Genomic DNA, 576,716 nt, shown 5'->3' on the forward strand with positions numbered 1-576,716 from the left:
GGGGCAGGTACAGTTTTTGTGAGGATATCGGCTAATTGATCATTCGATGCGACATGCTTCAGTTGTATAGTTTTCTGCTCTATCTGCTCTCGCACAAAGTGATGCCTTATATCTATATGCTTACTTCTAGGGGAATATCCTTGATCATACCTTCTCCTTTCGTAATCTTGATTCCCAGAACTTGCTCAGCCTCTCCTAAATCTTTCATCCGGAATTTCCTCGCAAGATCTCGTTTCACAGCTTCGATCATTCCAGCATTATTTGAAAATATTAAAAAATCATCCACGTATATCGTCACTATCAGAACTTGATCTCCATCGATTCGATAATAAACACAGGTGTCGAACCACCGACGAACCGACGTGACAGTGGCGATCCAAAACTGTCCCTCCCCCCTAATTTAACGGTCGACCAGCGAAGCGAGCGATCGCTTCTGTCAAATCAGCACAGACGCGAACCGTTTCCTATATGAACACACGGGGGTTTGGTGTCGAGCTATCAAATCATCGCGAGCCGTTATAGAGGTGGTGATAGTGTTCGGCTATTTTTCATCATGGCGTCGCGGACAACAAATTTGAATTTATTTGTTCTAGCTGTCACGTCGGTTCGTCGGTGGTCGAACTTTGAACGCTTTAGGCCCATCTTCTTCAATTCGCCGTCTAGCTTGAGATTCCAAACGCGGCTGGCCTGTTTCAATCCATAAAGCGCCTTTCTCAACATGCAAACTCGATTCGTACCATCCTCAAATCCTTCCAGTTGTTGCATGTAAATTTCTTCATCTCCTAAGTCACCTTGCAAGAACGCAGTGACCGCGTCCATCTGATGAATCGACATGTCCAACTCCACAGCCTTGGCCAATAGGTACCGGATTGTAGAATAACGGACGACAGGTGAATACGTCTCGGTATAATCAACTCCTTCGATTTGAGAACAGCCTTTAATAACCAGTCTTGCCTTGAACCGTTCGATCGACCCGTCCGAATTTGTCTTGATTTTGTAGACCCATTTGTTCCTTAACGCTTTTCGTCCCGCTGGCAATTCCGTCATAGTCCACGTACGATTCTGCATCAGAGCTTCAAACTCGTTGTTCATTGCGTCTATCCATTGCTCCTTGCAGCATTGCTCCACCGCTTCACGATACGTACTTGGTTCTTGTATTATTGCCGGAACCTTCTGCGCAACCCTAGCGCTGCTATCGTTGTGACGATCAACCTGTCCTGCACCCGGACGACGACATAGGTTTTTGGAACTGTCCTGTGAAGGGGCAAGCCTCCGAGGGAAAGCACTGTACGTTACCTCATAATCGAAATACTTGCCTGGATGTTGGCGCTCCCTCTCGCTGCGCCTTACCACACGTTCTATCGGTGGCACTGAAATTTGCGGAGGGAGCGCAGTGCTGCTAGCTGGCTCCACAACGGTTGTTTCCAGTTCATCAACGGTCGACTCAGCCATCTACGCTTCCATCTTCACTTTCGTCGTCTCGATTAATCGCTTCTTCAACATTCGGGTTTGAATCTTCTACACGTTCATTCAACAGCTAACGGTGACTCCTTTAGTAGGTGACCTATTTATAAGGTAAACTGCAGTACTGACAGCTTCTGCCCAAAAAACGTTTGGTCAATCCCGCGTCGAACAACAAAGCTCTAGCTCGCTCCACTATCGATCGGTTCATCCTTTCTGCTAAACCATTTTGTTCTGGATTGTAGGGTACCGTTGTCTCGTGGGCAATACCGCTTTCCCGGACGTAGCGCTCGAAATTCGTTCCTATATACTCCTTTCCATTGTCGGTTCTTAATCGCTTCAGTTTCTTACCGGTTTGTGTCTCAACGAAAGCTTTGAAATCTTGAAAGGCAGCCAGAACTTCTTTCTTCGACTTCAAAAAATATACAAATGTCTTCCTGCTGGCATCATCAATGAACGTAAGAAAGTATTTGCTTCCTCCAATCGATATCGCCTCCATAGGGCCGCAAAGATCGGAGTGGACCAACTCCAATGCTTCTGTCGCTCTTCTCCCCTTCGATTTGAATGGTAGACGCTGATGTTTTCCTTCGATACACGGAACACACGGATTACTTGGAGGCTTTTCATTGGTGTAGTCCACGCCAGTCACCATGGTTCGCAAACGCTTCATGTTGCCGAAGTTCATGTGACCAAGCCGCCAATGCCATAACTGCATCTCCGTTACTTGCCGCACACGCCGTTGCCAAATTCACCATCTCCAGCTTGTAAAGTCCGTTTGTTTCCGATCCCACTGCAACCAACTCATTCGTCTGAACGTTGAACACCTTGCATTCATCGCTTGTGAAGACTACTTCATGGCCCTTCTGTTGGAAGTTAGGTAGCGTTGAGCGCTCGGATAGCGTCGAACCTTCAGGTACGAGTTTGGAGTGTTGGAGCGAGGTAGATTTGTTGGCGTAGTTATCCTACCGCTGTTATCCTGGTTCCCGAAGCTTCCAATCCCATGATCATCGGCTCGTAGTTTTCAGGTAATCCCATCAAGAGCAGGCTTGCTAGCCACGTATCGTCGACCTTGAATCCTACTTCAGCTAGCTTGTGGCTTGTAGACATCACATCGTTCACGTACTCTTCAACCGACTTGCAATCCGCCAAACGAATACTCGTGAGCTTCCGCAGCAGACCCATCCGACGAGTCATTCCGCTGTCCTGGAACGCGCTCTTGAGATTCTTCCATGCTTCACGCGCAGTCTTGGCTTCCTGAACCAGGCTGTAGTTGACCGGTTCTATGCTTAAACAAATTGTAGCCAGAGCACGTAACGAAACTTCATCGTCCACCACTGCGTCGTCCGCGGCATCACAGCATACCAGGTTCCTTCCCGTATTAGCACCATCTTCATGCCAAACGCCCAAGAACTGTAATTCTCTCGTCCTCGGAGTTTTTCGGTAACCGGTAAAGAAACGCTGCTTGAGAATCGCGGAGGTCCTCTGGGTCTATCTACTTGGGGTCCATCCGGCAGTCCAGAACTACCTTCCCTGGGAGTGGCCATTTTGAAAAAATACTTCGTTTGAAAAAATCTTCAAGCTTGTTGTCTACTGTAACTAGCAACCGTAGCTATGGTGCGTGTGGCCCATAACCTGTTAGTAAAGACACGTCTGGTTGTGAACAGGTTTGAACAAGGAATGATTTATTGACATTATTAAATTCATGGCTTACTTCAATTCAACAATCTCAATGGAGATTCTTGTAGAATCTCAGTGGAGATTCTTGTAGAATCTCAGTGGAGATTCTTGTACAATCTCAGTGGAGATTCTTGTAGAATTTATTGATTGATCCAATATTTATTATATCTCACGTTGTTAAATTTGTTAAAATTATATTTACACCTGTTATAATTATGTTATGGCTAGAGCATTAGTTTTTTTTTTTTTTTTTTTTTTGTTAATATCACACCTAACCGTCGAATTTTATAACTCATTCTGTTATGAAAAATCTTTGAAATAAATAACTCAATCGGCTATAATTTTGTTATGCCATTCTGATCGGGTATTGAATCATGCCAGTTTAAGCACACTGGCATCACTTCCAGTATCTGGCATACAATTTGTTTACGTTTAATTTCTAACCTCAAAACCGCTGCTTGCCGCCGAACGTCAAAGTGTTTCGCGATTTCCACAACAAAACATCGTTTTCCTAAATGAAAGTTAAAATATTTTGTCATTTTCCTTAAAAAGTAGTGAATTAAACGAAAATAAGTGGTTTAAATTGTGCACAAAGTGAAAACCCATCGCGCGGAACATGGATAAATCGTTCGGATCGCTGTTCGGTCCATCGCGGAACAATTCCATCTCGCGGTCACGTCAATCGCTTGGTGGCTCGCTCTTTTCGACCGGTGGCGGTGTTGCCGGAAGGAAAGGATCCATTTTGCCTAGTGGTCCGATCGGTCGCAAGGGATCCGGACGATACAGCCTCTCGACCCGGTCCAACATCTCCACCCTCCAGGTGGTGGCCAAATCAGAGTACAACATTCTGGAATGCTATGGGCTTCCGCTACCGGTGCAAGTCAGTGAGATCCTAACGTTTGCCGAGCGGAATGCCCCGGTTTCGATAAACTACAGCGCGAACGGGTGGGCTTGGTTGGTTCATGGGCGGCGGTTGCTCATATGGCAGTACCGCGAGAGTCATTCGAAGGCGATGGCTGCTGCGGCCACGGCCATGGGTGGTGGCGATAGTTTCCCGACGCCGCGCCGGGCACTGGCCAGTCAGTGCCGGCAGCTGACGTTGCCTCACTGCGACATCGGCCACAAAGCGGCGCTGATAGCGGTCTTCATTGCCGAAGGGCACCAGATGGCATCGTGTCTGGCGGTTTCGCCGGCTGGGGATGTTCGCTACTGGCCATCGATTGCCCACGACGGATCGTCCATAGACGAGTGCAACATACTGGAGGGGCAAGAGTTTGAGGAATTGGTCGGGCTGAGCAGTGGCAACTATCTGCTGGTGACGACCACGTGCAGTCTGGTGCAGTTGCAGGTCCAACTGCAGGGCGGAAGGCAAACGATCGTGGCGCGACAGGTGAAACCGCCGTCGGGATTTTTCGGCGGAATTGGAAAGAAATTCGCTTCGATTATCATCGGGATGCACAGCATTCCGGAACGGGAGAACGTAAGTGTTGTGGAGGAATAATAACGTACGTACGAGGAAATCTAACGAAACAACTTTTCATTTCAGAAACTAATCCGGATCAACAGCGAGAAAGTGTCCAGCCACGAGTGGCACATCACGGTACTCGCAGATAAGTGGATCCAACGGTGGTCGTTTAGTCCGACCGGTTCCAACGAGCGCTTCCTGTGCGAGGATGCGGAAATAGTTCGCAAAATCCGGGAATTCTTCCTGCACAAGGTTTGGAGCAGTAGCCGCGATCCGAACGAGATCGAACTCTGGACGTTGGACATGCAACCAACGGATAGAGGAGTTCTGGTGCTAGCTGCGGCTTGCAATATGCAACGGACGGGACCACAGGTCCATTACGGATTGTTGACGTTCGTTTACGAAGGAGATGCAGGAATGGTTCTGAAGGAAAGCGTTTTGATGAAATATAAAGGGTTCTTCAGTAGGGAAAGGGAAGAAGAATGCACTTCGTTCAAGCTGATTGCAAATAGAACGGTAGCTTATGTGTACAACGATAAGGTTATCTATCCGGTGATTCTGGATCGAAATTCCGGTAGCACCGGAAATAGTGAGAGTAGTAGCCCGAGCGAGGACGTTGAAAAAATCGAGTTCAACGTACAGGATGATGGAATTCTCGCAGGAAATTCATTCCAGAACACGGCACTTTTCTTTTCCAAGATCCATGGGCTAGTTGTGGTCACTCCGTCGGATTTCGAGCCCAGTAGCGAGGTATTCAATTCGTCCGTTTCTTCGGATGTCTTCAACCCTAACATTTCCGTCAATGATTCGGTCTTTATTTCACAATCGATCTTTGCGCCGGCCACTACCAACGCCGGTAATCTGGTCCTGTACGATCTGGATCCCGAGGAAATCAGCACTGCAGAAAAGGACAATGTCAGCCAGTTGAAGGCGGCCTTCATCTACTACATCAAACGGAACACCTCGGCGTCCAACGAAATCATCAACGAACTCCTTCAAACTCTCGAACAGAAGTCCCTGGATAGTGAACTGGACCAAACCGTCCTCACCATAGCGCAAGACCTGGCGGAAGACATCCCAGCAGCCGATCCTCGCTGGGAAGTCACGACCAAGCACGCCCTCGGATCTTCCACCTCCATGCAGATCGTTCAGCAACTCCGCGAAAAGAACCTTGCCCTCACCCAGTTCCTCGAATTTCTCCACGGATCGTCCCTTTGGGACAAACTCTCCGCCAGCACTTCCGGGGACACCATCCGACCCACAGCCCACCTCCTATCCGACATTGCCGAAAAGATCGTCGCCGCGATCGCGCTCAAATGTCTCCACAACAGCCATGCACGGATCATCGACGAAGCCATCGATCTGGTCCTCAAGGAAGGCAACCGCTCGCCGCCGTCCCCCAACCTGACCAACCAGGACCTGTTCTACGTCCAGATCAACCGTATCCACGAGATCTTCAAGGTCTTCGCCGAGCTGATCGAGAACTACGTCAAACAGGAGTTGACCACCACCCAGGTTCAAACGGCCCTCGTCGAGATCAACACCATCACGGTGACGGTGCTCCAAGAGGTCACCAAGTTCCGGGAACTAAAATCGGACCTGTTCGCCGTCCGGGACGAACTCAAACGATACGAATACCTTCCGTGGACGGCGTCGTCCGGACGGTACGGACTGAAGGACGTCCTGCTGCACATGATCAACAACACGCTGAACTACGGCATCAAGGGAAGCGGCGAGCCGGAGTTCAAGATCAAACACTACCAGCACATGACGGACCTGGTGGACTTTGTGCTGGACGGGCGGAAGCGCTTTTTGGACAGCGTTCAGGACGAGGACAAGCGAACGGTGCTGCTGCAGCAGTACGAGTCCAAGAGGAGCGATCTGATCTTTCCGCTGGGTAAGTTTGTTTTTAGATAGGTATTGTGGCATTTATCTTTTATTTTTGGGAAACATCAGAATTACTCTCTTTCTCTCCGAAGTTAGACCATAGGAGATTGAAATCAGTAATTCATGGAATATTGATATTTATTTGACTATTCTTAAATTATAACATCTCTGGACTTTTTCAATATATCTTAAAATAGTGGAATTTGTAGATTCTCGAGATTTATAAACCTCGAGAGATGGCCATATTAAGACATTTGAAAATCTTAATACTTCATCTTATTTGAGAATCTAGACAGATTTAGGAAACTCGGAAGGACACAAAACAAGTCTTGGAATACATATTTGAAATACTCAGAAGACTCACGAGAATCAAACTCCTTATAATTTCTAGATGCTGAGAAGCAAACTTTAGGTTAATTACCTAGTAACAAATTTGTAACAAATGTAATATTTTTCACAGTTTTGTATTGAGGTGTAAAGCAATCTGTGAAAGTTTCAAGATAATCGAAATATTTTTTTTCAAATTATGGCGGATTTTCAAAGTTTTGCATGGAAACGAGTATTCAAACTTCAAGTGGTGTTTTCTCAATTCCTTCTTTTTACAAATGGGACTGATATGCGTAAGTATAAGTAAGTAAAGTTGAATAATCGATATTTCCTTTTCACAATACTTTCGGGACGGAAAAAGTTAATGTATTTTTTAAGCCGCCCGTTCCAGATTCTAATATCTAGTAAACAGCTTGCTGAACTATCAAACAAAGTGAGGTAAGACCGAGTGCTTGCAGTACCCTATAAGTACCCTCCCGAATCGTGTATCGTCTTCTTTAGCCTTTAGGCGTTTCTGAAGAAATCTCATCTCGGAATTATTTTGTAGAGTAATTTTGGAACCATTTTTTAAAGAATCTAGGAACTCCTGAAGTAATATCAAAATGTATTCCTTAAGAAATCCCAGAAACGGTCTCTGCATGGATCTCTGTAAGAATCTCACGGCCTCAAAATTCCTTCCAGGAATTCCATGCGAGATACCTCCTGTAGTTTCTTCAGCAATTCTTTCTGGGATCCTTCCAAGAATCCTACAAGAACCCTGACAAGAACTTCTTTCAGTATTCCTCCAAAATCTTCTCCAGCATCCCTCCAGGAATTCCTCCCAGAATTCTTTAAGGAACTACTTCTGGGATTGCTTAAAGATTTTCTTCCGGAATTCCTACGGTAATTCCACCGGGTACTCCTTCCGGGATACCTCCAGGAGCTGCTTCCACGATTTTTTCGGAAACTTCTTCCGGGTATTCCTTCAGGGATTCCTCTGGGAACTTCTTCTGGCCCTCTGTCAGGAATTGCTTCTGGAATTTCTTTCATGGATTCCTCCGGGATTTCTTTGAGAAGTCTTTCCTAGGAGAAATATTGAAGACATTGGCTTCATTAACGGTGTTGAGATAATTCGATATTCTGAATCTGCATGTCAAACTGAGCCGAAATCTGAATTTTCATGAATTTTGGAGCCCGGGAACCTATTTAAAAATCAATTTGAAGTTTGTATGGGAGCGATTTGTCGAATCAACCCTCGTCGGATTTTGTGCTGGGCGGAGCTGTCAAACAGTTACCCAGCTGTCAAAAGGTGATTTCAAAAAATTGCTATGAAATTGATTTAAGGTACCAAAATAATGTTCTAAAAATCTGAAAAAAATCATAGTTGCTCAGAAAAAAGTGCTCTTTCGTATAAAATCAAAAAATCAATATATTTTTTAAAATTTAAAAACCCAATTTCGGAAATAATGTATAGAGAAATGCTGGAAAGAATCTCTGGCAGAATCCCGGGAATACTTCCTGGGGGAATCCTGGCAAGGGCTCTTGATAATATCCCGGACGGAACCTCTTCAGGAATTTCAGAAGAAACTTCTAGAAAACTCCAGAGGCAACTTTTGGAGGAATCCTAAATAAAGCCCCAGAAGAATATCATCAAGAGCTTCTGGAAATTTCAGAAGAAAATCCTAGAAAAAAATTGTGAATCCATCGGCTGGTTACGCTTTTGTAGAAATGTAGCCAAGTTTGATGTTTGAGTCCTTGACGAAATGGTAACGGATGGATACATGGTTGATCCGAGGTTTGAATCCATTATTTCCGGCGATGCAGATTGCGGATTGGTTGTCACATAAAACTGGTACCACCTGCTTGCCATCTATTTGTTCCAGTAGCTGTTGCCACCAGAGAGCCTCTTGAACCGTTGCCGATAGTGCCATAAACTCCGCCTCACAGGACGATAAAGCCACGGTTGCTTGTCGTTTTACGCTCCGGGAAACAGCTCCCCCTCCTCCTCTTCTTGGCGTAACGTCCTCACTGGGACAAAGCCTGCTTCTCAGCTTAGTGTTCTATGAGCACTTCCACAGTTATTAACTGAGAGCTTCCTCTGCCAATGACCATTTTGCATGTGTATATCGTGTGGCAGGCACGAAGATACTCTATGCCCAAGGAAGTCAAGGAAATTTCCTTTACGAAAAGATCCTGGACCGACCGGGAATCGAACCCGTCACCCTCAGCATGGTCACGCTGAATACCCGTGCGTTTACCGCCTCGGTTATATGGGCAGCTCCCCCATCTTCATGAAAATGTAGCCCTTAGTTGATTTCTGTGTATCCACGTCTCCTCCCCAATCCGCATCGGTATAGCCGGTCAGTTGCAAGGTTCCACGAAGATACCGTAGTATACGTTTCACGGCTGCTGTTTTGGATTGCAGCAAAGCTGATTCACCATGTACACCGCATACGCAATATCTGGTCGGGTTGTTTGAGCCGCATATAAGTAAAAGGGAACCAACTGCCTCCAGCTGATCATTCAAACCCAGCTCGATTGTTTGAGCCCGCGTAATGCACGCTTCAGCTTACACATCTTAGGTCACCAGTAAAGCCTTCAGGTTGCTCTATGTAAATGTCATCATCCTTCAACTTGCCTTGTAAAAATGCTCGATGTCCCAATTGAACTGCACCGCTAAATCCAACAGGTAACGAATCGTTGAATACCGAACAACTATAGACACTATAGATTCCATAGACTCGCGGAGACATGGTTGAGCAATATAATTTTAGTGTGTTTTACCGTCAATTTAGAGTGTACCGAGCGAATATGACGTCACGCAATCCATTGTCGCTATTGAAATCGTGACGTCATGCTCGTTTGGCTACACGAACTGACAGTTCGTTTGGTTACAGTTGTCTTCGTCTCCGCGAGTCTATGGAATCTATAGTGTCTATACGAACAACTGGTGAATAGACTTCGGTGTAACCAATTTCGGGCCGCTGCGAACATCCCTTCACTACCAACCGCGCTTTGTGCCGTTCTATCGGTCCATCAGCTCCACGTTTGGTTTTAAAAATCCATTTCGAACGAATCGCCTTGCTGTCTGGGGGAAGGTCGGTCAACTCCCAAGTTTCATTCTCCTCCAGAGCTCTGACTTCATCCTCCATTGCTTCCTCCCACAGCCTGTGGTCATCTCGCTGTAACGCTTCGGTAACTGTTTCGGAATTATCATGGTCGATCATCACGTCCTGACTGATGAAGACATCCTTCAGATCCGGATCGTAGATTCTGTATCCCTTCGAGTTCTCGGCATATCCGATAAAGATTCCTTCCACAGACTTCGAATCGAACTTCCTTCGCTTTTGTTTGGGAATGTGGTACATTGCTCTTGATCCGAAAACTTTTAGATGTTGAAAATTCGGCTTCCTTTGGGTCCACGGCTCTTCTGGCGTAATTTCCTCCGCCCAAAATTTCTTCGGTAACCGCATCCATCTACATGGTTCAAGCGTTCCGCGGCGCGGTTCCATTTTGTTCCGGCGTATACGGACACGATGTCTGGTGAACAACTCCATCACACTTCAAGCTGCCTTCCATTCTTGAATTTACAAATTCTGTTCCATTGTCGCTTCGCAGGATCCTCAGTTTCCGTCCAGATTGGCGTTCCGCCATCGCTTTGAAGTTTTCGTACGCTTCGAATACCTGGTTCTTCGTTATCAAGAAACACCCGAACACTTTCCGACTTGCATCACCCGTTACGGTAGAATTCTAGTAGTTAGAAAATAACGACTTGCTACTATTGATGGTACTTCAACAGGTCCCGATACGTCCGCATGTACTAAATCCAGCAAACCTTTTGCTCTCGACGAACTTGAACCAAACGAGTCTCTTGCTTGTTTGCATATGATACACGATACGCATTCCAGCTTAGCACCTTCCGACATTGGCGTAAATACGGGGAGTCTAGGGAGGGCTTAGACCCCCCTAGAATTCGAATAGCCCCCCTAGAAAATCTTCAAATTACACTGTGAAGCCTACCTGGATACTGAAATTGGCTCTTAAGCCCAGGCACTTCACCTAGTGACGCCAATGCCTTCCGGAAGGATTTATGGGTCTTCTTCTGATTCCACAACGAATCCAGACGCGATCACATGTCCTCATTTATCCACGACTTCACAACTTTATGCATTGAACACCATTGTCAGGCCTTTCTTGCAAATTTTGTTCACCGATAAACTTTCAAAACTTCTTGGATTTCGCTTGGACCTCCATCGAGCTCGAGTTTCACCTTGCCTTTAGCAACAGATGCGATCGACTGATTATTTACTGTATCTATCGAGTGCACTAGGTCTTCCTGCTTCGAAAAATTTGTCCAGCTCCTAGTCATATGCGAACTTGCTGCAGAATCGAAGAACCAAGCATCCTCCTTTAATTCTGCTCTCGATGGTCAGCATGGCACACAGAGCACTTCTCTTGAACATAGAAGCTTCTGGGGACAATTTGCAACAAGATGCACGTAAAGCACGCTCCTGTTTTCTTCTCCGCCTTGGGTTGCCTTGGTTTTTGCTTCGTGTACAACGCTCCTTCCCTTGATGTCTTCAACGACCATTTAGCATCCTGCATTATCTTCGCCTTCACAACGTCCGCTGAAAGTTCGATTCCCGATGCTTGAAGCCCCATGATCATTGGGTTGTAGTATTCCGGGGGTCCTTTCATAAGCTACGACGCCAACCACTGGTCATTAACTTCAAATCCGATCTCGCTAAAGCTATTCGTCATTGTGCCTAGTTGGTCCACGTAATCCTAGTCAAGCTTCACGGATTTTAAATTGTCCAACAGGACAAATCTTCGCAGCAGACCATCGTCCTGGAACGCCTTTTGGAGTGCATCCCATGCTTCTTATGATGTCTTTGTTCACATGTACTAGCCTACAGTTGTTCTTCTCAATACTTAGGCATATCATCGCCAACGCCCTCTCGTCCAGGTTCGGGTCGATCGCCTGATTTTCATCCGCTTTGACCGCTCTCCAAGAGCCCTCTCGTATCAATATCATCTTCATCGCGAACGCCTATGATGCTTAGTTCTGTCGTTCTCGCAACTCATCGATGGCCGGTTGGCTCACTCGTCCTCGTACTTCCACTTCCGTCACCTCGTCCATTTATGTATGTTGCGTTTTTCGCCTCGAAAAATTTTCTGATATTTGATTTCCGTTGTCTTCGGTAAATACTTCAGACTTTCTAAGTCAGTGGTCACCAAATTGCGCCCCGCGGGCCGTATGCGGCCCTCGAGTAGATTTTGTGCGGCCCGCGAACTGCGGCCCGCCGAATCTTAAAATTTGCACGAGAATAACTATCAACTACTCAACTACTGTATTCGTGAAGATTTTTTCAGCAGAAGTATGAATAAACTACTCAACTTTTCTGAGTCAGTATAGTCAATTCTGAATGAATTAGGCCTCCAAAGTTCGACAGCCATTAGCTTTTCTCAAAATACTAAATTAAGCTTACTTTATGTACCGAGAAATTCTATCTGATCATCACAATTTCAAAATGATTAAAAGTTTTCCGAACCGAAGAAGACTTCAATAATCCGAGATATATTTCAAGTTGTACCAAATCTCATTCATGTCAATATTAGAATATGTACTGAATTTTGTTCTGAATATGTTAAAAAATGTAATAAGTCCAAAAGTTTAAACAATTTTAAAACATTGATCATATCACTCCCATTTGAATCACCTGCATTTCTCTACTCAGTTTTGCTGAGAATATTGCACTTTTCCCCAAAAAATTGAGGCTAAATTTTACAGGAACTCTATATTATACATAAGATTTCTGGCAAAATTCACCAAGAATGCTCTGTTCGATAAAAAAAAATCATCAAATAATGAATGTCGTTTCTGTCGTCATTTTTTCTAGTATCCAATATACTTTTGAAACGGATTCTGAACTTATTTTTGTAAATTTTCTCCAAAGTTTATTAAAAAAAATCGTTGATGCATTTAGTAATTCTATCGCAAATCTTTTCCAAAAATTATACCAGGGATTCTCCAAGATACTTCTCTAGCAATAGAGTAAAGTGGGGCAAAAGTTCGAGTGGGGCAAGAGTTTATTTTGAAGTTTTTGAGCTCAATCCAAATTATTTCTTTCGGGTGTCAAGGTTGTTCGAAGCCTTTTTAAAAAAGAGTCTTTCACTCCAAAAATTATGAAAATTGATCAATAATTCGAAAAGTTATGACAAAATGTTGGTTTTTGATCAAAAAATTGTAATATGCGATGGTCCTTCCAACGCATGGAATGGAATTGTAATGAAATCGAATTCGATATTTTAAACACCCCTGCAGAGGAGATCAACGCAGAAGAACTCAATCTCTTCTTTAGTGAAGGGCACAGACAACTGCCACGTGAAGACCAGCCCGGTAGCCAAGCCGAACCAGCACATCGTACTGAAGTAGATCATGGAGGACCAGAATTCAGCTTTCGTCATACGAACGTCGACGATGTCTGCCGTAAGATCTTCGATATTCATAGCAACGCAACTGGCTCAGACGAAATTCCGATTTCTTTCATAAAACTTCTCTGTCCCTTCATACTACCTGCACTCTGTCACCTCTTCAACACAATAATTGACGCAAAAAGGTTTCCTTCCAGTTGGAAGAAGGCAATCATTACGCCTATCCCTAAGGTTGCCAACCCTACACAACCCAAAGACTATCGCCCTATTAGTGTACTACCCGCAATCTCGAAGGTACTTGAAAAAATCTTGCTGGCTCAAATCACTGATCACCTTGAAAACCCAAATGCTCCATTGCTCGCTGAATACCAATCCGGATATCGTAAGGGATACAGCACGACCACAGCACTAGCGAAAGTCGTTCACGATATTTACGAGGGCTTCGGTAAAAATCACTGCACCGTTATGGTTTTAGTTGATTTCTCTTTGGCTTTCAACTGCGTGAGCCATAGGATTCTAGAAGCAAAGCTGCGCAACGAGTTTCGCTTTTCACAAGCTGCTTGTAGTTTGATCTCTGCGTTCCTTGGACACCGAAAGCAATCAGTGCGTTCAGCGAATGGTTTGTCGGCTGAATATGACGTTCCTGATGGTACTCCACAAGGGTCATCTTTAAGCGCGATGTTGTTCAGCTTGTACATCAACAGCCTGCCGTTGTCCTTAAAGTGCAGCTATCACCTCTACGCCGACGATCTTCAGGTGTACATTTCCGGACCTGCGGCAGACATTGACGTACTTGTGCAATGCATCAATGAGGACCTTCAAGCGATAACCAATTGGGCCAACATCAACAAGCTCGCCCCTAATCCGAAGAAAACTCAAGCAATTGTCTTCACGAAAACAGGAAGCGTAATCCCCCAGTCCGCCATTACATTCTGTGGCGAAACAGTACCGCTATCCAACAAGGTGACCAACCTCGGATTGCTGCTCGACCATAACTTGCGGTGGTCTCCCCATGTGAACGACGTAGTCATGAAGACATTCAACATTTTGCGTACCTTTCGTCGGTTCGCTGCAGTTCTTTCATTACCGACACGAAAAAAGTTAGTACAGGCAATAGTGGTACCCATATTCACATATGCTGATTTTTTATTCTTATATTTATTTATTAAATAGGCTCATTCGTGCCGAGCACATTACGGAGCCGAATCATTGCATTGTATAAACAGGGTTTGTCATACAGTAAATTAATTACTAAATTACATTACTTTGAGCTCTTCCTTGCTGCTTTTTTTGGCCGCATCATTTCCGTCGATCCAGAAGCTGCAAACTGAGCTCGCCGTTGATTCACTTGATGCTTGTGTACTGCCTCCTGTATGCTGATCATCATTCTCACCAGACCTTTTTCCTGCATTGCCCGCCTTTCTTCCCTCTCTTCGTCTTCCTTCGTTGTTTGCAGATCCACTACTGTTGGTTGTAAATCATCCTCTTCGATCGTTTCCTCTTCAATAATGTCGGTTTCCACCGAGTCCGACTCATCCAGCAAAGATACCACTCCTGTTTCAACTACTCCCGCATATGATACAAATTCTTTCTTCTTCTCCTTCTGCTTCCGAACTTTCCGCTGCGGGCAAGAGTCTCTTTGATGCCCTTCCATATTACACGTGAAACATTTCCCCTTTAATCCATCGTAGAATACCCTCGCTCTCCAGTTGCCAATTTCCAGTGATGCTGGGATTTCTTTGCCGATATCCACATATACACCGCGTACGCCCGTGTGTACGTGGTCGAGTCCAAGACCGGCTGGAAATTTCTCTCGTACTATCCTGTCTACCTTTCCGTAATTTCCGAGTGCCAGAGATACAGCGCTGTCGGGTAATTCCGGCGGTAAATCGAACACACGCACGCACGAAATGTTTTTACCGGCAATGGACATGTGCACATCCACAGCCACGCCATTGGAATATGCAAATTTTATCCATTCCTCGTTCCGTCTCAGTGCATCTTCGAAGGCTTCCGTTGACTTGAACTTAATGCACACTGATTTTTCCCGTGGCATTTTGTAAACGGTTTCCAGTTGAGCACGATCTGTATTCAACCGTGTCAGGAATACCGCAATCTCTTCCCAAGAAGGCGGCTGTGTTCCCGCGGGGAACCGAAATTGCACAGTATTGCAAATCATTGTTTGCGATAAACACCACCGATGTGAAACAATAAAACTCGAGCACCGCACCGGTTCAAAGCAACCAAAAACAACAAACGATACCAATCAGTACAGAGCGCACGCTGTTGCGTCTGCTGCTGACAAAGGCAGAGAAAGAACTGACACATATGCTGATGTTGTGTACTACCCCGGACTCGCTGCCAACCTCAAAGCTCAACTACATCGATGCTATAAAGCTGCTATACGGTTTGTATTTAATCTCCGGCGTCGAGACAGTACGACGACTGTACGAAACTCGATTCTGGGTCACGATCTTCCATTCAACTACCAGCTACGTATCTGCACGTTTATGAGGCAGGCATACTACGGTAATCAACCCGGTTACATCCTTCAACACCTTCAGCGAGGACAACAAGAGCGTACTCGCTGCTTTATCATCCCGAGGCACACATCATCAAGTGGTAAAAGTCTGCTGGTGTATGGGTCAACCTGTTGGAACGGTTTGCCTCTCGACACGAAACAGAAACCAACTTTAACATCATTTAAAACAGCTATGAAAAGTTTAATTTAAGTAGTTATTGACTTACTTGTAATCTACATTTTGAAATTTGCCTATTCACTTTTGTATTGTCAAACTCGTAATTCTGTTAATTTATTACTCTGTCACAATGTTTAATATCCAAACTGCAATTTCCTTGACCTTATATATGGTACATCCAATAGGTTATCGTTATGAATAAATAAAACAATTACAATTACAATTTTATTTTGGGTGTAACTAGGTATATTTTGAAGATGCTTTAGCATGTATAACTTTTTGCAAAAAGGTTTGGAAATCATATTTTACACATAGTGGGGCAAAAGTTCGAATTGTGGGGCAAGAGTTCGAGTCATGTACCAACTTTAGATGTTACTCGCTGTTTTTTCGGATGCGGGTAAACGATTCTGAAGTATGTCGGGTGACAACAAACTCAACTAGAAATATATTTTCAACATTAAATACAACAATAAAAAATGACTTAAACAAATACTTACAATCTAGTTTTTCCCTTTGGCTACAAATACATCCACAGTTCTACCTCCGGGGCCTTTGTACGATCCTAATGAATCAATTTCCATAATTACATACAAACATTAAACAATCAAGAACATCAGTCCAAACTTACGGTAAGCTACAGTAATCAAAACTATTACGCGCACTTCATCCCGGTTCTACAACGACGACGGATAATCTACAAATTCACATATTACAATGTACACTACTTCAAGATACTTTTAATGAATTAGAAACTTACAATCAGAACACGACAAATAGGTACAAACGAATTCAAAGACACTTCTATGACAATTAGCACTAGTTTTCTACAATACAAAAAACACCATCTTCAGCCATCACAATTAGCCATCAACTATGGATTCCTGCTTTGGTTTTAGTTTTTATCCAATTGTCTGCGCTTGATGCTGTGCGTAGATGACGAACCAAAACAAAGCGGAGCACGTTCATCACATCATCAAAGCTACGCTCGCATTTCACCTTCTTCGAACATCGTTCAAAGTGACGGTTGAATAGTCCGCCGTAACATTAGATAAAAACCTTAAATTCTGCAAAATGTATATATTATCTCTAAAAATTATGGAATTAGTGGGAAAATTCGATCAAAGTTGAAAAAAATGTTGTTTCATCTGAATTTGGCGGAAAACTACTAATTTTCGGTGTACTAAATTTAACCCTGATTTGGGTAAAATCCAGATCGAACTTAAAAGTGTATTTCAGTTCCAACATCAAATATTAATGGTTTTCGGTATTCAGATTACCAAAGTGTCGAAATAGTGTGCTACGGTTAGTCGAATTCCACAAACACTAGATTCGAACTTTTGCCCCAGTGGTGGGGCAAGAGTTCGAATTAGACACACACATACAAAAAGTGTTGTAACTCAAAATTGAAAAGACATTTGGCGTAACTTTGTTCAGCAAATTTTTAGCTCATGGATGGTAGAATCACCACACGGTATTCATTTATGTTTATCTGTTTCGATTTCTTGAAAAAAGTTGAATTTTCAACTAAGGTTGAACTTTTGCCCCACCTTACTCTACTCTAATCTAAATTTCTAAAATCTTTCTAAATTTCTTCTGGATTTTTCTCTTTCTTTCCTACAGCTGTCTTGGAAAGAAATTTCTGTTTGGAACTCTGTCAGACGTTCCTTCAGGACTTCAATTGGAAATTGCTCTATCAATCTTTGCAAAATTATCTTCCATAAATCGGCTACAAATATTTCTCAAAGATTATGTCTACAGATTTTCAGGGCACATCTTCATTGGCTTTCTTATAAACTAGCTGTACCCGGCAAACTTTGTCTTGCCTACTGCGTTTTTTGACGTTTCAAATTTCTAGCCAAGACCAAGCCCCCGGCCAAAATGCATGGAAGATCGATTTTCAAAAACTCTCAATTTTTGCATGTTTTTTGCCTCATAAACCTTCCTTGGGCGAACACTAACTGAACAAAACAAAGTTGACTCAAATCTGACGTTCTGTTCGCGAGTTATGCAGGCTTGTCCGCACTGAGCGCATGAAAATTCTGCTCTTTCGATTTACACCACCAAAACCATCATATTTATGCAGTCTTCCTATCTTACCTGATAGAAGGATGTCTGAATGTCCTAAATGTCATTTCGAATTGTCAAAAAATCGCACCGCAGTGCCGCACTGAGCGTGCAAAGAGAAATTCACTGGGGTGAATTCACCCGGGTGAAATTCTCTTTGCGCGCACAGTGTGACACTACGGTGCAATTTTTTGACAGTTCAAAATGACATTTAGGATATTCAGACATCCTTCTATCAGGTGAGATAGGAAGATTCCATAAATACGATGGTTTTGGTGGTGTAAATCAAAAGAGCAGAATTTTCATGCACTCAGTGCGGACAAGCCTGGTCCCACGTATGCCACTGCATTTTTATGTATATAGATTCCGCAAAAATTTAAATAAAAAATCTTCATAACAAATTTGTAAGCAGAATTTTTAGAAATTTTTCTTAAACCCCCTAAAATTGCACCTCTAAATTATACACAGGTTCCTTAAGAAATTTCTCATAATCCACCAAATCGCAAAAAAAAAACGCAAACAAAATCTCAAACATTTTTGTGTTGAATCCTGTAAATTGTTTATAACAAATTCTTGAATGACTAGCGGCCCGCAGTCTCTTTCTTATATTCAATTTTGGCCCGCGAAGGCGGTGGGGCTGAGGATCACTGTTCTAAGTGGAGGCTCATTAGGCTCATAACCACTTGCAATGTCTGAACAAGGAATGAATTTATTTTTTACATCTATTGACTAGTCAATAAAAAACTCGGATGCTAGGACCTAACTAAATCGTAGGCTACGCCTCAACAAGGTTGCCGCATGAAGGTATCAAGCGGTAGCTGGTTGAAGTGCGTTCGGAGTCCGATATGGTGTTTGCTGGAAAACCTGGGAAATTCGACTTCAACTGTTATGCATGCGGCAAACCAGGACACAAGTGAATGGACTGCCCGGGAAGTCAAAGGAGAAGGCCAATGCTGTGAACACGCAGCACGACGTTGCATTTGTGGGCACCGACCGACGACTCGAAAAGCAGGAGCAAAGGAAAATTTTGCTGGATTCTCGTTAGCGGCGCATCCGAACGCATGTTAGGAGATAGTGAGCATCGTTTGGAGCGATCCGTGGTCATCACACTAGCAAAATCAGGTCAACGGTTGGTGATCGAATGAATATGCTGGAGAGGTGACGATGCTTGCAATGGTGTAGGTTAGAAAAATGAAAAACGAGGTATGCGCACCACATTCACTCGCGGCAAAGCATGCATCACGAGAGTAGATGGTTCACGAGTCTGCACAGCTACAAGGAGGATCAAGATGTATGAACAATCTGAATGTTAAGTTGATTCCATCAAGCGAGTCCGTTCTAGTTGCTGATTCCTGAGCACGGAGGGTTCTGTGGCATCGGCGATACGGCCATATCGGCAATTCCGGCCTGGCGAAACCGATTCGATGCAACATGGTGGAAGGCTTTGACGTCGAGAAGAATCTGGATGATCGTGAGCTTCATCGACGATCTTCCCACTTCACGGTGGTGTACGTGATAAAGGCAAAGAGTGACGTTCTGGATATGTTCAAGAGATACTCGGCGTTGGCAGAAGCACAGGATTGGACAGAAGATGCGTTGAGCATTAATCAAACTAAATATGTGCTTGATCTCTTGAATCGTTTCGGCACGGAATCGTGTAAACCGGTTTCTACCCCACTACTGGAGCCAAGCATCAAGCTGATCCAACTACAAGATGGCCACGAACCATGGAAGTGTTCCTATCGTAAACTAACGGGTTGCGTCACGTACCTCGTGTCATGTCATCTCGTCCGAATATATGTGCGGCAGTGAATCTCCTCAGCCGCTACAAGAAGGTATAAAGAAGAACACTGGAAGGCCCTGAAACGAATCGTGCGGTATCTTCAAGGAACGAAGAACTTCTCACTCGTCTACAGTCGCACCAAGGACGATCCACTAATCGGTTACGCGGATGCAGATTAAGCCAACGATGTAAACGATAAGAGATCCACATCAGGGTTCTGTTTCAAGATATTCGGCAACACTGTAACCTGGGTTACGTGCAAGCAGTCAATGGTATCGTTATCCTCAACCGAGGCGGAGTACGTGTCGCTAAGCCAAGTGGCATGTGAAGCAATTTGGCTTCGTAATCTTGCTACGGAATTCGGAGTGGACCCAGATTCGCCCGTAGTCATCTTCGAGGACAACAAGTTCTGCATCCACAAGAGCCAAGAAACCGAGGAACACGAAATCGAAGTGCAGTACTCTACAACCGAAAATCGAGTTGCCGATCTACTCACTAAAGGCTTAACGATAAATGTTTTCAAGAAACATATCGCCAGGTGCTAGATTTGAGTTGTTGTGTTGAGTTGCGAACCTTAGGTTAATTAGTAAGTTCTGTTAATTGTTACCAAACTATAAACACCCTCCCAACTGATGCATCGTCCTTGTACGAGCTCGGGAGACAGTGGACTGTAAAAAGCGGAAAACTTCTCTTCAACGATGAAGAACACGCGTCCGATCTGGTCAACGATACAAAAATTTTTGGTTTTATTTGCTCTTTGAATATACATAGTGTGTGTGTTTTGAAAAATGTAGTACTAGATGTCTCTCCTGCCAGCGGTTGCCAGCAACACGGTTGTGTTGTTTCACTCAACATCCTGCGGCCCGTTGAAATTGTAGAATTTCAAAACCTACTCAGCTGAGTGATCTTGCTCGTTGTCTAAAGGAAGTAGACAAACCTTCTTCACTGCACGTTTCGTCGTTCCATCCTTCGTTCGTAAGGTAACCACACGTGTGTGGCCGTCGCTTCCTCGATGTAGTTCTATGATTCGAGCTAGTTGCCATTGGAGTGGTGGAGTAGCTTCGTCGACGATGAGGACTAAGGCCCCCTCTTGGAATTCAGTGACCTTAAAATCCTTTTGCAGGACCTGCAATTCGTGCAAATAGTCCCGCGTCCAAGCCTTCCAAAATTTTTGCTTCATATCTTGAACAAGCTGCCAGGTTGATAGTCTTCCTTGCGGAATATGCTGGTACGACGGTTCCAGGATCGCTTGAAATTCTCTCCCGATCAGGAAGTGAGCGGGTGTGATGGCACTAACATCATTCGGGTCATCGGATAGTTGGGTGAGCGGCCTCGAATTTAGTATGGCCTCAACTTGCGTCAATACCGTAGAACAGGGATGAGAAATGTACTGGAAAAAACGGTTACCGGCTGTACATTTGACATTTTTCCACACGAACATCACAGCCCCAGTCAAATTCAAACTGTTCGAAAAATAAATGTCATAACATTTTTTTTCCAGCAGCCTTCTTCCTCGAAACGGTTTCCAAGCGCGAGAGCGCCGGTACTCGAGCACAACGACGACGGAAATTTCTGTCTCTCCAATTTTCGCATTTTTCTGCGTTTCAAACCGCTTCTAGACAAACTTCTTTAGATGCATCACAAAGCTAGGAGTGTGCTCTAGCTATTTGTGCAAAGAGATTCAAATTATTTACTAAAACAAGTGAGTTATTAGCAGTTGAACATATTTCACATTTTTCGCAATCACCCGCCTCAGCATGACTGCTCATAAATATTTTTGTGGGGAAGCGAAAACTATCAAGCGCCAGCTTGACTGCTGACGGCTCGGCTGCTGATGGTATTGGTGCTGCCGTTGTTTTGTTTTTATTTTACTGTCGGTTTCGATGAACGGAAAAGAGAAAAAAGTATTTTTGCCATCCCTGCCGTAGAAAACTGCTCGAACGTTAACTTGTGTTCTGCCATGGTCATCTTGAGGTGCGACTTCACCGACTTAACGCCGGCTTCCGATATTCCGCCGAAATGCGGACTGCGGGGTGGAATGAAAGACCACTGGATAGCTCGTTGGGTACAAAATTCGTTCAGTTTCCTTTGGAGTTGATCTTCTTGGAAGAAAGCCGCTAGTCGATGCATTTCGTTGTTTGCCCCTTCAAAATTAGTGGCGTTATCTGAGTACAGGTTCAGGACGAGTCCACGGCGACTTACGAAACGCTGAAGTGCGGCCATGAATCCATCAGTTGTCAAGTCCGAAACTGCCTCTAGGTGTATTGCACGAGTAGCCATGCATACAAAGACGCACACATAGCCCTTCAATATTGGAGCATTTCTCAACTTCGAATTCGATCTTATTTTGAATGGACCAGCAAAATCGAGTCCCGTTTTAGCGAATACAGGAGAAGGCTGAACTCGATAGTCCGGTAAATTCCCCATTAGTTGAGTAGCTCTCGATGGCTTCATACGAAAACACGGAATACATTGGTGAACTAGCTTCCGGATCGTGTTCCTTGCATCCAGCGGCCAATATTGCTGTCGTAGAATCCCCAAAAGACCACGCTGTCCAATGTGCATATTCGATCGGTGCAAGTGCCTTACCAATGCAATCGTTAGCGGATGCCGTTTGGGTAGCAATGCAGGGTGTTTCGTGTGGTATGGAAGCGCTGCATGTTTTAGTCTGCCTCCTACACGAAGAATGCCATCTGTTTCGTCAACGAAAGGATTCAAATTACGGGTCGGAAAGTTGAACTGCTTGCCAGCTTGCAAAGCACTGATTTCATGACTGAAGACTTCCCTCTGCACCAATCGGATAATCAATGCAGATGCTCGAGATATCTCGGATGTCGTTGGTAAGCCCTTAGTGATAATTGTCCTTCCACTCTTGATGTAGTCACAAAATCGTATAACGTATGCCATTGAGCCTTGCATTATCGGGTATCGGCTGATTCGATCGAACAGTGATAATCTGGGATGCTCCAGTGTCGTTACTAGCGTAGTATTTCGTAGTTCCAGCAATTCATCCTCGAGGATCGGTGGCGGTTCGCTGAAGCATCCGTCAGCATGGCGCAGAGTGGGTGGTCCATTCCACCACAGTTCGTTCATCTTCAAATTCCTTGGCTCTACTCCTCTGGATATGGAATCAGCTGGATTGGACCTGGAAGGTATATACTTCCAAGAGAATCGGCTTGTCAACTCCTGAACTTCACGAACTCTATTCCCAACATATACAGCAAGCGTTTCTGGTTTTTTGCGGAGCCAACATAATACTATTTGCGAATCGCTCCAAAGGGTTACGGTTCTGAAATTGACATCAAGTGCTTCCAACTGTTTCACTGTTAGTCTCGATAGTAACTGTGCCGCTAGCAGTTCTGCACGGGGCGTTGTTATCTCCTTCTGTTTTCCTGATTTCCTTGGCAGGATCTTCGATTTGCTGCATACGAGCTTCAACACGGCCGATCCATCATTCCTTACGAGTCTGGTGTACAGACATGCCCCATATGCAAGGTCTGAGGCATCTGCGAAGCCGTGTAATTCTACGATGCGGACGTCATCCTCAAGTATCCATCTCGGTATCTTCAGTTCATTGAGCCAATGGAGTTGATTGCGAAAATCTATCCAAAGGTTCGCTATCTCGATCGGCACGGGTTGGTCCCAATCTAGATTGAGAGACCATAGTTCCCGCATGATTAGCTTCGCTGCTGTTACCACGGGGCCCACGAAACCCAATGGATCAAAAAACTTCGCGATTTGGCTGAGAATGATCCTTTTCGTGAGACGATTCGGTTCAACTGCATCATCTATTGTAACAACGAACGTAAAGCAATCTTCTTGTGGACGCCAGGCTACGCCCAGAGTCTTGATTACAGCATTGATGGTCGGATCCTCAATGTTCATGACACTTTCTCGCATATCCTCTGGGACATCTTGAAGTACTGCTTCCGAATTCGAACAAATATTATGGACACTAAAACATCCCCTTTGTAGTAATCCGATGATCTGATTTTTCAATTCTAGGGCTTCTTCCAGCGTGTTTGCTCCAGTTAGAGCGTCGTCAATGTAGAATGATTTCTCAACTGCGTGAGCTGCAAATGGAAATTGCTTTCCCTCGTCGATGGCCAACTGTCGTAACGCCATCGTGGCCAAGAAAGGAGATGATGACAATCCGTATGTTCCTCTCTCCTCTTCTTGGCGTAACGTCCTCACTGGGACAAAGCCTGCTTCTCAGCTTAGTGTTCTATGAGCACTTCCACAGTTATTAACTGAGAGCTTCCTCTGCCAATGACCATTTTGCATGTGTATATCGTGTGGCAGGCACGAAGATACTCTATGCCCAAGGAAGTCAAGGAAATTTCCTTTACGAAAAGATCCTGGACCGACCGGGAATCGAACCCGTCACCCTCAGCATGGTCATGCTGAATACCCGTGCGTTTACCGCCTCGGCTATATGGGCCCGTATGTTACTGTTCGCAAATCATACGTCTGGAGCGGTTGATCACAGCAGGTCCTGCTCACAATCTTCTGGTATCGCCTGTCGTCAGCATGTACCTCAACTTGACGGTACATTTTAGGAATATCGGCCGTAATTCCATATTTGTACGTTCGAAAGTTCGACACGATGCTAACCAAATCATTCTGGACGGTGGGCCCTATCATCTGCGTATGATTAATCGAGACACCAGTAGAAGACTCCGCCGATCCGTCAAACACTACGCGGAGCCTGGTAGTAGTACTGCTGGGCTTCAGTACATAGTGATGAGGAAGATAATATACGGACTGGGAATCGTCGTCGACCTCTTTCTCGTTCAGCTCCATATGCCCAAGCAGTTCATATTCTCGAAGGAACGCCATGTACTGTTCCTTCAACGCAGGCGCCCTTTCCAACCTTCTCTCCAAGGCTAGGAAACGCTTCTCTGCCATCCTACGTGAATCACCAAGCTGCAGCTTCAAGTCGTTGAAAGGAAGACGTACGACAAATCGCCCTTCCGCAGTGCGATCATGCGTATCCCGAAAATGCTTCAGGCATTCTTCCTCAGACGATGGATGTGGCGGAACAGGATCACTGTAGGTTTCAATTTCCCAAAAACGTTTCACGAGTGCCCCAACGTCCTCTTCAGCTCGAACGCAAAACGAATGAAAGACTTGTTTCTCTTCAGGTATGGGTCCGCTGAGAACCCAGCCAAACTGCGTTTCCTGGAACACGGCCGCGCAATCTGGTACTCGAACACGTCCTGACTTCAGCATATCAAAAAATACTTCGGCACCAAGCAGCATATCAACCTTATCAGGAATTCCAAATTTCGGATCAGCCAGTTCGATAGCTTCTGGAACAGTGATCCTTCGGGGGTCGATCTTCGTAATTGGCAAATCTCCAGTTATCTTCGGCACAACCAGTAGCTCCTGGCAAGTGGAGTAGTCCGTTGTTCGAGACTCCAGCTTCGCAAAGATCTTGAAACGTACTTTCGTTTGCGTTTCATTCAATCCGCTGATCGAATAGTGAGCTGGCTGCTTCTTCAGTCCCAACAGTGTCGCGAACTGTTCCGACACAAAGTTCGTATGTGAACCGGAATCAAGGAGGAACCTACAAGGATAGGGATTGCTAGCCCTACCGTATACAAGAATCAATGCTGTAGAAAGCAATATCTGCTTGCCCGTTTCAGGTCGGGTACAGAGACTCGACCGCTGTTGTTCGTTGCTACCTTCGGACTTCGAGTTGTCGCCACTGGTAGGTAGAAGCTTCACGATTCTGATTCGATGTCTTCTGTTCTCCGGCTGGAGTTACGGTCGGTGGCACAGGCGATTCGTTCTTTTTAGCTGGATTCTCAGTCGGGTGTAGCATGGTGTGGTGCCGTTTGCTACACTTTTTACAAGAATGCTCGGATGAGCACTCAGCCGTGCGATGTCCCTTTTGAAGACAGTTGAAACATGCTCCGACTCGTCGCAAAGTACCGTAACGTTCCGCCAGAGGCACCTTTCTGAAAGCATCGCATTTCCACAACTCATGATTGCTGGAACATTGCGGACACTTTTCCGAGGTCGCAACGAAACTACCTCTGGATTTCGCTTCGACTATCTGCTTAACTGATTTGATCGGTGGTTTCGTTAGGCGCTTCTCCGTTGGTCGAATTTTCTCCAGTACACGGCAACGTTCTCTCAGGAATTCCATCGTAGAATCATAGTCTGGCATTCCGTTTGCGTCTTGATCCAGCTCCCAGGCCTTGCGAGTTTCGTCATCCAATTTCTTCGAGATACGGTTTATCAGCATGCTTTCTCCTAGTCCATTAACGGGCAGATCGAGGTTCTTGAGGGCATCGGTATTTTTCGTACAGGTATCTATCAACCTTCGCAGGTCGACAGCGTTTTCACCACACATCTTCGGGAGATCGAAAAGCGCATCGATATGCTTATCGATTATTAGAGGTTTATCCTCAAACCGCTCCGTTAACGTTGCCCACGCCGTAGCATAATCGTTATTGTTAATTATCTCCTGATCGATAATCCCCGCCGCCTTACCTACCAACGAATTGCGGAGATGATATAACTTTATCGCCGGCGACTCCGACTGATAGCGATCCATGATGGTTTCGAACATTGATTTGAAGGCGTACCAATTCTCGTATGCACCGTCGAACGTGGGTAACGGTACCTTCAATGGAGGCAAGTGCATTGCCACAGCGGGGGTTGCCGCAGGTGAAGCTGCTGGCGCCGGTTGCATCAACGCCAATTTTTCCCGTTGGGAAATATCATCAAGCAATTTTGTAATAATAACGTATAACTCACCGTATCGCTGCTCGAATTCGATATACTTCACCTCGGCTGCAGTATGGACGTCATCACCGACGTTCAGTCCGTAGATACGCTTCTGATGGTCGTTGTAGTCTGCGAACGTATCTTCGATGGTCTTGAGCTGCAACTGCAGGTAGTGCTTGCTTGCCAAATTAGGATTCGGCATTTCTGGATCTTCTGCAACAGCCACCTGCACTCACTGTAGTTTTCTTTTCAACGCATCCATTTGGATGTTTATCACTTTTAGTTCTTCATTCATCTTTTTCACTTGTTCTTTCTTCTTCTGATTCTTCTTCTGTTCACTAACCGGTTCGTTTGTTTGGTTGTCACCGTCTTCGGACTGTGCTCCTACTTGCACCTTACTTCTCAAATTGTTCGGTGTATGCAACATTGTTGCCACTACACTTCCGAATCATTCGCATTGATTCGATTGGGAATCACTGGTCGGCCACGCTACACACACACAGCTTTACGCTGTGGCTCTGAAACACTACTACCCACAGCCAAGAACACTACCACCAATCGATTCTCTAGCGTATCCTATTTTTCGTTATTACAAGCAAGAGCACAACCACAATCTTCAACCACGATTCACCAAGATGGCGTCAGGAATCTTCCGGCTTGTCGCAAAGCCAACGCTGCGCCATGAAACGCACACAGTCTCACGGCGTGATCGATATTTATGAAAGGCTTCAAACACACGAATCGCCAAGATGGCGGCACACTTCTTCAGGCTCGCTTAGAAGCCAACGCAGCACCGTGTACGATCTCACGGCGTTCTCGGAATGAACAGATCTGCATACACGTCTCGCCAAAATGGCGTCACAATTCTTCCGGCTTGCCAAGCAGCCAACGCAGTACCATGAAAGCACCAGGTTTCACGGCGTTTTCGGAACGAAAGCACAAGCTTCAATTGCACCCATTAGTAAAAACACTTCCGCGCTACGATTTTCCCATTTGGCGTCTCACAATTCGGCAAAACGCCGTCGAAATCCTTGTGAACCGATCGCAAAGCTGCTGCTGCGATCGCTTTTGCAAGGCGCAAGTCGAATCGAACAAAATGGCGTCGCACTTTTCCACCGAGATTCGGATGATGCAACACCAAGAACAAAGAAACTCTTCCGGGAGAATTTCTTTTCACTTCGCGAATTCCAGCTTCCTGCGCACGAAAGCTGGCCAATCTTCCCGAAAGACTAGTAAAATCCGGGTTGTAAGGACCAGAAATGTACGAGCTCGGGAGACAGTGGACTGTAAAAAGCGGAAAACTTCTCTTCAACGATGAAGAACACGCGTCCGATCTGGTCAACGATACAAAAATTTTTGATTTTATTTGCTCTTTGCATATATATAGTGTGTGTGTTTTGAAAAATGTAGTACTAGATGTCTCTCCTGCCAGCGGTTGCCAGCAACACGGTTGTGTTGTTTCACTCAACAGTCCTCTTTTGTCAATAAACCATTGTTGTAACAATGCCTCTGCTCATTATTCGAGATATCGCACTAAAAATATCACGAGATATTCAGACGTCCATACATACGAAGCGTTTTGTCATTCGGTGCGTGAGGACTGAGGAGTTTATTAAGCTCCCTTCGCACATAACGGTGCAGAGAAATATGATTATCTAGGATATGGCGCAGTTTATCCAGGATATGGCGCAGTTAAATCAATTGAGACGAAAAGATGAGTGTATTGTCACGTAATCATTGGCAGGTGAGTTGCCCCTCGAGAAAGTGTAACCAAGATACGACTCTTCCGGCCATACTTTTCTGGCTTTTTCACCACTGAAATTGGATCCGTGGATCTTCACGGACGCAACTTTGCACGCATCGAGCGTATGGCAGCACTGTTGGACACAAGATTGTAAAAATCGAAGTTCTCAGTTTGCCAATATCACACGATTCCTATATGATATCGAATTCTACGGATAGATTCTTCGGTCATATTAGCGTGAATTCAATCACATCACAGCAATGACAATTTCGAGTAGAAGAGATCGTTAGTGGAATGGGTCCCTACGCAACATATCGTGGCCTTCTGAGGCCACCAAGAGCTTTGACCATGCTTGGTTAATCAAGAGAGATTGGTGGCTCCATAGAGGAAGTAATGTAATAGAGAAACTTCTCCAAGTGTAAACGCCTATTGTCGTCAAATGAAAGGATTAAAAAGCATTGGGCATCTACAGAAGAAACGAAAAATAGCCTCTGGCGTATTGTACCGGTTGCAACTTGTTCCGATGGAGTGACAATCCTGTTGCAAGGCAAAATACAAGTCTAGATCTGAGAACCTCAAGAACTCGAGAAAACATTAAGGCGAAACTGGATTCATTTCCTCATTTTTTGGTTTTTGATTTTTTATAAAATAACGAAGCAATATTTTCAAAATCGGTTTTCGTGCGCATGTAGAGTATGGGTCAGGGTATCTCCTGTTTTTTTTTTCGTGGTGGAGAATGTTTTTCGTTTTTGCAGAAACCATTTTTGAACAAAATTTCACAAAACAATGGTTTGTGCAAAAATGCAAAACATTTTCCACATCCAAAAAAATTTAGAAGATACCTTGATCAATACTCTACATGTGTACGAAAACCGAATTTGAAAATATTGCTTCGTTATTTAATAAAAAAATCAAAAACCAAAAAAATGAGGAAATGCTTCCAGTTTTGCCTTAAGACGTTATGTTAGGTTTTTCGAAAATGTGATTCCAAGATCTCCTCTCCTAGTCTACAGGTTTGAACATTTTAGAGTTTGATTGTTTTGGAATATAAACTTACACAAGATTTGTATCAGAAAAAATACGATCCTCGGATTTCAAATCGTTTGGATTATGTCATATGGGCGCTTCTTAAAATCTTAGAATCTGTAGATTTTAACACCTCATACAAGTAAGAAACCTGTTGCTACCAGTTAAATCATTATTTGGTTCAGTTGTCATGCTCCAGTAAGACAATGTTCAGCTTTATTTACCTTTATTGTCTAAATTAGCTTTATGATTACTTTATGTCTCACAACAACATTTCCTCATTTCTCACTCTCTTTCAGTGGACGCCGAGCAGTACGAACTGGCCGCCAAACTAGCGGAAAAATACCTGGACTTCCAGATTCTGGTCGTCATCTGCGACAAAACCAACAATCAGACCCGCCTGGACGAGTACATCGAACGCTACAAGGAGTACGACTTTTCCCAGTTCGCCATCAGTTGGCACATGCGCCAGAACAAACAGGGCGACATCTTCCACCGCTTCAAGGGCAACCAGGCCGAGCTGGCTCGGTTCCTGTCGGATCATCCCTCGCTGGCGTGGATCCAGCTGGTGTTCAACGGAGAGTTGGCACAGGCTGCCGAAGTCCTGCTGGCGTTGGCACAAAACGAGAAGGAAGTGCTCAACAGGAAACGAGTTATGCTTTCGTTGTCCAAACTTTGCGCCCTGGCAGCCGAGGGTGATTTCAGCGCCCAGATAACGGAAATCAACTCGGAAGTGAAGCTGTTGGATTTACAGGAGCAAATCCCGATGGAAATTTTGAACATCTATGGATACGACACCAAGAATGCCAAGGTTCTCTCGCCGGAGGAGATTGTTGATGTAAGTTCCCTTTGAATAACCATTTTCCCACAATTTAACGATTCTAACAATTACCTATCCTTACAGCTTTACATCGCCGACGAGTACAGCAAATCGTCGGAAACGGAATTCCGCAAGGCGCTGGAACTGCTCGACTTTGTGGAGGATCCCATCGAGGTGCGGCACAAAATTTGGTGCGCCGCTATCCTGCGGGACAACTGGGAGGACTACAATCGGAGTGCCCCGTTGGACACGATGCAGGGTATGATGTTCTTCCGGTTGATTGATCTGTGCTACATTTTGGACGGTGAGTTGGAAAACTTCCTCCCACCGGTGGAGAGTTTCCTGAGTGCGCCGGAGTTGGGCGACCTGGTGGAAAGCAAGTCGTTCCAGTATCTGATAAAGCTTGGGTACGAGCACATTTACGATTCGTACAAGAAGAAGTAATGATGGTCGGTGAGAATTTCGGGGGGACGCCTGGTCCAGTGTTTTAGCGGTAAGTGTGAATGCGTCTCTTTTTTGTGTTCCAGAATAAATGTCATGATAAATGAATAAGCGGAAGCTTCGTTCAAGAGAAACTCCTTATGCACTATTCGTAGGTTAAACTCTTGTTGCAATCTCGCAATCTGAACTGATGTGAATTGCATATCTGTTCCAATTGCATAGGACTGATGGGAAATGGGACTGATATGCGATTCACGCCAGTGCATTTGTTGCAACAATGTGACATATGTTTGTCTCAACTTGAACAGAAAAGAAATAAACGACGTAAATCCATACAAATACAGTCGAAACAAGTATCTAGAAAAATTGCTCAAATTGAGGAAAGTTTGTCGATTCATCACCGCGATAGTTGTGGACAAGAGTGCTGCAGGATTGCTTAGTCCCACCGCAATAGGAGCACCACACGAATGGTACTGCCAATTGAAGGTTGTGCTGTCACAAGCATTTGGTGGCTCCAGAGAGGAGCTACTGACACCAACAGTCGGTTTGGTAAATATTTTAAGAAATAATCAAATTATGGGTTGACGTGAGCTGAACTACACAGTTTACATCATGGGTTAAGCCTTACATACATACATTTATTTGTTCAACATCATTAAGACAAGGGCTTGTCCATAAACTACGTAGACTCTTAGGGGGGGAGGGGGGGTTCTGGCCAAAGTCTACGCTCCATACAAATTTCGAAAATTTTGTATGGACAAAAGTCTACCAGGGGGGAGGGGGGGATCTGAGATGGCCCAAAAAAAGTCTACGTAGTTTATGGACAGCGCCCAAGACATAATCAACAATAGTACGCCACAATACTCGGTTTGTGGCTGCCGCTCTCCATCCTCGGTCGCGCCCAATGCTCGCCAAGTCACGCTCCACCTGGTCCGCCCATCGTGCTCTCTGCGCTCCACGCCTTCTTGTGCCAACCGGATCCGTTGCAAACACCAGCTTTGCAGGGTTGTTGTCCGGCATACTTGCAACATGCCCTGCCCACCGTATCCTCCTGGCTTTGGCCGTGATTCATTCTTCTCCGCCACACACCGTTCTCCTGCACATCGCCGAAGATCGTCCTTAGCATGCGTCGCTCGAAAACTCCGCGTACTTGCAAGTCTTCCTCGAGCATGGTCCATGTCTCGTATCCTCAGAAGACCACCGGTCTTATTTGCGTTTTGTACATGGTACATTTGGTGCTTGGGTGAATCTTTTTCGACCGCAATTTCTTCTGGAGCCCGTAATAGGCCCGACTTCCTCTGATGATGCGCCTCCGAATTTCACGGCTCGCGTTGTTGTCAGCCGTCAGTAAGAATCCGAGGTAGACGAATTCCTCCATCACCTCGAAAGTATCCCCGTCTATCGTAACATTACTACCCAGACGGATCCGGTCGCGTTCGGTTCCGCCTACCAGCATGTACTTTGTTTTTGAGGCATTCACCACCAGTCCGACCTTTGCTGCTTCGCGTTTCGGGCGGGTGTACAACTCTGCCACCGTTCCAAATGTTCTGGCAATAATGTCCATGTCGTCCGCAAAGCACACAAATTGACCGGATTTTGTGAAAATCGTTCCCCGGCTGTTGAGCCCGGCTCGTCGCATCACACCTTCCAGAGCGATGTTGAAGAGTAGGCATGAGAGTCCATCACCTTGTCGCAGTCCCCGGCGAGATTCGAATGAACTAGACAGTTCACCCGAAACCCTTACGTAGTTTTGCACACCGTCCATCGTTGCTTTAATCAGTCTAGTCAGCTTCCCAGGAAAGCCGTTTTCGTCCATGATTCTCCATGGCTCTGCGCGGTCGATACTGTCGTATGCCGCTTTGAAGTCGATGAACAGGTGATGCGTTGGTACCTGGTATTCACGGCATTTCTGGAGGATTTGCCGTACGGTAAAGATCTGGTCCGTTATCGACCGGCCGTCGATGAAGCCGGCTTGATAACTTCCCACGAACTCATTTGTTTTAGGTGACAGAAGACGGAAGATGATCTGGGATAGCACTTTGTAGGCAGCATTCAAAATAGTGATCGCCCTGAAGTTCTCACATTCCAAATGGTCGCCTTTCTTGTGAATGGGACAGATTACCCCTTCCTTCCACTCCTCCGGTAGCTGTTCGGTTTCCCAGATCCTGGTTATCAGCCGATGCAAACAGGTGGCCAACTTTTCTGGGCCCATCTTGATGAGTTCAGCTGCGATACCATCCTTACCAGCTGCTTTGTTGGTTTTGAGCTGGTGAATGACATCCTTAACTTCCTTCAGCGTGGGAGTTGGTTCATTTCCGTCCTCCGCTGCACTGTCGTCGTTTCCTCCGTTGCCGTGGGCTCCCGTGCCTACATTCTCCACGCCGTTCAGGTGCTGATCGAAGTGCTGCTTCCACCTTTCGATCACCTCACGTCCGTCCGTCAAGAGGCCTCCGTCTTTATCCCTGCATATTTCGGCTCGCGGCACGAAGCCGTTGCGGGATGCGTTGAGCTTCTGATAGAACTTCCGTGTTTCTTGGGAACGGCACAGCAGTACCATTTCTTCACACTCCGCTTCTTCCAGGCGGCGCTTTTTCTCCCGAAAGAGGCGGGTCTGCTGTTTCCGCTTCTGTTTATAACGTTCCACGTTCTGTCGAGTCACTTGCTGCAGCATTACCGCCCTCGCTGCATTCTTCTCCTCCAAAACCGTTCTGCACCCTTCGATGGTGTTCGACGGTTCTAGCTTCGTAAATAATTAACCAATCGCGCCCAAATTTGTACCAATGATGCACATATAATAGATTGACGAACAGTCGAAATTTAAGATTTTTTGATGCACTCTATGAAGAGGACACCCACAAAACTATTGCGGTGGTTCAACCCATTGAAGGATTCGTAGTAAACCGTTCGACGAATCAGTTCATAGTAAAACAATATTGAATTGACACACCTCAAAAAGCTGTTAGGATATGCTATTGCTTCGAAGTCAGACGCGATCATACAAAACGTTGCAAACAAGGACCAACATACAACCAGGAACAGCTCAGCAGACGCCGTCAAAACAGGACAACACAGTAAGAAAAAATCGGACGAGACAAGGATTTTAACAGGAATAAGAAGGAAGGCAGATAAAGGTAACGCGGTGGTTATCATGCACAAGAAGGACTATGACGAACAGATGGAAACGAAGATAAATGAAGGACCATACTGACATCTACCCGGACTAATTAGGCTGACAAACAGAATCCTGAAAGACTTGAAATCCATCATCGGAGAGGTTCGTTTTAAGGAAGCAAATTCCATTCTAAAACTATTTTCAGCAGAGTATCAGGAAGGGATAGTTGATTTCGTGGAAGCCCGCGCACACGTTGGCTTTTTGCAGTTGAGGAGGACCTAAGGACAATCTGCGTTGGTGTGAGACAAAGAACGAAGACAGAGGATGAACCACAAGCTCGCAGCACTCTACGATGAACCCAGCATCCAGCCGGTGACTGACGCCAAAAGGATACGGTGGGCAGCTAGAGCATGTTGCAAGAATGCCGCACAAAAACCCTGCAAATTTGTTGTTCACTACTGAACCACAAGAATACGTGGAGCATGGAGATGGGCGGAGCATGTGGGACGTGATCAGGAGAGCATTGAGGGTGACCGGGGATGGAAGGCGCCTGTTGTTAATCGAGTATTGTGCCATACAATATCTATTGTTTATTAGGGTAAATTGCCAATTATTGCATAACTTAACCCTTTATAAGGCAGTGGCAACTACAGTGTATCAATCAATTATTGTCCGTACAGTAATTTTTTGGTGAAAATAATTTTTCATTTAAATGTTTATAACTTTTTTATACGTCAATCAAAAACGCTGAAATTTTGACCAATTATAACCCATATATTAAAGCTCCACTGGTAAAATTTTGAGCGAGATCGAATAAGTTTTCTGAAAGTTATAGAACTTTCAGTAAAACTTATAAGATTTTTGAACACATTTTCAAAACATTATATCTCAATATGCACTTGATGAAACTTTTTCAATTTTTTATGTGTTACATCTTATACCTAAGGCTTCTATATGCAGCTTCGTTTGAGGTTTTATATTCACTACAAAAAATATGAAAAATCTGTATATGTTCAGAGTGTCATTTGGAAATTTATAATATTTTGATCAATAAAAGTGCCAAGTGTTTTCAACTTTTTTAAACTCTCTTAATGTAATATTTTTATACAGGACCTACTAAACTACATATGAAGAGTAGGTCCTATGGATTTTTCGTTCAGTCAATGCACTTTTATTGGTGGAAAACGTTTGGCAGATTATATGTGCAAAATATAGTAAATTTTTAAACATCGTCAGCTACATAAGCACATTTTTCATATTTTTTGTAGTGACTATAAAACCTCAAACATAGCTGCATGTGAAAGCCTTAGGTATAAGATGTACCACATAATAAATTGAAAAAATTTTATCGAGTACATATTGAGATATAATGTTTTAAAAATGTGTTCAAAAATCTTATAAGTTTTACTAAAAGTTCTATAACTTTCAGAAAACTTATTCGATCTCGCTCAAAAATTTACCAATGGAGCTTTAATATATGGGTTATTATTGGTTAAAGTTTCAGCGTTTTTGATTGACGTATAAAAAAGTTATAAACATTTAAATGAAAAATTATTTTCACCAAAAAATTACTGTACGGGCAATTGTTTGATACACTGTATATTGCCACCTTATACACATATTTTTTTCCGTTCGTTACGAAAATGTTTACAACTTCTGTTTTAACTGATGGACACATTAGGCCTTTGTGAGCACTCATGATTTTTTTGAGCCATAACAAATATGAATGGGCTTTTTTAGAATAAAATGTCTCTCCAAAAACTGCCATTTTTGATTGTTTTAAGGTTTATAAGCTCGAACTTCTGTTGTGGTGAGCGAATTGAAATTCGAATGATGGAGAATGAAAGGTCTAGGGTAGAAGCTTCAGTTTTGGCCAGTCCGGAGTTTTGGCCATAGTGCGGTATTGAGCCTGTTGCGATCCAAATCGTCGTAAATTTATTTTTTACTAGTAAATTCTAATACAATATGATGATTACAGCTGTGAAAACCACACGTTTTGATTAAAAACTAGAAGAAAAAAATATATTTCCTTAAAAAATCAGCTCCCATATATCTATTTTGGCCAGGGTGCTTCTAATTTGGCCACTCCCATAAGAAATACACGTGATTGGCCAAAATAGAAACCAAACTTAAGAATATGGCCAAAACTGCGGCAGAACTTCTATTTTGGCCAGTGCCACTTTTAATACAAAAATCAAGTATTGACTTGATTTCTGCATTTTTCCTTCAAAATATAGATTGGAACCTTTCATTTGACGCATTGGTTGTTTTCACAGGATTATTGGTTATTTTTATAAAAATGATTTCCCTTAGACTGGCCAAAACCGGTGCCCGCACCCTATGTTCCTTCTACTAGTGGACAAAATTTCAACTTGATTGTTTCATTACTTTTAGAAACTCAGCCTTTTGAAAAAATGTACTATAATAAATGGGCGTGTACTAAAATTGCCATATCGTCCAAAATAATTGACCAATCGAGTTCAAATCCACACAAGTAACTCATGAATATTAGGGCAATAACCTGTCAAAAAATCAGCATGATTGATAAACGCATCGCAAAATAACAACATTTTAAACTTTGTTGATAAAAAGTTGGAATTTAGACCATTTTTTCATACAAAATCGACCATTGAATTTTTTGAAAATAAAAACGTTTTTGTTCATTAAACCACATGTACTTTATATTCCAATGTAGAACGAGTGGATTCCGTGCCTGGTTCTCTCGGCCTTATAAAGGGTTAAAAACTCGCCAATTGGTGTACATCTCATGAGAAAAGCATAGAGCAAAAAAATGTCAGGTACTAGGTCCAGTATCGCCAGATCAGCTACACTGACATAAGGACCCATGTACCCCCATGACATTCATGTAACATGTTGAAGACTAATTGGTCTTGTAGATTTCGAGAACCGATATAAAATCTAATACCTTTTATTTTGGTTTGATGGTGGTTTTAAAAACCTCTACTAATCTAATATTTTCGAAAAATGCCCAACTAACATTTTCAGCGCTATAAGCTTCAGTCATTTGCTTTCTGTTGTGTAACCATCGAGTAAAAGCAGTCAACGCTGAATAAAAGGAAAGCTAGTCAAATATAAAGCATAAGCTAATACACGACTGCAAAACAAGCACCATCCAGCTACCAAACTCGGTTTTCAGAATTCCATTGCTTGTCACTGGGGCTGCCTTTACTCCACTCTATTCCAACTCCGGGAGGTTTCCCGGAAGATGTAAAAACTTGAACACATGGAATAGGAGTCCCCACTAACAAAACAGCTGCTACTATACAGTACAATTCGTTATACTGACAAATCCCCAAACTAGCAGCGCTTTAAAGGCCGTTATGTGATTTCATTACGGCTAGAAGCTGTAATAAAGAAACTGTTGGTTTACCAACACGGCTTGTCGGATGTAAACATTATTGTCAAAACAAACTTTGAGCGGGATATATAGCTACTACACAAATTCTTTACAGCTATCCATCTCTGTGCTGTGAAATTATTTGGGTTGCTTTTATTGCACTTTAATTCAATGCCGGAAGATTTTCCGGAAGATGTGCAAATCGAGTAAGAGTCCCAGCCACTACAACAGCTGCTATTATACAGTACGTTTTGTAATGTTGCCAAAACACAAAACAGCAGCGCTTCGTAGCCGTTTAAAGAACACTCTTTCAGCTAGAAGCTGTGAAGAAGAATCTGTTGGCGCAATCACACAGCTTGTTCAATGTAAACATTATTGCGTTTGACGTTTGACAAGCTTTTGCAGCAAGATGAAGTTGGGTAAGGTTTAAAGAATTCTTGTGGCACAATTATGAAGCCTTGCCTGGAGTAAAACAAAACGGGCTATTTTCTATGTTATTTATATATAGCAGTGTGGCAGCGAGGACATCATCGGGACCAGTGGATACGGAGATCGGGAGTTCGATTCCAAATAGCGGCAAGTACTTTAATTATTCAATTTTAAAAGTGATAATTCCAGTTCCACATGTATTGCGTCACGGTATCCATAACCTAATTATATTTAATCGTTTAATTTGGCGATGCCGTATAACTATTATATAACAATTGCGAAAAGGCTGAAAAAGCGCCTTCTCAAGATGTTATTCAGTTAGTGGTTACATAGGAGCCGAGAAAAGAGCTATGACTTGGTGGCATAGAAGCTTCTCGCACAGCATATACATGCTGATTAAGTTCGCCAGATTCATTGGTATAGGGCTTGCATAGAAGCTTCCATCTATATGTACAACACAGTAACTCAGCATCAAGCCGTATTGAGGACGCTTTGTTGACGTTTACATTCACAATAAATGTTAGTTGGGTGGCCAATATGAAAAAGTTTTGTTCAATAACTTCTTATAGAAACGTTAGGTCACCAGTCAAAGATGCTGTTGAACAAGTCGTGTAAAAGGAAATGTTACAAAAGATCATCAGCTACGCCTTAGGGAAGAAAAATTATCGGATAAGAATTGATAAACCCAAGATAGATTACAAAGACAATTGTGCTCATTCTGCGAATGGAGTGACGTGAGAAAAGTCGGAGTCGTATATCGAGATGAGGAATCCACTCTCGAATGAAGTGACTCGCCGTGTAAATCAAATGGAGAGTCACCTCATTCGAATCGAGATTTCTCACCTCGATATACGACTCCGACTTTTCTCACGTCACTCCATTCGCAGAATGAGCACAAATGATCCCTTCAACGGACAATGAGTGGATATCAGTAAGACAAAAAAACAATTGTGTTACTTCACACTATGAGCACTTCCTGTGCTAATGTTTGTTTATTGGTTAATCTTTTAAAATTTTCCATAGTTTTGCACTTAAACAACGCCATCTAGAGGTTTTACATTCAAATTAGTGCTATTCCTACAGCTGTAAACGAATTGCTATCTGCTCAACCGAGACAGCAGTGATCTCTGAATTATTGTAGATTGGAACCTCAATTGGGATTTGATTAGTCCCCATACAGTCACGAGATTGACCCGTCCAACGATAATAAGTAGCGTAAACAAAGTTAACGAATGTAAAGTTCAGAAAAATGGAAAACTTATAAATAGTTACATCGGTGCTTGATTTCCGAGACGAGTTCAATAGAATTTCAAGCTCTTTTGATTCAAGATGAAATAAAGGGTGTATAATAAAAAATAAATTATAACTTACGCTCCGTTGCTTCACAACTTATGACTATTCTACAAACTCACGATAGGTATATTCACTGTTCCACTTACACTTTTTCATTTGCACATTGCCTTTTCTTGCCACCGTACGCTGCCGGGTTATACTATAATACAATAATGTAGATCATCTTTCGGCTTTCCGATCTTCCTGCACACTTTTCGCCACTTATGTTCTTGCTCTCATGATGAATGCGCATCACTTGAATACTTGTAAGTTTCACCTGAGACAACCAATATCCCTTCAAACGATTCCCCAAATCGTTACTACTGTTCCCCCAATGGTTCTAACCCTTAAAAACGAAGATTCTTTCTTTCAACGAAAACACTCGGAACCGCACGCGGCGGAACAACAACACGCAACCGATTCGTTCCGAGATACCGCACGCACGACGACTACGACGCCGAAGACACGATCGCGTAATATTTCTTACAGCATTCGATCGCGAAACGTCCTTTACAGCTTCATTCTCGATGCGCGGTTGTTTACTATATGGGGTATGATTATCACGTGACCGCCGTGGTAGACGATACGATCGCGTTGCCGGAAATGCGACGTTTCGCGATGGCTTTCTTCACGTACGCCGTGATCAGGTTCTGGACCTTGACCGGGTTGATCTCGCCGGATCGGCTGTGGCAGATCTGAAAGCGGGAAGGAGAGAGGGGAATTTGTTAGATTATTTGGCAGTAGGAACAACAGGGAAATTTTATAGAGATTATGACGACGGTGGTGGGTCTCCAGTTAGCCTAGTGGTTAAGGCTAAAGTCTGTATTCACAATAATCGGGACACAAAAATACAGCTGTAACTCTGCAATAGATATATTAAAGTTACTCAAATTTTGTCTAATAATATCTTAAGATGTGCTCATTTCACATACAAAATTTCATGTGAATCGGTGCAGTACTTTTTGTTGTAGCAACAAAAGAGTAAAATGTGCGCCATTGAATTTTGTACAGCCCCTAGTATTGCTTGAGAACGCTGTAACTTTTGAATTTGGCAAAGGAAATGGCTGAAATTTTGATCACAAACCTCTCAATCTACATTTGTTTCATAGGCAAAATTTAAAAAAAAAAATCGATGCACTATCAACAATTTTATAGTCGAAACATGTATTGGGACTGAACGTGATTTTAGCACCTCAGACAGCAATTAGTCAGCACCCTTTATTGTTTCGATTGTACTATTGAAAGTACTATATCAATAATCATAAAATTTTGCAGGCATAATATACACATAATCAACTAGCTTCTGTGAAAATTTCATGAAAATTGGCAGAGAAGTTTAAAAGTTATGAATAGGCAAAAATCGCACATGAAAAACACGAAAAATTTTCACTAACACTGACCGCTATCAGCACCAGTAGCTTTCAAACCAATTGATCAAAGTTGATGAAATTTTGCAAGAAAGCGTCTCTATAAGTATCATAACTGCTAACGAAAATTCATAATTATCATCACAGAACTTTGAACTGTAGCGTAAAAGAACCATCTAGTATGCCATGGTTTCCCAAACTGTGGATCGCGACCCCCCAGAGGGGTCGCCAGTCTTCATCCAGGGGGTCGCGAGAGACAGTAAAGTATGTTACTGTAACAGTCAACAAATGAGGGAATTTTTATGGGGGGTCGCGAAAACTACGTCTGCTGGCAAAACGGGGTCGCGCGACCTGAAAGTTTGGGAACCTATGTAGTATGCGAATGAAAATTGATCGTGATTGTACAAAATGCTTAAAACCACGTCTGTTGGTTTTCCATCCACAGATGAAAGTAATGCGTCGATTTTTATGAAATTTAGCATAAATAATAAACATACACCAAAGAGTTCTCAGTCAATTATTTGGCCGATTTTACCGATTCATTACAGAGCTACTGACGTACTTCTGTGTCCCGATTATTGCGGATACAGGCTTTATGAATCGCCAATCCGGAGACGATGGGTTCGATTCCCGTTCCTGTCGGGAAAAATTGCCGCTCCACGGGGCATAGTGTTATCATTGTGCTTGCCTCACAATATACAAATTCATGCAATGGCAAGCAAAGAAAGTCCTTCAATTAATAACTGTGGAAGTGCTCTAAGAGCACTAAGTTGTAGAGAGGTACGCCAAGTCCCAGTGGGGGACGTAGAGCCATAGAGAAAAAGAAGAAGAAGACGGTGGTGGTATTATCTTGACGTTTCAAAGAGTAAATGAAGTCCTTGGGTGTCGATTTTTTTTTGCGTATAGTAGTTTTTTACTAAAAACTTGAGCCACTATTTGATAGATCTTTTTTATCTTGCCATGTATCGCATACAGATAATAGAAACAATAATAAAAGAATAATGAAATATGTTACTTTTACTTACCGTTAGAATTGTTTGCATAGAAACCATCTTGTCTGCTCATTTTTATTATCGCACTTTCTTTTGTCGTTCACCATTCCTGTTTTTTTTTTGTTGCTACTTCGTATTTTGAGAATTGGTTGGTCAGGTAACATAGTCAATTTGCATGGTACATTCGAGAAACTTCACATTGATTAGGGTTAAAACGATATCGATGAATCCGGTACTATCGATATTTTACGTACTACAATTGCAACGAGTGTTGGATAAGAAAATGGAACATTTACAGCAAAACTACAACATTATCCACGCGTACTCGAACTAATACTCCTACCAATGCATGGTAATGATAATTGGCGTAGCCAGCTTTTTATTCTCACTTATTTCCCTTGATAAATACGAGAAAGACGGGTCAACAAGTGCCCCTTCTTCCATTCTTCTCTTTCTCGTGTTAGTTTATAAGTGAGTGATTAAGGCCTAAGAAAAAAGAAATACAATAATGGTAATCATGAATCGTTCAACGTTTATTGGCAAAGTGTTCTTGAACGAAACCATCCCATGCCGTGTGTCTATAACGCACATGTGATAAGTAAAGCGGTGGCGTCGAGTCAGTATCGGAAAAGCACACTAATCACAACAAATACAATCTCTGAAACCCTACAGCGATTCCTGTACAAATACCAAGAGGAATCCTGTAAAAAAACATGAAGAAATCTCCAAACCTGTAAAAATTTCTGAAGAAATTCGTGGAGAAACTCTTATGATAATCATTAATCTCTAGGAAATAAGTTACAGATACATCCTAGAATATCTCTGAAAAAACTTCGCCTTGGACGAGTTTGTCCTCGAACTTATTCTCGCTACCTCACTCTTCAGAGGAGCATAAGCTTCTTCAACAATCGATATCGACAAAATCAATCCTTTGAAACACTTCCACGTACCCAAACATTCTTTCTGGTTTTATTAATTACTACAGCAAGTTCATCACTTTACGTCTTCGTAAGCTTAGTACCTAACTGTAGGCAGATATCCCAGGGTCCATTGTTTCCAGAAATGGTTAGCCCGTCGCTGATTCAGATCGCAAAATGCGTAGATGCCACTCACGTAGCCTTCGGTGACTTCCGTAGTACCGTGGAGGGCCCATATACTGCGCATCTAAGACTTTTTCAATTTCAATCAGCTGTAACAAATTCAAAATCGAACCGATTTGGCTGAATTTTTGACTGCACATAGTTATTAGCTTTGTAAATGAGGGAAAAATATAATTCTTATACAAAACACTCAATTTATATGTTAAATCTTGAAAATTCTAAAGTGTGTCTCTGTTCCTAATTCTGCGCACCCATTTTTGGAATGTTCCTTATTCTGCGTACGTGCGAAAAACTCTAAAAAGATAACATATTGTAATGAGAACATGATTCATAGATGAAATTCAATTGAATTCTTCATTTTCAACTGTTATACCACATTACGACCATATTGGAACTTCGCATGTCCTCAACATTGATGCTACCTACTTTGATTACTAAGCAAAGGGAATTTTAATCATAATACACAAAAGGATTTTGTAGCATTATCGAATACTACTACGTAAAGCTTTTTAGTTATTCGCATATACACATTTTAGTAAAATTTACTTTTATTTCTAAAGGCAATATAAACTTTTTCGCCATGACAAGGTGGCACAATTTTTGTTTGCAAACTGAGACTTCTTTCTTGTCTAACTCCAGGGTTTAAGAAAATTCCATGTAAACTCACATCATATCTCGCATTTGACGAATGCTTGCATGAATACATAAAATTTCCCACGAGGTTGATAGCAAATGTTTTAAACAAGTGGTTAGTCCGGTCGAACTATCAGAACAAAAATTCAAAATCGTAAATTAGCCTTCAAAGTTCATAAACTAACTTGTTGAGCCGTAATTACATTCACCGGGTTGCTAGAAACATAGAATATCCTAGTTATAACTATGGTGGCATTTATATGATGTTTGTTTATTAATTATATGTTCAAAACTTAGTGTTGAAATGTCTGCGCAGAATTAGGACCAACATTTAATACCGGTTCCTAATTCTGCGCACCTAAGAAGAACAAGAAGATTTAAAAAAGAAGAAGAAAACTCAATTGTTTTTTGCCGATTCTGATTCCTCGAAGACAGCAGTACAGGATGCGCATGGAAAAGCAGACATTCTCTTCATTATTTATTTCGCAAAATGCTTCAGCTCATGAAGCAACTTTTTAGCAGTTTCGCTAACGGACACGGATTTCAGGCAATTTACAGTACTTGCGACATCATTTTATTTTTTTACAAAATAATGATCGTTGATTTGAAAATTTTTTCTTTACAAACTTTTTTAATACTATTGAAGCAATATTCAAAAAATATATTTGAAGCTAATATTGAACTAGCGTCCGTGATTTTGAGGTATATTCGAGATAGTGCGCCGAATTAGGGACTGCGCAGAATTAGGGCCGGTCACGGTATAGTCAACCAACTAATGAAAAACGATTTTTTTTTCTCTACACTTTTACAGAGATTTTTTGGCGAGAGATGTATTTCTTGTTGTATTTACTTGGAACTGCAAATCAACCCAAATTTAAGTTCTTTTGACGCAATCCCGTACCTCCGTGGAATTACTCAAATTTGCGTCAAACAGCGATAGTGGGGTCTCCAGTTAGCCTAGTGGTTGAGGCTATGGATCGCCAATCCGGAGACGGCGGGTTCGATTCCCGTTCCAGTCGGGAAATTTTCTCGACTCCTGGGCATAGTGTATCATTGTGCTTGCCTCACAATATACAAATTCATGCACTGGCAGGCAAAGAAAGCCCTTCAACTAATAACTGTGGAAATGCTCAAAGAACACTAAGTTGAAGTGAGGCAGGCCAAGTCCCAGTGCGGACGTAGAGCCATAAAGAAGAAGAAGAAGCGATAGTGGTCACTAGGTAGTTCTCGTTTGAACGCTGCAAAAATTGTCACCCAATGGTAAGTTATGTTTACCCAGTGGAGGCCTTATTTGACGCAAATTTTGGTTTAGTCAAGATAACCCAAATGTGGCTTCTTCCACGGAGCCGCACGGATGTGTCGCGTGGATGTTTCTCTCTTCGTTTTTCAGAACATTCGTGTGGGGCGAGGGAAAAAACAACCCAATGCTGAGTAAAAACTTAAAGCTGTTTAGCCAAATCGCGTATCAACATGCTTAGTTCGCTTGGTTCCTCCGTCTTGCTTCAATAGCGTAATGCAGCTCTGGTTATCTTCGTTGGTCTTCACGGGGTGTTTGACGTCTTCGCCTAAATCCTGCATGAGCTTCAGAATCCATTGTAGATCTTGTCAACACTCTGAGAATGAAGTGCGCTCTACTTCTGTGCGTCTGTTTCCTGGCAGTCCAAGATATGGTTTCATTCCCAAGTCGAAACATGTACCCAGAGTTGGACTTCCAGTCATGAGCACTTCGCTGTTCGGTGGCTTCTCTGGCTCCTCCTGTTCCTCACCGTGGAAAATAAAACTTACCAAAAAACCGAGAAAGTCTTCTTCATCGGCATCTTCATATTCACTCACAACACTTTCATTTTCGCATTTTTTTTTTCAGGTACTTCAGTATTTGATCTTTCAGCACACGATTTGCTGCAGTGAAGTTCCGTCACCGAGACGTCTGTTTATCTTTGCTTTCTGCCATGTGTAAAACTTTGTAACGGTCATATCAGAGTATGTGGTTATGCGCCCGTTGCGTGGCGCTAGGATCCCCTCACTTACGCTGTTGTGTTGTCATTTTTGTTTCCAGTGCTCGCCATTTCTGGTTGTTTGGCGCTCGTGTCGCTTTGTGGGCTAGTGTGTTTTAACGATGAACACTGCCATCGTGGGGTCAATTCGACTTTATATGTGGAGCAGTCTCCGTTGGTGGCGTTGAGGTACACTTAAATCCCGTACACACGATTTCGACGTATTTTTGTTCGAGCTTAAATGACTGTTCTCTGTGGTTCCTTCCATTATCGGAATATACTTTCTTTGCCAAGCGCGTATTGTGAGGGGACGTTCATACACCACCTACAGTGTATCAAACAATTGTCCGTACAGTAAATTTTTTGTCAAAATAATTTTTCATTCAAATGATAATAACTTTTTTATGCGTCAATCAGAAACGCTGAAATTTTGACCAATCATGAATCATATATTAAAGCTCCGTTAGTAAAATTTTGAGCAAGATCGAATAAGTTTTCTGAAAGTTATAGAACTTTTAGTAAAACTTATAAGATTTTTGAACATATTTTTAAAACATTATATCTCAATATGTACTCGATGAATTTTTTTCAATTTTTTTTTGTGTTACATCTTAAACCTAAGGCTTTCATAGGCAGCCATGTTTGGGGTTTTATATTCACTACAAAAAATATGAAAAATGTGCGTATGTAGTTGACGATGTTTTAAAATTTACCATATTTTGCGCATATAATCTGCCAAACGTTTTCCACCAATAAAAGTGCATTTACTGAACGAAAAATCCATAGGACCTACTCTTCATATATAGTTTAGTAGGTCCTGTATAAAAATATATCATTAAGAGAGTTTAAAAAAGTTGAAAACACTTGGCACTTTTATTGATCAAAATATGACAAATTTCCAAATGACACTCTGAACATATACAGATTTTTTATATATTTTGTAGTGAATATAAAACCTTAAACGAAGCTGAATATGAAAGCCTTAGGTATAAGCTGTAACACGAAAAATATTGAAAAAGTTTCATCTAGTACATATTGAGATATAATATTTTAAAAATGTATTCAAAAATTTTATAAGTTTTACTAAAAGTTCTATAACTTTCAGAAAACTTATTCGATCTCGCTCAAAATTTTATCAATGGAGCTTTAACATATGGGTTATAATTGGTTAAAATTTCAGCGTCTTTGATTGACGTATAAAAAAGTTATAATCATTTAAATGAAAAATTATTTAGGCCAAAAAAATGCTGTACGGACAATTGTTTGATACACTGTATACTTTTAGAGGGGAGGGTGATCTGACCAAAGTCTACACTCCATACAGACTTCAACAATTTTGTATGGACAAGAGTCTGAAATTCCCAAAATTTGGTCTACGTGATTTATGAACAGCCCCTGAGTCACGTGAAAAACAACAGTGTTTAGGGATGGATTTTTTCACTTTTACCTGGATCAGCGAATCAAAATTCAACCATCGCGCAACAATAACGACAATGTCGCAACCTGAATTTGTTGTGACATTCTACCTAATGCGACATAGGTTTGTCCCAACTTGAACAGAATTAATAGAATAAAGATCATGCAGCACGAGTTTAGAGATTTCTATGCCTTGCATTGTGATTTTCGAGTGATAACTTCGAGTCGGTAAACACCGAAATGCTGCTGAAGATGTGTCATCAAAAAGTTTCGATTTTGGGTTGGTAATAATTGATTATTCACGAGTTGAAAAGTACGCAACAAAATCAGGTTCCGTTTTGTCTGCAACAAAAAAAAATTAAGATCATTATCTGTTACCAGCTGGGATAAAGAGTAATCGCTGCGCCTTCTTTGTTGCTTGTTTTATGCCTCTTTTGTCTGACAATTCTTTTAACTGACCCGGATTGATCCGAAATAATCGACTCCGACTTAGGTGAACGGGCGCACACCAGGCAACACCTGTGCTTCCGGAAGAGGGCTTATGCTTGGCCTTATATACTCTGTACCATTGACATCGCTTCTCCAGTCCTTTAATTATATTTATTATGCATAATACACACAATAAACAATAATATAGCGTTTGAAAAATCAAGAAACACGGATAACGGATTTTTACAGGGCTCTTTGAAGTGAAGAGCATTCTTAAGGTCACGGTATTAGGGCATGGCACAATATACATATCTCACCGCGTTCCAAAAGTTGTGTCAATTGGCTCAAAATTGACTGAGTTATAGCAGAAAAGAGCCCAAAATAGAAGCCCTGCCAGATAGTTCCACTTCCCTATCATTGTTCTTCAAAGACTGTACAAGCGCATTTGAATCTCAATCCTATTCAACATCAAAAACAATCTAAGGAACCTGGTATTTTCCCAGGCCCGGATTAAGGACTGAGGAGGCCCGGGGCAAGAGCTGATGTGAAGGCCCCTTGGAGGTACAAAAGCGATGAGCAAAAAAGTTTTTCTTTATTTTTGAACAGCCCGGAGCCCTGCCCCCCCCCCCCCCCCCCCCCCTTAGATCCGCCCTGTATTTTCCCCAGACAGACTCGGTTTTTTTACTGGAATGACTGATTGTATGTAGGGTAGAAGCTGCAGTTTTGGCCAGTCCGGAGTTTTGGCCATAGTGCGGTACTGAGCCTGTTGCGATCTAAATCGGCGTAAATTTATTTTTTACTAGTAGATCCCAATACAATATAATGATTTCAGTTGTGAAAACCATACATTTTGATTGAAAACTGGAAGAAAAAAAAAATATTTCCATAAAAAATCAGCTCCCATATATTTACACCGTGTCCAATAAGTTCTCATACAAAATCAAATTTAATTCATTTCATATCTGTAACTAGGATTTTCTAAGTAGGGTGGGGCGGGGCAAGATGGGTCAGTGCCATTTTCGGGCGCATTACTCATGTTTTGATTATGTTAATAATTTTGTTAGATGACCAGCATGAATATACAAAAGTTTGGGACATTCATTGAACAATTATTCACTCTCATTGGAAATAAAAAATAAAATGATTTTAAGCCATTTTTCTTATGCGATACATTCCATATAATCTCCATATAAACGGCCTCGGGGCAAGATGGGTCACCTTCAATTTTGAACGTATTTTTGAAGCATTCAATAGATAATTATTTTTTATTACAAGGTTATCTCATAACTGACTTCAATCAAGCGGAATGAACGATCAAAATTATAACATAAAAATATGATAATTTTTTAGTAAAACATCGATTTTCAAGTCGCCTTAGAACCACTCAAATCGTAAAGTTTTTTATATTCCAAATAAATTTATAAAATGTTTACTAGTAGCTCTTGTTTACTCAGTATGGATATGGAGCATATATGAATGCGGAACAAATCTCATATTTTGACGTTTTTCGTTGAGAAAATGTGAATTACTTAAAAGGTGACCCATCTTGCCCCGCACTTTTTCCACGGCGCAAAATCGTTCACTTTTTAAAACAGCTCGTTTAACATTATTTTTTGTATTTAATGAATTTTTTATTGACTCTTAACATAGCTAACTAGTGTATTAAATAGTAGCGGACGAATACAAATCAATACGATTTGTATTTACAAAGTTATGGTGACCCATCTTGCCCCGCCCCACCCTAAATTTATTTATTGAAAGGCCAACTAACACACATCAAATACAGCATATGTTTTGAAACTAACTGTCCTTTATCCTTCTCTGCTGATCGCTTATGTGTCGTAAGTCCATTTTAGCTGGCACGCATGCCATTTCATTGGTATTTCGTTGTATTTCAACGAGTAATGGTTTTAAGTTGAAACAAATTAGGTTCCTGTCCTCCCCATTGCTAGTAGCAACTACTAGCATGACCAGAAGAGAAAAAAATATGAGATCCTGTATTGGTAAAGTACGAAGCCGTTTTATTTTGTACAAAAGAAAACGTAAATTAAACAAAAATGTCCATTTACCTGTTTCAATGAGATTTGTTGTGTTAAAGAAGCATGCGTGCATCTTATCTGGTTGATTCACATTATCCTCACTTTTAAAAATTACTTGTATTCCTATTGTGGTAAATTTTGTCCAAAATTTAGGTTTTATGATGATTATCTTTGATATAACGGTTATTTTCATGAAAATCAGCCCAAGTTGAGCTTACTTGCAAATTTCTTACCATATCATCACTAAGGGCCGATTTCTTCACCTCGGCTTAACCGGTAAGCCAGGCTTACCCATATAGTTAAACCTGGTTTAACGCTTAAGCCAAGGTGAAGAAATCGACCCTAAAACTGTATTCTTTAAGCCTCAGTATATCCGTTTGGTACATAACTTGAAATACACACTCAAAATTTATCCCTATGGACTCTATTTCGCTACCGTAGAATGAAAAACTTTTCGAACATTTTTCATGCGTGCCGGAGAAAACGGATTTCAGAAAACGAAAGTGTACTGCTAGGCTTATGAAAAGAAATAGAAAATATGGTTATTCTAAACCGTATGCTTTATTTAATCAGTATTATGTGGCCTTTCAATACATGTATTCACTTTGAAAATATGAATCACATATGTGAAATAAAATGATATTTTCTAAATTTGTATTTTGTATGAGAACTTATTGGACACGGTGTATTTTGGTCAGGGTGCTTCTAATTTGGCCACTCCCATAAGAAATACACGTGATTGGCCAAAATAGAAACCAAAGTTGAAATTGAAAATATGGCCAAAACTGCGGCAATGCTTCTATTTTGGCCAGTGCTACTTTTAATACAAAAAACAAGTATTAGCTTGATTTCTGCATTTTTCCTTCAAAATATAGATTGAAACCTTTCATTTGACACATTGGTAGTTTTCATAGAGTTCTTGGTTATTTTTATAAAAATGATTTCCCTTAGACTGGCCAAAACCAGTGCCCGCATCCTAGTGATAATAATTTTACAGGTTTTACCAAATATGGCTCAATCAATTCGATAGAAAACTACAGACTGTAATTGAAAATCCAATCTTTTTAATATCAATGATCGATTTAGAACAAGGTTTAGAAACAACAACAAAATATCTGTCAATTATAAATCAGTCAACAATTCAGTTAAAAAAAAAACAATCAGTTTCACATTAAACAAATAACCAAAAGTTGTTTCTGAAAGTCAAAAAGCTACGAATAAAGAACAATCTAAATATTAACGTTCATCATATCTCACCTTCGGAACGGACTTCTTCATGATGTCCTTGTACTCGTCCTTGTTGATGCGCTTCTTGTTGAAGTGCGGCTTGAGGAAGTGCTTAACTTCCTCGATGATACGCTCCTGGCGTTGTAGCTTCTGGATTAGCTGCAAATGGGATAAGAAAAACAACATGTTAATTTGCTAACTGCGAAGGGCTGAAGTTATCCCCAAACCTTCTCTTTAATCTGCAGGTCGACAGCGGAGTTGGGCATCTCGTCCAGCATCTGCATCGTCACACGTTGCGCTGTGAAAGAGAGAACAAATCCGTTAAACACCCCATCCGTGAATCCGTTGCCGGAAGAAACTCACGTTTGTACATCTCGTCCACCACCAGCACGGCCTCGTTGGGCCTCCTCAGGTCCCCATAGAGTGTCTTTTTGTCGTTGCCAAACACCCGCCTTAGGTTGTCCACCGTGAGGGCGATGGTCTTGGGCTGCTGCTGACTTCCGCTTCCGTTGGCCGAACCACCTTCCGGCGGTGGATCGAACATGTGGTCGTCGCAGTCGCTCGATCGTGGCGAATACGGCGAAATGTCCCCATCGTCCATGTCGTCGCCGCCGCCGCCAAAGGTTGGAATACCGACGGTCGCTCCGGGCACCATGGCACCGGAGGTGACCGTGGCCGTAGCCGGAACGTGGCTCGATTTCTTCATCGGCGAAGGTCGGTGAGCCTTGAGCGGTGACTGCCGGAATGGTCCTCGCGGGGAAAGCTGGTCCATCGGGGACGTCGGATGTAGATCGAGGACACTGTCGTCGTAGTGATCGCCGGCGGGGCTGTTGAGATCGACCGAAGCCTGGGACATCGTCGCCAGCTGCGGATCCTTCGCCACTCGCAGATGATGATGGTGATGGTGGTGTTGCGGGTGGTGATGCTCCGGATAGCTAACTGTCGATATGCTGCCCAGATTGTGTCCGGAACCGGGCGATTGAGTCGGAGATTTGGTCGGTTCGAAGGGATCGTAGGATTCCGGCGATTTCGGGGCCGGCTCCGGAGGAGTGTTCGGTCCGACCAGATCGCTGGCCGACGGTTTGCCCTTCTTTTTGTTGGCAGCTTCTTCGTCGCTTAGGACGATCACCTCCTTGGGACTGGAAATCAACTGTTTGCCGGGTGATCGTTCCAGGTCAATGATTGCCACCGGTTTGATGTTCTCGTCCACTTTGCGTTTCTTTCGCTGACTCGTTGATGGGTACTGTGGAATGAATAAAAAAGGATAAGTGAATGACTCTTTCTGGTATTTTATGCCAAGTTTCCTGCTTACCTCCAGCGAATCGTCATGCTTCTTGCGGTCGTCCTTGTGTTTTCCTTCTCCCTTGCCCTTCTTTCGGCTAGATTTCTTCTTCTTGGCCTTTCGGTAAGCCTTTTCCGCTGCCGCCGCATCCTCAGGATCCCCATCGGCAAAGCTCACGCTCACCAGGATATTCTTGCCCGACGAGAAAATCTCCTTCGATTGAGCCACGTCATGTTCCGGCGGACAGATCCTCTCCTCCAAAATTTCCTTCTTCCGCTTTTTCTCCTTCTTTCGCTGCTTCCGCTCTCGCTCTTTCTTCTTCTTGTCTTTCTTCCTCTTCTTCCGTTTTACCACTTCCTCGAGAATTTCTTCCTCCTCTTCCACTTCTTCCTCCGTTTCTTCTACACCTCCTTCCTCTTCCTCTTCTTCGCTAGTGAGCTCGTCGTAATCTGGACTCGCATACGCATCACTGTCCACCACATCGGCGAAGAAACTGCTGCCGGAACTTATGTCGCTGAGGGCGGCACTGAGACTGCGGTGTCGCTTCTTGGTTCGCCGTCGTTCCACAGCGGCGGTAGCAACAGGACTGCGAGCTTGTTCCCGCGACGCCCGCGGTTTGACTTCCTTTTCAACCGAGGGACTCTGCGGCACCACGGGAACCGGTGATCTGAAAAGATATACAAGAGAATAAGTTAGGGCTGAGGCTATCTTGTCCAAGGACTAGGATCACGTCTCTCTTGACCTTGGGCCTCTTGACGTGGCCATCACAATCCTGCAGGCACCACCAAACGGATTCGCACTGGCACTCTGACAGGGACCCTCAAAACAGGCCTTTTTGTTTGCCCTTATCTCAGTCATCAGCGTGACTTTCGCAGCGGCGCTCCTCAAGCGTAGGAACACCAGACCTAAGAAACGTAAGGCGGCAGATGCCTAGTGCGGAATGGAACGGAACGGAACAGAAGAATGCCTGCGAATTCAAATCCGGCGGGAGGCAACGAGTTGCAAGAAGCGATCCTGCAAATCACTCAATTTCTTACGTGAATGGCCGTTCCAGCTCCCACGAACACCGAGCAAATTCTAGAAGCGCTATCAACCAACAACATCAGTAAAATTCACCTTTGATCCGGACAACGGGATCACATTTGAAAAGTGGTTCTCCCGTTATGCGGAGCTTTCGAGAATGACGCTAGAAAGTTGGACGATGCCGCCAAAGTTCGGTTACTTCTGTGGAAGCTGGACACCAAACTAAGTCCCACAGCCGATACGTGAATTACATTCTTCCGAAGCAACCTGAGAATCTGCAGTTTGCCGAAACCATCTAAACACTCAAGAAGATCTTTGGCACCCAATCCTCGATTTTCTAGTGCCCGCAGCTAGTCAAGTCCGACATCTTAAGCTATGGCGGCATGGTAAATAGAGCGGTGGAAGATTTCGAATTCCAGAACTGCAAAATCGACCAATGAAGGCAAAACGGCGGAACACCCGGTAACTCTCCAAACACTGATCGACGAAATTCAAAACTCGTGAACTTGACAACGGCCACAGCGGTGATCGTCAATGCGACCGGCGAACCTCTGGAACTAATCGGCGAATTCAACTGTGAAGCGACCATCAACGGCATCTAGCATAGTGAATCAGCTAGATGTTTCATAACATCTGTTCCGGATATCAACGTACTGGGCTTCGAATGGATTGAACTGTTCAACCTCTGGTCAGCACCGTTTAACGCGATCTGCAATCAAATTGAATCCAAGAACAAACCAGCTGTTCGGGAGTCTATATGAAGAACCAAGTTCCGAAGGAAATAGATTATCCATTGTGATGGACCAAGATACCCCCACACCCCCCCCCCTTGGATGGATTCGTGTTGGGGTTTGGAACCGCTTTTCTACTGCTCGGCTATCGAAGGATTCCCGGTGAAGGACCATTCCCCAACACCAGCTTTCGGCAAAGAACTCTAGCATTTGAAGGTTAAATACGGGGAAGTTCTCAATGAATCATTGGGACACTGCAACACAACCAAAGTAAAGCTACTCCTTAAAGCTGAAGCTTAACCCGTATTCTGCCCCAAACGTCCGATTCCATTCAATACTGTTTCACTAGTTGATGCTGAACTGACCCGTCTGGAGAAGCTTGGAGTCATTATACCTACTAGTTGATTTTTCGAGATGGGCGGCGCCAATAGTAACAGACGAAGAGATTTTTGCGTAACTCAACGGAAGTGCGGTATTCAGCATCATAGACCTATCCGATGCATATCTGCAAGTCGAAGTAGATGATGGATTCAAGAAGCTGATTACTGTCAACTGTCATAGAGGATTGTTCCGTTTCAACAGACTTGCACCGGGAGTCAAATCAGCTCCAGGAAACTTTCAACGGTTGATAGACAGTATGATCGTAAATATTCCCGGAATACGTTCGTTCATCGATGACCTTAAAAAATTTCGGAAAGGATTGGAAATCCCATGCAGAATCGCTCAACAAGCTGTTCAGCCGTTTGCAAGAATATGGGTATCATGTAAAGCTGAAAAAATGCAGATTCTACCAAACGAAAATCTTGGATATCTTGAACACATTATTGTTCCATTCCTAGAGAAATTGCTGAAGGAATTCCTTGAGAAAATTCTAGATAAAATCCTGGAGGATTTCCTGGAGGTTTTCCTTTGGAAATTGCTGGAGAAATCCTTGAAAAAATTCCTGGAGGAATATCTGGAGGAATTTTTGTAACAATTACTGGATGAATTTCTGGGGGAATCTCTAGAGGAGCTCTGGAAGAAATTTCTGAAAAAATCCCCTCAGAAATTCCCGGAGGAATTTCTGGAGGAATTCCTGGAGAAAACCACGAACGAATTTTTGAAGGAATCCCTGGGGGTATCCTTGGAGAAATTATGGAGAAATCCCTGGAAAATCCCTGAAAAAGTTCCTGTAGGAATTTTTAGAGGAGCTGCTGGAGCAATTCCTGGAGAAAAATCTGGAAGAATTCTTGGAGGAATTCTTGAAAAAAATCTAAAAGGTATTCCTAGAGAAATTTCTGGAAGAATTTCTGAAGGAATCCCTGAAGGATTTTCTGAAGAAATTCCTGGATGAATTGCTCACATAATTTATGATGGAATTCCTTGATGAATCCTTGAAGAAATTCCTGGAGAAATCTCTGCAAAAATCCAAGGAGGAATCCCTGTAAAAATGTCTGAAAAATTTCCTGGAAGAATGCCTAGGAGAATTCTTGGAAGATTCCCTGGAGTAATTCATGGAGAAAACTTTGGAGGAATTCCTGTAGGAGTATCTGGCATTTTTTGGAAAAATCCGTTAAACACGCAGAAAAAAGCATGGTAAAATCAAAAATTCAGGCCAAACATGTCTAAAGGTCCTATCTGCAGAAGAGAGGCTCTCTTTGGTTTCCCTCTCTTTCGTTAACATCTCAGCTGTTTATTTGTATTATGAATGTCTCCTTGCATTGAATGACGGTGAAAACAATCGTCCTTTGACTTGTACTGCAAAAATAGTTGAAAAGTGTACCATTACATTGCCATAATTGAAAGAGAAAGTGAACAAAGAGAGCCTCTCTTCTGCAGATAGGACCTATTGAAATGTTTGGCCTGAAATATTTCAGGTAAACTCAAATAAATTGTCAATTTGTTCTGGCAACAAAAATAAAACTGTTTGGAGCAAATCGAACGTCACATTTGAAGCAAATTCAATCCATTTTTGAAACAAACATGCATCTTCTGACAGGTTATGTTGGAAACAAATGTATTTTTTTTTGTTTTTGTGGCAGATCGGCCCTACGGAAATATTTGTTTTCCAATTAAATTTACAAAGTCATTTCCTTCTCTAGGAAAACCCACTTCCCGCGTGGCACTTTCAATGCCAACATCATGTAGATAACATACGCTCCCGAAATCAATGGGATTTCGTGGAAACTTTTGGTGAAAATTGACTTTTTTGCAAGAGGAAATCTTGTTTGGTGCTGCAGCTGGAACTTGAGAGTTTTGTTTATGTTCTCTACGGCGAACATAACTAGTTTTGAAAATTAATATATTAGTTTTAAATATTTTATCAGTTTACCGAATAAACATGAATATTTTTGTTTCAAACGAACGAAATTTGTCTCCGTGAAGAATTCCTGGATAAATTTTTGCCGGAATTCCTGGTAGAATTCTTGGAAGAATCGCGGAAGCAATTACTGGAGGAATCTCTGGAGGAAATCCTAAAGGAATGCATTGTGGAAACCCTGGATGAATCTTGTGAATTCTGCAAAATTTTTTAGAGAAATCCCTAGAGGATATGCTTATAGAATGACTGTAGGGATTAACGGAGGAATCTCTAGAAATACTCCTGGTGGAATTTCTGGACGAATCTCAAGAGGCATTTCTGAAGGAAACCCTGGATGAATTTCTAGGGGAATCCCTGCAGCAATGAACTACCTGCATCGGTATCCGTCACATTCCACCGCGAGAGGCGCTTCAAGCTTCGCTTCAACCCTGACGGAAACTGGTGGAAACTATTGAAAGTTCCATCAAACTCCAACAGGTGGTGCCTCTAGAGCGTAAACAAATTTACAGTGGATGTCCCAAATAGGGGAAGATTGTATTTCATAAAATTTTGCCTGTAATTGAACTATGAGGAAAAGATTTAAAACGCCCATCAGCGCATTGTTTTCAAATTATGTTTTATTCTTATAAAACAAAGTACAGTCAACATTCGTTCGTTGCACTAATCTCTTAGCCCAGTCAGTGAAAGACTTTCACTAACTGGGCTGAGTTTTCAGCTGTCAAATCATCTCTAACAATACAGATTCAGGGCTACCAACCTTGACAAACGGTGCTATACGTCAAAATGTGACGTTTGCCTTCGTTTTAGTTGGGCTATAGCCCACCTAACGGGCGCCCAGTTAAAACGTAGCCCACCTAAACGTAGCCCAACGAACGAAATTCGACTGTACATGCAAAAAAAATTGCAAAAAAATATTTCTTTAAAACGATATAAATTTCCATTGCGGGCCGAAAACGGTATAGTACGGTAAAGCCGCTGCAGTAACATTTTGACAGCTCTTTTGTGTGGGCAGATCAGCGCCAGCACCATCACCGGAGTCGCACGAATCTGGTGTACTGCTCACTCCCACAGAAAATTTGAAAACATTTTGCGCGCTGTTTTCAAATTTTCTGTGCGAGTGAGCAGGACAGGGCAAATTTGTACAGAGGCTCAAGTAAATAATGGAATTACATATTTACCTACGGGTGGTTTGGAGTATTTTATCGCGATTCCCAATTGTGCTCATTCTGCGAATGGAGTGACGTGAGAAAAGTCGGAGTCGTATATCGAGGTGAGAAATCTTGATTCGAATGAGGTGACTCTCCATTTGATTTACACGGCGAGTCACTTCATTCGAGAGTGGATTCCTCATCTCGATATACGACTCCGACTTTTCTCACGTCACTCCATTCGCAGAATGAGCACAAATGAATGGTTTGAGGAAAAATATCGGGCTCGAAAATCTGAAACTTCCGCAGGATGAAAACAGGTAAGTGTATCGGTTTGTACAGTCTTTATCCATGCCTAAACAAAGTTTTTTTTTAGATTGGTGAACAAGATTCAAATTGGACGAAGTCGAGGTAGGGCAACGGCTCAAAGTGCTGCAAAAATTGACCCGGAGGGTTCAAGTTCCAAGCGCTAACTGGTCTTGAAGAAATTTCCCTCAAGTGCGTTTTCGCCGACGTTGCTCCGAATGGTTGTGGAGAAGACATTTACCTACGTGATTCAGAATTATTATCCGGATTTAATGCACCCGGTTCACCAGGGGAATTTATGGCAGGGGAACACAAGTGCGACACAGAAATCGTAGGCTATCTGAAACACCCATACACTCCATTGGACAAAAGGGACACTTATCCTGCTCGATGGCCATATCTGCTGTAGCGAATGGAGAGCAGCCTTCTCCGCTTTCAAATGGATACAGCGGACAGTGCCTTCGTAGAGGCCAAATCCAAAGGCCATCAATCGGACCCTCGCCGAAGATTCTGCGAAATGACATGCAACATTCAAGATTCTGCTTGCGTCGGCAGCTGCTACTGGTCCGACAACTAGCGCAAGCGAGCAGAGACTTAAACTTTTTGATCATTGTTGTATAAAAACAGTCAATATAAGTAAAATTTATTGCACAAAACAATACCACAAGCCGACTAATCACAATCCATTCCGCAATCATTCAGCTATCGTTTCAAAATGTTCGCTTTCCATCGGGGACCTCCTCATTTTTCGGTTCCAGTTTCTGGTGGCGATTAGATCAACTCCTTTCTTCTTCTTGGTGTAACAATCTCAACTGGGACAAAGCCTGCCTCTCAGCTTACCGTTCCATGAGCACTGCCACAGTTATAAAGTGAGAGCTTCCTCGTCCAATGATCATTTATTTATACATGTGTATACCGTGTGGCGGGCACAACGATACCTACTTAAGGAAATTTCATTTACGTTAAATGTAGTTAAAATGCAAAAATCATTATGAAAGAATTTCAAACTTTTAAGAAAACCAATATGATTTAAAAAATAGACATGTTATGCGTCACCTCGCAAGTTTGGAGAATTTGGTGAACCAGTTTCGGTTATTTTCGATAAAATGCAAAAATCATTATGGAAGTATTTCAAACTTTTAAGAAAACCAATATGATTTAATAAATAGACATGTTATGCGTCACCTCGCAAGTTTGGAGAATTTGGTGAACCAGTTTCGGTTATTTTCGATAAAATGCAAAAATCATTATGGAAGTATTTCAAACTTTTAAGAAAACCAATATGATTTAATAAATAGACATGTTATGCGTCACCTCGCAAGTTTGGAGAACTTGGTGAACCAGTTTCGGTTACTTTCGTTAAAATGCAAAAATATGATATAAAAAAAATAGACATGTTATGCGTCACCTCGCAAGTTTAGAGAATTTGGTGAACCAGTTTCGGTTATTTTCGTTAAAATGCAAAAATCATTATGGAAGTATTTCAAACTTTTAAGAAAACCAATATGATTTAATAAATAGACATGTTATGCGTCACCTCGCAAGTTTAGAGAATTTGGTGAACCAGTTTCGGTTATTTTCGTTAAAATGCAAAAATCATTATGGAAGTATTTCAAACTTTTAAGAAAACCAATATGATTTAATAAATAGACATGTTATGCGTCACCTCGCAAGTTTGGAGAATTTGGTGAACCAGTTTCGGTTATTTTCGATAAAATGCAAAAATCATTATGGAAGTATTTCAAACTTTTAAGAAAACCAATATGATTTAATAAATAGACATGTTATGCGTCACCTCGCAAGTTTAGAGAATTTGGTGAACCAGTTTCGGTTATTTTCGTTAAAATGCAAAAATCATTATGGAAGTATTTCAAACTTTTAAGAAAACCAATATGATTTAATAAATAGACATGTTATGCGTCACCTCGCAAGTTTGGAGAACTTGGTGAACCAGTTTCGGTTATTTTCGTTAAAATGCAAAAATCATTATGGAAGTATTTCAAACTTTTAAGAAAACCAATATGATTTAATAAATAGACATGTTATGCGTCACCTCGCAAGTTTAGAGAATTTGGTGAACCAGTTTCGGTTATTTTCGTTAAAATGCAAAAATCATTATGGAAGTATTTCAAACTTTTAAGAAAACCAATATGATTTAATAAATAGACATGTTATGCGTCACCTCGCAAGTTTGGAGAACTTGGTGAACCAGTTTCGGTTACTTTCGTTAAAATGCAAAAATCATTATGGAAGTATTTCAAACTTTTAAGAAAACTAATATGATATAAAAAAAATAGACATGTTATGCGTCACCTCGCAAGTTTAGAGAATTTGGTGAACCAGTTTCGGTTATTTTCGTTAAAATGCAAAACTCATTATGGAAGTATTTCAAATTTTTAAGAAAACCAATATGATTTAATAAATAGACATGTTATGCGTCACCTCGCAAGTTTGGAGAACTTGGTGAACCAGTTTCGGTTATTTTCGTTAAAATGCAAAAATCATTATGGAAGTATTTCAAACTTTTAAGAAAACTAATATGATATAAAAAAAATAGACATGTTATGCGTCACCTCGCAAGTTTAGAGAATTTGGTGAACCAGTTTCGGTTATTTTCGTTAAAATGCAAAAATCATTATGGAAGTATTTCAAACTTTTAAGAAAACCAATATGATTTAATAAATAGACATGTTATGCGTCACCTCGCAAGTTTGGAGAACTTGGTGAACCAGTTTCGGTTATTTTCGTTAAAATGCAAAAATCATTATGGAAGTATTTCAAACTTTTAAGAAAACCAATATGATTTAATAAATAGACATGTTATGCGTCACCTCGCAAGTTTGGAGAATTTGGTGAACCAGTTTCGGTTATTTTCGTTAAAATGCAAAAATCATTATGGAAGTATTTCAAACTTTTAAGAAAACTAATATGATATAAAAAATAGACATGTTATGCGTCACCTCGCAAGTTTAGAGAATTCGGTGAACCAGTTTCGGTTATTTTCGTTAAAATGCAAAAATCATTATGGAAGTATTTCAAACTTTTAAGAAAACCAATTGTGCTCATTCTGCGAATGGAGTGACGTGAGAAAAGTCGGAGTCGTATATCGAGATGAGGAATCCACTCTCGAATGAAGTGACTCGCCGTGTAAATCAAATGGAGAGTCACCTCATTCGAGTCGAGATTTCTCACCTCGATATACGACTCCGACTTTTCTCACGTCACTCCATTCGCAGAATGAGCACAAATATGATTTAATAAATAGACATGTTATGCGTCACCTCGCAAGTTTGGAGAACTTGGTGAACCAGTTTCGGTTATTTTCGTTAAAATGCAAAAATCATTATGGAAGTATTTCAAACTTTTAAGAAAACTAATATGATATAAAAAAAATAGACATGTTATGCGTCACCTCGCAAGTTTAGAGAATTTGGTGAACCAGTTTCGGTTATTTTCGTTTAAATGCAAAAATCATTATGGAAGTATTTCAAACTTTTAAGAAAACCAATATGATTTAATAAATAGACATGTTATGCGTCACCTCGCAAGTTTGGAGAACTTGGTGAACCAGTTTCGGTTATTTTCGTTAAAATGCAAAAATCATTATGGAAGTATTTCAAACTTTTAAGAAAACCAATATGATTTAATAAATAGACATGTTATGCGTCACCTCGCAAGTTTGGAGAATTTGGTGAACCAGTTTCGGTTATTTTCGTTAAAATGCAAAAATCATTATGGAAGTATTTCAAACTTTTAAGAAAACTAATATGATATAAAAAAATAGACATGTTATGCGTCACCTCGCAAGTTTAGAGAATTTGGTGAACCAGTTTCGGTTATTTTCGTTAAAATGCAAAAATCATTATGGAAGTATTTCAAACTTTTAAGAAAACCAATATGATTTAATAAATAGACATGTTATGCGTCACCTCGCAAGTTTGGAGAATTTGGTGAACCAGTTTCGGTTATTTTCGTTAAAATGCAAAAATCATTATGGAAGTATTTCAAACTTTTAAGAAAACTAATATGATATAAAAAAATAGACATGTTATGCGTCACCTCGCAAGTTTAGAGAATTTGGTGAACCAGTTTCGGTTATTTTCGTTAAAATGCAAAAATCATTATGGAAGTATTTCAAACTTTTAAGAAAACCAATATGATTTAATAAATAGACATGTTATGCGTCACCTCGCAAGTTTGGAGAACTTGGTGAACCAGTTTCGGTTACTTTCGTTAAAATGCAAAAATATGATATAAAAAAAATAGACATGTTATGCGTCACCTCGCAAGTTTAGAGAATTTGGTGAACCAGTTTCGGTTATTTTCGTTAAAATGCAAAAATCATTATGGAAGTATTTCAAACTTTTAAGAAAACCAATATGATTTAATAAATAGACATGTTATGCGTCACCTCGCAAGTTTGGAGAATTTGGTGAACCAGTTTCGGTTATTTTCGATAAAATGCAAAAATCATTATGGAAGTATTTCAAACTTTTAAGAAAACCAATATGATTTAATAAATAGACATGTTATGCGTCACCTCGCAAGTTTGGAGAACTTGGTGAACCAGTTTCGGTTATTTTCGTTAAAATGCAAAAATCATTATGGAAGTATTTCAAACTTTTAAGAAAACTAATATGATATAAAAAAATAGACATGTTATGCGTCACCTCGCAAGTTTAGAGAACTTGGTGAACCAGTTTCGGTTATTTTCGTTAAAATGCAAAAATCATTATGGAAGTATTTCAAACTTTTAAGAAAACCAATATGATTTAATAAATAGACATGTTATGCGTCACCTCGCAAGTTTGGAGAACTTGGTGAACCAGTTTCGGTTATTTTCGTTAAAATGCAAAAATCATTATGGAAGTATTTCAAACTTTTAAGAAAACCAATATGATTTAATAAATAGACATGTTATGCGTCACCTCGCAAGTTTGGAGAACTTGGTGAACCAGTTTCGGTTACTTTCGTTAAAATGCAAAAATCATTATGGAAGTATTTCAAACTTTTAAGAAAACTAATATGATATAAAAAAAAATAGACATGTTATGCGTCACCTCGCAAGTTTAGAGAATTTGGTGAACCAGTTTCGGTTATTTTCGTTAAAATGCAAAAATCATTATGGAAGTATTTCAAACTTTTAAGAAAACCAATATGATTTAATAAATAGACATGTTATGCGTCACCTCGCAAGTTTAGAGAATTTGGTGAACCAGTTTCGGTTATTTTCGTTAAAATGCAAAAATCATTATGGAAGTATTTCAAACTTTTAAGAAAACCAATATGATTTAATAAATAGACATGTTATGCGTCACCTCGCAAGTTTGGAGAATTTGGTGAACCAGTTTCGGTTATTTTCGTTAAAATGCAAAAATCATTATGGAAGTATTTCAAACTTTTAAGAAAACCAATATGATTTAATAAATAGACATGTTATGCGTCACCTCGCAAGTTTGGAGAACTTGGTGAACCAGTTTCGGTTATTTTCGTTAAAATGCAAAACTCATTATGGAAGTATTTCAAATTTTTAAGAAAACCAATATGATTTAATAAATAGACATGTTATGCGTCACCTCGCAAGTTTGGAGAACTTGGTGAACCAGTTTCGGTTACTTTCGTTAAAATGCAAAAATCATTATGGAAGTATTTCAAACTTTTAAGAAAACTAATATGATATAAAAAAAAATAGACATGTTATGCGTCACCTCGTAAGTTTAGAGAATTTGGTGAACCAGTTTCGGTTATTTTCGTTAAAATGCAAAAATCATTATGGAAGCATTTCAAACTTTTAAGAAAACTAATATGATATAAAAAAATAGACTGTTATGCGTCACCTCGCAAGTTTAGAGAATTTGGTGAACCAGTTTCGGTTATTTTCGTTAAAATGCAAAAATCATTATGGAAGCATTTCAAACTTTTAAGAAAATCAATATGATATAAAAAATAGACATGTTATGCGTCACCTCGCAAGTTTGGAGAACTTGGTGAACCAGTTTCGGTTATTTTCGTTAAAATGCAAAAATCATTATGGAAGTATTTCAAACTTTTAAGAAAACTAATATGATATAAAAAATAGACATGTTATGCGTCACCTCGCAAGTTTAGAGAATTTGGTGAACCAGTTTCGGTTATTTTCGTTAAAATGCAAAAATCATTATGGAAGTATTTCAAACTTTTAAGAAAACCAATATGATTTAATAAATAGACATGTTATGCGTCACCTCGCAAGTTTGGAGAACTTGGTGAACCAGTTTCGGTTATTTTCGTTAAAATGCAAAACTCATTATGGAAGTATTTCAAATTTTTAAGAAAACCAATATGATTTAATAAATAGACATGTTATGCGTCACCTCGCAAGTTTGGAGAACTTGGTGAACCAGTTTCGGTTACTTTCGTTAAAATGCAAAAATCATTATGGAAGTATTTCAAACTTTTAAGAAAACTAATATGATATAAAAAAAAATAGACATGTTATGCGTCACCTCGTAAGTTTAGAGAATTTGGTGAACCAGTTTCGGTTATTTTCGTTAAAATGCAAAAATCATTATGGAAGCATTTCAAACTTTTAAGAAAACTAATATGATATAAAAAAATAGACTGTTATGCGTCACCTCGCAAGTTTAGAGAATTTGGTGAACCAGTTTCGGTTATTTTCGTTAAAATGCAAAAATCATTATGGAAGCATTTCAAACTTTTAAGAAAATCAATATGATATAAAAAATAGACATGTTATGCGTCACCTCGCAAGTTTGGAGAACTTGGTGAACCAGTTTCGGTTATTTTCGTTAAAATGCAAAAATCATTATGGAAGTATTTCAAACTTTTAAGAAAACTAATATGATATAAAAAATAGACATGTTATGCGTCACCTCGCAAGTTTAGAGAATTTGGTGAACCAGTTTCGGTTATTTTCGTTAAAATGCAAAAATCATTATGGAAGCATTTCAAACTTTTAAGAAAATCAATATGATATAAAAAATAGACATGTTATGCGTCACCTCGCAAGTTTGGAGAACTTGGTGAACCAGTTTCGGTTATTTTCGTTAAAATGGAAAAATCATTATGGAAGTATTTCAAACTTTTAAGAAAACCAATATGATTTCAAAAATAGACATGTTATGCGTCACCTCGCAAGTTTGGAGAACTTGGTGAACTAGTTATGGTTGTTTCTATTTAAATGCTTGAATCGATTATATAATACTCCAAGAATTTAGGAGGAAGAGTACAAATAATTATTTCAAAGTTTTATACAAAAAAAAAAACAATGTGATTGAAAAGTTATACTTGGAATTCGTCGACTCGCATATGAACTATGAACTTTGGAAAAGATGCGGAATCTACCCTTGGATTTTCGGATATTTTTTTATCCCAGCAAAACCAACCAACATCCCCACCCCCCTTAACATGCTTTTTAATACTAAGAAACAAATACAAAGAGAATTAGTAAAATAAAAATCATTAACACTTTGTAATGCTGATGGTGGGCAGAACGGAGGTGTCTGTAATGGTGCTCGCCATGTGGTAACCGGGATGATATTTTTTGAACAGCCGTGATTGCCAGAAGAAACTGCAAGAAATATAAAAGGGAATAAATATTAAAATGCGAACGAAAATCCAACTTCCCTTTAGCTAAACATAATTCGGTCTCCTTCAGAAATCTGTTAATGTAGTGGCTTTGCCCACTCGGTAAAACCGCCGAACCCTTACGATGGGTTCTCATGTGACTCAGTTGATTTAAAGTAGAAGAAATAATAAAGTCAGTTCTGATTTACCAATGAACGTACTCGGTCGTTTGTTATTTGCATTTGAGTAATGCCTCCTTTTTATCTTTAATTACCGGTTATAACAGTGTCGACGAGGAGAAATGTTAATTGGGATTTGTACAACGCTTTTTTACGGCCATTGGCTTTTTAACTTTGGCGTATATTTTTCAGTGCAAAATTCCTTTTGGCGACAAGCGTGCTATGTATAACATTTTTTTTTCTATCCGTGCATTCACGACCGCCGGTAATGTGTAGTTTTTTCGTGAATTATTTTATTTTTTCGCCCATAGATCGGGTCAATAATTCACTTTTGTATGCTGATGTATTTTTTTTAATTGTATTTTGTCAGTGTTTTTTTTTGGTAAACGAGATTTTGTTGTAAAACGTTGCTGTAAAATGGTGCATAAAAACACTTCCAGCAGTGCGTGTAGTGATTTTTGTCCTTTTTTTTGGTACAGCATGGTGCAAAATATCACCTTTTGTTAATCTCGTTACCATTTTGTTTATTTTGTGAAAGACAAGATTTCTTCGAATGTTTTAACTTTTGTATTATTTTTCATTTGTTTGACGACGGCATTTTGTTTTTGGCTTTTCTCACAATCTTTGGTATGTATCAATTTCTTGACCATTTTTATTTAATCTGCGTGCGGCACACACACAAGAGTCAGTGGAAGAGTGGTAAAATCGGCAACGAATTCACTCATCATTTTCCGTTTAATATGGATTAGTACTCGCGATGAAGTAAGTGAACATAGCCGATTTGCAATACAGTTGCAGTGTTTACCATCTGACTATTAGACATTTGCATTTATTGTTTGGAGTGTGATTGCTGTTGTTTTTTTTGTCGTTTTGCAGTAAGTTTGTTGTGAAGAAACATTATGTTTAGCCGTTTTTTATGCCTTTGTCCCGTCAAACATGTTTTTATATGCTGGAAGGATTCGTTTCTGTATTTTTGTTTTGGCACCAGATGTTGATAGCTGTTGATAGTGTTCGTATAGTTCAACCCGTTCAACCTGATAACATGTCGAACAGCTATTTTTGTGCATCAATTATTTGCATTGAGTCGAGTGCATGTGAATGCATCAGTTTTGCCGACTATTTTTGACGTAGGACTACGTTTGCCTTTTTGAGCACATATTTGTTTGCTGTTGTTTTATTTCATTTTTTCGGTGCTGTCCCTTTGAGACTATGAAGTTGCTGGAGAAATTGCTTCCGGTTATGCGATAATTGATGATGCAATAGCAACGCGATTAGCGAGAATTTTTCTCATGACGGAGGGTATACAACATCGCACAAACTGGAAAGGCGCCTGGATACTCAGCATAAAGATCAACCCTGGATAAAGAGGAAGACGAAGAGGAAAAATTTGGACGCCAAAGGCAAGAACTGCAGGTGAAGACAGCCCATAAGCGGACCGGCAGTGAAGGACTGATGAAGATGAAGCGGGCCGTGGAGAACCCCCTCATTCGAGATATCCAATTTGAAGATTTGTTGGTTCCTTACAGCAGTCCAGTCAACTCAACGCAGAGTTTACGTGTACCACGCCGGGAATATCTACGTTCTAGACATCTGTTCCAGTAAGAGTAAAAGCGTAAAAGTCCGAGATTGATGTTCAAAAAAGTTTAAACTTAATTTCGATAAATTCAAATTGTTTGTTCGCGTTTATTGTGTTGAAAAGATTTTTTAATATTTGCATATTCTGCTTTCTGAATTTTATAACATATGATTAACAAAAACAATTGTATATAAACTTAATTAAAGGGGAAAGAACTGTAGTGGCTTTGCCCACTCGGTAAAACCGCCGAACCCTTACGATGGGTTCTCATGTGACTCAGTTGATTTAAAGTAGAAGAAATAATAAAGTCAGTTCTGATTTACCAATGAACGTACTCGGTCGTTTGTTATTTGCATTTGAGTAATGCCTCCTTTTTATCTTTAATTACCGGTTATAACAGTTAAAAAAAGTCCAGAAGGTTTCCCTAAAAAATCTCCTGAAGAGAAATACCGGTAGGAACTCGGGGAGAAATTTTTGAAATAATTTCTTTAGAAACTCCTGGAGAAATCCATGAAAAAAAAACTCGGCGATTCGAAACGAAATTCTAACCCAGTGAAAACCGAGAGTTTGACAGGGAATGAACTGAACATCAAACATCTGTTTGACACAAATGAAAATTCGATCGAGTCAAACAAGATGTTTCAGCATTTTTTTTGGGCAAATATTTGACCCTGTGCACTGGGATTTTAGGTGGCATTTGGATTGGTGGTACTGAACTGTCATTCGTTGATTGAGAAAGTTTTTTATTGGACGATCGCTTTCCACACCATTTTTTGCGGTACAAGTGTGATGTACATATCGTCCCCTTAATGCTAGAACTAGGTAACTGGTTTTGCGAAATTGCAAGAAATTTGTTTATATCTGAACGTACACCACAATAAACACAAGTTTGTCGATTGAAAATCCGAAAACACATATTAATTCAACTTTTAAGACCAACAAAGAGTTTGTTTTATACCAGGAAAGGTTTTACCAGCCATTTTTATCCGTATTTTCCAAAACGAGTTACCTAGTTCTAGCATTAAGGGGGCGATATGTTCGAACTTGTGTTTAAAATGAACTTCAAATATAAGTATGTACATATTTGTCTACTAATTCGTATGTTGCGGATTCAACACGAAGTCGGAGTACAGGCGGAAAAAACCAGCAGCACTCAGCGAATTCGGTGTTCGTTTGAGAAGGCTGTCCCGAATGAACTCCTGAAGAAATCCCTGAAAGAGCTCCAGGAGGAACGCATGAAGAATTTCTAGAGGAATTTCTAGAGGACTTTTGAAGAAATCTCTAAAGGCACTACATGGAAAATCCTTGAAGTATTTCCTGGAGGAAAAACCATGAATACTTCTAAGGAGTTCTCTGGAAGAACTCTTGGAGAAATCCGTAAAGGCACTGCTAAAGGTATCCTTGAAAGAAATCCAGCAAGTATTCCTGAAAAAAATTTTGTAGAAACTCTGAAGAAATGCTGAAGGAATCTCTGAGGAAAATCACAAAGCAATCCGTGACAGAACTTCTAAAGTAAAGCTGAAGGATCTCTAAAGGAACTATTGGAGGAATCCCTGTAGGATCACCTGGAGATATTCCGGAAGGAACTCTTGGAGGAAACCCTAAAAAAAAACTCCTAGAGGAATCGCCGAAGAAACTCTTAAAAGTATCCCTAAAGGAATTCCTGTAGGTATCCCTGAAAGAACTCCTGTAGAAAATCTACATAAGCTCCTGGAGGAATCCCTTAAGAAACGCCTTAGGAAATTTCTTAAAGAACTTTGAAGGAATCCCTTGAGAAACTCTTGGAAGAATCCCTAAAGAAACTCCCTAATGTGTTCTTGATGGAAATCCAGCAGGTATCCCTAAAACTATTCCTGACGGAACTGCTGGAGAAAATCTCTTAAAAAACTCCCTCGAGAACTTCTGCAAAAAAAAACTCCTGGAGGAATGCTCCAGGAGCAATTCCTGTAGAAACCTCCGGGTGAATTCTTGAAGGAATCCCTGCAAGAACTTCTTGAGAAATCCCTGAAGAAACTGAAGGAATCTACTGAGGCTTTCCTTAGGAAGTCTCTGCAGGAACTCCTGGAGGAATATCTTAAAGAACTCCTGCAAGGCCCTGAAGAAAGTTCTGAAGGTATCGCTGAAAAAACTACTGAAGAAACTTATAAAGGAATTCTGAAGAAATTCCTATAGGAACTCCTGAAAAACATCCTAAATGAACTCCTAAGAAAATATTTTTCCTGAAGGAATCTCAGAAAGGACACCATACAATTTCTTAAGGAACTCTGGAGGAAACCCTGAACTAAGTATTGGAAGAATTCGTGAAGGAAATTCCAAGGGTATCCTTGAAGGAAATCCAGCAGGTATTTCTGAAAGAACTCCTGAAGAAACTTCTATAAAAATGCTGAAGGAATTTCTGAAAGAACTCCTGGAGAATTCCCTGTAGGAACTCCTACAGGAATTCCCAAAAGAAGAGGTTTCCCTGAAGAAACTTGGACAGGTATCCGCGAAAGACGTCCTGCATGTATTTGTGAAACAACTCCTGGAGGAATGCTGAAGGAATCTCTGTAGGAACTCCGGGGAGATCCCTGAAAGAACTCCTGGAGGAATACCAAAAAAAATCTGAAGGAATCTGTGAAGGAACTTCTGGAAAAATTCCTGTAGGAATTCTTAAAGGAATTCCTGAATGAACTTTTTGAGAAATCCTTGCATTGTTTCCTGGATGGATGCCAGATGAATGATTTAGGAAATCTTCGAAGGAACTCTGGAGGAATTCCTCAAGAAACTCTTGGAAGAATCTCTGAAGGAACATCCAAAGAAATCCTTTAAGGAAGTCCTGCAGGTATTCCTGAGAGAACTTATAAAGAAATCCAATGTTCCTTTCGGAAAAATCCCTGTAGAAACTCCTTGAATACCTGAAAAAAAAAAACTTCTGAAAGAATCCCTGAAAACTTTTGAATAATTCTGGAAGGAATCCTGTAAAAAATCATGTAAGAACTCCTGGAGGAATTTCGGAAAGAATTTCTGGGAGGAATTTTTGTAGGATCTCCTGGAAGAATTCTTGAAGAAACCCTGAAGGAACTTCTTGGAAAATCCTTTGAGTATTTCCTGGAGGAATGCCTGGAGCAATCCCTGAAGTAACTCCTAGAAGGAACTCATGGAAAATCCCTGACTCCTAAAGGTATCATTGCAGGAAATCCAGCATGCATCCTTGAAGAACTTATGAAGAAATTCTTGGAGGAATGTTTAAGGAGTTTCGGGAAAAATTCCTAGAAGAATTCTTGAAGGAACTCCCGGAGAAATTCTTGAAGGAACTTTTTAAAAAATCCTTTGAGTATTTCATGGAGGAATCCCTGAAGGAACACCTTGAAAATCTCTTAATGAACTCTGGAGGAATCCTGGAGGAAACTCCTCGACGAATCGCTGGAGGAACAGGTATCAAATCATTTTATGCGTCTTCGGTTTGGGTGCTAGTTATGGACCCTCTAAGCAACCGAAGTTCACTTCTACGGCCTTTTAGCAATGCTACCTTAATGGATTGTCTCTAAGTGAAATTTTATAACAAGTTTCATATCCCCTCTTTACGTTAAGAACGTAAAACATACAAAATCAATAAATTATTCCAGTAAAATACGTATTTCAAAATATGCATCGACGTTGTCCCCCATTATAGAATTGTCCACATATATCTTGGAGCCTGTAGTGGACCCCCCCCCTGCTGCCGACGCTGCCAGTGAACCCTCCCAAATGTAGTAGTAAACCCTTTTTGAGTGTTTACATTAACATAAACAAAGACAAAATAGCCAATTTTTGTGGCCACTGGGAAATCCGTTTGTCAACAGCTGTTGTGTAGCAAGGTAACTGATGTTCCCCCGGTGAATCAGTTGAGAACATTGAGCATTTATGTTTTGGTTATCCTGCAGAAAGTCCACTATAGGCAAAAGGGTCCATTACTAGCACTAAACCTCATCATAGCTGATTCAGAGGCTACCCATTAATTACGTAAGGGTTTATGGGGGGAGGGGGGGTTTGGAAAATCTTACGCGCCATACAAAAATTTTTGGGTTCTCATACAAAAAATCTTACAAGGGGGGGGGGGGGGGGGTGGTGTCGAAAAATCGCTAAGATTCCCTCACGTAATTGATGGACAGCCCCAGTGTACTCAAAAGTTTTTCACCCATACGCGTACCTTGGTCCTCCCTACTCCAATGTCGTGTGCGCCTGGCATGCACTACGCCAGCGAGCACAATTTTAGAGAAGGAAGGAGCGGCTCCTTAGGAGCCCGACATTGAAGCTGGGGGCCAGCTACGCACATGCACCCACCCTTCTTTCTTACCTTATCACTACCTTTGTTTTGTTGTTTCTACCGTTCTGTTCCGGCTCCAGCTAACCCAATCGACGCTGATAAAAATCGACTTCTCACCCGTCTTGGCCTAAACATCACTCACGGGAAGCGCACCCATCGGCAGGGGGTGATCGAATGAGTTGCAGAGAGGGTGTTCTTGGACACCGGGCGGGTGGTTTCGATAAACGGACCCAGGAACACTTCCGGCTCGACTAGACGTTAGCATTGATAGTGCTGACCTTTCGGTAACTCTTCAGAAGACCGTCCTTTTCGCATTTCTACAAAAAAAAAACAAACAAGTGTATATTGGTTTAACATCATCCAAAATTCCTATGGAAATCCATATCGCTCTGAATTTTCCAAGAATCCACCGTGAATGTGAATACTAACCTGAGATTGCAGCTCTAGTGAGAACAACATCATCCACGCCACCAAGCATCGCCACCGTCAGGGCGAACTTTTTTCCGCATTCAACGATGATTACGTGGCGTGGTGAAGACATGGTGTTCCGCAACGCACCGTTTAACACTTTTCACACTCCTGAAATGTAGATAATTAATTCAATGTATGCTAATTAATGCTTAAAAACTTGTTTTTTACCTTTCCTGCCGACCCGGCCGATCCATGTTTGTTTTGGGAGAAACTTTGTTTTGTTTCCATTTGACAGATTGATAACCATGAATCCATGTATATTCATGATGTCCATGTATAGGCAAAAGAAGATCAATCAGATTCGAGGCAGAAGTTTTCAATCGAAAAAATGTATGGACATTTGAACATTTTTTCATTTTTTTCAAATATTTCGACATTTTGGCAAAAAATATTTGGTAACGCAGTTAGCTATCATTATTAGCTACAACCTGTACCAAATATTTTTTCTGATAAAACGTTTATTAGGTCAAAATACCATTTTTTGCAATTTTCTTCATACATTTTAAAAGTGAAAAACTCCTGCACACTAGCGCCATCTGTTGCAATTTCCGCCAAAGCGGGTAATCCATTCCCAGAGGAATCCCTGGAATAATTCCTAAAGGAATCTCTGAAGAAATTCCTGGAGGAATCCCAGGAAGAAATTGCTGGTGGAATTCTTGGAGAAATCCTGGGCAATTCCAGGGGTTCACTTAACAGTCCCTGGAGAAGGTTTTGAATTAATTCCTGGAGGAGTTCCTGAAAGAATTCCAAGAGAAGAGAACTCCTGAAGGAATTTAAAAAGTGTTCTTGGGGGAATTTTCGGAGGAATTTTTAAAATAATCCCTGGAGTTGTTCCTGAAAGAAACACAGAAAATATCCCCGGATGAATCCCGGGAGATATTCTTGAAGGAAAATCTTGAGGAATCCCGGAAGCAATCCCATGAGAAATTCCTTAGGAAATCCCGAGAAAGCTTTCTTAACAAATTACTGGAAGAATTTCTGTAGGAAAACAATTTGAAGGAATCCATGTCTGCAATAATTTTTAGATGAATTATTGTTGGAATCTTTGGATGAACTCCCAAAATAATGTTTTGTACAATGTTTTAAGGAACTCCTGGATTAATTTTAAGCTAATCTCTAGTAAAATTTCTTGTCAGGATTTCTAGAATATATTCCTGCTGAAATTCTTGGAATTATTCCAGATTGAATTATTGGATCAATCTCTTGTGGAATTCTTGTTAAAATATATGGAGAAATCCCTGAAGAAATCTCTGAAGGAACACTTGCAGAACTCAAAAGTTCTGCGAAAACTACGTCATTAATCACATTCAGATAGCACCTTTCCATCCTCAATCGAAAGGCTTGGCAGAGCGATTTGTGGATACTCTGAATCGAAGACTGCGAAAAATCCTTCAGCTTGAGCATGAGCATGAGCATAGATGACCGCACAATTCGTAGTTGCTACTCCGTGATTGACCGGAGTAATCGAAATTGCACAGAGGACCAATGAATGGGGCTTGGGACTAACACAGCATTCTCAATGTACACAGGTCGAGAACTCTCAACTATATTAAGGTCAATAACGGCGCCGGTCACGTCCTTACAGTCATCGAGGATGGGAAGGAATGTTAGTAAAGACAAACGTTTATATAGAGACCGAGAATCGTTGCATCTCCACGTGTGTCTCAGGAAGGAATTCTTGTTAGTAGGGTAGGGTAACCATTGTCGATCTAGGAGTCACCCATGAATGGTGATACGATCTGACAATGGATCAATATGCACACATCGTCGTCCACAACCGATTGTCAGTATTACGAATTGTACTGTATAGTAGCAGCTGTTTTGTTAGTGGGGACTCCTATTCGTTTTGTTCAAGTTTTCACATCTTCCGGGAAATCTCCCGGAGTTGGAACAGAGTGCAGTAAAGGCAGCCCCAGTGACAAGTGATTGATTTTTGAAAACCGAGTTTGGTAGCTGTATGGTGCTTGTTTTGCAGTCGTGTATTAGCTTATGGTTTATATTTGACTAGCTTCCCTTTTACTCAGCTTTGACTGCTTCAATTCGATGGTTACACAACAGAAAGCAAATGACTGAACACAGACAAACAGACGTATCACTTGGAACAAAATGCGATAAAAATCATCGTCACGCAAACATAACCGCCCAATACTAATTATACTGTGGTGCGCAAATCCACTGAGTAGATGGCGGTAGTGAGCAAACGTCAAACAGGAGCAAAAGCGATGCGAGCGCCATGAGCGAGCGATTTGCGAACTACAGAATATTTGAATAATCCGTTAAAAAGGGAAACGATGGGAAGTGAGTAGAGTGAGACGTCTGTTTGTCTGTGACTGAAGCTTATACCGCTGAAAATGTTAGTTGGCTCGTATCCCTCAGATGTATCCAAGTGCTTCATCGAAATTGAGAGGTGGAGCGATCGTGATAACTGGCTGGAGGCAATCGATGATGAGCTAAGGTCCATGAAGGCAATAAAGGTGGCTGTGCAGTAGCTTGATAAAATCATCGACTTTGTGTCATCGAAGTCCAACTTAAGCAAGGACCTTAAAACGGCCCTGTTGCGACTTCGAGAGTCGATGAACCATGCCAAGCAAGACCACAAGAGACTTGTGGAAACCGCAGCAGCGGAAGAACCTCCAAAAACAAAGGCTGTGACGTCCATCCAGATGGAGGCCTTCGCTTTCGCAAGTAGACCAAAGGCTGCGGCGGATGCAACTGCTTTTGATAAGCACTCGCAGAAGCGGGTGAGGCAGCCGTCAGGTGAGGAGCTGCCAGGCGGTGCCCACAGATCACAGATTTTTGCGACTATAAAGATTTTTCAAGATTTCCAGGCTGTAAACAAATCTTGGAATCGATATCGAATAATAATCTTCATTTTCATGTTTATACCTATTTGATTCAGGCCCATCTTACATTAAATGTAAAAAAATTACCAAATAAAAATATCTCCTACAGAACTACGAAGGGCAGCAAGGGCAGTCGTCAACATATTGTATACTGGAAAACTTCAACTATTTGAGATTTTACGGCAATTTCTAAGAAACTCATGGAGGAATTCCCAAGAGTTTCCTGGATGAAATCCCGAGAAACCCCTGGAAGAACTCCTGGAGGAATTCTCGAGCAACTTCTGGAGAAATTTCAGAAAAAAATCCTGGGGAACTCCTGCGGAAATTCCTGGAGAATGAATGAATTTCCAGGGAACTCCTGAGAAAAAATGCCAGGGAACTCCTGGGGGAATTTCCTTAAACTGCTGTAGAAATTTCAAAAGAACTCCTTGAGAAATTCCCGTAGAACTTTTGGGCGTATCCTTAAGGAACTCTTAGAAGTATTTCCGAGAAATTCCAGGAGGAATTGCTTAGGAACTTCTGGTTGATTTTCCGAAGAACTCCTGGATGACATTTCTTTTATTTCCTGGAGAAATTTGCCAGGTACTTCTTTCAGTATGCCTGAGGAACTCCTGGAGGAATTGCATAGCAAATACTTGAGAAATTCCCGTGCAACTTTTAGAGGCATTCCTGAAGAACTCCTCTTTAGGCATTCCTACAGGATTTCTCGAGGAACTGCTACAATATTTCCCAAGAAACTCTAGGAGGAGTTCCAGAAGAATTTTAATCCTGGGAAGTACCTGGGGGGATTTACAAGGAACTCTTATGGAATTTCTGTGGAACTCCTACTATATTTCCTAAGAAACTGCTGGGGAAATCACCGAGAACCTTCTGCAGGAGCTCTTGGAGAGCTCCTGGAGGAATTTCCGGGAAACTTCTGCAGGAATCCCCCGGGAACTCTGAAGCAATTTTCGTGGCTTAGTCAAAATATTCCCGGGGAACTCCTAGAGAAATTTCTGAAAACATTCTGGAAAAAATCTCAGGGAAATCCTGGAAGGATGCATACACAATTACTGGACGACTTCTTGTGAAAATACTGGATGATTTTCCGATGAATTCCTGAATTTGATTCCGAGAACGAATTCGTGGGGAATTTCTTCAGGAGTTCTCCTGAAATTCCTGGAAGTACTCCTGGTTAAGTCATGGAGGGATTCCCAGATAATTCCTAGAGAAAATTGGCGGAGAACTCCTGAAGTAATTCATGGTCTTGCAATTGTTCCCCATTGGAGGAATTCTCGGAGAACTTGGAGAGCAATTTCTAAATTGGACTTTAGAGAAACTCCCTGGGAACTTCAGGAAAAATCCTCTGAGACCTCCTGGAGGAATTCCCCGGGTTGAGAGTTTCTAGAATAATTATCAAATTCAGATTATTGTTATAAAGATCAATTATCCACAAAAATGAACGTTTTTTAATTAGTTTCTCCGCAATATAATTGATTTTAGCCAACATAAAGCGCAGTGAGAACGTAGCATAAGGCTGCCATCATAAGTATAATATCACTTTAAAGAACTTTGCAGCTTGAATTTCGAACAGTTACATTAAGACCATCTCAACAAGCTCAAAGAGATTTATTTGACCCAAAACATCATTTTTTGAAGTTTCATTTCTGAATGTGTTATAAATTAAGCGATATTTCGCAAATTAAATCAATCATGTTTGAAATCTCTCAAGTGATCTCGATCCCAGTACATTGACCCAGCTCGAAAGAAGCAAGGAAAACGAAAATCTCAAAAACAGATGTAACAAGGCCACGGTTGTGCTACTTTTCCCCGAATGTCGGTTCCCCGAATGTCGTTTCCCCGAACGCCGTTTCCCCGAATGCCGCTTCCCCGAATAACCCTTTTCCCCGAATGCCGTTTGCCCGAATAAGTACGTTTCCCCGAAAAAAAATGATGTACTGTCAAAAAATGATTAGATGCGAAATTGCTACTGGATATTTTTTAAACCTAGGTCGCTTTTATTAGTTTTATTTCTAAAGTGTTGTCGGCTAACACTTAATCAGAGGAAACTTCCTTCCTACAAAGATGGTTGTTCTTTCGAATTCTTTGGGAACTGTTAACATTATAGTTAATATTGATTCACTAAAAATGTTCCTTAGATTTTTGTTAACGTCGCAGCTAATATAGCATCACTAAAAAATTGCCCTTCTTTCAAAGAAGGCGATTCTTTCAAGTTTTGATTAACATCGCAAGTAATAAAGTTTCACTAGAAATTTTCCCTTCTTTTAAAAATGCAGTTCTTTCAAGTTTTAATGCTAACAAGTTTTTGTTAACATCACAACTAATATAGTTTACCTAGAAATTTTCCCTTCTTTCATAGAAGGCGGTTCTTTCAGGTTTAAGTGCTAACAAGATTTTGTTAACATGGCAGCTAATATAGTTTTCCTAGAAATTTTCCCTTCTTTCAAAGAAGGCGGTTCTTCCAAGTGTAAATGCTAACAAGTTTTTTTTTAACATGGCAATTAATATAGTTTTTGAAATAACTAGTACTGACAAAGTTTCCGTTGAAGTTGTTGTATTTAGTTAAATTTCAGTTAAATCATGTACATACATACATACATATTTTTAAAGAATATATAAAAACTAGTGAATTGAAACTACTTCTTACGCGTTTCGGGAAAACGGGAATTCGGGGAAACGGCATTCGGGGAAACGACATTCGGGGAAACGGCATTCGGGGAAAAGGGACATTCGGGGAAACGGCGTTCGGGGAAACGACATTCGGGGAAAAGTAGCACAATCCAAGGCCACCTAGCCAAAAATACATTGTAAAGGGACATTGACTGCAGCCAGCCAATGTTTGCACCACAAGAAGGGAACGCATGTTCCATACAGTACAGATCACTTAAGCTACAGTCTGTTTATAACACAGTCCCGCAAAGAGTGAAACCAAATCTACCTATCGAACTGTCAAATCGGCTACCTATCGAGCACGCCAGCAAAATTGTGAAAACAAAGTCGGGCGAAGAAGAAGAACAACACTCAAAAGAAGTTGTCTTTGCGTGTCTCTATATATACAGTCTCTAACTTAAGCAAGCTACCGAAGGCAAGCACGCATGGCCGTAGACGTGGAGGCGTGCAGGAGACCAATAAACACTTTATGACCTATCGTTCGCCCGGCGGGATGCGCTTTGACATTGCATGTGCACTGATAGCTCTCACGACGGGAAAAAGGGAAAAGTGACACCAACCGGTGCGCTGTGAGGCTCGGATTCAGAAATGATGAAAAGTCGTAAAATTCTCGGTGCTAAGGCACCGAGGGCAGGTTCTTCATGCGGCGGTACTGATGCGGTGGTGTTGGATCGTAGCTATGGGAGTGATTCCGGCATGATCCCCCTCGCACAAGAAAGCAGTACCCGGCTAATCAACAAAAACTATTGATAGTAGCGGGAACCAATGCCAGAAAAAAACAGGGCAATAAAACCCGAAATTGAAATGCGCCTTGATGCATCCACATCGAGGCGGGGGATAGGTCTAGAATATTTGGTGGAAAACAAATACGATTAAGAACAAGTACAGAAGTCTTAAAATTTGGTTGTGCCTGCTTGCATTAGGTAGTGAGGGAAGGGGATATTAGTTTTAAGTTTGGAAACCAAAATTGTAAGGTTCTCTTTTCTTCTTAGCATTGTAAGTGGGCCCTAAGGCCCAAGATTTGGCTATAAAAGCGGATGGTCCCGCTTCAATAAAGCATTCTTTCATTGATCACGCAACAGTCGCGTACATTATTTGAATCAAACCCGAATTCCTTAAGCAGTCGCCTGATTTTCCAAAGTCGGTGAGGCGAAGTTCTTTTGTAGTCACAACATATCGATTGGCTACAATCCTTCCGCGCCCCTTCGGAACCTAAGGTGACAAGTTCTTAGGCCAAAGACTTGTTTGAGGACAGTCTTAAGTCGTAAGAAGTTCTTACTTACTTACTTACTAAGAACGATCCAGGAAAATAGCTTTCCTAGTGTCGCTTACTGCACCTTTGTAAAAGTCAGTGAGGCGAAGTACTTTTGTGGTCACAACAAACCGCTTGGCCACAATCCTTCCGCACTCCTTTTACAAGGTAAAGTTTTCGATCCCTGAATTAGTGACTTGTCGAAGATACAAGTCACATTCAGAGAACACTTGGAACGCACATTTAAACCAAACCCCAACGAACTCACAAGTTCCACAAGGAACACCTTCGCACAAACCACAGAATGTAATAACAATTTTGTTACAGTTTTCCTTAATTTTATAATAAGCATTTTTACATCACAGATTTCATGCAAGATTTTTTTAAGTTAACTACAGATAACTAAGATTTTTTGGGCCAAAATCACAGATGAAAACCGAAAAAAAATGTGGCAACACTGGTTCTTATGGGAGCTCGCTTTGCTTGTAGTTGTGACATGTTTTGCACCATACACGGATCTCACGCACACGAAGTATCTTCTTCCTCACCTCTATTGCCTCTATTCTTCATTACACCAACAAAGCTAGCCATGAAAATGTTTGACAATGCACAGGTCATTTTGACAGATCACACACATGCACGAAAAAGACGGATAATGTGTTCTACTTTATCGATTTTGTTGCCGTCCTTTTCATGCTCATGTTACATCTGTCAAAATGACCTGTGAATTGTCAGTCATTTTGAGGTTAGGTTCGTTGGTGTAATAAAGAATTAGACTCTCATTGAGCGGTGACGGAAAACCTGTTGCTGTTGGCGCAACCACACAGCTTCTTCAATGTAAACATTGCGTTTGACGTTTCACAAGTTTTTACAACAAGATGAAGTTGGGTAAGATTTCTTGTGGCACAATTATGAAGCCTTGTCTGGTGTAAAACAAAACGGGCTATTTTCTATGCTAATTATATATAGCAGTGTGGCAGCGAGGACATCATCGGAATCGGTGAATACGGAGAACATCTTGTTATTTAAGCAAATATAGCTCAGAATCTGAGTAGGAAAATTTAAAGGTGCGCTAGTGAAATATTTCTTCAGAAAGCGCCATCATGGTGTCGAAACAAGTTTTTGAGTGGGAAAGTCACCGTCGATGTCGCTACTGAGCTTGTTTTTTTTCTTTACACAAGATTTTCAAGTAATTTTATTCGAGCATGTTTGTCTGTTCTCTGTGGAGCAAAGGTCGAGTATGCAGGAGATTTGTATGTGGTAGAGATTTCACTCTGGACAACATTATTGCAACGATGTGGATTCGGGAAACCGCTGGTGTGATGCGAAGTATAAATACTATCACCGCTACTATTCCGCATCGTAATCGACGAGATCATGGTGGGGGCGATTGATCGTGCAACGAATCGTGGGTTATTTTCCCACTAAAATTTCTTTGGGGATTCCTCTAAAACTTCAATCTGGGATTACTTCAGCAATTCGTTCATGGATCTCTTTCGACTTTCCTTCAATGATCTCTCCAGGAGTTTCTTCAGGGATTCTACCAAAAAAGTCCTAAGTAGTTCCTCCACGATTCCGTTCAGGCATTCAAACTGGAGTTCCTATGGGTTTTGATCAGACATTTCTTCAGGAATTCCTCCTGGAATCCCTTCTGAGATTCCTCCTGGAATCCCTTCTGGAATTCCACCAAACGTTACTTCAAGTATTCCTCCAGGAATTCCTTGAGGAATTCACTGATGTCTTCAGAAGTTCAAAAAGGGACTCCACTAGAAGTTCTTTCAGGGATTCTTACAGGAGTTTCTTCAGGAATTGTTAAGATCTTGTAGAATTTCTATAGGAGATCCTTCAGGGATCTCTAAAGAAGATGCAGAAGTTCCATCCATATAAGTTCAGGAATGTCTTCAGAGATTTCTTCTTTTTCTTATTTATGACTCGACGTTCGCATTGGAACTTGGCCTGCTTCGCTTCAACTTAGTGTTCTTAGGGCCCTTCCACAATTAATTGAAGGGCTTTCTTTGCCTGCCACTGCATGTATATTGTGTGGCAAATACAATGATACACTATGCCCAGCGAGTCGAGAAAATTTCCCCGACCGGAACGGGAATCGAACCCGCCGTCTTCGAATTGGCGATCCAAAGCCTTAACCACTAGGCTAACTGGAGACCCCAGAGAAAGCTATCAAGTAAAGTAAAACTCTACATCTGATTTCGAAATACATTCAAGAAGGAAGGCAAAACAAGAATGGCCGGCGTTCCGGAAACCATCGTTCCGGATAACGGGACACAGTTTACCAGCTATGAATTTCAAAAGTTCTGCGAAAACTACGACATTAAACACATTCAGATAGCACCTTTCCATCCTCAATCGAAAGGCTTGGCATAGCGATTTGTGGATACTCTCAAGCGAATACTGCGGAAAATCCTTCAGCATGAGCATGAGCATAGATGATCGCACAATTCGTAGTTGCTACTCCGTGATGGACCGGAGTAATCGAAATTGCACAGAGGACTAATGAATGGGGCTTGGGACTAGCACAGCATTCTCAATGTACACAGGTCGAAAACTCTCAACTATATTAAAGTCAATAACGGCGCCGGTCACGTCCTTACAGTCATCGAGGATGGGAAGGAATGTTAGTAAGACAAACGTTTTTATAGAGACCGAGAATCGCTGCATCTCCACGTGTGTCTCAGGAAGGAATTCTTGTTAGTAGGGTAGGGTAACCATTGTCGATCTAGGAGTCACCCATGAATGGTGGTACGATCTGACAATGGATCAATATGCACACATCGTCGTCCACAACCGACCATCGGTCCAGTCGCGCATGATCTGGATTCACTTTGGTAAATGATGTTATTCATGCAACCTATCTTTGAAACACTTTAATACATTCAAGAGCGATCTGCATTTTGCTGAGAACTCAACAGCCCAAGGACCAACTAGATCATGTTGTTTGATTTTTAGTATTCATGTTTGATCCCACGAGTAGCACGGGAAAGAAGGGCCACTACACCAGAGCCAGAGCCCTGCATTAACGCGGTAAGGGACACAATACTGTGGGGGTGCCCAGGTACCGAAGTAAAGTTGATTTAACGTCCCAACTGAACAAAGCCTTCTTCTCAGCTTAACTCAGTTTTTAACTTGCTGAATACCTGCGCATTTGCCGCTTTAAATATTTGGGCGCTTGTTTAAACTAAGTAATATTTATTCGACCTACTGGTTAAAATTCCCTGGGAAGTCAGATAATCAACATCCGTGACCATCCGAATTCCACAATCTCACCTGTACCGACGATCCGGATATCGCGCCCGCTCAGTCAAATGCGGAGCGAGCTGCTGGTGGGGCTCGTGTTGATGACGACTGTGTTGGTGTTGGTGGTGGTGACCCTGATGCTGATGCTGCGGCGGCGGCTGCTGCTGTGAAAAAGATCCGTGCCGTCCAGCACCGGACTGATAGCGATCCGAACGCATTCCCTGCTGCATCAACGGGGCGGGCCCCGACGACGACGGCGACGGTCGATACGAATGACCCTCGAAACTGGACCGTCTTGGCGGGCGACCACCTGAAGAGAAACGACCACCGGGAGGCGAATTACCACGACCCCCACGAAAGCGACCGTTCGGAGGGGGACCTCGGCGTCCTCCACCGCCGTAATCCGGACGGCCGCGCGAAAACCGTGTCATACGCATTGCTGTGGACCGTGCACGAGTGGAACTTTTCCTTCACTTTAGACCCGGTTTATTCCGCGGCGGTAACCTGATTTTTCGCTTCACGGATGTTTTTGTTTTGAAATGGCTGTTCACACGCACAGAATTTGCTGCTGCGCTTCACTTTTGCACTCTTTTTTGAAGATTTTTCTACTTTTCGCTTCTTGATGTTGTTTTTATTTAATTTTCTGACAGTTCGTTTTCCTTCTTCGATCATGGGTGATGCATGTGTCGTTCGGGTTGTCCGGACTGTGAAATATTTCTGTTTATGTTTATTCACACACTAAAGGTCAGTTTACTCAAATATGGGCAACATTTGGCATTAGGTCAATTGGGTTTTTAAATTAAGAAAAATGTATTGATTTTTTGATTTTATACGAAAGAGCACCTTTTTCTGAACCACCATGATTTTTTTCAGATTCTTAGAACTTCATTTTGGCACCTAAAATTGATTTCGAAGAGAATTTTCGAAATCACCTTTTGACAGCTGGCCAACTGCTTGACAGCTCCGCCCAGTATAAAATACGACAAGGGGTGATTCGACAAATCGCTCCCATACAAACTTCAAACTGATTTTTAAATAGGTTCCCGGGCACAGAAATTCATGAAAATTTGGATTTCGGCTTAGTTTTGCATGCAGATTCTGAATATGGAATTATCTCAATACAGTCGGAACCCGCTCGTTGAGCCACAACCTCCACCCAACCAACGAATTCGATTCGCTAGTTGGGTGAAGTGATAGCAGCACAAGGGGCGTGCGCATTGTTTTTTTTTTAATCATGTTTAGGTTGGAAGTAAAAAGTAAAAAATTTCAATTTGTTTTACATTTAGAGCAAAACTGATACGTTTTGCAAAATACATATATGACCAATGCGAGAAATTATAATTTTTACCCATTTTAGTCGGTGAAGTGAAAATATAGATGTTTATGAAACCACCCGGACCAAAATGCAAGCACAAAACGCTTTCAATGATCGACAAAATAAAGATTGCCGATGTTTTGCATTTGTTCCGAAGTAACTGTACATTTTGTTTTTTTTTTTAAGAAATATTAATAGAAATTCTTCTCGATTATCAGTAAAGTTTGTAGTGGACCTCGCGTCGTGGTAGTGAGAACCCCTGGGTAGATCGAGGCGAACAGAGGAGAAGAGTTAGTGTGGAGTGAGAATCAGGATAGATCGGAGGTTTGAGTGAAGTAGCTCGGAGAAATTTTGTTGAATTATATAAAGAAATAAAAGGAATAAAATAAAAGTTGAATTGGTGAAGTAAAAAAAGAAATTAAGGAAGGTGGAAATAAGTGAAATCATCACAGTTGGAGGCTCCGGCGAGATGATTCGTTGGGAGACGGATCGACTTTGAAATCAAACATTGAGGCTTTGATAGAAAGTGTTGGAAAATATAATGATTGCATAACGGATTTTAAGTGCAAGAAAACAAAAACGGTTTGAAAACGCGATGAACAGAAAAAACTGTGCCTTAAAACCTTAAAATTACGAGAAGTGGCTACATGTGCGATCATAGACATAACCTGGGCAGAAATGAGATTGTGAGACGTGAGAAGTATTCAAGTGAGATGTTATGAGGGATGAGCAGTGACTGCGATTGTCAGTGTGACACAGAACTGTAAAAGACAAACAGGAAGAGCAAAACAAAACAAAAAGTGAAATTTTTATAAATAAATCAGAGCAGACAATTTTGGACAATTGGGGAGCAAAATTTGTAAATACAAGGCTTACGTGAAAGCCAGGAAAGGTTAGTAGCGTTCCTATATTCATAAAAATCGTCGTTGGATCTACCTTGGTCTGTGGTTTACAGGGGACCCGTGGATCATCGGAATGTTTCCAAATCCTAACTTCAACATCAGCGGCATCCCGCCTTGGGCATACAACAACATGCAAGGGAATTTGCCGATGAACGAACGTAATACTACACTACGGGAATCGGTAATACCACCTCCGTTCCTGCCTCAGGATGTGGAACCAGGATTTTTGAGGCCACCAATGCCAGCTCAAGCGGATTACCGTAACCTATTGGCTGGAAGCACTACGCAAGCGGACGGTGATCAGGCCAGCAATGCGTATCAAGCCAGCGCAGTTCAGGAGATACCGCTGGAAATATCGCAAGCATCGCAAGGGAGTCAAACGCAACCAAACGAAAATAGTGATGGAGTAAATCAACAAGGACGAAACACTGGCGGGGATGGAGAAAGAGCGAATGTCGGAGAAAGCGGAGGTGCACACAATGAAAACACCCCAGTACAGACGGATCCTGCAGTATTGCAATCGATTCAACAACTAGCAACGGCAGTACAGTCACTGGGTCGGCGGCTGTCGGACATCCAAAACGTTCAGCTCTGCGGATTCCTGGCAGGGGGACTCCCGGCAACCATGGCGCCAGGAATGATGGCAGGAAACCTGGGACCTGCGAGAATGCCTATGGGATGTAACACTTCGGCTTGGCCGGGGAACACCGGTATTCCGACGGGGTCAGGATTGCCGGGCTGGAACAGTGTAGGCTACGGATCAGTTGGGGCTTCGGTACCAGCAATCAGCCGAAATATGGCGGTAAATAGTCTGCTAAAACCAAAATTCAACGGAAATTTCGATGAGTGTCATCCAGTTGAATTTCTGCAAGAACTCCACATCTACTGTGATAATCTCGGATTACAAGCTGCGGAACGACTACAAATGGCGTTGTCGTGCTTGGAAGGTGAAGCAAGAACCTGGTCACGGGGATTCGGATACCTGTTGGCAGACTACGGAAAATTTCAACAATACTTCAGAGAGCAGTACTGGGGACAACGCGCCCAACGACTTGTTCGGGATGAACTCATGCATCCCGGTCAACCATTTCACAAATTTCGTTAAAGTTCTTTACCAAAATATAAAGAATAACGTCGACTATTCTTTACTGATTATTACTTTACATATATTCAAACAACTTCATCGATCGATAACGAAACTTGAAAAATGTCCTTTATCGGTCAAAAGATAAAAACCTTTACCGAAACGTAACTTAATTTCGTTAAATTTCATGTTGTCGCTTGAACTTTGGTTTTCTTCGTGCATATTTATCGGAACATATTCAATTTCCGATATCAACGTAACTTTGCATATTGATATCGAAGAACAAAGATTAGTCACGACACTCCTTTACCGTTCTGTTCGGTATCGTTGGGTGAAGCTGAGTAAAGGTGTTCTGATATCTCATATGACAGGAGCAATGTTTTGGTTTTGCTCGAATTAGAAAAAAATAAAATGAAACCAAGGATAAATCAAGACGGTTACTCCTTGGATTTCTCCGAGCACGAAAATTCCTGGGAAAATGCTTTCTAGGTCCGGATTAGGCCACAGCTCACCGGATTGCTCCCCCGGGACAGCAATATCAGCAGAAATATATATTGGTAGGTATTCTGGACATTTTATTGGCAGTAGGAAGCCACCGCCGTGTTGCATTATTTCCGTTCACCGGCAAAACTCACTCCGTTCGGGAACCCTGTGAAAGATCCGAACTTTATTTGATAAATTATGTTTTATTTGATTAATTATGGTTTCTTAATATGATGTTTATTCAGTTCGTCAAAGCCATTTTTTAATAATTCTGTTGTGGCTTTGGAAACTGCTAAAGGCTAGTAATTTGTTGGGTATTTGAATGCATTTGGCCACCCATAATCATTGTAATACCGTGTGACTCAGTAAGTAACTATATCAACATAACATCGCCCAGTTCCTATAAATGTAAGTTCAATTCCCAATTTAGGAAATAATTACAAAAAAAAAATCATAATAAACATGAACAGGAAAAGTGGGTGGTGGGTGAGGTGGCTTTTTTTAGATTTTTTGAATGATTATGACAGGTCGGTAAAGTAGAACCCACTATTTTTTAATATCGATGTGTCGTCAAAAATATTTATCAATCGATATCGAGGTAACTTGGTTGTTATTTAAATTTCTTTATGAAACGATGTCGATCGCTATCGATTTTCGGTATGAACGTCTTTAAAGGTCGTTATAAAGAAATGTAAAGATTTTTAAAGAAATGGTTGATCGGGATGGAGCATATGATTTTCGATCTGGTCTGAAGATGACGGAATACTTCCTAACGTTGGTGACAAAAGCAAGGTATCTGGATCAGGCACCTCCGGAACGGGATTTAGTGAAACAGCTAAGTAAACACTTCCCTCGCAATGTATCTTATCTGCTGCATACTTGTGTGGACATTGCAAGTGCCCATTCGCTCTTGCAAACTGAAGATCAGTACAGTGGAGGCAGGAGTGTGATGCAGAATCGACCTTTACAGAACACTTGGCGGAACCGATCAGATGAACAGTCGAACTCACCGCGATACAACAGTGCAGCATCTAACAGCAATAACGGAAGACAGAATACCCGGGAAGTGCGAACCGCCATAGTAGACTTCGGAGAAGAAGAGGTAGTTCGAGATGAAGGTGCAAACTTTCGTACAGCGGCGAGCGTTTTTGTAGGATCAGATGAGTTACTAGCGGATGACGAACGAGATGGAGAGATGAAAAAAATCCCTTACCGACCATCGCCGAAGGTAGAAGTCCAGATTGGAAACGTGACTGTTTTGGGCCTTATCGATACGGGTAGTGAAATCAACTGTATCTCGCAGCATCTTTTCGACCAACTCATCGCGGCAGGGGTAGAGGTGGAAGAATTCCCCGTTACGAAAACATCGGTTCGGGGAGCAGTCGGAAAGAAAAGTAGCAAAATCTCAGCGCAGATCTATGTCACCGTGCAAATACAAACGCTGTCGTTCGACCTGGTACTAGTCATAGTAAAGGATCTATATTGTGACCTTATTTTGGGAGAAATGTTCTTACACGAAACGGGAGCCCATATTCGCCATCAGACTAAGGATATTCTGTTACGTTCGGAAAACGAGGAGATCTTAGTGAAATTTTCCGGACAGAAGCAAGGGATGGAGAGTGAAGCACAGGTTGGAGAGTTGAAAGCGGTCCACGAGCAGGACCAAAATCGCATGCAGTATGACTACTTGACCGAAGCAGAAAAGGAAAGCCTGATGGCATTGCTCGCTGAATTCCAAGATGTATTCTCGGATATACCTGGGCGTACATCTCTATACGAACATGGGATTTTTTTAACTGATGATGCTCCATTCAACATGAAGCAGTACCCTATTCCATACTACTACATGGATAAAGTGGCGGCACAGATTCGACAGATGGAGGACTGGGGCATTATATCCCGAGCCCCTACACAGTATGTGAATCCCCTGGTGGTCACCCCGAAAAAGAATGGAGAAGTACGAACCTGTCTTGATGCGCGCCGCCTCAATAGGGTGTTGGTTAAGGATAACGAGAAGCCCCCGGAAGTTCAACGGATTCTGCAAAAGTTCGAAGGGGCTCGTTATTTTTCGACAATCGATCTTACCGCTTCATATTGGCAAATTCCCATTAAACCAGATCATCGCCAGTATACTGGTTTCATGTTCGATTCCCGTACTTATGTTTACAACGTCCTACCCTTCGGACTTTGTACATCAGCGGCTAGTTTCAACCGTGCCATGGATGTAGTACTTGGACCAGAAGTTCTAGAGTTCATTGAAAAATACTTGGACGATATCTTGATAAGTTCAGCCACCTTTCTAGAACATTTGCAGCATTTGAGAAAGGTTCTGACTAGGTTGAGAGAAGCAAAAATGACCATCAGCGCAACCAAATCAATATTTGCAAAGTCCGAAGTCACTTTCCTTGGCCATATTGTAGGGCAGGATGGAGTAACCGTCGACCCTAACAAAGTATCAGCAATAACGAACTTCCCTCGACCGAAGGACGAACGGGACCTGAAAAGTTTTTTGGGCTTGGTCAGTTATGTTTCTCGCTTTGTACCCAGTTTCGCTTCAACCGCTAAGCCACTTTATGATCTTTTAAAAAAAGATGTCAGCTGGAAATGGGAAGAAGAACAAACTGCTGCATTCGAAACATTGAAGAAACTTTTCCTGGAACACACAATGCTGAAGTATCCGCTCTCGGGAAAGCCGTTCAATTTGCAAACGGACAGTTCCTATTCCGGCGTCGGAGCGGTTCTGTTTCAACATGATGAAAGCAATCAAATTCGGGTAGTAAGTTACGCTAGCCGGATTCTAAGACCTGCGGAGATCAACTACACGGCTACGGAAATTGAAGCTTTGGCCATAGTGTGGGCGGTCACCAAATGGCGTCAATATTTGTTGGGAAATCGGTTCGTGATCATCACAGACCATCGAGCCCTGATCTTCTTGAAAAAGTGTCGTCTGTTAAATGCCAGGCTCACTAGATGGATTTTGTTTTTGCAACAGTTTGATTTTGAAATCGTGCATTGCAAAGGTAGTGATAACACTTGGGCCGACGTGCTTTCTCGCCACCCAGAAGGTCAATTGGAGTTCGGGGACAGAAGCACACTCCTTACGTTAGCGAAGCTCACATCGGAAGAACAGCAACTCAGATCCGTATTGAAGCAGTTGGGCAATGCACAGGAGGCGGACATTTTGTTGCAGCAGTTCAGGGATATGGAGGAAGGAGACCTACGCGATGGACGGATGTGTACCTACCGCCGAGAAAAAGGACTACTATTCGTCAAGCACGTGAACGGTTGGAGGCTTTTAATACCCGCAGCAGCTACAGAAGCGGTACTGAAATATTTCCACGATCACCTGGGACATTTCGGAGTGAACAAAACTTACAGTCGAATGAAACGTTCCGTATTCTGGAAGGGAATGAGGAAACAAACCAAGGATTATGTCCGTCATTGCGTTGTCTGTCAGTTGGCTAAGCCAGCTAATATGACTCTTTCGGGGACGACAAGAAGCATTCTGCCCAATGCAGTTAATGAAATGTTATCTATCGACCTATTCGGACCACTTCCACCCGGAGTAGCTGGAGTTCGTCATGTACTAGTGATTATCGACGTATTTTCGAAGTTTGTCACTTTATATGCTATTAAAACACCAACTGCGAAAGTTTTGTACCGTCGAATGGAAACCCATTTCAATACGTACGGAATACCATCGGCTGTATTATGTGACCAAGGTAGCCAATTTACGTCCAGTCACTGGCTACAATCAATGGAGAAGTTGGGCATACGCCTCATACACACATCGATAAGACATCCGCAGGCTAATCCAGTAGAAAGGACCATGCGAGAGCTCTCCCGACTTTGCGAACTTATTGCCAGCATAATCATAAAGCTTGGTCAACAATGCTGCCGAAATTTGCAGAATGGATCAACGGGGCGGTTCATGAGTCCACCGGACTCGCACCCATCGAGATTCAACTAGGACGGAGACCACGAGATGCAGTGCAGGATTTTCTACGCCAACCTTCGGACGGACCCGTAGAGGTTGATTGGGGGCAAGTTCATACACACTTGACGCTGGCGGCCGAGAAACGTAATAAGGATGCCAGGCGACAAAGAGTTTTTTTAATCCAGGAGACTATGTGTTGGTGAAAGCGAACCCATCATCCTCAGCAATCGATGCAGTAACCCGAAAGTTTTTTTTCGTCTACGAGGGACCGTTTGTGGTCACTAAAGTTCTACGACCGGATGTGTTTGTGCTGAAGAACCCGAAGAATGGAAAGGAACGAGGATTTTTTCATATCAGCTTACTCAAGCCATTTCGTGGTCAAATGGGAGAACAGGATGAGCAAACCCAATCGGATCGCGATCGTCACTGTGTTTGCTGAGGGGGGCCGTTGTAGTGGACCTCGCGTCGTGGTAGTGAGAACCCCTGGGTAGATCGAGGCGAACAGAGGAGAAGAGTTAGTGTGGAGTGAGAATCAGGATAGATCGGAGGTTTGAGTGAAGTAGCTCGGAGAAATTTTGTTGAATTATATAAAGAAATAAAAGGAATAAAATAAAAGTTGAATTGGTGAAGTAAAAAAAGAAATTAAGGAAGGTGGAAATAAGTGAAATCATCACAAGTTTAAGAAACCAAAAACTCATTAGCTCGCCCCTCGGAATTACAGATTGGTTGTCATTTTCAGTTTGACATTGAATTATGACATCCAGGTGCTTTTTAGTTGGCTGACAGCTCAACTAACGGAGCCCCAACTAAAAAGCCACCCAACTATTAAGCCCCCAACCAGCGGGTCATGACTGTACTGCTAAAGAAGCCAATTGGCTTCTTTAGCGGTGTTGAGATAATTCCATATTCTGAATCTGCATGCAAAACTGAGCCGAAATCCAAATTTTCATGAATTTTGGTGCCCGGGAACCTATTTAAAAATTAATTTAAAGTTTGTATGGGAGTGATTTTTCGAATCACCCCTCGTCGCATTTCGTACTGGGTGGAGCTGTCAAACAGTTACCCAGCTGTAAAAAGGTGATTTCAAAAAATCTATTTGAAATTAATTTTAGGTACCAAAATAAAGTTCTAAAAATTTGAAAAACAAAAAGCGAGATTTTTTCAACGTGTTGTACAAAATACAACAGCGCGATTGCTCGTGGGTTAATATCTCATCTGTTTATTTGTATTATGATTGTCTCCTTGCATTGAACGATGGTCAAAACAATCGTCTTTTGGAACCGGACCTATTGAAATGTTTGGCCTGATTTCCCTTGTTCGTTTAACTTTTACTTAAAACTAGCTGTACCCGGCAAACTTTGTTTTGCCTACTGCGTTTTTTGACGTTTCAAGTCCCTAGTCAAGTCCAAGTCCCCGTTTAAAATGCACAAAAACCCGATTTTCGAAAAACTTTCAATTTTTCCATGTTTTTTGTCTCATAAACCTTCCTTGGGTGAAAACTAACAGAACAAAACTTAGACGACCCAAATCGGACCATTCGTTCGCAAGTTATGTGCGGTCCCACGTATGCCGCTGCATTTATATATAGCGCATTTAGTTCACCACTGGACTATCGCACTAGTTTTCACGAGTGCGAAAACGCTAATAAAAGTGCGCGATTGCATCAAATCAACTCGGTGTCTTCAGAGCACTTGTTTTCCATAGATTGAAGAAATAGTGCGCCAAAGACATCAACCTGATTTGATGCAATCGCGCACTTTTATTTACGTTTTCGCACTTATAATGTCGCAGTTCGCAGTCCAGTAGTGAACTAAATGCGGTATATATATAGATTTGACACTTACTTACCTTACCGATCAGGCTAAGGCCGGGGTGGCGTCTGCTGTACATAGTAGCCGCCTCCATTTCACTCGGTCCATGGCTGTTTGTCTCCAGTTCCGCACTCGGCGTAGGGTCCGCAGATCGTCCTCCACTTGGTCGACCCACCTAGCTCGTTGCGCCCCACGTCTTCTTGTTCCGGTCGGATGACTCTCGAGAACCATTTTAGTCGGGTTGCTATCCGACATCCTGATGACGTGACCCGCCCACCGTAGCCTCCCGATTTTCGCGGTATGGACGATGGTTGGTTCTCCCAGCAGCTGATGCAGCTCGTGGTTCATTCGCCTTCTCCAAGTCCCGTCTTCCATCTGCACTCCGCCGTAGATGGTGCGCAACACCTTCCGTTCGAAAACTCCAAGGGCGCGTTGGTCCTCTGCACGTAGGGTCCATGTTTCGTGCCCATAGAGAACGACCGGTCTAATCAGCGTTTTGTAGATAGTTAACTTCGTGTTACGGCGAACTTTATTCGATCGTAGAGTTTTGCGGAGTCCAAATTAAGCACGATTTCCTGCCACAATGCGCCTCTGAATTTCTCTGCTGGTGTCGTTGTCGGCGGTCACCAGTGAGCCCAAGTACACGACTTCTTCAACCGCCTCGATTTCATCACCGTCGATATAAATTCGGGGCGGCAGGCGCGGTGATTCCTCCCTGGAGCCCTTTGCCATCATGTACTTTGTCTTCGACACATTAATGACTAATCCGATTCGCCTGGCTTCACTCTTTAGTCGGATGTACGTTTCCGCCATCGTCTCAAATTTACGAGCAATAATATCAATATCATCGGTGAAACCAAGCAGCTGAACGGACTTTGTGAAAATCGTCCCACTCGTGTTTATCCCCGCTCTCCTTATTACACCCTCTAAAGCAGTGTTGAACAGCAAGCACGAAAGACCATCACCTTGCCGTAACCCTCTGCGAGATTCGAAGGGACTCGAGAGTGTCCCTGATACTCGAACTACGCACATCACTCGATCCATCGTCGCCTTGATCAATCGTATCAGTTTATCTGGGAATCCGTATTCGTGCATAATCTGCCATAGCTGTTCTCGATCGATTGTATCATACACTACGATTGTTTATTTTGCGCTCGTTTAAAAATAACCCTACTCCCGACCAGGGTTAGTTTTGACAGTTCGATAGTGTGGAGTTTGGTATTTCACTGGGAAGGAATCACCCGACACATGCAGCACGCACAACTTACCCAGGCTGACGTCGGTTCACAAGTGGCAAGCGTGAACGCGGTTGGGTGACGCCTGGAGTTGTTGCTACGCAAGCAGGGATGCTAACATTGTCTGCTTGACAGTTCGCATCACATTCAAATGCTCTATATCGCCTGCTGTGATCAATCTCCTTTCCACAGCTTTATGCAGTACATCTTATATCTCACATCCTCCTTCTACTCTAAAGAAGTTTTACACATTTTTAACAAAAAAAATGAATTTCCGTATCTCAGTTTGGAGTGTTTACTTACAACGATTTAACATATTGCGGAGATTCCACCTGTTTAGACTTCTGCGCGAAAATTAGTTGCGTGGGCCCACAGATATAAAACCAGACCGCGTCCTGGTGAATATTTTACGCTGTGTTGCTAGGTACACATTTGGTGATAGTTTTGCATTATAAGCAAACATTTATAACGCTCCTCCTCCTCTTCTTGGCGTAACGTCCTCACTGGGACAAAGCCTGCTTCTCAGCTTAGTGTTCTATGAGCACTTCCACAGTTATTAACTGAGAGCTTCCTCTGCCAATGACCATTTTGCATGTGTATATCGTGTGGCAGGCACGAAGATACTCTATGCCCAAGGAAGTCAAGGAAATTTCCTTTACGAAAAGATCCTGGACCGACCGGGAATCGAACCCGTCACCCTCAGCATGGTCATGCTGAATACCCGTGCGTTTACCGCCTCGGCTATATGGGCCCTACATATAGCACATACACATTTATAACGCACCTACGCTGAAAATGAGCCTAATCATTTGCGTCGGAATCTATAAATCATCACAACGGGCAATAAGTTACTGTTATATTACATCATCGCATACGTTGCAATTGCTGCCATGAAGCTACCGAATACAGTTTCATTGTGAGGTACCATTCTGACTATGCTGCCGCTACTTTTTCAAAATAGCTCGAACATTTTAGTGCCTAATTGTGGGAGTGATATTTTCCGACGAGCAATAGGAGCTTGCACAGTGACGTCATCATCTCTCTCTCTCTCTCTCTCTCTCTTTTTCTCGTTCGGGGTCGCTCGATACAGCCGTCCTTGCTCGCGAAATAATTTTGAGGGCAATGCTTACAAATTGTATCTCATTTCGTTAGTTATGTTGGTAATGCAAGCCTCTATACTTGTAGTATTTAAAAGAAATTACCGTTTTGGTACTGGGTGATCCAGAAAAAAAATCTTATTCTTCGAGTCTTTATTTAATCTTATACCCAAATTTATCCCATTGCTCCGATGTTCAAATTCGAGATATCTCATAAAATACATTATAGATAAAGTTTATTGCCTTGCCATTCATTGGAACACTAGTCACAGAAAACAAACTGCATGACCATAATCCAGGGGGTGGGAAACTCGGCACAAAGTGCCCGGCACACTCACCGGCACACTTTTGGCACACTCGCCGGCACATTAATGATGCTGGCTGTCATCAAATTGGCAACACTTTTTTATGTTTTTTTTTCTGGAGGAGAAAGAAAATGAAGAAGAAAGTAACGAAAACAACTTTTCCCAATACATTGAAAAAAATAGAACTGGTATCGAATGTTTTTGAAGCTCGAAAGCTGCAAATTTCTTTCCAGCTGTGTCTAATGGGAGGCGTAATAAGAATGAGGACCAGGATGAGGACCCAAAGCGCTGGATTTCTTAGCAGCAGCATCAAGTCTTCCCTCCTGTCTTCCCCTGAGTCTATTTTTACTGCAACAAGCGCAGCTAGTGGGGGTTTTGATTACAATAAAGTTGCAAGAATCAGGATCAAAACAAAAGAAACGAAAGGTTGCCAGATACACAAAAAGCAATCAATCAACTGACAGCATGACTGCCAGCACGCTGGCACACTTTGGCACGTTTGGCACATCACCGGCACATTTGGCACAAAATGAAGTGTGCCGAGTTTCTCACCCCCTGCCATAATCCTTCTTCTGGCCAGCCAACATTGACGACACTCTTTGATAAATAATATATTGTAACCATACGATACCACATTTGCACGAATCAAAACTACGTGATTTTTCTAATATTTTTTTCGTACATTGCCAATGTTTATCTGCCATGACAAACAACACGATGCAAACTTCCGATCTGATATTTGCGCGAAGCAAAACAACGGGATCTTTCCAATCTAGCTTTTCGTCAGCGGAAATTGCCGGGACTCTCTCTTCACGACAAACAACACGCTGTAAGCTTCCGATCCGACATTTGCGCGAAGCAAAACAACGGGATCTTTCTAACCTAGCTTTTCGTAAGCGGACATTGCCGGGAGTCTTCCTCCACGACAAACAACACGCTGTAAGCTTCCGATCCGACATTTGCGCGAAGCAAAACAACAGGATCTTTCTAACCTAGCTTTTCGTAAGCGGACATTGCCGGGAGTCTTCCTCCACGACAAACAACACGCTGTAAGCTTCCGATCCGACATTTGCGCGAAGCAAAACAACGGGATCTTTCTAACCTAGCTTTTCGTAAGCGGACATTGCCGGGAGTCTTCCTCCACGACAAACAACACGTTGTAAGCTTCCGATCCGACATTTGCGCGAAGCAAAACAACGGGATCTTTCTAACCTAGCTTTTCGTAAGCGGACATTGCCGGGAGTCTTCCTCCACGACAAACAACACGCTGTAAGCTTCCGATCCGACATTTGCGCGAAGCAAAACAACGGGATCTTTCTAACCTAGCTTTTCGTAAGCGGACATTGCCGGGAGTCTTCCTCCACGACAAACAACACGCTGTAAGCTTCCGATCCGACATTTGCGCGAAGCAAAACAACGGGATCTTTCTAACCTAGCTTTTCGTAAGCGGACATTGCCGGGAGTCTTCCTCCACGACAAACAACACGCTGTAAGCTTCCGATCCGACATTTGCGCGAAGCAAAACAACAGGATCTTTCTAACCTAGCTTTTCGTAAGCGGACATTGTCTTTCTCCACGACAAACAACACGCTGTAAGCACAAAACAAAACAATTCGATCACTCTAGAGCTGCTGGAATTTGTTCTTTTGTTGCACTTTCACACTCTTTCCCGTCAATAATTGCCCATGCACAAACAGTTTTCCGCACGCATGCTCCAGCGGGAGCTACGTCCCCGAAAAATATCACACCGAACTTCCACTTTTCTCATATGGGTTTTGTGTTTCCCTCACTTGTTCACTAATGCATGCACATTGAAGGGTGATTCCTCCCAGCAAAAATATAGGTTCCATTTCCTCAATTAAACGAAAAAAAACTGGCAGGAATTCGCCAATGTGGAGTTTTGGTATTTCACTGGGAAGGAATCACCCGACACATGCAGCACGCACAACTTACCCAGGCTGACGTCGGTTCACAAGTGGCAAGCGTGAACGCGGTTGGGTGACGCCTGGAGTTGTTGCTACGCAAGCAGGGATGCTAACATTGTCTGCTTGACAGTTCGCATCACATTCAAATGCTCTATATCGCCTGCTGTGATCAATCTCCTTTCCACAGCTTTATGCAGTACATCTTATATCTCACATCCTCCTTCTACTCTAAAGAAGTTTTACACATTTTTAACAAAAAAAATGAATTTCCGTATCTCAGTTTGGAGTGTTTACTTACAACGATTTAACATATTGCGGAGATTCCACCTGTTTAGACTTCTGCGCGAAAATTAGTTGCGTGGGCCCACAGATATAAAACCAGACCGCGTCCTGGTGAATATTTTACGCTGTGTTGCTAGGTACACATTTGGTGATAGTTTTGCATTATAAGCAAACATTTATAACGCTCCTCCTCCTCTTCTTGGCGTAACGTCCTCACTGGGACAAAGCCTGCTTCTCAGCTTAGTGTTCTATGAGCACTTCCACAGTTATTAACTGAGAGCTTCCTCTGCCAATGACCATTTTGCATGTGTATATCGTGTGGCAGGCACGAAGATACTCTATGCCCAAGGAAGTCAAGGAAATTTCCTTTACGAAAAGATCCTGGACCGACCGGGAATCGAACCCGTCACCCTCAGCATGGTCATGCTGAATACCCGTGCGTTTACCGCCTCGGCTATATGGGCCCTACATATAGCACATACACATTTATAACGCACCTACGCTGAAAATGAGCCTAATCATTTGCGTCGGAATCTATAAATCATCACAACGGGCAATAAGTTACTGTTATATTACATCATCGCATACGTTGCAATTGCTGCCATGAAGCTACCGAATACAGTTTCATTGTGAGGTACCATTCTGACTATGCTGCCGCTACTTTTTCAAAATAGCTCGAACATTTTAGTGCCTAATTGTGGGAGTGATATTTTCCGACGAGCAATAGGAGCTTGCACAGTGACGTCATCATCTCTCTCTCTCTCTCTCTCTCTCTTTTTCTCGTTCGGGGTCGCTCGATACAGCCGTCCTTGCTCGCGAAATAATTTTGAGGGCAATGCTTACAAATTGTATCTCATTTCGTTAGTTATGTTGGTAATGCAAGCCTCTATACTTGTAGTATTTAAAAGAAATTACCGTTTTGGTACTGGGTGATCCAGAAAAAAAATCTTATTCTTCGAGTCTTTATTTAATCTTATACCCAAATTTATCCCATTGCTCCGATGTTCAAATTCGAGATATCTCATAAAATACATTATAGATAAAGTTTATTGCCTTGCCATTCATTGGAACACTAGTCACAGAAAACAAACTGCATGACCATAATCCAGGGGGTGGGAAACTCGGCACAAAGTGCCCGGCACACTCACCGGCACACTTTTGGCACACTCGCCGGCACATTAATGATGCTGGCTGTCATCAAATTGGCAACACTTTTTTATGTTTTTTTTTCTGGAGGAGAAAGAAAATGAAGAAGAAAGTAACGAAAACAACTTTTCCCAATACATTGAAAAAAATAGAACTGGTATCGAATGTTTTTGAAGCTCGAAAGCTGCAAATTTCTTTCCAGCTGTGTCTAATGGGAGGCGTAATAAGAATGAGGACCAGGATGAGGACCCAAAGCGCTGGATTTCTTAGCAGCAGCATCAAGTCTTCCCTCCTGTCTTCCCCTGAGTCTATTTTTACTGCAACAAGCGCAGCTAGTGGGGGTTTTGATTACAATAAAGTTGCAAGAATCAGGATCAAAACAAAAGAAACGAAAGGTTGCCAGATACACAAAAAGCAATCAATCAACTGACAGCATGACTGCCAGCACGCTGGCACACTTTGGCACGTTTGGCACATCACCGGCACATTTGGCACAAAATGAAGTGTGCCGAGTTTCTCACCCCCTGCCATAATCCTTCTTCTGGCCAGCCAACATTGACGACACTCTTTGATAAATAATATATTGTAACCATACGATACCACATTTGCACGAATCAAAACTACGTGATTTTTCTAATATTTTTTTCGTACATTGCCAATGTTTATCTGCCATGACAAACAACACGATGCAAACTTCCGATCTGATATTTGCGCGAAGCAAAACAACGGGATCTTTCCAATCTAGCTTTTCGTCAGCGGAAATTGCCGGGACTCTCTCTTCACGACAAACAACACGCTGTAAGCTTCCGATCCGACATTTGCGCGAAGCAAAACAACGGGATCTTTCTAACCTAGCTTTTCGTAAGCGGACATTGCCGGGAGTCTTCCTCCACGACAAACAACACGCTGTAAGCTTCCGATCCGACATTTGCGCGAAGCAAAACAACAGGATCTTTCTAACCTAGCTTTTCGTAAGCGGACATTGCCGGGAGTCTTCCTCCACGACAAACAACACGCTGTAAGCTTCCGATCCGACATTTGCGCGAAGCAAAACAACGGGATCTTTCTAACCTAGCTTTTCGTAAGCGGACATTGCCGGGAGTCTTCCTCCACGACAAACAACACGTTGTAAGCTTCCGATCCGACATTTGCGCGAAGCAAAACAACGGGATCTTTCTAACCTAGCTTTTCGTAAGCGGACATTGCCGGGAGTCTTCCTCCACGACAAACAACACGCTGTAAGCTTCCGATCCGACATTTGCGCGAAGCAAAACAACGGGATCTTTCTAACCTAGCTTTTCGTAAGCGGACATTGCCGGGAGTCTTCCTCCACGACAAACAACACGCTGTAAGCTTCCGATCCGACATTTGCGCGAAGCAAAACAACGGGATCTTTCTAACCTAGCTTTTCGTAAGCGGACATTGCCGGGAGTCTTCCTCCACGACAAACAACACGCTGTAAGCTTCCGATCCGACATTTGCGCGAAGCAAAACAACAGGATCTTTCTAACCTAGCTTTTCGTAAGCGGACATTGTCTTTCTCCACGACAAACAACACGCTGTAAGCACAAAACAAAACAATTCGATCACTCTAGAGCTGCTGGAATTTGTTCTTTTGTTGCACTTTCACACTCTTTCCCGTCAATAATTGCCCATGCACAAACAGTTTTCCGCAGGGGGTGAGAAACTCGGCACACTTCATTTTGTGCCAAATGTGCCGGTGATGTGCCAAACGTGCCAAAGTGTGCCAGCGTGCTGGCAGTCATGCTGTCAGTTGATTGATTGCTTTTTGTGTATCTGGCAACCTTTCGTTTCTTTTGTTTTGATCCTGATTCTTGCAACTTTATTGTAATCAAAACCCCCACTAGCTGCGCTTGTTGCAGTAAAAATAGACTCAGGGGAAGACAGGAGGGAAGACTTGATGCTGCTGCTAAGAAATCCAGCGCTTTGGGTCCTCATCCTGGTCCTCATTCTTATTACGCCTCCCATTAGACACAGCTGGAAAGAAATTTGCAGCTTTCGAGCTTCAAAAACATTCGATACCAGTTCTATTTTTTTCAATGTATTGGGAAAAGTTGTTTTCGTTACTTTCTTCTTCATTTTCTTTCTCCTCCAGAAAAAAAAACATAAAAAAGTGTTGCCAATTTGATGACAGCCAGCATCATTAATGTGCCGGCGAGTGTGCCAAAAGTGTGCCGGTGAGTGTGCCGGGCACTTTGTGCCGAGTTTCCCACCCCCTGGTTTTCCGCACGCATGCTCCAGCGGGAGCTACGTCCCCGAAAAATATCACACCGAACTTCCACTTTTCTCATATGGGTTTTGTGTTTCCCTCACTTGTTCACTAATGCATGCACATTGAAGGGTGATTCCTCCCAGCAAAAATATAGGTTCCATTTCCTCAATTAAACGAAAAAAAACTGGCAGGAATTCGCCAATGTGGAGTTTTGGTATTTCACTGGGAAGGAATCACCCGACACATGCAGCACGCACAACTTACCCAGGCTGACGTCGGTTCACAAGTGGCAAGCGTGAACGCGGTTGGGTGACGCCTGGAGTTGTTGCTACGCAAGCAGGGATGCTAACATTGTCTGCTTGACAGTTCGCATCACATTCAAATGCTCTATATCGCCTGCTGTGATCAATCTCCTTTCCACAGCTTTATGCAGTACATCTTATATCTCACAGATAGTTACTTTTTGTTCACAATGATTTGGCTGCGTTATTCATTTTGTTCCAAATAACAACACGTCTGTCAAATTTCAAATGGGCCGCCGTCGTAGTTACTTTTTAATTTTTCGACGGCAACGAAGCGTCAAATTTTAACTAAAAGTTAGTTAAACGAACAAGTGAAATGGTTCACAGCCTTAGAGCGGTGTTGAATTATTTCAGGAAATATTTCAAACCCGTTCACCAAATTTTATGCTACGAGTGCAACATAAAAGCATAGCTGTCAAACGCACCAAAACAACAAAGCAGCACCACCACGAAAACGAAGACAAGAAAATCATAAACGTCACAAAAGAAGGCAGCAGAAGGAAAAGTAGGAGCACCAGTCCAAATCCAAAAAATCCATCGCCAAAGTCGGACATTCATCGTCTTCGTCGTCGTCGTCGTCGCCGTCGCGGAGAAAAAAAGCAAAAGTGGACAACCGTGATCTAGATTGATTGTAGAAATATTGTTCTCGCGTTTGGCCGTGAATCTGTGACCTCCCCGGGGGTGGTCCCGTTAGGTTGTGATGATGGTGATGTGAACAAGGTGCAGAAAAAAAACTTCGGTTCGGGGGGCGAGCGAAAATCCGGAAAAACAGAAGAGTGCGTGAAAATGTTTTGTGGTCGAAGAGCTGCCGAGGCGAAATTGGTTCGCTGATCGCCTTTTTTTTCTTTTCCTTTTCGACGTCGTCGTCGTGCAGCTCGCTGCATACAGAGTGAGAAGTGAAAAGCTGCTGGGTGTCTGGAAGTGGTTTGATACTGGTTCAGGCCAGCCAGTGTGTTGGTGAGGGAGGGGTGGTGGAGGGGCGTAGTTCGACGGAAGAAGAAAAATCGTAGTTGGGGCGCTAGGGAGAAGACACGGCGGAACGTTCCGGGGTAAAATGTCCTACGATCCGGTACCAACAATAGCAACAGCAACAACAAAGTCCAGCTGCCGTAGAAAATGTCCGCTGCTGCTGTGGCCCCTTGGACTGGTTCTGGTGCAGTTTTGTGTGCTGACTCTGGCCGGGGGTAGTAACTCGGGAATCGCCCTTGGGGGCACGGCCTCCGTCGGGAAGTGTTCCGATATCCGGTGCATGAACGGGGGAACCTGCCGGAATGGGACCTGCGTTTGTCCCGATGGGTGGCAGGGTTCCGAGTGCCAGTTTTGCGGAGGAAAAGTTAGGTAAGTCGTAACATCGGGCAGTTCGGGAAGGGGGTGGGAAGTGAGCTGAAATGTTTTCAAAACCTGTTCCCCTCCGGATGGTCGTCTGCTGCAGTCGGGGCACGGGTCAGTCAGGTGTTGTTCGATGGCTGGCCCACTTTTGAGTGTTGTTGTTGATGATGGCAAAGGAAGGGAAAAGTACGGATCGAGCGATAAAATATCTGCGATGAGTCAGGGGAACAACGTCTTGGATTAACATTTGTATCTCATCCCTGCAATGCAATGACAGCTGTTTAGTGTCGCAGATTCGGAGGTTTATTTACCTACGAGGGGGTTCTCTTTATGCGACTTGTTTGACTTCTGTTATAGGCTTTACTGAGTGCACCAGACAAGTGTTATATTTGGCTTAAATTGCTGGTGTAAATTAGTGTGATATATTAATATTAAGTTTATACCGGTTTCATTAATCATGCTCTCTATGCAATATTATAATTATATTTTACCTACACTAGTAGTAAATGGGCTCAAACGCAAGTGCGTTATGGATAGTCATCTAAGCCGTAAGAGAGATGAATTTCTGAAAAAGGGAATGCTCATTGTGTGGGCGCGGAATCAGTTTGACTTTCTATTCCGCAAAATCATTACTTGTTCTGTAACTTAGTTGGCTAAAGCGCCCGTCTAGCGAATACGGATTCGTAGGTTCAACTCTCACTAGAAGGCAATTTTTTCACAAATTCATTTTTCATTTTGTCAATTAGCAACATTCTGTATGCCTTCTGTGCCTTCTAATGATTTTTTCTGTGCCTTCTAATGAGTTTTCCCGTACATCTCTATAAAGAATTCCGGAACAAATTCCTAGAGGAATCTCGGGAGCAAATCCTTGAAAGATTGTCTAAATCAATCCTAGGAGAAACTAATGGAAAGTTATTGGGAGCGATTTCTGAATATTTACATAGAAAAATCCATGTGGGGAGTCTGGTATTTTTCACTCCAGTGACTATTCCTCCAGAATATCCCTTTATGAATTTCTTCTAGGGGCTTTTTTTCAGGGACAGAAGCTCTTTTAGGGGATTCTCGGCCAATTATTCCCTGGAATTTGGAATTAGATATTTTTTATCAGTTACTTGACGAACTATAACACAACAATAACACGTTTTCAAATTCACTGCAAGATTCATTGTTATTAAGTTGTTATTGAATCCCACAAAACATGTTGTTAAGTTGGTCTTTGAGGAACATTTTTTGTTATGATTTTTGTTATTTTGCTGCTTATGACAGACAAGTTTATAACATAATAAGATATGTTAATAACATAAAAATTACTGATTCCATTATACAGTTATTATGCCAAAATAATATTTCCTACTATGCTGTTGATATTTTCTTCTGCTCGGGTTTTGGAGGATACTCAGAAGCAACTCTTGGAGAAAAAACTCCTCAAAGGATCGAAGTAGGAGCTCTTGGAAAATTCCTATAAGAAACTCCTAGAAGAATTCCAACATGTGTGGCTTCGTGGCCGTGCGGCTAGTGTCGTCAAGCACTTAGTCGCATCGTGCTGAGGAGCGCGGGTTCGATTCCCGCCGCAGTTGTCAGGAAAAGTTTTCGGCTGTGCCACTGGGCGTTGCATGCTATAGTCCGTTGTCTAGTGTCGTGCTTATTTCACGTTGAACAATTCGTCATTGAAATCATCGTCATTATCAAGCATTTGAAAGTAATTTTTTCGTTCAAAACAAAAGTCTTTGCTATAAAAATATATTCACTGTGCTCCACATGAGGAATAGAATGCAGTGAAAATATTTTCATGGTCGATGTTTTGATTTACAGTGAGAAAACTGCTTTTTATTTTCCAAAAAATGATGACGGATGCTTGAGCCTTCAAAGAGCGAATAGCTCACTGGAAGCATTGAACGTGTCCGTGTCTTTTAAAGGACACTTATAAGGAACTCCTGGTGAATTCCCATAAGGAACTTTCATGAAAAGTTTTCACAAAGAACTCCTGGAGGATTCCCAGAATGAACACCAGGATGTTTTTAAAGAGGAATACAAGGAGAGCACCCAATAGTAAATTCATGGTCCTTTTAAGAAGAAACTCCTGAAAAGTCCCAGAAGGAATTCCTGGGGGGTTCCTACAAGAGAATTTTCAAAAGGAATTTCTGGAGGATTCTAGCAGAAACTCTTGGACATTGCAAAGACGACTCTGGAAGGACTCCTGCAAGAATCCAATATCGATACATATCATGAATGAATTCTAAAAAGGACTCCTGGAGAAATCCCTGAAAAACTATCGGATGAATCGCGGGAGGAATCTAAGAAGAAATGTCTGGAGGAATTTAAAAAGAATGAAAAAAAACCGTTGGAGCTACTGAAGAAAACCCCGGAGAAACTATTGGAGAAATTTCAGAAAAGGCCTCTGGATGAATCTCGAAAAACGAAAACTCCTAGAGGAATTTCAAGACGATCGTTCGGGTAAAACCCAGAATATTTTTTTAAACAAATTCCTATTTCTGGTAGAGGCACGGTAAAGGCTGGGTAATTCGCGCAATACAGATCCAATTGAGATCACTAGCATCTGCACAGCAACTCCTGTCCCTACCTCCGCGTGGCACCACTGCGAGCAATCTTAGAGAAGATCAGGTAACCAACCTCGGTGGGAACTTTGGTCGTAGGTGGAACGTACGAAGTAACTTATTGAGTCGAAAGAGGACAATCGTTTATTCGAGATCACTTTTATATCCTACATAACAATAGCATCAGATCTGTTTACATTCTTATATGTTGGTTGTGAGTCATTGATATTATAGTTCGAAAGGGCTCACTTTACCTCATACACGGAAACAATAATATGTAGCATCTCTTCCATTAAGATCATGAAATTGCATTAAAAAAAACAATTCATGTTATCACTGTACTGCCCCCACTCGCATGAATGTCCCATATGAATAGGAAACCCAGCAATGATGGGACTGTTATGCGAGTGGGGCAGTGTAATTATTTCAGATTATGATATTTTTACTACAAGTAAAATCGAACTTCCATGAGTCAATGTTCCTTAACTCGATATCGACTCATGGAAGTAAATTTTTCTATACATAAAAACAAATTTGGGTTACTATGATGGTCCCCCCAAAAAGCTTCCCAAAGGATTTTTGTTCCACTACTCGATATTTCCTTGAGTCGATGGTCCCTTCAATATCGACTCATGGAGATTTACTGTATTATTTAAATCAGAACTGATTATTGAAACCTATATCATGCAATTTGGCTTCACTCAACTAGTACGTATTCTTTTACTTCGATATCAATATTATTGAAATTCCATTTGAAATGCACATAGTCTTCACTAGAAACCTTACGCTTAATTCTCCTAGATTTACTTAATTCACTTTTTGACTGCATGTTTTCATGTCGGATGCACCTCACATTTCGATGGCGGTGGAACGAATTCGTGGGATAGGAATTCCATGAACAAATCTTCATCTTCGATGCTGTCATGCTTCCTCTTCGTACCTCTATCTCTGTCGAGCATCACATGCGAGTTTTGACCAGAAACAGCTTGAGAATCCTGGACATCTTCAACTCCGGAGTTACGACCAGTAGATGTCGTCGGTTTCTGGCAATCCTATCCACCCATCCGGAACGTTACGTTACGCCTAAGTCCGGCTTTGCGCGGTAGATTCACCTGCCCCTTGTGAGCCGAGATGATGTGCGCTCCGATGGCAATCTGTAAGATGTTTTGAGATATACGTTTAATAAATACAGCTTCGATCCATTTGGGAATGTCTTTAGAGTTAGGATTCTTGTACAGCGTCCGTTCGCTCGTTGCAAACCCGCTCATTGCAACGCTTTTTAGTTGCAACTCCGCTAATTGCAAAATTTGACAAGCTTTTGCAACTACAAAGCAATCAAGTGTCAAATATGTGCTGTCAGTGCATTTAGATGCACTTTAGTGTCAAAGTGACGTTGCAATTAGCGAATGGCATTCGCTCGTTGCAATGTAAACATGTTGCAACGAGCGAACGGCCGCTGTAATAAACCATATCCCCTGCTGTCAAAGTAGCAAATTTATCTTTGGTGACACTAACATCAACATTTTCCTTGTTTTGGTCTGTAACAGTAAAATTAGAGTGACTGGAAGGGAGAGTGGCGTCATGTTCCAATTTTGACAGGTCTCCTGCTCGTTTGGAACAGGAATTTGTATGGATTTGACAGATGATCGCTGTTCCAATTTTGACATTGACGCCACTCTCCCTTCCAGTCACTCTAAGTAAAATCAGTATTCTGTGTTGCCAGTTGTTTACATATTTTCCAATTAGTGTTTTGGGACGACAGCTCAGTTCTTTTTTCTGATGGATATTTATCCCCATCAAATAAACAGATATTACGGAAATTGAAAAGGAAGTAACTTAACTTATCCTCCATGTCCAAATGCTTTGTTTTGGGATCCAGCATGAACTTTTTCAAAACATCTTTGGTTACTTTTACTAAACGTTTAGCTTGGCCGTTATTTTGTGGATGATAGAGTGGGCTTTTCAAAACTTGTATCCCTTGCCTCTCAAGAAATCCTGTGAAATATCGCAAATTGAATGGTGTCCCATTGTCTGTAACAACAATATCTGGTTATCCAAAAGTTGAGAAATAAGAGTTAAATCGCATAACAACTTTTGTTGCTTCAGTCCCGTATTTCATGAAGTAGATCTCGAGCCATTTTGAATAGCTATCAATTACTAAAAGAAAGGTTTGTCTCTCAAAGAAAATAAATCAGCATGGATTCTGCTGAATGGTCTAGACACTGAAATCCAATTTGATGTTTTGTTTTGATCCGGAACCACAGCTATTCGCATAAGCGGATGACAGAAGTATTGTCAATATTTTTCTTGCCAAAAACCCAAAATTCTCGACAATATTTTCACCGAGACCGACCCGGGTCACCCAAACTGAGTCGCTCCACACAAAAGTCGATTTTTGTTATGATGCTGATCGAAACAAATGCCGGTGAAATGCACAAAACATACCTCGCTTCGGCTGCTCTCGGCTACCGCAATCGAACTGAGAGGGGAAATGAAGGGAAATATTGAAATGCGATATCAAACTTTTCTGATTTTCCTGAATATTTGCATCAATATATTGATGTCGCCTTAACACGGCATCAATATATTGATGAGTTTCTTCAAACCAACAATATATTGATGTTGTCTGGGGGCCGCTTATGAACAAATGTCTCAATGTCGCTGTTTATCCCAAACTAATAAATGTTTTACGCGCCTGCTGCTTCATCTTAACAATGCCAACATGATTGGCATGTAGCAACACTAAAACTTTGTTCTGCAGAGAAGCTGATGGTATGACCATCCTATTTTGAAAAATAAGGCATCCATCTACAGTAGACGTTCGCTCGGTGCAAACGGTTTAACTGCAATGCTTTTTAACTGCAAGTCCGCTAAGTGCAACAATTTTGCAGTTATCGCACCGCTATCTGTCAAAAACAAAACGTCAATAGAGTTGCGTTGTTTTTCTGATGCACTACAGCTGCATTGCGATGTTTTTGAGTGCATTGTGGCTGCGTCCAACAGCATTTGACAACTGTTTGACGGCTGTCAGTCGTTGCAGTTAGCGAATTTCATTCGGTAACTGAAACGTAAACATGTTGCACTTATCGAACGTCTACTGTACCTCTTCAAGATCATTTTTGTGGGAATAAACATCTCTATAACATGCATCAACACGCTCAGGCTAACCTTTTCTTGTGAAGTCGAGCAGCCTAAGCAGCAAATTATCTGTTTCAGTTTCTTTTGCAATAGTTGTATGGGCAATAGGTAAATCTGCGGAATCCCAACTTTTAGGAATCTATCTACTCAATGAAAAACGTGAGCAAAAATCAGCATTAGACATTTCGCTAGAAGGTCTATATATTATTTCGTAGTCGTAGATTGATAATTCCATCGTATAACGCTGAAGCCTTGTCGCTGAAATAGAGTTACGACCTTCCTTGCCTAGGATTTCTATCAATGGCTTATGGTCCGTAAAGATTGTGATTTTTTAGCCGTACAAGAATTTGTGAATTTTTTTTTTTTACAGTTGAAACAACAACCAATGCTTCGAGATGCAAAATTGGATGGGTCTTTTGAGCTTGGTTTAATGAGAAAGAAGTGAACCATATTGGTTTCTCTGCTCCATCAATGACGTGGGAAATCACACCTCCCAAGCCGTAGGATGAAGCGTCTGAACAAACAACGATTTGCTTCTTTGGATCGTAAAAAGTCAATAAATTACCCAAGTAACCATGACGCTGATATCCAAAATAGTGATCGCCCTGAAGTTCTCACATTCCAAATGGTCGCCTTTCTTGTGAATGGGGCAGATTACCCCTTCCTTCCGCTCCTCCGGTAGCTGTTCGGTTTCCCAGATCCTGACTATCAGCCGATGCACACACTGCCGGTGGAAGCATAATTGTTCCATGTGCATTTTTGGCAATATTGAGATTTTGCAGCCCATGACCATGTATCGTGGGGTACTATCATATGGGGAATTAAAAATAGGTAGTTTGTTCCGAAAATTGTTGAAAAAATGCATGGCCGATTTGTAACATTCTTAAAAGTGGACGCATAAGCGTCACGTTCCAGGGAACGTTCCTATGGAACTATAAAATCGCTCTAAAACAAAAAATAGTGCTCAAATTAAAAATTGGTTGATGTTAGAACCAGTGTCGCGAAGCATCAGCGTACAAGTCACAAAAAGCTGATAAACACCAAACTTGTATCACCCTGTCTCTGCGGTTTCTGATTCGCTCTCTCTACAGTCGCTATTTAATACCAGAAAAGACAGAATCCCATCATAGTCACCCGGTCACCCTTGTTTTGCTACAATCATCCTGACTTGGATAAGATACACCGGGGCAAATTGAAACGGGTGGGGCAAGATGAAACTCGAAGTTTTGAAATAGATTTCAATACAATTTAGAATTTTTTCCTTCACTAAAAGATTGTGTGCATCAAAATATATGTGTTATGGCGATCAAACTGTTTATCATCATTAGAAAACATCATTTTAACCCACTGTTTCATCTTGCCCCACCCGTTTCAACTTGCCCCGGTGTACCTTACGGCTCATGTGAGTGTCATGACTCTCTCCGTCGCCTCAAGCAGATGCACGCGCAACAGCAAGTAAAACTATGCATGTGTATTATCACAAGCACGGTACTACGTCATAAATCCTATTCGTTTTGCATAGCTCAGTTTAAACGCACACATTGAGCGCACCACGCAGTTCGCCCTTGCTACGGCAAACGTTCTCACTTCGCCCGTTATTCATCGTTGCTCAGAGAGATTGATTCTCTCGCAACCCGCCTGAAGCATACTCAGCAACTGCTATCGCTGCAAAGCTGCGAAGGGTGGAAACCACAACATGTTTGTCATTCCAGGCGTGACATGCTAGCTGGTTCGTATCACCTTGGGAAGGGTGACTCCAGAAAGCGGTTCAAGTGATTGTCTCGCGATGGTCGCGATTATTCGCAAGACTGGTTAGAACACGATTCAGCACTTATACTTCATAGTTGAGACAATTTACTTTTTTCGAACTTTGGACGCGATTTTTTCGATTGTCTGTTCTTGCACATGGGACATTTATGCGTCCACCGGCAGGACAGGTGGCCAATTTTTCTGGGCCCATCTTGATGAGTTCAGCTGCGATACCATCCTTACCAGCTGCTTTGTTGGTTTTGAGCTGGTGAATGGCATCCTTAACTTCCCTCAGCGTGGGAGTTGGTTCATGTCCGTCCTCCGCTGCACTGGCGTCGTCGTTCTCTCCGTTGCCGTGGGCTCCCGTGCCTACGTTCTCCACGCCGTTCAGGTGCTGATCGAAGTGCTGCTTCCACCTTTCGATCACCTCACGTCCGTCCGTCAAGAGGCCTCCGTCTTTATCCCTGCATATTTCGGCTCGCGGCACGAAGCCGTTGCGGGATGCGTTGAGCTTCTGATAGAACTTCCGTGTTTCTTGGGAACGGCACAGCAGTACCATTTCTTCACACTCCGCTTCTTCAAGGCGGCGCTTTTTCTCCCGGAAGAGGCGGGTCTGCTGTTTCCGCTTCTGTTTATAACGTTCCACATTCTGTCGAGTCCCTTGCTGCAGCATTACCGCCCTCGCTGCGTTTTTCTCCTCCAAAACCGTTCTACACTCTTCGTCGAACCATTCGTTCCGTCGACTCCGTTCCACGTACCCGATGGTGCTGCTCTCGGCTGCGTCGTTGATGGCTGCTTTCACTACTCCAGCACTCCTCTAGAGGGGCCTCATCGAGCTCGCCCTCGTCTGGCAACGCGGCCTCGAGATTCTGCGCGTATGCTGAGGCGACATCCGGTTGTTTCAGTCGCTCTAGGTTGTACCGTGGCGGTCGCCGGTACCGTACATTGTTGATGACGGAGAGTTTTGGGCGCAGTTTGACCATCACCAGATAGTGGTCGGAGTCAATGTTGGCGCCACGATAGGTCCTGACGTCGATAATGTCGGAGAAGTGCCGTCCGTCAATCAGAACATGGTCGATTTGAGATTCCGTCTGCTGTGATGATCTCCAGGTGTAACGATAAGGGAGGCTGTGTTGGAAAAGGTGCTACGAATGGCCATATTTTTGGAGGGGGCGAAATCAATGAGTCGTAGGCCGTTTTCGTTCGTTTGCTGGTGGGCGCTGAACTTACCAATCGTCGGTCTGAATACCTCCTCCTGGCCTACCTGAGCGTTCAAATCACCTATGATGATCTTGACGGCGTGGCTTGGGCAGCGATCGTACTCGCGTTCGAGCTGCGCGTAAAATGCGTCCTTGTCATCATCAATACTTCCGGAGTGTGGGCTGTGCACGTTTATTATGCTAATGTTGAAGAATCGGCCCTTGATCCTCAACCTGCCACCAACCGATCACGCGCCTCTGCATATCGCCCATCACGATGAAAGCTGTTCTCAGCTCGCGTGTGTTGCCGCAGCTCTGGTAGATGGTATGATTACCTCTAAACGTTCGCACCATGGATCCTGTCCAACACACCTCCTGCAGCGCTACGATGCCGAACCCGCGGTCCTTCAGTAGATCGGCGAGTATGCGGGTGCTCCCAATGAAGTTGAGAGATCGGCAGTTCCACGTACCGAGTTTCCAATCGCAAGTCCTTTTTGTTCGCTGGAGTCGTTGCCGTTGGTCTCAATTCGTATTATTCTGTTGCTGATTTTCCGTTACTATGGTTTTTTACGGCTGGCTCGTAGGGCCTGACACCAACCTCCTACTTTCCGGAGGACCATAGTGCACAGTTGAGCTTAGAGTCCTTCCCTGGCACTCGGACGCAGATCAGTCGCCCCTAACATGGGGATCAGACGCTGTTGTGAGCCGCTCTTCCTGGAAAACAGACGCTCAGGTTTGCCGAAGCAAACCCCCCCCCCCTTCCCTGTCAGCCTACGACCAAAGTTCCCACCGGGGTTGGTTATCCGATCTTCCCTAAGGTTGCTCATAGTTTCCGGCCGGTACCGCGTGGAGGTAGGGATAGGAGTTGCTGGGCAGAGGCTAGTGGATCACAATGGCAGGGTGGCCACCGAACCGGGAAAAACGGGAAAACCGGGAAAAAGACGGGAATTCGGAACGACCGGGAAAAAAGCGGGAAAAAGCCGGGAATTTGGAATGATTACCGGGAAAATTGTTGTTAAGAGTAACTTGATGTGCATATTTGAATGCTTACACCTCATCGAAAATCTGCAAAATCAAAGCCAAACCAAAATACTCCTGGGATACTTCTACGAAATCCCAAGGAATTCGCCTGTGCAATCACTTAGAATTTCCTTAAAACAGAACTTAGGATTCTTCAAGAAGTTTCTTCTAGAATTCCTCTAGGTTTTTGTATCGCTTGATTATCTCTTGGAATTCGATGAGATTTTTTCGAGGAAAGAGTTTCTTACATCTGAGATTTTTTCAAAAGTTTCTTTTTGGATTAACCCGTGCCCTTTCTTAAATTTATTCTAGTTTTTTTTTCAGGGAATCTTTCCGAAATTTCATCAGGAATCTTAATAGATAAGAAAATCATAACCACTAAACTGGGTTTTAATCAAGACAACCTATTGCAATTTATTCAAGAGTTCCTTTTAAGATTCATGAAGATTTTCCTTCCGCAATTATAACAGGAGTTGCTCCAATCTTTAAAATTTCCTACGGGAATTCTTCCCAGATTATTTTTTTGAAATCCCTCCAGAAATTTTTTCCTTTTCTTCCTGGAGTTTCCTCTGGGAAGCTTTTTCCCCAGAATTTTCTTCTAGAATTCCTCCGAAAGCTTTTTTTAGAAATCAATCGGGAGTTCTTTCTGGAATTCTTAACAGAGTTTCTTCTGGTATTTCTCCAGGATATCATTCTGTTACTCATCCATCTCCACGAGTTCTTTGCACGATTTCTGCAGGAGTGCCTTCTATAACTTTGATTTTGAAAACTTCCGAAAGATTTTGCTGAATTTTATATTTGCTTTTGGAATTTCTCCGGTGTTTCTTACTGCGTTTCCTTCAAGAGTTCTTCTTGGGCACCCTCCAGGAGTTTGTTCAAAGAAACCTGCACGAGTTGCTTATGAAAGTTGCTCCAGGAGTTGCTTTTGGGCATCCTTCAGAAGCTTCCTCTGCAAATCACCAAGAAATTCCTTCTTGATGATCTCCCAAAATTTCTTACAAAAACTTTACGATAGCTATATCTGGAAATACTCCAGAATCCTGAAAATCAAACTACTGCGGGAGTTTTTTAATCGAGAACTCTTCCAAGAGTTCCTTGGGAAACCTTCTAGACATGTGGAAGATTCTTTTGGGAATCATTCAGGAGTTCCAGGAGAAATCCCTAGATCGAATTCATGATCCCAGACCAAAAGTTCTATTCCCTAATTGCCAACAGACTAAAATTCTAAATTCCCTAAAGGAACCTCTTCCAGAATAAATCCATTAACCCTCGAGCGATCGCGCTGTTGTGTTTTGTACAACACGTTGAAAAAATCTCGCTTTTTGTGTTCAGTATTAGCGTGGTGCTGGTGGTGGTGGCCAACCGCGCTAGTTTTGGGTGGTTAAGGAATCTAGAGGAATCCACAAAAGATATACAAGGTGGAATCGCTAACAGAATTTACTGAAGAAATCCAAGATAGTATTTTTGGAGTAATCGAAAGATCTCTGACAAAACTTTGTAAGAATCTCCAGATGTAAGTTTTTGGGGAAATACTCAGTTGGACATCCTGGAGGAATCCTCGGGAACAACACCAATGAAGTTGCGTTAGGGCACCTACGCTAATGAATAAAATTTAAAAAAAAAGGTTCGATTATACTCTATGTCCCGGATAACCGAGTGCGACCTTTGGTGATTTTATATGCACATCTTACCAATTATAGATCTGTCATAGTTAGCAACACTTCTACACTTATTTTTTTTTAAGTACAAGAAAATAAGTAAAATAATTAATGAGGGAAAGCTTGAATTATGCACTATTTGGAGCAGAATGAAAATATGTTGTAAGTAATTGTGTAGCATACGCCTTTTATGTCATCATTGGTTGTTGGAATGGAAGGTTTCCATAGATATATTACGTCAAGAATAATATTAAACTATAAATATGTAGTACATAGTATTCACAGGATTGCAAGTACATTTTTACATGGTACTTATCATCCATATGATACGAAAGTTGGGCGTTACCTACTAAAAAAATGTGCATTTTAAAAACCGGGAAAATTTCAGAAATCGTACCGGGAAAACCGGGAAAAAACGGGAAATTCAAAACTGATATTTAGTGGCCACCCTGAATCCTTAGAGGTATTTCTATAGGAGTCCGTAGAAGAAATTCTTAAAAAATCTTCAAAGGATCGCCAAGATTAGTAATGAATGCTTGAGAAAATGCCAAGATAAATTCTTGGATATATCAATTGAGAAATGCTTTACTTCGGTGGAAAATTAAAATTGGTTTACAAAATAAAACGAAAGTCGTGAACTTCTGTCAACGACCAAAATTTTTGAAGCATAATTTAGCGCTGATTCCGAAACCGCGATTCAAAAAAATTAAAGTAGAACAGTTTTTGAGTTTTAGCTCAATATCGAATTTTACAACTTTTTGAAATATGGAATTTAATAAAATTCAATTATCTTGCGTTTTGTTCAACCAATTTTAAATCTTTTTCCATAAATTTAAAGCTGAATATAATATCATTCGATCATCTGAATGCAGGTTTTGCGTCAGATTGATAAAATTCAAGATATTGGCGAGTTTTAGGGACAATCTCCTTAAATTTTAGCAAATTTTCCAAAAATATATGAAGAAATGTATTTTTTTTTTCAATAAGAAAAAAACAATTTAAAAATTCTTTCTCAACGTTTATTTGACATATCATATGTTACAGTTACAGTAAAAAACTCAGCTCAATCGGAGCATTGATTACGTAGAATGAGATGTGTGAAGTGAGCGACTTTGCTTAAAAATAGAACAAAAATCGATTTGAAATCATCAACCTTGTATGGAAAGTCGAAAACTTTTCCGCTCTACTGTATTTTTTTTCCTTCGCGTTTTCGAACTCAGGGCTCGATTCTACACCAAAAACGATCATCAGCTTACCGAGTTCAAAAATGCTGTAAACTAGTGTAATTATACCTACCTACCTCGCTTCGCCGAGAAGACAATCTCAAGTAATGTTTAGCTTCACCGGGTTCTACCCAGCATATTTGGCACGATATTACCGCCTCGATTGCCTCACTTTCTTGATAGATTCCAACAAACCCATTCAATTCTGCCATTTATCAATGCAATCTTCTAATAAACAATTTATCGTCTCTCTCTCGTCTTCCTCTTTCCAGATTGACCGACCCATCGGGCAGCGTCCACGACGGTCTGGGCAATTACTCAATTGGTGTCAAATGCAGCTGGCTAATCGACGCCCGTGACCACAACAGCATAGCAGACAAACTGTCCCCGGCCGGAAGTGGGAAGCCGTCGGTCATCCGACTGCACCTAGAGGAGTTTGCCACCGAGTGCGGTTGGGACCATCTGTACGTGTACGATGGGGACAGTGTGGAGTCGCCGCTGTTGGCCGTTTTTAGTGGACTGATGTACCGGAAGAACTTTAGCATCCGGAGGATCCCGGAAGTGTTCGCGCACAGCGGATCGGCGCTGTTGCATTTTTTCAGTGACGATGCGTACAATATGTCCGGGTTCAATATTAGCTATGAGGTGAATGCGTGTCCCACGGTGGACACGGCGCTCAACTGTTCCGGGCATGGGTCTTGCGTTTATGGGGAGTGTAATTGTGATATCGGGTGGAGAGGACCGGCTTGCAATGTGGCCATCTGTCCGAACAACTGCTCGGCACACCTGGGAAGGGGGGCATGCAATGTGATCCAGCGGCGGTGCATTTGTGCCAAAGGATTCGATGGGAATGATTGCTCACAGGTAAGTTAGTTGTCCCACTGTAGGGCATTCTTAGTCGATTAATAGTCTACTAATTTATGTATATGTGTAATTATGTATAAAGTTTCAGCTTACTCACAAAATTATTCATTTGTAGGTTGTATTGATTTGTATCCTATTTTAATACAACGCCATTCACAGGTACGAGCACACGGTGTTTGGACCACGATCACCTCTGAGGAAACGGCCGGTTTCGCCCCACCAGGAAGTGCTTCCCACGGGGCGGCCGTGTTCCGCGATACGTTCTACATCATTGCCGGCGAGACCTATGGGAAAGCCAAGTCGCTGATGTATATGTATGACTTCAACGGAAAGGTCTGGGAAACGGCCCACACGGATTCGAAGGCCACGCCGGAACTGCGGTATGGGGCGTCAACGGTAATGTACGGGGATAAGATCTTCATGTACGGTGGGGTTGTCGAAGGGAAGGGAGTTTGTGGAGAGTTGTGGGCCTTTGATGTGAGTGCGAAAAACTGGGAGAACATTACGGTGAAAGCGGAGCAGTGTAATGAGACGTACGCGATGTGTGGTCCGTTGAAGTCGGCGGGGCATACGGCTACGTTGATTTCGAACTTTGAGGGAGGGAAGAAGGGACATTCCCAGCGGATGGTGGTAATATTTGGCCACTCGCCGCAGTTTGGGTACTTGAACACGGTGCAGGAGTACAATTTCGGAACCCGGGAATGGAAGATTGTTAGGACCAGGGGTTACCCGGTGAAAGGCGGGTACGGACATTCCGCGGCCTATGATCCGCTGAAAGAGCGAATCTACGTTTATGGAGGGATCATCTCTGAAAGTGATAGTACTCAACTGCTGAGCAATAAGCTTTACAGTTACGAACCTCACAGTCGCGTGTGGACGTTGGAAGCTGCGGCACCTACTGCAAGATTTCTGCATACTGCCAATTTCATAAGCCCGGGCCTGATGATGGTATTTGGCGGAAACACCCATAACGACACATCGCACAGTTTTGGCGCCAAATGCTACAGCAAGGATCTCATGGTGTATGATGTTCTGTGCAATTCGTGGCACGTCCAGCACATGCCGCAAGATCTGCGGGCAGATTTGGCCCGGTTTGGACATTCCGCCATCACCTTCGAGGAATCCCTTTACATCTATGGGGGATTCGACGGGCAAATGATCAACGATATGCTCAAATTTACGCCGGGAAATTGCCGTGCATTGAACCGATCGGATCAGTGCTTGAATACTCGACCGGGTTACAAGTGTATCTGGGACATTCAGAAGAGCAAGTGCGTCCCGATTCTGGACGTTGATAAAGGAGTTCTGTTCAGTCGGGATCAGATCAACTACGACATGTGTCCTCAGGAGAGCAGGCTAGTGATGACCCGTCAAGCTCTTCAAGACTATGAACACTGCAGCCAGTTGTTTAGCTGTCAGAGTTGCGTCTCCACGGCTTACGGGTGCATGTTCTGCGGAATTGGCAATGAGAAGGGTTACTGTGCCAAGGAGAAATGTCCGGACGTATCGTACACTTATAGGGCAGATTTTTATCCAACGCGGAAACTGAAAGACTGTCCAGAGAACGATGGACAGATTTGTACGCAACTCCATGGGTGCCATGCCTGCTCGGCTTACACATTCTGCCATTGGGACTATGAACGCAGCAAGTGTTTCTACGTTGGAAACAAGACCAGCGACATCATGAATGAAGCCCTGCCATGTCCTCCGGCGTGTTCCGTTCTGACTACCTGTGGAAACTGTACCCAAGAGGAGTGCATCTGGTGTCAGAATGAACAGCGATGCGTCGATAAGAATGCCTACACCGCCAGCTTCCCGTACGGCCAATGTCGAGAATGGACCACCGGTTCCAACAAGTGTCGTGCCGCCAGTTCCGGAAAGAGCCAGTGTGGTTTCTACAAAACCTGTGCCCAGTGTCGGGATGATCCAGCCTGCGGCTGGTGTGACGATGGCTCGTTGACCGGTTTGGGAAAATGTCTTCCTGGTGGCGATTCCGGTGCCCACGAGGAAATGGAATGTCCTGCGGCTCGGTGGCACTTTACTCACTGCCCCAGTTGCCAGTGTAATGGGCATAGCACTTGTCCGGATTCCAAAACTTGCAAACAGCCATGTAAAGACCCAATGATGGGTTCGAACTGCGAAAAGTGCAAACCCGGCTACTGGGGAAATCCGGTTAACGGTGGAACCTGCCAGAAGTGCGAATGCAACGGACAAGCCCAGTACTGCCACAGCGAAACGGGCAAGTGTTTCTGCAGCACCAAAGGCCTTGCCGGAGATCACTGCGAGAAGTGCGACGCCACCAATCACTACCACGGGGACCCCAGCCGCGGGTCCTGCTACTACGATCTCACCATCGATTACCAATTCACCTTCAATCTGTCGAAAAAGGAAGACCGCCATTTCACCCAGATCAACTTCCGGAACTCACCCATCAAGTCGGACATTGACGCCGATTTCAGCATCACCTGTTCGGTAGCCGCCAGAATGAACATCACCATCCGGACGGCCGGCGGACCGGAGAAACCGCTCTTCGCCGCGGTCAACTGCTCAACCTTCCGCTATCGGTTCTCCAAGGCCGAACATCACTTCGGAATCGAGGAGAACGTCACCCTGACGACGTTCTACGTGTACGTCTACGACTTCCAACCGCCGCTTTGGATACAGATAGCGTTCTCGCAGTATCCGAAGCTGAACTTGCAACAGTTCTTCATCACTTTTTCCACGTGAGTTGCTGCTGAACTTTAATATAGATATGAACAACTTAATTAATTTCCAACTTTTTTTAGATGCTTCCTGCTCCTCCTGCTGATGGCTGCCATACTGTGGAAGATTAAGCAACGGTACGATATGTTCCGCCGGAGGCAGCGACTCTTTGTCGAGATGGAACAGATGGCTTCCAGGCCATTTTCTCAGGTAATTGAGGTGTTGAAACATGTAAAGCTTTCAGAACTCTGACGTCTGATTTTTGACGGTCATTCATTCAATTTATTTAGTACATCTTTACATAGATAAGTAGCCGCACATTTTAATTCGCTGCTGATTCTCTCCAACCTCTGGAACGTCATACTACTCGCCAAATCACTCTCGACCAAGTCAAGTTCATTCCGCTTCAGTTTGTAACGTTGCAAGTTCTGCCGGGTCTTATGCTGCAGCATAACGGCCAGCGCTGCGTTCGTCTCCTTCAACATCTCCCTTTACTTCTCGTTAAACCAATCATTCCTTTGTCTCATCCTGCCCTACTTCAGCGTTTCAGTCTTCTATGAGGATCTTGACGTCGTGGCATGGGCAGTGGTACGGAATGAGAGCTGTACACGTTGATTATGCTGAAGTTGGAGAATCGGCACTTGCTCCTCGGCCTGCACATTCTTTCGTCGATCGCCCACCAATCACGCGCATCTGTTGCACCTTGCCCTTCCCATCTCGGTGTGTTGCCGTAGCACTGTCGGATAGTATATGTTTATCTCTAAAAGTTCGCTCCATTGATCCAGCCCAACAAATCTCCTGCAGCGCCATGATGTTGAACACACAATCCTTCAGCAGATCGGCGAGTATATAGATGCTCTCGATGAAGTTGAGAGATTGGCGTTCCAAGTACCACGTACCAAGTTTCCAATCGCAAGTTCATTTTGTTTTGCAGAGGTTGTTGCCATTGAGAATCAAATTATGAGTTTCAACAACAACACAAATTCAAACATTAGCGTACGTGAGGTTAACCCTTTCGCAAGAAATAGTTTGGTTAAGGTTTCGCTGAGGAAGGCAGATATCGGAGAAGGTAGCAATGCACGTAGCTGAAGCGTAGGGAGCCCCATTACAGCAGCATAGCAGCAGCTGGTCGGGAGAGTTAGTGGATGAAGTGTGGTTGGCAAGCGTCGTTAAAAAACGGACTTTCTGCAATTCGCGTCCTCGAATAGTAATTTCAGCAATGGTGCAATGAAGGAGTCGCAACAAACATCGGGAGTCAATCCACCCGGTCATATCCAAAACGGGCATCACTATCAGAATGCCCAGCAGCAGCATCCTTCACTGCCACTTCAGCAACAACCGCAACAACTTCTACAATCTCCTCAGCAGCATCCTCCACCTAACCTTAACCAACCGCAGCTTGGATTCACGAACGATGCCCTTGTCCTGCAAATATTGCAGTACCTCCTCCAACAGCAGCGTGAGTTCCAGCAACAGCATCAACAAGTCATACCTACTTCAGCAACAAGAGGCGAGTTTTCGGAACGCTATGTAGTCCATCCATGAGTCCATCCAAGTGGACGTCCCTCCCGATCCGGAACTCATCTTGGACTCGTTAGCTACGAACATTAAGAAAGTCCTCTACGATCCAGAAGCCAGTTCCAACTTCGTGGTCGTGGTATGCCAGATACGAAGACCTTTTTGCTAAAGACGCCGAACGGATCGACGACGGCGCGAAGGTACGGTTGCTTCTCCGTCGGCTGAGATCCCAGGAGCATTACCGTGGTTATATACGCTATATCCTGCCGAACACACCGAAAGATTGCAAGGTATTCTTGGTAAAAAGGAATCAGCAGTAAAAAAGCGATACTTCACACTCACCATTGCAAAATCACCTACGGAGGACTACATCTCCTATGTCTGCCGGGTGAACAAGAAGTGGGTGGAATTTGATTTGTCCAAAATGTTAGAGGTCCAATTCAAATTTCAAATTTGTTTAGTGGGGTACAGTCGGAGCGTGACTCGTAGACGGGCTTGGTGGTCCAGTGGCTACCGCTTCTGATTCTTATGCAGAAGGTCATTGGTTCAATCCCTGGCCCGTCCTTTTCATCCTACTTTGTATCTTTCTATCCACTTTCTCTCTCTCTTCTCTACATATACAACTCATGTATATTCATATGTTCATAGCCATCGCTAGAACCAGAAACGAATTGGGAAAAAGTCGTTTCCCTCCCTTCCAACTTCCACTCACAGCACAGTGTATATAACGCCTACAAGTTATGCAACCAAAGCGTGCTGTGCCGCTTGACGAACACTATACATAACCCCTATCCATGGATCGCATCACCGACCCAACGGTGACTCCCAGATCTCCCATCCTTTCCGTCTAACAAATACCCCAGTCCGTGCTGGTTGTGGGGATGCAGAGGTGCTCTCGGTCTTTAGTAGCAACAACCAGCACACTCTAACATTCCTTTCTCTTCCCAACTGACTATAAGGACGTGGCCGGCGCCGTTATTGATCCAAAAATGCATGAGCTGCTAGAATTGCACTTTTAGAATAAGTGGAGTGTCCCAGCCCTTATTCATTTGGATCTCAGTGCAATTGGCACCAGCTCAGATCAATCACGGAGGAGCAACCATTGACATGTATAGTCAGATTTGATCGATGATCGATACAGTCGGAGCGTGACTCGGAGGTACGGACAAGGCTGCTGACGACGATCGAAGACAACAACAATGTCAACCTGGGCTCGCTCATCGAAGAATATCAACGGTTGATGAACTTGAAGAGTGATACGGCCACGATTGAGAATCCAGTCAGTGGCCCCAGCAGTTCACGCCATCAAGGAAAAGCAGCAATTTTTTCTTTTTTTTTTTTTTCCTCCCCTGTTGGGGAAATTAAGCCACTGCGTCCAATAGGCTGAACTTTTGTGGCATGTCCCGTTTTGATATTCGCATCTAGCCAGCTAATCACCATGTGTCAAGTAATCAGCTACTGCCACGACGCGTCGTCTCCCAGTCAGGTGCAATGGAATTGATAAACTCCAAGACCTTCCCAGGTTTTGCAGACCAGATCTCACTGGGTTGCAAGCAACCACTATTTAGAAATCTTTGCCTGCGCGTGTATAAAGCACCACAACTGCAAAGCAGATGTTCCGAGGTTTCACGTTCCATATTACAGAAACGACAGATATCACTCTGAATATGGCCTATATTTTTCAAGTGATACCTGCTCGGGCAGTGTCCAGTTACTAGGCCAGTGTATGTACATAGAGCTCTCTTGTTGAGCTCTAAGAGCTTTTTGGTTTTATAAACATTTGGTGTTATAAATCGTTTTGACTGATTGCAATTTTTGACGTCCATCCAATTGGATATCACCCTCTGCTCAGCCCAGCGTTTCAGGTCCATTTTAATTGTACAGTTTGATATACCACAGAATGGTTCTGGGCCAGCAAACTGTAAATTGGAACCACTTTTAGCAAGCTCGTCTGCCATTTCATTTCCTTCAATGCCACAGTGACCTGGAACCCAGTATAAGTTTACTGAATTCCCTTGGCACAGCCTGCGCAGTGAAAGAATGCATTCCCAGACAAGCTTTGAAGTACATTTGTAAGCGCACAATGCTTTTAGTGCAGCTTGACTATCTGAGAAAATACAAATATTTGCATATCTGTATTTTCTCTCAAGGCAGATGTTTGTGCATTTCAAAATAGCAAGAATCTCTGCTTGAAACACCGTAGGATACTGTCCCATCGCCACTGAAATTTGTATTCCAGGGCCGTAGATTCCTGCTCCCGTTTTTATTCCAACTTTTGAGCCATCTGTATAGAATTTGATTGATCCTTGACGAACAGTGGGACCTCCGACTTCCCAATCTGCACGAGTTGTTTCGTGCAACTTGTAAGGAACATCATGGTTCTCCACAGGTTTCATCCAGTCTTTAATCATTTTCATTACTGGCCTATTTTGGAAATATTGTGAAATGCTCAGGTGACCTACAAGATCACCTGGCATAAACTTTTCAACTCGTTCAAGTCTCAGCAATTCCTTTTCTGCTTCTAATTGCACGTATTCGTGCAAGGTAGCAGATTGAGAATCGCATCTAAAGCTTTTGATGGTGTGCTTCGCATCGCTCCTGTAACAGCAATGGACGCAAGACGTTGAATTTTCGCAAGCTTTGATTGCGTGGTAGCCTCTTTTGTTTTTGGCCACCAGACAAACGAAGCATACGTCACTTTTGGGCGGATTATGGCAGTATAAATCCACATTATCATTTTTGGTTTCAAGCCCCACTTCCTGCCAATAGTTTTGGAGCATAACCAGAACGCACTTGTTGCCTTATTGATCACGGACTCAATTTGAGCATTCCAGTTCAGTTTAGCATCCAGTATCAAACCTAAGTATTTGACTCGATCACTAGGATGAATTTGTATCCCTCCAAGCCGAAAAGCTTTTAGGCTGATCTTCCTTCTCCTAGTGAAAGGGACAATCACGACTTTTGACGGGTTGATGCTAAGGCCCTCCTTAATACACCATGAATGTGTATAGTTTAGAGCCCTTTGCATTCTCTCCGAAACAGTTTCGTCATACTTTCCTCTCACTATTATGACTATATCGTCTGCAAAGCCCACAACTTCGAAACCTTTTTCCTTCAAGCTTCTTAGAAGATCGTCTACAACCAAGGACCACATTAGTGGTGAGAGGACTCCTCCTTGAGGGCAACCTTTCGTTGCCCTTACTGTTATAGAAGAACTTCCCAGCTCAGAGGTGATTTCTCTTTTTGCAAGCACAGTATAAATCCAATGTATGATACATTGGTCGAAGTTTTTGTTCTCCATGGCACGCTTCATAGATGAATAGGAGGCATTATCAAATGCTCCTTCTATGTCTAAAAAGGCGCATAGAGCTATTTCTTTTGCTGAAAACGTTTTTTCCACCTTTGTTACTAGCGAATGAAGTGCCGTAACCGTTGACTTACCAGATTGATAAGCAAACTGGAAGTCAGATAGGGGATGCTCTTTTATGTAAGAAGAATTGATAAAATCCTTCAAAACCTTTTCCATAGTCTTCAACAAAACTGAAGAAAGACTAATTGGCCTGTATGCTTTGGGATGCGTCTTGTCTCGCTTCCCCTTTTTTGGTATAAAGATAACTTTTACAAGTCTCCATTTTGATGGAACGTAATTCAATCTTAAACTAGCCTTGAACATCTCAATTAGTGGTGGAACCAACACCGCTTCTCCATTTTGAATCAGTGCTGGAAATATTCCATCAACTCCTGCAGATTTAAAAGGCTGAAAAGATCTAATTGCATTTTCCACTCTGGCCTTCGTGAAGATTTCATCAGCTAAATCTGAGGCGGTGTTTATTGTACTAGTTGACTCCGATGAGTTTATACTAGGACATCCTTCACCTTCCAGAGATATAGTATCATTGGAATCCACACTTAGAACCGAACCTGGAAAATGGGTTTCCATCATTAAATCCAATGTTTCACGAGGAGTTTTGGTAAAAGCTCCATCGTCGCGCTTCAGGTTTCCCAATTCATTTGAATGATCTTTTGCAAGCGTTTTCTGTAGTCTTGCAACTACAGGAGTGCTGTTTATGTTTTCACATGTCAGCATCCAAGATTTTCTTTTCGATTTTCGTATTTCGTTGTTGTAATCAGTCAGGGCTTTCCTGTACTGAGTCCAATCTCCCGTTTGTTTCGCTCTATTGAACATTTTACGAGAAAATTTTCTAAGGCGATCCAGTTTAAAGTTCCACCATGGCACGTCTCTAGTAGAAGACGATTGTATGGTGGGACAACTTCTGTTAAATGAATTGATGATACTTTCATTTACCCTTTGAGAAAATGATTCTAACTTTTGGGTTGAATCAATAGTTTCTCCCATTGTAAATGAATGCGTATTCAACAATTCTACATATTGATCCCAGTTTGTCCTCCTGGGATTTCTAAATGCGGTTCTAGAATAATCTCCACCACTCCAATTGAAGATTATGTGTTTATGATCAGATAGAGAAATCTCATCTGACACGTGCCAGTTTGTGATCTTGTCAAAGATTGCAGCATTGCACAGTGTTAGATCCAAGACCTCTTGTCTGATTACATTTGAGAAAGTAGGTTTATCACCATTATTGCAAATGTCTATATTGTTCGAAGACAGATACTCTAATAGTGACTCACCTCGACTGTTAATATCCGTACTACCCCAAACCGTGTGATGTGCATTGGCGTCACAGCCAATGATAAACGATTTGTTGTTTTCTTTACAGAATTGGACAAATGATGCGATCTCAGGAGGAGGTGCCTCAGGAACATCACCAGGAAAGTAAGCTGAAGCCACAGCGATCTCAGTTTTACCCCTAGTGGTTGGTACCTCTACCATGACCGCAACAATGTCCTTTCTGATAAACTCTGTAATAGGATAGCATTTTAACGTTTTGCGTACTAAGACAGCGGTTCTGGGTGAATCTTGTTGCTCATCATAAAATAGTTTAGTATTTTGTGTCAGAACTCCAAGAATCTTTCGTTTATTGGACCATGGCTCTTGAATAAGCGCCACTTCTAGTCCTTCTTTTTCAAACCTTCGACTCAACACAGCAGAAGCACCTTTTGCGTGATGAAGGTTTACCTGTACGAACTTAACTCCTGTCATAAAAAAAAATTCATTTACCCACTTTTATTAAGCCTCGGAATTGAGACATAAGAAAAGTGGCCGATTATCCCGGAGACAAATAAGGTCCACTGCGTCATTGCTCCGTTTAACACAGTAAGGGCAACATACTGTGGAGGGTGCCCTGGTACTCCACAGGCTCCGTTCACGGTTAAGTTTTTATAAGACCCCCCTAACCATTCATTCCTAGGCACGGTACGCTTAACACCATGAATTAGGGGTCGCTTGTTTGGTGGACTTTTACCACCGGATCAGGCAATCCGTAGTGATATTCTTAGCCAGTTGAGGGAACTGCTACCGCCACTACACGGCTATCTAGGCTGATCGGGAATAGAAATTAATATTGATGATCAACTTCTTTAGAGCCCGAAAAGCAGCAATACTGGAAGCCGTTCAAGAAGCCTTTCAGCGAGCAACCACAGACAAACAGACGTCTCACTCTACTCACTTCTCATCGTTACCCTTTTTAACGGTTAGTTCAAATATGTTGTAGTTCGCAAAACGCTCGGTCACGGCGCTCGCATCGTTTTTGCTCATGTTTGACATTTGCTCACTACTGTCACCTACTGAGTGATATGCGTAACACAGCCTGGTTAGCATTGGGCGATTATGTTTTCGTGACGATGATTTTTATCGCAATTTGTTCCAAGTGATACGTCTGTTTGTCTGTGAAGCAACGTTCAATTCAGCAGCATCAACGGTAGCAGCAATCACGGAAGAGTGGTCCGGCATCGCCTTGCTGGAATCGTGGCACGATGCACTATGCACGAGACTGCACTTTCGTCAACCATAAGTGTTCGTCCTGTCAACAGTTGGGCATAACAAGGGCTATTGTTCCAGTGCCAGGAGATCAGCCAAGTGTTGGGAGATCCATCGATAAGCAGTTCTCCATCAAAACCGCTGTTGACCTTCAACAGCGTTCAAGGCAAGCACCGTTTCGCAACCAGACCGTGAAGGATTGGCGATTGTGTTTGCAGTGACCAAAATTTGCACAAGTACATCTTCGGCAGACACTTTCGGCTACACACGGATCATACTGCACTCTTCAGCGTATTCAGCTAATCGCGTTCAACGCTGGGCCCTAACCTTGCTCTCCTGCGACTTTTCGATGGAATATGTCTCAACCGATAAATTCGGTAATGCAAATGTGCGGTCACGCTTGATTGATCGGCATATCAAACCCGACGAAGATTTTGTGGTAGCCTGTAACATTTGAAGAGGATCTCAAATCCGTAGCCACCTATACAGTCAGTCAACTGCCACTGAGTTTCCGAACGGTGGAGCTACTCGATTCGATCCAGTCCTTCGGAAGATGTATCGTTACGTCACACACGGATGGCCGAGGAAACGTTCGGATGTTAAAAACAAAGATGAGTTACTGCGCTATTACGATCGTCAAGAAGCACTGTCCATCGTCGAAGCAAGCAAGGAAGGAAGTATCATGTTCAGCGATAGGTTGGTTATCCCAGCCCTCTACAGAAAGCGGTGCCTGGTACAAATGTACAAAGGGCATCCAGTAATTCAACGAATGAAGGCTGTGGCGCTTAGTTTTGTCTACTGGCCTTGTCTGGACGAGGACATTGTCGACTACGTTCGAGTTTGGCACAGTTGTACGTCATCGGCCAGATCACCTCCAAAACCTACACCAGAACCGTGGCCAAAACCAACAGTTCCATGGCAGAGGATACATGTCGACTACGCTGGCCCACTGGAGGACGAGTTATATCTGGTCGTCATAATTGGATACAGCAAATGGCTGGAGATTTTCCCAATCGCTTCACTTCGAAGGCTACCATCAACCTCCTACGAAGCCTATTTGCCAACAAGGGAAAGCCTGAAGTCCAAGTATCAGATAATGACACTAGGGCAGCTACCTGTGACGGATGCTAACAAGTTAAAGTAGGGAAGCTCAAGGTAGGCTGGTCAGTATGCCAACTGACCTTGCACGAACTAGCGGACGTTTTCTTCAGGTGTCTGGAACCAAGACAAGTCATGGGACTGCAAAGACCCCGACAGGAGCAAGCTATGCGGCGGCGAAGGCCGCAAGGCACTATGCTGTACGTGTCCACCCACGTGAACAGCAAGTACCCAACGGGTGGTCCAAGGTGTCCGGCCTTCAGAAGAGCCGCAGCTGAGAAGTTACATTGCAGGTAACACAGCTGAAACTGAACCACTGTGACGCAGCTCAGCAACTGCTTTGTGAGGCAGTTTCTGTATGGGGGACGGATATCGCCATCATAGCGGACCCTTACCTCGTACCCGCCGGCAATGGCAATTTGATCGCGGATAGATCCGGAAAAACGGTGTTTACTGTCTTCGAAGGCTTCGTGGCCGCTAAAGTAAATGGGGTTCTGTAGCGTTATGCGCCTCCGAGGTGGTCGATCAAGCAGTTCACGCAAATGCTGAATTGTATGACGATCGTGTTGACAGGGCGAAGGTCGGTGGTAATAGCAGATAACTTCAATGTCTGGGCCGTGGAATGGGGAAGCCGTTTTACAAACCAGCGGAGTCACATCCTGCAACCATGATTTCGATCTAGCTAATGTCGATACGCAAAGCACCTGTAATCGGAACGGGACGGAGTCGATCATCGACGTTACTTTTTGTAGTCCTGGCCTAATAAATAGTTTGAACTGGGGCAAACGATGCCTACACTCACAGCGGCCACCTGGTGGTTCGCCACAGCATCAACTACATCAACCGTAGGCAGCGGGTGGAGAAAAGATGATCAGGCCAAGCCCTTGCAAGTGGAAGACTACATACTTCAACGACAAGGTGGTTCACGCAGTGTTAAGCTAACTCGTTTTAAGTGGTGACCAGTTGGTGGCGGTGCTCCACTCTAGTAATGGGAAACCACCGGGAATGGGAAACGAAAAGCGTGTCTCGCTCACAGAGATGAACACAGGGTCGTGGTGGTTAAGAGACGAGGTGTTATGGCTCCCACTGGGCAATCTCTAGAGATGCAGGAGACAGATGACACGAATCCTTGGCCTCCTTTCGTAGTATCGCTATTGGGGACTGGGGAGGGCGTTGATAGGCGTAACTTACGGCAATTGTAAAATCCAGCAGCGTAGGTATGGTCCCAGTTACAGACGGAGCTCGCAACCTGACCTTAAAAGGGTTCATTGTAGAAGTTCCCGAGATGTCCAACTCTTCTATGAAGATTTGTCTGAACGAGGAAATTTTCCCAGAGGTTTGAAAGTGGTAGAACCTGGTCCTATTGCCAAATGCGTTTCATCGGCTATCGCCTATATCGTTTCAGAACTACAGAAGAGGTGGCGCGTTGACGCAAGGGGTGGCTAGGTCAGTCATAACCGAAGAGTGGTTTTAGGTTATGAAGTCAACTACGCAGTTTATACCGATCTCCTGCGATCGAATTCGACCTTTCTATTGAACAATTCGCCATGCGGAAGACTCCCTGGTGTATCGTCTTCATAGGTTGGAATCGTACCCGTGATATGGATTGGGGTCTCATGTAAGGTCCTTGGAAATCATTTCCAGTTTTACAGATATACACTATCCGTCGTATAAGAAAGAACTCTCTTAGAATTCATTTAAAACAAAAATATGTAAAACAAAAATCAGACTTTTCGGAGTGTTGGAAAAATCACGAATCGCAAGCTAATGCGTTCTTTCACCTGCAGGTTCTGGTAGAAATCGAGAGCAAAGAGTACAATGAGCTTTCGCCGGCCGTAGAAAATATCACCAGTGCGCCGAGGAAGCGAAAAAAGGTATTTACCAATACGGGGGTTCACGGTTTGAACGTGTCTCACAAGTAGATCGGCCTTTCTTTTCCTTTTCCTTTCTCCATAGGATTCGCCAAGCCCCATCGCACTGGAGCCGTGCGAAGGCAACAGGGCGGCGGTGTTGTCGCTTCTAGTCCGGCTACCGACAGGTGAGACCTCTGGCAAGTTGACAATTTTTCTTACTACTAACACTAACTAGCTGTGCATGTGAGCTTTTCCCAGAGCGTGACGTGGCAAGTGGCTACTAGTGTGGGACACCAAAATACATTTTACTCCTGTACACTTTTTGAGCTCCATTGTGGCCCCATATCAACTGTGCAAAATTTCAGCTCGATGAGAGAAACTATATTTTAGCGCCAGCCGTTTTAAATTTTCATACGATTTACTATGGGGAAAATCACTTTTTTAAAGAAAAATCACCACAGGTTGCCCCTTAACCCCTAAAAATATATAGATGAATGATTTCTGTTGGAAATTTTACGAGGAACAAACCCTCTGAAGACCGCAAAGCGATCGAAGGCACGTGGAAAAAGTTATTGACGGAAAACCGAATGACATGCCCACGCTGTTTAACACGTAAGGAATAACAATAAATAATAAAATCTCGTCATTTTATCGTTCGGGTAAGGCTTAATAACTTTTTCCACGAATGTCGCATCGCTTTGCGGTCTTCGGTGGTCTGATTCCTCGTGAAGTTATCCACAGAAATCATTCAACGACTTATTTTTAGGGATCAATGGTTGACCTCAAGCGATTTTTCTTTGAAGAGGTAAATTTTCCCCATAGTAAATCGTATGAAAAACTAAGAATGGCGGGCGCTAAAATATAGTTTCTTCGATCGATCTGAAATTTTGCACAGTTGATATGGGATCAAAATGGAGCTCAAAAAGTATACAGGAGTTGGAGTTTTTCCATTTTTTATATTTTCCCATATAAACCGTGTACCAGGCTAGTGGCTACCCATTCTAATGAATGCTAGAATCACCTAGAATGTTCTTCGTAGCTTTTGTTGACCTTGTAAATCCAGTTTGAAATTTGTAATATAGAACTCTCCAATTGTTTGGTGAGCTCGTTCCATATTATTTTCTAAATTAATTGTATTGTAATCATTGTAAATAAGACTAAAGATTAATTTTGATGCGATACTACGTGATTGTTTTAGGTAAAAATGGAATAAGTTACAAAAACTATAATATCTCTTTGCCACGTCCAGCATGCTTGCACTAACACGCGTCATAATCAGCATAATAATAATGTCCCCTTTCTTTAAAAACCAGGTGGCCTTCAACACTCTCCTCCTGGTCAATCGGCAGGTCTTGCCGTAGCAAGTGCATTAGTAACGTTAGGTAACCCCCGGCGGCCGTCGATAGAACATCCGAAGGAACCTAAGACTAAGCGTAAGCAAAGCCAACATCCCGATAGTTGTATATAAAGTAAGTGAAACCATTAAGGAGAAAGAAAAAGGAAACCTACAAAAGAGAGTGGTAAGTAAAATAAACATGCAGAAGCAACTAACTATTAACTAATTATAAAACAACAAAACAAAACAACCTAATACCAGCAGAATATTGTAAACGAAGATGATTATCAAGCTATTCATAGGAAGCTAGAAGGAAGGATAGTCAATGATAAGTAAGGCGAGCAAAAAAAGCAAACGGAAAGTTCGCGAGCTAGAATTTATGAATTTTAGGGTGATACAAGATGGAATCCGATCGTGTGTGTAAAATTTTCTCCGTATTATTTTTTTTGCATGAACACCTTAGGACACGAGGACAACATTTTATATATTTGCAAATTGTGAATAGTAGTAATACGTTATTGTGATTGAGTTAATATAGAAGCATTTTTTAAGCTGGTAACTTCCTCGCGCGCGTGTATCCCGAAAGTTTCTCGGGAGTATCGTCGACGTTGAAGCTAATGAAAAAAAGAGAAGTTTTATGGTGTCTCGTAATTACTCCTTCTAAGAATAGTACGTTCAGTTGACTGATTTTTAGAGACTCCACATCAAATGTGAGTGTGTTGGTGTACCGACCTTATCTACTAAACCCCAAATCCCCCGTTCGAAAGCCATTTCTCGTTTAAGATCGTTATAATCTTCTACAGTTAAACATTGAAATTGTGATTGTTCTCCTAATTTTTTATGGTACTGGGTGGCAAAATTGTCTTGTGGGGGCTTCGCAAAAATATTCTTGGTTTTATTTATTTTCTACTGATCATTTTCTACATTTCTGTAATATGATCTACCGAAGTAACCATTGGAACTAAATTTCGCATTTTTGAGAATAAAGCGCGTACTTGCCGTATATAGTGCATGGAAGTTCTAAAATAGCAATATATCAGCAGGCACGATGAATGATGGTTACTTGGGTAAACTCTCTCTGCTTTCTTTTACATGTCTCATTTTAAACTCCTGGAATGAAATACATCCCAATTAACCAACAAGTCAGTTAGAAGCATTAATTGAGCTCTTTGTTCTGCTCAGAAGTGAAAAAAGTGCTATGAAGCCCAGAATTAGCCCTAAATTGCACCAAGATCCCAGAAAATGTTAATGTGAGCTTATGGTGGCTCCTTGGGAGTAAAGTAGTTGTTATTTTGATTTTCAAAAAAAAACTAGTTTTATATTTTTGAACAACTCCGTCTCGATGAACCAAAACGACTATTTTTGGAAACCATCAATGCCTACTTTTCGTTTTCATATTCTCTGATGTGATAATATTCAAGCGACTGTTCCATCTAGGCACTGCGTTTCAACCCAATAACTATTGGTGGTCATCCGTGGATAGTCCATACAACAAATGATTTTAACGAAGAATCAAAATTAGGAAAGTCGATGCGTGGGAGAACAATACTACCTACAAGAGATTAGAAATATCCTGACCATCGGTACGAGCGATGGTGCAGAACAAAAATAAGATCTTAGAAACCTGTACCCCAAACTGGTTCTTAGGTATTCTGCGAATAGAACAAAAAATAACGAACGGAAACGAATGAATGCTCCTATGCCGGAAGCTACTCAAGGGGCTACTACAACTACTAAGTTAGGGTCGTAAAGTATGTGCGACCAGTACTGGGTTTCGAACTGTGGGTGCGAGAGAGGGGGGTTCACAAGTAGAGTTTGTAAAATAGAAGAAGAGACGAGAACAATTTAGGTACTGATAAGCAAGTTGAATCGAAGGAAACGAAAACATACACACGTACAGAAGACAGTGAGGATAAAGTATTTTATGGCATTTTGTTGCAAGAATAAAAGAAAACTGAAAATTAAACTGGGTGCGGATTGGCTGTACCGTAGTAGGATATCACCATCCTTAATTGTCATGCTGGATCTACAGAACCTTCTTTGGTCGGCGTCCTAAAGTGTTTCTTAAGGATTAAGTTTCTTATAACATTGTTCTTATAACATTGTAACATGAGTTGGTAAACAAACTTTCACTATTCATTACTTTACTTACTTGCTTTCAGTCCTGAGCACCCATGGTGGTGCAAACGGCCGAATCGAAAGATCTCCATCCTGGGCCATCGCCCGCCATCACCTTGGCCATGCCAAATTTCTATCGACTTCCTTTTTGTCCTTGTTGAGGCTGTGCCGCCATGAGCCTCTGCTGCGATGTCCTGTTGAGTTACAATCTAACGCTTGTTTGCAGATTTCGTTACCGCCCGCCCCTGCGTAGAGTGTGAACGTTCCACCTCCATTTTTGCTCCAGAATTTCAGTCGCTATTGGCTTTTGATGCCATAAACGATGGAGATCCAGTTGGGAGGCCACGAATTACGAATCCGCAGGCATCTATTGATAAAGACCTGCAACCGTTGAGTGTTCTCCTTTGATACACACCAAGTTTCACTGGCGATTTCACGTTCGAGCTGAAAATTCGGATTTTGGTACGTCGACTGAACTGATTGTTTTTCCATACATTTCATAAACTCGCAAAGGCAGTTCTCGTTTTCTTGATCCGTGCACCTATGTCGATCTTGGTGTCGCCATCGGCCGCCATTTGGCTATCAAGATATTGGAAGCTTTCAACATTCTCCACTGCTTACCCAGCTACCGTGAAGCAGGAAGGGTTGACCATGTTTACATCCAACGATTTGGTCTTGTTGACGTTGATGGTGAGACCTGCCGCCGAGGAGCGATTAGCAAGATCATCGATTTTGCTCTACACGAAAATGCCCTGTACTGTGCTTCAACGAGGCCGATGATTTTCACATGGACACCCACACTCTCCACACATGTTTTCATGATTGAGATGGACGAAAGCCTTTGCGCAATCAATGAACACCAGGTAGAGATTCTTGGATATGCTCCAAGATAATACGGAGTGCGACAATATGGTTCACACAGGATCGTCTTTCACGGAATCCTGCCTGCAGCCGCCGGAGAGTTGCGTCAATCTTGTCCTGTATCCGGTTAAGGATCACTTCGCAGAGGACTTTGAGAACGATTACCCTTTTTGGGCACCTTTAGGGTAAGTAAAAAGAAAATCGCGTTAAGTACTGTTCCTTTGAATTCCACTACGAATTTGCATCCTTTGACAGATATGTATTTCGACCTCAGCTGTAAGGTCGTCTTCAGTGTCTTGTACTTGAGTCGAGTCAGGTACAAGACACTGAAGACGACCTTACAGTTGAAGTCGAAATACGTATCTGTCAAAGGATGCAAATTCTTAGTGGAATTCAAAGGAACAGTACTTAACGCGATTTTCTTTTTACTTACAGATATTCCCCTAACAAGCCCAGGTTAATCATCACCTTTAAGGTGCTATTACACTCTTTGCCCAGACGCCAAATACTTGACCACTTTTGACAGATAAATTTTGGCAGGTTGTTTGGCTCTGTTTGTCCCTATTCATTTTTCGAGAGTGACAAATATTTTTGTTTGTCAGGTACACCTTGGTCAAAATTTAACTGTCAAAAGTGGTCAAATAATTGGCATTGGTCAAAGAGTGTCATATTAGCTTTACTAAGACGCCTTGCATCCAGACGATTAGGAATGTCGAAGTTGTGCAGATACTACGGGTCAGCTTTGAGCATCTCGGCTGATATGCGATCGACCCCGGGGCCCCGGTCGATTGCATGCTTCGGATGGCTATTTCTATCTCCTGCACTGATGGAGCTTCGGTGTTGACACGAGTAATGCGTCGAACCCTTGACCGAGGTGTTGGTGGCGTGGCCGATACTTGAAAAGCGTTTCCAAATTGCTCGAACCAGCGTTTCAGCTGGTCAGCCGGGTCGGTCAATAGCTATCCAGATGTGTCTATCACGGGCATCGTAGCGTTCATCTCATTCCCACTAAATCGACGTGAGGCGTCGTAGATTAGGCGAATGTCACCGGTGTTTCCGGCTTTCTCACTTTTGTCGGCTAGGGAGTCCGCCACGCTCTTTTGTCCCGCCTACATGAGCGCTTCACTTCCTTCTCCAGAGTCGAATAGCGCTGACGGGCTACGGCTTTGGCTCCTCGTGTTTTCGCTCGTTCATGTTCCCATGTTTCGAACTCCATTCTGAGAGAACCCAAACACCACAAAATGGCTCTGGCCCTGTGAATTGATGATACGATCCAAGTCTTGCTAACATATCGGTTTGTTCGTTTCCTTCAATTCCTCAGTGCCCTAGAACACAAAAAAGCTTCACCTGATTTCGGCAAGCTAATAATTAGCCAAACATTTCAATAGGTCCTATCTGCATTTGAGAGGCTCTCTTTGTTCACTTTCTCTTCCAATTATTGCAATGTAATGGTACACTTTTCAACAACTTTTGCAGTACAAATCAAAAGACGATTGTTTTGACCTTCGTTTAATGCAAGGAGACAATCATAATACAAATAAACAGTTGAGATATTAACGAAAGAGAGGGAAACCAAAGAGAGCCTCTCTTCTGCAGATAGGATCTTTAGACATGTTTGGCCTGAATTGTTGAAGCGATTGAATACACTCCCAAGTATGTTTAGAAGTACATGTTGGCAACATGATGTTGCTGATATCACAGCATTTAAAGCTGCGTGGCTATCAGACATCATGTAAATTGTTGAATGCCTAGTTTCTGCGTAAGCAAATATTATTGTATTCTAAAATCGCCACATTAAATGTTAGTTGGGTAGAGCACCTGGTAGAGCATTCAAAATTGTATCTTTTGCTCATCCAATTACTATTATTTACGATTTGAGAGGTCACCCTCAGAGAGTTGTGCTTTTGAGCTTCAATGCACCCTTTGCAGCTTCTGATTGAAGAAATGATGCAAAGGGAGTAGGTGAAATAAAGTGACAAACGCTTTAGACGGTGTACTTATAATTGCACCTGTAATTGAAAATGTTCTTTGAAGCCCCAGCTTATTTTGTACTCAACTTTCGTTTGTTTTAGGTCATCAGACCAGTGACGCATAGGTAGCTCTGGGTCTCACAATTGCCGAGTACATCCAGTGGATCATTTTCGGTTTCAATTCCCATTTTTTTACCAAAAATTTTATTACTGATCTATACAATGCTACAAGCAAACAGGCGTCTCACTCTACTCATTTTCCATCGCTTCCCTTTTTAACAGATTATTTAAATATTCTGTAGTTCGTAAATCGCTCGCTCATGACGCTCGCATCGTTTTTGCTCTTGTTTGACGTTTGCTCACTACCGCCATCTACTCAGTGGGTTTGCGAACCACAGCGTAATTAGTATTGGGCGATTATGTTTTCGTGACGATTATTTTTATCGCATTTGTTCCAAGTGATAGGTCTGCTTGTCTGTGCTTGTAGCTTTACCAACTACCTGTTCAAGATGTAAGTTCCAATTTAGTTTGTTGTCAAGATATACCTCGAAAATACTAAGTTACAAAACAGTTCTTTTCAGTTTTAAGTGAGTAATTGATAAGTTTTTCCATCGTGTAAACATCACAGTTCGTGATTCTAGAAGAATTAGGCTCAATCCTTCCTTATCGCTCCACGAGGAGACTAACCTTGAAGCAGTTTGAATTCTGTTCTTGATAACTGTTACTTCCTGGAGTTCGGGGTGGCCGGGATGTAGCCAAACAAACACATTAAAAGGTAACTTTATTTACACTTAAAATATACCTACATAATTGAAACACGACACTGTCGTGTCCGGAAGGACACCATGGCAATTCCGATCCAATTCAATCAATTCAATCGGTCGGATCTTATCACCAGGGATGCACCCGACGAGTAATCCAACTTACTCGTGCAAAATACTTTACAAGACTGACGTTTCATTTCATCATGATCGTTTGCTTTGTTTTTCAGATGGCGCATCACCGCTGCTAAAGCTATATGCCCTGTTTCTCGCTTTCTCTGTATCCCTCTCAATCCCTACATTCTCCTCCTGTCCTACTCTGTCATTGTTTTTAAAATTAAAATTATTTTTTAATTTAAACTTCTCTTTTATTTTAACTTCTATCTAAATATTCACCCGATTTGCATTACCTTAACTGTAGCTTAGTTAACAATTGTATTCGTTAAAAAACATAATAATCGATCATTACTATCATAATCCTTTTCACTTGCAACCAAGAAGCATCACCTATATTTCATCTTAATATTTTTTTCGGCCTTTACCACATTGACATGCATTTTGCAAGTTTTCTATTTGTGATTTGAATTCAATCTTAAGCCCTTCATTAACAACCTTCATCATCATGCTTCATCATTATCCTTCATCATCATCCATTATCATCCTCCTCCATCATCATCCTTCATCATCAACCTTTATCATTATCCGCCATCATTATGCTCCATCTTCATCTGTCAACATCATCCTTCATCATTATCCTTCATCATTATCCTTAATCTTCATCCTTCATCATCATCCTTCATCATCAACCTTCAACATCATCTTTCAGCGTCATCCTTCATCATCATCCTTGACCATTGTCCTGCATCATCATCCTCATTCTTTATCATCATCATCCTTCATCGTCATCCTTCATCATTCTTCATCATCGTCCTTCAACATTAACCTTCCTTATTATTATTTAATTTAAACTTATTTTTTATTTTAACTTCTACCTAAATATTCACCCGATTTGCATTATCTTAACTTTAGCTTAGTTAACAATTGTATTCGTTAAAAACATAATAATCGATCATTACTATCATAATCCTTTTCACTTTCAACCAAGAACATTCAACATCATCCTTCATCATTATCCTTCATCATTATCCTTAATCTTCATCCTTCATCATCATCCTTCATCATCAACCTTCAACATCATCTTTCAGCGTCATCCTTCATCATCATCCTTGACCATTGTCCTGCATTATCATCCTCCTCCATCATCATCCTTCATCATCATCCTTCATCATCAACCTTTATCATTATCCGCCATCATTATGCTCCATCTTCATCTGTCAACATCATCCTTCATCATTATCCTTCATCATTATCCTTAATCTTCATCCTTCATCATCATCCTTCATCACCAACCTTCACCATCACACTTCATAATCTTTCAATACCCTCTTTCATCAGCATTATTCTTCATTATCATGCTTCAACATAATCCTTCATCATTATTTTTCATCATCGTCCCTCGTAATCATCCTTCATCATCTCATGCTTCATCATTATCCTCCATCATCACCCTTTATCGTCATCCTTCATCATCAACCTTTCTTATCATCCTCATTCTTTATCATCATCCTTGATCATTATCCTTCATCATCATCATCATCATCATCATCATCCTTCATCATCATCATCATCATCATCATCATCATCATCATCATCATCATCTTTCATCATCATCATCATCATCCTTCATCATCATCATCATCATCATCATCATCCTTAATCATCATCATCATCATCATCCTTCATCATCATCATCATTATCATCCTTCATCCTCATCATCATCATCATCATCATCATCATCATCATCATGCTTCATCATCATCATCATCATCATCATCCTTCATCATCATCATCATCATCATCATCATCATCATCCTTCATCATCATCATCATCATCATCATCCTTCATCATCATCATCATCATCATCATCATCATCATCATCATCATCATCATCATCCTCCATCATCGTCATCATCATCATCATCATCCTTCATCATCATCATCATCATCATCCTTCATTATCATCATCATCCTTCATCATCATCATTATCACCATCATTCTTCATCATCATCATCATCACCATAATCATCATCATCATCCTTCATCATCATCATCATCATCATCATCATCATCATCATCATCATCGTCATCATCCTTCATCATCATCATCATCATCATCCTTCATCATCATCATCATCATCATCCTTATCATCATCATCATCATCATCATCATCATCCTTCATCATCATCATCATCATCGTCCTCATCATCATCATCAACCTCATCATCATCCTTCATCATCACCATCATCCGCATCATCATCATCATCATGATCACCATTATCCTTCATCATCATCATCATCGTCCTCATCATCATCATCATCCTTCATCATCATCATCATCATCATCCTTCATCATCATCATCATCATCCTTCATCATCATCATCATCCTTCATCATCATCATCATCATGATCACCATCATCCTTCATCATCATCAATATCATCGTCCTCATCATCATCATCATCATCATCATCAACATCATCATCATCATCCTTCATCATCATCATCATCATCCTTCATCATCATCATCCTTCATCATCATCATTATCACCATCATCCTTCATCATCATCATCCATCATCATCATCATCCTTCATCATCATCATCATCATCATCATGATCACCATCATCCTTCATCATCATCATCATCATCATCATCCTTCATCATCATCATCATCATCATCATCATCCTTCATCATCATCATCATCATCATCATCATCATCATCATCATCATCATCCTTCATCATCATCATCATCATTATCATCATCCTTCATCATCATCATCATCATCATCCTTCATCATCATCCTCCATCATCATCATCATCATCATCCTTCATCATCATCATCATCATCCTTCATCATCATCATCATCATCATCATCATCATCATCATCATCATCATCCTTCATCATCATCATCATCATCATCATCCTTCATCATCATTATCATCCCCATCATCATCATTATCATCCTTCATCATCATCATCATCATCCTTCATCCTTCATCACCATCATCATCATCATCATCATCATCCTTCATCATCATCATCATCATCATCCTCTCGGGGGAATTCGCTTTCTATTTCTGCTACCCTCTCGGGGGAATTTGCCTAGCTTACCCTCTCGGGGGAATTCGCTTTTTGTTTCGGCTTACCCTCTCGGGGGAATTCGCCTAGCTTACCCTCTCGGGGGAATTCGCTTTCTATTTCGGCTACCCTCTCGGGGGAATTTGCCTAGCTTACCCTCTCGGGGGAATTCGCTTTTTGTTTCGGCTTACCCTCTCGGGGGAATTCGCCATAGCTTACCCTCTCGGGGGAATTCGCTTTTTGTTTCGGCTACCCTCTCGGGGGAATTTGCCTAGCTTACCCTCTCGGGGGAATTCGCTTTCTATTTCGGCTACCCTCTCGGGGGAATTTGCCTAGCTTACCCTCTCGGGGGAATTCGCTTTTTGTTTCGGCTTACCCTCTCGGGGGAATTCGCCTTGCTTACCCTCTCGGGGGAATTCGCTTTCTATTTCGGCTACCCTCTCGGGGGAATTTGCCTAGCTTACCCTCTCGGGGGAATTCGCTTTTTGTTTCGGCTTACCCTCTCGGGGGAATTCGCCTAGCTTACCCTCTCGGGGGAATTCGCTTTCTATTTCGGCTACCCTCTCGGGGGAATTTGCCTAGCTTACCCTCTCGGGGGAATTCGCTTTTTGTTTCGGCTTACCCTCTCGGGGGAATTCGCCATAGCTTACCCTCTCGGGGGAATTCGCTTTTTGTTTCGGCTACCCTCTCGGGGGAATTTGCCTAGCTTACCCTCTCGGGGGAATTCGCTTTCTATTTCGGCTACCCTCTCGGGGGAATTTGCCTAGCTTACCCTCTCGGGGGAATTCGCTTTTTGTTTCGGCTTACCCTCTCGGGGGAATTCGCCTAGCTTACCCTCTCGGGGGAATTCGCTTTCTATTTCGGCTACCCTCTCGGGGGAATTTGCCTAGCTTACCCTCTCGGGGGAATTCGCTTTTTGTTTCGGCTTACCCTCTCGGGGGAATTCGCCATAGCTTACCCTCTCGGGGGAATTCGCTTTTTGTTTCGGCTACCCTCTCGGGGGAATTTGCCTAGCTTACCCTCTCGGGGGAATTCGCTTTCTATTTCGGCTACCCTCTCGGGGGAATTTGCCTAGCTTACCCTCTCGGGGGAATTCGCTTTTTGTTTCGGCTTACCCTCTCGGGGGAATTCGCCTAGCTTACCCTCTCGGGGGAATTCGCTTTCTATTTCGGCTACCCTCTCGGGGGAATTTGCCTAGCTTACCCTCTCGGGGGAATTCGCTTTTTGTTTCGGCTTACCCTCTCGGGGGAATTCGCCTAGCTTACCCTCTCGGGGGAATTCGCTTTCTATTTCGGCTACCCTCTCGGGGGAATTTGCCTAGCTTACCCTCTCGGGGGAATTCGCTTTTTGTTTCGGCTTACCCTCTCGGGGGAATTCGCCTTAGCTTACCCTCTCGGAGGAATTCGCTTTTTGTTTCGGCTACCCTCTCGGGGGAATTCGCTTTCTATTTCGGCTACCCTCTCGGGGGAATTTGCCTAGCTTACCCTCTCGGGGGAATTCGCTTTTTGTTTCGGATTACCCTCTCGGGGGAATTCGCCTTAGCTTACCCTCTCGGAGGAATTCGCTTTATATTTCGGCTACCCTCTCGGGGGAATTTGCCTAGCTTACCCTCTCGGGGGAATTTGCCTAGCTTACCCTCTCGGGGGAATTCGCTTTTTGTTTCGGATTACCCTCTCGGGGGAATTCGCCTTAGCTTACCCTCTCGGAGGAATTCGCTTTATATTTCGGCTACCCTCTCGGGGGAATTTGCCTAGCTTACCCTCTCGGGGGAATTCGCTTTCTATTTCGGCTACCCTCTCGGGGGAATTTGCCTAGCTTACCCTCTCGGGGGAATTCGCTTTTTGTTTCGGCTTACCCTCTCGGGGGAATTCGCTTTTTGTTTCGGCTTACCCTCTCGGGGGAATTCGCTTTTCATTGTGCCTTACTTTGCCATGTAAACACTTTCTACTTTACCTGTTCTCATTGCAGTTTACTGTTGACCCTTTTTGCACTTTTCCTTTCATCAACCCTTTCAATAATATCGCTGATAAATGGACCTAATCCAGCAATGAAATTAGTATTGACTTGTCAAAAGAATTACAGGGCCAGAATAATATATGTAATTTCACTTCTGATATCCGCACATTCACCATATCTAACTTAAAATTTAAGAGACTTGTATTAGATGCCCATATGGCTGCTAGATATTTTATTTTGTCCAGCAGATATCTGTTAGATATCTAGTTGAAATTTCCGAGCGGGAAGCAAAAATTGCACATCTCAGCAGAGAAACAAAAAAACTTAAAAAAACTCACGTTTTCTCAACCTGCAACTGAATCAATGTATACAATCCGCCCCTGCATATGAAGTCGCTCAACGCAGTTGCAAAAAACATCAAAACACGACTCTTTAATTTTTCGTTTTTGCACATCCAAGATCCAAAAGCCAACGAGACTGCTCCAAGAAGTACCATAAAAAACAACCCCGCAGCGGCCGCACGTCGCTTGCTCTTCCAGTAAACAAAACCGAAATCCATACACTATGGTTTACCTGCTCCAGCTGCTTCTGCACATCGACAACACAAAAAAATACTCTTACTAAAACCTTTCTTTGGGAGCTTACCTACCGGCTGTGCCATTGTCGTGTCCGGAAGGACACCATGCACGCTCGTTGAAAACTACTCTCAGGAGAGTAGTTTTTTACTCACTTTTGTACTTTGACAATAACTGTCAAAAGTGAGTAACTTCATTTTCATGAAGAGAGTAGTTTTCTACTCTCTCATGGGAAAATCAGTGATTTACTCACTTTTGAGTATCGGCATCAGAAAAGAACTCACTTTTAACCGTCAAAAACTTGCAAAAAAAAACAAGCTAAGTCCGGACCTCGGTCCGGTCATAAAATCAACATAAAAAAAACTATAATTTTGTGATAGTTTCATGCGGAAAAATGTTTGGAAATGAATCTGGTAAGTTTCTTAGATTGACATACCTGTGGAATAATAGCATAATTGTGCCGATGTTGATATTTTTTTCAGGAACTCGTTCGTGATGAAAGAAGGTGTCTCCATGAGACGGAAAGGATTGTCGATGACAAGGAATATCGATATTAAGGAAATTAAATTTGCCTCGATTACTGCCAAATGGAACCTCGGATGAAAGAGCCCCGAAAGTCGCCCTATGGGTGTCCCCGTGTCCCCCTCCAAAGAATCTGCTCTGGCCAAAACGCACTAGATGGAACCCTCAATAATCAAAGTCAGGGTGAAGTCGAAGCAGTCAACCCGACCGCGGAGAGGATTTACCTTTACCTGGATATTTTATTATGCGTTGCGCGAAAATTTTTGAGCGCAAGTGCTCGTATACCTCCGCCAGTACGGTAAATCGTGTTGGTGTTTTCGGCGCAGTATTCTTTGGCCCATTCGCGCACTTATTGTAAAAAACACCAGAACGATTAAACGTACGAGCGGAGGTCTATTAGCGATTTTGCACCATTTTCGCTCTCTATTTTCTTGCAACGGATAATATTTATTTTTTTAATTGAAAACTGTACACTCTATATTAAATGGAGAAATAAATAAATTATCTATGTTGTTTACTTGCTTGTGTATTTGTTTTATAATAAATTAAAATATAAAATGCCATCTAAAAATAATAAAAAATGAGTAGTTTTTAACTCACTTTTGCTTTTATTGAAATTATGAAAGTGAGTTAAAAACTACTCTAATTTTGGAAAATCTTACAGTTACTCAAAAGTGAGTAACTTCGATTTACTCTAAAATGAGCTGATGCACTTTGTATCGAAGTGAGTCGAAAACGACTCTCTTTAGAGTAGTTTTGAACGAGCGTGTGGCAATTCCGATCCAATTCAATCAATTCAATCGGTCGGATCTTATCACCAGGGATGCACCCGACGAGTAATCCAACTTACTCGTGCAAAATACTTTACAAGACTGACGTTTTATTTCATCATGATCGTTTGCTTTGTTTTTCAGATGGCGCATCACCGCTGCTAAAGCTATATGCCCTGTTTCTCGCTTTCTCTGTATCCCTCTCAATCCCTACAGACACGTAGACGACACGCAGGCTACATTACTTCTAATTAATCTCTGCGATTGTGCATCGACCGATGCGTAACGAAATGCTATCGGTGAGCACGCAGAACGACGAGAGCATGAGCGCCAATCCAGTGGTTCTCAACAATAACGTTGTCATATTTACCACGAACTAGTATGATTATCATCAGCAAAGCCAATTACAAGGCTTCGATTGTGCTTCCAGTTTTTTGAGGAGATTATCAACTACATGATGTTACCGAAGATTTGCCCTCTTGATATGCGAATTGATTTCGACACAATAAGCTTTTTGTTAAATATGACAATTTGATATTCTCGCCTAATATTTGTTTCCATGATTTTCAACATAATGGACGATAAACTGGTGATTTGCCTTTGGAATAAAAGTGACTCGCACATCTCTCCAAGCTGTAGGGGTATGGCTTAAGGATAAGCCTAATCGGAAAAACTTGGTTAAAATATGTGATAAGATTTCTTTAGCCTTCTGCAGTGGTACAGGAAAAATACCATCCCTACCTGGCACTTTTAAGGGTTCTCAAAAGAGTCAATCGCCCATTTGATCGGCCTACTCCTTGCATCTTCTAGCACAGTTGATTCATCATCTTCATGAATATAATATAATATAATAATATTATAATACAGTATCTCCTGGTTTCACTGGCCTCAGTTTGCGATACTGACGTATTCTGGTCTTTAGTGAAAGCAATAATAGAACACGGAAAGTGTATTTTCATGATTATTTCTAAGATTTCTTCGAAGTGCTTCTTAAAAAAGTCATCTTATTTTTTCAGAATTCCTTCAACAACTGAATGATCTTTAGCTAGGACATTTTGCAATCTAAATAGCAAAAATCGGAGTATGTACTTACAATGTTTTCACATGTGTGCCTCCAATTTATCCTATTTGGCGACCTTAGAATTAGAATTGTGTTCTATTAGACCGCCGCGGCGGTTGTAGGACTTCCGGGTTTTCTGTCTCAGTTTTTGCAGGTCACTATTCCAGCAAAGAACATCTCTATTCGAGGATCGTTTCTTTGGTGCACAACTGTTATGAAAAGCCTGTTTAATTATGCTAGAAAGTGTCGAAGCGCTTTCTTCGAGGTCATTACGAGAATGTGGAATGTCAGTGAAAGTGAAGTTATTCATTCCCGATAAAAGTTCCGAGGTACATATAAATCTCCCAGTATGTCTTTCTAGGATTTCTTATAAAATCATCGTCACGAAAACATAATCGCCCAATACTATTCAGCCTGTGATACGCGAACCACTCAGTAGGTGGCGGTACTGAGCAAACGTCAAACAGGAACAAAAACGATGCAAGCGCCGTGACCGAGCGATTTGCGAACTACAAAATATTTACCGTCAAAAAAGGTAACGATGAGAAGTGAGTAGAGTAAGACGTCTGTTTGTCTGTGGTATATGAGCCTCTGCACGAATCTGGCGTACTGCTCACTCCTACCGAAAATTTGAAAACAGTTCGCACAGTAAAAGTCAAATGTGACTTTTACTGTGCGCGGTGTTTTCAAATTTTCTATGGGAGTGAGCAGGACTGGGCAAATTCGTACAGAGGCTCATGCTAGTGATCAGATAATCCTCTGACACATGCACATTTTTGATTTTCTCGGTTGTCAAATCTAAAACTTCCTTCCTAATACCTAGTATTTGTATAGGTAGGTTCATCGCCTCTGTTGCATACATCGATTTTATTTCTTGAAATGAGGTGTCCTCCTCTACTATTCATGTACGCACTAGCCCATATACATATCAGGCCAAACATGTCTAAAGGTCCAATCTGCAGAAGAGAGGCTCTCTTTGGTTTCCCTCTCTTTCGTTAATATCTCAGCTGTTTATTTGAATTATGATTGTCTCCTTGCATAGAACGATGGTCAAAACAATCGTCTTTCGATTTGTACTGCAAAAGTAGTTGAAAAGTGTAACATTACATTGCAACAGTTGAAAGAGAAAGTGAACAAAGAGAGCCTCTCAAATGCAGATAGGACCTTTTGAAATGTTTGGCCTGATATGTAGTTGGATGAGCATTTGCGTCACAACCAATGACGAAAGCTTCATTTAGCTTTCTACAATAAGAGACAAAAGCTGGTACTTTTGGTGGAGGTACATCATCCACATCTCCCGGAAATTTATGCCGAAGCAATACAAAATTCTGTTTTCCGCGGATTGTTGGTAGGTATTTCCATTATTATTGCGACAATGCCTAATGTCACGGTTAATAAATTGTGTAATTCAGGGCTGCCCAACGTACGTGCGGCCCGCGGCACGAATGAAGAAAAGTTATGACTTTTGGCCGGTGGAGCAATAATTTTGAATGTTTCCCTTTTTCCAATGAATTACATTTTAAAAACAAGTTTGACATATATTTTTAGGGTAATTTTCAAAGATTTTCAATCAGTTATTTTGAGTTCGGTAAGAATTTCGGCCAGGAGAGGCCTCAAATTTTCACAATGAACTTTGAAAAGTTTGCAAAATTTTGAGAATTCTGGCTGACATTGCAATTTAAAAAACAAACATGTCAGCGTAACCTCAGAGTAATTCTACTCATTTTCAGAATTGCGGTTCAAAACTTCAGCTTATTGTGCGCAATGGCTTAATTTTCTCCAACAGCGGAATGAAAAAAAAAATCTTAAAATTCATAGATGATTCAATAACAATTCTTGTGTATTTTTGAGATTTTATTTATGTGGCTATAATCTCAAAATTCCGGCAAGTTCTGGGACAACACAAAAATACGAATCTTCGTTTATGATCACAATTTTTTACAATATCGTCACAAACTCCAAAATTCTTCGAGAATTTGCACGAATTTGGATATATAGGAATTAGCCATAGCCTTGGCAAGAAATGCTCAGATAAGTTTCAAGAAAACGTATGGATTATAAAATCTCAATTCTGGCCCGTCAACTGGTGTGGAGTGTAAACTATGGCCCGCGATCGTTAAAGGTTGGGCAGGCCTGGTGTAATTGGAACTGCATTCTCATTTCCATTCACTAAAATTGCATATCTTGGTGGTAACTGTACAACTTTACATATTAATTTAGAGGAATTTGTATGGATTCCCATTCTCCTACAATTGTTTGTCCATGGTTGAGTTGATTTGTAGCTGTTCCGGACGAGAATGTAATGGTAGTAGCGTAGAAAGTAGTGCTGTGCTTTTCTGGAACTGCTTGTTTGAAGATTTGAATTGCAAGACACCAAAGTCCGTTAGCGGGCTAAGGTGTTTATGACAAAGTCAATTATTGTTAATTGAAGTATCGTTCCCGCTTTTCAATCAACAAAATAAACTAGGTAATCAAAGCTTCGCATATCTGTTGAGGATTTTCGTTTCGGAACAAATCAGAGATATGCATCAATCTATTTTTTTTTCTTTTTATTACGTAAAAATTTTACATTCCTAGTTGTCTTTCGTTAACCTAAAATTTCACATGTTCAATGAATAAATTCGAAAATCGGTTCGCGGTTTTCTGTGATCAAGGAGAAACGAAAACAGAGCCTAACAGTCAGCTCAGATGTTTCTACTGTGATTCTATTTGTTTTTATAACCGGGTTCCGGGTTCGAAAGTGTAGTGTAGATCTATGTGTGAAGCATTTTTTGACTGTTTTGTTTCTCTATTACTATGTACACGGTTGCTTTCCAGCCGAAGAACTCTCACTGAATACATTTTATTCTTCACGTGCTTTTAAATCTATGCTTGCTTATAGTTTATTATTATCTTTCTTCCTCTCTTAGCATCAGCAGAATAAGCAGCTTACGGCAAGGTTAAGCAGCTGCCGAGCATTCCACACGAGAAAAAAAAACTACATGTATCGCTATGTTTCTATATAGTACCTATGTCTCATATGTGTTTTTTTTCAGTGATATTGTTTTCATTTGCTTTTAATGTAGTTTTGCTTCGCGTTTTTGTTTTTTTTTTATTCGAATGCCAAGGCGTTTCAAGGGCGGCGTTTACTTAAATCTTCTCAAAAAAAAAATGTGTGCAACTGAAGAGGTGCTAAATGTCTAAATGAGGATGTGTAGGTAGGTTAGGTAGGTACCGATAGCCGAAGCTAGTCATGACGATTGCACGTGAACAATAGTTTATTGGTGATTCTACTTAGATGAAATCGATTTTTATGTGAACCGTTTGACCGGCAAACACAATTGAAAGAATCTCCATTCTTCTCGCTTATTGACCCTCACCTCAATCTCTCTAGTAGATTATCTGACTCGTCGATCGGCTGCTCGCCGACGCGTTGGACGTAATGGCTTCCTCCAGGTTCGAGTCCAGCTTTCGGTAGGCTGCCGTGTGTTTCCGCCCCTTGCTGAATCCACCCCGGCCAGAGTTACTTCTTCGACCTTCCACCAGCAGGGCCATCAGTTTGGATTTGTTGTGATACGCCACGTAGCACGCGATACAGGCGAACATCATGAACATAAAGTACGAAAAGAAATTGGAGTCATCCTGATCGAAGAACGGATCAACTCGCTCGATTTGCACCGCCGCTGCAGCGGCCGGTTGTTCCACACTGAAGTCCGTATCCCTCTGCTCCTCGTCAATCGGGTCCCGTTCTTCTTTGACCTGACTTTCTTTGGGAACAGCCGGCTGCTGTGGAAGTTCATCATCGTCGTACATTTCATCGGTATTCTCCCCACCGTTGAGGCCCGCATTTCCGTCATTGTTGTTTGCGATTATGTTGTCCTCATTCTGCGCATCGGTATCATCCAACTGCTGGTTATCTTCGTCGACAGTCGCTTCATCCGCCGCCCCTGGGGTAGGCTTTTGCTGAACTTTGCTGGCGACCGTAGTGGCTCCCTTGGCAGTCGTAGGATTGAGTTGCTCCGCAACAGCAGGGTTTAAGGGAGCTTTGGCAACAGCTGTATCCGACGCAGATTCTTTTGTATCAGCAGCACCACTGATGGACTTGGGGAGCGTTGGTTCTTGTATGATCTTTTTCGGGTCAGTGATGTTGGGCTGAGATGCAACTGGTTCCTCCGGTTTGGTTTCGACTGGGGATTCTGAAATGTATAATACAATGTGGCATAACATAAAGTATGACAATTGCTAAAGGTAATCTGGGACACCATAGATAAAATAAGCATACACTCTCGTGCCGTTCTAAACGCTGTTGGAGGATTCCAGGCAATAATTGCCAGAGAAATCTGAGTAAAATATCAACTGATCTTGTCCCCGCTAAGGCCGAAGCCAGAGGGGTTGTGGGGGGGGGGGGGCATGGCGTTTCTTCAGGAATTCCTCAAGGGACTTCTCCAGGAATTTCTCCTTCGTGAATTTCTCCATGGACGTTAGAGGGTTCCAATAGTGGTTGCTTCAGGGCTTGTTCCAAAAATGCTTCAATAATTTCTCCCACGGCTCATTTCATTCAGAAATTAAAAAAAAAATACTTCTGCAAGGATGCATTGACGAGTTCCTCCATGAATTTTTCCATAGTTTCCTTCAGACATTCCTCCGAAAATTATTCATTGCTTCGGGAATTTCTTATATCTTCAGAGTGTTGCTCCAGTGATTGTTCCAGTGCTTTCTCTTCGAGGATTCCCATATGAATTTGACCAAGTATCCTTTTAGGTAATTCTCATTTTCATTTTGCAGCATTTGGAGGGGCAATAAGAGCGCAAATCAATCCAAAGCCGAATATCAAGGAGGGGTAATGGCCTTTTAGGTAATTATGCAGGTATTTCTTCAGATTTTCAAGTGATTTTTCCATATATTCCTTTAAAAATTCCGCTAGAGATTGCTCCAATAATTTCATCTGGAATTAGTCGAAGTATTTCTGTAGTATTTTTTTCCAGGAATTCTTTCAGAAGATTTTACTAGAGATTATTCAAAAAATAATAAAGAAATTCCTTAGCAATTTTGTACTAAAATCCTTAAGGAGTCCATCCAAGGATTCTTCCAAAAATTCAACCAGATGTTACTAAATTCTTTCAGGAACAACTCCAGAGGTTATTTTAAAAATTTCTCCAAGGATTCAGGAACTTTTCTTGGGATTTTTTCGGGAATTATTCCTGTTATTCTTTCTAAAACTCCTCCATGAATTAATCCGCGACTTCCTCCAGGAACTGTTTAGTGATTAACTTAGAAATTCCTTTTGGGATTGCTTCCAGGATTTCTTCTGGGGTTTCTCCATGAATTCCTTCAGGAACTGCTACAGGCATTCCTCCACGAAATCTACTTAGATTTTTTTCAGGATTTCTCCAAGAATTGTTTCTGGGATTTCTTCAGTACTTTCTCCTAGAATTTCTTCAGAAACTCGTCCTTGAATTTCATCGGGAATTCATCCTGGGAAATTCCTCCTAGGATTCGTCTAGGGATTCCTCCAGGAATTCATCAAGGGCTTCCTTCAAAAATTCCTTCGGGAGTTATTCCAGGAATTTCTCTGGGAATACCTGCAGGGATTCTTTTAAGATTATTTCCAGAATTTCTACACGGATTCCTACAGAAATTTATCTAGAGATCCCTCAAAAAAAATCCTCCAGAGATTTCTACAATATTTTCACTAGAGATTCCTCCAGGAGTTCCTGTAAAGATTCCTGCAGAAATTTCTACAGGCATTCCTTAAGGAATTCCTCCTGAAATTCCACCGGGAATTCTTCCAAAAATACCTCTAGATATTCGGTCAGGGATTTCTTAAGAAATCCATAAATTCCTCCTGAAATTCTTCCAGGGATTTCTATAGAGATTCCTTCAGATATTTCTCTGTTCATTGTTCGTCCACGAATTCCTCCAATCAATCCACCAAGATTTCATTCAGCAATTCTACAAGAGACTCCTCCAGGAATTCCTTTAAGAACTCCTGCAGCAAACTCCTTCATAAATTTATCCTGATTTTTTTTTCGAAATACCTACAGCAGCTTCTCCAGGAATTTCTCCAGAAAATCGTCCAGGGATTCCTACAGCAAATACCCCAGCAATTTCACCTGGAATTTATCCAGGAATTTCTCTCGGATTTATCCAAGAATTCTTCCAGAGATTCCTCAAGGAATTTCTCCAGGGATTCCTCCAGTGAATCTGCCAGGGATTCCTCCAGGAATATCTCTAGGTATTTCTCCAGGACTGCATCGAGGAAATTCTCCATGGACTCCTCCAGGAATTTCTCCAAGAAATCCTTCAAGAATTCCCTTAGGAATTACCCAAGGATTTCCTTTGTTAATTTATCCAGGATTTTCGTCAGAATGTCTACCGCTATTTCACCAGGAATTCCTCCTGGAATTTATTCAGGCACAGTGTTCGAAATCGATGATTTTGCGATCAAAATTAAATAACTTTTTTTAGGTTGGTTCTAGAGGTTTGGCGTGTTCTACAAAGTTTTTCTGCATGTTAAAAGGCGTCTTCTGATAAAATGTAATTAATGACACAAGTTTACAAAATAAAACGAAAGTCGTGAACTTCTGTCAACGACCAAAATTTTTGAAGCACAATTTAGTGCTGATTTCGAAACCGACCTTTAAAAAATTTTAAGTAGATCAGTTTTTGAGTTTTAGCTCAATATCGAGTTTTGCAACTTTTAAAAATATGTAATTTACTAAAATTCAAATATATTGCGTTTTGTTCAACCAATTTTAAATCTTTTTCCATAAATTAAAAGCTTAATACATTACTATTCGATCATCTGAATACAGTTTTTACATCAGATTGATGAAATCCAAGATATTTACGAGTTTTAAGGACGATCTTCTTAAATTTTAGCAAAATTTTCAAAATTTTTTGAAGAAATGTATTTTTTTCAATATGAAAAAACCAACTTAAAAATTCTTTCTCGACGTTTATTTGACATATCATATGTAGACGAGTTACAGTAAAAATTTCAGCTCAATCGGAGCATTGATTAGGGAGAATGAGATGTTTGAAGTGAGCGACTTTGCTTAAAAATAGAACAAAAATCGATTTCAAATCATCAACCTTGTATGGAAAGCCGAAAAAATTTCCACTCTACTGTAATTTTTTTCTTTCGCGTTTTCGAACTCAGGGCATGATTCTACACCAAAAATGATCATCAGCTTACCGAGTTCAAAAATGCTGTAAACTAGTGTGATTAATCCCCCTAGAAGCGAGATAAAAATTTTATTTTTTCAAAAAAATTTTTTGGAGGTTTGACGTCTTCGGCAAAGTTGTAGCTTATAATAAAAGAAAAAGCTTCGTAGAACATGTCAAAGCTCCACCTCTTACGGTTTTAGAGATATGGAGCGTTTTGTGCGAAGTACCCCTAAAACTAGTTTTTTCAGTGTAGCTTTAACAGATAACATCCTACAGTTTTGTGACCTTCTACAAACTTGTTCGGGACGTCAAAATACACATTTCTTCCGAAGATATTAAGTCATTATATCTTAAAACAAAAAAGTTATAGGCAAATTTGTCATATTTTAAGGTGTACTTTCACCTTAAGTAACTATTTCCGGCGCAAAATGGCGCAGATGGCTCAGTCGGTAAGTGAAAGATTAGATTTTTTACTATCTCTTGAGGGTGGAAACCCTCGTGGGCAACAGTGGGAAAGGTGCTTTAAATACATGGCAAAAACTTGTTATTTTGCCTGTAAAACAAGAAATATAAATACAAATTATAATTTAGAAGTCCACACGAATTTGTGATGCACTGCGTTACTTCCGGCATAATATTTACAACGTTTTTGCAGAAAACAGTGAGTTTTTATCAGTAAAAATTTAAAAATCAGTAGAAAATATTGATATAATCCGAGTGTTATAACTAAAGCTAGATCTAAATAAAAGTATTGAATTTCTTCAAACTCATGACAACATATGCTCAAACGATTGGCTACCTATCCAATAGTCATAAAATTGAATGGCTATAATGGTTAGAATAGTGAATGCGTTTTGATAAATACCTTCGCAGTTCTAACTGGCTTCTTTAGCGATGTTAAGACACTTCCATATTCTGAATCTGCATGCTAAACTGAGCCGAAAACCAAATTTTTATTAATTTTAGTGCCCGGGACCCTATTTAAAAATCAATTTCAAGTTTGTATGGGAGCGTTTTGTCGAATCTCTCCTTGTCGCATTTTGTATTGGGCGGAGCTGTCAAGCAGTTAGTTGATCAGCTGTCAAAAGGTGATCAAAAAATCTCTTTGAAGTTAATTTCAAGTACCGAAATAAATTTCTAAAAATCTGAAAAAAAAGTATAGTGGCTCAGAAAAAGGTGCTCTTTTGTATACAATTAAAAAATCAATAAATTTTCCAAAATTTAAAAACACAATTAAGATAGTTGTAATTTCGCACTCTTCAATTCACATTTTGACGGTTTTCTGATGAAAATGAAGCAAATCGTTTTTATCAAATGTGTTATTTTCAACCCGATGTTTGTGAAAAGTACTGTTAAAAACATGAAAAAAATTACAAGTAACTAACGATGGTACGTCAAAACATGTAATTGGTTAACGTCCAGAGATTAAAAATAATGTTAAAAAAAACTATCGCATTATTTCTTGGCACACCCTACTCTAAAATCTACTCTGTGTTTTGATGCACATCTTGAACTGTATAATATTTCCACTTTCATATTCCTAGCGCTACATAACTTGAATATTGCCTCGAAAAAAAACTTCAAACAGTTATTTTAAAGTAACTTTATCAGAAATTGCCTGACCATCTGATAGTTAACAATATGAATTCAAAATCATCAAAAAATATTCTGTTTGGCAAACACAATGCTCAAAAAAGTTGTAAAATATTTCCGGAAATTATACAATGCAGTAAAAATTAGTGCGGACTTCTAAATTATAATTTGTATTTATTTTTCTTGTATTTCAGGCAAAATAATAAGTTTTTGCCATGTATTTAAAGCATCTTTCCCACTATTGCCCACGAGGGTTTCCACCCTCAAGAGATAGTAAAAAGTCTAATCTTTCACCTACCGACTGAGCCATCTGCGCCATTTTGCGCCGGAAATAGTTACTTAAGGTGAAAGTACACCTTAAAATATGATAAATTTGCCTATAACTTTTTTGTTTTAAGATATAATGACTTAACATCTTCGGAAGAAATATGTATTTTGACGTCCCGAACAAGTTTGTAGAAGGTCACAAAACTGTAGGATGTTATCTGTTAAAGCTACACTGAAAAAACTAGTTTTAGGGGTACTTCGCACAAAACGCTCCATATCTCTAAAACCGTAAGAGGTGGAGCTTTGACATGTTCTACGAAGTTTTTTCTCTTATTACAGGGTGACCAGCGAACCGGGAAAACCGGGAAAAAGTAGGGAATTGAAATTCACCGGGAAAAAACCGGGAAATATGCGGGAATTTCAATGACCACCGGGAAATTTTAGCGTTTGTAGAGATGATGTCATCTCAGAAGGCAGGAAGTTTTGTAAAAAAAAGCGACCCATTTGCTCATGTTATTTTAAACTAATTCGGCCAAAAGAAACTTTCGACTTGAAAGCAAACCCCCTTTTTTGACAGTTCCATTTCCATTTGTTCCTGTCTGCTTCCTTGTTGACAACACTACGATCATGTGCTCGATTCGAGGCTCGGTGGCGGTAGATTTATTCACTCGTTCTTATGCGCGCAGCAAGCAGTTTGTGGCTAATGAAAGAGCTGGCTAGTGTGTCACGTCGCACCTATTCAATCAAACACATCGGGGTGCGAGATTAACAAACTGTTGAATGAGCGAGCTTATTTGTGTCAACGAAAGCGAGACGGGAACAGATTTCATTATGTTGTTTGGATGTACGTAGGCATACCGTTATTTGATAAACAAGAGGTGAGCAGTAAAAGTGTTTTTGTTTTCGCTGCATTCAATCAGTGCTTTTTATTTTTACAAATTAAGCTCCATCGCGAATTCACAATGTGCACGACATTTTCTGCAAAATACAAGGAGTTATTTCCGTGGTGTGCTGCTGATAACCAGGATAAAAAATCAGCCAAATGTGTCTGGTGCAATAAATCGTTCAAGATCGATACCATGGGGAAAGTCGCCTTTTCGAGTCATGAAAAAGGCAAGAGGCATCAACAAGAAGCGAACATTCGGCGAACGGTTGTACCAGTGAGTTCGTTTGCTATTGCTAGTGGTAGCAAAGCACCGTTGGCTGGTAAGTCTTTCCGCAATTAGCTTTTCATGGTGAAGTACGACAGTGCTCGCGTATACGCTTCATACTGAACAATATTCTTTAAATATTATTTCAGACAACACTTCAAGCGCCGCATTGGATCCTATTCCGTATACCAGCAAAACGATCAAAAAGGATCATGTGTCCACTACCGGTTCAACAGGACTGATGAACAAATATATTCTGAGCGACAAAGTTACCTGCTGAAATTTTGTGGGCTCTGCAAACAGTCATGAATCATAACTCATATCGAGGTTCCGGAGAGCAGGTCAGTTTGTTTTCTTTGATGTTCCCAGACAGTGAAATTGCTTCAAAGCTCGAGCTAGGTCGGACAAAGATAAGTTATCTAATTACCCATGGCTTGGCACCGTACTTTTCGGAAAATTTGTTGAAAATGATGGAAAATTGCAAGGACTTTGTAATTGGGTTCGACGAGACGCTCAACAAAGTCTCTCAGCGCCAGCAGCTCGATGTGGGTGTTCGTTTTTGGTGCCAAGAAACCCAGCGTGTCACGAGCAGATATCTGGGCTCCGTGTTCTTAACTTCAACGAGAGCACAAGACATATTGCAGGGCCTAAAGGATTGTTTTTCGTCCAGACCTAAGCTTATCGAGAAGGTGATTCAAATTTCTATGGATGGTCCGAATGTGAACTTATGTCTGCACCAAAACTTGAATATGGAGCTGAAAGAACTTCGAGGCACAGATTTCAGCTTGCTGAACATCGGGAGCTGTGGATTACATGTTACCCATAACGCTTTCAAGAACGGAATGAAGAAAACTGAATGGCGAATTGACGATTTCTTATTTGCTGTACACAATTTGTTCAAAAATGTTCCACTACGGCGCGCAGATTTCACTGCTGTTACAGGATCGCATGTGTTTCCTTTGAAATTTTGTGCGGTGAGATGGGTGGAGAATCAATCCGTGGCAAAAAGGGCAAACGAAATGCTTCCCTTCTTGAAGACTTACGTACGAGCTGTAAAAAGTCAAAAAGAGAAAAAAACTTAAGGAATCGAGCCCCGATTTCAGGAGAAGTTTTCCTGCCGTAGTAAAATCCAAAGTTTTTGAAGTTGTTGCTGAGGCCATAGATGATCCGTTTTTTGAAGCAAAGCTCAGTTTCTTCATTGCTACAGCTGCAAACGTGGAACCTTTTTTGAAAAATTTTCAGTCTGAGGACCCGATGGCTCCATTTCTGTATGACGAACTTACAGAGCTCCTCAGGATGATGATGGGAAAGGCCCTAAAACCAGAAGCTTTCAAAGGAAAATCCAATGCGCTTACTGATATCTCCCTCGATGATGATAACTTCCTGCCATCCGCAAAAGTCGACATCGGCTTTGCCACAAAAGCCGCACTCAGATCGCTAGAAAACAAGAGTAACGGAAAGCTACCGGAACAGAAATTCGTTCTGTTCTGTTCTGTTCTGTTCGAAGCTTTCTTCAAGGGGTTCATTGAGAAAATGATTGAACGATCACCGCTTTCTTTTCCGCTGACCAGATATATGTCTTGCCTGAATCCACAGTTTTTGGAAGATTCTCCAGATCTGTGCAAAAAACGATTGGATCTCTGTTTGGAACATCTTGTTACGAAAAACCATTTGTCGGGAACAGTAGCAGATCGGGTCAAACAAGAGTTTTCAACACTTTCTGAATTACCCGCAACCAAAGCTTCCGCTGCAAGCTATCGGAGACAGGAAACTCGCGTTGATGAATTTTGGATGGACGTAACAAAAAATTCTCCAACTGAGCTACCAAACTTCGCTGCATTCGTCCAAAAGCTTCTGATCATCAGTCATGGAAATGCCACCCTGGAAAGGGGGTTTTCGATCAATAAAGAATGTCTCGTGACCAATCAAGTGGAAGTAAGTCTCGTAGCACAACGGGTGGTATACGACGCTATAACGGAAGCCGGAGGAGTGAAAGAAATTGCCATCAACAAATCGATGATTCATTACGCAAGAAATGCGTATAGCCGCTACAAATCCTTCCAGGAACGTCTACAGGTCGAGAAAACTGAATCACAAAAGGAAGCGCAAAGGAAACGAGATGCTGCGCGCCTTATGCACGAGCTCGAGGCAAAAAAGGCTCGTGTTTTAGCAGAGGCGCAGAAGGAGGCTTCCTTGATCGACGAGCGTTTGAAAAATTTAGGTCGTAAGACACAGTGAAGGTTTTTTTTTTGCTGAGAAATACATGTTTTGACGATTGATGTACAAATTATGGTTGATTGATTTTCGTTTTATATTAATACATATCACTACCGGGAAAAACAAAAAAAATATCGGGAAAAACCCGGGAAAAAACCGGGATTTCAAAATCTTATAATCGCTGGCCACCCTGTTATTATGAGCTACAACTTTGCCAAAGACGTCAAACCCAAGGGGGAGTCGCTGAGCACATAAAAATTTTATCTCGCTCCTAGGGGGATTAATAATTAATTACATTTTATCAGAAGACGCCTTTTAACATGTAGAAAAACTTTGTAGAACACGCCAAACCTCTAGAACCAACCTAAAAAAAGTTATTTAATTTTGATCGCAAAATCATCGATTTCGAACACTGTGAGGCATTCCTTTAGGAAAAATTATTCCAGAGATTCCTCCAGGAATTCTTTCAGGGATTCCACCAAGGAATCCCTCAGGAATCTCTCCAGGAATATCACTAGGCATTTCTCCAAGAATTCCTCCAGGATTTCATCCAGAAAATTCCCCATGGACTCCTCCAGACTTCAGGAATTATCTCGGGAATTTCTTCACGAATTCCTCCAGGAACACTTCCAAGTATTGCTTCAGAATATCCTACAGCAATTGCTCCAGGAATTTCTCCAGAAATCCTCCAGGGATCCTTCCGAAATTCTTCCAGGAATTCCACCAGAAATTTATCCAGAGTTTCCTCTAAATATTTACTGAGAAATTTCTCAAGGGATTCCCCTTGAGATTTCACCTGAGATTTTTCCAGGGACTGCTCTCGGGGTTCCTATAGGCATTCCTATAGAATTGTTTTAGGGACTCCTCTGGGAATGCCTCCAGAAATTCCTCTGGGAATTTATGCAGCAATTCCTTCAGGGTTTCCTCCAGGAATTTCCCCAGGGATTCCCTTTGAAATCCCTCCGGGAACATCTCTACGAATTTCTCCAGGGATTCCTTAAGATGTTTCTCAAAAGATTCCTCCAGAATATCCTACAGAAATTACTCTAAGGATTGCACCAGCAATTCCTCAAGAAATTCCTCTAGGAATTTCTACAGGAATTTCTTTAGCAATTTTTCCTAAAACTGCTCCTGGAATTCCTTTCAGAATTTCTCTGAGGATTCTTTCAGGAGTTCCTCCAGGAATTCTGCCAAAAATTTCACCAGGAATGTATCGAGAAATTTCGACAGGGATTTCGCCAGGAAGTTGTCCAAAAGTTCCTCCAGGCCTTCCTCCAGGATATCCTCCAGAGATTTCTCCGGGAAACATTCCCGAAATCACTCCAGGGATTCCTTCGTAAATTCCTCTTGGAATTTCTCACAAGATATCTTCAGAATTTTGTTCAGAAATTCCACCCAGTTTTTACTTTCAGAAATTCCTCCAGGAATCTCTTAACACTCGAGCGACCCGCGCTGTTGTATTTTGTACAACACGTTGAAAAAAATCTCGCATTTTGTACTCAGCATTAGCGTGGTGATAACGGTGGTGGCCAACCGCGCGAGTTACGGAAGGTTAAGAAATTCCTCCTGCAATTAATCCGGTAGTTCCTCCCTACAGGGTTTCCTCCAGGCATTGCTGCAGGAATCCCTACAGAAATTTCTCCAGGAAGTCCTCCTGGGGGTTATGTAGGGATTATGTCTTCAGGGATTGCTCTGGGAATTCTTCCAGGGTTGGATTCAAAAAGCCCTCTAGTGATTCCTTCAGAAGTTCCTTTGGGAACTCTTCAAAAATTTATTAATGACATCAGAAATTTCAGAAATCCTGCCATCATATTTTCCAGTGATGCACCCAAGAATTGCTTCAGGATCACCTGAAGATTTTTATGAATTTCCAGAGGAATTCCACCAGCAATTTGTATTGGGATTCCTTAAGATAATTTTAGTGGAATGCCTACAGGAGCCAGGAAATTCTCCAAGAACTCGTCACAATTATCTTTAGGAGTTCATCCACGGATTTCTTCACGAATCCATCCATGAATTCCTTCGAGAATACCCTCTGTCTGTAGCTGTTGCAGAAGAGTTCCTTTTGAAATTCGTCCTGCGTTTCTTTCAGGAATACATCCTGAGATTCTGTGTTTCTCTAAGAATTCCTTCAAGTAGTTATCTATTTTTTTTTCAAAAACTCCTTAAGATTCCTCTAGTTTTTCTAGAGAAAAACTGGCTACGCCCTTGTCCCCGCACATTAATTTAGAACGTCTGATGCTTCCGTTTACCGAAATTGCATAATAATTTCATGAAAATTTACATGGGAATCTAAAGCACACACTTACCCTCGTTCTTTACCACCTCGGGAAGCTTAATATTTTGCGCCAGCAGCGGAGGCACGGCAACACCAGCCACCTTTTTACCTAGATCCTCCGGGACGGTCTCCTGCTCCGACAGCACCTCCTGTCGGAATCCCCACAGCAGCACCTTGCAAATCGGATTGACACCCAACGTCGTCAGGTCATCCATCATCTTGACGCACCACAAAGTGCAGAAGTTATTCTTCTCCAGTGGATTTTCGACTACTTCCGGATGCTTCGCCTTCCTGTTCTTCACCACTGGTACCAAGTTATCGCAGAAGCTTTCCGAATCCATCTTCTCCTGTGTCACCTTTAGGACATCTTCCACCGTCCGGTAGGTCAATACCGTCGTCGCCAGGGTGCGGTACTGCTCGCATAGCTTTTCGGATATTTTGTCCGCGTTGCAAGTGGCCAGGAAAGGCAATTTGGTTGCATCCAGTAGAGGCATCTCGGCGGACGTGTTTCCGACCCCACCGGTAGCCGAGGCAAGATTCGTCGGGACTTCTGCTACGGGAACGATTCCCGGAGGCGCACTCCGGGCTACCAGTGCATGATGAACCAAAACCGAAGCAATAATCAGCACCAATTTGGATGCAACATTTCGGAACGGCATTTTGTTTTGCTTTCGCTTGCCAGCAGCGATGGAATTCCCGTTATAATTTATGACTAACACTGGTGATTGACGTACGGTGGCTGCTGCTGATATCGGGTCCGTCCGTTCGTCTTCGATAAAAAGAATTAATCCCCGACTTAAGGCGTGACGTGTTACGACGACAGTGACCTGGCTATCATCACTTTGGATACTGTAATTACACCTCTTTGTTTATCGTGAGTTTCTCCAGGAAAACGCAATAAAAAAACACTTCGACGTTCACTTGAAAAACACTTATTTTTGACTCTTCTCTTCCTGATGGGATTGACGGAATTTTGACAACACTTCAAGGATCGGGGAAACGAAAGAACTCAAAATCTAGTTAAAAATTACGCAAAAAGAAGTACTGTTGAAACACTACAAAATTGGATACTTTTCTGTTCTTGTTTTTACATAAGTTTTGCTCAAACTGTAGGTCATCCCAAAACTCTTACTTCTGGAGCAACATTTGAAAAGGGCATACAAGCATTGGTAAACAATGACTTCACACGTCGCTCCTGAGCCCCCCTCAGCTTATTCACAAAAACTAAGACCGTTATCAGATAGAGCAAACATCGATCTTTCGGATAACGGTGTTCATTTGCGTGGGCGGGCTGCTGTTATGCCCTACAGAGCGTTTCAGAAAAAAGACACAAGACCTCTTGGGCCCTTTTCAAATGTTGCTCCAGACTTTTGGGTAATTTTGGAGTTTAGCCATTTTTATTTGTTTTTCTTCCCATCCAAAGAGAGTATCCAAAAGCGAGACTTGATTAAGTACTCAATTTTGGATGAAAATTTTATTCGTGCGCCATGTTTACTTCTGAAGCGAGCAAGGCATTGAAGGTAATTTATTTGTTTCCCGTTTATGATTTAATTTGTGTTAATTAATGTTCAATAGTTTCCAGGACACCCATTAACTTCCGAGCGTAATGACACTTACGGATCAACCTCAGAATCGGAGTATTCGGGGAAACATTGAAACGGCGAAATTGCAACGGTAAGTGAAACTGAATATACAATGTACGAAATGAAATTACTTATTGGTAAATGTGTCACAAATTTCCTTCATTACAGCAACTTCCATGATGACATGAATAACGAGTGCCATGCTGCAGGAGCCAAGGCTGAAGCTGCACCCGCGGGAACACCGTTTGAGATCCGGACTACAGTGAAAAGTGAACAAAATGTGTAAAAATATGCGAAATGTATTGTATTTATTTTGCTCGATGTGTTTGTTTGTGAGAACTAATAAAAGCACAATATTTAGTTTCATTACGTATTTTCCCATTTTCTTATGAAAACAACGGAAATTTTCCAAAATTCGGTAAAAAATCTAGCTCCAGAAAAAAGACTCGATTTTGAGTAGTTTTAATGCAATGCTTACTGTTTGCAAAACAGTTAAATTAACGCAAACTATAGTTTGAGTGAAATAACTCAAAATTGGATTTTTCACAAATAACTCAAATTTGACTGGTTTTACTTAGGTGTCAAGATGAGTGAAAAAGACCTAATTTTGAGTTCTTTCGTTTCCCCGTGATAACTTTAACAGCGATGGTTGTGGGTGATTGTTGGACCCCCCACTGACGGGTGAGCTTGATAATTATCCAGAGGCGCCGTATGAATGCTACAGAGAATGGGGGGCCATGCTAAGGTGGTACGGGATCCCCTAATTCAATTTTTTCCCGGTTCTATCAATAATTCAGGCCAAACATTTCAATAGGTCCTATCTGCATTTGAGAGGCTCTCTTTGTTCACTTTCTCTTTCCATTATTGTAATGTAATGGTACACTTTTCAACTACTTTTCCCGTACAAATCAAAAGACGATTGTTTTGACCATCGTTCTATGCAAGGAGACAATCATAATTCAAATAAACAGCTGAGATATTAACGAAAGAGAGGGAAACCAAAGAGAGCCTCTCTTCTGCAGATTGGACCTTTAGACATGTTTGGCCTGAATTGTTGAAGCTAGTCCACCATGGCCACGAAGGCCATAGGGCACTGCATACTGCGGTTGCTAAGGGAAAATTTTCTAAGTGTTTGACGTTTCGTGGCCTTGTTGTTTACAGTTCGGACTTAGAAAGTTTTAGTTCACGGTTCGGAATAGGGCACTGCATGAAATTCTCTCCTTCTCTTTCACTCTTACAGAAATTTTGTAAACAACAAGGCCAAGAAACGTCAAAATCCCATACCAAATCAAAACAGTGCAGTGCCCTATTGTGTGCGTCGTTTGTGATACGTGTTACACTGAGAAAAAAATTATAGTAAAACTAACTATTCATCCATTCTTAATTTTATTGTGAATTTAATTGGAAAATGGATTCCAAGGGACATTGCTTGGGGCTGATTGGAAATCGCCGTGAATTACGAGGGGAGTATCAATGTTTAGTGAGAAATCAATGTTTTCTATCATCAAAGATTTTTTGCATATTCTAAAGCTGAATATGCATTAATTTTGCAATTTTAGATATTACGTACATATAAAAACCTCGATTGCGAAAGTTAAATTTTACAAAATCAAAGATTTTAAGATTTTTGTTTTAGTCATTTAGTTTTTAATTTTACGCATTCATTGCAAAGTGCATTTACATGCCCCTCGGTAATGCATCCACTGTTTATTTACTCTTAGTCAAAACAACAACAAACACAATCGGTCCTCCTGTGATTTGCCGTGCACGAATTTTATCTATAACTGCGATTCGTAACAACTAAAAGTAAGTAAATAAAACAAATAATTAGCGTTCTAATCAAAGTTGCTCAAATTTATTTTCCTCCACAGCAGAATGAGTGAATCCAGCAAGGAAAGCAATGAGCCATTTTTCGAGAGGAACGAGGAATCAGATGGGATTTTGTGGACGTTGAATTCCTGGATCAAAAATCGCCAAGTTCTGAAGATGTGACCCGCTCTAGCCATGAAAATGAAGCATCTGGGGATACCCAAGAAGACGATGTTATTGGCACAACCTCGCGTGAGACCACTGAGGACAGATCTCGGATGAACATCACAGTCAACTTATCGTCCAACGAGTTTAAAAATGCTCAGTTCCACTTCGTCGGCGTAATGTTTGTACGGTGTTTCAAGACGCAGCATCTGGCAGATCCCGTCCGGTCGGTAAATATTTTTGGCGCTTCCGTGTCGGACATACTCAAGTGTCTTTGGGCGAACGTTGAGCATTACATCTCCCGTGAAGTTGTTGTCGATACGGTTGATTCCGAGAAGCAAATAAAATGGTCATCCAAAGATTCTCCTGACGTCACTGATCTAAGCAAATTCGTTTTATTGAAGCACGGAAAGACAAAAAAGATGTACACAGTAAACGAGCTACAAGACAACTCCAAATTGCTGACCAGCTGGCGGGGAAAGGAAATACAGGTACATATTTTCAAGTATTCTACGTCGGTTACATCACACTCTGTGGGAAGCCGTCAACAAGCAACTGTTGCATCCAGGAGAAAAGGATAGGGCAGGAGCACCGTCGTCGGAGGAACTTTTCGATTGTGTGAATCAACTGAAGGAAAAACACTCGCATTACACTGCATTGTGGTCATCATGGGAAAAATGGGCTAATTTCATTTTGGCGCAGCCTGCTGACCATCGCGACAAACTGATGATGGAAGCCCCGCCAGATGATTACCTTCATTTGTTCCGAGCACCACCAGTATCCGAAGCTAGTCAGCTCCAAGTTACTCGTCACGGTTTGAAGATCGCTTTCAACGTCAACGATGGCCTGATGGGAACAGTAACCAACTTATGTGACAAAGTGGACACATTGGCAAAATACGTATCTGAGGTTCAAATTCAGATGCATGAATTGAAGGCGGAAGTTTGCAACTCAAGATCCCTTTTGGAAGCAATGCAAACGTGTTTGCCACCTGAAGAAGTTGAATTCAGCCGCAGACTTGCATCTAAAGTGACCGACTCAATCGACGTCGATCATATTTAACGATTAGTAGTGTAAGTGTCGTTTGATTTAATGATGATAGTAGCAAGATCGAATAAAAATTTCGGATTAACAATAACTGCTAAAATGTCTTATGTTTAATTATTTATTGTTTTTTCTTGAGTTACGACTTACATTAAACAAAAATGATCAATGATTGTTTCTTACTGATGGATCGAACCGACCATTTGGGAAGTAACCGCATTCCCTAAACAGGTTTGAGCAATTGTAATGAGTGAATTGGGTGAGAGCAGATGCTACCACAATAGGTAAGGGTGTTTTGTCTTCTTCCACATAGTGACGCTTAAGGTATCGCTTAACTAGGCCAAAGACGATCTCGATCGGATTAAAGAAAGGACAGTAAGCTGGGAGAAATATCGGAATAATTCCCAAAGATCTTAAGTACAAAATGATATGCTTGTCGCAGTGAATCCGTGCCCCATCTATGATCCACACCGAGTATCGATCAGGGTAGTTTTCCACAGAGCCATTGCAGAGGGCCATTTTTCGACAACATTCGAAAAACTTGTGTCTCGTAAAGGTTCCCTCTGTTTCAAACGATTCAACTATTCCCGTTTGGCCCAAAAAGCATAGGGTAGATACTCGTGGTCGTCTCCTGAACTCGCCACGATAAATTAAGCTTTTTCCCACCATCCCATAGCCACGATCACGTAACATTTCACGATTCGCAAATGAAACTTCATCCAAAAACAACAACTGCTCATATCCCCATGAAAAACAAGACATTTCGCTTGAATAACGAAGGATATCTTCTTCACGAATTTGAACAGCTCGACGTTCCAGCGCTTTCCATGACATTCCGTGTGCGTGTAGGATTTTACAAATTGATGACGAACTGATCGGTACACCAAAATGGTTAATAAACCTATGACGAGCTTCATCCAAGTACAGTATAGGGCACTTCCGGTAAAGGTCAACTATCCAATTACGTTTATACTCATCGAACTTCCGAAACACTCTGGACCGTTGAACCGCAGATATTGTACCTTCTCGTTCGTATGATGAAATCCATGATGTAATTGTCGTCTTCGATTTACGATAAATAACGGCAAGTTGACTGCGTGATAGCCCCAGGAAGTAATGCCCGTAGAGGCAATGATACTTTGTGTTGCTGCTTGCTTGTTTTCGGAGTACATTTTCCAAGATAACGTTATTCATATTGGCTAACAAATAATGAAACTGTAATTAAATTTCTTATTTTGTGAAGAACTACTTTCCAACTTCAACGAACATGTATCAGTTGTGATTGTTTACCACCTATTTGACATCAAGTTTGACAGATTATTCTGACGTTTGATCCACCGACTGTTCGAACGACCGTTCTGATGAACGGCGGTTCCGAACGGTCGGGTCCATTAAGCAAATCCACGTACAATAATAACTGTTGAAAGTTTTGAGCGCATGCATACAGTGGCTAGGTAGTGATCCGAATCTTCGCATTGCAGTACGTCACGTCACGTCACGCGGCAAGAAACCATCGTATGTTTGCTCTAACTGCGCGTAGAATGCTTCTTTCTCATCATCAGATCTTCATTACTTCGTGTGGACAATGCACGTTGATTATACTGTAGTTGAAGAAATGGCCCTTAACTCTCAACATGCACATCCTTGCGTTGATCGGCTGCCACCCGATCACACGTTGTCACATCTTGCCCAACACTATAAATCCTGTTCCCAGTTCATTGGTGATGCCCATAGGCGTAACTAGGTCATAGCTCTAGGGGGGGCCAAGGCCATGTTGATATAGATTTTTATACTAAAAAGTTGCTTTTCGTCTGAATTGCGTGATTTTTTTCCGAAATGGATTATTCTGGAGGGGGCCAGGCCCCCCCTGGCCACCCCCTATTTACGCCAATGGTGATGCCACAACTTTGGTAGAAGGTAGCCGCTCGATGCCCGCTTTTCCACGCTTACTGTCCAGTTCAACAAAGTTCCTGCAACGCCACGATATCGAAGTTGCGGGGATGTAGTTTATCGTAGATTATCCTGTCACCTCCTGTGAAACCAAGTGACTTGCAATTCCATGTTCCAAGTTTCCAATCGTAGTCCTTTTTTCGTCGCGTGGGTCTTTGTCGATTGTATCGAGTCGTACTTTCTCCTATGTTACATAGATAGATATACGTTACGTATCAGTCTGTAGGTACCTACTCTCACGCTGTATGCGTGACAACTGCGCAGTTGCGGATACACCCTCGCTTCTTTTGGAGCGCTGTCTCAGTCATTTTGGACACTTACCTTATAGTGTTCACCGTCGTCGGTCGACTGTTCCGGAAGCCAAACTATAATCCTAGATCCAAGAATCATCAGGCCGCTCGGTAAGGATCCTCAGCCTTGACAGCATAATTCGCTCCAACAGTATCCTGGGGGTGTTCCTGATGACTTTCCGTGTTAGAGGGCATTAAAACTATTCTTTGTATTTCCCACCACTCCGGAAATTCGCCTCTGTTCACGCTTATCTGTATAGCCATTCTGGACATGTCAGAGTGAGCCTCAAAGGGCGCCTTAATGGCTACAGTCGAAATACTAAATATCTGATCCCGGTCCGGTGTCTTGTTCACTTTGAGCGATTTCGCTAATGCGATGAAGTCTTCGTTTGATACCGGAGCAATGTGACAATGGCCAGTATGGCCGGAAAGGTGATGCGTTGGGACCTGGGTATTCACGACATTTCTGAAGGATTTGCTGTACGGCGTCGATCTGATCCGATGTCGGCCGCCCGTTGATGAAGCCGGCTTGATAACTTCCCACGAATTCATTCGTTTAGGTGAGCTTAGTGGATGACGTTCAAACAGTGGAACCATCAATAACACTAGATGAGGTTAAGAAGGGCCTTAAGGAGTTGAAAATAGCAAACTGCTGAGATGGGCGTGTTTGTGGTTAACCCAATCGCAATAATTTCAGGCATTTAAAGTATTGAAGGACGCAGTGAAGGAGTGGTCATCAAAATAAAAACCCCATTCTCGCTTACCGCGCATTGTGTTCATCTTTCCAAGAGAGAGAAAATGAGTACTTGTATTACACGGTACGATAGCTAGCTGGTAAGGTATCATTTGTGTGTGTGGATTTAAAACTTTCCCTTCATTCAATTCGGCCTCCCGTTCTCCTGCGTAGATTTCCAATGGCCCGAGTCCGATCTCTTGCTCCGGTCTCCACGCACGTGTTTGACTTATACGTCTACTCACAGTTGATAGAACATTGATTAAATAATAATAGTAAAAAAAGGTGGATACAAAAACAATCTACGCCTGTATAACTATGAGAGTTCTTCACTAGTGCAATGTTTGTATTTGTTGGTTGATAGCATTTCTGTCCTACTGATCAACACACCGAAGAACGAAAGATTTGAATCGTTCCCTAATCTTCCTCGTCTCGCTAGCTAAAACCTAATTTAGCACACCACTCGGTTGTGAGCGTGTGCCAGCGTCGTTTTTCTTTTGTATCATGCGTGTGTGTGTGTTTGTCTTTATTTCTCTCGCGGAATTACAAACAATCACATCATCCTAATTTCTAATAAGGAGTAATGCATAAATTATGGACTCTTCACGTTATGTTCTAACATTTTACTTCGTTTGTGGTTCATCATGATTCAATTTAAATTTGGCTAAGGTATAAATGTTTTCGTAGGTTTTTTTTTCTTTCTAGCGTTTGTATGATTCTGTTTTTGGAATTTCAAATTCACTAGAACTCAATCTCGAGCGACAACGCTCTTGTCTCGTCTTAGCCGGGCACAGCCGGGCGCTAATGTGACCGATTCTATCTAAAATCAATACAAAAAAAATGTGTAATCCCCTCTTGCGGTTGCCTTTTTTTGTGCCTGTTTCTGCGATGATTATTTATCATTTCTCCTGTCTTCCAGCTTTTTTACTCTGTTCAACTACTTAGCAGTCTTTTGTCGGGTTTGTTCTATCGTATGTTTAGCTGCTTACTTTCATGTTTTTCTTCTATTACGTTGCCAACTTTTCATTGAATATACTGTTTGTTTAGATCTAGATATCTAGAGATGTTTTTACCAATTTTTTTTTTATGTGTACTTCTCTGTACCGTCGTTAGGGGTGACATTGGGCCTAGAGGGTAACATTGGTCCATCGATCCCACGGATTCAATATAAGTCAAAGAATCCAACGGTGGATGCAAAGTATCTTAGAATTATGTATTCTAGTAGCTAAGCACACAATATGCATTCTCTTCGTATTCTAAACGTGCGGAATAGTGGCCCAATGTCACCCCGCTTTGGCCTAATGACACCCCGCACGGCGGTACCTGTTATAGTCCTTAAGCTTTCAAAAACAATCACTGGCTGCCATTGATCAGCTGCTCAGAAATTTGCCGTTTGTAAAAAAGTGAACAGAAGTGTAAACTAAACTGTAAAGACTGAGTTTGGATAATAGACAAAACCTATCTGGTGGTTGTTGTTCAAATTCATTATGAGAGAGGATTATTGGCAGCAGGAGAAAGGGGCCCCGAAAAAGGAAGAGTAACTAACGGCTGTTCGGCCCGTATGAAGTTTATCATCAATATTAACTTCTTTTCTTGATCAGCCTAGATAGCTGTGTAGTGTCGGTAGCGATTGTCTCAATTGGCTAAGAATAACACTACAGACCGCCTGTTCCGGTGGTAAGAGTCCACCAACAGGTGACCCCTAATTCATGGTGTGATGCGGCTTCATGCATACCGTGCCTAGGAATGAATAGCTACGGGGGGGTCTAATAAAAACCTAACTGCAAACGGAGCCTGTGGAGTACCAGGGCGCCCTCCACAGTATGTTGTCCTTACTGCGCTAACCGAAGCAATGGTGCAGTGGACCTTGTGTTTCTCCGAGACAATCGGCTGCCCTTCTTTAGTCTCACTTGAAGCTAAATAAGGGCGGGATGTTGTTAATTAGTTTAAATTTTCACCTATATGTCTTCTCATTATGCGATTTACACAGTATATTCTGTGCATCCTCGCCTTTGGCGTTTTCCAATCGATACCGATCTGGTTTTGTTGCTGCTGCTCTTTGTTATGCTGTTGTTGCGAAAAGTTTAATCTTGCCTAGTTTGGGTAGTGGCTACGGTTAGAATAGCTCAGATCAATCTTCAGCACAAAAGAACAGCAACGATCAATCTTTGTAGACTTATGCAAAATGGTACAGCCCAAGTGGCGTTAGTCCAAGAACCTTACATTCGTAAGGGGAATTTCTATCTAGGAAACCTTGTGAATCCGGTGTTTGCTACTTTCAGTAAAAATGAAATGGCAAACTCACGTGTCATGCCTCGAGCATGTGTGCTTGTCAACAACGCAATCATTGCTACACTCATCTCTGAACTAACTACTAGAGATGTATGTGCTATCACAATCAATGTATCTGTTGGAAACCTCAACAGGAAATACGTTTATTGTTCGGTTTATTTACCGCATGATGAACCATCCCCTACGGATGCTTTCAAGCAAGTCATTGCATACTGCACTTCAAAAGGCCTTCCGCTAATTGTTGGTAGTGATGCTAATGCTCCCCATATAATCTGGGGCAGCTCAGACATCAATTAGAGAGGCTTCAGTTTGATGGAATACTTAAGTAGTACAGATCTTAGATTACTTAACATAGGCAACCTCCCAACCTTCATGGTATCTGGCAGAGAGGAAGTGTTAGACATAACGCGTTGCTCTAGCAGAATTAGTCACGAGCTAACCAATTGGCATGTGTCAGGCGAAGAATCTTTATCTGAGCATCGCTACATCTTTTTTGAACATTTAAATGTTACTTCGCAAACTTTGCGTTTCAGGAATCCCCGGTCAACAAACTGGGATCTCTTTACTGATTTGGTTGCGGCCAAATTTCATAGATACTCACCATCCATTGACACTCCAAGTGATTTAGATGATGTCGTTGATACTACAACGGCCTTCATCATGGAAGCTTTTAAAGAAGCTTGCCCTCTGCGGCCTGTGAAGACCACAAGAGGAACCCCTTGGTGGAACTCTGATCTGGCGAAGCTCAGGAAACAATGTAGAAAGAGTTGGAACAGACGACGTTCGGCTAGATCGGAGGCTTTCAGGTCGGCTCGCAAGGCCTATTAGAAAACTCTCCGGTCTGCTGAACGATCCGGCTGGAAAAACATTTGTACTAATGTTTCCAGTTTGAGTGAAGTCAGTCGGTTAAATAAAATCCTTGCGAAATCTAAAGATTTCCGAGTGAACGAACTTCGTTTGCTAAATGGCAATCTGTCCAGAGCTGCCAAATATCAGTCATGTCAGTTGACTACTGATTTTGCACCATCGTCACTAAAGCCTGTATCCGCAATAATCGGGACACAGAAATACAGCTGTAACTCTGTCATAGATACATTAAAATTGCTCAAATTTGGCCCAATAACATCTTTAGATGTGTTCATTTCACCTACAAAATTTCATGTGAATCGGTGCAGTACTTTTTGTTGTAGCAATGAAAGAGTAGAATGTGCGCCATTGAATTTTGTACAGCCCCTAGTTTTGCTTGTCAGGGCTGCAACTTTTGAATTTGGCAAAGGAAATGGCTAAAATTTTGAACACAAACCTCTCAAACTACATTCGTTGCATAGGCAAAATTTCAAAAAAATCGATGCCCTATGAACAACTTTATAATCGAAACATGTATTGGGACTGAACGTGATTTTAGTCCCTCAGACAGCAATTAGTCATCACCCTTTATTGTTTCGATTGTACTATTGAAAGTACTTTACCAATAATCATCAAATTTTGCAGACATTATATTCACATAATCAAGTACTTTCTGTGGAAATTTCATTAAATTTGGTAAAGAAATATAAAAGTTATGAATAGGCAAACATCGCACATGAAAAACACGAAACATTTTCACTAACACTCACCCCTATCAACACCAGTAGCTTTCGAATCAATTGACAAAAGTTGATGAAATTTTGCAAGAAAGTGTATCTATAAGTATCATAACTGCTAACGAAATTTCATAATTATCATTACAGAACGTTGAACTGTAGCGTAAAAGAACCATTTTCTACGCGAATGAAAATTGGTCATGATTGTACAAAATGCTTAAAACCACGTCTGTTTGTTTTTCATCCACAGTTAAAAGTAATGCATCGATTTTTATGAAATTTGGCACACATAATAAACATACACCAAAGAGTTCTCAGTCAATTATTTGGCCAATTTTACCGATTCATTACAGAGCTACAGCCGTACTTCTGTGTACCGATTATTGCGGATACAGGCTTTATCACTGTAGGCCGTTCAATATCAAAACGATAGTGACCGGCAACGACTTGATACTGACCCACACTCCAGAGCACTATCATAGCAACTGAACTGATATTTTTGCGATTTTAGCCAAAACTCAAAATGTTTTGTGACCATCAATCATCATACGATTTTTTTTCATTCTGTACCACATATTTAAATTTCATCACTTTAAGTGTTTATTTTGATTTTAAAACGAATTTTAAAGATGGTCTATCAGTGATATCTACTCGCCATCGCAATCAATCCAGTTGTGATGGGAAAAGAAAAGTGAAGGTGACGCGGTGACTCAACAGAGCACACGCTGACTTGGATCGCGCCAGCCTATCAAAATCGGCAGTTTGCCTACCATTGATAGTGACAGAGAGCAACTCTGAATCTGTCTTCCTCTGATGAGGAAGTTCTGGAATGCTTATTCAGCACACACACTTTCCTGGATGTGTGGATATTACATCTTCGAATGAACCTGATGTCTTTTCTTGTAGTTACGATTCCCTGGCTTCGGCTCGGAGTATTGTAACTAAAGAATCGATTGAGTAGGCACTTAATAGCTTTGCTCCTTTTAAATCTCCTGGGGCAGATGGGATTTATCCTATTTTGCTTCAGAAGGGATTTGATCATTTCAATCATGTTTTGAAAAAAAAAAATTGTTTGCAGTTTTGTTACAGGGTATATTCCCAAATCTTGGCAGGATATTACTGTAAAGTTCATTCCGAAACTGGGTCGTGCGTCGTATGAAGAAGCAAAGAGTTTTAGACTTATCAGTTTGACTTCTTTTCTTCTGAAATGCTTAGAACGCATTGTGGATCATCACATCCGTGATGTTCATTTGGCCAACGTGCCTCTTCATGTGAACCAACATGCTTACCAATCTGGAAAGTCAACCGTGACTCTTTTACACAGGTTGTTTACGATATCGAGAAAGCATTCGCTCAAAAGCAATCCTGCTTGGGTGTTTTCTTAGACATCGAGGGTGCGTTTGATAACGTGCCTTTCGATGCCGTATTGGAAGCCGCACTGGGTCATGGTATATCTCCAATGATTTCCAATTGGATTCACCAAATGCTCAAAAAGCGGCATCTCTTCTCGACATTGTGTGAAGCGGCGATTAGGAAATTGAGTGTTTGTGGATGCCCCCAAGGGGGAGTCTTATCACCACTCGTAGCAGATACGCTATTGAAGCAACTCAATAATAGCAGGTTTCCTACTTATGGTTTTTGTCGACGACTATCTACCATTGTTAATTGGTATGTGCATCATCACCCTATTCGACATATGGCCTTTCGGTAAATCCAAAACCTTAATCTTCAGGATGTTCTGTTGTTCTTGACCCACTGTGGTAAAGCGCTATAGGCTCTCTTTACGCTTTATGCGTTCCCTCCTTCCCTTCTCCTTCAGGTGAATGATGAATAGGCTCGTGCTCATGGCAATGGCACAAATTTCCCAAATGGAGCAGAACGTGCCTCTGGAGCACGAAGTAAGGATTATAAACATGTTATTCGAAGGAAGTATGCTGAAATAATGTGTAATTCTCAAGATATGCATCTTCAAAGCACTTATAAAATCCAAACTCAGCTTCTTGAAACTTATACCTTTCTGTCCATCCAATATATACCTACTTACGCAAACTTCCGCAGTTCGTTGTTGATCAATTCAAAATAAATGCAAATATTGTTTAATAACTGATTTCATAGCGGTAAAAAATAGCGTTGCTGTCCGAATTCAAATGTCATTCATGGTCACTAGCTACCTACTTATAAATGGTGACGGGGGCTACAGGCTACAAAATGCACACGGTTCGGTTGTAAATGTCATTTCTCAATTAGCCGTATCTTCGAAAAATCATTTCCCAAAGAATCAATTGAACGTTCCATACCAGCTGATGGGGATTAAAAGATGGAAACTGAACATGGATAATTATACAATGAAAATCAATTGACAATCAACCAAGAAACAGAAAAATACTCCGTAACTAAATGCTGTGTTATGAACCATGAATTATGATACTAAATTGTTATACAAATTTTGAGGCACGTGCACCTGCAAAGTGATAGATACTTAAAATCCGGGAAATGATTTGGCGAGGAACCGAGAAATGACATACAATACGAACGATCACCAACCCTAATCGCTTCGGTTCGCCGAACCTTACGACTTGGGTGACGATCCTCCCATTGCCCCGTCCCGTGATCCCGCCGTTCCGGGTCCGGTTTGTGCAAAGAACAGATTTCTCAAAATATGAGTCCTAGATTTGGGCGGTTCATCAATCGCCGCTGTTCGGCTCGGCGATGTGCTGCTGCTTCCAGTCGCCATGGTCGCCACCGGCGAAACCGTCACCTTGGGCGACTGGGTCAACGACGACGACAGCGACTGCTGCTCCTGCTGGTCCTGTTCCTCCAGTTCCTGCTCCAGGCTTACATTCTCCGGGATGTTGTACGAACCGGTGTTGCTGTCGATGGACAGCGTCCGGTGCTGGAGGGCTGCCGATCCCAGCTTTGGAATGCGCTGCCCAAAGGCATTGATCCGGGGGTGTTTGGTACTGCTGGACGCCAGCGATGTTCCGCTACCTCCTCCTCCACTGGGGTTGGTTCCTATCGCGCCGCCGCCGTGATGGCCGGTTCCGCTACTGATCGTGATGTTGCCGGTGTTGTGCGAAGACGACAAACTGGTCGAATCGAAATCGTCCCGAAACGAGCGCTCCGAACTGCGAAACGAGCGGCCACTTCCCAGACTGGCCTTGTCCGCTGCCGTGTCCTGCAATGGGACGAAAAAAGAAACGAGAAGAATCGAGTTACCACGGATCAACGTTCCGTTCCGGATGCGGCCGTGTATACCTGATCCAATGGGACCGTATACCAGATATCACAGGATTCTTTCTTGTTGGCACCAGATCCCATGCTGGCGCTGCTGCCATCAATGACGTAACATACCGTGTTATCGAACCGCACCCGCTCGGAGGCGCCGTCCTCCGAGGCACTGAAGCAGGCCGAATCCGTAGCCATCTGGTGCGCCCGGTAGCTGAGAATCGAGCCGGCCAGGGCCTTCGTCGAGGCGGTGTCGTTCAGCGTGTTGCCGGATTTCTCACTGACGCAGGTCACGGCGGAGGCCGTTTCCGAGGTGCTAATGTCGGCCTGGACTTCCAAGCGATGGCTGAGGAAAGGAATAGATTGATAGTCTTAAAGTTCTCATTGGGGCAATCATCGTATTCTTTCAAGAATTTCTTATGTTTTTTTCAGGGATTTCTTCGGCAATTAGTTGATGGATCTCTCTGGAATTTCAAGAGGCATCAATGAAGGAAAAAACCTAGAGAGATCACGAAAATGGTCCCCACAAAAACTTACCCTGTTATGCTGCCCGCTAGTGCGGTCGTCGATTCGCGCGTCGACGGGTTCGTCACGACGCCAAAGTTCGAATGCTGACTACTAACACCTAGATGACTACCGCTGGCAACGCTCAGACTAACCTCTCCTATACTGGTGGCCCCGATGCGGGACACGGCATCAACACTGGTGGCATCTGCAAAATAAAAGACAATTTCGTTATAAAAGGCAGAATTTTTCAAACCGTCAACGAAACCAACCATGATTTCGGGATCCGTTGTCTTCCTCTTCGTCGAACTCGAACTTGGTCCCTTCTCCGCACCCGGCGCGACATAGCGACACGGGTACCACTCCGTACACGTAGAACAGAAGGATTGGAACGCCAATGGCAACGGCTAGGCCAGCCAGGACCGGTGACACTACGACCTGTGAAGAAGGACAAGAAAATTTTACATTTGAGAAAGTGTCACCGTCACTCAAGGAACCATATCTTAATCCTATTGAATTCAAGCTCGGAATTTCGTCGCATCGCATCGCGGAATTTAATCCGATAGGCTCCAAACAACGAGAAAAGAAGCAACTGCCAAGAGGTGTTTGTATTTATAATTCACGCTGCCGTACTATATACATAGGGATAGGTGTGTTTCACAAATCTGCCAGGATAAGCTTCTTCTCTGACGAGACGATGCGATGGAGAAATATCTAGGTCAGCCACCCACCATAAGCAGCATCGAGAAGATGGCAACAGCTAAGAAAGCGAATTGTCGGGAAATGTTGCCGACATTTTTATCAACCAGAAACATCAGCATTAACCGTTGATTCGATAGTTGCTAGTCAGCCAATCCTAAGACGCTGCAACTGTATGGGGCAATGTTGGGAATGTTGATGACTGCCGGGATGGTTGGTACCGGGCGCATAAAGTTGGCATCAAAAACACCAAATTCTAAGAGCGAAGACGACCCGTACGTCTGTAGGTAACCAATTTGGTCTCCCATATATTTTGAACCCTCTGGGTCATATTATCAAGACTTTCACAGGTTTAATAAGAAAACTATAATGAAACTTTTTTTATTCCGAACACAAAACAATAGACCTACACATACGATGGATTTCAGGACAAACCGAGGGGTTTGGATGACAAAATGACACTTCCCAATGAAGTCTCACAAAAGGGAATTGTTTGCGCCTTAATTTTCAGATTTTTGAGTCACTCTAGTGTCTCAGCTAACTACAGACATTTTATCTATGTAACACAGAAATGATCAAATAAAATCAGTCTAAAATTATCAGCCAGACGGTTCAGTTCGTTGATCCAGTTGCACAAGTCCGAGGTTCCACACAGTTCCCTTCGCAGTATCTACCGGGATCATCTACCATCACTTTTGCAGTAACATTTTGGTCCTTCGAACCGGATGGTGAAGGCATCATCCAGCGAAGAGAATAACGTATTTGGAACGAAAAACTACCAGTGAAAAGATCAGTGAGATCGTTTTTTTTTTGATCGTACAATACAGTTGCTCTGGGGAGAACAATTACTATACCCGACAGCAGTTGGGTCGTACTCGTCGCAGTGAAAGGTCGAAATCAATACTAGGAAATTGCGCCACTTGGGCGGTGGCTTCTATTTTCGTCTGTTTTCCGCTATAACTCAGTCAAATTTGAACCAATTGACACAATTTTAGAATGCGGTGAGATAGGTATAGTATCTACCCGTGTACAAAATTTCAAGCCAATTGGTTCTAAATTGACTGAGTTATAGTGGAAAACAGACGAATATAGAAGCCACCGCCCAAGTGGCGCGATACCCTAGTACCGTGTCAGTGCTGAACCGCAAATTATCGAAATGGATCGTCTGCCGAATACCAGTGCAACGGAGTCATCCTTACCGACCGCTTTTCGACGCAAATTTCAGCTTGTTCGACAGCTACACCAGGAAGTGCAATTGCGTGAAAAGTGTTAGCAGCAGGAGCTACCCATCTTAACCCAGCGTTGTGAAAAATTCCGTTGGAGTTTTTTGGAACTGTGCGCCACATTCCAACCGTGCACAAAATTACGGCTCGCAAAAATGGAATTCTTGTGTTTGTGGTCGACTGTAGCTGCAGAAATATACAGTGCTTTACTCGAGCTGGAATCAGTCGAGAATCCAACTGCAGCTATCGAATTGATCCCAATCGCGGCAATTCCCAACATGCCAAGTGATGTAAGTGCTACAAACGAAGCATCTTAACAAGTTCTGAAAGTGCGTAACGAGAAGACAGAAATACAGTGTCTACAGTGCAGTGAACCACGTGGCCTTTCGTCTTGCAATAAATTTGCTAAATCACGAGCAAATGAACAATGGCGGCTCCTGAAGCACAATGGGTTGTTCTTGTCTACAGCCAGGCCATTCGAAAACGGACTGTAGAAGTTGCAAAAAGTGTGACTGTTCGCCATGCTACAGTGATACACAGTGCTATGAAGGTCATGAGTCAAGCCTTTGAATCCAATCGTCGTCACTCATGTGATTGTTGCGGGCAAGGTCATTTGATTCATCAGGGTGATCAGTTTGGAGGTAAAACAGCAACGGAACGGAAGGAATTTATTGTCCAGCATCAACTTTGTTCAAACTGTTTCCATGCGGGTCATTCAGCAGCAGATTGCCAGCATCCATCCAATTGTCGCCATTGTGGAAAGCGACATCATTCGCTACTGCATCTAGCATTTGGCCCACCAGTGTATCGAAACTAACATCAACCGCAGTTGTATTTAAAGTTAACCGTTCAAGAACATCCTATCACCAGTCCTGCTACAGTCAAGTCACCGCAATCGATTAGCCGCTTCAAGCATCCAGTGTAGAGTAATGCGGGGCAAAAGTTCGCACCTAACAGACTTCATAAAATAACTAATAAACGAAAAGAAAACAATATCATTTTTCTTCGTTAAAAGGGTCCCTATCATGTTGCCTTCAAAATGTAGTACTAGATTTTTTCGCATTACTTTTGTAGTTTTAGTAATACGATTTTTAATACAAGTACTCCAATGCGAACTTTTGCCCCATAGTGGGGGCAAAAGTTCGCATTATGCGGGGCAAAAGTTCGCACCTTGTACAGGGTAGTTTATTTGTGTGATGTTCTTTTATTGCATGTTAATTCATGTTCGTCTTTTCAACCTAGCCATGAAATCTGTTTCCTTCTGTTTTTAGCATTACGGCCCAACTGGAATACGACCTGGTGTTCAGCTTTTGTATAGAATGTGTTTTATGAAGACTTCCACAACTATAAACTAAGAGCTGTCCTTTCCAGCGTTACTGAAAGTTGCCAAAATACATTGTGGGGGTAATCATAGAGATACATGTTGCACAAAATACAAAATACAAAATACAAAAAAAAAACAAATATGCAGCAAAACTGTTGAACAGGACCGTAATCGAATCTTATCCCTGTCAGTATGGTGAGGAGTTACAGCTGTCAATTTACAAACTAAGCTATGAAAGACCCCGGTAGAGTAGATGAACATAAGAACTTCAGAAACATACGAAAGGACACGACGAGGATGACGAAGAAAATGTTTAAAAATGTTTTTTGACCATTTTTCATTTCTTGAAATGGGTTAACATAATGTTTGTCTTACAATGGAACTTCTCACAAAACTAAGTTCAAACCCTCTGCCGGAACGATTTCAGGATGCATACTACACATATTATACATATATAGTAGTTTCTATACGAAATCTTCATTGCTTCAAAGATTCTGTAATTATATTGATGTACTAGATTCAGAAATCTAGTGCGAACTTTTGCCCCACAGCTACTGCGAACTTTTGCCCCACTGTAGAGGTTTTAACAATGTCCCTTTCTGTAAGAAGCACTAGTAGTTTATTGTTTATTCGAGTGCACCTCTCGAACTACTATGGAATAACGATTCTCCGACGTCAAGAGGTTATGAGATTTTTCTTCTTCTTGTTACTACAAATTCTTATTCCAAAAGGTCCAAAAATTCTATCAAAACACCTCGAAACACATTTTTTTGCATAACTCTGCCAAACCATAACGAAATCAATCCAATTTTTATTGACGAGTAACTGACCTGATTATGTGTCAAACCCATACAGATTTGTTTGGGTTCTTAACTTGTGCTCAGAAAAAGACCCACTGCGAACTTTTGCCCCGTGCGAACTTTTGCCCCGCATTACTCTACAGTACATTTATCAGTGTAGAGTAATTTTGGATCGCTTCGTCTCTCAGCATGTAAGTTTTCAGTTCACTCACACGAGTGAAAATGGCCTGTTGTCAAGGGTTAACAGGTAACGTCATCCAGTGCTACGATAGCACTCGTAATTCTTCCTGACCGCTCACAGGAAGAGTTGCTCAGTGGTCTGCCCATCAATGGGAGATAAATTTCAGTGTACAAGTAGTACCTCATCTCAAACATCGTTTAAATGAGGATCCGGGTCAGTTTTTGCCGCTATTTGGAAATCCGGGAGCGCATTGTGGAGAGACATGAAGCGAGAAGAATACTACATACAGAATCCCAGAAACAGCCTGACATCTTTTGGAAGTCAGGACTACTCTCTCCTCGGCCCACTAAACTCGTTCCCACGGTCGCCAAACCCTTCGTCTCTCCGGAACCACAAAGAAGGCACTGCTTCAGAGATGTGTGCACATCGCACCCTGTTACGGGTATAAATATTTGATAGGTATATTAAAAAGATCATCAACGATCAAACGATCAAATCTGACTATACATGTCAATGGTTGCTACTCCGTTATTGATCTGAGCTGGTACCAATTGCACTGAGATCCAAATGAATAAGGGCTGGGACACTCCACTTATTCTCAAAGTGCAATTCTAGCAGCTCATACATTTTGGATCAACACCGGCGCCGGCCACGTCCTTATAGTCAGTTATGAAGGGAAAGGAATGTTAGAGTGTGCTGGTTGTTGCTACTAAAGACCGAGATCACCTCTGCATCCCCACATCCAGCACGGACTGGGGTATTTGTTAGACGGAAAGGATGGGAGATCTGGGAGTCACCGTTGGGTCGGTGATGCGATCCATGGATATGGGGTTATTTATAGTGTTCGTAAGGTGATAAGATTGTGTGGTGAATGAGGTGAATAAGGTCAAGCGGCACAGCACGCTTTGGTTGCATAACTTGTAGGCGTTATATACACTGTGCTGTGAGTGGAAATTGGAAGGGAGGGAAACGACTTTTTTCCAATTCGTTTTTGGTTCTAGCGATGGCTATGAACAAATGAATATACATGAGTTGTATATGTAGAGAAGAGCGAGAGAGAGAGAGAGAGGAAGTGGATAGAAAGATACAAAGTAGGATGAAAAGGGACGGGCCAGGGATTGAACCCATGACCTTCTGCATACGAATCAGAAGCGGTAGCCACTAGACCACCAAGCCCGTTTAGGGTATAAATATTTGATATATTAATAAGACAAAATAATTGTTTAATGTGTTTTAAGTTCAATATTTGTGCGTTCTTTAAGTTATATGTTTTGAATATTCCCTTAATATTAATGTACAATTATAGGGTTCCAGCAGAATAGGGGCCCATGAAATGCAATCCTATTCGATTGCCAACTTTCGGGCAGCGGTTAAGTAGTAGAGATATAAATCTTTCCCTGACACGGGCTTCAAGTTATAGAGCTCTAGTAACAAAACACGAATCGGGGTCCATTTGTAACGTTTCTAATTTGTACATTTGTAAGGTTCTATGTGTCGTGGATGTGTTAATTCTTTATAATTTGTTTTTCCTCCCCGTGTTGGTAAATTAAGCCACTGCGTCCAATAGGCTGAACTTTTGTGGCATAATAATTATTATACTAGGCATTATAATTATTAATTTTCTTTTATTTTTGTAACAATTCTCAAGGCTAGTTGAGTAGCTTTCAGCAACGAGCATCGATGACTCGCTTTGGGGAGTTCACCCAGACAGTTTCCCGAGTGCTATGTCTGAAACATACTAAAAAAACTTATAATTAGAAAGCACGAAATGTTGCCTAGGGGCTGTCCATTTATTACGTAAGGGAATTTTCACGATTTTTCGACACCCCCATCCCCCTAATAAGATTTTTTGTTTGAGAGCCAAAATATTTTTGTATGGCGCGTAAGATTTTTCAAACCCCCCCTGCCCACATAAACCCTTACGTATTTAATGGACAGCCCCTAATTGACAAATTGAGAGATGAAATTTGTGAAAAAACGCGTTCTGGTGGGATTTGAATCCACGACTCCGTATTCACTAGACAAGCGCTTTAACCAACTAAGCCACACAAGTAACGATTCTGCGGAATAAAAAGCCAAACCTTACTCGGAAATCACATCGTGATCACTCCTTTTTCACAGAGTCATCTCTCTTGCGGCTTAGATGCCAATCCACAAAACACTCGCGTTTGTGCCCACTAACTAACACAAGTGAGAGTGAGTTGTTTCCTGGATCTCATCCACGTCTCCATACCGCGGTCGAGTGGACAGTAGTCAACTCCACTTCTTTGATCGATTCATTGTAAACTTCCAGCGTAATTTCATCAGCAAAGCCACTCCTACCGGGAACTCCAACCTCAACACCATGTCGTACATGACATTCCATAACACCGGACCCAGTATGGAATCTTGCGAGACTCCTGAGGTTATGTGAAGGCACTTACGAGCCACCTCTGTGTCGTAAACTAGTACTCGGATTTGGAAGTAACTTCCGAGAATCCCGGCCCAGACGCAGGAGCATATCCGCAATAGCCGCCCAACTGACACTATTGAACACGTTCCTTACATCCAGACCCAGAGTCACTACTGCACAGTAGCGAATCCACCTTCTCTTACGCTGGAGCGCTATCTCGGCGGTTTTTGTAACCGACAGCCTAGCGTCTACGGTCGACCTTCTTTTCCCTTCCGGAAGCTGAACTGGTTGGTCGAAAGATCAATGACACTCTCGGTGTGTCTCAACATTCTATTGCGGATGATATTTCGAGTACCTTCCCCGCCGTGTCCATCAAGCATATTGGTCTATATGCCGACGGGTCTCCGTGTGGTTTCCCCGCCTTTGGCAATAGAACCCAGAACCGGGCTGCAATAGCTACTTTTGAGGCCAAATTCGGCATCCCGTCCTGGATCTGGGACTTTACCTACGCTGAGGGGCTTTGCAAGTCCCACATCGCCGGCCTCAGTATCCGGCTGTCCTAAGAAAGAAGCCCAAGGACAAGGATCATGACGCGGAAAATGTCCCTCGATGATCCCCTCCAACATCTCTGGAGATTGCTCTGTAGGAGCTATTACACCTCTTGTGTTGGCCATCACGATCTTGAAGGCATCATCCCACGGATTTGCATTGGCACTCTGACAGAGACCCTGAAAGCAGACTTTTTTTGCTTGCCATTATCTCGGTCTTCAGCCCGGTTTTAGCAGCGGCGAACGCCACCCGTCGTTCGTTTTGCTCATGCCTCGAGTCTTAAACCGCGATCCGTAGTGGTACTGATGCATGATTCGTGTATTAACGATTAAGGCCTGCCCCACATGGCCGAAGGACTTATTATAATATAATAAGAAGATATTATCTTCTTCGCTCCCCAAAATCATCCATACTTCTCCTCTCTCTCACTGAAACTCCGTAGATGGTCCTTTCCGTTTTTGTTTGCGTTTCCAGACACCAAGTTTCGATTACTCGCTTTACCGACCCCAATCAGCTTCGCCAATGAATTTGTCTTGACTTGCTAATATCTGGGTGATTAGCAAAAGTGGTATTAGCGCATTTGTCAGTAACCCTACTCAAACAGAGATTAAGGACAAACGTCTTGAAACAGTGCATCAGAAATTCAGATGCACAAATCTCAAGAAGCAAGCTTCAAACAATCGTGCATTTTATTATTCTGCTCTTGCTCACTTCTAATAAGATTAAAATAAGATCAGGTGCCTTAGTTTTGTTTACGAAGAGATTTGTGCGCTCAAAATCGTGAGTAGGTGCCTAAATGGGCCATTTTGGGATTCTAACAAGTCTGTCCTTAATATGTAGCTACACCTCGAATTTTCAAGAGCACAAAACTAAAGAACCAAGAGTCGGTTTGCGCTGCGAAAGTTGATCGATTCGTTTCCGTTGGCAATTGGCTTCTAGAGCGGTGTTGAGATAATTTCATATTCTGAATCTGCATATCAAACTGAGCCGAAATCCAAATTTTCATGAATTTTTGCGCCCGGGAACCTATTTAAAAATCAGTTTGAAGTTTGTATGGGAACGATTTGTCGGATTTGTACTGGTCGGAGCTGTCAAACAGTTGCCCAGCTGTCAAAAGGTGATTTAAAAAAAAGGTATCAAAATAAAGTTGTAAAAATCTGAAAAAAAATCATAGAGGTTCAGAAAAAGGTGCTCTTTCGTATAAAACCAAAAAATCAATACATTATTCAAAATTTAAAAACCCAATTAGTAAATGGCATACAATGTTTCGAGGATTTGAATATGATTTGCCCTTTCACGTGTGGTAACTATACCACTCTCACGTCCATGCACGGTAACCCAACAACACCTCGAGAGTACACTCACTACAGTCTGCCAGATAGAACTATCGGAGTCAATTCGATCAATACCAATTGAACTTGACATTTCGAGAGAGCTTGAATACGAGGAGGGTATTGTATCCGTAAAGATAATAAATTTATGTTTTGGAAACACAAAGTCTGTCGAAAGCTTGAGCTTTTTCTAGTGTTGGCAGTATAAGAAATGACATAAACATAAATTTATATAAATAAATAGAGTAAGAACCAATTCAACTATTTCACTCACTGTTACCTGTTTAAAGTAAATTACTATCTTTAAGACGCACTAATTAACTGAAATGCATTAAGGATGCACGGATTTGTAAGTCACTTGCTGCCTCAAAGCTTTGGTTCTTCTCTTCTCTTTTACACAATTCGCCCATGTCAGCCGCAGTTACATTTGACTGTCATCAGAGTAAATACAGTGTTCCCAGCGGCAACACACTACCCCCTCGTAACACTGGCCACCAATTTAAACATTGGCGGTTCCAGTTTTTCCAAAATACGCCGCAGTCAATCCCTAACTGTTTTCCTCTGATTACAGCACACCGTATTCAAAATATTGCTTCAGATTACAACATTGTAACGGAAGTTTGCCTCACTGATCCCACCATCTGGCTACTATAAACGCTTATAAGTTCATAATCATCATCTCTACTATATCTATCTATAGCTTACAACTCGGTGATAGCAGTTTCTTCGGTCATTGTCCTGCAATTTGCGGCTATTGGGAACTGTGATTTCATCTTGTCGCTCCCTGAAGTCTATTTCATTCAGCTCTCGATTCCTTCACCTCGAACATCGTGATCTCCATTCTCGAATTGATGATCATTACCTGAACACTTGATAATGCCAGCATACTTCACTTCTCTACTCCAGCTTGCTACCTCGACCAACATTCACTGTTTAGTATTCTTATGGCGCCACGGTTTCGGCCGATACAACCTCGTGCATCAACACTTACATGCACCTTAAAATTGAGTTTGCGATTTGCTCGTAGAGTTCGGACATGAGCCCGTAGTTCCCGTAACAGGCAGTATATACTAAAGTTGCCAGTTCGTAGGATTTTCTATTCGTCAGACTGTATGGTAAATCGCCAATTGTTGCACACTCCATGCTTTTCTTATAGAACTGGTCTAACCGCACAAGTTTTTCATCTCTCTCTCTCTTCTTGGCGTAACGTCCTCATTGGGACAAAGCCTGCTTCTCAGCTTAGTGTTCTATGAGCACTTCCACAGTTATTAACTGAGAGCTTCCTCTGCCAATGACCATTTTGCACGCGTATATCGTGTGGCAGGCACGAAGATACTCTATGCCCAAGGAAGTCAAGGAAATTTCCTTTACGAAAAGAACCTGGACCGACCGGGAATCGAACCCGTCACCCTCAGCATGGTCATGCCCCATGCCCCATGGTCATGCCCGGCCATATGGGCCCAAGTTTTTCATATAGGTACCATATTCTCAGGTTTAGCTTCGAAAGCTGTAGGTGATTGAATATAGATATTTTGAAATGGCATTTTCTGCAGTGACCGCAACCAGTCCTCAATACCAATCCAGTGCTCGTATAGGTATATTTTGTCACCAGGATACCGTTCCAATATCTTATTTTGGTATAATGCCTGACTTTGGTATCCTGTCGTTATGTGGGTGGCAGTTATTCATTCCTGCTCGGGCCTTTGCTACAAATTTCATACAAATTCACACCGCCAGTGTGTCAGTTTCCCACGGGAGGATTAACTCACCATATCTCCTTGAACACGCGGGATAGCAGAAGATAGGCACATCTTGCGAGACGTATAACATGGAAGCTACATTAGCTCAGGTGAATAAATCTCACATTTGCAGAATAGGTATCATTTTGCAGAATGTGTAGTACATACCCAAGGAAAGTCGGTCAAAGGTGAAGCGCAGGATCATCACATTTTTATTGCAGCTCGTGAGTCGTTTCACACCTGCTTCAAAACAAGACAAACTTGTGCCAATTTGGTATAAGTTGCAACATTGTTTCACGTTGCTCTTCTGACGCTTGAATGATGTAGGTAACAACGGCAACCGTTGCCCCCATTCTGGTTCATATGGCAATGAATGACAGGCGTTGTGTAGAATTAGCAGGTGCGGCTCGGTTTGAAGTTATCGAAACAAAATTGTACAATTATGTTTAGTCTTAAAAGCATGTTTAGGCTGGCACAGAGTCTACCTTAATACTAATCTAATGGGCGTACATACCTTCCATCACATTGGATTTGAGTAGTAGAAATAATCGACTCAGTGAAATATCCAATTCAAAGGAGACGCATGGTAGCCTGTAACCTTATTGTTTAACTGGCGACCAGAATGACTTAAAACTGATACAAATAGTTTTCACTGCACCGTTTCTACATATAGTCTGTCCTGCGTGTGTATGTATCAATGTGATTCAGGTTAACTCCTACTGCTGCAATCTGGAGACTCCTTGAACGATAACAAACGGTCAATATACCAATCGGTTTGGATTTCTTTGAAACCATTAAATGGTTCCTTTTCCTTTTTTGCCGGAGGCGCTCGGTAACTCACCGGACGACGTCAGTGAAAAGAAACACGCTTTCCACTAGGCAGACTTTTTCAATGAGCCTTTCTTGCCTGGCCGTAGATACATAGTAGGTAAGGTAGTTGGTTGTTTCGTCACGATACTACAAAATCAATGTTGATCACATGTGCTCGGTCACTAGACAATTCGTGGTAACAATTCCAAATTTTGGGTAGAGCTCTGGAAGACTTCTATCTGATTACCGATTAAAATTAGCATCAGCTGTATATGACGCAACCCTGAGTAAGTTACCTTCTTGATAAACACTATGAAATCATCGAACAGAGCGAAACAAAAAACCAGACCCGACAAGGAACAAGCCAAAAGAACATAAATATTTCAGCACCTCCATGCGGACGTTCTGTAGCTTCTGTATAGCAGAGCAGGTTCATCCTTTTTGCTGTTCCCGAAGGAACACGCTTCGGTGAACGAGTTTGCCCGAAAAAAAAACTAGAAACACACCATGAAAATGATACTCGAGGGATGCAATTTTCCAGTCTCGCACCAGGGGCAAATTGTAACCACCGACGATGATGACTACAACGACGACACACAGACCCTGGCTTTAATAGCAAAAAATCGTCGAGACAAACGGGTGCAGTCCAAAGTGTGGGCGAAGCATACATGGAACCACATCGGAGTGCTGTTATCCTTTTCATGTGAACGTTGCCACCGTATGTGGAATAACGTCATTATACTGGTTGGGGTCGGTTGATACACTGAACCACGGTGTATGCTCATCGTAGTCTTCAGACTTGCTAAGTTGACCGCTTTGAAAGTGCACCGAAGTGAATGAAGTTGGTAATTCTTCTGATCGAAGATGAGCTATGACTTTGCAGTTGGGCAAGCGATCAAAGGCTTTGCGAACAATCCAGAAACGTTGGATTCGAGTTCCGTCTTGAACGAAAGCTTAGAAAATTATTTAAAAATGATACTAACCAGAGATAGAAAAAAGCAACGATATTCACATGGAATACAATTCCTGGCTATAAGTTGTAACACATGCTCAGGAATCTCAATGATCCAGTCTTGTTAGCAAGCTTTGAAAAGATACACAAATTTGTTCTAAAAATAAAATTTTAGATAAGGCCGCTTCCAAACTTTCTTTAAGTGGGATATCTCTAACAATAAAAAATGAATGACGATAGATACTAACATTTTTAGTTCAGTTCCCTTCAACTTCAAATAGTAATGCCAGCTTCGAAAAGTACTGCAAGGGATCCAAATAACCAATTTCAACCATCAGTACACATTACTAGGAAAAGCAAAAACGGCCCTACTTCTCGCGGTACACAGTGCCAGTGTCGTCCATGCTTATTTGAGCCCCTTTCACAAGGAGTTAGTGAAGTGTTTACCAACCTTGGCACTGGTTTTCCGACTACTGGTTCCGCCGAAGTGCACTTCGTGCTGCCTGCTACTACTGTGTTTGGAACTGTGGTTGAATTATTATGCCCTTCTTCTCCATTCATATTGCGGAGAATGAGCTATCTTGATTATTTACAGTTCAAAATACTCCTTTCGCAAGTTTATTTTTATCTTTGGAACGTAGCTGAAACTATGCAGTTACGTTCCGGAAGGGGGCGTAGGCGTAATCAACAAAACTGAAGCATTCATTACACCACAAGAGAAGCAATCAGAAATGGAAGAAGAAAAGTTACAGCGGTTTTTCAGATGACCTTCAATGTGTGTCAATATATTATAACGTAGGAAGGTTTATTTTAAATTTAGCATAAAGAAATAACACAGCGCAACATTTTTTTTGTCTCAAGAGCAAACTTATGTGTCTCCGAAGGATTTTGGGCCGCTGAATCCGAATCCGGGCTCAGATTTGCTCCAGCACGTCACAGTTTTGAGCTATACCTCAATTTATAGGGCAAAATATGCGATTTTGGGCTTTTTTGACTGCAAGCCATTAAGCATGGAACTATATTTTTAAGCAATCAAAAGGTAAATTGGTCAATTAACCTCTAAATTAACGACTCATGCAAAATATTTTGTTTTACCAAATCAAATTTGAAAGATTGAAGCATTTTATGTTAGTAACTTGCATGCAACTTTTGGAGAATGACTTGTATGGGAAATATCGTACCTAACATAAATCGCTTAAAACTATCAACACAGACAAACAGACGTCTCACTCTACTCACTTCTCATCGTTATCCTTTTTAACGGTTAGTTCAAATATTTTGTAGTTCGCAAATCGCGCGGTCACGGCGCTCGCATCGTTTTTGCTCCTGTTTGACGTTTGCTCACTACCGCCACCTACTGAGTGGTGCGTAGCACAGCTTTGTTAGCATTGGGCGATTATGTTTTCGTGACGATGATTTTTATCGCAATTTGTTCCAAGTGATACGTCTGTTTGTCTGTGCTATCAAATTCGATTTGGTAAAACGAAATATTTTGCATGAGTCGTTAATTTAGATTTTAATTGACCAATTTACCTTTTGAATGCGTAAAAAAATATTTCCATGCTCAGAGGCGAACCAGCGACCAGGCTGAAAGCCTCTCAAATACAGACACAAAAAAATAAAAATATTTCCATGCTTAATGGTTGGCAGTCAAAAAAGCCCAAAATCGCATATTTTGCCTTTTAAATTGAGGTGCAGCTCAAAATTGTTACATGCTGGAGCAAATCTGAGCCCGGAATCGCATTCAGCGGCCCAAAACCTGTCAGAGACACATAAATTTGCTCTTGAGGCAAAAAAATGTTGCGCTGTGTAACCAGATGTCCACTCTTCCCGGAAATGCAATTTCTCGGAAAATGTCCTACAGTGATAGACATTCGTTTAGCCGAGGCCAAAAAAATTCAGAAAAGTGTCAGGAAACTCATACAAAAGAATTTATGATAAAACTTTTTTTTTATCGTAATGACAGCATATCTAGTACTGTTTTATAAAAATGTGATACATCACACTTATGTACATATACACTGAAACATAAACGAAGGATAAAAACCCTTCAAATGTAATGTTTTGCCTAGACATTCGTTTAGCCGAATTGTACAATTTTTGGAATTCTATAATAAAAAACTAACAAATTTCGAAAAATATCCAACAAAATCATTTTGTATGGTGACCTGCATTATAGATCGTCTTGTAAATCATGAATTAGATCGTTTTTGGAAGTGTTGCCATATTCATTTTACATGCATCTCATATAAATGTGTCATAATATTGTAAATGTTTCCAAATTGAGATTTGATGTAGTTTTTTTTATCGGAAGTGTTTCAAAAGAATCTAATGAAAGTTTTTTGACGAGTGCAGGTTGAAAATTTACGAAAAACAATGTTTTTAACAGAAGAAAATAACGCAAACTATCAAAAAATCACGTATTTAAATATTGTTTTGATGAAATATGATAGTTTACCTTGCAGAAATCACAGCGATTACTACTATTACGTCTTCTAATAGCTCCCAATATATTCTAGACTGTATTCTGGCTGAAATAACATACATTGGACGGCTCACGTTTCGAGAAATGGCACCGAAAGTGTTCAAATTTCTAGCATGAACTACTTGTATCATAATTTAGACGTTCTTTTCAAATAAATTATGTTAAAAATGAATCTGGTTTAAAACTAAGACTCATTTATAATATATTTCTTCAAATTGAATTAGATAAGCTAATTGTTTGACCATATCTTGCATTTTTGTATGAACATCTGCATTAAAATAAACAGGGTACAAAAATTATGACACTTCTTGAAGTTCTTTCATTTAGCACCACATTTTCCCACCACACAAGACATCCATAGGCCAATATTGGCCGAACAACAGTTGTGTAAATCCATTTGATATACTTGGGTTTTAGACTCCAAGTTGTACCGAAGGTTCGCCGGCATTGCCCGAAGGCCATAAAAGCTTCATTGATTCTAAACTCAACATGAGGTGTCCAGGAAAGCTTGGAATCAAGAATGACTCCTACGTACTTCACCTGTTCAGTGACATTGATTTCAAAATCAAAGAGATGTAAAGTTCGAACACCATTACGATTTCGCTTTTCCGTGAAAAGAACAATAGATGTTTTACTCGGATTTACCGAAAGGCCATATTGGCGACACCAACCGTCAACTACCTGAAGAGCGTTTTGCATCAGGTCGAAAAGGGTGCTGATGCACATACCGACTATCAATGTTAGGTAGTCGTCGGCAAAACCATAAGTAGGAGAACCGCTATTATTTAGTTGCCTCAATAGCGTATCTGCTACGAGATTCCACAAAAGCGGTGATAAGACTCCCCCTTGGGGCCGCTCAATGCAATGTCGAGAAGAGATGTCTGTTTTTGAGCATTTGGTGAATCCAATTGGAAATCATTGAAGATATACCATGACCCCGTGCGGCTTCCAATATGGCATCGAAAGGCACGTTGTCAAAGGCATCCTCGATATCTAAGAAAACATCCAAACAGGATTGCTTTTGAGCGAATGCCTTCTCGATATCGCAAACAACTTTGTGTAAAAGAGTGACAGTGGACTTTTCAGATTGGTAAGCATGTTGGTTCACATGAAGAGGCACATTGGCCATATGAACATCACGGATGTGATGATCGACAATGCGTTCTAAGCATTTCAGAAGAAAAGAGGTCACCTATTAGTTGGTCTGAAACTCTTTGCTTCTTCATACGACGCACGACCCACTTTCGGAATAAACTTTACAGTAATATCCCGTCAGGATTTGACAATATACCCTGTAGCAAAACTGTAAACAAGTAGTTGTTTCAAAACATGTTTGAAATGATCAAATCCTTTCTGAAGCAAAATAGGATAAATCCCATCTGCCCCAGGAGATTTGAAAGGAGCAAAACTATTTAGTGCCCATTCAATCGATTCTAAAGTTATGATACTCCGAGCCTAAGCTAAAGAATCATAACTACAAGAAAAGACATCAGGTTCATCCGAAGATGTAATATCCACACATCCGGGGAAGTGTGTACTGAATAAACATTCTAAAACTTCCTCATCAGAGGAAGTAAAATCACCATTTGGCAAACAAAGTTCATTCACTTGAAAATCCTTAGATTTTACAAGGATTCTGTTCAACCGACTGGCTTCACTCAAGACTGAAAACATTTGTACAAAGGTTTTTCCAGCCGGATCGTTCAGCAGACCGAAGAGCTTTCTGGTAGGCCTTGCGAGCCGACCTGAAAGCCTCCGAGCCAGTAAACATTGTATTGATCTACAGTTTAATTACAAGTTTTACATATGTAATTAGCGATGCACTGCCATTGTTATTCCCATTGTTTTCATGTTGAGTAATAGAATATCCACGAATAACGAATCTAAATGAATGGCGCGAACATTTTGGTCTACTTTCCATAGAAACATAACCATCACAGCAGAAAGCATCAAAACCAAACCACACTGCAACTTCAATTATCCATGTTTGCGGTTAGAAATTACTATTTCAATCATCAGGCCATCATCATCGTTTGCAAATTCAGCACTCTCGGTGAGCCAAACAGCATGATTGAAAATCGATATGCGGGCGCGCGTTTTTTTTTTTACTTTAACGTTTGCGTATGGGAAATGGATTTGTCATCTACATGTACTTTGATACTCTTTTGGCACCCGCTCCAGATACGCTGGAGCACGCAAAACGTTTTCCGAAACTCCAAAACCCAATTAGCGCGTGTCCACATATCCCCACTGCCCCTCTTCTGCGGTTAATGTACGTAAACGTTAAAAGGTCGCTACATATGTGTACCTACATAAGAATTCGCAACATGACATTCCCGATACAATGTGGAAGATAAAGGATAATACGGCGACGACGCGATGTCGAGACATGGGTGCTGGCTGATCGGAAGGCGACAACGGAAAACGACACGTGCTACCCGATATCGAAAGGTTCGCCAGCCAATGCTAACAGCAATGACGATGAGTTGGCTGAACTTCAAACCTTTACCTTCATCATGGATCATCATGCTCCGGTCGCAAAAGGCAAACGACTGGATGTAAGCATCGGTTATGTTTCAGTTTGAATTTTCCCCATACCTTTATGGATATGCTTGCTCTTCCTAGTTTTATGGAGCAAACGAGCGTGCTCCTGGAGTTGCAGCATGAAAATGAACTGAGAGTAACTATGCTCAACGTGGAGAGTATGAACACTATCAATTGCGGAGAGGATGTATTTGGGCAGGCGGTTAACAAAGTTGATCAAAAATATCCCTTACACAGAAGAAGCGATGGATAGTTGTTTCACCAAAAACCAAACAATATCGGAATTTGGCAGCACTGCAATTAAAGCACCGTAACCAAATGCCCCAATTCAACGGATGCAGCTTACCTACTTCGAAAACTGCAGAGAGTAAATCGGAGTAATGAACTCGTTCTGCCGAAATTATCCCACCAAAGAGGAGATCCACCAGCAACCAGCAAGGTGGGAGAACCAAGCCGACAACACGCAGAGCATTCATGCACGATGACGACCTACTAGAGATAGAGAGAGGTCTAGAGATGTTGGAGCCATATCCGCACCAAATCTCACCAAGTGGCGCGGCGGCAACACAAAGAAATGGGGGAAAACAGTAATGACTCCATATTCGTTCGCTCCGACTTTTCGGCTGCTACAGGGCTGGTAGCGGTCAGTCAGTACTTTTGAGTTGTAAATTGGTTGACGTTCGGCTAACATAAAACAGAGCGGCTTTTTCAATCAATTTTAGTATTCGAATCAGTTGTACGACACTATTTTTTGTGTTTAATGAGCATAAATACGGTAGTTCGCCATTTATTGAACAGTTAAGTCTGTAATTTTTGTTTTCAATCGATTTTTTTGTGAAATTGTGCAATCTTGAAAAAAAAAACCTGTTAGGTACAGAAACCAATATGTACTTACATCGCAAAAGATAAAGTGAGTTTCTCGACAAGATTTCTGAGTATCTGGAATTGCCTAGTTGAAACCAATCCTTGTTTTAAGTTCAATGAACTGAATTGAACTGTAATTACATTGTTTTGCTTACGTGGGGCTCCTGTGAGCTAATACATAAACGTATGTACCTAATCATGTATCAAGGAGAATATATTCTCTAGAATAGTTGATGACATGAATGAAGTCATACCTACATTTCAAAGTACCGTAGATAGACAACAATTACAGTGGTTTTTCGGTTTTATCACGGTCAAAAAAAATTTTACCGTGATATAAACGAAATCGTGAATTTGACGAAACGAGAAATAAATTCAATTTTTTTCTTCAAAATCGTTCAGCTCTAAAATATATGAATTGTAGTTCACATTTTTTAACAGTTTTAGTGAACTGGGCAACGCTGTATTGATTTTTTATCGATTTCGGGATATTTTAGAACAAGTGTGATAAAAACGAAATGAAAATCGTGATAAAATCTAATAGAAAACCGTGAATTTGAGCGAGTAGTGATTAAAACGACTAGTGATAAAACCGAAACGCCACTGTACCATTATGTACATACAAACAACTTCTGTTAGCTACAATAGGTCACTGCATGAAATTCTCCCCTTCTCTTTCACTCTTACAGAAATTTTGTATACAACAAGGCCAAGAAACGTCAAAATCCCATACAAAATCAAAACAGTGCAGTGCCCTATATTACATCGAAGAGGATAAAGTAAGTTTCTCGACGGGCTTGGTGGTCTAGTGGCTACCGCTTCTGATTCATATGCATCAGAAAGAGCCTACTATACATTGTATTTTTCTATCTACTTTCTTTCTCTTACCTACATATACATCTCATGAATATTCGTAAGTTCATAACCATCGCTAAAAGGATTAAAAAAGCAGTTTCCTTTCAACTGCCACTGCTCATAACGTCTACAAGCTAAGTAACCAATGGAACTCTCATATTCACAGTAATCTTCACACAATCTATCACTTTACCTCTGGCGTCCACGCACCAATGTATGAATCCTATGCCAAAAATAACTATTTCCCGACAACACTCCGACACCCGCACGACCTTGTGCAAGCGCAGAGAACTTGACGACCGGAAGTGGGCAAGCAATTGCAATCATCACTTCCTTCCCTTTCCTGACACAGCAACCTGACGTCTAAAATAGAAGATCACCAACATTCTTACACTGAAGATGCCGATTAGTCCCAAGCAACTAACTCATTGGTTCCTTGTGTAAGTGTAACTGATCTGATGGTACTGGAGTAGTAACTACGAGCGATCAATCAAGCTCAAGATGTTGGAGTATCTGGGATGGCCTGATTGGAATCGATCCTTTAATTTAGCTCGATACGGACAGTTAATACTGTAACCGATGATTAGTTGGGACAAGCCATATATATAGTACACTGACTGACAGCATTCTCCAGGCGCTAAATAAAAATAGGCCAATTGAAATCGACTTGGGTATGCACCGGACATCTAGCCCAGATAACGCTTAACCACGCGAAACGGTTGTTTGATATGGCAATTCAGGCCAAACATGTCTAAAGGTCCTATCTGCAGAGGAGAGACTCTCTTTGGTTTCCTTCCCTTTCGATAATATCTCAGCTGTTTATGTGTATTATGATTGTCTCCTTGCATTGAAAGATGGTCAGAACAATTGTCTTTTGATTTGTACTACAAAAATAGTTGAAAAATGTACCATTACATTGCAATAATTGAAAGAGAAAGTGAACAAAGAGAGCCTCTCAAATTCAGATAGGACCTATTGAAATGTTTGGCCTGAATTCTAATAGGAAAATCTTCACTCAAAATCTCTCGATCGTGTGATTAAAAGGGGGTCGATAGAGACAACCTACTGACATGCAAGCCTCTTGCAATTTGGTGCTCGCCAGTGATAGTTCGTGAAGATAGTGCCGTATCAAGTTAAAGTTCAAAGAAATATTCAACGCACAATACTGCCAAGATTAAAAGTGTAAGTGGTACAGATATGCAAAGCAGGGTAGTTATGCTAATTTTATCAGTTTTATAGCAAACAACAGAAACCAATAGAATTCCAATTTGAGCAAGAGTGAATCTCTGAACCTTACAGTGAAGTTGAGGATAAACCTTCGAACGAAGGTTTCGGGCAGGATCAGAGGACATACTCGCGGCGCTGAGGCCGCGGACATCCCGTAACCTCGCCAATCCAGCTAAAACCGGAGCAACCATCGTAGTTGCAAACCACGTGACAAACGGTAGTTCCAATTGCTGATACCCTCCTCCGGTTTTCGACCGGGTATTGAGCGCTACCACAGCCAAGCAAAAACTCACGGAGTCGCCGTTTCGGCCCCTGGCCGTATGCCCCCAGCGCCGATTTAACGAGTTGCATCGGCCAATAAGGGCTCCCTCGATTCCCACCACCCACGTGGTCAGCATAGCGAATATTCGCATAGTAACGGCCGTGAAGCATCCAACAGCGGTTCCCACCGTCAGTGTACCCCACCGACCGCCTGGTCGGCAAACCCAACGGCCGTGAAGCATCCAACAGCGGTTCCCACCGTCAGTGAACCTTACCGACCACCTGGTCGGCAAACCTAACGACGGCTGCCACCGTCGGTAAAGCCTACCGACAAACCAGGGCGTTCGACGACGAGATCAACAGCATTGCCTAACCCAGTCGGCGCAGCAGTCGGGGCCTCACCAAGCAACGACGGTTGCCATCGCAGCAAGCAACGACGGTTGCCACCGAAAACAGGTCAGACCTTTTAGATTAAGTTCTATGAAATGCGCATTTCGTTCAGAAGAGGAAGTAAGTAAGTAAGGAAGTAAGAGTACCATAACTCTAATACATGGCCAAGCTAAATAGTAGACAAAATGTTCTAGAACACGATTTGTGAGCGAAACCTAAATTGCAATACCAGTTTGCATCTTTTTCTTAGTTATTCTTTCTTTTCAAAAAAATCATGTCCGTTATGAATTTGGCGGAGTTGTTCAATTGAGGTTTTTCGAGATTGGATCGCGTACGATAGACCCGCCCTAAAGAGTCTAGCTGGGCAACACACAAACGCGTCTCGGCATCACACTACTTGGTGTGTTGGCGCATAAGCAGAGATTGTTTTAGTTAGGTTTGGTTTTAGCCGGTCTGAAACAGAAAAGCGGCGTATCTGAGTTGATGCTGGGGACGTTTTTCCGCCTGGTTAATCAGTGCAGCTAATTACGCTCATCTTGGTTCCGGACCGCAATGTGTCGGTTCTTGACTGCCCGATTCTGGTGACTGGAAATTGGTTTCGTATCGTTTAGTACCGTATCGTTTGGTATCGTATCGGCCAGACTACGGCTCAATGCCCAGAATTCGGTACAGGTCAAGGTCGACGTCAGGTAAAAGTACACACGCAGCGGGCAAGAAGAGGAAGAAGAAGTCCGGTCAAAGAACCGACAGAGTTCATGGACCTTCACGAAGTTCAGTGACTGGTTAAGCCGCTGCCGAAGACAATGAAGAAAGTGCCAATGATTGCTGATCTGAAGTCGAGACAACTGAAGACATCAAAAGACAGGAATCGTTCGAATATGTTCGTGCGGAAAGCAACCGGCATAGTAGGTTACGGAGTTGTAGAGTTGCAGAGCAGCTAGCACCACGGAAAGCGGCATCGCAGCATCTTCCAAAGTTTCGCAGAGAAGCAGAAGTCTGGCCGCTGTTTATTAGCATCTTGGAAAACACTACAAAATCTGAAACGTTTGCAGGAGTGCTTGCGCTCTAGACCATAAAAAGTCAACTTGTTCTATCAGATTTAGTTCCGGACACAACTACTCTACTGTTCTGCGTAATCTGAATCGAGAAGTTGGGGAACAAGATGCTACTGACGTAGGTGAGGAACGCTCACGCTCCGAGAGCTTATCGGCCGAAAACTTATAATGGTTGGTATAACAGTGGGAAAATTGTGCAACCATCTCTAGGCTGCGAAACTCAGAGACCACCTCAATAACTCGATGCAAGCTCAGGAGCTGATTGACAAGTTGCCGCCGAGCTCCATGCCCTGATGCAAGAGTACTACGTGCTGAAAGAATCGCTCGAACACACCGTTCGTCGTACCAAAGTCTACAGAAGAAAAATGAGCTTGACAGATTCTTGAGTCAACAACTTGGTCAACAACGAAATGAGTAGGCAAAGCTTGGGTCATCGGAGCAGTTATCTCCATTTCGGGTCCTGGGTATGTGCCCAAACTTTGCACAGTTATTTGGGCTTTAAATGGGACCTAAGAAGCTTCGATCTGATGGGATGCCATTAAATATTCCATTTTTCCATATTATAACGGATGACCCACTCTAGTAGGTAAGTAATCCTTTCGAAACGAAAGCGACGAAAGGCGATTTTCCGCCAGTTACCGCATGGCCATTCGAACAGAGGCGCCTCGTCCACATGTTCGACCTGTTCTTGGAACGGGTATAGGCTGAGAAGCAAACTTGTAAAATAATCTTCAAGTAGATACCTATACTAAAAAGAATAAACTAAATTTAAAACCCCCACCGCACATACCCCATAACAACTTGCACACAAGGCGCAAACATCGTTCCCGGCTTATGGAGAACGAAAGACGACTCCAAGCCATCCACTGGCAAAAACCATACAGCAAGAGCATGCGAGAGCCAACCTTGCGCAGCTCTCTCTTGCTTGACTCTTCGAATCCACAGGCAGGCATGGAAATGAGACTTTTTTCTGTTTACCGTTCATCGATACTGGCAGTAAAATAAAAACAAAACAACGGCAGCACCAATACCATCAGATGTCGCGCCGACGGCAGTCGAGCAGACGCTTGACGGTTTTCGCTTCCCCACGAAAATTTTTATGAGCAGTCATGCTGAGGCGGGTGATTGCGAAAAATGTCAAATATTTTCAACTGCTAATAACTCACTTGTTTTAATAAATAACTTAATTCGATTTGCACAAACAGCTAGAGCACACTCCTAGCTTTGCGATGCATGTAAAGAAGTTTGTCTAGAAGCGGTTTGAAACGCAGAAAAATGCGAAAATGGGAGAGACAGAAATTTCTGTCGTCGTTGTGCTCGAGTACTGGCGCTCTCGCACTTGGAAACCGTTTCGAGGAAGAAGGCTGCAGGAAAAAAAATGTTATGACATTTATTTTTCGAACAGTTTGAGTTTGGCTGGGCATGTGATGTTCGTGTGGAAAAATGTCAAATGTACAGCCGGTAACCGTTTTTTCCAGTACATTTCTCATCCCTGTCCACAGGCCACCAGTTCCCCGATTCATGCGAACGTAGTATGTTGTTGCCAAACCAACAGTTTCCTCACTTTTTTGCTTCCGAATGGCAGAATTCATTTCACTCTACTCTGTCGCTCATACGTTCCCTACTCGTCTAGAACCAGCAGCAGCGTTGTCAACGTTTCTTTCCATTTTTCACTTCCCGCCTACTTCTCACGCGTACACGCACGCTAAGCGCAATCGACTAAAGTCTTGAAAATCATGTTAAAAATTTACAGTTTTAAAGTGTTAAAAATTGTATGCTGTATCGTTGTTGGGAAATAAATGATTATTTAACAATAGCTACAACAAAAATATGGAATACCGAACATTGATTTCATAGTATTTAAACTCTTTGTTAACTATGCTTGCCGATCAGGTTCTCAAATGTGTGTAAATGATTGTTAGCATGCTCTTTGGAGCCAAAAGCGAAAAGTCACACATCTAAACGCGAAGAGCTTCTTCAATGAAAGTTTACATGTGTGTAGCAAAACCAGAAATGAATGAAAGCTTGATCTGGGGCGTCTCGGGTTTTCGTTCTACGTAGGCTGAGAACAACTTGCGCAACCAGAGACATTCAGGCAATGCACTGCGCGCTTGTTATGCATTATATCCAGCGCGCGCGAGTTTGGAATACGGGGTGCCAAATGTGCTCTATAGTTTGTTGGCAACAGTTTCCCAACTTTAACTTCGAGGCCATGATACGAGCTAAACCAATTTATAGAGGTGGAAATTCCAAACATTTGCCGAACAAAAAGAGCATATTGGACATGATGGAATAAAACAAGTATCGTCGGTGTGTGAAGAACTTTGGAAAATGGCTTTCACCGAAAATGGATCGGTCCGAGATACCTAACTTCGGAAGTGGTGCATTTGATTCGCATTCAGATGCGCATTAGAGCACCCAAATATCCGTTGAAATACACAGAACTTTGCTTAAATTCCATTTATATCAAGAAAAAACATCAGATTAGGCATAATCTTCAAAAGATTATTTCGAAGATGTAATCATTATATCTAAGTTGATGAATAAATTGAAAACTTTGTATATATGTATATACATAAAGAAGCAAAGGTAAACGACGCTCTCTACATAATTATTTAAGTTGAAAATGTGGAAGATATTTTTCACAAAATGGTAAACAAACAAGAAGGTAAAAATGAGCTTATATTAAAAATCACATTACTAAACCAAAAAAAACTAGCAATGTAATATCAAATAACTCTAAACGTGTTTTCTACAGTACAATTCAGTAACAAATTTTGAAAACGACGTATAATCAATGCTACACCATTGATTATACGTCGTTTTCAAAATTTGTTACTGAATTGTAATCTGTAGAACAGGTCAGTCTGCTGGTCACGAGACGCCTCTGCATTCGAAGGATTAAGGCACTTCATCGGAAATTGGTCAAACGCTGTAGGAGGACGTGTATCGGCTGATTAACTCACAGAGCAGTCGTTGCGGAGTTTTCGGAGACATCGCAGGAAACTGTGTGGTATCTGTCGCTGAATACCATGGTAAACCGTGAACCTGGAAACTGGGCACGGTGCGCTTGGTTTAAAACGCTGCAGCCTCGGTGAACGGAACTCCCGCGAATAATCAGCTATTTTCGGGAGTATCCGATGGCTTTCGATGCAGGCAACCAGAAAATGTATCACGACATCCGTATTGGATCGGAGGACAAGCAAGCACAGCGGTTTATCTTCAGGGCTAATAGCGATGGAGCTCCGCAGGCCTCAATGTTCTCGCGTAGCTCAGCGCAGTTCGCGAAAAACAGTTTCCAGAGCAGTATTTAGAAGCAGTGGTAGCGATTATCAAACTACACTACGTGGAGGATTATTTTGACTGCGATGAAAAGATCCGGCGTCATACCAACAGGGTGTCGGTGGAATGACGGTAAGCCGCATCCCCCTCCAAACAAGCGAAGGAACAGACCCCCTGCGACCAACCCGACCGACAAGACGAGGCACCAAAGAAGCCGCAGGCCCCTGGACCCCAGACCCGAAAATTTAAAACAAATTTCAAATTTCAAAAAAAAAAATGAAATGTAAAAATTGAAAGATATTGTAGCGTATATTGTATTTTCCGGGTGAGCCCTTCTGGCTCACCTCTTGTTTAGGATAGAAACGAACCAGCCAAGGGCTGAAAGTCTCTTTAATAAAGACAAATCAATCGGTGGAATGACGTGGACGAAGCATTTTTAGCAAGTGGATACGATGGACGAATATTATAGCGGATGTTAAGGATTTGAAGCGACAATGCGAGAGAACCAATTTTTTTTAAAGACAGACACGTTGGAAGTACTAAACGAGCTATTAGATCTTTGAAGGAAGCACGATATTAGACAACGGACTAGCATGCAACGCCCAGTGGCACAGCCGAAAACTTTTCCTGACAGCTGCGGCGGGAATCGAACCCGCGCTCCTAGCACGATGCGACTAAATACTTGGTGACACTAGTCGCACGACCACGAAGTCACAAAATTTCTCAAAGAGTGTCGTCTGGATTGATGCGGAAGGAGCACTATCGTAGATTCGTTCCGATCAGCGTCACTATAAGCAGTTCGTCGGTGAAGAAACTGGTGGACTGACGTTTGGTGTCATGGTCATCGAAATTGAACGTGGTGGATCAGCTGACGAGTGGGTCAGGAGATATACCCTGACCTGACAGCCTATAGGTGCGAGGATTGTTGTGTAAGTACGAGTGCGAGGCAGATTGGTCGATCACGGAGTAGCAACTACGAAAAGAACGGTCACCAATGTTCATACTCAACTACTGAACTACGAGTTCAAGTTCTACTGCGCAACGTGAATATGGTGTTCATGAATGCATTCCATCCTATTCCTGACAAACTGCTAGCGGAGGAGAGAACAACAGTCGATCGTAACGCTGCAAGTAACGAGCGGTCAGTTGGAGACAGAGTTGATGTACGCGTGCTGTAGTCCCATGTACGGGAGCCGCACTGCAAGCGAGCTCCCAGGAGCTCTGTACATTTTGAGATTCAAAGTTGTGCGTCTCATTTTTCTTAAGATGTGCCTCATGAGCTTCGTCTCATGCGCTGATTAAATTAGAAAATTTTATGACAAAAACTTCCTAAAGGAATGAGAATTGAAACCTTAACCTTTGCATTAAGAGTCCCTAGTCGTATCGCATATACCAACCAGACACTTGAGTTGTGTACGAAAAAATGTTGTTGAGTTGAGGTTCTTCGTTACCAAGAAGTTGTTTTTCACCTTAGATACCAACAGCTCACGCTGCGCATGAGACCAGCCACTTGACATCCGAATACAACCCCACAGTAAAAAAGCGAGCCAACATCTCTGACCCCCTTTGTGCGTTGAACCCCATTTTGTCAGCAAAAAGTTTGTAAACAGTATACTTTTCAGGACCAACACTTGAAAAGCGCGAAATATTTTCCACAACAAAAAATAAAATTTTCGAAAATACTAGGAGAATTATGAAAAAATGAAATTCTGTTAGCTGAAATAAGTAATAATAAATAAAAACGTGTTCAAATTGGGTTGTTTTGGGGGAATGCAAAGAACTTTTTTGTTAAAGAAAATATATCACTCGTAAACTAAGCCTAAATCAAATGTTTGACCTGAAACAGATGATGACTTCAAAAACATGGCCGAATCGCAGCCGGTTGCATGAGACGAGCTCCCCGAGAGCTAGGTGCCTAGCTCGCACCCACAGGATTTTCGTGAGCCTCCTAGCAGCGCAGCACACTGCGATTTTGAAGAGCCAGGAGATAATTTGGTGGGAGGCTCGCTGTCACATTTATGTACACATGAGCAATGGGAAACTCTGGTTGGAGATGCGAGCATCGAACGTAAACAACTCGGTTCGAGAACCAAAAAGACGAATACGAGAAAGCGGACCAGTGTCTCTTAGAAGTAGCGCAGTCAGAAAGCTTTAGCGTGGTACTATTGAGGAATTAGGGGTGACCTTTAAGTCAGTGGATATTCATCGAGACTCGCATCGAGAAATCTTGTCAATCACTGTACAAATTGACCCCGATTAGTAACGAGAAGGAACTGTCGAGTTTAGTAGCATACAGGCGTATCTATAATGATCGATTTCTCTTCGTCGATTTTCTTTTCGGATTATTATGGGAAATACAACCAATATTCGTATGGTCTCTCGGTGTGATTCGATGAAGGACAACTAGGACTACCATCTAAAAAAGCACAAACCACCGAAAATGATTTGTCCGCGAAGTTATTGGTCAAAAACGAATCGATGAAGAGGAATCGACCATTGTAGATACGCCCGTATGATACTAAGCGCGAGAACTGATTTGAATGGAGGGGAGAGTCGAAAGAGTGAAATTTCTACCGTTCGTCCTGCGGATTCCGGACGACCACCGAATAAAGAAGCTGATTATTCAACATCACAAAAGGAGTGGCCGCGAATAACCTGCCTTTGTCACGCCCAGATCTGCAATCAATAACATTTTGTACTTCGTAAATTGGGGTTTTAAATTAAGAAAAATATATTGATTTTTCGATTTTATACGAAAGAGCACCTTTTTCTGAGCCACTATGTTTTTTTTTTCAGATTTTTAGAACCTTATTTTGGTACTTAAAATCCATTTCAAAGATTTTTTTTGAAATCACCTTTTGACAGCTGGGCAACTGTTTGACAGCTCCGCCCAGTACAAACTGCGACAAGGGGTGATTCGACAAATCGCTCCCATACAAACTTCAAATTGATTTTTAAATAGGTTCCCGGGCTCCGAAATTCATGAAAATTTGGATTTCGGCTCAGTTTGACATGTAGATTCAGAATATCGAATTATCTCAACACCGTTAAAGAAGCCAATTCATAGCATTTGTAGTTCCGTGTTGCAATTTGAGCTCAATTCGTTAAAACAAACCTTGCTTACACAGCGCAACATTTTTTTGTCTCAAGAGCAAACTTATGTGTCTCTGACAGATTTTGGGCCGCTAAATCCGAATCTGGGCTCCAGCACCTCACAATTTTGAGCTATACCTCAATTTATAGGGCAAAATATGCGATTTTGGGCTATTTGTCTGCAAACCATTAAGCATGGAAACCCGAGCAGGAGAAAATAGCTGAAGAATAACTAACTCAGGTATGGAAAACCGAGTACCTACGACCTGAATTAGGTATTAAGTAGCCATGCATAAAAGGTAAACTATCTAAAATAATAACTGGTGAGTATTCTGTGCATAACGCGTGAATAATGACATCAGGTATGGCAATACCTAATTAATAATCGGCGATTTTTTATACAAATAGCGATTTTTCCATAATTTAATAATATCTCAAGCAGTCCTCAATACCAAACCAATATCTCATTGAGGTATTGTATCAATACCTAAAAAATACCAAAATAAGTTATTTTCAATACCTGGATAATCAACCAATACCTTGTCTTGGTATGATACCTGGCTTTGGTATTCTCCAGTTATGCGTCAGTTATTCATTCCCGGCTCGGGAATATATTTTTAAGCAATCAAAGGATAAATTGGTCAATTAACATCTAAATTAATAACTCATGCATAATATTTTGTTTTACCAAATCAAATTTAATAGATTTAAGCATTTTATGTCAGTATGTAAACTTGCATGCAACTTTTAGAGGATGACTTGTCGTTCCTAACATAAATTGCTTAAAACTATCAAATTTGACTTGGTAAAACAAAATATTTTGCATAAGTCGTTAATTTAGATGTTATTTGACCAATTTTTCCTTAGGTTAAAAAATTATTTCCATGCTTAATGGCTTGCAGTCAAAAAAGCCTGAAATCGTATATTTTGCCCTATGAATTGAGGTATAGCTCAAAGTTGTGACGTGGTGGAGCAAAGCATCAATGAGCAAACCCGGTTTCGAATTCAGCGGCCCAAAATCTGTCAGAGCCACATAAGTTTTCTCATTGAACGTTTAAACGAAAATAGAGACCAAGTTATTGGACAGCAATCGTTACCAGCCCTGCAAATGAGGCGGTGGGTCGGTCGGATACATGGTAGCAAATCTCAGAGAGCCCCATCCAGTCATCGCGCATCGCACCTTCCACGGCACGTCACGTTGTTCCGATCCGATGCTCCGCAGAGTTCGGCCCGGCGGCTGGCGGTCCGATTCAGTTCCAGCTGTAACCTTGTCGCGTTCGGATGTGCTTTCCCATAATACGACGGTGTAGGTGCGTTCGTTACCACCACTTACGGGTCATCCGGGGGTTTCTATCTGTGATCTCGTTCAGTGAGTGAAGTTAATTAAACTCTGTTCGGGTCGAATTGAACTTTTTTGTTTCGATCGAGTGAACCGTTGATCGGAACGTGTTTGATCCAAAGCCGAAAACAAAATCAAGGTGTGTAATTAAAACGTGGATAATTGGGTGCGTTATGTGCGAAGAGAACTAGAACTGAATCGACTGGTGGGTCGACGGTGGGTGGGTGGTTCACACCCACAGCCGAAGGACTCGACCCTTCCGGATTACACGAGTGGTGTCGTCTGGTGTGCGCTACTGTTGGAATCGACAAATTGGGAAAGGGCGCGGCAGCGTGGCACTTTTCGGGGTCAACTTTTTCGTTCGTTCTCGTTTTGTCCGTCGTCGGCCCGAGAGTAAGTGTCGAGAGGAAACGTGCGAAAACTGTAAAATCTGCTGCTGACCCATATGGAAACCACCGCAACCGATGATGAAGACGGCGGCGACGGCGGTTGTTGGCGTTGGGTGGGGATTGAGGAACATGGGAAACTTCCAGATCGCGTGGATCCTTTTCGCGATACGACACACACGGCAAATAGCGGAAGCAGACGACAGCTGACGGGGATAATTGCCTGCACCGGATGTGCCCATCACCACGGTACCTGCAGTCGTCTCGTCGTCGTTCGTTGCTAACGACAGTCTTCGAGTAATTGGATTAAGATAAAGTTTCCTCGTCAGTAACGGAATTACGGCTTTGCTGCGCTGCTGATGAGAATGGGGGTAAAGCCCCAGAATCCACCGACAGGATGCGTGAATTATCTTCCACTTTAATTTGGTTTCGCTGATTGGATGCTGTGGGATGGAATTCTATAGTCCACATTGCACCCAAACAATAATGTACCTACGAAATTTTCATCAGAAAATTGTAAGCTTGATCTGTCAATTTTTTTTTTTTTAGAGAAAGCACATCACTCTAATGTGACACAATTAATTCACTGTAATGCGATTAAAAAAAGAAAGATGAGAAAATTCACTTCGAGAAGCTTCACTTCGAGAAGCTTCACTTCGAGTAGCTTGTGGAGCTTTAAATTGAGAAGCTTCGCTTCGAGCAGCTTGAGAAGTTTCACTTTGAAGCAGACACTTTGAGAAGCTTGCAAAGCTTTCCATCGAGAAGCTTGAGAAACTTCACTTTTAAAAACTTGAAAAGTTTCACATTGACAAGCAGCGAAGTTTCACTTCGAGAAACTTGAGAAGTTTCACTTACTTCGAGAAATTTGAAAAGTTTCACTTCGAGAAACTTGAGAAGCTTCACTTCGAGAAGCTTAAGATGTTTTACATTGAGAAACTTCACTTCGAGATGTTTGAGAAGCTTAACATCGAGGAGCTTGAGAAGCTTGCGAAGCTTCATTTCGAGAAGCTAGAGAAACTTCACTTCGAGAAGCTTGAGAAACTTCACTTCGAGATGCTTGAGAAGCTCCACTTCGAGAGGCTTGCGGAGCTTCACTTTGAGAAACTTAAAATACTTCACATTGTGGAGCTTGCGAAGCTTCACTTCGAGAAGCATGAGAAACTTCACTTCGAGAAGCTTGACAAGCTTCACTTCGAGAAGTTTGAGAAGCTTGCGAAGCTTCATTTCGAGAAGCTTGAGAAACTTCACTTCGAGAAGCTTGGGAAACTTCACATCGAGAAGCTTAAGAAGCTTCACTTCGAGAAGCTTGAGATGTTTCACATTGAGAAGCTTGAGATGCTTCACATTGAGAAGCTTGAGATGCTTCACTTCGAGAAGCTTCATTACGCGAAGCTCGCGAAGCTTCATTTCGAGAAGCTTGCAAAGCTTCATTTAGAGATGCTTGAGAAGCTTCATTTTGAGAAGCTTCACTTCAAGAAGCTTGAGAAGCTGGACATCGAAAATCTTGAGGTGCTTCACTTCGAGAAACATGAGAAGCTTCATTTCGAGAAGCTTCACTCCGAGAAGATTCATTTCGAGAAGCTTGAGAAGCTTCACTTAGAGAAAGTTCAGATACTTCACATTGAGAAGCTTGCGAAGCTTTACTTTTGAAGCTTCACTTCGAGAAGCTTGCCAAGTTTCATTTCGAAAAGCTTGAGAAGCTTCACTTAGAGAAGCTTGAGAAGCTTGCGAAGCTTCACATTGAGAAGCTGCAAAGCTTCACTTTGAGAAGCTTGAGAATGTTCACTTCGAGAAGCTTCACTTCGAGAAACTTGAGAAGCTTCACATTGCGAAGCTTCACTTCGAGAAGATTGAGATGCTCAAAAAGCTTCACTTTGAGAGGCTTCACTTCAAGAAACTTGAGAAGCTTCACTTCGAAAAGCTTCACTTTGAGAAGCTTCACTTTAAGTAACTTGAGAAGCTTCACATCGAGAAGCTTGAGAAGCTTCACTTCGAGAAGCCCGAGAAGCTTCACTTTGGGAAGCTTGCGAAGTTTCATTTACAAAAGCTTCCATTGCTTCACTTCTAGAAGCTTGAGAAGCTCCACTTCGAGAAGCTTGAGAAGCTTCACTTCGAGAAGCTTGAGAAGCTTCACTTCGAGAAGCTTGAGAAGTTTCACTTCGAGAAGCTTGAGAAGCTTCACTTCGAGAAGCTTGAGAAGCTTCACTTCGAGAAGCTTGAGAAGCTTCACTTCGAGAAGCTTGAGAAGCTTCACTTCGAGAAGCTTGAGAAGCTTCACTTCGAGAAACTTTAGAAGCTTAATTTCGAGAAGCTTGAGAAGCTTCACTTTGAAAAGCTTGAGAAGCTTCACTTCGAGAAGCTTGAGAATCTTCACTTCGAGAAGCTTGAGAATCTTCACTTCGACAAGCTTCACTTAGAGAAGCTTGAGAAGCTCCACTTCGAGAAGCTTGAGAAGCTTCACTTCGAGAAGCTTGAGAAGTTTCACTTCGAGAAGCTTGAGAAGTTTCACTTCGAGAAGTTTAACTTCGAGAAGCTTGAGAAGCTTCACTTCGAGAAGCTTGAGAAGCTTCACTTCGAGAAGCTTTAGAAGCTTCACTTCGAGAAACTTTAGAAGCTTAATTTCGAGAAGCTTGAGAAGCTTCACTTTGAAAAGCTTGAGAAGCTTCACTTCGAGAAGCTTGAGAATCTTCACTTCGAGAAGCTTGAGAATCTTCACTTCGACAAGCTTCACTTAGAGAAGCTTGAGAAGCATCACTTCGAGAAGCTTGAGAAGCTTCATTTTGAGAAGCTTGAGAAGCTTCACTTTTAGAAGCTGAAGATGCTTCACATTGAGAAGCTCGTGAAGCTTCACATTGAGAAGCTTGAGAAGCTTCACTTCGAAAAGCTTGAGAAGCTTCACTTCGAAAAGCTTGCGAAATTGCGAAGATGCTTCACATTGAGAAGCTCGTGAAGCTTCACATTGAGAAGCTTGGGAATCTTTACTTCGAGAAGCTTGCGAAGCTTTAATTCGAGAAGCTTTAGAAGCTCCGTTTCGAGAAGCTTTACTTTGAGGAGCATCACATCAAGAAACTTGAGATGCTTCACTTCAAAAAAATGTTTTTGTAACTCAATGATTGATTGGGTGTAATCCCCTCATGTTAGAGACCATTTCCAGCCTTCAATTCGAGGGAAACAGCGCCTCCTGCCCCTACCAAGCAGCCAGGAAAGTGGGCGTGCGGGTGAGAGCGAACGACGAGAAAATGGCAATTTCATCAGCCGGAGTCGAGTCTAGACGACACCATCGTCGTCGGTCGCCTACGCGGAAATTTCTTCGAGCACTTCTACAACCGATACCGACCGACGCGACGTGCGACGACAGCGAAAGCGAGTTTGCAGAAAAGAAATTAACTACCTTCCGCGAAATTTCGGGGCGTGGAAAGGGCAGAGGGTTGAATTGGGTTTGGAGGGTGGTGATTAGCCTGGTACACGGTTTATATGGGAAAATATAAAAAATGGAAAAACTCCAACTCCTGTATACTTTTTGAGCTCCATTTTGGTCCCATATCAACTGTGCAAAATTTCAGACCAATCGAAGAAACTATATTTTAGCGCCCGCCATTCTTAGTTTTTCATACGATTTACTATGGGGAAAATTAACCTCTTTAAAGAAAAATCGCTTGAGATCAACCATTGATCCCTAAAAATAAGTCGTTGAATGATTTCTGTAGATAACTTCACGAGGAATCAGACCACCGAAGACCGCAAAGCGATGTGACATTCGTGGAAAAAGTTATTAAGCCTTACCCGATCGATAAAATGACGAGATTTTATTATTTATTGTTATTCCTTACGTGTTAAACCGCGTGGGCATGTCATTCGGTTTTCAATCAATAACTTTTTCCACATGCCTTCGATCGCTTTGCGGTCTTCAGAGGGTTTGTTCCTCGTAAAATTTCCAACAGAAATCATTCATCGATATATTTTTAGGGGTTAAGGGGCAACATGTGGTGATTTTTCTTTAAAAAAGTGATTTTCCCCATAGTAAATCGTATGAAAATTTAAAACGGCTGGCGCTAAAATATAGTTTCTCCGATCGAGCTGAAATTTTGCACAGTTGATATGGGGCCAAAATGGAACTCAAAAAGTGTACAGGAGTAAAATGTATTTTGGTGTCCCACACTAGTGGTGATACAGCAGCGGGCAGGGCCGACTCTGTTCTTGTGTGTTGAAAGTGATGGGGAAGTGCTTGTTCGGAGCTGTTCAGAGGAATGTCAGAGCAGGTTAAAGGCGACGATCGCTGAGTGAAATTGTCGCTTTTCATATAATGTCGTTCTAATTTCAAAATAACTGAAAAGCTTAGGCCTTTCATTGAAATACACAATAAGAAAAAGTATGTCGGTACATTGAACCTGAATTCGTTGTCGAGCGCACAACCAGGGTTGGAAAATGTCACAAAAATATCATGGAAAAATATGACATTTTTCAGTTCTACCATTTTCTGTTAGCATAAACGATGACCATTTCTTACTAGGGTCAGTGCAATTGGCAGATACCTAAATGACATTTTCTAACTCTGCGAACAATAGAGATTTAGATTGTATCATGGTTTTATAACAGTGTTTAGAACACCACTGCCATTTGAAAAACGTTTGTGGCAAACCAATATTAAAAACACGTTGACATTCTGGTGGAGGGTTTAAAGGAGTCTAAAAAAAGCTTTTTGAACTTTATGTGAACAGAAGGTGACAATGAAGAAGAAGAGGATGTTCTCAAATAGACACAATTTTGTATACGTGACTTATGAACAGCCTCTAATGATGCTGATCAAAAACGTTATTTTTCCAAATGTAGTAGGGAAATTAAGGTCAAATAAACAAGAGCATCGTTGAAATGAGTCAAAATCTATCTGCTTTACCGAGCATATGGTAATGCATGTTTTAAAATTCTTGTGAGAGATTTTAGTTGAAAAAAAAAAAACCTTTTTTCTCGTTGATTATTAAATATAAATCATTGCAGGTCGATAAATCAGTATTTTTTTACAATGTTAATTCCTAAATTTAACATTATGAACAGATGCACGAAAATTCATTTCCAAAAAGTGCACCACGATGCAAAATGCCTGAAAACCCCTGCCCTAGGTCGTTTTCCAGAGGTTCACGATGAAGCATGGATTGTCATTTCGTAGGCTTGAACCGTGAGGTGATGTGCTGCGTGCTAAGATTACTGTAGAGGTGATGCGGCACAGTTCCCAGGTTGCCGTTTTGTAGGCGTTATATGATAGACTGTGTTGTTAAGTTGGAAGGAAAGGAAACAGACCTTCCAACCCGTTCAGATTCTAGCGATGGCAATGACCATTAGACCTGTTCACTTTTTTTGACCTACCCGTGTCACATCAAATTATCAATCCACATGCAAAAACAAGGCTTCAGTCCAAAATTGAGCCAAATTGATAAAGGATTAGAGGTGTATCAAATCGATTTTGTGTTTTTTCGAGCACTTTCACGGAAATGTACTTCAATATCCAGAAAATTGCACCAAAAAGGTACCAAAAATACCGTTAAAATATAGTTAGAACAATACTCTACAACTTTGCCGAAGACACTACGGTGTTTAAATTGCGTATTTTAAAGTTATTCAATAATTTTCGTTAAAAAATCACCAAAAAATACAATATTTTTACGATTTTGCATGTAAAAGTCATGTAATTTTACATTGTTTTAGGTGACTAATTTTATGAGCTATTGCTCCTATGTGTTACGAACATTTCGTCCATACATCATTTTAGTGTAGAAATTCGTTTTCATTGACTAATTATCAAAAGTTTGCCACGTTGATACTAAAAATTGCACAGAGTTGCCAGCATAAAATAAGACAAAGTTACCCATGATTTAACGTCATTACACTTCTTTGTCTCATCTGCATCAGTTTAAATTTGGTGCAGTTGGTTGACATGAGATTGTGGATTCGAAGATTCAAGGTTCGAGTCCTGGAATAGCATTTTTTTTGCGTCTCGATCCTGCTATAAGTTGATGAAACTACGCACTGCATCTCGTTGCAATTTGGCATCATAGCATTATTTCGGAACCGTAGAGTGTATAGTAAGAATGAAGTTTCCCTTCATCGTGTAGTTGTGCTGATTTATGGGTAGATAGATAACAAGTAAGCTCCACCCACAGTTGTCTGTAAAATGTTGCATCCAGAAGCAGTTCCATCATCGTATTGAATTGTTTTAGCTAAATTGATCATTATCAAACAGATGCTCAATATTTCGCCCAGCTGATATCGTCGACACGATTTATTGTCAACAAGTATAAACCAAATATCTAGCTAGTCCTGGAATGGGCTTAATTGGCAGGTCCCGATCATTATTCTTTGGGAGATTGCGTGTAAGTCATGGCAGATTCATCATCCTAACTGCTACAAAGAAAGAAAAAAAAAGTTTATCATGTATTTGAGCTTGAACCTGGGACCTTCTGATCCGCAAGCTCGAGCCTTACCATCTGCACCATTTCTGATACTTAAATCAAGAGGCATTGGAATACGATCGCATGACGTCTTAATCATGGGTAACTTTGTTTTAATTCGTGCTGGTAACTCTGTGCGATTTTTAGTATCAACGTGACATACTTTTGATAATTAGTCAATGAAAACGAATTCCTACACAAAAACGATGTATGGACGAAATGTTCGTTACAGAAAGGAGTAATCGCTAATTAATTTAGTCACCTAAAACAATGTAAAATTACATGACTTTTATATGTAAAATCGTAAAAATATCGTGTTTTTTCGTGACTTTTTAACTAAAATTGTTGAATAACTTCGAAATACGCAATTTAAACACCGTAGTGTCTTCGGCAAAGTTGTAGAGTATTGTTCTAACTATATCTTAACGGTATCTCTGGCATCTTTTCGGAGCAATTTAGTGAATTTCTGAGTAAATTTCTGTGAAAACGGCTAAAAAAACACAAAATCGATTTGATACACCTTTAAATCTTCATCAATTTGGCTCAATTTTGGACTGAAGACTTGGTTTTACATGTGGATTGATAATTTGATGTGTCACGGAGAATCGGAGAAAAAAAGTTTCAAAGTGAACAGGTCTAATGACCATAGTTTTTTATGTAGAGATGTGGGAGATTGATCATGGATTGAACCCACGCCCTTAAATATTATTTGATCAAGAATTAAAATGTGAAAGTCTTAAAAATACGACCCTGAAAATTTCCCACACCGAGCAATGCAATCAAGTAGGAATGTTCCATTCCAGCATTCCTAAAGGAATCTCAGCTCCGCCGTGGGTTATCCGATTCCAGAAACAGGAGAACATTGAACGGACGGAACGCACTGCCTGCTGCAAAGCGTGACTTTTGTCGTCCTTTGTCGTTGGTAGAACAAAACAGGCCAGAAGAAAAACTACCAACTCCAAGAAGCTATGGGTGGGGGTGGCAAGGAAAAGTGCGAGTATGCTTTGTTTGCTGGTGTGGACGTTCGACAACAGTTTCTCCCATAGCAAAAACTCAAGTTTTCCTTCATCGAGTGCCATGTTGATCTATCTGAATAAAGCATTAGCATCGCTTGAGCATCACTCATGAAGAGGATGTGGGTTTTGTTTGTTTCTGGGATGCCCCCTAATAAACGAGGAAATGCTAAGCAAAGCTTTATCACTGAGGATTTGTAAGTGGGATGGGAAGGAATTTCGGTGTTCATCGGGGAATCTGAGGCGAAGGCGAGAGTAAACCTCATCCAAAGGTCAAAAGTTTTCAAATTTAGAATTTCAGATTTCACAACTCTGCTGCGTGGTTGTGTGCGGTTCTCGGAAACACAACGAAACCAAGCTGGCTTCGACAGAGGGTGGAAATTTCCTACGAAAGCGCTTGTACTGCCACATTGATAACGTTACCTCTAGTCTAGATGGCTACATAGATTTCCCAACCACGGTTGAGGAATATTAGAGAACAGAAGACTCAAATTCGATAATGAAAAACGATGGTGGGAGCAATCGAGGTCACGGGGTGGGTACCGACCTGTTTGCGTTGAAGTGTGTTTGAATGGTTGCATGAAACTTTATGCCTCATTGGATTCAGACTATGACGAGATTTGAGATTTGTTCGCTCTGGCTTGGAGATGGGTGCAAAATTGTTTCACGACACCGAGTAGTGTAAGATTAAGCCAAATTTATAGGATCCTCCGGAGCCGTGATTACCGCAGACAGTACAGTGAGTTGATAAATTTGAACCGTAGGTAATTAATCCCAAGGTGAAAAGTTGTTCTCATTTGTCTTCATTATTTCTTTCACTGTTCGTGATACTACCATAAACCGCACGTTGGTAACATCTGTAAACGTATCTGCTGAGAAAACAAATCGATTATTTGAAATTTACGGCAGCAAAGAATTTTGAATTACATTGTTTTACCATATTTTTCTTACTAATTTCGAATGCAAAACTTCTTCTGTAATGCAGAAAAGAAATTGCATATGCGTACACAGATCTAATGCATAACTTGCACAAATAGTTAGTCTGCTCTCTCTACCAGGAACGGGATTGAGTTGCCTCTCTATCTACAACCCGATACAAATCTACCAAAGAATCGAATCTAACAAGTTGGACAGATACGCCCACCGGAAACGATAAAATTTGTCAGATAGTTAAAATCAATGAATGAACGATGCATTAGAATCGTTCATTCTTCAAGCTTCATTTTTACAAAACAACAAATTTAAACAATTTTTGGTGTTTTCGCACCTGGCACTAGCGCTCATGACATTCTGTCTGCCACAATTCCAACACGTCGTAGACCTCCATTTTACCTCTTTATTTAGCCAAACATCACTGAGAACAAAGAACAAAACCAAGACGACCCAAATCCGACATTCCATTCGCGAGTTATGCGCGATCCCACATGTGTCACTGCATTTTATATATAAAGATGTATAGATTTCATGTGAAAAACAGTGAATTGAACTTGAATCTCCACTGCACAAGCGATATTGGAGCTGCATAAGCTTGCATGGGTCAGCTGTCAACAATATTTGATTAGGAGCTGAACAACAGAATGTATGCTACATTCTTGTAAATGTTTTGAAACTAGTTCCAAAGATGAAGAACATACTAAGGGGACTCACAAAACAGTTTAAATGGCTGCGTAAGCCATGATTTTCTGTTATTTGAAATGTTTCATGAAATTGTGAATGAAATAATCGAAGATTGTCTTGGTGATCTCGACGTTTAATCAGAATAAACTTCAATAAGCGGTTTACGCTGTTGAGTGAATACTATTATTTAACTTGCTATTCAGTCATGCAATTTTGGTGACCTAGGTAACAATTTGATGCTGTACAAACGTTTTTCCAACTATTTTAAAGCAGCCTTCGTTTGAACAAAAGCACAATCCTTTATTCAGCTCCTAAACGTCTAATTTTGGTGATTATATTCAACATCTAGCTGATTCGAGGTTCAATGAATGGCTGATTTAATGTTTAATGTGCGCTTAATCAGTAAGCAATTAAATTTATTTATTGTGTAACAAATAAAATAAAAACATTATATAAGCTTATTTTTTACCATTTGCGGCTTTCTTTTTTTCTGAATGTATAAATTATTCTTTGGGAAACTGGGATTTGAACTCGGACCTCCTGATTTATAGTTACTTACCTTAGCAGCTACACCACCCACAAGTGTATACATATGCTTGAAAACGAGAGCATTACTTGTTGTGTCTGAATAATCAAGAAGTTATAAGTTGAACTAAGCCTATATTGAAGCTGAAGAAGCGATGTGAACTCTTCGAAAACTTGCGTGGGTCAGCTGTCAGAAATTATTTGGTTAAGGGTTTAACAACAGATGATTAATTCTGCATGTTGGTGTATATTTTAAAGCTGATGAATAATATTCTATTCAACTTGGAATTCACCCAACAAGCCATACTTCAGACCAAAATTCAACTGTCATCGTGTTCAGCCGCTGCCACCATTAATCATCCAATTTTCAGCTAATACTCTCAATGTTCAGCATTCATTGTTACTTGGGGAACAATGAACAAGTTATACATCAGACCACTGTTCAGCTAATACTGTCACTGTTCAGCATTCGTTGTTACTTGAGGTGCTTAGATGTTGTTATGAGGAGGTGTTCCTAAAAGGTTAATGTTTGCGTTCATGGATGAATTTGCTTGGAGTTTCCTAGTTTGACAAGTAGTTCAAACTCTGGCCAGCGTTTTATCGCAAAGAGATTAAGACCCCCCTGACAAGGTTGACAGCCTTTAAAATATCATGATGCTGTTAAAAAATACACATCACGAGGGATCTGTAAAGGTTTCAACTGTTTTGGTGAACTGTCACGACAGCCAGAGATGTTCAGTGATACTACCACAGATAGGTAGTGTTTATCTACGAAGATGCTCAACTTTCCCCTATCCTGGATTAATTGAATTGCCCCTGATTACACAAGAAGTTAAATATTTACAAATTTCTATTTAAAATCTTAGTTAGACTTATTAAAGGGCTCAGTACAACGGACAGATGGCCCGATCATAGGGCAAACATGCCGAATAGATCAATAGTAAAATTTGCTACCTTGCTGCTACAGTGCTATTTATAATATCGTGCAAAGTGACAATGAATTATTAAAACAACAATTTTGTTTGAAATGAATAATTTCCAAAATAAGCACTAGCAACACGCGAGCCATATACCCAAAGATTGGGAGAAAGTGAGTGAAAACCGACCAAAAAGTGAGAACCAAAACGAGAGGCACCAAAATAATGAGAGGAACAGCTGCAATGTTCCGAGTTTGAATGCTACGTCACCTTTCTGGTACTAATATTCCTTTTCTTCCTAGATGACTGTAAGAGCGTGGCCAGTGCCGTTACTGACTTTTTGAAGCTTGGAACTGTGAAAAATGCACATAGAGGAGTACCATCTACGAATTGTATAGTAATATGTAGTTCCATTAGGCAGTATGGGTATAAATTTTAGGAACGCTGATCTGAATGATTTTTGTTTATTCTGGTTTTGTTCACTTGCAGATCGATGAGATAATCCAGAGTTTCCAATACGAACTTTTGAAATTACATAGTGCATTTTCTAAGTAAAATTTTCAAATCAAATAGACTGCCCAAAGTTTTCATAACCATCATTAAACTAAAATGAATTAGTTTTGGTTTTGTTACGGCTCTCATAACCTTTTCAGAACTAATTGGACTTCAAATTGTTGCTTGAATTTAAAGACGAGAAGGGAAATAAGTCGGTCATTTAAATAGCCATGTTTTGATTCAAACAAGCTGCCCATTATCTTTGAAAATCTGAAGTCTTTGTCATATTATGACCCAGGCGTTTTCAGACTTATTGGATCAAGGTGCACTTTTTGCAAATAAATCTTTACGCGGTGCACCTGGTCATTATTGTGAAATACAATTTTGAATTTGTTAAAAAAAGCTGACGTATTTTTTCAAAGCGACTCTTAGGTGCGTACACTTGCCAATGAAGTATTTTTCCCACGCAGATGTGATTAGGGGCTGTCCATAAACCACGTGGTCATGAGTGGGGGGGGGGTTCGGCCAATGACCATTTTGTATGGACAAATAAAAATTTTTGTATGGACTAATGACCACGCGGGGGGGGGGGGGGGGGTTGAAAAGTCCCAAAAAAATGACCACGTGGTTTATGGACAGCCCCTTATAAGTGTGGGTCATCGGAACCGTTTTCTCAGATCAAAGCTTTTTTGCTTCCGTTTCGGGTCCTCAGTATCTGTGCAAAATTTGAGCACGATCGGTTGCGTCTACACTTTGCGCATTACAATTGAAATTTGTATGGGATTTTGTATGGGAAAACATATTTTTTTGCATTTTTGTCATAAGTTGAAAAAGTTTGCCTGAAACTTTTTAACTAATACTGTAAAATGATAGCCTGGGATGTTCTGAAGAACTTTGTCGCAGACCGCAAAGCGATCCGATGCTTGTGAAAATAGTTATAACCAACGAACCGCATGCATGTGTTTATGTTTTAACATGTAAAGGAATAACAATAGCAACAAAATCATGCTGTTTCGGCAAGCAATGCCAACGCTATAACTTTTTTCATAAGCATCAGATCACCTCGCGGTCTTCGACAAAGTTTTTCAGGACACTCTAGGCTATGTTTTCACTTTATCGGTTACATGGTTTTAGACAAATTCGAGCTTGTTATGAGAGAAATGCAAAAAAGTGTGTTTTCCCATGTAAAACCCCATAAAAACTTCAAACGCGATGCGCAAAACGTAGACACAACCGATCGTGCCCAAATTTTGCATACTTATTTGGGTCCTGAAATGGGATCAAAAAAGCTTTGATCTGATGGGATACCATTGAATTTTTCATTTTTCCATATAAACGATGACCCACTCTATATGTATGACATTTTTATTACACATCGGAGCTTCGTTCGAGTGACTTAGAATATTTTCTGGTTGGGGATATTTCTAGAAATTTTCGGGTGAGATCCTGAGCAGACTCATAGTTATAAGTTATGAGTTTTTAGCGAATTGCTAAACATCAGCGAAGTTCTGCATTGACCCCTGTATGATAACTTCTGTGGTTTTTAAAAGTCGTTTTTCCAAGACCATTACTAGATTTCAGAAGTAATATGAGCATGAGCATGAGCATGATTGACCGCCCGCGGTTGCTCCTCTGTTATTGCAAGGACATCTGCATTTACACAAAGAACCAACAGATGAAGCTTGGGACTAGCCTTCTCCTCATTGTGTAAATGCTGGTATTCCAATACTTTTCAATAAGCAATACCAGCGCCGGCCGCGTCCGAATGCAGGTCAATTAAGGATAGGGAAGGAAGTGATGATGTGATTCTCGCTTAGGCCAATAACCGAGGGATTCTCTGCGTTACTACGAGAAATCACTAGGAGTTTGGATATTGGAAGGTAAGATGTGTGAGGGGATTTGTCTTGGTAAACAAATCGATACAATCACCGGACGGATTCTTGAACTATGCACTCGATTGCTCGACACACGTTTGAATGGATACATACCAAAAGTCCAGCTGTCCCTAGCTGCCCTATCCCTCGCTCCATTTAACGCCTCCCGGCTAAGTACTGACAGTAATCACACACGTAACAGAAGTGAAAGAACTCCGTAAACTCCGTGATATATCTTGAACGACTACTAGATTTTAGGAGTAATATATGCCAAAAACCCCTACAATATCCTTGAATGATTAACTTTTATAACTTTGGCATACTTCTGACAAGGAGTTGGGTAAATCTCTTCTAGGTTTTCTGGACAACTCATGAGAACGGAGGAAGATTCCTTTGAATTCATTTACACGTTTTCAACAAATTTCAGGGAAAACTGATTTCGAGATCATTGATAGATCCTTTCTCAAGTCCCACGCAATACTACTAGTTGGATTTCTTCTGAGATTTGAAAAATCATAAATATAAGGAAATAAAAAAAAATGCTTTTTAGATTTTTAACAAAGTTCTTCAACATGCATTTAATTCAGGATGGGATGGTTGATGTTTTCCTCTCGCCTGGTTCAGGAGTCCTGTCTCCCCGTCGATATTTCAACCGTGGATTTCTTTTTTTTATTCATTTGATTAATTTGCCATCAAATATGTATTGAATTAGAAAGTCAAGGCAGATTCTTTGAATTGCCGTGGTGCACCTGTAAATGCATCACGGTACACCAAGTGCACCGCGATGCATGCCGAAAACCCTTATAACCACTTTTGAGCATATATTCACATACAAACAGACGTAACAACTAGAACGATTTTCTCGAAGATTCATCGCTCCAATTACACTATGTACCACCATCTGAAGACGATGTTGTACGTCTACGATTTTGTGCAACAACGCCTACAGAAACCGCTACTGTCGAACGTCAAATCGCAAGGAAAACGAAGCAAAACTGCCAACCTAATGAATTCAAAACAACCGTTAAACGCGTGGTCGATGGAAATTGTGCTAGTGTTACGTCCGTTATTGTACTGTAATTGTTACGTAGATCCTAGAAGTTATGATGACCCCATGGCTTCAGAGTTATAACGAGTTGTTGTATTCGCTACGGGAGAGATCATCATTGATGACGATTTCTCCAATATGGCAGAGTGCGAGTCAGTAAAGTTGTGTAGGTATACTTCATAGAGAACCAGTTATAAATGTAAAATAAGTTATAGGTAATGCAGTTCTCACGAGCGTTTGACAGACGTGTTCAGCAGTAGTTTGATTCAAGATACTTATACAGTGATAGAAAGGTGGTAGGTGGATTACTCGAACACTGCATATGCCGATTACCCGGGTAGAGGTGAAATACTGACGATCAAAAAGTGATATTGGTTTGATTGATATAAGAGATAAAAGATCTGAAATTAATATCTGAAAAATGTTTCTGCAACATCTGAACAATATCAAAATTTGATATTTCAAGATCAAACGAATAGCTCGCTGCTATTGGTTAGATCTTACAAAATCTAAATATTATATGATGATGATGTTTCAGGAGTAAATTTTTGATTTTATTTTTAGATCTTTTATCTTTTATGTCAATCAAACCCATATCACTTTTTGATCTCCATATCAAAATATGCTATTATTGAGCTCTTTTCCTCTACTCGGGTACCTTTCACCCTTTTCCCCAGCGGAACGTTTGATGAACAATTGATTTCCATTCAGGTGAATGAACAGAGAAACCGAGAACAACCAGATACAGCAGCAGTACCACATGATAGGAAACAGCATCACAGTACCATTCCATCAATTCACAAGAACACAGCTTCTCAATAATCGAACAGTTGTGAAGTTCAAAAGAGTGTAAAGTTCGCTTCGCTTGATTACAGGTGAGAGGTGTGTCACTTCCGAACCAGCTACGATCCGGAAAGACCACCACACTAGTTTCACCAATCATCCAGCACAGCGGATAACTGGAACAATAGAGAAAAAGTCAGTGATCGATGAACAAACAGGCGTGTAAGTGCATCCCAAAACACAAATGTTGAGGAAAAAAAATGTGAAATGAATCGGATGTTCGTACGGTAGTACAAAAAAACGGAAGTGCTCATCAAAAAGTCTCCTCTGCATCGGTAAACATCACTTCAGTGCATCAACCAGTAGACATAGCAGAGAAGATAATAAAAAAAACCGAGTCATAGGGAGAAACAAATTGTGGCAAAAACAGCACCTAGTACCATGTGGAGCATAGCATAGCAGTGAATAAACGGTAAACAAGTTTCAGCTTTTTTTGGCATTCATTTCTCCAATGAATGGTGGTAAGTGAGTGAGGGGTCCACGCAGTTACGGTTGGCTTTCAGAAGTGATTGAACATTTTAATAGTTAATCGAGGTTGATGCCGCTCAACACCAAATTGATGATGATGAGATGGTTGTTTCGGGTGACTGCTGTGTCCTGCTTTAGTAATAACCATCCTAATTTAAGTGAGTGTGCAAAATGTATGACCCAATCAGTGTTAGTGATTGAGCCGCCGCCGGACGGGTGAGAGCAATTTACACTCGAATAGTGAGTGAGCGAACAACAAACAGCAGGGGTTGTGAGAGCAGTCCAGTTCTCACTAACAAAAAAAGGATATTTTCAAGCGAGAGAACTATTTGGAATGGCCTTGACCCGTATCAAGTATGTACCTAGGTGCGAACGACTCGGCGAAAACCACAACAACAGTGTCATCATTATGAAACACTCCGGGGGTGTGTGCTTACCCGAGTAGGAACGAATAACTGACACATAACTGCAGCATACCGAAGTCAGGTTCATACCAAGACAAGGTATTGGTCGGTTACCCAAGTATTGGAAATAACTCATTTTGGTATTTTGTAGGTATTGATAAAATACCTCAACAATAGGGTGGCCCACACTTATATGAAAAACAAAAATTTCGAAAAATGCCAAGTCTTACCTCCTAAATCAGTTGTTTAGGACTCCCAGAAGCTACGTTCAAAATTTGAGCAAAATCGGTTGAGCCTAAGGGGGCGCTCAAAACGCTTGAAGTTTTATGGGAAAACTTGGCCAAATGTATCCAGAAATTTTAAGTTTTCGAATTTTACCGCTAGGTGGCGCTGTAAGCGTTCAATCATCAAACCCTTTGGTATTATTGTAGGTGACTATATGCCAAACAACTTTGTCGAAGACCGCGAAGTGATCCGACGGCTGTGAAAGAAGTTATACTCTAGGCAAAGTGAGGCAAAGTATTGAGATTTCATTATTGATATTATTCCTTCACATGTATTGGAAAAACAACAATAAAGTTTATCCTCACTTTACCTAGGGTATAACTTTTTTCACAGACGTTGGATCACTTTGCGGTCTTCGACAAAGTTGTTTGGCATATAGTCACCTACAATAATACCAAAGGGTTTGATGATTGAATGCTTACAGCGCCACCTAGCGGTAAAATTCGAAAACTTAAAATTTCTGCATACATTTGGCCAAGTTTTCCCATACAAACTTCATGCGTTTTGAGCGCCCCCTTAGGCTCAACCGATTTTGCTCAAATTTTGAACGTAGCCTCTGGGAGTCCAAAACAACTGATTCAGGAGGTAAGACTTGGCATTTTTCGAAATTTTTGTTTTTCATATAAGTGTGGGCCACCTTACTCAACAAGTTAGTGGTTTGGTATTGAGGACTGCTTGAGGTATTATTCAATTATGGAAAAATCACTATTTGTATGGAAAAATCGCCTATTATTATATAAGTATTGCTATACCTGATGTCATTATTCACGTGTCATGCACAGAATACACACCATTTATTATTTTAGGTATTTTACCTCGTATGCAGGGCTTCTTAATACCTCATTCAGGTTGTAGGTATTCGGTTTTCCATACCTGTGTTTGGTATTCTTCAGCTATTTTCTCCTGCACGGGTAGTGAAGTTTTTGGTCAAGCTTTAACAGCATCCCATCCCCTCTCCTACATGGGTTAGGGGTGGTGGATGAAGCTCTTTGTGGTACGTGTGGCACTTCGTATGGTAATGAAATGTAATTTGAATAATGGTGAATGGGACAGGGTATGACTAGAGGCAATTGCACCGAAGACATTTATTATGCATGTTGAATTGTGTTATGTCGGAAGGCGTCATGAGTTCATTACACAATTAAGGGAAATAAAAGTACGTATAATGAGTTGCAATTAAAGTCGAAATTTAAAGAATATCTTAAATGCTGTAGATATACGTATACAATTCAGTTGTCTATACAGCAAAAATTTGATCAACTATATGAGCCCGTTCAATTATCACCTTTATGTTCACTGGGACCACCCATTAGATTTGTATCACCACCATATTATGTAGACTACCCATAGGTATATGTATTTGATAGAAGTTCAATTTAATTTATTCCAGAATATTCTGGAAGGAAATTTTCCGAAAGCTTTCGTAAAATCTGCACGTTACTTACAGACAGAGAATTTCGGGATATTGCCGATAATAGTGATATTAACTGTTGTGACTTATATCAACATGAGATATATTTAGATACATTAGAATTATAAGAGAGATGCGAATAAAATGTATAGTTTCTCAATCATAGCAAACATATTTGAGCTTGATGGTCTAGGTTCTACCGCTTCTGGTTCCTACACAGAAGTTCCTGGGTTCAATCGCTGGCCCGTTCCTTTCTTCCTACTTTGCATGTATCTAGATACTTTCTCCCTCCTTTCTACATATACAACGCTAGAACCAGAAACGGGTTGAAAAATCCGTTTCCCTTCCTTCTCACTTTCACAGCACAGTGTCAATCTATCAGATAACGCCTGCGAATTATGCAATCACGTGAACTGTGCCGCATCATCATCAGAGTAATAAACACAAAAATCTATCTACTTACACCTGGCATTCATGCACCAATGTGTGAACCCTCTTCTAACCATATCCTACCAACACTCCAGCATCCGCATGAATTTGTATATACACACAGTGCACAGTGGGAAAAAATGGACCCAAAATGGCAACTTTTAGAAGCCGCTGGTTTGGAAAAGCATCAAATACCTATTTCTATGTAAAAAAATACAAGGAATCGAATGGTGGTGGTCTCGTTTTGTGCAGACCACGGGAAAGGTCCCAAATGATAGCTTGATTTATTCCAGAAAAAAAGGAAACTAATTTTGTTTTGCAATAACTCAACAATACTGATTAAGTTATTATGCATTTATAAATGTTTTGTGCTTGATTTGTTCTTATAATAATAAAACAAGTTATTATCAAGTGATTTTCCGTTACTAAGTCAGCAGCAATAGGAAGCAATCGGTGAAGTACTAGATTGAAAGTGAATCAGTTTCTAGTATCAGGCAAGAAACCCAAGTAACTATTTTGATTTTATCGAAGTTTTTTAGCGATTCAAAACCACTAACCATAAAACCATTGATGCCGACTTGAAAGTCCTCTCGAGCTCTCATATGCCTCCTATGGCCAACGTTCTGGCTAGTTGGCCCAGTCTTGTTATGATCTACAGGGCTTCGTATGCAAACCGGCTTAGGATTTCGGGTTGTATCATAGTTTTATTATCGTATCCCCGATACGGATCTATGACATTTGGTCGAAAGACATTTGGTCGAATGACGTTTGGTCGAATGACATTTGGTTGAAAGTACATTTGGTCGAACGGACATTTGGTCGAATGGACATTTGGTCGAAACCCATTTTGTGGATGAAGATGCATATGACATTTAGTCGAATGGACAATTCGTCGAATGGACATCTGGTCAAAAGGCACTAACTGATGAAAAGAGATTTGAGTGGATAATAATATTCAGCATCTTGGTTCGCTTTCATTTCAAATGCAGCACTGCGTTAAAGAACAGCCTATGTTTGAAAGAAGGAAAAATCTCTGATGAAAAAGTCTGCAGCTATAAGATCCAAATACCAAGCGGAAGAGCAGCTTGTGTTCAAAAGGAGAAATATCTTCTTAAACATTCAGCAGTTGATACAGGAAAACGCAATAAAAGGATTAAACGTGAAATAATAGCCTATGTTTCAAAGAAGGAAAAATACACGATAAAAATACAGCAGCTATAACATTCAAACACAGTAGAAATACGAAACTTGAAAGAACAGCCAATGTTCAAAAGAAGGAAAAATCATTGATAAAAAAAACGACCATAATGTCCACTGTCAGTACAAATAACAAACTTGAAAGAACAGGATATGTTGAAAAGAAGGAGAAACCTTTGATGGAAAAGCCAGTATGTTCTACACAAAAACGCAATGAAATAATGAAACTTGAAAGAAGAGCCGAGATTAAAAATAAAGAGAAATATTCGATGGGAAATGAACTACTTCAACAATGCCAACGAAAACTACACTGGATTAAAATATTTTCTATTTAATGTTTAATATTATTAAATACGATTAAATTGCTATACGACCAAACGTACTTTCAACCAAATAAGTTCAGTATGTAACATATAAATTATGATACCGAAATCTATAATATTATTTTTCACTCAAATCTCTTTTCATCAGTTAGTACCTTTCGACCAGATGTCCATTCGACGAATTGTCCATTCGACTAAATGTCATATGCTTCTTTTTTCCACAAAATAGGTTTCGACCAAATGTCCATTCGACCAAATGTCCGTTCGACCAAATGTACTTTCGACCAAATGTCATTCGACCAAACGTCATTCGACCAAATGTCATTCGACCAAATGTCCTAAAGCCCCCCGATACAACCTTCTAAATAAAACTATCTTCTGACTTGTCAAATATTTGTTTTCCTTTTTTTTCACTATCAATGTTCGATCGTCAGAATACATTGTGCTTGGTTGTTTATCCAGCTATCAATTGGAAAGATGCCGATCTGCAATTCCGATTTGTTTCCCTATTTAATACGTGTTAGGAGACATGCCAAGGGAAATTTGTGGTGAATGTGACTGTGATAATGACAAAAAATAAGTGCGCCACACAAACTGTGCATTAATTGGAAGTTAAACGCATTTAATTTACTCGGTGGAATTGGGTGCAAAAAATGGTTTTTCAACATAATGGAGTTTCAAACACATTATGTAATTTTTCTGAAAATGAAATGACGGAAACGTGATGAATCGTTAAGTTTGATCTTAAGCTGTACGTGGAATCATAAAATTGAGTAATGATTTTTCTGTATTTACAAACATTATCTCGGCTAGGCGACATATTTTTCTGATAAAACTATGTGTTCCTGATGATTTCTCCAATAGGGCTAACCCTCCTGAGATGGTCATAACTGAGCTCATAATAGAACTAACGGTTTTATCACATCATGATCACTTCTTGGTCTATGTTACGGCCACGAAATCTTTTGTTGGTTTTAAACATTGCCTCACAGTTTTGTATATTTGTTTACAAAAAAAACTCTCTCCGACAACAACCGCAAATGCAAGTTTTATCGAAATGGTATATAATAAGTAATAAAACCAATTCGTGACTACTGGCAAGTCTTCATCTGAAGATGTTTATAGCAGAAGTTATATAATAGTTTTATGGAATACCAAAGGTGCAAAGTAAAAAACTACCACATAAAACTAATATAGAGCAACTAGCTTTTTCACATGCTCGTATAAAACCAGAAGGCATCCAGCTCACTACTGTCAATCTATGTAACCATTTGCAAGTGATTTATCCCACCCCTGGTTGTCATCCTCTTTTCATCGTTTTCTCCTTAGGTGCTAGAGAGGGAAAAAAGAACTGTAAGAGAGGTTGTGAGAACCAACATAAAACTAAATTTCTTTAATTTTGAAATAATGCTGGTTCTGAGGATCCCCTGCCTAGAATCAATTTGTAATGCTGCATATAAGTAGTAACTGAAAAAAAACACAAGCGTTTGACAGTTCTGACTAAGGTGAATCACCTGTACTGTCATACAGTTCAAATAAACAAATCTAAAGTTAATTGTCCAACGTTACGCCCGAAAGGAGTTCAAAGCATACTTAATTTGCAGCCAACGACTGCATGTCATGGTAGAAAGAGAAGCCATTTCGTTGTTGAGTTGAATTCCGTTAATTGAGGGGACTTTAGGGGGGCTTCCAAGTGAGTTTCAGAAGGGCTTCAAGGCGTTTCAAGACGTTTTCTGAGGTATGATTTCGGAAAAAAGGGTGAAAATATGCATGAAATGCTTAGGTAATTGAAAGAAGTGCATGGTTTTTTATGTATAACGTAAACGAGTGTTGTTTGATACTTTTAACGGCTAAACATTTGTTTTTGTTTCAAGCACACTAGCCATTTGTCTAATGTTAGTGATCGTTCAGTCTGTGCAACATCTGGTTGAAGACGGTGTGGTGTCTTTTATAATGATAAGTCTTGTACATTACAGTTTCTGTAACGTCTTCATGCTATACCTTAAAATGGATGATCTCAAGCTAACTTCACTTACAGCGCTTCGTAATTAATAGGAAGCTCATAAAAACTTTCACAACATAAATAATGGAACGAGCTCACCAGTTAACAAGTAATGAGACACATAACATAGCTAGTGAGAGCCGTCACTGTTGTTCGTAGAGAGTGTTGAAAGTGGACATCTGAGGACCGAAAGAGATGGAAAGTTGAGAAAAAGAGCATGGGATGATGTTGACATTGGATTCGTTGATTTTCTACTCCGCAGAATTGTTACCTGTCCTGTGACTTACTTGGTTAACGCGCCCAATCTAACGAACTTGAGGAGCCGTGGGTTCAAATCCCAACCAGAACTACGTGGTTTTTTGTTCCATTTCAATTTGTTCTTTTTTCATCACATTGGATGCCTATGAACTGCAGGTTGTAAGTATGTTCAACCATAACACATCGGCTGATTAGTCGAAAAACAACGCATTGGAAGTTTTCATGCTCATTCGCACAAAAAAAAAGATCGAAAATATTTTTTTGAAACGATCTCACCGTTCTGCATTGTGCAGAGAAGTCATTCGCACAGATTTAGTAGACTTTATGGAAGTCATTCTTATATTTTTTTTAAAAACTTTCAAACACCTTAAAGATTCTTCCATATATTTCTCTGGGGTATATTCAAGCACACATTTCAAAATATGAACATACAGCATTAACGGCAATGGGGATCACTTTTCCAACTAAGAAAATGTGCGACTCATACAATATCCTAATCTAATTTACGGTGATGGATGACACTTCGGATACATACACTCACATCTCAAACTCCCCTTGTTCCGGGGTGACAGAAAAAATCACTTTGCTATCCTCCCCATTTCGTCCACTCAACTTCGCCCTTGGGTGGTGCTCCAACAAGCAAAACCCCAGCCCATCATTACAGATAATGGTTGGCTGGCAGCAATATCGGTTATTATTCGGGAAAACTGAGGCTCCCACTTACTTGGGCAGGATGAGGCTCCCATTCTGGAGCAAATGATAACGACCACAACGATGATGATAAACAAAACCACCGAAAATTGATAAATTATTCATCCAACCGCTTGATTGAAAAGCTATTCACAGGTTCCACCACCACCTGATGGAACCTGGAAGAAGAAACGCCGGGACCTAAATATAGTTTCAGTTCGAGACCACAGATACGGGGGAGGACCGGAACCCGGGTGTCTTGCTTCGGTGAATGCTCCGTCTTGTCTTGGTTGTGACCGACATGTAGGTATGTGTTCACAACACAGTCTCGTTATTTTTAGTGGCGCCAGTGAGGTGTACCTTTTCCGCAAAGGTACTATGAGGAAACGGGTACCTACGCTTCCGAAAAGAAATTAATCATTAATGAACCATAACGTGTCGTCGTAGACGATGTTGGTTCGTATAGGGAATCAAGGAGAACGATTTTTTTAGATTCCTTTATGAAGGAACTGATGCTAACGATTACTAAGCCCATTCTCAAATACTTGAATTTAAGCATTTTTAAAGATTTAGAGAACTTTCAGTAAGATGTTTGAGAAAAAAAGGCAACTTTATCCTTAAGTGAGAATTATCTCAAATACCTTGGGAAGACTTCTAAGAAGGTAGCACTATTTGAGCTGCAAGTTATCGTGACCATCACGAGAGAATCGTTAGATTCGATTTCCGAGTTCCACCTTCAAGGGATTACAAAGTAATACGAACCGATTTGCATATCACGACCGAAATGACACCCATTTGAATGATTTCATACTTCACCACTTCGCAGCGAAGATTGCTGAAGCTGCGTGTGATTCAGGCAGTGTTTGGAATACTCACTTGCAAAAAGTTATACTCACTTGCTTCTAACTCAGTTCAGAAGCATGCTATCAAAAAATGATGTTTGAAAGGCTTTTAGATTGTAGTTTAATCTAAAAGTTTACCGAATAAAGTAAAGGTTGCAGACGCATACCGAAACCGTGAGAAAGCTGTGAGCACAAGGTGAGTATAAATTACACAAATTTTACTCACCTCGTACTCACAGCTCTCTCACAACTTTGGTATGCGTCTATGACCTTTACTTTATCCCGCAAACTTTTAGATTAAACTACAATCTAAAAGCCATTCAAACATCATTTTTGAAAGATGCACATAGATGCAAGTGAGTATCACTCTTGCAAGTGAGTATTCCCAACACTGGATTCAGGCGTACTGCGCGCGAGAGAGTCAATCTCTCTGAGTAGCGATGCATGATGAGCACAGTGAGAGAGTTTACCGTAGACAGGGCACTCTGCGTAATGCGCTCCCGAGCAAAGTCTGACAGCAAATTGAAAACAAATTTTGATGTTGTGATATTGCAAATTATTATTATTATTATTATTATTTATTAAAGACACTTTACCACGTTTGGTAGTGGCATTCGAGTCTATTGCAAATTATGATAAGTGACGAGTGTGAGATTCAGTCTTCTCTGGTGTTAAGTAGATACTGTAGATAAAGGCGAATCAGAAATCACAAAGACAGCAATAGCCTACCTACAGAAAGAATAGTTAGTTATTCAACTAGATGATTCGGTGCGTTCATTCCATGTTATTTTGCCTGAGTTTTTTTTGTTGAATACAGTTATTCTGTTAGGATTGGGATTGCTAACTGATCCTGAATCCTGAAATCGAAAAGACAACCGCCTCGATTTTTCTAATAGAGCCACAATGAGAAATATCGATTAAGACGTCCTAGAGTTCCAATGATCTCATTCAATGGAAAAGCACTACAAATAACTAACTAATAATAAAATTAAAGTCATCAGAGGTGATCTAAAAATAAGCACAAAGGAGAAGCAATGAAAGGGGGTCCGTCCACCACGCCGCCGTATGTGGGCTCCAAGATGCGAATTACATAGAAAATATACCCTCAGAATGAAGGTCATGGAGTGTGACGCCCCATCGCCATCATCGGACCACGGTCGTCGGTTGGGCGGACAGTCGCATCAATGCCGGTCGGTCGCCGTCAATGGTGCAACTAACAACGTGTTCCTACCTAGGTATGAGTGTCTATGGGTGGGGCGGGTGCAGTGTTTTCCGTGAAGCATTAGACGAAGCCACTGAACCGTGAAATATTGTGCTCCGTTGGACGCGGTGCCTTGCCTACACACATGATAGAACTTAGAGAAGGGTCTATCTATATAGAAATTTGGTCGTGGTTTGAGTTGTAACGGAATCGTTTTCTGGTTTTGTTTTGGTTTCAGACTGCAACGGGCGGTCACTGTTAACGGACGTCGCGTTGCACAGCAGCAGATACAGAAATGTCCGACACGGAGGAGGATTCGCTCAGTTCCGAAAGTTGGCCCATCAACGAGGACTGGCTGATCGAGGTGCTGAAGAAGCACCACGAGGTGCGATCCGGGATTAAGATTACAGTAAGTATCCACTCAAATATTTCAAGTTTATAGATAGACAATGAATTCTCAATTGTTTTTAGGATTTCAAGGTGAAACAGGGCTGCCACGATGGGGTGAACAATCTGAGCGACATCCTGTCGGTGTCGGTGGCATACGAGTTCCAGGATGTCATCAGCAAACATCTGGACATTGTGATAAAGCTGCTGCCGCAGGATCCGTTCAGTCGGTTTTTCGTGACGGAGGCACAGTTTGACCTGAGGGAGATCAAGTTCTACACCAGCGTAAGTAGATGCACGCATGAATATTGAGATTGGACATCTAGTTATTATTTATTTTTACCTAAAAATTTTGAAAGAGGGAAAAGCCCCTTCGAGTGATTTCTAAATTGCAAGTGTCGAGGCTGGGATCGAACCCATGACCATCCACTTATGAAGTGAACGAGTGAACACTACGCCACGGGCCCCCGACATCTAACATCTTCCGCAAATTTGTTGAGGAGGTCAGGAACTCTGCGATAGTACGTTATTCAGTACATATTTGCTCCAAGACCAATCCGATGATGAACAATTTGATTCTAGGTTTATTCGCTAGGTGTCAGTCTTAGAAATTCTAAACTTCTGTATCTCGAGAATCGGACTGCATAGAAGAATTTCGTCTTCAGCAAAGTTGATCAGGACATCAAGAGCTATCCGATTGCTAACTAACTGATTCTGTAGATGAATTTCGTCTTCAGCAAAGTTCATCAGGGCACCAAGGAGCTATCCAATGCAAGATCCAATGGTAAAGTAATTGATTCTGAATATATCCGCTAGGTGGTGCTAGTGGGCCTTTGACATTCTAAACTTATGTATCTCGAGAATCAGACTACATAGAAGAATTTTGTTCTCGGCAAAGTTGAACAGGACTCAAGCCAGGGACGTGCAATTTCGAAAGAAAAACATGACGCACGAAAGCTGTAGCAAATCGTTTCCCATGCGACGGGACTGCTGCGATGCTTCATAACTCACACTGCAACACGCTCGTTCATTATTGCTACTGAAACAAGTGTGTTTGAAAATTGAAGTGAAACACTTTGGATTTTCGTTTCAATTGAGAGTCATTGAAAAATTTCAATGTGCTAAAAACACTACCTAAAACAATTTTTCAAATAGTGGTGCACGTAAATAGAATGATCATTATGCTTTATGGAAAAGGAACACAAGTTCGACCGCTCAAATCCAATTAACCGGCGCCCGTAACCATTGAGAGACTAACGCGCAAGAGTGAGGCACTACTGCTCTGCCGAGTGAAGCACAGGCAACGCCACCCCGAAGAGAGACTACCGAGTGCTACGATGCTTGAGAACGTTTTCCGAGTCGAAAAGAAAGACTCGAATAGTGTGTCAAACAGATAAAGTGACTCATTCAAATGTTGCATGAAAGTGTATCATTGAAACGAAATTAAACGCCCCTGCTCAAGACCTATCCGATGATGAACTTTTTAATTTTAGGTTTATCCTCTAGGTGGCGCTAGTGAGCCTTAGACATTCTAAGTTAACTGTATCCCGAGAAGCAGACTACATAGAAGAATATCGTATTTTATAAAGTTCATCAGTTCATCATGAACTATTCGACAGTGAAATAGTTGATTTCAAAAACATCCACTAGATGGTGCTAGTGAGCCATAAACATTCTAAACATAGTAGTAATCACGTTCAAATGTATGCGTGCCTTTTTGTAGATGTAGTTGTGAAACTTGCGGGAAAATATGTGCACTCTTACCCCGGTTGTTAGTTTCATCATGGGGCTGTTCATAAACCACGTAGACTTTTAGGGGGGAGGAGGGTCTGGCAAAAGTCTACGCTCCACACAAATTTCAAAATTTTTGTATGGACAAAAGTCTACGAGGGGGGAGGGTGGGCGGTCTGAGATGTCCAAATTTTTGTCTACGTGGTTTATGAAAAGCGCCCATGATTTGGCCGTTTTACCCAAATCCATTGGGTAATATTTGCATATACAATCTGAACAGCCTTTTAATTTGCGTACATTTTTGTGTATGGAAAAATTCACGCTAGTGCTCGTGTGTTGAAATATCACTTATCTCTATATGCATCTAGAGAATCATATCACATAGAAGAATTTCGTTTTCGGTAAAGTTGATCAGGACTTCAAGAGCTATCCAATGATGAACTAGAATATGAATCTAGATATATCCGCCAAAGTTGATCAAGACTTCATGATGATGAACTTATTCATTCTAATTTTTCAGCCAATAGCTTTTATCTACCATCGGATGCTGATCGGGTAACCAAAATACCACACAGGGTAAAATTTAGCTTCGTCCAGTTCGGAGAAGAAGCAGAATACGCAAAAGTAGTAGACAAAATCGTTCAATTAGATACAAACTCGCTCGGATTGTTAGAATTGAGTGAAAAAACACCTAAACTGAGTGAGTGTTTTCCATGCTTATGTGGAATTTTTGATAACCTTCAACGCTAGAGCAATTTTTCTATATTGATACAAATTTTTGACGAACACCTTCTTGAGTCATGTCTCGAGGTATTCCTGGATATTATTACCGAGGACCTTCAAGAGCATTCGTTCGAAGAGTTTCTCGATGTGTCTCCAGGGCGAATTTTTGAAGGAACTCTTGAATAAGATAATTTTTCGGATAAACTGCGACAACACACTTTTCCGATGAAACAATTTCCCGATGCTTTCGGTAATTTTCCCAAATTAATTTACTGAAGTAAAGTCTAAAAAACAGGAACTTGTAAGCTAAGTAAATAAGAATTCCTCCAAAAAAAAAACGAGCAGCTTAAAATATTTCGAGGAGCTACGAGAATATGGTACAGATTCAATTTGTTTGTGTCAATTCAGTCACAATTTCTAAAGCTTTTCGTTAACAAAGACGTATTACAAAAGCATTTTTAAAGTTTCTCTTTTTTTTCAACAAATCAGTTAATCAATATTTAAGCAAAAATTTACGTTTTCAGAGCAACTAAACAATTCCTGTCTTTTGCTGTGAGAATAGTCGAAAACTGGAAATCCCTCGACGTTTCTCCAACTATTTTAAAGCAGCCTTCATTTGAACAAAAGCTGAGCACAAGAGATACAATCCTTTATTCAGCTCCTAAACATCTAATTTTGGTGATTTTATTCAACCTTTAGCTGATTTGACGTTCTTTGGAAGGCTGATTTAAGGCTTAATATGCGATTAATCAGCAACCAATTAAATTTATCAATTGTGTAAAAATAAAATAAAAACACTTTCTTGAGCCTATTTTTACCAGGTGTCAGGCCATTCGGCCGAAGGTCATTAGGCCGAAGGCCATTCGGCCGAAGGTCATTAGGCCGAATGGTCATTAGGCCGAATGGTCATTAGGCCGAATGGTCATTAGGCCGAATGGTCATTAGGCCGAATGGTCATTAGGCCGAATGGTCATCAGGCCGAATGGTCATTGGGTCTTCTTCTTGCCGTTACGTCCCCACTGAGACAAAGCCTGCTTCTCAGCTTATTAACTGAGAGCTTCCTCTGCAAATGACCATTTTGCATGTGTGTATCGTGTGACAGGCACGAAGATACTTTATTGATGCTGAATCTACTGATATTTTACCCATGAATTTTTCCTTCTTTTAAATATAGGCTGTTCTTTCTAGTATCATTGCTGAAATAGTTTTTGGCGCTGAAACTGCTGATATTCAATTCATAAATTTTTCCTTCTTTGAAACATAGGCTATTCTTTCTAGTTCCATTGTTAAACTAGTTTTTGTCAAAAATTGTTGGAAAAGGTAAAAACAACGGCTAACTTTCAATTCGTCCTGATGACCATTCGGCCTAATGACCATTCGGCCTAATGACCATTCGGCCTAATGACCTTCGGCCTTATGGCCTTCGGCCTAATGACCTTCGGCCTAATGACCCAGCATCTTTTTACCATTAGCAGCGTCTATTTCCAGAAAAGATGTATACATTAATCTGTGGGAAAAACTGGGACTTGAACTCGGACCTCCTGATTTATAATCACTCACCTAAGCACCTTCGAGGTGATGCTAATGCTCTCCTCGAATCTGATTTATTTGGCAATTTGTACCGTGTGTACGCACCTTGCGACGCATGTGAAATAAGTGGAGTCATTTATGACGAAACTTTATCTTGTGAAGATATTTCAAATTTTGGTTTGGGTATTTTCAAAAATAAATCTATCCCTCCAGTAAAAGTTTTAGATTGTCATCGGTTATCCAAATTATTTTTTGATGGCAATAGTTCTAAATACATTCATTCTGATTGTATTAGGATTACTTTCGCTGGGTCAGTACTTCCCGATATCATTTCAGTAAATAATGTTACTTTTGACGTGAGACTTTACTTTCCAAAGCTCATGCATTGTACTAATTGCCTTTTGTTTGGACATACATCTAGCTTTTGTTCCAACAAACCAAAATGCTCCAAATGTGGAGAAAATCATTCTTCATCTGAATGTGTCAAACATTCTGATGTTTGTATTTATTGCAAAAAACAACATAATTCAGTCAAAGATTGTTCAGTTTACAAAACTAACCAAAAAAAATTCAACCAGCAAATTAAAATTAGAAACCAATTATCTTATTCAGAAATTTTAAAGAACACTGATAATTTTACTACCCCTAATATTTATGAAACATTATCTGATTGTGAAAATGATGAACTTGATGAAACTTCTAATCAGTTTGTATACAAACCGCCAACTAAGAGAAAACGAAATAATTTATTATCTAGCAGAAACAATGAAAATTTGAATCCATGTCCTTCTACATCTTCTGAAAGACATTTTCCGTCATTGAAATCTCCTTCTCAAACAATACCTGGGTTTCAAAGAGTAGATGGCCACGAACCATTAGCCGATAAAAATGATAATAATAATCATTCTTCAAATAGTGTTGAAAAAAATGAAGGTTCTATTTTAAACATTTTGGAACAAATTGTTGATATTTTAGGATTTAGTGAATTTTGGAAAAATTTGATTAAAAAATGTTTACCCTTTTTCGCCTCCCTTCTTGAAAAATTGAATTCTTTTGGACCCCTCATTGCTTCCTTATTTTCGTTTTAATGGCTTCCATAATTTCTAACAAATTAAATATATTGCAGTGGAATTGTCGTAGTATACTACCTAAAATTGACAGATTAAAAATTTTATTATCAAATCATAATGTAGATATTTTTTGTCTAAATGAAACTTGGTTGGTGGAATGTAAACAATTAAATATTTCTTCGTTTAACATTATTCGAAAAGATAGAGACGTTCCATCTGGTGGAGTTTTAATTGGTATTCGTAATGGAATTGAGTTCAAATATTTAAATTTACCATTGATTCCACCAATTGAATACATTGCTGTTTCTTTAAAATATAATAACATGGAATTTTCCATTGTATGTTTTTACATTCCTCCAAATTCATCGTTTTCACTATCAGATATTAAATACATTCTAGATAATGTTCCATCTCCATTTTACATAATTGGAGATTTCAATGCACATAATATTGCTTGGGGGAGTGATAAAACTGATGGTAGAGGAAATTTGATTATGGATATGGTTGATGAATTCAATTTAAATATTCTTAATGATGGATCATTCACTAGAATTTCGGTTCCTCCTGTCCATCATACATGTATTGATTTATCTTTTTGTTCTAATTCCTTATCATTTATTTCTTCCTGGAAGATTATTAATGATCCTAATGGTAGTGATCATTTGCCTATTTTGATCGAAATTTGTAGTTCTAATAATAATCAACCGTCTAATGAATCATGTGTTCCTGATCTGTGCAAAAATGTGGATTGGGTTAGGTTTGCTGATCTCATTTCGTTTTCATTAATCAGCTTTGATTATTCTGTATCTTCACTTGAAAACTATAAATTATTTTGTGAAATATTAATTCGTAGTTTATGTAAATCTCAAAAATTTAAGAATTTTTCCAAATCATCTAAAAATAAACGCTTGTCATTTTGGTGGGATAGTGATTGTTCATTGGCTTTAAAAAATAAATCAGATGCTTTTAAAAAATTTCGTCGTTTTGGCTCTAGGGAAAATTATTTCTTATATTGTAAGGCTGAAGCTCAATTTGTTAGAATGACTAAATTCAAAAAAAGAAATTATTGGAAAAATTTTGTAGAAAATCTTGATAGAGAGTCATCTTTATCTACATTATGGTCAGTTGCCAGAAATTTGCGAAATCATAATTCTTCCTCTCCAAAAATTTTGGAATATTCTGAAGATTGGATTCATAAATTTTCATCTAAGATTTGTCCAGATTTTGTTCCTCCGTTTATAAATTTCAAAAATCATCAAACATATAATTACTTTCCTGAGCTTTGTGCTCCATTTTCTATAGAAGAATTTAACTTAGCTCTATCCATAACAAATAACACTTCTCCAGGGATTGATAGTATAAAATTCATAGTGCTGCAAAATTTACCGCTTGATGGAAAATTACATTTATTAGCATTATATAATTCATTTCTTTTTGAGAATATTTTACCTTTAGACTGGCGTGCTATTAAGGTTATTAGTATAGTTAAACCGGGTAAGGATCCTTCGTTTGTTGATAGTCGTAGACCAATTAGTTTATTATCATGCCTTCGGAAACTTATGGAAAGAATGATATTAAATCGTCTTGAATTATGGGCTGAGAATAACAACATTTTGTCCTCATCGCAGTTTGGTTTTAGGAAAGGATCTAGTACTCGTGATTGTATTGCACTTTTGGCCTCCCAAGTTAATCTTTCTTTTAATAAGAAGCAGGATGTAGTTTCTACTTTTCTGGATGTTTCAGGAGCTTATGATTCTGTTCTCATTGATTTACTTTTTCAAAAATTAAATAATTTCAAAATTCCTTATTTAATAAGTAATTTTATATATAATTTGTTTTCTTTTAAAATTATGCATTTTTATCACAATGGTTCTTCAAAATTGATTAGATATAGCTACTTTGGACTTCCCCAGGGTTCTTGTTTGAGCCCTTTTTTATATAATTTATTTACAAGTGATTTGGCATCAGTTATTCCAAATGGATGTTATTTCTATCAATTTGCTGATGATAAAGTTTTATCTATCAGTGGTAAAAACAGAGAAATTATTCGACATTTTATGCAATGTACGTTAGACAATATTGATGTTTGGGCTCATAACAATGGATTTACATTTTCAGTTTCAAAAACCAAATTTATTATATTTTCACGTAAACATTCTACAGTCAGTTTTAATTTGTATCTTAATGGTCATGAAATCGAGCAAGTTGATGATTATAAATATTTGGGAATATGGTTTGATTCAAAATTATTGTGGAATAAACATATTCAATACGTACAAAAAATTTGTTCAAAAAGAATCAATTTTCTTAGAACTATAACAGGGACTTGGTGGGGAGCTCACCCTTCAGATTTAATTACACTTTATAAAACAACCATTCGTTCTGTTATGGAATATGGATGTTTTGCTTTTGCTAGTGCTGTTAAAACGCATTTTTCCAAACTTGAAAAAATTCAATTTCGTAGTCTAAGAATTTGTTTAAAATTAATGAATTCTACTCATACTCAAACAGTAGAAGTCTTATCAGGAATCCTTCCTCTTAAAATTCGTTTCAATGAATTAAATAGCAAATTTATGTTGCAATGCTTCAATAATAATCATCCAGTAGTTAATATTTTAAAATACTTATTTGAAATAAATCCTACTTGTAGAATTTTAGATTCTTTTAATTATTGTTCTTCGGTAAATATCATACCAAGTTCGGTTCCCTTATGTCATTTCCATAATTATAGTATTGATATTCATTCATTTCATCCTCTAGTTGATTTGTCTCTTTATCATGAACTAAAACAAATTCCAAAATATGAATATCCTCGTTTTGCACCTATTTTATTTCAACGTAAATTTGTTGGCTTGGACCCTAATCAATTTTACTTTTCTGATGGTTCATTAATCCAAAATGTAGCTGGATTTGGTATTTACAATTATTCTTCTACATATTTTTTCAAACTACAATCTCCTTGCTCAATTTTTATTGCTGAATTAAGTGCATTATATTATACATGTACTTTGATCAGAAATTTATCGCCAAATATTTTTGTTATATGTTCAGATAGTTTAGGTTGTTTGAATGCTATCAAATCCACTAATTTTAATTTTAAAACGCATCATATGATTTTGAAGTTGAAAGAAGAACTATATAATTTACATCTCCAGGGTTTTGTTATCAAATTTGTGTGGGTTCCTGCTCATTCTAATATTTATGGTAATGAGCAAGCTGATGCTTTAGCCAAACTAGGTGTTCGTAATGGGGTTGAATATCGTCGACAAATTGCTTCATCTGAATATTTTACGGAGTTGAAAAATCAGTCGTTAATAAGTTGGCAATATTTATGGGATTCTAGTGATAAGGGACGTTGGTGTCATTCCATTTGGCCCATAGTTAATCAAAATTTATGGTTTAAAAATTTATTTGTTGGACGAAACTTCATTTGTACATTTTCGAGACTTATGTCTAATCATTATATATGTAACAGTCATTTATATCGTATTGATATAAAAGATTCAAATTTATGTGATTTTTGCTCAACCTATGAAGATATTGAACATATTGTTTTTAATTGTTCTAGATATGTTGTACCTAGAACTAAATTTATTGGTGATATTAGGATACATCATCACAGGGTTCCAGAATCTGTTCGCGATATTTTGGGAAGCAAAAATCTTTGTTTGATGAAAATACTTTATAGATTTTTGAATGATATTTCCTATATAGTATGATATTCCTTTTTTTCTAAATCTTTCGTTTCAGAGTTTGCAAGATATTTCAGCGGTAGATGACATTTTCATTCAAGATTAGGATTTTTGGCCCATTTTCAAGATTTGGCTCTGCTATGGATTTATGCCGTTTGAGCCTTTATTATAAGTTATTATATTACCTTTGTAAATGTTTTGTGAAAAGATGAAGAGTTTTTATGCCTTTTTGAGAACGATTTCATAAAGAGTAAAAGGAAATCACTCAAAGGGGCTTTTCCCTCTTCCTAAATTTTTGTTAAAAAATAAAACTAACTAACTAACTAACACCTAAGCACCTACATCACACACAATTGTATACATATCCTCGAAAACACTTATGTGTCTGAATAGTCAAGAACATAAGTTGAACTAAATGTATATTGAGGCTGAAGAAGCGATGTGGACTTCACGAAAACCATGCTTGGATCAGCTATCAAAAATTATTTGATTAAAGATTGAACAACAGATGATTAATTTTGCATGTTGGTGTATGTTTTAAAGCTGGTTACCCAGATGAATTATATTATATTCAACTTGATACTCAGCCATCTATGTACATATTGCTGATTAAAGAGGTTGAACAAGCCATACTTCAGACCAATATTCAGCTGTTATTGTGTTCAGCCATTGTCACCATTAACCTGTTATTGTTCAGCTAATACTCTCACTGTTCAGCATTCATTGTTACTTGGGTAACCAGAGATTTTTAAAACTTTTTCCAGTTAAGTAGTTAGATATTCATGCAAAGGTTTCACAACATTTTTTTCTAGCGATTTTTCTACGAATTATTTTGAAAATTCTCCCACGAATTCCATGTGGAATTCTATCAGGGATCAAACAATGAGTTTCTCCAGAGATTCCAGTAGAAATTGTTTGAGGGATTTTTTCCAAGCAATCCTTCATGAATTCTTATGTATTAGGAAAATTTGCCATGTCAAACCGAATGCATTCCTACCAAATCTGAATGTAAACAACCGTTTATTATGTTTGCTCTATTTGCCTTCGACACTCATATTCGTTTTGTGATTCATTCAGCCGTCGATTGTTTTCGCTCGTGACTCGACAAAGAAGTAGAACACTCCAAGGTAGAGGAAAAAAAAACTTGACTGGGGAAGATACCAACTGCGTGGAAGTGAGTAGCTGAGAGAAACACAATAATTGAGTGAGTGTTTCCCATGCTTGTGTGGAATTTCGAAAATTAAGTGAGTGTTTTCCATGTTTGTGTGTAACTTTTGGAGAATTTTCACCTAAAATCGACGAAGATTGTTTTTACTATTGATGAATTTTCCCGAGAAACATCTTGAGTCATTTCCCGAGGTATGTATTCATGGTGACTTTTACCGAGGAGCTTCAAGGTTTTGTCCGAAGAATTTCTTGAGGATCTTCTGTATTTTTTTTTTCAAGGAAATATGGAATAAATTTTCGGAAACTTCTTGAAGAACTTCCCAAAGATTTTCTAGATATTTTTTTCGAAAAACTCGAAAAATTTTCAATAATTTTCCGGTAAAATGTTTTTAGCATTCTTTCAGATATTCTTTCCAAACAAAAACCAGGATGAGCTCCTGAAACCTCTGAAACTTCTGGAGAAATTTCGTGTAAAACTTCCAGAGGAACTCTTAGAGGTTTCTCAAGAAATGGCCAAGGCTTCAAGGCTATGAATTCAAGGAACCTAAAAATAATAATTCTCCGAAAAGTTTCGAGAAGCTTAAGGAAGAATTGCTTGTGTCTTAAAGAAATTATATTTATAGAGCTTCAATGATGTTACGGGTTTGATGAATCGCAAAATTTCTTTGAAACATTAACATATGTATATTTTTGACTTACTGTAAAACAAAAATGATATTAGAGTCTTTCACAAGAATGTTTCATTTTACGCCTTTTTTAAACACCATCAATCAATAAACATATGTAATTGCTTTCCCGAGTAGATCCTTCCCGATCTACTCGCCTTCCAGGAGTCGGACGTCGCCAAAGAGGACAGTGCCACCATGTTGGTATCGGTCCCGACCTGTTTCTACACTCAGTACGCACCGGCCATCAGCCCCTCGCAGGGCAGTCCGGAACCACCGGAGAGCATCCTGGTGTTGGAAGATATGCGCTCTCTTGGATATAAGGTATAGACACAATCGTTCTCAAGTTTCCCGATTTCTTGGTAACTCAATCCTTTTTTCAGGGAGCCAACTTCACGTCGGGTTTGACGGTCAGCCAGACTGAAGCCGCCATCCGAGCCATCGTGGCTATCCACGCTCTGTCTCTTGGACTTAAACTCAAAAAGAAGGTCGACGTCAACGAGAAGTATCCCGTAGGGTCTTCCCTCCTTTTCATAAGTTCAATGTCATAACCTGATTACTCTTCAAACACATTCCAGTTCCTGTTCCAAACGACCCGGGCCACCGAAAGCTACCAGCAGCTGGTGGAACAGGGAATGCCCCAGCTGACCAAGTTCCTCGAGGGCAAACCCGGCTACGAGAACGAGCTGAAAGCCCTCAACAAGATTCGCACCAAAACCAAAGAACTGATCGAAACTTTGCTGCAACCGATCGAACCGATGGGACTGATCACGCACACCGACTTCTGGTGCAACAACCTGCTGTTCCGGGCCGAAGGGGACGGCACCGATAGCTGTATCATCCTGGACTGGCAGATGGTGACCTACAGTCGGCCCACCAACGATTTGGCCCTGCTGCTGATTTCTTCGATTCCGTCCAACATCCGGCGCCAGCACGGCGCTCGGCTGCTCGATCTGTACTACAACCTGCTCAAGGCCTCCTGCCGGAAGCTGGACATTGATGTGGAGGCCGATCTGGGGTACAGTCGGAACAAGATGGAACTGGAGTATCGGTAGGTAGCTTCCGCGGAATTCGTATGATTTGATCACCTAACGAAGATGATTTTTTTCGCGCAGGCAATCGGAACTACTAGCCCTACTGCTTTGCATCGGTTCGATCGACATCGCCATAGGAAATCCGGTAGCGGAACAGCGTTTGCTGGACGTCCTGCGTGACTTCAACGAGGAAGGAATACTCACTCTGGACGAATGCATTTAAGACGTGTCGCGTCAAATAACACTTTTAGTTTTTGAAGTCATTACAACCGTAACAAAACCCAAAAATGTTACTAACAAATGGAAGAACTTTGAAACTTTTTGCAAACTTTTGGGAAACGTCGAATCGACGTCAAAGCAGAACTCGTTCAATTTTTGTAACCAAACCATGACACAGCTGCTACTCGGCAACTTTCCAGTTTCACTTTAGAAATACGAAATAAATCAATCAAACGCGTCTACTAGAGGTAACTAGGTGATCCGATCCAGCGCTTTCAAACAACCCTTAGCCAGCAACCGATTCCAACCAGGAAAAGAGTCAATCCTAAATCAAAAGCATACGTTTTGAAATGCCTTTTTAGCAGAAAGAAGATTATAAACTATAACGGCGTAGACGCTATTACAGTAATACAGTATTTGACAAAAGTAAATGCATAATCAGCGAACACATTTGGTTTCAGCTGCTAAAACAGAGGATACGAGCAAGTATAGATTGTTTAACAAAAGTTTAGCGAAAAACAAAACAATATTGAAAACTATAATAGTCAGTAGCATAAAAACACACCCACATATAGGAATAATCGAAACCAATCTTTGCTGTATTGATAGAATTTTATCGTAACATTGAAGCATTCCGCAGTGCGCGCAGTCCGAGCACAAATAGTGTTGTATCCGATTACAGGTAACAAGTTGCTGTAATAAAGATTATCAAACCATTGGTCAAACGTAGTGTGAAAGAACGTCCTCCTCCCTTACTCAATTGGGCCTTTGTACTGTAAAATGTTATCAGCTTCAGCAGGTGACCTTTGGCTATTGAATATTACTGCTAATATCACATTCATCATCGCTTGTGATATTCCATAAGCGGACACTCCTTTTATGACATTTTTAGACCCAACAACACATGCAAAAATTGGAAAAAATGTCGATCTTAAGATTTTCTTAGATGGTTGATGTAAGCCGATAAGTATTACTAACATAAAAAAGACGTTTACAGTTACATTATACCAATAAGTCTTGTGCAAAGCATTCAAGAACGCACATGCCAAATGAGAGTCGTTAGTGGAAGTTTTGGCTACATGAAAGTCACTGTGATTTATTTCAAATTATTACCATGAATATTACCGCAGAAATTATGGCGCTCGCTGCTAAATGCCCTTTATCATGTTTGGCCAAAATAAGGGTCAATTTGTTTGGTATTAATGCACGGCGCGACAAACACATAAATATATAGCACGCCATGAATGTACGGCGCAGAACAAAAATTCATGCAGTCAGAGCTTCGTGTTTCATCGTGTGTATCGTGTGTGCTGTTGTTGGTGATAAAGCCTTGAACGAGGGCTACTTGAGACGTGAGTTACTTTGACGTGATTTTCTCTTAATTTTAATAGTCAGCGTTTTCTTTTATTTGTAGTGGGGATCACGATTCGTTACGCATTACCTAATCATCCTGAAATTGCACAGCACTGTCACCAATGTAGAAATGCTACGATTTTAACAAGATTGCTAACTACAATGATGATGACATTCACATACAATCATTCTAGATTTAAGATGAAAGTTGGAAATTTCAGCTTACTGCACTGCCGTGAATCGCAAGTCAGTCCCATCTGCATTTTGGGCAAAAATGAGTTAATGGCCGTTTTCGATCTTTCTTCGGATGATCTTTCAGCTGCGTGAAAAAAATATATAGTTTGTTCAGTAAAATTGAAAAACAACATCAAGTCAGATTGCCCCATAATGAAATGTAATCGCATGTCAGTCCCATTACGAACTAGTGTACCCTCCAATACAAAACCTAACGCTGTTTTAGCCAGTTTTATATTTTTCACTGTTATGTTTTCACGTTTGAAGCAATGTGTGAAAGTTTCATGATGATCGCAAAAGGTTTCAATTCATGGCGATTTTTTGAAGTTCCACATAGAAACCGAATTTGAAAACTTCAGAGTCCATTTTATCAATGCCTACTTTTTGCATATGGGACTGACTTGCGATTCACGGCAGTGCAAGAGTAATCAAATCATCAAATTCTCGAATTTACCGAGCACTTGGTCGACATTCAGCCAGAGTGGACTACGCGATTTTTCGGGCAGGTAAAGATAAGCTGTAGCATTTGTTAAAGCTGAACTTTTCGTCGTTATTTTGACGCAGATGTGTAATTACATAAAAGAATAATAATATATCTGAAAATAATGCCACAGATTTGAAATGTCAAGTACTTGCAGGACATTTTCTCGAAATCATTGAAAAACAGATGGTCCGGTCTGACTTAAAGGACTCGGAAAATGGATTCCTCTCGAAGAATCAACTGAGTCCAATTCTTAATGAAAACTTCAGAAGGAATGTTAGGTTCTTCCATGCTTTTCTTTGATTCTTTTTGCTGACAGTTAAATTAGAAAGTTGATTCCAGCATCATAGATGTATGTACATACAACTACGAAAGATCCAGTCAATTTGTTATTTGACACATAATTGAGTTATAGGTTCTTTCAGGATTTAGTATTCGAAGGATTCCTCCTGAAATTTCTCCTAGAATGTTTCTAGGATTACATGTCGTAGGATTCCACTTGCTAATCTAGTAAATAGTCGTAAAGAAGTATTTTTATGTGACCTCTTTGAGGAATCTTTCTCGTAATCTCGTGAGATTGTCTATTTAAACTCTTGGAATTCCTGAAGAACTAATTCTAAATTTCCCAACGAATTCCTTGATCTGGGATTTTGGAATTCTTTTAGGCCATCTCATACGATTATTCTTGGAGTTCTATGGCAAGTTTTAGTTCGGATACCTAAAACTGATTTTCCAGGATAACCCCTCTACGTTACTCCAGGAGTTCCATCTGAAACCCCAGGAATACTTTCTGAGATCAATCAAGATGCCCACCTTGAATTTCTCCTAGAGTGAAATACATCCAGGAGATCCATCTGAGATTCATTTATATATTCCTTCTGAAATTCCCTTCAAGAGTATCCGCAAAGTTTTCTTCAGAAGGTTCTTCGTGAGCCTCGTGCTCGTCGTTCAAACGTATTGTGAGTGCCATGACGTGATGGTTTCAAACTCCAGTCGGGGGTAAGTTTCCGTCAAACAAGAAATGTACCACTGATTCACTGAATGTTTTATGTTGTCTGTTGCCTGATATTAATGTTTGTTTAGTTTTCACAACCTCTGGGTAAATACTGTTTAGTGTCTTCTTTTCTGGCACTCATTTAGGAAACCCTTCTGAAGTTCGCCCACGAATTTGTCCTGTAGTTCCAACTGCACGCAGAAAAATCCGTTCCGATATACGTGCACTCCCAGTCACGGCAACAGGAACAAACGGGAACTATGCATAGCAACGATAACAACAATAAGAAATGTACACCGTGAACTAGATTTCACGTTCTCTAGAACGCCTATATTGACAGCTGGAACTAGTTCCAGTTCACGGTGTATATTTGCTTGTTCTCATATTTGCGTTTGTTTGTTCACGTTCATCAGAACGGTTTTCTGAGCGTGTGAGATTCCTTTAGGAGCTTCTTCTGTGAATCCTCCAGTAGTTCCAGTAGTAGTACAGGAGTTCCCTCCAAGAATTTCTTCTTGAATTCCTATAATTGGAGATACGTCTAAAAATGTTTTACAAGTTCCTACTGAAAATCTTCCACACTTCTTTCCTAGGAGCCCTCCTGGTATTCCTCTTAGTTTTTTTCTGTGAATCCTCAGGAGTTTCTGCTGAAAATCCTTCATAACTTCCTTTTGAAAATTCCCCTAGTTTCTCTCCTGGGAGCGGTCCTTGAGTTCCTTATAAAAAATTTCCAGTAGTGTCATCTGAAACCATTCTTGTGTTCCTCAAGGGAATCTTCCTAGTTTTTTTTTGCCAAGTAATTCCCCAGAAGATCCATGTGGAAATCATCCAGGAGTTGCTTGTGGGAATTCTTCAGAAGATCCCATATGGAATCTTTAAGAACTTTCTCTTCACTAAGACCATGCAAAGGGTGACGGGTTCGATTCCCGGTTGGTTCAGGAACTTTTCGCAAAGGATTTTTTTTTGATGCCACGTCATATACATAAACATGCAAAATGGTCATTCAAGAGGAAGCTCTCAGTCAATAACTGTGGAACCCAACAAACATGATTGCTGTACAGCAGATGAATAAATCGTTCTTAAACTTGATTTTGGATATTCTGGCTAAGCAAGCTTCATTGTTAGTTGGGAAGTGCTCATAAGAATACTAAGTTGAGAAGCAGTGGGGACGTAACGTCAAGAAGAAGTTTCACCTGAGTTCCTTCTGAGAACTCTCCTTGAGTAACTTCTGCGAATCTTCCTAGAGTGTCCCCTGAGAGCCCTTCATGAGTTTCTTCTCGGAGCTTTCCAAGATTTCCTTCTAAGAACTCTTCAAGAGTTCCTTCAAGGAACTTTCCAAGAGTTCCTTCTTGGAACTCTCCAGGAGTTTCTTGAGAAAACCAAGAATTTCTAGATTATTCTCAGAAGACTCTCAAAGGCACCCCAAACTAAACAACTGTAATCTCTGCAAAAAATACCAGAATAAATCTGTTTGCGAACAACCGTCTAGTTAACCCCAAATCGCGCTCTCTATTTCTGTATAACAGATTTACTCTCCTCTCATCTCATCTCATCTCATTGATCGATACCTCGATCGCTAGGAAATCTCATTGATCGATACCTCGATCGCTAATGAAGTTTCTGCAGAAATCCACAGCAGTTTCTGAAGGAGTCCCAAGCAGAAAAAAAAACTGCTGGTGGATTCCCCACAGGAAATTCCTGGAGATGAATATATTTAGTTGAAAATACGGTGGACACTACGTTCACGATGGCGAATTCCAAAACTGTCTCCTTCTGACACAATCAAAGACATGGTGAGTTCCAGTTGACTTCAAAAGAATACAAAAACCACAACCAATCTGCCCTCCACCAGACACAATTCTACAGAAGAAAATGAACCCATTTGGATCCTGAGCTCCTGCAGCTCTAACCAAACCACCAGATCCTGCTTGCAGTTGAAAGCCTCCCAAGTAACAATTTCAGGCTGTACAAACGTTTTTCCAACTATTTTAAAGCAGCCTTCATATGAACAAAAGCTGAGCACAAGAGGTACAATCCTTCGATCAGCTCCTAAACATCCAATGTTGGTGATTTTATTCATCCTTTAGCAGATTGGAGGTTTTTTGAAAGTCTGATTTATGGCTTAATGCGCTTAATCAGTAATCAATAAAATTTATTTATTGTAATTAAGAATGAAAAAAAAAAACAATTTCGTAAGTTCAATTTAATTATTAGCGGCTTTATCTCCTAGAAGAGATATTGGAATGTATAAATTAAGTTATGTAAAAAACTAGGAATTGAACTAAGACCTCCTCAGGTCACTGACCTTAGCATCTACACCACACACAATTGTATACACATCCCTGAAACCGAGAGCATCACTTGTTGTGTCTGAATAACAGGGCTGTTACAGGTGGCGCGGATTTTGCGTTTTTCGCGGTTTTTGCGTTTCGCGCGGATTTCGCGCGTTTTTGCTTAGTTCGGCGCGGATTTTGCGGAAATGGTTTTCAAATGCACTTACATCAAACATTAAGACAAGAAACTCAACGCAATCAGAAGAAAAAAAAAATTCAAATTAAAATTGTGGCACAGACATGGCACTTTGTCTGTGGTTATGGGATTTTGTATTTGTGTAAAAACAATGTTAACCCTCTAATACCCAAATTTTTTATTTTGATCTAAATATCATTTTTCGTTATCTAAAATCAATTTAAACATGTTTTGGAAGATGATTCTTTTTAATTCTCGATTTCGTGAATTTCAGTTTTCGATTTTTATAATTTTTATTTTTGAACATCCCCACAGTTTTATATTTTTCCTGGAAGCCTATTTGGGGTACGGATTTTTTTAGATAAAAACATTTTGAGATTTTATGATTATTGTTAAAATATTTTTATTTAAAATTTTTTTCATAGAAAATTTTATTTTCTGTGTATTTTTAAGGAAAATAATTTTAGAGTGTATTCGATTCCCTTAATCTATAAAACTAAGATAGAATGATTTAGGAAAAAATAAAAATATGTTATTTGTAGCGATTCAATACAAAATAAACAATGACTTCTAGAAGGTGAATAAAACATCAATTTTTCAATGATTTTTAAAAAATGTAAATACGCTTTAAAATACACCAAAAACTATTTTGAGATATACAAAACAGTCCTAAATATCAGCCAAAAATATAAATAGTTTGGTTTTCCACGAAACAAAAATTACAAAAATGCTCGAACTATACCCCGTCTAAAGGCGGGGTTGGGTATTAGAGGGTTAATAGTCCCTAGCTTGGAGTGCTAGATAAGCTCCACTGCACTAAACGCTTGTAGTAACTGAGAAGATTCTCTTCTGAAGTTCTTAGTCAAACTCTTGAAGTAATTTCAGTCTTAACCTGAAACCAATTTTTGGCTAAAATTTTGGATTGAATTTGAATTTTAGACGGAACTTATAGAGTCATGCCTGAGGTTCAAAAAAAAAAATACTGAATCATGGCAAGATTTCTTAAATGATTGCTACAGTTTCATGGTGATTATGGAAGCTTCTCTTTGGATTTTGCAAAAGATGTCTGCCGGAAGTTTTGGAGAAACATTTTTTGTTAAATTTTCTAGTTAAATTTAACAGAATTCTCGTAAAGGAAATGATTGGTTTTGTAGACTGTGTGTTACGTAAGAAATCAAAACAGAAAGATCAGATACGACGTCCTGGAGGTTTTTACGATTGTATTTTTAGAGAATTACACGGAAAAAGCTTTTGAAAAACTCTGGGTAGATTTTTTAACACGCAAAATTTTCTTGATTCATTATGGATGAGTTTCAACTTCTGCTGAATCATTTTTTTTGCTAAAAACTATGATTTCTAGTCGCAGCACTCGTTGTGTATTAAAGAGTAAAGGGTTTCTTGGTAAGTAAAGGGTTTTTGGAGGATTTTTTTGCAGAATACAGAATACTTCGAAATCGTTGAAGCTTTTGGAATCCTAAGACTGAGGACATTCTTGCTGAAATCCTCATCGATTTCCCAAGGGTATTGTATAGCCAGAAACATTTATCATACATTTTCCAATGAATTAAGTAATTAATAATTACTTTTCTACATATGTTTTGCGTAATGTACAGAACATTTGCCAGACATTTATTTATGAAATGTTTCCTTTTTTATAAATATCACTCTGTTAATTTTTTCATAAAATAGTAGACACCCTGATTGATAATCAATCAAAGAACTATTGATCCAAAACTTTTTATTCCAATTAAAAAAACTAGCCTGTTTTCAGCATGCTCTTGTTAGTTTTACATGTTGTCATCCAAAGTCATGGATTAGTAATAGTTAAAAATCAATTTATCAAATTGAATACTTTTCACCAAGAGTGCAACAAAAGTCATGAATAGTTGTTTTTTTTTCTGAAAAAATCTGGCTTTTTATGAAATTGAGTCATCAAAACCATATGTTTTGAATGGCGCGGATTTGGTGAGCTCGGCGCGGATTTCAAATGGCTTGGCGCGGATTTTGCGGTTTCCAAATCGACAATTTTGTAACAGCCCTGGAATAATCAAGAACACCAGTTGAACTGAGTCTGCGTTAAGGCTGCCCGTGTAGCTGCCGGCTTAGTACGGACCACCTGTTCCGGGGGTAAAGGTCCACCAAACAGGTAACCCCAATCCAAAGTGTCAGGCGACCCGTGCTGAGGGATGAATGGTTGAGGGGGTTTAAAAGATGCTCGATCTTTAACGGAGCCCGTAACGTGGGTAGATCGCCTTTTTGGGTTGCGTTGCGGTGATAGATCTACCAAACCGAAATCTAGTGTCGTCCTATTTTTCAATTTTGGAATATGTGTTCTGGTAATTCAAGGAATTATAGTATTTAGTCCTTACTACTGGTGTTTTGGTGACTTCCAGTTTTTGAATAAAACTGAGTTTACCAACTTTACTTTGCATATAGTTAAAAACCTCACCATCTGAGGCTAAACTAAATACAAAGGAAATCAAATTGGGTTAGGGATCCTTGTATGTACTAACTCTTCGAAGACTGGAAAGTGCTGGTACGCAAGGAACATACTAGAATTCTTATTTCTGAACACATGTTCCATTATTGGAATGATATTGCTGCTAATGTTAAAACCCGGGTCCTAAACTTCCTACTGGGGAGAATTTAGCAGTAAAACAAGGGTGATGCTAGATTTCCGATGCATGGCCAATATCAGTACACTTGTTTTGTTTTCTAAGAAAACAAAACAAAAACTGTATCAAAATCGATACTTTATTGCCCCTCAATGGCAATTGAGTAATGCGACATGCACTACACTAAGGATACGGGTAATGTCACAATAGATCTAAAAACTGGTCGCAGTGACAAACCCGAACAGGAATAAAAAAAAGGCTGGAAAAGCGATGTGGACACTACGAAAACTTGCTTGGGTGGGTCAGCTGTCAATCATTATTTGATTAAAGGCTGAACAACAGATGGACAATTGTGCAGGCTTGTTTATGCTTTGAAGCTGGTTACACAGATGAAGAATATTCTATTCAACTTTATATTCAACCATTCTTGTATTGCTGATTAAAGAGGTTGAACAAGCAATACTTCAGACCAATACTCAGCTGTCACTGTTTTCAGCCACTGGCGCCATTAACCAGCCAATGTTCAGCTAATACTCTCGCTGTTCAGCATTCATTATTACTTGGGCATTTCTTTTCCGTGGTAACCATTTTCTTCTCCGGTCTCCGGCGAGGTTTGGACGCTAAAGGAGGAAGACTTAAAATATTTCGGAGTTTTTGATTGCAAAATGCTACGGACAACCCAAGGTGGGAAACAAGAAAATAATGTATGGCGCAGACACAAGAATCACGAGTTGTACCCAGTGTACAAAGAAGCAAATATTGTGAAACGAATAAAATACGACAGACTTCAGAGGGCTGGACACGTACATTGAAAATAATCGACACGGCTCATTTATGTTCTTTTACACGTTAATTTATCGTTTAAAACGGCAAGCTATATTAACGTGTAATTCTTTTGAAAAAGATGTTAAATAGTTTAGGTTCTAAACCACTGTCTTTTACACATGGTTTGACCGTGTTTGACAGTGTGTTTATGTATCGATAATGGAAATGGTTCGCCTATAACTTGATGTGCATCGACAGCTCAGGTGAGATGTGCATCACCGAATTCGGCCGCGTTACGTATGTCTTAACATGCTTCATTTTTTGAAGAACAGGGACCCGTAACTGGGTGCCTGGTACTGATATACTAAGAAAATTGACATTTATGATGCCAAACTAACGTGTTTTACACATGAGTACGAAAAGTATGTCTATGACAGGTTTGACACGCTAAATTCAGATGTATTCCAAGTAGTGAAAATTCATGTTTGAAACATGTGGCTCGAACGTGTAGAACATTTTCAGTGTAGTGTGAATATCTGACGAAAGAATAGCGAAAACAATATTCAGCAGGGAACCAGGTAGCGATCGGTGACTTCGTGCACGGCCGCGAACGCGGTTAAAGTAGGCCTGGGAACCCTACAGTGGGAAAACTGGAAAAACATCACCCAAAATCGACGAAAATGGTGCTCTACTATACGCTCGGACTCGGCGCTGGAGTGTGAATTTGTAGCCACGATAAGGTAGGTGTCACGCACAATAATAACCTAGACTTAGGAATCGAGAATATTCTGTCGTCAGATTGGCAATTCAAAGTCTGGAGACTATAGCAAAAAATAACAAGTGGCAAAAAAGCCTGCGCGTCAACCAAATCTAGGTCCGGATTTTTTCGAGAATTGCTTCATTACATCATTCCAAAGATTTTAGAAGAATTTCTCCAGACGTTCTTTCTGGGGTTTCTTCGGGAGTTCTTCCCGAGATCAACCCAGATGCCCTGCTTAAATTCGTCCTAGAGTGTCTACGGGGAATTCTATGAGGAATTCTATTGAAATTCCACGAGGAACTTATTCTGGGTTTTATCCAAGAAATCCTCTCGAAGTTTCTACAGGACATCCTTCGGAGATTTGTCCATAAGTTCTTTCTGAAATTTCCCCCAAGAGTTTCCCCGCTGTTTTCTTCATTATCGGAATTAAGTTTTTTTTTAAATTCCTCTCCAAAAAAAAAGAACAACCTCCTTCGGAGTCCCTCCAGACGTTCTGTCTGGAATTCTTCCAAAAGTTCTACTAAAATTCCATCTGGGACTTCCATTGTCGGAGGAAATTTTTCGTCAAAAAGAGATATCCCCCGCTGGTCCACTGGGTGGTTCGTGTTGACCGTTGCCTACTATAAATGTCCGTTCAGTCAGTACAACCTCTGGTTAACCCTCTACCCTCTAGGAGCACCATCGATTTTTGATAAACTCGAGACAAACGGAATTAGATTAACATGATGCAATAGTTTATAAAATATGACTGTAATCTCTTTACGTAAACCCAACTGCCACTTGTTTCAATAGTGTAACTATTGATAAACAATAAAAAAACTATTGATTTACAACTAAAAACTTATTCATAGTCGTGAGAAGGAGAGGGTTAAAGCAGCACTGCTGAAAATCGGAGATCGCTGTTAGTAGCGCCACCACGGATGAAGGTGACACTATTAATGATAGTGTGTATAAATCTTCATACTCGCACCAATACACTTTTACACTTGTATACAAAGGTACCACCTTAGCTCAACAGGCGGCGGTGCCGTCGCCCAAGTAACACAACTTGTTGTATATGTGTTTAAAATTCACTATTCCTACAAAGTCGCATGATTTTTTCGTGTATTATCAACTTAATATCAAACACTTATATAATCAAAACAGCGCAAAAAATGGCGGCTTATAAAACATCTTGTAGGTTATATAAGATGTATTCCAATACGCATTTTGAACTAAAATGGTACGTTCCCACCTTCTCTTGAAAATTTATTAATTGTAATCAAGTTGTTTATCAATTATAAGATCATGCAGAATACGAATATACTGCAATCACACTCATTGGTTGAAGTTATGCTTTGTTCTGGTGATATAACCTGCATAAAACATTTATGGTATATGACTATCTCAATTTTTATGAAGAAGATTTTTGGACGTTACATAGCTTGAAAAATCCATTTATATAACAAGCTCTTCAGATACTCGACTTTACACTGTTTAAACTGACAAGAAGAAAAGCGTCAACAAAAATATTTATTTTACTAGATACAGCAAGCTTCATCAGCATAAGAATTGCTTCTAATGATGAAGTCCATTATTTTTACATATTCGAATAACAAACTTTATGATAGATTTTGCTCAGTGGAGTGCTATGCTGTTTGATCTGCGCTTCATGATTTATCGTGAAACATCCACTTTTACTCATCCATAACTCATGCGCCTCTGAAATAAGCTAAAAATTTAGCATAAACCAGTCATGTAATGCAGTTTTGTAAGATTTGTTTCATATATTTACACAAAAAAGCAATATGGTAGACAATCCATGAAGCCCAGAGTGCCGTACAAAAATATTGAACCATTAACAATTTCAATAAATCAATAAATGCCATAACTGCGTGCATGATTAATTATTTCATTTTCATTTTCATTTTGCAGCATTTGGTGGGGCAATAAGAGCGCAAGTCAATCCAAAGCCGAAGATCAAGGAGGGGTAATGGCCGTAATAGTCCGTGCGGACCACATGAACACCATCGGAGGGGTAATGGTATGGGTTGGGGGAAGGAATTGGAGTGGACTTGACACAATTATGCAAATAATACGGCGAAATTCAATGAAACATGGGTTTAACCCTCCACTTCCCATGGTTGTTCTAGCTAGAGAGCACCATCGATTTTCGACGAAATCTGGACAAACGGAATTAGATAAATATGATGCAATAATTTTTAGAATATGACTGTAACCTCATAAGTTTTTACCCAACTACTAACTAGTTGTTTCAATAGTAAAACTATTGATAAACAATCAAGGACCTATTGGTTTACAACAAAACAAAGTTCATTGATGTCGAAAAATTCAGCCAATTTGCAATATTTTTTGTTCAAGCGCTTTTTTCGGAAACGCTTTTTTGGCAAAGAAATAGTCGTTTAAAGTCGTGGGAAGGGAAGGGTTTGATTGGTTATCTTTAGATGAAAAATATGCAAATCAATTTTGACTTGAAAATACATAAATAACAAAACAATCAAATCATTTTAGCTGTCTAAATTTAAAAATTAAAAAAAAAATGAAAATTCAAAGACTAAACCTTCTTTTCTAGACCCAAGAAAATTCAAATCCCAATTTAATAAAATGTGTTGTAATCCTGGCATGTCATTAACGTCTTTATATCCTAATTCCTACCTGTTACGTTATGCCACAATAAGATCTAGGAGATAATCAAAAACACGTATGGTCTTTCGGATGGCTATTACGTTGAAAATTATAGAAAATACAGTACAGGTCGGACTCGACTATCCGGATTCAAACTCTGAAGCCTCCTAAAACCACATCTGGCAAACGGAATGATGTACAAAGCTGTAATATTTACTGGCTACTAATCAAAATTAGCTTGACAAAATGTCAAAATTTTAGCTTTATACATACAACATTTCGTTCCCCAGACACACGTTTCCGAAGCTTCAGAACCCGACTCCGGACAATTGAGTCCGACCTGTACAAACGTATTACGTGGTATTACTAACACTCGAAATAGGAGCTCCTGCTCAAACGGTTGAAATCTCTATGCACCCGTTTGGAAGATATGTATAAATAATAATGAAAAAAAAAATCCATGTTAATACTGTTATCCTGTCCATAGTTTCCTATTACTATCTACTTTTGTCTAGGCTCAAATGGTAGTGCAGTTTCTAGCGCCAATTGTCTTCTAGATTCCTAAAGCAATAATGATGAGTAGTAAGTGTAACGCAGATACCACCCACACCCAATTTTACATAACGTTCCTCAAAATCTAACTGCAAATTGCTAAAATAATGGGTCTATGCAAGCTGAACTATGACATTGCTTTGGAAATTGTGATAGGCTCACTGCGGATACTCCTCTGGTCCCCATTAGCATTTACGGCCGATTTTTTCACCTCTGCTCAGCTCTTAAACCAGATTCACATCTATCTTAAGGCTGAATCAGAACTGAATAAATTGGCGCACAAAGTGCTAATGGGTTAAGCCCTCCCATCGCGTCAAGATCGAATATCCATGGGGAGGGAACTGCGTGCATGATTAATTATTGTCTGATTATTGCGCAATCAAATCAATGGAATTGTTTACTAATCACAACTGCTAGTTTTTGTATTGTAATTAGAAAACAAAGTATATGGGAATGCTTTTAATTAATTATTTGTGTACTAATATTTTTCTTCGGAACTGTAAACATCATTTTTTTCTAATGAGAAATAGAATACATTTTTGTGAGCTTTTAATAGATTCGGTAGACTGTTGAAATCACCATTTAATTACATTTATCGAGCAACAGATACAACAGATTTTATAACAACTTATTTTAACGCTTTGAATACATCTAGATAACGTTTATTCAACAAACTCATTTGTAACTTATAATTTAGTTTTATGATAGTTATCCAAGCGCCAAAATAACTGAATTACAACTTGTTGCTTGCCTTGTTTACGTCTGTCAAAATGTCAAATATTCTCAATAGTAAACACAAATAACAGGCAGAGGTTTGTCATTGTTTTGCAGTTCTCGCGGGATTCTGAGCACACAGCGTAAATCGTCTGTTTAATTTTATCAGAGTTCGGAATAAGCGCACCAGATCCTTGCCACGAAGTGTTTACTCTGTTTTGGACTGGACGTTAAAATGAAAAACGGAGGCTGCTTGGTAAACGCCATGCCGGGAAATTGACGAGTAAGTGAAACCGTCTGACTCGACTGCTACACCACTGCTTGCAATAGGACTCAGCAGATATTTTCTAGGCGCTCAGCTGAGAATCACGCGAACGGTCTCGTTTTAATTCTACCGGAGCTCGATCCTACCCGTGATTGGTAGTGAGCATTGGTTAGCTTTAATGATGACATTTTGAGGGAATCATTGAGGTAGAATCGCAGGTAGATATCACAGAAGAAAATCACAAACCATTTGCCGCAAAGATGCCATGATAATCACAAAATATAATAAAGCAAAAAGGTAAACATTGGTTGTCGTTTTGACGAGATAGTTATTAGTTGAGGATGCTCTATAAATGTTTTATATTTGTAGAATCATTGCATTTCAAAAATGATAAAGCCAATTGCACTCTGTTGAATTGTTTTTATCAGCCAACACAAATATAACTCAATTATTACATAACATGTTGTCTGATACGCTTATAAGGCTTTTATAAACCATCTTTTGAAACTGAAATTTTCAAAGATGTTTTCTGTGTTACTTGGGCGGTGACGCTGACCGTTAGTATGGGAAAATAACAGAGTTCCATGTCTTCTTGATAAAGTAGTCTTCGGTTAACGACTGTGTACTGTACTATTCTAGTATTCTGTGTACTGTACTCTCTGGGATTCTTCTGTAATTCATTCAGTAATGTCGTTTTTATATCTGGAATTCTTGAACGAGTTTATTTCGGAAACCCTGCAAGAATTCCTTCTGGAAATCCTTGAAAATTTCCTTTGGTAATCCTTCAGAAGTATCTTCAAAAAATCTTCCACAAGAGCCTTCAGATAATTCCCCAGACGAATCCTGGAAGCCCTCCAGGTGTTTCTTCTGGGAATTCTACTGAAAAATATCAAGATGTTTGTGGGAATCCTTTGGAAGTTCCTTTTGAGCGTCTTCCAGAAGGAGGGAATCCTATTGGAAATCCGGGAATTTTCCCAGAACTTTTCAGCATTTCCTTGCGAGAATCCCCCAGTAGTGTTTTTTTAATCCTCCAGGAGATCCTTCCAAAAAGGAGTTTCTCCTGAAAAACCTCCTGGAGTTCCTTCTGAGGATTCTCAGTGAGTTACATCTGAGAATACTCCTAGGGTGTCCTCCAGAAGTTCCTTTTAGAAGTCCTCTAGGAGTTCCTTTTAAATGTAAGTACTTCGCAATTGGATGTTATATTGTGCTATTCATGCTTATCCTTTGACAGATACTCGTATTTCGACTACCACTTGTAATCTTCTGCTTAGAGGGTTCCGAAAGTCGGTACAAGATTGCAAACAACGCTGAAATATTGCAAAATAGTCCGTCATATCTTCCCAAAATGTTACGATCAGTAAATAATTTACACTTTTAACTGCTGAGCGTTGCATTCGAAAAAGACAAAACATCCATCGCAAAACCAACCAACCTCGTTCCAAAGTGCGGTCAATCACGTCAATTAAATTTGATTGAACAATTGAGAGCCAATCACTGCCGAAGGTGGACTGGATTATCCGCCTTATCGAAGAAAGCAGTCAGACGACGAACGACGTACAATTTATTGATTACCTACTTCCAGAATTGTCTTCACATGCCATTGAATGAGAGTCTATCCGGCACAAAATACGCGACATTCGTGAACGCGTCATCGCAATCTCTGCGCCATCAATGATGCACGCGGTCACAATAAGAGAGACAAAAACATCAACAATAGATAAACCTGTTGTGAATGAATGAACCTTCGCGTACATCTTTGATGTCGAATGATGTCATGTGGTATTGTTTATCTTTTATGGGCAAGACATCTACTAAACGTCCTTATCTTCTTGTAGGTAGAAATGTTCGACCCAGAGGTTCCCAGCTAAAATGTTGTCACATAAAAACAACAATAGTTCATCGTGCTGTTAGTAAGGGAAAACGTTTACTATACCCCTAGCTAAAATAAGCGCACGATAAAGGTGCAACATTCCTAATTATTGATTGGCTGATTGCTTCTTTTCTGATAATACCGATTTACCTGAACAAATAAAAAAGAAGAGTGTACTCACCGACGCCGTCACTCCACCCAGCACGGCCAGATTCCGTTTGTGCTTTCCGGCCGATTTGTACCGCGTGTGAATCTTCCGCCCCACCCAAACGGGAATCCCTAAAATCATACAAATTCACTTGAATAGAATCATTCTTTTTAGGACATCAATACCATCACCAACCTATGATCATCGCCGGCACGGCAATCCCGGCAACGAGCGCTATCCCCAGCGGTGCTCCCACCAGGGTGCCCAGTTGCCACAGCAGTTTCTTCTTCCGGGACCAGGGCTTCTTGCCCCAGAAGGTACACCCGGACGGGCTCAGGTAGTGCAGGTCGCTGATCTCCTTCATGCACAGCCAGCAGAACTCCGATCCGCAGATGGCGCACACCATGTGGTTGCACGAACCGTCGTCCATCTTGACGATGAGCACCTGACACCGGGGGCACGGTTTGATGTCATCCTCTGTTGTGGGAGATGCGGGGAAGGTCGATTAGAATTGGTGGTTACGGGGTTGGTATGCTGTCAATGACTCCAAAGTAACATTTTGATGACCAATTGCTCTGAGAACCGTCATAAAACTTCATACCCTTTATTTTGGTTTTATGATGGTTCTAAGAACATCTTCTAGTCTATTTTACTAAAAAATGTTACTTAGGACACGAATCGATAGCTTTCGAATTGTCATTGACAACATTTTTCTTGGTGCAAAATTACGGTAATGGTTAGTAACTGAAAGAACATAGATGAAGGTTATTGATGGATGTTTTCAATCAGAATTTACAAAATATGAAAGCAAAATAATAAATTCAGTACAACCCCACCAGACCAATAATAATGCAGATAACCCAAATTGATATGAATCATTACGACACCGTACAGCAAGATAGTCTTAGTCAAAGACTAAGAATGATGTTGCGATCATTGCTGAGCCGTATCGCGGGTCCCCGGCAAACGGCAATTGGGTGGCGGATGCAGCAGGAATGGCGGCAATACGAATCAGAATAAGGTAGATTTCCCATTCCGGAAGTCCTTGCAGCAGCTCTGCACTTCCAAGATGAACAAAGGACGTTAATCTTGTACCGACTTTTCGAACCCTCTAAGCAGAATACCCTCTATGAATGAGTGTAATCAGTTTCGTACCTTTTAATTCCGCCCTATGTTGCTTATCCTTTGACAGATACGCGTATTTCGACTACCACTTGTAATCTTCCTCAGTGTCAGTTATCCATTAGAGTGGATAACTGACACTGAGGAAGATTACAAGTGGTAGTCGAAATACGCGTATCTGTCAAAGGATAAGCAACATAGGGCGGAATTAAAAGGTACGAAACTGATTACACTCATTCATAAAGGACGTTAAGTTCTGTAGTCCATCGTTGATGAAAGACTGGAAGATGAGTTAGAAGTACTCCCACAGCTATAACCAGCCAATCACCTACAGTATATGACGGAGAGCTTCCATGGTAATGCGGAGAACGACGACGTATGAGCGGAAGTAGAAGACGCAATGGAATGTGTCCATCGGCCAAGACAGAAGATTGGAGAAACGGATAAAAACCCATGGTGGCCACTAAATCTCAGTATTGAAATTCCCGTCTTTTTCCCGGTTTTCCCGGTACGATTACTGTACTTTTCCCGGTTTTTAAAGTGCACATTTTTAGTAGGTAACGTCCAATTTTCGTCTTATATGGATGATAAGTACTATGTATAAAATGCAATTGCCATCCTGTGAATACTATATATTAGATATTTAAAGTTTAACAATATTCTTGACGCAATGCATCTATGGAAGAAATAGAAGTAACCACAAATGATGACATAAACGAAGTATGCGACATAATTACTTAGAACACATTGTCGTTCAGCTCCAAATAGTGCATAACTCAAGCATTCCCTATATGTGCCCTACAACAACTTGGTGTTGTTTCCGGGGATTCCTTCAGGATATCCAGCTGATTATTGCCTTAAGAACTTTCATCTGGAAAGTTTTGGAGGGAGATTTCACCTTTCGATTACTCCAAAAATACAATCATGGATTCCTTCACTAACTCCTGTTAGGGATTCCACCTTGTATATCTTTTGTGGATTCCTCCAAATTCCTTAACCTTCCGTAACTCGCGCGGTTGGCCACCACCGTCAGCACCACGCTAATGCTGAACACAAAAAGCAAGTTTTTTTCAACGTGATAATGGATTTATTCTGGGAGTTTCTGTAGGAAATACTTCAGAGGTTCCTTTAGAGAATTTAGCATTTTAGTCTGTTGGCAATTAGGGGATAGAAGTTTAGTCTGGGATCATGAATTCGATCTAGAAATGTCTCCATGAACTCTTGAAGGATTCCCAAAAGAAGCTCCCAAAGTAATCCCATATGTCTAGAAGGTTTCCCATGAACCCCTGGAAGAACTCCTGCAGAAGTTTGATTTTCAGGATTCTGGAGCATTTCCAGAAATAGCTACCGTAAAGTTTTTGTAAGGAATCCCAGGATGGCTCCCAGAAGGAACTTCTGGATGATTTGCTGAGGGAACTTCCGGAGGATTCTTAAAAGTAATTCCTGGAGGACTCTTAAGGGCAACTCCTGAAAGTTTCCTTGAACAAACTCCTGGAGGATGCCCAAGATGAACTCTTAGAGGAAACGCAATAAGAAATTCTGGAGAAATTCCAAAAGCGAATATAAAATAAGGATAAAATTCAGCAAAATCTCTTGGAAGTTTTCAAAAGCAAAGTTTCAGAAGGAGTTCCTGCTGTGCACAAGTACCAAAAAAATCTGCAGGAATCCTACAAAGAACTTGTGGAGATGGATGAGTCACATAAGGATTGCCTGAAGAAATGCAAGAAGAAACTCTGTAAAGAATCCCAGAAAGAACTCCCGATTGATAAAACAAGCTTTTGACGGAATTCCAGAAAAAAATTCTAGGGGAACCCCAGACGAAACTCCAGGAAGAAAAAAAAATTTTTTCTGGAAGGATTTCAAACAGAATCCCCGTAGAAAATTTTGAAGATTGGAGCAACTCCTGTAAAAAAATTCGGAAGGAAAATCTTGATGAATCTTGAAAGGAACTCTGGAATAAATTTCAAGAGGTTGTCTTGGTTGAAATCCAGAATGGTTTTCCTAATGAATTCAGATTCCTGATGGAATTCCTGAAAGAATCCCCGGAAAAAAATCCAGAACTAATTTAAGAAAAGACACGGGTTAATCAGAAAAAAAAACTTGAAAAAAATCCAGATGTAAGAAACTTTTCTCGAATTTTTTTTTTTGGAAAGGTTCCTAGCGGCACGCCGACGGACGTAGAAACCTCTCCCATCAATGTGCGCACAAGCGTCTCGCGTTTGCGCGGACAACGACAGTTCACTAGGCCTTTGGATAGGATAGAGAACGTAATCCTTCAGAAGCAGTTCACCAGCCGTGCACGGAACATGTCGTCCAGTAAGACACTGTTGCGTACTGACTCAGGAGGTTACGGTAGAAGGTGTGAAAGTTTCGGTTTTGTCATATGGTCGATATTGTATTTGTTTTTTTGTCATTACAAGGTTTAAAGAATGTTATTGTTCATATTTAAGCTGTGCCCTATAATTCAGTAATCTTTGGTGTGCCTATGATCTGTTAGATAGTCGATGTGTTTGTTATGTCCATTTTCGTTGATCCTCATTTTAGTATTGTTTTTATTATTTTTGAAAGTTGTCTTTCGTCCACATCCCTAGCACTATCAGCATCGGTCCAAATAAGTTCATATTAAAGAAAACCTTTCATACACTCAGTCGAAAAATGTAAAAAATATCTAATCTATATATATATAAATGCAGTGGCATACGTGGGACCGCGCATAACTTGCAAACGGAAGGTCCGATTTTGATCGTCTTAGTTTTGTTCTGTTAGTTTTCACCCAAGGAAGGTTTATGAGGCAAAAATCATGGAGAAATTGAGAGTTTTTGGAAATCCATCTTCCATACATTTTGACCGGGGACTTGGTCTTGGCTAGAAACTTGAAACGTCAAAAAACGCAGTAGGCAAGACAAAGTTTGCCGGGTACAGCTAGTTTATCATAAATAGTCTACGTTAGTCAAAGTCGAAGTAGTCAGTTTTTGTCGATTTCGTCTTGATCACACGTTAGCTTCGATTCTATAAGCAAGCACTGTTAAATGCTGCACTTCCCACTATTAGTTTCTTAGTTATTTTAAATTGATATTGAAAATTATAGAGAAAATTGAATCACGAAAGCACATCAAATGTTAGAACTATGTATTAGCAAATTGAATACGCGAGATACTACTAATTATTTCATATTTGAAATAAATTTGTATTTGTATAGTGTATTTGTTAAAATTAACCGAATAGTGGGAAGCCCAGGAAACAGTTCAAAGTCTGCTGATTCAAAAAAGATTCCGAGACTCGTCACAAAATACAAAAAAATGCATTATGATTCACAACGACTCTCGAAACCTTCCCAGACTCAATCGACCGGAACTGTTTTCTGGGTATAGAAACTACTAGGCTCCAGCAGGTCCCTCCTGTTTATCGAGCATTTCCGATAAATCAGCCATACTCCATCTGTAGCAGCCGGTTCGCAATGAACCGTTGGAGGCGCATTAAAGTGTTAAAGGTGATATTTTCATTACAAGAATTACAATTAACATCCTTCACTTTAACACCGTCGAACCCTGTGATCTTGGCCAGGGAAGAAACTTTTCTCGAAAAATCTCATCGAATTCAAAGAGATAATCAAGCGGTACAAAAACCAAGAGAATTCCAGAAAGAACTTTTTGGAGAATCCCAATTTCGGTTCTAAGGAAATTCCAAGTGATTGCACATGCGAATTTCTTGAGATTTCGTAGAAGTATCCCAGGAGAAACTTCTGTAGGAATCTGTGAAAAATGCCTTCCGAAGAAAACATTTGAAGCATATATTTTGTGACAGAAAATTCTTCTGTTTTTGTCAACTGAAAATCGTCGACCGTGTTGACCAAAACGGAGCATATCTGTATTTGGGTTTGACTTTGATTTTGCAGATTATCGATGAGGTGTAAACATTCAAATATGCACAACAAGTTACTCTTAATAACAATTTCCCCGGTAATCATCGCTAATTCCCGGCTTTTTTCCGCTTTTTTTCCCGGTCGTTCCAAATTCCCGTCTTTTTCCCGGTTTTCCCGTTTTTCCCGGTTCGGTGGCCACCCTGACCTGATCTGCTTTGAGGAGAAATAAAACTAGAGTAAAAGTGGAAAATATGATAGGCGAAGAGGACTTCAGAACTCCGTCGTTTTTGGTATACTCTGGTTCTGAACGACTGTAGGCGTACTTTCAGGTTATGTTTAGTTGGCGATTCAGTAATCAAATTGATTGAAAACGATGATTAAATTTTCATCCGACGTTTCGCTTCGTATGGAAGCTTCTTCAGGGACTCTAAAAGTGTAGTTTATTTATTGTTTGTTTGTCATTAGTGCTTAATTTCTTACCAATTTGAATCGTTTTTTTTGTCTAGTCAGATTTGTTAAACGTTGAAATGTCAATATTGCTAGAGTCTGTTGTGGATATTTTACAAAGATTATGGTGTGATTTGTGTGAAATATTTTTAAAGTAAGCTGAGAGAGGAGGGACACACAAACAGAGACGGAGCAATAGCAGAAATCAGAGAGAAGACAGCATTAGTTAACCACGCAGCAGCAATGGAACACTCGTTTAAGTTAGATGAAGTAGTAATAGTAGACAATACACACAAATCAACCAACCTCCAATTCCTAGAGAGTTGGCACATATACAACACTGAGAAAACAGTAAACAAACGATCGGACACAGAAAATCTACACGCAACCTATGCAGGAATACTACACACATTTAAAAATGCTCAAAATAGAACCAAAACAAATCACACCAATAGACCTAACACAAACAGACCATAGACCATAATATTATTGACACACTTCCAAACTAGATAATTCATCCAAAGTTGACCCTGCTAAATTAGTGCTTTCCGTAATGCGTAACCCCCAAAACAAATTGTAAGTACACTTTAAAAATATTTCACACAAATCACACCATAATCTTTGTAAAATATCCACAACAGACTCTAGCAATATTGACATTTCAACGTTTAACAAATCCGACTAGACAAAAAAACGATACAAATTGGTAAGAAATTAAGCACTAATGACAAACAAACAATAAATAAACTACACTTTTAGAGTTCCTGAAGAAGCTTCCATACGAAGCGAAACGTCGGATGAAAATTTAATCATCGTTTTCAATCAATTTGATGACTGAATCGCCAACTAAACATAACCTGAAAGTTTTTGGTATAAATAAAAATATAGTGCCACGACGTCCGTGAGAAAATTCCGGCAAAGGATGAAGGCCGATCTGTTACAATATCGGTAGGACCCAGGAGAGTAGCCGAAGTACAGCGGGAGTCCCAAGTCACACCCAGAACCAGTAGTGAGCGAACCAAGAATCTACGCACTTGCGCGAGTTTTCGTTGGAGCCGTGAAAGAAAAGGTGGTGGAGCACAACGAGAAGGGGTCCCTCTACAGAACAGGTCAGATACTTACTAAGAGTGGGAGTAGAAGTGCTAGGAAGAAAGTTGCAGTTGAGAATAAAATGGTGTAAAGTGTAAATGTGCTGTAGTTTTGCTCCATTTTGCACGAGAATTACCTGCCCGCGAGTAACTGGATAGTAAACGTGCCGACCTTGAGGTCATTTTGTCAGGGAGTAAGTGAGGTTCTCCCGGCTGATCTGTCCAATACTTACAAATGCAAAGTTGAAAGGAATGATCACTGTACTGTATTGTAGAAATGTGTCCAGACAAGCTAAAGAGTATTGTGGAGGGACGCACGATACAACAAAGTGGCAATATGAGGGAATCCTTGAAATAAACCAGGAGAAAGCCCTGAAGGAATCCCGGGAGCAATCAATGAAAGAATCCTCGAGCAATCCCTAAAAGAATTTCAAGAGGATTGCCTGAAAAGATCCCGAGAGGAAGAAACCCAGGAAGTACCCTTACTAAAATTCAGAAAGTATTACTGGATACATCATTAAAATAATCGCGGGAAGATTCGTTGAACGACCTATGGGAGATATCTCTAAAAGAACACAAATCCTTAGTGAATCTGGGAAGCATCCCGGGATGTATCCTGAGAGGGACCAATGAAGAAATTCCGGGAGAAATTCCTGATGAATTCCATGAAGAAAGCTCGGATACCTATATTTTCGTCGGTGCCTATATACCAGAAGGAATGCCGAGACAAAATTCAGGGAGAATTCATGAAAGGAATCTCCTGAAGAATCTTTAAGTAATCCTTGAAAGAATCCCAAAAAGAGTCGTGTTGAATATCCTTGAGGAATTCCTGAAAGAATCCCGGAAGAGCTCTGAAACTAAAAATTTCTGAAAAAAAAATTAACACTGGACAAGGGACACACGGAGCATGTACAAGTGGAAACGAAGACGAAACTATTTTCACTAAAAGTTTCATCGCCCGGAGCGGGAATCGAACCCTCACCCCACAGCATGGTGCAATTAGAAGCTTGGTGACCCTAACCGCACGGCTACGAGGCTCCACAAATGATGTAATGATCCGGCCCCAATTCGTGAAGGAATCCCTAAAGCAATCCTTGAAAGGATCCAGGAGGTATCTCCAAATAAATTCCTAAATGAATCTCGGGATGAATACTAGAAAGTATGTCGTAAAGCGTTGAAGGAGTAATCCTTTGAAAAATCCCTCCTGAGTGAATTTCGAATTTTAAGGAAATTTTTTATTTTTCGATATTTTAAGGAAATCTGGGCAAAATCAATGAAGGAAGCCCGGGAGAAATCCCGGGAAGGAATTTTGAGAGAAAACCCAGGAAGTATACTGGAGGAATTCATAACGCAATCTCTGGAATAATCCATGAAAAAATCCCGGAACAAATTACGGGAGAAATCCCGGAAAGTATGAATAAAAGAATACCAGAAGAAATCCCCGATGAATTGCCGGAAGAATTCCCTGAACTGATCGCGGGGGAAAAATCCCTAAAGAAATACGGGGTGAAATCAATAAGAAATTCAAGAGGAATTCAGGAAGAATTACTCTCTAGGAAGCAATTTCTTCTAGGATTCCTTAAGGGTTTTCTTTGAATCTCTGAAGGAATCCCTGGAGAAAGAAAACCCTGGAGGAATCCCGGAGGAAATCGCTGAAATCCATAAAGAAATATCACAAGAAATCAATGAAGAAATCCCGGGAGGAATCTCTCAAAGAACACAAGGAGGAATCTCCTGATGGAATCCCTGGGAGAACCCTCGATTGAAATCCAGGAGAAATCGCTAAAGAAATCTCGGACAAATCTCTAAAGGTATCCCATGAGAAATCAATTAAGGAATCCCGTTGAAAATTTCTAAAGGAATCCCTGAAAAATCCAGGCAGAAATAAATGAAGGAATGTTGGAAGGAATCCCGAGAAAAGTCTATGAAAGGAATCCAGGGAAGAATCCTTGAAAGAGCCCCTGAATTAATCTAGGGAGGAATCAATGAAGTAATCCTGGGATGAATGCTTGAAAGAACCCCGGAAGGGATATCTCAAAATTGGTAGAAGAAATGACTGAAGGAATTCCGGGAGAACACCCTGGAAGAATCTTGGAGGAATCCATTGTGGAATCTTAGGAATTATCCGTGAAAGAACTCGGATGGAATCCCGGGAGAAATCCCTAAAGGAATCCAAAAAAAATCAATGAAGGAATACGGGGAGGAATTCGTGACGGAATGTCGCAAAATATTCTTGAAGGAGTCTTGGGAATGATTCCTTACGGAATTCCAGAGAAAATTCCTGGAGGAATGTTTGACAGAATACTGAGGGAATCTCCAAAGGAATCCCAGGATAACTCTCAAAAGAAAACCAACGAATTATAAATAGAAGGAATTCCGCAAAGGAATCCCTAGAAAATTGAAGAAGGAATCCCAGGAAAAATTCTAGAAGAAATCATTGAAAGAATCTCATGAGGAATCCATTACGGAAACTTAGGAAACATTTTCAAAGATATCCAGGGTAAAATCCTTAAAAGAGTATCGTGAGAAAGTTATGAAGGAATCACAAATGAAAACCCTGAGAGAGTTCCGGAATAAATCGTTGAAGGAATGTGGAAAGGAATCCCTTTGCGAATACTTGGAGTGCTTGAGGAGCCCCTAAATGAAACCCGGGAGAAATTCCAGCAAGAATCCTTCGAAAAATGCTTTAAGGGATCCAAGAATAAGCCTGAGTGGAATGCCGGGCGGAATCCTGAGACGAGACCCTACAGTTTTCTCGGTAGAAATCACAAGATAAGGGAGCGTCCATAAATGACGTAGCTTTTATAAAGCGATTTTTAATAACCCCTCCCCCTCGTAGCATTTCGTCACAAATTCGGATACCCCCCCCCCTATAAATGACGTAGCTTGTTAAATACAGCCCCCCACCACCCATCAACAAAATTTTCATGTCAAAAAGCAAAAAAAGCTCAAATCTTAGTTTTGGTTTCAATTTTAACTTGTATGTTAAACGACTATTATAAAAAAAAAAACAATAGCAAGAAAACATTGTCGACTGCTAGGCTCAGATCGCCGACATAAAGATCATAGTACAACCAGTGGAGGTTATCACCAGAGCATATTTGCCTAGCAGCTCCTTCGAATATAATCAAATTAGTTTCATTTGAATAAAATTCATCACGACATTTGAAGGACCCTTCAGGAGTCTCTTCGAAAAATCTTGTAGCAGTTCATTTTGTAATTCCTCAAGGAGTTTTTTTTGGGATTCCCATTTTTGAGAATTCCTCCCTTTTTACTTCCTCCAGCACTTCCTTCTGGGATTTCTCCAAGAATTTCCTTCTAAGATTTCTCCGGGATTTTTTTTCTAAGGGTTTTCTAAAAGTTTACCCATGCTTTCCTTCGGGAGTTCTTTCAAGGTTTTCTTCTCCTCTCTTCCACCAGCAGTTTCTTCGGACATCCCGTCAGGGATTTTAACCGGATTTTTTTTTTGAGTTTCCATCAGAACTTCTTCCTGGGTTTCCTGAAGGAGTTCCTTTCGGGATTCCTCCTCGAGTTCCTTCTTAGTTTCCTTCAGAAATTCACTTCATTCCGAGATCTCTACAAGAAACCCCTCTGGTATTCTTTTAAAGCCCTTTCAGGAGCTGCTTCTGGGACTCTTCCAGCAGTTCTTTTTCGGATTCCTTCAGCAATTCAATCCTGGATTCTTCTGGGATTCCTCGAGAACTTCCCTCTAGGATTTATCAAAGTTTTATTCCCGGAACTTCTTCTGGTACTTTTTCCGGCATCCCTCCATTCACTCCTCCAGGAGGAGGAATCCCTTTACGGATTCCATTCATAGTTCTTTCTGGAATTCCTTCAGGATTTACTATAATAGATTTCATCAGGAGTTCTATCTGGATATACTCCGGGAATCCCCAAATGTTGTTTTCGGGATTCTTTCAAAAATTTCTTCCGTGTTTTCTTCAGAAATTGATTCAGGAGTTCCTTCTGAGATTCTACAAATAGCTTCTTCTGAGATTCTTCGAGGAGTTTATTCAAGATTTCGCCGAAAGTCCCATCTAGAATTGCTCCAGGAGCTCCTCACGATTTCTTTAGTTATTTTTCTATGATTTCCTTTTAAGATTCGTCCAGGAGTTGCTTCTGAAACGCTCCTGGCAGTATCTTAAGGGATTCCTTCTGAGATTCCTCCAAATCGTTTTGGAATGTTTTCAGAAGTTTTTTTTCTGAGATTCCCAATAGGAATTCCTGTGGAAATGTTATCCTTCTTCTGTCAGTGAAACCTATAAAGAACACCATGAGAAATTCCTTACAAAGCTGCTAGAGTAGCTTCCTAAGAAATAATTTGAGGAATGTTTAGAGGAAGTCATGTAGAAACTATATAGGAACTCCAGTAATAATGCCATTGGAATGCTTTGTTGGCATCGCATAGCCCCCTCTTTCGGCCTATCCCACACGTAAACTAAAAAAAACAAACAAATGCGCATAACTGGAAAGGAGATCGAAAATGTATGCGTCAAACAATTTTAACATTTAATTTCAATTTTACCACTTTGGAACTTGAAAATGTTACTTTGTTTAGCATTTTCTGATTCCATAATTCTTCTGGCTTAATGGGTGATCTGACTGGGGTTTCCAGTTAGAATAGTGGTGAAGGCTATGGATCGCCAATCCAAAGGCGAAGGGGTCGATTCCCGTTCCAGTCGGGAACATTTTCACGGCTCCCTGGGGATAGTGTATCTATTATTGTCCTTGCCTCACAATGTACAAATTCATGTAATGTCAGGCAAAGAAAGCCTATTAATTAATAACTAAACCTATATTGAAGAGCGGCGGGCCAAGATCCAGTGGAAACGTAGAGCCATTAAGTAGAAGAAGAAGGTTCAGCTTCTGAAATGAGCTGTAGCTGATTGATCTAGATATGTCGAAATGATATTTTCACACGTATTTTCAGCAATGCTCACGACTGTTAGTAAGTTTCTTAACTAAGAGCAAGTTTACCGGGGGCTACTATCTGGGTGAGTAAAATGATTGCCCACAGAGTTGTCATTTTAGTTTAGTTACTTATTTCCACACCGGTCGCTACTATATTTAGTTACCGGATTACGTACCGGTCATTGCCAAATACTGTTGCGGTATAAACAAAATATTATGGAAACCTATTTTGGAAGAATTTTTCTGGGATTCCCCAGGCATTCTCTCTGAGATTCTAGCATGAATTTTTACTGAGTATCCTCGAGCAATACGTACTAGGATTTCCCCAGGAATTCCAGATTTCCTCAGGAATCTCTTCCGGGATTTTACCTAAAATTTCTACTGGGATTTCTCCAGGAATTCCTCCGGGAATTCCTCCAGGAATACCTCCGGGAATTCCTCCGAGTAATTCCTCCAGGAATTCCTCTGGGAATTCCTCCTAAGATTCCTCCAGGATTTTCTCCGAGGATTCCTCCAGGAATTTCTCCGAGGATTCTTCCGGGAATTCCTCCGGGAATTCCCGAGGATTCTCCGAGTAATTCCTGCGAGAATTTCTCCGGAAATTTCTCCGAGGATTCCTCCAGAAATTTCACCGAGAATTCCTCCGAGGATTCCTCCGGGAATTTTTCCAAGAATTTCTCCAGGAATTCCATTATTAGTTTCTCCAGGAATTCCTCCGGGGGTTCATTATGAAATTTATTCGGATTTTTCTTCAGGAAATGCATTCGTGGGTTTTTTCCAGGAATTCCTCCGAGGATTCCTTCCGGCTATTCCCCGAGGATTGCTCCAGGCATTTCTCCAGGGAATCCTCACGGAAATTCCTGCGGGAATTCCTCGGGAATTCACCTGATTAATTTTCGGATGAATTTCTAGGGGAATCTTCGAAGGAATTCTAGGAGGAATCTCCACAGAAATTGTATATGAAATTCCCGGAGGAACTTCCGGATTAATCCTCGGTTAAATTCTTGAGCAATCCTGGATGATTTTCTGCAATAATCCTCGTAGGAATAACCGGAAGAATTGCTGGAGAAATTTCCGGAGGAATTCCTGTACGACCTTTTGCAGGAATACCAGAAGAAATTAAAGGAAGAATCGTTAAAGAACTATAGAAATATTCCAAAAGTAATTTCTGAAGACATTCCCGGAGGAGTTCCTTAAGGAATCACAGGAGCAATTGCTACAGGATTCTCTGGAAGAATTCCTGGAGGAATCCCAAGAGAAATACCCGGACCGATTTCTAGATTAAGTTTATTGAGGAATCCAAGGAGAAAATGCTGTAGGGTTCCTCGGAGGAATTTCTTGAGGATCCTACAGAAGAATTCTTGGAGAATCCCCCGGGGGAATTCCTGGAAAATTCCCCGGAGGATTTCCTGAATGAATCCCCGAAGAAATGCCTGAATTAATCAACGGAGGAATGTCTAGAGTAATTACCATTCCTGGAGGAATTTCTGGAGGAATTACCGGAGGAATTCCTGGAGGAATTACCGGAGGAATTCCTGGACGAATTACCGGAGGAATTCCTGGAGGAATTACCGGAGGAATTCCTGGAGGAATTACCGGTGGAATTCCTGGAGGAATTACCGGTGGAATTCCTGGAGGAATTACCGCTGGAATTCCTGGAGGAATTACCGGAGGAATTCCTAGAGGAATTACCGGAGGAATTACCGGAGGAATTAACGGAGGAATTACCGGAGAAATTTGTGGAGTAATTCCCAGAGGAACTCCTGGAAGAATTCCCAGAGGAATTCCTGGAGGAATTTCGGTCAGGATGGCCGTTTAGCCTGTTCCGGGTGGACCAGTAATCTACACAGTTCCCGAACCATTATTCACCGAAATCCCCTCGACGTGCAGAGCGAGATTTTCCGTTTCTCGCTCACGCCCCGGGAGACATCCCACAGCGTCCCACAATCGATTCCCCCGCAACTATCGGGCGCTTAAATTTGTGCGCTCGATGTTTCCCGAAAGCCTCGCTGCTATTTTACTAGCCCGGTTAGTAGCCCCCGATAAGGTATAGCGCTATAATACTGCGCTATGTAATTTAGTTTAGTCGCGCACCGGTAAAGGTGCTCTAAGTGAATAGTAAATAAATGTTCCTATCCCTGAAGGGAGTCAAGAGCTCAGCATGAGATGGGTTGAAAGCCGATTGGGAAAGAGTCGTTCCACTCATAGATGAAACTGAGTAGAAAAACATAAGGCTAATCGATTTTTGAATAGGTAAGTCCAACTCAATTACTTAGTAGATGTTTTTCTCGGTGACTGACTCGTGACGTTGCAAACTCAATAAAGAAAGAAAAGAACTCGAAGAAAATCGCGTTTATCTTGTAATGTAAGTACGACAAGGTTATATTCCATTATCTGTATAAAAGCCCAGGATCTACATAACGAAGTATTACATCTCTAGAAACGCAAATGATTTTCGAAGAATATAGACATCTGCTGATGATAATCATGATGATGAAGGCAATTCTCTCTCCTATACCAACTGAACAACTGGCTTTCTCAGGAACTTTCCTATTCCGAAGAAATTGTTTTGCATTTCGTGAGATAAATTTATGATTCTAGGAGGAGGCAACAACCTCAGTAAGAGCAATTCCATTCTGACAAACATGGCGAGTTCCGCGAACCGGCTGTTTTGTTTGCACGGTGATGTTTTAGCCTTGCGTTACACCATTAAGATGATTGAAGTTTTGTATGAATGTAAGTGCTTTTGATTGACTTAGTAAGTGGATAAATTGATTGCCTCCATTAGGACGCTTTCAGTTAAAATAGCAAGTCGCTGATCCATCAAAATGTACTGCAATCAAGGCGTTGAATAGCATGCGATGAATAATAATGTCATTACTTCTGCTGAAAATAAGTCATTTAGTGCGAGTCAATTGAAACATAAAACCGTATCGCATTCGTTCATCGAACCACGCCTTCTTGACATGTCAGTGTGACTCAGCGGCAAAACGTTCGATTCACACCTCTGCTGTGTTCTGTAGGTATAGCTCCTACAAGAATGTTCTACCGCCGCACCGCGCCGCGAGCGAAATGTTATGTAATTGTACGCGCCGGCTATCGGAAACCACCGACGACGCCGCCGCCGCCGCGTTCCTTTAGAACAATTAATCCGTCCTTGAACTAAACCTTTTTCCACCTGCTATTGCACTTCGTTCGGTCGGTGAGTGAGAGGGGGTAACAAGAGGGTGCAAACTCGAAACGATTAAAACCGATTGACTTCTAAATGATTCTAAATTGCCGCCGTATCGCCCGAAGAATTAACTGCTGCACGGTTTTTAATTGCGCGCCTGGCCTGTTCAGTACGGTGGTGTGTGACGTACCTACGTTAACAGCGCCGTAGAACTTGGCAACAAATGATATCCATACTAAACTTTGCGCTGCTTTGAGGCAGGTGATGACTAAGTCATACTTTACCCTGTTGGGCTATAATAACCATCAATTAGAAATACGTGTCGGGATTTACCTGCACGGAATCAGTTAAGATAAAAGTGAATCCGTGAGGAAATGCTTGAAAATGTTGTCCCGAGAGATTCGACAAACTTTGATTTGTTCCTTCAGAGAAAAAACTGTGTCCTGTTGAACGGACTCATAATACGATTCATTCAAAAATAACATAATAAATTGCAGTGATTAGTACGACATCATTTTCAGTAAACCAGTAATGTAATATGAGAATGTGAAACAAACAAATGATAGGCTAACACCGGTTTAGTATAAGATACATCCCCAAGAAAAAAGCAAACATTCACACAAGAACAAAACAAAGCGGCAAACTGAAAACATAATACGATCAATAACTCCTTACTATGGTGTGAACCATGACTTATACTACCGGACGGTGCCCTGGTCGGACTCTGGCGGGACGCTCGGGCCGCATCGCACGTCTGATCCGGATGCCACTCGGCCTTGCAGTGGTAGCAGAACTGCACGTCGCAACCCGGCCGCTCGCAGCGTATCCGCGGGCAGGAAGCACAGCCACTGGCAACGACGGCATAGCTGCAGTCCGGTCCCGGGCACCACCGGGAGTCCGGATCGGCCAGCAGCACTCGCCGGACCATGAAGTCTTCGTATTTGGTTATGGCAGCGGGGAACGCTTTCAGCAGCGTTTGAATGTCAGTCGGGTGCATCGATTCCGGACACTGCGGGCAGCTGATGTCCGTGCGGCTTTCGGAGATTTCGATCATCAGGTAGTTCTCCAGGCAGCCCCGGCAGGCGTAGTGTTTGCAGTTGAGCAACGAGTAGAACTCGTCGCCGGCCGGCAGATTGTCGTAGCAGAGGGGGCACTCCTCGGGCGATTTGGTGGCTGCCGCCGCCGAAGCAGCGCCGGAACCGGACCCGGTCGTGCTCTTACTGTGCAGACTATTGGACGACTTATGACTATTTGGCGTGAGTTTGGAGGTGGAGGTGCCTCGGTCCAGATTGCCTGGCGAGTTGGCCGAATGTTGCGAAGTGGAATCAAGATTGTGCTGAAAAAAAAGAAGGAAAAAATGACTGTTAGAACAACGCTTACACTCACAATTGAAATGAATTTTAGTCCAAAGTTAGAGCATCTTGCTTATATAGCCAGAATACTCGATTACCCAGTAAGATTATTGTAGTTTGATACGCAATTTTCACAACATGTCCCATCGTACTCCACTAGAGCAGTTCCGATTTTAAACAAGTTGAAAAATCAAAGCTCCCATAACGGCACCATCATTTCAAAAGGGCGTTACTGCATTTCCAAACAATGCATTCTCACAAAGCTGTGAAGCGTATCCCATCCCTCTCGAGCAATCCACTAGCACAAATAGAAAGAAAATATCCTCCTTTTTCGATTAATGGATGTGAATTGCGTGTGATGAATGGAATAAAATCCACAGCTGTGTGAGTAGGCATTGGTTGCAAAAGCAGTTACGCCCTTTTGAAATATTAATGTTCTCCATTCTTGCTAAACCAGAGTCCTGTCAAATTTGCATCCATTTCGGTGGTGATTTAACCCTTTGAAACCGGAGTTTATCCAAGCGTTCTTCTGGAGTTTTTTCTACGTTTTTCTGTAGTTTTGGTACTCAATAGTATAAAAACGGTAGAGTATTATGCGGAATATTTTTTCTGGACATTATAGGTCATCCAAACTATTCTTGAGTTTAGATCCTTAAGTCTATGACTGTAACGGTGACTTCTAAATAGACAATATCAGATCAGATGGGATATCCTAAGTCATCCCAACTGTTCTTGAGTTTAGATCCTAAAGTCTGCGGGTGTAACGGTAACTGATTTCATTATACAAAGCAGCGTTTTGTAATATATCATGTTCAGTAAGTCTTCTGAAAGTTCATTAGACAGTATCAGATCAGTCGGGGTATCCTAGGTCATCCAAACTGTTCTTGAGTTTAGATCCTATAGTCTACGGGTGTATTGGTAACTTCTTTCATTATACATAGCTACAATTTGTAATCTATCATGTCCAGCATGCCTTCTGAAAATTCAATAGACAATATCAAATCATTCAGGTCATCCAAACTTGAGTTTAGATCCTAAAGTTTATGACTGTAACGGTAACTTCTTCCATTAAAAGCTACGATTTGTATTCTATCATGTCCAGCAAGTCTTCTGAAAGTTACAGTGGTTGTTTTTATCAACTAAGCTTCATAAAATAAAGAAGCCCATAATATCTAAAAAATATATAACAACTTGTATTGTTCCTCTAACTGCTTTGGTAAGTACAGTTGATTATGTAACACCTTAACGTAGTAGCAAAAGCTATTATCACAAGTGTAGACCTGAAGCTATGGTCTCCGGAGTAGTGGTGTTGATATGGAATATCTCTAAACTATCATTATAGATTACAGTCTAAAGTTCATTGTGAGACTAACTACTGTTACTATCAAGAGCTTAACTTCAGGATAGTTTGGACGACCCTCAATGTCCCAAAGGTTCATAAAAATATAGTAGACTTTAGGTTAATCAGTATGTCAGATATAGCTGATGTTACGAGTGTAGACCTGAAGTTCTGAGCTCACGGCAGACCTGGAACATTCCCATAGTGTCTCTAAATGACATTTGAGATTTCAAGAGCTTCATAGATCTCAGCAGATGCTATGCTATCATTTATGGTGAAAACACGAAGTTTTTCTTGTAGATTTGAATGGCTTCATTATAGAACAGTTTGGACGACCGTGAATTACCCAAAGGTTAATCATAAAAAAGTAGACTTCAGATTGTTCCAGTAACTTCGGTTGATTATGCAGCGTTACTCAGTATAACATATATGGATACATTTACGAGTGTAGACCTGAAGTTCTGAACTCAGAGGAAGTTTGGCTGATCTGGAATATCCCTGTAGTGTCTCTGAATGACATTTGGGATTTCAAGAGCTTCGCGGACCCCAGCAGATTATACAAAACTATTATAAAGGGTGATACGGTCACACAATTTTTTTTCATAACTTTAGACTGCGTACACCAAAACAGCTGATTTTTGGACCAGTAATGCTACATTATATGTAGCTTATACCATAAAATTTTCATCAAAATCAAATAAATATTGGTTGATATATAGATAAAACCATCGACCTACCTTTTTAAAATTTTGTACAAAGGCGTTCCATAGTAAATTTTCGAAAATTCAAGGTCAGTGAAGCACAATTTTGATTATCAAACTAAAAATACTGCTTCGATTTTTATCAAAATTTTACAGTATAATACTATTATGAAAATATGTTCTTAGTAAAAATTTGAGCCATTTTGTATGAATACTTCCAAAGTTGTAGCAGTTTGAATATGGAAAAAACTGACCGGGTGCCACTTAAGCAAATATAACTTTGTAACGGCTGGATCAAATTGAATGAAATTTTTACACAACATTTTGATATGCATACTCCACATACAGAAATATTTTCATTGAAATCGGTTAAGTATCTCTGGCTCTATAAATAAAACAGTAAAAATGTGTTCTTATTTGTGCACAAAATTTTAAAATTGCAGATCTCAGGGTTCAACAATATCTTTGCAAATACTTGACCGATTTTGATGAAAATTTTATGGTACAGGCTACATATGATGTACCATTACTGATCCAAAAATCAGCTGTTTTGGTGTACGCAGTCTAAAGTTATGAAAAAAAATGTGTGACCAAAATTTGACTTGACTTGACAAAATTTAACAAAATTTGACCACATAAACAAATATAACTTTGTAACGGCTGGATCAAATTGAATGAAATTTTTACACAACATTTTGATATGTATACTTTACACACAAAAAAATTTTCATTGAATTTGGTTCAGTATTTCTGGCTCTATAAATAAAAGAATAAAAATGCGTTCTTATTTTTTAATCCTCTTTGTACAAAATTTTAAAATTGCAGTTTCCAGGATTCACAATATCTCCGCAAATACTAAACCGATTTTGATGAAAATTTTATGGTACAAGCTACATATAATGTACCATTACTGGTTCAAAAATCAGCTGTTTCGGTGTACGCAGTCTCAAGTTATGAAACAAATTGTGTGACCAAATTTTGACCGTATCACCCTTTATATGGTGAAAACACATAAATTATTCTTGTAGATTTGAAGGACTTTATTATAAGTAGTTTGGTTGACCTGGAATATCCCTGTAGTGTCTCTGAACATTTGAGATTTCAAGAGCTTCGCGGACCCCAGCAGATTATACAAAACTATTAAGGGACCATTAGACTGTTTTTCATAATGACAAATATTTGCCATTGTAGTTATATATGGTGAAAACACATAAATTTTTTTTGTAGATTTGAAGGACTTTATTATAGAACAGTTTGGACGACCCTAGATGTCCCAAAGGTTTATAATAAGCTGGTAGACTTCAGATTGCTCCAGTAACTGCGGTTGATTATGTAGCGTTTCTCAGTATAACAGATATGGATACTGTTACGAGTGTGGACCCGAAATCCTGAACTCTAAGGTTGTTTGGCTGACCTGAAATATCCCTATTGCGTCTATAAATGACATTGTAAATGTCAAGAGCTTCACGGATCCCAGTAGCTAATGCAATGCTATTAATTGTGGCGGAAATACATAAAATTATTCGTGTAGATTCAAAGGACTTCACAACAGGACAGTTTGGAACACCTAGAACATCCCAGAATATAAAACACCTTTTGATATTCTTGACAAAGGCTAAATGGATACATATAAACTAAACCAATTTCATTTTTTTCAAATTTAATAGTGTTCAGGATGTTCTAGGTTATCAATGAAGTTCCAAATACAAATATTCCATTTTTTCTCTAATAGAGGACTCAATTTGCAACAACTTTGCCGAAGACAGTATTCTGTTTTATCGAATGGGCGAATTTATACAACCATTTCTATGTTGGGGTCATATATGACCTCTCCGGCTCCAAAGGGTTAACCAAATGCAAAACAGTTTTCTATAGGAATTACATACTATGAAGAATGTTCACAAAAGGTTCTACGCGCTGTAGAGCATTCACATCTGGATCCCAATGACGAATGCTGCAGAAGACGTTCAAAATGCATCTCTGGTTTGCTGAACAATCTTCAGCCGTTTTTGGACGAAGAAGGAGTTATACGGATGGGAGAACAAATACGAACCGCACCAAACGTTTTATATGCAGCAAAATATCCTGTGATTCTTACCAAGGCATCATGCGTTCACATTTATGCTTGTTGATGGCTATCATCTACGGTTTCTGCATGGGAACACGGAAACCATTGTCAATGAATTGAGCCAGACGTTCCACATCTCGAGGCCATGCGTACGGTGTCAAGTAAATGTTAATGGTGTAAAATCAAGAAAGTTCGTCCAAGACCTTCGCAGATGGCAGCACTTTCAAGAATTTGTCCAACCGCATTTTTGAGGCCAGTCACTAACATCGATATCGATTTTTTTAAACCATTGGAAGTCGTCGTTGGAAAAAGTGTTGTTAAGGGGTACGAGGCATTCTTCACTTGCTCAAATACTCGAAATACATGATCTCTCCATAAAGTCATTCAAGCTAGCTTACCGACGCACACTGTTGCGGATGGCATAAAAACGTGATCGAAATTGTTTTGACCATGAAAACATGATTTTTGATCTTTGGTGTCTTCAGCAAAGTTTTTCTATAAAATAAGCCCTAATTTATGGAAATATCAGTTTTGTGATCAATCCCCCTAAAAGTGAGAAACGATTTCTATCTTTTTCATTTGTAAACCAAAAAAATATGTTTGTTCAGAGAAGTTGTAGACAATTTCACTAGAAACAACTTTGCCGAACATACAAAATTTCTATCTTTTGATTTGTATGTACATTTGAGGCGTTTTTTATGAAGCACCCCTAAAAATCAGTTTTTTGCTTATAACTTTTTCTATGAATTTTTCACGATTTTCAAATGTTCTAGCAAATGTTTTGCCTTATTAAAACGCGTAACTTTTGCGAAGAAAGTATATATCTATCTCTCATATTTATCATGTTATTGGAAATTTCACTTTAAAAAATGCTTATGTTTGACATACCCATTTGTTAGCTTTCGCACGTTTTCGCAGACCAGAATTTTCACATTTGAAAATATGGAACGAGTTTTATCAATTGCAAATATAGCCAGTTTTAGCCTGATTTCGCCTGCATATTTAAATTCACATACTAGAAATGACTATCATTATAAAATGTGTTACTGTAAAATGATCAAGATATCAAAAAAATGTACTTAGTGCTTTTCTTACATTATTTTTCCACATGAACACGCGAAAACGTTTTCACAGAATCACTTGGAACTGCATCAGATGACTTTCCCATAAAATTTCAGTTTTTTTTTTTTCAGATAAACAGTGGCTCTCATAGTAGTACGATAAGTCTCTTCCACAAAATAAACGATATTGTTGGATGATCTTGCTAATGCTCATAAAATTTTTCGAGTTCATGTACACTTTGCAGAAATGTAAATTTTCAGAATGTTTAAATAACAGCATCTAATGATTCGATTAAAATTGGGTCTCAATTTGTTTACTTGAAAATTATTACATATCTGTTATTATTAACGCATATCATTGATTAACGTCATCACTTATTTCATTGCTTCCAGTTACTATCTCGTCATATGTTTAGAGCAGAAGGTTGTTCGCATCCTACGTTTATGGTGTTCTAGTTTTTTTAGGGAATAATCCAATATTCCTTATTATGGGATCAGATGTTTCAAGCAGACGATGTAGGAGATCTGTGTTAGTTTAGATTTTTGGAAACTTACGTCTATGATCCTCTCTGTAATTCCTGGTGTCTTTGTTGCGTGACTCTTGTGCTTCCTCGGACAGAAAAACATACATACAGTAACTGGAAGCAATACATTTAATGATGACAGTAATCAATGATATATATGTGTTAATATTAACAGATAAGTTTCATTTTTCAAGTAAACAAATTAAAAATCAATATTAATCGAAACATCAGTTGTTGTTATTTGAACCTTCTGCAAATTAACATTTTCGCAAAGTGTACATGAACACGAAAAATTTTATGAGCATTAGCAAGAGCATTTAAAAATATCGATTATTTTGTGGAAGAGACTTATCGTACTACTATGAGAGCCACTGTTTATCTGAAAAAAAAAAACTTATATTTTATGTGAAAGTCATCTGATGCAGTTCCAAGTGATTATGTGAAAACATTTTTGCGTGTTCATGTGGGAAAATCATGTAAGAAAAGCACTAAGTACATTTTTTTGATATCTTGATCATTTTACAGTAACACATTTTATAATGATAGTCATTTCTAGCATGTAAATTTAAATATTCAGGCGAAATCAGGCTAAAACTGGCTATATTTGCAATAGATAAAACTCGTTCCATATTTTCAAATGTGAAAATCCTGGTCTGCGAAAACGTGCGAAAGTTAACAAATGGGTATGTCAAACATAAGCCTTTTTTAAAGTGAAATTTCCAATAACATGATAAATATGAGAGATAAATATATACTTTCTTCGCAAAAGTTACGCGTTTTAATAAGGCGAAACATTTGCTAGAACATTTGGAAATTGTGAAAAATTCTTAGAAAAAGTTATAAGCAAAAAACTGATTTTTAGGGGTGCTTCATAAAAAACGCCTCAAATGTACATACAAATCAAAAGATAGAAATTTTGTATGTTCGGCAAAGTTGTTTCTAGTAAAATTGCCTACAACTTCTCTGAACAAATATATTTTTTTAGTTTACAAATAAAAAAGTTAGAAACCGTTTCTCACTTTTAGGGGGATTGATCACAAAACTGATATATCCATAAATTAGGGCTTATTTTATAGAAAAACTTTGCCGAAGACACCAAAGATCAAAAATCATGTTTTCATGGTCAAAACAATTTCGATCACGTTTTTGGGCCATCCGCAACAGTGTGCGACGTTTTAAAGTGAGACGAGGAACACCAATGGAAATGCACACTTAAATGGCACATGTTGAAAGATTGCTTGGCGACCAGAGTTTTCCATTTGTCATGTGTACATCAATGTGACAGCGAGTCTCCCACCAAAGTGTCTCCTAGCTCTTCAAAATCGCAGCGTGGCCTTGTTGTTTACGATTCGGAAATTTTGCCAGCTTTGCTTTTGAACTCTTCGAAGAGGTCCTTCTGGGATTCCACAGGAATTCCATCCGGGATTTTGCAAAGATGTCCTTTGCGATTTCTTCACAAATTTGTTCCAGGGCTTTCTTCTGGGTTTTTCAGGGAGTTCTTGATGGGATTCTTCCAGGGGTTTATTTGGGATCCCTTCAGAGGTACCCTCCAGGAGTCTCCTTTGAGATTCCTAAAGAGGCTCTGTCTTTGATTCCTTCAAGAGCACTTGCCCGGATTCATCTAGGAAGCACTCCAAGGATTCTTCTAGAGAATCCTGGATTTCTTAAGAAATATTTTCAGTTATTACTTCAGGAGTTCCTGGTTTTCATCGAAATTCCACGCGAAATTTTTCTAGAAATTAAATCCGCTATTCTTCCAAGAATTTCTTCCGTGATCTCTCCACAAATTTGTTCCACGATAACCCTAGGATTTTCTTCTTCAGGGGGATTCCAGGTGTGTCTTCGGAAATTCCTTAAAACTTCCGCCTAAGATTTCTCCAGGAACCTCTGCCTGGATTCCTTCTGAGACTTCAAGAGATTTCTTCAGGGAGTTCTGCGAATCCTCCAGGTATTTCATCCGAGATTATTCTATTAGCTTCTTTGAAAGTTTTTCGACTTCCATAAAGCATTCCTAAAAATATGAAATCCCGGAAGAAACGGTTCCGGGCCATTAGGCCGAATGTCATTTAGCCGAATGCCGTTTGGCCGAAAGGATCATTTGGTTAGATACCGTTTGGTCGAAAACGGAATGATGAATTTAAGTCACTGTTCTCTATATCAGAATAACTCAAAAGAACCGTATATGATTCAAAGAAGGAAAAACTTCATAGTTAAACTAGAAAAATTGTCTATTATTTAACCCCTTCGGGAAGACTTTTTCGCCAACCTCGCTGCTATAGAACGCATCAGCGAGGTGCAAATGACTCAACCGTCCTGAAAGGGTTAAAGAAGTAAGTATTTCTAACTAGCTGTCCCGGCAAACGTCGTTCTGCCAGCCTACTGTGTTTTTTAACATGCAGATCTGTAGAAAAATGCACCGCAAACTTTTTCGTTTTCGGTGCCTTCCCGGTCGATATTCCCAAATATTTTTTTTTCGTACGAACACGTCGGAGCCCTGAACGAATGAAACACTGAAAGAATGGTGTAGAGCCGTTGGCCCGTTCTCGAGCCATACAAACACCATTCCATTTTTATTTATATAGATGATCATATTGGCAACTGCAATGTCTCCGGGTGTCCTACCCTGAATTCATTTGTTGGAGGAAAACCAGTAGGAATTTGCTGGAGTATTTCCTCAAAGAAATCCTCTAGGAACTTCATGAGGTATGGCGGATGAGTTTCTCAAAAGAAGTTCCCGGTGGAATTACCGTAATCCTGGAAGGAGTACTTGAAGTAAACCCATAAGTTTTTCCTAAAAGGATCCTGGAAATAGCTCCTGGAAAAAATCAGTGGCGTCGCGTAACCTCACTTTTTACCTGTGCACCAAGTATAAATTCTTGAATTTTTTGAACAAATTTGCTTGTAATAATTAGAAAATGACAAGAATAGCTGCTTTCACTCATTTCTATTTCAATTTTGATCATAAATCTCCTGCAATTACAAGTTTTAGGGTCGGTGCACAGGTAAAAAGTGAGGTTACGCGACGCCACTGGGAAAAATCCTGGATAAGCTTTTGTAGGGTTCCTGGACGGATCTCAGAAGGCATTCCTGAAGAAATCCATAGGGTTTGAAAATGGACAATTTTTGCGTGACGTAATTTATGGACGCTCCCTTAATGCTGATTCTTCACAAACTATGAGGAGATCCTAAAGGAATCTCGGAATTAATTTTTGAAAAAATCTAAAAACTCGTGATGTAAGCTCAGCAAATATTCCTTTAGAAAACCCGAAAAAATCTCAGGAATATTCCCTAGAGGAATCTGCACCTGAGCTCTTGAAGGAATCTCTGAAAGAACCTCTTTGAATCTCACCAAGAACTCTCTGGGAATTTCTAATGTTTAAGAGGAAAATTTAATGTGCTCTTGGGAGCTCGCCTACAATACGGCTCCCATACATAAGCCTACAGTAAGTGCGCACATCAACTCTGGCGGCGACATTTACAGAGGCTCATACATCCTGCCACTTCAACCACTTCTTCTGCGTCACATATGGGAGGCGCATGGTGTGTTCTGTGGAATTAGCGATGAAAGCGATCACTGAGTACCCGAGACCCGCGACATCCAAGCGAAGAAATGCTCGAAACAATGGTAACACTAGTTACAGCATGTTTGAACTCGGAAAGCTGATGATCATTTTTAGTGTAGCATTATGCCCTGAGTTCGAAAACGTGAAGGATAAAAAATTACAGTAAAGCGGAACTTTTTTTGGCTTTCCATACAAGGCTTTCGATTTGAAATCGATTTTGTTCTATTTTTAAGCAAAGTTGCTCCCTCCATACATATTTTTCAGTAGCACTAGCTGAAATTACTGTAACTGGCTAACATCTAATATTTCAAATATACATGTTGAGAAAGAATTTTTTAAATGATTTTTTCTTATTTAAAAAATACAAATCTTCATTATTATTATTTTTTTGAAATTTTGCTCAAATTTAAGGAAATTGGCCAATATAATCACTAATATCTCGAATCCCTCTAATTTGATGTAGAAATTATGTTCTGATGATCGAAACATATTATATTCAGCTTTCTAGTTATGCAAAAAGATTGAAAATTTGTTGACCGCAACGCAAGATATTTATGTTTTAATAAATTCCATATTTTTAAAAACTGAAGAGCTCGACTTTCAGGATAAATTCAAAAACTGTTCTACTTAATTTTTTATGCAATTCAGTATCATAATTTACATTTTATATAACTCATTTTGGATTCATAAAGGCCAATTTTTTCGAACTGATTCATTATGCAACTGAAATGAGTTGCATAATGAAAAATAGTTGTATAATGTTCATAATGCAACTCATTTGAGTTGCATTATGAACATTATGCAACTCAAATGGGTTGCATTATGAAAAAAATCATTGCATAAAATTTTGTATGGAACTCGTTGCAAAACTCGATTTTTTCAGCACTCTTCGTATTTATCCAACTCGGCAAGCCTCGTTGGATAAATGTACGACTCGTGCTGAAAAAATCAACTTTTTGCAACTCGTTACATAAATAACTATTGTGATGCATGATCTTGATATCAGCACATAATTATGCATCAAAAATTTTGGTCGTTGATAGAAGTTCACGACTTTCATTTTATTTTGTAAACTAGTGAAGTGTATCGGTTCTTGATGACATCACAAGTGTGCGTCTTTCGCTGTAATGTAAAGATATATTTAAACCTCGGGACCTGACAGGTACTAAGGGCCTGTCCATAAACAACGCTCGATACAAATTTCGAAAATTTTGTATAAGCAAAAGTCTACGAAAAGGGAGGGGGGTCTGAGATTGCCAAATTTGAGTCTACGTAGTTTATGGACAGCGCCTAAGCTGATCACAAGGTTCTGTGTTTCATCCCAGGAATTCAAGTACCAAGAGGTGACATTAACCTTCTTAGCTACGTCACCCGCACCGATTTTTCACATTAAGCTACAGTGATAGACATTCGTTTAGCCGAGGCCAAACAATTATCAAAAAAGTGTCAAGAAACTCATACAAAAGATTTTATGATAAAACTTGTTTATCGTAGTGATAGTATATCTAGTACTGTTTAATAAAAATGTCATACATCACACTTACATATACACTGAAACAAAAACGAGGGATAAAACCCTTCAAATGTCATTTTTTGCCTAGACATTCGTTTAGCCGAATTGTACATTTTTTTAGAATTCAATAATAAAAAACTAACAAATTTGGAAAAATATCCAACAAAATCATTTTAAATGGTGTCCTGTGATCCACTTGTGAATCATGAATTAGATCATTTTTGGAAGTGTTGCCATATTAATTTTACATGCATCTCATATAAATATGTCATAGTATTGTAAATGTTTCCAAATTGAGATTTGAAGTAGTTATTTTCATCGGAAGTGTTTCAAAAGAATCAAATGAAAGTTTCATGACGAGCTCAGGTTGAAAATTTACGAAAAACAATGTTTTTAACAGAAAAGAAAACGCAAACCATAAAAAATCACGTATTTAAGTATTGTTTTGATGAAATATGATAGTTTCACTTGTTAAAGAGACGAACCAGCCCCAGGCTGAAAGTCTCTATAATAAAGACAAAAAAAAGTTTAACTTGCATAAATCACAGCGTTTACTACTATTACGTCTTCTAATAACTCTCAATATCTTCTAGATTGTATTCTGGCTGAAATAACATACATTGGAAAGCTCACATTTCGAGAAATGGCACCGAAAGTATTCAAATTTCTAGCACGAACTACTTGTTTCATAATTTAGACGTTCTTTTCAAATAAATTTTGCTAAAAATGAATGTGGTTTAAAACTAAGACGCATATATAATATATTTCTTCAGATTGAATGAAATAAGCCAATTGTTTGACCATATATTGCTTTTTTGTATGAACATCTGCTTTTAAATAAACAGGGTACACAAATTTTGACACTTCTTGCAGTTCATTCACTTAGCAGTCTTCTAACTCATTTAGTAATGCTAGTATCAAACAGGTATACTCCACAGGTATTAGGGCATGTCTTTATTTAAACGCAGCACTAGGGTAATTCGCTAATTGTTGAACACTACCCAAATGTTGAAAAGCTTCTGAATATTTTATTATATACTAGCTGGCCCGGCAAACTTTGTCTTGCCGTCTTGTGGAGGTTTGACAACTGTTGAGCTCAAAATAGCATCGCACTCTAGATTGGTTTCATTTTAGATCGTGTTGATTGTCTTCCCAGTTCAAGAAAAATCAGTAATTTATCAATTTTCTTACTTTTCTAGTTGAATTTCGTAACTTTTTATATATATATAAACACAGCCATCACGAATAGGAATGAAACCATGCAAAAGCCATCCTGATTGGTTCACCCGTTCGTGAGTTTTGTTGCCTCAAAGGGACTTCTAACTCATTTTTATATATATAGATAGATCTAACTTAAGTAATTTTCATCCAACGTAAACGTATGATGTAGATGCATATACATGTGGTCACGATATTGCTCTAATTAAGTTACAAAATTATGCATATTTCTCGTCAAAAAAATTGATTGAAAATTTTGATGACACGAACTGCACAATTCTTAAGATTAATTTTAAGAAACTGCTGTTACGAACTAAGCTTTGCGGGCAAATCGACCACAAATATCAAAGGCACACCATAGTTACAAGAACTGGAAGGATGTCATTAACAGATTAACATTGTTTAAAATCACATATTCATTGTAATTTAATTTGAAAAAAATATTTTATGCAATTCGGTGTCATAATTTCTATTTTATACTACTCATTTCAGCATCATAATGACCAACTTTTCCGTACCGGTTCATAATGCAACTGAGATGAGTTGCATAATGAAAAATAGTTGCATAATGTTCATAATGCCACTCATTTGAGTTGCATTATGAACATTATGCAACTCAAATGAGTTGCATTATGAAAAAACCATTGCATAAAATTTTGTATGGAACTCGTTGCAAAACTCGATTTTTTCAGCACTCTTCGTATTCATCCAACTCGGCAAGCCTCGTTGGATAAATGTACGACTCGTGCTGAAAAAATCAACTTTTTGCAACTCGTCACATAAATAACTATTATGCAATTCAGTATCATAATTTGCATTTTATCAAGGTTGCGACCATTCATTTGCAAAGATTTACATTCATTTGCTATTATTTCAGTTCAGAAGCATGCTATCGAAAAACAATGTATGGATGAATTTAACCTTGTAATTTTATCTGAAAGTTTGCCGAATAACATTGGGGTCGCAAAAGTATACCAAAGTCGTGAGCGAGCTGTGAAGGCAACTCTCCACGCGGTGAATGTAAATTACATTCACGCTGTGGAAAGTTGCCTTCACAACTCGCTCACGACTTTGGTATGCGTATGCGACCCCAATGTTATTCGGCAAACTTTCACATAAAACTACAAGGTTAAATTCATCCATACATTGTTTTTCGATAGCATGCTTCTGAACCAGTGCTGCAATTTTTCGACAGGCCTTTATGATAGCGATATTTTGCTTTTTTCATTTTCTCCGTTTTGGTTTTCCTGTCAAAGCAGCTTTCGGATCAGCAACACGGGAGCGAAATGAAATAGGTACTCACACTCGCACGCAGCGTGCTGAAAGCGAGAGCTGACAGGGCTAAATTTCCATTCATTTTTCTGTAGTTGAGTGTTTTCACCCGTGCTAACGTATGGGGCACTCACTCTCACAAGCCACCGGTTGAGACGAATGGCCTTTCAGCATGAGTAGTGTGTGGATGATTGGGAATTGATCTTGTTGGGTCGCTCACGAATGGAGCTCTGGGACTCTGTCAGTTCTCACATCGAGGAACTGAAAACGACCACCGCAGTCATTCATTTTCGGCTGAAAAACAGGCACTGAGACTGATATTTTGCAGGACTGTTCTGAACTGAGATAATAGCAAATGAATGTAAATCTTTGCAAATGAATGGTCGCAACCTTGCATTTTATATAACTCATTTTGGTATCATAATGGCCAATTTTTCCGAACTGGTTCATTATGCAACTGAAATGAGTTGCATAATGAAAAATAGTTGTATAATGTTCATAATGCAACTCATTTGAGTTGCATTATGAACATTATGCAACTCAAATGGGTTGCATTATGAAAAAATCATTGCATAAAATTTTGTATGGAACTCGTTGCAAAACTCGATTTTTTCAGCACTCTTCGTATTTATCCAACTCGGCAAGCCTCGTTGGATAAATGCACGACTCGTGCTGAAAAAATCAACTTTTTGCCACTCGTTACATAAATAACTATTTCTTATCACACTATTATTATGCATCCATGATCCAATTGTTGAACACTGGCATAACCTACGATGTTAGCATGACTGCTAGATTTTTTTTTCAGTTTACCGAACCGTACATTTCGTGGGGTTTCAAAGGCGTTCCAGGGATGTTCTAGGGGTGTTCCAGTGGGCTTCAGAAAGATTCCAGTGGTTTTCAATGGGTTTCAAGGGCGTTTCAGAGGTGTTCAAGAGGAATTCAGAGTGTTAGGGGGCCCCAGGAGTATTTCAAGGCGTTCCAGGAGGCTTAGGAGCAATCCAAAGGTTTTCAACTTGAAAATTTCAAGGGATTTCAGGGTCGTTCCATGAGTGTTCTTGGAGGTTGAGTGGGTCCCATGGATTTCCAGAAGATTTTCAGGGGCTTTAAAAGGCGTACTTTTCTTCTGTCGTTTTCGCTTCTAATCAAATCTTTTCAGCCATTTTTGCATCTAGTCATCTTTAAACAGATTTCAGTCCACTAGAGCTCTCTTCAAATGTGCTGGGCACAAAACACAAAAAATCCGGAGAAAATCCGCTAGGGTGAAAAAATATCGGATGTCGGGTCAAAGTCGGGTCAATTTTTATCAAATGTTGGACCACTGTTGGACCCACATCGGGTAACTGTCGTATCTATGTTGGGTTTGGTGGCCAAAATAAAAACAGGTGAATGATAGGTTGATGTCGGGTTATACGTCATCAATTACGAACAAAGCTTCAACCGTTCAACAATTGGCGGGAAAAGTCCAACATTAGGATGAGCTAGCTTAAGTAAGCGTTCAACATTTGGGTTACAGACTTTCCATACAAATGTTCTATTTTCTCTTAGAAAATGGAATTTAAGGGAATACAAATTCAATGGGCAGTATAAGGGATAAGTAGATCTAGACGTTCACTGGATATTTTTCAACTAAAGTGGAATTATGCACGGAAAAACAAACGAAAACCAAAATGCCGGTACTAATCGTTCAACAATTGGCGAATTACCCTATTTATTTTAGCTTTTATCAATCCCATTTTAAGGTTTAACCAACCAAAAACCAATATATTTAATGTTTTCATGACATTTTATGCAATAATTTGAACATTTCTAACAATAATTCTGTGCCATATTTTCAAAACTGCTAATCTAGTTTACGTTTGAGTGTTTAGAGAAATAATTTTTCCTAAATAAATTTGTTTATAATCGCTTCTCCTTATCGGGACATATTTTTTATAATATTTCTCTGAATTTCACAAATAAATAAACTTTTAAGGTCAATTATCTTGCTAACACGTTATAAACTAAATGCCTTGGGATATGTTCTCGAAATATTCTCACAAAATTGCAAAAAATCTATTGAAAACCCAATTTTTCATTTACCTCGGCTAAACGAATGTCTAGGCATAAAATGACATTTGAAGGGTTTTTACCCTTGTTTTTGTTCCAGTGTATATATAAGTGTGATTTATCACATTTTTTTAAAACAGTACTAGAAGTACTATCACTACGATAAAAAAGTTTTATCATAAAATCTTTTGTATGAGTTTTCTGACACTTTTTTGAAAATTTTTTGGCCTCGGCTAAACGAATGTCTATCACTGTATATGGAACTGAGCGATTGGTACGGGATGTCCCCACTTAATAGTTTCATTGCAAAATCAAAAACGATGCACAGTAGGCCTGGCCGCTTTAATGTTTGTAATACATTTCCGATGTGCTGCAAACATTAATAATGACAAGAAAAATGATAGAAGCAGTCGATTCTATAATTTTTCAGGATTCCTTCAATGAATGGCTGTGTGCGTATGTGTAGACTAGACAAGCGCCTAAGCTGATCACAAGGTTGTGCTTATTTTTGATTCAATTTCGGCTCCTGAGTAATAGTGCAATATTTTAGCACGATCTACATTTTGCGCATTGCAATTAAAATTTGTATGGTATTTTACTTGGGAAAACTTACTGTTTAGCTTATTTGCCAGAAGTTGATAACATTTTTCTGAAACTGTGAGCCGACGATGGAAAGCTATAGCCTACACTGCATTTTTTTTTGTTTTTGCTGGTATTCAGCATTTTTTTTCTGTTTTTTTTGTGCTGTTTACATTCAGCAATACGAATTACTAAGTACATATTAGCAATTATTGTTCATCTTGCTGAACTATCCAGCAATTTCGACAGTTGATCAGCGACGTTTTGCTGAAATTCAGCAATTTCTTTTACTGTTTGTTTGTGCTTTGTATTTATTTATTTATTTACACATAAAGTCAACAGATAAAATGTTTACCCCAATTACACAAAAAATACGCTTAAAGCTACGCTAAACGTGACACATTAAAATCAAATACAAAATAATAAGTATTGAACAAACGGGACATATCACGAACCGGCTGTAATTGGTGTTTGCAGGTGGAAGATTGAGGAACGGGTGAGATCTTAGACTACGGCAGCGTGTATTTATATGCAGCATTCCTAGAAGATCAGGGCAGTCTATGTTGCCTTGTAGAAGGTCTCCTACAAAGCAAACTTTGGTCACATTGCGTCTAGCACTGAGAGGTTCCAAGTTAACAAGTTGACAGCGGTTTTCACAGCTAGGCAAAGTTAGCGGATTCCTCCACCTGAGATGGCGTAGCGCAAAACGAATGAATTTGCGCTGTACTCTTTCGATGCGGTGCTGGAAGCATTTCAAAAATTTTGGTGTGTGGGATCCTGAAAAACTTTGTCAAAGACTGCAAAGAAAACAATTGCTGGCTAAACTTTCTTTGTATAGGTACATTGACGACATGCTTAACATTAGTTCTTTCCGCGTGTGTATGTGCTTAGCATGAGAGCAAAACGCTTTTGTTCGGGAACACTTCAGCAATTTGGAAAATTAATTCACGTTAATTGCAAGCACGCCTACATTCCGACTTTTACCTGTATTTGTAAATTGATCCAGGTTTCAATTAATGTTGACAACAACTTGTTGTACACGAACCCAACTATAAAGTAAACCACGATTTAAGTCGACTTCCACGAACGAGCGGTCCATAAATAAAACTTGCTACACAAATCAATTTTGACACCCTCCTGAAAGCCGACGCGCTTCCTTTACAAAAGCGTGCATCGACAACCACGTAATTAATTGAACCATTAAATTAACTTGAGAATGGATCCACAGTAATTGCCTTGAGCTTGACATCGAGTTGTTCTCAATTACATACATATACCGTTCATAAGCCGGCAAACCATTGAACTGAAATTTTATCGCTCTAATAGAGCTCCGTTCGTTGCTGCGAGAAGAATCAAAACAAAAACAAACCACTTGTGAGTTGTGAGCTGTTGCTGTTGAGGTTTTGTAGTTGGCCATTGGGCGCCGTGGCCCTGGCGAGGTTTGTGATTCATTGTCACCCGCACTACTGCGCCACACCGACCACCAGCAGTCAGCGACAATCACAATCGAGTGCTCTCTCGGAAATCGATAGATCGATTGCTCGCAAGCGAACGCACCCGCGCTTCAAGCTCCCGCCGACTCATTGCCAATAGCGCAACTATTCGGAGAGGAGAGAGATGTTGGATGCGCCCCTCTAAGAAAGAAATAATAATTAAGTTATCGCGATTAATAAAAAAATACATGCATTTGAGTAAATTTGGTTTGTCACGAATATTTTGTTGTGCTTAAATATACCCTCCTTCTTCTTCATCTTCTTTCTTCTTTATGGCTCTACGTCTCCTGGGACTTGAACTGCTTCGCTTCAACTTATTGTTCTTTGGGCACTTCCACAGTTATTGATTGAAGGGCTTTCTTTGCCTGCCATTGCATGAATTTGTATATTGTGAGGCAAGTACAATGATACACTATGCCCAGGGAATCCAGAAAATTTTCCCGACCGTAACGGGAATCGAACCCGCCGTCTCCGGAGTGGGGTCCTTAGCCTTAACTACTAGGCTAACTGGAGATCCTTGCTTGAATATATGGAAATAGCAAAATAACAACAAACCTACATTTTCACTATTCTTGCTGAAGTGAACTTTTGATGAAAATTCCTTTTTTTGGGTGAATTCAAACAAAAAATATCTGATATTTAAAGATTGGTTTAAGTTCATCTAGAACAAGGGAAACACATCGTTTTTAGCATCTCCAGCTATTTGACACAAGTAATCTTGAACATTACTGCGAAAAGTCGCATTCCACACACGATTCCCCAAACCGGCATGTTTGGCTACCGCCTCGCGGCATTTAGATATTCAATAGAAATAACGCACTCGACTCGAGTCTCAATCGCTTTTCTATATTTAAATTCATTCACCGGTCAACCCACCGCCACCACCACCACCTCACTGCACTATGGGGCGACTCCATACAAACAGGTGGCCAAAAATATTTTCGCGTCAATTTCATAATGTCTTGCTCATATTCGTAGGGTTTATGCCTGAAAAATATGAAAAATATGAAAAACAGGTTGTTTTAACACGACAGTTTCAAACAGCTTGAAACTATAAGGGCATTGCATACTTTTAGGCGTTTAAGGATTTTTGTTACTATTTACAAAATACATTCCAATTCGTTAAAACGCGCTTCGTTAAGAGATCCAAGTCCAGATTTAGACTGCACTATGATTGATCTACCGAGGGAAGTGTTCATGACAACCAAATGTTTCCTCAGAGGTTTTTAATGGGCAATTAGGAGATTTTTTATAGCAATATCTCATTCATCGCCGACAACTTGATTGGAATTGCAGAATAGCAGCTAGTAGCAGCCAAATTTGATTTCAATGTCTCCCAGGGATCCTGAACAAAGACATAGAAGTAGTCCCGAAGCGAAACTTTGCGAAACTTTTTTTGTATGAAACCAAATATACTATATTAACAATATAGGTCACTCTTACGATTTTTTGGCGACACCTTTTTAGTGAATGTGGCGCCACCAAGCGTCAGAAGAGGTACTACTACACACTCAATGCATGCGCTATCCGAATGACGTTTATTCTGTCGAACTGTCATTGCATGGTGGGGATGCCCATTTCTTCTGAGATAATCGATTAAAATTAATCGATTTTTTTCAACTACTCAAATTAGAACAAATTTATTGCGGGGATTCCACCTGTTTAGACTCCTGCGCGAAAATTAGTTGCGTGGATTTTTCTTGCGTGGGCCCACAGATATAAAACCAGACCGCGTCCTGGTGAATATTTTACGCTGTGTTGTTAGGTACACATTTGGTGATAGTTTTGCATTGTAGACAAATATTTATAGTGCACCTACGCTGAAAATGAGCCTAATCATTTATTTGCGTCGGAATCTACAAATCATCACAACGGGCAATAATTCTCTCTTAAACAATTTTTGGCGTATATTATCGTCGCAGCACCAAATCGAAGTCGCGACTCGCGCGACATGCGAAGTAAATTTGAACTGATTAACGTTCATAACAGAATAAAACACAGACGACCCAAATTGAACTTTTCGTTAGCGAGTTATGAACGGTATTTTCTCCGGAAATTACACAAGAATTTCCTTGTGGGATCCCTTTAAGAATTACACCCTGGATTTATTGCAACTTCAACAACATAGTTCCCCAAAGTTTTGCTCAAGCAGCATCAAACAAGGCAAGGAATTATAATACGCATGAGTTTGCTCCGTTTCAATGCAGAAATGGAGAGTTTACCTAAAACCAACTCATTACTACAAATCTAGTATACAATTATTCCTTCTGGGAATCCCGGAAAAAGTACTTCTGAAGACATTCCGAATTAATAGAAATCTCGGAAGGAATCACGAAAATAATTCCTGGAAGATTTCTGATACTTCAAAGAGGAAACTTATGAAGGAATCCTGGAAAGATCCCTCGAAAAATATTAATTAAATTGTTCATATAAAATCGCGTTGGAGATTTACAGAGTCACTTCGGAATTTCTCCGGTATTTCAAAAGAAACTTCTTGAAAAATCCCAGAAGACCTTGTGGAAATCCTTAAAAGACGGAGTGAATTCCAGAACTTTTGGAGAAATACTGGTATAAATCCCGGTTGAAATTCCCAGAAAGAGGAATTTTTAAAGAAACTCTTGGATAAATCCCTGAAACAACTCCTGGTCGTTCTTGGCAAATTTCGGAGGAATTCCAGATGTAACTCCGGGAGGTATTCGTAAAAAAATCTCCTGAGGGAATCGTTGAAGGAGCTTCTGCAGGAATCCAAGAAAGACTCCAAGAAACTCCTATAAGGAAATCCTATAAGGAACTTCTTGACGAATCCTAGCAGAGAATACTTGAAGAAACATCAGACGAAATTGCTGGAGTAATTTCAGTAGGAACTCCTGGGGGTCCCTCGAAGGAACCTCTAGAGAAATTTAAGAAAAAAAAAAACTTTAAATTAATCTCTGAAGGCTCTCCTGGATAAATTTCAAAAAGAGCTCCTAAATGAATCTCTGATCAAAAAAAAACGATCAAATCTGACTATACATGTCAATGGTTGCTACTCCGTTATTGATCTGAGCTGGTACCAATTGCACTGAGATCCAAATGAATAAGGGCTGGGACACTCCACTTATTCTCAAAGTGCAATTCTAGCAGCTCATACATTTTGGATCAATACCGGCGCCGGCCACGTCCTTATAGTCAGTTGGGAAGGGAAAGGAATGTTAGAGTGTGCTGGTTGTTGCTACTAAAGACCGAGATCACCTCTGCATCCCCACATCCAGCACGGACTGGGGTATTTGTTAGTCGGAAAGGATGGGAGATCTGGGAGTCACCGTTGGGTCGGTGATGCGATCCATGGATAGGGGTTATTTTTATAGTGTACTAGCTGTCCCGGCAAACGTCGTTCTGCCTGCCTACTGTGTTTTTTGACATGCAGCTCTATAGGGACGTCCCCGGCGAAGTCATCAAAAGAGCCCCCCGTTCCAGAGACCGGAGAGGTCCCGCACCAAGCTAAGAACCTTCCCCGGCCCCAAAAATATCCACATACAAAATTTCACACCGATCGGTCCAGTAGTTTTCGAATCCATAGCGGTCAGACAGACAGACAGACAGACAGACAGACAGACGGAAATCCATTTTTATATATATAGATAGATTGTGTGGTGAATGAGGTGAATAAGGTCAAGCGGCACAGCACGCTTTGGTTGCATAACTTGTAGGCGTTATATACACTGTGCTGTGAGTGGAAATTGGAAGGGAGGGAAACGACTTTTTTCCAATTCGTTTCTGGTTCTAGCGATGGCTATGAACATATGAATATACATGAGTTGTATATGTAGAGAAGAGAGAGAGAGAGAGTGAGAGGAAGTGGATAGGAAGAAACAAAGTAGGATGAAAAGGGACGGGCCAGGGATTAAACCCATGATCTTCTGCATACGAATCAGAAGCGGTAGCCACCAAGCCCGTCTAGCTCCTAAATGAATCTCTGAAAAAAAAACTCCAGGAGGAAACCAAGGGGAATGACATATCCTTTTCTAATCGGAAAATCCGCATTTATCCGTTCCTAACCGTCGCTCAAACCGCTGATAACTGAGCCGCAGGCGCAGTTAGACGCGGTTAACAACGGTTAGCAAAGGAAATGTAATTCCTCCTGGAGGAACCTGAGAAGGAACTTCTGTTGGAAAATCAGAAGGAACATCTGAAGGAGGATTATCACTCTGCAGCAGACGAATTTGCTAGAATATTTTTACTAACTGAAGTTTACCCAGAAGCCCATGACTGTATATTTAAAAATATTGAGCTTTGCAAGTATTTCGCGACGATCGATAAATGTGCAATCTTTGACAGCACAATGTTCACACATCCAACAACAAAGCATACCGATTAGTCCGGAATAAAACAATCAGTATTCGAATAAACTCACAGTTCACTTCGGAAGAACAACGAAATTAATCGAAATTAAATTTGACGGGTTCTATTCTCAGGTCAGATCCCGGAGCTCATTTGTTGTAAGAACGCCGTTCAAACGTTGAAATTATTAAGTTCGTGCATCGGTCCATTAGCTTGTACACCTTGGCTGCAATGGCTTGCACTATGCCACATAAAATTTGACGTGCACTTGGTTGGTGATCTTCCGGATTTTTTGTAAGCTATCCAATCCGATGTATGTATGTCAGCGTGGACATTAAGAAAGATGATACTAAAAGCCATTGTCAAAGGAAAATAGCAACCACCAGGGCAAAATATAAGTTAATTTTGAGGTTAAACGATTTCGGTGACGTTACAATGAGGGAGCATTCAAATTCTTCTACAGATATATTCGTAGATGTCATCTAATGAAATATTATTTTGCTTGTGTATCTATATTGTAAATCGATTATTTAATAATCGATTATTTGGGAACAAAAAACTTTGACACCCCTAACATCTTTTTTCGAGAAATGTCACCTTGCACGGTAAACTAAAATTGATCATAATACAATTATTGACTTTTTCTGACAACAGGTGGTGCTGTAATCATTCGTAAACGGCGTCTCCATGTCGTTGTATGTGAAAACACGAAGTGACCTATATTGTTAATATAATATATTTGATGAAACGGTTTGTATGAGGAAAATTTGATTTGTTTAATGTAGCACCATTTAATACTTTTTTGCAATTTCTCATCGTAATAGGCTGTCTGACAGGAAACGTTGCGTAATGAACCATTACAGCACTATTTTCAGTTTTGGTCAACTTTTTTATGCTTTCTGGACGCAGTTTTGAAAAATTGTGACAATTGCACAGTTTAACCTATTATGATCAGATTTTCTTAAGCATTGGCTATGAACATCAGTGTGCAGTTTAATGAAACAGTTTTGTTGAAAACCATCCTTAAGGGTAATTTATGAAATTGCAAAAAACGTTGTACGCAACTCGGTGCAGAACTCGATTTTTCCAGCACTCGTCGTAATTATCCAACTCGGCAAGCCTCGTTGGGTAAATGTACAACTTGTGCTGTAAAAATCGTCATTCTGCACCTTGTTGCGTAAACTACTATTACAATCAACCTTTCAACGTCTGATATATCAATCGACAGGTTTATAAACAACCTTCAAGAATCAGCTTTAAAAGTTCAACTTTTTTCATTTAAGCCGAAGATATGCGAAGTTGAACATTTCTTTCATTTTATCAAAAAATGCCAATGGTCTTATTCAGCTGCCAATATCTTGATAAGTATAGGGATTAGCAAACTAATATTCTGGGGTTTACTGGTCCAAGTGGTGTACTTTCAAATACCGAAACTAAATCTCAAATTGGATAAAGTCGATTTTCGATTTTTGGCCACCTGAATCCCCTTAGTGCACTGTACAGATTGGCTGGTTAGTGGCTGGTGCCATCGCGTTCCGATTGTTTACATTGAATGTTCTTGACTTTATTCGATTTGTTGAGGTTGGCAGCAGCTACTGCGGCCCAATCAGCAACGGTATTAGGTGTTGTTGGCCGCCCTCACCGCCACCTTCGAGCAACAACCCCGGCTGATGTTATCCTATCAAATAACTTGGGCGTTGCTGCATGTGTCAAAACGATTATTAAAACGGAATGTCGAACTAGGTACAGTTCTCAGTGTCAGAACACAACAATGGGGCACGTTCGGTGTAGTACTAGATTTGTAGTAATGAGCTGAATTTTAGTATGGTGAGAAGGCCAATTCTCCGGTTGTATCCTTTTCCAGCACGCGAAACTGTTATACACTACCCGTCATAAGTACGGACTCACAAAAAGTATTGCAACAATATTGCATCACCCTGACTCACCTCGATATCTCTAAAACCAGAATACCTACGAAAATGCCGCCTTCAGAAAAATTGTTGCTTTTGGTCTTCTGAATAACTTTCCTGAAGACAGCATCTTTGTAAGACCTCAGGTTTTGGAGATATCGAGGTGAGTCAAGGTGATGCAATATTGTTGCAATACTTTTTGTGAGTCCGTTCTTATGACGGGTAGTGTATCTTTTATAAAAGGCGTCGAACTGTCATTTATTTTGGTAAACAAAAAACAGTTGATCCAACCAGTATTCCAGTTTTGGCAAAGAATACAGGAACGAAGATTGGCATCTGAGATAAGCGCAAAACTAGCTACTGGAAATCCATTTATTCATTTTGTCTTAAATTCGTTAAATTCTTCGAAATAACACATCCACTTTTCACAAATCGATCCCCTTCATATTTGAGGCTAGAAAGCGTATTTTTGACTTGAGATTACAAAGTTGCATCATAATGTATGCTCTTTTTAAGATTTACACGTGCTGCCAGTCTAGATCTATGAGGTCTTTGTTTAACTTCACAGCAATGAAAAATGGTATACATGCTCAAAAATGGTATGGCAATAATGTTATAACGCATTTGACATTTCGATGCCCTGTATACCAGCGTACGAAATCGGAAAGGCATCAACTTCTTGAGCCAGAGTTCCACTTATGTTATCTGCTGTTGTCCAAAGTTTTGCTCATACAGCATCAAATTAGGCAAGGAATCATAAATACCCACGCTTTTTGCATCATTTCATTGCAGAAACGGAGAATTGACCTTCTCACCATACTAAAATTCCGCTCCTCCTCCTCTCCTCTTCTTGGCGTAACGTCCTCACTGGGACAAAGCCTGCTTCTCAGCTTAGTGTTCTATGAGCACTTCCACAGTTATTAACTGAGAGCTTCCTCTGCCAATGACCATTTTGCATGTGTATATCGTGTGGCAGGCACGAAGATACTCTATGCCCAAGGAAGTCAAGGAAATTTCCTTTACGAAAAGATCCTGGACCGACCGGGAATCGAACCCGTCACCCTCAGCATGGTCATGCTGAATACCCGTGCGTTTAACGCCTCGGCTATATGGGCCCTCACTAAAATTCCGCTCATTATTACAAATTTAGTACTTCACCGATCTATCCTATTCAGGAGCAGGTAGTGCATTTTATAGAGAATGCGGCGTCGTGCCGCAAGCCAAAATAGGTATGCAGGAATAAGAACGGAAGTACCCTGTCGGACGTACGAGAGAGGTGATTAAATGATGGAAGCAGCACTTCGACGAGCACCTGAATGGCGAGAAGAATGTAGGCAATTATGGGGACAAAATCAACGGAGGAAATGGCTGCGCCAGTTCAGCATAGAATGGGAATGAATCCACTCTCACGCTGGTGCTGAGGGAAGTTAAGAATGCCATTTACCAGCTCAAACCCAACAAAGCAGCTGAAAAATGGTATTGCAGAACTCATCAAGATGGGCCCGGAAAAGTTAGCCGCCTGTCTGTGGGAAATTGTCAAAACGATTTCATCGACGACCGGTCGTAAAAATCGCAATGTCTTGGTCGTGCTTTTATCACTTCTTCATGCGAAGGTACGGAATTTTTACCACGCCTTGTAATTCTATTCTATTCTATTCTAGTGCTTGCTCAGCCAGTGTTGAAAAGCATCCTGGAAATACCGGAATTTCTTCCGATATTTTCTTGTCAGTAGGGGAGACTGGGGAGACTTGATCCCTTTTTCTTAATTAACCTGAAACTGAAGAAAAAATACAATACTAGAACCGATTTCCGTACAAAATGGCAGGTTAACATCTATAGGACAGATCGGTGAAGTACTAGATTTGTAGTAATGAGCTGAATTTTAGTATGGTGAGAAGGCCAATTCTCCGTTTCTGCAATAAAATGGTGCAAAAAACGTGGGTATTATGATTCCTTGCCTAATTTGATGCTGTTTGAGCAAAACTTTGAGCAACAGTGTTGCTGTTTTCTTCATTTCTTGCAACATAAACAACATAGTTATCCAAAGTTTTGCTCAAACAGCATCAAATTAGGCAAGGAATTATAATACCCACGCTTTTTGCACCAGTTTATTGCACAAACGGAGAATTGACCTTCTCACCATACTAAAATTCAGCTCATTACTACAAATCTAGTACTACACCGAACGTGCCCCATTGAAAGTTCATGCACAACAGAAGGCCTTTAAATTATTGTTAAAGTTTTCAAAATTGTTTTTTATGGAGGCATGTCTTATGATGTATTTTTCAAAAATGGGTGACACTTGATCCCCCTTTGAGCACATGGTTTATTTAAAGGGAAAATATTTCCAGAGTCTTCCTATTCATTTTCTTGTTTTTTCGATGAATATGGAGTGTTTGAAATTGTAAGATTTCCTTAAATTTTTAAGGATATGCCGTATTTTCAAAATGGGGAGACTTGATCCCCATTTTCTTGGTTTGTACTAAAGTTATAATTATCTGACACATTTTATCGTTAAATAGACTAGAATTCCAAGTAAATAGATGCTTCCGAATAGAATTTTATTTTTCACATTTATAATGTGTGTGTAATCCTCGAGGGATCAAGTCTCCCGTGACATGGGGATGTCCCGTGTTGTGTATACTAAGCTGAATTAATTAAAATATGTTAACAACAGCCTTATTTGGATAAATAAGTTTGAAAGTATATTATTTAAACTATGTGCTGTGAAATTTTGACACGATTCGGTTCAATTTTCACAAAGTTATTGAGATTTTTCGGAATTGCCTAAAAGATTTCTGAAGGACTGAAAACAAACCATCAGCCGTTAAAAAATAATGCACTGTACAATCAAAATCATTTGTAGCCAAAACTTAGTCGTTTGTTCAGGAGTAGTTTTGGAAAAATTATGCTAGAAGAAAAATGTTTTTGATTCCGAGCAAATATGGGAGGAACAAGTCTCCCCAGGGATCAAGTCTCCTCAGTCTCCCCTATTAATATTTGTAGCATATCAGCAAGATGACACGAATATTAAAACGGCCAGGCCCACTGTGCAGACTAATGGGTTTGAAGATAATTTTAAAATTTACGGCAATCAGGTTATCCATGGATAACATGATTGATGCATGTTTTTGAATTCGATAATTGAAGAAACGGGGACAACCGTACCAACCGTTTCATTTTAGGGGAATGAGTGTTGTACGTTGAATCGATGGGAGTGGCGTGGCTAAGAAAGTTAATGCACACTCTGTATCAGCGCAATCTCCGGGGATAGGGCAGTGATATTTACATCGAGTGCCCTGGCCCTAATGCCTAAGGCTTAAATGCCTATACTAGCTCTCTGAAACAAAAAAGTACCCCTAACCTCCTTCAAGTTTAAAAATAAATACAGGATTCACGATTTTTACAAAAACTTCAAGCGCAATAATATAAACAGGAACGAACCCATGGTGAATAATATAAAATGCCTTCAGTGTTTCACCATCCATGAGCTAAAACTTTGCTGAAGTTACGCCCAATGTCTTTTCAATGTTAAGTTACAACGTGCAGAGTTGATGTACACGTGCTGTAGTCCCATGTACGGGAGCCACATTTCAATCAAGCTCCCAGGAGCACAGTACATTTTGAGACTGAAAGTTGTGCGCCTCATTTTTCTCAGGATGTGTCTCATGAGCTTCGTCACGCTGATTAAATTAGAATATTTCACGACAAAAACTTCCTAAACGAACGAGAATTGAAACCTTAACCATGGCATTGAGAGTCCCTAGTCGAGTCGCATAGACCAACCAGACACTTGTGTTGGGTACGGAAAAAAGTGGTTGAGGTTCTTCGTTACCATGAAGTTATTTTTCACCATACCAACAGCTCACGCAGCGCATGAGACGAGCTCCCCGGGAGCTATGTGCCTAGCTCGCATCCACCAGATTTTCGTGAGCCTCCTAGCAGCGCAACACACTGCGATTTTGAAGAGCTGGGAGACAATTTGGTGGGAGCCTCGCTGTCACATTTATGTACACATGAGCAATGGGAAACTCTGACAACATGTTTTGTAAATGAGCGTCCGACACCGCTGGGGCAAAAGTTCGAATCCAGTGTTTGTCGAGTTTAGCTAATCGTAACACAATATTCTTACACTTTAGTAATAGGGATACTTCAAACCAATTAATATTGTTCGTGCAGTTGAAAATCAGAATTTTTGACACGCGAAAATCGATTTTTCTCCGAAGCTGTGTGTCGGACGTACGTCGGGCAAAGTGCGCTGGATAGAGCGCCAGAAAAATCGATTGTCGCTTGTGGGGAAACTTCGGGTTTCAACCGCGACGAAAATATTTGATATTGGAACTGGAATACACTTTAAAGTTCGATCTGGATTATACCCATATTAGGATTATATTAACCACACCAAAAACTAGTAGTTTTTCGTCAAATCCAGATAAAACGGCAAATTTGTATAACTTTGAAAGAATTATCTCACTAGTTTCTTCATTTTAGAAATAATATGTAAATTTCGAAGAATTTTAGGTTTTTACTTGAAGTTGCCACATAACTCGAACTCTTACACCACAATTCGAACTTTTGCTCCACTATGTGTAAAATAGGATTTTTAAATCTTTTTTGCAAAAAATTATACGTGTCAAAGCATCTTCAAAATATACCTAGTTATGCCCCAAAATGAAATACCAATTTCAAATTTATTTTAATTCCAATCCACACATTGAGAGTACCATCGCAAATTACATTTTTTTTTTATCAAAAACCAACTTATCAACTTTTATATATATATTACTAACTTTTCGAAATAGTAATCAATTTTCATTATTTTTGGAGTCAAAGACTCTCATTCTAACAAGTTTCAAACTATCTTGACATCCGAAAGAAATAATTTGAATTGAGCTTAAAAACTTCAAAAGAAACTCTTGCCCCATTCGAACTTTTGTTCCACTCTACTCAATAAATTTTCATTATTTCTACAGTGAACAACTCTCATTCAAAAGGATTTAGATTTAGAGTAACCCGGAACCCGAGAGAAACAATTTGATTTCAACTCGAATAGGGCACTGCATGAAATTCTCTCCTTCTTTTTCATTCATACAAGAATTTTGTAAACCACTAGGCCAAGAAACGTCAAAATCTCATACAAAATCAAAACAATGCAGTGCCCTATACTTCAGAACGCACTCTTGTTCAACTCTAACTTTTGCTCTACACTCTAGCGTGCGCAGCTTTTTCCACGCCTTGTAATTCGGAGCAAAACTTGGTCTTGGCTTTTTAAATTTCCTTTGATTGAGTTCCGTTTGACTCTTGAGTTCAGTGGAAAAGATCAATTAAACCTGTCTGACTACCCAACCCACCACACATTTATTTATACTCACACTAATAACTGTTTTGCTCCGCAGGAGTTCGTACTCCTCTTTGGAGCCACCCTCTGATCCGGTGGATCCAGAGCGACATCTGACAGCTATGCAAAATCATAGATGAAAACGGCTTTCACGACTGATAAATGCAGGGTGTCCATTCAAATTCAGTTTTCCTATTCCCGGATTTTTCCCGTGTGGACAAACTTCCCAAATATGGACAAACTAAAATTATTGTTCTAATAAAACACAACTCAGTGCATTTTTTATAAACAGTTTTAAATAACTTGCTCTATAACTTGGATACGAATTTTAAAGATTTCCTGACTTCAAAAAATATGATTTAAAAAACATCACAATCACCGACACCGACCTGAAACATTACATCATTACGAATCAGTAACATAATTTCAATAATATTTTCATATTTCCTTTCCTTGTTACAAAAAAGATCTTTTCAACAGACTTCTATCCTAAATTTTGTGTTAAGAAAGGAATTTGAAAATATTATTGAAATTATGTCACTGTGCCTGATTTTTTTCGTACAATGTTTGGCGATTATCATGTAAAAATCGTTGAAAAAATATCGAAACATTTTTAATGAACAAATAAAATCATTTAAGTATCAATTATTTGCTGCATTTTGTGAAAATCTTCCATCGTCATTTTAAACAATTTACTTGCTGAATCCAAAAATTTTTGACACCCATTTTCTTCGAATTTTATAGAAAAACTCTTGAGTTCGTCTTCAATAATATCTCGAGCACATTCTTCCTTTAGGAAATACTTCTTGGGTTCTGCCAAAAACCCTCTTAAAAGTTACAGCTTCTTTTAAATATCTGTGTTTGTCTAATATTACGGTAAAAATATCAGGTACCGTTAAACGGAGTATCATTGTTCAGCGGGGTAACATTGATCGGCTTGACAGACCTCAACAAACATTTTTAATTGAATCAGTTTCTGCTCACGAATGGTTTTTCGTAATCTGCTATTATTTCGCTATTACATGACATGCAATTCATGAAAATTGAATTTCATAAACATTGAAATAAATCTATTTTTCCTGAACGGTATTTCGTAAGGCAATGAGATACATTGTCAAACATTCCTGCCTTGTATGAATACTAGATACAATACAAGGTTAGAAATCACTGTATAGCTTGAATATGATGTTCTAAAGTTGGATTTAATAAACGAAACCTTCATGAAAGTGTTTTTTTTTCAGTAAAATATACGATTTATTCAAAGGAGGTTATCAATTCCTTCATTAATTGCCTACCTTTAGGCGATATTCGCGGTTTAGAGGATTTTAATCCTAAAATAACTCAAAAAAAGCATTACTTGTAAGAATTTGGACAACATATTTGAAATCAGAGACCCCGAAAGTAAATAAAGATATTTTCAACACAAACGAATAGTGATCACTTAAGGACAAACGTCTTGAAATCCCGTTTAACAAGGCATCAGAACTTCAGACGCACAAATCTCAAGAAGCAAGCCTCAAACAACAGTGCATTTCATTATTCTATTCTTGCTCACTTATAATAAGCTTAAAATAAGAAGATCAGTTACGCTGGTTTTGTGTAAGAAGAGATTTGCGCTCTCGAAACCGTGAGTAGGTGCAAAAGTCGGCCATTGAGGCGGCCATTTTGGGATTCTAACAAGTCTGTCCTTAAGTGGTCAATGTTACCCCAAATCAACAAAATCAAAAATTAGATTAAAAAACTTATTTTCAAATGTTTTAAAGTTACATAATACTTTTTCGAGTAGCTTAGCACATACTCAGAGGACCAGTAGTTGTTTTAAAAATATAAAACGTGTAATGTTTGCTCAAGAGAATTATTCAAGAAAGATCGAAAATTTTGATCAATGTACCCCGGATTACGGTATTCTATTTCTATAGAATACTCTTCCGGGGATTCAAGTAATGCTTCAAGAAAGTCACATATTTTTGGTGAACTTTCAAACATTTCTTCACAGATTCCGTTGAAAATTCTGTTACTGTACTAAGGACATCTGTTAGAAATTTCTTAGGAGATTCCATAAGAGTCTTTCAGGAGTAGCTTTCTTTTAAAAAATCGCTATAATTTCCTGTGTTGTACTCACTGATCAGATTATCATTTTAATTTTGCCTAGACCTCCTTCAACACTCTGTATAGAAGCAGAGAGTTATAAATTCGCTATGAATTCTGTCAGGCATTTTTCAAGAATTTTCTCCTTGACTTCTGCCAAAGGGATCAAATTTTGCCGGAATTTATATAAAGTTCCACTAATAATGGCACCAGAATTTCTCCAGGAACTGACACATTTTTTTCAAACGTGAACATCTCTTTGACGGAAGTAAAGTCTGCGAGAAACAGAGTTTTCCAGGAATTCCGAAAGGGCTTTCATTGACTACTTCGGTATTTTCGCTAGAATCCTGCTGTCAGGATTTTCCTAGCAAGACTCAATACTCCTCCGGGAAATCTTCCAGAAATCTGAAAATTTTGCCAACATAAATTGATTGAAATCCAAAGAAACTACTAACATTCCTGGGACACTGGCTATCTGAAGCAAAATTTTGCTATCATTCAATTAAGACTTGCTTGTCACTAACAGATAAACACCATAAAGATTTTTCCCGGTGCCTTTTACAATTTCCCGTGTTTTTCCCGTATTTTTCCCGGTGATTTCGAATTCCCGGGTTTTTCCCGGGTTTCCCGTATTTCCCGGATGGATGGACACCCTGTAAATGCAACGCTCAATTCAAACAGTTCATTTGAATCCGGCGAGTACGACAAGGTGATGGACTCTCTTGCCAACTTTACATCATCAGCTTGGCATGTGTAATACGATGAACCGGGACACAAACTTCACGAAATCCGGCCAATTTGTCTGTTTTGCGGATGACATGGACAGGTTTGCTAGAATATTTGGAACAATGACAGAGCTGTACAACCGCCTGTAACGCGAAGCGGCAAACGTCAGTAATGTTACGATAGACGGGGATATTTTTGAAGTGGCGGGAGAAGATTCCTTTTTTACGCCTTATAACAATGTAAACCATGAAAGATAGAAGCGCATGACCAAGTACAGGGTGTCCATTCAAAATCAGTTTTCCGATTCCCGGATTTTTCCCGGGTATGGACAAGCTTCCCGGGTATGGACAAACGTAAATTATTGTTCTAGTAGAACACTATAATATGCATTTTAAAGATTTCCTGAGTTCGACAATTGTGGTTAAAAAACCTAACTAACTCTACAATCATCAACGTTAATTTCCCATGTATCAATCATTTTCTACATTTTGTAAAAATCAACATGTAAATTTTGTTCCGCTTCCATCGTTATTTTAAGCAATTTACTTGTTGAATCCGAAATCTTATGACACCGATTTTTTACGAATTTCATAGGCATTATTTTGAGTACTTCTCTAATAATATCTCGAGGACATTCAACATTTCTTTCTCCAGGAAGTACACCGTGGGTTCTGCCAAAAAAGTTGAACCTACAACTTCTTTTAAATAACTTAGTTTGCTTAATATTTCCGTAAAAATATCAGATTTCGGAGAGTCGTGGCTGTTATGAGCTTTAGAAGAAACTGCAGTTAAGAGTGATTCACCCCGCTTCTTGTACATATAGCTTATAAAATAAAAATGATTTTCATGTAGGTGTAATATTTGTGAAATTGAAATTTGATATTTTACAGCCTCTTGAACGTATCGTAGTTTATGGTCTTCTTACAAAAAACTGTAATGTTTATTCACAGCTATGCCAGTGTCTTGTGCTTTAATAAACGCATGAACTGTGATAGTAGCTTTGAAGACTTAGTTCGTAGATATGTGAAGATCATCTATATGAGGCTTAAGTGGCGAAAATTGTGCCTGAAAAAGAGTGATCTTACGTTAGTCTTGAGGATTACCCGTTTTCATTTCATTTTCATTTTGCAGCATTTGGTGGGGCAATGAGATCGCAAGTCAGTCCAAAGCCGATGATAAGGAGGGGTAATAGCTGAATACTCTTTGCTGACCACATAAATGCCATGGGATATGCAAAGGGTATTTTGGTGTGGGATTAGGATATTGGTACATACTTGACAATATCAATGCTATTCAGATGCAAAATAATGTTAAGGCTCAATAGTGAATCGCATACTATTCTATTCTATTCTAGCGCTTGCACAGCCAGTATTGAAAAGCATCCTGGAAATACCAAAATTTCTTCCGGTATTTTCTTGTCAGCATTAATATTTGCAGCATATCAGCGATATGACACAAATATTAAAATGGCCAGGCCCACTGTGCAGACTAATTGGTTTTGAGGAAATTCAAAAATTTACGGCAATCAGATTATCCACGTATGAATAGTATGATTAACGTAATGTTTCGAATTTGATAAAGGAAGAAACGGGGACAACCGTACCAACCGTTTCATTTTAAGGGAATGGATTGTGTACACAGAATCGTTGGAAGTGGCGTCGCTAAGAAGGTTAATGCACACTCCTTTCTGGCTGGTGGTTCTTCTCCTGGGATGGGATACAGGTATTTTGGCCATATATCCTGGCTATAAAGCTTAGGCTAGAGCGCCTTTGCTCGCTCTCTGAAACGAGATTGAAAAGAAAAACCTACACACGCACTATACGAAAATTTGAACATTTTTAACGGTATGACCTCTACATAGGATAGCTGCAGTGTCGTTAGATTCAATCAACGATAACAAAATGATTTAAATTGAAAACAATGCAAAACAATTTGAATTGTATGAAATTGGATTGAATGCTTGATGTTGTAACTATTTGATTTAGTTAACAAACATATTAGTCTTGTTCAACGACGTAGGTTGAACTTGCTCGAAGTTGCTGCATCCCGCTCTTACCCGTTCGATGACAAATGGGTTAGAGCAAGATGCAGTAACTTCGAGCAAGTTCAACCTGCGTCGTTGAACAGGACTATTCTGTCACTGTTAAGACTAAAGCTGAATATACAATGTTCCAACTGGAACACACTCACCGGATTTATCAGCTACCGAAACCTCGAACCGCTTCAAACAAGCTGTCATGTATAATGTTTGAGTCGCGATCAGTTCTTCCACCTCATCCTTTTTAATGTCCTGATTCTTTCGGTCCTGGTCACAGCAAGATTATCTACCTCGTAGCCACGTTTTTGCAGCAGTTTAACATGAGGATAACTAAACCGCAGTCATACGAAGTAATGCCCAAAATCTTGCGAACAGCAGCGGCTGAGTGTTTCTTCCGACTGCTTCTCTCCATTTCAGAGTCCTTTTGTTGTCTAATTCACGTTTTTGATGTAAGGCTCAATAGTGAATCGCATACCTTCCAAAACCAAAAAAAATCCAAGAAATGCCAGGCAAGTCATAGAAAGCAAAAGCGTCCGATTGTTTATTTTGTCAATCATAACAAACGAAAATTTCTACCCTCTCCGACTCGCCAGTCACCCCGGAAAAAATGTCCCTTCAGTTCTGGAAAATATATTATTCCTAATTAAGCTTTTAATCGAATTGTCCGCGTGGTCTCGTAGTACCCCTACTAGGTAAGAACCAGTCATTGTCATACATATCAAATGCTAGACATGACCCCAAATCAAATCACCGAACGTACTGTGAATCTCAGGAAAATGCATCTGTCAAAATTACCGGAACGTTCGATACTTTTTACAAATTTACTGTAAACATCGCAGAACGTTCGGTATGTTTGTTTACGAATATCACTGAACGTACGGTAAATTTTACAAATGATCCGTAAATATTACCGACCGTTCGGTAGTTTTTCACAAAATTACGGCGATTTTACGAGAGCTCAAAAAAAAACTCTATTTTCATAAAAATGTCGATCATGGGATTGAATACACGGGCTTCTGATCAGGAATTACACTTGCTACCACTGTACAAGAGAGTCTTGCTTGGAGATGATGCGCAAATTCTAATAGAACTGATGCTCAAAGCTGCCGGCGTGGCTGTCAAACGCATTTTACAATAGTACGGTAAAATACTCCCATCACCGGTCTGTTCGGTAAAATATTCACAGATCTCCTGTAAATTTGTCTGATTTCAGCGGTTCTTCGGTGATTTCTTAGGATTCACCGATTTTCTCCTGTAATTTCATCGATTTCGCCGTAATACTGTAGTTTGCTTGTTTACAGACCAGTTTCGGTGATTTTTTTTCACCGAATACTGTAATTTATTCTAAGTGTGTTGGTTTGTTGCATTTTCATGTCTGGCCCCTCCCAGGGGTACCGGTCCGAAACACCTAAATGGCCATAACTCCGGAACGGCTGGACCGATCCGAACCATTTTCAATAGGAAACAATGGGACTATATGCCGCGTCGAATGAACCAATGGTCATTAAAATCGGTTGAGGTTTATTGCCAAAAAGTGATGTGAGTTTTTTGTACACACACATACACACACATACATCGTCTCAATTCGTCGAGCTGAGTTGATTGGTATATGTGACTCGACACTCCGGACCTTCTATCAAAAAGTCATTTATGCAATTCAGTAACATAATTTCAATTTTATACAACTCATTTGAGTATCATAAAGGCCAATTTTTTCGACCTGATTCATTATGCAACTGAAATGAGTTACATAATAAAAAATAGTTGTACATATAATGTTCATTATGCAACTCAGTTGAGTTGCATTATGAACATTATGCAACTCAAATGAGTTGTATAACGAAAAAAATCATTGCATAAAATTTTGTATGGAACTCGTTGCAAAACTCGATTTTTTCAGCACTCTTCGTATTTATCCAACTCGGCAAGCCTCGTCGGATAAATGTACGACTCGTGCTGAAAAAATCCACTTTTTGCAACTCGTTACATAAATAACTATTTTGGAGTGAACATATAGCCTTTACAGTACACTTAGTGTACGAGAAAGGCAAAAAGATAGAACTGGTTTTTAGGGGTCTTTCATGAGAATCGCCCCAAAACTCATGAAAATGAAAAAAAAAATGAACTCAATGACTATGAATATTTTGCGTCCTAGTTACATCCCAACTTCCATGAGTCGTTATTAAAGGGACTACATATCGACTTATAGAAATGTATGAGTAAAAGAACATACATGTTTTTAGAAAACCTATGAAGTTTAACCCTCTGCCTCATCTGTAATTTCCCTTATTATGTTATCACGAAAAATAATGTTCAAAAAACAAACACATTGTCTCACCTTATGGCTGCCACTGTGGGACGATCCACTGGCCTTGTCATGATGTTTGCTACTGCTGCTACCACTGGGTCCCCCTCCTCCGTCTCTGCCACTCCCCTTCTCCACATCGCACAGCCTCTGCCCCAATGGAGGGCTTCCCCGGGCCGCCCGGGCCCCTTGCAGCAGCAACCTCCTCAGGGAAAAGTCAAAATTGAAGGAATTCCGACTTGTACGCCGCATTTTCGTATTCTTCTGCTGCTTCTTCTTCTCTCAAGCGATAAGCGATCTCACCACCCGAAAGGCCACTACTACGCGCGATCACAACACTCTGCTTTTGTACTACGAACGCATTGAAGCTGAACTTTTCTGACATTGACGGGGTTTCGCTTGGAAAACAATTTTCACCTATGCACTTATCAGCCGGGTAAACATCGAACGACTCTCCGTCGGTCGTCGTCGATCGACAAATGACTCCACAAAAAAGCACACTTCCGTGCCCAGATCGATCATACACGGGACTGCTGGCTGATTCGAGCGATTAGCATCGCAATAAACACTTCTTCACTCTTCTCCCTCGCTGCTCGCTGCTGCTGATCTTCACACGATTGCTTTGATTCTCCGGTTGATCTTCGTCAGATTGAAATTATTAACACACACACTTCATCTATAACACAGCTCAGCTGATCTTGCAATCTGATCGATGAAAGATAAAACAACAAAATAAATTTATTCAACCAAAACACTACAGATGATGATCTGCGGTCGTCCTCGTCTTCTTCTCCGTAACAAGCAAAAAAAAAACATTCGATCGCTACAATAAAGTTTCCATGAATCGTCGATGCACGCCGCGCGCCGCCCGGATTACGATGATGATGTTACACCACCATCAGCGCACGTAGACCGCGCAGACGAAGGCAACTGACTATCCGCCGAGCTGCTGCGACTGTTCAGAACTTGAGATTCTCGCAAGGGTTTTGTGTATCACCACAACGCAGCGCAGCGCAGCACAACGCCCATTCACATAATAAATCACATTCCTCTCCGGTAGACCTTCGGTAACTATGGGTACTGTGGGTACTGATGAAGCACACACTCTGAATCGCTCGCGCGCCGTCCGTCCCGTCAACGCGCCAACGCACGAATCGATTTCAACGTTCCTATGCAAGCTGTGGGCAGGTTAGTAAATGCACCCATAGAATACATGCAATAATAAACTATCTTTTCAATTTCTGTAATGACTCAAAAACAAAATCTAAAAAACGAGCGTGGTGTATTGGCAAAGAAAGTACTAAGTTGATAACTAATGTGGGTTTCCATTCTTCTCTAATTCACGATTAGAGGAAGATATTCGAAAGAAATCATTGAAGAAATCGCTGGAGGAATCCCTAGAGAAACTATGAAAGGATTCCCTGAAAGAATTTCTGAAGAAATCCCTGAGGTTTTCTCTGAAGGGTCCCTGAAAGAATTCCTGAAGATATCCTCGTAAAAACCCCGGAACTCTCACTGGAGGTAATCCTCAAGGCATATCTGGAGAAATCTTTAACTTCACATGAAGCAATTTTTATCTAGAAATTCCTGAAGCGAACCCGGAGGAATTTCTTCAGGGGTTCCTTAAGGAACTCCTGAAGAATTGCTTGGAAAATATCCTGAAACAATTATTGAAAGATACCCTGAGGGCATCACAGAAAAAAAACGGGGGAATTACAGGAGGAGTTCCTGAAGGAATCCATAGATAAAATCCTGCAAGAATTACTAGAAAAAAAAGCCGCAGGAGCCTTAGAGCAATAGTTGCTAAATAAATTTCTGGAGAAATTACTTACACAAAACTTACATAAATTCCCGGAGTAATCCATAGAAGAAAACCCATAAGGAACCTTTGGGTGAATTTCTAAAGAATAACCTATAAGAATCCATAGTAGAATTCATGTTGAATTCGTGACGGATTTCCAGGACAAGTGCCTGAAGAAATCCATGAAAAATTACTGAAGTAATCTGAAGATTTTTTCAAAAGAACGCGAGAAATTACAAAGGGAGTCACTGAAAAAAAAATTGGAGAAATCCCTGGAGGAATCCATGAAGGAATCACTCAGAACATCGCTGAAGTAATTCCTGAAAGAATTCTACGATATCACGATATCAAACAATCATTGGACTGAAGCAATTTTCAGAGTAATCCCCGATGGAAATTCCTGAAGGAATCCATTAATTCATCCCTGAAGAAGTCCCCAGAAAAGTTCACAGAGCAAACTATGGAGGAATTCTTGAAGGGACATCATTGAAGGAACTCATGGATGCATCTCTAGGGGATTCCTGAATGAATTAGTCGCGTAATCCTTAGAGAAATTCTCAGAGTAATCCATAGAAGAAATCCCATAAGGAACTTTTAAGTGTATTTCTGAAGAAAGGCCTATAAAAATCCATAGAGAAATTCCTGTTGAATTCATGACGGACCTCCTGAATAAGTTCCTGAAGAAATCCATGAAGAAACTACTGAAGTAATCTATGGATTTTTTTTTAAGAAACGCTTGGAGAAATTGCAAAATGAGTCATTGAAGGGAATTTTAGAGAAATCCATAGAGAAATTCCTGGAGGAGTCCATGAAAGAATCACTCAGAATCAGAACATCCCTGGAGTAATTCATAAAGGAATCCTACGATATGCTCTGAAACAGTCATTGGACTAATGGCTCCAGAAACTTCCATAGAAACCCTCGATGGGAATTTCTAAAGGATCCCATTAATTTATTAACCCGGGAGCGGTCGCGTCGTGTACTGAGTACACGCACCATAAAAAATGCATGCATGTGGTACACAGCGTGAGCGCGGCGTCGCTGCAGGTAGTCAAAGACGCGACTGCTCAAGGGTTAATGATATTGACAGTCACGAAGTTCAAAGAGGTATCTCTGGAGGAATACCTGAAGGCACATCCTTGAAGGAATTCCTGGATGTATCCCTAGATGCAACAACTTCGTGGATAAACTATTAAAGGATTACTTAAGGAAAATGTTGAAACAATTTATGATGACATGTCTGGGGAAATTCTAGAAGGAATCATTGGATAAATTTCTTGAGGAATCTCTGGAGGATTTTCAAGAGGAATTCATGTGGGATTTCATAGAGGAAATCCTAAAAGAAGTCCAGGAGGAATCTCATGAAACCCTTGGAGGAATCCCTATAAGAATTCCTTTAGCAATTCCTACATAAATTCTTGGAGGAATTCTTGAATAAATTCCTGAAAGAATTTCTAAAGAAATTTACAGAGGGATTCTTTAAGAAATTCCTGGAATCTCTGAAGAAATTCTTGAGGCCATATATTTCTGTGAAAATCCCGAAACGAATTCCTGCAGGGATGCTTTGAGGAATTTCTGAAAGCATCCTGTAAACATATGATGGCACAAATTTCCCAAATGGAGGAGAACGTGCCTCTGTAGCCGACCTACTGATTCTGTAAAAATACTTGGGAATTTCTGAAGATTTTCCTGACGCAATCCTTCGAGAAATTCCAGATATAATCCCTCAAGGAATTCATAAAGCTATTCTTCTTTGCTGAAAAGATCCAGGAGACAGTTTACAAATCGCTAGAGATATTCCTGGAGAAATTTATGGAGAAGTTTCAGAAGGAATCTTACAAGTGATTCCCGAAGGAATCCTGGAAGAATTCTTAAAGTGATTCTTCTAGATTTTTTTCTGGAGAAATCCCAGGAGAAATTCCTGAAGGAATTTGTAGAGCAATCCTAAAAAATCAGTTTAGGAACTCTTGAAAGAATTAATAGAAAAATTCTTGATAGATTTGCTGGAGAAATTTCTAGAAGAAAATCCAGGAATCCCTGAATTTCTTTAGCAATTCCTACATAAATTCTTTCCTCTGGAGTCCACCTGGAGTTTCTGGAGATATTCCTAACGGAATCCTTAGAGTAATGTTACATAGAATATTTAAAGGTATTTTTATAAGTACTTTTCATTGCTGAAAAGATACAGGAGACAGTTTTGTAAAAATCTCTAGAGATATTCCTGGAGAAATTTATGGAGAAGTTTTAGAAGCAATTTTACAAGAGATTCCCGAAGAACTCCCGGAGAAATTCTTGAAGGAAATCCCAGGAGGAATTCCTGAAGGAATTTGTAAAGCAATCCTAAAAAAAACAGTTGAGAAATTCTTGAAAGAATTATTAGAAAAATTCTTGAAAGATTTTCTGGAAAAAATTCTAGAAGAATCCTTGAAGAAATTCCTGAAATCCCTGAAGAAATTTCAGAGGCCATAGAATCCTGCGGAAATCGCAATAGGTACTCCTGTAGGGATACCTGAAGGAATTTTTATATGATTTTTGAAAGGATCCCTAAAGGAATTATTTTAGGAATCCATGCTAAATTCCTAGAGAAATTCTTGGAAAAATTTCTACACAGATCGAAAAAAGAGTGTAAAATTCTGTGACATATGATGCACATGTTTGGAGCGTGGGATATCACAGAAGTTTACATGACATATCATGTAAACTTCCATTATAGGTCATGTAATTCAGCATGACTCTGAGTATTTACATGACATATAACACAAATTTACATGATATATCATGTAAACCATCATAGCACTAAGTTTACATGACTACAATTAAGTTTACATGACGTGTAAATATCATAATTTTTATCTGTGTAAATCCATGAAATAAAAACAAAACTTGGAGGAACTCCCTGAGTAAATTTGGGGAAAATATTAATATTCTGAAGGGATCTTGAGGAATTGCTGGAATCTTTCATTAAAAATCTGGAACCTCTTTGACGACGACTGTTGGTGGACTTTTGAGTGTTTTGTGGCATGTCAGTCTTTCGGCGATCGAAAATGTTTCGTTCTTTATACGATCGCTAGAGAAGATCCAACAAGGAACAAAGCGTTGGAAACAGAAACCATATAGTTGGAATTGATCTTCGAAAAGACTCAATATTTTTGGAATCCTGGGGAAATTGTTGGAGGAAATTCCTAAATTCCTGGAGGAAATCATGGCGAAATACTAGAAGGATTTTCTAGAAAATATCTAGAGGGATTCTTGAATAAATTCCTGGAATCACTAAAGAAATTCCAGGGCCATAGATTTCTGTGGACGGAATCATTGGAGAAATATTTGCAGAATTATTTTAGTTTTTTTGCTGGAAAGTTTCAGGAGAAATACTTCTGGGAATGCTTGGAGATATTCCTGGAGGAATCTTTTGAGAAATTCCAGGAGCAGTTCCACAAGGAATTATTCTAGAATTTCCTGGAGAATTTACAGAAGGAGTTCCTGAAGGAATTCTTGAAAAAAATTGTAAAGCAATGCGCTAAAAGAAACACTGGAGGAATTTCTGAAAGAATTATTAGTGAAATTCTTGAAAGATTTTCTGGAGAAACTTCTAGACGAGTCCTCAAAGAAATTCCTGGGCCATAGATCTCTATGAAAATCCTGAAAGGAATTACTACAGGGATACCTCGAGGAATTCCTGAAAGTATCCTGGAAAAATACTTGTGGGAACCCCTGAAGATATTCCTGACAGAATCATTGGATAAATCTATGGAGAATAATACATATTTTTGCAGTAAAGATTCAGGAGAATTACTTGTAGAAATGTTTAGAGATATTCCTGTAGGAATTCTTTGAGAAATTCTAGAAGCAGTTCCATAAGGGAATCTAAAGAAATTATTCTAGAATTTTCTGGAGAATTCACATTTTTTGAAGGAATTCTTAAAAAAATTGTAACGCAATTTTGAAAGAAACACTACTAGAATTCCTGAAAAAAATTGAGAAATTTCTGAAAAATGTTCTGGAGAAAATTTTTAGAGGAATCCTTGAAGAAATACCTGTGTAGAAATCTCAATATGTATTCCTGCAGGGATACTTGAAGGAATTCTTGATCAAGAAAACTACTTGCAGGAAACTGGAGATATTCCTGGAGGAATCCTTGACGGTACTCCAGAAAGAATTCCTTAAAGAGTTCTTATATGATTTTTTTAAAGGATCCCTAAAGGAATTATTTTAGGAATCCATGCTTAATTTCAAGAGAAATTCTTGGAGAAATTTCTAAAAGAATTTCTGAAATAAAAATCTTGGAGGAACTGCCGGAGTAAATTTGGGGAAAATGCCTTCATTCTGAAGGGATCTTGAGAAATTCCTCAAGGGACACCTGGAGGAACTTCTGACGAGATCTTCGAGAAATACTTGTAGGAATCCCTAGAGATATTTGTATAGAAAACTTTTGAGAAATTCCAAAATAGTAATGAGCAATTGTAGTCGTAGTTTAAAAATACCGGCGCAGCCGAAAAATTTTTTCGTCGCAAAACGCTTCATACTGAAAATTTGTTCCATAAATTTTTGCTCTGGGGGTCGATTTACCCTAAACATCCCCCCCCGGTGGCTACGCCAGTGCCACAAGGAATTCCTGAAGGAACCCCTAAAGGATTTTTTTATAGGAGTTCTTCCAGAAATTCCTAGAGAAAGCTCAGGAGCAATTCCTGAAGGAATCCCTGGAAAAATGTGTAAAGCAATACCAAAAGATGCTCAAAGGAATTTCTGAGAGAATTACTGGAAGAATTCCACTGAAAGAAAAACTGGAGAAATTCTTGAAGCAATAACTGTAAGAATACCTGAGGGGAGTCCCTGAAAAAGTTCCGAAAGGAATTACTGTGGAAAATACTGAAGTAATTTCAAGAGAAACCTCTGTACAAATCCTAGAATAAATTCCGGAGGGAATTGTATGACGAGTTCATGAGAAAATCCTAGGAGGTATTGGTCCTACAGGGGTTCAGGAGGAATTCTTGAAAAAAAAATAGAAATTTCTAAATTCCAGAATTTATTCCTGAATAAATTACTGCAATAACTTTTGAAGAATACCTGGAAATTTCCGAAAGCACTGCTAGAATTTTTAAAGAAATCACAAGAGGAACTCCTACAGAAATCCAAGGAAGAATTCCTGTAGGAATTCCTGGCAGAATTTCTGAAGAAATCACAAGATGAACTCCTATATGGAGAAATTCTTGAAAGAATTACTAAAGAGATCCCAGAAGGAATTCCTGTAGGAATCCCAAGAAAAACTTCTGCATAAATTCCAGGATGAATTCCTGAAGAAATTCCTCAGAGGAATGCACGAGATAATTACTAGAAGAGTTCCTGAAAGAAGAAGTGGAAGAATTCCGGCAGCACTTAATGTAAAAATTCCTGAGGGACTCTTCAAACAATTTCGTAAGGAATTACTGGGGACATTTTTGAAATAATCACAAGAAGAACCCCTGTGCAAATCCTAGAATTAATCTTGGAGCAAATTGTATGAGGAATTCATGAGAAAATCCTAGGATAAATTCCTACTGGAGTTCTGAAGGAATTCTTGAAGAAAATACTGAATGAATTTCTGAAGTTATTCCAGCAGCAATTCCTGAAAAATTAACTGAAATTTCTGATGGAATGCCTGGAAACTTCCGCAAGGAATAACTGACAGAACTCCTGAACAAATCACAAGGGAAACTCCTACATGGATGAATTCTTGAAAGAATTACTGAAGGGATCCCAGAAGAAATTCCTGTAAAAAAACCAAGAGAAATTCCTGCAAAAATTTAGGATGAATTTTTCAAGGAGTTCCTAATTTTCTGAAAGAATTGGCATGTGCCGAATAAAGCATCTTTATCTGACCAAATTTCAATAAAGTTGCATATTTACTGTTCAACTGACGAACAAACTTTTTGTCCTACGTTGTGTTGTTGTTGGGTTAGAGCGCAGCTCTCGATCGTCACTGCATTAAGGGTTGGAACGTGATACCTACTACACAGCACCGACACGGGCGGGCGCGACAGATGACGGCGGCGCGGCGGTTAAAACACTCACTCGCGGAGTCGCCAACCCATTCGTCGTTAACGTTAAAGGGTGGCGCGGCGGACGCGCCAATAAATGCAACACACAGAAAAATGATAATTACTTCTTCTTCTGCACGTTTCTAGCGAGAGAACCGCCTGGCGTTTGACTGTTATTCAGCACCGACCGCGACCGAAACGGCTATCACTGACAGACTGGTGCCATTGATTCCGATTGCCTAGCGTATTATAGAGCTTTCTTAATACATTTATGATGACGGCATCGTCGTCGACGACGACGACAGACCGAACTGCACGACTCACACTGTACTGTTGTATACCTAGTGTGAGACCACGTGAATAAATGCAGATTCGTTCTCAACGACACACAACTCAGGCCAGGCGCGCGGTGTGGTTTTTGCTGGTTATACCAGAATTTCTTCGGAGGTTTCTGTTTTTGTGCTTTGTTTTGTTGTTTTGTGTGAGCGAAGATGCTGCGCTGTGGTGGGTCACACGATGACGACGACGGCGACGACGCGACGAGGTCGATTGATCACAACAGTCGAACAATACGCGAGTTATGAACGTTGTTGGTTGAGAGAGAACCGTACGAGTGCGATCACTGTGGTACACTAGATCGATGGATAATCTCGCGATCGCGACTGTCGGTACTGTAGGCGCCTCTTCGTAGGATGTAATGGGATCGTATGAATCATGATCCTTCTTCGACTAGACGGCGTAACGATCGATAATTTATCGTCCGGGTGGGGATGCGGTTATCTGAAAATAGAGAAGAAAACAAAATAAGTTTAAGTGAATAAGATCTAGGACATGCAAAGTATACAGTGAAGCAAATATTTAACAATATTTCATAATACAACGCCAACGCCTAACAAGCCATTCAACAGTGGTTTAACCCTTTTGGGACGGATGGGTCATATGTGCCCAGCCGAGAAAATCGACCATCACAAGCGTGTTCCAGGCGGTTGCATCCGCGAAAATAACGAGCAACGGCACTGTCAGTTTATTATGTATTTGGTGCATATTTTTAAAAGTAGGGTATTGTACCATTTGGGCAGGTGTACCTATTTTGGGCACTTGTCGCTATAACTAAGTCAATTTCGAACCGATTGATTTGAATTTTTGTACAGAGTTAGATACTGTACGCGCCTTACTCTGGACAAAATTTCAAATCAATCGGTTCGAAATTGACTTAGTTATAGCGACAAGTGCCCAAAATAGGTACACCTGCCCAAATGGTACAATACCCTACCTAACTTTTGATGAGAAATATTTTTTGATTGATTGATTGATTTGTCATTATTGAAGAGACTTTCAGCTCTTGGCGTTTTTTTTATAATTCTGGAGCAATATTTGAAAAGGTCATAAAAGCATAGGCAAACAAAAATTTCGCATGTCGCTGCTGATCCCACATCAACTTAACAAACGAATATCACTATCAGAAGGAACAAACATCGATCTTACAGATAGTTCACGCAATATGATCGTTCAGTGTCCGACAGATTGCGACTACCACAGACGCTATTATGTGCAAAAACAGGCCCTGCGGAACATATTCGTATGAAAACTTGTTCGTCCCTTGTTGCTCCAGAAAATTGTTCAAAAACCCGATAAAAATAGATTTGAAGTGAAATATATAAACAGAAATATATGAAATATATTAAATATGACTCAAATTGGGAACCACTGAACTTGGCAACACCACTATATTGTAGTAAGTGCTCCTTGATATGCAGTATCCGAAAAATACATTAGGGGTACTCACAAAACAGATTAAATTGTTGCGTAAGCCATGATTTTCTGCTTATTTGAAATGTTTCATGATTTTGCGAATGAAATAATCAAAGATTGCCTTGGTGATCGCGACGATTAATTAGCTCAATCAGTTTTCGCTGTTAAACCTGGGATCGAATCCCGCTCCCGACAAACTCACAAATTGTGAGTTCTTCCTTCAGAAGGGAAGTAAAGTAGGTCCCGAGGCGAACTACCCGACTAGAAGATTCTAACAAGAATCTATCTATCTATCTATCTATATATATATAAATGAGTTTGAAGTCCCTTTGAGGCAACAAAACTCACGAACGGGTGAACCGATCAGGATGGCTTATGCAGCGTTTGATTCGTATTCATGGTGGCTGTGTTTATAAGTAGAAAAAGTTACTAAAATCAGCTGCTAAAAAGTAGAAAAATTGTGAAAGTACTGACATTAGCATAAATTGGAAAGAAACTTATCACGATTTCAACAAAACCAATTTAGAGTTCCGTGCTGCATGGAATCATCGTCCAGAGTGCTATGCTGCAATGTCCACGTCGATCTACCTAAACAATTGCTCTTGGAGCTATCATATACAGTCCACTGAAGGAAAAAGGCCAGAAGCAGCTTCCAAACATAAACCATCATGACCTAAACCCTTCCGACGCACAATTTCTTCGAAGAGAAGAGATTCTCTTTAATTGCTCACATGCAAGAAAAAAATCGTTTCTTCGAAGAAAAAAATGCACCAGAATTCGCATACAGAAGGGATGATTGAGAAAAGCGTTATGCGAAGCTATTCTCGTTTTCAGAAAAAAAAAACAAAAGAAACCACTGCATCATGAAATCATGACTCTGCTTTTTGTAAAAGTGATTCCGAATCATAACATCATGATTCATGAATCAATACAACGGAATTTGGAGCCTGTCTGTCCCTGAAAGCCAGTATAGAATATTTGGTATGAATTTATACCACTAGCGTTATAAGGGTTTGTTTTGCCCCTCTTCCCCGATGTTCAGTGTAGTTTATGCTCACTGATCAGTACACTGCGCCTGCACGAAGACAGGTCAGAAAGTGCTCTGGTAGTGCTGGTATCACGCTTTATACTAAGGAACGTCCAATAAATCCACCATCGGAAAAGAAATATCCGATTCAAATAATGCTTATTTCGTTTAGCATAACAAACGTTTTCGAGATCATCGAAGTTGTAGCAGCATTAGCAAAACAATCCGGCTCCAGATGATAAATTAATGAAATTTTAATCATAAATAACAATCTCTGGTTTTATGAATCATCCTTCTTTTATGTTTGCGTCAATAAAATATTGATGATTTTTCAATTTATTTACGAAAGAGCATCATTTTCTGAACCACCATGATTTTCTGTAGATTTTAAGAATTTTATTTTGATACCGAAAATTCATTTCAAAGATACTTTTCATATCACGTTTTAACAGCTTTTGTTCTTGATAGCTTCGCCCAGTACAAAATCATTATTCAACAAATGACTCTCATATAAACTTAAAAAGCATGTTTAAATCTAGCATAACAAGTGAAAAGGGCGTAACAACCATTGCAAATCCTAACTTTGCCCGTCTCTCTTAGGCGCAGTTCTAATCTATCTATCTATATATCTATCTATATATATAAAAATGTAGTGGCATACGTGGGACCGCGCATAACTTGCGAACGGAGCGTCCGTTTTGGGTCGTCTTTGTTTTGTTCTGTTAGTTTTCACCCAAGGAAGGTTTATGAGCCGAAAAACATTGAAACATTGAGAGTTTTTGAAAATTAGGTTTTCAGACATTTTGAACGGGGACTTGGATTTGGCTAGGGACTTAAAACGTCCAAAAACGCAGTAGGCAAGACAAAGTTTGCCGGGTACAGCTAGTATATATATAAAAATGCAGTGGCATACGTGGGACCGCGCATAACTTGCGAACGGAAGGTCCGATTTTGGTCGTCTAAGTTTTGTTCTGTTAGTTTTCACCCAAGGAAGGTTATGAGGCAAAAAACATGAAAAAATTGAGAGTTTTTGAAAATCGATCTTCCATACATTTTGACCGGGGACTTTGTCTTAGCCAAGAAACATGAAAACGTCAAAAAATGCAGTAGGCAAGACAAAGTTTGCCGGGTAAAGCTAGTTTTTCTCTCTTACCACTAATAGATAGATCCGATTCTTCTCTGATAACAAAACGAGTTTTGATAAATAATTTACGCCTAGGAGAGACGGAGGAAGCGTTCGCAATGGTTGTTCTGTCTTTTTCACATTGTTGCCGCAACCACACGCAGTAAGTAACGACAGGTTGTAAATTTTCATATACAGTTCGCAGTTCATTTAGTAGGATATTGATGCAAAAAAAAAGTTGATGTGTAGGAAGAATACAGAAATGTAAGATGTTTTTAAATTTTGTATAAGAAACGATATTATTTGAAATAAGTTTCCAGCTTTGAAGCTGTCAGTTCGACAACTGCAAAAATTGTCTTCGCCCCTAGAAGTTACGCCAATACACATGTTGGTATAGAAATGCACTCCCGGGCACTGAAACCCACGAAAATTTGTAATTTGGTCCAGTTTTGTGGGCAAATGTTGAATTATCTCAACTCAGCTAAAGAAGACAATTCTAGAATCATGAATTAGGTTAGTTTTCTTAAATAAAGTTCATGATTTCAGAGTACTTGCTTCAGGATTTCATGACCAAGCACTCAAATTTTCCCAGCAAAATATAAATTTAAATGACTAACACTAGGACCGCTTGAAGCATGCTAATATTCTAACGAATTCTAAATTAAACAAATTTCCCAAATTGAGAAGAACGTGCCTTTGGAGCCGACCTACTGATGCTTATGTTCTGATGAACTAAGTTCATAGTTTCAGAGTGCATGCTGAAGCTGAATCATGATTCCATGTCCTTATTTGTCATGTTGCCTAAAAATATGAGTCACGATGTCATGACATTTTCTACGTAAAATACACGTTTGTCGCGAAACCAATACTCATTTTAACAGTTTTGGGAACCGGATTTTTTCACATGTAAGCCCAAAAGTGTAACACCACAAACACTTCCAGTGCAAATCAAATGGTGTTGTCACTTTTCCACGCGGAAAAAATCTGTTCTATTATTTCGCAAGGTAAATTGACATTTCTCGCCAAACTGAATCTTTAGCACCTTTTTCGTGCCTTCGAAAACACATATCAACAAAACTCAATATTGATGAATCCGTTAAAAAATTCATTTCATGACACCAGAAATCATATCGTTTATCTGGCTTTCGATTTCGGGCCTCAAACTCTATCTTAAATATTGAGCTGTCATCTTGGAATTTGAACCGCCATCTTGGATATTCTGGTCGCCATTTTTGGACTCCAAACACCATCTCCATAATTATGATGACGAACCTGGGCGTGTTAGTAGAATACTTTATTCTCCATAACAAATATACCCATAACTCAAATAAACAGCCGCCATCTTGAATTTTGATTCGCCATCTTGGATTTTCTTCTTGTTCTTCTTCTTTATGGCTCGACGTTCGCATTGGAACTTGTCCTGCCTCGCTTCATTTATTTATTTTTTATTATTATTACATCAACAGACTTATTGTCCCAATGACTTGAAAATACCAACAAAGCTCGGTCAAATAACAGTAAAAGTAATACGTAAAACAAAACAACTACAATACAATTCATTCCGCTATCCTGGAGGTGAGTTTTTCGATAAAATTACGACGGATGATTTGCCTGGGAAGATGGAAGTCGAAACCTGACGCTACTCCTGTAAAAACAACGTTGCAGGCCAATCATTGCACTGTTTTGTCCAAAAAAAAGTTCTTCAGAGCGGCAATCGTAACATGGCGTTAGCTCGTAGTCTTCTGCTGCGAGCACTAATGTCGATCAATGCAAGAATAACAGAACAATCTATTCTCCCTTGCAGCATATCCGCGATTATCATCGCTCTATTAACATCGCTGCGTGTTTGTAGCGTGTCGAGGTGTATCAATCGACATCTACTATGATAGCTCGGCAATCGGTGAGGGTCATGCCAGGGAAGCCTGCGAAGTGCAAAACGGATGAAGCTACGCTGAACCGATTCAATCCTTTCTATGCCATTTTTATAGTATGGAAGCCAGACAGCGGAACAATATCCTAGAGTCGAACGAACGAGCGAGCAATAAAGGGTCTTAAGGCAGTAGACGTCGGTAAAGTCCTTGGCAATACGGAAGATGAATCCTAGAGTCCTAGAAGCCTTCGCGATAACATACGACAATGGTGTTTGAAAGTCAGCTGAACGTCCAGAATTACACCTAAGTCTTTCACATGGTCAGCTCGTTGAAGTTCTGTCCCGTGCAACTGATAGTTAAACAGGATTGACTGTTTTCTCCGAGAGAACGAAATAACGGTGCATTTTTCAGGGTTATTTACCATACGATTCAAACTGCACCAGTTCGCGAAGGCATTCAAATCAGCTTGAATCATCGTAGCATCACAGATAGAACAGATGCACAGGAATTCCTGTGTACGAGAAAGGCAAAAAAGTCAATATTTTGGATCTATCTTTGGTTGATCTTTTCTACCGGTTTTACTCAATTACGCAAAACGAATGTGTTACACTCCCATCAGTTCTACGTTGTCACGAAATGGGACAAGACATTTTTGGAAACGTCCTAAAACTATCACACACAATGTGCGCGGGATGAAAACCGTATTACATCCTAAACGCCGGCTGAACGGTTTCCATTTATAGTACCACCCACGGCTCTTAGTCAGTTGGCATACGGTGCAACGCGCGAAAAGTGCTCCGAGCCAAACAGCAAAATAGAAACCCAGAAATGTTCAATTATCACCCATCGAAACGCGAAACATTATCGCCTCCACCGCGAGATATTTAGTCGTCCTTGGTGACCCCTCCGTTCGCAACAGGGGGGGGGGGGGCAATAGATTAGCCATCAGCAGTCAGTGTGACCGTCGCAAATTCTAGAACGGATCGCAAATCCAGTTAGTTCTCACTTAAGTTCTCAATCCCAGAAGCAAACTCTCCTTGACTTGAAATAGCTGCAGCTATTCATCTCGTCACCGTCGTCGTCGTCGTCATCGTCGTAATTCGAATAGTAAATGACCTGTGGACGCCGGTCGATGGTCCAACTATGTCAAGTTTTGCTAAATTGTTGGACTGCTTGCAATTAAGTATATGCATCTAGTAGAGAGAAGTCAAGTTCTCCGCCGACAGCTTCTCCGATTGCTGGTCGGAATTGCATCCATCCATCGGCATCGTATTGGTCGGATATGTGAGAGGGTAGTTATTGGAGCCGTCGCCGGTCGCTGAACGTTGTTCGAGGCGAATGATATTTTTACTAGTGCACGCTGCCAGTGGAAATAAGTACTAGTAGAGCTACACTCGAAACGACAACAGCCACCAGCAGCACTAACTGAACATGGAAGAGTTATTAACTGTGCATTTTGTCCCTGTTCTGCTGCGCGGTCTAGGTCAGTGGATCAACAAGCGAGCGATACATGCAGCAATTAAGACGCTGTTAAACCGGTGGTGGTGCTGCTGCTAAGGAGGTGCCACATGCCTAAAAGCGGCGACAACACTGATCTGTCAGTTGCAGGGTTATGAACCATGGCACCCCGGCGGAGGAAGTTTTGCAAGCTTTTTTTTGTTGTTGTCGGCAGAGATGATTGAATCTGAAAAGGTCACCCGGCACATTTCTTGTGTCGCGAGCAAGTTCAGTTAACCTTCCATTGGAAACTGGGCTTTTAACTCCATTTTTAGACTTATTCCAAAGTTACCATAAACGTTCAATGAAATGAGCAAACGAAGTTCTTTGACGCGTAAATTCTGCATTATGAATGTGAATAAAAAAACACATTTTGTATCAGCATTTACTATCCATAGAAGCCCTCTACCAGCATTAACGACGCTTACAATTTCCTAGAGCGTCTGTGAGACCTCTAGAACATCCTTGAAACGCTACTGCAACCCCCCCCCCCCCGGGGTACTTCTGAAATATCCTACAAAGCCCCTCGAACCTTTCTGGAAGCCATTGGAACCTTCTGGAATGTCCTGGACAACTCCCAGAGAGCCCCTGGAACACTTCAAAATGCATTGAAACTCTAGGAATACCCCATGGAACGCTCTGAAACACCTGTAACACTCCTGAAATCTCTTGGAACGCTCTGAAACCCTATGGAACGTCTCCCTGGAACGCCCCTGAAAACAACTGAAACCTCATCAAACACCCCTGAAAGCCATTGAAACTCTCTGGAGTTTTAGGTTTCCCTGACAAACCTGAAACTTTATGAGAACCTAGGAACCAGTCCTGAAACGCCCTGTACTCTTTGGAGCACCTATGTAACCACTAAAATCTCCTGCAAATCCCCTCGAATGTTTCTGGAAGCCATTGGAACCTTCTGGAACGTCCTTGGCACTTCTGAATTCCCTGAGACTTCCTGGAATACTTTGGAACGTCCTGAAACTCCTGGAATACTCCATAAAACCCCTATAACACTCCCGAAATCTCCTGGAACGCCTCAGGAACCCCAGAGAACACCCCTAGAAAGTCCCTAAAACTTCTTGAAACCCCCTGACGCACCTGAAACATCATGAGACCCCAGAAGCAGTCCTGGAGCGCCCTGCACCCCCGGAACGCTCTGAAAACCTCTGGAACATCTCTGGAACGCCGCTGAAGTTCCATAAAATACCCTGAAACCCTTTTGAAAACCCATAGGATGCCCCTGAAACCCTTATAGATCCCTAGAACATCTTTTGAACGCTCCTGAAACCTGCCGAAACTCCTTGAAACTACCTCAAATACCCAATAACGGCCCTGAAATCTCCTGAAATTACCTGCAGTGCCCCCACAATTTCCTGGAACTGCCCTCAAACAATTTGAAGCTGCCAGGAACACCCTTGACACGCTGTGAAACGCCCTTGAAACATCCTTAAGTCCCTTGTAGCATCCCTAGAACACCCCCCGAAAACACATGAAAAACCCTGAAATATCCTAGAATGCTCCCGTAACACCCGGAAGCACTTTAGAACGCTTCTGAAACGCCCTGGACCCCTTAACTACCTGAAATACCATGTAATGCTTCTAAAAACCCCTGAAAAACCCATGCAACTCTCTGAAATACCTTGAAACTCCCTGGAACGCCCCTGAAACCCCTATAAAATATCCTGGAACACCCTTCTTCTTTTTCTTCTTTATGGGTCTACGTTCCCACTGGAACTTGGCCTGCATGTCTTTAACTTAGTGTTCTTTGAGTATTTCCACAGTTGTTAATTGTAGGGCTTTCTTTGTCTGCCATTGCATGAATTTGTATATTGTGAGGCAAGCACAATGATACACTATGCCCAGGGGGTCGAGAAGATGTTCCCGATCGGAACGGGAATCGAACCCGCCGTCTCCGGATTGGCGATTCATAACCTTAACCACTAAGCTAACTGGAGACCCCTGAAACATCCCTGCAACTCCGTGAAATCCTTGAGCGCTTCATCTTCTTCTTTCTTCTTTATGGCTCTACGTTCCCACTGGGACCTGAAACACCCCTGTAACTCCATAAACTCCCTAGAGCGCTTCATAAATCCTTGAAATACATTGGTACGCCTCTGCAGTCCTCTGGAGCAACCCAGAAAGCGTCTACCAACAACATTAAAGGGGCCTTCAATCTCCTGAAACCTCCTGGAGCACCCCTAAACGCCTCTAGAACACCCTTGGAATGCCCCTACAACTTTCTGGAACTTCATTACTTCCTACGAACGCACTGAGGGTTGAACGCTTTGATTCAAGTTATGCTAGCTACCGCAACATTGAATTGGTTGGCATGGGGATCATTACTCTGTTACGGCATTTCCTACCTAAAAGTTGATTTGAGTACTGTTTTTTAATTACAAGTGCCATACTCATTAATTACTATTCGTGCCCTTCATAATTATTCACGTACACATACGCATATTCACTAGTTCACTCATTTATTCACATTCAGTCACTCACTAATGGGCTCATGCACTCACAAATTCAGACGCTCACCCGTTCACTCACTTACTAACTCATTCACTCATTAAATTATTAACAAACTGCGTCATTGACTAACTCACTCATTCTGAATGACACATTCATTCACTAACTCGCTTATCTGCTCACTCACTCGCTCATCTACGCATTCACTAATTATTCCAACTCACTTCATCACGCACTACATCACTCATTCATTAACTCAATACATCACTCACTCCCTAACCCATAACATCACTCAGTGACAGGTTTACTCACTCACTAAATCACGCACATACCAACTCACTCACTGATTGAATTATTACCTCATTACTACATCACTCACTAGCTCACTCACTTACTCACCCTTTTACTCACACATTTACTCACGAGCAGGGATGGGAAAAGAACTGAAAAAAAAGGTTACTGGCTCTACATTTGACATTTTTCCACTTAAACATGACATGCGCAGGCAAAACTCAAACTGTCCGAAAAAAAATGTCATAACATTTTTTTCCTGCATTTTCATCTTTTTCTGCATTGTAAACCGCATTCAGCTAAACTTTTTTTCAAGCATAAAAAAACTAGGATTGTGCTCTAGCTGTTTGTGCAAATAGATTTTAATTATTTGTTGAAATAAGTGAGTAATTAGCGGTTGAACATATTTGACATTTTTCGCAATCACTCACCTCGGCATGGCTGCTCATGCATATTTTTGTGGGGAAGCAAAACCTATCAAGCGCTTGCTTGACTGCCGTTGGCGCGGCAGCTGATGGTATTGGTGCTGCCATTGTTTTGCTTCAATTTTACTGTCAGTATCGATGAACGGAAAACAAGAAAAAGGTCTTATTGCCATCCCTGCTCACGAACAGACTCACTTTCCCACAAATTCACACACTCACTCACTCATTTACTTGTCAACTCACTATATCCTTCAATTACTCACTAACTCACTTATTTACTCACTAACAGGCTCACCCAATAACAGGCTATCTCACTCACTGATTCACTAATTTACACACACAGTCACTCACCAGCAAGCTCACTCACTAACTCATTAGCTCACTTACTTATATTCCTATTAATTCACTACTTTACTCACTAACTCACAAAGTCACTCACTTGCTTTTCAACTCACCAACTAAACTTATACCCTTACTTACACACCAGTTCTCAAACACATAATCTCACAAACTCACTAATTAACTCACTAATTTATTAGCTCATTCATTTTCTTCTACTAACTCACTCACTAAAACATTAACTCACTCTTTAACTATCTCACTTTTCGACTCACTCATTAACTCGCTAATTCTTGCGACTAGACTAGCTCTACATGAAAGTCACGAAAAACCCGATCTTTTTCGAATATTCAAGATAAATGTCACGGACTACCTTTGCAAAATGCCAATGATATTTTTGGTGAATATCAATTGGCATTTTTCGAAGGTAGTCTGTGACATTTACCTTAAATAATCAAAAAGCGATTTTCCGTGACTTTCTTGTAGAATTGGTCCAGGCTCACAAGTTTTTCATATACCATATTCTCAGGTTGAGCTTCTAAAATGAGCTGGATGTGATTGCATTTAGATATGCCTAAAAGACATTTCCAGCACTGATTACGACAGCCCTGGAATCGCCTGAAATAGCATGTAACGCTTCTGAAACTCGCTTGGAACGCCTACACAACCCCGTGAAATTCCTTAGAGCACTCCAGAAACCCCTGAAATCCTTTGCAATCCTCTGAAACCCCCCAGAGCACCCCTGAACGCGTCTAAAACACACTTGGAACGCCTCTGCAACCTAGCCTGCAACCCTCTGGAACGTCCCTCAAATTCTGTGGATTTTTTTTGAAACACTCTGAAATCGCCTGAAACTCCGCTGCAACCTGAGGTCCACATATTCGCCTCATTCCACTCATATTCACTCCTCGATGCCGAATTCAGAGAGTCGACATACAGCAAATGGATTGTTCTGAACGAATCACGCATCCGCATCGTCAAGGCAGGGCTACGAATAACAGTGTCAAGCGAATGCTCCATCTTATCGTTCAGGCGATAGGATGCAGCATTTGCTTGGCATTGCTATTCGTTGCTGTTCGTTCATAGCTTGGTTCGAAAGCGAATGAATGAGAAGATACATCGGCGGAACCATCATCAGCACAGAATTTTTCGCATGCAATGCAAACGAGCCCTGAGGAAGATCCCAACCCAAGGATCGAAACGTTGGCAGTACAACAAAGAAATCTTTCCCTGTGGTTGTGAAATGTTGCTTATGCAGAAAATGCACGCACGCATTTGCTTGCATCCTTCAAAGGCGAAGAAAACTTGAAAAACAGGGATTTATAAAATTATTGAGCAGATTTTGTTGCATTCATTCATCTTTGAAGTGCCACAGAGCTTTTGTGGAGGTGTGAATTGAAGATCAGTTCAATAAGTGAAAATTGAACGGTGATGAAGAACAATTCAACTAGGGTAGAAGCTTCAGTTTTGGCCAGTCCGGAGTTTTGGCCATAGTGCGGTATTGAGCCTGTTGCGATCTAAATCGGCGTAAATTTATTTTTTACTAGTAGATCTTAATACAATATGATGATTACAGCTGTGAAAACCACACAATTTGATTAAAAACTGGAAGAAAAAAATATATTTCCTTAAAAAATCTGCTCCCATATATCTATTTTGGCCAGGGTGCTTCTAATTTGGCCACTCCCATAAGAAATACACGTGATTGGCCAAAATAGAAACCAAACATAAGAATATGGCCAAAACTGCGGCAGTGCTTCTATTTTGGTCAGTGCCACTTTTAATACAAAAATCAAGTATTGGCATGATTTCTGCATTTTTCCTTCAAAATATAGATTGAAACCTTTCTTTTGACGCATTGGTTGTTTTCATAGGATTATTGGTTATTTTTATAAAAATGATTTCCCTTAGACTGGCCAAAACCGGTGCCCGCACCCTAGTTGTTGTGCGGTTGTCGTCGTCATACGCAATTGGAAAAAAATGTGAAGTAGTAAGAGGAGTGAAATTGAAACGTGAATTTTTGTGTAATTATTTCATTTGCAGTGCTAGGGGCTCGTTATTGATAGTCTACATCGTTTTGCTTCCATCTAATGAGTCATTGGAAAAGCTAAGTTAGAATATCTTTGATTATTGGCTATTTTACATCTGATATGACGGGAATTAGCGCAATTGACGAAATAAATTTCTACTGCAAAACAACTATTTATAATTCTTGTTGCATGTATCGGTATGTCAATCAAAATACGAATATGTCCCTGATGAAGACCCAAATTGGGTTCGAAACGTTGGTGCCAAGAAAACCAATTCGTAGGTCAACTTATACAGACTTCTCAGTCTAAAATCGCTATATACCATGTGTAGACTTCTTCAACCATAAATTTGCACAAAGTTTCAACAATCATACTTGCGTTGAATCGAACCATCATCGAATACCCCTAGAGGGTTAACAGCGAACTTCTTCCGGTCGATGTTGTCAGTGTCACCGGCGTCAATCAGTCATAAAGGGGAAGGTCGTACGACCCTGAAACAATAACACACTACCCAGGGAGAGGAAGTCTGTCTGTATCCGTACAGCTTCCATCGAATTTGTTAGGTCATCGCAAACCCAGACCCCGACCATATTTCCGTTTTATTGCACTGTTAGAGCTATCATCTTCAGGACGATGGTGATGACGATGCCTGCATCTGATGGGCTTGTGCAGCGCTTCCGGCCGTTAGGGAGTAAATAAATTTCGCAGCCCTAACCCATCAAACAGAAAGTCCTAACCGCGTCATTGGCAAAAGCCATTGACTGACCAACGACGGCACGGGTGTGGTGAGACGGGTGCGAAGGCCCCCTTCAAGACCCGGGAGATTATTGAGATGTTTAGAAAGTGATTTTTGTGCAATCAGCAACCAGTCAGTGTAGTGCTGCACCGCATGCATGTGGTGGGATAAGGTTGGCGGGTATTGAATGACGCCAATATCGATAAAAGGTGGTCCCCGTCCCCGACCAGGTGGAACGGGTAAGGCCGGACCGGTTGCAAACAGCTTTTACAACACTCGGCGCGACGTCAACGCGCACGCCAGTCAGTGTCTGGAAGGAGCAATCAGGGCAGATGTTGCCACCATGTCTGAAGGGGATGGGCATGGGAAGGTTGCCCCTGGTTTGCTAGAATTGGCATGGGTCCTGATGACCCGAGTTGAAAGTAACTCGCTACCAGACCCGCGAATCGCACAGTGATGCAAAATTGAATTGAATTGGCCAAAATTTTTCAAGTCTCAGTAGTTTTTAGTCCCGACTAGCATATTCACTATTTATAGTGTTCATAGAAAGTGGCCATATAGGAAGCTGTAAATAATTACAAAAAAATTGCAAATCATGTTATCCGTAATTAGTTACTCTTTTTACTCGGGCTATCATCAGCGCAGATAAACGATACCCCGTCCGGTTGAGTCGGTCGGATGGTTCGTTCAATCGTTCGACAACTGCAAACTCGCTGATGTGTTGTTTAGTGTTTATTGACTGTATTGAATATATGGCATGATCCAAGGCTGCTGCTGAGTGCTGGTTGAGGCTGAGACTCGACTGCCTGAAAACTCTCGCGTGTGCAATCGCGACACAATCAACAACGATGATGACGGCGACGATGATGAAGTCGCCTTCGACGACGACGACGAAGGCGACGAGTGTCGTCCGACTGATATTTTGCTGGAAATAGATAGCAGCACAAACCAACTGGCACCTTATGGTGTGATTGGTGTCTTGTCTTGACGACGCTGTCGTCGCCGTCGTCTTCGGTGAAAGGTTTAGATTTCAATGTCGTCGCGGGTATTGATTTTTGTTTGCTAGGACACTTCAAAAGATAGTTTTGTTTAAAGTTTGTGGGGTTTGTTTGCATTATGCTATCAGTATGTGAAACAAAGTTTGCTGCAGATTGATGTTTGTTTTTCCACATTTTAAGAAGAAAATAATTAATTAAGGTGAAATATCATGGAATTCAATTTCAGAATTGCGCACAAACTTCTCTCGAAAGAAGCAATGTGTTAGTCTTGAACCTAAAAATTCTAAAATAAGTTTTAAAGCTTCTAAAAAACGGTGGAGAAGCACTAGTGAGAGCACTACACTGAGTCATTACCAGTCATTGGAAGTATTACCGGAGGAATGGATGGAAGGTATCGTGTGTCCCATTTACGAAAAAAGCGACAGGTTGAACTGCGGGAACTATCGCGCGATCACACTACTGAGCGCTGCCTACAAAATACTCTCTCAAATTTAATGCCGCCGTCTATCCCCGATTGCAAGCGAGTTCGTGGGACAATATCAGGCTGAATTCATGGGTGAACGCGCTACAACGGACCAGATGTTGTCAGAAATGCCGCGAATACAACGTGCCCCACGGTGTGTCTGGTGGACAACATTAATTTAAAAAAATCGGTATCGCTAAGACCCCCACCAAATGAAAGCTAAGGGTCCCTCCTTTCATTTGAGACTTAAACGAGAAAGTTCTATCGGCGGGTCTAGAACATATTTTTTTTTTTGAAAAGATATGATATTTTTTCATTTTTTTCGAAGAAAACATTTATGACAAAACACTGTTTTTCCATTGCAAGCATGACTTTCCGACGATATATTTTTTATATTATGTTTATTATTCTACCTATAAAAGCACAATAGTCCCATGTGAATGGGAAATCCAGCAGATGACAGTTTTGTGTTTATGGACAGTGTGGTGAAAGTACTAGAACAGTGAATATAAAATCGAGTTATATGCTGTTCTTTTGAATTCCCATCAAGATTCCAATAATGTGTTTGCATCCTATGACAGATGCGTATACGTCTTTAGGGTCTCGTATTTGACTGGCACCAGCAGGTCACCAATCGACCAACTTTACAGCACATACCGTCATTTGGTTCTTCAGATTTGTGCTCTTGAAATTTCGGGGTGTGACTTCGTCATACATTCTCCTCAAACAGCTTCTCAACTTCAATGCGCGTCTGGTACTCAAGGCACATGTTTTCTTTCGTCTTCTTCTTCTTCTTCTTCTTGGCGTAACGTCCCTACAGGGACAAAGCCTGCTTCTTAGCTTGTTCTATGAGCACTGTAGGAGAAGTAATAAGAATAAATGAAATTGTTCGATTTGTTTAAAATTTTCTTATTTTATCTCCTACAAGCACTTTCACAGTTTTTAACTAAAAACTTCTTTTGCCAATAACTATTTTGCATGTGTATAGCGTGTGACTTGCACGAAAATACTGCGTGCTCATTTAAGTCGAGGAAATTTCCTTCACGAAAAGGTCCTGGACTGACCGGGAATCGTACCCGTCATCCTCAGCATGGTTGTGCTGCGTGCTCATGCCTTTGCAGCTGTGGCTTTATGGGCACTTTTCGTTATCAAAAACAAATCATCAATGAACAAAATCGGTTTACTGTACTGGTCACTCGTTGAAGCCGGTTTTCATCTGGATGGTAGTTCATGAATATTTGAGAGCTTCATCTGATCAGCCTGATCTCTGGGTTTTGCCCGCAAATATTCAGCAACCGCAGCAACTTTATGAGAAGTCTGAATGATGTTCAACAAGTTTCAATGTACTTCAGCTTTAGTGCAAACAAGCTGCTTGCCTTGGATCATCTTCCTGTAGCATCTAGAACACAACTGCAACGAGCAATTTCTTTCTGCGTCATCGGTAGTAGCGCTAGATCTGCCACGTTTGCCCTTTATAAGAAGTTGTAGTTCTTGCAGCACTACATATTTCACAAACAAGGGCCGCAACTCCATGTAGAAGGTTTCAAATAATATGTAAGCTCATAGAGAGTAAATCTAATGGGTATATTCGCCACCATTGAATGAGATAAATTTAAATGAGCAAGCCCGTACTTTTTTGTGGGGTAGTACTAACTGCTATCTCTGATATCTTTCAGATAAAAGTTGTCATAATATCTACAACCTGCAAGTAGAAACAAGAACAAGTTAAGACATTTTCAATCCGTTCTGATTCATATGTATGTGCTCAGAAATATGTACTTAAATGTTAAACATGTGTATATGTCAATAAAGCTGTAGAATTGATTGAAAAGTTGCTAACTCGTCTATAATGCCATGATGCTAGCAGAAGATGTGGAACGGACCTGGTGTGATGGTTGGAACACTTGACTATCACGCCGAGGACCTGGGATCGAATCCCACTCCCGACAAAATCGCAAAATGTGAGTTCTTCCTTCGGAAGGGAAGTAAAGCGTGGGTTCCGAGATGAACTAGCCAAGGGCTGAAAACTTCGTTAATACAGATAAAAAAAACTAGCAGAAGATCAAACTATTGATAACCGACAGATTAGCACATTGTTCTTACTACATATATATTGTGCAACCATTTGACATGTAGCATTAATTATTCTATTTTTGTCAGTTGAGTAAGGCTACCTGTTCACAAGGATATACTGTTACTAATATTTTTTATATCTAATTACCCGTTATTAGACAATTTTACTAAACAAATCTAAAACAGTGAATATTAACTGCTTTCGATGATAATTGTGGCGGAAAAACACTTCTTCAAACACAAAACGTACTCTTTGGTTTGGTTTTCCTCGTCACTTAGGGGGTTCTTGTCGTAGTTGTTTCTTTAAAAGTAAGGAGCTATACCTAACTGCAATAGTCTAAATAAACTAAAAATGTTTAAGTCTTAGGTACCATAAAGGTGCACAAATTGAACAAATACCGGCATGTGATAATTCTATCCGAGCCACGGCATACAAGGATATAAGACAGACCTTCACATTGATAAAATTGGTGTGGAGTCCTAGATCGTTTTATTCATGCTTTTGAACGATTTAAATTGCATCATCAAAAAACTTTCAATTTTCCGAAATGGATTCCCTTCCAAATGTTGTGTCCCGTTATCCGAGCTACTTTGATGTATGTTCTATTTTTGCTGACATTACTCGGCCTACTTCGATCGTAAAACTGATAAATCATGAGACACTGTCAATAAAAAATAAGAAAATTGCAGCCGCAATAACTACTTCCACATGTATAAAAGGCGAATTTTATGTGTACATATGCCCAGATACTGCTGAAATTCTATTCAACTGCCTTAAATATTTTTTCTGCACTTTATGTCTAAGCAATATTTTGTAAGGGCAATTTTTAATTTTGAATTTGACCCGTTTACTCTTTTAAAAGGACACGTTACTAATGGGTGACCTCATACAAGCCTATTTGGCTACACTCAAGGTTGAAAAAAGAAAAAAACACAAGTCTCAAAGATATTAATATTTGAAAAAAAAAAAATGTTCTAGACCCGCCGATAGAACTTTCTCCTTTTAGTCTCAAATGAAAGAGGGGACCTACAGCTTTCGTTTGGTGGGTGTTTTAGCGATACCGATTTTTTTAAATTAATTTTGTTCTACCAGACACACCGTGGCCCACACATCACTTGTTCATCATATTAAATCTACGTATGATACAATCGATCGACCCCAGCTATGGCAGATTTTGCATGAATACGGATTCCCGGATAAACTGATACGATTGATCAATGTGACGATGGATCGAGTATTGTGCGTAGTTCGAGTATCAGGGACACTCTCGAGTCCCTTCGAATCTCGCAGAGGGTTACGGCTTGGGTGTGGCTTTTCGTGCTGACTGTTTAACATTGCTTTAGAGAAAGGGTGTAATAAGGAGAGTGCTTGGTTTCGCTGATCATATCGATTGATATTATAGCTCGCAAATTTAAGATGATGGCGGAAACGTACATCCGACTAAAGAATGAAGCCAAGCAAATCGGTTTAATCATTAATGTGTCGAAGACAAAGTACATGATGGCAAAAGGCTCCAGGAAAGAATCACCGAGCCCCTCACACCGAATGTCTATCAACGGCGATGAAATCGAGGCGGTTGAAGAATTCGTGTACTTGGGCTGACGATTTACGGACCCTTTGCAGAGTGCGGAACTGGAGACTGCCAGTCATGGACCGAGTAGAATGGAGACGACTCCTATGTACAGCAGAGGATACTCAGGCCTTAGTCTGATCGGTAAGTATGTAAGTAAATCTCGGGAATGAATATCACGCATAAGTTTACTCAGGTAAGACAGATTCTTGATTCAGATTTGAGTGTGTGTTGTGGTAGTTTTTAAGTATAGTGAACCTGGCAGCACTGAAATTAGAAGGTATGGGAAAATATAATTAGAAGTAGAAAGTCGTTGGTCGGAATCAGGGTCTTTTGAGCGATCCCGCGAATTTGTGCACTAAAATGTAAACATCTATATGTTAATCTACATTTGTAAATAAAAACCAAGTTTGTTCAAAGAGCAGGGGTTAAATAATCTCCTAGTTAATAACACTGTAGAGTCCTTGATTATATTTGATGAGCATCGATACAGCGTAGATCAGCTATGGAGTTGTTCGCTGAGTGAGAGCAGTTGAATTCTTAATGATTCTTGCCAACAGTTACTTATTCGATGTAAGAAGTAAACAGTGATGTAAGCGCTGCTAGATAAAGAAGATTCTTTCTGGGAGTAGGTAGGTCGACGTGAAAAGTTAAGAGTGACATGAGCGCATCAGATTTAGAATAATTCTTACCGGGAGTACGTTGTTCGACACGAAAAAACAGTGACATGAGAGGTCGTAAGTTATTCTTTGTCGTTGTGTTGAGTAAGTTGTTCTTTGATTTGTTCGACGCGAAATGTTAACAGTGGAGATTCTTGCCAGGAGTGAATTGTTCGACGCAATAAAGTTCACACTAAACAGTGATATGAGCATGGTTAGATTCAGACGCTTCCATTTCCGGGAGTGAGTTTTTCGACGCGAAAAGTAAATATTGGCGTAAGCAACTAGTTTCGGACGATTAGATGCCGGGAGTATGTTGTTCGACGTGAAAAGTAATCAGTAAGTGAAACGTTGAGGAAATAATTCGCGCAAATAGCGGTTAATTATCTATTGCCACTAGAGCAGGGGTTTTCAGACCTTTTGGCTCGCGGTGCACTTTTTGAAAATGAATCTCTACGCGGTGCACCTGATCATTATTGTCAAAGTATACAATTTCAAGTTTGTTGAAAAAACTGTCAACCCAGTATTCTCAAAGCAACCCTTAGTCTCAGGTGCATACACTCGTCTCTAAAATAGGTTTTCTCACATACGTGAGTATGACACTTACTTGCCTTTTCTTTTCATTATTTGTCGGAGCTTTGTTAGAGCGACACTTTTCTTCGATTTAAGATTTTTGCTGGAAATGTTTCCGTTAATATTCGGGTGAGATGCTGAGCAGACTCATAGTGTAATTCTTTCCACACTAGCGATAAGTTTTTAACGAATTTCTATCGAAAACCTCTGCGAAGTTCGCCGTTACACAATGGTCCAATTTCGAGAAAAGCTGGCAGCAACTCAATATTGGAACATCTCTTAAATGGGTTTCAGTATATCGATCAATCATCTACAATATCAGAAGCGTTGACTGTCTCAAACAAATTGGAAATCATGATTTTGTATCTTTTTACAGCGCTAAATAGCTGCTGATGGAAAAACTGCTGATTTTCTTTATTATGAACCCAAGCAAGTTCAACCACTACAAAAGTCTAATAATATAAGTAATTCAATGGCTTCAAGAAGTTTATTCGTAAGTTCTTGTGTATATTAGGAACCTGCAATGGAAAAAGAGATAAAAATAACACTTTTGGCTTCAAAATTAACATCACATACAGGGGGTGGCCAAAATGTTTGGGATAGGCAACTTTTTTTCTCTCACAAAAAAAGTTCAGCATGCTATAAATTTTCATTGAGTGCATCAAAAAATCTCAAATTTTGACTGTTAGTCAACCTATTACATGTCCATCATTGTACATTGGTCGGGCTCCATACAAAGGGGCGGCCAAAACTCTCAAAAAACGAAATTGATATTTTTAAACTTTATTTCACCTTATAACAAAGTTAATGTATTGTACTTTTATGATTCTTAATTAAAAGCATACCAGCTTTTGTATTTCAATGACATTTTCACTGCCAAAGTGGCCTAAGTCATAAAATTGAAAAATGAATTATTCGAAAAAAGTGAAATAATAATATTTTGAGAATGGAATATATGTTTTAAGTTATCCAGCATATGAAAGCTTGTTATTGGACTGTTTGAATGCACGTATGGTGCAAAATTAATATGTCACAAAACTTCTCGAATTTTCATATATTGTACCTTAGAAATTTTGGTAATTTTAAAGTTAAAAAACGGTTCGTGTCGTCACGTGTCGCCGCAATTTCGAATAGTACATCTTAAACATCATGCTTAGAGCTGCCTAAAAACGTTTAAATATTTTGCAGAAATTTGCAGTTTTTTCAAATTAGAGCTATTTAAAAAAGTTATGTTTTTTCATATATTTTACGTTATTTTCCCATTTTTTACTGAAATAAAATTTATCTTTCCCCATTTTTCACACGTTTTGAACAAACTTGATTGGATTTGATCGAAAGATAATCATTCATTTAAATTCGAATTGATTTTCTAACAAAAAACGCAAAAATATGGGGTTTACTGATTTTCACCGTTTTTGAAATTATTGAAATTAAGTAATTTTTGAATACCCCTTTTTAAACACTAAAAATACTATATAACATATCTAGGCAACCTAAAACTTCGATTAAACACATAAAAAGAGTTTTGGCCGAACTTTATTTTTTTCCGACCATTGTGCATTGGTACAAATTTGGGCTCGATTGAATAATGTTTCGCAAAGTTAGAACCGATCGGGTAAAACACTATTTTTTAGACAACTCATTTTTGAGCTGTCATATCTCGGAAACGAGTGAACCGAATTGAATGAAATTTGGAACGTACACTAACAATATGTAAGTGCTTCACAAACTATTAAAACATAGATACTTTTTAAACATTAAAAAAGGTTATCATGGATTGACACTTTTTGGATTTTTCTCGAAAAAATTTATTTTTTTACATCAATGTCAATACATTTTAGTGTTGATATCCAAAGATTTTCCGCATCTGTTCTGAAGTTATCTCTAATCAGATATATTAGAGCCTATTTAGATTGAAGGAAGAACACATTTAGTAATGTTTGTGTGGTATTGTAAATTTGACTCGGTTTTCCTCTATATGGGTAAAAATTTCAACCCGGTATAATGTAATTCGCTGTAGGAAAATATTACATTTATAACGTCGTATTAGGTATCAATATATTGTTGATAAACGTTAAAAAATTCGTTCAATTCGGTTCACTAGTTTCCGAGATATGACAGTTCAAAAATTAGTTGTCTAAATAATAGTGCTTTACCCGTTATTCAGGCGTTACGAAGGCGTTTTCGGTGGTTTCTGAGGGTCTCAGGTGCGTTACATGTGGTCCGAGGGGGCTTTAGGGGTATTCTGAAGGCATTTCAGACAGCTTCAGATGATTTCTGGCGAGTTTCAGAGGCTTTACTCAGGTGTTACGTAGGCGTTTATGGGGGTTTCTGAGGGTCTCAAGTGCGTTACATGGGGTTCGAGGGGGTTTTAGGGGGATTCGTAAGGTATTTCAGACAGCTTCAGATGGTTTTTGGTGAGTTTCAGAGGCGTTACGTAGAAGTTTTGGGGGGTTTCAGAGGGTCTCAGGTGCATAACATGGTGTTCGAGGGGGTTTTAGGAGGATTTCAGGGTGTTTCAGGAAGCTTCAGAGGGTTTTTGACGGGTTTCAGAGGCGTTACGCAGGCGTTTTTGGGGGTTTCTGAGGGTCTCAGAAGTGTTTCAGGGGATTTTGAGGGGAGTTACAGTTACTGAAAATACATTTTGGATCACAGCTCTTAAATAAGCTTCAGGGAGATTTCAGCGGCGCTTTAAAACGTTTTTTGAACGTTTCAGGTGATTTCAGAAGATGGAGATGAATTAGCCTCGGGCTGAAAATCTCCTTAATAAAGCTAAAGGGGCCATTAGACTGTTTGTCATAATGGCAAATATTTGCATTGGGGAACGTCCATAAATTACGTCACGCTTTGAGGGGGGAGGGGGGGTTCAACAAAGTGTGACAACCCATACAAAAATTTCAGAGGTCTCATAGAAAAAGTGTGACACAGGGGGGAGGGGGGTTGAAAATGGTAGATTTTTACGTGACGTAATTTATGGACGTTCCCTTGGTAGTCGGACATTCATCCGAGGTTGCCATGATTTACGTTGTGTTGGTCGTTTGTTGGGCTTGTTTGGCCAAATATTTGTCATGTCTAATTTGACCTTAATAATATTAATTCAGAAGAGATTCAAGGCGTTCCAGACTGTTAACGATTGTAGATTCGATGACCTACCTATGCTTAAGGAAGCTCTTAGAGATTCTTAAACAAACATTGAATTTGCCACTTGTCAGTACAAAGTTGCATGAGGGTGTGTAAGCCTGACTTTTATTCAATCATTTAAGCACACAAGTCATGTAGATTCGATGACTTATGCTCGAGAAAGATCTTAGGAAACCGTATACGGTGCCAAGCCAGCCCCATCCCCCCTCATTGCTCCCCTCCCCCCCTGAGCACGCCCTGATCTCCCCTTAACTCCACTTGCAACTTAATTCCCTTAAACCAACCTTATCCCTCATCTAAAACACTTCAACTGCTCTGAACACAATCAGATTCCATTTAGGTAACGTTACCTAAATGGTGGGACCTAAATACATTTTACCTAAATGGATTTGATCTAAATGGAGGTTTGAATGTAATGTATGTAATAGAAATCCTAGAAAACTGATTTAGATGTCATTGAAAGATCCCTTTCCAGGTCTTGCGGTCCTACTACTAATTGGATTGCTATTGAGATTCTAAGCGAAGTTCTTGAAGGTACATTTCTAGAGAAAATCATTATGATGTTATCGACAGTTTTGGTCCTTCATTCTGGTCTGGATCTGTAAATTTTTGTAATTTTTTCCCGCCTCCTGGAGCCATTTTTGATATCTCAACCGTGAACCTCCCTTTTTCATATATTCGATTGATTTTTCGTAAAATTGGCAATGAATTGAAGTCAAGGCAGAAGTTTTGAAGTGCCGCGGTGCACATGCCAAAGCTTCACGGTGCACCAAGTGCACCACGGTGCACGATCTGAAAACCCCTGCACTAGAGAATTGCTTGGTGCAGAAATGGAAATAAATCAAGACGTGAGTGTGCAAACATTCGACGAATTGAAACTTTTATTTAATCTTATCGGTTGATTATACAATGATACATACATCATTTCAATATTCGGTATTTCTACCATCCTACCATCTATCGATCTATCGCAAGCTGCTGTCACTTTAATAACATGATCTGAAGTAATTTACCTCTTTTTTTCAACGAAAGAGGTTTGTTATTTGAACCGACGTATTAATCAAACTTCAATAAACATCAACAAGAACAAACCGCCAGCAAATTGAATAATTGCTTTCTTCATTTTTCCGCGATGATGTTAAATCACACGAGGAAACAAAAACCGCAGATGCAAACAAACTATCCACACATGTTTCCGAAGAAGCAAGCGGCACGGCATAGAGGCCTCATCCGAGTCGCTGCACACACGCATCCAATTTGTAACGCCAAATGCAAATTGAGACTTTTTGAATACACTCAACCGACCGCCCACATCACCAGCTCCAACCGACTCTCTGCTGGATCCGCATCATAATGATTGCAGCGTATGCATTGCATACAGTGCGGTGATTGCAATTGTATAATTGTGTACGAACCGCGGCCGGCGAGACGTCTCGACGCGCATCTCAATCCCGGCACCGACACACACCGCAAAATGGGCACGCGCGCTGTTCGTCTACTCTATCTACTGTGGTTTGTGCCGAGCCCACCCGACCGAATTGAAACCCATCTGCTTTGGCACGGTGTTGGACTGAGGTATCAACGTGTACCGGATTTCGTAGGTTCCGTTTTGTCGGAAGCCTACAATCACCGAGTTGTAGGGTGCACCAAAAAACATTCGTAGATGCGTAGATGATCAAGATATTGCCTATAATCCGGTACAGACAAGTGGACAACCTTTCAAAGTTTCCGACAAGTCAGCATGAGCCCCAGCTGGGCGCTGGGTGTCTACATTTTGTACGGCAGCTAGGTGTCTGGGGAACTCCTGCTTCTACCTTTCAATAACCTCGCGTTTGTTCAATAACCCAGGTAGAAATGGAGTACTGGCGATTAAACTGTGATATTGTTTTGATTTATACAAAAGATAGAAGAGCTAGGGCCCATATAGCCGAGGCGGTAAACGCACGGGTATTCAGCATGACCATGCTGAGGGTGACGGGTTCGATTCCCGGTCGGTCCAGGATCTTTTCGTAAAGGAAATTTCCTTGACTTCCTTGGGCATTGAGTATCTTCGTGCCTGCCACACGATATACACATGCAAAATGGTCATTGGCAGAGGAAGCTCTCAGTTAATAACTGTGGAAGTGCTCATAGAACACTAAGCTGAGAAGCAGGCTTCGTCCCAGTGAGGACGTTACGCCAAGAAGAAGAAGAAGAAGGAGAAGAAGAAGAAGAGCTAGAAATAATATTTTTTTTTTCTGAAACATCTGAACAGGTTTAGTAGGTTAGGGCGGATTTAAAAGAATACTAGCACACCCTACAGTCAACTGTGTGACTGCACCACATTCGCTCGAACTAAATCCATTTATCACCGTCAATCAGCAACAGTAATCTACACACAGCAGAGTCTACAACAGCACACGGTCGTCACGCTTCGCGTTCGAATCTCACGCATGCAATGCAGTGGCAACGGCAAACACGAACAAAAACAGATCACGGTCAGTGAAATTGAAAGTGAAAGATTTACCCCCCTATCCGGTCCGCCTCGTCGGTAAGTTGGTGCGGTTTGTGTTCGAACGCTGTAGGTACTGACGCTGTAATGCCCCCGTCACGATCGCAACGGACCCGGGACAGTGTTCGCAATCATCATCGCTGGGTTTACAGCTATACCTGACCGTCAACCAGCTGTTGTAGGTTGATTGTAGCAAAGGTGAAAGTGACGTTCGGTGGTGGTCATCTTGGTAGCCGCGTTGAATCGCCTCAAAACCGCGCAGTCTGCGACAGGAGGGAATCCACTTTGTTACATTGATTGAAGATACGGGCGGTGCAAAGTGGAGTTTTGTTTCTAGATCTCAAAGAAGGGTTCAAGATAACACAGTAATCATGCAAACAATAGTGCAGCCCGACTTTTAATTATCATAAACAGTAGGTAATGGCGCTGGATCGTGGAGGCTGCTCCACTTATGCGAGGTGTCGCTCTTTGGGTGGTAAAATACAGTAGCAATTAGATTTTATAATCACTGGCTTAAGTTGGCCGGTGAAAATGAGAAAATTGTGCCTCGCGGGAAACATCATCATTGTCGTCGTGGCCAGTGTATTTCAACCTGCTTGTGGCGATTACACGGTAAAGGCTGTGTATTACGCGCAATTCAGATCGTATTGAGATCACTAGCTTCTACCCAGCAACTCCTATCCCTACTCCACATGGCACCGGCCGGGCTGCAAGCAACCTTAGGGAAGATCGGATAACCAACCCCAGTGGGAACTTTGGTCGTAGGCTGACAGGCAAACCTGAGCGTCTGTTCTCTAGGAGGAGCGGCTCACAACAGCATCTGATCCCCATGTAAAGGGCAGCTGATCAATGTCCGAGTGCCAGGAAAGGATTCTAAGCTACACTGTGCTCTATGGTCCCCCGCAAAGTAGGGGATTGGTGTTCGCTGTAAGAGCAAGCCGTAAAAAAGCATTGCAACGGTTATTCAGCAATAGAATAATACGAATCGAACTTGCGATTGGAAACTCGGTACGTGGAACTGCCGAACTCTCAACTTCATTGGGAGCACCCGCAAACTCGTCGATCTACTGAAGGACCGCGGCGGGTTCGGCATCGTAGCGCTGCAGGAGGTGTATTGGACAGGATCCATGATGCGAACGTTTAGAGGTAATCATACCATGTACCAGAGCTGCGGCAACACACTTAGGTTAGGAACAGCTTTCATCGTGATGGATGCAGAGATATGCAGAGGCGTGTGATCGGTTGGTAGCCGATCGTCGAAAGAATGTGCAGGTTGAGGGTCAAGAGCCGATTCTTCAACTTCAGCATAATAAACGTGCACAGCCCACACTCCGGAAGTACTGATGATGAAAAGGACGCATTTTACGCGCAGCTCGAACGGGAGTACGGTCGCTGTCCAAGCCACGACGTCAAGATCATCATAGGTGACCTAAACGCTCAGGTTGGCCAGAAGGAGTTCAGACCGACGGTTGGAAAGTTCAGCGCCTACCAGCTGACATACTAAAATGGGCTACGACTCACTGATTTCGCCGCCTCCAAAAATATGGCCATACGTACCAGCTTTTTCCAACACGCCTCCCTTATCGTTACACCTGGAGATCACCACAGCAGACGGAAACTCAAATCGACCACGTTCTGATTGACGGACGGCACTTCTCCGACATTATCGACGTCAGGACCTACCGTGGCGCCAACATCGACTGCGACCACTATCTGATGATGGTCAAACTGCGCCCAAAACTCTCCGTCATCAACAATGTACGGTACCGGCGACCGCCACGGTACAACCCAGAGCGACTGAAACACCCGGATGTCGCCTCAGCATACGCGCAGAATCTCGAGGTCGCATTGCCGGACGAGGGCGAGCTCGATGAGGCCCCTCTAGAAGACTGCTGGAGTACAGTGAAAACAGCCATCAACGACGCAGCCGAGAGCACCATCGGGTACGTGGAACGGAATCGACGGAACGAATGGTTCGACGAGGGATGCGATAATGCTGCAGCAAGGGACTCGACAGAACGTGGAACGTTACAAACAGAAGCGGAAACAGCAGACCCGCCTCTTTCGGGAGAAAAAGCGCCGCCTGGAAGAAGCGGAGTGTGATGAAATGGAGCTGCTGTGAAGTTCCCAAGAAACACGGAAGTTCTATCAGAAGCTCAACGCATCCCGCAACGGCTTCGTGCCGCGAGCCGAAATATGCAGGGATAAATACGGAGGCCTCTTGACGGACGGACGTGAGGTAATCGAAAGGTGGAAGCAGCACTTCGATCAGCACCTGAACGGCGTGGAGAACGTAGGCACGGGAGGCCACGGCAACGAAAGAAACGACGACGCCAGTGCAGCGGAGGACGGAAATGAACCAACTCCCAAGCTGAGGGAAGTTAAGGATGCCATTCATTAGCTCAAAACCAACAAAGCAGCTGGTAAGGATGGTATCGCAGCTGAACTCATCAAGATGGGCCCAGAAAAGTTGACCACCTGTCTGCACCGACTGATGGTCAGGATCTGGGAAAACCGAACAGCTACCGGAGGAGTGGAAGGAAGGGGTAATCTGACCCATTCACAAGAAAGACGACCATTTGGAATGTGAGAACTTCAAAGCGATCACCATTTTGAATGCTGCCTACAAAGTGCTATCCCAGATCATCTTCCGTCGTCCGTCACCTAAAACAAAGGAGTTCGTGGGAAGTTATCAAGCTGGCTTAATCGACGGCCGATCGACAACGGATCAGATCTCCACAGTACGGCAAATCCCAGAAATGCCGTGAATACTCGACTTCAAAGCGGCATACGACAATATCGACCGCACAACCATGGACGAAAACGGCTTTCCTGGGAAGTTAACCAGACTGATCAAAGCAACGATGGACGGTGTGCAAAACTGCGTGAGGGTATTGGGTAAACTATCCAGTTCATTCGAATCTCGCCTGGGACAGCGACAAGGTGACGCACTCTCATGCCTACTATGCAACATCACTCTGGAAGGTGTAATGCGACGAGCCGGGCTCAACAGCCGGGATACGATTTTCACAATATTCGATCAATGTATGTGCATTGCAGACGACATAAACATTATCGCCAGAACATTTGGAACAGTAGTGGTAGAGCTGTGCACTCGTCTGAAACGCGAAGCAGCGAAAGTTGGACAAAACAAAATACATGCTGGAGGGATCGAACCGAACACAATCGGATCCGTCTTGGTAAAGGGTGAGTCGTTAATTATTGTGCCACCCTACCTTCAACTGATTCGTAAATTGTCTACAGTTAACGAAACGAAACCAAATTTTTACAGTAGTTCAGTATATGTATGTATTTCAACTTTTTGGTATAGGTTCAAATTTAGGATGCGTTTTAGTGAAATTCACGACATTTTCAATTAACGCCCACCATGTGGACAATACATGTTCAAGCTCCACTTGATACAAATAATTAAAGCTCTCTGATTTGTTTATGCGCATCGTGCCTGATTTTAATCCAGCTCCAAGCTTATGTTTCACTGATAACCGTTCCTGAAACCTATTGATGAACATTAAGATGATCCGATAATGTATAATCATTAATTGTTCCAAGGCGCGATACCATGATTTTTGATTTTATTATGTGATTGTACAACATCTTTTTTAGAACTGTTAACTATATTTATTCTACATCGACCAAAATCTCAATTCATTATATGTAAACAATAGACTATAAGAAGAAACTGTGCAAAATTTGGTTGGTTTTGGTGAAGTAGGAAAAAAGTTACGTTAGTTTGAAAATGGCACAATAATTATCGACTCACTCTTTAGTAATGTCAAGGATGAGCCAAGAGCTCGCTACAATCTGCGGCGGACCCAGCATCCAGAAGGTGGCCAAATCCTGAAGGATACGGTGGGCAGGACATGTTACAAGAATACCGGGCAACACCATCTGTCTGTTGACAATCACAACCTTCCTAGTCAACATACCATCGCATATGATGTTGAATGGGGGGCTTAAGTGGAGGCGATATGCGTACACTTTGCACATAGTTAAATGGAAGCATTTATGCTAGGCTAGGGTGGTCCTCACTTATATGGACAAAAAATTATAACAAAAATTTCGAAAAATACCAAGTCTTACTTGTTGAATTAGTTGTTTTAGACTCCCAGAAGCTACGTTCAGAATTTGAGCAAAATTAGTCAAGCCCAAGGGGGCGCTCAGCAAGTTTAAAATAAACAAATAAATAATAAATAAATGCCCCATACAAAGTTCGAACCAGTTGAGCGCCCCCTTAGGCTTGACCAATTTTGCTTAAATTTTGAAAGTAGCTCCTGTGAGTCCAAACAACTGATTCAGGAGGTAAGACTTGATATTTTTCGAAATTTTTGTTTTTCATATAAGTGTGGGCCACCCAAATGCACGCATATGGCCCCCACTTCAGGATCCAATTTAACATTATATAAGGCTTCGTGTTTGTGGGGTTGTTTTATTTGCCGTCTGGTCTTCTTTTGACAGTCTTGGGGTTGTATTCCAGATGTCTTCTAGCAGTCTTCTAGGTATCCTCTGCTGATTGTTATCTGGTCATTTTCTGGTCATATTCTTGATCATCTTTTGTTCAATTTATGAAGTCCTAGGGATATTTTATCAGTATCACACATTTTCATGTTTCTCTGTATCTGATGCCTTTTTTTTGTCCAGCTTCTCATTATCTTCGAATATTTTGAGAATCACCTTCTGATCGTTTTCTGGTAGTATTCGAACGCAGTCTACCAAAAATCTACAGATCTCGTCAGATCACTGAAGACCATGCTGGACGTCAACAGAAGTTTTCGTAAAAACAAGTAAAACATGTCAATCGTCCACGATGAATCTTACAACGAAATTGCTAAGGATTTCGATGTTTCCCCCAGATAGTTCCCCCAGACATTCACTGATTTTCCAGATCAACAAATAAAGTTCCTGGCATTTCCTGTATCTTCTAGGCTATGGCAACGTCTGGCTATGGCGTCATCATGAATTCCTCATGCAAGGTCTCATAACTATCTTAAACTATATGAAGAGTATCTTATCTGCTGTCTTGTTTAGCATTAGCATTAAGCAAGTCGCAAAATTCCGTAGTTTTGCAATGATATGCTGGAACGAACTCACCCAATTAAAAGAATTCCAATACTCTCGAGATGAAATTATTGATATTCCATTTACATCTCTCTGATATCCGGTGGCAGAAGCGCCCAAATACACTAGCAAATAGCGCGAAAACGAAAACGGGTTCTGTCTGGCATTTCGATAGCAAAGAAACTCATAAATACACGACCTAGTCTTCAGAACTGCGTGATTCACTAAAATCGGCAGGTAAAAATGTGATCAGCACTGAAGATCACACTTGCAAGCACTGTTCTTGAGAAAAAAATGTTCGATGGCGATGACCTGCTGTTTCACTGATGTTCGCTCAATCGGTCCAAGTCAAAATAACGCAGATAAAAAACGCATGACAGCTCACCTAAACGTTAGCGATATAACGCTTAATAACCATTGTTGAGCGAGAACACGATGAATGAAGAATCGTTCATTACATGGTCCGCGTTAAGTCAGAGTGGACTAGGCAATTTTTTGTACAGGTAAAGATAAGCAAAGGAATTTGACAACTCTGAACTTTGCGACGTTATTTTGATGTAGATGACTCATTACATACAAGAATTATAGCATTTCATAAAATTATGTGTTTGATTAATATCCCAAGTGCACGCAGGACGTTTTCCCAAAATCATTGAAAAACAGATGGTCCGGTCTGATTTAACGCCGACCACATGTAAAAAAATGTTCATTATCGCTTCATTCGTACCAATGATCCAGTAGCTATTCAGTTGGCAAGGACTGGGGGAGAAATAAACTAGCATCTGGATATATGTGGAAGCAAGTGAAGAAAATTCAATATTAAAGTGAGTGTTTCCCATACCTGGTCGTGGGTATTTATCCAGTTAACCGGTTCATTACAGTAGTGGCTCGGAAGAGACCACGACGCCCTACAAACAACAGTTTCTCTAGGGATTTTTGCGGGATTTTTACAGAAACCCTTACAGGGATTTCTTCCAGAGGGTCCGATATTTCTCTTGGATTTCCTCATTCGAATTCGTTCGTAGTTCCTCCAAAGATTTCTCATAGAGGCTTTCAGATTCCTTTCCTTGAACTTTCTTAATATGTCTTCCCGGGATTACTCCCAGAACTATTTCCCGATATGCCCCAGTTTTTTTTTCAGGATTTCTTGGGAAGTTCTCCACGAGATTTCTCGAATAATTTCCCACCTGCATTTCTCTTGGATTTCCTCATTCAAGTTCGTTCGTAGTTCCTCCAAAGATTCCTTTCTTTGAACATTCTTAATAATTTCTCGAATAATTCACCACCTGCATTCCTTCCGATATTTGCCGGAAATGTCCTACAAGAAATTTCGTTAGTTATCTCAGGTGGAGGTGACATTTTGAGCACTCACTGAAAAATCCCTGCAAGAACACCGAGAGCAACTATTAAAGGACTCCTAAAACAAGGTTCAAGAATCTCGGGACAATTTTTGGTATGGATTCCGGGAAGCGCTCTGGAAATGACCCCGAGAAAATCCGATATTTCTCTTGGATTTCCTCATTCTAGTTCGTTCGTAGTTCCTCCGGGGATTTCTCTCAGAGGCTGTCAGAGTTTCTCCTTGAAGTTTCCTCATATTTCTTCCCGGGATCACTCCCAGAACTATTTCCCGATATGCCCCAATGTTTTAAAAGTTCTTAACGAGATTTCTCAAATAATCTCTCATCTGCATTCTTTTCGATATTTTCCGGGAATTTCCTAAAAGAAATTTCGTAAGTTATCTCAGGTGACATTTTGAGCGCTCATTGGAAAATTCCTGCAAGAACTCCGGGAACAACTATTAAAAGAATCCCAAAATTGAGTTCAATAATTTCGGGACAATTTCTGGTATGGATCCCGGGAAGCGCTCTGGGAATATTCGAGAAAATCTGTAAAAAAAAATCTCAGGTGCAAAATCTATTGCAAGAAATCCAAGAAACAACTAACCATGCGAAACAAAACCTGGGAAAATCTCAGAAAGAAAAAAAAAATACGGGAAGAGCTCTATGAGAAATATCGGCAATAACTCCAGCAGAAATCTCGGAAGGCACTCCGGAAAAAATCCTAGGTGAAAATCCATGGCAAATTCAGACAAACTCTGAGAGACATCCTAGGGCCAACGCCGAAATAAATCTGCGGAGAAAAGTCTCGGTAGAAACTCCGAGAGAAATATCAAGTGAAACTTCAAAAGAATATACTGAGAGAAACTCTTGTAGAGATGTCAGGATAAATAAATTCCGGTGCAAATCTCACAAAATGCCTTTGGGCAAGACGAAGGAGGAACTCCGTGAAAATCACGCACGAGGGACTGTGGGAGCAATACCGGGAAAAACCTCTGACAGCAATTTTGACAAGGAATTCTGTAGGATTCCCGTGAAAAAACTCTAGTCAGAACTCAGGAATCCTGGAAAATTCTCAAGCACGAATCCCGAAACGGCTTCTTAGAAAAAAATTTGGAAGGCGCAGGCGTACGGAAGAATCTCCAGGAGGAATTCCAAAAGCAATACAAAAATGTACCAGGAATATGGCATTAAAAGATACGGAAGGAGTCTTGTGAGAAATCCTGAGAGGCATTCAAAGATGTAGTTTCAGAAACACACTGGTCTAATGAATTTCTACATTAAATCTAGAACGATGTTTCAGTTGAAAAACACTGCACTTCTCTAGACAACGCCACGTTGTGGCTGCAATTAATTGCTAAAGCAGATAAGACGAACCACCCGAACTGATGAAGACACCCACTTTGACGGCTACGACGACAACAACCAAACACCACGTTGACGATGATAGCTTTTTTGGATCTCATGTTTAAAGGGGTTTAAGGGTTTAATTCAATGGGTGTTGTGAAGAGGAGCAAAAACCCAGTGATTACAATTACGATGGCATGGCTCTCCCTGCGCCATCAGCGGAAAATTTAAATTCTCAAACCGGTGTTCATTACCGGTAGTGGTGTAGGTGGTGGTGATGATAGCGAATGCTATTAGTGGGCGTTTTATAGGTTGACTTCAGAGAAATTGGGTGCATTTCGCGGCAGCATAATTGAGATGATGAGTGCCCAGAGTTTCGTATCTTACGAATTTTAGCCTAAAAGTTTTGTGAAACCGCATGTTTTATGCATCGTGATTGTGTGAACAGTTTTTCCAAGTCGGTGGAATTCACTCGACACGCGGTGAGGTCTTCAGCAACAATGTTGCCGCGTAGATTGTATATATCATTTACTGGCACGGTGTCAAGGTTCAGGTAACCACTTGATGATGGGTACCGAACCGATGTGCTTCGATGCATTGCGAAACTCAATGAGGCTGTATTTACACGTGAGAAAGTTGAACATAATTCATAACATGCTGAATTTAATAGGAGGCAATCAGTGAAGTACTAGATTGAAAGTAGTGAGCTGGATTTTTGTATGGTGAGATGATCAATTCTCCATTTCTGCAATGAAATGGTGCAAACAGCGTAGGTTATATGATTTATTGGCTAATTTGATGCTATTTGAGCAAAAGTTTGAATAACTGTGTTGTTGTATTATTTTTTCCTGCAACTTCAACAACACAGTTATCCAAACTTTTGCTCAAACAGCATCAAATTAGTCAATAAATCATATAACCCACGCTGTTTGCACCATTTCATTGCAGAAATGGAGAATTGATCATCTCGCCATACAAAAATCCAGCTCACTACTTTCAATCTAGTACTTCACTGATTGTCTCCTATTGTAGTCATGCAGGGTGAACTTGGCTTCTGCTTTTTTATAGGAGAAGTGATGATAACGACAGCATAGTAGAAATCATTTTAAGAAATGAAAAATATTCGGTTTTTTGTGACATCAGAGAAACACGAACTCGAGATTTAAATTTAAAATTTCAAAGTATTTCTTTTTAAAGCGTATCAATTGCATCTTAAGGTGTATGTATCATGATACTCAAGCTTTCAAACGAATTATTGTCTCAGATATAATCCCGGAAGAAATTCTAGGAAGAATATCGAAAGGAATCACGAAAAGAAGAAGGAATACCTCAAAGAACTCCGGGAGAAATCCATCAAGCAATCTTGGAAGCAATCACTGGAACAATCTGTAAAAGAATAGTAGGAATCTCAGCAGCAATTCTTGAGGGGATTCCGGGAGCAACCCATGAAAGAATCCACAGGTTTAATGTCTGAAAGAATCTCAGGAGAAGTCCCAGAGAAAATCCTACAGGAATCCTTGAGCGAATCCAAGAAAAAATCTTTGACTCAATCAATCCTGGCTGAAAATCCTGAAGGAATGCCGAAAGAAAATCTATGAATAATTCTTTTTTATCTTTATTATCGAGACTTTCAGCCCGAGGCTGGTTCGTCTCCCAGGAATTCAGGAATTCTGAAAGAGTACCTGAATGAACCCCGGAAGAAAACCAAAGTAGTATTTTAAAAGAATCATTGAAGAAATTCCTGGAAGAATCCCGGAAAAAACGTCGAAAGGATTTTAAGAAGTAATCCTGCAAGAGGTCTTTGAAGAAATCCGTAAAGAAATTCAGGGAGGAAACCTGGACATAGTCACTGGAAGAGTCATAAAAAGAACCTCGAGAAGAATCCCGAAAAAAAATCCGGGATACCTCCCTAAAAGAATCTAGAAGGAATTCTTAAATGTATCTTTGGATGAAAATATAAAAAAATGCCGGAAGGAATCCTAGGAGAAATAAAGAATAAATAAATCTCAGAAGGAATCTTTGGAAGTCCTAGAAAGAATTTCTAAATAAATATCAGGCAGAATTTCTACAGAAAACATGATAAATATCAATAAAGTAATTCCGGGAGTAATCAATGAAGTAATCCCCTGTGGAAGGAACCCCCTTCTAGAACAATCAGAGGAGAAAACCCAGAAACAATTCTGGAAGAATTTCTGATGAAATCTAGTGAATAATCCGGGAAAGATAGATGCAATCCAAGGAGAAATCTCTAAAAGAATCTCATACTTTGTGGAAGAAGGAATCCAGAAAAAATCTTTAAAGGAGCTTCGGGAGGGATCCCCAAAACCATCCTTGAAAGAATCTTAGGAGGAATCCTTTAAAAAACCCGGGAAGAAATAATGAAAGAATCCCAGGAAGACTCAACGAAGGAATCCATGAAGAAGGCTTGGGAGAAATTCTCGAGAGAACCCCGGCTGAAACCCCGCGAAGTTTTAACTACACAGATAAAAATATTGAGGTTTACACGTCATGTAAACTTCATTTTAGTCATGTAAACTTAGTGTTTTGATGATTTACATGATATATCAAGTAAATTTGGGTTATATGTCATGTAAATACTCAGAGTCATGCTGAATTATAAGACATATAATGGAAGTTTACATGATATTTTATGACTTTTACCTGTTATGTCATGTAAACTTCTTTGATATCCTACGCTCCAATTATGTGCATCATATGTCACAGAATTTCACACTCTTTTTTGATCTGTGTATGAAGAAATTCCGGTAGAAATCCCGAATATCATTGAGGAATTCCTGGATGGATTCCGGGAGAGCTGTAAATGAATCCGGGCGCAATTTTTGAAAAATTCCCAGAAGAAATCTGTAAAGAGATCAGTTGAAGTATTTATGAAGGAACCCCTTCAGTATCCCGAAAATAATCCACAAAAGAAAATAATTCACTAAAAAAAATCCTTGAAGGAATCACGGAAAGAATGACCGAGGAAATCTCAGGAGAACCCCCTAAACAAATCCCACGAGAAATCATTGCATGAATCTCGAGAAGAGCCTCTGAAGGAATCCCGGATAAAAATCCTTGAAGGAATCTCGGAAAGAATCGCTGAAGGAATCCATGGAGAATCTAGGAAGACAGCCTAGGAAGAATCCTGATGAAATCTCGGAAATATTACGAGAAAAAAACCGTAAGGAATCCCAGGGGAAGCCACTAAGGGAATCTTGAGAGAAATCAGTAAAGGAATCTCGATGGAATCACTGATGGAATGCCGGAATAAATGAATGATCCTGGGGAATTCTGGAGAAATGTTTAACAACATCCTGGATGAACTCCTGATGGAATCCCTAAAGAAAACCCAGGAAGCATCAATGCATCTCGAAAGAAATTCAGGAGTAACTCGCTGAAGGCATACCGGAAAAATGCAGGAAGAAATCCTGATAAAATCTCGGCTTCAAAGACTTCAAAGAAAATTTGATGCCATTAGGAACGGTTTATGTTGATTTAGATTTAATTTTTTTCTTGCTTCTTTGCACAGTAGAAACTTGTGCCTAAGTTTCTACTATGCAAATCATCTATCCTTGAAGCCATCTATCACAAATATAGATTTCTCCACAAGCTCTCTATTTTTAATCAATAAAAACGCAGCAGCAGCAGAAGTTTCACCTCTAGGGGTGATATCACTTTCAGTTGCAAAACACGCAAGCACAGATATCACAAACTCGTGCACTTCTACAATGCACAGAATCAAAACCAAGCGGTGTGGCTTCTAATTCGCTAGGTATGTAGGTATGGCAATCAGATAACACCAGCGCAGCCGTTTGGCGGGCTGTCGGTCGTCGTCCATCGCATCGCATCGTATGAATATCAAATGAGTTGTGTTGGAGGGCCCATCCCCCCCACGATCGACTGCTGGCGGAGGTGACGTGAAGCTCAAGCGAGAAATCGACACTCGTCGACACAACAGCAAATTATCAAAACATAGACAGGGAGATTCCCGCCAACCAACCAACCCACAGCAGCAATCACGCTGGAGAACCATAGACATAGGGTTGTATCACTTCTTAGAACAAATTGCAATCAAAATAGGTCACGGTAATGAGTAAACGCCAAACAAGAGCAAAAACGATGTGAGCGCCGTACGTAGGCAATTGACGAACTACAGAGTGTTTAAATAAACCGTTGAAAAGAGATGGAATCAAAAGAAGCGAGTAATATGAGACATCTGTTTGTCTGTGCCATAGCTTTGCATACTTGTAGCGTGCCAGCAGCGGCGGCACGCTCGTACGCAAATGTGATGTCGATGCTCATGTCAGCCAATGCAATGATTGGTCGTGGCGATGGCATTGAGGACTCGCATAGTTCTACAATCTACAATCATGCGACGGCATCGTAAAAAAGTTTGAGTTTTTCATCTACTGATGACAGGATTGATCACTAGAAAATTTGATTTTCTGGTGAGGTCACAGTCTTTCAATACGGTGGTAACACTGCAAGAAAGAGTAAAACATATTGATTGGTGCAAGAAAAACAGCCTCGCCAATCACTCGACACCACATAATTGAGATCTTAGGCAATGTTAATGATCGTTTTTTCACTGCCCCAAGAATGCAGCTGAACTGCCAGTGTGTTGTTCGTTGTTGAACACCATTGTGCCGTAGGCTATAGATCACACTGACCTTCACAGCGATAGCTACTAATCGCTTGTTTTTATACCAGCACACAATCCCAGGACAGTTTTGAGAATACTCAATTCAAAGAGTTTAACTCACCAGCTACTATCTCAATATTCAGAAGCATGTTATCAAAAACAATGTATGATGGTGTCAGGCCATTCGGCCGAAGGTCATTAGGCCGAATGGTCATTGGGTCTTCTTCTTGCCGTTACGTCCCTCAGCTTGTGTTCTATGAACACTTCCACAGTTATTAACTCAGAGCTTCCTCTGCAACTGACCATTTTGCATGTGTGTATCGTGTGACAGGCACGAATATACTTTATTGATGCTGAATCTACTGATATTATACCCATGAATTTTTCCTTCTTTTAAATATAGGCTGTTCTTTCTAGTATCATTGCTAAAATAATTTTTTCCTTCTTTAAAACATAGGCTATTCTTTCTAGTTTCATTGTTAAACTAGTTTTTGGCAAAAAATGTTGGAAAAGGTAAAAACAACGGCTGACTTTCAATTCGTCCTGATGACCATTCGGCCTAATGACCATTCGGCCTAATGACCATTCGGCCCAATGACCTTCGGCCTAATGGCCTTCGGCCTAATGACCCAGCATCATGTATGATGGACATTTACATTGTTGTTTCTTCTAAAATTTCGCCGATAAAAGTACAAAAGCGGGAAGAATCAGCATAAAGCCTGTATCCGCAATAATCGGGACACAGAAAAATGGCAGTAACGCTGTAATATATACATTAAAATTGCTCAAATTTTGTCTGATAATATCTTAAGATGTGTTCATTTCACCAGCAAAATTTCATGTGAATCGGTGAAGTACCTTTTTTTGTAGCAATGAAACAGTAGAACGCGAGCAATTGAATTTTGTACAGCCCCTGGTTTTGCTTGTCAGCGCTGTAGATTTTGAATTTGATAAAGGAAATGTCTGAAATTTTAAACACAAACCTCTCAATCTACTTTAATTGCATAGGCAAAATTTCAAAAAAATCGATACACTATCAACAATTTTATAGCCGAAACATATTTTGGGGCTGACCGTGATTTTAGACCCTCAGGCAATAATCAGTGATCCCCTTATTGTATCGATTGTATTGTTGAAAGTACTATACCAAAAATCATCAAATTTTGCAGGCGTATTATAGACATAACCAACTACCTTCTGTGAAAATTTCATGATAATTGGCAGAGACATTGAAAAGTTATGAATGGGCAAATATCGCACATGAAAAACATGAAACATTTTCACTAACATTATCCCCTATCAACACCAGTAACTTTTAATCCAAATAATAAAAGTTGATGAAATTTTGCAAGAAAGTGTTTCTATAAGTATCATAACTGCTAACGAAATTTCATAATTATCCTCACAGAACTTTGAATTGGAGCGGAAAAGAACCATCTAGTATGCGAATGAAAATGGGTGATGATTGTACAAAATCTTAAAAACCACGTTTGTTTGTTTCTCATCCACAGTTAAAAGTAATACATCGATTTTTATGAATTTTTGCACAAATAATAAACATACATCAAAGAGTTCTCAGTTATTTTTTGGCCAATTTTTATTGATTCAGAACAGAGTTACTGCTGTACTTCTATGTCCCGATTATTGCGGATACAGGCTTTATCTGTAGAGTAGAACATCTCGTGATGAATCTATCTTTGTTGCAGCTACTCTTTCAGGAAACTCACTGTTTTGGCCTAGCCTTGAATTTCTTTATTACAGCTACCCTCTCAGGGGACACACTATTCTGGCTCGTTTTCTTATACAGTAGACGTTCGCTCGGTGCAAGCGCTTTAACTGCAATGCTTTTTAACTGCAACAATTTTGCAGTTATCGCACCGCTATCCGTCAAAATTATATGTCAACAGCAATGCGATATTTCCCAGGTAACCACTAACAATTTGGATAAGCCGTAGAGCAGACCGTATTAAGCATTTGAACTGCTTGCTGCCCTACATAAGCAGTACGAATGCATAGCCGCCTTGAATTAGCATAAGCTGTGCTGCTCAAAAGCTTTTGGCTGTTAATTAGCACTTCAACTGCTTGGGGTGTTTTCGTTTGAAAGCTTTCAGAATGCTTTTTAACTGCTCTTCAAATGCTAAGAGCAAAGAGTAGTGAAGATATGTTACGTGTTTGATAACGCATGTTGTCTCTTTCTTGCATAGTCTATGCATCTGTTGACATATTTGTACATCTGAGTTCCTTATTCATTTTTCTCTTGGTTTTTCCCGTACTCATCCAAAAGCTCTGCTGCAAACATTGCTGCAGCTGGTTCAGATTAGGAACATAGCCATCGAACAATTACCATGTATCATTTCGTCGAAAAGTATGTACTGAATCGGTGAATGCTTTGGCGGGCTTTGGCTTATACGGAAGAGGGAATCATATGCTAGATCGAAGAGGGAATGAAAATGCTTTGTGCACAGAAAACAAGTTTTGAGTGCTGGAACTGAAGCTGCTTCCGAATCATTCTTTATATTGGTGATTAAATCAGCGCACGCCATCGGAACAGCTGTGGCATATCCTGTAGCGTGGAACAAAAACTTGAGCAGCAAACATAGACGAATAATCTCTGGATCATAAGTTCAAATCCAAATAACTATTAAAATATGCAAAAAAGTACTAACATCAGCTGGAGTGTGCAAGGACGAGGAAGCGCGAAGAGCGAGGAGCGAGCGTAAATCTATTTTTGTTTTGTTTTGCTCGACGAGGCGTTACGCTTCTTTGACATTTTGATACGACGTGAAGGTGCTGCACTCAGGCAGCCCGTTATTTTGCCAAAACCTGCTGTGAGGTAGCACTATAGGCGCATATACGGCCAATTAGCATTAAATGCCTTGTCGTAAGGACTACTATAATGCTGGAGTAATGCTATTTTAAATGCTTATTGGTTACTTGGGTTTTCGCATGCACTTTTGTTGCAATGCGTTGTTTTTCGTATGCATATTGGTTGTATTCTGCAACAACTGACAGTTATATGACGTCTGTCAGTTGTTGCAGTTATCGAATTTCTTTCGATAAGTGAAACGTAAACATGTTGTACTTATCGAACGTCTACTGTAGCTAAGCTCACGGGGGACTCACTGCTTTGGCTTACCCTCTCATGGGACTTGTTTTGATACAGCTACCCTCTCGGGAGACTCACCGTTGTGGCTTACTGTCTCGAGGGATACGCTTTGTTACAGCTACTCATAATCCCTACAGAGTTATGAAATTTTTGTCGGTGACAAAACAAAAGCTAAATTTGTTGCGAGCTTTTCAAATTGTGTGCAATCACAAAAATCCAAAAATGTATGATGGCGGATTTTCTACTGTAATTCAGTGTTTCCCAACTCAAAGTTATCCCTTGAAAAAAAACGCGTATTTTGTGATTTCTTCAGGAACTGCTACGGAGATTTCTCCTCAAAGGCTTTTTTTTTCAAGGCTTCCTTCAGAATTTTTCCAAGAATTCCATCAATGATTTCTTCAGGAATTGTTTCAGGGTATTCCTCTACGAATTCCTTGAGAGATTCCTCCAGAAATTTCCTCAGGAATTCCTCCAGGACTTCTTCAAGGGATTTCTCTAAAAATTCTTCTGGGAATTCCTACAATAATTTAACCAGGAATACTTCAAGGATTTCCCCAGAGGCTCGTACAGGAATTCCTCCAAAAATTTCTCCACGAATTACTTCAGGGATTGCCCCAAGAATTCCACCAGGAATTCTTATAGGCATTCTTCCAGGAATTTATCTAGGCATTCTTCCAGGGATTCCTCCTTGGATTCTTGCAGATATTTCCCCAGGAATTCTTCCAGCGATTCCTCCAGGAATACCTCCAAATATTTCTCCAGAAATTGCTTCAGGAACTACTCCAAAAATTCCTAAGGAGTTCTTCCAGAAGTTTCTCCTGGGATTTCTTCAGAAATTGTTACTGAAATCTCTAAAGAAATTTATGCGGGCATTCCCTAAGGATTTCATCCAGGAATTTTTCCAGGGTCTCTTCGTAATTTCTCTAGTATTTTATTCAGAAGTTTCTCCCAGAGTTTCTCTAGAGGTGGAATTCATACAGTAATTCAGGGATTCCTCCAGGATTTTATCCAGGATTTTCTCCAGGAAATCTTGCAGGAAATTCTCCAGAAATAACCCCAGGAATTTGTTCAGGGATTCCTCCAGCAATTCCATTTCTTCAGAGGTTCATCAGGAATTGCTTAAGGGATTCCTCCACAAATTTCTCCAAAGATTGCCCCAGAGATTCCTTCAGGAATCCCTTCGAGGATAATTTATTTATAAGTATTGTCCCAATGATGGTATTAAAAAAACAAAACTAACAAAAACTAAAACTAAGCACTAATGTAGAAATACACAAACAAACATTAATTAAAATTAGGTTCTACGTTCTAAGAAGAAACTTGAAAAGCGTCGGCGTAAAGTCTGTCGATTAATGTGGCAGTCGATCAGAAAGGATTTCTCCAGGAATTCCGCCTGCAATTCCTCTAGAGATTCCTCCAGGAATACTTTAGGGATTCCTTCAGCAATTCCTACAGGAATACCTCTGGGAATTCCTCCAGGATTTTATCCAAGAATTTCTCCAGGAATTCCTCCAGGAATAACCCCAGGAATTTCTTCAGGAGTTCCTCCAGAAATTTCTCCAGAAATTATGTCAGCAATACCTCCAGGAAATCCTCTATGGTTTTCTTCAGAAGTTCTTAAAGGAAATTCTCAGGATACCTTCAGGATTTTTTCAAGGATTCCTCCGAGAATTGCTTCAGGGATTCCTCCAGGGGCTTTTTCACGAATTTCTCCAGTGATTTTCCCAAAGATTCCTCCAGGAAATCCTTTGAAGATTCCCCCAGGAGATCCTCCAGTAATTTCTTCACTGATTCTTCCAGGAAATCCTCCTTGAATTTCTCAAGGATTTTTTTTAGAAAAATCTTCAGGATTTATTTCAGGGATTGCTCCAAGAATTCCAACGGGAATTTGTGCAGAAGTTAATCCAGGCATTCCTCCAGAGTTAAGAAGAAAAACAGAATTCCTTCAAGGGTTTCTATAGATTTTTACAAGAATTGCTTCAGGGATTCCTCCGAAAATTCTTCCAAAGATTCCTTCAGAAATTTCAGAATTTCCTCTAGGAATTCTTAAAGAGATTTCTTCAGAAATTTTATTAGGTACTAGCTGTCTCGGCAAACTTTGTCTTGCCGTCTTGTGGTGGTTTGACAACTGTTGAGCTCAAAATAGCACCGCACTCTAGATTGGTTTCAATTCGATCGTGCTGATTTCCTTCCCAGGTCATAAAAAAATCAGCATTTTGTTCATTTTCCTAACTTTTTTTACATATAAACACAGCCACCATGAATACGAATCTTACCATGCAAGATTCATTTCGATCGGTTCAGCCGTTCTTGACTTTTGTTGCCTCAAAGGAAAGTCAAACTCATTTTTATATATATAGATTCCTCCCAGAATTCCTGCAAGAATTTCTCCATTAATTCCTCCAAGGAATCCTTCAGAAATTTATCTAGGATTTCTTCTAGAAATTCCTCCAAAGATTTCTTCAGAAATTTTGCTATACTTTCAGAAATTCCTCCAGGGATTGCTCCAGGAATTTCTTAAAGGATTCCTACAGGATTTCCACCAGGCATTCCTGAAGGCATTTCAAGTGTTTCTTCAGGGATTTATCCAGGAAGTCTTCCAGAAATTCCTCCAAGAATTCATCCAAGAATTTCTCCTGGAATTCGTGCTGGGTCTTGTCCAAGAATTTCTCCGGGAATTCCCCCAGTGATTACGCCAGGTATTCTTCCAGGATTCTCCCTAGAGATTTTATGTAAGTATATGAGTACATAAAACACTCTTTAGGGAGATTCCGTCAAGGATGTACTCGGAATAATTAAACTAAAGGTTTGTTTTTAGAGGAATAGAAATCTAGGACATTTCAAGATTGTTTATAGGCATAGACAAACTGGATGATTAATTACTGAAAGAATTCTAGTTAATCATGAAGGACATTATGTAAACAATTAGAAGAAATCTTCGGACGGGTTTCCATTATGTTCTACTGAAAAAAAAAATGTTGAAGGAAGTCATGAAGACAATTCTGGGTTAGTCCTCAAAAGAGTTCGTAATTTAAAAAACGAGATCAGTCTATTACGAATGTTTTGTAGATATTATAAAAAGACATTCTGAGCTTCAGAAGAAATGCACGGGTAAAAAAAAATCCAAAATATTGCAGAAATTGGTCACCGCTACCAGCACCACGTTGATTTGTGTAGCACAGGCGAGCTTTCTTCAACCTGTTGTACAAAATATAACAGCGTGACTGATGAAGGGTTAAATAATACAGTCAGGTCTTTATTTACGCGGTCTTCAATTATGCGGCCGCGTAAATGCAAACTCAATATAAAAAAAATCATCGTCTTATTTTGCATGATTCGTCGAGAAATGGTGAGACTTTTTTTACGCGGTTTTTTGAATTTCGAACTGAATTGTCAATATTGTTGCTTGATGGTTGGAAATTGATTCATTGCTTTTAGTTGATGATTATACAAATACTCAAAGAACTCTACTAAACTGAGACGCGAGTTTTATCCCAGTTGAGACATCACGTGGAAAAGTAGAAGAAAGAGAAATTCTGACAAAATGCTGCGGTGTTTTACACCACAACCGAACTATGTTCACGACCTCTGCTATAGCGACCGGTGGTGTCAAAGAATTAGTTCGATTAAATCATTTTCTAATCGACAGCGTGACATTGAGCCCTACTACTTCCATATTCATTCAGTTGCGCTGCGTTGTCCGGCTTTATAGACAGTAGTGCCGCGCAACGCCGGCCGTGTCGACTCGAGTAGTGGAAGTGTGTTGTTGAGTGTACATTTATGGTGTTTGACCCTTCCACTTCCACCGATGAGGAGCCAGTGCACTGCTGTCAGTGCATACACACCGGATTCTAGAAGCATTCCGATCCGCTTTCCTCAATCCTCAACCAGGCAGTACTGAACTCCGGTAAACGAGAACATGTCGAGTCGATGACGTTTTCGCTCAGATGACCCTGTTTCGTGGAAGCATCCTTTCGCGCACCGGATTAGCCTGATTTCCTTGGCTTTGTAAACCAGATGCATAGCTAGTGACGACGATGCGAAATGTGCGCTTCCCGAGCAGAGGAGAATATCAAATTGATAACAACAGAATCACATAGCCTGTTTTAATACCATAATATGTTATTGTTAACTTATCAAAATATATCTTTTCAATAGCATGTTTTGTAGGGCAATCTTATTTTCTTATGTTCAAGTTATTGGGACATATCCACAAGATAATATTTCAATAATATATTTTGTTGTAGAACAAGTTTGGTTATTATTGTACTATATAAAAATGTACGAATATATGATGAACAATAACACAACAGTAACAAGTTCACAAATGTCCTGTTATTAAGTTGTAATTGATCTAACAAAATATGTTATTGAATAAGTCTTCCGTGAACATTTTTTTGTTATGATATTTGTTATTTTGCCGCTTATGACAGACAAGTTTATAACATAATAAGTTATGCTAAAAACATAAAAATTACTGATTCCATTATTTAGTTATTAAGCCAAAACAGCATATTTCATTATGCTGTTGATATTTTCTTCTGCTCGGGTTTGAGTGAATTGAGTTTAAAATTTGTAGTTATGACTGGGCTTGTCGGCTGCGTTGTGCTACCTACTTTCTAGTCTTAATCTATTGCCAAAAGTAGAACACGGTTTACTTAGCAGACGTCCTTCGATTGTGTTTATGTTTATATTTAGAACGATTAAACAGCTGTTTTGGTCTGCCTGTTTTGGTGATAACTGCACTACACATAAGAGCATTAAGAGTAGACACGTTGAAAAACAGCAAAACTGAAAACCATCATGATTCAATGCAGGGCAATAATTGAGTCATCCGCGGTTTGCTGACCTTTTCGACGACTGTTATCACACTACTGTTTTCATTTTTTGGAATTGATACCGCTGCATTTTATAGTATTGTTGTTCATCGTATTCGAAATAGGTCACCGTAAAGAGTCAAGGGCAGCTGTACTGTTTGTATTTGATAATCGGGTGTGTCCCGAAAAACAGTGGACATAAAGGAAATGGCAATCGAAATCACATAATGCAGCAATGGTCATTAATAAGACCGTAGCATGTTTACGGCTTTCGGTCAAAAGACTTTGAACGACTGCTTGATATGCACCACAATAAGGTGATTATAACCGCAATATTTAACCCTAGTCGTGAATTGGGGTCATTATGACCCCTAAACGTGCACTAGATCGGCGAGATAAGCGCAAGCTAATGCACGAAGAAGGTTACGGAATGAGCAAGTTGAAAAACGGGTTCCCTACAGTTTGTATGAACTATAGGAAACGACTCGCATAAATGGTTTTAACCTCAAAAAACCTCAAAAACATCCATTCTAGTTTCCAGCACCCGAAAGTTATTTTCCAATTACTGAAAACCGCGAATCACTTCCACCTGGATTGTATTTCTATTCACAAATGTCCATCCTGATCATTGCACATGACGGGCACTGGCGCAGTTTTCTGCTGCAAATCTTTGACAGCTGCATTAAACCTCTACATATCGTTCTTGTCCATGCTTTCGTGCGCTTCAGCAATCACCCTCTCTTCATGCTGCCGTTTTTTGCTGCGGTGAATTAGTTTCTCTTCTGCTATTGCCTCCCTGTACCGGTTAGTACCTGTCAGATCCGTTGATCTTCTCATTCTCTCTTCTAGCTTCTTATCATGATGATGTGCAGGAATTCCAATGGTTCAACTTTCAACTGCTACATAATTTACGGCGTCTAGCTCTGTTTTATAGGTGAAAAGTGAGTAACTTAAAAAAACCACAGAACCAACTGATAAAGCGCTCTACAAGACTTCCAATAATCGAATTTTTAAATATGTTGTTTATATGCTTCTTCCTCGAGACTTTATTACCTTTTATTTCAATGCTTTTATGTACTCTGTTTTGATGTACTCTGCATCAAAACATGTTAAGCAATAAAAGTCACGAATGCAACAAATGCATGTTTAATCAAACGAACTAGAAGAGGTTCTAAGAACCATCCTAACACCAAAAAAAAATATCAGGTTTAATGACGGGTTTTAAAACCTCTACAAGCCTAATTGGTCAACAAAATGTTACTTATGGTATTCATTATTACTTACTATTACACCTCAATATTTCAAATAACATACCTGTAAAAAAAAGAAAAAATATGATTAGTATACAGTAAATTACACATATCAGAAAGCAAATAGGTAATTTAACACCCAAATCCAAGTTGCAGTTATTTTAACCCTCTAGAGGAAACCTTAAATGATGGTCCATTTCGGAAACCTGGGGTTCATCTGGACCCCAAATTTGATCTTCTGTATCTCATGATCCTGACCTGACTTATTAGAAGATCGGTGTCTTCAGCAAAGTTGTTGGGTAGGTCAAGAACTTACAGTTGCCGGACCGTTTATTTCGAAATTTCATATATAGTGAACATATGAGCATCAAGTATTTGAGCACATATATATCAAGATCCTGACCACATAGAAATTTGGTGTCTTCAGCAAATTTGTTTATTAGGTAAAGTGTTTACTAATGATTAACCGTTTGTTTGAAAATTCCACACATAGATGGCGCTACTGAGCGTGCCAATTTTACACCTAAATGATGGTATCTTCGGCAAAGTTGTTGAGCTGCTCAAGGACTGGCAAATGACGGTCCGTTTGATTCGGAACTTCACAAATACGTGGCGCTAGTGAGCATGTAAGTATTGAGTATATGATCACATTTCTAACAAGATCTTGACCACATAGAAATTTGGTGTCTTTGGCAAAGTTGTTAATTGAGTCAAGTGTTTACTAATGATGGATCGTTTGCTTGAAAATTCTACACATAGATGGCGCAACTAATTGTGCAAATTTTATAGTTCATATATCACAGGATCCTGAGCACCTAGAATGATAATATCTCCGGCAAAGTTGTTGGGTAAGTCAAGGATTTACAGATGATGTGCCGTTTGATTTGGAACTCCACGTATAGGTGGCGTTACTGAACACGCATTTTTTATGTATCTCATATGTTCCCGAAGGGAAACCGCAATTTTTAAAGCAGCCGATTGGTTTTCAGCAACGCTTAAAACTGAAATTTATTCAACGAATTATTTATTTATTTATTTATTTATTTATTCTTTATTCGCTTCATCTGACTCGTGTCTTAATGAAGGTGGTGGGGAAAAGCCTCCTGGAGTTGGCCATGAAAAGTGATTGCCAGTCTCCAAAAGGCATAAAAACCCCGTATCTTTTCAACAAACATTACAGAGATTGACTTACAAGGATCTACATTATAATACAAACAATTTCATACTATTAAAACATTACAAACAACAGGTCACTCAAGCAGTTACTGTATTCAAATTCGCTGCATCCAATGTCGAATAATGCTATCACAGCTCACGATGCCTCCGCTGCTGAACCTTTCGCTGGAATGCCTGAGCAGACAGGTTGAAGTCGAACAAATCGAATACTTCATTGAATGCAGTTGTTACGGCACTAATCGGACTATGTTGGCCATAAACTGTGTTGCTGCCTTCGGTCGTCAGGAAGCTACGCTGTCGTAGAGTCCGTTCGGGTGCGTAGATGTTCAGTTGCGATAAAATCTCAGGTGAATCGATTTCTCCCAGCAGAATTTTCGCAGCAAATCCGGCTTGTTGAGCAAACCTCCGGCTGGCCAGGGTATCAATACCAAGAAGGCGGCACCGCTGCTCGTACGGTGGCAGGTTTACAGGATCACGCCAAGGCAAGGAACGAAGAGCACGTCTTACAAATTTTCTTTGAACTGCCTTAATTCTGTTGATCCAAATTGTCTGATATGGGCACCAAACGACAACATTAGACTCCAGCAATGATCTCACAAGGGTACAATACAGTGAACGTAGGCACACCGGATCCTTGAACTCGTCACAGATTTTAAATATGAACCCCAGTTGTCGATTCGCTTTCGAAATCACATCTTCAAAGTGGATCCGAAAGGTGAAGCCTGGGTCCAATATAACACCCAAATCGCGTACGTGATTAACGCGCTCTAATTTCAAATTATCTATGGTGTAATCGTAGATTATCGGCTTGAGTTTTCGATGAAAAGATATCACATTGCACTTCTTAATGCTCAAGGTAAGCATGTTGATAGAGCTCCAGTTAGCAAAGGTTTTGACTAAATGCTGTAACCTTAGACAATCATCTAAACTTCTGATGGCCATATAGAGTTTTAAATCGTCGGCAAAGAAAAGCTTGCATCCAGGAGGTAACAGACGAGACAGATCGCTGATGAAAAGTGAAAACAGCAGCGGCCCGAGATTGCTTCCTTGTGGTACGCCAGATAAATTAGTAAATATAGTTGAAGTTTCCGAGCCAATCACCACACAAAGTTTCCGGTTCGACAAATACGATCTCAACCAAGAAATAGAGTCTAAAGACATGCCAAGAAGCTCTAGCCGCTTCAACAGTATGCTGTGGTCCACTCGATCGAACGCAGATTTAAAATCAGTATATATCGCATCAGTTTGATGACCATCTTCCGTCGTCCGTATACAGTGTGAAGCGAAATTGACAAGATTCGTCGCTACAGATCTATTAGGATAGAATCCGTGCTGGCAGGTACATATGTAATGTTTACATGCAGCAAACAGCATATCTTTGACGACGATTTCGAAAACTTTCGAGCTGGCACATAATGATGTGATTCCGCGGTAGTTCTCAATACACCTTTTATCTCCTTTCTTATACACGGGAAACATAATGGAGAGCTTCCAGTTAGACGGAAACCGACATTGCTGAAGAGACATGTTGAAGAGCGAGGCTAATACGGGGCTTAAAGCATTGCAGCATCTTTTCAGTACACAAGCTGGAATGCCATCGGGGCTAGCGGCAGTGGAGTATTTCATTTTGTTGATCGCAGAAGCAACTTGCTGGCTAGTTATGTTTTTGACTGAAAGCTCACACACATTAAGGGGAGTATCTCTACATGCGATTTCGATCTGAGAATCAGTAGCTGTTTTGTCGTTGAATGCCCCCTGGAAGTGACTAGCGAAGAGATTGCATTTTTCCGAAGCAGAAGACGCATACGATGATCCCAGGAACATTTCTGTGGGCAAGCCTGTCTCGTTGCGTTTTGATTTTACAAAATTCCAAAATTGTAATATTCCTAAACTAACTTAAACTAAATACTCACAAGAAGTGGTTTCCTTTCCCACTATTTCTTTGCCAACTTATCGCGAGTCGATATTTGGTGCCTTTACCCTAACCTGACCGGAGAGATGTAGATGTTCACATTAATTGTTCAGGTAAATATCTTTTTGGTTTTATCTTTCTGATTCAACTCACAGTGTACCAGTATTGACCTTTCTCCCCTATACTCTTCACAGGCTTCTGCTGGTACGAATCGGCAATCAATTTACCGCGGCTGGGAAAGTGTTTTGGGATACATTATTTCATCTTTATGGCTGGTTTCCACCTGATAAGTACTGTGTAAAAGGATAGGACAAGTAATGCTCACGTAAAACTTTTGCAATCAAAATTACTTAGGCGTTCGCAGTTGATAAGTAATTCACAGCCAGAAAGATTTGCCAACAGATGGCACTGTCATGCGATGCTGTCAGTCATGTTGTTGATTTTCCGTACGGAATAATATGTCGATGTATTATTCCGTGAGTAAAAGGGACATTTCTCTTTCTTTGTGTTTCTTCTTTCGCGCCTGCGCGTTCACAGTGTGCATTAGTATTTAGCCGTGTCGCTCTATAATGTGTGCTCCGTCGTCCCTCAGCATGGCTGCATCTGAACACGAGATTGAATTTCTTGAGGTTGAATAATTTGCCGTTACGTAGTTTAAAAATTTATAAAGACACCCCAAAACTGAATTGTTTATAAATAGTTCGATTATTGAAAAAAGTAAATAGCATTTGAGTTTAGCTGATGAGGAGACAATGATTCTAAAAACTGTTGCATCATAATCATTTCATTTCGTTTGTTGAATAAAATGTTCTATGGTGCACTAGAACCATGAGAAGTAAAGACTGTATTCGATGAAATTTGGTCACAGAAAATAATGTATAGCTTTTGATTGTGTTCACAAAATCAAATATTTTTTTGATCAGGAATAATATATAATGTGTAGCTAATACCATAACAATGACAACAAATTCAGTTTGGTATTGGCGCAGATATTGTTAATATCATAAAATAAGATTTTAGCAATTTTTTTCATCCGTTTTAAAAATTGTAAAGGATATAATTTTGATGTAACTCGTCAAGACGTCTGAAAATTTGACTCGAAGTTCTTAACAGAGTATCAATAAACTGGTAAAAAAAATCTTAAAATCGGTTCAATACGTTTTTCTAGTATTCAAAACTCAAATCGCTTCAAGGCTAAAATATGCCTACTGGTACATTTTAACCATTTTATTCCGTGTGTACTATTTTGTTTGTACAACTGTCATGACTGTTCCGATTTTTATTAGCATTTGAAACTGTAAAACCATTATAAAAACTGTTCTTAGCCAAATTGCTTGAAAACTTTTCAAGTTATAACTGTGTGAATGTCACGATACAAAAAAAACATTTTTGATTATTGTGACTTTGTGCCACATATACGGCTATAACTTTATTACGGCTAGATCTAATTGAATGAAATTTTTACACAATATTTCTACATGTATACTTTACATACAGAACAGTTTTGATTGAAATCGGTTCAGTATTTTTGAATCTAGAGCTATAACGGTGAAGAAACTTCTCAAATGGCAAAATTCTTGTTTCAACGCTACCATTTTATTATGAAATCTTTCTGAATTCCAATAATTCGTTCCGAGATCCCTACGAGAATTGCTCTGGGATTCCCTCGGAATTTCTGCTTGGGATTCCTCCAGAAATTCCATCCTAGATCTCTCTCGAAATTAATTCAGGATTGCTCCAGGAGTTCTTTCTGGGATACCTAAGGGAGTTCCCTCAGATATTATTCCAGTAATTTGTTTAGGATTTGTTCAGAGCTTCCAGGAGTTCTCTCCAGGATTACTCCTGTAACTCCATACGGGATTCCTTCAGAGGTTCCTTCATGGAATTCTCTAGAAATTCCTTCCGAGATTCCTCCAGAAGATTCATATGAAATTATTCTAGAAGTTCTTTCAGGGATTCTTTCACGAGTTTTTTTTATGATTTCTCCAGAACCTTTTGGAATGTCTTCAGATTTTTATCTGGGAAGAAACTATTGAAAGAATCTCTGAAATCGCTCGTGTAGATATTCCCTGCAAAACTTCTGGAGATATTCCTTAAGAAGCTGTTGGAGGAATTTTATAAGGAACTCAAGAGCAAGTCTTGGAGTACTTCCATAAAGAATAAAAAAAAACTTCTGGAGTATTTCCATGAGCAAAATTTAAGAAACTTCCAGAATGAATTCCAAATTATGTAATCTGCAAGGAATCCCAGTAGAATTTCTCGGAGGAATCCCGGAAGGATATCCTGGATAAATTATTGGACAAATCTTAGAAGGAACTCCTGGAAGAACCTTGACTTATTTTCCAGGAGTCTGGAAGTTATGAAGAAGTTCCGGAAAGAACTTTTGGAAAATTCCCGGAAGATACCCCGGGTAAAATTTCTGGAGAGGTCCCTGATGCCACCCCTGGTGTAATCTTAGAAGAAAATCCTGGAAAAATACCAGAAGAAACTATGAGAGGAACCCATAAATTTACTCCTAGAAGAAACCTAGAAGGAGTTCCTGGAGGAATCCCGGAAGAAGCTAGAGGAATTACAAAAGGAATTCTTTGAGGATTCACATGAGAAACGTCCAGAGAAAACCTAGATGAATCTCAAAAAGTTGTATCTTAGAAAGAAATCCTGGAAGAATCACTGAAAGAACTCCAGGACGAATCTAAGAATGAATTCCTATAGAAATCCTAGAAGGAATTCCTGAAATGATCCCGGAAGGAATTCCTGCGGCAATCTCCGAATAAATATCTGAGTGAACCCCGGATAAAAAATCCCGGATGAAATTATTGTAGAATAGTTCGAAAAAACTCCTGGTAGAATCTTAGAAAACATCTCTGGAGAAAACCCTGAAGGAACTCCTAGAAGATCCCAAAATAAAAAAAAAAAAACAAAATAAATAAATCCTGAATTAGAAGAAACTCACGGAGGGATTTTTGTAGAACTTCTAATGAAAATCTCAGAGACATTTTATAAGAATCCCCTGCGAACTTCAGGTGGATTTTTCGGTGGAACATCTGGAAGAAATTCAAGAGGACTTTCTGTGAAACCCCAAAGAAAAACCTTCGTACGGAATGCCAAAAGATTCATCACAAAGAATCTTTCGTGGTTCTTCATTAAATTCCCCGTGAAGCTTTGTCCTACCTCGTATTTCATCTAAAACTCGACAAGGTAACCGTCAGAGTCCCAGCCGAATTCCTCCCACCGTAGTCCGAACTTCAATATTGCAGAATTTATAATTAGTATAGTTCTCGCTGTAATACCATTAAAAGTTTTTTTTTAATTTCTTTGTGAATTTTAACTTAGGCTAATTCTTCACACACCCATTAAAAGTTCCCTCAGAATCCCAGCGTCTCTCATTAGCATTTCCCTTGGAACTCCGTTGCACGGTGTCAAAATTTCGATTATTATCGAACTTCCATGTACCTCGGATCTTTCTTCACAGAAATTCAGCATTTTGGCTATACTTTATAATTGGAAAGTTTTAAAACATTCCATCGGGGAAATTTTAATTTATCTAAGTTTTTGGCTATTTTTTATACTAAAATTAATTAAATACTGATTTTAACCAAAAAACATCCCATACAAAATGTATGGGAAAATTTTCACTGATAAAATATTTTCTCGTCTTCCGATTATGAATATATAGCCCAAATACTAACAATTTCCGAAGAAAAATCCGAGGTACATGAAAGTTCGATAAAAATCGAGTTTTTGACACCGTGGCGTTGAAATCTCACTATCTGGATTTACCCCATACGCGCGCAAAAATTAAATTTAGATTTAATGAGGAAACGAACAAAATTTCTCTAAGTCCAAATCGTAAACAACAAGGTCACGAAACGCCACACGAACAACGAACAATTTATCTAGCAATCGCCGTATGCAGTGCCCTTTTCTTCACATCCTTCTTACAGCATCGTTTCGTAAAAATGCTGTCGGTTAAACAAATGTCAAAATTACTTACGGAAAAAGGAGGAATTTTACTTGAGCGCTCTACTTGGGAACTGGAAACTTACCATTATCTTTCACTTCACTTTAAATGCTTATGGTAAGTTTCCAGTTCCCAAGTAGAGCGCTCAAGTAAAATTCCTCCTTTTTCCGTAAGTAATTTTGACATTTGTTTGACCGACAGCATTTTTACGAAACGATGCTGTAAGAAGGATGTGAAGAATAGGGCACTGCATACGGCGGTTGCTAGATAAATTGTTCGTTGTTCGTGTGGCGTTTCGTGGCCTTGTTGTTTACGATTTGGACTTAGAGAAATTTCGTTCGTTTCCTCAGGAAGTGTGATTGAAATTAAAATTAAACTTTTGCGCGCGTATGGGGAAAATCCAGATTGTGAGATTTCAACGGAGTTCCAAGGGAAATACTAATGAGAGACATTGCACTGGGATTCTAAGGGAACTTTTAATGGTATTACAGCGAGAACTATGGTTGGATACTAATTATAAATTCTGCAATATTGGAGTTCGGACTACGGTGGGAGGAATTCTGCTGGGACTCTGACGGTTACCTTGTGGAGTTTTAGACGAAATACGAGGTAGGACAAAGTTCGCAGGGGATTCTCATAAAATGTCTCTGAGATTTTCATTAGAAGTTCTACAAAAAATCCCTCCGTGAGTTCCTTCTAATTCAGGTTTTATTTATTTATTTTGTTTTTTTTTTGGGATCTTCTAGGAGTTCCTTCAGGGTTTTCTCCAGAGGTGTTTTCTAAGATTCTACCAGGAGTTTTTTCGAACTATTCTACAATAATTTCATCCGGGATTTCTTTAGTATTTTTTATCCGGGGTTCACTCAGATATTTATTCGGAGATTCCCGCAGGAATTCCTTCCGGGATCATTTCAAGAGTTCCTTCTAGGATTTCTACAGGAACTCATTCTTAGATTCGTCCTGGAGTTCTTTCAGTGATTCTTCCAGGAGTTCTTCCTAAGATACAACTTTTTGAGATTCATCTAGGTTTTATCTGGACGTTTCTTATGTGAATCCTCAAATAATTCCTTTTGTAATTTCTATAGCATTTTCCGGGATTCCTCCAGGAACTCCTTCTAGGTTTCCTCTAGGAGTAAATTTATGGGTTCCTCTCATAGTTTCTTCTGGTATTTCTCCAGGATTTTCTTCTAAGATTACACCAGGGGTGGCATCAGAAATTTTACCCGGGATATCTTCCGGGAATTTTTCAAAAGTTCTTTCCGGAATTTCTTCAGAACTTCCAGACTCCTGGAAAATAAGTCAAGGTTTTTCCAGGAGTTCCTTCTAAGATTTGTCCAATAATTCATCCAGGATATCCTTCGGGGATTCCTCCAAGAACTTCTACTGGGATTCCTTGCAGATTACATATTCTGGAATTCATTCTGGAAGTTTCTTAAATTTTGCTCATAGAAATACTCCAGAAGTTTTTTTTTTATTCTTTATAGAAGTACTCCAAGACTTGCTCTTGAGTTCCTTATAAAATTCCTCCAACAGCTTCTTAAGGAATATCTCCAGCAGTTTTGTAGGGAATATCTATACACGAGCGATTTTATAGATTCTGTTGGCGCGGTAACTACGGATGGTTACCCTAAGCGAAGTGACAGAACTTGTAAACAATAGGTGGATTGAATAAGCGGTCAAGCAATTGAATTGCTCGCTGAAATTTAGTATTATTTTAATTGAATTGAGTTAATCTAGAAGGTTTTAATAGCAAATAGTGAGTGGAAAGAAGCACTGTGAATTGTGAGAACATATTATATTATATAATAATTTGAAATAATAATGAATAAACCTATTTATAGTTTAAGCTGATCCCATATACACTGTGTGTTTTGATCTGCTGTGAAAATCTGTGCTACGATTGAATCGCCACCACAACAAACTTAAAAATTCACAACACTCTTCACCGCTGCTGATCGTTACAAAATGCAGGCGCAAAAGACGAAATCGTCGGCGGAGATGATAAAACTACAGATAGAATATTGGGACACCGAACGTTCGATCAAATTAAAGGCGATTGCGGACCGAGAGCGTGTAGACTTATTGTATGCACGAAAACAATTTGATCTAAAGCGATCCCAATTAATGCGTGGTTCGATTGATAAGTATGACCAGGACTCCGTCGAATCGGACGATACATCGAGCGAGGCATCGAGCGATATGATCGATACTACGCCCCCAGTGGATACCGTTGAGGATTCTGCTACAATCGGTAGTTCAATATCAGCTAGAAATGGAAGTTGTGTACCTACATCACAACAAGTTTGTGCTAGACAAGTGATGTCGGCGGACTTGCCCGTGTTTACAGGCGATCCTGAAGATTGGCCTGTGTTCTATAGCCAATACAACAATAGCACGCAAGCGTGTGGCTACAGCAACGCCGAAAATTTAGTGAGGCTGCAGAGGTGCTTGAAAGGGAAAGCTTTAGAGTACGTTCGCAGCAGCCTGATGTTACCCGAATTAGTACCGAAAGTGATTAAAACGCTTGAAATGTTGTATGGACGACCAACGGTTTTGATCAATTCGTTGATTAACAAAATCCGTACGATTGCGCCACCGAACATTGAACATTTAGAAACGGTGATAGACTATGGAATGGCAATACGGAATCTTTACGACCATCTAATAGCAATGAATCAAAAGGAACACCTTAGGAATCCAACGTTGCTTCAAGAGCTGGAAGCAAAACTACCCGGAGAGATGAAAATGGAATGGGCACGATGCAAAAGAGATCATGCCCCAGCGTCTCTGAAAACACTGAAGGAGTTCATGAATGAGCGCGTGGAAGCAGCATGTGAGCTCACATCTGTAGGAGTGAAATCTGATACGGTTTATGACGATTTGGTTTTTGAAAATGAAACACGAGGAGATACCCGATCGAAATGCTGTTTTGTTTGCAAGAGGCAAAATCACCAGGTTAGAGATTGTGCAGCGTTCCAGTCGTATGCAATCAGTCATCGATGGAGCTTAGTTGGAGAACTGAAACTGTGCAGGAGTTGTCTTGGTCGCCACAGCACCAGGGTTTGCCCAGACGCATACGAGTGTGGTGTGAACAGATGTCAGTTGCTTCATCATCCATTGTTACACCAAAGCAGAGTACAACAGGGTCACCAATGAGATACGCGCGCCGCGATAGTTAACAGTAACACTTCGTGGAATACGAAGAATTACGGGGGCGGGAATGTTGGCGCGGTAACTACGGATGGTTACCCTAAGCGAAGTGACAGAACTTGTAAACAATAGGTGGATTGAATTAGCGGTCAAGCAATTGAATTGCTCGCTGAAATTTAGTATTATTTTAATTGAATTGAGTTAATCTAGAAGGTTAGCAAATAGTGAGTGGAAAGAAGCACTGTGAATTGTGAGAACATATTATATTATATAATAATTTGAAATAATAATGAATAAACCTATTTATAGTTTAAGCTGATCCCATATACACTGTGTGTTTTGATCTGCTGTGAAAATCTGTGCTACGATTGAATCGCCACCACAACAGATTCTTTCAATAGTTTCTTCCCAGATAAAAATCTGAAGACATTCCAAAAGGTTCTGGAGAAATCCTAAAAAAAGTCGTGAAGGAATCCCTGAAAGAACTTCTAGAATAATTTCATAGGAATCTTCTGGAGGAATCTCTAGAGAATTCCATGAAGGAATTTCTAGAGAATTCCATGAAGGAATCTCTGAAGGAATCCCGTATGGAGTTACAGGAGTAATCCTAGAGAGAACTCCTGGAAGTTCTGAACAAACCCTAAACAAATTGCTGGAAGAATCTCTGAGGGAACTCCCTTTGGTATCCCAGAAAGAACTCCTGGAGCAATCCTGAATTAATTTCTAGAGAGATATAGGAAGGAATTTCTGGAGGAATCCCAAGCAGAAATTCTGAGGGAATCTCAGAGCAATTCTCGTAGGGATCTCGGAACGAATTCCTGGAATTCAGAAAGATTTCCTAATAAAATGGTAAATGACTAATTTTTTACCAGGAATAGTGTATTACGTAAAGCTAATACCGTAATCCGGGGTAACATAGATCAGAATTTTCGATCTTTCTTGAATAATCATCTTGTTAAAGCAAACGTTACATGTTTTATATTTTTAAAACAAGCACTGGCCCTCTAAGTATGTGTTAAGCTACTCGAAAAAGTATTGTGAAACTTTAAAATATGTTTAAAGAAGCTTTTTAAACTATTTTTTTTATTTTGTTGATTTGGGGTAACATTGATCATGTTAGTGATCAATGGGCGTTTGTGTTGAAATACCCTTACTTAATAAATTCGAGGACGCTGATTTCGAATATGTTGTCCAAATTCTTACAAGTTTTGTACTTTTCAAGTTATTTAAAAATTAATATCCTCTAAGCTGCGAATAACGCCTAAAGGTAGGCAATGGATTAAGAAATTTAATGCCTTCTTTTAAAAAATCGTATCTCTCTCTCTTCCTGGCGTAACGTCCTCATTGGGACAAAGCCTGCTTCTCAGCTTAGTGTTCTATGAGCACTTCCACAGTTATTAACTGAGAGCTTCCTCTGCCAATGACCATTTTGCATGCGTATATCGTGTGGCAGGCACGAAGATACTCTATGCCCAAGGAAGTCAGGGAAATTTCCTTTACGAAAAGTTCCTGGACCGACCGGGAATCGAACCCGTCACCCTCAGCATGGTCATGCTGAATACCCGTGCGTTTACCGCCTCGGCTATATGGGCCCTTAAAAAATCGTATATTTTATTGAAAAAGAGTACTTTCATAGAAGTTTCATTTATTTAACCCAACTCCAGGATATCGTATTGAAGTAATACAGTGATTTCGAACCTCATATTGTATCTAGTATTCATGCCAAGCAAGAATGTTTGACAATGTATCTCATTGCGTTATGAAACACAGTTTTGGAAAAATACATTTATTTCAATGTTTATGAAATTTAATTTTAATAGCTAAATAATAGCAAATTACGATATACCATTCGATAGCAGAAACTGATTCAATGTAAAATGCCTGTTTAAACATTTCATGAGGTCGGTCAAGCCGATCAATGTTACCCCGCTGATCAATGATACCCCGTATTACGGTACCATACAAATTTCATCAAAATCGGTTGAATATTGGTGGAGATATCGTTGAAACAAGAATTTTGCCATTTGAGAGTTTGGGCAAACGAATGTTTTAAAAAATATCACTTCTTCACTGTTATAGCTCTAGATCCAAAAATACTGAACCGATTTCAATCTGTTCTGTATGTAAAGTATAGATGTAGAAATATTGTGTAAAAATTTCATTCAATTTGATCTAGCCGTAATAAAGTTATAGCCGTATATGTGGCACAAAGTCACAATAAGCAAAAATGTTTTTTTTTTGTATCGTGACATTCAAACAGTTATAACTTGAAAAGTTTTCAAGCAATTTGGCTAAGAACAGTTTTTATAATGGATTTCCAGTTTCAAATGTTAATAAAAATCGGAACAGTCATGACAGTTGTACAAACAAAATAGTACACACGGAATAAAATGATTAAAAAGTACCAGTAGGCATATTTTAGCCTTGAAGCGATTTGAGTTTTGAATACTAGGAAAACGTATTGAACCGATTTTGAGATTTTTTTTACCAGTTTATTGATACTCTGTTAAGAACTTCGAGTCAAATTTTCGGAAGTCTTGACGAGTTACATCAAAATTATAGCCTACACAATTTTTAAAACGGGTGAAAAAATTTGCTAAAATCTTATTTTATGATATTAACAATATCTGCGCCAATACTAAACTGAATTTGTTGCGATTGTTATGGTATTAGCTACACATTATATATTATTCTGTTCAAAAAAATATTTGATTTTGTGAACGCAATGAAAAGCTATACATTATTTTCTGTGTCCAAATTTCATCGAATACAGTCTTTATTTCCCTGGTTCTAGTGCACCATAGAACATTCAACAAACGAAATGAAATGATTATGATGCAACAGTTTTTAGAATCATTGTCTCCTCATCAGCTAAACTCAAATGCTATTTCATTTTTTCAACTGTCGAACTATTTATAAACAATTCAGTTTTGGGGTGTCTTTATAATTTTTTAAATTACGTAACGGCAAATTATTCAACCTCAAGAAATTCAATCTTGTGTTCTGATGCAGCCATGCTGAAAGACGACGGAGTACACATTATAGAGCGACACGGCTAAATACTAATGCACACTGTGAACGCGCAGGCGCGAAAGAAGAAGCACAAAGAAAGAGAAATGTCCCTTTTACTCACGGAATAATACATCGACACATTATTCCGTACGGAAAATCAACAACATGACTGACAGCATCGCACGACAGTGCCATCTGTTGGCAAATAGCTTTCTGGCTGCGAATTACTTATCAACTGCGAACGCTTAAGTAATTTTGGTTGCAAAAGTTTTACGTGAGCATTACTTGTCCTATCCTTTTACACAGTACTTATCAAGTGGAAACTAGCCATTACCCAATAGACTTTTGCACTTCCTGGCTCACTGTAATTCCCGACTAGTAATCTCAATAAACAGACACAACTATCTCGCACTATTTCACTAGTTTTCGGTTGAACCTATCGCAATGGCGCTACCCTTCGCTTTATATCAATCCTGCAACTGATTTCTGTTTACTTTCCCTCTTTCTATACTAGGCCTGTTCAATGTTGTTCTCAAACCTATCACCGCGTCGCAACATCATATTACGCAGCAATCTGATCACTTAGAAAGATGAAATTTTCGGAAAAGTTGTTGCGTAGGCCAAGTACTTACGACCATGGGCCGTTCAATTTGGAAATTCGCCATACATAGATGGCTCTGGTGAGCAGAGATGGCATGCTCCTCAGAGTGCTAAGTGAGAAGATAAAAAAATACACAATACACACAGCCTGTCAGATGAGAAAGAGTGCGTGTAAAGAATAATCTTCTGTGTGGTCCGACTGCATGCGCTCGGCATCGTTGTCGCGTCGCGCACGACGGTGAGCGCAGGAAAGCAAGAGTAAGTACAGTCCAACACACAGCTCACATCGGCGCGCTGCGCTACTCTGTACTGCCGAGAGCCTACAACTTGCAGCTCAGACAGCGCAGATGTGTAGCACATTCCTAGAAATGAGCGAAGCTCACGCAGAAGAAGTTTGAGCTCTGCGACGTCTCACGCAGCTGGTGTGGCAACTTACACATTCGCACTCTCACGCAAAGTTTTACGGCTGCGCGATGTGTGTTTGTTGCCGGTTCACATTCGTAGCAAAACAAAGCGGCGCACATTTTATTGAAGATGTGTACGCAGAGCTGTTTATCAGTGTATTTATGCCATCTCTGCTGGTGAGCATGCAAATTGTTTATGTCATATATTCCAGGATACTGACCTCAAAGAAACATGGGGTCTTCGGCAAAGTTGGTCAAGGTAGATCACCGACTTACAGTTTGATGGGCCGTATAATTTGGAATTCCATATATAGGTGGCGGTACCGAGCATGCAAATTTATCTTATCATATATCCCAGGATTCATTGCCATACATTTCAGGTTTGCACTCTTAAATAATTAGGTATTCACACGTGACGTAAACCTTCAACGAACGTAAACATTTCATGACTGAATGGCAAATTTGACTCAAATTCACATCCAAGCCGAAGAAACCATCTTTCTAAGTAACCGGCGTTGTGAGATATTTAAAAACTAGAATTTATAGGCCCTCTAGTGCCACATATTAGTGGAATTTCGTATCAAACTGTCCATCAACTATTAGTCGTTGACCAGCTGCCACACCAACAGAAGTAAGCCGACCACACCAACACTCTAAGTAATCAAAACCCTGAGATTTGTGGGTGAGAAATTGTGTTAGTGTTATGTCTGTTTGTCTCTGAAATCAGAAGATGTGATGTCTCTTAGCTTTTTTTTTTGTTTCCGGTTTTTGGTACGCGTTTGGTTCATCAACATATGTGAACAGTTCCCTGTGAACATTCTGCGTGTGCACTAAGTGAGAGCATTTTTTTTAATTTTCAATTGTGCGTTTTGTTCTTCTCTTCTTTTGAAAGGTGAATGAAACTTCGTGTTTCAGTGAAAGATTAGCGTAAACGGGCGTAGTTTCTGCATCCCTGCAAAATAGTCAGAATCTTGTGCTATATGAGATATACAAATTGCATGCTCACTGACGCCACCCATGAGCAAAATTCAGAGTAAAACGACTGCAACTTATTTGCAGAATCTTCAATTTGTCTAAATAGGATAATTTTCCAATTGTTGCACGGCAAAAAAAACTCGCCTATTGTTTGCACACAAACGGTCGACTAGCTGTAAATTCTTGGCCAAACATCTTTGCTGAAGATAGTAGAGACGGTAAAAGAGTTATTTGAAACATAAAATTTGCATACTCAGTAGCGCCACCTATGTGTGGAATTCCGAATCAAATTTATTTATTTATTTATTTATTTCGTCAATCAGCGTAGACTAGTACACATATTTGTACACATTTCTCTTATCTTCTAATGTTCTTATATATTTTGAAAAGAAAAAAAAGTTTATGTGTAAAATTAAAATTTAGATTGAATACCCTGGTTATGTGTTGCGATTTCGAATGGTATTAAAATATTTTCTTAGATTTTGCCGAGACATTGTAAAGTCGATTGTTTCGCAATGCTGATTGTAAATATCCATCATTCGATTCAAAGGCCCAAATTTGGCATAATTAGTTCTGTGATGGTTTGTATGAAATAAGTTTCGATTTCTTAGTTGCCTTGAAGGAATGTAAAAGTTTAATTTCGATAAGATTTCAGATGCATCAATCCTTTGCGAAACGATATCATTTACGAAAGCAACCATTGCTACTTCACGTCGCTCTTTCAAAGTTTGTATGTCTATAAGCATGCAGCGTGCTTTGTATGATGGTAGAGGAAATGAAGTCCAACCTAATTTACGAAGAGCGAATAGAAGAAATTGTTTTTGTACAGATTCGAGTCTTTCTTCATGTGTGATTGAAAATGGTGACCATACAATGCTGCAGTATTCCATGATTGATCTTACATATGACACAAAAAGCGTTTTGATTGTGTATGGGTCATGAAAGTTGTAGCAGAACCGTTTTATGAACCCTAACATGTTGTTCGCCCTGTGAATGATAGTATTGTAGTGGTCTACGAAAGTTAGCTTAGAGTCTAATATAACGCCTAGATCCCTAACTCTATCACTTTTTTCCACAATTTGATTTCCTAATGCGATTGAAATATATGGTGTTGTTCTTTTTCTGCTAAATGATATTAGGTTGCATTTCTTTACATTCAGTTCTAATAAGCTCTTCTTGCACCATATGTAGAATTTGTCTATTTCATTGCGGAATACATTGATGTCTTCTTCATTTCTGATTTCCAGAAAGAGCTTCATGTCGTCGGCATAAATTAATACATTCAGTTTGTTGAGAATGAAGGAAATGTCGTTTACGTACATGATAAAAAGAAGGGGTCCCAAATGAGAGCCTTGAGGGACACCCGAAGTGACTTGAATTGGTTTTGATTTGGTTTCATCAAATTTAATGATTTGTTGGCGGTCTGTTAAGTATGATTCAACCCATTTAAGAAGGCCTGGCTCAAATCCATTTTTTTCCAGTTTGAAAAGCAGCATTGGTATATCGATGCGATCAAATGCTTTACTAAAGTCCGTATAAAGAGCTTCTACGTGGTTTCCATTATCCATTGCATTCAAGGAAAAGTCAACGAAATGAAGCAGGTTTGTTGTTGTTGAGCGACCCTTGAAAAAGCCGTGTTGTGCTCCAGTGATTCTATTTTTGATTTGGAGAAAAAGCTTTTCGTTGACAATAGCCTCGAAAAGTTTCGGAATGCAAGAGATGAGGGCAATACCACGATAATTACGTATATCAGATTTTCGGCCGGATTTAAAGATAGGTACTAAAAAAGAGCTTTTCCATATTTTAGGGAATATTCCAGTTTCCAGTGATTTGTTAAAAAGCCAAAATAATGGAGAAGTAAGCTCTTTTGCTAATTTTTTCATAAAAATTGGTGGAATCGTATCCGGGCCAGGACCTTTGGACGCGTCTAAGTTCATTAGGGCGTCTAGGATTTCCTTCACGTGGATTTGACTCACTCCAATATCCCTGGAAAATTCTGGATAAAATGCAAAATAGTCACGGTCACGATCGTCTTCCGAGAATGTGGTATAGATTTCTTGGAAAAACTCTGCAAAAAGGTTGCAGTTTTTTTCCGAGTTATCCCCAACATTTTCGTCAAGATGCATTACGGATGGAAAATTGTCAGATTTTAGTTTTGTTTTTACGTAATTAAAGAAGTTCTTTGGATTTGGACAGGACTTTATTTCAAGTTCAGTTTTTGAATTGTATTCTTCAAATGCATTACCGATGGCTAGATTCAGTTGATCACAGATCTCCAAATATTTTGCTAGGTTCTCATCGCTTTGGTGGTTTTTGTAGATTTTGTGTGCTTTTGCTTGCGATTTTTCAAATTTTTTATTTGGTTGTTATACCAAATTGGACTGTTTGTACTTTTGTGTCGACGTATTTTCTTTGCGGGAATTTCTCGTTTGATAACTTCCCGTAAAATTTCATTGAGAATGCATGCTGCCGTTTCGACATTTCCTTCATTCCTAATAATTGTTTGCCAATCAATGCTATTCAATCTTAATTTAATTATTTCATAGTTCGCTGATTGGTATTCAAAGACTTCCACGAAATCATAGTCGTTGGGTCTTACATATTCATGTATGAATAACGAGTATTCGATTGCCGTGTGAAACGCTTCATTTTTCCACAATGGGTTTAATGATTCGGACACACAGAAATCCTCATAAACGTTCGTCAGTAAAAAATCCAAATAGCAATTCTGTCTGTTTTTAATATGATTGATTTGGTTCAGTCCTAAATTAGAAATTTTGTCAAAGATGAACTGTAATGTTGCATTGTCCCCAACGACTGGCAGTAAAATACTTTCATTTTCAGAGTCTAGAATGAAATCAGCGTTGCGTTGGTTAAAATCACCGTAGATGTGAACTTTAACATCAGGAGGCAGCTGCGATAAAACTTGTTCTGCACATTCGAAGAAGCTTTCATAGGTGCTTTTATGAGCATGGTCTGGTGGAAAATACACGGAAGCAAATACATGTGTTTCGCCTGCTATGTGTGATTTCACCCAGACGTGCTCAAATTCGGAAAATTTTGAAGTATTCATTATTTCTGAGTTGAAATTGGCAGATACAGCTACGAGAACTCCTCTGCCAGATTTCCTACTAGACTCGTAAAAATTACGGTCGTCTCTGAATACATTAAAATTGCTTCCGAAAACTTCTTCACCTTTTACACTTTCATCCCAGCTGGTTTCCGTTGCCAGAATAGCCGAAATTTTGCATCATCTGTAAGTTCTTGACCTATGAAACAACTCTGGCGAACACACTATCTTTCTATGTGATCAGGATCCTGAGATATATGAGAGGTAAAATTTGCATGCTCACTAGCGCCACCTATGTGTGGAGTTTCAAATCACTAGTGCTCACTAGTACCATCTAGTGGTGAAATTTTGAATCAATCGGTCCATTATCTGTAAGCGCTCGACTTACTGAGCATCTTTACCGAAGACGTGACGCTTCTAAAAGCTCTTCTAAATCTTCCGATAATTTCGTTTGTAGACTTTATATTACTAAATCGTTAATGTCAAATAGCGCCATCTAGTGGGAAAATTTCGAATTAACCAATTCACCGCCAGATGGCGCTTGACTTATGGAACAATTTTGCCGAAGACATGAATATTCTAAAATAACAGAATCAAAAGTTATAGAAAATTCAATTTGGGGTCCAAATGGACCCCAGGTATACAAAATCGCCCGGTTCAACTTTGACAAGGAATAAAAACCAAAGTAAGTCATGAAAGCAAAGTTTTTGCTTAAATAATAGAACTAGGTCTAGTTTGAAGGTATTGCAAAAATAAAGTTAATATGTTATACCAAACTTGTTTACCATTACTCCAAAGTTGCTTGGGGTCCAAATGGACCCCAGGTATCCATTAGAGGATTAAAGTGATCCGTGTGATTGGCATCGCGAGAAACAGTTTCTGAAAGACGTCTTGTAGAGCCAGGATCGTGGTAGTAGTTTCAGCTGCGAATTTCTAAAGTTCTCAACTTTTGGCGACGATGAAGGTCACCGTTAGATATTCAGTTGTGATGAAACCACGTACGAGTTACATATAGCAGGCATCAGTAGATAAAGATCTGCAGTCGTTAAGTGTTCTTCATCTCCAGTGATACACACCAGGTTTCACTGGCGTACAGCATCACAGATGTTGGTGCCTCGACTAAACTGATTGTTTTCTACACGCTGAAGCGTCCCTTGCCTCGCCTTCTTTATATGTACACCTATGTTGATCTTGGTGCAGCCATCGGTCGCCATTTGACTACCAAGATATTGAAAGCTTTCAGTGTTCTCCACTGCTTTCCCAACCGCCGTAAAACGGGAAGGGTTGCCATTGTTTACATCCCGCGATTGGGTCTTGTTAACGTTGAGGATAAGGAGCGAGGAGCGATCGGCTAGATCATCGTGCTTGCTCTGCACGAAAATGCCCTATACTGTGCTTCAATGAGGCCGATGATTTTCACAGGGACACCCTTGCGCCTGAGGGCATCCCACATGTTTCCGTGATTGAGACGGTCGAAAGCTTTTTCGTAAGCAATGAACATCAGGTAGACTCTTGGAGTAATTGATTCGCTCTAGAATGATACGGAGCGTGACAATACGCTCCCAACAAGATCGTCCGGCACGCAATCCTGCTTGCTGCCGTCGGAGAGTTGCGTCAATCTTTTCCTTCCGGTTAACGATCACTTTACAAAGGACTTTGAGAACGATACACAGTAGCATGATGCCCCGCCAATTATCACATACAGTCAGGTCACCCTTTTTGAGTACCTTGCAGAATTGATTCAGCAGTTTTGCGGGTACTACGGGGTCAGCTTTGAGCATCTTGACTAATATGCATTCGACATCGACATCAATAGTGCTGTTGGGCTACGGCTTTGGCTCCACTATCACGGCTTTGAAATTCCTCCGCTCCTCTATCTTCCTCCATGTGTCATCTGTGATCCACTGCTTTCTCTGGGTGCGTAGCTCACTCAAATTATTCTCGTCGGTGGCGTTGAAGGCGTTCTTGATGGCGATCCAATGATCTTCTACGCTTCCTTACCTTACTGTACGTAGAAGTCTTCTCCATTCTACTCTGTCTATGGCTGAGAGTCTCCAGTCCCGCAATCTGCAAAAGGTCCGCAAATCGTCTTCTACGCTTCCACCTTCCAGAATATCCGCAGCACGGTTCTTCAGCTCCTCGACGAATCACTTTTTCACCACAGCGTCTTCCAGTCAGTGTGTGTTGACCCGGACGCAGCCGGATCCCGCCGATTTGGAGATTTTTTTTTTGTCTGTATTAACGACATTTTTAACCCTAGGCTAGTTCATCTCGGGACCCACGTTTTACTTCCCTTCCGAAGGAAGAACCCACCTTTTGTGAGTATGTCGGGAGTGGAATTCGATCCCAGGTCCTCGGCGTGACAGTCAAGTGTTCTAACCACCACACCAGGTCCGCTCCACCCGATTAGGAGATGATGGTTGAACACAATGCCAGCCCAACGTTTGTTCCGCACATCAAGAAGGCTCCATCTCCATTGTTGCCTAGTAGAAGCTGTAGTACTTGGTGTCCAAATTACCAGAGGTTCTTGGTCAGAGCTGAAACAAAACAATCCGACAATGATTTTTCTTAAGGACATAACTGACTTGATCGGTTTCTCTTCGTCGACTCTCTCCTTCGTTAATAACTTGATCAAAACAAACAAAATCATTATTCTTTTTGTTTCTAGAGCAAGATATGGTCGTCGGCTTCGCATTTCAACCAAAAAATCTTTGGAAAACTTAATACTCTTTCCGTAATAACACAAAGAGAGGATCGATGAAGAGAAATCGAAAATGGCAGTTAGGCCCTAATGAAGAATCAGTGTCGAATCATCAAATAAAATCTGTTGACAACATGTACCAATACCATGGTTATCGAATTCTCCTTCCCACCAACTCTTCTAGTGCTCTTTTATATAGGTCATAAATCCTTGCTACAAGCTACCCCCAGCTGCTATCTTGGACTAGTTTCGCAAAAGAAAAAAAATGAACCAACCATCAATCGATACCGCTTATTATTTCATAATTCCCTAACATAGCACCGTTCCGAATTTAATTCTACACAGTTTCGCCCAGACCTGGTGGTGCTGCTGTGGTCTGTATACATTGTCTAACTCTCACAGCTTAGTCCCGCTTATTACGCGCTCTATGGCTGCGCAGTCACACACAACAGCAACACATCATAACAGCTCAGCTGCAGTCGGTAGGCAGCAATGATGACGACAATGATCGGCGGTGGCGCGATCGCGATCGTGATGATTGCTGCAACAACCACCAGATCTACAACAACTAATTCCCTTGCCGCTGCTGCCGCCACCCCTCAAATTCATACGGCAGCAACAGGGGGCCCTTTCGCCTGCCCGCAAAAGCTTGCACAATTTCCAACCGGGCGGTGGTGGCGCGACGGCACTGGCCTAGTCTGCTGAACTGGGCGGGCAGGCAAATTTATCTCATATCCATTCGCTGCGCGCCACTGCCTAGTGCTTAGCCAGCTACAGAGTGCCAGAGTTTTGATCAATGAAGGAACAACAACGAGTCATCGACGAGCACAAGCTGTCCAGCAACTTTTGGACTACTGTATTGTGGACGAGAAGGAGTTGTTGGGGTAAGATGAGCAGCACTCTAAGGACTCTTAAGTAACAATTTTTCTTTTCATTTTCTTTTCATTTTAACCATAGATTCATCCAGGGTTTTGCCTCGAAATCTTGTCTAAATTCCTTGCAAAATTCATCTAAGAACTCTTGAAATTCTATTCAAGATTCTTTTATGGAGTTTGAGGGGATTAGAGGCATCAAAGAGGCGTTCCAGGGTGTTCCAGGAGGTTTCAGAGGCGCTCCGAGGTGTTCCAGGGGTTCGCGGATTTCATGGGTCTTCAGAGGATTTGAGAGGGTCCCAGGGGCGTTACAGAATGTTTCATGAGGTTTCAAGTGATTTTAGAGGCGTTCAAGAGGTGTTCCATGGGGTTTTATAGAGGTTTTAGGGGCCTTCCGGGCTGTTCAAGAGGGTTCCTGAGAGTTTCAGGGATGTTCCAGGGGTCGTCAGGGGGCTTTAGGGGCGTTCCATGGGATTTCAGAGAATTCCAACGGGTTTGAAAGGCGTTCAAGGGAGTTTCAGGGTGTTCCAGGGAGTTTCAGAGAATCCTGGAGGCGTTCCAGGGGTGTCCAGGGGCTTGCCATGGGGTTTCAGGGTGATTTAGCGGGTTTCAATGAGTTTCAGGTACGTTCCATGGGTTTTCAAGGGCTGGTAGGCAGGGAGTTACAGGGGTCCTCCATGGGGGGGGGGGGGGGGGGTCATTCCAGTGTCTTTGGAAGCGTTTCATGGACGATTTAGGTATTCTAGCGGGTTCAGAATATTTCAGGATCGTTGCAAATGTTTTCATTGGGTTTTAAGGGCGTTTCATGACATAAATCATTGATAACACCTCAAACTCTGAATCGTCTTGAAACCCTTCTGAAAATCTGTGAAACTACCTTGAAATCCCCCTAAATTCCCCTTGAATCTCCCGAAACGCTCTTGAAATCCCCTGAAAGATCTTCAAACTCCTTTGAAACATCTTTGAAAGCCCCTTAGAAGCCCTAAGGACCTCCAGGATCTCCAAGAACCCCTTTGAAACCCTTCTGAAACTCGCATGAAACTTGAACTTAAAAATTTGAAACAAACAGTTTATGATTTCGACTACCAGAGCGAGCCGTCTGACAATCAACGAGAATTCGTCCACATTATGATGAGCCAGCTTAACCTTCCTTGTGTATCGGGATCATTTTTGATCCAAACCGCTGTTCCCCATCACGTTGGGAGGTTAAGGATGCGTTCATCATTTGAGTTTTCTGGACATTCAATACAAATGTTCTATTTTTTCTTATACAATGGAATTTAAGGGAAATAAAAATCAATGAGAAGTATAAGTGATGACTGGGTCTAGACGTTCACTGGATAATTGTGATACTACCGCTCCATTATAAGTTGCAGTTCGCAGAAGTATCCAGGTTTTTCCGAGCTGACTATCCACATATGAAACGAACGTGTGACCACTACGCCACAGGCCCCGGCTAGGTACTTCTATTATACCTTGAATTCCTCGCGGTTCTCCTCAGAAAGCTTTTGCAATAACTCTCCGAGGTATTTCTTACGCATTTGCTATCGTCATTGCTACGGCAATTTGTTTCGAAATATTGATGGAACTCCAACTCTCGAAATTTTGATAGGACTCAACTCGAACTCTTTTGGTGATTCCACTCGGGATTTCTACCATAATTGCTCAGGGAAAATGCCAAAAGGAATTCTGGAAGAAATTTCGTAGGAAATCTATTCACAATTCCGGAGGTCATCACATAAAACACTCCACGAGACAATCTTGGAAGGAAATCTTGGTAAAATCCCGATAGATACTATTGAGAAAATAGCGGGATGAACTCTGGTATAGATTTCGAAAAGACCTCTAAGCGATATCACGGGTTAAATATCGGAAGAAATCTCTCGAGGGTTTCGAGCAGAAATACACTAAGCAGAAAACCCAGCAGGACTTTGGAAGAAATCCCTAGACAAAATATAGGAAAGAAAAAGTAGAAATCTTGGGAAAAATCTAGAAGGAACTCCGCACCGATATCGCAAGGAACTCCGGAAGAAATCGCGAATAAACCTCGAGAAAATTTTCGGGAGAAATTTAAGCGAAACTATAGCCCAAGGAGGAAATACTGCAGAATTTCCAGTAGAATCATCAGGAAAACTAACTGAGAAATCTCCTGGAAGACTCCCAAGAGATTTTCTGAAGACACATTTCTGGAAAAATTCCAGTAGAACCTTTTGGAGAAATTCCTGGAAGCTCCTTGAGAAATACCGGGGAAACTGCAATATAAAACGCAATTCCATAAATCCGCTTCTAGTAGAAATACCGAGAGGTGCTCTGAAAGAAATCTCGAAATAATCTCTGGGAAAGATCCCGAGATTAACTACTTCTCGTAGAACTTGAATATCGTAGGAAATATTGACGAATATTGATTACTCAAATATTGAGGCCCTTTTTTCCTCCATTATTGCAGGAAATTAAGCCACTGCCTTCTATAAGCTGAACTTTTGTGACATAAGGGATCCTCCCTGGAGAAGTTGTGTGGAAAATCTTGGAAACAATCTTGAAATGAATGCAAACTCCAAGAAAAATTCCGGAAGAAAGCTTTAGGAACTCTGAAAAAAAACAAGGAGGAATTTCAGAAAAAAAATCTTTACGGAGTTCCAGTAGAAAACTTTGGGAAGGATGTAACGTTTGTAATTTAGTTTAAAGAATTCAGTTCTATTCTATCAGGCGACGGAAATCATCAAATGGATCCGTACCCAGGAGGAAGAGAAACGCCCATCCAGTGAATTGAGTGTCTTAGGTTCAACTCCCACCGGAGTACGTGAATTTGTATTATTTTTAAACGAATAAAATGATTATGGCAAGGGGCTAGACACGTATTAGCATAATGAGTGTATTAAAAGTATATTAGTATATTTGCGGTATATTAATATATCAATAAATATTATTGAATATTAATGTATTACATACCATCAAATTAATCGTACTGGCTGAAATCAAGGCTGTGACAGATGAAACAAAAAACAAACATTCTTTATCGAACAAATCGGCCGCAGAGTTTGCTACGATGCACTAATCTATTGCAGTATACCATAATATTTTTACTAAGCCAATAATTATACGTGTCTGGCCCCTTGGATTATGGAAAAAATTAAAAATGAGGCTTAATTTGGGGTTTTTCAATATTTTTTCTTGAAATTTAGCTTATTTAATATATAACACTATAACGATACAACACTTTTTGTAGGAATAGCCATTTTTTATTGAACGCATTTGAAAAAATCTGTAGAAAACGATCAGCCCTCTTCAAGAGACAGTCTAAATACATTTTGGAGAAACTATGCAAAGTAGCATATTTAGTCAAGGTCTACGCACCCAGAAAGTTGCATTGTAATAAGAGAGGGTGCAGCCAACACCGAACACGATTTGTGGCGAAATTCGTCTAGTATGGATTGGGAATTCCTGTAGAGATTAACTTGGAACTCTATCCAGAATTCACCCTAAAATTCGTCTGAAGATTCCTCTCGAAAATCTATTCAAGATATTTCCTTGAAATTCCTTCCAAGATTTCTCCCTGGATTTGTATCGCAATTCTTTCGAAGTTTCAAACAGAATTCTTTCCGAGATTTATCTAAGAGTTCTTCCTTGAATTTTTCAAAGGTGCTTTTCCTCGAGGTTTGCGGGAGTTTTTATTCTGGATTTTTTCAAAAGATTTTCCTAACATTCCATTCGGAGGGTTTTCCGTATTTGCTCCCAGAGTTTCATCCGAGATTTCTACAGAATGCCTGCCTGTATGTCTGCTTGAGTTCTTCACGGACTCAGGACTACATTCTGGGATTTCTTCCAGAGGTTTTCCTAATATGCAACCAGGGTTTCTCACTAGAATCCTTCCGGAGATCCTTCCAAAAATTATTCAAAGTTTCTTCCGGGATGGCTTTCCAATAGTTTTTCCCAGGATTTTTGCGAGATTTCTGGTGAAGTTCTTCCTACTTTATAAGGTAGAACTACTGGAAAATTAATAAAAGAACTCCTGGAAAAACTATAGAGCAGTGGCGATTCCCTAATCTTAAATCTACCTGTTCAACAAGTGCAAATTCTTAAATTTTCTCAACAAATTAACTTGTATTTAATAGAAAATGACGAGAATAGCCGTTTTCACTCATTTTACATTTGATTCTAATCCTGTATTCTCCGTAATTTGAAGTTTTAGAGTCGTTGAACAGGTAAAAAGTGAGGTTACGAGACGCCACTGTATTAGGGGAATTCCAAATGGAACACTTAGAATCGGGGAACTATTCTCAGGAATCTCAGAACTCTGGGAACATTCCCGGGAAAACTTAAAAAAAACTTAGGAGGATCACTACTTGGAAAACTTCTGAAAGAAGTCGCAGGAAGAACTCAATGAGAAACAGTTGCAATAGATGCTGCAGAGATCCAAAAAGGAACTCTGGAAAAAATCTAAATTCTGGAAAAGTTCAGAATAAATCCTGAAAAACTCCGAGAGACACTGAGAGGAATATTTTAAGAGTAGTCCCGGGAGAAACCTCGAGGAAAATCCCAGGTGAAACTTCTAGATAAAATTCTCCGAGAACCACGAGAAAAAATATCCCGGGTGAAACTCCCATAGGAATCTCGGGAAAAACTCAAGAAAAAAGCTCGCAGAAGTTTAAAAAAAAGCACAGGAGGAACTTAGGGAAAAAAATCACGTAAGCGATTTTATACAGGGCAAACCTTTGGAGGAAATCCCTAGAGGATCTCTTGCAGAAATTCCTAATCAACTTGTGACGAAATCCTTGGAGAATTTCTAGCAGAAATTTCAGGAATAACTTAAGTACAAACTTTGCGAGAAATCTTGGGAAGAATTGCTGGATAAATCCCGACATTAATACCGGAAGATATCGCGGAAAATTATTCAAGAGGAATGTCCCTCGGTGTTTTTTCGGATTTACCCTGAACTTCCTTCCAGACTTTTTCCGGGGTTTCTTTAGGAGTTCCTTAAGGAATTTCTACTGGAGCTATTGTTGATATTTCTCATGGAATTCTTCCCGTGATTTCCTTCAGAGGTTTTCCAGGCTTTTCCTCGTGGTAGTGTTTAGAAATTCCTACAGTGATCCTCCTAAGATTATTGCTTAGAGGATGTTCCCGGTGTTACTTCCATAGTTCTTTTGGATTCCTGGAAATCGCCATGTGATTCTTGGGACTCCTTTTGCGATAACCTACGAAATCCTTTGCAAGAACAAAATTCGGGCGAAATCCCTTGAGGAACTTCAAGAGATATCATGGAAAACCTTCTGGTGGAACTACTGTAGAAATCTCGCAAAAAAATCGGGAACACTGTTGAAAGTCCATTCCAGAGATCTACTTAGTAACTAAGAAAAAATGGAGAAGAAACTTTTAAAAAAATTGAAGGATTTTCGAAAGGAATCCAGCGAGACACTCTCTCAAACAAATCCTGCAGAAATCCCAGGAACAACTCCAAGAAATCCCGGAAAGAACATCGGAAAAAATAATAGAATGAATGTGCGAAATCCTAAAAGTAAAAATTGGTGCACAAAATTTTCATAATAACATTCTATTGTATCGACAATATCTGCACAAATCCTAAACCGATTTTTATGAATATATTATGGTAGTGTTGGGCGTTTCACGCTTCTCAGTTAATTCAGTTAAATTGAGAATAGCGGAAAGGTGTTTGGGTTTCTTTAGTTTGAATTTGTTCATAAGCATGTGTGAACAACCCTAAGCTGCTCATCTTGCCTCGTTTAACTCTATAAGGCTTTGACACTGTACAGCAAAATGGCTTTTCCTCTACCATCGCAGGCGACTCAGAAAGGCGAGAATGGTGGGGCTACGGCTGATGCGGAATCATTGGGCAGAGAGGAGAGCTACGCTTGATCGCCAATAATGTTACGTGCATGTAATTTATTATATTTAGTCATATTCGCATTGACGACGAGAACCGGCAACGGCGGTTACGTGTCCCTACCTACGTGTCGCGCCACCTACTAGTGGTAACTACTAGTTGGTTGTCCTGCGCAGATTGTGGTCAAGTTTGGACGTCAAGACACCTATAGAGAGTAGCCGGGGTACAACGGAGCAGCTTTGTTGGCGTTGCGCAATAGGCGGCTTTTACGGTCGTTCAAAGCTTGCTTAAGCTGAACCGGGAAACAAATGGTTGTTAGCCGGAGCAGGTGAAAATTAGATTCGCTGATAAAAAATTCTCGCTTGGGATATACTACATAGCTTTTACTAAAATACCTCAACTTCAACGTTAGTATAACAAATTCAAAAATAGGTCAACCAAATCATAGTTTTTGGAAGGTCTTACGGTGTAGTTTACAGATTATTTAAACGACATTTTCACGGCCACGTTGTTCACAGAGAACAATAGAGGTAATAAACTATAGAGGGAGAATGTCGCTGGCGTCGCCGCCGCAACATCTCTTGCTGGCGAAGATAGGGAGGGATATAAGTGTCAGAGCGAAAAAGTATGCAGTTTGACAGATAGATACCCGGGATGTTTGCGAACGAGAACAAAGGGAACAGCAGCGACATTCGTCCTCTATAGTTTATTAACTCTATTCAGAGAACAATATCGTTAAAAAGTAATCAATCACAGCAGTTAGGGGGGTGGTTAGCCAAGTGATTAAGGCTATGGATCGCCAATCCGGAGACGGAGGGTTCGAGTCCCGTTCCAGTCGCGAAAACTTTTTCGACTTCCTGGGCATAGTGTATCATTGGGCTTGCCTCATGCAATGGCAGGCAAAGAAAGCCCTTCAATAGATAACTGTGGAAGTGCTCGAATAACACTAAGTTGAAGCGAGGCAGGCCAAGTCCCAGTGGGGACGTAAAGCCACAAAGAAGAAGAAGCTAGATTAATATTGTTTAGTCGACTCTATAGACTCAGCAGCTAATTGAAAGAATCACAGAAAGTACCTAAAGGAAAATCTATCGACTACTTTAAACAAGTTTCTAGTTATTATTATCATTAATACTTGTAGTACATCGCAAATGCACTACATGTATTAAAACGGCCAATGACATTTGTAATCACATCTATGTGATACTCATGAAATGAGAATATTTAATTGAATTGACCATTTGTGTTCGTATATCTTACTGATACTACGGTACTAAAGAAGTAATGGTGATTTCTCCAACGAAAGGATCTTGTACCGACCGTGAATCAAGCCAAGACGTTCTACTGCAGATCTTACAGAATAGCTACCCGTTCCTCATCAATTTGCTAAGCTAGGAAATTTTCCTGCACTTGAATAACAAAGCAGTACATTAAAATGCGACTTCCACATCGTATCGACCGGCCAGCGACCAACTACCCGTCTGCGACCTCCTCTTGGCAGCCATTGACCTTCTTTAAGTAGTATGCCGTCAATCAGCATATATTCCAATTTCAATTTGTCGCTACAAACGACCAAAATTTACAAGCCACCACCGTCCGAATCGAACGAAAGAACAATGCAATACGCACGCACCGATCCAAATTGGTTGGTTCCTGCCTACCACCGATCGTCGTTCGTCGAACAACCGTTATACTTCGCGCTACTATAGTAGTGCCGGCACCACCGCATGGGTTGTTGCCCACAGTAAATAAATTACAAGCCACGCTGCGTACTGCCACCACGACGAGGTTGTCAACACGACGACGACGAGCCCGGTCCGTCCGGTCCCAGTTCAGTATTCGCGCCCTACCAAGCGCTGCTGTGGTGACAACGCTTGATATTGCGCAAAGCAGCGACAGAAAAAAACACCGAATTAAAGCCGTGGCACGCCAAATCTTCTACATCACCGAACGCTGTCGAATCAAACCAATAACAAAAAAAAACCGGACCGGGCAGACCCCAAATATTGCGAAGCGAAGCGGCCTTTTTTGATTATGCAACTTTTTGTTTTTGGCTCACACACTTCGATCTTGGCAGCGTAACATGTGAAAAGGGGTTCATTTGTTGGTAATGGTTATTTTCGAAAAAAAATAATTAGGAATATTAGAGGTCTGAATCGCTGATATTGCGATAACTACACGTTTCTAGGGCAAGCGGACAGAATTCCAAGTCTTCTTGATAAAGAAGTCTTCAATGAAGCTGTACTAATTGCTGGCAGTCCTCCTTGACGTTGAGTGCTCTTAGATCTTCTTCGACCTCAAACAGCCATCTTGTGTGGCTTGGCACAAAATCGTCTTCCTGGTTCTCTACTGAATATTAACTACGTATGGTTGATTCTATGACACTTCCCGGAAAATAATTTTCCGGAAAGACATTGTCCGGAAAGACATTTTCCGGAAAACATTTCCCGGAAAATCATTTCCCAGAAAGACATTTTCCGGAAAACATTTTCCGGAATGACCCATTTCCCGGAAACCCATTTTTCGGAATGGAACATTTCCCGGAAAACTGTTATCGCTATATTTTTCCCAGACTCATAAAATTTTAACCTTCTTAAGAAATGCACAATAATTGGCTCATTTTAGTTGGTATTCATTAAATAATATAGGCAGGGATTTCAGCTTTATTTCTACATTTTCGAGAAAACATTAAAAAATATAAGCAGTTATGATGCCGACAGTTTTATCACTACAGCTAGAATAAACAGCCATTGTTCAAAAAAGGGAAAATTTCAATGACAATTCTGGCAGCTGTAATTCCAAAAGATACCATTCGAAAGAATAGCCTAAAAACAAAAGAAAGGAATAATATCTAATAGCGCATATCTAGCGCACGAATTGAAAAAGTCAGCTCGTCTTTTGACAACACCGCTGAAACGTACACACATCAGACGCGAAAGGGAAAAAAACAAAGACATAACGTTGAATGACAAAAAAACGAGATACGAAAGGTTAAAGTTTAAAAATGGGGCAGTCGAAACTTGAACGACTCTTCAAAGAAGAGTACACTGTATTCAATTTCTCGTGGTACTCACTTTGTAACCTTTTATTGTTTCTCTCATTTGTTATTTGCCTTTTTGATACTAAACTTAGAAAACTGTAAATAACAAGGCCAACTTCAACTTTTCGCCTAATGACTCATTCGGTTTAAGGACGATTTGCACAAATACACTCCAGATATAGCTGTCAGTAAAGGCCCTTAAAACAATAACTGAGGTAATGATGTGGCTCATTAGGCCGAAAATATATTTGACCAAATTATTACTAAGAAAAATGGTCATTAAGCTATATCGAAACAAAACCGATCGAGAAACAGACCTCGAATGAATAGCCTATTGCTAGAAGAAGGGAAAATCTCTTAAAGTGGAATTGACAGTTTGGAAATGAAACAACTCTGTAACAGTCTAACTTGAAAGAACAGCACATTTTTAGTAGAAGGAAAAATATCAGATAGAATTAATAGTTTGGCCGCCAATCAAATACGCAACGTTGTAACTAGAAAGAACAGCCTATTCAAGAAGGGCAAATCTCCTATATACCGTCTTACCCCGCTGGTTCGACAGGTTTTAATACGACACTTTTTAATTCGTATTCCGCTTATTCGACATATGTCGAATTAAAAAGTGTTCTAATGTCACAGCGATGTACACTGTAAATGCAAAACAGTTAGATATTGCGCTTATACTCGCACCCACAGCAGCTCCTCTTGCAGCCGCTAATTCCAGAAGTTCTGAGTTGGTGCTATTCGACAGCCAAACCGCCTGGAAACCAACCGGAATGAACTGAGGATGGCAACAATCATAGAAAGAACGAGCTTTTCATTCGCACCACCGCAATACCTATTGAAATTATGTTCCATAAGAAATCCGTAAATCAAAACAAAAACAAAAATAGAGTTGCCAAATTTCAACGAACAAGGTTGTGTAAGGTAACCAGTTTGACGAATTAAAAGTTTACTCCGGTTATTCGACAACAGTCGGTGTCATATTAGCGAGGTAATATGGTAGAAAGCAGCAAGTGCCAATAAAACACATCATAATCAAAGAGCAACCCATTTTTAAAGAAGGAAAAACACCAGACGGAATAAATAGATTAGGCGTGAATCAATTCTGTAACATTACATCATTAGAAAGAACAACCTATAAATTGAAGAAGGGCAGATCTTATATGCAGTTAGCAGTTCAACTATATAAATGTATCTAGAACAGCCTTTAAAATTTTCTTTTTGAAAGAGCTACAATTCAATCGCCAGTCAAAATATGTCCATTCGGCTCAACGATGCTGGCTGTGCTTTGCTAATTGAACTGAAACAAGAATCTAAATTCCATTCATTTAATTAGTTCTACAATCTTGAAAAAAAAGAATATAGTTTTTCGATTTTCTGGAAATAATTCTTCAATTGATACAATTAATTGAAATAAGAAACAGAATATCATATCATGTTCAAAGATACTAAAATATCTTCTGAGGTCTCAGATATTCTAATAATTGCCTTTCCGGCAAATGGGGCAATCGGGGAAATGGAGCATTCCGGAATATGGTTTTCCGGGAAATAGTATAGAACCCGTATGGTGTTCTTCCGGCATCCTTACCACATGACTCAGCCTGCTGTGTTTTATTAGCTTGACATAATAATTGTTTTAGTACATTCGGTATCTCCTTCGAAATCGGTGTTGTCAAACAACCACCAGAAATCAGAATTCCGTAATTTTAATAATGGCGTGTTAAAGAAATTCTGCAACGTAATACAAATTTAAGAAATATGAAGAAACATACTTAACTTAATGGCTTACGTTTGGTTTTCTATCTCCGGCCGAATTGGTCCTCTTTGACAATTGTTGGGTCTATTACAGGTGCAGTATCCTGAAGTCTTATTAGATTTAGATTGTTATACTTTGTAACCGTTCGTCGAATCAGCTCGAGAAGTTCTAAATCGCGGTGGCTCTTACGCCACTCTCGCGAACGAGAGACCACCGGTTCATTCTAAAGTTTGCCCGACTAAATTTACGACTCTTATCTCAAGGGCTTTCTCGAACGGTCGCTGACTCAAATCAAACCCTAAACGCACTTAATTTAATACACAAACCGTACAAACTGAAACAATAACGGAAACTTACTCAAAAAAGACTAAAGAACTGAATAACTACAACAACCGAACAATCAAAAGTGTTTGAAATGAATTTATTAATTAACTAATCAAAAGAACGGAAACAAAACCAATTAAAACAAGAACAATAAATAATCGAATTCATTTTAAATGTATATTATTTCACAAATGGTCGTCAAAATGTAGCGTGTATGTGTGTGTGTTGTATGTGTATTCATGGCCATGATTAACGTACCTGCGCAGGATTTGTTCGTCGACGGTGGTTTCTCCTGGCCAATCGTCGACGTAGGTTTGCTGTCCTGAATGTTCGCCGGATTATAGGTGCGGAGGGGTGTCGGCGGTCCGGTACTCTGCCCGATCGTGCCTAAACTACACGCAGGTAGACCGGAAGTATTCCCCTTGACTCCGTTTAACTACCAGAAACTGGCGGGCGAGGACGAGCATCAGGGGCTTAAAGCCCAAAATAAAAAGCGTCTTGAACGCTTTTTGAAAACAAACAAATGCTCAGGGAACAGAGTGTCTGCCCCTGGCGACTAAATCCACAATTTAAATAACTTTAAAACTATATAAACTGGGAGAAGGTCGCCGAAGCTCACTTCTGCTCTCCAGCCGACTTAACTATTCGAAAGCTACAAATTAACTAAAATAATAATGAAAACTAATAATGAATTATAAAAAAACAAATCCCTAAACCAAAATCGAAATATTCAAAATATATAACAATTTAATCTAATTGAATTCATACTTTATTTTACTTAAACAGAATAAAAACGTCAAAACGTTACAACTTTTTCATGAGTATTACATATGAGGGGGTTAGAAGCAAAGGGGTGTAAGTGACAAAAACCGACTTTCGAGTAAATGAGGTTCAAAGTTTTTGACCAATTTCCCATCCCATACAAAATGTATGGAGTTTCAAACCCAACCCAATTTTCTCTGATTTATTGTAATTTTTTCAATCATCGTAGAAACAGCCTTAAAAAAGTTCCTGAAAGCTTGAAATCTGAAGAATTTTATAATATGCTCAGCTCAAAATCGACAAAATGGTCACTTACACCCCTTTGATTCTGGGCCCCTCATATGTTGTCACCCCTAATTACGGTACTGGTGATGCGTTCAGGGAAAGCAGAATCTATTAAAAGTGTCCACCGGTTTTAATTTTAAGATAAATCAATGCAAATGTAGACATTTCAACTATGTTTTTTTACTTGTTTATGTCTAGCAATTAGTTCAGGGCACCTAATCTTTCTCATCCGTACATTTTAGCTTGTCACACCGTACTATTTAATTTTACGTTATCTTAGAGAAAGAAAGTATATAATTCAGGTTAAGTTTAGGTAATTAGATTAAGAATTTATGGCATAATAAACTAACAATGCGCCGCTTTCGGCAATAATCACTATTTGCATGGAAATAAAGTTTTGTAAATAATAATACTTCTCGTAGTTAGACTATTCTAGGCACCACACATTCACTTTCAGCTCATATCTCGGTTTCTATTGTCCTCTTTCTAAAGCAGATCGAAAACGACGTGTTGAAGCGCCGGTTTCAGAGAAGTATGGAAGACTTGTCTCCTCTTTCATCCACCCTTTGTAGTGTTTATCAAGGAGAATGTGTGAAAAAAAAAGCTGGATACGCCAATGGAGTACGTGGGTCTAAAAATGTCGATTTCATCGTAACGTTATATAATGATGCTGAATTTTGTCCTTGTCTGCAAGATATGGGACTTTAACTGATTATGGATGTCGTATGAAGTCGTATAAGTAGCTATATCACGCCTTTTCATCGTTGGTGTTAATTGTGTTGCACGCCAATTTGTTCCTCCAAATTTTACACCTCTTGTTTTTCGACCTTCTGTTATAGGTTCTTTGTTCCATATTGTATTGCACCTCAGTAATGGGGAAAGTTTCGTTTTCTCATGATAAGAAAGAAAATAAAATCAGATACTAGTTATCCTGATGGTAAACAATTTCAAATGACAATTTCTACTGATTCGGAATTTATTCGCTAGGTGACAAATTTTGAACTTCTTGAACACGATCAAGAGCTATCCAATGGTAAAGTTTTTTTTTTAGTTTTTTGGGATAGGGTAAATGATGATGGTTGGACCATTTTGACGCTTTTGGGAACATAGCCAATATTTGTTTCCAAATATTTCTATGATTATAATAACAAAGTATACGAAATTCGATATCAATGGAAAGCTTTACTCTTCTACTTTCTGAAACGTACGAAAAAACATGTAAAAAATAATAATAATTTATTAAAACATCGCTTTTATTGGTCAAATAATTCTGATTTTGGTTGGACCAATGCTGATAATGGTTGGACCAAGGAATTGATCATGGTTGGACCAATCATCAGAAGCAACACAATTAAGTCGAGATGTTGTTTAAATCACTTGATTTTTTCATAATAATAACATGAATAGCAGTTTGAAGCCAGTACATCCAAGTCATAAAAGCTTCACGACAAGTATATGTTAGATAAATGAGACATCGATTAACTTAAGTGTGGCTTTATTTTTGGTTTTGGTTTGCTTACAGGAACCTTATGGAAGTCCAGCAACTTTAATTCACTATTTAGACCTGCGCTGCCATGTGTTCTCATGGGAATCCCTATTAATGTGGCACACCTATGCTGCACACGGCAGTATGTAGCTGATCAGATCTCAAGGCGCTAGCCGAGGTATTCTAAAAAGCGGTAGCTTTGAAGTACATGTGTGCAGTTCTAACCAAGGATATTTAAATTTCGGATTCTGGAGGTAAAATCAGAAAGGACAAAAGCTAGTAATATCAATACATTTATTAAAGCTATCGATCTAAAGTTACACTACGTAAAGTAGTTACCGGCGTGTGGCTGCGTGACCAGGCTGAGATAAACTTGAAGTGAACGACCTCTTCAAGAATCGACTTTAGAGGTTCAAGTGGGAAAGCTGGCCTATTACGCTTAGTGCCCAATCCACAGCTGCGCAATTTGAAAGTCTTCGGTATATCAACGATTCCGAGAGACGAAAACGCTTGCTCCTTAGGCTTGATCTGCGACTAGAAGCGCACCCGGCGTCTCCCAAATCAATGTGAGCATCTCGTCACGTAGCAAATTCCTGCAAAGGCATGACTTAATATTTCAATAATCAATTTCAATGATGTATTTACCAACCTGGTGCTTCGGTGACTTTCAATTATTTTCGGAATAAATAACTGAGATCTCGAAAGCTTTTAGGTGGCTTCTGTCAACGCGCGAAGAAAACTGTACACAAACTAAACTGGTCCTAGCAACCAACATGGTTACGGCTTGGTCCAACCAAAATCATAGGCAGGACCAACCATGATAATACTCAGTTGATCCAATTTTACTAATTACTCATATTTTCAAAAGAAAATGATGAATTATTAATTACCCAACGTGAAGTTTACAAATTTTCGCAATAGTAAAATACAAAAAGTTGATTCATTTTGAGAAGAATATGACTTCTGTGAATGTTACTAATTGGGTAACTTTAGTGCCCGAATTGGGCTTAGAATGGTCTTCGGTGAAATTCTGAATTATTTAAAAGATTTCAAAAAATATTAAAGAAAATCTATGTTATTTCAATGAAAAAAGAGGATATGTTTTGACGGTAGGGTGGTAATCGTTAAAATTTTCAGTAAATCATTAATAAAATTGGCTTTTTCCGAATTGGTCCAACCATGATCAGTTTTCAGACTGGTCCAACCGTCATCATTTACCCTATCTTTTTTCAGCATCATAACACTAGCTTACCGAATTTGCGCCCGATCTATCGTATCAACAGATCCTGTAAATCAAATATTTCGTTAAACTTCTTTGCTTTGGTTACAATCAGGGATGGGAACACTTGCAAAGAGTTACACTCACTTGCTATTTTCTCAGCTCAGAAGCGTGCAATCAAGAAACGATGTATGGATGACTTTTTCCTTGTGGTTTTGTCTCAAACTTTGCCGAATAGAGTAGGGGTCGCACACGAATCCCAAAGTCGTGACAGAGCTGTGAAAGTGAGCTGAGAAAACTGCAAGTGAGTGTAACTCTTTGCAAGTGAGTGTTCCCATCCTTGGTTACAATATATCTTTCTTTGGTCTTTAAAAGCAGTTATAATGAACATATTTTATGAAAAATCAGCTGTTCGAAGGAACACCCGAAGTGTCGACTGTATCATAGGTATTGCTAGACATTTGAAGTTGTGGATGTGGGTATAGAAAGTTATCCGGAGGAATCTTGCCTCAGGAAAAAATCTCGAGAGAAATCCTTTTCAAAAGAAACCCCCACGAGAATCCCTCAACGAATTTCGGGAGAAATCCCTGTGAAGGAATCTACAATAAAATATTTCGATAGAATACTAGGACCAATCCATGAAAGAATATTGGAGTAATCCTTGAAAGAAACTCACGAAGAGTCCTTCAGAGAAACCTGAAAGAATGTTTGAATGAACCTCGAAAGGAACTCTGAAAGAATCGTAGGAGAAACAATACAAAAAGGTGTAACGGAGGATTAGGCCATCGGCGTGCTAGCTTTTTCATTTTTCCTACTCACTCTCCTTAACAAACACGAAACACAGAAAAAGATACGGACACCGTCTTCAGCCAGAGGCTGTACAGACTAAACGAAACTTAACACTAGACAACGGACACGACACGCATTACGAGCACCAGTGGATACGAGGAAGGAAGGAAGAGAAGGCACTTGTTTCCTCTTTCCTGCCGCTCTTTCTCGTGTTTATCAAGGAGAATAAGTGAGAAAAAAGAAAAAGTTGGCTACGCCAATGGAGAAATCTAGGAAGCGAAAACCCTGATAGCATTCCGAAAGGATTCCTGGAGAAATAGAAAACATTCCTGCAAAAATATCGCGAGTAATCCTTAAAGGAAATCCGGGAAGAATCAATAAAGAAATCGGGGAGTAATATCTGAAAGAATCTCTAAAATAATTAAGAAGAAATCTTTGAAGAGATCTAAAAATGAATCTTGGACGAAATAGGGTAGCGAACCACTTGGGCAGCGGCCGGTATTTTGGGCACTCTTCGCTATAACTCAGTCAATTCCAAACCAATTGAGTTGAAATTTTCTACACGGCTAGATACTATACGTATCTCATCGCGTTCCAAAAATTGTGTCAATTGGTTCAGAATTGCCTGAGTTATAGTGCCCAAAATAGGACCCCTGCCGAGATGGTTCCACTTCCCTACCTGAAACAGTGTAGGAAGGAATCCCGGGTGAAGTCAATGGAGTAATCAATAAAAGTATCCCGGAAGAAATTCCGAAAAGAATCACGGGAGGAATTGCTAAAAGAATCCCAGAAATAAACAATAAAAGCATTCCGGGAAGACGCAATGAAGGAATCCTGGGAGGAATTCCTCAAGAAATCCCATGAAAGAAAAATGGGAGAAACCTCTGAAGGATCCCCTAAAAATAATCTTAGAAAGAATCTAACTGCTTTATTCAGCTTGGAATATCCTGGGAAAATCTCGACAGAATACAGGGACAGATCTCTGCAATAATTTTGTAAGAATCCCTGAGAGAATTTCAGGAGAAATCTCTTTAAAAAAAACATTGGGGGAATTCCAGGAATAATATCGGAGAGATACCTGATGCAAGCCGAACGGAAAGCCGGAAGTATTGCATGAAGGAATCCCAGGATATCAATAAAGGAACGGATTTCCAGCGGAATTCCAGAAAAAAATATGCCGGAGAGGTCCTTGACAGAATTCTGAAGGTATGCTTGAAGGAATGCCAGGAGAATGATCCAAAGAATAATCGGAAAGCATCGCTGGTGAAATCTCGGGAAAATGCAGGGAGAAGTCCATAAAAAAGAATTTGCGATGCGCGTTGTGTTGCGTGGTAACGTAGCAATTCGAAGATAGCATACTGAGAGTAGTCATGTTGAAAATTTTAATACTTTTCAACCATCTACTTATGTATAGCTATTGGGGGAAAGAACACTTATCCAATCGGAGGTTGGAGTAGAAAAAACATGAAAACTTCCATTGCAGGCCATCTTCTCCGTTACGTGGATTGGAAAGGATGTGAAGACATGACACCTACTTTACGAGAGGTCAGGGATTTGGATATGGAAAAGGATAGTTTAAGATGCACCATAAGCTATTGATGCGACAACATTCAGATTTTGTGTATGTGTAGTTGAGTAGATCATGTGAGGGGCCCAGATGCAAAGTTGTGACCATTATGTCAATTTTGAGCTGAGCATTCCAAAAAAAGTTCCGAATTTCAATCTTTGAGGAATTTTTTTAAGATTGTTTTTTACGGTGATTAGAAAAACTACAATAAATCGGAGAATTTGGGTCGGTTTTGAAAGTGGATTATTGTCACTTATACCCCTTTGCTTCTACCTAGCCTCCTCATGTAGACTTGTTGGTGTGACTGTTTCTGTAGTAAGTAAATTGGGAGTGACGTAGCTAAAAGATTGGGGCCTTTTTGCTATGCCCCATGGCTCTGAAAAATAATCCTGAAGGAATCCTCAAAGAACTTCCTCAATGAATCCCGGGAGAAATCCATAAAGGAATATCGAAATCGGGAGAAATATCTTAAGAAATTCTGGAAACTGAATGAATCTTGGTAGGAAACCCATAAGGAAACCCGGGAAAACTCAACGAAGAAATCCCGGAAGATATCAATGTAGCAATCCTGGAAGGATTTTTCGAAGGAACGCCAAACGGAATTCAAGGGAAAACATTTTAGATGATTTTCGGGATTTCAAACAGAAACTGATAGAATATTCAGGATACATCCTTACACAACGTCCTGAGATCAAAAACAATAAAAGTACACCGTGTCCAATAAGTTCTCATACAAAATACATTTTTAGAAAATATAATTTTATTTCACATCTGTGATTCATATTTTCAAAATGAATACATGTATTGAAAGGCCACATAATACAGATTAAATAACGCATACGGTTTAGAAAAACGTTATTTTCTATTTGTTTTTAAAAGCCTAGTAGTACACTGCTATTTTCGGAAATCCGTTTGCTCTGACACGCAACAAAAAAGTTCGAAATTTTTTTTATTCTACGGTAGCTAAAAAGACTCCATAATGTTAAATTTTCGGATTTTATCCCAAGTATTGTACCAAATTGATATACAAAGGCTAAAACAAAACAATTTTCGTGATGATATGGTAAGAAATTTGCAAGTACGCTCAACTTGAGCTGATTTCCTTGAAAATGCAAAACGTAAATTTTGGACAAAATTTACCACAATAGGGACACAAGCATGTTTTAAAAGTGAGAATGATTTGAATCAACAAGACAAGATGCAGCCATTCTTCTTTAACACAACAAATTTCATTAAAACAGGTAAACTGACATTTTTGTTTAATTTACGATTTAATTTGTACAACATAAAACAGCTTCGTACTTCACCAATACAGCATCCCATATTTTTTTTTCTGGTCATAGTTGCTACTAGCAATGGGGAGGGCAGGAACCTAATTTGTTTCAACATAAAAGCTTTACTCGTTGAAATGAGACGAAATACCGTTGAAATGGCGTGCGTGCCAGCTGAAATAAACTTACGACACATAAGCGATCAGCAGAGAAGGATAAAGGACAATTAATTCCAAAACATATGCTACATTTAGTCAGTGTTAGTTGGTCTTTCAATAAATAAATTTATTTTGAAAATTCTAATCACAGATGTGAAATGAATTCACGGTGTAAGTACATTTAAAACTTGATTTTAAACTTGTCAATAACCAATTTTAGGACACAAATGATTGCCTAGAACGCATAAACCCATAGTCCTGTACTCGAGCTGATGATATTCTATTTTTCTTCTTCTTGCCTCGTTTAGCAGAACATAAATAAAAAACATTTTGTTGTTGTTAATATGCAAAACCAAATTGGTGATATCAAAAATAAATATTTTTGACTCAAAAATTAACTAACACAATTGTTTACAGTTCTCACTTATGCCCTATTCACATCGCACGCTAGTGTTCGGAACGTTCAACGATCGGGCACCCACCCGCCGACTGTGGTGACAACGACCCGAGGACGATCGTTCGGTTTGCTTGATACTTCGATGATATCGGTAGGTACACATCGAATACTTCTGTATGTCTGCGTCTGTATTTTGTTCCAAAATGCCCGATACGGACGCGTCTCATCGATAAGTACGATGAGTAGAGTGTAATTGCATCATACAAATTTTGACGGTCTCGTCACTTCACTTCATAAGGAAGATTGCTGCGCCTCACTAGAAACAACATTTAAATGAAGGGGTGTCGAAGAGTTGTTGCTAATTTTAAGGGTCAACGAGCATCTGGTTATGGTTCGAGTGTTGTTTTGCATATACACGTATACTTGGAGGGGAAATTGCTACGAAACAACCGCGTGGGACCGGTTTCGCAACGATCCCACCGACCGATCAATCGATCGATCGCCTCGGTTCGACGATCGCTAATGGGCAGGCATCATTTTTCGGCAACGATGAAGCATACACCCGATTGGTATTTTGTTTGCCGTCAATTGGGACCTGGATTAGCCTGAAGAATAAGCGCGATGGCAATTTTCTCTCAATCTCCTCAAAGGGAACCTGATCTCCTCAAGTGAAGATGGTGGCGGTAATCGGCAATCGCTGCACTTGGTCCGGGCGAGTGGTTACACAAGACATCAGTGTGGGGACGATCATATGGTTGGTTATGAATATTGTGACCCATCCAATAGATAAATGCGACCTTCAAATGCTTCGACAATTTCGGCGATTTATGGAATGTTTGCAGCAAGTGTTCATGTGTTAATTTTCGGATGTCCAAGTACAACGTGAGCCAATTGGTGTTGGCCATTAACGCCACACAGTTAGAAAGTAGTAGAGTTGAAATAACAATCCAGTAAGTCACATTTACTAGTTGGAAATGGTTCTTCTTCTTCTTTATGGCTTTACGTCCCCACTGGGACTTGGCCTGCCTCGCTTCAACTTAGTGTTCTTTGAGCTTTCCACAGTTTTTAATTGAAGAGCTTTCTTTGCCTGCCATTGCATGAATTTGTATATTGTGAGGCAAGTACAATGATACACTATGCCCAGGGAGTCGAGAAATTTTTCCCGATCGGAACGGGAATCGAACCCGCCATCTCCGGATTGGCGATCCATAGCCTTAAACTGGACTGGAGTTGGCAATGGTGTTTATGTATTAGTTCCTTACAATGGACAACCTTTGCTAATTGAAGATCGTGTTTACCTCTGTGTCTCCACAAGTCACAGGATGGAGAGTTCGGTAGTACCTACCGTACTACCTTCGTTGGGCCACAAATTCGCTTCTAACTGATTAGATAATGTTCAACCTTCCTTTTGAATCACGTTGGTAACAGCTCACTGGGGTAGTGTACGGTTTGGGTCAAAAAATGACCCTAATGCCAAAGGGTGGTTAAACATGAAATCCTGAGTATTTATGTACAAAATTGATATGAACAAACCCTTGGATAAACCTTATCGAAAATGAATCCACATGTAAACAGAATCGTTAGTAAATAAACACTATGTAGCCACGCAAACAACTTTTCCAACTCAATTCAGGTTAAGTTCATCTTCTTTATTTGTGCAACCATTGCCAAGAAAACAACGCCATCACTCGAGCAAGACAGACCCTCTATCCGGCAGCGATGACAGTCAACCAAAGAAGGAAAAAAACATTCGTCACCGTCATTCGTCATTAAACCAAACATGAAAAGCAAAATAAAACAAACTACCTCTAGCATGTACCTTGTTCGTCGTCGTCTTTCCTCCTCCACTCAAGTCTTGAGGGAAACATGTATACACATCCATAAACACCACCTTCTCTGATAACGGTTATTTGTTTTGGTTGATGATCGTTTATGACGATTCTTGTTGGTAAGTAGGTAGCACGCAAAACTAGCTCTCGATGGTGACTGTCTGCTTGCCTACTTACACCAATCTGCATAGCAAACGTATTACTAAATTCAACTAGGTACTGTGCATTGCCAACTTCTTCACATTATTGCCTGCTGCCTGCAGTGCATAACGTCGCTTAGGCCACGGCTCTAATGTAGGCACTCTTTCTTTTTTGCTTTTTGTGCGAATGATTAACTAACAAAATTGATCCATTGCAGCTAGAGGCAGCAGCACCAACAGCAGTGAAGCAAAGGTGTTAACAGCAGAAATGTTGCTGTTTCGTTCGGTTTGATTTGTAGGTTGATTTGTTCGAGCGTGTTGCTCGATCGGACGCCTCCAGCTCCTAGAAGTGGAGTAGCTGCACGATTGAACGAATCACGGATATCACTGTTCTAATAACCTGAAAATAACTGTGGATCAATCAAGTGTTGCTACAGCTGATTTTAGAATCGTGAACAGATAGTGCAATTTAAAAAAACACAACCAATATTTAACAGAATAATTAAATTACAACTATTGGATAGTTGCCATACGATCTTTATCAACAACCAAACGAACACTGATGAGATTCAAATTTACGCTTCTACGAAGTTACGCTAGGCGCACCACGACGGCGTAGGTAGTGCATGTTCAGCGAGCTTGTCTGGGTCACATTGGCCCCTATATCATGCTAGGGTTAAACTGAATGTACAGAATCAAGAAACACTGGCATAAGGATAATAGGTGGGAATTTGAAATATGCTTGCCAGCAGACGCATGAGCATGAGGAGTCTCTACGATCAGAAGAGCCTATGGATCTACGTCCAGTGAAGTATCTGCATCAATCGCAGAAGCTCTATCAAAAAACGTCTAGAGGAACTTATGAATCACCTCCAGAGGAGCCTCTGGATTACGTCCAAAGGGGCCTCCGAGTTCCGTTTAGAGGAGCCATTGGATCACAAACAGACAAGCATATAGATCATGTCCAACGAGCATTGAGAATACGTCACGATGAATCTCTATATCACGCCTAAAGCAGCTTCTCAGGATAATGATCAGAAATGGGTCACATCTAGAGTAGCCTCTAGATCACATTCAGTGCAAAATCTGAATCTCGTACAGAGCAGCTCTAGATCACGTCCAAAAAAGTCGCTTTATCGCATCTAGAGCAGCCTTTGGATCACGTCCAAAGGAGCCTCTGGGTAACGTCCGGGGAAGTTTCTGTATCACGTCCTGAAGAGCTCTGGATCAACACCAGAGAAGCTCTTCGAACACATTTAGAAGAGCCTCGTCAAACCTCCAGGGAAACCTCTAAATCACATTTAGAAGAGCCTCTAGATCATATCCAGACTCCTGAGGAGCCTCTGGATCACGCTCAGAGGACCTTCCAGATCACGTCCAGTAAAGCGTCCAGAGGAGGCTCTGGATAACGTTCAAAGGCACGTCCAGAGTCTCTAGATTATGCAGCACCCTCTAGATCACATCCAGGAAGCAGCAGATCACTTCCAGACAGTAATCTTCAGAGGATCCTCTGGATCACATCCTGAAGAGCCTTGGGATCAACATCAGAGAAGCCCTCGGATCACTCCTATAGCCTATGAATCCCGTCCAGATGAGTCTCAGGAAAACGTCCAGAGGAACACCTAAATCTCATCTAGAGGAGCCATTAGACGAGATTATATCCAGAAAAGACTCTGGATCACGCTCAGAGGATCCTCTAGATCACGTTTAGTAGAGCCTTTTGGATAACGTTCAAGGAGCTCCTAGATTACGTTTAGAGGAGCCATTGGATCACAGCAGATAAACATTTGCGCTGATTCCCTGGATTACGTCATTAGGAGTCGCTGTATCACGCCCAGACGAGTCTCCGGATCACGTCTAGAGTAGCTCTGAATCATGTCAAGAAATGGTACTTACATATCTAGAGTAGGCTCATGATCACATTCAGAGCAATATTACGGTCACGTATCATATCCAAAGCAGTTTCAGGATCTAGTCCAAACAAGTCTCCTTATCACATCTAGAGCAGCTTCTGGATCACGTCCTAAGGAGCCTCAGGGTTAGGTCCTGAGGAGCCTTTGGATCACGTCCTGAATAGTCTCTGGACCAACTGCAGAAAAACCCTTGGATCACTTCTAGAGAAGCCTCTGAATTATGTCCAAATCAGTCACGGGAAAACGTCCAGAGAAGCCTCCAAATCACATCTATAGGGGCCTTTTGATTATATTTCAGAAGAGTCTCTGGATCATGCATAGAGGACCATCTGCATCACATCCAGAGCAGCCTCTGGATTACGTTTAAAGTTCTTTTGAATCACAAGCAGTCAAGCATTTGTGCACCTAGATCACAGAACAGCCTCTTAATCATTTTCAGAGCAACATTAGGATCACGTACAAATGAGCCTTTGAATCATATCCAAAGCAGTTTCTGGATCTCGTCCAGAACAGCTCAAGATCACGTCTAGAAAGCTCTCTAATACACATCTAGAGCATCTTTTGGATCACGTCCAGAGGAGCTTCTTGATCAACTTCATAGAAATTCTTGGTTGAGTTCGAGAGAAGCTTCTACATCAACATCCTCTGTAGCAACTCTATACAATGTCCACAGGAGCCTCTGGATCACGTCCTAACGAGCATCTTTATAACGTCTCGAAGAGCATCTGAATTACGTCCAAAAAAGCCCCTGGATTATGTCCCGAAAAGACTGAGAATCACATGCAGTAGCTTTTGGGTCACGTTTAGAAAATCTTATGTATTACGTCCAGTTGACCCTCTGTTTTAGATACAGACCTTTGGTTAAAGTTTAGACAAACCTTTGAATTACTTTTGGAGTACCCTTTTCATTAGGTACATCAAAAAGAAATTCTGGATTGTGACCGGAGGAATTTGTAGGGAGAGAAAGTTCGATAATGTGACAAGGCATGGCCATCAGTAATTTGGCAGCTCATGTGTAGATATGGCTGCTAACTTGAGGATGGACATGATTATGAATTAACCATTCATTAAAGGAAGAATTACCGTTGTTAGAAATTCATCTGCCGGGCACGAGATTTAACAACTTGTTCATATCAATTTTTAACAAAGTTATTCAAAATACACTCCACTATTAGGGCTCCGAAATGTCAAACTTAGTGCAAATTTTACCCAAAACAAAAAAAGAAAGTAAAAAGTGATCATGTTTCTGCTATGACTGATTTAGAATTTTGATACTAAAGTTGAAGAATGCCAGCAGCTAGAAACTAGGTGAATTATTTATTAGAATCGCCCCACTAACCGAACTCACTGAAGAAGCATAATGTCCAGGTCAATAATAACTATATGATACCTCAGATACTTCCAAGATACGTATAAACAGTGACTTACTGGGTTAAAGGTGGATGAGATATTTGACAGAGATGCATACCTGAAAATAAAGAAAGAAAAAAGAAACACAAGAATTAGTCATTTCATTACAACTAACGGAAACAATGAGTAAGAGAAAAAGCCCAGGTACTTTTCGTTGATTGCCCTTCCTCACAAAAACGAAACCTGGAAGGATTCTCCCCAGTATTCTGGAAGGATTCACCCCAGAATCCTGAAAGGATTATCTCCCGAATCCTGGAAGGATTCTCTCCCGAATCCTGAAAGGATTCTCTCCAGAATCCTGGAAGGATTCTCTCCCGAATCCTGGAAGGATTCTCTCCCGAATCCTGGAAGGATTCTCTCCCGAATCCTGGAAGGATTCTCTCCCGAATCCTGGAAGGATTCTCTCCCGAATCCTGGAAGGATTCTCTCCCGAATCCTGGAAGGATTCTCTCCCGAATCCTGGAAGGATTCTCTCCCGAATCCTGGAAGGATTCTCTCCCGAATCCTGGAAGGATTCTCTCCCGAATCCTGGAAGGATTCTCTCCCGAATCCTGGAAGGATTCTCTCCCGAATCCTGGAAGGATTCTCTCCCGAATCCTGGAAGGATTCTCTCCCGAATCCTGGAAGGATTCTCTCCCGAATCCTGGAAGGATTCTCTCCCGAATCCTGGAAGGATTCTCTCCCGAATCCTGGAAGGATTCTCTCCCGAATCCTGGAAGGATTCTCTCCCGAATCCTGGAAGGATTCTCTCCCGAATCCTGGAAGGATTCTCTCCCGAATCCTGGAAGGATTCTCTCCCGAATCCTGGAAGGATTCTCTCCCGAATCCTGGAAGGATTCTCTCCCGAATCCTGGAAGGATTCTCTCCCGAATCCTGGAAGGATTCTCTCCCGAATCCTGGAAGGATTCTCTCCCGAATCCTGGAAGGATTCTCTCCCAAATCCTGGAAGGATTCTCTCCCGAATCCTGGAAGGATTCTCTCCCGAATCCTCGAAGGATTCTCTCCAGAATCCTGGAAGGATTCTCTCCCGAATCCTGGAAGGATGCTCTCCCGAATCCTGGAAGGATTCTCTCCCGAATCCTGGAAGGATTCTCTCCCGAATCCTGGAAGGATTCTCTCCCGAATCCTGGAAGGATTCTCTCCCGAATCCTGGAAGGATTATCTCCCGAATCCTGGAAGGATTCTCTCCACAATCCTGGAAGGATTCTCTCCACAATCCTGGAAGGATTCTCTCCACAATCCTGGAAGGATTCTCTCCACAATCCTGGAAGGATTCTCTCCACAATCCTGGAAGGATTCTCTCCACAATCCTGGAAGGATTCTCTCCACAATCCTGGAAGGATTCTCTCCACAATCCTGGAAGGATTCTCTCCACAATCCTGGAAGGATTCTCTCCACAATCCTGGAAGGATTCTCTCCACAATCCTGGAAGGATTCTCTCCACAATCCTGGAAGGATTCTCTCCACAATCCTGGAAGGATTCTCTCCAGAATCCTGGAAGGATTCTCTCCAGAATCCTGGAAGTATTCTCTCCAGAATCCTGGAAGGATTCTCTCCAGAATCCTGGAAGGATTCTCTCCAGAATCCTGGAAGGATTCTCTCCAGAATCCTGGAAGGATTCTCTCCAGAATTCTGGAAGGATTCTCCCCAGACAGAATCCCGAGAGGATTCTTCACAGAATTTCGAGAAAATTCTCCACAGAATCCCGAGAGGATTCTCCATAGAATCCCGAGAGCATTCTCCCCAGAATCCCGAGAGGATTCTCCCCAGAATCCCGAGAGGATTCTCCCCAGAATCCCGAGAGGATTCTCCCCAGAATCCCGAGGGGATTCTCCCCAGAATCCCGAGAGGATTCTCCCCAGAATCCCGAGAGGATTCTCCCCAGAATCCCGAGAGGATTCTCCCCAGAATCCCGAGAGGATTCTCCCCAGAATCCCGAGAGGATTCTCCCCAGAATCCCGAGAGGATTCTCCCCAGAATCCCGAGAGGATTCTCCCCAGAATCCCGAGAGGATTCTCCCCAGAATCCCGAGAGGATTCTCCCCAGAATCCCGAGAGGATTCTCCCCAGAATCCCGAGAGGATTCTCTCCCGAATCCTGGAAGGATGCTCTCCCGAATCCTGGAAGGATTCTCTCCCGAATCCTGGAAGGATTCTCTCCCGAATCCTGGAAGGATTCTCTCCCGAATCCTGGAAGGATTATCTCCCGAATCCTGGAAGGATTCTCTCCCGAATCCTGGAAGGATTCTCTCCCGAATCCTGGAAGGATTCTCTCCCGAATCCTGGAAGGATTCTCTCCCGAATCCTGGAAGGATTCTCTCCCGAATCCTGGAAGGATTCTCTCCCGAATCCTGGAAGGATTCTCTCCCGAATCCTGGAAGGATTCTCTCCCGAATCCTGGAAGGATTCTCTCCCGAATCCTGGAAGGATTCTCTCCCGAATCCTGGAAGGATTCTCTCCCGAATCCTGGAAGGATTCTCTCCCGAATCCTGGAAGGATGCTCTCCCGAATCCTGGAAGGATTCTCTCCCGAATCCTGGAAGGATTCTCTCCCGAATCCTGGAAGGATTCTCTCCCGAATCCTGGAAGGATTCTCTCCCGAATCCTGGAAGGATTCTCTCCCGAATCCTGGAAGGATTATCTCCCGAATCCTGGAAGGATTCTCTCCACAATCCTGGAAGGATTCTCTCCACAATCCTGGAAGGATTCTCTCCACAATCCTGGAAGGATTCTCTCCACAATCCTGGAAGGATTCTCTCCACAATCCTGGAAGGATTCTCTCCACAATCCTGGAAGGATTCTCTCCACAATCCTGGAAGGATTCTCTCCACAATCCTGGAAGGATTCTCTCCACAATCCTGGAAGGATTCTCTCCACAATCCTGGAAGGATTCTCTCCACAATCCTGGAAGGATTCTCTCCACAATCCTGGAAGGATTCTCTCCACAATCCTGGAAGGATTCTCTCCACAATCCTGGAAGGATTCTCTCCACAATCCTGGAAGGATTCTCTCCACAATCCTGGAAGGATTCTCTCCAGAATCCTGGAAGGATTCTCTCCAGAATCCTGGAAGTATTCTCTCCAGAATCCTGGAAGGATTCTCTCCAGAATCCTGGAAGGATTCTCTCCAGAATCCTGGAAGGATTCTCTCCAGAATTCTGGAAGGATTCTCCCCAGACAGAATCCCGAGAGGATTCTTCACAGAATTTCGAGAAAATTCTCCACAGAATCCCGAGAGGATTCTCCATAGAATCCCGAGAGCATTCTCCCCAGAATCCCGAGAGGATTCTCCCCAGAATCCCGAGAGGATTCTCCCCAGAATCCCGAGAGGATTCTCCCCAGAATCCCGAGGGGATTCTCCCCAGAATCCCGAGAGGATTCTCCCCAGAATCCCGAGAGGATTCTCCCCAGAATCCCGAGAGGATTCTCCCCAGAATCCCGAGAGGATTCTCCCCAGAATCCCGAGAGGATTCTCCCCAGAATCCCGAGAGGATTCTCCCCAGAATCCCGAGAGGATTCTCCCCAGAATCCCGAGAGGATTCTCCCCAGAATCCCGAGAGGATTCTACAGAATCCCGAGAGGATGCTCCCAAGAATCCCGAGAGGATGCTTTCCAGAACCCAAAGGGGATGCTCCCCAGAATCCCGAGAGGATTATCCCCAGAATCCCGAGAGGATTCTCCCCAGAATCCCGAGAGGATTCTCCCCAGAATCCCGAGAGGATTCTCCCCAGAATCCCGAGAGGATTCTCCCCAGAATCCCGAGAGCATTCTCCCCAGAATCCCGAGAGGATTCTCCACAGAATCCCGAGAGGATTCTCCACAGAATCCCGAGAGGATTCTCCACAAAATCCCGAGAGGATTCTCCACAGAATCCCGAGAGGATTCTCCACAGAATCCCGAGAAGATTCTCCACAGAATCCCGAGAAGATTCTCCACAGAATCCCGAGAAGATTCTCCACAGAATCCCGAGAGGATTCTCCACAGAATCCCGAGAGGATTCTCCACAGAATCCCGAGAAGATTCTCCACAAAATACTAGAATCCTGAGGAGATTCTGCACAGAATCCAGAAGAGATTCTCCACAAAATCCTGAGGGGATTCTTCACAAAATACTGAGAAGATGCTTCACAGAATTATGGGAGGATTCTTCACAGAATCCTGAAGGAATTCTTCACAGAATCTTGGGAGGATTCTTCACAGAATCCTGAAGGAATTCTTCACAGAATCTTGGGAGGACTCTCCAAAGAATCCTGAGAGGATTCTCTAAAGAATCCCGAGAGGATGACACTTGTTACGAAAAGGATTAGAAAAGGTAAGATTACAAAAAATAGCAAATTTGATTCATTGACCATTCAATTTGATAAATTCGCTATCACATCAATAACTTGATTTGATGACAGCATTCGAAATGGGCGCAACCATAAATATTACGACTGCGACGCAACATAACGGAACACCGTTTTGATTGCAAAATCGTTGTATTTTGCGGTCTTTGTCTGTGCGTCTTTCCCGCGCAAAGATGTATTACGTCGAATTGGCACTCGACGATCCTAATGAATTCAGCGAGGCAGCTACTCTGCCCGATGCATGCGTAATGTGTGCAAAGCAAAGGCCTTCGGGATTTCAATTTCCAAGCGAGCAGTGCGAGCCACACCATCGAGCGACACCCAAAATCTTGTGTGTCCCGGATCGACGATGCTGAAAGTTTCTTTTTTCGCTTTTTCTCAATCGTTTCGATGTTTGGCTGGCGTCGTCACCGGAGGAATCTCTAAATGACAAATTCGTGGATTGGAAAACAATGTTCGCCGAAGAAGCTTTCAGAACGTGGCAATTCTAGTGACCTTCCAAGGCATCGGTAAATGTGCTGCAAAGTGAAACATGATAATTGCTTCTTGTTGCACGGTGGTGTTCCGAAATCGTCCGATAGAGTAAACACATATCGAATATTCAATATAGAAATATTCTTAAACCCGCATAACCGAGGGATGCGTCATTCGAGGGGACGATGGAAATCACATTCCAGCCAGATGGTTGCTGCCGGTTGCAGCAGCAGCAACCATCACGAATAACAACGGGTAATTTAATTTCAATGGCAATTCAGTCCCTACTCGGATGAAAAGTCACTTGTTGGAGATCACATGCAAATTTTAGAATTTATGAATAATAAATGCAGATTTCGTATGGGACACGGGAGGAGGAACGACTGCAGCACGCTCGTGGAAACGTTGTTTACACGTCAATCACGTCTAAAAGTAGTGAGAGTTAGGCTGAAAGTGAAGGCTTCGAAAAAAGATAGAAGGAGTTCAATGAAATAATAGCATGGAACGAGCTCACCGATCACTTAGTCCATGCTAATGTTTACAGAAACGTCAGTTCCTTTTTTCTCGGTCATAAACAACCATCCCACCGATTATTACGCTCTAATTATAAGCCCTCATCGTCCATTGTCGTCTCATTACCACCATCCTTCAATGATGATGAAGTTAGCACTCGACCGACCCGATAAAGTGTTAATCATTTTCACAAACGCAAAAACCGGTATCGATTGGCTTGGCAGCCACCATCAGCCAGCCAGTAAGCAATCTCTAACAGAGGGAAAGAGCTGATCGATTGCTCGATCAAAACAAATTGCACTGTCAGCTGTTCGTAAAGTTGTTAGATAAAAAATAGCGTTGTTTGCGTTGCGTTGAAAGGGGAATTCCAGGCAAATGGGTGATGATGGTATAACGATTTTCTGGAACCATTTGTTGATTTCAGCTAGATGTAAACACGTGGGAATGTGTTTATACAAAATGGGACGGATGTGTTTGATGGTGCTATGTGCAAACATTATAAAATTGCGTGCGAACAAAATATTGACATTTAGTGTAATATAACAATAACAAGGTATGGTGGAATACTTTTGACTACTTCACATTACAGCCAAAAGAAGATGCTAATTAGTGTTGAAGAGGGTCACTCGTCAGTGCCAATTTCAAACGAAACATTTTGACATAGGTAACATGGTAGAAGAAATTTGTTTATGTTTGGTTCAATTACCGTGACCTACGTCAAGTATTTTGTGATTCTCCACGTCTTTTTTCCACATCAATCACCCAAGGAAATTTACACGTTTACATTGACCTAGATATAAAGTTTCGCGAGAAAGATGTTTATGCACAAATTTCCGCTTTTTACGACATTAGACTTCCCCCTCTCTTATCCCGCATCTCGCAGTTTATGATCTGTTTATATTTACAAATGGCGATGTCAGACCTCGCTAATGGCATCGGACGTAAAAAAGGTGTAACCCGGCCGAGCGCTTGATGGATTCAATTATAATGACGACGGGTTCAGTTTCTAGGTCGCAATAGGTCGCAGATTTTCGGGTCAATTGTGTGTCACTGGTAATTTACATTTGCATTCCGCTAGGCTAGATTGAGTTTCAAATTTGGAAGCCTAGTTCGAATATTCGAATACTTACTAGTGCCTACAAAACAATGATTCGATTATTTCATTGTTGGATAGCCATATATGTCCAGATTATCTTCACTGAAGACGAAATTCTTACATGTAGGTATTTTTAAATAAGTAAATAAAACATGTTGGAAGAACACTGCCCGATAAGGAAGAAATAAGAAAATTATTACCGATGGAGTTATTTTTTTAGAGATAGTTTCATAACATAATGTGTCACACGCTATGTCTGAACCAGCAGATTATAAAAAATGAATGTACATCGGGTTTCTTTCCACCAAACATCAGCATTCAAGTTATATTTTCATATGCAGAAGGTTTCAAAATATTCTATCGGTGAAAATGTTTCCATACATTTTGTATGGGAGAGAAATTGGCCGAAAATGAGAATTTCATGCAAATTTGTATGAAAAGCAGCTAAAATAATGGAAAAATCAAACTTCCCCCGATGACATATTTTAAAACTTTCTGCATATGATAACATTGCATGAATTCTGACATTCTGTGGAATGAAACCCGATGTACATTCAATTTTTATAATCTACTAGTTCAAACATAGCCTGGTGTGTCATAAAACTAACCGGTTAGGTGGTTGAATAACAAAAATTATAACAATAGTTGGCCCATCCATATTACAATTAAACAATTTTAACAAACTTATCACAAAATGAGAAATGACAAATCAAGAATAAAAGATCAAATCATATTAAATGTTGTTTTAAGTGCGGTTTAATTTTCAAAAGTTGTTGAAACCTGAAATCCGCATGCTCTTCTAGAGTCAAATCACATTAAAAGAGAAATCTTTGAATTTGAGCCGAAAATATTGAGATTCAGAGGTGGCGCAACCATCTCAAAGCTGAACTTTCGAGTAATAAAAAGGTGCTTTCGTTTGAAGTGCCATAACTTTCTCAATTTTCAACTGATTTTAAATATTTTTTATGATTCTCTTTCAAATTATAATTTTCGAAAAATCTTGTATGTCTAGAATATTAAGTTTGTCCAAAATCATGCGAATTTCATTTCAAGTGGTTACAGGGCGTTTCATGAAGAGTTCAGATATACTTCAGGTGGTTTCAGGGGCTTCTGGGGGTTCCAGGATGTTTCAGGGAAGCTTTTAGGGGTATTCCGATGAGTTTCAAGGAGTAAAAAAGACACAGACACGTTTAATGTCTCCAGGGAGCTATTTTCTCTTTGAAGGAAAGCACGATACTAGACAACGGACTAGCATGCAACGCCCATTGGTAAAGCCGAAAACTATTCCTGACAGCTGCGGCGGGAATCAAACCGACGCGACGCTCCTTAGCACGATGATGCGACTAAATGCTTGGTGACACTAGCCGCACGACCACGAAGCCACAAGTTTCAGGACGTTCAAGGGAGGTTACAGATGCGTTTCAAGGGTTTGAGGGGGTCCCAGGATATTTCAGGTGGGCTTTTATGAGCGTTTCAATGTGTTTTAGGGGGACGAACCTAGGACGCCTCCAACCTGGATCAATAATTCGTTGTTTCCATCAGGCCAGCACTTGAAGTGAAGGATGATATATATGGCTCTTCGCATTGCTCAAGGGCGTAGCCAGCTTTTCGGCCAGGGGGGGGCGAGCACCCTTACACTGAAAACCACTTTGCAGTAACAAGGAGTTCAAATACTTAAAAATAAAAGTGAAGTATGAATTATGAATGGTTCAATGGAAGAATCATATGGTCGGGGTTCTGCTAAACCGAACCAAAGACCATTTTTTGAAAAATTGAGTTTTCTTGGCCATTAAGTGAAGAAAATGATGATCTTCCTTCCATGTAAAAATCCAATAAATCTGACAGCTCTTCGTGGAGTAAATTCAAAATTTCTGTTTGGCGGAACATACAAAACATCATTTTGCATCCAACCAGAGTGAACTGTAAACCATTCGATAGAATCAGCGAAATATTTTAGTTTTGGTCCAGATGATGAACATTTCAAGTTCTCCTCATCGCCGTCAGATTTCTAACTTCTAACCGACTCATAGAAACAATCTGTGAGAGAAATGAACACGTTATTATAAATATGAGTGTGGGAGGAACCAATTATGTTTTGATGGCGCTGATTGCCATGTTTCCAAATCACATTCAGCCAGACCGAACCAAGTCCACAGCATTTTAGAATCAATTTATTCTCAACAATACAAAAACCATCTGGTTTTTAAGACCAGCGGTATGTCGATACACCTCATACTGGTAAATTAACACAGAAGCCGTCATTGAACAACAATCCTAATTAGATTAATAAAGCTTGAAAAAATATCAAACACTTGGTTCGCTTTGGCTGATCGTTTTCACGAAAACCATCCTTGAGAAGAATGTTTAGAACTTGATTCAGACTTAACGACTGACCTTCAGCAAGGTAATATGACCTAGAGGTAACGAGCTTGGTAATCACTCAGATGATCCAAGTTCGAATCTCTTCATATTTTTGAAAACTTTTTTGTACTTAGTGCACTTTGGCAGAACATTTTCATGGTTTTCTTAATAGAAATACACTAGAACTCCAATGGCGCTGTAGTCACTTTTCTCAATTAATTATTTTAATAACTCACTTGAAGTGCAAATTTTCGGTAATACCAATCCGTGTGGTCAAATTATGAAATTCAAATAACTCAACGTACATATGTACAGATGGGTAAATTATTGGTTAAGTTGGGAAAAAATCCACAGCTCAGGTGAGATTTGAACTCACGACCCTTATTCGCTAGACAAGTGCTTTACCAACTAAGCTACCGAGCCAATTAATGACCCGGCAACTTAGTTGTCATAAGGTTCAATTCTAATCTCATCGATCTATATCATCTTCCCCTAAACCGCAAATATAACCATCGGCAACTAAGTTGCCGGGTCATTAATTGGCTCGGTAGCTTAGTTGGTAAAGCACTTGTCTAGCGAATAAGGGTCGTGAGTTCAAATCTCACCTGAGCTGTGGATTTTTTCCCAACTTAACCAATAATTTACCCATCTGTACATATGTACGTTGAGTTATTTGAATTTCATTATTTTAATAACTTTAATTGCAATAATTTACTATTTTTAAGTGTCCTTCATGTAGAGTACCTTTTGTTTTGGTAAACAAAATTAACTTGACACTTCTAGTACCGCTGCTGACGCTGTAAGGGCGTGGAAAACTAGATGTTAGTCACACGAACAGTCGCGGCATTGAACTTCTGTGGCTAGTTATTCTACTGTTTTCTTCGACCAGCATAAATTTGATGTACACAAATTGCTCCACATTCACATCTCAGGACCTCAGGGTATGCAAGGACATCGTTTGACATAATCACTCTTGCTCTGTGCCTCCACATGCACCGCTTATGAAGAAAAAGCATGGGTGGGAAAAGCTGAGCTGGCAAGGCTTCCGCTGTTCATATTTCAAACTACTTTGAAACCTTCGTGCTACCATACTATACGCGTCCTTTTTGATTCATGTAAAGGATTGTGAGTGATATCGATTTCAACTTGATAGACGATGAAAAATCGAGATTTTTTTCACTGTCCAACTGGTTTTACATGAAACAAAAAAAAACACATTTCAACCATTTTCTAATGTTTTTGATCAGCCAGAGTGAACTGAGTGCAAAGTACCAAGAAATGAATGTAATTATATCAATGATTCCAAATAATTTACATGTATTCTTAATTTCTGATGGTTAATGAAGGCTTGTAAGTTACATGAGTGCGGAAAAGTTTCAAATAATCTCCGCTGTTGTTTATTTGTGAGTGGTTGAACTTTAAGCTTAATTATCTCGGAATTATCTTTTTGGTGCTTAGTTCGGTTTAGCAGAACCCCGGCCATATATGATTATAATCCTGAGGAATTCCTCAACATATTGCTTCAGGAATTTCTAAACAAATGCCATCATGAATTTGAATTTATCCAGCAGTTTTCCCAGAAATTTCTTTAATATTTCTCCAGGTTATTTTAATGTAGATATTCCAGCAGAAATTACAGTCGGAAAACTTGCAGTAATTCCGTTGGGAATACCCTCAGAAATTTCTTCAATAATTCCTCCAAAAGTTTTATTACGAATTTCACGAAATTCTTCCAGGAATTTCCGTGGCAATACCTCCAGGAATTTCCGAAGGAAATCCTCCAGGAACTTCCGAAGAAATTCCTCCAGGAAATTTCGGAAAAAATCCTCCACAAATTTCTGGAGGAATTACTCTAGGAATTTACGGAGGAATTCCTCCAGGAATTTCGGAAGGAATTCTTCCTGGAATTTTCAAGGGAGTTCCTCTTGAAATTTTCAAATGATTTCCTCCTGGAATTTCCGAAAGAATTCCTCAAGATATTGCTTCAGGAATTTCTAAACAAATGCCATCATGAATTTGAATTTATCCAACAGTTTTTCCAGAAATTTCTTTAATATTTCTCCAGGTTATTTTAATGTAGATATTCCAGCAGAAATTACAGTCGGAAAACTTGCAGTAATTCCGTTGGGAATACCCTCAGAAATTTCTTCAATAATTCCTCCAGAAGTTTTATTACGAATTTCACCATGCATTCTTTTGAAAATTTCCTCAGTAATTCTTTACAAATATCATTCTTAATTCCACCAGAAATCCGTTCGAGAAGCTCCAGAAAATACTTTAAGAATTTCTCCGGGAATTCTTTCAAAAATTCCAATCAAACCAAGATTCCTTTCCTTGAGGAATACCCTAAGAAATTTTTGGAGAAATTTCTTCGAAAAATCCTTTAATGAATTCCTTCGGAATTACCGGAAAAATTTCTTTGAAAATTTCCAATGGAATTCCTTCAGAAATTCCTGGAGGAATACCTTTGGAAGTTGCTAGAGGAATGCATTCGGAAATTTTTAAACGAATCAATTTAAAATAATTTCAGGAATTTATTTCGAAAATCCTTGAGGAATTCCACCGGAAATTCCTTGACAAATTCTTCAGAAATTTCTTGAGGAATTCCTTCATTTCTAAAGCTCCTTGAGAAATTCCATAAGACATTCCTTCGAGAGTTCTTCTACGATTTCCTTTAGAAGATTCTTCGGGAGTTCCTTGAGGAATTTCTTTGAAATAGATTTAGAATATTTTTTGAGTAACTCCTTCGGAGTTTTCGTGAGGAATTTTTCCGAAAATTCCTTGAGAAATACCTTCAAAAATTCTTGGAGGAGATCATCCGGAAATTTCTGTGAGAATTCCTTCCCAAATTCCTGAAGCAATTCTTTCGAAAATATTGAAAAAAATCCGCTAAAAATCTTATGAGATATCCCTTCTGAAATTCCATAAGGAATTTGTTTAAAAATCTTTCAAAACTTCCTTGGAAAAATATTTTGGAAATTCCCGAAGAAATGCTTTTTGTGATTTTTTTTTTGTTTGCTAGAGGAACTCGTTCAGAAATTCTTTGTAGAATTCTTTGTAAAATTCTTTTAAAAATGCCTTGATAAGGAAAATTCGGAAATTGTTAAAGGAGTTCGTTTGGATTTTTTTTGACATATGTCTGAAATGTCTTATGAAATACCTTCGGAAATTTCGTGAGAAATTGTTTGATAAGTTCGTTGAGGATTTTTTATGGTTTTTTTTTATAAATCTTTACGAAATTCTTCAAGGAATTCCAGCGAAAGATCCTTGAGAAGTGTCTTCGAAAATTTGAGAAACTTCTTCAAACATTCCTTCAGAAACACGTTTGGAGATTATGTGAGAAAATCCTAAGGAAATTTTTTAAGACAACCGTCAAACATTTTTGGAGGAATTCATTCGGAAATTTTTGGAGGTATTTCAAGGCAAATCCATAAGAAATTTCTTTGGAAATTTCGGGAGGGATTTCTTTGGAAATTCGTAGAGGAATTCCTTTGGAAATTCAGGAGAAAATCCTTTGAAAATTCCAGGAGAAATTCCTTTGAAAATTCCTGGAGGAATTCCTACGGAAATTCCTGGACAAACTCCTCCGGAAACTCATGGAGGAATTCTTCGGGAAAATCCTGGAGGAATTCCCTCGAAAATTCTTGGAGAAATTCCTTCGAGAATTCGTGGAGGATTTCCTTCGGGGATTCCTTGAGGAATTTCTTCTGAAATTCCTGGAGAAATTCCTTCCTGAAATTTCTGGAGGAATTCGTTCGGAAATTCATGGAGGAATTCCTTCAGAAAATCCTGGAGCGATTCCTTCGCAAAAGTCCTGGAGGAATTCCTTCTGAATTTTATGGAGGAACTTTTTCGGAAATTCGTGAAGGAATTCCTGGAGAAATTCTTTCGAAAATTCCTGGTGGAATTCCTTCGGACATTCATGAAAGAATTCCTTCGGAAATTCCGGCAGGAAATCCTTTGAAAATTCTAGGTGAAATCCCTGGAGGAATTCCACCGAAAATTGCAGCAGGAATTCCCTCGGAAATTCCAGGAGGAATTCCTTCGAAAATTGCTGGAAGATATCCTTCGGAAATTCCTGAAGGAATTCCTTCGGAAATTTATGAAGGAATTCCTTCGGAAATTCCAGGAGGAATTCCTTCGGAAATTGCAAAAGGAATTTCTTTAAAAATTCCTGGAGGATCTCCTTCGGAAATTCCTGGAGGATTTCCTCCGGAAATTTCTGAAGAAACTCATCCGGAAATTCATGGAGGAATTTCTCAGGAAATTCCTGGAGGAATTCCTTTGAAAATTCGTGGAGCAATTTCTTCAGAAATTCGTGAATGAATTCTTTGGGAAAGTTTCTGGAGCAATTCCTTTGGAAATTCATGGAGGAACTCCTTCGGGAAATGCTTTAGGATTTCCTTCGCAAAATTCCTGGAGGAATTCCTTCGGAAATTCCAAGAGGAATTACTTCGGTATTTTCTGGAGGAATTCCTCCTTCGGAAAATTATTTAGAAATTCCTTCGTAAAATTCCTGGAGGAATTCCTTCGGAAATTCCAGGAGGACATTCTTTAAAAATTCCAAGAGGAATTCCTTTGAAAATTCCTAGAAGAATTTCTTCGGAAATTCTTGGAGGAATTCCTCCGGAAATTCCTCGAGGAATTTCTTCGGAAATTCGTAGAGGAATTCCGTCGGAAAATTTCTGGAGGAATTCCTTCGGAAATCCTGGAGGCATACCTTCGGAAAATCCATTAGAAATTCCTTGGCTAAATTCCTGGAGGGATTTTTTCGGCAATTCAAGGAGGAATTCCTTCGAAAATTCATGGAGGGATTTCTTCGGACATTCATGAAGGAATTCTTTCGGAAATTCCAGGAGGAAATCATTTGAAAATTTCAAGAGGAACTCCCTTGAAAATTCCTGGAAGAATTCCTTCCGAAATTCCTGGAGGAATTCCTCCGTAAATTCCTAGAGTAATTCCTCCAGAAATTTGTGGAGGATTTTTTCCGAAATTTCCTGGAGGAATTTCTCCGGAAGTTCCTGGAGGATTTCCTTCGGAAATTCCTGGAGGAATTGCCACGGAAATTCCTGGAAGAATTCTCTCGGAAATATATGGAGGAATTCATTCGGAAAATCCTGAAGGAATTCCTTCGCAAAATTCCTGGTGAAATTACATCAGAAATTCATGGAGAAATTCCTTTGGATATTTCCAAAGGAATTTCTCCAGGAATTTCCGACAGAATTTTTCCTGGAATTTCTAAAGGAATTCTTCCTGGAATTTCCAAAAAAAAACCTTCAAGAATTTCCAAAAGAGTTTCCAATGGAATTCCTCCGGGAATTTTTAAAGAAATTCCTCCAAGAATTTCCGAAGGAATTCCTCCAGGAATTTCTGAAATAATTGCTCCACGAATTTCAGAAGGAATGCATCCAAGAGATTCCGGAGGGATTTCTCCGGGAATTTCCGAAGAAATTCCCCTAAGAATTCCCGAAAGAATTCCTGCAGGAGTTTCCAAAGGAATTCCTCCATGAATCTTCAAACGAATTCGTCCAGCAATTTCCGAAGGAATTCCTTCCGGAATTTCCTAAAGAATTCCTCCAGGTATTTTCGAGGGAATTCCTCTTGGAATTTCCAAAAATAAAATCCAAAAAGACTATTCGAAAAACATTATCCAGGAATTTCCGAAGGAATACCTCCAGGAATTTCTGAAGGAATTCCTCCAGGAATTTCCGAAGGACTTCTTCCAGTAATTTCCGAAGAAATTATTCCAGCAATTTCCGAAGGAATTCTTCCTGGAATTTCCAAAGGAATTCGTCCAGTAATTTCCGAAGGAATTCCTCCAGGAATCGTAAAAAGCATTCCTCTAAGAAGTTAAGAATGATTTTTTTCCAGGAATGTCCTAAGGAATTCATCCAAGGATTTTCTCAGGAATTTCTCTATAGATTTCTGAAAGAATTCCTCCAGAAATATCCGGAGGTATTCATTCAAGATTTTTCGAGGGAACTCCCCAAGGAATTTCCGAAGGAATTCCTCCAGAAGTTTCCGAAGGAATTCCTTCAGGAATTTCCGAACGAATTCCTTCAGGAATTTCCGAAGGAATTCTTCCAGGAGTTTGCGAAGGGATTCCTCCAAGAATTTTGGAAGGAATTCCTTCTGGAATTTTTCAAGGAATTCCTCCAGGATTTTTTGAAGGAATTTCCGAAGCAATTCCTCCCGGAATTTCCGAAAGAATGCCTCCAGGAATTCCTAAAGAAATTCCTTCTGGAATTTCCGAATGAATGCCACCAGGAATCTCCAAAGGAATTCGTCCAACAATTTCCGAAAGTATGCATCCAAGATTTTTCGAAGGACCTCGCCAAGGAATTTTCGATGGAATTCCAGTTATTTCCGAACGAAGTCCTTCAGGAATTTCCGATGGAATTTCTCCAGAAATTTCCGAAGGAATTCTTCCAGGATTTTGCGAAGGGATTCCTCCAAGAATTTTGGAAGGAATTCCTCCAGGAATTTCCAATGGATCTCGTCCAGCAATTTCCGATGGATTTCCTTCTGGAATTTTCGAAAGAATTCCTCCAGGAATTCCTAAAGGAATTTCTCCTGGAATTTCCGAATGAATTCCTCCGGGAATCTCCAAAAGAATTCGTCCAGCAATTTCCGATGGAATTTCTCCCGAAATTTCTGAAAGAATTCCTCCAGGATTTTGTTGAAGGAATTCCTAATGGATATTCCGAAGGAATTCCTCCCGGAATTTCCAAAAGAATTCCTTCAGGATTTACCGAAGGAATTCTGCAAGGAATTTCTTACGGTATTCCTCCAGGAATTTCAAAAAAAAATCTAAAAAGAATTTCCGAAAAAAATCCTCCAGGAATTTCTGAAGGGATTCCTCCAGGAATTTCCGAAGGAATTCCTCCAGGGATTTCCAATAGAATTCGTCCAGCATTTTCCGAAGGAATTCCTCCCAGAATTTCCGAAAGAATTTCTCCAGGAGTTCCCAAAGGAATTCCTCCTGGAATTCCAAAGGAAATCGTCTAGCAATTTCCGAAGGAATTCCTCCCGAAATTTCTGAAAGAATTCCACCAGGAATTTCCGAAAGAATTCCTCCTGGAATTTCCGAAGGAATTCCTCCAAAAATCCAATAAGTATTTCCGAAAAAAATCCTCTACGACTTTCCGAAGGAATTCCTCCAGGAATTCCTGCAAGAATTTCAAAAAAAAATCCAAAAAGTATTTCAGAAAAAAATCCTCCACGAGTTTCCGAAGGAATTCCTCCAGGACTTTCCGAAGGAATTTTCAATGACATTCGTCCAGCAATTTCTGAAGGAATTCCTCCAGGAATTTCCAGAAGCATTCCTCCAGGAAGTTTGGAATTATTTTGTCCAGGAATTTCGTAAGGAATTCACCTAAGGATTTCCTCACGAATTTCTCTATGGATTTCTGAAAGAATTCCTCCAGGAATCTCCGAAGGTATTCATCCAAGATTTTCCCAAGGAATTTTCGAAGGAATTTCTCCAGGAATTTCCGAAGGAATTGCTCCAGGAATTTCCGAAGGAATTTGTTCAGGAATGTCCTAAGGAATTCCTTCAGGAATTTCCGATGGAATTCTTTCAGGAATTTGCGAAGGGATTCCTCCAGGAATTTTGGATAGAACTCCTTCGGGAATTTCCAAAGGAATTCCTCCAGGTATTTCCGAAGGAATACCCTCAGGAATTTTCGAAGATATTCCTCCAAGAATTTCCGAAGGAATTCCTGCATACATTAAAAAAATTCGAGGACGCAGGAGAATTTTATTTTTACTAGTCAAAAACAGCTCAGATCATCTAAGTTTTTTGGTTAAGTTAGAATATAGTTGCTCGGTCAGGGGGGGGCCACGGCCCCCCCCCTGCCCCCCCCCCTGGCTACGCCCTTGGCATTGCTAGCTTCTCTTTAAAAAAATGTCGATCCAACATACAGGATTCTAACAATCAAAACAAACCATTCCCAACCACATTCCAAATGTATGGTATGAATATGCTTTCTGAGCTAACAGAGTTCGTTCCTCTCTGGAGCCACCAAATATTGATGTACAGAGCTTATGGCTGGAAAGTATGGTACTCATTACTACTTTGCGCCTAAACGCAGGCGAGAGCATGTTAACATGTTTTATTTCATTATTATCCCATGATATGACTTAAGCAAAGTTGAATACTAAATAGTCTTGTGACACTTAAATGGTGGACATTTTGGTAGACAAATGCACCGAAAATTCGGAATAATATTGGAGAAATTCATAAACGAGTTGCTGAAAGAAGAGTAAACAAAATCCAGAATGAGTATTTGGTGTACTTCTCGGTGGAATTTGTGTAGGAACTCTCGAAGGCAACTTCGGAGTTTCTGAAGACATTTGTTTTCGCACATAGAGCCTTCCAGAAGACCGCGAGGATATCGGTCACTACCGGAAACACTTTGTTTCGCGGTTGAACTAAACACTTTATTTATTCGAACAGAACGACTACACTTCATTTGGTCGTAAGGAATACTAATCACAGCGGGAGTGTATTTCTATCTAACTGGCTTACACTTTAACATGACTATATCAGATGATAGAGCGATCACGATCGGAAACCGATCAGCAGCTGGGAACATACAGATGATCGTTTGCGTCAAAAAACTGGAACTAGCTAGAGTGAGTGATCACGTGCAAGGATGGCCCTTAATAGATTACACAGCGTAACAAAAATTAACTTTTGGTGTGTCTCTAGTGCAAACTTATGTGTCTCTGACAGATTTTTGGTCGCTCAATCCGAATCCGGGCTCAGATTTGCTCTAGCACGTCAAAATTTTGAGATATACCCCAATTTATAGGGCAAAATATGCGATTTTGGGCTTTTTTGACTGCAAGCCATTAAGCATGGAAATATTTTTTTTTAAGCAATCAAAAGGTAAATTGCTCAATTAACATCTAAACTAACGACTCATGCAAAATATTTTGTTTTTCCAAATCAAATTTGATAGTTTTAAGCGATTTAGGTTAGGTACGACTTTTCCCATACAAGTCACCGTCCAGAAGTTGCATGCAAGTTTCGATAGCTCAAAATTGTGACGTGTTAGAGCAAATCTGAGCCCGGATTCGGATTCAGCAGCCCAAAATCTGTCAGAGACACATAAGTTTGCTCTTGAGACAAAAAAAATGTTGAGCTGTGTTATTTACTACACTGGCTCATATTATGTTTCCAGTTCAAAACCGAATTAGCGACATTTTTTCTTTGACTTCCGCTGCTTTTGCCTTGCGTTGGACACAATGTCGGAAGTGGGGCGCTGTATAGTGCACCAGGTGTACAATACAGCGCCCCACTTCCGACATTATGCTTAACGCAGGGCAAAGGCAGCGGAAGTCAAAGAAAAAATGTCGCTAATTCGGTTTTGAACTGGAAACATAATACAACATCATTGTAGGAATTCTTGAGAGATGCCTTCGAAAAGTTTATGAAGGAAAGTTTGAGGGAATTGCTGCTGCAAACCTGCTGAAGGAATTTTTAAAGAAATACTCGTCCAAAATACTTAGAAAATCCTTGAAGATATTTTCAAAAGAATCAAAGCAGGATATTCCCAAATGAATCCTTGGAAAAATTATTGAAGGATGCACAAAGCAAAAAAAATCTGAAGAAATTTTAAGGAGTTCCTAAAGGAATCCTTATATGAATTCCTGGAGGATTCCGTGAAGGAATTCCTCAGGAAATCCCCGAAGCAGTTCCTGAAATAATCATCAAAGAAGTTGTCAAAGTTGTCTGTGAAGGTTTTTCCAGATTATTTTGGGAGGAATCACATAACATAAGTAGAACTCCACAGCCTGAACAAAAAAACAGTTGCACCCTTTTTGCAGCACGCGGTACTGGTATGTCTGGTATAAAAGACATCAAACTGTCATTGAAATTAGTAAACAAAAAACATCTGTATCAAGCAGTAGTCCAATTTTAGCAAATACCACATAAATGGAGATTGGCAGTTGGGACATGCGCAAACCTTGCTGCAGGAAACCCACTTCATTTAGTCATAAAATGATTAAAAGTTACGGGACATCACATTCTCTTACCACATATCGATTTCCGTTATTATTTGAGACTAGAAAAAACGTAAAGACCAAAGTTTAGAAAGTTTCATTACAATTTATGTATTATTATAATTTTCACGTCCTGCCAATCTAGATCTGTGAAGTCTTTGGTTGTGCCCTCTATACCAGCACACGCAATCGAAAAGGCTTCAACTTTTTGAGCCAGAGTTCCAATTATGTTATACGTCGAAAGCCTAGGCTTAAGCGCCATTACTCACTCTCTTGAGAGAAGCCTTTGAAGAGTTTGTGAAGGAAAACTTGAAAGAATTACTGCTGCAAAGTTCACGCACTACAGTCGGAACCCTTTCTTGTATAGAGGGCTTATGAGACCATCCAACCAACTATCAGGCAGTTCTTCCTCTTCCCATATCTTCAATACATGTAATATGGTGTAAGAGTTGATAGCTGCTCACTACCGTGCATGAGAAGCTCGGACGGGAGTTCGGTCTTCCCAGCAGTATTGCTGTTCTTCAATCCTCTAAGGGCTGACTCAACCTCGGCTAGCGTTAGAGGTTCCACAGCCTGTCCATCGTCGTCGATTCGAAGTCTGTCTGTCGCTCTTCCATTTCCACCGATCGACAATACATCGAAGTGCTCTCTCCACCTGGCAGCCACCATTGTTTTATCTGTCTAAACATTCAGATACAGATATTTAGATTGTTTAAAGGCTTATTGGTTTTACTTTGCTGAGAACGAAATTCCTCTGTGATTTCAGAATCTTGAGATACAGAGGGTTAACATTTTGACCACTCTCTAGCACACCCTAGCAAAAAAAAATCAATCAGTTAATCATTGAATAGCCCTGAACCTTCTGCTCTGAAGGTGGTCTTTTGACTATCGTTTCTGATTCGTATGCAGAAGGTACTGGATTCGCTCACTGATCCGTCTCTTTCATCATACTTTTTACCTCTCTATCTACTTTCTCCTGCCTTACGACTGGCATCCACGCACCAACGTGAACTCTCTGTTATAAAACCATTTCTTAAAAAAACACTCCGAATTCCTTGAATGTGTAAAGACGCAAAGAACTCAACCTTCTGGCATAGGCAAGCGATTGCAATGCAATGATCACTTCCTTTTCCTTCGTCTTAACCACATTGATCTGCAATCTGACGTAGCAGCCGCCATTCTCGCCTAAATATAGAATATCACCAACGGTCATGCACTGAAGATGAATGTTGGTCTCAAGCATTTATTTCATTGGTTCCTTGTGTGAGTGTAGCTAAACTGAAGTCACTGGTGTAGTACCTACGGGCGATCAATCAAACTTAATCTCAAGCTCAAACATAGTCCTAAATCTTCTGCTCAACCGATGGAGACGCAGAGGTATATTCGATCTCTGATAGCAACGAATGCAACTTGTTGACATTCTTAGAAGCGCTATGTCAAGTCGTGATGTTGGGCGTTGATGTAATTTTCCATATCCAGGAAAATGCAGAATGTGTCAGCATTGTTTGCTATATATTCTTGCTTGGCTGAACAGAAGGTGTTAACGTTGAAGGGTCACAACAGTTCAACGATTGTGTGATGATAATCCATTATAAGCCTCTCTTTACACAAATCCCACATAGCTCTGGTTTGACGCCGTTCAAACATTCATCTGTTGACCGAGAGGTACATTACCCGTGAAATCGGGGCCTCGTGTTAACTTTCAGAACGAGTTGTATGACCTTAGTTGTAAGCTGTGTGTTGCAGTTAACAATCTACATCTCGACAACGACGACGCCTAACCCGCGCAACAGTTTGCTGATAACAACCGATGATAGAGCAGTAGAAACGTGCTGGGCGTTCGTCCACGCTGCTGTATAAACAAATTCCTTTTGTTCGATTACCTACTCACACAGAAATCTACGGGGAACCGAGGATTGCACTTTGCGATGTTTGCGTGCGGCGTGTGCAGGTATCTACAGATTCTCGCTTCGATTGGTTTTGGCTCGGCGGGTGTAAGGTGGTGGGGGCACTACTCTGCGTCCTCTACATGCAAAGAAGCGATAATCGATGGCATTTTATGCAAATACGTGATTGGATTTCCCCGTTACGACTTATGCATATTACTTTATATTCTCTTCGCGGTGTTTATTACGTTAGTTGTGGGTACTGCGTCAGCCGCAGTCGTCGTCGATGAAATCCACTTTGCGCGATAGGAGATAAATAGCTCCCATTTGGAGCATGCTTTAATCGCAAACCAGCTAAAAGAGCCGAACATTCCCGCCCGCCGATAAATGGGTGCTGCGTGCGTACCCACATAAATCATTCCTCATATGGGGCAAATTGTACCAAGGAACCATTTCGAGCACGTCGTCGTCGCTCGTTGATGTGGTGAGACCAATTCCCATGGCCTAAAGAGGGTCTCTCTCACCGGCGCACCTACTGAATCTATTGTGTCGGAGGTGGCAGCCTTTCTAGCCTACTGTGCCTTTGCCTACTTATTATCGCCTCGTCACCGTACAACACGCGCTTGCCAGATTGGCCATCTGGGACACAGAGTGTGAAGAATAGGGTCTTAAAGTTGAAGAAGAAGAATATAACACTGTTTATGCAGTGACCTAGCATGTTTTCCAGAAAGAGAGAATTGGTAAATAAGTCTATCTCAAGACTATTTTGTCTGTATTATTAAAAATACCACAGGGTTTTCTTTTATGACTGACAATGATCTAATCTGAGAAAGTTCTCCCGTTTATCTTTAATTTATTTATATAGTCTAGTTTAGTCTACACATTTTTCTTGTCATTATCAATGCTTGCAGCACATCGGAGATGCTATACAATAATAGCAGCGGCCATGCTTATTGTGCAGCGTTTAGCTGTGGTTATTGATGCCATAATAAAGCTACCAGTGCTTGAAAAAAAGAAGCGTTTTTTTTTCGAACGAAGCGAGATTTGTTTCTCTTTAACAGGTGCTTTCTTTTTGTGGTATGAACAACTTGCACAATTCAAATCAGAACGAACTCACCAAATTAATGAATTAGAGTGCGCCGTTCATCAATAACAGAAACGGATTTCATTTCCAAACTGTTTTTTTTTGGTTCGAATGAAGCTGAGAAAATGTGGCATTCATTCACTAATAGCAACTTCGGCACACATGCCAGGTTCCAGAACGTTTATGTAGAGGTGTGTCGAGTTTGTTGACTCTAATTTGAGGAAACATCTTTCCACATAGGAAATCATAGCCTGTCGGGTTCAACTTCGAAGGATGATCGACATTAAATCCTGTTACACCAAGGTTCGACAACAGCGCATCACTAAGCGAGATACCTGTAGGCATCTTGCAGTACGCATCAAACACCTCCATGACCTAGGTTGTGTTGTTTGACTCCTCAAAGGCTCGTAGGACTGCGTCGTTGCTGCCCTCTACCTTCCGCATATGGCACCGTTCCAAATATTTGGCCATGAAATTGTTGTACTTACTGCTAACTTGGAATTTCTTGACAATCATCGTTCCACGGATTTTTCGAGCAACCACAAGATCTGTTCATCCTTGAATAAAAAACAGTGTAACAACCATTCATACTGAACGCCTAAACTGTTCTTCTCAACGTGTTTACACCGGCAGTTATTGACAATTTCTACTTCCTCGCAGGATCAAACCGAAATCCACCGGTGCAAAGATTTCTCCGGGTACGATCTACCCAAAAACAAATACGATAAGTGTGGGCAGCCCTTTGACCCAACGATTGTTTTCCCTGACTGAAACTTTAGAACACTAGAACGCTAAAAACGATATCCACCTTTCTGGGACGAAAAAACGCTGGGTCCGCTAGTTGTCTGTGGTATATTTTAGCTATTTCGCAAAGGTATTTAGCACGATCCGCTGGAAGTAAAATTGAGATGTTCCCTACTCCATTACTGCTAGAGGCAATTTTTTTTGCATCTGGATCACGCCATGAGGAGTCTCTACGTCCAGAGTATCCTCTGGAAACGTCTTTTAAATAACGTCCAGAGGAGACTCTGAATTACATCCAAAGGGACCTCCGAATTCCGTTTAAAAGAACCAAAGGATCACAAGCAGGCATGCATTTGGGTCTCGCCCAACAAAGCATTTGGATTACATCACTATGAATCTCTGGATCACGCCCAAAGCAAATCTGGATAATGTCCAGAGTAGCCTCTAGATAACTTTCAGAGCACCATCTTGATATACAGATAACTCTTGGGATCACATCTAAAGCAGTTTCTGGATCTCCAGAAAGCTGTAAATCACGCACAAAAGTCTCTGAATAACATGATCTAGAGCAGCCTCTAGATCACGTTCAAAGAAGTTTCGGGTCATGTCCAGGGGATCTTCTGGATTACGCCCTCAAGAGCCTTTAGATCAATTTGAGAGATACCCTTGGATTACTTCTAGCGGAACCTCTGAATTACATCCAGATGAGTCAAGAGAAAACGTCTAGGAGAGCCTCAAATCACATTCAGATAAGCCTCTAGAATCTAGATCATATCCAGAGGAGCCTCTGGACCACGCTTAGCGGACCCTCTACCCCAACCATGGAGCAGCTGAGAAATACCTGGATCATGTACAAATGAGCGTTTGAATTGAACCCAAAGCAGTTTCTGGATCACATCCAAACAAGTTTCTTAATCTATCTAGAGCAGCCTTTTGATCACGTACTGAAGAGTCTATGGATCAATTGCTAAAGGTGCCTCTGAATCATATCCAGATGATCCTCGGGAAAACATCCAGAGAAACCTCTAAATCACGTCTAGAGGAACCTCTGAATCATACACTGAGTTGGGAGTGTACAAAAGTATTTCAGAGCACACCTTTGAATCATATCCAAAGCAGTTTCTGGATCTCGTCCAGAGCAATTCAATATCATGTCTAGAAAAGTCTCTAATTCACATCTAGAACAACTTCTGGATTACGGTAAGAGGAGCTCCTGTATCTATTTCAAAGAAATTCTTGCATCAGTCGTATTCGTTTAACCAGCTCCTTGGATAGAAATGTCAACCTTTTTCGAAGAGATTTTCATCCATCTACTCAGACTTTAAATCAGAGTCTAGTAGTGCATGAGTAGGATAGCAAGACCCTTGATCGTTTTTAGCAAGAATAATCGCAGTTACCAGAAGAATTGCTGAGGAAGATATATCAACCATGTTAAAAAAATCCTCGGATTTAAAACACATTACGGTACAATGTCTAGCCTTACACTTTCAACAACTGTATTTCACAGAACTTTTTCTCGTGATGTGAACTTTCTTCGAGCAGTTGCGACAAGGAGAATGCCTGCGCAGAAAAGATTCCCTGTTGGACATCGGTAATGTGGGTTAGATTGGTAAAACCGTGGATTTTTGGACAAGATGAACTTTTGACATTGTCGGAGTGTTGGGCTGTATTGCATTATGACTTTCCGTTTCTACACTCAGCGAAAAAAACTAGCAAAATTCATCGAAATATCTTATGAAAATTTGCTATAATTAACTCTTATGGATGCACTAAGAATACCTTATGAAAATTCATCGCGCTTGCTATGACAAATCTCATAAGATAGACTTATGAAAAGAACAAAAAATAAATAAAATGATGCAGACTGGAATCGATCCATGAACGTCGGGATCACCGAGCCCGTGTTTTATCCACACGGCTACCAACGCTTGAGAAAATCATGTTGCTAAAAATGAATAAAAGCCAAGCTGTGAGACGATTTTAATTCATAGAGTGATCTTATGAAATTCATCCGAATCATTATGAATTATTTAAAGGCTGTTTCATAAGTTGGGCCTTACGGAAATCTTAAGGTTATTTGGCTGAGTGACGAAGCCTTCTACCGGTTGTTGTAGCTCCCCGACAAATTCCGTTTCAAGAAATGTCAGAACGCCTGTACTTGCTTTTTCATCAGACGATTGCTGTTACATATTCAAAGGTTGAGACAACGTATCGCATGCAATTTGGTAACTGGTCGCTGTGATCTTTAGAGGATCGTGATCGAGTTGCTTATTGAAGGAAACTTCGCTCATCTCAAAATCCTTTTGCGCTAGTATCTCCCAAGAAGTCTCGCTGGTTGACTCATACAAGACGCGCAATCCGAACAATGACTTGATCCGAATGATAACATCTAGTCTAGTCTAGCCCTGGGTCTAGTCCAGTCTTCATTTACAAAGTTATTCATTGAAATAATTCTGAAAACTGATATAATCGACTAGTTCCATCACTTTTTCTTGTCATTATTAATGCATGCAGCACATCAGATATGCATTACAAGCACCGAAGCGTCCAGACCTACTGTGCAGCGCTGTTATTATTACTGAAATCAGAGAACGGGCACAACTCGTACCTACCGTTCAATATATTTGCCTTATCATGACTTGATAACCTGTTACATCTGAAATTAAAATCCTTACGAATCGTTGGATGTTACTAAAGGTTGCACAAAGTTCTCTGAGCTTTCCCTTCAATGCTTTTAAAACCTTAAATACCTACCATCGTGGAATCTCAGTCAGAATTTCAATTCCGAGAAACGAAAGATATGTGGATGTATAATGGATCCTTGGCACGGTATTCGGATACCGGACCTCACCTATGAGAGAAAGCATTGTCGAGCAGAAACTACAGAACTACAGATTATGTATCAGGCACACTGGTATCACACGTTCGCATGTGTTCTCAAAAGTGTGGTTATAATACGTTTTTAAACCAGTAATCCAGCACATCAGAAGAGGGAAATTACAATGTAAAATCGAAAGACTGCCTGCTTCGGCAGGGCATAAACTCTTCGTCTCTTCCAGAGAACAAAGACTTATTAGAACTCCTCTCGAGATACCTCTTGGAATGCCTTGCAAGATTACCTTCCGTATTTTTTTTACGGAATTCAGAGTCTACCAGGGTAACTAAATTCCAACCGATTCTTCCTGGAGTTTTTTACTGGGATTTAAAAGATTTTTATCCAAGTTTTGTTTTCAAAAGTTTTCCCGATTCTTCATTTCATAGAACCCCTCTCGGGATTCCTCTAGAAGTTCTTCTGGCATTTTCTTGAAGAAGTTTTCGTAGAATTTTGCCCAGCACAAATCGAAAACAGAGTGCAAAATTCTGTGACATATGATGTACATAATTGGAGCGTAGGATATCACAGAAGTTTACATGACATATCATGTAAAAGTAATAAAATATCATGAAAACTTTCATTGTGTCATGTCATGAAATTCAGCATGACTCATGATGATGAGTCAGCATGAGTGTTTACATGGCATATAACTCAAATTTACATAATGATAAACTATCATAACACTATGCTTACATGAATAAAATGAAGTTTATATGAAGTGAAAATCTCATTATTTTTATCTGTGAGGATTCATACCGAGGAGGATCTACAGGAGTTCTTCCCAAGATATTTCCCAGACGCTGTGTAGCGGAATTATCCTCGCAGTTTTGCTGGGGATTCCTCTTGAATGATTTTCCGCGATTCCTTCCGAGGTGTCCCCGGGAGTTCTTCCCGGGATTTCTTTTTTCCCGGGAGGTTTTCCTGGTATTGCTTCCAGAATTTCTATAGGAGTTATTCTTGGGATTTCTACTTCAGTTCCTTCCAGGATTTCTTCAGGAATTTCCAAGGGTTTTCTGCGGAAGCCCCTCGCAGAATTTCTCTCGACATTCCTCCTGTAATTCCTTCATGACTTTTTTGTGAATTTTTATCAACGGTTTTATCCAGAATTTCTACGGGAGTTTCTGACGTGATATTTTTAATTTCGTCCGCGTTTTTTTTTCTTCAAGTTTCATCTGAAATTTGTCTCGCAATTCCTCCCGGAACTTCTCTTAGCAGACTTCTTCGGTGTTGTTATCTGGATGCCTCTCAGAGTTTTTCAGGACTTTCTCTTAGGATTTTATCTTCGGTGAATTCCTTTCGTTGTTTATTTTGGGATTTTGACGGAATCTATAACTGATAGTCCGCAAGGAGTTCTTCCTGAGATTTTTGTTTTTAGCGGTTCCGCACATTTCCTTGTAGTTGATTCCGATATTCCTTGCTGTGATCTTTTTAGAGTACTCCCAGAGTTCTTCTTGGAATTCCTACCGGAAATTGTACCTGGATTCCTCTGAGTGTTCCTTTTGGGATTTATCAGAGAGTTCCTCCCGAAGTTTTCGCTTGGGTTATCGAGTAGTCTTTTTATTGGAAGGAATCCTGATGAAAACTTGCAAGAAGCTCCGAGAAGATCTAGAGGGGAAATTCCTTCGTGAAAAAATCTGAGAAAGACTCGGGAAAACTTATGAAAGGCATCCTGGGAGGAAATATTTAATAGGAAATTCTGAGTGAAATCCCGCGGAGCTTCTAGAGAGATTTCTCAGTATCACTCCCAGAGTTCCTCACGAGATTCTACCAGAATTTGTTTTCCTTCAAGACATTTTCACGAGCTTTCGCCTAGAGTTTTATCCACGATTTCTACGGAAGTTTCCTCCATGATAGTTTTTAATGCTCTCGGGATTTTTTCTTCACGTCTCACCAGAAATTTCTCTCGAAGTTCCTCCCGGGACACCTCTTAGCAGAGTCCTTTGGTGTTGCTCTTGGGATGTCCTACAGAGTTTTTCAGAATTCATTCTGGACATCTGAATAGTCCGAGGATAGGATATTTCGAGTGAAAGCCCGCATGGAGCTCCTAGAAAAATCCCGGAAAGAACTTCTGCAGAAGCCAGTTTTCTCGGTATTGCTTCCAGAGTCCCTTAGTCTCCCAGAAATTCTTAGAAAATTTATAGACAAATCCTTTGATGTTGCTCCCGGAATCTAACAGAGTTTCTCAGGATTTATCCTGTACTTTTTCCCAAGATTTCTGTCGTGGAAACCAAAACAAAACTTTCGAAATGGTTCTGGCATTTTCGCAGATGCTATTACCGATATCGTGCTTTTCCTCGTTGTTGTTTTCGGTATTTCCTGCTGTGATCCTCCTGAGGTTTCTCCTGGATATTTTCTAGGAATTAGTTCCAGACTCCTTCCTGAAATCCCAACCGGAAATTGTCTGAGTACTCCTTTTGGGATTTTGTTGATAATCACTGAACTTTCCAGAGTTTTTCTTGGAATTCCTCGGTAAAATATCGTATGAAATTTTAATAGAAACTTGCAAGGAGTACGGGGAAGAACTATTGGAGAAATTGCTTCATAATAAATCCCGACAAAGACATCTCGGAAAAACTTGTGGAAGTTATCCTAAGAGCAAATATTAGGAAAAGTCCCGAATGAACTACGGGTGAAATACTACGAGGAGCTCTGGGAAGCTTGCCTGTAAGAAATCTCTAGAAGAATTACTGTTGAAGTCTTGCAGAAATCCTAGAATAAACTGTTCGGAAGCAATACCTGAAAACCACTGAGAAATCACTGAAGGAACTTGGAGAAAATTTTGGAAGGATCACAGCGAAAAATCATACAAGAAAATCTGAAACAATGCTGAAAAATACTCTAAAAGAAATTCCGGGAGGTGCTCCTGCTGAAACCCCATAAAAACTGTAGCAATCGTGGGAGGAACGCTGATGAAAATACCAAAAACCATTCACGAAATATCAAAAGGAACATCGGAAACATCTATGGGAGCAAATCCGGAAAAAAATATTAAATTTTGAGAGAAACTTCTGAAGAAATCCAGAAAGAAACCCTGGAAAACCTTCAAGGGAATATCCCAAAAGAAATCAAGAAAGAACTCTGCGAGAATTCGCTAAGAATTTCTCTAGGGTAGTGGCGTCTCGTAACCTCAGTTTTTACCTGTTCAACGACCCTAAAACTTGCAATTGCGGAGGATTCAGGATCAGAATCAAATTGCTAATGGACGGAAACGGCTATTCTCGTCATTTTCTATAAATTACAAGCCAGTTTGTTAAGAAAATTCAAGAATTTACATTCGTTTAACAGGTAGATTTGAAGTTAGGGAATCGCCACTGCTCTAGGGTGGTTCTTCAAAAAATTATTCACAGAATTTGCTTGAAAATCTGGGAGAAAAAATCGTCATTAACATTTTTAGAATATTGCGCTAGAGTTGAGTATGAGTATTTATGACTGTACAAGTTGTAGTCGCTACTCAGGGATCGACCAGACAAATCAAAATTAGAAAATGGAACGAGCTCACCAACAGTTAAGCATTAGGGTGCGACATATTTTTCGAAATTTTATAAAAAAATTGAATTATATGGTTTTAATCACACAAAAAGAGAAAACTTCGAGTTTGAGCTGAGCATATTGAGATTTACGCAGGAATAGATGTGAGACAATTTAGAAGTATGCCCATAAACTCCTCCAGTAATAAATTCAGTTATCTTTTATCATTGTTTTCCTAAATTTCTTGAAATCTACCGGAAGAAGTTCTTCAGTAAATTCCTTAAAATACTCCACTCTACAAGACCCTATTGCCATCAAAAACGTCTAACACTGACGGGGATCTGTGATGAATGGCAACGGGTACGTCACTTTGGGCAGACTAGAGCAGCGTAAAATGAGTGAGTGTCTACATCGTAAAGCATCATGCTTCATCTTCAGCTTGTCTTCCTGCTACCTTCCACATGCTTACCCACCATCAGATGCCTTGGGAAAAGTGCCTCTCTAGCGCTCTAGCCGCCCTCAAACTCCATAACCCGTTTTTCCTTTATTATTATTATTATTATTATCGCCATTTCTACAGACAACACGCGCCGTGCCAACCCAGAAGCTCAAGCTGGGCTGGGACCAACCCACTTTAATTAGAGTACAGCTCCCGTCCCGTGTGGCGCACACAATAGTTACTATCTGGCTGTTGTCGTCGTCGTCACCTTTCACATGGATGGGTATGGACGCAGTTTGAACTGAAAGGCTTTTCCTTCTCCTAGTGGGGGAGGCGGGCGGGGGTAAAAGCAGGAAAGCTCGTGGCCGTGGGATGCATTTCCCTCTTAGAAATAACCCTATCTGTCAGACAGTGTTGTTGTTTTGTTAGCTTCCATTCCGGTGTGACCTTGATGTAGTTTTTCTTCGCGTTGTTCGGTCTCGGAATAGACAGGGTATTTTCTTATTAATTGCCATTTCCTCTTGAGAGTATTGTATTCATCCTGTATCTATAAAAATGGTTGAATCAAAATGTTGGATGGTGAAAGCCCAAGAGAAGTTACTCTCGATTTGATACTACGCTCGTGGCATTCGAAAACTATTTTCTAATAGCTACACAACAATAGCTGCACGACAATCTTTACTTGATTACTAAAATCAATTTTAAGAATTTTAGTAAAACAATTCTGACACTTCCACCCATTTTTTATGTTCTTTATTATAGTTCCTGCAGAATTACATCAAGAACAATTACAATAGTTGCTTAAAAAAATCCGAACGAGCTTCAAGACAGAGAATCAGAGAAGGCAAAGAAGACATAGAAGATAGAGAAGACAGAGGACAGCGGAGCAGAGACGACCGAGAAGACAGAGGAGCAGAGAAGATAGAGAAGACAGAGCAGGCAGAGAAGACAGAAAAGACAGAGGAGACAGAGAAGACAAGGAAGGCAGGAAAGACAGAGAAGCAGAGAAGACAGAGAAGATAGAGAAGACAGCTTCAAGACAGAGAAGACAGAGAAGACAGAGGATCAGAGAAGGCAAAGAAGACATACAAGACAGAGAAGACAGAGGACAGAGGAGCAGAGACGACCGAGAAGACAGAGGAGCAGAGAAGACAGAGGAGCAGAGAAGATAGAGAAGACAGAGCAGGCAGAGAAGACAGAGAAGGCAGAGAAGTCAGAGAAGATAAGAAAAAACGTGGAGACAGAGAAGACAAGGAAGACAGAGAGGACAGAGGAGCAGAGAAGACAGAGCGAACAGAGAAGACAGAGGAGCAGAGAAGACAGAGAAGATAGAGAAAACAGATGAGCAGAAAAGACAGAGAAAATTGAGAACACAGAGAAGACAGAGGAGCAGAGAAGACAGAGAAGATAGAGAGGGCAGAGAAGACAGAGGAGACAAAGAAGACAGAGAATACAGAGAAGACAGAGAAGGCAGTGAAGACAGAGGAACAGAGAAGACTGAGAAGACAAAGGAGCAGAGAAGACAGAGGAGACAGAGGAGCAAAGAAGACAGTGGCGATTCCCTAACCTCAAATCTACCTGATCAACGAATGCAAATTCTTGATTTCTCACAATAAATTGGCTTGTAATTTGTAGAAAATGACGATAATAGCCGTTTCCGCCCATTTTCAATTTGATTCTGATCCTAAATTATCCGCAAATGCAACTTTTAGGGTCGTTGAACAGCTAAAAAGTGAGGTTATGAGACGCCACTGAGAGAAAACAGAGAAGATAGAGATGACAGAGAAGACAGAGGAGCAGAGAAGACAGAGAAGGCAGAGAATATAGAGAAGACAGACAAGCAGAGAAGACAGAGAAAGCAGAGAAGACAGAGGAACAGAGAAGACAAAGGAGCAGAAAAGACAGAGGAGTAGAGAAGACAGAGAAGACAGAGAAGATAGAGAAGACAGAGAAGCAGCTGCATCTGCATCTGCAGATAAGACAAATAAGGCAGAGAAGAAAGAGGAGACAGAGAATACAGAAAAGACGGAGGAGACAGAGGAACAGAGAAAACAGAGAAGGCATAGAAGACAGAGGAGCAGAGAAGACAGAGAAGACAGATTTGCCTAAAAATGAAATAGTAAACTCGCATATCATGCCTCGAACATGTGTGCTTGTCAACAACTGAATCGTTGCTGCATTTGTGTCTGAACCAACTATCAGAGATGCGTGTGCTGTCACAATTGATTTATCTTTTGGAAATCTCATCGCAGAGTGTACCAAACAAGTCATTGTTTTCAACGTGATGAGCCACGTCGAGTTATCTAGATCTAGAATTGATTTGAAGATTGAAAGTCGCTAGATTTCACCAGCGAGCGAAGCGACCGCATAACAAACCAACGAGTAACAACAAGTGTGCACAAGTGTAATCATAGCTGTAGTCCGCAAAGCCCGATATAGATAGACGTACCTACACCAACGCTCTGGATGCAAATCCGCATACGTTCAGTGCTCGAAAGCGCCACCACGAACGAAGGTGCATGCAACTCCTCCTCACTCACTCGCTCGCCCTGTCAAGGTTTCGCTGGCAAACAATCGCAGGAAATCGAGGAAACCTTAGAAACCTTGAAACATCCTCCAACTCGAACCGGTTCGAAACGTCGTCGTCAGGTCGTGTCGTGGCCGTTTGTTGATACCGTTCGGTTGGTCGGTCATTCGCTGGGAAATCGATACTATATCCCGCGCGCGCGAGTGCATACAGCAGCAGTCTTGCAAACACGCAACCATCGTTCGTCTCTCCCGCCCGGGGCTTGCCGCCAAAGGGGGAGAAAGTAGTTTTTAGGCAGCATCTCAGCTCAGTTTCGGGGACAACGGTGACGTTGATGGTAGCGAATCGGATTTGGTCCCCCGAGCGACGACGACGCGGGCGCGTTTTGCTATAAATAGATTCGATTTTAGAGCACTCTGCTCTGCCTTATCCGCACCAGCATCCATCTCCGTCGTGGACGGAGTTAGCTAGACAGCTATTTAGCGGGCTGCTGCCGGTGTGATGGATTTCGCAGGCATTCTTTTCTACATTCTTCAACCAGGATTCGTTGGAATGTACAGTGTGCTGGAAAATTGTCCATTTGATGGTATTTTCAGAAACTTGTAATTCCAGGTACAAATCCATTTAATGGATTTCTGCAAAACACTATTTCAAACTGTTTGGTATATTCCGTGAACTACAACAGGATTCAACCAAGAATTCTAACCCTTGGAGGACTCCCCAGACGTACTTTTCAGGAATTCTTAGATACTTGTTGTATGGTGCCGCGCGCGGGGGCTTTGTCTGCGTGCATGCAATAAGATGCCAACGTGAGATCACGCTAGCAGATCTTGTAGGTTTTTTTGCCACATGATCGCCGACGACCTATAAGGAGACACTACCAGCTCGGTTTGGTTACGACCTTAGAGGCGTTCAGGCATAATCCAACGAACGTAGCGTTATACCAAAGTCCCGTCGAACTAGTATTGAGCCATTGGTTCAAAGCTGTGGCCATTTTTATTAACATCACTATAAACTATAAAGTTCATTCGTGACGGCATAAGGTGTGAACCACTTGATGCAGGACAGCTTACTCCTTGGTCGGCAAATCGTGTTGACATCACATTGCACTAGACGCCCTCCTCCCTATAAATCTCTTACACTCTTTCCTTCGATTTCATGGATACCTCAGGCTGGTGTCCTTCACTCCCGAGGACTAGAGTTATGTGCGAGTCGTTCCTCTCGTTGAACCTCCTGATGACGGACACCTTCGTCATTTTCTTTCATGTTCAACTTCAATGCTTAGAAGGCCAACCTCTAAGTCATGGTACTGCTATGCCCAGTACGTTGTCGAAGTACGATATCTCGCGTATCGTAGCTAGCGACCCCTCTTAAACTCGCCCCTCTTAAACTCTTTCCTCATTCCTACGCTAACCCTAACGTCATAGAGCACCAGAGCCCTAATCCACTAGCCCTAGTGCCCTAATCAGCTTAATAACTGCTTTTTTCGCGTTACGGTCGTTCGCCAATACTTCCAGTATTAAGCCGCGAGCGCCGTGTTCCACCCTTAATTCCTCTCGCGCGGGACAGTCTACTAGTATGTGCGATACATCTAGTATTTGTCCGCAACCCTGACAGTAGGCCGTATTACCACCGAATCTTCACCCATGAGTGAGCCAAGTGTGTCCAATTCTCAGCCGAATCAGAATCTTCTGATCTCGAGAACTAGGTACATCTCTCCACTCTTGTGTGTCGTTCTTTATCCTTCGTAGGAAAGCGTCCCGGTTGAGATACCAGGCCGAGGGCAGAAAGACAACTCGCGGAGTCCGAGAAGACAACTGCCTGAGACTCATTTGCATGCCTGCAAGCTTGCAGTAATGCATAGGCCTCAGCTGAGAAGATACCACAGAGACCGGGTAGCCGGCCGCAGCGGCTTATGGCCTCCCCAGACACTCCATAACCTACTTCCTCTTGCACTAATGAGCCATCGGTGAAATACTGTGGCCTATCTGCGTACGAAACTGCAACCTCTCTGAAGGTAGCCTGAGGTACCGCGGGGTTGGCACCAGCACCGCACTTCTCCCTCACTCGCCAGTCGATCTTAGGGACGTCCGCGTCCCATGCCCGTTGCCATAGGCGAGGCCTAGTGGCTAACAAAGGGAGGTTCGTCGATGTAAAATCGTGCCACTGACTCGAGGCACGCTGGACTACTGGCATCCCACCTGCTAGGTGGTCCCTTTCCAGGGCCCGCACAGCCTTGATAGCCAGGTCCTCCGCTACCAGAAGTCTTCCGCACTCCACCAGTAGAGAAGCTACCGGTGAAGTCTTGAAGGGGCCTGAGCAGATTCTAAATATCTCATTGTACAGAGGTTCTAGAATGTTTAGCACCGCAGTGCTACCTCTGCTCCACAATTCGGAATCGTAAAGTACGCTTGGGACACACATTGCCCTTGCTACTTTAATCAAAGTGCTGCAGAGAAGCGTACACTCAAGGCCCGAAGAATATTCAACTTCGTATTGAGTTTCTCCTACACTTGCTTGGCATACTTGATAAAGGTTAACTTATTATCAATCAGGAGGCCAAGTAGCTTCATCTTGCGCACGGCCTTGACTGCGTGCTCACCGATGCTGACAGGGGGCAATGCCGGCCTGTGCGTGTGGTCAAAGCAGACATGCATCAGGTTAGACTTCTCGGGGGAAGTCTTAAAGCCGACGCTATCAGCCCAGTCCACCACACAATCAACCGCTTGTTGCATTTTTGACCTAACTCGCCTACCATACTTTCCAAAGAATACTAAGGTCATATCATCAGCGTACACAATTTGGTGTACTCCGGGGAGTATGCGTTCAAAAACTGAGTACATCGCGATGAGAAACAGCGTGACTGAGATGACAGACCCTTGCGGGATAACATTCTCCAGCAACCTCGAGGATGAGGTTGCGCCTGCGTTTAAGACTCGAAAACTGCGGTTACTTAGAAAGTTAGCTACGTAGTTAAACATGCGCCCTTGGATATCCCATCTCTTGAGGGTAGTCAGGATAGAGAGTCTCCATGTCATGTCGTAGGCCTTGGAGAGGTCGAGCGATATTACATCTACGTGTAGGCCCTCGATCGACGTTTTCTCCAATAGACAGTCAAGCTGGGAAAAGAACGTCTCCGCACCATAGCCGCATCGGAATGCGTGTTGCTGTGGGTGGCTTTGCTCATGCCTTTCCAGCTCAGTTGACAGGCAACGATTAACCATCCGCTCGAGTGTTTTCCCCATGCAACTAAGTAAGGTTATTGGTCTATAACCCTCCGTCAGCGTCTTGTGCTTTCCCTCTTTGGGGATAGGAATAACTAGCCCTTCTGGAGGAATACTCAGAAGAAACTCCTGCAGGAATCTTCAGAAGGACTCCCTGGAGGAATTTCTGAGAAGGAACTTTGTAACCGTTTGGTTACAAATTGTTGATTTTTGTTTTGTAATTGTGTTGCCGCTACCAAAAATTGAGTATGGCTGAACTAATTAATAGACAGAACATGATGAGAATGACGAAATGTGGGAAACTAGAATTTTAGCGGCCATTGCCTAAATTTGGCCTCTTTAAAAAACTCAGGCGTCCGTGTGCTAAAGACGTGTTTTTGTAGTGCAGTGGTTCAATTCAGTTTGAGAACCACCATCCCCCCCCCCCCCCCTTGACGTTGGTCAAGTGGATGTCTGGGAAGAAGCCTGTTCAGGTTAATGTGAAACCCTGCGCTTAATTTTGACCTTATTTTAAAGTGCATGTCCCGTTCAATAGGACCTCTTTTGTTGGGCCTTTCAATTGGTTCCACCGTCCAGCACACGGGTCGGCCCGCGAAGCCGTAAGGCTTCCGCGCCTAACTCGTAAAGGAGTTACGCCGTCTGCCATAGGACGAAATCTCGGGCATAGGCCCTAATAGTAAAGGAGACTACCCCTCTCGGCCGTCCAAGGTGGCCATGTCACGGCCGGCCGATTGCGCCTAAGAGGGAAGAGGTACCGTTGGCCTGTGTAGTGAATATGTTTTGATTAATGTTCACGGCGTATTAAAGATCCCAGCATGGGGTGGGACACTCGATCTCGTATTAGAAATATCTATATATATAAAAATGAATTTGAAGTTTCGTTGAGGCAACAAAACTCAAGAACGAATGAACCAATCAGCATGTCCTTTGCACGGTTCGGTTTGTATTCGTGGTGGCTGTGTTTATATGTACAAAAAGTATAGAAAAACAACTTGAAAAGTAGCAAAATTGGTAAAGTACTGTTTTTCCATGAGCTGGGAAGGAAATCAACACGACTAAAATGAAATCAATCTAGAGTGCGGTGCTATTTTGAGCTCAACAGTTGTCAAACCACCAGAAGACGGCAAGACAAAGTTTGCCGGGACAGCTAGTTAACGATATTAATGCCGGTATTAAAAATATTATCAAGTAATCATTGCTTTTTTGCCGTTGTTTATAGATGTCAAAACATTCACAGCCGTAAGTTTCCAAAATATTTTAAGCTTTCGATACGACAAAAAATCTCTAATTCCTCTATGGCTGATTCATTGCAGGTCAGACAATCGAAAGGAATTCGTCTCAGTGGCAGCCGGGCAATGTCCTACATGACTGTATACTACTAGTGAGAGCTAATGATGGCGTTCATACAAAGCCAAATTTGGTTCATATACTAATGCCCTCCTGCGTGTTTTTTATCTTCCGGTCTGGACAACACGGGATTTGTGTGAACATTTCAGGGAATATACGAAAACTTGACAGTACAGGAAAGATCGGATTAGGGGAACTACTAGAGGGTAACGGGCGAACATTTATTAAATAATCATCGGTTGCTTCATGTACAAAATTACAAGCAGAAGTTTGCAAGGAAACCCTTGGAAGGCTGAATGACCGACAGTCCACCCGCCGCTAATTTGTAGTTTAATTTGCTTTAAAAGAAAATTTCCTGACTAAATTCCGGAAGACTTCCATTTACAATTTCGGGAATTTGGTGTTATTGTCTGAACTAATGGATGAATTGGAAGAACTTTGTACCAGAATTCTCGGTAAAGTTTCCAAAAATGTTACTGCCGAGATTATTAGCAGAATCTTTAAAATTAAATTCATTAAGGATGGATTTGATTTCGGTGCCCAGCACATTCTCTATGCGTCGAAGGTGTAAATGATCTTCGTTGATGATCAGATTGATGGAAGTTGTCAGTAGTACATATTTATGTTTGAGAAAATCACAGCTACCTTGATGTGCATCCTCAATATTACTGCATTAATATAATATTAATGTAATATTAATGGATATTACCGCCAATATTAATGAGTGTCCCACCCCATGGATCCCAGACTTAGCCTGTTATGGATGAGTGGTATGCGATGGTAACGAGCATGGCCAACTGGTAGTTTCTGTAGTTGAGGCTGGTGGACTATATCGTCTGGTCCAACCAGAAAGGACATTTCTAAGCAGGAGACGTAGTTGTGGTAAACGAAGCTGTTGGCAATAACACAGCCGCGTGCGTTCAAGAGAGTGTGCAAGTCGAATTCATGGAGCTGTCCACAGAGGAAATTGAATGCCCAGAGACTGTCCTGATGAGAACGCAACCAAATCCGACGATGAACAACTAACTCATCAGTAGGCCGGCTCCAGAGGCACCTTGTCCGTTGTGTAGTGCCTCCAAAAGGTTATAAGTCCAGATTAGTTTTGTAGTAGCACAGTCCTTCTAATTCAAACTGACTATCAGCTATGGACGAAATAATCAAAGCTCAAGGGTAGGTCGTAGATCCACGTCCGGCTACCTGTTCATCATGCAAGAAGCGGCGACATACTGGAGCGTCATGAAACAGCCTGAACAGTAGCTCTTTCGTCGTGCGAGGCGAAATACATGTTGCTCTTGCGAGCGATTCAAGAGGCCGTTTTTATTACTAAAACAAAACGTTCTTTACAGAACTACACTCCAAGAACCACATTTAGGAAGTTTGCTTTCTGGGCACCTAGTGCGCGAAAAAGTTTAAAAACCGTGCTGATTCGCGGATTCGTTAGAAAAACGTGTGAAAAGGTCTGAGTGAACATTATTTTAAAATAACATCATTTTCGCAGACAACACAACATCAACAACCCGCTAACAAAGACAACAATTTCATCTAGGCTTGTACAGGTTTATAATAGGATGTGGCATTTGCAACTTCTCTCTCTAATTTCATAGCTTGCTGTCTTGTTTATCCGCGGTGCTAAGTGATCACAAACTGGTTCATTTTAGGCTGACTAGTTGGCATAGCCTATCCTAGATCCAGGCAACATAGAAGCCATGAACATACCATGATTCCTCTTGTAAAATGTATAAACAAATTGTACATGATAAAATTGAAAATCTCTTGTTAAGACAAACTGACCAAGGGTGATTCGTGAGGATCTTTGTTTCGGATAGCGCAATAGTAGCATTTCACATTTCTGCAAGGCTTAAGTGTCGAAGGGCACAACGGAGCCAAAATCGCGTAAAGTGCTAAAAATAGGATTCTGAAAAAGAATTGCAATTTTTGACATTGGACAATCTAGGGAACACAAAAGAAGCATACACTCTGAACAAATTGTTAACTATCTAATGTCAAGAAGAATAAAAATACTTGGAATTGGAAACATTATGTAGATAGGCATAATGAGCATCGACCTCACCGTATTGCTGGAGGGTTCATGCTGGGATTTCTCCAGGAAATTTTGTCGGGATTTCTCCAGGAAGTCCTGCTGAGATTCTCCGAAAAATCTTTATTAGGATTCCTCCAGAAATCTCTCCTGAGATTCCTACAGGAATTTTCTAAGGTTTCTTATAGATATTTTGTCAGGAATTTCAGCTGAGGTTCTCCAGCGATTTTTCAAGAGGATATTTTGAAGAATTCCGTCCGGAATACCTCCTGTGTTTCTTTCATAGATTTCTGCAAAAAATCCTTTCCAGAAATTTCATAATGACTTCTTTTCCAGAGATTTCTTCAGGGATTGCTCTAGAAATTTTAGTCTACTTTCGTGTTTAAAAAAATCTAAATCGCTCATGAAATGTCCTGACCGATTCCTAGCAGAAACTTTCTACAATGGCTGCCATTTGAATTATTATTTGTCTGTAACGTACTGCGATCGAAGAAACCCGTTTTCTTTAGTCCTGAGGGCGCTGTTGTATCTACGCGAGAAAATGCGCGTGTGCGAACCCACAAAACAGAATATCACAAACAACAAATACCTTGTGCGCAAAACTTGCACGCTTGATTTCACGGGGCACTAATCACAGCTCTATGGACTAATCACAGCTCTAATCCCTCCCTCTATGGATTGCTTCATTAATTCCTCTAGGGGTTTCTCCAAAGATTTCCAAAAAAAATCCAAGGATTCCTACAGGAATAACTCTGTATTCCTCCGAGATTTTCACTGGGTGTTCTGCTAGGAATTTCTCGAAGGATTCTAGTAATTCCACTAGGGATCCTCGTATGGTTTCCTCCAGGGATGTCTCTAGGGCATAGTTTCGCAAACTGTGGGTCGCGACCCCCTAGGGGGGTCGCTGACCTTCATCCAGGTTGTCGCGTAGGACAGTAAAATATTTTACTGTAACAGACATGAAATAAGGGAATTTCTATGGTGGGTCGCGAAAAGTACGTCTGCTTGCAAAAGGGGGTCGCGCACCTGAATGTTTGGAAACCTATTCTCTAGGGATTTCCTCAGAGATTTCTACAAAATTCGCCGGATTCTTCGGAATTTCTACAGAGATTTTTCAAAATTCGCCAGGAGCTCCTTCAAAGATTTTCCAGATTACAGGGATTTCTTTGGATATTTCTTAGGGGATTTCGTACGGAGAACCTGCGAGGTTTTTTTCTCCAAAGATTTTACCTACGGATTTCTTCAAGGAATCCTCCAGAAATTACTACAGAAATTTTGTTCGGAATTCCTTTCAAGATTCCTGTTGAATTTCCTCTTGGGGTTTCTTAAGGAGTTCAGGAAATCTTCAGAGATTTCTTCTTCTTCTTCTTGGCGTAACGTCCTCACTGGGACAAAGCCTGCTTCTCAGCTTAGTGTTCTATGAGCACTTCCACAGTTATTAACTGAGAGCTTCCTCTGCCAATGACCATTTTGCATGTGTATATCGTGTGGCAGGCACGAAGATACTCTATGCCCAAGGAAGTCAAGGAAATTTCCTTTACGAAAAGATCCTGGACCGACCGGGAATCGAACCCGTCACCCTCAGCATGGTCATGCTGAATACCCGTGCGTTTACCGCCTCGGCTATATGGGCCCTTCAGAGATTTCTCCAGGGATTTTCCCATGAATTTCTCCATTGATTCCTGCAGGGATTCCCGAATTTCATCTCTAGAGATTCCGACAGAAATAATTCTCTGGATACCTCCAAGGTGGTCAGAAGATATTCTTTTAAAAATTCCTTTAGAGTGTCCTCCATGTCAAATTTTTCCATGCATTAATGCATTACAGGTCTGACTTGATTAATCCGGAATCGGGTTCTGATGCTTCTCAAGCATATAGATATCTGGGGAACGGAATGCTCTATCAAGCTGAAATTTTGACATTTTATCAAACAAATTTAGATTAGTGTTCAGTCAAAATTTTAGCTTCTTACAGCATTCCATCTTCAAGATATTATTTCGGGAAGAGTCAGAACCCGACTCCGGATAATCGAGTCCGATCTGTAATAATTATGACTTTTCCATGGATTCCCCTAGGAATTTCTCCAAAAATGTCTACAGGATAACTTCCACAAATTCTCTAAGAGATCCTCTACGGATTCTTCCGGGAGCTCCTCCAGGGATTGCATCTCATATTTATGCACAGTTTTACTAGTAAAACACACGGCGTTTGGATTCGAAAGTAGAGATGATAATCGTCAAACTATCTATCGATCTCGTGTCAGATTCTCTAGAACTATTTCATGCATAGTGTAGCCTGGAACACAGTCATGAATTCAAGCTTTGGGGATTCCTCCCAAAATTCCCTTTTGGAGATTCATTCAAAAACTTAGGATCATCCTTCGTGAATTACTTTTGGGGATTTCTCCAAGAATGTCTTCAGAAGTTCGTTTATGTTATCGTAGAGAAGTGTAGTCTGATGTTCTTCCAAATTTCCCTTTTGGCGAATTATTCAAGAAATTTCATATATCGCGTTTTATATCATACGGGCGTATCTGCATTGATCGATTTCTCTTCAACAATTTTCTCTTCCGTATGGAACTTGGCCGAAAAATTGGGTTTTTTATTGATCTAGATCTAGACTACACCGAGAAATCATACGAATACTGCATGTATTTCCCAATATAATCCGAAGAAAAAATCGATGAAGAGAAATCGATTAAATAAACGAAAATCGGGTTAAGTACGGTTCCTTTGAATTCTACTAAGAATTTGCATCCTTTGACAGATACGTATTTCGACCTCAACTGTAAGGTCGTCTTCAGTGTCTTGTACTTGAGTCGAGTCAAGTAGAAGACACTGAAGACGACCTTACAGTTGAGGTCGAAATACGTATCTGTCAAAGGATGCAAATTCTTAGTGGAATTCAAAGGAACCGTACTTAACCCGATTTTCTTTTATTTACAGATATTCCCCTAACAAGCCCAGGTTAATCATCAGAAATCGATTATTGTAGATACGCCCGTATGTTACTAAGTGGACGATCTAAAGATTTCTCTAGGAACGACTGCAGAATTTCCAAATATGGAACTCCTGAACAAAAAAGAGCTCCAGAAGGATTCCTACAAGGAAACCATGGAGGATTCTTAGACTAAAACGAAACTTTCGAAGGATTCCCAATAGAAACTGGAGGTGTTGTGGAAGAAACTTCTGTAGATTTTCCATGAAGAACTTCTAGAGGATTCCTAGAATGAACTGCTAGTGGTGGAGAATTTACAGACGGAACTTGCTGCGTAAACCCAGAAGGAAATCCTGGAAAATTTTCAATGGCGATTCTGGATAGGGAAACCAGCAGAAGCTCTTAGAAAAATTCAATAACAAATACATGAATAAATCCTGGAAAAAACGCCAACAAGAATTATTTGAGAACTCCGGTTGGAATCCCAGGAGAAACTCCTGCCCGAATCACGAAGTGATCTCCTGGAGAAATTCCTGGCCAAATTCTAGAACGATTTTCTGGAAGAAGGCTAGAAGAAATTCTTCGAAAAATCTAAAAGGGGAACTCTTGATGTAATCCAAAATTTTTTTTTTTTTTTTGAGGAATCCGAGCATGAACTTCTGAGGGAATTTTTGGAGTGCCAGAAACATTATTGAACGAATACCAGAAGGAATCTCTTGGATAAACCTAAAAGCAGTTCTGACGGAATTTTATGAGATTGCAGAAAGGCCGCATGGGATTTCCCAATGAAAAAGAAACTCGTGGAGGAATCGTTCCAATGGAAATCTCAAAGCGACTATTGAAAAATTCCCTAGGGAACTTCTGATGGATTTTCCGAAGGAGCTCCTGGAGAAATCTCAAGAAGACGTTCTGAGAAAACCCTCAAAACATGTTTTTTAAAGATTTCTAAATGACTACAAGGTTTCATAGAGGAATCTCGCAAACATACTTGAAGAAATTTCAGGAGAAATCTTAGAAGGAACACATTGAAGAATCTCGAAGGAAACAATCGTAAGAGATTATCTAAAGTCTACATAAATCTTAGAAGATTTTTTACAGAAATCAAATGTTGGAGAATTCTGGAAAAAAGTCTCTTTAATAAAGACAAATCATTCAATCAATTCTGGAATGTATATCTTTTTTCTTGTTTCCTTTTTGAAAGGTTACTAGCCGGTCGCTGAATAGCGCTGACACCTCTAAACTAGGCCTTGGATAGAACAGGACATAATCTCTCTGAAGCAGTTTACCAGACGTGCACGGATGGGGTGGCATCCAAGAAGACACTGTTGCAAACTGACTTGAAAGGTTACGGTAGAAAGTGTGAAAATTTGTTGCTAAGGTGTATTTAGTCCGTTATGTTCTCGTTTTTTTTTCTGTATTAACGAGATTTTTAACCCTAGGCTAGTTCATCTCGGAATAAGGTTCTCGTTAATTTATCAATTGTTTACCGTAGATTTCAAATTTAGATAGTGTTACTGCTTTGCTATTTGTCTTATCGAACGAAAGATGTACTTTCTACTCTTTTTGTTTTTATTCAAATTGTTCAGACTCGATTGGCCCTCCACACTAGCTTCAAAACTGATGAACCCTTTGCCAAAAACGTTTTGCTGAATGCTGCAACTCTTCTTCCTACTATTACTATTACTACTTACTACATTGACTGCCATTTGAATTATTAGGTTTTGCTCCACAGAACAAAGAATACAGAGAAATTATTGCTTTTCCCAGGAATCCCTCCATGAATTCCTTCAGGAATTCCTTCAGGAATTCCACTAAGAATTTCTCTTTAGATTTCTTAAAAAGTTCCTCCAGACAGTCCTCCAATAATTTCTCAGGAGATTTTTCCTAGAATTCCTTCAGGACCAACTCCCTGCGTTCCTCCGGGGTTTTCACTAGATATGCTTCTAGGAATTTCTCAAGTAATTTCTTCAGAAATGTTTCCATGCTTAACCTAGAAAGTCTCTAGGGAGTTCTGCTGGGTTTCTCCAAGAATTTCTCCAAAGAGTTTAAACAGGCATTTCCCAAAGACTTCCTTGATGAACAGCTCCAGAGATTTTATCCGAAGATTTCTCCAGGAGTTCTAATTATGATTTCTGCAGGAATTCCTTTTCAGATTCCTGTTGAAATTCCTCCTGAGAGGAATTCTTCCAGGATTTTTGTTTTCAGAGATTTTCCAATGAATTTCTCCATGGATTCGTTCAGGGATTCTCCCACGAAGTTCACAATTTTTTCATAGATTTCTCTAGGGATTCTCTAGGGATTCCAACAGGAATAACTCTCAGGATTCATTCAAGGTTTTTATCCTCTTAGAAATTCTTCTAGAGTGTCCTCTGGGAATTTCTCCATGCATTAATGCACTAATAAGCATGACTTTTGCATGAACTTCTCTAGGGATTCTTCCAGCGATTTCTACAGGGATATTATTTTTTTTTTCATTTATTATTTTTGTTTTCAGAGATTTTCCAATGAATCTCTCCATGGATTCCTTCAGAGATTCTCCCACGAAGTTCACAATTTTTTCATAGATTTCTCTAGGGATTCTCTAGGGATGCCAACAGGAAAAACTCTCAGGATTCATTCAAGGTTTTTATCCTCTTAGAAATTCTTCTAGAGTGTCCTCTGGGAATTTCTCCATGCATTAATGCACTAATAAGCATGACTTTTGCATGAACTTCTCTAGGGATTCTTCCAGCGATTTCTACAGGGATATTTCCACAAATTCTCTAGAAGTTTCTTTACTGATTCCTTCGGGAAATCCTCCAGGGAAATTTAAGCATAGTTTTACTGAAAAAACATGGCTTACAGATTCGAAAGAGTAGAAATGAAAGCCATCAAACTCGCTACCAACCCGTGTCGGATTATGCAGGACTATATCATGCAAAGTGTAACTTTGAACACAGTCATTGATTCAAGCTTCAAATACAGGTCAAATCCGATTATCAGGATAATTTAAACGTCCGGATAATCGACTTTTTTGTCGTGTGGTTTTAGCTTTTTTGTTACGGCAACTTCACTGATGTTTTTTTAGTATATTCCTCCAGAAATTCCGTCTAAGAATTTCTTCTTTTTTCCTTCCGAGTATTCGTTCAGATTATTTTGGGGTTTCCATCTGGAAATTTCTCCAAACATGTCTTCAAAAAATTCTTTAGGGTAGCGTAGGGAAATTTATTCTGGCATTTCTCCAGAAATTCCATCCAGGGATTTCTGCAGGAACTTCAGCAGGATTCCCAGAATGGAGCTCCTAGAGGGTTCTGATGAAGATGGTTGTGTACCAACTATCAGCGCAAGAATTATCTATGACTGCAGAGTTAAATCGGAAGGGAATGATCTACCTGATGGTCTGTTGTAGCGGGGTAAGCTCCCAGAAGGAGCTTCTGGAGGCTTCGCATGAGAAACTCTAGAAGGAACTCTCGGCAGAATTCTAAAAATATCTTCAGAGGATTCCCACAATAAGCTTCTGAAAGATTTCCGAAGGGAACTCTAGGAGGGCTTCCAAAAGTTGATTCTGAAAGATTTCCAGAAAGAACTCCTGAAGGATTCTCAGAAGGGACTTTTGGAGGATTCCCCGAAGGAACTCCTGGTGGATTCCCAGAAAAATATACTAAATGGTTTCCAGAAAGAAATTCGGAGTTTTTCCAGCAAGAAATACTGAACGAGCCCCAGGAGGGAGTTGCAAAGGATTCCCTGACGGGACTACTGGTGGATTTTGGAAATAAACTGCAGAAAGATCCGCAGACGAAACTCAAGAAGCAAACCCATTAGGGAATCCTGGAGAAATGTCAAATGTGATTCTGGAGGGAATTCTACACAAGCTCTTGGAACGATTTAAGAACCAAGGCATGAATGAACTTCAAAAAAAAAGCCTGCAGGAATTTTGACAAGAACTCCTATTATTGGAATCCCAGGAAAAACTACTGCAGAAATTTCAGAAATGTCTGCTGCAAAAATTCTTGGACGTGTAAAAGAAAGCCAGAAGAAATTCTTTAAAGAATCCCAGAAAGCACTTCTTATGCAATCTCAGAAGAAAATTTGGCAGTATTTCTGAGAGAAGCCCAGAAGAAACTCCCGGAGGATTCTCAAGAGAAACTGCTGAGGGAATTACAGAGAAAAATTATTTCGGTAGGAACTTCTGAAGAAAATCCCAGAGCAATTCCTAGAGGGATTTCTGGAGGAGCATCAGGATGAATCTCAGAAGAAATCCTTTGGAGAGGTTTCAAGAAGATCTCTTGAGCAAAATCCAAAAGTATTACCAATTCCATAGTGGAACAATTGAATAAATTTCCGTATAACAACTAAGACCAAGGGATATCAGAAAAAATCTCATAGAGAAATTAAGAGTTTTCGGTGGAACTCCTGAGAGAATTCATGTAAAAAACTACGAAAGTAATTTGAGAATAAATACGTGGATGAATTCCAGAAGTAACCTTTGGAGGGATCTCCTAAGGAACATCTTGAAGAATCCAAACAGAGCATCTGTGTTGCAAAAGACAACGAAGAAGAACTGTACAAAACAATAGGAATCTCGGTAGGTACTTATTGAGGAAGCTTGAAGGAACTTCTGGAGGATTTTCTAAAAACTTTATGTGAGAATCACCTAAAGAATAACAAAAGAAACTCATTGAGGAGTTACCACAATACTTCTTATCAAATTCTAAGAGAGTTGTACAAGATTTGGATGAAAGTCCGCGTGCACACAATTCTGTGGCACACTGCTGCGGAATCCCCTTCTTCTTGTTCCTTCTCCACGTTCTGTTCTGACTCTGACCGACCGACCAAAGACGAAGACGACGACGACTGGTTTGAGTCATGAACATTCAATTTTCTCCATCTTGGCCCTGCCACAATCCCTCCTCTTCCCTGTCGTCTTGCCCATGCCAGAATTGTATGTTTGTCAACTGGTTTCCTCCTGCCTGCCTGCCTGCTGGACCATCGGTCCACAAATCTTCTGCCAAAAAAAACTCTCACATCGCAAAGATTCTTACCTGATTTGTGTGGGTATTGGCCTCCGGAAGCAAGTCTGCACCGCTTTCACGTCAAAAATAGTATCCAATTATTAGTGGGGTTTCACCCTGCTGGTACTTCTCCGCTCACGTCACACCGCACTCTCCGGCTCCCAGATCACTGTGTGCACTTCTTTCCCCCAAGGCTATCTTCCCCTGCACTGCACTCTTCGAGCCACACAAAATCCTCCCAGCTCACTGCGATCTTTACCTGGCTCGCGCACAGCACGGCAGCACACACAATAATTTCCGTCGTCAACACATCCAGCTGGAACTCGGCTCGCACTATTTTGACAGGCCCGCAATCTCCTTCGAACAACAATCCTTCACCTTCCCCCCGAAAGTAGCAGAAAGATAAAATCGCGCACGGTTCGTTCGATCCAACTCCGGTTTCCCTCGAATCCGGATTGACCACTATCGTCCCCCGTTCCCGACCGACCGACCGATGAGACGTCAGCAAACCGCGTACCGCGTCGCACAACACTTTATTCGCACTTGATGGTGACTGACTGCCGCAGCAACTACAAAAGCTAGGTACCGAATCGAACCCCGAACCGAACCGCGGCGGCGATCGACCGAACAACTGCACTGAACACTCGGAAATGATGGGAGACGGCCGTGTGTGCGACGTTCGACGACGGACTGGCGCAACGTACATTTACGACCAGGTAAATATTCTTCAGAAGGGAAACAAGTGAGAAAAAGGTAATGTTAAATTGCTAGATAGGTAATGTAACTTGCACAAATTATTAGCAAATAAATTTAAAAGACTTACCTATAAAACATTCTCAACAGATTTACATTTTTTAAAACATAATCTAAATAATAATATCCGTATTACGGAATACCTGAGAAATGTAATTAACACGCGATTACAATACCTTGTACATTGATAAGTACATTGGAACTGCCTGGCGCAGGCGATAACCACACGCACACAAACGCACAAAAAAGCTGACTGATGTCGGATTACACCGACTACACGTACACCGCGCACTTTACGGACCAGCAGAGCAAAACGGACAACAAAAAATGCACTTCTTGCGTTACATTTCTAATGGGCCTGTTTGCGAAACTTGAACAAGATTTTGAATCTGTTGGTGTTCAATTTGATTAGGACGTAAATATGTGCCCATGATCCATCCATCCATCGATCCAGGTTTTCTCCACAGAATCCCTGATGGGTTCTCTACATATTCTCTACACAGAATCCCGAAGGAGGTTCTACACAGAATCACAAAGGGGATTCTACGCAGAATCTCGAAGGGGATTGTACACAGAATCCCGAAGGGGATTGTACACAGAATCCCGGAAGGGGATTCTCCATAGAATCCCGGAAGGGGATTCTCCACAGAATCCCGGATCGGGGATTCTCTACAGAATCCCGAAACGGGGATTCTCCGCAGAATCCCGGAACGGGGATTCTCCACAGAATCCCGGAACAGGGATTCTCCACAGAATCCCGGAACGGGGATTCTCCACAGAATCCCGGAACGGGGATTCTCCACAGAATCCCGGAACGGGGATTCTCCACAGAATCCCGGAACGGGGATTCTCCACAGAATCCCGGAACGGGGATTCTCCACAGAATCCCGGAACGGGGATTCTCCACAGAATCCCGGAACGGGGATTCTCCACAGAATCCCGGAACGGGGATTCTCCACAGAATCCCGGAACGGGGATTCTCCACAGAATCCCGGAACGGGGATTCTCCACAGAATCCCGGAACGGGGATTCTCCACAGAATCCCGGAACGGGGATTCTCCACAGAATCCCGGAACGGGGATTCTCCACAGAATCCCGGAACGGGGATTCTCCACAGAATCCCGGAACGGGGATTCTCCACAGAATCCCGGAACGGGGATTCTCCACAGAATCCCGGAAGGGGATTCTCCACAGAATCCCGGAAGGGGATTCTCCACAGAATCCCGGAAGGGGATTCTCCACAGAATCCCGGAACGGGGATTCTCAACAGAATCCCGGAACGGGGATTCTCCACAGAATTCCGGAAGGGGATTCTCCACAGAATCCCGGAAGGGGATTCTCCACAGAATCCCGGAAGGGGATTCTCCACAGAATCCCGGAAGGGGATTCTCCACAGAATCCCGGAAGGGGATTCTCCACAGAATCCCGGAAGGGGATTTTCCACAGAATCCCGGAAGGGGATTCTCCCCAGAATCCCGGAAGGGGATTCTCCACAGAATCCCGGAAGGGGATTCTCCACAGAATCCCGGAAGAGGATTCTCCACAGAATCCCGGAAGGGGATTCTCCAGAGAATCCTGGAAGGGGATTCTCCACAGAATCCCGGAACGGGGATTCTCCACAGAATCCCGGAACGGGGATTCTCCACAGAATCCATGAAGGGGATTCTCCTCAAAATCCCGGAAGGGGATTCTCCACAGAATCCCGGAAGGGGATTCTCCACATCGATCCATCAATCCATAACATATGTGGTGGTTTTGTTGGCGTGACGTTCGTGGACAAGTTCATTAGAAACCGCACCTTGTTATTATTTTGCTTTTCTCACCCGCTCTTTGGCAACACTGATCACCATCCTGCGCGAGCAGCGCGGCACGTACGCGTTTATGTTTGCGGCTGGACTGCATGTAAATATTTTTGTTGCCTTTTCTGCCATTTCCTTCGTTTTCCCTGTAGGTCGCGTTCACGGCGCATTTTCGCATGCGCATTCTTTGAGCAAAGCTCACTTGGGACACTGCATGCACCGGCCTAACCTCACTTTGTTTGACAGTGTTCAGGAAGCTTGTTTACATGGTGTGAGAACGGCAAAAACATTAAGCCTCGTTTTCCGTTCCCAAAGCGTATTGTGACTTGATCAGCACAAAATCAATCGTCCAACTTCCATTGTAGCGAAATCGAGAACGAAAGGTTTTGCCGGATATCCGCCAGAATTAAGTAAACAAGCTCGCTGAACTGTCAGTGCACCATGCATTCGTGACGTCATCATGCGTACTCTCTCTGTATGAGTTTGCGGTGGGTGGCGGAGAGGAGGTGACAAAAGCGCAAAAACACCGCCGCGCTCAATGAGAGTATATTACAGGTGAGGAAGAAGAAGAGATGGCTATGTATTGTAGTGACCGGATATCAGTTCCATCCAGCAGCTAAATGATTTATCACACACTACACTTTGGGACAACTTTGGGATCACTTCCATTTCAAAAGAAACAACAATAATAAATTCTTTTTTTACTAATGTTCATCAAAGCACATGTATTCTCGTGAAAAGTATCCAACAAACTGACATTTCATTTTCCTGCACTCGCTCAGCCTCCTAAGATCCATCTTTATAACCAGCATTGTTCTTTTTGAATTCAAATTGAGTACATTGATTTTCTTTTTTTTTTCATTCTCCCTTATGATCCCTACATCCTTCTCGTCCTCTACTCTCAAATATAAAGTATATACAATTTTTAAATCTTAAAATATTACTGTTAAAAAAAATACAATCTTCGAGCAGGTTTGATAAAAGTTCGGTTTGATCATCAACAACTTAGATCAGATTCGTTGAATGCATCTTACGGTCGGCTTGCATATTCGAATAAAATTCATAAAGCTCTCATCAATTGGACCGTCCATGGTAAGATTCTTTATTATGGCACCTTCGTAGTTTGCTGTATTTATAAATTTTTCGAAACAGTCCTGCGAATAAAAATATATTATTATTGTTGTGTAATTAGCTTGATTAATTTATTCGATAATGCTTATTGCTTGGGTCTGCCACGATTGAAAAATTCCATCTGCAATATTTTCATGATGTTAGCCATCCATTGATATCCGTGGTATGTATATCCTGTTACGATTTGACGTTGTTGTTCTTCATTGTGCATATCCGTTTAATTTTAAGCGATATTTGTTAATATGTAAAACCTGAGAGGTATCAAAACGGCACTAACTCATTACAAAACTTTTCTTTTGCTCTTAAAGTGCTACGTCTAATTGTGTTTTTTAAACTCCGAACATCGAAATGAACACAATAGATAATCATCTTCTAATGAGTGTGGAGTACAAACGCTTAACATGTTCAAATTTTGTGTTTCTAGCTATCACTGTTACCAAAAAATTCTTCAAGTCGACTTTTCCAGCTAAGAACATTAAAATGTGTGTTTGAAACTTTCTCATTTGTATGGCAGTACCTTTTCATATGATCTACCTCTGTATCACTTGTTACCTCTGTTCTCAAAGTGCTACTTTGAATTAAGTTTTCCAGGCTCAGAACATCAAATTGAACACAAAGTAAGCACAAGATCTTCTACTATGTGTATAATACTAACGCTTCATGTGGTCTAACTCTGCATTACTTGTTATCCATGTTCCCAAAATACTTCTTTGAACTGAGTTTTCCAGGCTAAAATCATTAAAGTAAGCAAAAAGACAAAAACCCTCTGTTGTGTGTTACTAATGATTCACATGGTCTAATTCTGTTTTACTCGTTATCTAAGTTTTCAAAATACTCCTTGAACTGAGTTTTCCAGGCTCAGAACATCAAAGTAAGCACAAGATCTTCTATTTACTGTGTGTATGGTACTAATGCTTCATGTGGTCTAACCCTGCATTCCTAGTTATCTATGTTTTCAAAATACTTTTTTGAATTGAGTTTTCCAGGCTCAGAACATCAAACCAAGCAAAAGATCTTCTACTGTGTGCATTTCTCGTTATCCATGATCTTAAAATACATCTTTGGATTGCGTGTTCCAGGCACAGAACATCAAAGTAAGCAAAAGTGACTAAAACTCTCTCTTGTGTGTTTGATACTAATGATTACCATGATCTAATTATATTTTACTCGTTATCCAAGTTTTCAAAATACTTCTTTGAACTGAGTTTTCCAGACTCAGATCAGCAAAGTAAGTACAAGATCTTCTACTGTATGTATGGTACTAACGCTTCATGTGGTATAACTCTGCATTTCTCGTTATCAATGTTCTCAAAATACTTCTTTGAACTGAGTTGTCCAGGCTCAAAACATCAAAGTAAGCAAAAAAAAAACTAAATATCTCTGTTGTGTGTGTCGTACTAACGCTTCGCAACTGTTCTCAAAATACTTTTTTTTTACTGAATTTTCCAGGCTCAGAACAGTAAGCAAAAGATCGTCTACTGTCTGTATGGTACTAACGCTTGATGTGGCCTAACTCGTTATCAATGTTCTCTCAATACTTCTTTGAACTAAGTTGTCCAGGCTCAGAACATCAAAGTAAGCAAAAGAGACTAAATACCTCTGTTGTGTAGGTGTGGTACTAACGCTTCGCAACTGTTCTCAAAACACTTCTTTGAACTGAGTTTTCCAGGCTCAGAACATCAAAGTAAGCAATAGATATTCTACTGTCTGTTTGGTACTAACGCGCTATGTGGTCTAACTCTGCATTTCTCGTTATCCATGTTCTTAAAATACTTCTTTGGACTGAGTTTTCCAAGCTCAGATTATCAAAGTAAGCAAAAGAGACTAAAACTGTCTGTGTGTATGATACTAATGATTCATAAGGTCTAATTCTGTTTTATTCGTTATCCAAGTTTAAAAAAAAATCGTCGAACTGAGTTTTCTAGGCTCAGAACATCAAAGTAAGCAAAAGAGATTAAAAACCTCTGTGGTGTGAATGGTACTAACGCTTTCAAAATATTACTTTGAACTGATTTTTTCCAGGCTCAGAACATTAAAGTAAGTACAAGATCTTCTACTGTGTGTATGGTACTAACGCTTTTATTATTATTATTTGTTTATTGAAAATCATGTAACGTAAGGAAAACCTTCTTAAAATGTTACAATGTGGTGAATTCATATTTGACAAACATTTTGACTCTTACTGTCTAAGTTCCTGAATTTTCTGATTCCTTGACTTCTACTGCACGCGTTCAAGTTCCCCAAGCAGACCCTTTCTGAAACCACATAAAGTAGCAGATGACTCAAGTGTCGTAGATAAACGATTCCAATTGCTTATGCCACTCACAAACAAGGAATGACCGTAGTATGCAGAAAAATGTTGAGGTATTATTAGGCTCAAAGTTCTCGAATTTCTCATGAACTGAAGTTTATTGTAAAGATATTGAGGTGACTTATTATTAATAAGCATGCTCTATACCTATAAAACTTTGAAAAAGAACATCCCAATAAAACTTTTTGTAGGTGAGATACATGTGAGTATCTAGAAAGATTGAAAACGTATCTAACACATGAGTTTAGTGCTACTCGTAGTCTGTTAAGCGATGAAACTGACGCATTGCTATAAACAAAATCTCCATACATGAAATGTGGAAGTATTAGAGATTTGAAAAGTTTGATTTTCATTGTAGTGTCTAGATGTTTGGTAACTAAGTTAAGTTTTTTCAAAGTACCATAAACCTTACCGCATTGGGCATTTGCAAAAGCATCCCAACATAAATTTGAAGAGAAAATTACCCCTAAATTTTCCGATTTCTCGTAAAACTGTACTCTTTCTCCATCAAAATATATTGAAGGAGGTCGAGGGCAGGTTTTAAGCTTACAAAAAAGTATTGCTTTTGTTTTCGATGGGTTAACAGCTAAAAGATTGGTCTGGGACCATCGTAATACAGGTCATGGTTAATTTTCCTGGCCATATCATCAATGTCAACTTCACCGGAGGCACACAAATACACTTGAACATCGTCAGCAAACATGTGAACTGAGCAATACTCCAGGTTTGATGGTAAATCATTTATAAATAAAGAGAATGCTTGATTTGGTCTAACTCTGCATTACTCGTTATCCATGTTTTCAAAATACTTCTTTGAACTGAGTTTTCTAGGCTCAGAACATCAAAGTAAGCAAAAGAGACTAAAACCTTCTGTTGTGTGTATGGTACTAACGCTTCATGGGGTCAAACTCTGCATGTTTTGTTATCTATGTTCTCAAAATACTTCTTTGAACTGAGTTTTCCAGGCTCAGAACATCAAAGTAAGTAAAAGAGATGAAACCTTCTGTAGTGTGTATCTCAGGGAACTCACTGTCTTGTTTTTTTATGCTTACCCTCTCAGGGGACTTGCTTTGGTTCAGGTACCCTCCCAGGGGACTCATTGTTTTCATTTTTTTTAAGCCTACCCTCTCAGGGGACTCGCTTGGGTTCAGCTACCCTCTCAGGGGACTCACCACGGGACTCACTGTTTTGTTTTTTTTTTATAATGCTTATCCTTTTTATGCTCGTTTATATTTATGCTTATTTTTTTATGCTTACCCTCTCAGGGGACTCGCCTTGGCTCAGCTACCCTCGCAGGGGACTCACTGTTTTGGTTGTTTTTTTTATGCTCGTATATATTTGTGCTTGTTTTTTTTTTGCTCGCCCTCTAAGGGTACTCGCATTAGTTTAGCTACCCTCTCAGGGCATTCACTGTATTATTGTTTTTTTTTCTTATGTTCGTTTATGTTTATCCTGTTTTTTTTTAAGCTTACCCTCTCAGGGGACTCGCTTTAGTTCAGCCACCCTCCCAGAGGACTCACTGTTTTGTTGTTTTTTATAATCGTTTATATTTTATGTTTGTTTTTTTTTTTTTATGTGGTGACTCGTATTGGTTCAGCTACCCTCTCAGGGGACTCACTGTTTTGTTTTTTATGCTTACCCTCTCAGGGGACTCGCTTTGGTTCAGCTACCCTCCCAGGGGACTCACTGTTTTGTTGTTTTTTATAATCGTTTATATTTTATGTTTGTTTTTTTTTTTTTTATGTGGTGACTCGTATTTGTTCAGCTACCCTCTCAGGGGACTCACTGTTTTGTTTTTTTTATGCTTACCCTCTCAGGGGACTCGCTTTGGTTCAGCTACCCTCCCAGGGGACTCACTGTTTTGTTGTTTTTTATAATCGTTTATATTTTATGTTTTTTTTTTATGTGGTGACTTGTATTGGTTCAGCTACCCTCTCAGGGGACTCACTGTTTTGTTTTTTATGCTTACCCTCTCAGGGGACTCGCTTTGGTTCAGCTACCCTCCCAGGGGACTCACTGTTTTGTTGTTTTTTATAATAGTTTATATTTTATGTTTGTTTTTTTTTTATGTGGTGACTCGTATTTGTTCAGCTACCCTCTCAGGGGACTCACTGTTTTGTTTTTTTATGCTTACCCTCTCAGGGGACTCGCTTTGGTTCAGCTACCCTCCCAGGGGACTCACTGTTTTGTTGTTTTTTATAATCGTTTATATTTTATGTTTGTTTTTTTGTATGTGGTGACTCATATTGGTTCAGCTACCCTCTCAGGGGACTCACTGTTTTGTTTTTTATGCTTACCCTCTCAGGGGACTCGCTTTGGTTCAGCTACCCTCCCAGGGGACTCACTGTTTTGTTGTTTTTTATAATCGTTTATATTTTATGTTTGTTTTTTTTTTTATGTGCTGACTCGTATTTGTTCAGCTACCCTCTCAGGGGACTCACTGTTTTATTTTTTTATGCTTACCCTCTCAGGGGACTCGCTTTGGTTCAGCTACCCTCCCAGGGGACTCACTGTTTTGTTGTTTTTTTATAATCGTTTATATTTTATGTTTGTTTTTTTGTATGTGGTGACTCATATTGGTTCAGCTACCCTCTCAGGGGACTCACTGTTTTGTTTTTTTATGCTTACCCTCTCAGGGGACTCGCTTTGGTTCAGCTACCCTCCCAGGGGACTCACTGTTTTGTTGTTTTTTATAATCGTTTATATTTTATGTTTGTTTTTTTGTATGTGGTGACTCATATTGGTTCAGCTACCCTCTCAGGGGACTCACTGTTTTGTTTTTTTATGCTTACCCTCTCAGGGGACTCGCTTTGGTTCAGCTACCCTCCCAGGGGACTCACTGTTTTGTTGTTTTTTATAATCGTTTATATTTTATGTTTGTTTTTTTTTGTATGTGGTGACTCGTATTAGTTCAGCTACCCTCTCAGGGGACTCACTGTTTTATTTTTTTATGCTTACCCTCTCAGGGGACTCGCTTTGGTTCAGCTACCCTCCCAGGGGACTCACTGTTTTGTTGTTTTTTTATAATCGTTTATATTTTATGTTTGTTTTTTTTTTTATGTGGTGACTCGTATTGGTTCAGCTACCCTCTCATGGGACTCACTGTTTTGTTTTTTATGCTCACTCTCTCAGGGGACTCGCTTTGGTTCAGCTACTCTCCCAGGGGACTCACTGTTTTGTTGTTTTTTATAAATGTTTATATTTTATGTTTGTTTTTTTTTATGTGGTGACTCGCTTTGGTTCAGCTACCCTCTCAGAGGACTCACTATTTTGTTGTTTTTTTTTTTACGCTCGTTTATATTCCATGCTTGTTTTTTATGCTTATCTCTCAGGGGACTCGCATTGGTTCAGCTTCCCTGCCAGGGGACTCACTTTTTTGCCTACACTTCCAGAACAGACTCGTTTTCATGTAACCTTCTTAGGATTCTTGCTTTTGCTGCCTTCTCTCAGATTGCGCCTATCCAGAGTTCTATAAACTATTTCTTCAAACCTAGGTTCTTCTGCTCAAATTGCCTACTCCTATCAGAGCACTCACAGTCAAATTTACCCTTTTTTTTACCCTTTGCATACTCAAGTTTTTGCTTAACATCTCAGGAAACTCGCATTTTTCTCCTACCTTCTCCGGGGTTTAACATGACAGAAAACTCTATTTCTCATGCGGCATTCTTATTCGCTTTTCTTTTGGTACTCCCTCTCAGGGAATTCATGTTTTCGCTGAGCTTCTCAGGAAACTTACTTGTCTGGTCTAAAGTGTCTCGAGTATACCTAATTGGCGAATCCTGGTCGTTTTGACAGGTCTCCTGATCGATTTAAAGTATGGGGATGACAGCAAATCGGCTGTTCCATATTTGACGTTTCTCCTCTTTATTATTCCAGGTTCGTTAGTCTGGTCTACTACTCTATAACATAGCTTCCTGTTTCATCTTATTCTTTCATATGGCTCTTGATTTTGCTAATCTCATTGAAACTTATTTCTCATACCCTCTCTCTTAGTCACCTCGCATTTCTTTTCTAGATACTCATATCATTCCCTTGTTTTAGTTTATTGTCTGAGGACATTCTCTTTTCTTGCCTACTATATTGGATGGCTTCCTATCTCGGATCTCGCTTTCTTATACACATTTTTTATACACTTTCCCAGGGGTCTCTAAAAAACTTGTAAACTCAAGAGACTCACTTGCTTGTTCATTATATTGTCTTTGTCTGCATATTACGCTTTCTCTCAAATACTCACTATTTTCTTACCTTTTAATGCAATTTTGATTTTTTTTATTTAGTTACTTTAAAACAATCATGCCAGAACTTTAATCATCACAGCAAGATGCATCGTAAACTAATGAATTGAAACACGCTTTTTTAAATAGAACTTATCATATGTGTTTATAACCCATATGAATTTTTATCATTTTTTCTTGCCTGTATTCAGTAACATTTAGTTCATTTATTTTTTTTTTTAATCCTCGAGCGATCTGTTGTATCATAGATGGAACTTCAAGATATAAATGTCAGGAACAAATTCAGTTCGATTCTTGACGCCAGTTTTTCTCCCATGTTTCCCCTAGTGAATTCGCCCAATACTGGGTTTCCTAACAACACATTGAAAAAATCTTACTTTTTTGCACTCAGCATCAGCGTAGTGCCGGTGGGGGTGACCAACCGCGTGACTGACGGAAGGTTAAGAAACACTGCGACATTCAAATACACCCACTGCAACAAATTTGCATTTCACTTAAGAAACGGAAAGTGTTTCATTTATGCTGTATATTTGGACTAACACAAAAATGTGATATCAAAAAATCATCATCTTGTATAGTAAGTAGGCCATGCTCCTTACCTCCTTACTGTTAACATTTCACGTTATGCCACATGCCACCAAAAACAACGTTCATAATGATTACACACGTGTCAAGCGCCGTAACATTTACGTATAGCTTTGTCACCTACCTTGGTATTTTCGCATTGGAAGCCAAGTAGTCATGTACCTTATCCACAAATTCCTGGTGACTCCGTTCATCGTCAAACACTTTTCTATCCCTCCTACAGATAACCTCCAAAACAAACCAAAACAGCCACGCAACAACGAACCTATGCTGGTGGGAGCATCTGCGCCAATGTAGTGACCGGATATCAGTTCCATCCAGCAGCTAAATGATTTATCACACACTACACTTTGGGACAACTTTGGGATCACTTCCATTTCAAAAGAAACAACAATAATAAATTCTTTTTTTACTAATGTTCATCAAAGCACATGTATTCTCGTGAAAAGTATCCAACAAACTGACATTTCATTTTCCTGCACTCGCTCAGCCTCCTAAGATCCATCTTTATAACCAGCATTGTTCTTTTTGAATTCAAATTGAGTACATTGATTTTCTTTTTTTTTTCATTCTCCCTTATGATCCCTACATGTATTAGTAAGAAAGAAAAATGTAAACACAAATAGTGACATCACTATTTGACACGCGTTCTTATTGAGTTGTCCAAAAAATGTCTCACGAAACCTAATGCAAGCCTATCCATATACGTGAGAACAAGAGGTGTTTACAAAGTTCTTACAGATAGATAAACACGGGAAATCTGAACACAAACCACTACCACATAGAAATTTGGATTGGTCAATGGGAGCTCGCTTTGCTTGTAGTAGTTACATATTTTGCATCAGACACGGATCTCACGCACACGAAATATCTTCTTCCCCACCTGCAATATACTCCTTGCGCCGCGCTGTGTCGGCGGTCTCCTTTTTGACGTTCTTTTCCTTCGCACACAGTGTTGCCGAGTGACCGAGTTCACGGCCAAACGGGAAGATTTTTTTATGCTGACAAAACACAAACCAATCCGGCAACACTGTTCGGCGGCTTGCGCCAACGTATCTAAATGGTATGGTATTTAGATACTTTGGGCTTGCGCTTGCTTTTCGCTTGCTTTGCGAAAAATCGCCGATGACAGAGAGGAAGAAGAAAAAAAGTAAAAATTTTCATTCTGGACACTGGACGACCGCTGCGGTGTAGTAAAACGCGACGAAAAAACATCAGAACCGCAGCAGCAGAACAAGATGGACCTCTCGATGTCCTCCTCGGCGGCGAGGGAGGACCCATTCGCTAGCGCGGACAGCATCTTCAACCAGCAGGATCTCCCGGTCGTGTAAGTTCCAATCGAAGTGGCTTCTCGTGAGGAAGCTTTTTCTTGTGTTTTTCTTTTTCACTTGCACTTTGCGCTTCGCAGGCCAAATGACAACCCGGAGACGTACTGTCGCTTGTGTTTGACGACGCCCGATGTGGTTCCGCTGTTTCCGCCCGGGACCGACCCGAACATGTACATCCTGGAGCTGATCGGGCAGTACATCGGAATCGGGTTGACCATGGAGGATGACATTGCCTGTTCCGTGTGCAATTCCTGCCAGTTGATTCTGGACCAGTTTGATCTCTTCCGCCAGAACTGCCTGAAGGTGGACATTGCCATAAGACGGAGACGGCTCGGGTTGGATCGGGTGGTGAAGTCTGAACCACTCGCGGACGACGACGATGGAGAAGAGGTGGAACTTCCGTTCATCCGGTTGGACAACCGGGTCTACCAATGCCGGGTCTGTTCGGAAACCTTCCAGTCAATGTCGCTCTTTATGAGCCACTGCAAGGAGGAACACCCGGAAGAAGCCAAAATGTACAAATGTAAACATTGTCCCAAATCGTTCATGACCAAAACCGCCCGCCTGTCGCACATCCGATCTCACCAGCCGACCAACCCGGACAGTGACATCGGGGCCATCCGGGTTCAGGTCTGCGAGAAATGCATGGTCACGTTCGAGTCGTACAAACTGCTGAAGGATCACATCAAGGAGACGCACGCGAACGATCCGAAGCAGGAATCGCTGGTGTGCATCACTTGCACCCGGCAGTTCAGTCGGATCACCATCCTGCGAAACCACATTCTGCGCGTCCATCTGGGAAAGCTGCCGCACAAGTGCAAGCAGTGCGGGGAGAGCTTTGCGTATGCGCAGCAGCTCGCTGCCCATCTGAAGGCCGCGCATGGCATCAGTCCGGACGAGTTCGGCCAGTTTGCCGAAGATATGCACATGGACGAGCATGAGGAGGGAATGCCGGCTGGTGGAGGTGATGGTGCCGCACTGGTTCCATCGGGAGTTGGTGAAATAAGGATCAAAGAAGAGCCGGTGAGTTTGAATTTTGATTACAGTCGACTCTCCACATGTCGATGTTCTACATCTCGATATCTCTCCCTATCTCGATGGTTTGGTCGGTCCCTTCAATCTGCATACATTTTACTTTTCTACATGTCGATATCTCTCTATCTCGAAGCGATCTCGTTCGTTTTTGTTCTAGATTTTCTCTCCATATGTCGATATGCCCGTTTTTACAGCTTGCTAGACCTAATTTCTAAGGTGCAAAACATTCTGGGAAGGCGAAGTGACATCTGTTTGTTGACGGTTTTTCCTAGTTACGGACGATTTTTCAATCTAGTGTGCATTACAAATCGGTGCTTGGTTTCGATCTCTCCCTATCTCGATGGTCCCTTCAATATCGAGATGTAGAGAGTCAACTGTAGTCTTTTTTTATATGAAAGTCTTTCATTGAATGATTGTGCATATACCTACCCAATCAACATATTTTGAATAAGGCAAACTAAAGCGAAAGGTTTGCCATAAATCGTTTTATTTGCATCTCAGTCATCTATTTCTCAACTTAAAACTTCTTTGTATTGTTACACACTATCATCCTAGTTTTGTAGATTATTTAAACAATTTGTTGTGTTTTTTTTTCGGAGAATCGTTAGAAAATAACTACACCTTTTTTGTACAATGGTTGGAACAGAAATAACCTTTTATTATATCAAACATTAACATTAATGATTTACAAAGACTCTAATTTGTTAGTCAGACTATTTCAAACTTCTGCATCTTGACGCTTTATTCTCCGTCAAGAACTGAAAGAAGAAGAAAGTCTGCAGAGATTTCCTTTGATTGTCCTTGTACCTTATGTAGGTACCAGCTTGAAACATGTTCACCGAAATTGTTTAAAAACTTCTGTATTCTGCTGAGTTTATGACATGATTCCGCCAATGTTCCAAATTTTGCTTCAGTTTTTGACAACGAGACACATCTTCATTTCCTCGATCACAGCTGATCAAACCTCCACCGTTGTGTATCTAATGAATATGTCAGAGCTTTTTGTCTGGAGCAAGCACCGTCCCAGTGGGGACGTTTCGCCAAGACGAAGTTTCAAATATAAACAGCTATCCAGGTTTGAACATCGAAATCCAAGATTCAAAACATGGCGCCAGCTTCACCTCGTATAACGAATTTTTCAATCGGCAGACTGCTACCAAGGTGTAGAATTTTGCAATTAAGTAGGTATATCCTGGTAGACCAAACTTCAAAAAAGTAAAAATATTATTTCATTGATTCTTGTACCAGCTCTTGTTAGAAATGGACGTTGTTCCCAAGCCTTTTATTGGTTGATCATCACAAAATTTGGCGACGAGATTTCAAGTTTTGGAGAATTTTCAAACGAGAACATGTCACGGAACAACGGAAATCCGGACGGCGATCAAGCTGGATTCTCGGGAGGCGGAGAAGTAGACGTGTCAGCAGTCTCGATGTCGGAAAATATGCGTCAGATGGCAATCCAGAACAACCGTCTGATGGCTCTTCTGGAACAAGTCACAACGAAGCGCTCCTGAACACATCATTGAATCTCTCTCATCATCCATCAAAGAATTCCACTTCGATCAAGAAAACGGATTAACATTCGACCGTTGGTTCTCAAAATACGAAGGCCTCTTCAGACAGGACGCCAGAAACCTGGACGGCCCGGCGAAGATGCGGCTTTTATTCCGTAGACTCAGCGTTTCCGTTCACTAGAAATGTTTGAGTTATCTCCTGCCGAACCACCCACGCAATTATACGTTCGATCAAGTTGTGGAAAAATTGAAGACACTTTTCGGGCAGCAGAAGTATATTTCCAACAAGCGCTAAGATTGCCTTCAGCTATCCAAGATTGAAGCGGATAATTTCGTCACCTATGCTGGTATCGTCAACCGACAGTGTGAAGAATTCGCAAGCTTTTGCAAGAACACAAAAACTGTCAGTTGACCAATTTAGGAGCCTTGTTTTCATCTGCGGGCTGAAATCTGCGAAATACACGGACATGAGGACCCGACTACTAACAAAGCTCGAGTCTGATACAGCCGATACCAACATCGAAGCGTTAGTGACCGAATGCCCACGTCTGTCAAACTTGAAGCATGATACGGCGTTGGTCGAGAAGAAGCATTCACCTTCAGCAGCGGTTTAAGCGGTTCGTCAGTTCAAGAAGCAAGGCCAGAAGCAGTCAAAGGCGACATTACAAGACGGTAAACTTTTTCCATACCCGTGCTGGCAGTGTGGAGCCATGCACTTTGTGATATATTGCCATGCCAGTTCTAAAAACAGATGTGCGAGCAGTGTGAAAGAATGGCCCATAAGGAAGGAAACTGCAACTGTTCGTTGAAATCTTCAGCATCAACGTTCACTGTCGACAAGAAGATCAGCAATAAGCCAAATGAAGACAATCCAATCTGCACATTCGGAGCCGAAAACGTTACGTGACGGTCATGAACGGCATCGAAGCAGAGTTGCAGTTTGACTGTGGCTCGGATATCACGTTGATCTCACAAGAAACCTGGGAGAAGATTGGTGTTGAGAACCACTGGATTAGTCTCTCATACTCTCGCCGTTCTGCGTGCTCGTCAATAGCATTGTAATATGCCTTCGGCCGAATTGTAATCGCCGTGTAATGTAGTAACGTGTCGTCTTATAAATGTAACTTTTATGTAAATAAAGTTATGTTTTAATGTGTTATTTCGCTACGCCTGGGAGTTTAAATAAACAGTTATGTCTCCCGGCCACCCCGAACTCCAGGACGTAACAATGGGCAAGCATGCTATCAATTCCACTCGAATGAAAGCGATAACAGCATCTGGAGAACCTCTGGAACCTCTAAGAGAATTCACAACGACTCAAAAAGTCTGTAACTAGACAAACTCCAAAGCTTGAACATCATAACACCCATAGATTTTTCGGATTGGGTAGCCCCTATCGTTGTCGTCAAGAAACCCGGCGAAAAGGTACGTATATGCGCCGATTATTCCACCGGACTCAATGAAACAGTAGAAGCAAACCACTACCCTCGTGTATTGTGCAGATTCAACCGCTTGGCACCTGGTGCTTTTCAACAGCTTATGGCGAAAATCATAGCAAATTTAGAAGGACGCCTCCGTTTGTGTCTAGAGAAATGTATGTTCAACCAGGAGGAGATCAAATACCTGAGACTCATTGTCAATGAAAATGGAATCCGACCAGATCCAACGAAGATTGAAGCGATAATCCACATGCCAGTTCCAACCAACGTCAGCACAGTGCGGCCATTCCTTGGTGCTGTGAACTTTTATGGCAATCACCAACCGTTGTTGAATAATGAAGATTTTCAGATCGAAGAAGGGAATTCCAGTCCATACCACCAGTTGACTTCAGCGATTGGTACTCACGCTTTTGGTATCGAGTACGTCTCAACACAAAATTTTGTACACGCTGATGTTTTATCGCGTCTCATCAAAAACCACGAGAAGCCTGAGGAAGAAGCGGTCATTGTCATGTTCCATATCAAAGCTGATGTAACTTCCGGTCTTCAAGATACGTTATCAAATCTTCCTGTCACTTTCGAGGCGGTCCGAGATGCTATATCAAACGACCCAGTGTTTCAGAAGGGATCTACCTATCTGTGAAGCTAAAGCTAAACCATTCTACACTCACCGAGAATCGTATTCCATGGTTGGCGATTGCTTGATGATGAGGGATCGAGTGGTTGTTCCAAAGTGCATTTGAAAGCGTATCCTGAAGCGGATTCATCAAGGTTATCCTGGAATCGAGAGATCAAAGGCGTTTGCCCGTGGGATTGTTTTCTGTCCAAGAATCGATATTGACATTGCTCACTACGTATGCCGATGTTCAAGCTGTGTCAGCGCTGCCAAGTCCCCATCTCATGCGGAAGCTCAACCCTGGCCGAGAGCAAACGGTCTATGGCAACGGCTTCATCTCTGGATTTTGCTGGTCCCTTGGAAGGATGTCGTTACCTGGTTGTGGTGGACTCTTAGGGAGCATCCATTACGTCACGGCAAAATTGGGATTTTTCCGCCCCCCCCCCCCCTTTTCGTACGGGTTTTTGCTATACCATGACGTACTCAATGAATGACCCCTTATAGCAAATGGCCACAAATTCTGCAGACGTGATCACCAACAAGCTCAACAACTCCTTCCTTCGTGAATGTTTTGCTCGATTCGGTGTACCAACCCTGGTTGTAACAGACAATGGAAGCCAATTCATAAGTACATACTGAGTTCAGGGCATTTGGCGAAGAACTAGGCGTCGTTCATGTGCGCACCGCCCCATTTCATCCGCAATCTAACGGGCAGGTGGAACGGTTTGAAGATACCCTCAAGCTCAATTCGACTACAGCGGCTTTTTGCGACGCGGATGATAATGGAAGGACAGATCACATGGTGTAGGTACTCCAAAGCAAGAGTAGTGCCCCTGAAGTCGCAGACTGCCTATACCGCGGCTAAAGCTCCAAGAATGCGCTTTGACATGCCAGATGATATATGTTCTTCAATAGAAGATCGTAGTTTATATCAGGCCAAACATTTCAATAGGTCCTATCTACATTTGAGAGGCTCTCTTTGTTCACTTTCTCTTTCAATTATTGCAATGTAATGGTACACTTTTCAACTATTTTTTGCAGTACAAATCAAAAAACGATTGTTTTGACTATCGTTCAATGCAAGGAGACAATCATAATACAAATAAACAGCTGAGATATTAACGAAAGAGAGGGAAACCAAAGAGAGCCTCTCTTCTGCAGATTGGACCTTTAGACATGTTTGGCCTGATATAACTCGGACTTCTTCTTCTTCTTCTTTAGTGTGACTCCACGTTCCCACTGGAACTTGGCCTGCCTCTCTTCGACTTAATGTTCTTTGAGTACTTCCACAGTTATTAATTGAAGGGCTTTCTCGCCTGTCACGGCATGAATTTGTATAATGTGAGGCAAGCACAATGATACACTATGTCCAGAGAGTCGAGAAGCGTTGTGGATTTGGCTTCGGAGGGTTTGAAGCTAGTAGTAGCAGGTATAGCTGCGAGATCCAGACTTTTTCTACCGAGCGACAGTGCAACAACGTGATAAAGACGGGCATGGTGGTCTAGTGGCTACCGCTTTTGATTCGTATGCAGAAGGTCCTGGGTTCAATCCAGGCCCGGATTAAGGATTGCGGGGGCCCGGGGCCCGAGTGGACGTGGCCCTTCGGAGAGATAAGCAAAAATATTTTTCTTTATTTTCGAACAGTACTTCAGCAATATGTAGAATAAAGTTAATGTTGGAAACCAAAAAAGGTTTTTGTGGGGGCCCCTAAAACGTGGGGGCCCGGGGCCCGGGCCCCCCGGCCCCCCTTAGATCCGGCCCTGGTTCAATCGCTGACCCGTCCTTTGTCTACTTTGTATCTTTCTATATACTTTCTCCTCCTCTCTGCATATACAACTCATGTATATTCATATGTTCATAACAATCGCTAGAACAGAAACGGGTTGAAGAAGCCGTTTCCCTTCCTTCCAACTTTCACAGAACACTGCCAATCTATTATATAACGCATACGAGTAATGTTGGGGCAATCTTTAGCGGAATGATTGAATACCTCTCGACAGCAGATTACATTGCAATCAGCTTCAAAGCTGCAATTTTATTATAACTTCATTTAATACATTTGACTATAATATAATATAATATAAAACTTACATTTTAGTATTTACATCCACGATGATTTGATTCCCCAACACCATAACTTATCAGCTACCTCATGAACTATTATTGGTTTTCTATACCCGACATTATGCCAACTAAATTTTATCCAGTGGTGCCAGTTTCACCAAATAGCAGTAACATCACCACAACAAGTAATAAACACGTATTTTCATAGTAATAAACACACTAATCTTTCGCCTTACGCCTGGCATCCACGCACCAATGTGTGAACCCTTTGCAAACCATATCCCATCAACACTCCGATATCCGCATGAATTTGTGCAGACGCAGGAGTATATTCGGTCTGCTGTGGATGCAAACGATTGCAATCATCACTTCCTTCCCCGTCACCACATTGACAATACCCAAGCAACACACATGTTATAATAGAGTTACGACAGCGCAAGTTTTGGTTGTAGAGAAGTTTATTTTACGTAATTCTAACATTGTGTTGAAATAACGTAATATAAACTTCTATACAACCAAAACTTGCGCTGTCGTAACTTTTATATAACATGTGTGTTACTTGGGTAGTGGCAGGCGCTATAGTCGCCTAAAAATAGAAGATCACCAACAGCCATACATTGAAGATGCCTGCTAGTCCTCGGCAGACATCTCATTGGTTTCTTGTGTGAGTGTAGCTGGTCTGGCGATACTGGAGTAGCATCCACGGGTGGTCAATCAAGCTCAAGCGACAATGCTACAACGTGATGAGTCGTTGATAATGTTCTCCTCAGAGTTAGCAACTTTGTATTTCGAACTGGTCTTCAAGGAAGTGGCCGAATAGCTGTGCTGCACGATGTTCAGAGAAGAAAGGATCAATCTACCGACAACAACACCTGGTTCTCTCATTTCAACCGATTGTGTCACCGTATCTGAAGATACGGGTAAATAGGTAAAACGATGCCCTGTATGAAGGTCCTGATGGATTATAGGTACATCTTTGGAGGTGCCTCACACAGCTCAGTCGAGCTAGGTATCAACTGATATAGACAAAATAAAGGAGAGGTCTGACGCCTGACCTGGTATGTAGCGATATCAGTCAGTGCCAGGGATTGGACAAACGAAAGATTCATTTGTTTTTATTTCCAACAGTTCCAAGAACTGCGAGCTAAGCCAACCGTTACACAAATGAGTATCCTAGTGCCCCTCTTTGTGGAGGTCGACCGACGCGTGGAGAAAAGATGGGTTTTCTTGATCACCTGTATAACGCCAAGAACGATATACATATTTGGAGGTAGTCTTACCTTACTGACCATAATAAGGCCTGAGTGTTCTCTGCTGTACGTGCCTGTCGTCTCCATTCGACTCGGTCCATGATTGAGCGTCTCCAGTCCCGCAATCTAAGGGTCCGCAAATCGTCCTCCGCTTGATCCAAAACATCTTCTTGTACCGATCGGCTTACTATCGAGAACCATTTTAATCAGGTTGCCTGAGCCGCCGTTCTGATAATCAGGTTGCTATCCGACCCTGATGTCGCGTCGTGACCCTCTCACCGTAGCCTTCCGATTTTCGCGGTGTGGCCGATGATTGGTTCTCTCAGCAGCTGATGCAGCTCGTGGTTCATTCGCCTTCTCCAAGTCCCGTCTTCCATCTGCACTCCGCCGTAGATAGACGTAACATTTTCCGTTCTAAAGCTCCAAGGGTGCGTTGGTCCTCTGTATAGTCCAAGCTTCGTATGCCCATACAAGACTACCGGTCTAATCAGCGTTATGTAGATGGCCAACTTCGTGGCGAACTTTATTCGATCGTTCATCTGCCGGGCACATGATCCAACAACTTTTTTACGGGTAGAGCAATCCGAAAAGTTCTTACACCGGACAATCGGCCTTGATGTGATAAATCTTGTACATAGTATTCATGTCTATAAATAAATTTCTTCTAGATAGATACTCTTTTGAGAATTTTCGATTATATCTTCCTTTGTTTTCTTGGCATGAATTGTAATACAACAAAAAAATCACAACTGTCTTAGTACTCGTTCAGTATAAGTAGAAATTACACTTTCTTCTTCTCAGATGGACCCGTCAACCGCAGCGTCTACCGCCATAGCTGATCTCAATCAGCTGCAGAAGAATCGCTACGCCTGTATCGAGTGTTCCGCAAAGTGTGAGAGTCCCGAAGAACTGCGCAATCACCGCAAGATCCACCAGGACCCCACCTGGTGGAAGTGCAACCACTGTCGCAACTTCGTCAAGCACCAGGAAATGCATCTCCAGAAGAAGCATCCGACGGTCAGCGAGAGCGAAATGGATTCGTCCTTCTCGGTCCGTTACCGCTGCTGGATGTGCCGGATGTACTTCAAAACGCTCTACCAGATGGAGATCCACGCCAACATCAAGCATGACATACCGCTGCCGGACAACCACCAGCCACCGCCACCGTCGGAAGAGCTGGAGGAAGGCGAAATACGGCCGGAGTTTCCGTTGGGACATCCGCCGCTGGCGCCGCCGCCGCAACGTGCAGCTGCTCTTCCGTCGTCCACGCTGATACAAGCCGCCGCAGCCGGACTTCCTGCCGGTATTCCTCAACCGATGACCGTACAACCGCCGCTGCCATTCGCACCGGAGCATTTCCCACTGTTGCTGTCCCAGCTGGAGAACGGGGCACTGGATTATCTCCGGGAGTTCAGCAGGTAAGGAGAGATGTAGATTGCAAATCAGGAAGAATCATTTAACATTCCCTTTCTTTTCAGACTGCTCGACCCCACCAACCAGCTCGGATTGGCTTCCCAGCTGGACATCAAACCGAACGTTGCCGCTCTGAACGCGGCGATGGCCATGGATCTGTCGGGCGGCAGTGCCCTAAATCTGACCAATTCCAGCTCGGTGATGAACTCGACCATGAAATCCGATGGCGGCGGCGGTGGATTCGAGACAGTGGACCTCGATAGCGAATCCGAGGATGACACCTTCATAAAGCTGGAAAACAAGGTCTACCAGTGCAAGTACTGTCCGGAAACATTCCGCCATTTGCAGCTCATGCGGAAGCACACCAAATTGCAGCATCCGTCGGAGTGGAAGAGCTTCAAATGTGTCCACTGCAACCGGCGGTTCCCATCGGTACCGATGCGCGACCGACATGCTCACTTCCACAGCTTGAACCATCCGTGTAAGTGTACGGAGTGCGATCAGATGTACAGCTCAAAGAAACGGCTGGCAAAGCATTTCGAGATGTTCCACAATCGGAACTCCCACAGTTTCTCGCTGGAGCGTTTCAAGTGCGGTTCCTGCACAATGACGTTTGTCGAGAAGAAGTACTATGATTTGCACACGAGAATCTACCACGAGAAGAAGCCACAACGGTTGAAGAACCTCTCGGAGAAGATCCAGGTGTGCGAGAGATGCATGACCAAGTTCGATTCCAGGGAGCAGCTGATGAGTCACATCCGGGAGACGCACCAGGGTGACCCTCCGTTGAAGAACTGCATCTGCACAACTTGTCACAAAGATCTGAAAACTATCACGCTGCTGAGGATCCACATCATGGTGGTCCACATGGGCATCAGTCCGTTTGTGTGCCAGCACTGCAGTGCCGATTTCCCGTCTCGTCACTGGCTGCTAAAACACATGGAGAAAGAACATTCCGAGATCGCACTGTTCAAGTGTCCCTTCTGTGACGATTCCTTCACCACAGAAGCTAGATTGATCGAACACAGGGACAAAGCACACGTCGAGATGGAAACGGAGTACGATGCGGCCACCGGCCTAACCCTGTATCCGTGCACCAAGTGCGATAAGAAACTCTCGTCCAAGGATCACCTGGAGAAGCACCTGATCAAAGCCCATCCGTCGTTCATGTTGATGTACAAATGTCCTATCTGCCAGCAAGCTATCCGTTACCGGAAGCAGCACATGCGAGTGCACCACGATATGGAGTACATTCCCAAAGAGCACCACTATCAGCTGCGCTACAAGTGTCACTGTTGTTCCAAAATGTTCCAGCAAAAGCGGAACCTTCTGGCGCACCAGAACTCGCTAAACAACGAGTGCAGCCGGTGTCAGATGCGCTTCAAGACCAAGAAGAACCTCCAGGCGCACATGGCAGCTCATCGCAGCAACAAGTCGCTCAAATGCGAAGACTGCGGGTTGGACTTTGGCTACCGGGCCCGGTTGGACACGCACCGGGCACGCTACCACAGTCCCAACTCCACACAGGTCCTCAAGATTATCAACTGTCCGTACTGCCCGAAGTTGTTCATCAGTCCGAGCAACCGGGAACGACACATTGCCGCGAATCACGTGCACAGCGAGTTCAAGGTCAACTGCAATCACTGTCCGGTGCAGGTGACGGACACGGCCGCGCTCAGGAAGCACTACAAGACCGTACACCCGGCGGAGCGCGTCACATTCAAGTGTCCGGCCTGCGAGAGGTTCTATCTGAACTTGTCTAGCTTCAAGGATCACTACAAGAAGCACAAGGACGAGGCGGACAAGAGCACCGGCAGCACAGTGGATGGATCGGACGTGGACGGCGAGGATGTCGTGAAGATCAAGCAAGAAGTGCAGGACGTTGAGGAACCCGGTTACGTTGGTGATGCAAGTCCGGTTAAAATTAAGCAGGAACCCGGTTATGTTGGCGACGCAAGTGAACCGAAGATTGAAATTATGGAGGAAGGCGAAGTGGTGTGGGGGGATGTTAAGAAACACGAGGAACCGATGGGGGAGAATGCAGTCACTGTTAAGATCGAGAACATGGAAAACGGTGAAGTTGCTAATACGTGTGAAACGAATGTGAAGACCGATGAAGAGCCGAAGGTTAAAACGGAAGGGGAGAAACAAGACTCCGGTGAAGTACCTGCTGCGAACGAACCAATGGACGTTGATCAGGAGGTAAACGATGGGGGAAATAATCCAGAAAACGTTGGGGGAATTGCGGTCAAAGATGCTGAGGGAACGGACGAGGATGAAAAGATGCTTGTTGACAAATCTTCAGAACAGAATGGGGCTTGTCAAGAACCCGCGACAGCCCAAGTAGATGAGGATGCAGAGAATGCAAAGAATGATGCAGAAATCGAGGGCAAAGACGATTTACCACGTGGGGAGAAGACAATCGAAGAGAAGGCATCTGTTTTAGAAGTGGAAATGGCCGAATCGTCTGTAAAGAAATCGACCGATCAGAACTTGCCTAAGGAACAGGTAGAAAACAACGTTGAAGTGGAAGCGCGTCTGGAAGAACCGACTGTCAACTCGGTGTCAACGGTGGACAAAGCAACTGAAGAAATGATCTCGGAACCTTCGTCGTCGACAATTGCTGAAGGATCCACGAAACAGAATCGAGAGGTAGCCGACGAAGTAATCGTCGCAAGATCTGATGCTAAAGAAGAGACAAAGGCAGAACAACAGGACGATCAGGCAACAGCGGAAGAAGCATCAACAAACGTTGATGATCAGACGGCCGGGGATCCGACGGCCTCTGAGGAGACGGCGGTAAAGGCTGCAGGTGAGACTGATCCAGCGAAGTCAACGGTCGACACGCAAGAGATGGAACCGAAGGTAGACGTCAAAGAATCGACAGATGTGTCACAAGAGTCAAACACGGTTGCAGAAAAGGAATCAGAATCAGATATTAAGTTACCTTCTGAGGAGGTCAAAGCGGAGGAAACGTCAGCAGGCGAATTGTCTAATCAACCTGTTGGTGAGCATGAGAAACCGGGGAAAGTGGATACGGAAGAAACGAAATCGGCTAGCGATGAATCAAATCTCGAAGAAAAGACACCGGTTGGGGAAACGGCTTTGGATGCATCAGTCAATAAGTCAAAATCGGCTAACGAACAGTCGGAACAAGGAATAGCTTTAGGGAACGATGTAGTATTAAGCGAAAACGCTACTGTGGGCGATGCACCGCAGGTAGAAACTAGTAGTGATAAGGACAAACTCGAAGTCAGTGAAGCAGACGGGACAAAACCAAAAGCAGAAGCAGAAGTGCCATCGGTTGACAAGCCAGACGACAAAAAAGATCCTCCAGAGTCATCAGAAAAGGGCGAGACGTCCGAACAATCGAAAGATTGCAAGGAGGGTGCAAACCCCGAACCATGCCATTCCGCAGCAGAAGAGAAGCAAGAATCTCCAGCAAACGTCGAGGAACCTCCGGAGGAAAACAGCAAGGACGGACTAACAGCATCGGAGGACCTTCGCTCGGTGAACAACTCGCCGTCGTCCACCGTAGTCGATTCGCCGTACACGATCGCGGAATCGTCCAACGAAGCATCGGAGATTTCGGAAACGTCCTCGGTCACATCCGAGCGGAGTACCTCCAAGCGAAAGTCCGCACCGCCGCACGAAAATCGTCGCATCTCGACGCGAAACGTGCTCAAGCGCAAGCAGCGGCTGATGGTGGTGCTGGATCCGGTTGACGTGGACAAGCTGATGACGTTGAAGCGGGACAGTTCGTCTTCTCCGTCGTCGCTGGAGGCCCGCGTTACCCGGAAGGGATCCGCTTCGACCAGGGCCTCCAGCAGTGAGTCGCAGCCGGCCAGCCTGGACGACCAAAGGCCAAGCGCCAAGCGGTTGCGACGGGAGCGCAGGACTCCCAACTCGGAAGGTAGCCTGGCGGGAGGTTCGTAAGTATTCAAAGAATATTCTATTCTACGCGTAAATAATATAGAAATATTGTGTTAGTAGTCTATGTCGAATTTTGTCTCAAGAAGTTTACTATAAATGTAGTCCCCCTACCCAGCTATGCGTATTGTAATGGTACCCCATTATATATCAATAAACCGAATTAGTGTGGTGAAAGTTGGGCGGAGTTTCCTTTGTCTTGGTAGTTGTGAAAGCCTTCTTTCCCCGGGGAAGCTATTATGGTGGGTGTTCTATTGGTAGTAGTAGTATAATTTGTTGAAGCACTATTTTTGTGATCTCGTGTATTAATGCTGGTATGATTCTTTTCACATTGTTCGATTTCCGGCAATGAGGAAGCGGACTATGGCAAGCCATGTAGAAAGAAGCAGCGAAGAACTTATTCGTGTTTAGTTAAGTGAAGTGAAGTGTCATATGAACAGATCTGGACAAAATTGTCATGATTCAAAAGTTTGAGGGGAGGGCGTGCTCCTGTCGTCTAACACAGAAATCTTAACAAAGAGCGGAAGAAACAGGACCAGTAACAAATCTTGGAATGTGAAGCAATGAAGTAGAAGAGCTACCTTTAAGAAACTCAACGCATTTCGCAAAGACTTCAAAACTACAAGCTTGATAGATGGAAACAGCACTATGGTAAACGCATGGATCAAGTGATTGCTCTGATGTCTCCACGGAGAATCCCAACTCAACTGAAATCTGCCTTTAAATGGAGAGGTGGATGTTAACCTTCCAGTGATCGCGCTGTTCTATTAGAGGAGCGAAAGAACGCCTAGGTCGCGATAGAGAGAGCGAAAACACAAGGAGCCAAGGCCGTAGTCCATCAGCGCTATTCTGTGTAGGTATCATGTTGCTGTGCATCGTACTCAAAGTCCTCTGCAAAGTGATCCTTTACCGGATACAGGAGAAGATTGACGCAACTCTCCGGTGGCAGCAATTTCGTGCCGTACGATCCTGTGTGGTCCATATTTTCCCGCTCCATATCAATGAATTCCAAGAATCTCTACCTGGTGTTCATCGATTACGAAAAAGCTTTCATCCATCTCAATCACGACAACATGTGGGGAGCCCTCAGGGGCAAAGGTGTCCCTGAGAAAATCATCGGCCTCATTCAAGCACAGTACAGGGCATTTTCGTGCAAAGTTTTGCACAACGGTCTCTCGTCCGATCCCATCTTGGTCATTGCTGGAGTGAGGCAGGGATGTATACTATCACCGCTACTGTTCCTCATCGTAATCGACGAGATCCTGGTAGGTGCAATTGATCGTGGACCAAATCGTGGATTGCTGTAGCAGTCTATTACCATGGAGCACCTAAATGACCTCGAACTGGCTGATGCCGTTGCTCTCTTAACTCCAAGATCGACATAGATGTACGGATCAAGAAGACGAGGTCTGCCTTAGCGAGTTTAAGAAACGTATGGAAAACAATCAGACTAATCGACACACCAATATCCGATTTTTCAACTAGAACGTGAAATCTGTGCTACTATACGCCAGTGAAACCTGGTGTGTATCAGTGGAGAACACTCAACGGCTGCAGGTCTTCATCAATAGATGCCTGTGGAATATAATTCGTGCATGGTGGCCTCACAATCGGATCTCCAACAAGGGGCAGATCGCTCTTTGAATGTGCATTTAATTTGCGTCTAATGCATGACAATACATTTTTATAAATTTTTGCAAATTTTGTTCATACATCAGATGTTCCAATAGTGATCCGCCCCTTGATCTCTAACTTGAAGTGTGGAGCTCCATCGTCGATGTCATCAGAAACCGGAAGCAACATAGATTCGGAAGCGAAAGTGGAGGTCCACATTCTACGCAGGGGTGGACACGAAATTTGCAAACAAGCGTTAGATTGAAACCCAGCAGAACAGCATAGCACAGGCAGACCCAGAGGCTACTGACGGCGAAGCCTCAACAAAGAAATAAAGGAAGTCGACAGCAGTTTCACCTGGTCACAAGCCAAGGCGAATGGCGGACAATCGCCCAGGATGGAGATCTTTCAATTCGGCCCTCTGCACCACCATGGATGCTCATGACTGAAGATAGTAGCGATGGTGGCCAATCGCGCAACTGACAAAAAGTTGAGACTTCAAAAAGTCAGATCAGTGCCCGTGCCGAGATCTAACGAAAGAAAAACTGTGTTCAGAGCAAGGTTCGGAGTGTTGTTCAGAATTCCTCAGATGTTCTCCCATTTATACCAAAGTATGATCTGGCACCAATGTCAAACTGCAAAGTGTTCCGCGCGGTGAATGAAAATTGCAGTTTTGGAGAAGTCTTTCAACAAATTTCGTCGATCCTCGATAAAAAGAGTAACTTCGAAAGTCCAATTGTTGTGGTGATTATTATTAATCTGTGCAACTGGCAACACGGTTCGGTGAGTACGAAACCATTAAGCGAATATGGTCCGGCTTTGTAGCAGAAAGTAAACGGGTGGAAGTTGTGCAATAAAATAAATAATGTAAAATTACAGCATTGAAGCTACCCTCAAGAAAGCTGCTTTCAATTTTTGTGTATTCGTACAGAAGAAAGTTTCAACCCTCAACGCCAGCTGTTCTCCTATTTAGTAATTTTTACTAGATAAAACCGAAGATGCTGGAGTTTCAGCGAATGAAGCAGACATGTAATGACGTCACATGATAACACGCATACTAGTGTGTCACAAGCCGCAAGTGTATCCTCCTTGTTCAAAGCCTTTGTTCCTCACCAACACCATCGCACACCCGCACCATCCATGTAAACAAATTATCGATTTTGCATCATCAACGAACCAACCACCACGGTCGGAGAAGGCGTAAACAAAACATACCGAAGATTGTTTGCGGTTTTTCGGAAACCACAAACCAGCGACGATGGAAGTCCCTACGGTGGCCACCCTGCTAGATATGTAAGTACACCATCTTGGAAACTTCTGATTTCGGAATCACACAATCCGGTCTTCTCCCGCAGTCCAAGCAACGATCCAATATCATATTGTCGGCTGTGTCTATCCAGTGCCGCGGTCGAACCCATCTACCCCGGAGAACCGAGCCACCCGCTTGTCGACCTCATAGCCAAAAATGTCCAAGTCACGTTCATGGTTGATGAGGATCTACCCTGCGCCGTGTGCCGGAACTGTCGGCTGAAGCTGGAAGACTTCGAGCGCTTCCGGGACCAATGTCAGAAGCTGGACAACTTTGTCCGAACGCGAAGGCGTGAGTTGGCACTGCTGCAAGCAGCGGCCATTGCCATGCCCCAGCTCGAAGAGGAAGAGGAAGTGTCGGAAGAGATTGCCATCAAAGCGGACCCGGAAGCGCTGCTCGGCGATGACGACAGCCTGCCGTACGTGCTGACCGACGACAGCTGGCACCGGTGCAAGTTCTGCTCAGAGGCGTTCCAGAGCTTGTCCGTGCTGGTGGAGCACTTCCGGATGCGGCATCCGGACGAGTCCAAGATGTACAAATGTCCGCACTGTACCCGGGCGTACTCGTCGATTGAGGCGGCCGAAGTTGCGGTGGCCGCAGGTCCGGCCTTCAAATGTGACGAATGCGACGCCGGGTTTGGCCATCGGATTGGCCTGTCGCGGCACAAGGATCGGTACCACGATAAGGCATCGCCGAACTATTCCGCGGAACGGTTCAAGTGTGACCAGTGCGCGAGTGTGTTCGTCGATGTGAAGCAGAAGTCGCGCCATCAGCTGCAGGTAAGACAGCCTTAAGAGTAAGAGCAAATAGGGATTTGATCATCCCTAGCATGACAGAATATGGTGTCCGGAACAAAAGTTAGTTTTTTACCCTTCTTACACCCATAAGAAGGGTATAAATACCGCTTGGAAAACCGACTTTCGATCCGAGGCCCGCAGGGCCGAGTCACATATACCAATCAACTCAGCTCGACGAATTGAGCAAATGTCTGTATGTGCGTGTGTGTGTATGTGTGTGTGTGTATGTGTGTGTGTATGTATGTTACAAAAAAATGTCACTCACGGTTCTCAGCCATCTGTTGACCGATTTGAGTTCTCTTGGAAGCAAATGAAAGCTACTACATCCTAGTAGAACGCTATTGAATTTTATTTTGATTGGACGTTCGGTTACCGAGATATCTTTCAAAGAGTGCTAGGGAGTAGTACAACTTAATTATTTTAGATATTTTTGACAAAGTGTATCACCATAAATTTCTCAGCCGTCTATCAACCGATTCGGGTTCTTAAGGCCCGAAACGAAAGCTACTGCACCCTAGAAGAACGCTTTTGAATTTCATTCCGATTGGACATTTTGTAACCGAGATATCTTTCGGGGAGTACTTTGGAGTAATACAACTTAACTTTTTAAGAGGTCTTTGACAAAATGCTTCATAATAAATGAATCAGCCGTGTGCAATCGATTTGAGTTCTCTCAGCATCAAATGAAAGCTACAGCATCCAAGTAGTATGCTATTAAATTTCATGCCGTTTGGACATTTTGTTTCCGAGATATCTTTCCACGAGTACTAAGGAGTAATGAAATTTACGCTTTTGAGAGATTTTTGATAAAATGTATCATAATACATTTCTCAGACGTTTGTCAACAGATTTTTTATGATCATATTTGGTTTCTCAAGGAGCTCTACATGAAAATGCAATTGCAACAAATACATAAAAGCTACTATCTCTTTGTAATATTTGAGCTTAATAAACAGTAGCAAAAATATCACGGAATGTATGTAGGAAAAGCCTTTTTTTATGATCAAATTTGGTTTCTCAAGGAGCTCTGCATGAAAATGCAATTGCATCAAATATATAAAAGCTACTATCTCTTTGTAATATTTGAGCTTAATAAACAGTAGCAAAAATATCACGGAATGTATGTAGGAAAAACCTTTTTTTATGATCAAATTTGGTTTCTCAAGGAGCTCTGCATGAAAATGCAATTGCATCAAATACATAAAAGCTACTATCTCTTTGTAATATTTGAGCTTAATAAACAGTAGCAAAAATATCACGGAATGTATGTAGGAAAAGCCTTTTTACCCTTCTTACACCCATAAGAAGGGTATAAATACCGCTTGGAAAACCGACTTTCGATCCGAGGCCCGCAGGGCCGAGTCACATATACCAATCAACTCAGCTCGACGAATTGAGCAAATGTCTGTATGTGCGTGTGTGTGTGTATGTGTGTGTGTGTGTATGTGTGTGTGTATGTATGTTACAAAAAAATGTCACTCACGGTTCTCAGCCATCTGTTGACCGATTTGAGTTCTCTTGGAAGCAAATGAAAGCTACTACATCCTAGTAGAACGCTATTGAATTTTATTTTGATTGGACGTTCGGTTACCGAGATATCTTTCAAAGAGTGCTAGGGAGTAGTACAACTTAATTATTTTAGATATTTTTGACAAAGTGTATCACCATAAATTTCTCAGCCGTCTATCAACCGATTCGGGTTCTTAAGGCCCGAAACGAAAGCTACTGCACCCTAGAAGAACGCTTTTGAATTTCATTCCGATTGGACATTTTGTAACCGAGATATCTTTCGGGGAGTACTTTGGAGTAATACAACTTAACTTTTTAAGAGGTCTTTGACAAAATGCTTCATAATAAATGAATCAGCCGTGTGCAATCGATTTGAGTTCTCTCAGCATCAAATGAAAGCTACAGCATCCAAGTAGTATGCTATTAAATTTCATGCCGTTTGGACATTTTGTTTCCGAGATATCTTTCCACGAGTACTAAGGAGTAATGAAATTTACGCTTTTGAGAGATTTTTGATAAAATGTATCATAATACATTTCTCAGACGTTTGTCAACAGATTTTTTATGATCATATTTGGTTTCTCAAGGAGCTCTACATGAAAATGCAATTGCAACAAATACATAAAAGCTACTATCTCTTTGTAATATTTGAGCTTAATAAACAGTAGCAAAAATATCACGGAATGTATGTAGGAAAAGCCTTTTTTTATGATCAAATTTGGTTTCTCAAGGAGCTCTGCATGAAAATGCAATTGCATCAAATATATAAAAGCTACTATCTCTTTGTAATATTTGAGCTTAATAAACAGTAGCAAAAATATCACGGAATGTATGTAGGAAAAACCTTTTTTTATGATCAAATTTGGTTTCTCAAGGAGCTCTGCATGAAAATGCAATTGCATCAAATACATAAAAGCTACTATCTCTTTGTAATATTTGAGCTTAATAAACAGTAGCAAAAATATCACGGAATGTATGTAGGAAAAGCCTTTTTTTATGATCAAATTTGGTTTCTCAAGGAGCTCTGCATGAAAATGCAATTGCATCAAATGTATAAAAGTTACTATCTCTTTGTAATATTTGAGCTTAATAAACAGTAGCAAAAATATCACGGAATGTATGTAGGAAAAGCCTTTTTTACCCTTCTTACACCCATAAGAAGGGTATAAATACCGCTTGGAAAACCGACTTTCGATCCGAGGCCCGCAGGGCCGAGTCACATATACCAATCAACTCAGCTCGACGAATTGAGCAAATGTCTGTATGTGCGTGTGTGTGTATGTGTGTGTGTATGTATGTTACAAAAAAATGTCACTCACGGTTCTCAGCCATCTGTTGACCGATTTGAGTTCTCTTGGAAGCAAATGAAAGCTACTACATCCTAGTAGAACGCTATTGAATTTTATTTTGATTGGACGTTCGGTTACCGAGATATCTTTCAAAGAGTGCTAGGGAGTAGTACAACTTAATTATTTTAGATATGTTTGACAAAGTGTATCACCATAAATTTCTCAGCCGTCTATCAACCGATTCGGGTTCTTAAGGCCCGAAACGAAAGCTACTGCACCCTAGAAGAACGCTTTTGAATTTCATTCCGATTGGACATTTTGTAACCGAGATATCTTTCGGGGAGTACTTTGGAGTAATACAACTTAACTTTTTAAGAGGTCTTTGACAAAATGCTTCATAATAAATGAATCAGCCGTGTGCAATCGATTTGAGTTCTCTCAGCATCAAATGAAAGCTACAGCATCCAAGTAGTATGCTATTAAATTTCATGCCGTTTGGACATTTTGTTTCCGAGATATCTTTCCACGAGTACTAAGGAGTAATGAAATTTACGCTTTTGAGAGATTTTTGATAAAATGTATCATAATACATTTCTCAGACGTTTGTCAACAGATTTTTTATGATCATATTTGGTTTCTCAAGGAGCTCTACATGAAAATGCAATTGCAACAAATACATAAAAGCTACTATCTCTTTGTAATATTTGAGCTTAATAAACAGTAGCAAAAATATCACGGAATGTATGTAGGAAAAGCCTTTTTTTTATGATCAAATTTGGTTTCTCAAGGAGCTCTGCATGAAAATGCAATTGCATCAAATATATAAAAGCTACTATCTCTTTGTAATATTTGAGCTTAATAAACAGTAGCAAAAATATCACGGAATGTATGTAGGAAAAACCTTTTTTTATGATCAAATTTGGTTTCTCAAGGAGCTCTGCATGAAAATGCAATTGCATCAAATACATAAAAGCTACTATCTCTTTGTAATATTTGAGCTTAATAAACAGTAGCAAAAATATCACGGAATGTATGTAGGAAAAGCCTTTTTACCCTTCTTACACCCATAAGAAGGGTATAAATACCGCTTGGAAAACCGACTTTCGATCCGAGGCCCGCAGGGCCGAGTCACATATACCAATCAACTCAGCTCGACGAATTGAGCAAATGTCTGTATGTGCGTGTGTGTGTATGTGTGTGTGTGTGTATGTGTGTGTGTATGTATGTTACAAAAAAATGTCACTCACGGTTCTCAGCCATCTGTTGACCGATTTGAGTTCTCTTGGAAGCAAATGAAAGCTACTACATCCTAGTAGAACGCTATTGAATTTTATTTTGATTGGACGTTCGGTTACCGAGATATCTTTCAAAGAGTGCTAGGGAGTAGTACAACTTAATTATTTTAGATATTTTTGACAAAGTGTATCACCATAAATTTCTCAGCCGTCTATCAACCGATTCGGGTTCTTAAGGCCCGAAACGAAAGCTACTGCACCCTAGAAGAACGCTTTTGAATTTCATTCCGATTGGACATTTTGTAACCGAGATATCTTTCGGGGAGTACTTTGGAGTAATACAACTTAACTTTTTAAGAGGTCTTTGACAAAATGCTTCATAATAAATGAATCAGCCGTGTGCAATCGATTTGAGTTCTCTCAGCATCAAATGAAAGCTACAGCATCCAAGTAGTATGCTATTAAATTTCATGCCGTTTGGACATTTTGTTTCCGAGATATCTTTCCACGAGTACTAAGGAGTAATGAAATTTACGCTTTTGAGAGATTTTTGATAAAATGTATCATAATACATTTCTCAGACGTTTGTCAACAGATTTTTACCCTTCTTACACCCATAAGAAGGGTATAAATACCGCTTGGAAAACCGACTTTCGATCCGAGGCCCGCAGGGCCGAGTCACATATACCAATCAACTCAGCTCGACGAATTGAGCAAATGTCTGTATGTGCGTGTGTGTGTATGTGTGTGTGTGTGTATGTGTGTGTATGTATGTTACAAAAAAATGTCACTCACGGTTCTCAGCCATCTGTTGACCGATTTGAGTTCTCTTGGAAGCAAATGAAAGCTACTACATCCTAGTAGAACGCTATTGAATTTTATTTTGATTGGACGTTCGGTTACCGAGATATCTTTCAAAGAGTGCTAGGGAGTAGTACAACTTAATTATTTTAGATATTTTTGACAAAGTGTATCACCATAAATTTCTCAGCCGTCTATCAACCGATTCGGGTTCTTAAGGCCCGAAACGAAAGCTACTGCACCCTAGAAGAACGCTTTTGAATTTCATTCCGATTGGACATTTTGTAACCGAGATATCTTTCGGGGAGTACTTTGGAGTAATACAACTTAACTTTTTAAGAGGTCTTTGACAAAATGCTTCATAATAAATGAATCAGCCGTGTGCAATCGATTTGAGTTCTCTCAGCATCAAATGAAAGCTACAGCATCCAAGTAGTATGCTATTAAATTTCATGCCGTTTGGACATTTTGTTTCCGAGATATCTTTCCACGAGTACTAAGGAGTAATGAAATTTACGCTTTTGAGAGATTTTTGATAAAATGTATCATAATACATTTCTCAGACGTTTGTCAACAGATTTTTACCCTTCTTACACCCATAAGAAGGGTATAAATACCGCTTGGAAAACCGACTTTCGATCCGAGGCCCGCAGGGCCGAGTCACATATACCAATCAACTCAGCTCGACGAATTGAGCAAATGTCTGTATGTGCGTGTGTGTGTATGTGTGTGTGTATGTATGTGTGTGTGTATGTATGTTACAAAAAAATGTCACTCACGGTTCTCAGCCATCTGTTGACCGATTTGAGTTCTCTTGGAAGCAAATGAAAGCTACTACATCCTAGTAGAACGCTATTGAATTTTATTTTGATTGGACGTTCGGTTACCGAGATATCTTTCAAAGAGTGCTAGGGAGTAGTACAACTTAATTATTTTAGATATTTTTGACAAAGTGTATCACCATAAATTTCTCAGCCGTCTATCAACCGATTCGGGTTCTTAAGGCCCGAAACGAAAGCTACTGCACCCTAGAAGAACGCTTTTGAATTTCATTCCGATTGGACATTTTGTAACCGAGATATCTTTCGGGGAGTACTTTGGAGTAATACAACTTAACTTTTTAAGAGGTCTTTGACAAAATGCTTCATAATAAATGAATCAGCCGTGTGCAATCGATTTGAGTTCTCTCAGCATCAAATGAAAGCTACAGCATCCAAGTAGTATGCTATTAAATTTCATGCCGTTTGGACATTTTGTTTCCGAGATATCTTTCCACGAGTACTAAGGAGTAATGAAATTTACGCTTTTGAGAGATTTTTGATAAAATGTATCATAATACATTTCTCAGACGTTTGTCAACAGATTTTTACCCTTCTTACACCCATAAGAAGGGTATAAATACCGCTTGGAAAACCGACTTTCGATCCGAGGCCCGCAGGGCCGAGTCACATATACCAATCAACTCAGCTCGACGAATTGAGCAAATGTCTGTATGTGCGTGTGTGTGTATGTGTGTGTGTGTGTATGTGTGTGTGTATGTATGTTACAAAAAAATGTCACTCACGGTTCTCAGCCATCTGTTGACCGATTTGAGTTCTCTTGGAAGCAAATGAAAGCTACTACATCCTAGTAGAACGCTATTGAATTTTATTTTGATTGGACGTTCGGTTACCGAGATATCTTTCAAAGAGTGCTAGGGAGTAGTACAACTTAATTATTTTAGATATTTTTGACAAAGTGTATCACCATAAATTTCTCAGCCGTCTATCAACCGATTCGGGTTCTTAAGGCCCGAAACGAAAGCTACTGCACCCTAGAAGAACGCTTTTGAATTTCATTCCGATTGGACATTTTGTAACCGAGATATCTTTCGGGGAGTACTTTGGAGTAATACAACTTAACTTTTTAAGAGGTCTTTGACAAAATGCTTCATAATAAATGAATCAGCCGTGTGCAATCGATTTGAGTTCTCTCAGCATCAAATGAAAGCTACAGCATCCAAGTAGTATGCTATTAAATTTCATGCCGTTTGGACATTTTGTTTCCGAGATATCTTTCCACGAGTACTAAGGAGTAATGAAATTTACGCTTTTGAGAGATTTTTGATAAAATGTATCATAATACATTTCTCAGACGTTTGTCAACAGATTTTTTATGATCATATTTGGTTTCTCAAGGAGCTCTACATGAAAATGCAATTGCAACAAATACATAAAAGCTACTATCTCTTTGTAATATTTGAGCTTAATAAACAGTAGCAAAAATATCACGGAATGTATGTAGGAAAAGCCTTTTTTTATGATCAAATTTGGTTTCTCAAGGAGCTCTGCATGAAAATGCAATTGCATCAAATATATAAAAGCTACTATCTCTTTGTAATATTTGAGCTTAATAAACAGTAGCAAAAATATCACGGAATGTATGTAGGAAAAACCTTTTTTTATGATCAAATTTGGTTTCTCAAGGAGCTCTGCATGAAAATGCAATTGCATCAAATACATAAAAGCTACTATCTCTTTGTAATATTTGAGCTTAATAAACAGTAGCAAAAATATCACGGAATGTATGTAGGAAAAGCCTTTTTTTATGATCAAATTTGGTTTCTCAAGGAGCTCTGCATGAAAATGCAATTGCATCAAATGTATAAAAGTTACTATCTCTTTGTAATATTTGAGCTTAATAAACAGTAGCAAAAATATCACGGAATGTATGTAGGAAAAGCCTTTTTTACCCTTCTTACACCCATAAGAAGGGTATAAATACCGCTTGGAAAACCGACTTTCGATCCGAGGCCCGCAGGGCCGAGTCACATATACCAATCAACTCAGCTCGACGAATTGAGCAAATGTCTGTATGTGCGTGTGTGTGTATGTGTGTGTGTATGTATGTTACAAAAAAATGTCACTCACGGTTCTCAGCCGTCTGTTGACCGATTTGAGTTCTCTTGGAAGCAAATGAAAGCTACTACATCCTAGAAGAACGCTATTGAATTTTTTTTCGATTGGACGTTTGGTTACCGAGATTTCTCTCGAAGAGTACTTGTGAGTCATACATCTAGACTTTTTAATATTTTTTACCAAGTGTATCATAATAAATATTTCGGCCGTTAGTCAATCGATTTGGGTTCTGTTGGCATAAAATGAAAGCTACAGCATCCTAGTAGATCGCCCAGAAATTTTATTTCGATTAGACATTTGGTTACAGAGATATCTTTCGAAGAGTACTTCGGATTTATACAACTAAACCTTTTGAGATTTTTTACCAAGTGTATCATAATAAATATCTTAGCCGTCTGTCAACCGATTTCGGTTCTTCTTGCACCAAATGAAAGCTACAACATTCTAGTAGAACTCTATACAATTTCATTAGGATTGGACATTTGGTTACCGAGATATCTTTCAAAGAGTACTTGGGAGTAATACAGGTTAACTTTTTGGGAGATTTTTGACCAAGGGTACCATAATAAATATCTCAGCCGTCTGTCAACCGATTTGGGTTCTCTAAGCACTAAATGAAAGCTACAATATCCTTGTAAAAGGCCCTCAAATTTTATTTCGATTTGACATTTGATTACTGAGATATCTTACGAAGAATATTTCAATAAATTCTTTTTTTTTTTAATAATTTGAGTATTTTTTTTTTTTTAATAATGCTGACCTCATACAAAGTGTATACTAGCAGGTTATTGTTTTCAACAAAATTATAAATAACAAATTACAAATACACAGGAATTCTATGAAAACTAACAATATGTTAAATGAAAGCTTTGAATTTATATATTGTGGGAAAAATGCAAGAATCGGACAGCCAAAATAATTAGCTAATGCCAAAACTGATTAATTTAGTAGATATATAATTTTTGTCTTTTCTACACCACGACCATGAATACCAAGTACTTCGGATCTAATTTAATCGACTGATTAAGAGATATTAGACAAAGTGTATCTCGCTGATTTTCTTACCCATTTGTTAATCGATTCAAGATCTTTTGGCAGTTAACAAAAGATACAATATTCCAGAATATGTAAGCTATTTTTTAAACATTCCATACAAGATTCTATGAGGTATCTGGCATTTCTGGTAGTTTAGTCCATGGTCCATGATGCTTTTTGGAAACCAATCCACTAGATGCCAAATTCACAATATTTTCTAGAACTTTTAGTCTATTAGACAAAATAAATATGTTAAATACAAATAATACAACAATAATTTTAATAAGCATGAGCATGAGCATAGATGACCGTACTATTCGTAGTTGCTACTCCGTGATTGACCAGAACAATCGAAGTTGCACAAGGAACCAACAGACGGAGCTTGGGAGTAGCTTACCGTCCTCAATGTGCATCTTCGAGAATTCCAAACTTTATTAGGTCAATAACGGCGCCGGCCACGTCCTTACGGTCATCGAGGAAGGAAAGGAATGTTATTATGACGTGCGTTGCTTACTAAAGACCGAGATCACCTCTGCGTCTCCACGTCTGTCATGGGAAGGACCTTTTGTTAGTGGGGAGGGGAAAGGGCGCATGATATGAGTTCACTTTGGTAAGTGGAGTGATTCATGCAACCCTATTAATATCAAACCACTTATTTTCATTTGGACTAAAACAAAACACATGCCGACATCGAAGATGACGAACCATTCAGATAGTTTTCGAAGTGCGAAAATTAACGAAAGAGAAAATAAAGTGATTTGAACCAACGTGGCTTTGGAACTTGGGCCGACACTTGACGTGACGAACATTTCAATGTCTGTTGACTAAAATCGCAAAAAAAATGTTGTTTGTTGCATTTATCGTATCATAAATCGCCCTGTACGAAGATGAGCAGTCAAATAGACGACGACGACGACCGAATGAAAACGCGGCCTGTAAACTTTGCCTCCAAAAACTCACTAAATCACCCCGTACGAAGATGAGCAGTCAAATAGACGACGACGACGACGACCGAATGAAAACGCGGCCTGTAAACTTTTCCTCCAAAAACTCACTAAATCACCCCGTACGAAGATGAGCAGTCAAATAGACGACGACGACCGAATGAAAACGCGGCCTGTACACTTTGCCTCCAAAAACTCACTAAATCGCCTAATACAACAATAATTTTAATAAGTGTAAGAAGGGTTCTGTTCACCATAGGTGGATTAAATCGGGTTTTTTTTAAAGTTATCAAGTTTTCAAGTGGATGATGAACAAACAAATTGACCGGAAGTCTTCTCATGTATGTCATATAACATAAATATCTAAAACTCGAAGAGTTCAGGAGTATTACTTTGCTTATTATAGAGTTTCCAGCATTAGAAAATAATCAATGAGTACAGAAGATTTCAATTTAGTGGTTAGACGAGTAAGAAGGCTCATAGATTTTCAAAGACTTGTAACAATCAAGTAAAACCTAGGATCAAAACAGATAAAGCTAGACTAGTCAGAGTGATTGGTGTTATAAGACGTCAAATGCTCGTCGATCCACTTTCTCCAACGTACAAGTCTCTTGACCGTATAGAACATCCGGAAGGTCAATGTTTTATACAACACAAATATTCTTTTAAAGATTTCTTAAGACATTCTTTTGAAGATTTCTTTTAAGAATTCTTTCATAAATTCCTCCAAGGATTCCTACAGAAGTTCCTCTAAGAAAATCTTCAAGAATTTTTTCGACACATGCTTCGGGAATGCCTCCAAAGAATTCTTTAATATACATCTACTCTAGGAGTTTCCTCAAAGACTTCTTCAGGAATTTTCGCTAGCATTCCTCGAGGAACTCTTTCAAAAATTTCTATTGCGATTTTTTGAGAAGACTCTTTCAAAATTCTTTCGTGAAACCTTTTGAAAAAACATTCTAAATTTCCATCTAGCATCTCAGTCAAGAATTTCTTTTGTTTGTTATCATTCGTTCTAACCTCTGATAAAAGGGACAAAATTAATGATTTATTTCAGTAGTTCATCCAATAAATCCTCTTGCGCTTTCTCCAAAAAATCGTTCAAAGCTTATTCAAGTATTCTCTTAGAATTTCATAAACTGATTTCTTCAAGCAATTCTCTAAGTATTCCATTAGAACTTCCATACATGATTTCCCCAGGCATTTTACTAATAATTTTGGACAAGAAATTCTTCAGGAAATCTTCAGTGTAAGGATTTCTTTATATATTTCTACAATTACTCCTGCAAGATTTTTTCGAAGATTTTTGCGCAAATTCCTCCAAGAAATTCTGTAGGATTTCCTCTAGAGAATCCTTTGAGTGTTTTTTGCTAAAAATGCTTTAGAAATTACTCCAATAAGCCTTTAAAGAGTTTAGGAATTCGTCCAATGAATATCTTCAGAAATTTAGAAAAAGGACCATTCTCAGAGAAATTCCTCCAAGAAATTCTACTGCAGTTTCTTCAATGAATCCTTTATGTATTCTTCCCATTCTTCCAAGGTTTCAATCAGGATTTTTTCTATTTATACCTTCAAAGATTTCTTTGGCGATAACAGCAATTTCGGTCGGATTTCCTTCACGAAATTTCTAAGAAATATTTTTATTATGCCTCTCAAGAAAAATCAGAATATGTCGATTATCTGCCTCTGGCTTCTGATATTAGCGCGACAGTCACTAATCATAACAGCGTCACCAGATTTAAAAGTATATAATTCCGTTATATGGGGTTTGACAGCAAGAACACTCATTCCACTGAGCCACTCTTGCCGTTCGCCACAAATACATTCAAAAACAGTGACGACAATTGTCAAAATACGGTCGTCTCCACCGACGCCCAGCAGCGCCAGCGTCGTTGATTTGTTTTTGTTTTGATAGTCGTCTTGACAACCCGAGCGGCATTCTCAAAAATGTATGCTTTCGAAATTCTTTTGACCGCTGTCTGCTGAACTTCAATCACCTACTGATACTCAAAGTCAGTATTTTCAATTTCAACTGATTATTTTTAATTAAGCACGATGCAGAAGCAAAAAAACGCAGTTGTTTTGCATCACTCACCAAAAGTAACTATAATGCATTGAATTAAGGTAACATATCGGTATTTGTATGCCTAAACCATAATAAATCAATTTCAATTCATATTCGAATTCATCGAGCTGAAGTTCAGCTGAACTGAACTTCAATTACAGTGGATGACACCACAAGACGCCGCTTTCATTGTCTCGTCTCTCTTTGTCATGTTCATTCTCGGCCTCGTGTCTATGGGTAACTGTGTTTGTTTATTTATGCTCGTTTTCACACAAATTGAACATCATTGTGCTGAATTTTTTCGACACTGTTCAAAAACATCTGTCACGTCACGAAATCCACGTGCTTTGTTTTTGGCGGGAACACTTTTTCTTTTGTTTTGCCTTGCGACTGTCATGCGGCGGTATGCCTTGCGAGCGTACGACCGCCGCAGGACTCTAATAAAAGATAAGCGCGACAATAACGATTTCATCAAGAATTAAGTGTGAAACTCCAAGAACTCTTTCTGGGATATCATTTACGATTCATCTAGGAATAACTTCAAGGACTTCGTTACAAATTCCTCCAAGATTTCCTTCAAAAGTTGCCCAAGCGATTGCAGGACTGTTACAGGTGGCGCGGATTTTGCGTTTTTCGCGGTTTTTGCGTTTCGCGCGGATTTGGCGCGTTTTTGCTAATTTAGGCGCGGTTTTTGCGGAAATGGTTTTCAAATGCACTTACATCAAATATGTAGACATGTAGCTCAACACAATCAGAATAAATAAAGAACATTTCCATATTGGAGTTATGAATTTTGTGATTGAGTAAAAATGATGTTACTAGTCGCTAGCTTGGAGTGCTAAATAAGTTGCACTGCACTGAACGTTCAATTTTTGAAAACAGGGAAGTTCCTCTTCTGAATTTCGTAGTCAACCTCTTGAAGTCATTTCTGTCTTAACCCGGCTAAATTTTTGGATTGAATTTTTTGGACGGAACTTATTTAGTAATGTCTGAGGTTCGGAAAACACTGAATCATGGCAAGATTCCTGCATAAATTCCTAAAGCTTCTTGGTAATTGTGAAATCTATTTTTTATGGAATTTGCAAATTTTGGATAAACTTTCTCACTGGATAAACTTTTGATTGAATTAGAAGAATCTCGTATAGAAAATCATTGGTTTTGTAGTTGACTCTGTTGCTTGTAGATCTTTTGTCGAATCGATTTTTGTTGAAAACTATGGTAGAATTATCCTAAAAATAAACTTCTGTTGTCATGGTAAAATTTATCTTTGATTTCCAATCGGAGCATTCGTTGAGAGGGGAGTAGCAAGCACAGTTAACAAAGGGTTTCTTGGTAGAATTGTGGAAGATTTTTTTACATGAAAACATGAAGCTTTTGGAATCCGATGCAGGACATTCTTGCTGAAATCTTAACTGAATTTCCAAGGTCGTGGTATGGGCAGAAACTCTTATCTTAAATTTTTAATAAATTAATACTTCTCTACATAGCTTTTGCTCAAAGGTGAGAACATTTGCCTGACTTTTTTTTGAAATGTTTCTAATAAATATTACCCTTAGATTTTATTTCTTTTGGAATTGGTGATTTATTTAATCAATGGATTACGCTAAAATCAGTTACTCAATTTGTATCTTCACAAAAAATCTGGAAATTTTCTTGCATTTCTCTCGAACGATCTTCTGAGACTTACTACAGATTTCTACAATAATATTGGTTATAATTATTTCAAAAAATTCTCCATTTTTGGAACTGTTTCAGGGAACAGGAAATCCCATTCTCGTAAAATAGTAGTCACCCTGATTGACCAGCAATCAAAGAACTATTTATTCAAAACTTTTTATTCCAGTTTAAAAAAAAAACTTACCTGTTTGCAACATTTGTTGGTTGATGTGGAAGATGCATGGATCAATAATAATTAAAATCGGTTTTAACATTAGAAATGATCTTCATCAGGAGTGCAACAAAAAACATGCTCGAAAAATTAAAAAAATCAGGCTTTTTATGAGCTTGAGTCATCAAAATCATATGCTTTTGTACTGGCGCGGATTTGATGACCTCGGCGCGGATTTCAAATGGCTTGGCGCGGATTTTGCGGTTTCCAAATCGACAGTTTTGTAACAGCCCTGCGATTGCTAATATTCCCAAGAATTCCATAAGATTTCCACAATCGATTCCTTTATGGCTATCCCACATGATCCTTTCTGCAATAACCCAGAATCCTTTAGGAATTCCATCAAGGTTATTTGTAGAAATTTCTTCAAGCATTCTTTTTGCAATGCCTCAAACGGTTTTTCTGATGTGATTGCTCAGGCGCAAGAAAGTATGGAGCAGAATGATATGCGGAGGTTTTACGAAACTCAATGGCATGCGGAGTAAAACAGCGCCTCCTCTAGTCATGTGCAACGACCGTGAAGGAAACTTGCTGACAGACAAAACAATGGTGGCTGCCAGGTAAAAAGAGCACTTCGAGGAATTGTTGAACGGTGGGAATGGAATAGCGCCAGACAGAATTCGAATCGACGACGACGGACAAGTTGTGGAACCTTCAACGCTACACAAGGTCAAGACAGCCATTTGGCGATCAAATGTGAGGTTAAGCAACGCAAAATTTTCAACTTTGGAAGCAAAAATAACATATTTCTGGCAAATACATTGCATGAAAGTTAGGAGATTCTGCAATAATTTCACTTTTCTTCCATTTGTAGCATTAGTAATTCAGTCTAGGGTTGGTAATTTACTGTTTTAGAAAAGTACCACCTGCGCAATTTAGCTTTGCGTTTGATGGTCATTAGAGGGCTGAAGAACGATAAGGCTGCTGGGAAGGACGAACTCCCGGTCGAGCTTCTCAAGAACGTGAGCAGCTGCCCAACTAACATTTTCAGCGCTATAAGCTTCAGTCATTTGCTTTCTGTTGTGCAACCATCGAAAAAAAGCAGACAACGCAGAATAAAAGGGAAGCTAGTCAAATATAAAGCATAAGCTAATACACGACTGCAAAACAAGCACCATACAGCTACCAAACTCGGTTTTCAGAAATCCATTGATTGTCACTGCGGCTGCCTTTACTCCACTCTATTCTAACTCCGGGAGATTTCTCGGAAGATGTGAAAACTTGAACAAATCGAATAGAAGTCCCCACTAACAAAATAGCTGCTACTATATAGCACAATTCGTTATACTGACAAATCCCCAAACCAGCAGCGCTTTAAAGACCGTTATGTGATTTCATTACAGCTAGAAGCTGTAATAAAGAAACTATTGGTTTACCAACACGGCTTGTCGGATGTAAACATTATTGTCAAAACAAACTTTAAGCGGGATGTATAGCTACTACACAAATTCTTTACAGCTATCCATCTCTGTGCTGTGAAATTATTTGGGTTGCTTTTATTGCACTTTAATTCAATGCCGGAAGATTTGACGGAAGATGTGCAAATCGAGTAAGACTCCCAGCCACTACAACAGCTGCTTTTATACTGTACGTTTTGTAATGTTGCCAAAACATAAAACAGCAGCGCTTCGTAGTCGTTTAAAGAACATTCTTTCAGCTAGAAGCTGTGGAGAAGAATCTGTTGGCGTAAACATTAATTAATGTAAACATTATTGCGTTTGACGTTTCACAAGCTTTTTCAGCAATATGAAATAGTGGTTTCTGCTTTTAGTAGTGTTGCGTGTAAGTACTAGCCTGGTACACGGTTATATAGGGAAACAAAAATTTTTTTTCCTGTATGATTTTTGGATGCCTATTAGGTCCAGTATTAACTGTACAAAATTTCAGCGCGATTGGTGAAACTATATTTTAGCGCCAACGATTTCAATTTTACATGGGATTTAGTATGGGAAAAGTTAGTTTTACAATCAAAAATTTGGCGGAGCGTCATGTTGATCTCTAAAAATAAATGAACCCACTTACCTCCTAGAACGGATTACAATAAAACTTTTGTTCGAAGACCGCAAAGCGATCCGACGTTTGTGAAAAAAGTTATTTAGCAAAAACAATTCGCCCCCACAACGAGTGGCTCATTGCATAGTTTTTTCTAGCAGCACTGCAAGCATCCGCCTGCTGCTATGTGTGTGCGACAAATGCACGGCGTGTTGATTGGCGTCGGTCGCGGCGGTGCACCGCCGTGTGGACAATCAAAGGGGTGACGACGGAACGAGTTGACTCTTTCATTGAAATGCAATGGTTTTCAGTGAACGACGCCACGTTTGCATATAATATCGACAAGTTTTCCTTCGCCACACCTCTGACAGCCCACATCAGGTGTGGGGACCGCACAGCATCCTAGAGAAAAGCGGACGTCATGCGTAAGGATTTCTTTTTGAATGATGCCTATGATTTCAGTGAAGTGGACCAATCATTTTTCATGATCTGTTGGAGCTCTGATGGATGTTTGAATACAAGCGTAATGTTTCAAAAGGACGTATTTGTCTGATGCAGCATACAGTCCGTCGTCACCCCTTTGATTGTCCACACGGCGGTGCACCGCCGCGACCGACGCCAATCAACACGCCGTGCATTTGTCGCACACACATAGCAGCAGGCGGATGCTTGCAGTGCTGCTAGAAAAAACTATGCAATGAGCCACTCGTTGTGGGGGCGAATTGTTTTTGCTAAATAACTTTTTGCACAAACGTCGGATCGCTTTGCGGTCTTCGAACAAAAGTTTTATTGTAATCCGTTCTAGGAGGTAAGTGGGTTCATTTATTTTTAGAGATCAACATGACGCTCCGCCAAATTTTTGATTGTAAAACAAACTTTTCCCATACTAAATCCCATGTAAAATTGAAATCGTTGGCGCTAAAATATAGTTTCACCAATCGCGCTGAAATTTTGTACAGTTAATACTGGACCTAATAGGCATCCAAAAATCATACAGGAACTGGAATTTATTTTATGTCCCACACTAGTAAGTACACGCTGCATTACACGAACACAACTTGAGTTACTGGTTGAAAATAGTAAACAAAGATCAGCTGTTCCCTGCAAAATCAAATGGGCATATTTTCAACCAGTAGATTTGCATTAGTGTTCGTGACACCGCGCTGCGAAACCACTATTGGGTAAGGTTTCTTGTGGCACAATTATCAAGCCTTGTCTGGAGTAAAACAAAACGGGTCATTTTCTATGCAATTTATATATAGCAGTGTGGCAGCGAGGATATCATCAGGGTGTATCAACTCTTACACCGTATTATATTGAATAATGGGAAGAGGAAGAACTGCCTGTTAGTTGGTTGAATGGTCCCATTTGCCCTCTATACAAAAAGGGCATCGACTGGAGGAGTACACGAATTACAGAGGAATAACACTTCTCAATTCAGCGTACACAATTTTGTCCGGAGGCCGATTGAGGAGTCCTTCGTCGGCGAATGTCAGGCGGGTTTTCGTGAGGGCCGATCAACTACTGATCAGATGTTCATCCTGCGACAGATTCCCGATAAATTTCGGTAGTACAACTTGCAGAAATGCAGACCCATCATCTGTTTATTAATTTCAAGGCGGCGTACGATTTAGTGAAGAGAAGCGAGTTATGGCAGATTATGATCGAACGTGGTTTTCCGGCGAAGCTGACTACACCGCTACGAGTTGTAGTCCATCAAGCATCAGACCATCAGACGGTTTTTCTAAACGTCATCTCAATGATTTCTTAAGAGTTTGTTCAAGCATTTCTTTAGTTATATTTGCAGGGACTTCTTCAGGAATTCCTCCAGGTGATTTTTTTCAAGCCCACTCCCACAATCTATTCAACAATCCTTTAGGAAATTCCAGTAAGTATTTTTTTTTCAAGGATTTTGTCAAGCTACTTCACAAAGGTTCATTCAGAGATTTTTCAAAGTTTACCTTCTGATAATTCTACAAGGTTGAACACATTCATCCCCAAAGGATTCCAGCACAAAGATTCTCAGGGGGTCCTACAGAAATTGTCCTAGCTCCTTCTGCAGAAATTCTTCCAAAGAAAACTATAGTTTCCAACGTATATCGCGTAGCTCTTCTGATAAAACTCCCTTAACCCCTTAGGGGCGATTATTTCACCCTGGCTTCGTTAAACCAGGTTTAACTATATGGGTAAGCCTGGCTTACCAGTTAAGCCAAGGTGAAGAAATCGGCCCTTAGAATCTTAGCCCTTGTAGTTGCTCTGTATCGTACTGAGGCAGACGTCAGTACCGTACATCATTTCGCATTTCCGAAGAATTAAGAACGTATTTATACTTTTGTTTCGGTCATCGAAATCTGTCATTCAAAACATGAGCTCTTTCTCATCCTCAGTTTCATTTTTCGTCTCTCTTTTGCAGATGCACACGAGTGCCTCACACAGTTCCAAGAGTTCCGCGCAGGTCGACGGTATCCACGTGTGCGAGAAATGTGCCGTCACGTTCTCGCCCTACCAGGCCCTGCTGGTACACATCCAGGAGTACCACTGGAACGACCCGCCGCAGGAAACGTTCAGCTGTTCGGTGTGCACCAAACCATTCGACAAGCGACGCCTCCTGCAGTACCACATCCTGGTCGCCCATCTCGGGCAGATTCCGTACGCGTGTAACCACTGCGGCGAATGGTTCCGGACCAAGTCGCACCTGAAGCAACACAAGACGATGTTCCACGAGCGGAATCTGGGCGACGCCAATCGGTGTGAGTTCTGCGGCCAGACGTACCTGGACGAGATACAGGCCAGCTCGAAGGAGGATGTGCAATGATGGTGCGGGGGTGTTCCGGAAGTGGTGAGTGTTTGAATCTCTGGCTTTTTTTCTCTTGATGTGTGTCGAATAAAATGTGCGATTCATTGTGAATCGGATTTTACCGGAAGAAAGAACATTCTCCTTACCTACAACATTTTTAGTTGGTTTTCTCTTCATCTTCTTGGCATAACGTCACCTCAGAGGTAGAACCTGCTTCTCAGCTTAGTGTTCTTTTAGCACTTCCACAATTATTAGCTGAGAGCTTCCTCTACCAATAGCCATTTTTCATGTCTGTGGCAGACAGGAAGGTGCTCTACGCCCAAGGAAGTCAAGAAAATTTCTTTTAAGACTGGGAATTGAACCCTCAGCTTGTTTTGGCTAAATACATGCGCGTTTACCACTGCGGCTATATGGGTCATTCGGTTGGTTTATTCATTACATTGGGTCTCAGTAAACTAGTAAGTAACAACACTTATTGAATGTATAATGTTTATTGTATAAATGTTATTTTACTTTTAATGTTTAAATTTTCAATGTACAAAAAAAATACGAGCCTTTTGAATTAAAGCAAACTTATTCAATCTAGTCGAGATGATATATTACATACTCTCCCACCGTTTCTTTGAACCGATGTGCAGGAAATACCGGCTTGGCACCGTTCACCAGTCTGGAAATGGAAACATAAATTTATAATCATAAATTTGTTCATTCGCACACTACCCAAACACAAATCTCCCGGCAGCTTACCCTTTATCCTTCAGGTGAAAATTCCGAAAGGATTCCGGCCCGAAGTGGTCCGAGCACATTTTCAGCTTTTGCAAACCTTCTGGGCCCTGGCTAAAGAACACCAGTTCCAGTTCCTTGGTGCCGCAAAATTTTACCCATGCTAGGCAGCTGCAAAAAAATAAAACAAATCCAAGTTAAATAAGTTCCATTTACGTCCTCATTATCCTGAGTGGACGACGACGCGGTATCCACGGCCACGGGTCATATGTACTTACGTTTCGCTATCCCTGGGGAAACCGTAGAACGATTTGGAGATGTGCTTGGAATTGTTGTTGATGCAATCGTTTACCGCACATTTGCGGCCCATTTTTGGGAGATTTTCGTATTATTTTACATTAATTTTGCCGATTTTTGCGGATGCTAAACTGCCAAAGCGGCGCTTATTGTTGTTGTTTACATCGCCGTGCACTGTAAAGTCGTTTTACCCGGAAGCTCATCTTGAAATTACACGTTGGGGAGGATTCATTTGAAAATCATCTGACTTTTCGTTGCGGTGTAGTACACTCACATGAAATTCTCTCTGCTTTCCATTTAGGAATCCAACAGAAATGGCCGCATCAAGAAATTCAGTTGAATGCCCAAAATAAATAAACTTTCTAGTGAAATTTGTGGTGCAATATTTATTTAATCCAGATGGAATAGCACTTTCTTTGCTAATCGCAAAAAAACGGTATTTATGGCCACAGAGGGTCGAGTTGAAACATCTTCATCCTGGGCGATTCCCCGCCATCGCCTTGACCTGTGGACTGGCCAAATTTCTGTCGACTTGCTTGATTTCGTTGTTAAGGTTGCGCCGCCACGAGTTTCTGGGTCTGCCTCTGCTGCGATGTCCTGCGGGGTTCCAATCTAACGCTTTGTTTGCAAATTTCGCCCTGCGTAGAGTGTGGTCGACTCACCTCCACTTTAGCTCCCGAATTTCTGTCGCTATCGGCTTTTCATGACATCGACAATGGAGCTCCACGTTGGAGATCCGATTGTCAGGACACCATGCAGGAGTTGTGTACCGCGGACATCTATTGATGATGATCTGCAGCCGTTGAGTGTTCTCCACTGATACACGCCAAGTTTAACTGGCTTATAGCAGCACAGATTTCACGTTTGAGTTCAAAATTGGAGTTTTGGTGCGTCGACTAATATGGTTGTTTTTCATACATTTCTTAAACTCGCCTTCTTGATTCGTGCACCTATGTCGATCTTGGTGCCACAATCGGTCGCCATTTGGCTACCATGATATTGGAAGCTTTTAACATTCTCCGCTCCAACTACAGTAGACGTTCGATAAGTGCAACATGTTTACGTTTCACTTACCGAATGAAATTCGATAACTGAAACAACTGACAGACGTCACATAACTGTCAGTTGCTGCAGAATGCAACCAAATCCAAAGTGCATACGAAAAACATCACATTGCAACAAACGTGCATGCAAAAAACATCGCAGCACTGTTGACGTTTCATTTTGACGGATAGCGGTGCGATAACTGCAAAATTGTTGCACTTAGCGGACTTGCAGTTAAAAAGCATTGCAGTTAAAGCGTTTGCACCGAGCGAACGTCTACTGTACCATAAAAGCTGAAAGGGTTGACCGTGTTTATATCCAACGATTTGGTCTTGTTAACGTTGATAGTAAGATCTGCCGCTTAGGAGCGATTGGCAAGATCATCGAGCTTGCTCTGCATATCAGAGCGCCGTTGAGCTAAGAGAGCAACGTCATCTGCCAGTTTGAAGTCATTTAGGTGCTCCATGGTAATGGGCTGCCACAGCAATCCACGATTTGGTTCACGGTCAATCGCACCTACCAGGATCTCGTCGATGACGATGAGGAACAGTAGCGTTGATAGTATACATCCTTGCCTCACTCCAGCAACGACCTGGATGGGATCGGACAAAACACCGTTGTGCAGTACTTTGCACGAAAATGCCCCGTACTGTGCTTCAATGAGGCCGATGATTTTCTGCAGAGAGACTCTTAGAATTCATTGATTTGCTCCAGAATGATACGGAGCATGGCGATATGGTCCACACAGGATCGTCCGGCACAGCATCCTGCTTGCTACCGTCGGAGAGTTGCGTCAATTTTCTCGTGTATCCGGTTAAGGATCACTTTGCAGAGGACTTTGAGAACAATACACAGTAACATGATGGCCCGCCGATTATCGCATACAGTCAGGTCACCCTTTTTTGGTACATACCTCTACTAAGACGCCTTGCATCCAGTCGGCCGGAAATGTCGCGGTTTTCCATATGTTGCAGTATAATTAATGCAGCAGCTATGCGGATACCTACGGATTCAGCTTTGAGCATCTCAGCTGATATGCGATCGACCCGGGGGCTCTGTTAGATTTCATGCTACGGATGGCTGTTTCCTCGGCTGTTTCTATCTCCTGCAATGGTGGAGCTTCGGTATTGACATGGGTGATGCATCGAACCCATGGATCATGCTGAGGTGTTGAACACTTGAAAAAGGTATCCAAAGTGCTCAAACCAGCGTTTCAACTGGTCATCCGGATCGGTCAATAGCTGTCCATATGTGTCTTTCACGGGCATCGTAGCATTCATCTTAGTCCCACTAGGGCGACGTGTGACATCGTAGAGGAGACGAATGCACGAATGTCTCCGGTATTTGCGACTTTCTCGCCTTCGTTGGCTAGGGAGTCCGCCCACGCTATTTTGTCCCGCCTACATAAGCGCATCATTTCTCTAGAACCGAATAGCGCTGACGGGATACGGCTTTGACTCCTCGTGTTTTTTCTCGCTCTATCGCGGCTTTGGCGTTCCTTTGCTCCTCTATCTTCCTCCAGGTGTCATCTGTGATCCACTGCTTTCTCCGGGTGCGTAGCTCACCCAAATTATCTTGATCTTCTACGCTTCCACCTTCCGGAATATCCGCAGCACGGTTCTCTAGCTTCTCGACGAAGGACCTTTTAACCGCAGCGTCTTCCAGTCGGCGTATGTAAACCCGGCGCCCGATTTTCTCCTCCTGTCGATGAATCCTAGCAATGCGCAACCGCATCTCGTCGATTAAGAGACGATGGTCGGACACAATGTCGGCGCCAAGATCGGCGCTACGTTTGTTCCGCACATTAAGGAGGCTCGAGCCTTCTCCATTTGCGACTCGCGACTACGAAGTAGAAAGAAATTCCAACTCTTTGTCTAACTAATGAAAAACCTCACGTAATCTTTCACGCACATTCTGCAACTTCGAAGTCACCAATGTCGGATGCAGATTTATATATTGTGGTCCATTTGATCTTGTTTCAATAGGGTACTGCAAGCACCTGACCTAACCTCACTTTGTGTGACAGTTCAGCGAGCTTGTTTACAAGGTGTTAGAATTTTTAACGAGCGGCGAAAATTAAATTTACGTTTTCCGTTTCGAAACCATTATGATATACGGAAATATCGGTTATATTCATCTCTACTAGTACAAAACCAATCGTCTAATTACCGTTTTACTGAGATTCTATCGAAAAAAGTTTTGCCGGATCTCCACCAGAGACTAAGTCCATGTAAACAAGCCTGCTGAACTGTCAGTGCACGGCTTCGTGACGTCATCTTGCAGTATCCTATGTATCGTCGATTTTGTATGTGAAGTTTTGTTTCAGTGTGTCAAAATCGATGACAGCTGTCATTGGATCCTTTTGTGTTTGTAGATGGCGTTTATTTACTAACATCGCATCAGTGCGAAGTTTCGCAGGAAGTAAACTTTTGCGTTGGAATATTTCATGGACAATAGTTATCCTAAACAGTTTGAAGCGTTCGTAAACCGGAACCGTAAACCGGCGATGGCTAGTTCCAGTTCGAAAGGCAGCCAACCCAAGAGATTAAAAACTGTTGAGGAGCCAATAGTGACGGTGTAAGTACTTCCCCAACTCTTTCGGGAATCAATCATCCTTCAGTAACGTTATTTTCCCCATTAAGGCCCACCGGAAATCCTCTCACATTTTGCCGATTGTGCTTTTCGAATAATGTAGCCCGGCGGCTCACCGTCAAAGAAACCATCGAGAATTGGATCGAGTACATCGCCGAAAATGCCGGAATCCAGATGGACATCGAGGAGGATCCGTGCTTTGCCGTGTGCTTCGGATGCACGACCGGGCTGGAGAGCGTCAGTCAGTTCCGCGATAAATGCCAAAACCGCGATATGGCGCTGAGGATGTATCGGGCACAGCTGGCGGCACCGAAGGCACCGCCGCCCTTGTCCTTCATAAGCGACAAGCAAATCTTGATTTCGAATGTGATGACGCTGGCGCCGGTGCAACCACAACCGGCAACGGTGATTCCACCGCCTCCCGTAGTGCCGTCTGAGCTGGTACCGACGGCGACGGCGACCCAATCAATCGTACCCTCAGTGCCACCCGTGCCACCGGAAGCGACGATGATTACGTGCTACGCTTGCGATTTGAAAATACCAATCGGATTGCCATACATGAAGCACATGAAGATGTTTCACAGGGTAAAGGGCAAACTGCTGCAGTGTCCGCAGTGCGACAAGCGCTTCCGAAAGAGCGAACTATTTCAGCGGCACGTGATGAAGCACAAACCACACACGCCACTGGGTAAGAAGTGCCGCGTGTGCTATTCATACTTCCGAACCACCGAAGAGCTTGACCAGCACCAGATATACGCACACGACTTGCAGTTTAAGTGTCGGATATGCTACAAAAGATTCGCTACACAACGGGAAAAAGTGATCCACAAGGAGGTGCACAAATCGGAACTGCCAAGGCGGACTTACCGGTGTAAAATGTGCAGTCTTACTTTCCCCAATGGGCATTTGTTGAACAAGCACGTCAACAAGCACGAGCGATACATCGTTTGTCCCGCATGCGAGAAGGCTTGCGCCGGGCTGGAACAGTATTTGAGCCATCAAACCATTGACCATCAGAACGGCTCGTGCCTGACGGAATGTGCCCCCTGCCAAGTAAGTTTTCAGAACTATGCCGAGCTGCGGGTGCATATGGTCGCCAAGCACACAGGATATGACCCGAACGCGATCGAGAACGACGAAGAAGTATCTTCTGACCCGGATGAAGGCTCGGAACAAGTCGTCGAGAGCGAAGCGCCGGCGGCGATGGAAACGGTAAGCCTGTCGGACGAAGACCAAGAGGATCCGGAAGCAAATGCCAACGACGACGACGACGCCGATGACGACGAATTGTTTCCGGCCTACTTGGAAGGTGAGGAAGAGGACGAGCAGGAAGGAGACCAACCGGAAGGCACGGAAGCTATGGGTGACGCAGTCGAGAATGAGCTGATGGAGGATGAACTGACCCTGGAGGACGCGATTCCGGACAATGGGTTCGATCTGTACGGGACGGCTTTTCCGCGGCAGATTACGATCACGCTGGATGACAGTTCGGGGTAAGATCTGTAGAGTGACAATCGGTAATGCTGGGCATGGAATGGAATAGAATGATTATTGAGTTGAATTGTACATGAGGGGATATGTTTTTGAGATGACTATTGCCAAGTGTTTCGTAGTAGGAATTCATCGAACAAAATAATTTAGGTATTTAATAATTTAGTCAAATCGAATTTGAAGGAAAGCAAATTTCCCTAGAAAGAGAAAATTTATGAATGATTTCGTTTAGGTTTTTTAAATGATTTTTTCCAAAGATTCCCTCAGGAGTTTTTTCTGTTTTTTTGCAAGAATACTTCCAGCAGTCCTTCCAATGCAATGATCTCTACGGGTATTCTTCCTCATTTCCCCAGAATTACTCTGGGATTTTCTCAGAAGTTCTTTCACGGATTCTTGTGAGCAATCTTTTAAAGATGAATCCGGGAATTTTTGCAAGGCCTTCTTCGAAAATTCTTCCAAGGATTTGCTTGGTAATTCTTTGTTTTTTTTTCAGAATTTTTTACGTGAAATTCTTCCAAAAACATCTCTGGGATTGCTTTTGCAGATTTTGATTGAAAACACCAACATGTCGTCCACCTAGGCAGCCACAATCAGGACTATACCACCCTCAATCTTGAAGTACACACATGTGTCGTAGGCAGATCGCTTCAAGCCGATGCGGTCTAACTCACTGTCCAACTTTTGGTTACACACCCTACTGGCATGCTTCAGGCCATAGAGTGAGAGTACTTTCCGTAACCGGCAAACTTTCCTGGGTGAAGTCCGGTCGACGAATTATTGAACGGTTGAACCATAAAGATGTCTTCCTCTCCAAGATCTTCTTGTAGGAACGCCGTCACTGCGTCCATCGACACCAAATACCTAATGGTAGATTACCGAACCACAGGCGAAAACGTTTCGTTGTAGCCTTTGAGCTGGGAAATGCCCTCGTTGACTAAACGGGCTTTATACCGCTCCACAGTTCCACCCATGTTCGTTTTTACCTTGTAGACCCACTTGCAGCGTAGAGGTTTCTTCCTGTCCGGAAGTTTGATCAGATCTTGGACCAGATCCCACGTATGGTGGCTATCCACCAGAGCCATGTATGATTATTAGTATGGGACACGCTTGTATGAAAAAAAAAAAACAAATATTCGCTCCAGTCGACTTTTTAGATCCCATTTAGGTCCCATATGAACTGTACAAAATTTCAGCGCAATCGGTGAAACTATAATTTAGCGCAAGCGGTTCTAAGTTTTCATAGGATTTACTATGGGAAAAGTTACACTTTCAAACAATAAATCCTAGAGGTCACCCTTTATCTCCTTAATTCAAGTCGATCAATGCTTCTTGTAGAAAAATCATTTACAAAACTTTCCTTCAAAGACCGCAAATCGATTGGATGCTTGTGGAAAAAGTTATTGATTTATTACCGATTAGTGATCCAACGAACGGCTTTTTGTTTTGTTTTATCAGCACCACTGCTGCTTCCGTTGTTGCATGGGGTGGCAGGAGGCACACCACCCCCAGAAATCAGCACCAGCCAAGGCAGCAGCAACAGTGCTGCTAATAAAACAAAACAAAAAGCCGTTCGTTGGATCACTAATCGGTAATAAATCAATAACTTTTTCCACAAGCATCCAATCGATTTGCGGTCTTCAAAGGAAAGTTTTGTAAATGATTTTTCTACAAGAAGCATTGATAGATTTGAATTAAGGAGACAAAGGACGACCACTGTGATTTTTTATCTGAAAGTGTAACTTTTCCCATAGTAAATCCTATGAAAACTTAGAACCGCTTGCGCTAAATTATAGTTTCACCGATTGTGCTGAAATTTTGCACAGTTCATATGGGATCTAAATGGAATCAAAAAAGTCGACTGGAGCGAGAATTAGATGTTTGTCCCATACTAATGATTATCCAACATCGGTTCCTTCCATCTATCGGTGTTATGCCGGGTGACCGCCTCATGTAATGTGTCTGGTTCGACCGCCGTTTCATCACAATTCTTTTCAAGTTTGGAAACTTTATCAGGAAAAGTACTACAGCTAATACTTTAATCAATTATTTAATGTTTAACATCAAACAAAAGCTGAAATGCAGAACTTAGAAGGATGCAAAGTTTGAAAAACTATTTAGGGTTTTAAGGAGAGCAAAAAATTTATTCCGAAAAGGGGCTGACAAAATCGGGTCACTTATGAATGTACTAATATAATCTAATCATGATACTTGCCTGGGATAGTGTGCTCCCTCGCACTGCGCCCTACCAATAATTGTGGGTCCTCTGATTGTGGAGGGAGCACAGAAGGTTGTGATTCTTCATCCATTATCGAATCCGCGTCGCTGTAGATCGATTCGTCCAGCTGGTTCTCGCTTCTCGCAACGTCTTCGGAGTCCTCTTCTGTTTCGGTTTGAATCACCAGTTCGCTTCCTTCCGTATTCGATTAATGCTTACTTGGTTTCGAAGATTTTCCTACCCCGTAACGTGGGTAGATCACCTTAGAATGGTGCGTTGCGGTGTAAGATCTACCAAATCAAATTTTGATCTTGATATTTATCGTATTTTTAAATATTCCAAGATCAAAGTTTGATGCTCTTTTCCTTGTGTTTTGTAGTATTTGTGTTTCAATGTACTGCTAATCAACATTTTATTTCAGCAGGATTCAGGTAAATGTATCGTACTATATAAATAATATTTTAAAAATATGTAACTGTGGCGAGCGTATCACTAATATGTAGCTTATTTGACGTACGATGTTAATATTATTTTATATTTCAGATTATCAACCGAAGAATCTAGTAATTCAACCAAATGCCAACAAGATGACGAGGATGAATTGGCCAGACAACTGATTCGAAGCAGTCTAACAATGGTGTGCCTGAACGTTAACCAAGCGTATCCTTTGGAGTTTACCCTTCCACTAGCAACACCCAAATTCCCGTGACACCTAGGCCTGAGAGATCGTAGAGTTGTCTACATTTTTCATAGGTGTTCAAAACTAACCATCCTTTCCCATTCCTCAGCAGTCGCAAGGACGTGGCCAGGACAGTGCTCGACCATTGGAGGATTGCGTCAGTCTTGTCTAAGAGTCAGAGATTAGTCCCAAATCTTTGTGCTTTGGTTCGGACGGGAAGGAGGCAACCCTCATAACAGCGGTCTAGGACTGTACCACCTACGAATTTGTGCGACTCGCTTAATGCTAATGCTAATGCTACTTGGTTTCGAAGATTTTCCTTGTCCGCCCGTTGTACACTCTATAGAACCTTGGAACCTTCGCTGTAGCCAATGAAGGTACACGATTTCTAGTCCATTTCTTCCGCTGCTCTTTTGGCACATGCACCATCACCCTGGTGCCGAAAATGCGAAGCTGGGATACATCCGGCCGCCTGTCAGAAAACTTTTCTTCGGGGGTCACCGACAGTCCCTTTGTTGGCGAACGATTGCCCACATGTGTTTTCCATATCCGCATCCGACAGCAAACTTCTCGTTCTTTCGACCAGTGTCCTGTTCATCCTTTCGGTCAATCCGTTTTGCTCCGGATTGTAGGGAGCAGATGTTCTCCCTGGATTCCTTCCTTCCACAATTCCTTCGAAAATTCAGAGTTACGTACTCCTTGCCGTTGTCCGTCCGTATTCGCTTGATCCGCTCTTCCGTTTGATTTTCCGCAAAAGGCAAAAGCCTTGTATTATTGAAACGCTTCGAGCACCTCTGTTCGCCCTTTTGAAAAGAGGTTCAGATGAACCGAATTGCCAAATGTCATTTTTTTAAATAAATAAACAGAATTGAGTATAGTTCGCATACGACCAGACGTGTCTTTATTGCTCGTATTGTTCGTGCAGTTGAAAATCGGAATTTTTGACACGCGAAAATCGATGTTTCTCCTAAACTGTTCGTCGGACGTACGTCGGACAAAGTGCGCTGGATAGAGGGCCAGATCCGCTGCCCAGCGCACTACGTCCGACGTTAGGTTTCACGTATGGATTTGAAGAAAAATCGAATGTCGCGTGTGGGGAAACTTCGGGTTTCAACCGCGACGACAATATAAAAGAAAGGAAATACCGCCCGTAATAACCGTTTTAATCGCACATCTTGGTCCTATCGGCCGGATTGGACAGTTACTGGAATGGAAAGCCGCCTTTCCTTCCGTCGTTTGTCGTAATTCGTGGACAATTTTCATCGTTTTCCGTGCGTAATTTCAACACCGAGTTGAGGTTATGGTCTACCGTTTCGAGTATGTCAGCCGCCGGACGTACACAACATTCGCCGTCGCGAAGTCAGGCGCCGCCGCCAAAACAACAATTCACCGTCGTTAAAACTCCGCCACCACCGCCGCCGCGTACTTGGGAGAAAAATCAGCCGAGGGACGAGATCAATACTCCAAAAACAGTGTTCGGTGCCAGCTCTGTTTATCCTATGCGGCATATGAAAAGTCGAGGATTGATCCTGTCCAGCATGCAACGAATATATTCCTACGTGGAGCGCTTCAACCCAGAAACAACTTCCACGTCGGAGCTGGAGATAAGATTGGAAACCCTGCAGAGCATCTACAGCAAATTCAATGCGGTTCAAGATTCCATCATCGCCCAAGCCGAAACAGAAGAAGAAATGCAAGATGTAGAGGAGAAAGCTGAGCAGTTTGAAAGTATGCTGTTTACCACGAAAGCAAGAATTGTCGATTTGCTTCGCAGGTCAGAGGATAGTCAATCAGTGCCTGATGCCCCGTCGGCGGTAGCTGATCTTATATAACGTGTTCAAACTTCCGCCGATACAGTTACCAGTATTCGACGGAGATGTGATGCAGTGGCTTCCGTTCAGTGACTCGTTCACGGCTATGATACATGGCAACCGTGGGCTTTCGGAAATTCAAAAGTTCCATTATTTGAAATCGTCACTGAGAGGACCGGCTTTGGAGATAGTGAATATGCTGGAAACCACATCGGGCAACTACAACATTGCGTGGGACTTACTGCGGAATCGGTATCAAAATAAGAGAGTTCTAATGGAGAAATACGTCAGAGGACTGTTCAACCTACCGACTCTCTCGAAGGAATCCGGCAAGGATCTACGTAAGCTTCATACGGACCTCAACAAACATGTGGCTGTCATCAACCAACTTGGTATTCCTACGCAGGCTTGGGACAAAATTATCGTCATTCTGATATCCCAAAAATTAGACCCTTTCACGTACAAAGAGTGGGAAAATGACACAAATCCGACAGAACTGCCTTCACTAAATAACTTCAACAGTTTTTTGGAAAGGCGCTGTCAAACACTGGAAGCTCGTGAGGTTAACCGATTGAGTCAGCTCAGCATCAGCACGGGAATGAAGCCAGCCATTCGAGCTACACCACGGCCAATGTTAGCTCATCCTAGCACACAGGTACCTTGTCTGCTAGAATGCCCAACACCGCATCCGTTATTCATGTGCCCGAAGTTCACGGAAAAGCATCCATCAGAGCGTATCGATACGTTGCGAATCCTTGGCTTGTGCTTCAATTGTATGAGGTCAAACCACATGGCTAATGTTTGTCAAGCTCGTTGCTGCCAAAAGTGTGGTGCTAAACATAACACCATGCTACACATTGAACATCAAGATGATACCGTTGCTTTGAACTCTTGTGGATTGCCGTCGGTTCCAGCAACTCAAATCCTCCTAGCAACAGCGGTAGTTTTGGTTGCTGATCGCCAAGGGGATTACATTCCGTGCCGTGCCATGCTCGATTCTGGATCTCAAACGAATTTTATTAGCAGTAACCTGGTCCGCACACTTCGACTGCAGTCAAACGGCAAGCGATTGGCCATTCGCGGTATCGGGGGCACAAGTTGTACGGCTACGCAGAGTGTCCAAGGTACGATCAAGTCCAGATTCAACGATTTCACCGTGCAACTGGAATTTGTGGTCATCGACGAAATAACCGGAATCATACCAGCGAGAAAATACAATCCTTCCGACTTGGACTTGCCGACGGGAATAGCAGTAGCGGATCCAAGCTTTTATAAGCCGGCCAGAATTGACGTCCTGCTTGGAGCCGAAGTATTCCACGAAATTCTTGTTGGGGAACCCATCGTTCGTCGTAATCAACCTGCGCTGCAAAACACCCAGTTTGGCTTCGTCGTGTCAGGAAAAATGAACAACTCACCGCCGCAACGTAGTGGTCCACTCTGTCATCTACAAACACAACGGGAAACCTATGACGACGCTAACGTGGAAATGCTATGGAACCTTGAAGAACATGGCAGTGTTGCATCAAGAAACGATGAAGAGTTGGAATGCGAATCACATTTCGTGAAAAATACCGTTCGTAATAGTGATGGGCGTTTCATGGTGCAGCTTCCGCTGAAGGAAAATCCGACTGTTTTGGGAGATTCTAAATGCTACGCTATGAGTATGTTTTCGAAGCTGGAGGCTAGACTTAGCCGGGATCAATTGCTGCGTTCGATGTACATTAGTTTTATGCGTGAGTATCAAACATTGGGACACATGATGGAAATTCCTGAACACTGCCTTCCAGCTACATCCTATTTTATCCCTCATCATGCCGTGTTGAAAATGTCGAGTTCTTCAACAAAATTGCGTGTTGTTTTTAACGCCTCGGCCAAAACTACTACCGGCAAATCTTTGAATGATATCCTTCTGATCGGTCCCAATGTTCAAAATGATATCCAATCGATTTTGATTAGATTCACAATGCATCGATACGTTTTTGTTGCCGACATTAAAAAAATGTATCGACAAATCCTTGTCGACCATAATTCCGCTAATCTGCAAATCGTTTTGTGGCGAGAATCTCCCATGGATGAACTGAAGTGCTACAGACTACAAACCGTCACCTATGGAACTGCGTCTGCGTCGTTTCTGGCTACCAGATGTTTGAAGGAATTAGCTGATGTTCAAGGAGTACAGTTTCCGCTGGCCAGAGAAATCATCATTCATGACACCTACGTAGACGATGTGGTAACTGGAGCTAACTCGGAGGAATGCTTGATTCGCAAAAAGGATGAAATAGTACAGACCTTGGATGCCGCTAAGTTTGAGTTGCATAAATGGTCATCCAACTCGAATGAACTATTAAGCGGAATCGACGAAGCAGACAGGGAACCACCCAATGAGCGACGCGCTGTGAAGACCCTTGGTATATACTGGGATCCAGAGAGTGATTCGATTTTGTACAACATGTGTAACGACAAGTTTATCGATGAATCGGTAACAAAACGCCTCATGCTTCAGTGTATTGCATCCGTGTATGATCCTCTGGGATTCATATCTCCTATACTAACGTCTGCTAAGCGTTTTCTTCAACGTGTATGGACCGACGGTTATGACTGGGATGAAATTGTATCGTCGGATATAGCAGCACCTTGGATTGCATTCGTCTCGGAGCTCTCTTCAGTCAATGCTTTGCAGATTCCTCGTCACATCATACTGAATTCTCCATGCAACATTCAATTGCATGGATTTTGTGATGCATCCGGTATCGCATATGGCGCGGTACTATACGTGAGGAGTGAAGACCTGCATGGAGGAGTCCGTGTACAAATACTGTATGTTCGTTCGAGAATCGCACCTACAGGAAAGAAAGGAACGAATTTGAAAAAAAGAACGTCTGTTGAGCTCGAATTGTGTGGTGCAGCTCTACTAGCCGAAATGACTGTGAAGGTTGTGCAAGCATTGGAGATAGTGTTTGACTCTGTTTCACTGTGGACTGATTCGGCAATCAATCTAGCTCGCATTTGTAGTGATGACAATCGTTGGAACGTCTTTGTTGCAAATCGCGTAAGCAAGATTCAAAACACAACATCAGTAGCATCGTGGAAACACATAAGTGGAACAGAAAATCCAGCTGACATACTATCCAGAGGGTGTCAACCAAATCAGTTGCAATCAAACCAGTTATGGTGGAATGGTCCAACCTGGTTGACAGAGCCGTTGGATGAATGGCCGAGACAGTACCAGATAACTGCCAGCATCGTATCAACCAACGAAAGGGTGTGTGCACTCACAGCTCTTGATGAACCGTCGGAACTTTTCGGAAGATTCTCCAGCCTGTCCCGTTTAGTGTCCGTAGTTGGTTGGTGTCTACGCTTCGTGAACGCTGCTAGAAAGCGGTTGGTATCCAAACAATCGTCACTGTCGGCTGACGAATTGGACGGTGCTCTTACGACTCTCGTTAAATTGTGTCAAACTGAAACCTTTGGAACGGAATTAAGGTTACTGAGATCTGGAAAACCGGTACCCTCCGGAAGCCGTTTGTCAACACTGAACCCTACGTTAAATGATGGATTAATTGTGGTTGGAGGTAGGTTGAACAACGCTTCCTTAAGTCAGTTCCAAAAACACCCCATCATCCTTCCACAACACCACCCACTAACAAGGATGATTGTCATGAACGAGCACATGAAAGGTCATCTACCCGAAAAGGCTTTGCTGTATGCAGTTCGTCGAAAATATTGGCCGCTTTGTGGACAACGTGTAGTGCATAATACTGTACGTAGCTGCTTGCCGTGCTTCAAGGCCAAACCACGAGGAATCCAGCAGCTTATGGGAAGTATGCCATCCGTCCGTGTAACGCCGGCACGTGCTTTTCTCAACACGGGAATTGATTTTTGCGGTCCAATAAAATTGAAGAACCCTCTCCAACGCAAACACAATATAACGAAGGCCTGGATTTGTGTGTTTGTCTGTATGAGTGTAAAGGCAGTGCATCTAGAAATTGTGACCAGTTTGTCTACAGACGGTTTCTTGATGGCATTGGATAGATTTCTGAGTCGTCGTGGGAACTGCCAAAACATATATTGCGACAATGGCACTAATTTCATTGGGGCCAAAAACGAGATGGAGCAGCTGTACAATAATCTGGCGGATAATGCGGACTCTATCAAACGTCGTCTGAATGAACACAGAGTGCAATGGCACTTTATTCCCCCACGTGCCCCAAATTTTGGGGGCATTTGGGAAGCATGTGTCAAACAGGTTAAGCTGTACATACAGAGATCCATGGGAGATACGGCGTATACCTACGAAGGCTACAGCACTCTGCTATGCAAAATCGAAGCTTGTCTCAATTCCAGGCCGCTCACGCCTATTTCGAATGACCCGAACGATTTGCTACCTCTTACCCCCGCACACTTCATTATAGGTGAAAGCATGATCGCTCCAGCAGAACCCGATTACAGCAACATTCCAACAAACCGCCTTTCGATGTATCAGGACATTAAGCAACGTCAACAAGTTTTTTGGAAACGGTTCTCCAAGGAATATCTCAACACGCTGCAGCAACGGATGAAGAATCGACGTTTGACACCGAATTTGGCCAAGGGTCAGTTGGTCATTATCAAGGAGGATAATTTGCCGCCGCTAAAATGGGCTATGGGACGAATCGTTGATCTCACTCCTGGAAACGATGGACTGGTGAGAGTTGCGGAAGTTCGGACCACTGGAGGAGTCATCAAGCGAAGCATTTCCAAGATTTGCCCGCTACCAACGGAACAGCAACTAGATAACTTGAAGGACGAATAGTAGGGCCAACGGCGGGGGAGGATGTTCGCCCTTTTGAAAAGAGGTTCAGATGAACCGAATTGCCAAATGTCATTTTTTTTAATAAATAAACAGAATTGAGTATAGTTCGCATACGACCAGACGTGTCTTTATTGCTCGTATAAAAGAAAGGAAATACCGCCCGTAATAACCGTTTTAATCGCACAACCTCTGTCTTCGACTTTAGGAAGTGGTTTTCCGACTAGCATCGTCAATGAAGGTCAGAAAATATCGACTGCCTCCAATCGACTCGGTTTCCATTGGGCCGCACAAGTCCGAGTGAATCAGTGCTAGTATGCGATCCTCCCGGTGTCCTTGGAATGGTTGACGACAATGCTTACCTTCAATGCCCGGTATGCGCCTCATCGGATTCTGCACCTCCAGAGAAAATAGGTACCTATTTTCTCCGTGCACCTCGAATTCTGGTTTGGTTACCATATGCTTTAAAGGCTTCATCCCACCGGCAGTGTTGCGAATACTCACTTGCAAGAGTGATACTCACTTGCTTCTATCTCAGTCCTGAAGCATGCTATCAAAAAATGATATTTGAAGGTCTTTTAGATTGTAGTTTAATCTAAAAGTTTGCCGAATAAGGTAAAGGTCGCAGACGCATACCAAAGTTGTGAGAGAGCTGTGAGTACGAGGTGAGTAAAATCCCCAACGAGGCTTCGTTTTGCAGTGCTTGTAGAGGCCGTTAGGTTCACGACCAAGTGCAATTACTTCGTTATCTATCTTAGTTTCTTTTGGCTGAAACACTGTTGTTTTGGTCGTACTTCCGCCTTTTCCTTGACTTCGCCTAGACTTTTTCCTCTTACTATCTTTACAAAATCGTCCTCATATTGAACCATCAACACTTTTTCCTCTTCCTGGTCTATTTTGTGGAGCTCTGTCGTATTTTCAAAGAAAACAGTAACGCTGTTGCTGAGGGTGACGGGTTCGATTTCCGGTCGGTCCAGGGTCTTTTCGTAAAGGAAATTTCCTTGACTTCCTTGGGCATAGAGTATATTCGTGCCTGCCACACGATATACACATGCAAAATGGTCATTGGCAGAGGAAGCTCTCAGTTAAAAACTGTGGAAGTGCTCATAGAACACTAAGCTGAGAAGCAGGCTTTGTCCCAGTGAGGACGTTACGCCAAGAAGAAGAAGAAGAAGTGACGCTGATGATGTTGCTTCTTTTAGCTGTCATCAGATGATTGGTCACAAATTTCAGGCAATCCTCAGTTGAACATCCCGGTCTAAAGTCAAAAGACAATTCCGGTATGAGCTGTTCCTTCCTCACGTGTTGCTGGATTCGCTGTGACACTGCTGAGTTAGCTGACTTGACAATATGAGTTGATCTCTTCGATAATCTTCTGTTTCGTCTGTGTTCAAAATTCTCAGGATTGCGTACGTCAATCGATCTGTTCCAGGTGCTGAGTTGCCCTTCTTTTTATAGATTATGAGATTTCATTGTTCCAGATCAAGTAGCTTGTTTTTCGACGAGGTACTTGGTCTTTTGGGTGGCACGATCGCTAGTTGTGTCGGCCCAAAATGTCCTTCCAGAAACTCCAACGCTTTTGCTTTCTCTGTGAGTACTAGATTGTTCTTGTCCTTGTTTCCATGGCTGTAACGCAGTCGTTTCACCAACCTCCAATTTACCCTGGCGTTCCTAGGGTCTATATCCTTAGTTAGGGCTGCCAAGTTTTTTTTCATCGGCTCCTTCTTCTTCCGTAGGAAAAGCGCCTTCGCTCTTTGTAAGTTCACCAGATTTTCTTCGTTAGAAAGGCGGTTGAACACTCTCTTCAACATCCCTCCTTCCTTCTATATAACAAAGACACAGGCTTCGTTGTGAGCATTGAAGCCTCCAATCAGCAGATTTTTTGTAGACTTCCGTTTCTGCAAAGTTTTTCTAGTCCTGCCGTTTTCGCTGACATTGTTATCCTCGGGTTTACGTATATCGACACTATAGTGATACCTATAACCTCCAGCATGTCGGTAGAAGTTCTATCCTATGGTACGTAGTAATACACATCGCGAAGGAATATGCCAACTTCTCTGCCGGTTTGTTCCAAACGTGACTTTAGCACTTTGTGATACCTGTTATACTCGACAACGCTATCATATTATCGTTTGTCCATATTTCGGATAGCATTGCTACTTCGAGTCTTCTTGAACGTAACTCATGTGCCAGGTGGTTTTTGTTTCTGTTGAGGCTTTGGATATTACTCTGTATTATCTTGAACGTCGCCATTTTTGGAAGTATCATTGGGAATTGCGTCCTCTACCTCATATCCAAGAGACACCGCTAGCTGCTTGACTACCTCCTCGAGCACGTAGTACCCGTTTTCGTCCATCGTAGCAATGGCCTTCGAAAGCTGATTGAATGTTCTTCTAACCGTTGAATGTAACTCGTCCTTTTGTCGTGCGATTTCCTTCATTTTTCATTCGATTCCCATCCTTTCCGCAGCTTCAAATGTTTTTCTACATTTGTTACCTGTGTTTCCGCCTTGGTTACTTCTTGTTCCTCCCTTGTGTTCTGCATATGTCTTCCTTTTCTTGTTCGAATACCTGACTTTCAAACCCATTCTCGTCGATTTCTCTCTCCTTGTACTTGTATTTTGGTTTCTTGTCATTTGGGCGTATTTGCTTCTTTACTGTTGCTAGAACTTTTATGTTCCAGTGTTTGTTACGTGGTTGTTTGCTCTTGGTACCGATTGGTATTTCGAAGCACTTATCTGCTGATTAGCAGATTTCTTCAATACGTTCGCGAAGCTTTCGTAGATCAAAGGAAACTCATCAGCCTTTCCGAGGATGGTGTATCCGTTACTTACGACCACTCCAAATGGTGGTATCACATTTCCCGGAATGCCATCACCCGGAATGCCATTTCCCGGAGTGACATTTCCCGGAATGACACATTTCCCGGAATGCCATTTTCCGGAGTGACATTTCCCGGAATGACACATTTCCCGGAATACCATTTCCCGGAATGACACATTTCGCGGAATGCCATTTCCCGGAGTGACATTTCCCGGAATGATGCTCGATCATTAGGGCTGAAGTATGTTAAGCCGAGGTTCGATTCCTGTTCCGGTTGAGAAAATTTTCTCGACTCCCTGGGCATAGTGTATCATTGTACTTGCCTCACAATATACAAATTCATGCAATGGTAGGCGAAGAAAGCCATTCAATTAATAAATGTGGATGTGTTCAAAGAACACTAAGTTGAAGCGAGGCAGGCCAAGTCCCAATGGAGATGTAGAGCCATAAAGAAGAAGAAGAAGATACACCTTGAAAGAACAGCCTATTTTTAAGGCCGGACGGGACGGTGGTTGAATCGTCCGCCATTGCTCTGTTGTTAGTAAGATGCAAATCTCAACTTATACTTCATATTATTGACTAGAAATTTGATCGTTCATTTGCTCACTTGTGGTGCACAATCGACTAAAGTTTCAGCTACGTCAGTGCAATGGAAATTGATATTTGCTTCTTCAAAATCGCGAGGCAAATTGTTAGAAAGAGAGGTAAGATAGGAAAAATTACACGTCGTCCCGTGCGGCCTTAAAAGAAGGAAAAATCTCTGATGGGAGAGTTAGTAGAGTGACCGCCAATAGTACAGTATAGCAGCCGAGTTGAATTGTTTGATTATCATAAATGCATATACATACTACTAACTCTATTATCAGAAATTTTTCCTTCTTTTAAAGATAGGCTGTTCTTTCGAGGCATATGTATACAACATTAGCAATTCATTGGGATGCTATGATGGTGTAATATTGACCACATCACAAACTCTCCCATCAGAGATTTTTCCTTCTTTTAAAATAGGCTGTTCCTTCAAGGTGCACATAACTTGAGCACATATCAAAATCAAACTATTCGACTAGACTGCCCAATGTCCGTCCTTAGAATTTAAGTCATTCAATTGAATGACCTAGCACCTTAGCTCCCTAATGACTTAAAACCCAATTTTGCAAAAATAGTAATTCCGGGAAATGTCACTCCGGGAAATGGTATTCCGGGAAATGGCATTCCGGAAAAATGATCATTCCGGGAAGTGGCATTCCGGGAAAATGATCATTCCGAGAAATGTGTCATTCCGGCAAATGTCATTCTGGGAAATGTCACTCCGGGAAATGGCATTCCGGGAAGTGGCATTCCGGGAAATGTGATACCACCCTCCAAATTCATCGCGAGCTTCCTGGTACGTCAGATTCTTGCTGGTCATTAGCTTTTTGATGTCGTTTTGTTTCTTGCGTTCTGGACACCTCACATCGGATGACCTCTGACTGTCCTTGCCAATGTACACATCGCGTTCGATTCGGGCACTCTTGATTGTTGTCTTGTGTCTCGGGTGTTTCGCTACAGTTTCCGCGTCGTTTCTGGCTCTTGCAGTTTAGGGCGATGTGACCGTAGCGCCGGCATGCATTGCACATGACTGCCTCCGTCGCATACGGCTCCACCTTCGTTATAACAGAGTAGACTCTGAGATATTCTGACAACTTGTTGCTTCGGGATACTTCGCCTAACTTTTTGGTCGGCATTCGTTTGCCGGGTGCCACCGTTTGTTGCATCCTGAATACTTCCATCATTTCCTTGTTTGTCTCGATGTCCGTTAGTATTTCCTCTGCCTCCAACTCCTCTGTAATTCCCGCGATTACTCCCTTCACAGTCACAAAGCTTTTCGGAATGAATGCTTTGAACCGCTTCAGCGATACTATACTAGAACTAGCTGACCCTACGTGGCTAGCCATGTTTTCGTTATTCCGCAAATTGTCTTAAGGCGAAACTGGAAGGATTTGCTCTTTTTTTTGGTTTTTGATTTTTTTTATAAAATAACGAATCAATATTTTCAAAATCGGTTTTCGTGCACATGTAGAGTATGGATCGAGATATTTTCTGATTTTTTTTTTTGTGGTGCAAAATGTTTTCCATTTTTTCAGAAACCATTTTTTTGTGTTATTTTGTTCAAAAATGGTTTCTGCAAAAACGACAAACATTTTCCACCAGAAAAAAAAATCAGGAGATACCTTGATCCATACTCTACATGCGCACGAAAACCGATTTTGAAAATATTGCTTCGTTATTTTATAAAAATCAAAAAAGTGAGGAAATGGATCCAGTTTCGTCTTAATGACTTAATGTTAAAATGTTTGATATGCGTTTTAAGTTTATCTTCAATTTTATAAAGAAACTATATTTATTCCTCTGAAGTGTTCTACTACTTAATTTATCTTTTTCTGGCCGAATTCAAACAGAAAACTTTTAAATACGCTATTTTTCGTGATAAATACTCAAGTATGTTATTGGTTTGATTCCTACGAAGAATGCTCGGGAATGTTCACGAATCTTTGAATTCATATTCTTATCCTCACAGGAATATTTCTAAAATCCATTTGTATTCGGAACAGCTAACTTCTGAATATTCCGTAATTTTTCAAAAATGTTTGGTGATTGTATTATACATCTAAGAATTTTTTGGAAAATTCCAAAATCATACGTATCTTCATCTTCTTCTCCTATGAAATTTCCAGAAATTTTTTAAAAGTCGAAGGAAGAAGTTCAAGAACATTAAATTTATATGTCTCTTCATTCCTTCGAAATATATCCTAGAAAATCTTCTATTCCTTGTTTTTGGAAACTTTGGAAATTTCTTCCAATTATGAAAAGAATATGCTCAATTAATTCCTCCGAAGTGTTCTAGAATATTCTAGAAACTTGTGTTTCTTCTTCCGCAAGCTCTAGAAGTTTAGTCAGGTTTTTTTATGCGGGAGATACGTACCGCGTAAAAATAAAACTCAGTTCAAAATTCAAAAAACCGCGTAAAAAAAGTCTCACCATTTCTCGACGATCATTCAAAAATAAGACGATGATTTTTTTTTTGTATGGAGTTTTCATTTAAGCGGCCGCGTAAAAAAAGACCTGACTGTATTGTTATCCAATCTGAGAACATTCGAATATGTATCCTATTATGCTTGGAACCTGAAAAAAAAGAAAAATCTCAAGCACTCGTGGAAAGTTCTGGAACAGTATAGCGCATTTAGTTCACCACTGGACTATCGCACTAGTTTTCACGAGTGCGAAAACGCTAATAAAAGTGCGCAATTGCATCAAATCAACTCGGTGTCTTCAGAGCACTTGTTCACCATAGATTTAAGAATTAGTGCGCCGAAGACATCAACCTGATTTGATGCGATCGCGCACTTTTATTTACGTTTTCGCACTATAGAAGTCGCAGTTCGCAGTTCAGTGGTGAACTAAATGCGGTATATTTAAAACCTCATCTTCCTTCCTTTTTTGCTTTTTCTTCTTATTATTTTTAGTTCATACAATGCTGCTATATGTACGTGAAATATTTCAGTGAAACTTTGCTAAGCATGGCGATAGCACAGATAGACAACTCTCTGTTTGATTTCATGCAGTCCTATTTTGATGCAATTGTTTTTGATGTTTTAACATAAATTAAGAAAATTTTTAACCATCAAGGAGATTCTTGAAACTTCTAGAATAACAATTGAGGAAGCTTCTTCTCAGAAGCCAGTGTATCAATAAATATGTGAAACATTTCACTCAGCACTTGACTTATCAGACGCGCCAGAATTTATTCTATCATGAATTGTCTTTTTAACCCTAGACGACTGTTGTAGGGTTTTTGTTCATTGAATGGGTGAATGTTCTAGAAATGAAAAACGCCTGAAGGTATACTTCCAAGTACACACATTGAAAATTTAAGAAGTTGGATACTCCACAACATTCCAGAACGTTTTTTTTTCTGAAACTGATAGTTCTGGAAGTTTAAGCATTTGGATGTTCCAGAACATTCTAGAATGTTCTCTTGATTATTATACCTGAAAAGGTCAATACCTTCCAGAAAGTTCTCGAAATTTTTAGAAGCTTGATATAGCAATGGTGAATTATTTCAGTGAAACATTTCAAAGTGTGACGGAAGGACAGACTGTTGTAGGGTTCTAGCTCATGTTATATGTAATGGAACTTCTAGATTTTTCTACTGGATTGATGCAGCAATGCAAAAATGCAACGATGCATCAATGAAACGATACAACAATATAGCGATACTACAATGCATCGATGCAATAATACAATACACCAATGCAAGAATGCAGCGATGCACCTATGCAACGATGGACCAATTCAGCGAAGCACCAATGCAGTGATGCACTAACGCACCAATTCAACGACGCACAAATGCAACGATGTACCACTGCAACTATGCGTCTATGCAACGTTCACCAATGCAATGATGCACCAATCCAATGATGCACTAATGCAACGATACACCAATGCAGCGATGCACTAATGTAACGATGTACCAATGCAACTATGCACCTATGCAACGTGCACCAATGCAACGATGGACCAATTCAGCGATGCACCAATGTAACGATGCAACAATGCAACGATGTACCTATGCAATGATGCGCCAATGCAACGATGCACCAATCCAATGATGCACTAATGCAACGATACACCAATTCAGCGATGCAGCAATGCAACAATGCAATGACGCAACAATGCAACGATGCATCAAATCAATGATGCACCATTTCAAAACAGGTACAATGCTACAGTGCAATGGTTATTGAAGCTTTTATTCTGTGAAACATTTCAATGAAACATTTTATAGCGTGACGGAAGGACAGACAACTCTGAGCTTTTATATATATGATAGTCTTAGTCACTGGCCCTGTACTAGTCTACTAAGTGTACTACTCTAAGAGCGGTCAACAGACGGCTCAAACGAGGAAGAAGAAAAATATGTGCTGCTGTACGCCAGTGAAACTGTGGTGTGTATCAGTGGACAACACTAAAGATTTCCATGAGCCAAAACATGGTTTTCCGACGAATCAGATCGGGTGAATACCAATCCAAGCCAACGCTGTTCGAGCCATGGACATTTCTCAACTTAATCCAACGAGGTTGATCCGGTCCATTGCACTAGCTCATTTATTTGTGATTTAAATAAAAAGAGAGAAAAAAAAAACAGTGAAACAAAAGTTAAATAAGGTGACTTACTTATCATAAAACTCAGCCATGAGCTTCCGGCGGTGACTGTGCACTCCTGGCCAATGAGAATAATAGACGAGTGTTTCAACACGAAACATATACCTACAGTACTTGACGATGAGAGTCGCACCTAATCGCCGAGAATCATCGACGGGCTGTGCGGGTGCATCAGGAACTTCGGGTTCCGGCCACTGCACTGAACACAATCGTGCGGTTTGATTCGCAACGGTTGTTCGTGTTCCCGCAGGTGCTCGACGAACGGATCGATGGACTCGAATATCGCTGTGCAGGAGTCGCACTCGCACAGTTTGTACGGTGGTGGGGGTGATGATGATAAACTACTGGAACCTGAGCCGGTGATGCCATCGTAATGCTGATTGAAACACGCGGGGTGGTGACCGTTGTAGGAGGGAAGGTCAGAAAACTGCTCGTAGCATAGCGTGCACACTAGCCTTTCGTTTGTCCGGCAAGCTTCGACGACTTCGTCCGGAAGAGGATCTAGCATTACGACGAAGCGACCATCCTGCTCCACAGAGGGATCGGTTTCCGATTCGTTCCTGTCGGTGACTGTCTCGTCCGGTTCCGGAAGCGGCTTATCCGGATGGAGATTCTTCAGGTGGAAGATGTAGCGACCCCGCCGTGAAAAGACCCTGTCGCAATACTTACACTTGCCGAATGCCATCATCCGGCAGCCGTTGTTTTTCAGGTGCGCCTGGAGTTCGTGTTCCTTCACGAACTGAATGCCGCAGGTCTTGCAGCTGATCAGCATGTCGCGCCTGTGCCGCATAGCGTGCAACTTCATCAGGTTCACCGTCATGAACACCTGGCCGCAGTCCAGACATTCGGAGTCACCCCTAATTTTCTTTTCTGTGGATTTTCTGTGAACGGCCGCTCTGTGTTCCTGCAGGATTGCCTTGGTACGGAAAGTCTTTCGACAAACGCTGCAAGTGTACCCACTGAGTGTGACTGTCTTTTTGATGGGCGGAGGTGGTGGCGGCGGCGGTGTTCGTCGGTCCAGGTTTATGTACGTCTCGCTCAGGATGCTCAGCTCCGGAACGTTTTCGTGCTCTTCGGTTTCTGGGGCGGCATCGGTAGCTTCGTCATCGTCTTTCTTGGCCTCGATTTCCGATGTCCACCGAAGATATGAATCCATGTAGCTGCGGGGCAGAAGAGAAAACAGTTTTTAGTGGAAATGTCAAACCCCTCGAATCTGCAGTTATAGTTAGGTGGTTCCAGAGCCTCCTTAACCCAGAAGCCAGAACCCTTTGGCAAAAACTATAGAACAGTTCAAAAGACTCACTTTTTCAGCGCCAACTTTTTCTCCGCCTGGCTCATCCGAATTTGTCCGGGATTCTCGACTGGAGGAGGTACATCTGGAGCCTTCTCTTCACTCAGTATCACTTCCGGAAGAATCGCTTCCGCTTCAAAATCTAAAACGCAAACATAATGGATAAAAGCAAAACTGGCACAAAACCGCCCGGCACCGAACCCACCTGGATCATCCCGGAAACAGCCCGGCTTGCTCGACCCATTAATAAACACCTTGTCCTCCGGGTAGTCGTAGAACAGCACCATTGCGTTGGGATCCTCGCGACGTTTGGCTTTGAGCGCCTCATCGCAACGTCGACTGATTTCCCGGAACTCGATGATTCCCTCTAGCCGTTTGGTGCACTCCAAACACACCGCATAAGGGAAATCCTCCTCCAAGCTCAGCCATATGCCCAGACACTCGCCGATGGTGTTCACAAACGGAAGATCCACTTCCGTTCCGCACGTCCGGATGACCCAATTGATGTCCTTCTGCGAGAAGCACAACCGGCAAAACTGCGTCGGATCGTTGTCGGGACTGCCAAGAAATGTAATGTTTTCTTTCGTTTCATACCAAAGGTAGGAATGTCACAAAACTTACACTGCCGGCAAAGGCATTTCCGGCAAGGGAAACTCCTCCAGCTCTTCTTCCATGGTGGTGAGAAAATTCTCGAAAAATCGCAATCCAAAATGGCTACCTCTTTTCACTGAGGAAAATTTGCACTTTGTTTATGCCACCACTTCCGTAGTGACGGATCGATGACAGGCAATTGTTTACGTTACCACTCCTCCTGAACTGAAAGGGGAGTTTGGGCTCCGAGAAGCAGCACCGAATGTGACGTTTGCGCAAACGTCCCATCGTGCACCGTGCTGCGCTTTTGTCGAATTTTGTTGTGATGCTGAGTGATCTGACAGCTTACAGTGACAACAGACGAATGACGTTTTAGCTGCAAAATGTAAACAAACTGTGCATTTAGTATGAAAAGGGTGTAACAGAAAAATGTTATTTTTTAACATGGAGATTCTCTAAAATCTAATTAACAAGAATCCTATCATCCCCTTCAATTACTCTTATATTCAGCGTTAAATCTATAATGGCCTCCACCTTAATCGAACTTCCAACCGATGGTCTTCCGTTGGAATTCGGCTCCATCTCCGGCCGTAGCTTGCCGATTAATTTCCTGATGCCGCTCGCGACTTACGCACTCCTCCAGAATCTCCCCGTCGCCTTTTACCAACCGGGTCCGGCCCGTTTCCGGATCTACTACCCGGCGCACCACCGATTGGCGCGCCTCGTACTGCTCCCGGGTTTCCGGCGCTCGCGCCCGGGTGTTCATCAGGTCCAGCGGTACTCCGCAGTCGTCCCCGACCGCTCCACTCTTCGCTGTTGTCGTCGTCGTCGCCGTCTCATTCCGTTCGCGATCCTTCTTCTGCTGCTTCCGGAGTCGCTTCTCGGTCTTTCGCTGTTCTCGCTCCTTTTTCTTCACCGCTCTCTGCCGTGCCTTGGCCTCCTTCCGTTCTCGCTTGGCTTCCTTTCGGAGCGCCTTCTCCAGCCTTTTCTTCTCTTTTCTCTCCTCCCGGCGGGATTTTTTGGACTTTTTACGATATGGACCACTGGAGCTGCTGCGACTGCTGGCCGAACTATCGGAGGAGCTACTCCGGCTGCTGCTACTACTGTTACTACCACTACCGGAAGATGATGACGATGAGTCGCGACGCGATTTTCGCTTTTTGCTGATCTTCATTCTTTGCTGGCTCGATTTTTAGGTAAACCCGGAACAAACGCTACGGATTGAATCCGTCGCAAAATCCTGCCGTCTTGTTGGCAAACAAGTTTTTTTTTGTTTTACTTGTTTACCTGCGTGAAGAAAAATCAAACAAAGGTCACAGTAGGGGTGTGCTGAGGGAAAGCCCCTGTGAAAAATAAAAGTGTATAACAGTTACTGACTTGCACTTCCAGAGTAATTTACGAATAGGGCGTAACTGGCAAAAATAACGGCTAGAACCTCCTTAACACCGAAGCCCCGTCGTAGATTAATCTACGAAATTGGCTTCCTAATGTCGTTTTCGTTTTTGCGGCGGTGCTACACCGCTTCGTGCTACACTTTTCGCTGAATAAACGAACATTTTCGGTGCAGTTGCATTGGTGTGCGTGTATAAACACCAAAATATTGACAACTTTGCAAACGCTGATTGGTGGACACGGTGTGCACTAGCTACACTCCCGATTTTTTGAGTGCTACACTATCATGCGCGGTGCAGATAAAGTGTAGCACCGGTGTAGCACGAAAATCAAAAACGAACGTTTTCGGTGCAAAAGTGCTACACCGGTGTAGCTCCACCGCAAAAACGAAAACGACATAAGAGCAACATTAACGGCGGCTACTATTCGAGCAACCCGCGCAGCGCTACCATTTTGACTTAAGGTGAAACGGGACGCCGTGTTATTTTTCCTATCTTGCCTCTCTTTCTAACAATTTGCCTCGCGATAGACCATTCCCGTCAAAAAATTTTATGTGCTCTACGGCTTTCCGACAATTTATTGAGCATACTTTCCCAAAGAACCCATATGTTTTGAAGCCTCTAACTATCGGAAAACATTGAAAAACCTGCGAAGTAGCACTTTAGCCCTATAATCTCCTATAATATTTTTTTCCACAAAACCCGATGAGCCCCTATCTCCCCTACGGCTTTTTTGGAGAGATGCGGAGAATTTTCAATAGGCCTTTTCATGTGACAGATCCGTGCATGCATTTGTTTACAAAGCTTGAACAACAGCTGCTAACAAGAACGTGTCATCTTCATAGAAGAACTGTCAAACGCCCGAACAATCAGCTGATTTAAGACGTCAAATGAAAAGGCCCATCAGCTGGCTGTCAAATATGACAGTAATTTTTTTTGTTTTGATCCGCTCTAAACACCATAAAAACAAATAATTTGTCGCGAAAAAAGGCCAATCTGGGACCGAGTCTGAGACGTTACGCCGATCCTCCGGGTTAGAACTAGATCCGGACACACTTCCGAAGCAACGCATCACAACTACTTCATCGCCCGTGTCGATGCACTTGCGGTCAAGCTAGCTGGCGGGAGACCAAAGGAAAGTCCTGTCTTGGGGGCGGTATGAATTCTTGATCCAAGCTGCTGCTGCTGACCGACATTGAGGACATGGATTTGATAGCAGCTGAAATAGCTGCCATTCATTTATTTAGTTAACATCAAATTCATAATAATACTGAATCAACAATTTGCCGCCATAATACTCGATTTGCAGCTGCAGCTCTCCAACGTCGGTCACGCCCAACACTCGCCAGATCACGCTCCACCTGGTCCGCCCATCGTGCTCTCTGCGCTCCACGCCTTCTTGTACCAACCGGGTGGTTAGCAAACACCAACTTTGCAGGGTTGTTGTCCGGCATTCTTGCAACATGCCCTGCCCACCGTATCCTTCCGGCTTTGGCTACCTTCTGGATGTTGGGTTCGCCATAAAGTGCAGCGAGCTCGTGGTTCATCCTTCTCCGCCACACACCGTTCTCCTGTACGCCGCCGAAGATCGTCCTTAGCACCCGTCGCTCGAAAACTCCGAGTGCTTGCATGTCCTCCTCGAGCATCGTCCACGTCTCGTGCCCGTAGAGAACCACCGGTCTTATTAACGTCTTGTACATGGTACATTTGGTGCGGGGGTGAATCTTTTTTGACCGCAGTTTCTTCTGGAGCCCATAATAGGCACGACTTCCACTGATGATGCGCCTTCGTATTTCACGGCTCACGTTATTGTCAGCCGTTAGCAAGGAACCGAGGTAGACGAATTCTTCTACCACCTCGAAAGTATCCCCGTCTATCGTAACATTGCTGCCAAGGCTTGTCCTGTCTCGCTCAGTCCCACCTACCAGCATGTACTTTGTCTTAGCCGCATTCACCACCAGTCCGACCTTTGCTGCTTCACGTTTCAGGCGGGTGTACTGTTCTGCCACCGTTCCAAATGTCCTAGCAATAATATCCATGTCATCCGCAAAACATACAAATTGGCTGGATTTCGTGAAGATCGTACCCCGGCTGTTGAGCCCGGCTCGTCGCATAACACCTTCCAGGGCGATGTTGAATAGTAGGCAGGAAAGTCCATCACCTTGTCGTAGTCCCCGTCGAGATTCAAATGAACTGGATAGTTCACCCGAAATCCTTACGCTGTTCTGCACACCGTCCATCGTTGCTCTTATCAGTCTAGTCAGCTTCCCGGGAAAGCTGTTCTCGTCCATAATTTTCCATAGCTCTGTGTGGTCGATACTGTCGTATGCCGCTTTGAAGTCGATGAACAGGTGATGCGTTGGGACCTGGTATTCACGGCATTTCTGGAGGATTTGCCGTACGGTGAAGATCTGATCCGTTGTCGACCGGCCGTCGATGAAACCGGCTTGGTAACTTCCCACGAACTCATTTACTTTAGGTGAAAGACGACGGAAGATGATCTGGGATAGCACTTTGTAGGCGGCATTCAAAATGGTGATCGCTCGAAAGTTCTCACACATTAACTTGTCGCCTTTCTTGTGGATGGGACAGATTATCCCTTCCTTCCACTCCTCCGGTAGCTGTTCGGTTTCCCAGATCTTGACTACTAACTGGTGCAGACAGGTGGCCAACTTTTCCGGGCCCATCTTGATGAGTTCCACTGCGATACCGTCCTTACCAGCCGCTTTGTTGTTTTTGAGCTGGTGGATGGCATCCTTAACTTCCCTCAGCGTGGGAGTTGGTTCGTTCCCGTCCTCTGCTGCACCAACATAGTCATTTCCTCCGCTGCCTTGGTCCTCCGTGCCTACATTCTCTCCGCCATTCAGGTGCTCGTCGAAGTGCTGCTTCCACCTTTCGATCACCTCACGTTTGTCCGTCAGGAGGCTCCCGTCCTTATCCCTGCAGATTTCGGCTTGCGGCACGTAGCCTTTGCGGGATGCGTTGAGCTTCTGGTAGAACTTGCGTGTTTCCTGTGAACGGCACAGCAGTTCCATTTCCTCGCACTCCGCTTCTTCCAGGCGGCGCTTTTTCTCCCGGAAGAGACGGGTCTGCTGCTTCCGCTTCTGTCTGTATCGCTCCACATTCTGTCGGGTTCCATGCTGCAGCATTACCGCCCGCGCTGCATCCTTCTCCTCCAGAACCGCTCTGCACTCCTCGTCGAGCCAATCGTTTCGTCGACTCCGTTCTACGTACCCGATAGTGCTCTCAGCTGCGTTGTTGATGGCTGCTTTGATTGTACTCCAGCAGTCCTCTAGAGGGGCCACATCGAGCACACCCTCGTCCGGCAACGCTGCCTCGAGATTCTGCGCGTATGCGGTGGCGACATTCGGTTGCTTCAGTCGCTCTAGATCGTACCGGGGCGGCCGCCGGTAATGTACGTTGTTAATAACGGAGAGTTTTGGGCGCAGTTTAACCATCACCAGGTAGTGATCGGAGTCGATATTAGCGCCACGATAGGTCCTGACGTCGATAATGTCGGAGAAGTGCCGTCCATCAATCAGAACGTGGTCGATTTGCGATTCCGTTTGTTGTGGTGATCTCCAGGTGTAACGATAAGGGAGGCTGTGCTGGAAGAAGGTGCTACGAATGGCCATGTTCTTGGAGGCGGCGAAATCGATGAGGCGTAGGCCATTTTCGTTCGTCAGCTGGTGGGCGCTGAACTTTCCAATCGTCGGTCTGAATTCCTCCTCCTGGCCTACCTGAGCGTTTAGATCCCCTATGATGATCTTGACGTCGTGGTTTGGGCAGCGGTCGTACTCGCGTTCGAGCTGCGCGTAAAATGCGTCTTTGTCATCATCAGTGCTTCCGGAGTGAGGGCTGTGCACGTTTATTATGCTAATGTTGAAGAATCGGCCCTTGATCCTCAACCTGCACATTCTTTCGTCGATCGGCCACCAACCGATCACGCGCCTCTGCATGTCGCCCATCACTATAAAAGCTGTTCCCAGCTCACGTGTGTTGCCGCAACTCTGGTAGATGGTATGATTACCTCTAAACGTTCGCACCATAGATCCTGTCCAACACACCTCCTGCAGCGCTACGATTCCGAACCCGCGGTCCTTCAGTATATCGGCGAGTATGCGGGTGCTCCCGATGAAGTTGAGAGATCTGCAGTTCCACGTACCGAGCTTCCAATCGCAAGTCCCTTTTCGTCGCTGTGGTCGTCGCCATTGGTATCGGTTCGCATTCTTCTCTTGTTGATTTTCCGGTGCTAGTCTTTTTTACGGCTGGCTCGCAGGGCCTGACACCAACCCACTAACCCAGGGAGCTGGGCTTACCTTCCCGGAAGCTACGGGTTCTGCATTGGCATTTCCTCCAACTACAGTGCTAAATAGCTAGGCTCGAGCGCCAGTCTTCGCCGGGGGTGGTGTTTTTAATGGGCGCCCAGGAGATAATATTTTACCTGAGCTTCCACCCCCGAAATAGCTGCCGTCCCGGTGATGAAGCTATGCCTGTACCAGCTTGAGCCTGCTCACAGCAGACGTATTGTAGCTCATAGGAATCGCTCCGGGTGCAATTGGTGTACTTGCATTTAGCCGACCAGGGCCTTGAAGCCCCTGTGGGCAAAGGAAGCGCAGCGGACGAACCGACCACAGACACCGAAGCGGACACGAGAACCGGAACGTGGAACAATCGGACAAAGAAAATGAATAAAAACGAGAGCTACTCTTTAGCACGTTTAATCACAAGAAAAGTCGCGTTACAATGAAAAGCGGAAACGGAATTGGCTTCTTTAGCGGTGTTGAGATAATTCCATATTCTGAATCTGCATGCAAAACTGAGCCGAAATCCAAATTTTCATGAATTTTGATGCCCGGGAACCTATTTAAAAATCAATTTGAAGTTTGTATGGGAGCGATTTGTCGAATCACCCCTAGTCGCATTTTGTACTGGGTGGAGCTGTCAAACAGTTACCCAGCTGTCAAAAGGTGATTTCAAAAAATCTCTTTGAAATTGATTTTAGGTATCAAAATAAAGTTCTAAAAATCTGAAAAAAATCATAGTGGCTCAGAAAAAGGCGCTCTTTCGTATAAAATCAAAAAATCGATATATTTTTCTTAATTTAAAAACCCAATTCATTTTGCAGCAGTTGCCGCTCTGGTTTTCTACTGTCAAAGTTCGTCGGCCCACTGTTAGTATGATGGATGGGCCATGGTGTGGTTAAGGTGCATCGGTGCAGCATCCCACACTCCTCCTCAATGATGACCTTAGCCATCAACTAGTCCAAACTGTCCCAGCAGTTGCCGGAACTTGGTCCCTCCAAGAGGCTTGGTTAGTGCGTCCGCCGTCATCTCTTCCGAAGGGCGGTACTCGAGATTCACTTCTCCTCGCTCACATTGATCCTTAATGAAGTGCCGCCTGGTGTCAATGTGCTTTGAACGTTTAGATGTTCGCTCTGCCTGCACGAAACTGAGGCAGCTTTGATTGTCGTCGTATACAGTCGTCGGACCGGCAGGCTTCTTCCCCAGATCGGTCATTAATCGCCGCAGCCAAATCAGCTCTTGACAAGCATCGCTGAGGGCGACATATTCAGCCTCCATTGAGGAAAGGCTGACGCAGGACTGCTTGCGGCTCGTCCAGACAATGGAGCCGCTTCCGAAGAGAAACACGAAGCCTGTTGTTGATCGCCTACTTTCCTGGTCGCCGGCCCAGTCCGCGTCGGAGTAGCCGGTGAGCTTCCAGCCATCTCCGGGACCGAACACTAGCCGCATCTCCTTTGTTCCCTTGAGGTACTTGACTATACGCCTGGCTGCCTTCCAGTCCATGTCCGTTGGTGCACTCACTCTGCGGCCCAGTATTGAGACACTGACTGCCACATCCGGACGAGCTGTAACGGCCACATAGAGGAGCGCATCCAGTAAACTCCGGTACTGCGTCGTGTCGTCGAAAGGTTGACCAAGAACATCCGCTTTCATATAGCCGGCCTCCATCGGCGTCTTCGCAGTTTTGCAATCGTCGAGTCCGAAACGCTTGACGAGTGCCTCGATATAGCTGGTTAGCTGCATACTGTAGATTCCTTTTTCACAACGAATGTTGAAACCCAGGAAGTACTTCACCGCTCCGAGATTTGTCACGTCCAACACTTTCGCCAGAGCTTCGTACACCTCCGCTATAATCGCCGGGCTGCGGCATCCCACCAGCATATCGTCGACATACACCAATAACAGCACTTTGTCCTGACCATGTCCGCGCGTGTACAAGCAGTAGTCCGACTGGCATTGCCGGAAACCCATCTTCACTAGAACCGCATGAAGCGCCCGGTTCCAGCAACGCGCCGATTGCTTGAGGCCATAAATACTCTTTTGTAGTTTGCAAACATACTCCTCCTTTCCCGCGGCGACGTATCCTGGGGCTTGGCGCATATAGATATCCTCCTCAACTATTCCGTGAAGATATGCGGTTCGCACATCAAAGTGACTCAGGTGCATATTGTTCTTCGATGCTACCGCTAGCATTGCTCGCAGCGTCTCGTGCCGCGTCACCGGAGCAAAGACTTCGCAGTAATCCACTCCCCAGCGCTGGCTAAAGCCTTGAGCCACAAGCCTGGCTTTGTGCTTGACAATCCGGCCTGCTTCGTCCCGCTTCAGTTGAAATACCCAACGTGACCCGACGGCTTTCCTCCCATCTGGCAATTTTGCAAGCGTCCACGTTGCATTCTGCGCATGCGACTGCATCTCTGCATCCATCGCTTGTTTCCAATCCTCGTTGCGCAGTGCTTCACGGTAATCGGTGGGTTCCATTCCAGTTTCGACCGCAACTCCAACGACGAAATCTTCCAATCGGCTCGGCAGTACTCCTCGTGTACGCCGCTGTATCCGGCCTGCTTCGTCCCGCTTCAGTTGAAATACCCAACGTGACCCGACGGCTTTCCTCCCATCTGGCAATTTTGCAAGCGTCCACGTTGCATTCTGCGCATGCGACTGCATCTCTGCATCCATCGCTTGTTTCCAATCCTCGTTGCGCAGTGCTTCACGGTAATCGGTGGGTTCCATTCCAGTTTCGACCGCAACTCCAACGACGAAATCTTCCAATCGGCTCGGCAGTACTCCTCGTGTACGCCGCTGCTCTCGCCGCAGTTCAGGCTCGTGAGGTGGTTCAGACTCGTTATCCGCAGTGTCCCATCCGTCCGATGACTCGCCGTCTTCCGGAGCTCCGCTTGCTACGGAATTTCCGTGGGATGTGTTTCCCCCTTCCGTTGCCTCGCCGTCCTCAAGTACATCGCTGGCTTCGGGATCCCTCCGAATTGGAAGCTCGATATCGTTGAGTGAACCCTCGGGAATCACCTCCTTGTCATGTGGGCTGACTTGCTCGGATCCATCACCAAGTTCCATGAACCTGGCATCTCTGCTGATGGTCACGCGATTCGTCTCGGGATCCAGGAACCGGTATCCCTTATGTTCGTCCGAGTAACCCACAAAGATTAGCTTAACCGCTTTCTGATCGAGCTTTGAGCGCTTTGAGGCTGGAATTTGTACGTATGCGGAGGATCCGAAAACTTTAATATGGGATAAATCGGGCTTCGAACCGCTCCATAGCTCAAAGGGGGTTTTGCCTATCACTCTAGATGGCAATCGGTTTTGCAAATAAACTGCGGTAAGCACAGCTTCCCCCCAGTACAATTTGTCCATACTGGCATCCGCCAGCATGCAGATCGCCATTTCTTGGATCGATCTATTTTTACGCTCAGCCACGCCATTTTGCTGAGGCGTATATGGCGTGGTGAACTGCGCTTTTATGCCCTCGGCCTCAAAAAATTCCCGCAATTCACGGTTCTGATATTCACCGCCGCCGTCGGAGCGAATAACGAGCGGCTTACGTCCGAACAAGTTCTGAACCCACCTCACGTACTGTTTGATTCTCCCTGCCGCCTCGCTTTTGTGTTTCAGGAGGAAAACAACAGTAAAGCGACTGTAATCGTCGATTAGAGTCATTAGGTATCGATTGCCAGATGGGGTAGTGGTCTCCATGGGCCCACAGAGGTCAGTGTGGACCAAGTCGAGGGGGCGTTTCGATTTGCGTTCGACCACTGGGGGAAAGGGCTTTCGAGAAAGTTTCCCCTTCAGACAACATTCACATGTCATTCGGACACCACAATCAGAAAGCTTAAATCCACTTACCAAGTCGTCGGCGTCCATCTTCTTGAGCACGTCGGGGTCACGATGGCCTACCCGGCGGTGCCAGGTGTGTTGACAGCGCTCGTGATGCCTTCCGGTTACCTTCAGCGAAGACTGTTGAACGCGCAGCCGATAGAGACTGCCTTCCTTGTCCCCGATCACTACTGTTTCACCGATCGAGTTCTTGATGTCGCACTTCTTCGCACCGAAACACACAGTGAATCCCTTAGCAGCCAATCGGCTCACGGAGAGTAGTCCGCCGTCAAGGCCAGGCACAAAGAGCACGTCTTTTAGTGTTACCTCGACACGATTACCACTGCTGTCTTCACCGTACACTATACCGTCACCAATACCACTTGCTTTGGTTTTATTACCGTCCGCGAGAGTAACGGTCGACTCGAAATCGGTGCGCAACGACGAAAAGAAAGCGGAATCACTTGTCATATGGCTCGTGGCTCCGCTGTCGATCACCCAGCCTTCAGAGCCCTCAGCACTTGCCAAAAAACAGACTGCACCACCCATTCCCTTGGCTCGTTTTGCCTTCTGGCCTTCACCATCTGATTTTCCACTTTTCTTCTTCCCGGAATCACTCGCATTTTTCTTCGCCAACCACTTCTTACACTCGGCCTTGAAATGACCCGCCTGCTTGCAGTAAAAGCAGATCTTCTTCTTTTCACTCACTGCATCCAACTTCAGGGCACGCATCTCGTGCGAGAGCGAGTCACTTCTCTGCTGCCGCTGGCGATACTCGTCGAGCAAACGCGTTTTGACCAACGCCACCGTCCAATCCTCATCGGCCCGGCTTTGCAGACTTTGCACCAGCGTGTGGTACGATGGTGGCACGCTGCGAAAAATCATCGCTATCTGCAAAGGCTCCTCGATGGTTTGACCGGCTGCCACTAACTTGTCAAAAAGATCTTCCATCTTCGAGAGATGCACTTCCATATCTTCCCCTTCTGACATATTAGCACTACACAACTGCCCGAGAAAGTACACTATGGTCGACATCGTCGCCTTTTCGTGGTGGTCGCGAAGAGCACGCCACATTTCCCTCGCACTGTCAGCATTCTTCACCAGCTTAAACTGGCTCTCCTCCAGAAAAAGCCCAATGTTCGCACGAGCTTTTCTGTCGGCCACTTTCCACTCATCGTCGATTTCATCGTCTTCCGGCTTAGCCTCGCTAATAACCTCCCACAAGCCTTCCCGCTCCAGCAGCCATTCCATTCGCTGCTTCCAGGAGCACCAATTATTGGCGTTCAGCTTGGGGAAAGAAATTTTCGCACTTTCGGCCATCTTGCTCTTCTTTGCAGGCCACGCGCACACCAGCGAACCGATCAGAAATCACTCACGACGAGACCCGCGATCTTTCTCACTATTTTCCCGACCGAAATCGTCACAATTTCCGCGTTCTCCGGACACTGGCGCCCATAACCTGTGGGCAAAGGAAGCGCAGCGGACGAACCGACCACAGACACCGAAGCGGACACGAGAACCGGAACGTGGAACAATCGGACAAAGAAAATGAATAAAAACGAGAGCTACTCTTTAGCACGTTTAATCACAAGAAAAGTCGCGTTACAATGAAAAGCGGAAACGGAATTCATTTTGCAGCAGTTGCCGCTCTGGTTTTCTACTGTCAAAGTTCGTCGGCCCACTGTTAGTATGATGGATGGGCCATGGTGTGGTTAAGGTGCATCGGTGCAGCATCCCACAGCCCCAACCCGTCGGAGATGCTGCCGGAGTCATAGCCGATCCGAAAGAGAAACTGCTCTTGGTGGGGACTGCTTCCAGTTTTAAACTAGGCTTGGAAATTTCGCAGAAATCGCCACACCTTGCCAGTATCGCATTCCGACTTGTTGGAGACAGTCAGCTTGAAGGTGCTAAAGAGTCCAGAGGTGGAGCCGCTACCGAGCGGAGCTGCAGCTATCGGCTTACTGAGAACGTCCAAGTATCCGCCGGTTTTCAGCTCGACAACCGCGGAGCTGCTTTTTGGAGCAACCAGACAACTACTACGTTTCAACGGTAATGGTGCGTTAATGGGACTCGACTGGTTTGCAAAGAACGCGGACTTTGGTTTGGCTAATTCCGGGTTAAACTGGAATCCCTCCAGTTTGGATGAAGGCGGTGCCGCGGTACTACGGCTGCTGCAGCTGCTTTAGTCATCAGCGGTTCCGGATCACTGAATTTGGAGTGGTCTAGTTCTAGTCTAGTTTGGTGGGAAAAAAATATGTATACACGATGTTGGTTGTTTTTGGGCGCAACCGTTTTCGGTCAGTCACCGGTTCCCGCCGCAATGGGAATGGGCATGGAATTGATTTCAGTCCTGCTAGTTGTACTTCCGGTAGGCTGACTTATGGCACGAGAACGTTATTTCAGCGATCGGTATGGAATTCTACTCGGATCCGGTGGTTGACGTTGTTGCTGGTGTAATCCGATTTGTCACTGGGCAGTTTGTATTGGGTCGATTCGTGCAGAACCGTGCTGCCGTTGGATTCAGAGGGCATCCGCTGAGCGGACTCAGTTTTGGTTTAAAGACGCTACATCTGTTAGCAACTGGGACACGATTGGTATTTTCAGCTCAGTGCTGAATGCTTGTTCATGGAGGAGCTGGAACTTCCGGTGGCAGTCATTGGGCGACTGTACGGTGTTCGGGAAGTAGACATTCAGATGCTACGATTCATGCATCCTGGTTGAAGCGCTTCCGGGCCTGGGCGTGTCTGGCAACCTTCGAGGACGTCAGCGTACTATTTAAACACTATTTACTATTTTTCAAGATTCGGTCAACGGGCCGGAACGTTGGGCCAGAATCTCCATAAGATCCGTTTAGCCGTATTCGAGAGTGCTGAGGCGTCCGATGCTGAAAGATGAGAAATTCAAAGAGACGACGACGACGGCCTTATGCCTTTTTGCTGAGCATCCAGACGACTGCTATAGGCTCACACCCCACCGTACATCGTCTCCCGTTGTAAAACGGAGAATTGGGTGCTTTAACTGGATACCGTTTTTCTTTTTTGAACAGCATCCCACCGACGCATTGTTAAACGTCATGTGCCTCCATGGACCACGTACCACGTCCGTACGATTTGGTTATTTCACTATCAAGTATGTATGCCAATGACTTCACCAGCGATAAGTATGTCCAAAAGCTTGTCCAAAAGCGAATTCGTCTCCCGCAGTTTCAAGCGTCTTGACTAAAGCGTTGTCCTCCGAACCAAGCACGTCCGCCACCACTTAACTTCCAAACTTAATATTTCAATAAACCAACTGATGGAATTGATGGAAATGCAGGATTGCTCCAAATATGATCATCAAGAAACCAACGAATTCAGCACAGGAATGATCACCGCCCCTTATTCAAAACCCGAGAACACCCCAAATCAATACATCCGAACCGACCCAATAATGTCCCAATGCCTACTATAAAAAGAAGAGCCGTCTTGCATCAAGACGATCGGTTCAGCCAGCGGTGGCTGAATTCAGGAACAAGCGGAAGTGCTCGGCCCATCCAAGAACCTAAATGTGGCTAAGACACACTACGCAGAATTACTTCCCCTGGAACCGCAAGAGGAAAACATCCTGACTACTCAATCATCGTCGTGGAGCTAGGTACTTCCACATAATCATCCACTAGAGAAAATAATCTCGAAAACACGCCTTCCACCGGTGAAACGTTTTCTGGCTGCTTACTCCTCTTCCGAATTTCTTTTCGTGATTCGGAGAACAAACTTCCAAGAAGTACCATTTTTTCGGGCACCGAGGTTGCCATTCACCGCTCGTTTCTTATAATTTATATCAAAATAGTATGAAAGGAGCGGTGAATGTCGACTTAACGGTTCATCTACCTAATTCCTATTACTTTTGTTTTGGTTTTTAATTCAGTTCACGCCATTTATTTCGCATGGTGTGAGCGGTATTAGAATTAAAAAAAAAGTGTTTGGAAAATGAATATCCCCCGATAGAAAACTTCATATGCTAGTATGCAGGGTCATATATTTGACCAAAAAACATCTAGTATCTAGTAGTACACCGTGTACTCGGAACCTAAGCACAAAATTCCTTAGCTTTCATTTGGTGGGTGACACCATGTGACACTGGGAATCCGGCATTACTTTTTAGCGGGCCTCGTGAGAAGCATCAATATCAGTTCTTTTCGTCGAAATTTTCATCGAACCCTCAGCTCAATCGAAATATTTTTGCTCGTGTAAGGTCCGCTTTTAAAAAGTAAAAAGTAAAAGTGTAAAAAATAAGATACTAATGTTTTAAATAATATTCTTTAACCATGGACACCGTGGACCTCAAAATTAAAATTTGTTCGGACCCATATACTTCCAAACCAGCAATCAGAGATGACCATATAATAAAATCATTGCCATAGATTTTTTTATTTCTATTATTTGACGGCGGGACGCCAATGGCAAATCCTGTCTTGGGAGCATAGGAGCTTGGTGGGACTCCAAAGCTGAATTTGGCACCAGAAGAGCATAATGCTAAGTGTACTTCTAAAGGAGAAGGAAGGTGCCTCGTCCAGGTTAGAATCAGGCCGTAAGCATTGAGCACACGGATTTCATGGCAGCTAGAACGGCTGCCGATGTTGAAGCTGCGACCTTACCAGGCTTAGCCTTCTCACAGCAAACGCAGTTTAGCTTATCGGAATCGTTCCGGGTCATGCAATCTGATCCTATTTGGTTGATTGTCGGGCGACCAGCGTCTTCAAGTCCGAATCCATCCGAGCTGCTGCCGGAGATGAAGTCGACATGGGACTCGACTAGGTTGCAGGGATCGCGGCTTTCTGATTGGCCAATGCAGGGTTGAAATGTAATCCCCCAGTTTGAGTGACGACGGTGTTGTGAGTCGTGGTACTACTACTGCAGAATCACGGCAGTGCTGCGCTGCTGCTTTCTAAAAATCGGTTTCGGATCACTTCATTTGAAATTGGCTGTCGAATTTGGTCCTTTCAGTCCTACTAGTTGCACTTCCGGCAGGTTGACCTGCGTCACGGGAGCGTTGTCCGATCCGGCGTTGTTCGCGGATCCGGTGCAACTTGTTGCGCATCTTGCTGGTGTGTTTGACGTAAAAGGTGTCGACGAGGGGAATGAATTCCGGTATATTCGGGAATTTGTAAGCCTGACGCTGCCGCCGGAAACGAACAGCGACGATCGATGGCAGAGTAGTTGAAACCACTGGAACCTGGTGCTGCACTTAGATCCTCGAAGTCTACTTTGTTGTCATTCTGGAAAGATTGTTCGAATATGTGACTAAGTGGGTTATAAAAAAATGACATAGAGATATACTTACAAATTCCTCCTCCATCCGCTGCGTTTTCTTAATCGAGTGATCTTCGGTTTCTTTTTCCTCCTTATCGTCGTTCTCGGGATTGCACTGATTCCGTTGCTGCTGCCATCCGACTTCCGCTAGATCCGATTTGTCGAAGCCAAACTGTCATAGTCGGCTGGTTCCCAATTCAGCCGGCCGGCGATTCACAACATTCGCTGTTGTTTTGTCGTTGCTGTCGCTGCCGGTTTCTTTCGTTCTTTTAACGGGAAAAAACCTGACACAGTTACAACCAGAAAATTCGGTATCAAGCTTTGTCTGGTGGCGAACTGCAATGTTTCGCCGGTGCCGTGGTGCATCCTGAATTTTGAGGTTTTCATAATCGATGAGCCGTTTTCGCCTTGGTCCTCTTATTTGGATGTGATTAGCAGGAGTCCGTGTTCAAGCGGTCAAACCAACGGGGGTAGACGGAGTCAGAATGCACCGGAATTACGGAAATAATTCAAATCCGCGTATCTACTTTAACCGGAGGCGAGTAGCGAGCGCGTTTGACATATCAAAATGTAAACATGCCAGAATGACGGCGGCAGGGTTGGAATCGTATTCTCCAACATCTCCACAGACCAGGGGTGTACACACTACTTCGCACGGGGATTTCAATTTCAAATTGGAGAGATTTTCCGAGTTTTCAAAAAATTGTATGAAAATCAGGAATTCATATAAAAAAATTTTAAAAACGGCAATGATCATGAAAACCAATTTCCTTTCGAAGAAAAATAAAAAAAGTGGGGTTAGGTCTGACGGGAATGGTCTATTTTGATGATGGTAATCTCGAGTTCTATTGCACTGAAGATGATGAAAAACAATCAGCATGTGCAGTGCAAGTGAGTATACACAATGATAGGTTTTTGTTGCAAAATATGAAGTAGAATCTGAGATTACCATCTTAGTAGCAACAGAGCAATGGCGGATATTTACCCGACCGTCCCGTCCGCCCTTAACCACCCTTTTTCACACCGGTAGCAATCAAATTAGTCACCCTGATTCGTATCGGGAGGGTTGTCATATTTCCATAGCATTTTTAGTAGCGCAACTGTTGCGCTGCTATATTTGGTCACCCACCCATAGCGCTACTATTTTGCAAGCGCGTCTAGCAGCGACCGGTAAAGTTTGCTGCAATGATGGAGGACTGCCAAACGGGGTATAGAAGCGCACCGTTAAAGGTGCTCTAAACGGTGTTGAGATAATTGCATATTCTGAATCTGCATTCCAAACTGAGCCGAAATCCGAATTTTCATGATTTTCGGTGCACTGGAACCTATTTTACAATCGATTTGAAGTTTGTATGGAAACGATTTGTCGAATCACCCCTCGTCGCATTTTGTACTGGGCGCAGCTGTCAAGCAGTTGCCCAGCTGTCAAAAGGTGATTTCAAAAAATCTGTTTGAAATTGATTTTAGGTGTCAAAATAAAGTTCTAAAATTCTGAAAAAAAAATCATAGTGGTTCAGAAAAAGTTGCTCTTTCGTATAAAATAAAAAAATCAATAAATTTTACAAAATTTAAAAACCCAATTGGCTTTTTTAGCGATGTTGAGATAATTTCATATTCTGAATCTGCATGCTAAACTGAGCCGAAATCCAAATTTTCATGAATTTTGGTGCCCGGGAACCTATTTTAAAATTGATTTGAAGTTTGTATGGGAGCGATTTGTTGAACCACCCCTCGTCAGCTGGGCGGAGCTGTCAAGCAGTTGCCCAGCTGTCAAAAGGTGATTTAGAAAAATTTCTTTGAAATTGATTTTAGGTATCAAAATAAAGTTCGAAAAATCTGAAAAAAATCATAGTGGCTCAGAAAAAAGTGCTCTTTCGTTTGAAAATAAAAAATCATTGAATTTTTTCTAAATTTTAAAACCCAATTGAATTCAACCCGAGGGGGGCGACATATACATATTATCTCGATTTTAGACCATAACTTAATTATTCATGCTTTATTTCAATAAAATTAGACGAATGAGCAATAATCGATTAATATCGTCCATATCCGAGAAATCCGATAAAATCGATTATAATTTTGGCATTATCATCGAATCGAATATAATCGATAATGTCAAATTTCCTCGTTTTTGTTTTTGTTTACAAAAGTTGTGATTACAAGCCGGACTTTGTCCAGGGCGTTCGAGGCTAGAACTGAAGAAGTAGGCCTTGCCAAGTAGGCCTTGAAAAGCTGACAGGCGCCCGTGGAGAAAAGTTTTCACCTCATTCTACACCAAGCTCTCCTACTGTTCACGTCAAGATCTGGCCGCATATTGGTGGAACCCATTCGAACCGATGATCAGTTGGCAGACATTTTTACAAAAGCGTTGGACACCGGAAAATTCGAACATCTACGTCGGAACATTGGACTCCACGATCGAGAGGGGGTGAAGAAGTAGGCCTTGCCAAGTAGGCCTTGAAAAGCTGACAGGCGCCCGTGGAGAAAAGTTTTCACCTCATTCTACACCAAGCTCTCCTACTGTTCACGTCTACTATTAATAAATCGTTACTTGTTACTGTTCAAGCCGGTGTTATCTGTTCAACCCAACTGCCCCAGTCCTTCCTACTACAATAAGAACATAGAGCTCAGAAGCTGCGTCAGCTGGTGTTACGGTCGGAGGATTGCGTGTCGACCGGAATCGAGGGACGAATTGATTGAGTTCTCCTTGGCGGCGATGAAGTTATTGCCGAAAGGTTGGACGATTTGGAATCGACGCTTGAAGTTTGATAAGTTTGTTGTTTGGCAGTCCGTTTGTAACGGATTCTATGAGTGTGCTGCCGTACCAGAGGCCGTACCATCGTACACTTTTCGTGACCTTCGAATATTAATTTCTCCGAAGATGTGAGCCGCCAAAGTATTAAATAAGTTTTGAGGCTATTTTATTTCGAAATCTACAACATTGTATTTTTGTGCAAGAACTTAAGACTGATGCCTTAAGGGGAAGTGCCCGAGGATTTGATGATGATTTTGAACTAAGGCCTTCCTCGCGGCCTTCAAATGTTCGAAGGGTTGTTGTGTGTCGACCTATGCGCGGAGTTGCCGGATTATGGATGGTTCTTCAAAAACTTGTCGTTGTGGCTGTTGTGCAAAACCGGTGCCGAAAATATAGCTTCCGGAGCTTGTTCCGGAGGGTCCCATACTCAATTGAGATTATTATCTCTTTTGGTCAATCTTGACGTATTTGGCGATGTCGCCCACTTGTACTTCTCAGCTGTTCCATTCTCAGCGCCGGATGGGAACGGGAGCTGGCTTTTACTTCTCCAGAAATCCTTCTTGTCCAACTAATAATTCTGTCGAAGTGTTGGCATGGATGTACATTACATGATTTATTAACAAATTAACAAGTCGAAAGCTCATGTAGAAAGAGCCAAACACCGTATTGCGCTGGAAAGTTGGTTGATTATTTTCGACCAGTGAGTTACCAATCGATCAGCTTTGCAGCTCCGAATGATGATCAAAACTGCGCTCTTTACCCGAGTTTCTAAGTGTTTATCGATGTAAAGCAACTGATTATGACTTTTTCGTACTCCAAGGAATGTAGCTGCGATGATTTAAGTAAAATATCTGAACAACTCCTGCAGCACATGTTTACACTGAGTCGCCATTTTTTTTTCACTTTGCGCATCTCCGGCGGCTGACACAGACGCTAACCATTGGTATTATGTGTGAACTCACATATTTTTTTGCTATGGGTGTTAACACATACCAAGTATTTGTGAAACTAATCTAGGCAACAAACAACAAATATCTTAGTCACAGAGAACAGACATCCAAGTCCAGTTCCGCAACTGTGTAAGGATCTTAACGGCCATTTGAAATCGGCATCACAAGTGGCAATAGCGTGGCGCTGCAATCGGTTAATTTCCCATACTAATTTAAATCACCACTTGAAATGTTTCAATTCATCACTGACTGTGGCAATATGGTGTTTGGTGGCGTTAGTGTTGTCATCGTGTATTGGTTTGCAACCTTACTCAAGTAAAGATTCAAATCCTTACACAACTTTCTGAATGAAATTTGTTCTAGCCTGAAAGTCTGTTCTCTGTGTCTTGATTATATTTTAGGTAATAAAATTTATGTGTGGAAAGACCAATTGGATCGATGTGTATTTTCACATAAAATAAATAAATGTTTGCAGTTTTTGCAGTGACAGCAAACGCAACGTCCTCCGGTTCTTGATTCGAGTAAATGCAACGCAGCATGCCATCGACAATCGAAGCAGTCCATGCTTTTGAAATTTTCAATTTGAATTTTTAGTTTGTATTCTGAAATCGAGTAATAAAGACGTTAGTTGTAAATAGTAAAGTTGATTTCTTTTCAAGTCCAGTCCGATTCGCTCCCCAATTCCGCCTATAGGTTATGGGCCATTGCGACCGGAATCGGAACTGGTGAAGGTATTCGTCCATCAAGATGGGAGACAGACTGGTGTCGTTTCCGAAGCTGAATGGCTTATGAAGCAGCCTCCGGAGTTCGTCGTCAGCAGAAAGGAAAGCAAGGTATGCCGTTTGAAGAGATCCTTGTACGGGCTTAAGCAAGCGGCTCGTGCGTGGAATCAGCGTCTTCATGAGGTTCTGGTAGCGGATGGATACGAGCGCTGTGAGGCAGATCCCTGTCTCTATAGAAAGCGAGTTGGTGGCAAGTGGTGCTACGTTCTCATCTACGTCGATAAGTCATACATCGAATAATCAAAGGTTGCTATGATCTATTGTACACTCAGAAATCAAAGTATACACGGAATTACTATTATTTATGCATTTTGTATCCGCATCTCTCTCACTCTCTTTGTGTTTTCATGCTATCCACTGCTTTGTCTGGGTTGACAAATCACTTCGCTTCAACCCAGGCTAAACGGCAGATAGCATGAAAACAGAAAGAGAATGAGAGAGATGCGGATACAAAATGCATAAATAATAGTAATTCCGTGTATACTTTTATTTCTGAGTGTACTCTAACAGTTTGCACTTCTGTCAGTTGGGCCCTTAGGGAACGTTCAAAAATTACGTCCAACATTTGGGGGAGGGGGGGGGTCTAGAAAAGTGTGACAGTACGTGTATTGAGTATAGGGAAATTGCGTGACAGAGGGGGGAGGGGGGGTCTAGAAATCCCGAAAAACGATGGACGTAATTTTTGAATCTTCCCTATATGAAAAATCATTGCCGATTTCTCCGTGCATGCGAATGTTCCACCCCTGAAATTCGAACAGTTTTATATGAAACGTCAAAAATTTCGCCCCATTTTTCGGGCGAAATCCCGCTTCGCCCGCCAGAGCAGCTAGCTGTCAAAAATCGTCCGCGGCCATCCTCTCATCGCCATCCATCAGCAAGCAAGCAAGGAGGAGGTGCAAAAACGGTGGCACATTTTCGCCAAAAATCGGTGCAATTTTCGTTCCAAACGCGCGGAAAGCGTCTCCGTTCGATGCCCGGAACAGCCGGGTCCGGTTTTCCGTATCGGTCCGTTTGAATTCGAGTGCGCGAGTGAGTGAATTTTGCGATTAATATTTTTCCTGCTGCCGCTGCGGGCTGCGGGAAGAAGGAGCAAAATAGTGTCAGAGGTGGTGGTGCGCTTGTGTGCGTGTGTGTGAGTGGGAAGAAGAGAAGTGCAGCGTCGTCATCTTCGGAACGAAAATAAGCGAGTTTTGATTCCGGGCGGCTTTGGTTCGGGGCAAATGATTGCCGCTGGTTCCACCTTCGCTTGGTAGGTGGATTGTTGAATCGTTGTTTACTGGTTGCTGCTGTTTCGTAGCAGCCTGCCGACGGCTTCTGCCGCGTTCGCTCGCGCCTGTGCACTATCGGAAGATTCTGATTTGAACCTTTTTGGTTTCGTCTTCGGTTTTGCTCCGTGGTTTTGTTTGTAGCTTGTAGATTGCCGAACCGGAAGCCGATTGCATGTCGTTTCCGAGTAGACCGCCGCCGGCCATCGTGCCGGCGGGGATGCCGTACGGGATGTCCTCGGCAATGATGCCGGTAAGTACCGTTAGATCGATTTAGGTGAGATTTAACTGTGACGGAAATTTCCCTCTTTTTTCTCTCGTAAACAGCCAACCATCATCCCGGCCGGAATGCCCCCGTCGATGAGTCAGCCACCGCCCGGGGCCCGTTCCGGATCGTTTCGGGGACCTCCGCCCACAATTGGATCCCGGCCGCAGATGTACAACAACTCCAACAATCATCACCACCACGACAAACGCGACCGGGGAGATCACCATGATCGGAGGGGAGGCGGTGTTCAGGTTCCCAATGCAGCTCCCACCATGGATGGGCCGGTGATTACGGTTTTCATTGGGAACATCAGTGACCGGGCGCCGGATCCGATGATCAAGAAGATTCTGGCTTCGTGCGGAACCGTCATCAACTGGAAGCGGGTGTCAACGTTTGGATTCTGCGAATATGAGTAAGTAGGGGCGGGGCGGGTTTGATTCTAACGGGTGTCTATGTCTACTATTTTAAATGTGATTCAGAATAGGCCAAATCTGGAATTTTAAATCTTACCATATTTTTTCCAACTTGTTTATTTAAGACTCATTTATTCTATTCGTTTACTATCTTTTGGTAGCTAAACTATCAGTACAACGCCAGTACACAGCTTCAGATGAAACTAATATAAAACAATCTTCCATACATTGTGTTTTGATAAACTGTTTCTGAAGTGAGTTAACAGAAGTGAATGCAACTTCTTGCAAATGAATATGACTAGCTAGAACAGCTCTCGATCGTTGTAAGATTTTGTCAATCTTGACCAAGAGGCCAAGAGTCAGATACTAGTCCCGTGTGCTTCGAGAGCATGAACGAGACAACTCTCGTAGCATCGGTCTAGAACATCTCATGTCACCTCCTTTGATGAATGATCGTTAGAGAAACTTACTGCTCTAGTTCTTAGTCGGCACAACCCTTTCAACATCGCAGCAAGTAGGTATATTTTTGCCATCTAATGAAATATAAACGATTTCTTCCACAACTTCCCAGATCTGGAGGTGCTGGTGTGTGACTAAGAAAACACGGTACTTAGAACCATCGAGCTGAGCCTAGCACGATGGAGAACACCCTAACAGACTGTTATAAAAGGAAGTCGTGAAGGAATTCCGGAACTCCTGGAGTAATAGATTTCCTGGAGTTAATCTGAAGGGATTCCGAAAGGAATCGTAAAGGAAATTCTGTAAAAAAAATTGAAGAAAATGCGGAAAAAAATCCCGCTGAAAATTCTGAAGAAATCCTGAATTTCTGAAGCAATCTGGGAGAAAACTTATGACGAAATTCCGGAAGAAATCCCGGGTGAAATTCTTGGAGACATCCCTGAAGGAGTTTTGGGAAGAACCCGTGAACCCGTGAGGAATCCAAGAATGCGATCCTAGAAAATTCTCGGAAGAAGTCCCAGTAGGAATTTCGAAAAGATTTCCTGGAGAAATCGCAAAAGGAACTCCTGGAAGGATTACAAAAAGGACTGCTGGTGGAATCTTACAATTCCTGGAGAAATTCCCGAGGAAACTCCTGCAGATTCCGCATTTGGGATTTCTGATGGAGTTGCTTTAACCCTTTGGAGCCGGAGGGGTCATATATGACCCCGGCGATGAAACCGCACATAACAAACGTGTTCGACCCCAGCGAGGTTGCGTCGACAGCGGCGAAAAAAATCGGCTCCAAAAGGTTAAGACTTAACCATTTTTGAAAATTTATCTAGAAGCGCTTTCTGAGGTTCCTCCAAGACTTCTTTCCGAGATTCCTTCAAGAGTTAGGTACTTCTGTGGTTATTTTTGAAGTATCTTTTGGAATTCCTCGAAGAGTTTTTCCGGGAATTTCCCAATGAGTAACTCCTGGGATTCCTCTTTTTTAGGAATCCTACTTCTGATATTCCTCTCGAAAATCTGTTATTATTCTAATAGTTCCTTCTGCGATCTCTCCCAAGTGATTTTAGGGGTTCCTCCAGGATTTTCTTCTGAGATTCTATCAGTAGTTTTTTCTCAGATTCGAACAGAATTCCTTCAGGAGTTTCTTCTGAAGGTTTTCTCGGAATTCTGCGAGGGAATCGACTAAGATTGATTCAGGAGCTCCACTTGGTATTCCCCCTGGAGCTCTTTTTGGATTCCTTCCTGGATTCCTCTAGGCATTGCTTTTGGGATTTCTTGTGGGATTCATCCAAGAACTGGATTGTGGGGTTTTCTCCATGAAATCCTTTTTTAGTTTAGTTTTCTTTCAAGCGATCGGTGTTTCTATGCGGGAAGACGATAACTTGGGTCTTAGCGGGATTTACTCGGATCTTCCATGTGTTAAGGTAGTCTACGTAGGCCTGGAGTTTGTTGACCAGTGCTTGCATCATCCGTCCGGCGTTGCCGATTCATCAGCAAATAGAGACGTGCCTTCAAATGGAAGCGGCGGTATATTCGAGGTATACAAATTGTAAAAGTTTGGACCCAGTATGCTACCCTGAGGCACTCCGGCAGAGATTGGGCAGGGGCCTGAAAGAGTTCCGGAAACACTGACTTGGGACGTTCTACCGCGAAGATAATGGGAAATCTTGGCTCTTGGTTAGGTAGATTGTGCAACAGTTCTGTGCGTCAAGCTATCTTGAGGGCTCTTTCGATGTCTAGCAGGGTCATGACGGTTGTTGTTGACAGTTCTTTCGATCGTTTGACCTTGTTCATCACTCTTTGGATTTGGTAGACCGCTGAATGAACATGACGGAAAACGAACTGAACGTCCAGAAATACGTTGTTCTCCTCAGCGTGTTCTGGGAGTCTTTTTTTTTTTTTTTTAATTTCTTTGTATTTGTGAATTTTAACTTATTGCTAATTCTTCACACTTCTGGGAGTCTACGGTATATGATCCTCTCAAACAGCTTACTAATTGACGCGGGTAGGATAATTGGTCGGTAACTAGCCGGGCTCGTGGGATGCTTTGCCGGCTTTAGGATGGGTACCACCTTCGATATCTTCTAAGCGGATTGCAAATATTCTAGCTCCAGACATCGGTTGAGGACGAGTACCAAAACGTTGATTGCTTTGGGTTCAAGATTCTCTTCAGAACAATGTTGAACACTCCATCGAACCCTGGAGTCTTCATGTTTCGCGTGAACTTGATGTGGTTTTTCAATTTCTGAGCAGTAACCTTCTTGTCCTCCAATAAGCGCGAGCCCCGTTCGCATTGACCGATGCCCATAAACGAACATGTTGAGACATGTTCTTGCCGTCCACGTATAATGCAGGGATTTTTGTCGAATCGTGACCGGTTGGTGACGGTGTCGACACAGGGATGAAATGATGCTGGGACTTCACCTCAGGAGCGAACAGTGTCAAAGACTGTGATTTCTAACTAGACTGATTATATTTACCCACGTCTTCACTAGACAGAAATATGTCTTGCCATTTTGCTGTACAGATGTGTCATGGCAGAAATGTTCTCTCGCTGTTTGCATGGAAAGCAGCGGCGTTGATCATTTCTGTTACATTTTCTATTTCTGGCAGCAAAATGGCAAGACATTTCTGTCTAATCGAGACGTGGGGTTAATAGGTTGTGTTGAAGAAAAGAACGTCAAGATACAGAGGTTTATTTAACATAGTAATTGTAATTTGACTTTCCAATCAGTCATCACGATAGCCCGTTATTGCTGCTCAAACTACTGTACGAAGTAGTTGTGCTTTCTACGGCTCTCCGATAAACCAAGGTTATGGGCCCTGCCTAGGAAGTTACTGAAGATAGCACAGAAAGAAAACTATTGCGAAGTGTCAGAACTCCAACTGGTCCACCTGGAGATTCGCCGTGTAAACGTTTTGATTTGTAGTAATGAGCTAAATTTTAGTATGGTGAGAAGGTCAATTCTCCGTTTCTGCAAAGAAATGGTGCAAAAAGCGTGGGTATTATGATTCCTTGTCTAATTTAATGCTGTTTGAGTAAAACTTTGGATAACTATGTTGTTTATGTTGCAAGAAATGGAGAAAACAACAACACTTTTGCCCAAAGTTTTGCTCAAACAGCATCAAATTAGGCAATGAATCATAATACCCACGCTTTTTGCACCATTTTATTGCAGAAACGGAGAATTGACTTTCTCACCATACTAAAATTCAGCTCATTACTACAAATCTAGTACTTCACCGATCTGTCCTATCGAAAATTCAGGACTGAAGATCGGAGCGGACGTAATCAAAACCAAACTTTTGCAAGATGTGTAAACTCTTCGTCAACCGCGTCAAATGGTGCAGCATTCGCAGGTAGCAACGGCAAAACGTTAAAGTGAAACCCGCAAGAAACGGTCTGAAGTGTCGGAATCGCCAGAAGTTCGGGCATATTGCGAAGAACTGTTTAGTGAAGGTTTCAAAGAACGAAAATGTACATGCTTGATGCACCGTACGGTCAACAAAAGTGGAAGATGGTCAAAACAGGTACCTTACTTCATCCGGAGCATCAAGCCACTTCACGAAAACCGAAGATTTTTTTTGAAGAATTGACTTCAGTGCGGTGGAAAAGTACTAGCAGCAAACAAAGGTTCCGTCTCCGTTGTTGCAAAAGAAACAGTCAAGATTTACCCCGAATGCAACCTTGAGGAACCACCCATCGAAATCCTCCAGATAATTCCAGAACTTGCAGTTAACTTGACTTCCGTAACAAGATGCAACGATTCTTTCAAGCTGGATCAACTGGCGTCGCGAAATGCTTTGGCATGCTTCTTTACTGAAAACCTGGACCTGTGGCACCGACGGATGGGACATCTCATCCTTGACAGCCTATGACGACTGAAAAACGGAATGGTCACCGGAATGCAAGTGCCTGATACCACTATACGACAAGCGTGTAGACAGGCAGTGTTAAATCTGCGCGTTGGGAAAACAAATGCGTCTCTCGTTTCCGAGTCAAGAGCCAGTGAAGTACTAAAGCAGGTACATTTAGATGTATGCGGACCAATGGAGGTCAAGTCTCTGGAGGCAGTAGCCGATACTATCTTACGTTCACGGATGACAAATCGCGCAGGATCTTTAAATATTTCTTGGTAGAGAAATCCGGAGAAAGCGAATACAAGGTGTTCGAAAACTTTCGAATCATGGCTGAGAAGCAGACAGGTAAAACACTCAAAATTCCTCTGGCAAACAAGGACAAGGAGTTCGTAAATCATGAATTTGAAGATCACCGGCGGCGCCCAGAGCAAAACGGATTGGCGGAACGAGGCAATCGAACGGTCGTTGAACGAGCAAGATGTAGGTATGCTATTCGAAGCTGGCCTTTCAAAAACGTTCTGAGCCGAAGCGGCGGCCACAGCTATTTATTTGATGAATCGGTCGCCAATCAAAAGATATCAGATGACCCCTGAAGAAGCTTGGAGTGCACCTCCCATGGGAGGAAGCCAAACGTAGTTCATGTACGTGTTTTTGGATCGAAAGAAAAACAAAGAAAGTGGGATGCAAAATGCAATGTATACTCACTAGCTTACCGTCTGTGGTACCCTCAATTAAGAAAGCTGATCAAATCTCGTGATGTCGCTTTCCTTAGTGAACAAGCGAAGATGGTAAAACAAGTCAATTCTATACCGGAAAGCAAACAGAAGATTATCAGGCTGGTTTGGAGTGACGTAATTTCGTATACACCAGATCCCATTCAAGATGTCTCGCCTCTCGCGGAAGCTGTTCATGCAGAGATAGATAAAGCAATCATGACAAGCGATGAAAGTGATGAGGAAGTTGAAGCGCTTCCCGTTCCGTTATCAAATGAGTATCAAGTTCCATGTTCATCTGAGTCATCAATGTTGATAGGGAACGGAAGGGAGCGATATCTTCCGGACACTTTTTCTTTCCAGAAGAAGTTGATGAAACAGAAAAGTCACCTGAAGTTTCCCAGAGATCGGAAGGCATGATGGAAGAAATACACCGGTCGCAACAAGACTTTGTTATCAAAGACAACGTCCGGCCTCTAAAGGTTTGAAGGTAGGCCAACAATGATTGAGATAACCCAAACCAGTCTCAATCATTACGAGACCGCACAGTAACTGTTGTGGCAGTCGACAACAGAGACTAAATGTGATGTTGTACGCATTGCAGAGCCGTATCGAATACCTTCCGAAAACGGAAATTGTGTGAAGAATAGAACCCAGATGTTGGCGATATAGGTCATGGGTAGATTCCCCATCCAAGAAGTGGCCGAGAGTTCATATGATGGTTTTGTGGTAGCCAAAATCAATAGAGTCAGCGCGTGCACCTGCTATGCACCTCCAATGTGGTCGGACGAAGATTTCAACAGCATGTTGAATGCGCTCAGTGAAACACTGGTTGAACGAAAGCCAGTAGTCATCGGAGGTGATTTGAACGCGTGGGCCGTGGAGTGGGATAACAGACATATTAATGCAAGCAGTGTTAGCTTTGGCCGAGATAGCTGCGTGGAACTAGCTGCTGTGAGAAATAATTATTTTGGCAGGGGGTTCACGCATTGGTGCATGAATGCCAGTCGCCAAGTGATAAATTGGGCAAAGATTACTGTGGAGATAATGTGGCACAGTTCGCTTGGTTGCATAACTTGTAGGCGTTATATGATAGATTGACACTGTGCTGTGAAAGTTGGAAGGAAGGTAAATGACATTAGCAAACTTTGAAGCATACGAGTTGGACGTACCTAGTGTTAACACCCGGACAGAAAAGAATTACAAAACAATTGCAAGTTTTACCATTCAAAACGAATTACTGAATGGTAAAATTTGTCATTGGTTTGTTTGAAATAAGTGACAAAAGGGCAAAAATAATAACTGACATTGTTCGATAAAATAACTAAAGAATGTCAAATTTTGACATTACAATGGCAAACCAAGAACAAAAAAATTAAGATTGAGAATTGCAAAATATACCATTATTGAGTTATTGAAAATAGAACAATATCAAAATAAGTTATTCCCTTTTCATCCAAAAGAAGGGTATATTAAGTTGTTAATTCCTATAACAAAATGAAAACTTATAAGTTTTTTGGAAGGAAAGTAATTGCAAACAAATATCAAAATTTACCATTAGAATAACCACAGTTCAAATTTTGTCATTATGTTGTTCTTGATAAGTGCCAAAACTGCGAGTGCATCAAACTCGCAAAAGGTCAACAATATCTCACCAATTGCAAAGTTTGTTATGATAGCAAAATAAGACATTCAGTAGTTATTCTTCCAAATTTTAAAATGACAAGCGAATGGCATATTTTGATATGATATCATATTATGCTATTCACATGTTGTTTTAAGCTCTTCATGAAGAACTCATGAATGACAAAATAAGTTATGACAATAAAATTTGTTATTCTTTTGTTTTTGGTTTGCCATTCACCTCTACCCGTGCAATGACCTGTGACGTATCAATGACTAGAAAATTGGAGGCCAGGGGCCGACAGCGCCCAACTTTCAGTTGGAGTGTAGCACTCAGTGCCTTCCGTGCTACATGCCTCCGAGAAGAACTGAGTCGTGTTTCATGAAGCTCGTGCTGCTCTAGAAAGAAATATTAGACTGAGCTATACGAACTGCTCCAAGAGCTGTGCTGAGAAGCCAATGTGAACCCATGCGGTAACGCCTATCGCATCCTGCGATACAGGAGCTTCCTGATATGTTCAGAAAGGCGCTACAGAAATTCTTGGATGAAGGCCATTTCCCAGACATATCAAAGGCCTACTAGAAGCTGGTTTTGCTGCCGAAACTGGGGAAGCTGCTGTAGACTCATATGTTTGCTGCTTCTCTTCGTAAAGCTACTGGAAAGGATCATCCTAACAGGCTCATATATTGCAAGGAGAGCGAGCGTGGTCAATCGAGAAAATACTTAATTCAGATTCCGAAAAGGAGTCTAGATGGTGGATGCAATTCCGGCAATCGTGAACAGTGCGGAGAAGGCATCAGAACACAGAAAAGGAGAGGCAGCATTATGGAAGTCTGATGTACAAAACGCAGGCGTCAGACACCGTTGAAGCAGTTGAAGCGTAAATGACTGGAGTAAAGCAAAGCTACAGTGAGGTACTGCAATCGCAAAGCTATTCACCTGGTTAACATCAGCGTTGGAGAACAAGAGATTGCGTACAAGTAGCAAGAGGCGCCTACTGGCAAGCGTTGCAACCTTGACACTGAGGTATTAAGTTCCGGTCGCAGCGCATAAAACAAAACGAAATTGTGTGAAACTGAAGAGTGTTCCGACTCATGACCATGCGGGTCTAGACCGCACAGAACCATTTCAGTGGAGGCAGTATGTGTTATCTCATCTCGGGAAGTGAGTTGTAAATGGCTCCCTGGCTGAGGACATGGAATGCTCCCAGCGGAGAAATACCCGAAACGTTAGGGATATTGGCAGAACGGACTCGTAAGCTAAGTGGCAGCAAGAGTGGGATAATGTGGTGATTTACGGGCTCATTCCAAACGTGTCAGCGTGGAGAGGCGGGCTTCCATCTGACGCAGTTTCTGTCCGGCCATGGCTGTTTCAGAAAATAGCTATTTGTCGAAGAGATGTGTCGCGAAGAAGACACATGGAACGTTGTCAATAGCGCAGTAACGATGATACTGTCTGAGCTGCTCAGGAAGTGACATGGACGTGAAGACTATAATGTAGAGTAGTGTGTAACGTAGTACCGGTTCTGGGTCATCGGTTAACCGTTATGTGTCCGACAATTTTTTTTGCTTTTTTCAACACCGTGCTTTTTAAATGGGCGCTGGGTACCCGGGTACCCTGTCGGCCACATAAGGGTTAACCGTAAGCTAGTCTCCAACCGAAATCGTAAGATCGCCTTGAACCCCTTTCCTGGAAGCAACGATTCCGGAAGATCTTCCACTGTCGGGGAAATCTTCGTCGGTGTAGCGCCAAGGGTGCACGGTCTAGGTGACCACCTTCGCTAGAAAAATCTCCATCGAAGTGTTGCAGAAGAAAGTTGATCACCGACGTGATTCATAGCGCTCCGCATGTGAAGGAATGAACTAGTTTGCTAACCTCGGTAACTTATTATTCACAAATTAATGGAAATAATGTGTTTATTCAATTCAGTATCATAATTTCTATTTTATATAACTCGTTTCGATATCATAATGGTCACTTTTTCCGAACTAATTCATTATGCAACTGAAATGAGTTGCATAATGAAAAATAGTTGCACAATGTTCATTTTATGCAAATCATTGTATAACATATTGTATGTAACTCGTTGCAAGACTCGATTTTTTCAGCACTCTTCGTATTTATCCAACTCGGCAAGACTCGTTGGATAAATGTACGATTCGTGCTGAAAAAAATCAACTTTTTGCAACTCGTCACATAAATAAGTATTACTTGTTTAGACATCAATTTCTTAACACAAATAACTAAATCCAAAATTTCATTACAGCGGTGCCGTGGCCGGGGCACGGGCGGTGCGCCTGCTGCATGACCTGGAGATCGACGGCAAGAAGCTGGTCGCCAAGGTGGACGCCAAGAACAAAGCCCTGCTGGACAACTACAAGGACGAAAGCAACGGCGCCGTCAGCGAGCAGTCGGAGAAGCTAGGCGACGACGACTCGATGGATCTGATCACCCGGATTCTGGACGAGTTCAGCGACGATCTGATGGGTCCGGAACCTGCGGATGACTTCGGTGTGCCCAGGAAGGAGAAGAAACAGTTGCAGTCTGCCAATATAGAGGAAGGCAAGCGGGACATCATCAGCAAGGAGATCGGTAAATTCCGCAAGTATACCGAGGAGGAAGAGATCAAGAAGGAGAAGGAAAAGGAACGCAAGAAAGCTAAGGAGGAAAAGAAAGAGTCGGGGGAAAAGAGGAGATCGTCCTCGCCGAAGAAGGAGAAAGAGAAGAAGTCCCGACGGCGGAGTCGGTCACGTTCGAGGGATCGCGAACGCGAGCGGGAACGGGAGCGTGAACGCGAACGGGAAAGGGAGCGGGAACGAGAGCGTGAACGCGAAAACCGAGAACGGATAGAGCGTGAAAATCGCGAACGGGAGGCACGGGATCGCGAGCGAGAGCGTGAACGCGAACGGGAGCGGGAACGTGAGAGGGAACTAATGAATCGTAACCCGCGGGACATTCAGAAGGAGAAGGAAATGGAAGAAGAGGCGAGGGACAGGCGGAAGGCTGAAAAGAAAGCCAAGGACAAGGAAGCCGCCTATCAGGATCGGTTGAGGAACTGGGAGGCCCGCGAAAGGCGGAAGGCCAAGGATTACGAGAAGGATCGGGAGAAGGACCGCTGCAAGGAGGAAGAACGAGAGAAGGAAGCTAAGAGGTTGAAAGAGTTTTTGGAGGATTATGATGACGAACGGGACGATCCGAAGTACTACAAGTGAGTGCGACGATATGGGGGAAAGTTAGAGATTCTCAGTTTGAGCGAAACGTTTATTTTTTGTTTCAGGGGCCGTGAGTTGCAGCGACGTTTAGCTGAAAGAGTGCGAGAAGCAGATCAAGACTCAAAGGATCGCAACAAAGAACAGGAGGAGTTGGACGAGCTGAAGAACAAAATCTTCGCCGGGGAGTACGATAATCCGACATTAGAGTTTGAAAAGGTTCGAGTCTTTGCTTATTGTATGATGATCTTTGTTTCCTAATATTTCTTCTCTTCATAGGCCAAGAAGCAGCGAGAGGATCTGTACCGGCCGAAGATCCTAATCGACGTCAACCTTGAGCAGTCGCAACAGCGTGAACGGGAACTAGAACGTGAGCGTCAACGAGAGTTGGAACGGCAGCGTGACAAAGAGCGAATCAAGGCCAACAAGGAACGGTACGTTCTGGCTCAGGCATCCCGAGAACTGGCCGCCATCGATGCGGAACCTATTGAGTCCGATTCCAGTGGCCACGAGGACAATACATTCGCGTCTCCTATCGATCCGGGAACGATGAACAACCATAATCATGGACACCATCCGGGTCACCATGCCGGATCGGAAACCCGCGATTCATTCGGATTTGCCTCGGCCGGGCAGATGATGATGGGAATGGGCGCCGAGGACGAAAGCTCAAGGCACTCGATGCGGTCGAATTCGAATATGATGTCGATGCACAGTCCGGAGGCGAACAGCAACAGCGGAATGAACTCCCTGCCGGAAAAACACCAGCCCATTGCCCCGACGATATCGCTCAGCTTGAACGCCAACGCCAAGAAGAAGAAGCTGGAAATGAAGGATGTGTTCAACAGCTTGGAGGAGGATGGCGAAGAGTCCAATGGTCCGAAGAAGCGGAAGCTGGTTCCTTTGGGTACGTTTTGTGCAGTTCTTCATTAGAACCGTTACTAATTCTTTCTGTTTCAGACGACGAAGGCAAACCACAGAACTCAGTTCCACAGCCAGTTCCGGCCCCCGCGGTACAGCATGCATCTTCCAAGAGCTCTTCCAAGAGTAAGAACGCCGCTGCAGCGACCGGTGAGGATGGTGCTGCCGGTGGTGGTGGTGGTGGTGGCGGTGGCGGCGGTAGCAGTCGATCCGGTCGTGACGGAATCAAATCCCAGGAGGAGAAACGACGGCACATCAAGAGTATTATCGACAAGATACCGACCGAGAAGGCGGACCTCTTCAACTATCCGCTGGACTGGAACGAGATCGATAGCACTATCGAGAAGAAGATCCGACCGTGGATCAACAAGAAGATCATCGAGTACATTGGCGAGCCGGAGCCAACGCTGGTGGACTTTATCTGCTCGAAGGTTCTGGCCGGCAGTACACCGCAGGGCATCCTGGATGATGTGCAGATGGTAGGCATAAAGGGAGGGGAAGGAAAATGGGAAACAGGGCATATAGGCAAAAAAACCAAAACAAGGAGTGAAATGAAACGTCAGTCTTGTAAAGTATTCTGTGCGAGAAGTGTTGAAGTGGTCTGATCGATGGAGCAGGCAAGTGTGCGTTGTGGGTAGGCGCGAGGAGAATATTCCGTAAGTATTGATGCAGATTTTTTTGAACAGTAGTGTTGAAGATCGAAGTAATCAAGTACTCCGTACGCTATCCTAGTCGAGAAAGCTCTGAATGTTGGACGCGGCCAGAAAGATTGATACGCCAATCGTTGTAGTCGAATTAGCGAAGTTTCAAGAGATGGACGGAGGATTTGATCCGGGAGATGAAAACAGCCAAGGATATCTGGGCCACGTTGAAGGGTGTCTACGCCATGAAGTCGGTTTCGTCGCAAACACTCATACGCAAGCAACTCGCCTTGTTCAAGATGTCAAGATGGCCGAAGATTCGTCCATCAAGGATCATCTGAAGACGTTCGTTGAGCTCATCCGGAAACTCAAATCGGCGGGAGCGAAAATTGAAAAAGGCAATCTGGTTCCGCAACTGTTCGTCATTCTTCCGCAATCCTAAGAGTGCGTACTGACGGGATACGACGACGAAACGAACGCGCATCGCCTGTACGACTTAAAAGTGGTCACGATCTTCAGAAGCCGTGATGTAATATTTCTAGCCGAGGGAATCCACGAGCGTGAAGTGGTCGTCACTGCGAGGTCAAGTGTTTCCGGCCGTACGTTCGTTAGACTGGATTTCACGGTTCCGAATGTCGACGATGAAGCCCACCCAGAAGTTTTTTGAACAAGTTGATCGTAACGAGGTGAAAGATGACGAAGCGATTTCGAGTTTTCGCTCCCACCGCATCAAGTTTCAAATCCGCCCGTGTCGGGCGTTAAGACGAAGTACTAGGGAGCCCTCTTGCAGGCAAGTATAGAGACTTCTGTTTAGAGACAAAGGGATTGCCGTCATTTAAAATGACTGCAAATGTTACTGAGAAAACCGCTGCGCCCCGAATCATCTTTACAAATTGTGGGCGCTGGAAGAAAGTAATAACCCAACTAACATTCTCAGCTTTATGTTGTGTAACCATCGAATATAAACAGCCAACGCTGAATAAAAGGGAAGCTAGTCAAATATGCCAAAAGAGAGTAGGAAGAAGTTGGATCTAAAGTTTGAGCCATCGCATATCGGGTGTACAGTCCCAAAAAGGAAGAATGTCCTCGTTAGCCGAGATGTCATATTCCTGGATAAAAGTGCAAACCGACTACAACAGACAGTTGATCTTCCAGTCGCTTTAGAGAGACGTGATTACATCCAAGATACGATGACGACAATGATGATTCCGATTACAGTGACCCTGAGGGAGAAGAAGGTGAGATTGTTGAAGGGAAGCAGCTTTTACGTCAGTTGCAGCCTATTGCGCTCCCTCCACAAACAGGGGGCCCACGCAAGTTGAAGCGCAAGGTGAAGCGCAGTGATAGGAGCGCGTACCTCAGGCAAGTGTCGAGTCTTTATCCCGAGTTGCAGTACCGCACCTACAAATCCTTCACAGTTTTCAGAAACGAACCTCATACTGCCATACCGACGGTATTCGATGAGCCGAATACGTTTCAACAGGCGATTTCCAGTTACAAAAGGGACCAATGGAAGGAAGCCATGCAATTGGAGTACGATGCCCTGCAGAAGAATTGCACATGGGAGCTGACGAAGCTACCTGCCGGACGAAATTGACGCAGTCCAAGCACGAAAACTGCGTCTACTTTAAGACTGAAGGTACAAGTATCCTGTATGTAGCTGCTTATTTTTTCGAACAACGAGCGCTAGAAGAAGAATTTGGAGAAGCAACTGGCGAAGAAGTTCTGGATGAAGGACTAGGGACAGGCCAACAAAGTTCACGGAATCCGTGTAACTATCGAGGACGGCGTAGCTAGTAAGTTTGGACCCAGAGCAGTACATCAACGAACTTCTGGAACAATTCTGGAGCACTGACTGCAACACTGTTACCACACCAGCGGACCCGGGCCAGAAGCTAACAAAGAAAATGAGTCCAAAGTCAGCAGAGAAGCGGAAACAGATGGAGAATGTTCCCTTTCCGGAAGCTGATCGGCGATCTTCAACATTTGCCATAAGGAACTCGGCCAGATATTAGTTTTGATGTCAATGCCGTGAAACATTTCTGCAACGATCCAGGGAAGCTCATTGGACTGCGGCGAAACAAATTCTTCGTTACCTGAAAACCACGAAGAACATGAAGCTGGGGTACAACGCGGGTCTGATAGATGCTGCGTAGTCTATTGCGATGCGGACCATTACTGGATATATATTCCTGTAATATTGTGGACCAAATTCTTGGAATTCTTGCAAACAGACAACGGTTGCCCTTTCGACGACGAAAGCTGAGTATGTGGCTGTCTCGCCTGCTACACAGGAAGCCATTTGGTGGAGGTGTTTTCGAGGAGCTACACAACCGGTACCCATCTTTTGAAACAATTTATCCGGTGGAATAGGACATCGGCTATTTATCAAGAAGCAAACATGAAGATATTCGGTACCATGTCGTCAGGCAGCACATCGAAGAAAAAATACATCCACCTTAAACATGTTAGGGCAGAACATCAAGCAGCAGATTTGCTTACCAAGGCCTTAGACCGTCGAACCTAGCAGACGTATTATCCCTTCAGCAGTCACGCTGCTAGCTTACCGCCTGAATTACGGAATGTTATTCAATACTGTCGATGTAGCTTTATCCTGGCGCAGCAGCTGATCGAAACAGTAAGATTGGAAGGAGATGAAATGGGTTCTGTGAATTCTGCCCACATAAGTGACCATAAGTTACACCTGGATGCATTTGGTGACTTGCTAACAGATGTTTGTAGATGCGTACTGAGAGTAAAACTATCACGATCCGAAATCAAACTTAAATGCTGCTATTTGACGGCGGTGTAATTGCAAGGGATCCCAAAGCACTTGAGGAAACCGAATCGGATGAAATTCTGGCCGGAGCTGGCAATAATATCTCGCCTGAGAGAAAGGAGATGCCAAAGCAGTGGATGAAATTCCTGCCAAGGCTGGCAATAATGTCTCGCTTCAAAGTGTTATATTTTAACAATTTAAATAAATAATACTTTAATTAGGAACTTCGTTCATTTGATCAAATTAAAGAAAACACAACTATTCGCGTTGGAGTCACAGATCAATCTGATCCTATTTTATTTAGTAATCTTTTCACTCAGTTCTCTCACTTGAAGAGGTATCTGAAACCGAGCTAAACGTTAGACACTGTACGCGTTACATCTTTAAAATATCGATTGCGTGATATACAACACAAAGTAGGGAGACGTCGAAGCTGAAAGTAGAGATTTAATCTACTGTGTGAACTTTCATGACACATGGGAGTCTCAGTTAGTCCGAAAGGTGGATGTATCACTACGACAAACACCTCAATTATAGAAAGCGACTTAAAAATACGTTGTCAGCATAGCAGACGAGGACGACGTTTAGTGACAAGAAAAGCTGTAGGGAATATACTGCCCCCACTCGCATAACTGTCCCATGTGAATAGAAAACCCAGCAAAGATGGGACTGTTATGCGAGTGGGGGCAGTATAGAGAATAGTTAATAAAAATAGACAGATTATGTCTGTTCAATATGTAGCTGTAGACAGCAACGCATATATAAGGTAACGAAACTTATAGTTCGTCTTTCGTCTTTTCTCCTTCGCAGGTTCTCGACGAGGAAGCCGAAGTGTTCGTGGTCAAGATGTGGCGCTTGCTGATCTACGAAGTCGAAGCCAAGAAGGTCGGCCTTACGAAGTAAGGCAGCACAGGAACCGGCGTCCAGCGTCTCGCTTTACTTTACTCCAGGTATACACATCCCGAAGTAGGTTTTGTTGCACCTTCAGTTTCTAGTGGGACATCCGACTACTTTTTTTTTTCTTTCGTGTGAAATGAGACACTCGTTTCCGAGTTTTGTTTTTGGAGTCCAAACACTTCATCGAATCCCCTTTCATAGAACTTTGACGTAGGACTACGTCTCTGTTTTTCCGGGCTCTCATTTTCACTCTCAGTAGGATGTAAATTGAACAAAAAATGATATGGAATTTATAATATTAACCTATTATATATGTGTATGCAGAATGCATCATTTGACGTATTAATGTAGACGATATGAAATCAGAAAGGAAGTTGTTATTTGAAGCAGGACTATCGTGGAAGGGCTCTAGTTTTACCTCTGTGAAAGACGTGTGTGTTTTTTATCTTTTTGAAACAAAACAAATATCCAGAATCAGCATACACTTATCCTAGCTATCTATCACATCAAGATAATCATTTTACTCTCTCGCACCCAGTCAGTAGATTTACCCAAGTAAATTTCACATACGCAGGCATCGATGAACGTGTACGGTTCTGGCGATTGGCGGCAGGGTGGTCGTTATGCTCCTTGCCTTGGACCCCATCCAGAATCGCGATCACCCACACAACCATACTGCTACTGATGAACGACGGCCATTTTGCACACATCTTGAAACTCTCGATTGATATGTGAGTAGAAATCAGCTAATTAATCTTTAAACAGCAAAACAAAAACATAAAGAATGAATCAAATTATACAAACACACACACATGAGAAATGATTAAGATAATGAGATACTGGAAAGGAACAACATATACAGGCTTGCCAATTAAAAAGAAGGGCAAGCCGTAAGCATGTGTAGGCAGAGAATATCGAAAAATAAACAAAAAAAATCATACAACAGTTTCAAATAAGAAGACCGCTGTGATTCGAAAGAAAACAGCCGAATTCCTCTTGTTGAGTCTGTTAATAGATTTCCGGTGAATTTCCTGGAACCATAAGTCAATGCCATTAGCAGTAGAAAGTTTGATGCCCAAATATCACCTCCTTTTGTAATCCTATTAGACTATCCCGATTACTTAAACCACCAAAAGGCCTCATAAATATTCCTAATGCGGTTGTTGCTTTCCCTTCTTCCGGTGATGCCTGCCTTTCGGGTTCGCGTGCCGTCATCTATAGAACCAGTTGATGGCCCCGATCATCGATCTTTCATCCTACTCGTCGTCGTTGTTGTCGTCGTCGTCGCCATCCATCGAAAGTGGCCACTGCTGGAGGGAGACGATGGCACGATCCGTCCGTGGCTTCCCACTTTTCTGAATTGATTTCTCCCTGGCCTTCTCGTTGCGGATTATTCGAGGGTCAGGTAAGTATTAGAACTTTGATCCGTTAAAACCTCTAGACTAGGTATGTGTCGAATCTGTTATGGGCATAAAGGTAAGATGCCATTCTATAGTTTTCCTAATAAGTCACTTTGTCTCGTTGTCGAAGTGACTGTGCCCTTACTAATGTTTGGTTTCCTCAATTTTGTTCAGGCTTGGCTGTGGAAACCTCCTGGTGGAAGTATTCATCATTTTCGCTTGTAAGTATGGTAGTGTCTAAGATTCATTAGAAATTAGTTTGTTTCATCTATAACAAAACATCGACTCTATCAATAACCGAGGAAAAGCAACAGTGAATTCACAGCGCACGTTCCATCTCAGAAGGAAACCTCCAGAAGTGAACTGGTGAGTACCTGAACAATTGTTTATTTTTTGCTGTTTTTCTTGCAAAACGTTCCAATAAATTAGCACAGACTGATTGCCAAGGTTAATCTCTTTCCGCAAGTGCGTTTATCACATCATTCACTGGTTCAGTTGGAAAATGCTGTCAATTGAGTTGTCCTTGAAAGTTTGAGCAGTTGGACAGATCTGGGCTTACATACCTAGCATCTATTTTCAATCTCCCTACAGGGATCCCAGGGAAAAACCGGGGTGGAACTTCTGAATGATTCCTACAGGAAACTCGAGACGAATCCTTGAAAAAATTATTAGAGGAATCCCGGAAATGAATCCCGGGAGGAATCTCTAGAAAAGTTCCTGGAGGAAATCCAAGATGAATGAAGGAATCAGAGGATGAATCGTGAAAGGGATCCCTGAAGCAATCCTCAAAGGATTTCTTGATATGGTTGCGGAAAAAAATCCTGAAAGAATCTCGGTTGAAATCCCTGAAGAAATCCCAGGAGATAACTGTAAAAGAATCCCAGGTGCAAACCTTGAAAAAATCCTGCAGAAATCCCTAAAGGGATATCAAGACAAATCTTCGGAAGAGTCCCGGAAAGAATCCCTATAATTATACTTATTCTACGAGTGGAGTGATGTGAGAAATCTCGACTCGAATTAGGTGATTCTCCATTTGGTTTACACGTGGGGTCACCTCATTTGAGATTTCTCACCTCGATATACGAGTTGGCTGTGTCATGTCACTTCACTCGTAGAATGAGCATAAATAATTCGGGAAGCATCCCTGAAAAACTCCCGAAAAGATTGCTAAGAGAAACCGTAATGGATTCTGAAATAAATCAATGAAGAAATCCTAGAAGACATCCTGGCAGATATTCCTGAAAAAATCCCGGGAGGAATCTCTGAATGAAAACTAGAGTAAACCCTGAAAGAATATAGATAGAAATACCTCATATAATCTTGGAGGAAGCCCTAAAAGAACTTCAGGAAGAATTCCGTGAAGATTTTTTGAAGAAACCTCGGGAAGAATCCTGGGAGGAATTCCTGAGGGAATTTTTGAATCGCGGAATTCATTTAATAATTTTGGAGGCACTTCGGAAGGAATTGCTGATGCAATTCTTGAAGGAATCCTTGAACTAATCTGAAAAAAATCTCGGGAGAAATCACTAAAATAATCCCCGAAGAAAACTGAAGGAATTCTTGAGGAATCTCTAAAAAAATCTTTGGTAAAACTGATCGAAAAATCAAGAGGCAACCAAGAGGAATTTCAAGAGGAAACAGATTCCCAGAGGAATCTTGTGAGTTATGCCTACTGGAATCCAACAGGTATCAGAAAATTATCTGGAGAGATGATTCGCGAAATCTTTAAAAGAAAACAAGAAACCCTTGAATAAGTACATAGAAAAATCCCTGGAATCCAGAAAAATTACTGGAAACATTTCTGGAAATATATGCTCAAGAAATTCATAGAGGATTATTGTCTTGGGAAATGCCTGGAGATATTTTTAGATGAAGCACTGAAACATTCCTGCTTGAATTGCAGAAGGAATCATCACGGGAAAAATCCGTTTCCTAAATAATGACGAAACAGTCATAAAATCATAAAATATTCCACTTTATGATATGACTACGAGGAATACTTAAGAATACAAATGAATTTCACTACGAATTCTGGGAAGAATGTTTAAGACACCAATAAAGACTTGTCTTGGGAGTTCCGGGAAGGATCCTTAGAAAGTTTCCTGGAGAAATGTTTTGGAAGATTCGCAAGAGCTCCTGGAAGAATTCTTAAAAAAATCTGGGAGAAGAACCTAGACAAGACACGACACTTATGGTTCTTACAATGGTTTGTAAACAATTCAGGCCAAACATTTCAATAGGTCCTATCTGCTTTTGAGAGGCTCTCTTTGTTCACTTTCTCTTTCAATTATTGCAATGTAATGGTACACTTTTCAACTATTTTTGCAGTACAAAGCAAAAGACGATCGTTCAATGCAAGGAAACAATCATAATACAAATAAACAGCTGAGATATTAACGAAAGAGAGGGAAACCAAGAAAGCCTCTTTTCTGCAGATAGGACCTTTAGACATGTTTGGCCTGAATTGTAAGAACCATAAGTGTCGTGTCTTGTCTCGCGTCGCGTTTCGTGAATGTCGTAGTTGTTCTTACGTTAGCACTAGATACACCAATTGATAGAAAAAAACCTACGAGAATTACCGAGGAAATTCCTCGAGAAAGACCTGGAATAATGTCTCTTCTTCTTCTCTGTGGCTCTACGTTCCCACTGGAACTTGGCCTGCCTCTCTTCCACTTAGTGTTCATTGAGCATTTCAACGGTTATTAATTGAAGGGCTTTCTTTGCCTGCCATTGCATGAATTTGAATATTGTGAGGCAAGCACAATGATACACTATGCCCAGGGAGTCGAGAAAATTTTCCCGACCGGAACGGGAATCGAACCCGCCGTCTTCGGATTGGCAATCCTTAGCCTTAACCACTAGGCTAACTGGAGACTGGAATAATGCCTCCTAGAGTATTTATACAGGACATCTCGAGAAATCCCTGATTTATTATTTATATAATAACTTGGACAAACTTTTAGCGGTACCTGTGCAAAAATAATATTTCTTACCATCATGGAATTGATACGGAAAATATCCAAGAGGAATCCTTGCCACAAATTTCCGGAGGAATCTTCTGAGGAATGCCTAGATGAATCCCTGGATGATCTGTTGGAAAAGCATGTAAAGAAATGATTCAAGAAATCTTTGAAAAAAAAAAACCTAAAAACCCATAGAAGAATCGCTTAATGATTCACTGGAAAAGTCTCTGGAAGTGAATACTCAAGAAATTCATAGAGGATTGCCTTGGGAAATCCCCGGAGATTTTTTTAGACACAGGGTGGCCACTCAACCGGGAATTCCGGGAAAACCGGGAATTACCCGGGAATCGCAAACAACCGGGAAAAACCGGGAAAAACCGGGAATTTGCTTAGAACATAAACCACCCTTAAAATTGAAAGTCCAGGATAATAATTCCTATTGCATTATTTTTTTCTTAAACATGATCTATATTTTTGTAATTTAAAGATACTAGATGCAGAGTTCAAAACTTAATCAAAAAAAAATATTCAAGATTTTTCTTAAATTTTGATTTTAAATGTTGGACTTTTTTAATAGATGTGTTACAGAGAATTACAATTGTTGTTGAAATAGCTAAGGTATACATGGAAAATTTTAAACAATGTGTCTTGGGACAGTTAGTGTATTGTATCATTACTGAAAAAAATATTGTAATATTAAAAAAATACCTTATTTCAGTAACAAATTTTGAAAACGACGTATAATCAATGGTGCAGCATTGATTATACGTCGTTTTCAAAATTTGTTACTGATTTTACCGCAGTGTTCCTCAAAATATGTATGATTTTAGAAATTCTGTTAATTCAATCGTCTTCAAGAATTTCATAACAATTTTTTCCAGTATTTTATGTTGGACATGTTCTTTAGATAGTATACAATCGATTCTTCCAGGTTGCCTAACATTTGTCTTGATAATAAACCACGGTTTTCTTCGCAGATTCTCCCAGACATTTTTCCAAACATCCATCAAGAGATTTAACAAGATATTTTTCGCAGGGATTTCTTGAAACGTCTTACAAGTTACTTTCCCAAAACAATTCAACCATATCAAGCAGTTTTACCAATAATTTCCCTTTTTCAAGAAAATTATTGATTAAATTATAAATAATTTCTAAAAACTTTAAGAACGTTTGCATGCATTTTGTCAAATACTTTTGGAGTAATTTATTTAGGAATTCCAACTATATTTTACCTATTTGAATCGTCCAATGGATTTCTTCAGGAGTCCCTCTTTCATTAGTATACTGTCAAGCATTTCAACAGTGAACATTATCAAGGAATCCTCCAATAATTATTCTAAAGATTCCAGAAACAGTTTTTACTTTCCAGGTTACCTTTACAAATTTCTTCAAGAGATTTTTCGAAAAATCTCCCAGGGATTGCTCCAGTAGATTCTCGAGAAATTGATTTGAGTTTTTTTTTTTTCAAAAATTTCATTTGGCAGTTCTATTAAAAATCTCTACCCTAACTTCGAATAGAGCATATCTAATATGTATAAAATTCCGAAAATACTTTCTTGAGAAATATTTTAAGTTTTCAAGACTAGACAAAATATGGGCTTCTTACTAAATGTGGCCTATATTGGATTTTGGGTTCTCCACCATAGGTGCTCTAATAGCAGAGCTCACTCGCTTCTAATTGTTAGGCATAATTTAGTTTTCGCTTTGTTCGAGATTTTACTTACGTTTTCTGAATTTTGAATGTTAATTACTTGCACATAACAATAGAACTTCTGCTAAAAAAATCACATTCAAGTAGTTTTATGTCATTTTGAGCGTTGAACAGTTCTAGCTTAAAGCATACAATTGAACAGTTATGATGTTATGTTGTTGGGGAATTCAAAAAATATATAAATCTAAAATTTATTAAAGCCGTCATAAATTGTCAACCTCCTAGATCCATTGAGCCAAAAGTCTACTTCACTTGGGCTGTTTATGATGAATAATATTTTTTGATATTGTTAGAATTTTGACAATGGTGCTCTTCCAGTAAAGTTAACTGTTTACAAAATTAGAAAAGTGAGAAAATAGAAAATAGTAATAGGTATCAGTGTTCCGATTTAACCATATAAATCAATTTTCAGAAAACCGGGAATAAAAATGGAGGTACCGGGAAAAACCGGGAAATAACCGGGAATTTATTTTACCGAGTTGAGTGGCCACCCTAACCAACCACTGAAACATTTCAATCCCAAGGAAGAATTTGTGGAGAAGTCCCAAAATGAATTCTTACAGAAATGCCAGGAGAAATTTCTATGGGGAAAATGCCCCTGGAGGAATTCCTGGAAAAGTTCTTACAACAAATCCAATCAGATATTTCTAGGTGAATCCCTATTGCAAATCTTGTAGGAATCATCGGAAGGATGTCTGAAGGAATCCAGAAGGAATTTGTCAAGAAATCTCCATGGACTAAAAGAAATATCTAGAAGAGCCCTTGAAGAAATGGCCCTGGAAAAACCTGCTAGAGAATACGAGAGCTACTATTATGAGAATCCTCATAGGGATTTCAAGAGCAAGAATCTTCTAGAACTACTGGAATAAATCTCAGAACATCCCTGAAGGAATTCTTCGATCAAGCGACCATTATCGACGTTCAACTAGTCATCTAGCCACGTTTTCCACTCTCGTTAGCTCTAACTCACAATCTGTTTTTGAAACTGAAGAATTTGCGGAAGCAATTTCTAGACAAAATCCTTGAAAGAATTCTTGGGTGAATCACGAATAGAATCTGGAGGAATCTAGGGAAAAAATACAAGACAAATGTCGTTAGGAATCCAAGAAGTTCCTGGAAGAATCATGGAAGAAATTTCTTTTACAGTGAGGAATTGCTGGGGAGAGATTATAAATTGAATCCCGGGAGATATACTAGATCCTGGAGAAATCCAGAGAAGAATCGCGGGAGAAATCATCGAAGGTATCATGGCAGGAATCTTTGAGGAATTCCGTTGGTAAACACTGAAGGAATCCCGGAAATATTTCCCGAAACAAATCTGTCAGGATTCCTGGAAGAACCCCAAGATGAAGTAATTCCGGGAGTAATCTCTGAAGGACGATTCCCTCTAGATAATCCCTGATGAGATATTTAAGGAAATCACGGATGGAGTTTCAGCTGGAAGCTCGGTAGGATTCCCTGAAAGAATAATTGAATCTTTGCAGATATCCCAGAAGGAATCCTAGCACGAATATCTAAAAAATCCCGCCAATATTTCCTGATGAAAACTTGTAAAGAACCCCAAGGAAACTTTTACAAAATCCCTGAAGGCATCTTTTAAGGAATTTCAAAAGTAATCCCTGAAAAAATGCTGACCAGAATATCTGAAAGAATCCTTTTAAGACTTTCTAAAGAAATCCCGGGAGGATTCCCTATAGGTTTTCTGGAAGGCATAATTAGCAGAATCCTGAGAGGAATTCCGGTTGGAAGCACGACAGGAGTCCCTGGATAAATCACAGAAGACATCCCGGGAAGTAATTCCTCCATAGGAGAAATCCCGGGAAGAATCTCGAAAGGAATCTTTCAAAAACTCCCCAAAAAAAATCTTTCAAGTAATATTGTCTATCCGGTTGGAATCAAGACAGACATTCAATCAAAAAATTTCAATTTCGAGGTCCACACGTGTCACAACTTTTTCGCGACTAGTGCACTGTGTTGCTGATGACAAGGATATAGATGCGCACTACTTCCGAAATGATTCAAAAAACGTCGCGAGTCGGGTCGCGTCGCAACTCAGTTAAGTGCGACGTCCGGTTTGGTGGCGGCGCGACAATACCAGTAGGAATTTCGGCACGTATACTCAAGATAATTCGTCTAGAATTCTCGGAATATATTTTGGCAGAAATGGGCACCAACATTTCGAAACTGGGCGTAACAAAACTTTTCCCCATAGCTATAGAACGTATTTCATTGCTCCAAAGCAATCCACCGCCACTATAGGAAAAAGGAGCGATTTCTCTGTCTAGTATTATCTGGGAATTACGTGGAAAATACAAAATGCAACCACCAAACTTTGAAAACAGAAGAAGTAATCGTTTTCAGGCAGTTATGCCCTTTTGAAATGCTGGTGCCTAATCTTTGAAAGAATACCAAGAGCAATTCGTGAAGTAATCCCAGCAGCAATCCCTAAAGTAATGCCGGCAGGATACCTGGAAGAATCCTTTCAATTTTTTCTAAAGCAATTTCGGCAGGAATCTCAAAGGAATAACTGAAGGATTCCCGTTGAAAATTCCTGATAGAATCCTTGGGGAATCGCGGCAGGAATCCCGGTAGGAAGCTGATTGATTGATTTGTCTTTATTAGAGAGACTTTCAGCCCTGGTAGGAAGCTGAGCAGAAATCCCCGAAAGAATCATAAAAAAATCCCGGAAGGAATTATTTAAGAAATTCCGGTACGAATACCAAAAAGAATCACTCCAGGATTGCCTGAAGAGATATCGGCTGAAATTTATATTCTTCCATATTTTTTTTTTTTTCGGGATGAATCCCAGTAGGAGAATCCTACAGGAAAGACATCCCGGAAGTAATCTTTGAAGGAATGCCGAGTAGAATGCCTAAAAAGTGCTTACAGGGGTTTCTAGAGCAATCCCTGAAGAGATCCCAGTACAAATTCCTGCAGGAATTCCAGAAGCAACAATTGAAGGAATCCTGGGATGAATCTCGAGAGGAGTGCCTCCGGAGGAAAACTCCGGAAGAATTTCTTAAGATATCTCAAGAAAATCTCATCTAATTTTATCTCATCTCATGTCATCTCATCCTTCTCTCTACCCTAATTCTGTACGCTACCCTCTACCCTACCACACCTGGATACCAGGTCTGTTGGAGTTGGATACCAGGCCAGAGAGAAGTTGGATGCCACAAGCTTGGACGCGGTGATAGTAGGCCAAATGACTACCGGCTGTGGCGTCGAAGACGACGAAGGATCATCTTGGCTCGAGACGTAAAGTTCGAAGAAAGCTTGGCTTGTGGCGAAAGGATATCTCCAAAAGCAAGGACAAGACTATGAACAGACCTACGCACAGGTTGCTCAGACTATCAAGACCATTTGGCAGTTAGCGTTCAGCGACGGCACTATCGATATTCGCACAGCATTTCTTCATGGCCGTTTAGAGGAAACGATATTCACGGAGGTACCAAACAGCGAATCTCCGAAATCTGGTCAAGTTCGTCGATTCTTGAAATCTTGGTATACGCCTGGCTGGATTCATGGGTGAACGCGCTACAACGGACCAGATGCTTCCAAGGTGTTGCAGAAATGCCGCGAATACAACGTGCCCACACATAACTTGTTCATCGATTTTAAATCGGCGTATGATACAAACGATCGAGACCAGCTCTGGTAGATTATGCACGAGTACGAATTCCCGGATAAACTGATACGATTGATCAAGGCCATCGCCTGGATCGAGTGATGTGCGTAGTTCGAGTATCAGGGGCGCTCTCGAGTCCCTTCGAATCTCGCAGAGGGTTACGGCAAAGTGACCAATGATCCAGTGTGGAGCTCTATTGCCGGCCACCGGAGGTTTTTCTTCCCGCTATAAGCAATAGCGGCGCACCACACACTTAAATTCAGAAATTGATCTCGGTAAACGGTTTACCGAGAATCCAACAGCTGATATCTCGGTAAAATATTTACTGATTCTCGGTAAAAATTTTACCGAGATTTCGGTAAAAAGTTGGATTACCGAGATCTCGGCAAAGTTTTAACGACATCTCGGTAAAAGTTTTACCGAGATTCAGTAAAAATTATTACGGGATTCTCGGCTGTTGGATTCTCGGCAATCCGTTTGCTGAGGTCGGCGATTTAATTTAAGTGTGTAAATCACTGGAACGTGAAATTCACCACCAAAGATCGCTTCTCCGATCCTTATAGAAAGCACTGTCAAGCACAATTCACCCCTTGGACCCGCTTCACGAACGCACGCACGATGGACGGGTAATTGTTAATTGCCACCGTTGGCCACTACCGCAAATACGGTTCGGATAGTGAAAGAAATTGGGTTCGATATGATTTGCACTGCACTTGATTTATTGCGCGAGACGTGGATGGGATAAAGAATAGAACGCGACCGATCGTTTCCCGACCGATCGTGCTTGCTGTTCAACATTGCTTTAGAGGGTGTAATAAGGAGAGCGGGGATAAACACGAGTGGAACGATTTTCACGAAGTCCGTTCAGCTGCTTGGTTCCGCTGATGATATTGATATTATAGCTCGCAAATTTGAGACGATGGCGAAATATACATCCGACTAAAGAATGAAGCCAGGCGAATCGGATTAGTCAATAATGTGTCGATGACAAAGTACATGATTGCAAAAGGAAAGAATAACCGCGCCCGCCGCCCCAAATTTCTATCGACGGTGATGAAATCGAGGCGGTTGAAGAATTCGTGTACTTGGGCTCACTGGTGACCGCCGACAACGACACCAGCATCAGCAGAGAAATTCAGAGGCGCATTGTGGCAGGAAATCGAGCTTACTTTGGACTCCGCAGAACTATACGATCGAAAAAAGTTCACCGAATAAGCTAATCATCTACAAACCGCAGATTAGACCGATGTGCAGAGGACCAACGCGCCCTTGAAGTCTTCGAACGGAAGGTGCTACGTACCATCTACGGTGGAGTGCAGATGGAAGACGGGAATTGGAAAAGGCGAATGAACCACGATCCGCATCAGCTGCAGAGAGAACCACACCGTGAAAATCGGGAGGCTACGGTGGGCGGGTCACGTCATCAGGATGTCGGATAGCAACCCGACTAAAATGGTTCTCGAGAGTCATCCGACCGGTACAAGAAGACGTGGAGCGCAGCGAGCTAGGTGGGTCGACCAAGTGGAGGACGATCTGCGGACCTTACGCAGAGTACGGCTACTATGTACATCAGAGGCCACCCCGGCCTTAGCCTGATCGACACATCGACACTCCTCTTAGGAATTCCGGAGAATTCGTCTTAGGAATTCCGGAGAATTCGTCTTAGGAATTCCGGAGAATTCGTCTTAGGAATTCCGGAGAATTCGTCTTAGGAATTCCGGAGAATTCGTCTTAGGAATTCCGGAGAATTCCTTTTAGGCATTCCGGAGAATTCCTCTTAGGAATTCCGGAGCATTCCTCTTAGGAATTCCGGAGCATTCCTCTTAGAAATTCCGGAGCATTCCTCATAGGAATTCCGGAGCATTCCTCTTAGGAATTCCTGAAAATTCTTCTTAGGAATTCCGGAGAATTCCTCTTAGGAATTCCGAAGAATTCCTCTTAGGAATTCCGGAGCATTCCTCTTAGGAATTCCGGAGCATTCCTCTTAGGAATTCCGGAGAATTCCTCTTAGGAATTCCGGAGAATTCCTCTTAGGAATTCCGGAGAATTCCTCTTAGGAATTCCGGAGAATTCCTCTTAGGAATTCCGGAGAATTCCTCTTAGGAATTCCGGAGAATTCCTCTTTGAAATTCCGGAGAATTCGTCTTAGGAATTCCGAAGAATTCGTCTTAGGAATTCCGGAGAATTCGTTTTAGGAATTCCGGAGAATTCCTCTTAGGAATTCCGGAGAATTCCTCTTAGGAATTCCGGAGAATTCCTCTTAGGAATTCCGGAGAATTCCTCTTAGGAATTCCGGAGAATTCCTCTTAGGAATTCCGGAGAATTCCTCTTAGGAATTCCGGAGAATTCCTCTTAGGAATTCCGGAGAATTCCTCTTAGGAATTCCGGAGAATTCCTCTTAGGAATTCCGGAGAATTCCTCTTAGGAATTCCGGAGAATTCCTCTTAGGAATTCCGGAGAATTCCTCTTAGGAATTCCGGAGAATTCCTCTTAGGAATTCCGGAGAATTCCTCTTTGAAATTCCGGAGCATTCGTCTTAGGAATTCCGAAGAATTCGTCTTAGGAATTCCGGAGAATTCGTTTTAGGAATTCCGGAGAATTCCTCTTAGGAATTCCGGAGAATTCCTCTTAGGAATTCCGGAGAATTCCTCTTAGGAATTCCGGAAAATTCCTATTAGGAATCCCGGAGAATTCCTCTTAGGAATTCCGGAGAATTCCTCTTAGGAATTCCGGAGAATTCCTCTTAGGAATTCCGGAGAATTCCTCTTAGGAATTCCGGAGAATTCCTCTTAGGAATTCCGGAGAATTCCTCTTAGGAATTCCGGAGAATTCCTCTTAGGAATTCCGGAGAATTCCTCTTAGGAATTCCGGAGAATTCCTCTTAGGAATTCTGGAGAATTCCTCTTAGGAATTCTGGAGAATTCCTCTTAGGAATTCCGGAGAATTCCTCTTAGGAATTCCGGAGAATTCCTCTTAGGAATTCCGGAGAATTCCTCTTAGGAATTCCGGAGAATTCCTCTTAGGAATTCCGGAGAATTCCTCTTAGGAATTCCGGAGAATTCCTCTTAGGAATTCCGGAGAATTCCTCTTAGGAATTCCGGAGAATTCCTCTTAGGAATTCCGGAGAATTCCTCTTAGGAATTCCGGAGAATTCCTCTTAGGAATTCCGGAGAATTCCTCTTAGGAATTCCGGAGAATTCCTCTTAGGAATTCCGGAGAATTCCTCTTAGGAATTCCGGAGAATTCCTCTTAGGAATTCCGGAGAATTCCTCTTAGGAATTCCGGAGAATTCCTCTTAGGAATTCCGGAGAATTCCTCTTAGGAATTCCGAAGAATTCCTCTTAGGAATTCCGAAGAATTCCTCTTAGGAATTCCGAAGAATTCCTCTTAGGAATTCCGAAGAATTCCTCTTAGGAATTCCAAAGAATTCCTCTTAGGAATTCCAAAGAATTCCTCTTAGGAATTCCAAAGAATTCCTCTTAGGAATTCCGAAGAATTCCTGTAGGAATTCCGGAGAATTCCTCTTAGGAATTCCGGAGAATTCCTCTTAGGAATTCCGGAGAATTTCGGATTGTCGAAAAATAACCACACGCTCAGATATTTTCACCAATTACTTTTATTTTTACTTCAATAACTACAATTGAAAAAAGTACGCCCTAGCAAAAAGCATGTAATAGCAATAATAATAATAATATTTAATACTCGATATTATAATAGTCATGTATCATATCAATTCGTGTTCCTGTCGCCATATATGCACTACAACAATGGATTAAGCTGCCGATAAACAGTGGCGGTTTTATCGCGAATATAGTTTTTTTTGTCACCACTTCTTAGCTGCATTGTGGTTTCTAAAAATGGAATGTTTCGTTTTTGCAATTGCAATTGCAGTCGCACTTGTCGCATCGATCTGTCGTCGGTGAGTATCAGAAAGTTTTAAGCACAATTACGTGATGGAAACATATACATACGTCTAGGTCAATCAATAGGTGATTAGATTGTGAGTTAGCGGATGATAACGATCTTGATTAAATAATGGGGACAAGAATTTGCACAAGATTATTGACTTTTGGGACAGCTGCCGCGGGTTAGATGAGCAGCTGCCTTTTGGAAATGTATAATATCGATCGATGACCTGCTCCTAGAGGGTATTTTCATTATCCTGCGGTTTTGGCAGTGTTCCGCACACTTGAACTTACGCGTAGCCGTCAATTCTACGGTTTATAAATGCGATTTCCGTTTGTCTCGTACCCATGTTACTTTTTTATAAGTTTTCAGCCAGCCGGGTTAAAATGTATAATTGATTTTTAGAGTGTACATACTTGAATTGGGTAGTCGAACTCGGCAAACAGATTTTTGGAAATGTTACGGCTGAGAATTCGGCAATT

The 576,716-nt window shown here is 41.2% G+C and overlaps 16 protein-coding genes and 1 long non-coding RNA gene across 32 annotated transcripts in view; 9 read left to right on the forward strand and 8 right to left on the reverse strand.

The window, feature by feature from the left end:
* The first annotated feature begins 3,611 nt into the window (after nt 1–3,611).
* LOC109415280 (nuclear pore complex protein Nup133) lies at nt 3,612–30,657 on the forward strand. Its single transcript, XM_019689157.4, has 4 exons — nt 3,612–4,618; nt 4,685–6,500; nt 29,585–30,123; nt 30,190–30,657. The coding sequence occupies exons 1-4, from the start codon at nt 3,755–3,757 to the stop codon at nt 30,547–30,549; spliced, it is 3,579 nt and encodes a 1,192-aa protein (XP_019544702.3). The 5' UTR covers nt 3,612–3,754; the 3' UTR covers nt 30,550–30,657.
* LOC115258238 (uncharacterized) lies at nt 16,320–16,968 on the reverse strand. Its single transcript, XR_003893574.2, has 3 exons — nt 16,688–16,968; nt 16,559–16,624; nt 16,320–16,492 (listed from the first exon to the last, which is right to left on the reverse strand). It is a non-coding gene; the product is annotated as an uncharacterized LOC115258238 (long non-coding RNA).
* A 7,745-nt stretch (nt 30,658–38,402) lies between the features above and the next one.
* LOC109415279 (uncharacterized) lies at nt 38,403–81,506 on the reverse strand. Its single transcript, XM_019689156.3, has 6 exons — nt 80,888–81,506; nt 51,287–51,923; nt 50,338–51,217; nt 50,202–50,272; nt 50,005–50,133; nt 38,403–39,472 (listed from the first exon to the last, which is right to left on the reverse strand). Exons 1-6 carry the CDS (start codon nt 81,292–81,294, stop codon nt 39,338–39,340), a joined length of 2,259 nt encoding a protein of 752 aa, XP_019544701.3. The 5' UTR covers nt 81,295–81,506; the 3' UTR covers nt 38,403–39,337.
* A 17,775-nt stretch (nt 81,507–99,281) lies between these two features.
* On the forward strand, nt 99,282–130,022 carry LOC109408282 (attractin). Its single transcript, XM_029858310.2, has 7 exons — nt 99,282–100,252; nt 113,058–113,649; nt 113,809–116,372; nt 116,436–116,562; nt 126,655–126,741; nt 126,824–126,905; nt 128,034–130,022. Exons 1-7 carry the CDS (start codon nt 99,969–99,971, stop codon nt 128,186–128,188), a joined length of 3,891 nt encoding a protein of 1,296 aa, XP_029714170.2. The 5' UTR covers nt 99,282–99,968; the 3' UTR covers nt 128,189–130,022.
* Nucleotides 130,023–144,541: 14,519 nt separating this feature from the next.
* On the reverse strand, nt 144,542–157,508 carry LOC109408281 (keratinocyte-associated transmembrane protein 2). Its single transcript, XM_029877944.2, has 2 exons — nt 156,544–157,508; nt 144,542–146,032 (listed from the first exon to the last, which is right to left on the reverse strand). Exons 1-2 carry the CDS (start codon nt 157,169–157,171, stop codon nt 145,227–145,229), a joined length of 1,434 nt encoding a protein of 477 aa, XP_029733804.2. The 5' UTR covers nt 157,172–157,508; the 3' UTR covers nt 144,542–145,226.
* On the forward strand, nt 151,266–153,499 carry LOC134287664 (uncharacterized). The gene is made up of 3 exons (XM_062850059.1): nt 151,266–151,744; nt 151,811–152,072; nt 152,167–153,499. The coding sequence occupies exons 1-3, from the start codon at nt 151,709–151,711 to the stop codon at nt 152,295–152,297; spliced, it is 429 nt and encodes a 142-aa protein (XP_062706043.1). The 5' UTR covers nt 151,266–151,708; the 3' UTR covers nt 152,298–153,499.
* Nucleotides 157,509–164,123: 6,615 nt separating the features above from the next.
* Nucleotides 164,124–453,828, reverse strand: LOC109408278 (E3 ubiquitin-protein ligase RNF19B). Of its 7 annotated transcripts, none has more exons than XM_062847104.1 (10): nt 453,196–453,828; nt 314,302–314,470; nt 305,909–306,580; nt 269,094–269,754; nt 254,012–254,293; nt 253,850–253,947; nt 171,963–172,128; nt 171,724–171,898; nt 171,313–171,532; nt 164,124–171,136 (listed from the first exon to the last, which is right to left on the reverse strand). In XM_062847104.1, the coding sequence occupies exons 3-10, from the start codon at nt 306,125–306,127 to the stop codon at nt 170,531–170,533; spliced, it is 2,427 nt and encodes an 808-aa protein (XP_062703088.1). In that variant the 5' UTR covers nt 306,128–306,580; nt 314,302–314,470; nt 453,196–453,828; the 3' UTR covers nt 164,124–170,530. The 7 variants fall into 7 exon arrangements, with proteins under 7 accessions (XP_062703088.1, XP_062703083.1, XP_062703090.1 ...); XM_062847099.1 differs by having other exon boundaries at nt 171,217–171,532; XM_062847106.1 differs by lacking the exon at nt 314,302–314,470 and having other exon boundaries at nt 269,121–269,754; nt 453,425–453,828.
* On the forward strand, nt 201,054–239,692 carry LOC115269328 (uncharacterized oxidoreductase dhs-27). Its single transcript, XM_029877951.2, has 7 exons — nt 201,054–201,224; nt 225,995–226,165; nt 226,228–226,428; nt 236,860–237,045; nt 237,105–237,233; nt 237,300–237,772; nt 237,837–239,692. Exons 2-7 carry the CDS (start codon nt 226,052–226,054, stop codon nt 237,976–237,978), a joined length of 1,245 nt encoding a protein of 414 aa, XP_029733811.2. The 5' UTR covers nt 201,054–201,224; nt 225,995–226,051; the 3' UTR covers nt 237,979–239,692.
* An 11,241-nt stretch (nt 453,829–465,069) lies between the features above and the next one.
* LOC109408277 (uncharacterized) lies at nt 465,070–478,745 on the forward strand. Its single transcript, XM_062860763.1, has 4 exons — nt 465,070–465,306; nt 465,388–466,367; nt 474,001–474,643; nt 474,704–478,745. Exons 1-4 carry the CDS (start codon nt 465,218–465,220, stop codon nt 478,572–478,574), a joined length of 5,583 nt encoding a protein of 1,860 aa, XP_062716747.1. The 5' UTR covers nt 465,070–465,217; the 3' UTR covers nt 478,575–478,745.
* A 2,458-nt stretch (nt 478,746–481,203) lies between these two features.
* Nucleotides 481,204–500,851, forward strand: LOC109415271 (zinc finger protein 250). The gene is made up of 3 exons (XM_019689149.3): nt 481,204–481,475; nt 481,538–482,270; nt 500,357–500,851. The coding sequence occupies exons 1-3, from the start codon at nt 481,441–481,443 to the stop codon at nt 500,756–500,758; spliced, it is 1,170 nt and encodes a 389-aa protein (XP_019544694.3). The 5' UTR covers nt 481,204–481,440; the 3' UTR covers nt 500,759–500,851.
* Nucleotides 500,852–501,309: 458 nt separating this feature from the next.
* LOC109415311 (uncharacterized) lies at nt 501,310–501,932 on the reverse strand. The gene is made up of 3 exons (XM_019689195.3): nt 501,742–501,932; nt 501,488–501,634; nt 501,310–501,407 (listed from the first exon to the last, which is right to left on the reverse strand). Exons 1-3 carry the CDS (start codon nt 501,831–501,833, stop codon nt 501,323–501,325), a joined length of 324 nt encoding a protein of 107 aa, XP_019544740.2. The 5' UTR covers nt 501,834–501,932; the 3' UTR covers nt 501,310–501,322.
* Nucleotides 501,933–505,153: 3,221 nt separating this feature from the next.
* On the forward strand, nt 505,154–506,957 carry LOC109405430 (zinc finger protein 764). Its single transcript, XM_019678495.3, has 2 exons — nt 505,154–505,381; nt 505,447–506,957. The coding sequence occupies exons 1-2, from the start codon at nt 505,251–505,253 to the stop codon at nt 506,891–506,893; spliced, it is 1,578 nt and encodes a 525-aa protein (XP_019534040.3). The 5' UTR covers nt 505,154–505,250; the 3' UTR covers nt 506,894–506,957.
* A 4,143-nt stretch (nt 506,958–511,100) lies between these two features.
* Nucleotides 511,101–516,384, forward strand: LOC134292062 (uncharacterized). Its single transcript, XM_062860768.1, has 3 exons — nt 511,101–511,595; nt 511,639–513,253; nt 516,005–516,384. Exons 1-3 carry the CDS (start codon nt 511,101–511,103, stop codon nt 516,382–516,384), a joined length of 2,490 nt encoding a protein of 829 aa, XP_062716752.1.
* Nucleotides 516,385–524,330: 7,946 nt separating this feature from the next.
* LOC109408273 (uncharacterized) lies at nt 524,331–526,458 on the reverse strand. The gene is made up of 4 exons (XM_019681536.3): nt 526,318–526,458; nt 525,902–526,254; nt 525,709–525,838; nt 524,331–525,565 (listed from the first exon to the last, which is right to left on the reverse strand). The coding sequence occupies exons 1-4, from the start codon at nt 526,368–526,370 to the stop codon at nt 524,539–524,541; spliced, it is 1,563 nt and encodes a 520-aa protein (XP_019537081.3). The 5' UTR covers nt 526,371–526,458; the 3' UTR covers nt 524,331–524,538.
* A 67-nt stretch (nt 526,459–526,525) lies between these two features.
* On the reverse strand, nt 526,526–527,573 carry LOC109405419 (ADP-ribosylation factor-like protein 6-interacting protein 4). The gene is made up of 2 exons (XM_019678485.3): nt 526,822–527,573; nt 526,526–526,663 (listed from the first exon to the last, which is right to left on the reverse strand). The coding sequence occupies exon 1, from the start codon at nt 527,459–527,461 to the stop codon at nt 526,823–526,825; it is 639 nt and encodes a 212-aa protein (XP_019534030.3). The 5' UTR covers nt 527,462–527,573; the 3' UTR covers nt 526,526–526,663; nt 526,822.
* Nucleotides 527,574–546,427: 18,854 nt separating this feature from the next.
* Nucleotides 546,428–564,465, forward strand: LOC109408271 (RNA-binding protein 25). Of its 5 annotated transcripts, XR_009996584.1 has the most exons (11): nt 546,428–546,834; nt 546,995–547,103; nt 547,178–547,530; nt 556,446–557,387; nt 557,457–557,607; nt 557,668–558,295; nt 558,349–558,788; nt 562,540–563,357; nt 563,848–564,031; nt 564,201–564,247; nt 564,329–564,465. XR_009996584.1 is itself a non-coding variant. In XM_029877954.2 (9 exons), the coding sequence occupies exons 2-8, from the start codon at nt 547,026–547,028 to the stop codon at nt 562,630–562,632; spliced, it is 2,685 nt and encodes an 894-aa protein (XP_029733814.2). In that variant the 5' UTR covers nt 546,428–546,834; nt 546,995–547,025; the 3' UTR covers nt 562,633–562,679; nt 563,201–563,674. The 5 variants fall into 5 exon arrangements, 2 of the variants coding, with proteins under 2 accessions (XP_029733814.2, XP_019537078.3); XR_009996583.1 differs by having other exon boundaries at nt 564,201–564,465; XR_009996582.1 differs by having other exon boundaries at nt 563,848–564,465.
* Nucleotides 564,466–575,926: 11,461 nt separating this feature from the next.
* LOC109405414 (LIM domain-containing protein jub) overlaps nt 575,927–576,716 on the reverse strand; it is a 9,996-nt gene continuing 9,206 nt past the window's right edge. For all 6 annotated transcript variants that reach the window (XM_019678475.3, XM_019678473.3, XM_019678470.3 and 3 more), the window contains exon 7: nt 575,927–576,716. This exon is cut by the window's right edge and continues 449 nt beyond it. The gene's annotated coding sequence lies outside the window, so the exon portion shown is untranslated.

This window comes from Aedes albopictus, chromosome 1 (genome assembly GCF_035046485.1).
Source record: "Aedes albopictus strain Foshan chromosome 1, AalbF5, whole genome shotgun sequence".
Classification (NCBI taxonomy): domain Eukaryota; kingdom Metazoa; phylum Arthropoda; class Insecta; order Diptera; family Culicidae; genus Aedes; species Aedes albopictus.

Bases quoted from the DNA above. Each gene is read 5' to 3' on its own strand.
- LOC109415280 (XM_019689157.4), top strand. From the start codon at position 3,755: ATGGATAAATCGTTCGGATCGCTGTTCGGTCCATCGCGGAACAATTCC. The intron at 6,501-29,584 runs GTAAGTTTGTTT...ACTCTCTTTCAG, and splicing joins CGATCTGATCTTTCCGCTGG to TGGACGCCGAGCAGTACGAA. The intron at 30,124-30,189 runs GTAAGTTCCCTT...CTATCCTTACAG, and splicing joins CGCCGGAGGAGATTGTTGAT to CTTTACATCGCCGACGAGTA.
- LOC109415279 (XM_019689156.3), bottom strand. From the start codon at position 81,294: ATGCGTATGACACGGTTTTCGCGCGGCCGTCCGGATTACGGCGGTGGA. The intron at 51,218-51,286 runs GTAAGCAGGAAA...TTCATTCCACAG, and splicing joins AGCATGACGATTCGCTGGAG to TACCCATCAACGAGTCAGCG. The intron at 39,473-50,004 runs GTGAGATATGAT...TCCCGCTTTCAG, and splicing joins TGAAGAAGTCCGTTCCGAAG to ATCTGCCACAGCCGATCCGG.
- LOC109408282 (XM_029858310.2), top strand. From the start codon at position 99,969: ATGTCCTACGATCCGGTACCAACAATAGCAACAGCAACAACAAAGTCC. The intron at 116,373-116,435 runs GTGAGTTGCTGC...AACTTTTTTTAG, and splicing joins TTCTTCATCACTTTTTCCAC to ATGCTTCCTGCTCCTCCTGC. The intron at 126,742-126,823 runs GTATTTACCAAT...CTTTCTCCATAG, and splicing joins CGCCGAGGAAGCGAAAAAAG to GATTCGCCAAGCCCCATCGC.
- LOC134287664 (XM_062850059.1), top strand. From the start codon at position 151,709: ATGTACGTAGGCATACCGTTATTTGATAAACAAGAG. The intron at 151,745-151,810 runs GTGAGCAGTAAA...TTACAAATTAAG, and splicing joins CGTTATTTGATAAACAAGAG to CTCCATCGCGAATTCACAAT. The intron at 152,073-152,166 runs GTAAGTCTTTCC...ATATTATTTCAG, and splicing joins TAGCAAAGCACCGTTGGCTG to ACAACACTTCAAGCGCCGCA.
- LOC109408281 (XM_029877944.2), bottom strand. From the start codon at position 157,171: ATGCCGTTCCGAAATGTTGCATCCAAATTGGTGCTGATTATTGCTTCG. The intron at 146,033-156,543 runs GTAAGTGTGTGC...TATACATTTCAG, and splicing joins CGAGGTGGTAAAGAACGAGG to AATCCCCAGTCGAAACCAAA.
- LOC115269328 (XM_029877951.2), top strand. From the start codon at position 226,052: ATGTCCGACACGGAGGAGGATTCGCTCAGTTCCGAAAGTTGGCCCATC. The intron at 226,166-226,227 runs GTAAGTATCCAC...AATTGTTTTTAG, and splicing joins GATCCGGGATTAAGATTACA to GATTTCAAGGTGAAACAGGG. The intron at 237,046-237,104 runs GTATAGACACAA...TCCTTTTTTCAG, and splicing joins TGCGCTCTCTTGGATATAAG to GGAGCCAACTTCACGTCGGG.
- LOC109408278 (XM_062847100.1), bottom strand. From the start codon at position 306,127: ATGCGGCGTACAAGTCGGAATTCCTTCAATTTTGACTTTTCCCTGAGG. The intron at 172,129-253,849 runs GTGAGTACACTC...CCTTCTTCACAG, and splicing joins TGGGTGGAGTGACGGCGTCG to GTCGTAGTGTCACCGGTCCT. The intron at 171,137-171,216 runs GTATACACGGCC...GTCCCATTGCAG, and splicing joins ATACGGTCCCATTGGATCAG to GACACGGCAGCGGACAAGGC.
- LOC109408277 (XM_062860763.1), top strand. From the start codon at position 465,218: ATGGACCTCTCGATGTCCTCCTCGGCGGCGAGGGAGGACCCATTCGCT. The intron at 466,368-474,000 runs GTCGATGTTCTA...GTTCAGTATAAG, and splicing joins TTACAGTCGACTCTCCACAT to TAGAAATTACACTTTCTTCT. The intron at 474,644-474,703 runs GTAAGGAGAGAT...CTTTCTTTTCAG, and splicing joins TATCTCCGGGAGTTCAGCAG to ACTGCTCGACCCCACCAACC.
- LOC109415271 (XM_019689149.3), top strand. From the start codon at position 481,441: ATGGAAGTCCCTACGGTGGCCACCCTGCTAGATAT. The intron at 481,476-481,537 runs GTAAGTACACCA...CTTCTCCCGCAG, and splicing joins GTGGCCACCCTGCTAGATAT to TCCAAGCAACGATCCAATAT. The intron at 482,271-500,356 runs GTAAGACAGCCT...TCTCTTTTGCAG, and splicing joins AGTCGCGCCATCAGCTGCAG to ATGCACACGAGTGCCTCACA.
- LOC109415311 (XM_019689195.3), bottom strand. From the start codon at position 501,833: ATGGGCCGCAAATGTGCGGTAAACGATTGCATCAACAACAATTCCAAG. The intron at 501,635-501,741 runs GTAAGTACATAT...ATTTTTTTGCAG, and splicing joins TTCCCCAGGGATAGCGAAAC to CTGCCTAGCATGGGTAAAAT. The intron at 501,408-501,487 runs GTAAGCTGCCGG...TTCCATTTCCAG, and splicing joins TTTCACCTGAAGGATAAAGG to ACTGGTGAACGGTGCCAAGC.
- LOC109405430 (XM_019678495.3), top strand. From the start codon at position 505,251: ATGGACAATAGTTATCCTAAACAGTTTGAAGCGTTCGTAAACCGGAAC. The intron at 505,382-505,446 runs GTAAGTACTTCC...TTCCCCATTAAG, and splicing joins GAGGAGCCAATAGTGACGGT to GCCCACCGGAAATCCTCTCA.
- LOC134292062 (XM_062860768.1), top strand. From the start codon at position 511,101: ATGTCAGCCGCCGGACGTACACAACATTCGCCGTCGCGAAGTCAGGCG. The intron at 511,596-511,638 runs GTAGCTGATCTT...CCGCCGATACAG, and splicing joins TGCCTGATGCCCCGTCGGCG to TTACCAGTATTCGACGGAGA. The intron at 513,254-516,004 runs GTATGTTTTCGA...ACTTCATTATAG, and splicing joins TTCTAAATGCTACGCTATGA to GTGAAAGCATGATCGCTCCA.
- LOC109408273 (XM_019681536.3), bottom strand. From the start codon at position 526,370: ATGGAAGAAGAGCTGGAGGAGTTTCCCTTGCCGGAAATGCCTTTGCCG. The intron at 526,255-526,317 runs GTAAGTTTTGTG...ATTTCTTGGCAG, and splicing joins GAAATGCCTTTGCCGGCAGT to TCCCGACAACGATCCGACGC. The intron at 525,566-525,708 runs GTGAGTCTTTTG...TCTGCCCCGCAG, and splicing joins AAAAAGTTGGCGCTGAAAAA to CTACATGGATTCATATCTTC.
- LOC109405419 (XM_019678485.3), bottom strand. From the start codon at position 527,461: ATGAAGATCAGCAAAAAGCGAAAATCGCGTCGCGACTCATCGTCATCA.
- LOC109408271 (XM_019681533.3), top strand. From the start codon at position 547,026: ATGTCGTTTCCGAGTAGACCGCCGCCGGCCATCGTGCCGGCGGGGATG. The intron at 558,296-558,348 runs GTACGTTTTGTG...TTTCTGTTTCAG, and splicing joins GCGGAAGCTGGTTCCTTTGG to ACGACGAAGGCAAACCACAG. The intron at 558,789-562,539 runs GTAGGCATAAAG...TCTCCTTCGCAG, and splicing joins TCCTGGATGATGTGCAGATG to GTTCTCGACGAGGAAGCCGA.